This window comes from Meleagris gallopavo, chromosome 1 (genome assembly GCF_905368555.1).
Source record: "Meleagris gallopavo chromosome 1, MGAL_WU_HG_1.1, whole genome shotgun sequence".
Taxonomy (NCBI): Eukaryota; Metazoa; Chordata; class Aves; order Galliformes; family Phasianidae; genus Meleagris; species Meleagris gallopavo.
The window spans coordinates 178,768,851-179,345,566 of record NC_139404.1 but is presented as its reverse complement, the minus strand read 5'-3'; the positions used below and the strand labels follow the sequence as shown (position 1 = coordinate 179,345,566).

The 576,716-nt window shown below is 38.9% G+C and overlaps 5 protein-coding genes and 2 long non-coding RNA genes across 25 annotated transcripts; 3 read left to right on the top strand and 4 right to left on the bottom strand.

Moving 5' to 3' along the window:
• The first annotated feature begins 147,590 nt into the window (after positions 1-147,590).
• Positions 147,591-170,951, top strand: LOC146545807 (uncharacterized). The gene is made up of 4 exons (XR_014881108.1): positions 147,591-147,805; positions 157,690-157,724; positions 160,520-160,608; positions 170,815-170,951. It is a non-coding gene; the product is annotated as an uncharacterized LOC146545807 (long non-coding RNA).
• On the bottom strand, positions 164,608-194,536 carry LOC109365463 (uncharacterized). Of its 7 annotated transcripts, XM_085216284.1 has the most exons (6): positions 194,349-194,536; positions 192,406-192,601; positions 191,661-191,726; positions 184,295-184,444; positions 170,897-175,484; positions 164,608-167,540 (listed from the first exon to the last, which is right to left on the bottom strand). In XM_085216284.1, exons 1-4 carry the CDS (start codon positions 194,534-194,536, stop codon positions 184,367-184,369), a joined length of 528 nt encoding a protein of 175 aa, XP_085072410.1. In that variant the 3' UTR covers positions 164,608-167,540; positions 170,897-175,484; positions 184,295-184,366. The 7 variants fall into 7 exon arrangements, 6 of the variants coding, with proteins under 6 accessions (XP_085072410.1, XP_085072408.1, XP_085072409.1 ...); XR_014881107.1 differs by having other exon boundaries at positions 164,608-175,484; positions 193,283-194,518; XM_085216282.1 differs by having other exon boundaries at positions 164,608-175,484.
• A 386-nt stretch (positions 194,537-194,922) lies between these two features.
• Positions 194,923-423,938, top strand: GRIA4 (glutamate ionotropic receptor AMPA type subunit 4). Of its 6 annotated transcripts, XM_085216277.1 has the most exons (17): positions 194,923-195,051; positions 196,138-196,296; positions 272,390-272,629; positions 331,862-332,046; positions 349,965-350,018; positions 351,974-352,132; positions 353,961-354,128; positions 355,411-355,515; positions 360,636-360,746; positions 369,855-370,061; positions 376,616-376,986; positions 378,281-378,479; positions 382,998-383,245; positions 414,225-414,339; positions 416,469-416,603; positions 417,949-418,131; positions 422,801-422,934. In XM_085216277.1, the coding sequence occupies exons 1-16, from the start codon at positions 194,964-194,966 to the stop codon at positions 418,081-418,083; spliced, it is 2,679 nt and encodes an 892-aa protein (XP_085072403.1). In that variant the 5' UTR covers positions 194,923-194,963; the 3' UTR covers positions 418,084-418,131; positions 422,801-422,934. The 6 variants fall into 6 exon arrangements, with proteins under 6 accessions (XP_085072403.1, XP_085072402.1, XP_085072407.1 ...); XM_085216276.1 differs by lacking the exon at positions 417,949-418,131 and having other exon boundaries at positions 422,801-423,938; XM_085216281.1 differs by lacking the exons at positions 414,225-414,339; positions 417,949-418,131 and adding an exon at positions 407,387-407,501 and having other exon boundaries at positions 422,801-423,938.
• On the bottom strand, positions 420,689-433,807 carry LOC146545806 (uncharacterized). Of its 2 annotated transcripts, XR_014881109.1 has the most exons (6): positions 433,610-433,807; positions 432,539-432,578; positions 430,726-430,875; positions 425,782-425,864; positions 424,458-424,677; positions 420,689-423,758 (listed from the first exon to the last, which is right to left on the bottom strand). It is a non-coding gene; the product is annotated as an uncharacterized LOC146545806 (long non-coding RNA). The 2 variants fall into 2 exon arrangements; XR_014881110.1 differs by lacking the exon at positions 425,782-425,864.
• A 16,256-nt stretch (positions 433,808-450,063) lies between these two features.
• On the bottom strand, positions 450,064-458,895 carry MSANTD4 (Myb/SANT DNA binding domain containing 4 with coiled-coils). 7 transcript variants are annotated; one of them, XM_031552066.2, is made up of 5 exons: positions 456,702-458,749; positions 454,975-455,037; positions 454,703-454,853; positions 453,590-454,196; positions 450,064-452,037 (listed from the first exon to the last, which is right to left on the bottom strand). In XM_031552066.2, the coding sequence occupies exons 4-5, from the start codon at positions 454,049-454,051 to the stop codon at positions 451,465-451,467; spliced, it is 1,035 nt and encodes a 344-aa protein (XP_031407926.1). In that variant the 5' UTR covers positions 454,052-454,196; positions 454,703-454,853; positions 454,975-455,037; positions 456,702-458,749; the 3' UTR covers positions 450,064-451,464. The 7 variants fall into 7 exon arrangements, with proteins under 7 accessions (XP_031407926.1, XP_085072398.1, XP_019467797.1 ...); XM_085216272.1 differs by lacking the exons at positions 454,703-454,853; positions 456,702-458,749 and adding an exon at positions 458,756-458,832; XM_019612252.2 differs by having other exon boundaries at positions 454,975-458,749.
• A 2,160-nt stretch (positions 458,896-461,055) lies between these two features.
• On the bottom strand, positions 461,056-480,054 carry KBTBD3 (kelch repeat and BTB domain containing 3). The gene is made up of 3 exons (XM_085216269.1): positions 479,784-480,054; positions 469,915-470,159; positions 461,056-467,166 (listed from the first exon to the last, which is right to left on the bottom strand). The coding sequence occupies exons 2-3, from the start codon at positions 470,133-470,135 to the stop codon at positions 465,546-465,548; spliced, it is 1,842 nt and encodes a 613-aa protein (XP_085072395.1). The 5' UTR covers positions 470,136-470,159; positions 479,784-480,054; the 3' UTR covers positions 461,056-465,545.
• Positions 480,055-480,085: 31 nt separating this feature from the next.
• Positions 480,086-505,682, top strand: AASDHPPT (aminoadipate-semialdehyde dehydrogenase-phosphopantetheinyl transferase). Its single transcript, XM_085216270.1, has 6 exons — positions 480,086-480,285; positions 481,013-481,238; positions 492,175-492,296; positions 492,747-492,908; positions 499,330-499,407; positions 501,516-505,682. The coding sequence occupies exons 1-6, from the start codon at positions 480,142-480,144 to the stop codon at positions 501,672-501,674; spliced, it is 891 nt and encodes a 296-aa protein (XP_085072396.1). The 5' UTR covers positions 480,086-480,141; the 3' UTR covers positions 501,675-505,682.
• The last annotated feature ends 71,034 nt before the right edge of the window (positions 505,683-576,716 follow it).

The following is a 576,716-nucleotide window of genomic DNA, read 5'->3' as shown; positions in this document are numbered from 1 at the left end:
TAAGAAGTTAATGCTTTTTCTTAACAGGAAAAAAGTCTGTTTAGCAAAACTGAAGATGAAGCATTCAATTAATTGAAATTGAACCAATATTTTTCACAGTTCTATCATTCTTGTTTTATGTAGTGTTGCTCTTTCTTCTTTATGTTTTGCATATTCAAATTATATCAACCTACTGTAGTTTAACGCTACCATTTGTTATATTAATATTAGCATTCGAGGTCTCTTCAGATCTAGATCCCTTTGTATTCAACTAATTTTGTTCCAAATAATTTAAAAGCCAAAAGGAAAAGTCGCAATTATTTGTCTTTTGTGATATGAGATACATTACACATATTAAGATTGAGAGAGTATGCACTGACTCAGAAAATATGATGTTAGCATTTAGGATCTTAAATCCAAGATAGTAATTCCAATAATCTCTCTGTTTTGAGCGAAGATTTATGGGAATGGTTTTTTGCACCTTGTCCACTTTCCTGCTCCAGAATTTATTGTATCGCCTCACTATACACTTCCTGCTATCAGCCAATTAGTAGTAGAAATATACAGTAAATGTATTACAAATGCATAGTAGGTAAGTAAATAAGTAAGTAAGTAAATAAATAAATAAATCCCACCACACAACACAAATTGTACAGAGAGAATGACTGAGAAACTGTGTATGTCCCCTCACAGATAAGCATCACAACCAGTATTTACTAGGCCAAGAATTTTTTCTCAATTCCTCTTTTTCAAACTCTTGTTGTACTTGTGTTCTCACAGTAGCACACTGCAGAGTGAATGATGCCACCCTGTATGGTGCTCTATGTCCTGCTGTTACTATACTCTCTTGGTAGTTAGGAAGCTAAGAATTGAAGTTAAAATCTAAATGATCCTGCATTCCATTTAATATTAAAAAAGAATAGTTATTAGAAGAGCTTTAAAATCTCTTACTCATGAGTAGGCAAAGGAACATGAGCTTCATTTTAGGGAAATATTTTTGAAAAATTAAATAGTATCTCCGTATACTTCGTCTAAGGTTGTGAATGGGATGGAAAGCCAAGCCCAGAGAGTGGTGGTGAATGGAGTCACATCCAGCTGGCGACTGGTCACAAGTGGTGTTTCCCAGGGCTCTGTATTGAGGCTAGTCTTGTTTAATATCTTTTTTTATGATTTGCACCCTCCCACCACTCTGGGAGGAAGCTTCCATCTGCATGGGGGTGGGAAGGCCCTACAAGGGGATCTGGGCCCTACAGGGGGATCTGGGCTGAAGCCAGTGGGAAAAGCTTTAACAGGACCAAGTGCTGGGTCCTGCACTTTGGCCACAACAACCCCAAGTAACACTACAGGCTTGGGGAAGAGTGGCTGGAAGACTGTATGGAAGATAAGGACCAGGGGTGTTAATTGACACTTGTTTAAACATGAGCCAGCAGTGTGCCCAAGCAGCCAAGAAGTTCGATGGCATCCTGGCTATCAGAAATAGTGCCATCAGCAGGAGTGGGAAAGTGATCGTCCCTCTGTACTCAGCTCTGGTAAGGCCGCATCCTAAGTACTGTGTTCAGTTTTGGGCCAGTCATCGCAAGGGAGGACAATGAAGCTGTGAAAGGTCTGGAATACAAGTGTCTTAGGAAGAGTGGCTGAGAGATCTGGGATTATTTAGTTTGAAGAAGAGGACTAAAGGGAGATCTTATTGTTCTCTACATTCATTTGAAAGGAGGTTGTAGCAAGGCCTGTTCACTCAGGAAACAGTGATACTATGAGAGGTAATGGCCATAAGCTACATCAAGAGAGGTTCAAGTTGTATATTAGGAAAAATTTCTTCTCAGAAGGGGTGGTGAGGTGTTGGAACAGGCTGCTCAGGACACTACTGGAGTCACTGTCCTTGGTAGCGTTCAAGAAATGTGAAGGTTTAGCACTTAAATAGATGGCTAGTGAGCATAGTAGTGATGGGATGATGGTTAGACCAGATGATCTTGCAGTTTTTTTCCAACCTTAACAATTATATGATTCTATGACATATAAATAAGTATATAAATAAAGAGACATGAAAGTGAAAGGATGCTTCCATCTCTTGGTATTGGAAAGTCAGGATTTAGCTGTTTTTAGGAAACATTGCAGTAGGATTATCAGATAAGTTCTATATAAAGTTCTCTAGAGCTTTAAGATGACTTAATAAGATTCAGTTTTCATAAATTTTACATTTTACATACAGGAGTCCAAGAATTTTAAATTCTAAGATAGATTATAGAGGTTTTGCAGTAAATCTCAGAGGGTGATAATTTATTGCAATTCTCCTTTAGATTTTTGAACCTTTTAATTTTTACCCACCTCAAGACAGTCATTCTCAAATGGCATTCTGCCTAGAGGAAGGACCTACTCCTATATTATTAACATGCAGTAAAGTGAGCTTCTTTTTTTTTTCTTCAACAGATCATATTCTCATTTTGTTAATTTTTCAGTAAAAGAAAAATGAAGAGATAACTCAGAAATGCTAAATTTTTGGAAGAAACTTTTTTGGTTGTAGATGTCCCAATTATTGCAGGGAGGCAGAAGGTAAAATTTACCATCTTGCCAGCTGAATGGCTATTTTCACTTTCTTGCTTTGGCTCAGGGACTACAACTCTTGCCTACAACACCTGCCAGAAGGAGTCTGAATCCAAAGGGACCAAATCAGTGAATTACTCTAGGGTGAGGCATTTTCAGTTTTTTCTGCTAATGCTTTTATATCTTTTAATTTATCGTTGATCCAAGAAAGAAAAGGATGAGCGGAAACAAGTCGTTATGATATTCTTCTGAAGATCCACCTAAAATATGGTTAGCTGAAAGTTAATTTTTTACAAAAGTGCTAACAGTAAATCTGTTTGAAGCTGAAAAGTTGCTGTTTTCAGAACATGGCAAAAAATTGAGACATTAGTCAGTGGATAACTTGCTTTATCTAAAGGGGCAAAAGAATCTGTAGATAAACAAAAATATTCTTTACTAAAGCATCATTGCTGTTGCTGTTGTATGAATGGTCTGATTTTCATTATATCTGCTGGGAAGTGTATACTGCCTTTGGATATTAATAATATATCAGTCTGAGCCGATTAAAAGGATATCTCAACTATTCTAAAATGTGTACAAATTCAGAAAAATTCACAACAAATATAATTGAGCCCAGAACTTGGTAGAAACTTGAAAATCTTGACAACAATGTACTTTTATCTCCCTACTCTCCTTTCCAGCCTCCCTGATAGTAAAAAGTACGTGTGCTGGGATAAAGATTTCCTTTTAAATAAAACAAAGTAAAAGGTATTCAAAACAGATAGAAAAGCATGATCCTATCAGACGTAAATGTGTAACAATAATTGCTACAGCTGTTGGCCTTAGGAAAGGGGAACTAAACATGACTGGTGTTTTCCTGGAAAAGTGACCATGGTGACATAGAAATAAGATGAATAAATAAAAATAATGACACATGGGATCAGTAAATAAAAAAGAAGAAATATACTAATATTACTAATTTTATTTATAACTTTTTTTTAAGTTTGCTTTACAGAATAAATATTTAAACTAAGCAGGGGTTTGTGAGCGTCCCTGGCATAACAAAATCCAGGCTAATCAATGAACTTTCACAGAATACTGTAATGAACTTTGTTGGGAAGAGAGCGGGCAAAAGGCATCAGAATTAGCAGGAGCTGTGAATTGATCCCTGTGGTGGAATACTAAGCTCTCATGTGACAAATTCCTGGAGAAGAGATAACCCATGAAATCCTAATTGCATTTTAAATAGTCTTCTGTAATGGTTGTATTAATCAATACCATTGATCATGTCTCCTAACCCATATTTCATCTTATTTATTGCAGTCAATCTCTTTAGTCATAATAATTTCTCTTAATTTTATATTTCCTTCAGAACTTTTAAAAAGATTGCACATTAGATCTCTCTATACAGAATTAAGAACTTCACAACTGATTGATTTTACTGTGCTAAACAAATTTATGTTTGCTCTTCTATGAAACATTATAGCTTAAATTTACTGGTTTACAGAGAGGATGAAGAAAAATTATGCAAACAGTCTAACACTTGTCCATTGTTTAAATCAGTATGTAACTCAGGACATTACTCTTGAAAATGTAGGCTATTTTTATTGCTGCAAGTGCTAGAGTGAGAATGAAGAAGTAGAAAATTTATACAGTCCACATAGGTTTATTATAGTAGTGCAATGTTTGACCTGTCTATACTGTCTGTTAATACAATTCAAGAATGAAGAGCAGTTTTCTGATTCATAGACATCTCTTAAACTCACAACACTTGGAGAACTGTTAGGAAAAACACGTGAGGTTTTAACAAGAGAACACATGAGTAAATGACAGGTTAGCATCTTCCTAAATGTATATTACCATATGGTTGAGCGGAATTATGTAGAGCTTTGTCTTCTTAGTCTTATGCTCAAATAATTCAGTCGAATGAAGTTATGCCTGCTTACATTATGCAGCTGACTGACTCATAGCTGGCGCCTGCATAGCTGACTGCTGAATAAAGAAATCATGGCCTAATTTCAAGTGAAAGTTAGAGAACATTCTTAGAGAAAGTAAAATAAATGCTAGACTCTTCAAAAATTATATGATATCTTCTGTCTCATTTGGAGTTCAGTGGTCATTATTCTAATATGTGGGTTTACCATTGTGAAGTATCATACAGATATCATGTACATAAGCAGTTGAAGTCTTGCATCAAGAATTTTTTGTAGAAAATTTCTGATCTTACCATTTAGAACCAGTTTATAATTTTACCACTTAAATTTAGGATGAACTAACCAGAAGTGGCCAAAGGCAATAGAAAGCACTAATTCAAATGCGATTGTGCTATTTCACCCACCAAGACCTACCTATATGTTACCAGTTCCTTGCAGATGTTTCTGTTATTGTACATAGTAGATTTCATTCTTCTCTTTTCATTAAACAAAGTGCTGAAAGCCAGTACTGTTTTTCCCAAAGGGAGCTATTTTGCATAGCTGAAAAGTCCATTTCCTAATCTAATACTTAACACTTTTTAAATTACTGTTCAATGTAAGTTCTTTACAGAGAGAGTGGGGAGGTGCTGGAACAGGCTGCCCAGAGAGGTTGTGGGTGCCCCATCCCTAGAGGTGTTCAAGGCCAGCTTGGATGGGGCCCTGGGTAGCCTGGTCTAGTATTAAATGGGGAGGTTGGTGGCCTTGCATGTGGCAGGGGGTTGGAGATTCATGATCCTTGAGGTTCCTTCCAACCCTGGCCATTCTGTGATTCTGTGATTCTGTTTTGCATGTTAAGGCCACTGTATCCATATTTGTACATGAATTTATTTAAATTGATGTGACATCATTTCATTTTTGCTTCTGAATTCGAGTTTTATTGCTTTGATTTATTTAAAAGCTGTTTTTATTGTCCTACAGTGAAACCTAAAAAGCATGTATTTTCACATTGTGCTGTCTCGTTTCACAATTGCCTCACATTGTTAGGGGCACCTCTGTGTGCAACAAGGCATCAGTTCATTAAAACTATCTTGTTATTAGAATTATTATCTATTATAATTATATACTATATGAAAAATATTATAATTATTATTAATAATTACAATTATTAATATTAGAAGCAAAGTTTTATTCTGAGGGGCCAATCTGCAGCTACTGCAGGTCTTCATGAACAAAGATCTTATTTCCCTACAATCTTATCTAGTCATACCAGACTGACTGGAAGTTGACTGTCTACAGTTCTAGAAACTCAAAACGCTATCAGTGCCAGTTATATATATTAAACATAACAGAAGAACACTAAAAAAAGTATTAGTTCCAGAGTCTAAACAACTGAAACTTAAAATATATACAATTTATTGAAGAGTATGGTCAAAAGTATCATGTATGATTTAGGGAATTAATATCTTTGTAGATATAATTTCTACAGTTCACCTTGCTGCAGACAGAGTGTCTCCACTGTTACTTACACATACTGTAGATTGCGATAATTTTTCTTTCTCCTGTCAAAATCTTTTAATTGGGGACTATACATTCTTTTTTATATTTTTCAGCTGATTGTGCAAACATTTGTTCCAATTTTGCCTGAATTATCCAGATATTTCTTTCACTTCTTACTTTCACCTGAAAACTTTTATGTATTGCTGCTTTTTATGAATATTTAGATAGTAAATGATTTAAAATTTGTCACAGTCAAATGCAAGTCACTAACGACCCTATTAAGTCTTCTGAAACAAAGACTTTGTTATAGTTCAAAACACATTAGCTGTTAAGTATATATGCAGTGAAGTGAAAGAAAAAAAAAGAAAAGAAAAAAGATATACTGAACAAATATTTTCAATTAACTTTCAATATTATTGTGTAGAAGAGCTTAGGAAAATCCCAGCCTGCTGAAAAATTGTGTCAAAGTTAGATTTCAGTGTTTTTTGCTTCCTACCATGTTTATAACTCCTGTCTTAAAATGTCATTATCACTGATGCCAAATTATTATAGTTCAGAAGTTACATTTATATAGATATTTTTTCATTCAGTTTTGATTTTATGAGAACTTTTGTTACTGTCCTAATTTACCATCAACATTAGGAAGGTTGAGTGAGCTCTATGGATATCCATTATTGAAGTGAATTTGGCAGGTGAATGATCTTGATTGGCTGAGTTGCAGTTTGGTTATCCATAAATAATGCAGAACTGAACTCAACTATGATCAGCATTCACTGTCCTACACATTTGTTATTGCGAATGACTCACCATGTCCAACTAAATGAAAATATAAGCAGGTAAGCACAAGCCTTTCCTTCACAATTTTCTCTTAAAATATTTTGTAGATGAAGACTCATGCCCAACTTACTCTACATCAACAAAAAACAAAACCTGTTCTTTTGCTTCTTTACAAGAAAAATAAGAAATAAGCATCAATACCAGAGCCAAAATGATTGTGATGATTATGATTAATAACCAGCAACTATACTGATTCCTGTAAACACATTTTCAGAGTTATCTGAATATTTTATACCTGGTATTTGAATATATAACTCCACAGCACAAAGATTGTAAAAAATATAGTAGGAAACACTTGAGGAATCTGTTGGTAACCATCTGCCAGAAAGTAAGTAGGAAAAATTAAAAAGTTTATTTTCAATCCTGAGTCCTCTTTAGTGTCTGCTGTCTTCTCATGTTGCTGTTCATCCAGCTGCCAAGTTTAACAAAATGTGCTGCTACTATTCTGGGTTTACAAACAGGATATCTAAGAGGATAGATAATATGATTCAAGAGTCACCAGCTGACATTTTTTGAAAATTTTAAAGTATGCAACACTTCAAACTTGCAATAATCACACTGGTCAAAAAGTCTGAAAGATCGTATCACAGAATCACAGAATTGTAGGGGTTGGAAGCGACCTCAAGAGATGACCTAGTCCAACCCCCCTGCAAAGCAGGCTCAGTATAGCAGGCATACAAGCGAGTCTTGAATATCTCCAGAGATGGAGAATCCACAACCCCCCAGTGCAGCCTGTTCCAGTGTTCCTCATCATTAAGACATTCTTTCGCATATTGGTGCAGAACATCCTATGCTCAAGCTTATGGCTGCTTCCCCTGTCCTGTCCCACAGACCACTGAAAAGAGGTTGGCCACACTTCTTTGACTCCCACACTTAAGATACTTACAAACACCAGTCAGATTCCCTCTTGGTCTTCTTTTCTCAAGGCTGAACAGATCCAGATCACCCAGCCTTTCCACACAGGGAAGGTGCTCCAGGCCCTTTATCATCTTTGTGGTGCTCTGCTGGACTCTTTCCAGGAAACTCCTGACTTTTTTGTACCAGGGAGCCCAGAACATGGTACTCCAGGTGAAGCCTGACCAGGGCAGAGATATAGGGAGGATCACCTCCCTTGATCTGCTGGCCACTCTTCTTTTAATGCACTCCAGGATCCCATTGGTCCTATTGTTCACCAGGCCACACTACTGGCACATCACCAACCTGTCATCCACGTGGACCCCGAGGTCCTTCTCTGCAGAGCTCCTTCCCAGCAGGTCATCACCCAACCTGTACTGATACTTGTAGTTATTCCTTCCCAGGTGCAAGACTCTGCACTTGCTCTTGTTAAAACTCATCTGGTTCTTCTCTGCCCAACACTCCAGTTTGTCCAGGTCTTGCTGAATGGCAGCACAGCCTTCTGGTGTGTCAGCCACTCCTCCCTGCTTTGTATCATTGGCGTACTTACTGAGGATGGACACTATTCCCTCATCAAGGTTGTTGATAAAGATATTGAACAAAATTGGATGCAGCACTAATGCATGGGGAACACTGCTAGTCACAAGTCTCCAACCAGGCCACTGATCACTGCTCTCTGAGCTTGGCCAGTCATCTAGTTCTCAACCCACCTCGCCATCCACTCATCTATCGCACGTTTTCTCAGCTTCATTATCAGGAAGTTGTGGGAGACAGTATCAAAAGCCTTGCAGAAGTCAAGATAGATGACATCCACTGCACTCCCCCCATCTACCCAGCTGGTGATATTATCATAGAAGGCTACCAGGTTGGTCGAGCATGATTCCCAAATACTACATAGTCTGATTCTTCGCAGAATTATAAACAGTTAAATCATGCTACTAAATATCAAACTTCAGGAAAATTCAGTCTTTGTAATTACCTTGCAAAATTGTCCAAGGTGAAAAGCAGATGAACAGAGATGTTGCCGAACATTCCTGATATTCAAATAGGTGATTTGGCCAGAGTGCACATATCATAAATAAAGAGCTGCCGTCTGGAATTCAGTGATTCTGAAATGGGTCAGTGATAGTTACATACACTAAGTTAGTCACTATGAATAAAGCAGCAAATGTTTGTAGTGACTACTAATGAGATGTTAATAGAACACACAACCCACTTTTCCAATAGGAATTCGGCAAATTTTAGAGATCTTAGGAAAAAAAAAATTGAAATTTTCAGTCTGAGCAATACATTTTTAATGTGAAATTTGGAAAGGAAGCATACCTTTAAGCAAACCTTTAGCAAAGGCTTTTGTTTTGTCTCTACTGACTTGATCTTGTCTTGTATCAGTGCCCTGTGCTCTGGAAATGTATTTTATTTTTTAAAATATACAATAATTTGAACAAAATCAAACCAAAACAAAGAAGGAATTTCTATAATATAAGACAATTGGTGTAAAAATAGTCTTTTCCCACATTATAGAAATTATTGAAATAATTTCTTCTTATGCACAGATTTCGAAGCAGGATTTTTGAGTTAGGCATTTTATAATGGGAAACAGTACCCATGCCATCAGCAATCAGGAGCAGCATGTTTTTGTAAACACCTTTAGCACTTAGCTTCCATCTGATTTTAGCTTCACTGTGGGATGACACAGCAAAGCTTTCATTAGTAAAGACATTGAAAAGTGGGTCCATATTTATTTTATTATGATTGTTTTCTCCACATTCAGTCAGCATAATAGAAGCTCTTCATAAGAAGTCCTGGTTTGTTGAAAACCAAGAGATGCATGTGACGTCTACCTGAATTTGAATTCATAAAACTCACCCTTGCAGCTAACCCTTGAGTCTTGTACCAGTATCACTGATGTTTAAATAATGTTATGTCTTATATTTTTTCCCCAGAAAAACTTTGTCATTATAGTAGGTAAGGTGAAAGAATTGATTCCAGAGAATCTAAGAATACTAGAGAATACACCATTCCTTAATAGTTTCCAGCAAATGGTTTTCTTAATCCATTTTCAATACATCACTGGAAACTCTCAATATTACACTAACATTCTTTAATTTCAGTTATCAGAATGAAGCAAAAGTGTATTTACCAAATCACATTTGAGATATTCTGAAATTCCATTCTAAGAATAAGTTAATATATTTTTTTCCCTTCATGTTGAAGGCAAAATAGCCTGCAGTCACAGAAATTTGTTTTATTGCCAACCAGCACAAACCTTCCATTCCAGAATGGATACCAAGAAAAAGAACAACATAAACAATTAGGCAAGGGCTTGCACACGTCTATCTTTTCTCATCCCCATATCAGTTTATTGTTTTTTTGCTGTAGTTACACTTAGTCCATCAAAATTTCTCTGAGGAAGCAATGAGCATTACAGGAGTCTGAAGAAACATTGCAATGGTTTCTGTTATCTGTACGCAACTTTCTTGTCACTGTGTGTGTAATGTTTGCGCTGCACTAGTGTCCTGAACCAGCTGAAGTTTGCCCATGGCTGCAGTCCCTCAGGGGTGTTCCTGCCCCTTCTGATATGGGATGCCCTTCTAAGACCATGTCTCTTGTCCCAGTGGCTTCCTATTTCTCTTAAATATTTCTCAGTCACAGCACCATGTGCTCCTCTGACTAGATAACGTTTCAGCCATCAAGAGTTCATTTTTCTCCTACTTTGCTCCAGCATGCCTTCTAGCATGCACTGAGAACCAGAAAACCCATCTGCACTTCATCAAGCCATCTTTGCCTGGAAAGAGTGACTGTGGGTTTTGAAACAGGTGGATCTGGCACATCACTAATAGGAAATAGTGACCAGCAAGATCCAGACTAGCAACAGCACTGCACAATATTACTCAGTGCCAGAGAATCAGCAGGACTGACTGTAGTGGGAAAAAAGTCTCAGGCCACAGTTCTTCAAGTGGTTTCAGTTCATTCATCCCATTTCCCTTGCAGCAACTCATTTAATTACTTCACTGTGAAGCTGAAAATTTCTGCTAATTTTTTATCGATCTCCCAAAAAATATGTTGAGTTATGAGACTAACGGAAAGCCCTTAAAAAAACCTGAGTATACCACATGAAGTCTTGAGCTATTTTATCATTCTTTGAGCTATGAACCTTTTCCTCTGCCACAGATATTTCTAAAACCAGTCAATTCACTGTTGATGATTTTATACCTACATTGCTGGCAGCCACTGTAGTTGTTATTAGCCATATAGTGAGAAGTATAATCTAATCTAGGTGGAGTACTAGCTTCAGCTAAAGTTATATAAGCGATTTATTTGTTGCTCAAATGAAATCAGACAAGATACTTCTTTTGCATTTTCTGCAAACAAGAATGTTCCAATTTGTTCTTTTAATATGGACCCCACTCTGCCCCCCCCCAAAAAAACAACCAACCAACCAAACAAAAAAACACATTATGTCCCAGTGTCCAGAAATATTCAATTTTGTTAGTACACATGCTGTGGACAATGCTATTTCTCAAATCTTGAGGAACTGATGTTCTCAGGAAGAATTCATTTGAAAGCAGATTCTCTTTTAGCTTGAGTGGGAAGAATACAGTGCATGGAATAAATAGCTCCAAAGATATGTAAGGCAGGAATATCGTGTTCTCTAGCACATATGCCAGAAGCTCTATAAGTGTCTCAACAAATCAAACCAACCTCTGCACTCAAAGAGAAAGATACTGATCAACATTTTGTTGAGTTGGAGGGACGTACATATTTCACACCAGAGAGAATAATTAAAAACAGGCTATATGGACAAAATCTTGGCTCCTGAAACTTGTCCTTTGGAAGACGAGTTTGGCTGAGATTTATTAGAGGTGAATCCAGTTTTTAAATTGCACATGTTCCCCTGCCGTCTATCTTCAGCTTTCAGATCTAATGATTGTTGCTGAAGTTGCTCTTTGCTTAGGCTCTAATACATCAGTATTATGCCTAGCGTCTTCTTTGCCAATCAAGGAAATGGATGCCCCCTCCCTTAAGGCATTTGAGGCCAGGGCTTTGAGCATCTGGTCTAGTGGGAGGTTTCCCGCCTATAGCTTGGGGGTGGAACTAGATGATCTTAAATGTCCCTTCCAACCCAAATCATCACATGATTCTATGTCATCATGAAATCCTAATCATAGAAGGAGATGTTTATGAAACTTTTGTCCTGTATAGAACAAAATAAAACATTCAAAATCCAGCTTTCTCCACATCATCTCCACCTTCAACCATCCCAACTACATTTAAGGCTTATTTCTCATTTGAAAAGTGCTTATGAAAGACAAATCCAAATGGTAATATCAAACCCAACCAAATTAACTCTATCAATTATTTATTAGTCCAAGTGTACAGTTAAGATTACATCCCGTAAGATCTGTGGGCAGTCAGTGTTGCATAGTTCTAAAATACATACTACATCAGGAAGTGAGACTCTCCAGCTTCCTTCTGAGATATACCTTCGAGTATCTTTCCTTAACCATATAGTTTTTCACTGCAGCTAGTCATACATCAAATGTGCTTTTGACAAATATTTTCTAAACTACTTTCATATCTCTCTGTTCTGCTAGTAATCAATATTTCTGATGAGTTTCTAGTGCTGTGAGAAGAGTGGAAATAAGATTGCTACTGTATTTTAATAACCTACTTATGCATGGAATAGGGACTCTGGATTATGGAATTAGTATCATCCATACGGAAACAAGGTGTTCAATCTAAACAAGCTATCCATTTTCCAGTTCACCTGAAATTCTGTCTCTACCTGACTTTGAATGACTGTAGTGTAGTTATCTCAGCTGTGTAGAACACCATATACACCATGTACTTCCTTTATAGTAATACAGAAAGAATAATTCAATAATTCATTCTCTTTACTTTAGTATGTGATGAATCACACTCAGGAGCTGCCCATTTATTCCCATAGACAATATAGAAAACCTGTATGTATGCAACCATATATAGCAGAAGGACTTGCATTAGGAAAGATGAATTCAATCCCTAATTTCCATCCAAATTCAGTGAAGAGGATTAGATGCATCTAGAACGTGATTAATGTGGATACACACTATCACATAGGACAGCGTCTTTTCTTAAGCCACCTATCTTTCTCTACCAAAAAGCATTTAGAAGTACAGATTACATCACATGGCCAATGTTAGATGAGATGGAAGCCACCTATGCAGATATTTTCCCTCTCTGATGGAACACATCATCATTAAATTCAAGAGAGTGGTGAAATCTAATACATAATCCACATGCTTCCATATCAGTTTGAAATCCTTGCCTTAAAGCACCATCAGGAAAAGCAGTGAAGGAAATGGGGAAGTGAGAAGGGCTAGGGTCTGACTTGGTACATATATGGCATAACAGAAAGTATAGACTCAAGGTAAGTTTGCACAGAAAAAGAATCTTCTCAATGTACTAAGCTATAACTTAGAGTTACCTGTAGGTCATATCATGATGTATATTCATGTCTGTAGGCTGTACATCACCTTCTTTTTCATTTTTAAAAGGTTTAAGAATGGCTACCACGGAGAACTTGACACATCTTGAGAATCAGAGCGGCTTATTTCTCTTCTTTCCATCACAACCAGTATAGGCCATTTTCAGTTCTTGTTGACAGCTGTGAAATCTTAGTGAATGCTCAGAGGTGTAACTATGGAAATCATTTGGCTTGTAGTATCTTATTTTTTATTTTAAACCTTTTTTACACCTTCCTCTTAAATTGCTTTCTTCTGGCTCCCGTTAGGCAAAGGATTTGCAACTTTTCTAACATATCATTTCATATTAGTTGTAATGATGATTGAGAAGAAAACAGCAAAGCTTGTCTATTAGAAATAAATTGAATTTGCTAGGATGCTAGGGTGATTATGCAGTTATGCACCCACACATAGGCACATTCAGCATAAGTCAATTAATTTCATGTATGTTTACACGTTTACAGTTTAAACTACAGCTGAGAATGGAATATATTTTATGTATTACCTTGCATGTTTCTGCATCAGACAGGCATGCTGAATATCCTTATACAAAGAAATGAAGAAAAGGTGCATAGAACAAGCTAGACAATTCATTTGTGATCATTCATACCTTTTTCTTAGCTTGATCTCACACCCATTTGGCTTATGCAAATTAACATTCTGCCTGAACATGACCAATACCTAACAGACCCCATTCCCAAGTAGCAACTGGACACAGTTACCCTGCTTTGCAGGGGCAGAAGCAGCAGATTTGTGTACACATGTTCTGCAGTGCCAAGTCTACAGAACTTTCTGGCTAGATGTATTTAGTACAATGAGTGAATGCATCAAGCTGGATCCAGGCTGTCGCATCTGGCAGCCATGGCCAGGGACAATGAATTTTGAAATAGTAGTCTGCTTTACAACAATCCCTCCTAATGAAAGGCATCAATCTCGTTGTTATGTTAGAATAAATTAATTAGTTCTATTTAACTCCATTTCTCTGCAGCTCAATGTCACAAGAGGGCAGAAGAGGCTATATCAGTGGTTGTATTTACTTGAGAACTATTACAGCTGGGGATTTTAGTCAGTATTTTTATTTTTCCTAAAGTAAAATGTTTTCTTCATACCTCAGAGATTTCAGCCATGGCAGCATGCAGAAAATCGAAACTGAAATAACCAAGAGCAGGATTTTTGATAGCAGTGTCTACTTCTATAATGATTTAGTTTTGTGCTTTCGCTCCTTGGATGAACCTGTTGGCTTTGATTCTTAGTAAGATGGAAAGTGGGTAGGAGTACACTGCGACTGACTTAGGAACAAAACCTGAAGAAGGGGAAGTGCAGAGATATTGATCCTAATTAACTTTTCCTCTTAAAGAAATGAAAAGGGCTTTAGTATTATTATTATTTTTGAACAAAAGGGTTTAAAAGAGAAAAAATGAAAAAAATACATTTCTAAACAATTAAAATGGAATAAAATGGAATGAGATTGTCACCTCAATCTCATTTTCTGCAATACCATAAACTCTGATGTTAAATAATTAACAGATCCAAAGGAGAAAAAAAAAAAAAAAAAAAAGAAGAAAATAAAGGAAAAAAAAATAGTCCTATTTCTAAATGCTCTGTAAGTAGCACATATATGGATATTAGATGGAAGCAGATATATCTATAACCACTATTCTAATATGTTGCAACTCATTCCTACTGAAAGGAACACCGTAGAATTGTTATATAATGAATTTGGGTAAAAATGACTTTATCTCGCAAAACACAGGTCCATTTGTCCTGGACTTTAGTTAATATTCACATTGTTCTGATGGAGTAAATGACTTCCCAGTCCCATGATGACATGATATTCAGATCTGACTCCTAGTTAGGGCTGGGAATTCCCAAGTACCAGCCTTCCTGTTCCAGCCAGAAGAGAACTTTCATCATCACAAGATGATCCACCCCATGGTTTTGTCCAAAGTCACATGACAGTTCAGCAACAAAGGCAGGAATGAAATTCAACCACTCTTTTCTCAATAGGACATTTCCTGAGGACCTTTTCCTAAAAAGCTGGCTTAATATGTAAGTAAAAACAAAGTAGAAGCAAATAGCTAATCTTTGCAGCTATCTTCGTTCAAAGATCCAGCAGAAAAATTATTCTGATAAGAAAACTGACATTTAATATTTCAAAGGAATGATATGTTCTTAAGGATATAAAAGACATTTCAATTTCAGACTTATTCAAGCTCTGCAATGAAAGACCCCCATCCATCCTATTATTAAATTGAATAAGTTATTAATTATTTCAGTAACATAAGTGTGAGATTTTTAATTTCATCAGGATTACTAAATTGCAGCTATCTGACTACTTAATGGCTTTGTATTTACTGAGAAAAAAGGCTGCTGCTGAAATGACAGAGTAATAATGACACAAATTCATTATGGTTAACAGAGCTATGGAGAGTTTGCCATATACTGTGTGACTCAGATTTGACTGTTTCTTGACGTTCAACAGTAACATTGATCAAATAACACTGAAATAAATATCAGCAGTTAATCACAAGAGATGTAATGTTATTAAGGGGGAAAAAGTCCACCATTTTGTCTTTATATGCTTTGACTCAAAATCGTGCAGGAAGCAGAGAGCAGAAAAGATTAAATTAAATTGGCCTGTTCTGTCTCTTTCAAAAGAAGATCAGTCAATGCTACAGCACAACAGTGAAAAAGATGACAAAGTGTGGAATTGAATTTGTATACAGAGTATCTTCTTCCTCCCCACTCCCACATTCACCACTTAAGCATTTTGAATTAGTGACATTCTAGAAATCAATTCTATTCATTAATGTTATATTTCAAGTATTTTCAAAATCTCTTGTTTCCAGGACCAAGTATCCTCCAAAATGTTACTTGTGCAGAGCCACAACTGTTCTGAAAACACTTTTTTATTCAACAAACCCTCTACAAGGCATTGAGAATTAAAATAACATGCTTTACAGATCAATCCTTTGTCATCTTGTGTGAAGAATAAGAGTCCAATGACCATTTATGTTTGTATAGATCTCCCTTTTGAAGGACAAAGCAAAAGCTGGTGTGGGGTCTGGAGCACAGGCCTTATGAGGAGCTGGAGGAGCTGGGGTTGTTCAGTCTGGAGAAGAGGAGGCTCAGGGGAGACCTTATTGCTCTCTGTAACTACCTGAAGGGAGGTTGTAGTGAGTTGGGGGTCGGCCTCTTCTCTCGTGTAACTGATGATAGGACTAGAGGGAATGGCTTCAAGCTGCACCAGGCTGGATGTTAGGAAATGCTACTTCTCTGAAAGAGTGGTCAGGCACTGGAATGGGCTGCCCAGAGAGGTGGTGGAGTCACCAACCCTGGAGGTGTTCAAGGAACGTTTGGATGTTGTGTTGAGGGACATGGTTTAGTGAGAACTATTGGTGATAGGTGGATGGATGGACTGGATGATCTTGTAGATCTTTTCCAACCTTGGTGTTTCTGTGATTCTGTGATTCTGTGAAATTAAAAATTTGGTGCTATAATGTATTCTGTGTTCTAGGGAAATATAAATACCATGAGTGATGGGAAGGAAATACTGTAAAAGATGGAACACAACAGAAGTCCATGGGTAGTTCAGGAAGAAAACTCGGATCATCCACATCATATTTTGGTTGAGAGACCTTCTGTTAATTTCAATTTCAACAGCCCTTTTAACCATTTTGCTCATCTTCTCAGAAGCTGGGGGGGGAAAAAACAAAGGAGCAAAAACTAAGAGACCAAATTCACAGACCTGTTGTCTAATCTGTAAATAATTCTTTAGTAACTGGGAGTGAATATCAACCAGTTCAGTGAGACTGATCCAGAAGCCATTAGTCATAATGCCCATGACTCCAATTAGAAATGTTACATAAGTTTTCTAACATACATTTCATATTATATATGCTTTGACAGTTCGGAAAGTCTTAAAATTCTGATTTCCATTCCAGCAACTTTTAGAAATGTTTTAGAAATCCACTGACCCATTAAGCATGATTCAAGAAAGGATATCTAGCCCCTGACTATACCACTAGTCCAGGAAGTAAACAAATGTATAGAACTTGCAGTTGTAAGGACAATAGTTTTAAATCCTGGTATGTGAAAAAAGAAGGAAATTCTTGTGTTTTTTAAAATAAAAAACTTGAGGAAGCAGAGGTAAGATGTAAAAACCAAAGAAGGGAACAAAAGAAACACAGTAGGTGTAAGCAATATTAACATGCAAAGTCCAGTTTTTATGTGTAAAGCTAATAAACTAAACCTCAGTAAAGAACGGTACAGACGTTCAGGGAAATTATGACAGTTCACTTTCAGTATGAAATCCACGGGTTAGGCTCTATCAGAAGTTGTCAAAGGTACCAATCTAGAAGCTGTGAGATGTAGGAACATTCTTCCTTTTCAAATCAAAAAGATAATTAAATGAAAGAGTTACTGCAGCCTATTTCAACTGCAGGTAAGTAATTTTTTTTAATGGGAACTCCTTCATAAGGAAAAAGAAGAGGCTCATTGACTTGTAATGTACCATTGAGGTAGTCTAAAACACTAAATATGCTTTCTTTAGGTCAAGTAGGGAGTTAAATTTACAAATTTTTATTGTAGTAAGTAGTAACTCATGTCCAGTGGAAGTGATTACATTACTCCCCTGTTGCACAAAACATTCACTTAGTTTCTGTTATTCTGTCTATACTTTTGGGACTTGCTATCTTTCAACTTCTTAGAAAGTTGAAAGTTAGAATTGAAAATTCACTTAATACCTATAATTTATTGTTTCAGAGAAAGATTGCAAGTACTAACTTGAAATAAAACTTTGAAAATGCTATCGAGTCTTACTTTTCTTGATACAGAGGGAAATATAAATATTTGTAGGTGTGAATTCTCATCTTGCCTGCTGTCTGTTGATAAGCCAGATACCATATATACCTTGTCACAATGCCAGTATTTGCCACCTGCAAACCGAAGTTGTTATGGATTGTAATATGAGGTGCAGTACAAAGATAATAGCAGAAAGCACTGTACAGAGTGTTAAGGTCATGAAATCTGAATAAATATTAGCTCAGGTCCACTGGAATTACATTTAATGTTTTTCTAATCTCTTTCCTTTCTTTTGGGATTTCAGATGCTCACATGTGAACTTTGAAATGTCAACTGAAAATAGAGCTCACATTTTTACACATTACAGATACAAAATGACAAATGAACTAGAATTGTAAGTGTAGGATTAAAAGATATAACTTACCAAATTTTGTCAATTCATTGTGGGGCACCATACCCAATATTATAGCTCTGTTCATATTGAGGAGTATCTTCAGCAACTTTGCCTTCCTTTCCTATCTCCTCTGGAGATCGGTCATTTCAGCAGATGATCGGGAAAGACAGTGTGGCCATTAGTTTCTGACTAGTTTTAAATAAAATTAAATTGCCCTAAATCTGAGGATGCTCCAAAAGACATTCTGAAGAAAGTACAGGGACTACTCTAGTTTTTGCGTCCTTTCAGCTAAGGGAGGACCTGGTGGTCAAATTAAGTGTTCCAGGCTGAAGCCAGAAGCCAGAAATAAGAAATGAAAACTCAAAAGCAAATGAGAGTCCGAGCATTACTTTGAAGTTATGTTGTTCAATGGGCTTTGATTTCAGGAGCTTCTTCATGCACTTTACATTCCCCATTGTGCAAACACTGTAAAAAAGGATAAGAGATATAGTGCTTGGACATTTTAAGTCTTTGGCTGTGGCTGAACTCATTCTCTCTCCCTACCAATCCACTCCTAGTCCAGATGGTAGCCCTGCTTTTCAACTGTCTGATCAATGAGGGAAAAAACATGGAAGATCTGGGTGTAGTTAACTACAGTGAGTTGATAGCAGCATCAGTAGCTACACTGTTTCTCCAGAGATTCTTTCTGTCATAGTTTTACTGATGAGAAGCAACAGAGGTGATATCGTGTTAGTTTTATCATGGAGTCAAAAGCACAGACATGGAAATATCTAGCATCATGAAACAAATGGACATGTAGGGGAATAAAAGCTAGCCCAATGAAAAGTTCAGTAGATAAATCAGAGCAGTGATTTGCTAATTTCTGGGATGTGAATCAGTATAAGATAGTTGGATTTATAGTAAAAGAATCCAGTAACAGCTATAATTCCTTAAACATAGCAGTGACCCTTAATAATTTCACCTGTACTGCAAAATTTTTTAAACAAGTTTTTAAAGAAAGAGAAAATATTTTTGTTTTTCTCCACCTGACTGAAAGAAAAGCATAAAAATAGGAAAAGTTCCAACTGGGAAGAAAGACAATGACAACATAACCTCATTTATTCCAGTATGACTGGTCATTTGGCCAGCCCTCTGAGAGACATCAGGAGTGTGTAGAAGGGGCAAGAGTTTCAGTCAGCCATTGTTTTTTCTCACCTCTCTTCTCAAAAAACATCCTGCCTAGGAATGGAAAATGCTGCAGCCTTGATTCACAGCCAAAACAAAATCATTCTTTCCAGGATCAATAAGAACCCCAAGTAGCATCCTGAATATTGTATAGTCACCTTCCACAGGACATTTTGATACTGCGGTGTGGGACAGATTGTGAATGAGTGTTTCCAGAAAACATTTTACCAGACTCCTAGTTTTTTAGGGAGACAGAGAGCATTTCCATCAAACAGGAGAAGTTTCAGATACACAACCAACTCCAAGTGAGGGAATGGGGAAGGAAGCAAAGCTTCACCGAAGCACAATAGGTTGAAACTGCAGTTTCTTCTGTAACTTTTCATTGTCATTGCTGTTGTAGGCAGTCTCTCCTTCCCCGTCTGTTTGAAGCTGATCTTTTCCTCCTTCATTTCTAGGTTATTCATACCTTTCCGCCAAATATATCCAACTTCCTGCAGCAGAGGCAGAGCAAAGTCTGTTCTATCTCTCAAGGGATGGGCTTAAAAATCATTTTTCTGGACTGCTTCCTATAGAATTTTCAGCTTCTCAAATCTATCCTCTTGGCAACTGCAAGAAAACTTCTCTCCTCTGCACCACATCTCTTGCCCACGTATAATCTGGATAATAAGATAGTCTTGAACTCAAAGGAAATATCTTAAATTTCCATGTGCCAACCTTCCTTCATTTTAACCCTGGAATCTGAGAGCAAATACCATGTGTAAATACAAGCGTTGGGACATGAAACACTCTTGCTTTCTGTGCATGAAGGAACTTCATGCCCTCACATATATGTTCCATCTGAGGCAGAACCTAGTTCAAAATAATACAGACATTTACTGCATCCCCAGTATATAAGGAATTCAGTTAAAATCTGGACATTTCAGAAGAACTAAAGAACATACATGTGAGAAGAAAATATTACGCTTTGAAGATTCACTAGTATAGATTTTATTTATTAGGAATTTACACTTACAACTATGAAACATATTTCTAGAGGCTGACAAAACAAAGTACTCTTTCACAGACTTTTCTGTCTCTCACATTGAGGACTGAAACCCAAACAAACACCTGCTATGACAGAGATATTTCTTTGTCACAATCATAATTTTATCTGTAGTTATATCCTTCCAAGCATTTACAAATTGGAAAATTATTTAAATGTGAGTTTTTACGTGCATTTTCACAGATAGCTTTATTTCTAACAGTCATCAGCGTTAAAATGCAGGTAGCGTTGTCTAGAACCTAGCAGTCATATGTGTCAAAATCCCTTCTGCCTTTCAAATATGTGAACTTTCAATTTACCACTGAAGATCGCGTGTTATTTGGGGGAAAAGGTTTAATTACTAATAAGAAACCATTCTCTTTATCTGCAAATCCACAAATATGTGATCTCTTCTTCCTTCCTACTGTATTTCAAATGGCAAAGCAGGATAACGAGTATGCCCTTTGGAACCTTTCTTCACTCAAGTACGTGTAATCATTATTGTCAGCCCATCAAGCACTAGGTGAAAATAGATTCTATATAAACTCTGTTAAGTCACATTTCATTAGACTCCTTTCTGTATGAGTTTGACATGGCTTATTATTTCTATTACTGCTTCTGTGGAGGACTTCCAGAATAACTTCTGTACCATAACTGACAAGGCAAAACTGACTGTACTAAAATGAATGTAATGCAGAAAGTACTCTACAGAACACAGTAAATGGTTAATAAGCGCACTTAATTGATCAGAAGCTTTATCTGAAGTAACATAAGGCAAAAATGTAACATTGACCATATAAGAAAAGACAGGAAGAAACCAGTATATTGGGTAGCTGTGACAGAGAATCTATGTAAATATTAAGAAATGTGAGTTGTCATGGTTTTATGATTTTTGGTTATTGGTATTCCACATCACAACATCATGTAGTGCACTGGGAGTTAAAGAGTTAATGCTCCAGTTCCAGGTTCCTGTCCTGGAAGAGAAGAACTACTACATTCCCCAGAAGACTGTTCACTGTTCTGTTGTCATTTCTGCTCAGGGGGAACAATTACAAGGCGTACAAGATAGATCACCTGATGTGGTCTGTTCCCATTTTCAGCTCTCATCTCTGCTACTCGACCCGACTGCACGTCTCACCTCAGCATTATGGTGAGGCTTTTCCACCTTTCGGACACTCTCTCTCATTATATGAGATTTATTAGCTTCAATTCTAACTATATTGTATTATTGTGTGTTATTTTGAATTCCCATACCATATTTAGTAAATTAGTTTGTTTCTCCTCAGATCATTGCCACTGTTTTTAATTATTTTGGGGCTCACTGTTTCCCCTTTCCAGAGGCACAGATTCACGAGTCCATCCACCCTGCTAGTCATGGAACTAAGTTGAACCAGCCCATAAACCATTGATATGAGGGCAGAAAGAAATATAATCCTTATTAAGTAAATAGAAAAATGTATAAATTTAATCAGATATATGGTGCAGACAGTAGTAATTTAAAAATATATCAGATTGAGTATGAAAAACCAATATAATGAGATTATGGCTGAAACCTGTAAATTTTCCCTTTAATGTCAGTAATATTATGTCAATAATAATCAAGATTACAACATACAACAAAAAAAATTATATGCCTTTTCTGATAGGAATGTTTTTCAGAAAATGAATACTATGGGAGATTTTGCCTATTTTACCAACTATTTTAGCATTTAGCAAGAAATGAAAGAGAGAAAAGAAAACTGAAAGAGCCAGTTGCAGAATCTGAGAAAGTACAGGAGAAATAAATGCTCAGCACAGTGATACATTGAACTCATGATAAATTGCTATATCAGCTACGTTGATATCTGGAAAAAATTCAAAGCGTGCCTCTCTGACCAAGCCATTAGAGCTGGATTCAGACAAATTTATAGGTTTCACACACTACTTTTCAGATTTTAACAGGGTTAAAATTTCCAAAAAAAGAAAACAAAATGGGCAGTAAGACACCTTCGAAACTCTCACCCACCTAGACTGGGGACTCTTGATGACTCAGAGGAAACATCAGGTCATCAAATGATGCAAATCAGGACTGTTCAGCAGACGAAACTGGAACTGGTCTCATTTTTGGGCCTGGGGTTGAGTGCACAATGAGGTCAACTGCTCCTCTTTGGAAGTAACAGGCCCTGGAACTCCATGCCTTGCCATTGAGCAATGATAGACACCTTTGTCTTCCAAATTCCTCCTAAAATAAATATAGACATGGCAAAAATATAAAAGAGCATTTTTGTTCCATTTATCTCTTTTAGTAGCCAGTTCTGAACTAAAATAATCTGAATTTTATTATCAGTTGAGAAGAAATGGCATCTGCTGGCATGCAATCAACTGTTGTTTTATCCTTATTGCCACATGGGGGGAAGTTGTTCATCAGAGACTTAGAAGTTCTTCCTGTCTGTATTTATTTGATATAGATATTTAACATATATAATGCAACTACTATTTGATTTGGGGTATAATACAAAACAAAAAGAAGATTCAGTGTCTTTCTCTGAGCTGCACACAGGAGCCAAGAGATGAAGTTTGAGGTCTGAATTACTCCAGACTTATACTCCAGACAACTTATACACATTTCTTCCCATTGGAATTGTCGTGAGTTCCCCTATAGTTCTATATGACACAAGCCTATGCCTCATTACTCTGCACCTGTAAGCCTCTGAATATGACAGGCTTTCTCAGAAATTCAGTATTTGCAGTATCACACTTGTATAAGCTGGTCTGATGACCCCTCCAAGAGCTTACAAAAAGGCCTGGCAGCTGGACCTAGTAGGAATTCCATACTATTCTTCTCAGGAAGGACTGCATGTTAAGGTATGAATATATCCCAAAGATCTGAAAATGATAGTTGCCAGAATGGCTCAGCAAAGTTTTTCACACAGAGTGTGGTGACACACTGGAACAGGTTGCCCAAGGAGGTTGTGGATGCCCCATCCCTGGAGGCATTCAAGGCCAGGCTGGATGTGCCTGGTCTGGTGGTTGGTGACCCTGCACATAGCAGGGGGTTGAAACTAGATGATCATTGTGGTCCTTTTCAACCCAGACCATTCTATGATTCTATGAAAGTTGCAAGAACACCTAGAAACAGCACCCCATGCTTATCAGTGTTAAGTACTCTTATCTTTAAAACTCAAATCTCAGAAACTACTTGCAGGGAGTTCATGGCTGAGCCTGTAATAGTACATGACATTTCTCCTCAGGGATGTTGAATAAGTAACTCATCACCACCACACAGCAATCAGTCTTTAAACCAAAAGGATCTGACTGATGAGCCTGGGAGAGAAGCAGCGAGGCTTTATTTCAACTTGTCATTAAGGTATTCCAATATTCATAAACTAAACCTTTCTGAGACAATTTATGGGACTGGGAAAACAAAGGAGGATTGGGCATGAAGAACAGAAAGAAGAACAGGGAGCTGGAAGAAAAGCACAATACAGTGCTCAGCATGGCAGAGGTTAGGGAATGACACTGGGGGTCAGCATGGAGCCTGATAGGATATCCTTCCATGCAAGTATCTACATATGAACATGACATGTATTGTTTTTTCCCAGAGACACAAATTGTGTCTCTTGCTGCTCCCAGCACTCTGCCCTAAGATCAAGTATAGAATAGAACATATTTCACAAGATAATTTTCTCACTCTCTCCATACTCTCCAACTTCCTCTGCAGAAGAACTTCTGCTTCTGTCATCTCTTTCCCATCCGAGTGACAGCAAAGAAGGAAGGGACAGGCTATATGGGGAGAATACAGAGAAGTTGCTAAAGTATTCATGGAATACCTTAGCAAAAGCCCAGCTTGAATTCAGATTGGCCACTGCAGTAAAAGAGAACAAGAAATCCTTTTACAAATATATCAATTGTAAGAGAAAAACAAAGGAGAATTTCCATCCTTTACTTGATGCAGCAGGGAATATGACCACTGAAGATGAGGAGAAGACTGAGGTCCTCAATGCCTTCTTTACATCTGCCTTTAATGGGCAGATCAGTTATCTTCAGGGCACTTTACACCCTGATCTGGACATCTGAGATGATATGCAATACACACTCCCAGTGATTCAGGTGGAGACAGTCAGAGAGCTCCTCCTCCACCTGGTCTGTCACAAGTCCATGGGACCAGGTTGGCTTCATCTTAGGGTGCTGAGAGAGCTGGCGGGGGTAATTGCCAAGCCACTCTCGGCCATCTACCAGTGCTCCTGGTTATCTGGAGAAGTCCCAGAGGATTGGAGACTTGCTGATATGTCTCCCATCTACATGAAGGGACCTCAGTACCAGGGAAAGTTATGGAGCAAACCATCTTGGGTGAGATCAAATGGCATGTGCATGGCATCCAGGGGATCAGGGCAGCCAACATGGGTTCATGAAAGGCAGATCGTGCTTGACCAACCTCATCTCCTTCTATGACTGGATGACCAGACTGGTAAACGAGGGAAAGGCTGTTGATGTAGTCTATCTTGACTTCAGCAAAGCCTTCGACACGGCCTGTCACAGTGTTCTCCTGGGGAAACTGGCTGCCGTGGCCTGGACAGGTATATCCTTCTTTGCATAAGGAACTGGCTGCAGGGCCATGCCCAATGTGTAGTAATTAATAGTTAAGTCCAGCTGGTGAGCCGTTACAAGTGGTGTTCCCCAGGGGTTAGTACTGGGGCCCATCTTGTTTAATATCTTTATTGATGACCTAGATGAGGAGATTGAGTGTACGGATCCTGCACTTTGGCTACAATAACCCCATGCAGTGCTATGGGCTTGGGAATGAGTGGCTGGATGACTGTAGAGAGGAAAGGGACCTGGGGGTGTTGGTTGGTGCTTGGCTGAACATGAGCCAGCAGTGGCCATGAGGGCCAAGAGGCATCCTGGCCTGCCTTAGAAATAGTGGCCATTAGGAGTAGGAAGGTAATCATCCCCCCGTACTCAGCACTGGGGAGGCCGTACCTCGAGTACTGTGTTCAGTTTTGGGCCCCTCACTGCAAGAAAGACATTGAGGCCCTGGAATATGTCCAGAGAAAGACAGTGAAACTGGTGAGGGGAGCACAAGTCTTATAAGGAGCGGCTGAGGGAGCTGGGATTGTTTAGTCTGGAGAAGATGAGGCTCAGGGGAGACCTTATTGTACTCTACAATTTCCTAAAGGGAGGTTGTGATGAGAAGGGGTTTGGCCTCTTCTCCCAGGCAACAAACAGGACCCAAGGAAATGGCCACAAGTTGCACCAGGGGAGATTTAGATTAGACATAAGGAAGAACTTTTTCTCTCAGAGAGTGGTCAGGCACAGGAATGGCTGCCCAGGGAGGTGGTGGAGTTACCATCCCTGGCAGTGTTCAAGAGGCATCTGGATGAGGAGCTACGAGATATGGCTTAGAGGCTTGTGGTAGCAAAGGTGATGGGAGGATGGTTGGACTACATGAGCTTGTAGGTCCTTTCTAACCTTGCGATTCTATGATTCTATGATTCTGTGATTTTATGACAGCGAACTAAGCTCAGATTCTGACCTTTCTCTCCTTTCTGCCAGTACAGCATCAGATAGCAAGACAGCCTGGCCTCCCAGAAAGCCTGGGATGCGACAAGTCAAAGCGCGGTGGAAACATTGAAAACCTCACAACTGTAATGCAGGGTTTTGGAGAACTATCCCTCATGTAATATACTCAGTCTACAGCAGAATTCAGGAACAACACTAAATGACAGTCTTTCCAGAGCTGAGTTTCCAAGTCTGACGTCTTTTGCTTCAGCAACTTCACTGACATTCCGAGGCTTGAGAGCTTAAAATATCCAACACAGTATTTCCTGGCTTGATAGATGTACACTGATCAGGAACCACAAGCAGCACACGTGTTTTCTCCATAGAGTTCTCTATGACCGATGGAATCCTGAAGCATGAATCAATCTATCTTTGCACCTCTAGCAAAGAAGCAGACATGAAAATCTGGCAGGTGGAGGACTTGCATAAAGAATTCAGGAACTGTGAAAGTTCCTGGTAAAGGGTAGTTACCCAAGGACGCCAGAATGTCTTTTTGTGCTACCAGGAGTAATACAAAGGTTATAAGGAGATCTGAGCACTATCACCAGTAGTGTAAGTTTCTTACAGAAGAGAAGAAGAATCAGAGATGGTTGGGCTCCTGAGGATATCTGTAAATTACAGAACAGATACACTGCCTAGTGACTTTGATTGCTCATCATGTTCCCAACCTGCACACTTTGCCAGCTTTTCTTCTAACAGAAATTGCAGTGCAGGGAGATCAAATCTGAAAACACAATGGTGAGGCAACATTCGGGACTCATTCCAGAAATCACAACATGCTTCATGGGCCAGTAGGCTGAAAAGAGCTTCTCATTTTACCTTCTCCTCTCCTGCCCATTCCTCCAGATAGTTGTTAAAAAGTCTCATCAGTAAAATCAGTATCAACAATGAGGGATTAAAGCTACCCAACGAGGAATTGAAACTAACCAATGAGGGTATGACATGGAGCAGTGTAAAGTTTCATGTGACTGTGGTGCAGACACATGGTTTTTTTCACTTCCCAAAGCCTTAAATTAATCCTGCACACTGATGTTTAACACAGTCACACAAGAGGGAGAAATTGTAGATATCACTGAGGCAATTTATGAAGTCTGCATGAGACATTTGTTGAGTAATGTATACAAACAGTAGCCTCAAAAATGACGAGATGCCATCCTTCCTGAATTGAACCCACATAAACTTCCTATGGGGTGAAGCTCTTCAAGCACTGCTCCAACACGGCTCCATACCACAGGTCCCATCTTTCAGGAGCAGGCTGCTCCTGAACTCAGAACACTGTGTGAGTCTCTAAGAAACTCTCTCCACTAGTTCTTATTCTCCGCAAAGCCTCCAGCCCACTTTCCTCTTACTTATATTGAAAAACTCTTAACACTTTTGTTGGGAAGGTTACCTTTGTTCATCTGCTATTCCACTGTCAATCAAAGAGCTAAACTGACTGATCTAGTTTCTGAATCTTTACATTTCTTAAATATTTACTTTACATTTTTGTCTGTTTTACCAAACCACTGCATACACCCTGCTTCACTGAAGCAGATATGAAGTGCATCTTTACCCTCAGCTGACTTTACAGATTGTTCACCGGTGCCTCAGTAATGGAATAGTGAACGAAATAAATGTATTCTTAAATGATTTGCTTTGAATTATATTCTACCTAGGATGTTTTATTTTTATTAGGATTTAAGAAAATGTTTGCTATGTCACGAAACAACTGGAAATAGCTGCACACCTTCATGACACAGTAGAATGTGTTAATTGGAATAATTAGCCCAAGAAGACATGGTAACACATGAGAAGACAGTAAAGTCATGTTACATGAAATCACTAGCCTGAGGTGGAGAAATGATAGACTATTGCATTTCAGACCAGCTGACTAGTGACGACTTAGTGTTAAATCGTTACTCTAAACAAGGCACATGATGCATACAGAGCATAATAAGTGCTCAGTAGGAACATAATGCACTCAGATATCACCAGCCTCAAAAGGCATGAACTATGGCTTTCCGTGCACAGGAAAGAGGAACAAGAGATTGGAGTAATAACCTATATACAATGAGTAATGCATTTTACATCATTAGTAAAGGGAAAATGAATGTTGTATTTGTATAAACCTACAAATAGCAAAAGAATCTCTGATCATGTCACATTTATCACACTTGAACTGAGTTGAATCATTCTATCTGATCTGAGAGTTGTCTGCAATGGATTTCCTGTTACTAAAGCAACAGCTAAGTTAGCTGTAAAATGAATGAGCAAAGTAATCCATAGGCATTTTTAAGTATTACGTGTACAATTTTATCCTTGCTGCACAAAACAAACACAAACATTTTTGAGTGGGCTTTGCCAAAACCAAAGTAATTCAAGCAAATTCTTATTCTATGAATGTATATGTAGGATAATGGTCTCAGAAATGTGTTTTAGTAAAATATTAAGTAGTTCAATTTGAGAATTAGAAGTTCTGAAACTACTGTGCTAACAGAAGATAATTCAGATAGATGTCATCCTTAGTAATAATCAGAGATAATTAACCACATTTAATATCTTTAGAATGTTTTCAAATGTAGACGAAGTATGTATTATTATTATTTCTTTCCTGTCTATAACAGTTCCAGCTGAGATATCAGACCTATTGCTACACATGATATATATAATATAGCAGGACACAATTCCTTCCTGAAGACAATGCAGTCCATCTAGACAAGACAGGTGGGACTTGGGAGGAATACTGGGAATGCCAATCCAATAAAACAACACATCAATGGTAGAAATAGAAAAGAAAAGTGTGTTTATGAGTACCGAAAGTGTTTACTAGACTCAAATATTGTTTACAAATCCTTTTACAACCTTACTCTGATGGTAAAATGCATTGAATTTGGTGGAAATCAGTTTAGTTTGTGGATTTAAACAGATTTCCACCCTTGGGGAAGGGCAGATGACTGGATGGATTTGCACTTCTTGGGAAGATGGTGTGGCAGCAAAAAGACAAAGCTGAAGTTTAATAGGGCCTCACCGAGCAGGGGGAACAAAGTTCTGAGAATGGCTGAAAAATACTGCTTTCTCTGTCTAAAAAAGCATTTATCTGGTCTGGTCCTCTTTTTGGATTTGCTGCTTGGGTGAAATTGCCTTGATCTTTTGTTGGACTTCAAATAAAGTCTGAGAGATTTCACATGACAGTGAGCCTTGGTACTCAGTGTCCTAATAGAACTAGTCCTAGAGGAAGGGCACTCTAGTGATAACTCTGCTGCCCTCCTCTGCTTCCCAGTGTCCCATGCTCGCTCAAGTGCACTTTATTTTCATTCTAACTTTTCACGTAGATCTTGTAAAAAGAGGAAACTTTTTTCTCTCTGTTGAAGTGTTCATAGGTCTGTGCAACAACCTATTTTATGATTTGCAGTACTTAGGTGACTACTTATTCTTTTGTTAAATATTTGCATAAAATATAGCATTAAAGCACCTATATCAGTGAAGGTACAGATACAGACTATCATAATATATACACTGAATTGTGTTCATATATTTATACACAGCATTTATCAACTGTAAAATACAAGACATACAGACATATAATGTACATTGCATGAAAAAACAGGCAGAAAGTAATTTAAACCAATTTAAAATTGCAAAGGCTAACTTCCTTTTGGTTCCTAACCTTCCAGCTTGCTTATAATCTTTTTCACCTCTAGTGTCTGAATAAAGTATAAGAAGGAGAATTAATTACAATTATTTTATTCTTTTTAGTCTCTACTTCTTTTCTTTAAAAATTAACCCTCAACAGAAACAAACTTGGACATTTCGCTGCTTCTTTAAGAATTGTCTGTCTTGCAAAAGTGAGTTTCAAGCATTTGCTACTGCTCCTTAATTGACAAGATTACCAACTATAGTCTGCAACAGCAGCCAGAATTTTATCTGAGAAAGGCAGAAGGTTTTCTAAGTTCATGAAATTTTTGGAAGAACAACTATAAGGTTTATAGCTTTTTAACTTGATATTGAATTAAATCAATATATAGTAGTTCCAGTTTCACTCCACAATCTATAAAGATGTATTATGTTAACTAACAGGTGAGTCCCCACTTGTCTATTTTTGTTCTTCCTATGCTCTCATCTGGAGAAAGTGATATGAAAGCATTTCTTCCCAATGTGATATCCCAAAAGAGAAGGACAAGAAGTAGTATTACGTGTGAGATACGTCAGGAAGTTTTTCAACTGTTTTATGTTTCCAACAATTCATTAATGGGTATCTGTATGGTTTTATACCATGCTCTTAGATGGCAAATCTAGTCATTTTGGATTTTAGCAGCCTACATAACTTTCTAGAGAGCTTAGGCAGGAACAGGTAATCTTAAAAGTCATTTATAACTTAACGTGAAAAAAAAAAAGAGAAATAGAAATACATTTGTCCATCATGGCAGAATTCTATCTAAGGTATCCTCTACGTAGCAGAGAATGAGAGGTATTTCTGGGACACAGAAATATATGTACTTGCCAAATTTGTATTTAATATGCTTGTTGAGACAGGACTTTGGAGATTGTTAAAAAGGTGACTTTTTTTTTTAATTTTTTGAATAATCAAAAAGATATTGCATTTAGTCTAATTGATCCTATAATGATCCTATAAAAATAAAGCTATAAACATAAAAACAAACAGATGCCAAAATTACCAAAAATCTTCCAACAATGTCAAAATGCTACTGATTTCAGAGCAAATATGCCATATTTGCATCTTAAGATTAAAAAACTGTTTTAATAAAATGTTAAAAATGTTTTCAAAAGAAGGGTGCATACTTATCAAGAACAAAAGATGTATGCACCTAACTGAGTTATTTACTGCAAAGAGAATTTGTTTGCAGATGTTGTTATTTGTGATACTTTACCTTAACAACAATAACAATTAAAAATGGTCATATTTGAAGGGAACACAGGCTTGAAAAATTAAATCATCACTAACACTGGTACTGTAACAGAGCCCAGAAGAAATAAAGATCATCCTGTGTTAGGCACTGAATAACATTTTAAGGAAAAGTTCATAGCTCAGAGCTTCCAGCCTGAGTAGAGAGTACAGAATCCTCTGTGGAAGTGAATGAATATCACACGCAGCCAACAAGTGAGACAGTCACAGGAACAGAGGACAGCTGAGCTGGGAGAGCACCCCTGGAAGCCATCTAGTACAACTCTGCTCAAAGCAGGGTCACAGACAGCAGGCTGTCATGTGACAAACATGTCCAGTCAGAATCCAAGGGTATTCTCTACCCACCTCTAGTGTTTGACACCCCTCGTATTACAACTTTTTTTTCTAATATTTATATAGAAATTGCTGCATTTTAGCTCATGTAAAAAGAACACCGTACAGATCCTTTCTAGCAACTTTATTCCATTTTCTAACCTCGCTGGGGAGGGAAGTAGAACTTTGTTAGCAAGTAGTTTATTAAATTATGAAGGCTGCTCTGAAAACAATGTCTCCCATTTTATGATGTCAGCTCATGATGTCAAAGGAGGATGTTGGTGTATGGCAGTAGAGACTGAACCTTCCCACCAATATTCTGTTACATTTTGTTGCTCTGAGACAGATGGCAGAAGAGGGGCAAATATGTGGAATTGAATTTCTCCATGTGGAAAAAATTGCACCCATTGACATTCACTGCCTGCTGAACATTTGTGGAGACCAAATAGTGGATGTGAGCACAGTGAGACAGTCGGTGGTGAATTTCAGTAGAGGTGACAGCAACAGTGGTCACCTCCACTGGTGCAGACTTTTACATGTGCAGAAGGCAGGCTCTTGTTCATCACTGGCAAACATGTATAGCTAATGGTAGGAACTGCATTGAAAAACAGTGTTTTGTACCTGAGAATTTGTTCTGTCTAATAATATTTTTGTGCTCTTTGTATCTGTTGTAATTTCCATGTTAATAAATAGGAGGCGTTACTTTCAGAGAGTTATTCAGGGCTCTGTATTTGAGTTTCAGGAAAGTTTGGAAATTGCATTCAATACTTTGAGGAGAAAGGGTGCATTTTGTACCTTGAAATTTGACCCTTTGCTGGAAGTCTGCAGGCTTTGTTTTGGTGTACCCAGCAGCCATGATAGTAGTGGGTCTGTGTCCAGGAGGTGCTCTGGCATCTATGTTTCCCTAGATTTACCAGCTGTCCCAGAACTTGGTTCTTCCCCTGAATGAATACAAAATAGACATGCTGCCTGAGAGGAGATAATATCTTTATTATTATTATTATTTTTTTTTCTTTGTACACAGAATTGCAATCTTCTCATCTTTATACACTGTTGTTTTAAGTCACAGTCATTATGTCTCAGAGCATTTACAGATCTGAGGATTACTTTGGAAAGCCAAAGCCCACACACCATACGTGAGCTGAAGCAGGGGAGGGAAGGAGGCATTTTGTGATATTTGTTGCTCTTAGAGACTGTACTGTAAAGCATCTTCAATTTCAAGGATGATATTTCCCTGTCCCTGTACAATGCTGAGTGGTTATGGTTACAGAAAAATGCTTTGAAGAGGAAACACGTTAAATAGAATAGCAATTGAGACTGGGCTCAGATGACCATAACAACCTCAAAAAATAATAGAGGATATAGAAAACATTTTCAGGAATGGGAAGACCTGAAAAAACACTTATAAGAAAAGATGTGCACAGTGACAACAATGCACTTCCAAAGACAAACTGCAACCATTCCTCTCTGTGGGAATTTTGCTGTTTGCTTGAACTGTCATCAGCATTAGGAGCACTCAGGGCTTCCCCTATCAAGTTGAGCACAAGGTTGCACATCACTAGGCTGCAGACAGCTTTTTGCTCTCAAGAAAGAAGATAAAGCCTGAAGAATGCCAGAACCTCCAGGATATATGCAATGGTTGTTTGAGACAGACCTTTCTCTTCTCAATTTCACAATGATTTCCAGTACAGTAGATCAGCTTTTTAAATTGTTGCCCTATAAGTGTTAGTAAGCATCTTATTTTCTGTGGTTTTTATTAGAAGAACAGCACAAACCCCTTATTCTAATTATGAATTGTTTATGAATGCCCACTTCATTGTTCTAAATGAAAACACACTCTTACAGAGGTAATAAAATTAGCATTAGAATCTATTCAGAAACAAACTGAACACTGGATGCTCATAGCAGAAATCACTGAAGACAGAGCACTATAGGAGTAATCAAGAACAGTTACTGTTCTGTATCTGCTACTTAACTGTCATGGCTATATTTGACACAGGAAAAAGAATTTTTGAGTTGACTGGGTTTTGATCTGAACTTGTAAGACTTATCCTCAGATGATTGATTTGCACAGCAATTCATAAGCAGAAAAGAAAGCGTGCTGTTTAGTGCTAGATCAGGATCTAAACCTCAGCTGTATTTCAGCTAAGTTCATCATAAGAAACACAACAGTAAGAGACAATCACAATGCTCAGTTGCAAAGATCACACAGATAAACTCATTTTCTCACAGCAAAGCATTTACTAGTTTTCTGTCTGAGAGGAAAATTGCACTGCACATTTTAAAGCAGTTTTCCTAAAATGTACCAAATGTGTAGTGTCCAAAACTGGCCTTCAAAGGATAGAGATTCAAATAAAGCATCAACACCAACAATACCAAATACAATTTTCTTGACTATCAATTTTCTTTCAACGTTCATATATTCCACCGTTTTAACTATTAAATGTATTGCTAACCTGGCAGCTGCCAAAATGGAAAATCTGTAATGAATTTAGCCTAGACAAAATTATCCGAGATTTATGACTTTGCATATAGAAAGCAATGTTTCATAGCATGTGGAAGACAGATAAAGCTGAGTATGAAGAAGCCAGCAGAGCTGCAAAGACAGACAGATGTAAGTTCTGCTCCATCTATTCAGCATTCCAGAGGGAGCCACTGCAGTGAAAGGAGGATGGATGGTGCTTATTGTTTTACAGAGGAGAAGTGCTATTGTAGTCTGTCCTTACAGCAATTTCATCCATTCTAATATATTCATGCTCCAGCCAAGTTCACTGCTGCAATTCTCTGTTTGTTAGCAGGAAATTCAAGTTAATAGTTCAAAGACAGAAAGCTTTGTAAATTTCAAAATTCTCAGCTGAAAGATGTGGGCCTGGGGGACATTAGGAGGAAAAGTCCACTGAGGGAAATCTAGTCTTGTCAAAATCTTGTGTGGAAACATTGAAAATATACTTCTTTCAAACAGACAGAAGTCTATATGGACACAACTTCTGATTGGTGGTCTCCTAACATGCTAGAGTGTTATTTTCTTTAACAGCAGTACAATAATGACAGTGTTATCATAAGAGTTGGTTGTTGCTTAATTTCTGGATCAACTGAGTGATTTCATTCTTGTGACACACTGTCTGGAATGCACTGACCTTGTCAAAATGCAGGGATAGGATTTTTCATCTGGTAGGCAACTAAATCATGGCAGCTGCTCTTCGTTTATACAAAAGTACCTTAAGTCCATGGCTGATGCAAGGCGACTGCATTCATACTTCAGTGTGTGCAACTGCCAAGTTACAGTTGAAGAAAAATTGGCATGACACCATATTTTGAATTCTCTGTGGTGAACAATTCCATTACTCTCCAGCCATAAATAGCATGATGCTGTTTAAAATTCAAAATGTTACAGTAACACTACAGTAGCATATTTCGAATATGTACCAGCAAAATAAAAACCTGCTAAGAACATGCAAGAAGGCTTTAAGTTTTAAATAAGCACCACAGTACAATTTTCATCTCAGGTGACAATGACTATCTCAGAGTATATTGTGAATACAGAAGGCAATTTGAATGTAGCACATCTCTACTAAAAGATCTTTAAAAAAATAATGATTATGTTCATCTCAGAAATAGACTATACATTTAATGTGTTAACTTCTTTTTGTATCTTGGTGGATCTCATTTCATTTTCACAAACATTTTATAAGGGATGTGGCCTCTGTGTTGTAATGCACTAGCTTGTCTCCCCCTGGAACAGAGGATTTGTTGCAGACTACTGACCTGAAACTTAATGCAGAGAAAGAGCATGCCAACAGAATCCTAACACATCCTTAAATATCTGTTTTCATTTTCTTCTGCATCTTCATTTTCTGTATTAGACTCTGAGAATTTTTTTGGACAAAAACATTTTCCTTTCAAGTGACACACCTTTGATACTTCCAAGGCGTAATATCAGCAGTGTAATGCTGTCAGGTCACTGTTTTCTATATGGCAGAACAACTAAGGCCCTAAGGCACGTCTCGGCCTTTTCCCCTGTTAACTACATAATATCCTCCATTTTTGATTTGCTAATCTTAGTTGACTAAAACCACAGCCAGGTTCTTCTGGGAAATTTAGATTATGTTAGTCATTACATTGGTCATAGGTTATACAGTAGTCCCTCACTACACTGGACTGCATCTAAACATTACATTGATTTTTTTAAGAGATTTAAATGACTCTGCACAGCAATCAATTAACATAGTTGTGTCACAGGTGCTATATACTGTTATGACCTCTCAGTTCTTTATATTTTTGAATGTGTTTAAAACCGGTGGATAGAAATGCAGTAATGTCATAATGCCATCTACAGGTTTTAAACAGTTCCAGTTTCTCTGGTGACCCTGTCTTCCATTTTCTACCAAAATATTAAGAGGAAAGATCAACAGAAAACAAAACACAACAAACTCTTGTGAGTATCAAATCATAAACAGTTCAACCAAATGACTACCCATAATGAGTATTCTTGACAGCTTTTTAGTAATGCCAGGAACAACATGAAAGTATTTATCATGTATTTATCATCTTAAGCCATGGCCTCAAGTTAGGAAATGAGATAGTGTAAAAACAAAGAATTAATTGGATAGGCCTGAATATTGCATTAAAGTTGCATGTTCAAGTTCTAGCAATCACTGGGAAGCTTCTGGTCTACAGTGATTGCTACTCCTATAGCAGAGACATGTAGAGCCATTCTTTTCTCAACAGACTCCCATCAAATTTTCAAATGCACATGAGCTGCAGGATACCAATTACATATTCTGGAGATCTGGGGAAGAAGGAGACTTAAACTGTGGTTTACAAAGATGGCAATAGCTCCCAGGGGGTCCCACCACTCTACCTACCTGTAGTTATCAAACTCAGTGTATCCTACTGCTGCCCCCATAACGAAGGATCAGATTACCGGGAGCTTCCCATGCCAGTTTAGCTTATCTGATGTATCATTGAAACTTCTCATTGTCTATATGAACTTTAAACCCGCTTTTGCTATTGCATTAGGACTTGACATTAGGACAAGGCTTTAAGCAATCACATTCCTTGTAAAAACCGTCTGATATACTTTCTTCTCTTACAATAAGATAAATGAAATAAAGCTCCTTTAAAAAAACTGAATGGCTGAAAAGCAGAAAACACAGACCAGGGGGTTGAGTTTTATGGCATGAGCTTACCCAAACCACATAGGGAAAAATGTCCTTTCTTGCAAAGTGTTGCTCTTTTCAGGTTCAGAGGCAAGAAATAGTAAGTAACAGAGGGGAAAAATCTTGCAATGCTTACATTTCATCTACTTGTGTTCCTTTCTTTGAGAACCAGTGAACAGCTAATTCAGCAACAAAGTGAAGTACAAGAGAAAAAATAAGACTGAAAAAAAAATATATGGACAGTTCATTCAAATACTGAGTCTCACATACTTTTCATTGCCTTGTTTCTTCAGTTATAGTTACTCATATGAAAAGGAAGTGCTTCAAGATTTACAAGGCATAACAGTTTTTAAATTAATAATATTTTTAATATTAACTGTAGGTTTTTGTGTGTGTGCTGAAGAAAATGTTAAATGCATTCATTTAAATTCATTTAAGCATTGTTAAATGTTTTCATTTAAAAAATAAAGAAACAACATGCAAGAAGAGATAAAATGACAGCTAGACAATAGACAACACATCAGATTGCATTTTTACATGCATTCTTATTGCAGCCCTTCTCAGTGAAAAACAAGATTTATTATCTAAGGATTTTGTACCTCATATTTTCTGTATGCAGCTATTATTTTACTTGACTTTGATGTTTCACGCAACTTTCTGAAGCAAAGAATCTGCCATGGCAGCATGATGTTTCCCATATGCTCCCTTAGCTGTATAAATGAGAAAACCTTGGCTAACTCTAATTAGTATTGGCACTGTTGTTTGTAATCCTTGCATTGTTTTTATACGACAGTGTTTAACAAATTTAATAGAGCTTTTGACAAGTTTGGCTCTTGAGGCACAGGACAAAGTACTACAGCACAATGCTATAAGTGTTACTTTACATCACTTCAAACAACTGAGCTCCCACACCTTGGCTAATATTCCACCTCAAAACTAGGTGGAGGTTATGGCTAGCCTGGATGCAGATGGACAAATATTCCTTCTAGATTAATTTCTTGCTCTACCTTTTTTCCATATGTGGAGAGAAGGGAAACCTTCTAGAAAGCTGGTTGGTCAGCAGATGGAGGAAAGAAGTGTTTATGAATGAGGTTAATATTTTGCCTCCAGCCATAAGAAGCTTTTGTCTTTTTGCTAAAAAGTCACTGCCAACAGCAAAAGAAGAATTTAATATCCTTCAGGTTAAAGGGAAAGTGCAAGTCCTGCATCTGGAGAGAAACAACCCCAGGCACCAATATGCGATGGAGGGCATGATACTGTTAGCCCTCTTTACAGCATTGGCACACAGCTAGCTCATGTCAGATGTTTTCCACTAAGGCCCCTGTGTCCTTCCCTGCAGAGGTACTTCCCAGCCATTTATTCCCAGCCTGTTCTGGGTGCCTAGGTTCATTATTCCCTAAGGACAGGGCATGGCATTTCCATGTGCTGAACTTCATAAGGTTCTTTACATCCCATTTCTCTTTGAAATCTCTTTACATCCCAGCTCTTTGAGGTCCCTTTGAAGGGCAGCACACCCATTTGGGGTATTAGATATGTTTCCTCATTCCTTTCTTCTGATAATACACTTTTTTCTTTTTCTTTCTCAGCTTTCTATTTATTTAATTATCTATTCATTTCACTCTTTCCTACTTTACGTTAAAACTTCTGTGTTTTGGCATACACTTTTATTTTACATTTTAATGTGGGGATAAGATATATACTGGTTCAAAAGGTGCTACCGTTTGAAATTCTCAGAGATTGTGGACAAGTACTGAGTAACTAAGCCTATTATTGCACATGTTGATTTTAAGCCAAGTGTTTTATCATTAAAATTCAGGACTGCTGCAGTAATACAAAAACATACCACAAAATATATGAAGAAAAAGATAAAAGGAGTGCAGCAATTGAAAGGGCTCCTGCTGGGACTTTTTTCCATCTCTTTTCCTTATTTTTCAAATTTAACTTTAAAAATAGCGAGTGACTAAATTGTTAAAAGAAAAAGAAGCAAACTACAAAGTAGGCTAAAAAGGCACAATTTATGCAACAATATTTCTTGACAGAATAGTCTTGTGCTATACTCTCTATTTCCTATTCCTTTTTCCTCTTATCTACTATTTGACTACTTCTTCACACATTTCTTCTCATTTGAACATAGTTTTTCTTCAGCTTCTTTTAGATCATATATTTCCTTTCTAAACAGTGTTAGCAAGTTGAGAAACAGCTTTTCTTGATCTAAGAAGAATTCAGGTAGAACAAGGTCAATATTATAAATTTGTTTTTCTTTCTCTGGATGAAAAGTCTGTGCAGAGAACTCTTTTTTCTCTGTAGTCAAGCTGGTATAACCAATCTTGAACACAACATACGCTCCTAATTACTGCTATAATAATTTAATTAGAGCAGACGATTTGTAACATTCATTGTGTACATGAATTTTATTTTAAATCAGAATTTAGTTATCTGTTTGTATTCTTCCACAGATGATTATTATTTCCATGTGTTTAAGAAAATGTACTTGTCTTATATCTTTATATCAGTCACAGGTACTGCAAATATGTTTAAAAAGACTTTCAGTAAGCATCTAGCTGGAACCGCATAAGTTTGACACAGGTTACTATCTCTGATAGAAGTGGATAAATAACCTCTAGTTGATTACTTCTTACTCACTAAAGGAAATTCATCAACATATCTATACTATTAGAATCTATGCAGGCATCTTAAGATATCCCTTGATGTTTCTGGATGGGTAATTCTTTTTTAGGATCATAGAATCATAGAATCACCCTGGTTGGAAAAGACCTCCAAGACCATCTAGTTCAATCATCCAGCTACCGCCATTTCCCCTCTGAAACACATCCCTTAGTATAGCATCTAAATGTTTCTTGAAAACCTCCAGGAACAATGAGTCTACCAGCTCCCTGGGCAGCCTAATCCAGTGCCTAACCACTCTTTTTGAGAATAAATTTTTCCTAACATTCAACCTAATCCTCCTCTGGCACAACTTGAGGCCATTCCCTCTAGACCTCTCTCCCATTACAGGAGAGAAGAGGCTGTTCATCATTTCATCACAACCTCCTTTCAAGGAGTTGTTGAGAGTGAGAAGGTCTTCTCTGAGCCTCCTTTTCTCCAGAATGAACAATCCCAGCTCCCTCAGCTGCTCCTAATAAGACTCGTGCTCCAGACCCCTAACCAGCCTCATTGCCCTTCTCTGGACACACTCCAGGGCCTTAATGTCTTTCTTGTATTAGAAGGGATTCAAAACTGAACACAGTACTTGAGGTGTGGCCTCGCCAGATCTGAGTACAGGGGGATGATCAGTTCCCTGCTCCTACTGACGCTATTTCTGAAACAAGCCAGGATGAATTCGGACCTGCCGAAAAAGACTTGGGGATACTGGTGGATGGGAAACTGGACATGAGCCAGCAATGTGCCCTCTTAGTCCACAAAGACAACTGTATCCTGGGATGCATCAAAAGCAGCATGGCAAGCAGGTTGAAGGGAGGTGATCCTGCCCCTCTGCTCTGTGCTGGTGAGGCCTTATCTGGAGTACCGTGTCTGCATGCGGAATCCTCAGTACAGGAGGGACATGGACCTCCTTGGAGTGCATCCAGAGGAGAGTCACAAAAATGACCCAAGGGATGAGGAGAGGCTGAGAGAGATGGGGCTGTTCAGCCTGGAGATGAGAAGGCTGCAAGGTGACCTGATAGCGGCCTTTCAGAATCTAAAGAGGAGCTACAGGAAAGAAGATGACAGGCTCTTTAGCAGGGTATGTAGTGACAGAACAAGGGGAAATGGTTTCAAGCTCAGAGAGGGTAGATTTAGGTTAGATACAAGGAAAAAATCTTTCACAGTGAGGGTAGGGTGATGATACACTGGAGCAGGTTACCTAGCAATGTGATTGATGCCTCATCCCTGGAGACTTTCAAGGGGAGGCTGGATTAGGCCCTGAGCAACCTGATGGAGCTGTGGTGTCCCTGTTCACTGCAGGGGATGATGACTAGATGGCCTTCAGAGGTCCTTTTCATCTTCAAGAATTCTATAATTCTATGATTCTTGGCTACCTGGCACATTTCTGGCTCATGGTTTGTTGTGTGTTGACCCACACCCCAGGTCCATTTTTTCCACACGATCTTTCATCCATTCTGCCCCAAGCTTGTAGCATTGCTTGGGGTTGTTGTGGCCAAAGTGCAAGACCCAGCACTTGTTGAACTTCTTCCCATTGGTCTCAACCCAGTGATCTAGCCTTTCCAAATCCCACTGTAGGGTCTTCCTACCCCCAAGCACATTGACGCTTCCAGCCAACTTGGTATCATCTGCAAACTTACCGAGGGTGCACTCAATGTTCTCATCCAGATCATCAATAAAAATATTGAAGAGGACAGGCCCAGAAGTGACCACTGGGGAACATCGCTCGTGACCGGTTGTTGGCTGGATTTAACTCCATTCACCACTACTCTCGGCCTGGCCCTCCAGCCAGTTCTTTAACAAGCAAAGAGTGTACCTGTCTAAGCCATAGGTTGCCAGCTTCTCTAGGAGAATACTGTGGGAGATAGGGTCAAAGACATTCTGAAGTCTAGGTAGATTATGTCAACAGCCTTTCACTCATCCACCAGTCTGGGAATCACTTTTAACCAATCAGTCCTCTACAATTACTTTTTTCTATGAGGTGAAGTTCTCCTTCCAAGCAAATATTTGAGGTATCTGTATTATCTTTTGTTTAATAACTTTTATTACAGATCAACTAAGAAAGTCTCCTTATTCTTTCATGCATGTATGCTACATATGCACTTTGAAAGCTTTTCAGATTTGAAAGACCAATCCCTCAGCCAAATTCAACTTACTTGATAAAGAATTGAAACTGTAGTTATCTCCTTATGCTTTAGGTATAGAAAGAAAGGTAGTCTTTTTTTAGCATTATTGTTTTTTCATCCTTTTTGTTTATTTCTTTGTTTGTTTATTATTCCTAAATAAGATTTGACTAACACAGAACAGCTGTACATTGTTTAAAAGAAATTGAAGCAAGTCTTTTTGCAATGAAAATTGTGTACTGAACAGGTGAACGTTTTAGAATCCCATTCTTTCACCACTTTTTGATATAATAACTTCTGCAAACAATTCAGTGTGGTCCACTGAAAAGTTTGTTACAAATTGGGTTATGTGGAGAAATAAATCACAAATTAAATATTCTTTTATTCTGGAAACCGACAAAATCATAAGAATTGACAGTTAACAAGAGTTGTGAGGAGTGACTGAAGGATTAGTGGTTGTTTAGTCTGGAGAAAGAAAAGCTGAAGGAGATTTTATCGCTTTGTAGAACTACCTAAAAAGAGGTTGCAGTGAAGAGGATGTTGGTCTTTTTTTCTCTGTTGACAAATGATAGGACATGAGGAAATGTTCTCAAGTTGTGTTGGAAATTGAATATTAGGAAGAATTTCTTCATAGAGAGAATGATCAAGCATTGGAATAAGCTGCCCATGGAAGTGATGGAATTCCCTTCCCTTGAAATATTTAAGAGACATGGGAATGGGAGTAAGAGATGTAGTAATGGGGCTTATTAGGGCAGGTTGATGGTTCAACTTCATGATCTTGAAAGTTTTTCTAAATGATTCTATGTTCTATGTTTCTATAATCTCTTTAGTTTTTGTTTGTTTGTTTGTTTGTTTGTTTAAAGTATTTGATGGCATTGTACCAGAAATTATTGCCAGATCTACAAAACGGCTTTCATATTTCTGTCCCATGAATCCTTCAAAGCTTGTTTTACTTTACTAAAATAGGTTCTGTAGTTACTGCAGCATCTTCCTACAGTATCTTTTATGGAAAAAAAAACTGTAATTTCTTCTTTGCAGGAAATATGTATAGGCTTGGAAATCTGTGCTTTCAGAAAGCAGTACAGCACTTATCTCAAGTATTGATTTTACAGTGAACAAAAAATCTGAAAATTTTAAGCTTAAATGACTAGACAATATTTTATTTTTCTGTGAGCCCCATCTCTGAAAAAATACATGGCTCTCATAGCTGGAGCCATGAAACTTAGAAATGACTATTTAAATCAGAACTTAATTAGGAGTGCTGCCATTGAAACTGAAATAAATGCAGTCTCTGTGATTTTTTTTCTGGAAAATGCTAATGCTTTTCGCTTTGACTTACATGAACTATGCCTAGACACTACAGCTCTATTGATTCACAAATCAAGCAACTTTGAATAAACAAATTATTACTACTGTTCCAGATAGCAACATTTTCATTACAAGCCTTTTAAAAAATGTATATTTTACATGTGCATGCACACTTTATTTCTTTTCATTTATTATATGCACATGAGACAAGAAGAGATAAAGAATATATAGAAAATTTTAATTTTACTTTAATTAAAAATACTGAAAAACTCATGCAAACAGTGTAGAGTGTATGATTAAGTCAAGTAGAGGGGCCAGGTTCTAGTTCTTCTTACACACTTTGTCCATTTCCAGAGTTAAATAACTTCTCCTTTACAGTTAGATCTTTGACAGCTCTTTTGTTTACTTTCAATAATATTCATCCTTGTTTAAGAAACTAATACTTTATTGTTAGTGCCAATTATACTCTGTGAAGGAGGAAGAAAGAGGAAAAAAAAATGAATAACAGAGAGAAAGAAAATGTGTGAAGACTAAAACCTATCAGCAAATGTTACATATCAAAAATTATTGAGCAATAGGAGGAAGTGAACACACAGGACCAAAATGCGAGTTTGTCAGACTCCCTATGCAACTGTACTGCTCATCACAGAGAGAGGAAGAATATGTGCTGAGAGCTAATTATTCTTCAACAAATTTATCAGCTATGTGTAATTTATTCTTCAAAATATTTACATTTTATAAATAAAAGTTCCCTTTTTGATTTATCCTTCATTGGGATATTTTGAGGTATTGTCTTATGGCTGAACACAGTTACAGAGGCTTAGTTTGGCTGATGGACATTAGTGATGAGTGACCTGATTGCCTTGCTCTATGCCCTCCATTGCTTGTGATCAACATGATGTTAGTTGAATGTAATTCGTGTCTTATTTCATGTCTAGCTATCATGATGCCAAAACCAGCTGTACTCAGTCAGAGGTATTTGAGCACACAGCATCTGTAGTCAGCTCTCAGAAATGAATTAAAGCTGTAATTGACTTGGATGTTAGCAGATATATTCGTGAGTTCTTTAAATCATTCCTCTCTAACTGTGCAAACCAGCAGCAAAGTCATTGACATGAAAACCTTACCACAAAAATCCACAATGGCCATTTATTTCTCCTAAAGCATATCTGCTGGAGTAGAGATTTTCAGTTCTTCATTTTGAAGGTAGTCAATCAACTTAATTTTTCTTGGCTTCATATTTCTGAAGTATGCCCTTTGCTCAGCAACCAGGAGCACAAGATAAGTCATGTGTCCTCCTGTGACATCCATCAAGTGATGAGACATTGCCCAGTCCCGCCCTACTCCACCTTTCAGTGGTGGGTCTGCACCAACATTCAGAGACAGATACAGACTCATCCCTCCACTTCAAACTGATGTTGATATGTTCAAAATTAGCAGGACACTGTGTCCTAGTTTCAGATGGGACAGAGCTGGTTTCCTTCGCAGTGTCTGGTATGATGTTATGTTTAGGCTTTGGGAGGAAAAAAAATGTTGATAATGCACCAACGTTTCAGTTGTTACTGAGCAGTGCTGTACTGCCCTGTCAGTGAAGAGGCTGGGGCGCATAAGGATCTGGGAGGAGACAGCAGCAGGACCTAAAACGGCCAAAGGGGTATCCTGTGCTATAAGGCATCATGCAAAATTGTAAAACTGAAGTTGAATGTTGAAGGCAGCTGCTGCTTGGGTACTGGATGGGCATCAGTCAGTGGGTGGTGAGCAGTTGCACTGTGCATCATTTACTTTGTAAATATATTTATATAGGTTATTATCACTACTGTTATTTTTCCCTTTCTTTTCAGTCCTAGTAAACAGTTTTTATCTCAACCCACAAGTTCTACTTCATGTTTTTTTTTTCATTGCTCTTCTCCATCCCACTGTGAGAGGGGAGTGGGCGAATGGCTGTGTGGTGCTGAGCTGACTGCCAGGTTAAACCACAACACATTAAGTTTGGTGTTTTGTCAAGTACAGAAAAATAGTTTTTGATCCTCTCAGAGTATAATCAGATCAGTCTTGTATTAGTATAGCAAACGCTGAGAGGGTTCAGCTGTAGTGTCTACCCTCATTGTCTCTCAAGCTTCAGTTTTCTGCAGAATACCTGACACTTCCTTCATTATTTCTAATACATACAGTTCATACCATTATAGGCACAGATTCAGAAGGGTGAAAAAAAATAGCTTTTGAATATGCTCAGCTTTGTTTTCAAAGAAGTGGCTCACATTTCACTGACATACATACTTCACTGCTAATGTTTTTGCAAACTTTCCTAAATCAGACCAATACTTTTCATATAACAGTGTATCTGTGACTCAGATGATGAAATCTATACATCTGCATCTGATGATACATATTTTAGAATTAACAACATCAATGTAATGGTACCATTGGGATGTTAATCACAGTGAGGTGTTTAACTCTTTCTTTTTTTTCTTGTATGTAATACAGTATTGACTGCAATTGTAGTCTCTGAAAAGAAAGTACAGCAAGTATAAATACAACTGTTTGCTTTAGTACAAAAGGGATTGAAACCCAGGGATGATTCTCCATCTCTAACTGCATTACTCACTATGGCTGTTGCTGTTCAGCTATGTTCCACTCCATGTGCGAAATGCCAGAAAGATTCTGGGTTTTTATTAATTACTGCTCTCATAATTAGTAAGTGTAATGAAATTAAATGGTCCCATCTCCTAAGCATAAAGAAAATGTAAGGACAAAACCCAACCAAGTCCATAGTCAGAGGATGTTAGTAGATTTTGGCTTGTTTTGATGGTTTGGGTTGAGTTGTTGTACTTAGACATTTGGAAGGAGTGCCTCACTGGACTTGGGGAAAGATGATATTAGCTAGTAAAAATGTTTATTATTGCAATCTCAAGAGAGTATTGTAAAGTGAAATTGTAGCATAAATTATATGGCTGGATCATTCAGTAATGCAAACTTGACAGAAATAGTAGGAATAAGTATATAGCCTGATGAAATGTTTACAGTATGTCTTATGAAGCTGTTTGAATCCTTCATTACTGTAACAGAGGATCTGTATTAATCTGAAAGCCAAGTACCTTGCTGTTGATAGCTGGCATTTTCAAAGATTTAAAGAATGGTCACACAGAATATTCTCAGTATGACACTCAGTGAGAACTAGACATTAATTGACCAGGATTGTTGTTTTAATTTTTATGATAAGCAAGGGGAAAATTGTTACACAGAGTATAATTAAGGGCTTCCATCATGTCTCCTGTTATTTCATTGTAGTAGGGTGAAGAAATGTAAGAAAAATCACTAGCTACACAAATATTAACTTTGAAGATGCCAAAAGTTGTTTTAAAAACCTACATAAAATTCCATTAAAATCTTTAATAGTCTTACAGGTTCCGTGACAATTGTCTGCCCTCTTTTTCTTTTGTTCTTCAGGTTACCTAGCTACCTATTTCTTTGTGTCTTAAAAGCACCTTTCCAACATCTATTTCTTAAAGCCCACTGAACTTTCATGACATTGATTAATGTGGGTGAGTTCTCGTTAAAAAAAGTAAGATCCCTTTTTAAAATGGGAATTTAACTGTCTTTCTTGTTTCCTTTCTTTATTTCTTAAGCATCAGGTATAGAAAAGTTCAATAAAGCTTTTTATTCAAAAGTAATTCATGAGAGAATGAACTGCAGACATGGCTCCCACAGTATGGACTTAAAGCTGAAGTTTATCTGCATGGATAAGATCAGATACTGATATTAACTTTTGTAAAAGTAGTGAAAAGTGTTTGTGTTGTTTTTCTATTCCATATGTATATGTTTCCACATTTTCTCACTAGGACTAGTTATAATGTAAAGAAAATACAGTTATTATAGGGGATTTATAAATTAATACCCTGTGAAAATAACTCATATCTCTTTCAGAAACTTGAAGAAACATTAATGGATTGTCCATACAGTGAATACTTTCTTACATTTGTAATCCTGACAACTAATGAAAGCAAGGGTAGCACATGTGCAAAAATGTGTGTATATGACCAGAGGCATGTTCTTGTATGTTACTACGGCCTTTCATTTTCAAATATGCTGACAGAAATAAGCATCACATTTCTGCAAATGACTCAGAGAAAACTGATTTTATAAGACTGGATGTGACTCCCTGCCTCTACCTGAAGTAGAGGACTGGCAATTGAATGAAAAAGAGATGTAAAATATATTGTTTTCCAGGTGTTATCTTTGTATGTCTGAATATATCAGAATTAAGCATTTTTTTTTTTTTTTTTTTTCCCAATCAGTTACCCAGTTACTCTGAAAGATGACATACTAGAAAGTCATTCAAAGAAAACGAGGGAATGAGAAAGCAACTGCAGAGATGTCAAAAAAAGCAGTAGTTGCAAAAGTCAGTAGAAGGCACAGAAAACAAACAAAAAAAACTTCCAGAAATATCCTATGAAAGCATACTAGGAGGAAATGATGTTTTTTCCCATCACCATGTGTTTGAGAAAAATAAGCAGTAATTCTCTACCTTTGCACTGTTTGAATACAAGCACACAGCAACAAATTTTGCAAGCATTTCTGAACGTGTGATACCTTAGTCATCCAGTTTGAAACCTGCTCATTAATTTTAATGATGCTGACTTACTTTCTAAAGGATTGTGACATGTACAGTTGGAAAAAAAATAAAGCACCCTATGACAGGTATTATATTATTTGATTATATTAAATGTCATAATTTCAGATTGAAACTCATTGCCATGAATAAAATTTTAATGACTTAAGGCTTGGTACTTGAAGTGGAATGAATATTTTTATCCAATATTTGACAGATACCTGTTTCAGATATATGCTTATTTAATGATAATGAATTAGGTAAATATTTCAGAATTTTCAGAGTAATCTAAAAAAAATCCTAGTTAATGTTTTTTTATGCAGTTTGTTTGAATTTCATGGTATGTTGTTCAATTCACATCACTGACATAATACAGAAATGTATGATACTAGCTCCTGGATTCAAATATTCCATCCTTAGGGAAAGCCTTTATTTTTCACAGAAGCTATGTTTTGTGCAAGTTGTAAAAGCCACCTCTCAATATTATTTTCTTTATAGGATACATAAAAGGGACAATGTTCCCACTGTTCTGTTCCCCTGGATCCTTGGGTCACGACATTTCTGTTTCACTGCTATCTCTGTTAAAGCCTCTTTAGCTTGCCCCCTACAGTGTTGCTAGCAGACCTTGATGTTAGTATATGGAATATAATTCGCTAGTCTTCTTCATATTCCTCATTCCTCCAGGTGAACTACCTTTCTCTTCAAGTGTCAGCTGTATAAGACACTGTTTGTATACGGCACTGTCTTGTTGTCCATCTTGGGTTTTGTTTAGGTTTAATATACCAAGGTAAAGAAGCAACTCAGGAACAGGTGCTGAAAGAATAGGAATGTCTATTGAGACACGAAGAAAGAGACTATGTCAAAAAAACAAAAAGAACTGTTTCTAAGACAGTATGCTCCCCTCTGATATGATCTTCTCTGAAGGAAGGTTGAAGAAACCTTGATTCATTTCTTTGGATCAACTTGAGCACCATCAGCTAAAAATCATCACAGCTCAGCCAGCTTTGCAGTCAGAAGGTGCTGAAAAATGGGTGACTTGAAAGAGTTGGCAGCTTGAGTGAAATTCTTCAGAAGACATAAATCAGTCCCTTCTGTTCAAGAAGAGCAGTTAAATCCATTTCACCACAGCAAGAAATATGAAGTGATTTTGTTGTGGGCAAAGAACAAATCTGTTGCATATTCACATTGCCTCCTGCTCCATTTATTCAGGAATTGAATCTACTGCTCTCCAGAAAACAATTAAGCCTGTCTTTTTTTCCAAAAGGTAGCACCACATTCACCTATGACTCCTCTATCATCCCAACTGTCTTCAGATACTATCTGGCCCCTGGCCTAGCAGGAGGGCAGCCAGATTAAGTCTGTTTGGAGCTCCCTTCCCTTACAGTCAGCAGAATGAGGCTATCAACTAATCTGAGGTTAAAATCAACCTCTCTGAAAGGATAGTGCAGACACAACAGTTGGACAAGCAGAAATTTAGCCTAATACTATCAGGAATAAAAGTGCGCACAATAATGAAAGGACTTGCAAAAAGTTTCATGCTTCATGGAATATTAGGATTATAAAATAGCTTAGGTTGAAGATCATCAAGCTCCAACCCTCTTCTGTGGGCTGGTTGCCCCCCACTAGCTCGGGCTGCCCAGAGTCCCATGCAATGTGACCTTGAGCAAGCACCTCCAGGGATGGGGCATCCACAGCCACTTTGGGCAGCCTGTTCCAGTCGCTACAGTCATTCTGCTATTCACATTTATTATAAAATTCATGCAAATAACAATATGTGTTTTTGCACATTTTTATTTATCTAATTATAAAGCCCACCTGTCCACCTGTCTTCTCTCTATGCTGCCCAACTACCCAAGCACTCCTAGGTAGCTCCCAAAAGCAGAAAACCCATAGATTTCATAGAAGTGTAGAATCATTAAGGTTGGAAAAGACCTCTAATATCATCTAGTCCAACTGCCAGCCCATCCCTAACATGCCCAGTAAACCATGTCCCTCAGTGCCTCATTTCCACATTTCTTGAACACCTCCAGGGACAGTGACTCCACCACCTCCCTGGACATCCTGCTCCAGTGCCCATTTCCAATAATTTGTACTTAAGCCACACAGATAACTTGCAGCTATACCAAATTTAAGTACAATATGCATAGCATATTCTTAACAGGCAGAATATGCTTTCACTTAACGTGTAATAGAGTAATTGAGGTGTTTAGCACTTCAAAGTAGCCTGAAGAGTGTTATTTATTTTGAGGTTAAACTGCTTCCAGTACTTGAACTACTTTGCTCAGAGGTACATTGGATCTCTATGAATATGTTATGAGCATGTTGTGCAAATGCAACCTGAGCAGTGAAAGGCTCAGCTAGGACTTGAACAGCTGAAGGAGAGAACAGAGCAGCAGAATTAGGGACCGGTCAAATCTCTGGGAGATTTCAGCAGGATCAAATTGTGAATCACTGATGAGAAAAATCTTGTCACAGTGATTCCTAAAATGATTAGTGCTGCCACAGTCTAAGAAAAAGACTTCATTAGAGCTCAGCCTCACAAAAAACATTCCCTGCAGCTATGTAGTATTGCTTTTACTGAAGCAAATCACTTGCTACAATACTTTTTTGTGTGTGAAACTGTGTTAGACTGCACTTCATATATATGTATGTATATATATGGATTTAAAGAAATAAAAGAACATATTTTATTTCCTCAAGAGAACTCTTGTCTTGAAATCTATTGCCTGAAGTCATGTTTATCAGACACTCACTCAGACTTCATGGTGAACTGCAGGTGTCAATGCTTTATACAAAATCATATCATCACAGCCATCACTGTTTAGCACCATGAATGTCATTGGTGCATTATGCTTCTGTGTAGATTGAATTAAGTATTCCAGTACTATTTCGTCCTATATTTTCACTATTTTCAAGCTTAGTACCCTCAGCCTGTCAAGATTTGGATCTGAGAGTACTCCAGTAATTAAACAATATATGTGTTGACAATTCTGCCCTAAAGTTAACTTGGGAAATATACATGCACCATGATTATTACAGCTGATGAAATGAGTCTTGCTGAGCCAATGGCCTCCTATTCATCTGGACCTGACATAGAAACCTAACAGCTCTTGCATCTCAGAGGGGAATAAAGGGAACAAAATGAGAGAAATGAAATCCTGAGGTGCAAGTAAAAGGGTTATGGAAGGAAATTTTACACAGCAGATATGGATCAAATTCACATCTGACATATACATTAGATATTATGTATGTTTTACCAATATTATATGTATTATTTATTAAACAGAAACCATTTCATAGAAGATTTTGTCACAATCAATTTGAATTAATTTTCTGAAAGAAACATCCTGGGAGAGGAATGGGTGGAATTTTCATAAGAGGAGAGATGGAAAGATGTCTTCTTTAACGAGAGAAAAAAAATCAGACATTCTTCTACATGTCTTAGACAGATATACCTGAAGGTTTTAAAGGTCTACTAACAAACATCCAGTGTATTTTAGACTAGGAGAAATATTTAACTTTTTATATCTATATTTATCTATATATAGACTTTGTATAGATTTTTTTTTAAGTTTAAATTATATTTAAATATGCATATATAATGTAATAATATGTAGCTATATAACTATAAATTATGCATTTAAAATCTCTCTATAGATCTATTTATGAATAGATATATGAATGATATATAGATATATATGTAAAAATACAGATGAACAGATAAACATTTCTCTTGGATAAGTCATCCTCATTTGTTGGGCTTTAAAGTAAAGTTAAAAGTTTAAGTAGATTGCCTTTAAAAGGATAGCCATACGGTCAATGTACAGACAAAAGCAATTCTTACTTTCTGCTTGAAGCTTTCCACAACCACCTTGGTATCTGTAGCACTGATCACAGAGGTAAACTTGAACAGAGATAAAAAGTAACTAAAAGAGCTTATATTCAGGAGTCTTGCTTTCCCTCTACTCAGTATTGGTAAGGCCTCACTTGACTCCAGGTCTGGATACACCAGTACCAGAGAGACATAGACACACTGGAGAGACTCCGATGGAAAGCCTCCAAGATGAAGGGACAGCAATGCCATTCCTGTCAGAACACACTGTGAGAGATGGGACTGCTCAGCCTGAGTAAGAAGAGGCACGGGGGGATCTCATCAATGTACATAAATATCTGAAGGAACAGAGGGTGTGAAGAGTATAGAAGCAGGCTCTTTTTAATGGCACCCAGTGCCAGCAGAAAAGGCACAAAGAGGCACATAAGCAGTTCTCCCTGAACACGAGGAGCACTGCTGTGCTGTGCAGGTGACGGAGCACTGGCACAGGCTGCCCAGAAGCTGCGAGGTCACCTCCAAAGCCACCTGGGCACCCTGCTCTGACACAAACTTGTCTCCACTGTTGCAAACATAATTCAATTAATCACAGATTCTTCTGTGAGTGGCTTGTGCTGCTTTTAAAAATAGAGTAAGTCTTGTTCTTTAAATAATTACACATCTTCAGAGAAAATAAGTGGCTGGTACATAATATAAGGCTGGAGAAATTTCAATCCATTAGTAAGAAGGGCGCTAAATGATATAAATTATAAGTAAATATTTTGAAACTACATTCTAGGTAACTAATGTCAGCAGATCTCTGAGAATGTTGATGGAGGAAATTTCTCATCTGATAATTTAATTTTTTTTTTGACAGTTTTGGAAATCATGAGACAAAAAGCTGGGTGTATGCTAGCAGTTTGTCAGAAATCAAGAAGGGAAAGGAAAAGTGAGATCAACAACAAATTCATGAAGAATAAAATCAAATGAATGCTAGGCAGCATGGATTGCCAGTTTGTATGGAAAACTGGTCCTACCCTCAGAAATGTCTGTACATCCTCAGAGGAGATCTGGTACGTGAAGCTAATCAAATTACACCGTGTCACAACCACAACTGCTATATACTCAAGAGGAGGTCACATAAAAAATAACAAGAAGAGACTGGAAAGAAAAAGAGCCATGAGAAGTGGAGGCTAAGAAAGCCCACAGTCATTTTCATTTCAACCTCTTCATGTATTCACCTGACGCACTTACAGAAGGGCCTTCTCATCGGCAATGAAACCTACGAGGACCAAAGCTCTCAAAGACTTCATTTATAAGCTTGCTCTGTGAATGTTCTGAACCTCATAAAGAATGCATTTCTTATCTTCTCTCTCATTAAATAGCATAAATGGTATTTCCTTCATATCTAGTTCCCTTTTCTATTAAAACTTGAAGGTACTTAGGGCTCTACCTTCCTTTTAATTCACTTGAAACTTGCTATGGATTCAAAAGTCATAAGGATTATCTCACTGTTATGAGACAAATTAATTGAACAAGCTTTGCTTTCTTAAAGAAGAGGGAGAATTCCCACTAGCCATTTTCAAAGGATCACATGATAAATGGTTAAGAGCTAACTGACAAATGTCAAAAGCAGTGGCCACTGGAACACAAGGAGTGGAAGGATATGTTTTTAGTAAATTCAGCATGCCATCAGTGTAGTGGACCTAAATATAAAACAAGCGCTGTACAAATCTGTGAATGATGAAAGCACTGACAGAGACATAAACAAGGAGAGGCAATCACTGAGCGCAGTCTGTATCATTTGGCTCGCTGGACACATTCCTATAAAATGTGTTTTAATACAATTGCAGCAAAGAATGTGGGCCCTAACAACCAAATGGAGGAACATTATCTGGAAAGTAACTCAGAAAAAGGAGTTATTATGAACAGCATAATGCAGTGGTAAAATGGGTAAATGTAATTTTAGGATTTATAAACTCAAGCACATTAAAGTGTTTATAGAATGTGAGGACAAAGAAAACAATTGCTATAAGCTGGAATAGAACTCAATACAGTCAAAGCAGAAAATAGAGTATATTTTTAATAGTGAAGATGATTAGCAAACAAAGTAGGTGAGTCTTATCTTGGAAAAACTTCTACAGTTTTAGGGAGATTTCTCATGCAATCACAGAATCATAGAATGGCTTGTGTTGGAAGGGATCTTAAAGACCACCCGGTTCCAACCCCCTGCCATGGGCTGATTGCCACCCACCAGACCAGGTTGCTGAGGGACCCATCCAAGCTGGCCATGAACATCTCTGGGAATGAGGCATCCACAACTTCTCAGAACAGCCTGTACCCAGTGCCCCATGGCCCTCTGAGTAAAGAATTTCCTCTACTCTGAATCTCCCCACTTTCAGTTTAAAATCATTCCCCTCTGCCTATCACTATCAGACTGTGTAAAAACCTGGTCTCCCTCCTGTTTTTAACTTCTCTTTATCACTGGAAAATTCCCTGCCGTCCATGGACAGACTGCGCTGAAAGAAATACCCACAGCCTGTGGAGCAGATATTTCCTGTAGCAACTGTGGCCATGGAGAGACAAGGAACAGCATGAAGATGAGTCAGCAGCAGAGAGGATCTGACGTGGACAGACCACAACCCCTCATCCCCCTGAAGTACTTGAGGTGGGGAAGAGGCTTAGAGTTATCTTTCTTCCTATTCGCTGGTCTGGTTCTGTGTTTCAAGTTTAGGATGAGAATACTGTTGATATCACGTGGATGATGTTAGCTGTTTCGGAGCAGTGCTGCTCAGAGTCAAAGGATATTTCAGTTTCTTTTATCATCCTGCCAGCAATGAGCTGGGAGTACACAAGAATATGGAGTAGGATAGAACCAGGACAGCTGACCTAAACTGACCAAAGGAATATCCCACACCATATAGTGCCATACTAATCAATAGTACTGGAGGAGTTGGCTGGAGGGCAGCTGCTGCTTGGGGGCTGACTGGGCTTTGGCTGGCTGGTGGTGAGCAATTGTATTGTGCATTGCTCATTTTGTATGTTCTTTCTTCATTATTAATATTATTATCATTAATCATTACTATTTTCCCTTCCTTTTCTATTCATTAAACTGTCTCCTATCCCATTGAGGGGAGAGTGAACAAATGATTGTGGGGCTGAACTTCCTTATGGGTTAAACTACAATAATTATAAACTTAATTAATTTTTTCTAGTTTCATTCAAAAGAAAATGGTAATAGAAAACATTTTGCATATGTTAGGAAATTCACAGGATCTGATCGTATCTACCACTGACACCAGTGGCTGTAATAACTAATTCAATAATTCTTTACAACCAAGCACCATTTGGTATTTGAAAGTGGGAATGTTACAGCAATGTATTCATTTTATCTGGGTCACAGAAGTGAAGTTGTATTAGGTGATCTCTTTATTCTAGTGAGGATGCACTGACTAGATCTTGAGAATGTATTCATTATGACTATCATGCATTAATTTCAATCATACCACCTTCAAAGCAAGCTCTCTGTTTTGTTCTCTGTAACTAAGAATGATTTTCAGTTTTAGAATGTCTGAAAATTCCATCTCTACAAACAAACAAACAAATCAGGCTGCCAAAAAAATCACAAAAAAAAAAAAAAAAAAAGACTGAGGAGAGGTGAAGGTTTCCCAAACAGCTTAAACATGAACCATGCACACATCATTATAATTTTCCAAAGGTGATAGTTTAAACAAAAGGCATCTGTGGTGTATGTGTCAAACTATTTCTTATACATGTCACTATTCTCTGAAAAATAAATACACTGGATACCTGGAAGACAAGAGAAAGAAAGCAACAGTAATACTTTAGAACGCTAAAGTATATAGGTGATGTGTTAATAATGTAATTATTAATCCACTAAATTACATCTATAGTACATTCAGAAAACCAAAACCAAACAGTTCTTAAACTAAAATACTTGTGGTATATACTAAAGGTATCTTCTCCTCTTTATTTGATTCAGACTACACTGATGTGTGTAGATGCATATGTCTACATCTTACACTTAAAAACGTTCTTAATATTTACTTTTTTGACTTTTACTTTAATATTTACTTTTTTTTTACATTTGCAAACTTTTTTTTTTCTGTTTTAACAGAACAATTCTTTTGTTTTTGTATTTTTTGTTTTTTCTTTATCCTGAAAACAGTTATCGTAACAGTATAAGTTCAAAATACTTCAGATATTTCCTTATTTTTTCCCTGTATTCTTTTGTTGAGATTTTTTTCTTGGTTTGTGGATTGTGGGTTTTTTTTTGCCAACACTTTTTTGTTTGTTTGTTTGTTTGCTCTCCTCTCCTACCCAGATTACTGTTGGACTCATTAGTCCTGAGTACAGACATGAACCAAAACAGTCTAACAAACAATAGACACAAAAGACATCTAATTCTGTGATACATTTGTGAAAAAGTGAAGGAGGTCAGCAAATGTCTGGCATTTCAATAAAAGCTTTAGGAGAATCTAGGAGAATTTATTAAATTATTCATCCACAATAAAAAGCGTAACAGTAAAAATGCAGAGCAAAGTAGGTGTTATCTTTTTTTTTTTTTTTAATTGTCAGCACTTCTACCTGATGCTAATTCACCAATATTCCCACCACACCCACCCAGTAATAAGAGTTCAAAAATCTTTTGCAAAATTTGCAACAGATGAGCTAGACCAAGAATAAATGAAATGGAAGAAATGACAATAAATAATAATGTCTTGAACGTAATAAACCGTATCTCAGACTGTGAAGATGCCTTGGGAAGTAAGGGAAAAGCTCGTAGTGTGTCACATCACAATATTTTATGTGGTATTTAGCTGAATCTCATAAACTTGCTTCATGCTGTTGTATTGCTCATCTTTATATGACAGAGATTGCTTGCTTTTGCTGAACTTACTATCAATCTAGGATCTAGCAAATATGTAAGAAAGTGTACTTTATAAGGTAAAGAACTTTTGCATTTGCTCATGTTTTCAGAATGGAGGTAAGGTTTGTAAATACTCTATGTTTTATATTTTAAATGCACTGCGCTTTCAAAGAGAATCTGCTTAGTAGTTTGTGAAAATTAATATTCTTGAATGTAGTATGTTTTCAATAAATAAAAGTGAAGCACTCCACTAACTTCTCTGAATAGGAATGCTCATCAGTGATATTTCAGTAACTCCTTCACTTTGAATCATCTTGTTAATAAAGATGTAGATATTCCACAAATTAACAAATGCATCTGAGAAAAAATTAAGATGAAAAAAAAAGCTGTGGAAAGCAACGTAGAGTATAAAAGAGAATGGAGATACCATCCATCATAGTGGATGACCTCAGAACCTTGTAACATGGGCTTATGGTTTATGTACAAACATGATGACTATCTCTTTACAGAGCCTCAATTTCACCTTATAATCTCAGATGAATTAATGTATCAATATTTAACTTCTAAGATCTGAGAGACTCTTCTGCTTGAGTTTCTTCTTCAAAATCTAACTAATCCAAATATTTTGTTTCTCTTGGGATCTTAAAATTGGCATTAATAGAAAATGGCACTAGCTCTACACTGTATGAGAAGAATTTAATCAGTCCAGACTCTGCATAGCGTCCTCTACTAAGCTCATCTGTTTAGGCATTAAACCAGGGAAAGAGGGTATTTGACTATGTCAATAGAAATGAGTTTATACTGAGCTATCTTCCTCTGCAATCCCTCGACTGTGCTTAGATGAATTGCAATAAATGATGATGGGGCAATTATATTCTGCTGTTTTACCAGATGTCTGCATTTCTCTGAAATACTATTTTGCTCAGTTTTATAACCTCTGACTCTCCAAATACCAAGCCACAGGACCAGTGTGTCTAGTTACTTTTTCTTCATTACTGCAAGAGCTATTTCGATGTCACTTTTTATATTGACTACGGTATCTCTTACAGTAAAATGTTTCTGTTATATAAAAATGATAATAATTTTATTCACATTTATAATATTTCACTGTAACATTAAAAATGATATTTTGTTCTAGGGAAAGATCCAGAAGGTGCAGTGAAAATAGCCCTCATTTCCATGTTCTTGAAGGAAGATGATTTACAGTAATCACCCTGCTTCTTTTCATCCTACATAGGGAGGCTGTATATGATGGAAGAGGACTGAGTATGTCTGGACTGAATGCAATACCAGGGCTGGCACGGCAACCTGGCCGTATCACCATTTCATTCATTTCCCATAAATCCTTAAGAGATACGAACAGTGGAAACACATTTCCCATTATGGAGCAGAGAATGGACCCTTTATTCATGAGTTAGAATCACTGTTACTAAATGAAATGACACCAGTGTATAACTATCAGAGAGAAAAAACTATTTTAACATTCTTAACATGACATATCCTGACTTTGACAAAGAAGCTTTGATGTAATGAAGAAAGAAGGCAGAATAAAGGAAGTAAAAGGTTCTGTGATGCTTCCTTTCCCCTAAATCAACGACTCTTTCATGTGCTGATTACAAGACACTGTATAACAAAAACATTTTTCAACATATCATGGCATTTCAGAGCACACCTTGGGATGCGCTGCAGAGCACCTTTCTTTGGATTTGGTGTCTTTGTGACCTTATATTCTCAACTTCAGGATTTTCATCTTGTCCTTTTTCTCCTTCTTCTCCCTTCCATGTCTGAAGATAGAAGCCTGAGTAGGATGCCCTAGTGACTGCAAAATCCTTGCCCATCCCAAGAAGCCCTTCAGTATGACTCTCCACCTTAGCTCAGTAGAACTCTTGAAATGTTGTTGCTTAAGCAGCTAGTCTCAGGAAAATTTGTTACGGCAAACCAAAGCAGCCACAGAGAGGTGGCAACTGCAGTCAAATGCTTCATACATTACAAGCCTCAAAACATCATTTCCACGAACAGTGTGCAGCGATCCAGTTCCTTTGAAATCAGGCACCAGTTCTTTCAGAGAACTGTTAATGAAACAGTTCTACTTTATCTTCTGTGCTTAGGAAATGAAAGACACTTCCCTGTAGCTCTCTTCACACGTTTCTAGATAGTGGTGTTTATTCAGAATTGTAGCAATCAACTTATGCTTTCATAAATATAGAAGCATAAGAAAAGAGCGCAGCAAAATATATTTCTGCACCTACTTAAATGTAACGGCTCATTTTGAATCCTGTTTGGGAAAAAAAAAACACTGTCCCCAACAATGCATGGCAACTGCTGTTGTTAATATCTCCTGCATGTGCTTTGCAAATCATATATAAGCTACTTAGAAAAATGCAAGAGTCTTATTTATGTAGAAAGAATATAACTTTAATACTTCATTGTAGCCTAGGTATTTGTATCCTTAAGTATAATATGAGTGGAATGGCGAGGGAAAGGGTGGAGGGCTCAAAACAAACAAACAAAAAAAAACAAATATATTCACAGTACTTCTTTTATGAAGCAGCCTGAAGAACTTTCAAAGAATCATATAATCATTTGCACTGGAAAGGACACTTAAAGGCCACCTAGTCCAACTCTCCTGTAGTGAACATGGAATGGACATATACAGCTCGATCAGGTTACTCAGAGCTCCATCCAGCCTGACCCTGATTGTCTCCAGGAATGGGACTTCCACCACCTCAAGGGCAACCTTTTCCAGTGCCTCACCACTGTAAAAGACTTTTTCTTTATATCCAATCTAAACCTCCCCTCTTTTAGATTGAAACCATTTTCCCCTTGTCCTTTCACAACGGACCCTGCTAAAAGAATCTATCCCCTTCTTTCCTGTTGCTCCCCCTTAGATACTGAAAGGCTGCTCTCGGATCTCCCTGGAGCTTTCTATTCTCCAGACTGAAGAGCTCCAGCCAACCTCTGTAGCCTGTTATAGGGGGCCTGCTTTGCAGGGGTTTGGAGGTCCCTTCCAGCCCCTAGAATTCTGTAATTCTGTGATCTCTCTCCTGTCCTGAGGACTACACATCTGAATGCAGTACTCCAGGTGAGGTCTCACCAGTACAGAATAAAGGGGCAGAATTACTTCCCTCAAACTGCTGGCCACTTCTTCTGATACGGTTGGCTTTCTGGGCTGTGAGGGCACACTGCTGACTTGTGTTCAGTTTGCCATCCACCAGTACCCCAGGTCCTTTTAGGCAGGGTTATGCCCTATCCTTACATCCCTCAGCTTGTATTGATAGTAGGGGTTGCCACACCCCAGGTGCAAGACCTTGCACTTGGATTGGTTGAACTTCATGAGTTTGCCTTGGCCCACTGCTCAAGCCTTTCTAGGTCTCTCTGAATGGCATCCCATCACTTGGGCATATCAACCATATCACTCAGGTCAGTGTTATCCACAAACTTGCTGAGAGTGAACTCAATCTCACTGTAGATGTCACTGGTGAAGATATTAAAAAAGTACTAATCCCAGTTCTGACCCTGATGGACACCACTTTGTCACCGACCTCTATACAGACATCAATCCATTGACCACCACTCTGGGTACCATCTTGCAACCAGTTCCTCGTCAGTCTACCAATCAAATCGATCCTTCCAATTTGGAGAGAAAGATGTTTTGGGGACCATATTGAAGGCTTTACTGAAGTTGAGACAGATGGCATCAGTGGCTCTTTTCTTGTTTGCCAATGCAGTTACAGCATCATAAAAAGCAACAAGTTTGGTCAGGCAGGACCTGCTCTTGGTCCATCATAGTAACAGAATAAGCAGATTTTCACTGCCTACCAAATTCAAGTGCTCAGTTTACATAACACCATGTCACTTATGTGCAGTCAACATTTTCCAAACAGAGATCTTGGCCAGGAGGAAAAGCTATGACTAGCTATTTTTTGGTACTATTTACTTCTGCACTAAGTCCTTGATTTGCAGAAAGGAACTTATAGTATCCTTGGAGTGTGTTTTATTAAATTCTGTAGACAAAGAAAGATAGTCTGAACTATAGCACTGATTGATAGGTATTTACATATACAATCTAAATTGTATATGTAATCTCAACAGCTCTAAAACTTGATATTTAGCAGGACTCAACAAAAAGGACATGTGTCTCAGGTACACAGGATTCATTGTTTTCATCTACTTACATACTCATTTTGTGTGAGCCCTTATTAAAGTATTACTACAAACACATAAAGTCTCAGTCCACATTCTTGATATCTCATTTTCTAATTTGAATATTTGCTTTTGAAGTGTGGTATTTCATGTGTCAGATACATCCTATCTAGATTTTTTTTTTTCTCTAGAGTTTTCAAACTGTAATCTTTCTGTTCTTTATTTAGTGAGGCACTTACTTTCTATCTCCAGAAAGGGAATGTCACATAGAAGTGTAAGCCATCATTTTTATTTCAAAGGCAAGGCCCTGTATTGATAACACATTTAAACTCACCAAGAAGACTTGTGGGGACAGCAAAACCCTGTTGATTGCTTCTGAAATACTCAATTGCAATATCTTTTTCCAATAAAAAGGCTGACTACAAATGTATCATCATTTGAGAACACAAAAGCAAAATGCTGGTTGCACTGCATTATCCCAACAATTGGTCCCACCATCAAACAAGGCCCTCACCACCTGTTGTCTCCAGTGATTACAGAGTTAACCCACAAGGTCCTTGGCCCCGTGCAAAAGCCTTTAACTCTCCTTTTCTGATTTTCTTTTAGGAATGTCAATCATAATTATTTTGTGGGGGAGACTTTTTTGTTTGCTTGCCGTTTCATTTGACTTTATCTCATTTCTCTATTTTCTGCAGTTCTCACTTCCATTTCCATTCAGGAGAAGCATAGGCATATCCTTGCCAAGGCTTTCAGTAGGGACAAAAATATTTGAGGAATAATATCAGAAGAGATGAAACAAGCAGTGATCCTTCCTCAGGTTATTCTACATTCTTCAAGAGCCTGTAACAGAGATGCTTTGTAGACCAGAAATAGTACTACTGCATTTAACTGGGGGCAAGCCATTCTCTTCCCAAAGCCAACTGCTCTGATCTTGGGAAGCACTGTAGACTCTGGGCTTCCACTCACTAGAAACCTTCTTTCTATGATGTCATACAGTATTTTGCTCCAGCTACGGGTTATCAGCAACTGAGTACAGCTGAGTGGAGCTCAGGTATCTAAAGAGAATTACAGTCTACGGTGTCTGAGGAATGGGTGCAAACAGGCAAGAAAACAATTACATGTGTTCACCAAACTGGGAGACATATCTACTGCCCACCTCTCCCTAAGCAATATTCACAAATCTCATTCAGCTTATATTCTGTTTACACTCTACAGGTCTGTATCTGAACTTCCAGAGTTTTGATCAAGGGAAGATAATCAAAAGGTAATTACTGTTTCTTTCCAGCATAATGTACCAATACAGTGGGACTGAAAAGAAGTTCTCTGCTAAAAATCTTATTCTTCATAATTCAATGATGTAAGTAGAGAATGCCTCTGGACTTTTCTTTTTTTTTTTTTTTTTTTTTTGAAAAAAAGTACATGACTTGGTGATTAAACTTTGAAATACGGAGCTTTTGCAAGAACACTCACTTAAATTCAAAAAGCTGTATTGTGATCATTTCTTGTATTTAAGTGACTGTCTCTAAAAAGAAGTGGAAATATCACTGAGGCTGTAATGACCAACTTTATTTGTATCGTACCCTAAAAAGACACCATGTACTTCTTGCTGCAAAATTGGTGGGTTTTATATCTTCCATTGCAAAATAGGAAAAAGATTGATAGCAAATATGTGAATTCCATAAAGTCTGTATTTTTACATCCTCTTCTTGAGAAATAAGGATTTTCTTTTCAGTTGAAGAATATAAAGTGGAAGTCATAGAAGTACTGTCAGAAAATACTTGACTACATTTGTATTGATGTCTATGTGAATGGGAAGTATAGGGTCTAGCATAGTACATTGGATTTACCATATTCAACTTTAAATATCTCTACTGTTGTTGTCTATATCTGTCTATATCTATATCTGTTTAGTTATCCTAAACATTCCATATTACAAATAATGAGAAATGAGCACATTTTTAACTATTTAAGATATCTACAACAGACTGAGATGCATTGAGCTTGTGCTTAATATGAGATAAATACCTAAAAATGCTGTAAAAGTAATGGTTACTGTCTCAAGAGTATGAGTGATGGCATCTACATTTTTCCATAAACTAGGTAATATCCAGAAGGACATCTGAGCTGGGATATGGTACTCCAAGCAGGGATATTTTTATATTTTGCTATTGGTTTTTTACATGGGGAAGGTCCAAAAATTCAGAAGTCTATTTGCTTCTGTATATTATATGTATTATATGCTTCTGCATTATTTATTTATTTTTTTTTTAAATAATATTCATCATTCTGTAGTGAAGAAAATTAAAAACAGCTTTTTTTTTTTCTTTTTTTTTTAACCTTTAACCAATGAAACACATCATTTCAAGGAACTGTGTTCAAAGCTTAATCTCATTTTAAGATATGTATTCTATTCTATTCTGGAAGTTATGTTTAGTAAAGTCATAAGTTTCTAAGTTTCAAGACCCCACAATTAGGCAGAGAACAGATTCACTAAACCAAATATGAGACAGACACTGTAAAATATGCTCAGCTAAAACTTTCTACTACGTTCTGCAGGACCCACATTTTTAACATTAAGAGGGAACCTGAAGCATCTTGAAAGGGAGAAATTTCCATGCAATTGTATCCTATCAGCTTAAGTCCTTATCTTTACTTTCCCACAACCCTTTCCTTGCCACAACATTCCCTTGGTTTTGTGTGGGTCCACATCCTGCCTTGTTCTCCACTAAACTGCTATGGAAGCCTTTGCACTGTAAACACAACATGTTCTGCTCTTTTTTTGTTTCATTTTCTAGTAAGTTTAGGATTATGTTATTAGTGCAATAAAGCCCCCGAGAAAGATATACAAAGGTAAATGTTACAGAACTTATATACTCACTTACAGATAAAACTTAGTGAAAAAAGTGTACATTTTATGAAACTGTTATTCTTTCTCACTTCCTAGAGCACTTTTAAATAGTGTGCACAAGGCAGAATAACTTCAATAGAAAAGAGCTTTGGCTCCTTGGTTAGGGCCAAGGAATTAATTAGGTTCAGAAATAAATTTATGTTCCCCATGTGGGGGATAATATCAAACTTTTATCTTCCAGAAGAGCACAGAGCAGGGTAGAGAAAAGGCTTCCATTTCTGAAGGGTCAAAGGTGCATTCACGTGGCACTTCAGGAGGACATTGCACAGCAGGGAATACCAGATGCAGGAAGGCATCTTCAAGACTATCTCAGGTATGTAACCTTAACTGCTTAGACCCAGTTTTTTTCCTTAATATTTAAGGTTTATTTTGGTATAGCAATAGTGCAATGGGTTACATAAAGGTACTGTAAGAATTCCTGAGCTCCGCTGAAGGTGAGATGAAATTTTAATTGATTTTTTTAGCTTAAGAGCATTGATACTCACTGTTTCTGCATGGTGTAACACTCATTATTGTGTAGATGAACGTAGAGGAAAAACTAAGATTGAGGGTTCTAATTTCCTATAAGCAGACAGATGCCTGCAAGGGAAGTACTGCAGTCATATGCCATTTATAAACTGCTTTCATCTACACCTTGTCTTTTACACTTTACAAAGATCCATGTGTGGAGTTTGCAAAACAGAAATGACTGAATTTCCTAATCATAATGACTAGGTGAATCACAAACACAAGCTGAGCTGAGCAGCAAAATAAACTAAAATTAGCAACGGCATGCCCCTGGCCTAGGGCAACATCCAGCTGATGAACAGAGACAGCTGGGACTTCATCCTCTTTCTACATTCCATTACCAAAACAAATTAGTTGTGTCATTTGTATAATAGTAAGGACAACAGCCACCTTCTGGAACACCTGCACTGCCATGTCTATGTGGTTTTGTTCCTTTGTGGTTGCAATCTGCCTGCTCAGATGTATTCATCAGATCATATAAATGTCAAGAGAAACAGGGAGGTGGAATAGCTGTTATTACATCTATCACTGATAATCCACCTTTGCGTTTGATCTTCACAGGATCTATAAAGGCATTTCAAGGGATCTATATAGCTGTGTTTTGAGTCATCAGCTTCCCATCAGTGTTTTGTGAGTTTCTTGCTTCCCACAGATTAACACTCTCCCTCTCTTGGTTGTAAATGCTGCAACATAGCTTTTTATAAACTAATCAATATTTAATCATTGTAATACTTTGGAGGTTAAAAGAGGTTCAGACATAGAAATTATATTGCACTTTCCTGATATTGAAAAGACCTCACGTCAACTCCATGAGACTAATAAATCATATTATTCCCATTATAACAAGAATTCTGAAATATGCAAAAACTACATGAATTACCCAAGGTTACATGGTGGACTGGTAGCAGAGCAATAAACCAAACTGGCAGGTAATTCTCAGTGAATTAGAACAGTTCTGTCACTGTTTTTGTTTCAAGGGATATAATCTCTGATGTAAACTCCTGTTGTGGGTATTCCTACGCAGCCCACTGAAACCACCTCTGATTTTTTCTCCATTTAACATGACCCATTTCATCATACCAATGAAGATGAAGAACTGAAAGCACTCAGAGAAGTGTGTCAAGCTTTCTGTACATGAACTAATGGTGAGCATCTTGTCAAATGATCAGAATTTGACTAACACTAGTGTCACTGAATTCTGATGGTGAAGAAGCAGCATGGAGTCCTTAGAAAGTACTGAATGTGTCAGTAGCAGAAAAACTCATCAGGAAAATTTTTGTACTCCTTGAAAATTATTTATTAGAGAAGACATATAAATGCCAACCTCTTGTCTTAGAATTATATTTCTAGGTTAATGCTTTCCAACTAGATTGTCCAAAAGATATTCAACCACTTCTTACATCTGTCTTCTCTTTTCCTTGAGGTTCCTGAAGGACTTTGATCACATTGGAAAAGGTGATCCTGACTGGGTAACTACTTTTTCTTGTGGATATCAGTTTTAGCCAATCACCAGGAAAGCAGTTTTGCTGATTCCTCTACACTCCTTGAATAGATAGCATGAATCATCTGTCAGCTCAGCTTTGCAAAGCAGGAGAAGTCACTTAGCTTCTCTACCATAGCAATTCTCATTTCTAACCTGCAAGTTTGTATGTACAACTAAGACACTCCTCATATTGCAGTCCATGTTTCTCAATACATTAGACAGTTTTAGCATGCACCTGTTCTTCTTTTTGTTTGGTCTAAGACTAGTTTCATTCAGTGAGAACTTTACAAAAGACCTTTATTTCTCTAATCTTCTCATGTTATATATTTCCTTTTGAAAACTCTTCTGGCAGCAGAAGTAAATACTTACCAGATAAATGTTCAGGTTTGTTCATACTTCTCCTTTTCATCTTGCCATCAGTTCACGAATACATGGAAAGGATATTTTCCAGGAAATACTTAAAAGAACTGATTATTTAAATATATATACAAGGGCTCTAGCAGAAGTGGCTATGCAGCTGTGAATGTTCATTCAGGAATAAAATCCTCCTGAAAGCTTTCCTGAATGGCTACAAAAAAATACACTGAAAGTACATGAGCAAACAAAAAAGAGAACATTAAGATGCAAATTCTTTGCAATATATTTCAATAGACTTCTTCACCTCTTCCTCATAAGAAAATGTCATACTATCTGAAACCTACAGATTCCCCAAGCAACAGAATTTCAAACTGATTCTGATGGAGGATGTATTTAAGATGCAAGTTACAGCATGGGTTTTTTTGCACCAATTTGAAACCATGTATTAATGCTATCAGACAACTAAATACTTAGGGATATATTTAGAGTTAAGAACTCATCATTTCCAGAAGGACAATAATTAACCAGTTGAAAAAGCAGCTTTTGTTCTCATCTTTCTTTGTCTCATCTTCTTTTTTATAAAGAGACCCTTTTCTCTCTTGGTTATCTCTGCCAATAGTTTACCGTTGTTGCATAGCTTTTCTAACACATCCGGTTCTTTGCATTTTCTCTCTAGCTTTTTAACACTATGGAATTAGCTGAAGGGAGCGAGAAACCCTATTTGTCTATTATTCAGACATTTTCATAAATGCCATTAGCACTCTCTTTGATTCCTTCTTTGTCATAGAAATGTGTTTAACAGCTCAAAGGCAGTTGGACTCTCTTACTATATAGAATCTTCCCAATTTGCAAACAGCTCAGAAAGGTTACTTCATTTGCCTGATATCTGCACAGTAGAGTAGTCCTGCTGGATTAATCAGTTTGTTAGAATTCTCCCCAGGGAGTTCCTTTCAGAATTTTGGAGTAGTTCCTCTTGTATGAAAAGACTATGGAATAATATTTAAGAGAAATGGGAAACTCGGGTGGGGTTAAGAACTTCCAACAATTAAATGAGACAGACTCTTGTTATCTGTTTTGCTCATGCCTTTGGAATAGATTTGCATGTAACCAACAATTTTCCAGAATTATTGTATACAGACAAAGGAAACTGTTGAATGTACTGTATTTCACAATCCTAAACCTGAGCTGAATATTCATACAAAGATGATATGGATCATTTCTTGTTATCATGCCTTCTCTCCTAAGCATGGACAGGAACAAGTTGAAGATAATAAAAATGAAATAAATATCCAGGTACTAAAAATATTCTGCATGATTTTTTGAATCTCATGAATGTCTGTTTTCCCACTCTCCATTTTTCTGTCAATTTTTTTTTTCTTTTTTCTTTTTTTTCCAAGGAGAGATGACAATTTCCTTCTGGTATTTTTTCTTTTTTTTAATTTATTAAAAAAAAAATTAAATCACAGCTGCTGAAAATATTCTCTAGGTCTTTCTTAATTAGAAAAAGAAAAAATAATAATAATAAAAACAACACACAACGGCATTGTTTCTGCAAATCCCAATTTTCTTGAGTTTAATGCATTGTTATTAATATTACAGTGGACGCTGTAGTCCACTGAAGGTAAAAAGTTGTAATGAAAGCTGCTAAACATTGATGTTGCCTAGACATCAGAGATGGGACTGACCGATTGACCTGTGAGATCTTATTCACTCCAATATTTGCATTCCTAGGAAAAGGTAACACAAGCTGATGAATACTGAGGGCTCGTTGTCTGAAATACAGAAGTGCTATTGCATCTCAGTAGAGCAAGGCAGTAAACATCTTACTGAAGCTTCATGAATTGCAATACCTGCTGTGGAAATTCATGTTGTTCCTGTAAATCTAGAGCAGAGGTTGACTGAGCTGAACTTACTGGAGAGAGAGAAACTTTATTTTTGTGTGTCTTTCAGTGAACAGCCAACTTCCCATTTTCAAATGATTAAAAAGAGTTTACTAGTTGATGTTATATTAAGTATGATGAACAGAAGAAGGAAACTGTATTACAGAGTGATAATTTTGGGAGATCTGTTAGGATATTCAATCTTTATCATTGCAATTCACAGAATCACAGAATGGCCAGTGTTGGAAGGGACCTCAAGGATCATGAATCTCCAAACCCCCTGCCACATGCAGGGCCACCAACCTCCACATTTAATACTAGACCAGGCTGCCCAGGGCCCCATCCAATCTGGCCTTGAACACCTCTAGGGATGGACGGGGCATCCACAACTTCTCTGGGCAGCTGTTCCAGCACCTCACCACTCTCACAGTAAAGAACTTCCCCCTGATATCCGGGGTGGGGGGGGGGGAATATCAGGGGGAAGTTCTTTACTGTGAGAGTAAAGAATATGCATTCTTCCCTCCCTCAACTTAAAACCATTGCCTCTTGTCCGCTGTTATCTACCCTTCCAAAGGTAGATTCCTCTCCTGTTTGTAGGCTCCCTTTAGGTACTGAAAGGCTGCAATGAGGTCATTCTGCAGCCTTCTTTTCTCCAGGCTGAACAAGCCCAGCTCCCTCAGCCTGTCTTCGTAGGGGAGGTGCTCCAGTCCCTGATCATCTTTGTGGCTCTCCTCTGGACCCTTTCCAACAGCTCCCTGTCTTTCTTGTACTGGGTGCTCCAGACCTGGACACAGTATGCCAGATGGGGCCTCACAAGAGCAGAGTAGAAGGGGAAAATCACCTCCCTGTCCAATTCCAAGTTGGACATCCTCACAGAGAAGAATGGGTGATAAGGCAGGCAGAATAAGCTGAGAACTCATTTATGCATGGATTATGCACTCTGCTTATTCCAAAAATGTAGTCAGAAGACACAATAAATGCTTATACTGTCTCAAATATGAATATAAATTTTAGACTGACATTCTTTATAGATTTAATTGCAACTTTCTTTATAACTAATTACCCAAATTCCATCTTTACCAACTTCCATAATAATACCAGTTTTAATTCCTCAGTTGTATTCAGAAGAATAGTGAAAAAAGTTAATACAGCCTAAATAAAATCTTGCGTTTTGAGGTAAAGAATGTAGGTCATGTTTAGAGTAGAATAACTTAGAAGACAAAGACTCAGAAAAGAATAAGAAGATTATAATGAATACTGAGCTCTTTCATTGACACAGGAGTGAAGAGAACACTAATTTCATCTCTACCCTCATTAACACTGTGACCAATGTTAAAATGTTGCATACAGCTTTACTCTGCGAAAAGTTTAAAATGGGAGAGTGTTTCTGTGAAAGTTATTTGAGGTCTAGTGAAAATGTCTTACACAGGAAGACTTTCAACTCTTACCAATAATAGAATTTACAGCTATTATTGCTGTAAACAATCTGTATGACTAAACTAGAGTTCACATTTGTAAGGGACATCCTAACCTCTTCTCCATTATTCATATGAAGTTCAGAATAATTCAGAACTGTGTAGATTGTTTGGCTTATCAGCTCAATGCTTTTGTTTTCTGTTTTGTTTTGTTTTTTTCCTTGGGTTGGAAGGGACCTTCTAGAACCAGAGGTTCTAAACCCTCTGCCACAAACAAGGTTGCCAACCTCTAGATCAAGTACTAGATACGACTGCCTAGAGCCACATCCAGCCAAGGCCTGAATGCCTCCAGGAATGGGGCATCCACAACCTCTCTGGGCAACCTGTTCCAGTGTGTCACCACCCACTCAGTGAAGAACTTTTCCCTCACATCTAATGTAAATCTTCCCTCTTTTAGTTTAAAACCATTCCCCCTTGTCCTATCATTATCTACCCATGTAAAAAGTTGATTTCCCTCCTGTGTGTAATTTCCCTTTAAATACTGGGAGGTGGTAATGAGGTCTCCCTGGTGTCTTCACTTTTCCAGGCTGGCCAAGCCCAGATCCTTCAGCTTGTCATCATAGAAGAGGTGCTCCAGATGTGTCTGGTCATCTTTACGAACATCTTTCATAGAATAAGCCTCCTCTTTTGACATACAAATAACACAAATGTAAGAAGTATTCTTCTAGTATTCTAGACTATTCTACTAATTTATTTTATATGATTCAAACAAAGGGGCATCCTGGATTCTGGTCTCTACTCCAGGGATTGCTTATGTATTTTATATTAGGGAGTCACTAGACAAAAACAGAAATAATCCTGAAACCAAAACCAAAATGCAAGAAAGTTCTCTCCTACCTAAAGGGCTTTTAGACCTCTTAGTTCAAAGTCATCTCTCTGATTTTCTAGTTCACAGTTCCAGCTATACTGTAGGGCAGCTTGAACAAGATTCTAAAGCCTTTTCCTATTGAGAACAAAGTGTGAGAACTATGGGTATGTGAGCACTGAAAGCAAGACAAACATCTACTTTCTGAGTGTGGTTTGGATTGGAAGGAACTTTAAGATCATACAGCTCCAACACCCTGCTCTAGGCAGGGACACCTCCCACTAGACTAGGTTACTCACAGCCCCATCCAGCCTGGCCTTGAATGCCTTCATGGAGGGGGCATTCATAGCCTATCTGGGCAACCTGTTCCCGTGTGTCATCACCCCCACGATAAAGAATTTCTTCCTAACATCTAGTCTAAATCTACCCTCTTCCAGATTAAACTCATTTCCCCTTGTTCTGTCAGTACATGCCCTTAAAAAGGTCCCTTCCCAACCCCCAGTCTTCCTGTAGGCCCCCTTCAGGTACTGCAAGGTTGCTATAAGGTGTCCTAGGAGCCTTCTCTTCTCCAGACTGAAAAGCCACAGCTCTTTCAGCCTGTCTCCACAGGGAAGTTGTTCCAACCCACTGATCATCTTCATGGCCCTTCCCTGACGCAACTCCACACAGAAAACAGAGCTCAGCACTGCCCCTGTGCTCCCTGTGAGGAGCTGCAGCCACCATCAGGCCTCTCGTCAGCCTGCTCTGCTCTGGGCTGAACAAAGTACCTTCAGCCACTCACACATTTTTCTCTCTAAACACATCACCATCTTTATAGCCCTTGATTGGGTATTCTCTAATAGTTTTAGGTCCTTGTGATACTGTGGGACCCAAAACTGTACACAGTACTCCAAGTGCAGCTTCACTGCTGCTGAGTAGAGTGAGAGATGTGATATTCTTCAAGTCTGCACATTCTTAACTTGGGAAGTGTCATTTTTCAAAATGTTCTTGCTGATGATACTGCAGAGTGTATCAGAAAAGCACAGTGTCATCTATGAGTTACTTCAGTCATATTAATATGACCTCTTTGATAAGCTGATGTCAGATGGCAAAAAGTGTTATCATCTGTTGCACCTCTTGAGTGCTGTAAAATCACAGATGTGAGAATAAAATCTCAGCTGAGATTCTGTGGTCATGTAGTTTGATCAAGTTTGAAAAAGTCTCAGAAATCACTTTTTGTTCTTAGTTCAAATGAAGAACTCATTCTGGAAGAATGTTGAAATAGAGAGATAACTACCAGATCATGCTAAGTCATATACCAAGTCATAAAACCTAGATAAATAAGACTGTGATGGCAACAACAGTCCAATTTTTAATGTCAGACAAATTTGTAGGATGTTATTGAAAATTTGTTGAAACATTTTCAATATTAAAAGAGAAAATATGAAAATTGATAATTCATTGCCACTTGGCTTTAACTCTGACATAGACCGGCATATTCAGCCCAGAACTCCAGTTTTGCTGTAGAACTTACAAAGAAAGAGAAAGATTCAACTCCTGGTATGTCAACTACAAGAAAATATTCCACCAGGATGTTCTGTAAAAGGTGGCATCATCTACGTCTCTGTCACTGCGTTTTAGAAAAAAGGAATTATCTTGCCTTTTGTACTCTTGAATATATTTTCAATCATAGAGCTATAAAATCATATTATCATAGAACCACAGAATGATTTGGGTTGAAAGGGATCTTAACGACCATCTAGTTGTAACTTCTTTGCCATGGACAGGGACACCCTCCACCAAATCTGCACAGTGTCCCATTAGGTCTGGCCTTAACCACTTCCAGGGATGGAGTATCTCCAGCTTCTCTGGCATTTTTCAGAGTCTCACCACCCCCATAACAAAGAATTTTTTCCTAATATCTAACCTAAATCTACCCTCTTTTAGATTAAAGCCACTACCCCATGTCCTGCCATTGCACTCCCTGACAAACTGTCCCTCCCCAGGCACCATTTAGGTACTGAAATGCTAAAATAAAGTCTCTCTGGAGCCTTCTCCTCTCCAGGCTGAACAGTCTCAACTGTCTCAAACTCACAGCAGAGGTGCTTCAGCACTCTGAACATCCTTGTGGCCTTCCTCTGGACCCACTCCAACAGGTCCAAGTACCTCTTGGGCTGGGGACCCCAGAATGGGATGTAGTACTCCAGATGGGCTCTCGTGAGAGTAAAATATAGTAGAATGGGACAATCACCTCCCTCACCCTACTGGTCACACTTCTTTTGGTTCACGCAATGGTACAATTAGTCTTCTGGGTTGCAGGTGCCACTGTGTGCTCTTGCTAAGCAGAATATTTTCACCAAATATTCTGAAGTCCTTCTTGGGGTTGCTCTCAATCCATTCTGTGCCCAGCCTGTATTCATGCTAGGCACTGCTCTGACCCAGGTGCATGACCTTACATATGGGTTTGAACTTCATGAGGTTTGCAAGGGCAAACCTGTCAAAGTATTGTATCCTTTTCCTCCATCATGTCAACACCACTTAGCTAGGTGTTGTCCCCATATATGATAGTAGGAGGAAATTTTTTTTCATTCCACTTTTAAAAATATATTTCATGAGGGGTGGTAATTTGAGATTACACTGAACAACAATGAATTTTTTAATGAGTTTCATTTCTAGCCAATGCAGTCTAAAATTATTGCAGGAGTTTTGAATTCTGTGACAATAGAATCTGAAACACCAGTTAGCAAAAACCAGATTTACCAAAGCAGTGCTTTCCACAGCCTGTCCTTCACTTTCTCTCTGCCTTGTGTTGCCAGGACATTGACAGCATGGTAACTATAAATATTGCCTTGAGCGATATTCCAATGAATTAAGTCTTAAATACTCTTGCATTCTATTTTCAGAGCATTTCTGAATAATACAAAGCAATGTAATGCGGAGAGGTTTCATTTGACCAAATGTAAATACCTAGAGCATGCACATCTCCATCCCATCTAAACATTCAAGGCAGTCTATAGTGAATGGAACCATAAACTCTCAATGGAGAAAGAAACAATGGGCTTTTAGATCACAGTTCACACTGTCCCTCAGCAGACAAAACAGGTCAGATGCTTAACTATGAGTATCTGCTTCTCTCTTTTAGATTCTAAAGGTGACCAACTCAGACACAGATATGTACATTTTAGAACTCTACAATTACATGAGATAAACCTCACTCTCAGTATGTTATTTCTAAAAGCTACACAAAAGCTCTCCATTATATTTGTTATGTTCACATTAGCTGTTGCTATGTAATTATTATGGTTATACTATTATTAAAACTTCAGCATAGAACTGGCTTAACAAAACTCCCAGTATCAAAACAATTTCTGGTTTCCAACTTCACATTTCAGCTAAATGTGAAATCATACCCTTGACTATCTACTGTTCTTTTTCTGAGGAAGGATGTACTTAAAAATTAGTCATTTTTGCCAGGCAGCAAAACTCATAATTACTTAGGCTCTTTGAGACTTCAATTCACCCATGAGTGTGAATGTACCCTGCAAAGCAAAAAAAACATCTCTATAGGATCAATCAACTGACCTGCATGTTTGTGTCTTCATACATGTTGAGATAAGTCCTGGAATTTTTTAGAAGGGACAGCGCTTCAGGTACACTTCAGTTTCTGGCACTTCCAATCTGACTGTTTTCAATTACCGAACCCTTCTCATTTCTTGTACAGAGAAGGGTTTGTCCCTAAATCTACCCTGGTTTTGTTGCCTGGGCTTTTTGTTTGTTTTGATTTGGTGTGTTCTTGAAGAACAGCGTTTAAACTGTAGGTGATATGTTGCTTATCTTGTTTTCTTATAAGGGCTGCTTCATAAGTAATGCTTCTTATTTTATTATGTTGACCGATGACATCAGAGGCAGATGATGGTGTTATGGCTGTACAAGTTGAATCTTTCCACCAGTGTTCCATTACATTTTGTTGCCATGTGACAGATGGCAGCAGAGAGGCAGTCTGACAGAATGACATCTTACATGGAAGTGCACTTGAAGCAAAGGAGTGGAATTCTTCTATGTGGAAAAAATGGCACACATTGACATTAACTGATGCTTGCTGTATGCTTATGGAGATCAAACATGTGATGTGAAAGACAAGCCACATTCTGGATGATCAGGCAGATTTTTACAAGCACAACGTGCAGGCCCTTGATCATCACTGGCAAAAAATGCATAGCTAACGGTGGGCAAATGGGAGAAGTACCTGAAGTCTGGAAAACAGCTAATGTACTCCAGTCTTCAAAAAGGGTAAGAAGGAGGATCTGGGGAACTACAGACCTGTCATCCTCACCTCAGTCCCTGGATAGGTGATAGAACAACTTGTATTGGATCCCCTCTCCAAGCTGCAAGAAGAGTAGGAGGTCAATATGGGTTCACCAAGGGGAAAATCATACTTCACCAACCTGTTAGCTTTCTGTGATGTCATCATCTGGCTTGATATATGTGGAGAGAGCAGTGGATGTGTACTTTGACAGTAGATGAAGGAATAGGGTCCACCCTCAGCAAGCTTGCTGATGACACAAAGCTGAAATGAGTGGCTGACACACTGAAAGGCCATTCTACCATTCAAAAAGACCTGGACAAAGCTGACAGTTGGGCAGGGAGCCTGCCCAAGATTTTGTGTCATTAAATACAATAAATATTGTCAAATGCTTGGTCCAAATTGATATCTTAGAAAAGTGACTAGCAACAGAATTAAGCACTGATATGTCCTGAGGCCACCTCTCAGGAATTTGCTTGGGGTGGAGTATCTGACACCTAGCCAAAGAGGAGAAGACTCCTGTTGTGGAGCTTGAGATGAGTGGTAAACACACTTGTTGTAATTGTATTGTTCAGAAAGCTGGTTTAACTTTGACATTACATATTGTATCATGCCTCAAACATTTCTTTTGCCATCTTTGCAGCACAGACAATAGGCCATATCCTGTAATAGCAAGACTGCTTTTTTCTTGATCTAGGCTACAGCATCATTCTGTGAATAAAGGGGGTATTTAATTCACCTTGACAGTGCATTCTCAGACATGTCGAGTAATATTGCCACAATCTGTAATGACATTAGATTTGTTCCAAGACATCCATTCCCTACATATAAACTTTTATATTCATGAGTATACCTATGCTGATATTATTTACTCCCTTGCTGGTACAACAGAATCTCTCATATCAACACTAATAGCTAAGTTTATGTGTAATTTACTGCACTTTATGGTTTTTAGACACATTTTCAAGTAAGAATGACAGATCATGCATCTCTCTTTTTCTCATCCTCTGTCCTCTTGAAACACGTTCCTTTCTCTGCCCTTTCAACCCTACACATCATGTTGCTCTACACTGCAGAAGATGGTGATGTCATTTCTTTGTTAAGCACTTTGCAGGATGCTTAAGCATTAAAGGTGTTACATCATAACAAGCCTCACTTAGAAGAATAGTGTAAAAAACGTATGGGAAAAACATGTTAGTAATCCGGCTGGGATTTAAAAAGAAATCAGATTCCATTTTTTGTTTTGTAAGTTTGAGATACTTAGTGAAGACCCAAGATAAAAGATTACTATAAAAGAATCAACATTAATGATACGTAATTTGAGTTATCTTGCTATTTGGTAAAATAAGTTAAGTGCTTTTGTATTCTATCACAGAGTATTTCAAGAAAAACCAAAGACACTGGAGTCACCTTGCATTTGACATGAATGCTTATTGAGAACTGATGCGTTATAATGAAATATTTCTTCCTGAGTCAGATATCACAATGTACTGGCACTCAATTTTTTGCCAAAAAAGTGGGGATAGTGATATTTCATGAATCAGAAAGGTATTGCAGAGATAAAAACAGATAATATTGAGATCCACAGTTAACAACACAGAGAGATAGTGAGTATTTCAAGCCAAAAATGCCATTGAAGGTATAGACATGGTAAGGAGTGTAAGAAGAGTGATGGATTTCTTCTTCTATCAGTAAAAAAAGAGGTCTCTGGAGCTGAATGCTCTCTGTCTTAGTCTGCTGGAGAGTAGAAAGTGGCAGCAGAAGTTGTAGACATTGAACTTTTCCCAGACAGTTTTGCTTTCATGGGCCTTTTTTTTTTTTCCCATTACCAACCAATTTACACCCTGAGTACTATTTGTACGATATTTAAAGTATAAACTAAATTGGCAGGGTGAAGATTAGTGAGCAAAAAAAACCCTAAAAATTAAGGGAGAGCTCTCCAGACTGTGGGGACAGTTGTATGCTGAATAGTGAGGACCCTCCTCAATGATCCTTTCTGTTGAGGTTTTTGTCAACAACAGTGCTAGAGGCGACCTGGTTGTAGTATGCTCTTTCAGAGTGCAGGAGGAAAGGTGAGTGATCCTTGGAAGATCCATTTCCAATAGAATTTGAGAGAGTGTATCACGATGTAATCATGGCCAGGATGACCAGTGTCTTACCTTAGAGCCTGAATTGGCCCTGCCTTTCTATCCCATATAAATAAAGTCTCTACCTATCAGTGTCTGTCAGTATCTAACTGGGAGTGTGATAAGGAATTAGAAAGAAATGTTTGTTTCTAGGATGTTGTCAGAGGCAGACAGGGAAATAAATTAAAGATTGATACCAAAAAGTAACATGAGCTGAAGCGTTTTATTCATTACTAATTTCTGGAGGCTATAGCTGTGTTTTTTAAACCTCCAGAAAAATTTTACTGCCAACATATTCCCTCCTTGTTTTGAGTGCAACCTTATTAACAATAATCGGAAAGTCTTCCATTTAAAATGTGTCTTCAGGACAGGTTTTGTTTTTACATATGCCTGGATAGTGCCTCAAGCTGATGCTTTACATTAATTTTAAGAGAAATTCCTAAATATTCAAAGCCTGTCTGTTGCCAATAACGGCTGTCAGAAGATTCACAGATTAAATTTACTGGGGCTGGCAATAATTTGCTATGTACAACATGTGGAAAATGCTCATTATTAGCATTGTGATAACAAGCACAGCGTAATTGGCCTCATGCAGCACGTCTGCCCAGGCTGACTCACATGGGAACTCAGCAAATCTTACAGATCCAGATAGCATGTCATATCCTGATTTTCCTCAGCTGGATGGGAAGACAAGTACCCTGGGCTCATGGCACCCAGCTGCCGCTGTAATAATAAGCAGTGGAGAGACCCAGGAACAGGTTGTCCCGAGAAGCTCTGGACCCAATCTTTTCAATGATTCTATGATTTGAAAACTTTACATGTATGCCTTTGCCTCTGGAGAACTAAATGAAACCTGCCTGTTCAGAGAGATGTATGGAAAACTCACTCAGTCAAATCTTTGCTTTATCCTTTCAGCTCTTGAGTGGCATATAATTGTGCTCCCACAAAGCTGAAACAAGGACATGGTAATAAATAAATTAAAATTCACAGATAGAGAAGGACAGATAATCACCCACGTGCCTGTAGGGAAGTATTGGTCATAGATTTCTGTGGCCAGGAGAATCATAGGAACAGAATGATTTGGGTTGGAAGGGACCTTGAAGATCAGCTAGTTCCAACCCTTGCCATGGGCAGGAACACCTTCTACTAAAGCAGGTTGCTCAAAGCTTCACCCACCCTGGTCTTGAACACTTCCAGTGATGGGACATCCACAGCTTTTCTGGGCAGCCTTATAACAGCAGATTCAGACTGCAAAAATGAATTATTATTTTTTTTATATCAGCTGTTCTATAGACAATATTCAAAATCTTTTCCAAAGAAATAAATAAAGTTGAAGTGAGAAATATGTGTGTTGCATTGGAGGCACACCTTTTTCTTTCTTTTTTTTTTTTTTTTAATATATATATATTTATTTTTTTTACTTCAGCAGATGGATGCACCCTTCGGCTGCCACAGACCAGCTATTCACAGTCTCTGCTAACTTTTTACGCATTACAATCTGATCGCTCAAACAAAAGGCAGTGCTCATTTAGAGTTTATTAATGTATCAATTCTGTGCACATAAGCTTAATATTTGCTTGTATTTACAGTAGCCATACTTTCACTCAGAATTTTTTTTACTTGAACAAAATTTAACTGAAAATCAAACGAAGGTAATGAGATGGTGAGGTACATCGCACTGCAACTCCAGTAATGTTGAAATACAATAGAGCTGCCATTCAAAGTAGAAATTATTGGTGCCACCTATTGGCAGGCAATGCAAACACAGCAAGATGCAATGTAGAAAAATAACGCAGAAATAAAATGCCAATTGCTTTTCAAACATGAATCTTCCTTTCCAGTAAAAAATAACATTAATAATTTCTCTTTTCCAGCGTTCTTTTGTGCTTTCTCTGCCTTATAGAAAGAGTGATTTTTCAGTAGATAATGGAGATAGCACTGAAAAATGACTTTTTAAATTGTGGATATTCCCAATCAAAGTGGGAAACATTTTTCTAAAGTATCTCTCTCTATTATAAACATATTGCTTGTTCAGTCAGGAAAGGAAATGTATGATGTTATCCATATATCTAGCCAGGCAGTATGGAATAGAGAAATTTAAAAGCAATCTATTCATAAAATCTTCTGGGGAATGACACAGTTGATTATCAAAAACCCATGTAAAGTTCATTCTGTTCAGTATCTTTCAAAAATGCACAAATTATTATAGCTTATTTAAATTTATATTATTAATATGCTAAGCAAAATTTATAAAGTTTAACAGATCTACAATTTATAATGAAAGATCTGAAAGTAATGTAAAAAGATTCCAAAAGTTATAAGGTTTTGTGACTACTAAATGTTTAGTATACTCAAATTGTGAGCATACATATTTGCTTGCTGAATTTTTATACAGAAGTCTTGCTTTGAATGCAAGACACATCTGTTGATAGGAGAATAAAGGGTTAAATGTCACAGGTCTGACCAAACACAAGATTTCATTTCCTGAATCCTGCCATCTGCCTGTAGGTTGGGAAGCACAGTATTAATTGCCTCTCCTGGTCACAAAGCAAAATAAGAGAGACAAGTCCCTGGAAACTGCTTGCAACAAGTCATTCCAATTTAACTGTTAAGTATTGATAAGTGCTTTATCAGTAAAAAGATTCAAGTCTTTTTGTGCCCAATTTCTATAATCTTGTTTGGAATAGACTTCCCTAGCTTAATAATAATAAAATTATGACGCAGTGTTAAAAGCTGAGTGTGACATCTGCTGCTTCTTTTCTATCTACAGTTGCTCTCACACAGAAGAAAATTAGATTATTCTGATATAATTTTGTCTTGACAAATCAATGTTGACTGTAACTAATTTCCTTGTTTTTCCTTTATATGCTTACAAATAGTTAGATTATTTGTTCCAATGATTTAGCAGGAACTGAAGTTCATTTGATTAGTCTAATTCCCTAATATTTTCACATTCCTTTCAAAGATCAGTAACACATTTGTTCCTCACCTACTGTCCTTGACTTCAGAGTGACTCAGGTCATCTCTTATTTTCTATCAGCTAATTCTTTGGTATCAAAGCATCACTGCTAAATGAAAACATGTACTTTTTTACTAATTATTTAACTTATTCCTTCCCATCTCAAGCCTTGGGCTTAAGTTTTCTTTGTTATTACTTATTTACTGTAGTACTGAACTGTATCTCAAATTTTAGAAAAGAGTGATTCAGAAAAAGTATTTGAAAAGATGTGTCAGTAACAGCTCTTGATTATTTTCGGTCTTTTTTTGAACAGTAGTTAGTCTTTGTCCCTTTTTTTTTTTTTTTTTTTTTTTTTACATGATGAAAGAATGGATTTTATTATCATCACGGCCTTTGGAATTGAAATATGTTGTGGTCCTTTCTTATTTTTGATTCTGTGGCATCCCATTTATGCAAAACTACCCCAATCCTAGGAAGTGTCCCTGCTTCACCTTTTCTTAGGCTGCATGGATAGATCTTAATTTAGCACTATTTGCTCATAATGTAGAAGATCTTATACTTTCTATCTATCTTTCAAAGAGGATAATTTTCATTTATGCTCTTAAAATTGTTCTCTCAAGAAACTTCTAGATTTCTTAAACTCCAATGAGGTACTAGAGGACAATTCTGAGTTTGTTGAATTCCACTTTCATGTAGTCTTATGCTTTATTTTGTTATATTTCTCTTTTCCTACCATAAAGCTTATTAATTCTACCATTTCATGGCTTTTATCCCCCTTTATTGCCCTATACATTAAAATCTCAATCCAGGAGGTACAAGAAGACTCTCTAGCCACGTTCTTTACCATCTGCATTCATGTCACCAGTCCTTTCCGAGGATTTTCTGAGAAGGTTATATATTTAGACAAATACTGCACAGAGACAAAATCCATTTGGTTATATTTATTAACAAATATATTCCCCACTAATCATTACCAACTGCAAAACATCTAACAAAGCAAGGGACAGTGAAGATCTCTAATCTCTAACTAGGGACCAGAAGCACTTGACAAAAGACACATCCCAACCGCTGTTCATAGCAGCATTGTAGGAGTTTTTGTTTTGTCTTTCACTTTTGCTTTCAGTTTTACCCTCAGCAAAGTTGATGATGACACCAAGCTGCGTAGTGTAGTGGACAGGCCTAGGGGACAGGATGCCATCCAAATGGACCTGGACAGGCTTGAGAGGTGGGCTGAGGAGAACCTCATGAATTTCAATAAATCCAAGTGCAAAGGCATGCATCTGGGGTATGGCAACCCCTACTTTCAGGACAAGCTGGAGGCTGTAAGGATGAAGCACAGCCCTGCTGAAAAGGACCTGAGGGTACTGGCAGATGGCAGGTTGGACATGAGCCATCAGTGTGCCCTTGCAACCCAGAAAATCAACTGTATCCTTGGATGCATCAAAAGATGCGTGGCCAGCAGGGTGAGGGAGGTGATCCTGCCCCTCTACTCTGCACTGGTGAGGCCTCATCTGGAGTACTGCATTCAGATGTGGAGTTTTCAGTACGGGAGAGACATGTTGGGGCCCATCTAGACATGGTCCACAAAAATGATTCAGGGAATGGAACACCCTTCTATGAGGGCAGGCTGAGAGCTGGGGCTCTTCAGCCTGGAGAAAAGAAGGCTGCGAGGTGACCTGATATCAGCCTTTCAGTATCTAAAGGGTAGCTACAGGAAAGAAGGGGACAGACACTTTAGTAGCATCTGTTGTGATAAGACGAGGGGAAATGGTTTCAATCTAAAAGTGAAAAGATTTAGGTTGGATATGTGGAAAAAGTATTTTACAGTAAGGATGATCTGTGCACTAGCACAGATTGCCCAGAGATGCATTGGATGCCCTATGTCTGGAGACTTTCAAGGTGAGCCTGGATCAGGCTCTGGGCAACCTAATCTAACTGTGCTGTCCCTATTTATTGCAGGGGAGTTGGATTAGATGACCTTTAAAGGTTCCTTCCAACTCTAAGGATTCCGTGATTCTATGTTGAAGCACAATTTGATTATTTATAAGAAGATTGCCTTTGTGTTCTTAAAATTCCCTTTTCTGAAATACAATAAAAAAGAATAAAATAGAGATATTACTGGAGAATAAAAGAAGATTCTCAAAGACTATTTGGTTCTTCATTTAATGTATATCAGTAAATACAGCCAATGAGGAAAAAATCAATAATGTCTCTTCTCCTGTTATGTTTGTGAGATAGATATAGATTTACATTTAATCAAAATCAATTCCCTACCTTTTAGCTGTTACTGCAGCTTAATAACGGTCTTACAGATATTTCGTTTTTTGCTGTCTGAAGTCAAGGGAATTTTGGAGTCAACTTCAATGGAGAAAGATTTGACCCAAAGCAGTTCAATCTAATGATTTCTTATTAAAATAGTGGAGCCTAGTTTGAGCTTTATTATGTCAGACAACTGCATTTGTATCTCTGTATTCCAAGGATCTTCTCTTTATAAAGTTGATACCACTGAAAGATCAGTGATTATTATGATGATAGAATCTATACTACACCAAATCCTTTTCTTTTATAACATTTTTGAATAAGGAGTTCCATAGACTATTGGTTTTGTGACGAGGAATTTTAAACTGTACATCTTTTGCCACTGCTGGGAGATAAAATATAGGGAACAGACGTTCAACCATCAACTAATTGATTACAGCCTCAGGCTAAGTTCTCATTGCTTGCTCCTATTTCCCTATCCGACTATCCCAATATCATTAGCTTCTTCATCCTTTCTGTTCAGTACAGATGTCTTATGTTAGAACTATCTGTACAAACACTATCAACTACCAGATGTACCTCTTTTGCTTTTTTGCTTTCTCTTTCAATATTTCAACGTAGAAGGAAACATGTAGGCATTGCTGGATAGTAGCATCATTTTGGTAAGCAGCTATCAACAAGCCCAGTGGGACTCTTAGAGTCATACCTATGTTGCTCCCCCAGTCACACTGGACCTCATTGCTTTCCTTACATACAGCTGATGTTACTGAATCTGAGAAACAATGCTAAAACTGTTGTGATTATGGTGACCATTGTGTTTCTCCTGAGAGATTTCACTTTTTCTTCTTAAGTCAGATAGAATAGCAGTTCTGGAGTACACCTTGATAATGTTCTCTGTCAGATAAGTAGGCAGGTAGAATTGAGGAGTGGATAACAATAGTGCCCAACCAGTTTTTTGCAGGATAGCATCCTACCAGGGATGATAGCACACAGTTCTCTGTGCTCAGCTAATCAGTGCAAGCTAACCAGTCTTGTCTTTTGGTATGAAGAATGACAATATTATGTAACTCCACCTCAAAAAAGTCCACTGATGAATAGAGCAGTACCATGCCTCAGTGCAAATCACAAAATCTCCTGACTTAACAACTTATGTGAAAAAATTATCACCATACAATCTTCGTCACTATTCTATTGTTGACTGTTTAAAAGCAATAATATTAAAATTATTCTCTTGTCTCCAAAATTGGTATAACTATTCAGTAACAGAAACTGAAGGATGCACCTTCCCTGTTCTTTTAAAATTTCCTTTCACATCCCATGCAGGATGGTTTCACACAGGAGACTGGATTAAATCTGACCTGGTGTAGAAAATCATACATCTTTTATTTTGCTGGCAAAGTATTGACCAAAATACTGGATTTTATACTGCAGTAACATGTGCTATGAGACAGACATTTTGGAGTGACTTTTTTAAAAGATAAGTCCATCAGGGAAACTTTTGTGCTGAAAACCTCAAGCAATTTGCTGAAAATATTGTAGTAGTATCTGGATTTTCTCAGAATGCTTCAGGGAATCACAGAATCACAGAATTGTTGGGGCTGGTACAGACCTCTAGAGATTATGGAGTCCAACCCCCTGCAAAGCAGGCTGCCTACAGCAGGCTACACAGATAGGCATTCAGACAGGTCTTGAATATCTTCAGAGAAGGAGACTCCACAACCTCCCTGGGCAGCCTGCTCCAGTGTTCCTGGAATGGGAAGAAGTGAAAAAGTTCCTTCTCATATTGGTGCAGAACTTCTTATGCTCCACTTTATGGCTGTTTCTCCTTGCCCTGTCCCCACAGACCACTGAAAAGAGGTTGGTCATGCCTCTTTGACTCCACTCTTAAGATTTTTATAAATATTAATTAGATCCCCTCTCAGTCTTTTTTTCTCAAGGTTGTACAGACCCAGTTCCCCTAGCCTTTCCACATAGGGAAGATGCTTCAGGCTCTTTATCTTCTTTGTGGCCCTCCACTGGACTCTCTCCAGGAGATCCTTGTCTTTTTTGTACCAGGGAGCTCAGAAGTGGATACAATACTCCAGGTGAGGCCTGACCAGGGCAGAGTAGGGTGGGAGGATCACCTCCCTTGACCTGCTGGCCATGCTCCTTTTAATGCACCTCAGGATCCTATTAGCCCTCATGTCCACCACTGCTGTTATGCACCAGGACCCCCAGGTCCTTCTCTGCAGAGCTCCTCCCCAGCAGATCATCCCCCAACCTGTACTGATACTTGTGGTTATTCTTTCATAGGTTCAAGACTCTACACTTGCTTTTGTGGAACCTCATCTGGTTAATTGCTGTCCAGCTCTCCAGTCTAGTCTGTCCAGGTCTTGCTGAATGGTAGCACAGCCTTCAGGTGTGTCAGCCACTCCTTCCAGTTTTGTATCATTGGTGTATTTGCTGAGGATGGACACTATCCCCTCACCGGGCACAGCAGCGACCCGTGGGGAGCACTGCTAGTCACAGGTCTCCAACTGGTCTGCACCACGAATCACAACCCTCTGAACTCAGCCAGTCATCCAGTTCCCAACCCACCTCACCATCCACTCATCTATCCCAGACTTTCTCAGCTTCAAGTGTCATGGTCACTTTCCAGAGCTGATAAACTAATGAATTAATCACAAAATGTGATTAAAGTAACAGCCACAACAAAACAAACACTTCCACACTTTAATTCATGCTGCTTTCTAAATGCTGAGGTAACTTCTGCATATATCTACAAAATAAATCTCTAAGACCTCTCAATGAAATGTTAGTCTTAATGCTTTAGCATTGGCTTGACCTTTTATATTCTTTTTAAAGAATATATTTTACAGATGGATACAAGTAAGTATATATCTATTGCCATTACAATGCACAAAAGCCTCTTGAGCATGCAAAGCCATGCATCTGTTCCTACTGCCTGAATTAGAAAAAAGTCCCACATATGTAGTTACTTGAACATAATGACAGTGACGATGAAATAAGTACTATTTATGAGACTGAGGGTTACATGACAATTTTGTTATAGTCAAATCGTGCTCATGACAATAAACCAGAAGTTTCATTAAAGGCCACTTATGCAAAGACCTTTATTTTATCTAGCAATAGTACAAAACTTTCATTTTCTGCACTGAATGCTGGATATAAAAAAATTTAAGCAAATTGAAGTATTTAAGGGAAACTAAGTGTGGAGAGATATGGTGGTATGAATGCTGCCAGATAAGTAACAGCCTACAAAAGTCTCATTAAGAGTTTACTAGAATGGCTTCTTTGGAGGTTTTTCCCTATTTCACAGAAAGCATATACAGAACCAGCTTCAGGAAGCAAGATAAGCACTAGTACAATAGCTGGATAAAAATAGATCAATCAATCTACTCCATCTGTTCCAGAAATTCTCTCAAAAAATAAGGAAGATATATCATTTAAAGGAGAACCATGTATTGATTCACTGTATTGTTGAGAATTGTTTGGTACAGCTCTGGTATAGCATCTCTCAAAATTCTCTCTAATCAGGTTTTGCTTTGCTTTTTATTCCTTTTCTAAGGAAGAACGTGATGATGATTCCTGTAAATAAATTTCTCATTTTAACCTTGGACTTCAGTAGAATTTCCTGCTGCAGACAATAATGTGATGAAGGTCCAAGGGGAGCTTTGAGACCAGTGTGAAAGTGATGGTTCACAGATGCAGCAGCTTCCAATCCAAAGTGCCTGAGTTCTACAGAGCTGTTGTAGTGCTCAGGATCCCAAAAGGAACAGAGTTAAATAGCAGAGTACCTTCAACCTTACACAGCTACAAAGCACCACAGGACTGGTGCCTGAAGACAGGCTCAGCGGTTGTGAAGATTCCCTTAGGAAGCTCCTTCCCATAGGAGACATAACCTGTGGAATGATGATAAAGATGTAATATTCATGCATGCCAGAACAAACAGAATTTTTTTTTTTTTTTGCCAATTGTCTCATGCAGGTTAGAGTTGTGAAAAGCTGGTGGGAGAACTAGTCAGAAAATCAGAATTTTATTTGTGGATTCTTTTGTGAGGAAAGAAAAAAATCTTTTAAGATTTCCCTGATGGATATTTCGCAGCATTAAATGCACAAGAAACTCCCTCACTATCCTTTGACTGCCTTCCAGCTTAACTGTTAAAACAGAGGAGTGTTAAAATCACTCTTTGGAGATGAAGTAGCACAATCATGCTTTGAAGTGTAATAAACATGGAAAAGAGAAAGTGCTGCTTACCAGTGTGAAAAACATTATTTTTAAAAAGACATTGCTTCCTTTTTCCTTATTTAAAGTTCTTCACTTCCCAAGGGCTAAAAAAAGTTGGAGAAATTGGATATATTTCCATTATGTCCCTGAATCAATCCCTGAAAACACATTCTAGTGAAATTTTCTTAAAAATAACTTTGAAAGAAAAATATGCTTTCAATTCTTTCATTTCAGTAGGATGAGCGCTATTTGCAGTAATCAGAATTAGTATTCTTTATTAACTAGAAAGCTCCCACCAGAACAGAGACAACACTTTAAAAGGATCGATCTTCTGAAGCTTTAGTCCAGGAGTGTATTTTACTTAAACTATAACAGGAAGATTAGAAAGGTAATTCTCATATAGGACAATAGAGAAAATCTAGCTTTAGTCTGCTATTCATAGCAATTCTTTCTTCTAAAGCCTTGTCTTGATTTTTGGAGGGACCAGAGTATACTGGCATTACTAGAGTAAGTAGTTCATTAGTCATTTTCTAGTCTTCCAAACATTAAGGAAAAATCACCACTGTGTGTGAAGGTTACAGTTTCATAGTCAGTTACATCTCCCGATTCGAATATCCCATGTTTCATACAATGACAAATCTTGGCAGAAAGGCAGCGTTGCAAGTTCCTGTTTATAAAAATAAAAACATTAATTAAAAAAAAAAAAAGGAAGAAAAAGAAAAAGAAAGGAAAAGGAAAAGGAAAAGGAAAAGGAAAAGGAAAAGGAAAAGGAAAAGGAAAAGGAAAAGGAAAAGGAAAAGGAAAAGGAAAAGGAAAAGAAAAAGAAAAAGGAGCATTTGCTTGCTTACTACTACTGAAAGGAGTCTTAAAATATGTCATTGAAATTGGCAAATTAAAAATCTGCTGAAAGTGTGAAAAAATTTGAAGTAAAAAAATACTATCAATTTAAATGTATTTTTAAATGCTAATAAAGTATGTATCTAAATCTTGATGGTTTTCCTCTTCTAAGAGTTTCTATTCTGAAGAATATTTTACTGGATTATTTTCAGACCAATACATCAAAAGTTCAGCTGAATGATAAATTTTAATTTCTATCCGATGACTGGTATTCCACAAGAAATAAATCTGTGCTGCCAGAATATTTCAGACCAAAGCTTGCAGAAGCCAAGGATCAAATAAGGTGGATGGGCAGATACTTGCATGTACCAAAGAGACAAAGATCACAACAGAAGCACATTTTTAAGACATGTAGCAGAATAGAGTGCTACTGCACACACCTGGCCTCTCTATCTTAGACGCACAGATCATTTCTCAATATGGAAACAGCTCCTTTCAGGAGCTCTATGAGTGACATGTTTAAAAATGGGACCTTGTCAGTCATATAGCCCAGCTGACCACTCAAAACAGGCACTCAACCTACTGGACTTCTTTTCTTCTAAGCAGGGGCATTTTATTTAGGAGATAATGACAAAGTAGCAGCCAAAGGGAGCTGAATCGCAGATCTGATACAGTGCCCTGTTCCTGAGAGTGGACAGTAGTGCACAGAGGAAGCTTAAGAAGAGAATATAAGAGCAAGACAACTTTATATATCAGAGCCACTGACGTCATCTATCTCGACTTAAGTAAGGCCTTTGATGCGGTACCCCACAACATCCTTCTCTCTAAATTGGAAAGATACAGATTTGATGGGTGGACTGTTTGATGGATGAGGAACTGGTTGCAGGATCGAACCCAGAGAGTGGTGGTCAATGGCTCAATGTCTGGATGGAGATCAGTGACGAGTGGGGTCCCCTAGGGGTTGTTGCTGTGGCCAATACTTTTTAATATCTTCACCGGTGACATTGACAGTGGATTGAGAGCACCCTCAGCAAGTTAGCAGATGACACCAAGCTGTTGGGTGTGGTTGACTACCAGAGGGTCAGGATGCCATTCAGAGGGACCTAGACAGGCTGGAGCAATGGGCCCAGGCGAACCTCATGAGGTTCAAGAAATTCAAGTGCAAGATCTTGAACCTGGGTTGTGCAAACCCCCATTATCGATACAAACTGGGTGATGAAGGAGAGCAGACCTTCCGAAAAAGACATAGGGGTACTAGAGGATGGCAAGTTGGACATATGCCAGTAATATGTCCTTGCAACTCAGAAAACCAACTGTATCCTCGAATGCAGTATCCTCGAACGCATCCAAAGATGTGTGGTGAGCAGGTCAAGGGAGGTGATCCTGCCCCTCTGCTCTGTGCTGGTGAGGCCTCCCTCATCTGGAGTACTGCATCCAGTTCTGGAGTCCTCAATACAGGAGAGACATGGAACTGTTGGAGTGCATCCAGAGGTGGGCCACAAAAATGACCCAAGGGATGGAGCACCTCTCCTATGAGGACAGGCTGAGAGAGCTGGGGCTGTTCAGCCTGGAGATGAGAAGATTGCAAAGTGACCTCATAGCAGCTTTTCAGAATCTAAAGGGAAGGTACAGGAAAGAAGGGGACAGACTCTTTATCAGGGTCTGTAGTGACAGAACAAGGGGAAATGGTTTCAAGCTCAGGGAGGGTAGTTTAGGGTAGATTTAAGGAATCTTTCACAGTGAGGGTGGTGAAGCACTGGAACAGGTTACCTAGAGATGCGGTTGATGCCCCATATCTGGAGACTTTCAAGGCAAGGCTGAATCAGGCCCTGGGCAACCTGATCTAGCTGTGTTGTCCCTGTTCATTGCAGGGAGTTGGACTAGATGGCCTTCAGAGGTCCCTTCCAACTCTAAGGATTCTATGACTGTAAGATATGCTACCAGTATCTTGCAATTAGTGGCTCAAGAATTTAACAGGGATAATTTCAGATATTTGTGTTTAGCAGCCTTTGGGGGATGTCTTGTAACTTCTGTAAATTTGTATCAACCAGTTTCAACCTTTGTCTTTCAGAATATCCTGTGGCAGTTATTTCCACATTTTAATTATGAACACGTTAATCATTTGAACACGTTATCATTTGATGCTTCTGCTAATTTGAAGAGCTAATGAACTATCATTATACTTGATCTATATACTATTACTATATTATAGAATTTATAAAAAGGAGGTCTTATTTAGTCAAATTTTCCTGGAAACCACAACTGTTCTGTACTGTTGCTCATCCTTGTCATTTCTTTCTTGATTTTCTATTTCTACTATAGATCATAAACAGAAGACCAAAGTTTAAGAGTTGTACAAGGTTAGTAGAGACTTATCTCAAAAAGCATGTAAGAAATTATCACTTTTTTTTTTTTTTTTTTTTTTTTTTAAATGCACAACCTTAATGGAGGCAGATGTTGCATAATGTATGGTGGTCAACAGCACAAGAATGAATCTTAGTCTGATCCCAATGGGTTTTAGTATTCACAGAATGGTTGTGATTGGAAGGGACCCTTGGGTCCATCTGATCCAAGCCAACTGCTGAGGGCAGAGATACCCAGAGCAGTGTGCCAAGGACCAAATCCAGGTGGTTTTGCCTAGTACAGAATGTTATTAGTGTCCTTTGCAGCAAGGATATAGTGTTGCTTCATGTTCAACTGGGTGTCTACCTGGCCTCCAGTACATCTACCCCAATAGCAGGTATACAGTGAAGCCAAGTTTTTGTCTTCAGGAGAATGTCAGAAATACAACCCTAAATGTAAAATACAGTGACACTGTGAACTCCTATGTTTGAAATTTCATCCGTGGAGGTACTTTGGCAAGTACTGTGCACTGTGTTCAAGATTGCCTTGCAGACCAACAATCCTCCATTTAAAAAGCAGATGAACTAATTTCTTGGATGTTCTATATGCTAAATTACCATTGCCATAAAATTTAAGATTAGGTTGCCAGTCTATCTCAGTGTCCTATGTGGTATCTGAAAATCAAATCTATTTGAGCATGGCTTATATGCTGATTAATGTAGAGGGAATTTTCATGTCTTTCTCCATGTATTTCTATGCACATGAAAGCTTCGATTTTTCTTCCTGTATATATTTCTTACAACAACAAAAAAGTTCATTTCATCGCAGTGTTGTAATCATAATAATTTGAGCAAATACTATCATCTCTGACTCCCTTGATACTATGTGACTCCCTTGATACTGAATCTAAAGTCGTTTTGACATATGGCTTACAGCTCAGATGGCATTTGGTTTACACTTCCCTGTGGAATTTGAAGTCATGGAAGTCACACTGAACAGTTCTGAAGGAAATCATGCAGAAAACACTCACAATAAAAAAAAAGCCCAGAAACAATGTAAAAATTGGAAAATATTGGAGGGAAAAAAGTATATGTAAAATAATTTGGAAAATATCAAACTAGCCACTAGATTTTTCTATATGGTAGTCAATTGCAAATTTCTTTGTCTTCTGAATTTTTTTTTTTTTAAGTAAACAAGTGATACAGTTTAAATCCAGTATTTCTTGGGGAAAATACTAACTTCATTTGAAACAAAGCTACAGTTCAGCCAAAATATATTTCAAATTAGGCATATTTCTCTAAAGTATGGCCACTTGTATTACATGTTAGTGAAAAGGAAAAAAAAAAATTATCAATTCAATACTATCGAAAGCACTACAGTCCAGAAGATTTTTCTTTTCCAAGATAGTGTAAATTCACCATATTAACACTATTGACCAGAACTGACCATAGTGACACAGTGAAATAACCTTCTTCAGCAATGAGGAGCTTATGTATTCTAATACATTATTGGAGTTGAATGTTGTGAAATTGCATTATTATAGCATTTTTTTTCTCTTACAGTATTTCTAATGGAAAGATAACACTTTGTATTGAGAAGTGACAGTCTATACTGTAAGTTATTTATCAATTTTTTTGTTGTTGTTATATTGGTTCATTTAGCATTTTTGTAGCTAGATAAGCAATGCTATCTATTTTGTATACTTGAAAATTGTAATTTTAAATGACTATATTCTATTAGCCTCCTCTATAGTTTCTTGGAAAAGGACAATTGAAACACTTGGTCTAAATGCTATATTCATCTTCTAAATCTCCACTGACAATATAGGTGCTATCAGGAGTCTAATTAGGGCTTCTAGGTTTACCCTTTAGCAATAGAAAGTTAGATATAGATATAGATATTAAAAAATAAGCTTATGTCTCCCTGTTATGAATTTGCATGAACTTTGTTGGATCATGCCACAAAAAAGCCAATTTGGAATTAAATGCACTGAGGAAGGGATGGCTTGATGGGATTAGGAAAGTGACAAAGATGGTGGAAGATCAGATACTGCAAGGATGATTATAAGGCTTCTATCCACACGGCAGATGTCTTTTTGGAGGGTGTTGGCAATTGCTATTCATTACCACTTGAGCTACAGCAATCCTTCCCAAAGCCACTCTGAGATTTCATCAGTTCTGTATGGCCATGGTCTGTGAGCAGAAACTACCATCTGACAGTCAGGAACACATGGCTGCTCTAAGGATAGGACAGAGACATATCAAGGATGGAAAAGGAGCTCTTCAGAACAGTAATAGAAACATTGGAAATGTAGGGCATTTTTAGATTTTTACAGGAAGCAACTGGCAAATCATCATTAAAAATATACTGAGATTGAAATTAACTCGAAGAGGCTTCACTACACAACCCCCTCCCCACCCCACCAAAAAAAAACAACAAAAACCACCCTACCAAAACTAGCAAAAAAAAAACTAAATACCTGGCAAACTCTATGAAATTTTGATATCTTTATACTAGAAACATTGCTCTTTAGCTAATGTGAATCAAGACAGTCTTCAGCTGAGCTACGCTGATTTACATGAGCTGCAGACATGACCCATTGTATTTAATTTAGGCATTTTATTATAAGAAAGCTATTCACATATTGGAGAAAGATCAGAAGAAAGCGGCAAAAATGATTAGGCCTCTGGAGTGATTGATGTATGAGGATTGATTGCAAGTGCTAAATATGCATAGTTTGTCTAAGATATGACTAAGGGGGGACATGGTAGCAATCTATAAATATTTGAAGAGTCTAAATGCCAAGGAGGGAAAGGCTTTTTCAGGATATGGGAAAGAAGCAACAGGATGAAAAAGAAAGAGTGAATTTAAAAGTAGATCCTAAATAAAGACTGTGGAGAGTGGAAAGGTGTTACCTTTCAGAAAGAAGAAATAGATATAAGTACAGGTGTATATATTTGTAAATTCATGGCATGCATGATTGGTCTCAGTGACCTTGAAAAATAAATTTTAAGGACAGTTTTATGCAAATGATCAGACTACACAAGCTGATGATCTCTCTTCACATTGGTGACTGTTGTAATTTGTTGCTGTTATTTTTTTTGTTGTTGTTTTTAGGGTTTAAACAACTGTCATTCCACAAGAGGAACCACATACTTGGTAAAAAAATAAACTAAACACATTGCAATTGCAACTGATTTAAAATTAGAACATTCTTTTTATCCAAGAAATACCACTTTACTTTGATGAAAATAAGGAGAGACAAAATATCTGTATTTTCCCAGTTTTAATTACCTTTGGAGGCAATGGTCTGATTTAGGAACAACAAAAGAAAAGGTTGCTGCTGGAGATGCCTTCTGCATTTTTATGCTGCCAGAATATTTTTGTAAAAGAGTGATGAGTTTAGAAAATGCCAATGTGTATGTAGAACAGAACTAAACAGTTGGAAAAGATCATCAGTGATCATCAAGTCCAACTGCCTGACCACTTCAGGGCTGACCAAAGTTAACGCATCTTGATGAGGACATTGTCCACATGCTTGCTGAATTCTGTCAGGTACAGGGCATCCACCACCTCACTAAGAAGTATTTGATCATCCTCACAGTAAAAGAATTTTTCCTAATGCCCAGTCTGTTCTTCCCCTGGCACAGCTTTGTGCCATTCCCAGGAGTAGAGCTCAACATCTCCCTGTGTGATTCCCCTTCTCAGGCAGCTGCAGGGAGCAGTGAGATCACCTCTTGGCCTCCTCTTCTCCAGGATGTACAACTCAGGTGTCCTCAGCCTCTCTTCATACTACATGATCTTCAGTACTAGCTGTTGTTACTCTCTTCTGGATGCTTTCAAGTTCCTTAAGATCCCTGTGGAAACCAGTACTACCCACAGTATTCAAGGTAAGGTCACACAAACAACAAATATAGCAGGAGAATCACTTCTTTTAGAATAGCAACTATTCAGTGAAGAAAATGCATATATACATATACATTGACTTGAGAGACTACAATGGCATATTAAGTATGTTGCAGAAGCTTGACATAAATTCAGTTGTTCTGGCAGGAAAAAGGAAAACTACTTACCAGCACTCATCATTGTAAATTACATGTAGGTAAACACCAACATCTGCTTCTCATGCAAACAGAGTCTCCCATCACAGGACCCATTATATTATTATAAGTAGATGAGATGATTTAATATTCATTATATAGATACAAGCATTAAGATACTGCCTCATGCACATACTGATGGACAGTAGATGTATGAATTGTATTATACTAACTCCACTGTTAGTACAATTACAGTTTTTAAATGTTAACTGATATAATATGAAAAACTAATAGCATGAAAGAGAGATACAGAGGTGATGTGTATGCTTAGTGAATATATGTTTTAAAAACTGTAAAAGACTAGCTGATAAGGAAAATCTAGCAATCGTGCTTTAATGTACAAACAATACTAAGTGTACTACTTTTTTGACCTCTTTTGTAAAAACTCATATTACATTTTTTGGATCAAAAATGTCAACACAGCTCTAAATGTTAATAAAGTGAGATGGGTTAAAATAAAAAATCTTGTGCAATATCCATATGCTTTCCTTGGATTTCAGTCTTGGGATGTGGGACAGAACAGAGGCATTTCTATGTCTGCCAGCTGCAGCCTTGCTTTGCATGTATAGCACCCAGGAAGAAGCAGGAGAAATTAGCACTTCTCATCCACAATACTTCTGCCCACAGAGCTAAGACACCACAGAAAGAAATAAACAAAATCATAGCAATGTATTATGTAATGAATTATGTAATATGATTCCATGGAACTTTTTGTATTAATTCATTCAGTGAGACTAGAAAACATGAATGTAAACAGCATGGCTGCAGATTAGAATTCATATTTTTGATGAATACTAAGTGGTTTCTGTGACTCATTAACTGATCAGATAAAAAGTAGGGTCATGAAAGAATTTTCATTGTAGAAGACACTGGAAAGCATAGAACCATTTACTTTAAAGAGGTGCTAAGTAGTTAAATGCACCATCAGCATGGCCATTCTTCACAATTCTAGGAACTAAAGTGCAGTTACCTAATCCACAAACAGCCCATGTGAAAGCAAGATGTGGAAGTTTTCCAATCCTTCGAGGCTGGCACGATTCACTGAAAGATTTGATACTGTCTAGGCAAATATTATAATCTAATATTTTCATTGGACATTAATTTATCCCAGAAACTTGGAGAAAAATGTTGCTGATCATCACACAGATAGTCCCCATGTTAGCCTGCTACAGGAAACTTTGCAGCCTCTATGGTTTATTTAGTCTTGTTATGGACAAATGAAATAGCAGTTACTCTGCATTGGTTTTCCTATAACACTTACCGCGTAGTAGGAGAGGCTAGCATTCACTGAATTTTGCTGCTTAGTTTTTAGATTTGGATTAAGTTCTTCATGCTTAAGGAATCAAATTCTGAGATGGAGCCTTAACTTATGCCAAATACTGGATTTCCTATGGAAATAGATTGTGATTTTCAAGTAGTTCAATGTAGTTAACCTATTTAAGCAACAGAGAACAGCTACAAAAATGCAACAGTGGATGACTTCATTTAATTTTTGCTCTTCATACAGAAAGACCTGGGCAGTTTTCATGCAATGGATATATGAGGTTCAGTCTGTGCAGTCTTCTCATTCATATTTCTAGGAGGTCTCAAGAATGCGCAAGACTAACAGTGAGGTTTGTAAAAACCATATTGCTCCAATGGAGAAATATCTAGAAAAGAACAAACTCAGACTCCTAAAAACATGTCCCATCACAAGACACACTTAAAATTACACCTACTGTAATTCTTGTAATCAACAAGAATGTATGAATGGTCAAATCAGAGTTCCATCTATCCCAGGAAGCTGAGTGATAGTGGCTAATAATGAAAGCCCAGAAAAAGATAAGCATGGTGAAACATGACAAATACTTCCTCAGCTAACTTCCTAATCTGTGAGTGAGAAGCTTCCAGAATCAGAGATTCTACTTTTAAAAAGTCTTGATGGGATTTTCTTTTCTGAAATTTTCTTATTGCTTTTTGAACTTATCAAAGCCTCCAACATTGCTTGCATCATGTGGCAGTAATAAGTTGAACAGCTTAATTATGTGTACCACGTAAAATTAACTTATTTGGTTTGCTTGAATCCTGCTACTCCAAAATTTCATTTCATATATTTTAGGACTTGAGTAGTGAGAAAGAAATGAATAGTTATTTCCTATTCCTCTCTCCAGAATCACGCATGGTTTCTCTTCTCTAGGTTTCTCAGAAGTATGAGAAAATATATAAAGGGTCTGTTCCAGGACAAAGCAACCAATGCCTTTTTCTGAAATTGAAGCATATGCAAATCTTAAATAAGTTCTATTTTCATTGTAGCTATCACTGCAACAGCAAATAACAAACCTCAATTCCATTATCATCTCAGACCCCAGCCAGACTCGCAGAACTGCTAAGGGCTAAAAGATACTGTAAAAAAGTTGCCTCATAATCATACAATCTATCTTTTTGACTAAGATCTAATAAACTTATTATCTTCAGATCATCTTAAATAACAGTGATTATATAAACGTCTGCATTTCTTTAATATACAAATTCTTATTTCTTTCCTTTTCTGCTCTGAATGGCATAAAATGTCTTCTCCACTTCATGATAGTGCTTAGCAACCAATCTTCAAGATACTAAAATAATATCTGTTTCTTACTCTCACATTCTTACTTGCTGCTACTCAGTATTAAAACAGTCTTCATGATTCACTATCAATATCTTCAACACTGACCAATTAAGTGGCATTTCTAGGAGTGTGGTATCATCACACATGAATCAAAATACCTTCATCTCAGTTCTGACATTCACTATTTTAGCAGCAATCTATTCTAGTAGTCTAAACACTAGCATGGTGGTCTTGTTTTATCTTAATTTCTCATTTGTACCATGTTAGAAAACAGCCTACTGTATTTCAACTTAGAAAGAAAATATATAATGTGAGCTTCAGGATATCTGGAAACAACTTCAGCATCAATTCTTATAAAAAATACAGCTTAAACTATTTATTGGGGTATTTTTGAGACATGTTGTCTGTGAGCTACATCATGATGCTAACTTTGCAGGAAGGGACTGCAGCTATTTCAGGAAGCAATGAGAATATGTGTGAACTGAAATTAGAGAAAGCATTAGAGTTTATTTACCTTTTATCTTCTAACTTATTTAAAAGACTAGAAAGGTTGCCTGCAGCTCTAATCTAATTTAATTATTCAACAAAAAAGACTCGAAGGGATCTTCTCAATGTCTACAAATACCTGAAGGTATACAAAGAAGATGGAAACGGAATTCTTTCAGTGTTGCCCACTGCCAGAATAAGAGGCAATGGCACAAAATTAGTAAGTTTGAAATCTGGTAAGAAAATCCTGGCTTTGTAGTGATTTTTTTTTTTTTTTTTTTTTTTTTTGATGTAAAGGAGCTGCAAGATAATTACTTTTTTTTCTGACTTTTTCTGAAACTGTGACCACACATAGGAAATACTTGAAGGAGAAAACTTAATTCACATGCAAATAGTAGAAATTCTACAGATAGCAGTTTTTAAAGATTGAACAAAATGGAAGCTAGTTTTTCTATGTCAGGAAGTAACCAGCAGCACTGTCCATCTGATAAAAGATAATGTTATGAGACTCTAAAAGCAGGTTCCACCAGGCCCACAGTTACGTGCTTTTATGAACCAATGCCTAGAGAACTGAGCAGTCTATTAAAGATTTGGAGAAAATTTAGTTAAAGGATGTAACGAGTATTTTAAAAACACTTTGTCATATTCTCTAAAATTGAGTACCTAGCAGATAACAAATTTTAATAAAAAGAAACTCTGTTATAATTTGGTCCTAATTCTTCTAACCTCATACATGCCCAACTTTCAAATTAGGAATGGAATATCTCTGTAAATATGAACAAGATTAAGTTCCTTTCTACGTCTTTCTTTTCCAAGAACTTAACTAATTTGTGTGTGTAGTATGTTGCACAAATGACTCAGAGAGCATCTGTGATAAGGACTGAGTGGGCCAACATTTTCTAGCAAGCAAAAAAATACATTTTGCTCTTTTCTCTTTGCAAATTCTGAACAGATTTTATTTTTTCAGCATGTCTCTCTTCCCTTAAGTTGGAAGTTGTTCTCAGACTTCGTATCAGACTTCATCCAGCACTATTCAGTGATGAAGCTGTCTGGTCTTTCTAAGAAATTTTGAAGAAGACTAAGAGCAGGGGTCTTGATTAGTCTAATGTGTTTGCACCAGCCCCTCCTCCAGTAAACACTGCTGCCGGAATAATTTGCCAGACTGTCTTCTATGAGAAAGCTGCTTGACAATGCACAGCTAATCATAGAGGAAGTCTGGATAAGGTGTTGTCATCTGTATTCCCATGCATGCCCATTGAAAGGATGGTAAACTTTTTGCATTCTTCAGATCTGTCATCTCTTCATTGCATATGTCTGAGAGTGGATATTGAAATGTTTGAGAAAGAAACATTCTCTGAGTGCAATTCATGTAAGTTGGTCTTGTTCAGCCTGTAGAAAAGAAGGCTGTGGGGTGACCTCATTGCAGTCTTTCAATACCTAAAGGGAGCCTACAAACAGGAGGGGAATCAATTCTTTGAAAGGGTAGATAACAGCAGGACAAGGGGAGACGGTTTTAAGTTTGGAGAGGGAAGATTTAGGTTGGATGTCAGGGGGAAGTTCTTCACAGAGAGAGTGGTGAGGTGCTGGAACAGGCTGCCCAGCGAGGTTGTGGATGCCCTGTCCCTGGAGGTGTTCAAGGCCAGATTGGATGGGGCCCTGGGCAGCCTGGTCTAGTATTAAATGGGGAGGTTGGTGGTTCCTGCATGTGGCAGGGGGTTGGAGATTCATGATCCTTGAGGTCCATTTCAACCCTGGCCATTCTGCGATTCTGTGGTTCTGTGATTCATTGTAAGAATATGCTCAGTTTGTTTTCATACGTGTTTGGCAATCTTGGCGAAAAATCTTCCAATAATTATTAATTAAATAATTCAAATGTCTATTCACAAAAACCTAGTTCTAGTAGCAAAGAGCAGGCTCTATTTTAAGTCAGTTTTTCACATAGAAACAGTACTGCTGGGATAGTTTGTTTAATATAATTTTTTTCAGAAGGAGTATGTAAAAGGAAAATAGGTGTAGGTCTGTGCAAAATAAAACTATATAAACTGTTGTAAATGTTGGACACTGAACAGAAGGCATGCAGAAACATTCCTTAAGTTTATGTTAAATTAGCCTGGATCTGGATGATTGTAGAGCCTAGCTGGTATCTCCTGATTACAGTATACTTTTTTACAAGTATACCTTTTAATATGAGTATATGTCTTTATGCACGTCCATCACTTGTCTACTGAGGAAAAAATATTTGGAAACTCCTTTAAAAATATTGTGTAAATTACAATGATAGTGCTGGTACTACTGAATGTAGGAATGAAACAGAATAAAATTACCTTGCAATGTCCTTTCTTACCCATCTTGACTGTATTGATGGCCCTGCAAAAATCACTGGAGGTATTTGTGGCAGTACATACCAGTGGGCACTATGGATCCACTTCTGTTTTGTTGTAGTCAGCCTGCCCATTGACCATGCCACATCTTTGTAACTTGGTTTGGGTTACAAGAATGTCATCTCATTGTTGCCTTTCAGATTGAGGATAAATGCAATTAATTCAGTCCAGTAAATCAAAGAAAGAAGTTAAATAAATAAATAAATAAATAAAGTGTCAGGTATAAGCACAGCATTACCAAAGGAAAACAAATTTCTAGGGGGATTGCAGAGTTCCCTGACAATTTTTCTTCACTGAAGTTGAAATGAGATAAATTAAGCTGTTACCACAACAAAACCCAGGAGGTTTGGAAAGTTTTCATGAGATAACTAGAAATGCAGAAGATTTATGAGGAAATAAGTCTTATAAATACAGGTATAACATATTGGAGAATGACTATATGGGCAGGGTTTTAATCATAAAATTGGTACTTGGGTCCTTCCAGTAAGGCAGCAGCAGTATTTCCATGTCTAATCATAACTCGCATAAAAATCAATTTTGACAAATCCGCTGTACTTTTCTCTTCTAAAGTTCATGAGAAATAATTTACAACATTAGCTACTAAATGGTGTTTTACAAGCATAGAAACTATGAAAGATGTTCAAATATATGTTGTTTCGCATTATAGCTCTTATCAGTTGCCAGTATTATTCTTCCTCCTTTTTGCCTTCTTATTGTGTCTAAATTATTTACTGAGGCTGTTTACACTGATTGATTTTATAGCTCTCAAATATGAATCAGTAAGTTGCTGCATATCTTCAATTTGTAAACTGGCTTTAAAAATGGCATAATAACTTGTGTAAACTAGTCAGCAAGTAGCTGCATGCCATTGTAAGGGACTAATTTCAGAGTAACTTAGAGCTTCTGTGATAATTTTACAGGTCTCATAAAGCAATACCATTAGCAAATCCTGGCAGTGGGATCCGTACATTTTAATTAATAGGGCAGTGCTTTGCATGCCTGATGGTCAACACTTTACTCTTGGACATTGGCACGAAATTTGGTAGAATATGAGTAGTAGCATGAAAAAATATGCAAACTTGAATTTGGCAGTCAATTTGCTGCAGTGTTAGCCCATGTGTAAAAATCATAGAAGATATCGTCTGATTGTATAGCTTAAACTTCTCACATTTTAAATATTCCCATATGTTGAATCAGGAAATGCAAACTGATTTCAAGACACTAATAAGAGACATAATTCTTAAGCTATCTAGAAAATACTTGGCAGTATGAAATAATCCATATTTTCAGTGACGTATTTTAAACTACCTTTTCAAAAATTGAAGCATAAATCAATGGCAAAATGTTTTATAAACTGGATACAAGTTTTCTTACTTCTCTTCTAGTTTTATATGCTTTTCAAGTATCAAATTGAAATGTTGACTTAAATCAAGTTTTCTAAAGCATAACTTTCAAGGCAATAGGAAAAATAATAGTAAACCTGGCTGACTTCCTATTAACAAATTGATGAAAATATAAACCATCAGAAATGTTTTTTCAATATACTTTTTAGTGCAAATATAGTAATATCCTTCTAAAACTATTCTTTAATAATCCAAGCTCATTGCTAATGAGAAAAATGTTGTCACTCCAGTGAGTTCTGATTGTTGTTTATGAGCACCATAGGTTCTGCTCTTACATAAGTGGACATAAATTGTTGCTAGTGAAAAAATTGTCTGAAGATTTGAAATGTCCCTTTCTACTCCCATTCCTTTCACTTTCCTCCTCCCACCCCTCCCTTTTTTTACAGTTTAGTGAAGAATGTGGCAAACCTGAGACAGAATTCAACTATGCTCAGGTATACAGCTATAGCTAATTCATATTCTATTTCCATTTCATTTCTGGAAGATCACCCTTTTCACTTACTTTATACTTTGCTGCTGAACATCACAATATTAGGGAACTGCTTCTGGTATCAGAGCAGAAATTCAGTTTGGCAGGTAGCATTCAGCAAACACTTGACCAAAGTCAGTGTTTCAAGCTGATTTATAATCTTGCAATTACAAACTATCATCTATCCCTGGGCTGAGTATAAATACAGAAGATGGCGATGAATATTTAAGGTTGGGTTACATTTTCTCTTCCTACAATTTAGAGATGCAAATTGTGAACATAGTTTTACATCCACAATAATTGCTTATGCAATTTATCTCATTTGGATATGTAACTGCTTGATTAAACCTAAGAGGTAATTACTATGAGGCTTCCTCAACACTGTGTTACATTGACGTAATACTAGAATAATTCACTGGTGAATCAGACTCCGTAAATCTACAGAGCATAAATAGTCTCCAAAATTATTTGTTCTTCTATTACTGCAGGTGTAAAATGAAAGTACAAATAAGGTCATTCTGAATAATGTGTTTCTATTGTATTCAGAAATCTTTTTGACTTAGCTTTCACAAGCCTGTATCTTTCCATTTATAACAGCCAAATTTTAGCAAGTATTCAAAATCTCTGACCTGTATTTAAAATAAAATAAAAAGAGTAACATTTTTTTTAAAGGTTTCTAGTGTCTTGCTAATGTTAAAATGACACAGATAACCTTTACCTGGGCAAATATTTATATATCAAACATCAGCAAATTATTTTATCACTTAGTTCACCTACCTAACTAACAGCAATAGAATTAAAAAAAAAAAAAAAAAGTTGTTTCAGTTCTTGTACATATCTCTTTATCAGAATAATTTTCACCCGTGTCATCTTTACTTATGCATATAGATGAGGAATTGAGCCATTTCAAAGTTTAGATCACTGCAGTTGAAGATACATCCTAATTTTGATTACTGTCACTTGCAGATTTTAATGATATCCGCACTGAGATATGAGAATGCTTTATCTGTAGTTTCAGTAAAAATACTGTGAAATAATCATAAATTGTGAGTATTTTTTCTTCTGCTTTCTTAGGATCGTTTCTTGTGAATGTGTGAAAAGAATCAAAGTGGAAAGCCCTGATTCTCTTAGAATCAGCATCAGAAATTAGGTTGGAAGGGACTTTGATTATCGTCTAGTTCCAACCCCGTGCTATAAGCAGGGACACCTCCCACTAGACCAGGTTGCTCAAAGCCCCATCACAGCCTATCTGGGCAACCTGTTCCCGTGTCTCATCACCCCCACAGTAAAGAATTTCTTTCTAACATCTAATCTAAATCTACCCTCTTCCAGATTAAACTCATTTCCCCTTGTTCTGTCAGTACATGCCCTAAAAAAAGTCCCTTCCCAACCCCCAGTCTTCCTGTAGGCCCCCTTCAGGTACTGCAAGATTGCTATAAGGTGTCCTAGGAGCCTTCTCTTCTCCAGACTGAAAAGCTGCAGCTCTTTCAGCCTGTCAAAGAAGTTGTTCCAGCCCTCTGATTGTCTTCAAGGCCCTCCTCTGGATCTGCTCCAACAGCTCCATGTCCTTCTTGTGTTGGGGGCTCCAGAATTGGATGCAGTACTCCAGGTGGAGTCTTGTGAGAGCAGAGCAGAGCAGCAGAATCACCTCCCTCGTCCTGTTTGTCATGTTTTTCTTGATGCGACCCAGGATACAGTTGGTCTTCTGGGCTGCAAGCGCACATGGCTGGCTCATGTTGCAGCCTTCATTGACACTTCCAAATCCTTCTCCTCAGGGCTGCTCTCAAGCCATTCTCTTCCCAATCTTTATCTGTTCTTGAGACTGCCCTGACCCAGGTGCAGGACCTTGCACTTGACCTTGCTGAACATCATGAGGTTGGCATAAGCCCATCTCTCAAGCCTGTTCAGGTCCCTCTGGATGGCATCCCTTCCCTCTAGGGAAGTGGTGCATGTCAACTGCACCACTCAGCTTGGTGTCATCTGCAAACTTGCCAAGGGTGGACTTAATCTCCTTATCATATCAGCCTTATTGCCACTGAAAATAGTGAATAAGGTTTATCAGAAAACACTACAGTTGGACTTAAATCTCACTTGGATTTCTGCAGTTTTACACCAGAGTGAGTCCAGTGATGTCATAAACTGATATCTAGAGTTATCTAAGGCAAGAAATAGACCTGTCCCAGGGATCTCTATTTTATTTTCCACTTGAAGGTTCATGTGACCTGAAGTTTATCAAGGCCAGGACCTCTTTTCTGACAGTAATCAATACCAGATGCACCACTGGAAAGCATAGAAGTCCTGTGGCACAGAGATACATCTGAGTTGAAATTACTTTCTGTTTTCACTGTTTTTTTCTTTTTCTTTTTGTTTTTTTTTTTTTTTTAAGAATATCCACAGGTTTGGTACCTTCCCTTCCATACAGCCTTTCATTGAAGATTTCTGCCGTGTGAAAAAAGTTTAATTAACACTCTCCAGCATTGTCTTCTACCCTATTAAACAAGAACTAATGCAACATAAGTTTTGTCAGATAATTCATGCATTTTCTCAGCAATGCAGTGACCCAGAAACAGCCCTGGCAATAACAGATGGACTCCAATCTGAATGTCACTACTGTTTTCGGTAACTTAAATCCAGGTTTCTATTTGAGTTGATACAATCATCCAGCCCTGCTCCAATAATGACAAAAGTTGAACAACCAGCTCATGGTTTCTATAACTTATATCCCTTATGCATTGCATTCATCAGATATTTTTGTTTGCAACTAAAAACGACACTTTTCACCTAAGTTGCCCTTCCTTCAGAAAAGGATACTCTATCTATAACTACACAGTACAGCCAATGCATAACAAATGTGGAGAAGAAATAGCAGCATATACTAAACATATGTTATTGTGATTATGATTTAATGCAAATGGAAATTAATTAGGGGACTTTATGTCTGCTTATTTATATTTATACTTCTAAAGCTTTCTAAATTTAGAATATAGTGTAGGATAGGATAGGATAGGATAGGATAGGATAGGATAGGATAGGATAGGATAGGATAGGATAGGATAGGATAGGATAGGATGGAATGGGATGTTTGGGAGAACAGAATATATGGGAGGGACCTTCAAAGATCATAAAATCCACAGTGGCTTGACCACTTTGGGGTTAACCAAAAGATAAAGCATATTCATGAGTGCATGGTACAAATGTCTCTTGAACACCGACAACTATGGGGCATCAACTGCTTCTCTAGGAAGATCGTTCCAGTGTTTGAGCGCCCTCCAAGTTAAGGACTTTTTCTGACATCCAGTCTGAACCTTAGAATCACAAGGTTGGAAAAGACCTATAAGATCATCTAGTCCAACTGTCTTCTCACTACCACAGCTAGTACAAGCTACTCAAGCATATCTTGCAGTTCCTCATCCAGACCTTCCCTGGCACAACTATGTTTTCGCTTGAATCCTACCATCAACTGCCAGAGAGAAGAGACCAATAATATTAACATTTAATAGTAAGCTTAATATAAAGTTTTAGGGTATTTCTATCTAACAATTATTTTGTGCATGCCATTAATCATCAGGAAATTGCGTATTACAACACAAAGCACAAGATAAGATAGATCTTGCTCTACGCTGGAAAAGATAGAGCAACCTGGGAGAGCAGTAGAGGAAGTAATAGATTCTGAGGAATATTCGGCTTAGCATAAATAAAAGCAGATCACTCTTTTTACAGCCAACATTGTCCTGTATTGCTCACAAATAAGACATGAACTTTATGTTTACTTAAAATACAATCAAAGGTAGTCTGTAAGTTCACTACAAATAAATCATGACTACTGCCAGCATTTCAGAATGCTGAAGCGATTTTTTATTGTAAAAGTCATTTTAATTCTTTTAAAAAGATACTGAAAGTATCAAAGAAGTAAAGTAATAACAGAAATTTAAAATTTCCCTGGGAGTTTGATCAGAAATGTGGTTCTCTCTCATATATGGACCAAGTTCATTTATAAGAAAATGGCTGTACAACCTGTCAAAATATTTTATATGTACAAATGAAATAGTGCAGCTCTGTGATGTGGGCAAATGTTATTGTCTTTATGGAGTGATGGGTTTGCTGAAATAGGAAATGGCAATGATTTGCGCAAAACTACAAAGGTAAATCAGTCTGAGAGAATTCTGGAGCATCTGACTAACTTTTGCACTCAGATAAACAGACTGCTTTATTTCTCTCACTGTTTTATTTCTAAAATAAAGAGTACAGGAGAATATGCTCTTGCAGTTTGGAGCAGGTAACAATGAATTACATGCGAAAAATATGATCCAGATGCTAAGTCCCTTCCCTGAATGTTGGGGCATTACTGCCTTTGTCCATCTCCTTGTCCATTATACTTTTAAGCAAGAGAAGATCTGAAATTCTTACTAGTTTCCACAATTGCTTCAGCATATGCAATTTATATTATGTCTTTTATTTCAGCCTAAATGTTCCTAAACGTATATCCCATAATAAAAGTGTGCTTTGTGTTCAGTTACCAGCCCAACTCACTGAAAATATACATTCAGAATTTGTTTGGGTTATGTGATCAGCTCCTTTTTTATCTGTATAGCTTAATCAATTCATAGAACTCATTCCCACCAATTCCTGCCCAGCATTACTTTCATTCACCATACAGAAAATTACAGCATTTTATTTGGAAAATAAAGAGGAACAATCCACACAAAAGAAAGAGATGAGGAAAACACCTGTGTAGAAAATACATCCCAATCCAGCATTAATTTCACTGGTACAAACATTAACATCTACAATCTTGTGTATTTATTTTATTCATAATTTCCGCAGTAATACTTAATGGTATAAAAAGTGACAAAATGCTATGTTTGGCTGGATGTTAAATATGCCTCAAAAATGAGAGATGATTAAGATATGTGCCATGAGTCAAGATCTATTTCTGTAAAACAAACTGTTGAAAAAAAAAAAGGAATACATGCTAACACAAGAATAAACCTGTACACTGCTAGCTGTGAAAGCTTCAAAGCATTCAAATGAAATAATCACCACTTTGTACTCACTTTTTTCTTTCTGTGTCTACAAGACAGACACCCATATTTCTACAATGCTTCTTTATCTCTGGTAAAGACATAGAGAGCTGTTTTTTAAATCCCTTTTAAAATCAGATGATGATCCTTTCCTCTAGTTCCTAACACAGCATCAGAAAAAAGATTAAATTAAGCAGGACTATGAGGTATTCAAACATCCATGCAGCTATTAAATTAAAAACCAGTGGAAGAAAACACTCATAATACTGAGACCCAAACCTTCTCTCATTTTAATTACTCCAAGAAAACAGGATCAGTGAAAGAATTTTAATATAAAAATTGCTAAGTGTAAATACTAGAAGAAACCTTACTGAAGAGTTCTTTTCCTACTTTCTGCAGCAAATTATCATCTTTACACTCTGTAGCAGGACATATTAAATAAATAAGGCCTTTTACACAGGAACACAAAATGTACATTTTAATGAGTCATGTTATTTAAGACAATGGTAATCAGGAGGCTTAATATCAGAAGATTTTTTTTTTTCTAACTCTAGAAGACCTCTGCATTTACCCTCACAAATAATTATACATTCACTGAATCATATATACTCAAACTGCTCTGACAAGTTATATGTAGAAGTTTATTCTTTATAACGTCATAATTTCCAAGCTACTGAGCTATGTTGATTCTCCCATTCTAAATTTGTGCTGTGGTTTATCCCTGGCAAGTAGATCAGCCCCACAGAGATGATCGCTCACTCTCCCCAGGTGAGACAGGGGAGAGAATCAGAAAAGTAAAAGTCAGAAAAACTGTGGCTTGAAATAAAGGCATTTTAATAGGTTAACCAAAAGCTTCATACACAAGCACAGCAAAAAAAAAATTCATTTGCTATCTCCCATCAGCAAGCAGGCAGATGTTCAGTTGCTCCCAGGAAAGTCAGGATCATCACATGAAGTGGTTTCTTGGGAAGACAGATGCAATCACTCCCAACATCTACCCCTTCTTCCTTTCTGTCCAGCTTCTTTGCCAAACATCATATGATGCCATATTGAATTATCCCTCTGGTTGGTTTGCATTAACTGTCCTGGGTCTGTGCACCACCAACTTCCTGTGCTTTTGCAGCTCCTTGTTGGCAGGGCAGTGAGAGAGGTTGAAAAGTCTTTGTCTCTATGTAAGCTCCACTCAGCAAGAACTACACCATTCATATGCTATCAACATTGTTTTAATCATAAATCCAAATAATCACATGCACAAGCTGCTTTGAAGAAAGTTACACTTGACTGTTCCAGTCAAGACCCTAATGCCTGCACTGTAAACAGTTAGAACAGTTAGGACAGTTTTACAGCTGCTTCTAAACAGTGTAATGGATTTATCTAAATTGAAGCTATTAATTGGAACATCTTAGTTTCAAATAATTTTTCTATGTCAAAAAATACTGATAAACAGGATGTAGTATTTTTCCTACATCCCTCTTCATTATTATCAAATGATTATGTTTTTCTTATTAATTAGAAACATTCACTCATTCCATGTGATAGCTAAATCATAGCAAAAATACGTTTAAAATGTGAATGCATAAATTAAACAATATATTTATCAGTAATGGATAGGCCATTAAGAAATTCGACACGCATTGCTGGAGAAAGTCATCCTGAATTTTGCAACTCATAAGAAAGGTGAACAAGAGGAACATGAAGATTTGGAATATCCAAGGGCAGTGGTGGAACTGTGCAAGCTGATACACAAAAGAATATTCAGAGGAAGGGAATTGGGAAGGAGCAAAGAAGAGAATCAACAAAAAAGTGTCAATGAGGCTTGTCAGTGCACTTCTCTGGATAAGCCTTGCATGTGATCAACACAATCTGTACTAACTTCTTACTAAAATTTTTGTTAACTACCACTGTGTATAATTTCATCTCTTTCTCTTGTGTGTAAGGGCTGTAAGGACTACGTGCCAGCTACTGTCAGAATCAGTGTGAGTGAATCTGAGGTCACCAACTGGACATGGTGGTGTAGGCACCCAGGGCTGATGCTGTCAGTTACAGTAGGGACTGGGGATTTCAGTGCCAGCCATCATAATGCAGGAAGCCCACAAAGGATCTCTTTGGGAAGAGACCCCATGTGAAGCAGGGGTGTGTGACTGTGGTAGAGCAGCAGCGATGGACTGACTGCAGACCCTTTTGGCCATTCCCCTGCACTACCTGGGAGGAGGACACTGGATATGGTAGAAGGGGAGATGTTTTCAGTTTTCCTTTGTGTTCTCACTGAAGTAGTGTGTTATCAGCAAAAGGTAATAAATTACATTCATCTTCCTAATTTGAATTTGTTTTTCCTGTGACAGTAAGTAGAGAGTGATCTTCCTGTCCTTATATCTACCTTTAAATTCTTTTTCATCACATTTTGTCCTCTTGTTCCTTTGAGTAGGCAGATGGAGAGATCAGTGTGGTGGAGTTTAGATAGTCATTAGTGTGAAACCAGCAGACTGGTTATTTGGACAGGAGACTTCATCTGAATTTCAGCTTTTCTGTGTTGTTATTGTTGATGTTGTTGTTGTTTTGTCCTTAACATAACTTATCTTTTTGAAAATAGTACTGCCTGTCTAATCCATTCACAGTCATCGATGTTTCTCCAACAAAAAAATATTTGATTACACAAATGAATAATTTTTAGGGGCAAAAAAACCCCATACAACAACATAGTTAAGCACTTACCAACTCAGTCTTATGAACTCATAAGACACAGATAGAATAAGACATAGATATTAAAGTTCTTTTTCTTGATCTACAGCTGCTGGCAGCACATGGTTGAGATCAGAATCTTTGCTCTCATGTTCCCATTACATTTCCAGACCTTTAGGGTAGTAGAAAAACTTGAAAACATGAGCTGAGCACACACAGCACCTAAAATGATCTAAAATATCCTGGAACAATGCCAGGAGATGTGAACTGTTCTTTTCACTCTGAATTTTGAGACTCTTTCTAAGAATTAAGGACAAAATAAAATGTGTTGTTTGGGTGGTTCCAACTACATGAGCTGTTACATTTCTTGTCAGTACTATAATCTTTACAAATATGTATTAAAACACATTTTTCTGCATAACAGAGTCGTCAAATCATAGAATCATAAAGGTTGGAAAGTCTTCTAAAATCATTTAATTCAACTGTCCAGGCATTTCTAACTGAGCTTATGCTGAGAATGCACAAAAAAACCCCAAAACCTTCAGGACAAAATTGTGATTAGCTGTTTTGAAGGCCAACATCGAAAAAGGATAAATTAAGAAAAATTCATGATGCTTCCTAGATAAAAAAATAATCTCAAAAATAAACACTTTATTAAACTATATTTTCAGTCACAGAACTGAACAGTTTCCCACTGCTTGAGAAATTGAGTGTAAGTTCCACACTTTCAACTGAAAAAATGATCTAACATTTGTATAAACTATTGTATTTAATAAAGGCATTACACAAATAAGCTATTTGTTTTTGCCTTCTTATTTTTGACTCTATTTTAAACATTACCTCAGATAAAGTCCATTCTTGCCTCACTATCTAAGCAAAAATGTGTATCTTCATCTGTGTGTGTAGACTAACTTCTCACAATATATTTAATAATTTCTTTAGATATTTAATTTTTCTGTCTCTCCACATTACAGAACTCTGAGAAATAGAAAGTGAGTGCATACGTATATTATCTATACCCTGTTTGTCCAAAATCCACATGTACATATAGTTCTGATTCTGCAATATTCTGAATGACCTCTGGTTTTTTTGAAGAATTTTATAAACATAGAGTTTCAAGAAAAGGCAAACATTTTGTAATAACAGTAAGAAGATCTGGCATATGCCCCAGAGAGTTAGTGACCTCTTTTCACAGATGTTATTAAAGGGAACCACTGTAACAGCATATATGGGATAGAGATACACAGAATTAAATGTAGGAAGTGATTGAGGACATAATCTTATAACCCATCATTAGGAAATAGAAGAGCACCAACAAAGATTCTATGCCCCTCACTGTGGATGCACAAACCAGTGTATAAAGTTGTCTTTTATGGTCTACTGCTCAACCCTAAAACCCTGCACAAGCAGGTGGTACAGCAAAATGCAAACAATTTATTTAAAAGAGAAGAAGTTTGGTGCTTTGGAGAGATAAGCTACAGTTGTTAAATAGCAAGCATGGTCAGAATTAAAGATATTCAAATGCATCCTACTATATAATGCCACATTTTATCTATCACATAAATATACTTGTTTGGACTCTGCTAGCCACTGATGAATAATCACAAAATTCTACCCCTGTAAAACTTACACTTTTTGCTGTATATTGGTGGAGTTTTGCTAGTTGATATCAACTATCTGCCTCAGTCTGGCCTAAAAAGTCAAATTTTTGTTTTTCAAAGAACACTTAGAAGTCCACAGAAACTGAAGAATCCCTCATCTCAGATGAGATTTCAGCTTCAGTATTTTGCAGGATGATACTGGGGGAAAGTAACACATATGTTAACAGCTTGTATTACAGTTGTAGTTTTCTGGCTTTTTTGTTTGTTTGTCTGGTTGGTTCTTGTTTTTTAACACTTTTTTTTGGATTGAAAATATAAATTCAGGCTATTAACTCTTTTCTGAATCTTTCAAATTTTCAGATTAGTTGCCTTATAGAAAGAATTCAGCTCAGTGTCATATAGGGCAATGAAGCAAATTCAGCACAGCAGATTTCTGCCATTTGATTCCCACCTCAGGGTTTTTAGGCTCCCCTGTTTCAGTGTTCTATGATCATCCGAATAGAATTTATTTATTTTTCCCTGGAAACTTATCTAAAATAAGCATTTCAAAAGAAAATAACCATTCCATAATCTAAGAGAGTTTAGTTGTTAACATGTAGTATGTCACTGTGTGTTCAGTTGTATGCTGTGCAAAGATACAAAGAACTGAAATAGGGGCCACCATGTCATCATCTGTCCATAAATTTCTATGTGATTTTTTAGTAGCAAGAATACCTCAAATTATTTAGTGTTTTCCAGCATCCAAATCATATTAACTCACTGTTATAAAACTTTTTCTGATAGAAGTAAAAATTTCATTCATTGTTGCCACACTATCCCCCCCCAACAAAAAAAAAAAAAAAAAAAAAAAAAAGCATGAATAGTAAATTGCTTTTGATGTTGTGGGTCCTGATACTACCCTCTATTTCTCATATGGTGACGACTTCCCTGTAGCAGTCCTTCCTTTCTCACTGGCACAGGTAGGCTAACTGACTGTTGGCTTCAGTGATAAATGATACTGACAAGATGACAAGCATACATGCAAATAGAAGTTGTCATTAAAAACAATTCAATTTAATGACTGCAAAAAACCTTTATGGATTTCATCATTATCAGTATACTAGCCAATAATTATCTGTAAATTATAAGTATCAGTTACTTTGCATTGTTCATGCACTGGTACAACTGTCATCAAACTAGATGATGGACCACAGTTCATATTACAGCGGTAGGCAGAAGTTCAAATCAGAATCAGATGCCTCCAAAGAAGAGCAGAGGCAGTGGGCAGCATCTCAAAACTAGTTTGAAAGGCGGTGCATGAGCAGATGTGACATGCATGAAAAAGGATGAAGCACAAAGAAAACTGTGTAGACACTTATGGATCCTTCTATTATAAATACTGAAATCTTGTAATTTTCACTCTTCAGGTTTACTATTATCTTTTACTATTCCTACATATTCTTAGAAACATTGGTTTTCTTTGATCCAGTTTCAGGCTCTTAGTAAACTAGCTGCAACTATTTTGCTGAGTTAGTATGACCTCAACACACTAAAATACTGTGGCAGTTTCTGATCACAAACACGCACAAAACATGCTAAGTTATTTCCCTGCAGATTTAGAGTGGGTTACTTTTTTCTTTCTTTTTGAAACAGGGAGCTTATTTGTAGTGCATGACTATTTCTTTCCCTGAGTATTCTTATAAATTTGTCACTTGCATGATAACTTCACTTGCTATATTCACTCACTTCCACCAATAAAACATATTCTTCGTATTAAAGACTGACAGAAAATGTACTGGGTTACATTTTTTAAATGTTCCATGGGCTTTGGATCAGTGCTTATCTATGAGATTAGGATGCCAGCACTGAAAATTAAACATGCATATTTGAAAGAAAAGCATCATCTCTCACTTTGAAATAGTTGGTCTGCATTCATGGAAAAGTCCTGACTTAGCTAATTAAGAATATACTCTGTCTCAATTCAAGTGCTGCCAAGGGAGGCATATTTGAATATCTCATTATATAAATGATGGCTAATTATATTTATTTTCCTTTGGTACATCCACTATTGAAGAAACTATCTTAGCACTAGGCCATTTTCCTGACAATGAGCAGAAGAAAGGCATAAAATCTGACCAGTATGAGTTTGCTAAGTATGTAACAAGATGAGAAGGAGAAATAAATTTTGTGACAACCTTTTCAAGCACTGATATTTTCCTTAGTGCCACACATGGTTGAGGTAAGAAACTGTGTGGCTCACAAGGCAGACAATGAAATTTGCTCTTACAGCCAGTTTACCAAGCATACTCTGATTTGCACCACCACACTTGGCTGAAATAAGGTCTGTTGACACACATGGTTTCCAGGCGCTATACCAAAGGCACTGCTGGCCTTTTAGAAAGATATTTGACTCACAAACACTCAGTAGCCTGTGAAGAAGACCTGCATGTCTATTGAAGCATTTAGTTAGAACTAGGATAGTAAAATATGACAACTTTGATCAACAATAAGGGAAAGCATATTTATAAGTCATACTAGAACTGCAAAACCAGCTTAGTACCACAGAAAAACAAACAGACCATGCTGGAGCTGGACTTGAAATCAAGCGACTAAGCACTGCTAATGTGATTAACAGACTTGACTTCATGGTTTTTAAAAAAGTAATTAAATTGAGTAAAAATATGTTAGTGACCTTGGTACTTTATACATGGTGGGTCAGTAAATACTTGTTCATGTGAAGAATCTTAACCTTGAACTGCTTGGGATTTGATTCAGGTTTCAACTCTGACTTCTTTTAAAGGTGAATTCAAAACTTTCTCTTTTGCACTCTGTGCTCATGGGTGGCAGACAGGAGAAACATTACCTTTAGCACAATAGCAACTTTCCTTTTAGCATAACTTTCCCTTTTAGGAGTAACTTTTCTTTAGCATAGTCACGTCTGACACAATGAGCCCTGCCCTATACCTGTCCTACTGCTACTCGAACGCTGCCAGGTGATATCTATTGCAATATGACTAATATTTATTATGACAGGTTTCTTTTATAATACTTTTCCTCCATTAGACCAATATCTTTTTTCAAAACTTTCTGAGTGACATGAAGATGTCATACTTGGCTTTGCAAAGCATGGCCTTTATGCACTTCCTTTATATGCACTGACATTTCTGGGACAGGTCTGGCTCAACACAATCAGCGGAGAGGGAGAAGAAACAGTGGCATTGATGTTAAATTGCCAACAAGTTTAAGATTCTGCGCCTCACAATATATTTAATTCTGTATATTAGTTGCATTGTATTATCTGATTAGGAGTCTTATTGATTTAAATAATAGTAAAAAGAATCATAGGAAGACAGCAAATGGAATTTCATCACACAGGAATCAGAGTACAATATCAGTTCTTGTGATATAGCCAGCCGCAGAGAATCTGAGCCATTAAAAAAAAAAAAAAATGCTTCGGATTCTACTCCATATTTGATAAGTTACGAACATATTACTAAGATACAACAATTGTCCAATGGAGAGCTATAAAGATCAGGAACAGTCTATAAGCAACACCTGTGTGGAGCAGCGGAGGTCCCCGGGTTTGCTCAGCCCAGAGCAGAGCAGGCTGAGCGGAGGCCTGATGGCGGCCGCAGCTCCTCACAGAGAGCGGAGGGCAGTGCTGAACTCTGCTCTGTGTGACAGCAACAGGGCCGAGGGAATGGCATGGAGCTGCATCAGGGGAGGGCAGCTGTGGGTGAGGGAAAGGGTCTGAACCTGAGGGTGGGCATGGAACAGCCTGCCCAGGGCTGTGGGCACGACCCTGAGTCAGGCATAGCATTTGGATTTTGGAAGGTCCTATATGGAGTCAGGGGTTGGACTTAATCCTTGTGTTTCCCTTCCAACTCAGGATATTCTATGATCCTACAGGGAATTACAGAGATTTTCTAAGAGAAAACAGATAAAGGAGTGAAATGCTTTTCTTTGATGGCCTCAGATGAAGATCCCCAGTGACAGCACAGAACACCTCGATTTTGCTCTCAGTAGGAATCCCATGGGGAGGTCTGTATGGAGTCCACTCAGCACATAGTGCCTGGCCACCTCCCTTGTCACACTGACTTGAGGGCATGGCTGCTGGTGCACACCGTACCTGTTTCCGTACTGCTCTCCCATGGACCAGCTGCTATGTTTTCAAACCCTCATACCCACATCATCTCAGAGCATCCTCCGGTTTCCTCTTTACATTGTTATGTTTGCATAAGATATATTTATATAGAGATTTCTACAAACATATGTAGAAAGGGATGTAAAATATGTGTAAATATATTATCTACATGTCCATATATTGATATATACAAGTGCATGTTACTTACGTATACATATATAAAAAGAAATTTAAATTAAATCTCATAAGGAAATAAAGATCACACATACCAGAAGAAGCAGAAAATGGGTTAATCAATCAGGAATTTTTATTTTGAGATTTTCACACAGGAACAGGGAGGGTGGTTGTTGCAGAGTGGGGCGCCTTCAGCCTCTGGGAGGCTGCACTGCAGTGCAGGCAGGGACTGGGGGCTTTCCTCATCCCTACGGCAATGTTACTCCAGAGAGCTGCACTGACCTCAAGCAGAGTGGCTGAAGAGGGACAGGAGTGTGCCATGGTCCAGTTGTGTTCTGGCCTGGGCCTGTGGATGTAGAAGGTAGTGTAATATCAACACACACAAGGGAGTAGCCACCCGTAGTCACCATGGGCAGCCCCTACCCTCACCTGGTGCTCTCCCCACCTCAGGACAAGGCTGTCAGTCCCAGATCTCCTGGTGGCCAGGAGACATCCATCCTGACATAGCTGTGTTACCCATCCCATGGTGACATGGAACTCTGCAGGTCCAATGCCCTCTGTGATATAGGCACTACATCACTGGAGTTGGTGTACAGAAATAACATTTGGTTCCTTATCTTTATTTTGATGTGCTTGCGGAAAGCAGCATATCTCTCCACCTTATTGGCTGAGGACAGGAGTGTGGCATGGTCTGGTCGTGTCCCTGTCCAAGTCTCTATCTCTAGAAGACAGACAGACAAAGAAGGAGCAGCCACCACCTGTTGCATCAGGTGGTGAGATGAGGGAATCTCAGCTCTTTGCCTGGCCCTCTCCAGCCCTGCCCTCTTCCCCACTTCAGCCCTTTCTCACCCACTGCTTGCCTCTGAGCTGGCCTGGTCAGCTCACCAGCACAACCCATTATATACCTGTCCTGGACAGCCACCAACATTATTCCCACTGTGACATGGCCACCACATGACAAGTTATCCTGGTGTATCTGATCTGATCCCATAAAGCTTTTTCAGGGACATCCAAGAGCTTCTGTGTCACCTATGGCAGATCTCATTGTGGTTCCACATAAATGTTTGTACATTTCAAATGCTTTCCTACATTTTGATTTCTAAAATTGGTTGCATACAATGTGTTGCTAACAGATACCATGAGAAACTTCATTCTGTGCTCTGGTATTTGCAATTCATCTGAACTATTTACGAGCAGTGTAAAGTTGAGACAAATATCTTCACAGAAATGATGGTTTTCCTTTGTAATTTAGCACTAGAGATGACCCTTTATTCTCTAAATAGAGCATTTCATCTCACAATTTATACTTATATGTATGGATGGATGCTGTATTGAAGAATCCCTATCTTTTAGTAAATCCTGAAAACACAATGACTGCCAAATTGTCTTGCAAGAAATAGTATCACAGAACTGTAGCAAAAAGCAGCTCAATGCAGTATCTCACAGTAGTAGTCTGCCAAGCAGTTAGTTGCACCTGTAATCCAAGGAGTCTGTCAAGCCTTGCTTGCAGTGACACAGTGGACACGGGACACCAGTGTACAAGTCTGTCTGTACACTTACTGGTTCTTCTTGAGAATGTGTCAGTTTTGGATGCATCTCTCTATGCTGTTTCACCATTATGAGTCATTGGGATGTACACGCTGTTTCAGATTTGGTTGTCCTGAGAAACTGCAGGCAGATTTGTGCAAAGATCTTGATTATCTATCTATCTATCTATCTATCTATCTATCTATCTATCTATCTACCTATCTATCTATCTATCTATCAACCATTGTTAGAGCCCTCCTCCTGCCGGTATTTTGCACCCAAGCATTCACATTTCCTCCCCATTTATGCCAATATACTCTCATCACAGTTTTCCACATCTGTGGAAGATTCCTGGATTTATTCTTTCTAATATATTGTAGGCAATTTTCTGCCTGCTAAGAAACAAATAAACAATCAAACAAATAGACAAAAAAAAAAAAAAAAGGAAAAAAGACTGCAAACTTTTTATGACCCTCGAGTGTTCTCCCAAGTCTCCCTAGCTTCTGGTGTTGCCTGTTAGTATTTCAACAATACACTGTTATAAATGTTCAACTTCCCTGATCCAGAATAACAAATAAAACAATTCACTTCCTTTTATGCAGTATTTTTTTGTATGAATTCTAATCTGATCCAGTCTTCACATTCGGCGAACCTTGCCACTGATAGGACAGAAAGAAGAAAATCTGCTGAGTAATGGAAAAAATAAATATTTATTTCACTTTTACATAATATTATAAATGTTTTTTCTAGGGTTTTCATACATATTTATGTCTTGGAGTGGCAGTTGTTTATCTCTTTAGATTAGCAGCGTAGTGTTAATGCTAGATAGTAAATAAGTTCTCTTCCACAAATTCCCCTCCATGAACAAGTCATGATGTTCAATGAGAACTAATCTGTGCAAGAATAAGACAGACACTTTTGTGGAGGTGATATAAATAAGAAAAAACATTTTCTGTGCGTATGCCAGTGGATAGCATATTTCATACAGTTCCAAACACTGAAATGCACAAAAACTGCATAAGGCTTGTATGTTCAGTCTTACACTGTTACTAACAGTTTGAGGAAAAATATAATAGGAGAAAAAAATTCCTATACAATTACTTTATTATTATCATACCTTGGAGACAATTTGGAAATTTTTTCAGAACCACCAGATCATACAAATCTTGCCAATACTTGTAAGAATGAAACCCTTTCAAGGCAGATTAAATCATCAATGAGCAGCTTCTTTGTACTGGACAGGACTTTGTACTGTCTGTGAATGTTGCCCTGCACAGCAGAGCTGACATTGACATTCTGTTTCAGGTCCTATGATTCACACATAAGCACATTATTGTGGCAAACATTATCAATGATACCACAATGACAAGCTTCTTACCATAGTTTGTCACAATAATTATGCACTTTCCCTAAACTGGTATATTCCAAAGGCGTCTCCATCCTGCTACAGCAGCATGTACATTAATGACATAATATCTCTATCTGAAATAATGGCTTGAAAATTTTTTAAAAAGTCATCTTTCAGATCTTCAAGTTGAACAACTCATATTGTTATACAGAACAAAAGCTTTTCAGCTGGCATCATCAGCACATTTCAATCTTCAGACAGAGGATTAAATTAGTCCTCAGAGACCTCCCTTTCTCATACAGTTTGCAAATAACCTGTCCCCCAAACTGCTGATTTTGTTCCCTTTATTTGTAAATGTTATAATGCCATTTTGCAGCTTCCGTGTCAGAGCAACTTCTACAGCAAGACCTCAGCATATTTTACAATTGTCAGGTAATTTAGCTTTGCAGTACTTCAAAGTGGACAACTGCTAATGGCTTTCATTTTTTTAAAGGTGAAAAGTGAGGTGCAAACATGTTAACCATAGACTTTTCATTGAAAAGCTGAGCATCCATGCCTTTGAAATCAAGAACAATCAAAGCTTAGCAAATTTTAAACTCAGAGCAATGACAAAATTCTTAAAGGTGTCATAACTCTTGCAAAGGAACTCAAAAGAGAAAAAGCCCTTCACAATAAGATTGTCATAACTATTTATCCTCTTTTTTTTTTTTTTCTGTACAGAATTTGACTCCATGTTACTCTACACTACCTTTGGTTTAAACATAATCTGTCAGCCATTATTTATTACAGGAGGTTAAGAGTAAAATATGAAGCATCTGGCTAAAAACGTTTTGATACTATGGAGTTAGAATTTTTGAGAAAAAAAAAATAAAGAAAGAAAATAGTGCACAGATAATCATTTTTATGTTGCTATTTATATCACCAAGATGCTCATTATCAGGGTAACAACTACATGTGTACACTCTATATTATTTTTCTTTTTGAGTAAAATCAATGAAATTCTGAGGACTCTGGGTAATATCCTGCTGCCCAAAGACTGATCTGAGCATTCCATAAATGGGCCACTACAGACCATTAAGAACACCATATAGTGAGTACTGAGATCAGGCAGTCTTTGATTAATTTAAGGGAAGCAATTATCCTAAATCCAACTACTCTGGGAAAGAGACATCATCTTGAAAGAGACTCTGCTGAAATAACCTGAATTCAATATTGTGTGTAGCTCATTACAAGCTGGTGAATTCTTTGATCACTGGAGGTAGGAGAAAGGAAAAGATTTCTATCATACACGTGCAATACAGGTACATACAGAGTGGCATGGAAAGATATATCTTTGTTTTTGAGGAAGTAAAACAAACACGGCTAAGACAACAATTAGAAGCAAGGGACAGGTCATAACAGTTTTTCAGACTGAGAAGATGAAATACATAGTATTCTTATAACAGAATGAAGAGTAGTTTAGATTTTTAAGGGCTGTGATTGGAAAAAACGATGGAAAAATTAATTGTATGACTTGCATATCTTTATTATGTTAATAATATTGTGTTTATTCCTTCTTCTTATAATGACGTGGAGGTGTTTGTGAAAATGGAACTACTGTAATGATTGCATCTATTAACTGCAAATGAAGGATGAGATTCATCTCGCTTAACTTTAGCTTTCTAAGAGTTGAGTCTCAAGTCTAAGTTCATTATCTGGACTCCCTTTGGAGTCATTTGACAGCTAAATAGACAGCTAAATATTTCTGAGGTTAAAATATCTAATAGTCCTTTAGACTTGTCCGTCCATTACCACTGATTATAGAAAAGAGCCTATAGACTTCAGATACACAATTTTTGTGTAGCTGAAGTTAGATGATAGTAATGCTGCCTTAATACAATTTTCTCACATGAAATCTTCTTTAGGTTAAGGATTAGAAGTTAAGAACTGCTATTGCATTTAGATGTAAACTTATGTATAAATATTTTGTGAGATCTTGACCAGACAATTTTCAGAAGTCAAATTTTGAGCATATATTAAAATTCTTACTTCCATCGGGGATTATAATTCTTAAATAGTTCAATATTTCTTAATTAGCAATTAGTAAAGCATTTAAGTACCTAGGACAGGTGCACTCCTGGCTGGGTAAGGAACTGGCTGGAGGACCAGGCCCAGAGAGTGGTAGTGGCCTCACCTCCAGTACTGTGTCCAGTTTGGGCTCCTTGCTGCAAGAAAGACATTGAGGCCCTGGAGCGGGTTCAAAGAAGGGCGACAAAGCTGGTGAGGGATCTGGAGCACAAGCCTTATGAGGAGTGGCTGAAGGAGCTGGGATTGTTCAGTCTGGAGAAGAGGAGGCTCAGGGGAGACCTTATTGCTCTCTATAACTTCCTGAAGGGAGGTTGCAGTGAGTTGGGGGTCGGCCTCTTCTCTCGTGTAACTGGTGATAGGACCAGAGGGAATGGCTTCAAGCTGCACCAGGGGAGATTCAGGCTGGACATTAGGAAATGCTACTTCTCTGAAAGAGTGGTCAGGCACTGGAATAGGCTTCCCAGGGTGATGGTGGAGTCACCCACCCTGGAGGTGTTCAAGGAAGTTTGGACGTTGTGTTGAGGGACATGGTTTAGTGAGAGCTATTGGTGATGGGTGGATGGTTGGACTGGGTGATCTTGCTGGTCTTTTCTAGCCTTGGTTAATTCTATGATTCCATGGTTGTGGTTGTACTCAATGATTGTTAAGGTCTTTTCAAATCTGAGAAGTTCTATGATTCTATGATTCTGATTCATAAAGCAATTTTGTCAATCTAATGGAGCTCCTCCTAAAGATTGGATGGTGATGGCATCTATAACAAATACTACATTCTTGATTCCTGCATGACAGTTAAAAAAAAAAAAAGACAAAATAGCTGAATATTAACTACATAGTATTGTCATAAAATACGAATTTAATCAACAGACTTTTCAGTGGCACAAGTAGGTCCTATCAGCACCAGTGATCCTTGAATCTAAATCAGCCACCAAAAGCAGGGCCACACAGATTCACCATTCACCTCTGTAAGTGATTATACCTGCCTTGTTTCTGTGACAAGACTTTGCATTAACTGTGTCATACTAGCTGCTGCAGCTCTCAGGAGTGTGAACAGAAAAATCCATGGAGACAGAGATGATAAACTGTGCTAAATAAGCCGTGACTGTACTGCAGTCAAGGTTGCCTTTGGTCAAGATGCTGTAGAGGAAACCTGATACACTTAATCCCTTTGCAAAGCTTTGGAAATGAAAATAGATAGATAGATAGATAGATAGATAGATAGATAGATAGATAGATAGATAGGTAAAATCCTAAGAGTGACAAAGTCAGGGCTTCCTGCATCCAGAGGGGAAAAGTTTGTAATCTCATTCTAATTTATATTTGTCCCCTAACCCAGCCTGGCTGTGCTATTTTTATATTTAGATAGTTATGTGTCCATGCTCTTCATCACTCTGTTTCTTTTCTGACTTTCTTAACTCCACATAATATCAAGAAAAGCACAAATGGTATCTGTATCTTTGGTTGATGCACAAAACAGAAATGGTCAAGACTTTCAGAAGTTTCACATCAAGAATGTATCAGAATCTGGAAAGCAAGAGATGCAGCTTTGCAGCTTTACCCTCAGTCAGACACCCCCATCCACCCCAGCAGAACCTATCTTCAATGCTTTTCTGAACTCCGGAAGGCTGGATGCAGAGTTAGCATTACTTATTTGGCCCTAAGTCAAACAAAAGAGCTATGTAAAAACTAGATTTTGTATTTTGCCTTCCTTCCTATTAGACATGTCACAGTCTGAGACCACTATTTCAACATGAGAGACAGAAGCCAGCACTGTGCTGTTAAGGAATAGACTATAGCTTTAGTTGAAGGAGTGATTTAGCTATCATATGTCTGTAAGGACTGTGAGCCTGAGAGAATGTTTTAGACTTCTTCCTAGAGCAGCTAACACAAAGAAGAGACTCTCTCCTCTGAGTTCACTTGTGAGAAGGGATAGTAATAAAAAATAATTGATATTTTTTCACTGGATAAAATAATCAAAACTCTGTGGAAAAAAAAAAAAGGATTCTTTTATCACTTATATTCAGAATCTACTTCTTCCCAGGAGAACAGAATAGCTAATCAGTTACAAGTTTGTGTACAGGAAGGATTACTTGACTCTTTATCATCTGTGCTTAGAAAATTGTTCAGCATGTTCTTCCTCCTGCTGGCACATTTTTGCTGGCAATGAGGCTTTCAGGGAACTCTGAGTGCTTTGACACTTAGGTGATCAGTGAAGGGAAAGGATCTCAGGGGAGGTCCCTGAAGACTGGAGGATAGCCAATGTCACTCAGGTCTTCAAAAAGGGCAAGAAGGAAGACCCGGGTAATTATAGGCCTGTCAGCCTCACCTCCGTCCCTGGAAAGGTGATGGAACAGCTTGTGCTGGATACCATCTCCAGACAACTGGGAGAAAAGGAGGTTATCAGGAGTAGTCAGCATGGGTTCTCCAAGGGGAAGTCGTGCTCGACCAACCTGGTGGCCTTCTATGATGCTGTCACATGCTGCGTGGATAGGGGAAGAGCGGTAGATGTAGTCTACCTTGATTTTAGTAAGGCATTTGATACTGTCTCCCACGACATCCTTATAACAAAGCTGAGGAAGTGTGGGATAGACGAGTGGACAGTGAGGTGGGTTGAGAACTGGCTGACTGGCAGAGCGCAGAGGGTCGTCGTTGGTGGTGCAGAGTCTGGCTGGAGCCCTGTAACCAGTGGTGTCCCCCAGGGGTCTGTGCTGGGTCCGGTCTTGTTCAACATCTTCATCAATGATCTTGATGAGGGGATAGTGGCCACCCTCAGCAAGTTTGCTGATGATACGAAGTTGGGAGGATTGGCTGACACGCCTGAAGGCTGTGCTGCCATTCAGCGAGACCTGGACAGGCTGGAGAGCTGGGCAGTAAGAAACCGGATGAGGTTCAACAAAAGCAAGTGTAGGGTCTTACACCTAGGGAGGAAGAATTGCATGCACCAATACAGGCTGGGGGATGAGCTGCTGGAGAGGAGCTCTGCAGAGAGGGACCTGGGCGTCCTGGTGGACCACAGGTTGGCCATGAGCCAGCAGTGTGCCCTCGTGGCCAAAAAGGCCAATGGCATTCTGGGGTGCATGAAGAAGAGCGTGTCCAGCAGGTCGAGGGAGGTGATCCTCCCCCTCTACTCTGCCCTGGTAAGGCCTCATCTGGAGTACTGTGTCCAGTTCTGGGCTCCCCAGTACAAAAAAGACAGGGATCTCTTGGAAAGAGTCCAGCGGAGGGCCACAAAGATGGTGAAGGGCCTGGAGCATCTCCCCTATGAAGAAAGGCTAAGTGAACTGGGTCTGTTTAGCCTTGAGAAAAGAAGACTGAGAGGGGACCTGATCCAGGTTTATAAATATCTGAGGTGTGGCGGCCATAGCGGTGAGGCCAGTCTCTTTTCAGTGGTACGTGGAGACAGGACGAGGGGAAACGGACATAAGCTGCAGCATAGGAAGTTTTGCACGAATGTGCGTAAGAACTTCTTCACGGTGAGGGTGACGGAGCACTGGAACAGGCTGCCCAGGGAGGTTGTGGAGTCTCCTTCTCTGGAGATATTCAAGTCTCGCCTGGACGCCTACCTGTGCGACCTGGTGTAGGGAACCTGCTTTGGCAGGGGGGTTGGTCTCGATGATCTCTAGAGGTCCCTTCCAACCCCTACAATTCTGTGATTCTGTGATTCTGTGAAAGGAGTACAAGACTTACTGCCTTACTGCTTCTTTTTTCTCAATAAACTCTGTTAAGACTAATGATTAGCACAGCAGCATCCAGCTCCAAACCTAAGCTCAGCACAAAGGAAGCCATCACTGTGAGCAATAAGAAAGGATGAGAACAACAAAATCATATTTATGGGAAGATCAACTAAGTGAACTCAGTCTGCGTGTTGATTTCTCTTACAAAGTTGCTTAGGGTGGCCCCTCCATGCTGTACTGCTCAGGTGCTTTTCTCTACTGTTCTCAGCATGTTTGCGGTGCAGTAACCTCCTTGACTGTTTCTTGATTTTTCCCATTCCTGAATTTTTGCACTTGCAGTTTTGCTGTTCTATTACTTTGCAGATACGTATGACTTCTTCCAAATTTAACTCACAATGCTTTTCAGCAGATGCTCATGTACCTTCATTTTTCTTCAGGTCACCCCTAAGAATGTTGATCTCGTGAATCATAGATAACTAAACTTTCTTGCTTCTTCAGGAAAACAGAATTAAGTTTTCTCTGAACTAATCAAGCAGTTTGGAGCATTCAATATTTTTAATTTTTATTTTAAAGAAAATGTATGCAATAAACAAAGATGCATGGCCCATGAAGCTTTTACACTTTTACATTTGTCATATGCAAAAACAAGGAGGAAAAAGAATGGACAATACAACTCGCAAAATTAAGACTAGATGTTGACTTGTTCATTTATATTTTGTCTGCTTTTATATACGGTCTGCTTATTCAAGGATGTAAAAAAAAAAAAAGTGAATTTTTTGAACCGATTTTTGTTTAACTGATTCTTTTCCTTTTCTTCTACTGATTTTCCTTTCTCACTTGATATGCACTTCAGAAGCATGAAAGTAATGAGGAGGGATTTCAATCTTCTCAGTACAGAACACTCTTTTTCTAGTGTAGTTTTCAGAATTAAGAAAAAAAAAAATGCATATTCAGTGCTTCAGTTATCTTTCTGCAGTACATAAGGTGATTGATTGACCATTCACATGTCCTCGCAGATCTCACTTCTGGTTGCCTTCACTGAACGTCACATCAGGTTGTGAAGAAATAATAAAACACTGTGTTCTATTCCAGTCCACTTCACCCTCTATGAAGGCAGCCTGTCCTTGTACATTTTATGTGCCCTGTATAACCTTTATGCGGGATTCATCTCCACGAAGCAGGACAACTTTTCTCTCTCTGTCTCTCTCTTTTTTTTTTTTTTTTCAACAGAAAGAAACTGTTCAGATTTAACCTTGACATAATGTAGCCTGTTCATAAGAGATTCCACTCATGGGTTCATATTTTAATCTGCTGGAGAAACAGCAAGAGAGAAAACGAGTATCATACACACAGTTAAGCAGAGGTCATCAAACTGTTCTGTGTCCTTCTGAGGAGTCCGGAGACAGTCCAGCAATGTGGAGCGATCAAAAATTTGGATCAGGGATGATATCCAAGGGACACTTCACTGTTTTCAAGCAGAGGATCACTGGTTTTATGAGTGCTTAATTGTTGAGAGCTGAGCTTCAGCCTGCAAGCCTAATACAGTATCTATCCAAAATTCAGATCAAAGCCTTAACGGATGCTGGATATTGTTCCCAGGGAAGAGAAAAATATTGTGAGTGCTCTACATGCTCTGATGGTTTGGCATGGAGCTCCAGGATATGATGTTGAGGTCAAAGTATCAGTGATATGCAGAAAGAACTAAGAGCACTGGATTCTTTCCAGAAGTCTCAGAAGGACAAGTTGCCTTGAGACAATAGAAATGGAAAATAACTGCTTTGTTTTGCTTACACATCTTTCTAATCCTCATTCATCAAAACGCTATGAAGAAGCAAGAAAAGCAGAGCTGGGCCCTCAACAAACAAGTTATTTAAAGTAGATAACATGCAAAGACTAGCAAGATGAGTGTTATTGCTCCAGATGTTTTATGATAGCTGCCAAGATCTAGAAAAGAATGAGTCTGTGAAAGAGATCAGTATGCATTTGGGGAAACTATCTTACAACATTAGGGAATAAAAACCCAGTTAATTTGTAGTTAAATTGAACAATGTGATTTCTTTGTTTTGCTTGTACTGCATTTACTAATAGATTTCTTTGTTTGGCATGTGCCACACTGAGTTATGAAATCTTGGCTAACAAATAAGGGTTAGAGTGACTTAATTGCTTAATAATTTGCTACATTCAGTTAATGTAGTAATAATTCTAGTCTGTCATATCCTGCATAGTATTTTGCTGACTTTGTTACTTTATCAATAGAAAATCAATGCAATAAATTATTAAGATAATTATGTTTTTGTTGTTGTTGTTGTTTTGTTTTGTTTTTTACCTTAGGGAAGTATATAAAGATTAAAATTTCTGTTTAAGATCTAAGTTAGTAAGATTTTATCTTTTCCATTAATTTGTTAAATACAAAAGGAACAAACAAACAAAAATATTTGATTGGGAGACCAGAATACTTTCTGTATATTTGGTATGTTATATGAATAGCACTGAAACAGTTATTGTCTTAGGGAACAACAATTGTCTTGAATCTTTGAATACACATGAACAAAAAATGCAACAAACTCATCATCTACAACATGTTGATCTGAAATACTGATGTTGAGTTTTATTAAAATTTTATTTTCTTAATTAAGTGAAATATGAGTGGTCATAAAGATATCACTATCTAAACATAACGTATGTTAGCTACAACATAATGTAAAAACAAATTACTGTAATCTTTTTTATAATTATTTAGTCAAAGACTTAATCCTGGAGTGTGGGTCTTGACAAATACATATTTTTCAGACTACATTAATGTTGCACTTTATTTCATTAGAGAATTTGCAATAAATATTTCTTGAGTAACCCAGTTCTGTCACTGTCTGTTTCATCTGTCTGAAAGCCAACTGGGTTTTCTGGAGTCTGCGCAGGTGAATGCAAATCTGTTCACAGGGTAGGACGCTACATTTTGAGATGCCTACTTATTCTTCTGTTCCTGTGTTTGATTCCAGTGTGTTACAAAAGTTTAAGGGATAGATTTGTCAGTACTTCAGACATCAACAATCCAGTTGACAACAGTTGCTTCTCAGTACCTTAAAAATCAATCCCTTTGGAACACGTGTTTTTAAAATTTGGAAGCTGATAAAAATGTGGAAACCACTTTGAGGTCATGACAAGGAAATAAATAACAACAGGAGAAAAGGAAAATTTAGTTAAGAACTGTGTCAAAGAGACAAGAGACAGGCTGAGTAGCCTTTTTCTCATCAAATTAATAGAAATCACACAGCAAAGAGCTTTATTTCTGTTTACATGCTGACATATTTACTTTGCTGTAATAGTGCCAATATGACATTAATGTAATTATGCAAAAGCCATTTGAGATGCTATTAACTTATTTTTAGAAAATATTTTCCAATATTGCTATTAAACCAAAGTTATCATCATTTTGTACAGCTTGAAGCTTCTGATAATTGGGCTTCAGGTTAAGACAATACTGTCACCTGCATGTAGGCCTCCTTTAAATTCCTTTTCACTGGAGTCCTTCAAGACACATTTCTAGTGAAAATAATTATTTTACTTCCTGCATGGCTATAACTTTTTTTTTATAAATAAATCTTAACAAAATGGTAGGATTGTCCTCTTTTCACATTTAGAAATAATTTTTGAAAAATCAGGTGAAAGTTCTTTCAAAATGAAAACGAATGCATAGAATCAGTAGGATTCACAAAGTTTTGATAAGTATTCAATAAGTTAAACCAGTACATGAGAAAAGTTGTTCAGGAAATGTGATTTTTTTTTCAAAAAATTTAAATGCATATACACGTTTCTGACCATCACATTTCTTGCTTTAAATGAAAAGAGGTGACACAAGTAATTGCCTCCTTTTCAGACAGAGATGACTACTCCAGATGTAGATATTAACATATGCACAGATGAATTCTGCACTAAAAACTTTAATAAATGATGTGAGGGAAAAATTAAAGCTCTTTTAATAATTTGTGCTACTACAAGGCTTGAGAAATTAAAAAGGATAGTAGATATATCAAAGTATGCTGATGTAGATTAAGACATCGCATGTAGCCTTAACAAATATTAACAGATGCAAAACTTTTACTCGTATTTTTGAACAAATCTTTGAAGTTTACATTTTCTGCTTGGAAATATGATTGAAACTCCCCCTCACTTAATTATCATATGATCACTGATTAAATGAATAGTGCTTTTATAACCACAGTCATACATTTATGTATATTTCTGTATGCCTGAGTATCCATATATATTTGAATGTGCATTGCTTGAATTAATAAAGACTAATTCTCCAATATTTCTTCTTCAGAGACGGTAGCTATATTCCACTAATTTCTGTGCACAATTAAGTTATCTGTATAAATTTAGCATCTCTTCTGCTACAGCTGTTGACTGCTTTTGATAGCAGATCTCTAATATTCAAAGTGCATCCTGAGGAATTACATGGAACAAATATGCAACATTTTGCTCAGCTTGGAGACTTTTAAGCTGACAGATAAAATGAGAGTGACATCTATCTTTCCTAATGCTTCAGGGAACAAATTCTTTCCAAAAATAAATCACATCTTTATATGACTATATATTCCATTTTATTTTCATTCTGACAAGATTTTATTTATAACTCTATGCTCAGTTTGTTTTTTTTTAACAAAGACTCTTCATTGATCACATCTGATACACTTCAAACACACTGATACATCTTCAAATTCACTAATAAACAGGTACCTCCATGAGTATTCCTAAAATTAATAAGAAAATTTCAACGCAATTAAAGCTGGTAAAAACATCAGAAATCAAACACTAAGTACATACTTAGAAATATCTAAGTAACAGTGTTTTTGATTTGTTGTGTAATTCCTTGTCATTACAAAGCAATTAAAGATTTAAGTTTGTGATCCTTAAATTTCCTCTATCTTATGCTTACTTATATCAATTAAGATGCTACTTAGTAACAATAAAAATGACAGAATATGGCATTTAATATTTCCATGCTGAAGATCAAGATAAAAAATGCCAACAGCATATTTTTCTTAGATTAATGATATTGTTGTGCACTATCAGTGTACATTCAAAGCCATTAAAATAAAGCAAAGCCCATCGATTTTCACAAATACATCTGATTTTAATTGAAAGCCCATGGCTCACTGAGAATTTGATTTTTTATGTTATCACAATCCAGTGAGTGACCTTGAAACCATAATCCAGTGAGTGACTGAAAGCCTTGAACATGCTCAGCTTTTCTTGAGTTTCCCAGCTCCTTTCAGGATTGTGCTGGGAGTTAAAATCTCATGAAAGGCAAGTAAAGATGTGTAGGCAGTTTCCCAGACACAACCTTTGAAAATAATAAAAAGAGATAACTGTGCATCCATAGTGCTCCAAAGCCCTTTTACAGAATGAAAGCAAGGAATTAGATTACAAATCCAATAACAAACCCACACATGAAAGATTCTATCCAACTCAAACCCACAGCAAGACAAGCTGCTCTTCATAGTCACAGAATCACAGAATCATAGAAACACCAGGATTGGAAAAGACCTATAAGATCATCCAGTCCAACCACTCACCTATCACCAATAGTCCTCACTAAACCAATAGATCCTTTATTCAGCCTTCTGACAAATAAAAAGAAAATGTAGTAAAATGTTAATCTTCTTAATTAAGACAATCAAAGTTTGGAATTGCAAGACATCTCATACAGATACATGCAGTGAAATTCTGGTGATCAATGTACAGAGCTACAATTTTGAAGACAATGTTTGGTAACTTCTTCACCAGCCAAGATAAGGACTGGATGTGCAGAATCATTTCATCCATAATGCTAAGCATATTGTTCACTACATAGATTGACTTGAGGCATCACTAATGATTTGTTTATAATCTTATATTAATAAATACGCTTTTTCTTAGTCAACCATATAATTAACCTACTAGACCTGTGAAATGACCAATAAGAATAAGGTATGAGAGGAAACTTGCTTGTTTCTAAAATTAATTGCTATATATTACAACATCATACTTCTAAATCCCTACCGTATTGGCAGCTATGACTGATTCATACTTAGTGGATTTATTATACTTTCAACCTTAGTCAACAACTGCTCTCACAAACTCGGTATTCATATACTAATACATACTTCAGTTATGATTAACACTGTTGAACATTGAGATTATGTTTCAAAAAATATGAAAGTGAGTTTCAGCTAATACAGAGATTTGATATTTAGGGAGAAAAAAATAACTGTACTCATCAAAATGTATTTTTTATTAATAATGTTTTTAGACTGAAGAAGAATTAAAATGATCTAATCAAGGCAAAGATGCAGCAACTTCTGGGATAACTCATTAGAGAAAGTTTTGTCTACATGATAGCTGGAGCACTGACATAAGATTTTGATGCACAGAAGAAGTAAGGTTTAGAATCTGCACTGATTTCCCACCTGCCTGGTGAAAATTCATCTCTCCAGTAATTTCCAAAAAGATAAGTGATATTGTACCAAATGTCATGTTCATTAAATATGGAAGGAGGATACAGAAGGCCATTTCATCTGAAGTTTTTCTCCAATTACTGTTGCATAATGTTATAATGTATAACTCTTACTTTTAAAAAAATGGTAAAACAACTTTGGTTCCTACCATCTATTAAACACAAACTGCATTCAGAACAGTTTGCATGCAAAACATCACTTTCACTGCTAAACTGTGATTAAGAAGGTAGAAACTCTCTTAGTGTTATCAAAATAGTGAAATTTTTTATTCTTTTTTTTTTTTTTTTTCATACAGCATGTACTTTTAAAGTGATGTTACTGCATCTATATGGATGGGGGAACTTTTTAGATGAAGTAGTAGACAAATTATATCACTTACCAAAATACTGCATCGTGAATGCAATTTCTTTGGACCAAGCCAAAAAATAATGTTTTCTGAAGCTTCTTTATTCTGAAAAATCTGACCTGCATAATTGAGCCTACAGTGTGAATTTCTTTCACTGTGTTTGTATAAAATGTGCTGGTATTTCTCCGATACTTAGGATATGTGCAGATTCAGCAGTGCTATACAATTTTGTTTTGACTCACTGATTGGATGAGAAAAATTTTCATAAATAAAGGAAGGGGAAATCAAAGAGCTCTGAAGATAGATACATAGAATGGCATTCATGAGATCACAAATATAGGCATCAGCAATATAGATATTTTCATGTCAGCTAGTTGTCAAGACTTTTTCACAGTAAGTGGAGTAAAATTGGCACTTTCAAAGCATGAGTCATCTCATCCTAAAATAGATGATTAAAATAGGTCAGATGAATCATTGGATATTGCTGTCTATTGACCTTGAAGAGCACATTAGGTTACAAACCAGTATGTAAACATATAAAGTGCAGACATGAAACTGGGAAGGATACCACTACAATGTCTACGGAAATAATATTCTCACAACCAGATCTATAAACACAAAAGAGACAAATAAACTAATATTTCTGAAGAAAATAAAATTAAATCTTATTTCCATTTGAGTGAAAAATAAACTAAAGGAGAGTACATGTGGTTTAAATCAGTGCTCTAATGTCTCTATATAAAGTATTTGAATATAAAAGTATTTTCCTAGCTCTAGAAGATTCATGTGTTTGAAATAGTATCATAGTGTTTCAGTACGTCATTGCTAGCATACATCAAATGTCTTTATAGCTCCAAGACATAGACATTGTAAATTATTGATTCATTTGACAAAAAGAATGTCCAAGACTAAATATATTTAAATGAATCTTGAAAGATTCTGATTAGATGATAAACAACTTTGCAGAAAACTACAAATTCTTCACCAATTAAAGTGTAAACTCTATACAAGTGTTGAGCTTTTGACTGAGAAAGATAGTAACTGACCCTTTTGAACTTCAATGACAAAAAGCATACATTTAATGTTTTAATATTTTTCTTCTCTAATTTCCTTCTTGTACAAATTTCCTTAAGGGCACTTTCTTGAAATCAAAATCCAAAAATCATTCATGCTGACATATCTGCCAGGTTTCATCCCCAAACCATCAGAATATTAACAGAAAGGGTACAGGCAGCATTATGTGTCTGTGCTATGTGGTTTTTTTTCTTATCTGGATTCAATATGGATTGAGCTTTTCTTGGCTTATTTTATCTTCCATTTAGTCATGGTGATGCACTACAGAGTTAACAGCTTTTGCTGTTCTGCTAGAAATGAAGACCAAACAATCTGAAATCCAGTTGAGTATATATCTCTCCAGTTCGTATTTAAATAAGACTGTACTAAATCTGGTGTTCCTAAAGTAAAAACCATCGACCTTTCTTCATTAAATTAAAACAACTTAAATCCATGTTTTACATTTGACACTTACTCCTTAGTGTCTATAGATTCTTCAGTGGCTCGTTACATCCACAAATTGTGTAATTATTGCAAATTCTCCAGGCTTCTGAGCTTGTGTATACATTCAAGGCACTAGTAGTATAACTTGGTAAATATTAAGGAAAATACAGGAAAATGCATTTCCCAAGATAAAAAGCTTTTCACAAAAAATGGATAAAACATTTCAAATAGTTGTAGGAGAAAAGGAAAGTTGATAATTTTGTTTCCTTCTAAAAAGAAATAAAAATTAAATTATCATTGGAAAAGATCTTTCAATCCTTAGAAACTTCTGAAACCAGAGGAAAAAGAGTTAAGATGGAAAAACCTGAAATTTGTTCCTTTTTCAAAAGTGTTATTATAGTATGTGGTTGATTACATTACTTCAAATTAAGTAGACTTTTCTCCTTTGCCAGCATAATATCATCCTGTTTCTTTTGTTCTCATAATTGGAAAGAAGAACCACAACACGCATTCCTACCAATGTAGTAGTTCTCATGAAACTTCTTTTGCACTGCTTTGTCACCCTTGATTTTATTGGAATTTATACATTTAGAACGTGGTTTTCAGACTAACTGGACGTGTGCACTGGTATTTTGCTGAAGTAAGATGTAATTAAATAGCACTGTAGTACTGATATCAGTTTTGAAGAATTATTAAATCCTATGATTAACTATACATTAGTGAAAAAAGACAAGCTGTTTGGAAGATAAAATACTTACAAATTATAACAGTAAACTAAAATTGAAGTTTGTTACGAGAATAACAACATACCTATGCTGTAATTTTATCAAATACTCATGGTTTGCTTTTAGCTCTCACTTCTCTAATCTGACATTGTTAGGCAATAAATTATATGAATCCCCCCTAAACTCAGTTTGTTTTGTCCATTATGGTAATCTGTGTGTGATCTCTTTGCCTCATCTCAACCTAGAGGCCTTTTTTTCATTTTTCACCTTGTTCTCAGGGGACCGAGAGATCAGTGTGGTGCAGCTTAGTCATTTTCTTCATGTTTAAAGGAAAATATAACTAGGAACGCCAAATGCAATTTTTAATTTCTTTATACTTTTCTTCCTCCTTACTTTTTATTTCTTTCATGAAGCGTAAAAACATATGTAAACTAGGAGGGCAAAAACCATTTACTGACACCTTATACTTGAAAAAGGTTTCTGTATATTCCTAATAGTAAGAAATGAAAGCACGTGGAGGTGTTTATATTTTTTATTTTCTCCATACTTGTATGTTTTGTGTTTTCCTAGTTTCTTGTCTTTTCCAGTGCAAAAATTAAAGCAAACAGTTTTTTTCTTTCATTCCATTTAAGTTATTAAACTTCCTTTTCATGCTCTTTCTTTAGAAACTAAAACAAGAAAGGAAAAAAATGCTGCTGTGCAAAAGAAAGAGCTAAATATTGAAAGATAGTTTGGGTAGCCCACAGTTTTTAATTTTCTTATATGACACTTTTATCTTGTAGAGGATTCATAAGATTTGGTAATCTTGATCTGGATACCATAGAGTATTAATTATAGCTCCATTGCATCAGACAATAAATGAAAATAGTTCATTCACAAATTTTGCTTCCCTTTAAAAATAAAATCCAGTAACAATTTGTCGCGGTTGCAGCCCGGTTTGGCCCTGGTTCCATGAGAAATGGGGGAGAGGGACCCATGGACCCACGTCCAGGAGAGGGGGCAGAGGAGTAGGGAAAAAGGTGGGGAGATGAGCCTAAAAACAAAACAGCAGCAATGAGCTAGGGGGGAAAACTAATTTCCGAAGTATGAAAGCAGAATGCAAGATAACACAATATAATACAATATAATTGGAATTGAGGCTAATAAATCAAATAAAATGAGGGAGTGTCCAAAAACCAAAGACCTTACTCTCATGCAGAAGGCGAAACAGCTAGGGAGCACGCATTGCAGAGATGAGCAGAAAGAAGGGACAGCCCTGTGACTCCCAAACGGTTTTATCTTTCATTCTGAATGGAAAACAGAAAAGGAACAGCGAAGTCTTCTAGTAGCTAGAGTTCTTCTCTTCTGAGACAGGTACCCAGAAATATCGACAATCCATGGTATTGCTCTCTTTAACTACTAGTGCACAACACGATGTTATAATGTAGAATGCCAATAACAGAAATCATAAAACCATGACACAATTATAATCATCTAGCATGGAGCACAAGAGCATAGTGTAAAAGAATGAAATCTCCTTTTTCAGACTGCCGCTTGTCATGTATATGAAGACCCAATCTTCATCTTACCTCTATAAATTACAAGTATTTAAAAAAATAACAAAACTATTTTCTTCTTGAGTTACGCAATGGGTTGTCATAGCATACTATTGGCACAACTGGTATTTTACTCAGATTTGAACTTTCTGCAGTACTCAGCTGAACTCTGTGGTGCAGCATATGTTATACAGGTGCTTCATGTTCCCATCACATAAATGGAGATTGTTGTATCTTGGTATGTGAGTTCTTAAGAAAATCTTATGTCAACTTTTACAAAAGCAATTCTGTCAATTAACTCATGGCTTTAAAAATATCCTTTTAAGAGGGAAAAATAAAGGAAAAAAAGTACAGAATGATATGGATATGTTGTCACAGACACAATTTCCACAAGGATTCTGCTACTAGTAGAAACTACTGTCCAGTGATTTGTACTGTTTCTTTGCTGCTTTTAGCTGTCTTTGTCCCGTTCCTTACACCTTAAATATTTTCCATATCTATTCATCATATTGTTTAGTATGTTGGTTAATTATCTGCTTGCCAGTTTTTTTTTTTTCAGGTAATATGCACAGTGTAATCAGAGGACAGATAGCAGCACATTGTATTACCCTGTGCAGTAGTCACTTACAAAGGACAGAAACAGTAGGTGTAATACAATAGGAGTAATAAAGGGTGAATTGTTGTAATGAATTTCAATCAGGATATACACAGCGAGTAGCAAATCTGGACTAAGGTTCTGAAGCTGTGCTAAAATGCAGGTTGACCCATCTTTACAAATTCTGTTATCCCTGTTTGCTGCAGAAAGGTTTTTCTTCCATTCATCCCAAATAGCGTTAGTGTGATAGATTTCAGGTATCTCACAATCCTTTGTAATTTGTGTATAAAATGCATTGTACACCTTCTTTGTTGTTCAGCTGTCAAAAAGCACTTCTGTGTATTGATATACAGCATGAGAACATCTCTAGTATCCGGTGTTCATTAGTCTGTTAACTGAAAGCCAAGATGCATTCCAGCCTATTAACATTATGAGTATACACCTTTATCCTATTTTCAGCTTTCAGCTTATTCTCTTGCTCTGTCCCTTATGGCAGAAAGTAGAACTGTGTAGAAAAAAAAAAAAAAAGAAAAGAAAAAGAAAAAAGGACATTGCTGGAGTTAATTTTAATTTTAAAGGGAACTGGGAAAAAATTCATTTTCAATGATGTTTACATTGTAAAAATTCAAATTTTCATTGAAAAACAAACACCAGATTTAGTCTTTTCCTTTGCAAATGAAAACTCAGAAATCTTTGAATGTAAATCCAGGTAACTGCACTTGTGCAAATTGGAAAAAAATCTTTTCTGTCCACAAAGAAACATTTGAGGGCATTTGCCCATTTTTGGATGTACTTGCTGACTAATGTAATGCCCCCTGCCCTTTCCCTAACATCCTCTTCATGGCACTGTTCCAGTCTACACATCTGAAACTTCTCACATAGCCGGAATAATAACAGACAGTAGAAAACATTCAAATAAATAAACAAGTAGACTAGACCATGTGTTGATTTTAAGTACCCTATCCACTTGAATTGTTAATTTCCATTCCAGTCTCTTTTCTCTTAATTATCTGTTCAGATGATAAGTGGCGTTGAGATGACACTTTTCTCAGGTACTTATCCATGAAGTGATAAGTTCAATCATACCACTATACCAGTCCATAATATTATTCACAGGATTAAGTAAATGAAGTGGTTTTAAGACAGTATTTTCACTGAGGTGAGCTATCTGAGTCTCGGAAACCAATTTTGTTGCTCAAAAAAGCAAACCACAGCCCAAAAATTGACTCTCTGAAGATAGTTTAATTTGTGGCATTATGCCATTTCATGATGAGTTCCATATTTCATTTGTTTTCTTAAGCTTCAGTTACTCCTGTTAAGAAACATCATACTTATTCTTGCTTAAAGCTGCTTCCTTTGAGTGTGCAGACTGTATCACTGCACTCATTTGGAAGAATCATAGAATATTCCAGCTTGGAAGAGACTCATAAAGATCACTGAGTCCAACTCTTGGCTCCACACAGGACCACCCAAAATTCAGCCTGCATTTCTGAGAGTGTTTTCCAAGTGGTTCTTGAATTCCAGCATGGTAGGGACGTGCCCATTGCCCTGGGCAGGCTGTTCCATGCCCACCGTCTTCTGGGGCAGATCCTTTCCCTCACCCCAAGCTGCCCTTCCCTGATGCAGCTCCATGCCGTTCCCTCGGGCCCTGTCGCTGTCACACAGAGCAGAGCTCAGTGCTGCCCTCCGCTCCCTGTGAGGAGCTGTGGCCGCCATCAGGCCTCCGCTCAGCCTGCTCTGCTCTGGGCTGAACACACCCAGGGATCTCCACTGTTCCTCATGTGCCTTGCCCTTTAGACTCTTCACCACTCTCACAGCCCTCCTTTGGATACTGTTCAATTTCAGGTTCAGAATCTATGAACTATGATGTCTCAAACAGGACAATGGAACAGTAGCAGTCAAATTTAGAAGCCACATCAAGAACCGTGGCTGTTTATGCAAGAATAACTGAATAAAAGAAAATACTGATAACTTGATCTAGTGGTTGGCAGCTCTGTCCATGGCATGGAGGTTAGAACCAGACAACCTCTGAGGTCCCTCCCATCTGAAGCAATTCGCCGATTCTGGAATTCTGTGACAATTACTAGTGGCTTGAAAAATGCAGATAAGAAAGAACTCAAGATTTCCTACTCCATTTAACAAGAATCTTGTCTGCTATACTCATTGTCTTCTTTAGCAGTACAGATTGTACACATCAGTGTAGCTAGCAGGTTGAAAGAGGTCATTCTCCTTCTGCTGCAATCTCTTGAGACCTCACTTGCAATACTGTGTTCAGCTCTGGGGCCCCGATCGTAAGATGGTCATAAAACTGTTGGGGAGATCCAGAGGAGACCACGAGACTGATCAGAGTGCAGGAGCACCTTTGGTGTGGAGACAGGCTGAGACAGTTGGAGTTGTTCAACTTGGAGAAGATTCAAGGAGACCTTTAAGCAACTTTCCAGTTCCTAAAGGGAGCCCATAGGAAAGCTGAGGAGAGTCTGTCAGAGAGTGTAGTTACAGAACAAGAGGTAACAGTTTTAAACTAAAGAAGAATAGATTTAGGTGAGACAGTAGTTCTTCACTATGAGGGCAATGAGGCACTGGAACAGATTGCCCAGGGAAGTTGTGGGCCTTCCTGTATGTTGTTCAGGCCAAACTGGATGGGGGTTTCTGCAACCTGGTTTAGTGGAAGGTGTCTCTGTCCAGTTGGAACTAGATAAAGTCCTTTCTAACCCAAACCAATCTATGATTTTGTGATTAATGATAATGATAATTTTTCATTATTCTGAGTATACATATTTGTGATCTTGATTACTGTAATTTTAATTTATTATTATTATAAATAAATTATTTTTTATGCAGACAGGTACACAGCATATGTGCCACATAACAGGAAGGGATTTAATTGAATATAGTTTTTTATATTGTTTTGGATTTTTTACTGAAGGAGAAAATCCTTAAGTGATTTAAAAAATTGGTCCTTTCTATGGAGTACTTTCTAAGTAGAGGATTGAAAACTTACATGGGTTAGTTGCTGATAAGCATCTATTTGGATAGGACATTACTTCTTTCTCATATTCAGTTCATTAAAATATTTATCAAAAGAAATTCCTCAGGGTAAGATAATGCCAGTGTTGAAACTTTACCATATGTTCAGTGTATCATTTCTCACATACATATCTTAAGTGCGATTTAAGTAGTCTTGTAGAAAGATGAAAGTTTCTAGAGTATACAGTATCAAATATTAATTCTTTTTGCTAAGCCATGATTTTTGTTGATATTCTTGTATATGTAGCTGAAAAGAACCGAAAAGATACAAAATAAGAGGGCATTGTATTAAAAGTGAAGATTTTTTATATAAGAATATTTTGAAAATCAAACAAAAATAATGGATATATTTCTAAGATCTGACCATATTTCACCTAGAGTGACCTAAAGTCCACTGAATCCAAAAATAGTTCCAAGTGCTCATTCAGTTTTGCATCAAAATCTTACTGTGACTTTCTACAATATTTTGATTACAGGAGGGATCTGTGCAGCCTGGAAGAAAAAAAGAAAGAAACAACAAATGATTTTCTCTCCTCTCCTCTCCTCTCCTCTCCTCTCCTCTCCTCTCCTCTCCTCTCCTCTCCTCTCCTCTCCTCTCCTCTCCTCTCCTCTCCTCTCCTCTCCTCTCCTCTCCTCTCCTCTCCTCTCCCTCCTCTCCTCTCCTCTCCTCTCCTCTCCTCTCCTCTCCTCTCCTCTCTCTCTTCCTTTCCTCTCCTCTCTTCTCCTCTCCTCTCTCTCTCCTTTCCTCTCCTCTCTCTTCTCCTCTCCTCTCCTCTCCTCTCTCCTTTCCTCTCCTCTCTCCTTTCCTCTCTCCTCTCCTTTCCTTTCTCTCTTTTCACAGCTGAGGAGCTAGTGGTTTGAAAAAGAAGTGAAACAAATTAGAACTGACTCTAGAGGGTACACAGAATAATGTTTAAAGAACAGCTGCAGTTTAGTACCCACCTGGACTAAGCAGCAGTCACTGTAAATTAGGTTAAATGTCAGCGTAAATTACAAAGTGTTATAAACTTCATTTAGTTTCTGTGTTTAATGTTTTACAACTGCGATTCGTTTGAAGTTTAATGACTGTGTATCTATGCATATTTCATCACAGAAGGAATGCAAAACATAGCTCTTCCTAAAAGCCTTAGTTTTGACCCTGTGCTAGTTGTTCCAGTACTCAGTGGGAATGCTAGCAATGCGATATGAAAATCAAGAAAGAGGTAAGTAATGGGTCTCTACATTACTGCAGGTTATATAGTAAAAGAAATGAAAATCAAATCTTAATAGAAAAAATATTCCAATGTGGTTAACACTGAAGTTTTCTGTTCCATTAACATAATGTGACAAATTATCTACAGATTCTGTCTCTGAAAGAGGTATCACTCATTGACCTACAGAATGCTTTTATTGACTCAAAGGTAAATACTAACATTCCTGTAAAATCATCAGTAGAATAAACCAGAGTAAGGTGCTTTTGTTTAGTTGTTTTATTTTTTCCACATCCTTCCACCAGAGCAAAGTAGTCTGACATCAAAGCAATCTTTTTGAAACAATTTCTATTGAACACAGTATCAGGCAGAAATGGTACTATGGATATTTAACTGCAGGACTGTCCTTTGTGGGTGAGTAGATGTTTTTCTCTATACCTACAAATCAATTCCAGAAAAATATATTCCAGTGCTGAAAAATAAATTCTCTTTTCCTTACTCCCTGTCTCTCATTAAATCATTCAGCAGATCTCCAATTCCTTCATTTCCCTCTCTTTATGCAATTGTTGATTGAAAAAAACTCCTAAAATGTTGGACCTCAACCTTTGCCAGTTTTCACATTCATCAGTCAGCTCAGTATATCAGTCATGCCGGTCTTAATCTTTCAGCACCACCCCATCTCAGCTCCATAACAAATGGTATACCTCAGCTCCCTGTATTTTATCCTGCAGTCTCTTCAGAGAACATACATAAGTTCTTTTTATAAAATGAATACAAAAAATAAAGAAACAAATCGCAGCTTCAAATAATTCTTACTCTTTCTATGTAACTAGACAGTTCACTCCCTGGAATACTTTTGTTCTCTAATTCCAAAGTCTAACTGCCTTTGAATTCATTATGCCATTCAATGACAACACACAGAGCTTCAGCAGTTGGAGTAAATTTTCATTTTATAGTCAATATCTAGTGTATATTGTGTTTTTTCACTCTGTGGAATGCTTAAGAGTATACATACATGCAGTTTTAAGACCTCCATAATTAGGTCTTTTAAGATCAACAAGTCCTATTTTTTTGTCAGTCAGCTATACACTCTGGATGGAGAGAATGGGAAAGTTATCAGTGTGCATTTAATGCTGTCTTGCTACAAACCCATATGTTTAAGCTATTTGATAACAACTATTCCTGCTTATCACTACTGTTTTAATGCGTCCCAGTGGAAAATATTACTAAACAAATTTCACTTTGCAGTTATTTAATCATCCATACTACTGCTTTTACAGGGACCTTGATGTACAATTATTGAAAAATATGATGTTATTGACTCTCCAGTTAGGAAAATGCTCAGTGGGAAAGGAAGGCTGAGTGGATTCCCATCACATTAATTGCTTGTCTTCTCACCCTTTATACAGCCATGTTAATTCACAAGAATGGTAGTAATGCTCTTTTTCAAAAAGGAATTAAGCAATTTATTTTTAAGTGCCCTTGATTGGAGAGTAGAGAGTGAAAGTAAGGAAGACTGTAAGCAACTTGAAATAGAGTAAAAGATGAGGTTAAGATGATTTTTGAGGTCTTTGTGATGCTATAGGCTGGTTATTTACAAGACTGCATGGAAATAACTTTGTCTAACTGATGTGTGACCAGCAACTTTGTGTGACCAGACCTTTCCAAGAAAGGCCAACGCATAGAGACTTATCGATGTGATTTTTTCTTGTAGCCTAAGATCTTTAAAATGGAGATTCCCTCCCTCTCATAACCAATGAAGATGCTTTCTCACTCCTAACTCAGTTCAGATGTGAACAAAGAAGAGATTTTGGGAACTGCTTTCATCATGAAGCTTAAATGTTCACAGAATGAGAAAATTGTAGAGGCTGGAAGGGACCTCTAGAGATCATTAAGTCCAAGCCCCTGCAAAGCAGGCCCCCTACAGCATAGGTGGGTGTCCAGATGGGTCTTGAATATCTCCAAAGAAGGAGACTCCACAACACACAAATGTTGATTTAGAAACACTAAGAGGTAAATCCAGCCTCATTGAATTGATGCAGGAACAGGGCTTGATTGTTGCACACACACCCAATATCAAATGCAGTTGCTGAGCACTTGATACAAGACTTATTTTTCAGTCTGATACTGCTCAGATTGGTTTAACTGGTTCCATATAAATGTTAAAACTTTTTATCAAAGAATCATCTAATGGCTTGGGTTGGAAGGGATCTTAAAGACTCATCTAATTCCAACACCCCTGTCATTGGTAGAATTGCCACTCATTAGTGTCATGGTTTTATTTTTTTGTTTGTTTGTTTTTGGTTCTCAGTATTCCGCATCAAAACATCATGTAGTGTACTGGGAGTTAAAGTGTTAATCCTCCAATTCCAGGCACCTATCCCTATACATTACAGAAGTCATGGGATCTGGCCCTTCCGGGTGGGACGGTCTCTTACTGCCTGGCAGTGGGTGCTGCAGGGTGCTTTCCTGGCCATTCCAAGCTTTTCAGATTTGAATCGGTCTCAGGAACTCTCTCTCCTATTTTATTTGATTTATTAGTCTCAATTTCAATCAGATTGTATTATATTATCTTGCATTCCGATATCATAGTTAGTAAAATAAGTTTTCCTCCATAGATTGTTGCCGCTGTTTTTGTTTTCCTCCCTTCCTTCCCATTTTGTGGGGTGGGGAGGGGAGGGCAGGGGCCTACCGCCCCCTGTCACGGGCGTAAATTGATCTCGTTAACTCTGTGACAGATTTTTCAGGGTTTCCAGGATCTCATCCAACCTGGCTTTAAACACTCACCCTCCTGTTTATAATCTGCCTCTCAGTACTGGAAAGCCACAGTGAGGTCTCCCCAAAGCCTTCTCTTCTCCAGGCTGGATAAGCCAAACTCCCTCAATCTTTCTTCATAGGAGAGGTGCTCCAGACCTCCAGTCATCTTCGTGGCCCTCCTATGGATCCACTCCAACACCTCCACACCTTTCTTGTGCTGGGGATCCCAGGCATGGACACAGTACTCCAGTTGGAACCTCACTGGGACAGAGGGGGACACTCTTCTTTCTTGACTTGCTGACAGCCCCTCTTTTGATGCAGCCCAGTTAGCCTCCCCAGCTGCAAGTGTACATGTGTGCAAGCTTTTCATCACCAGAAGTCCCCAATCTTTCTCCCCAGGGCTGCTCTCAATGAGTTCTTGCAGTCTGTGCACGTGTCAGGAATTGGCTGGATGCAAGTGTAACACCTTGCACTGGCACTGTTGAATCATGTTAGGTTTGCTAGTTAGTTTTTTGAGCTTTTCCAGGTCCCTTTGGATGGCATCCCTTCCTTCTGTAACGCCACTCAACTTAGTGTCATCAGCAAACTTGCTAAGGTTGTACTCAGTCCCACTGTCCAAAGATGTTGAAGATCACTGGTCTCAAGATAGACCCCTTGAATACATGAATCAAGACCACCCTCCATCTGGACATAGAGCCATTGACCACAACCCTTTGGCCAAGACCATCCAAACATTTCCTTATCCACCAAGTAGTCCACCCTTCAAATACATCTCTTTCCAATTTACAGGTAAGAGAGAAATGGGACCATATCAAAGGCCTTATAGAAGTCCATGTCCGTAATATCAGTTTCTCTTCCTGTGTCTGCTGAAGCTGTCATTCTGTCATAGAAGGTGACTGGATTGGTCAGGCATGATCTATCCTTGGTGAAGCCATTCTGACTGTCTCAAATCACGTCCTCATCTTGCATATGCCTTAACATAACATCTAGGAGGATTTGCTCCATGATCTTCCCAGGCACAGAAATGGGAATCACTGGTCTGTAGTTCCCTTTCTTAAAAAGAGGAGTGATGTTTTCCTTTTTCCAATCACCACAGACTTCATCTGACAGCCATGACATTTCCATCATGATGGGGAGCATGATGATGCCATGATGATGGACTTTGGCAACCACATCAGCTAGTTCTTTCAGGACCCTGGGATGCATGTATAGATTTGTACAAGTTTGGTCTCATGAGATGATCTCAAACTTGCTCTGCTCTTACAGTGGGAGGGATTTTGCTCCCACAACTCCCATCTAGAGTTTCAGGGACATCAGAGACATAGATGCCAGTGAAGACCGAGGCATAGAACTTGTTGAGAGCCTCAGCCTTTTCCATGTCTATTGTTGTCATTTCTCTCTTCTCATTTATCAGAGGGGATATATTATCCTTGGCCTTTCTCTTCTCTTCTAATCAATGTACCTACAATGTACCTGTAGAATCTCTTGTTATTTTTCATATCTTATGCCAGGTTTAGTTCCATCTGCACCTTGGTTTTTATGATCTCTCTGCACATCCAGAAGCAACCAATGAACTTACATAAATAATGACAAATATTAGCTTCCAAACTTACAGAGTGCAATCTCTATATTACTTCTGCTGAAATTGCAAAAAATTGTGCCACTAGCTTCAGTTTCAAAAAAAGTCAGTTCATATAACTTCAAACGAAAAAAAAAAAAAAAAAGCTGTGAAAAATAAGAGGAATGAGGAAACATAAATAATGAAAAACTTTATTTAAAAAAATAATTTGGCGGAGACAAGTAGACAGAACACATTGAAGAAGGAAAAGAGAATGTATTGACAACACTAAATCAAAGCTCATTTGTTTTAGCTACTAAAATAGAAATGCTGAATTCTAAATAAAATTATAAATGTGTTTGATTCTTTGATGCCACTGGGCATATTCTGGTTAGTTAAGTTATTATTCAAGTTACTAAGGCTGATCCTACGCTTTTCTCTTCTGAGGAAAATTTTATATTTTCTTACACTATAAGTGAATTGCTTGAATAATTGACATATTTTAAATGTAGATCTCCAACATAATCCATCACTAACTCTGTCCTTACAAGTACTTGATTTTAGACAAATCCAGAGTCCTATAACGATTTTTAAATGTATAAAATCAGGTAATTAAGATTTAGAAAAATTATATTCTATGAAGAATATCTGAAAGAAGAGATTCATTTAATGTTTGTATCCAAGCTGTATTGTGCTAAGTGGGATCTTACATATATTTCTAAATCAAATTTATTGCTGAAACTAATATTTTTATCATCACTACATTTTAATTAAAATGTTTCTTCAAAATTTTTAAATTAATTCTAATTGATAGCCTAAGTGAAATTTAGACATTATAGCAACTCTATTATTTCCTATAGAAATTGAAAAGTTGCCTTTGAAAAATGGCAAAGTTATTAAGTCATTACAGTCACATTTGCAGAATTTAGTGATTACTGAATTTGACCACCACGAAACAGACCAAAACATATGAACCACCTTACTAGTTCTCTGTGATTATCTTGCACTGAAGTCATCTACAATCAAAAATAATAATAATAATTTTTAAAGAGATCAGAGTTGTCTCTACTATTTTTACCTACCCACTGCATAGACGTCAGAGTGAGTCACTCTGATATGAAAAAAAGAAGAAATGGAAAGGATGGAAAAAATAAGTATATTTCAAAGAAAGATTCATGAGACTTGTTTTACACATCTGAATATTTCTCCTATCAGACTGTATGTTAACACACCAGAGAGGGGCTGAGGTGTTTACTGCTGCAGAGAATCAAAATTGTGCCAATGCTTCTGGAGGGTCTCTGATTGCCAAGGCTGGCATGTTTCAATAGTTCTATGGCTGGGTGGAGGCTGATCACAAGAGCAGTGTCTCCCAGGGGTCAGTCTTGGGACTGGTGCTCTTCAACAACTGTCACGGAGTTAAATAGGTCAATCTATGCCCCCCCACCCCCCCCGTCCCGGTCCCACAAAATAGGAAGGAAAAGTGAAAATGGATAGGGAGATAAGAACTGAGACTCAAGGGAGGGGAAAAAAACAGCAGCAATGATCTATTGAGGAAAACTTATTTTACTAACTATGATATCAGAATGCAAGATAACACAGTATAATACAACCTAATTGAAATTGAGACTAATAAATCAAAATAAAATAAGAGAGAGTTCCTGAGACCGAATAAAACCTGAAAAGTTTTGTACAGCTAGGAAAGCACCCTCCAACACCCCCTGGAAGGCAGTATGAGACCACCCAATCCGGAAGGGCCACATGCCATGACCAGGTCCTTCTCTGCAGGTCTGCTCTCAAGGACTGCGCCTTCCAGTCTGTATAAATGCCTGGGATTCCTCTGGCCCAAGTGCAAAACTCTGCACTTTGCTGTGTTGAACCTCATCAGGTTCACTCCAGCCCACCTTTCAAGCCTGTTGAGGTCCCTCTGAATGGCGATCCTGTATGTAGCAGGGGGGTTGAAACTAGGTGATCATTGTGGTCCTTTTCTACCCAGGTTATTCTATGATTCTATGAACTCATCTTGCCCTTTTTCTTGTTTTACCACTTTCTAGCATCCTGAACACCAAATGTCCACAAGCACATTGGAAACAGGTATTATAAATAATCCTACTTTTCAGCTTCCTGGGGTTATTATTGGATCATCTGTACTCTGCACACAGTTATGGGCTATAAAAATGATGACAATAGAAATCTGGTTTTTATTCCATAGGCAGATATATGCGGCATTGGATATCTCCTCCAGATGCATGAGGTTGGGCAGGATTTTTCTGTGAAATCCCATCATTTTAATAAGATCTAATGTCTTCACATGAAAGGTCAGCTGAGCCTTAAAATTTTAAAACTAAATATACCTAATATATGTGTTAGAAAATCAAAGCTGTGAACTCAGCATCTTCCATATCTTCTGTACTGCTTTTTGCAGGAATAGAGTTGCTTTACTTTATAGCAGATTCAACAGTTCTATGTTTTAAATTTGTGATAAAAGGGGTGTTGATAACACAGACTTTTTTAGTTGTTGCTGAGTAGTGCTTACCTGCTAGAGACTAGCTGGGGGGGGAACAGAACCAGGATAGCTGACTCAAACTGGCTGAAGGGATATCTCATGTCATATGACATCATACTCAGCAATAAAAGCTGGGGTAAAGAAGGAGGAAGGGGGAAAGATGTTGTATGTCTTCCCAGGAAAGCATTACAGATAATAAGCCCTACTTTCCTGGGAGTGGCTCGACATCTGCCCACTGAAGGGAAGTAGTGAATAAATTCCTTATTTTGTTCTGTATGCACATGCTGATTTTATCAGTAAACTGCCTTAGCTCAATCCAGGATTTTTTGCAGTTTTACCTTTCTGATTCCACTGTGTCCCATCTGTGGAGAATGAGTGAGAAGAGAAGCTGTGTGGTCATAAGCTGCCTCAGAGGGTTAACCTGGAACACTCTCTGTGGTTAAATTCCATGATTTTCCAAAACTCCAAGAAGGTATCTACATGAATAGGTTAGTATGGTTTTAAGGGTAAGATTGCTTTGGTGTATTTCCTTATAACCTTGGCCTTTGAACTTTTTGGCTGCATACATTGTAATATTCACTAGCGTGGCTTACCTTTTGATGCTAGGAGTGTATTTGCTAGTAAGTAGTGCATCCACTTTCAGGGGTAGAAGCCTTCCTTTAAGTAACTCTCACTAAAACACCAGCTATAAATACTCTGTTATTCTTCTCAGTAAAGACAAACAACAACTATATGTTCAAATTTACTTGCAAAAATAAATCATCTATTCTGGGAAAAATCATCCACATAATTATGTATTTATAAACTGCCAAAATATTTTATATTGATCGTGATTGTTCATTTAGCAGAATTTTCATTCTCTGAATTGCTTTCTTGGCCATCTCATAGCTCTGTAAGAGTTATTCTGAGCTGACAAAGTTCTCAGACTGGTAAATCTCAGTAAAATTCTTCTGAGACTTTGAGATTAGGTCCAGTCATTAACTGTCACTGCCTTCGGCAAGCAGCAAACTAGTTTCATTGGGGTATCCAACATTCAGCATTTTTGTTTGTCAAGCATTCCAGACCTAAAATAGACTCACCAAATTTAAACCCTTCCTTAGTTTTTGTTACCCTCTTTCACATTCTTACAGATTCCTACAGATATGTAATATGTTCCCATATTTACTATCTCTTAGTACAGCTAGCTGCATCACTTTCCAAGCACACAATATTTCTTATTCTTTAATATATTTCTTTCAACACTCAAATTACTTCTGTAGATTTTATCAGTTATTTAGAGTACTCAGAATAATGTTTTTGTCATCTCCTTCTCAGTAGCCACTTGCTAAGCCCAAGATCAAAATTTCAGTAAGGCTGAAAGCCCCTGCAGGGCTCTGACTTCAAGCTCACTTACAGTGCAGTCATACTTCCTTCACACTTCTTTATTCCTTGCCAACATTCTTTCTCCCAGCTCAGACTGGCTAAAGAAAATATAAGAACATGCAGCTATTAATGTCTTCATATAATAAGCACTCTACCTCTCTGAGTGCCAATTTGGGATCCCAAAATTTATACTGCATTTCAAAATTTTGGCCCAAGTATAACAGGCATAAGAAGCTAAAAGCAGCAGAATAAGCAATCTATACTGTGAGTATTTGCCAGAGTTGAAAATCTGCAAGAGTTATTTCTTGCTCTGCAGCATCACAATTGGATTGTGGAAACAGAAAGTCAGAGGCTTGTCCACAGATCATGCAGAGCTCTTCGCAAGCATCGCAGGAGCAAAGGTAGATTCAGGCAAAGAAATTCCAAAAGTTCGGCTTTGCATTTTCACGGTGCAGAACTGTGTTTTAACATGCGGTTTTTGGTTTGATGTGGGGTGCAGATAGATAATACAGGCTGAATCGATCTAAGAAATTCCAGCAGAAAAAGGGAAGGGTTGAGGCGGAGAGAGAAGGGAGAGAGAGAGAATGCTGCTTGTTCCGTGAGTTGCATTTTCTCAATGAGGAAAGAATTAGAACCCAGATACAAGGAGAGAGCGCATTGATGGAGCAGGGATGAGTGAAGTGAATAAAGAAACCTGCAGTCTTATCTGAGTGTCCTTGCTGACGCACCATGTTTGAATTTTCTCTGCTGTGAGTAAATATGAAACACCTCGGAAGTAGGAATGGAATGCAACAGTAGCATAACTTAGATGATGTAATAATTATCTTAACACCTTAAATAATCTTTTGAAAATATATATACCATATATATGACTTCAGTTTAAATAACATCATGTATAGTGCAGAAACTAAAAAATAATTTATTTCTGACAAGTTTCCCTTCAGTCTCAATGCTCTGTTTTACCTCCAAGATGAGTTTTCCTGACTTTTATACCAAAGATAAAGATTTAGGAGTGTCCAGAACATGGAAGCATTTCACAGTAATTTGTAAGGATTTTAACACACTTTTTCCCTACCTTGAGCATCACACCATGCTCTAAATAGTGCCTAATGGGTACAGTTGTTTCTAGGGTGAACGCAGCCTGCTCTCAGCCCTAAAGAGCCAATGTGTGGTCTGGGTGGTCACCATCACAGGCCCAAGGATCTCTTTTGATGATGATGATAATCTCTTTTGCGTTCAGGTTCCCTGGTGTCCAGAGACACGCACAGTATATTCAAAACTGTGTTGACATATCCGTTCAGTGACTATTTCTTATAAAGCTCTGAATTCAGTCCATGTGCTTCCTAATACACATAATGAAAACAGAATAAAATATTCAGAGACAGAAATGTAGTATGTTCTGGTGAACTTCTGGCCAGAGATTCTGCGAGGCGAAGATCAAGAGCATCATTTCTGAAGAAAAGTAAACCAATTCAAGATAAGAAATGAAAGGAAGACATGCTGCAGTTGTAACGGTTTTATTCCCTGATTTATTTCATGCACTTTCCACTGCTTCCAAATACTTGCGACATTTAAATCACCACTGATACTGAAACACCTCTATCCTGCCTCTGTGGTGCACCTGGTTTTGAGCTCTTGCTTTGGATTTGAATCATGATTGGATCTGGGGCTGAGCAATAAAGTTCCTCTGGATCACACAAAAAGGAACACGATAGCTGTAGGACAGATAATCTTTTCTAACTTTCTTTTAGTGTATGCCATAGCCCAGACTTGAAACTCATTTTACCTATTAAATTACTACTTACAGCCAGAATACTGGTGGCTCCCTTGAGTTCCTTTGCTTCTTCCTATTATGATTACTGATATTTCATGTGGCTTTTGGTCTACTTCTTATGAGCATTAGAAAGTGTTCTGTTGCTGATGGTGGTGAGTGGTTGGTGCTTGTGTCTGTAATCATGCCTCCAGTGCAGGGAGTCCTTTTCCTTCACGTGCTCCTCTATGTAATTACCACTGTTCTCCAGATATGTGCTACTGCTACCTAGAGGATATGCTGGCTGGGCATCATTTCAGTATTCTTGATTGGCAGGAGCAGAAGCAGATACAGAGGTATCACAGTGTGCTTTGGATGTCTCAGACATTGCTAACATGTAAGTAAAACACCTGAGTATTAAATACATCATGCTTTATGTACCAGAAGTATATTACTGATTCTTTGCACGTAAAGACCCAGTACTTTCCTCTCCTCCAGTTTTTACTATTTTTAATTTTTTTAAATTGTTCTAAAAAGTAATTTGAAAAGCAAATGTTTAGGCATGAACATTTACCTAAAGTAGAAGACTACTACCTTAGGAAGTAGTCAAATACACATTTTGATTCATCCCAGCCAAAAGTAAACAAAATACTAGACCTCTGAATTAGGTCACATGAACTGTACCTATGAAGTGCCTACTTCTTTCTAGTACTATAAGGAAGCAAAGGTTGCCTAGTCTGAATGCAATCTGAACATCTAATGTATAGAAATCTAAAAGTAGATGAAATGAATCCCTCCTTGGGCAGTAGGCATTTGATGAAAGCATCATAGTAAAAAAGAACATGTAGAAGTTTGTTTTTTTTCCTCTCAAGGATCCAATGAAGTGGTCAGGTTTGCTGTTCAAAGAATAGTTCCCCATTACTTTGCACAAAGCAGGTTTCCTAATGAATCAATGTCTAAAATACTCTTTCAGCAAGCATTGCCCTGTAAATTGGGCAAGCTTTGTGACAAAGCCAGGAACAAGGCTTAAAGCAAACACAGCGATGGGGGCTCTGGCTCATAAACCAGAAGGGGAAATAAAACCTACTGAATGAGCATGATGTTTCATGTTATTTTGTGGGTGGTTTTTTTTTTTTTTTTTTTTTTTTTTTTTCCAGAGTGCTGTACAGCTTTCAGAGACATTAACAGTATATTAATTTTCCCCACGTGGAATTCTGCATTCAGGTTAATTTAAAACTAATTAATTTTTTAAGGTAATGGGTCTCTAACGTATTGTACAAATGTATATTAACTACTCTTTTTAAGAATTAATTAAGAAAAGCATAGATAATCAAGGAGACTATCTGTGGTTAAATTAGTTAAGGATGAACTTATCCAGATTCAAAATAACTGTTTTCTTTATATGGTGATGGTTAGAACATTTCAGAGAATAAATAAAAGTCTCTGTGAAAAGATCAAAATATGTAGTCTATAAATACATTGCTTCAACACAATCTCTTGAAGTTATTTTCATATTGTATTCAGCTACTGCCACAAAAATTTCCCCTATTCTGTTCATGTTTCTGCATTTAAAACTGAAATAAGACTAAGAAAAACACTTGAACAAGAGAATACAGCAACTTTCTTTGGAAAATCTGGGAGGCAGCGAGACATGAAGACTGAGCCTTACTTCTGTGCACAATGAGTGCCACAGAGAAGAGTGGATCACATAGGCTGATTTTGTGTGTAATACAGATTATAACGTCTCCATTTAGAGAGTGAAATTAAACCAGTGTTAGAGAACCATTACAGTTTCTTTGCCAATCATGCATGAATGATCTCTTTTCTTATGAGCAAAGCAAGTAGTGGAAGACTTTGCAATCCACAAAATAATACACCTTCTTTCAGTTTAAAAATCATTTGAAAAGTGGTACCTGCATCTCTGCACTTGGTCCTTACAGTATTTGGAGTAGGTCTTTATAGTAGATAAGCTTTGTAGCTCAGCAACAGTGAAGTATTTAGTCAATTCAGTATTGAAAGAACAGTGTTTAAAAGTTTCTCAACTGCCGTCTCATTGAATATATAGCTTTCCCAATGCTAGTGTAACCAATTCGCAGACTTAAACAAGAGTACCATCAATTTAGTTCAAGTTCAAGCTTTAGTTTGAAAATTATTTCCATTTTTACTCACGACTTTCCTTAAGAAGAAAAACATTCAAGATAAATAGGCAACTTGTTAGGTAAGTCAAAAGCGAACAAGATACAGCTAAATTGAAAATGGTATTTTTCAGTTTGCAGTTCTTAAGCAAAATATGACTGGGGTCATACTGGCAGAATTCCATTCCAGACTTTCAATAAAACCATTAAGACAAAATTAAGATGATAACATAAACCATAAGCAGACTGTCACATGGTGAAACTCCTGACTGAATGTGAACTGAAGCAGCCAGCCACTTCCCAGCAACCCTTCTCACTTACATCATTTTTTAAATCCCATAAACAGAACAGCTAAAACTAAGGCTTAATCTGGAATACAGAAAGTGTCTCTCAATTCATATCTGCACAAGAAATATTTTAGTAAATGGTGAGTAGGCTGGAATTTCACTCAGAAAGAATAAATCGCCATTATCTGTTCTCTTTTTGACTAAGGACCATAATTGTGGCCTTTCCAACCACTACAGATAGTAATTCTGGCAGCCAGAGAACAATCATAAACAATGTTGAAACAAGATTCCCAGAAAAATTGCACTGTCTCAAAGAAGGTAAATCAGCTGTATTTTACAGAAACAAGGGCTTAACTATTACACTGTAAATGGTAAAAGCTTACGCTATTGAAACTAATAGTGAAGTAAACTGTTTCTGTTACAAATGTATTGTAAGCTGATGTATGATCATTTTGAAAGAACAAATTAGTGTAATGTCTGAAAGATGACAAGAGCAAAACGTTGAGGAGAGCAGACATGAACAAACAGCAGGAGATTGGAAGGTAATTCAAGGGCAGAGGAAAAAGGCTGCAAACACTGATCTGAGTTTCTGCTGTCTGTGAACGGCAGCAGACAGAAAAAGCAGGTCAACCCACCAGGTGGTAGACTGCAATTGTTTGATGCTAAGCTCTCCAGACAATGCTCAATGTAACACGCATGTTCAGAGCACAGTACAGTATATAAGCAGATATATCATCACAGTAGAATTCTGTCTTAAAGGGGATGGTAAATTCAGCCAGCCTTTCTAGAACGTTTTCTCAAAAATCTAATTGCTGTCATGTAGCAGAGCACCAAGAACTGACCCCATCCCTGGACACCTGTTCCTGTGAAGTTCTCCACTCCATTTTCACTGCAAACATGAATTTTCCCTCAACACTTCACTCCCACTTCAGTCCTTTCCATATAGCACCAACTTCTGATCCTCTGAAAGCTCTCTGCATGTTTTTCTTCCTTGAGTTAGTTTTCTGATCTAACTGCCAAGTTCTCCCCTTTGTCATTTAAGTTTCTATATTTCATTAACTCCTTGTTTCAATGCTGTACTATGGGTGTTTTCTTGATAGTGTCCCATACCATCACATGATTCTTTCAGCCATTTTTCCCCAGCAATGACCATCTGCTCTGCCATACTATCTAATATTTAGGCTGCATCATTTCTAGAATGGAATAATAGATTCTTCTACCATCTCCACACTCAAATCAGTTTTCTCATAAAAAGTTTCTCTTATGGAGAAGAAAGAAAAAAAAAAAAGCAACCAAAAAGCAGAAAGTCAGAGACAGTCTTTTTGTTTCCTTTGTAGAACAAAACCAAATTATGGAACTAACTTCTTTTTTCTTTTTACTTTTTACTTTTTTCTTTGGTGGCGGTGGTGTACAACATCCTTTCCATCAGTTTTTAATAATCTCTTTTTATGTGCTTTGGCTGAGCTAGGAAAATTGGTTTGAGCATGGAAACAGTGTGTGAGTAGCTCCACTTGCAACATAATCCTAAATATTAAAAGTATGATGCATTGACATATTTTTCCTAAAACATAACTTTATCATTTCAAGGAGTGGGTATATTAGATCACCTGAGCCTACACTGTATTGTGTAAATACAGAGAATTGATCTTTTGCATCTGTGTTTAAATAATCCCAGGTAAACTGTAGTTTTAATGAAAAAAAAAATTATACATGCAAGCATTCACATATTCATAGAAAGTAGCAGATGAACATAGAACAAGGACAGACTTCTTGTAATACTCTTACAGCAAGTAATCACATCATCCAATAAACTGAAATATAAGATACTGTTATACAGTAATAGTACATTTCCTAAAATTGTTTTTCTGAAAAACAGTATTTCACTCTCATTTCCTTTCCAGCCTAAATTTATTCCTGGACAGTTTGTTCCCACTTGTTCGCGAGCCAAAACTATTCTTAAGCTTACATAGTTCCTTCCTGTCTCTGGCTTTACCATCCTGATGTGCTTAAAGACAGCAATCTTACTCTGCTTTTGTTCTTCTAAAAGTCTAAGCTCTTTCTGTGTCTTTTCATGAAATAGACTCTTCCTTCCCCTAAGGATCATAAAAGCCTGTCTCTTATACTTTCTCAAATTCATCTCTCCTGACTATGAATGAGGAATTGAACACAATATTCCAGATGAGGTCTCATCCAAGCCTGCTACAGTGGCATTAATATTCTCCCTCCCTCCACTGGAAACATCTCCCCTGACACATCCCAGTCTTTCATTAGGTTTTTTTGCTGCCACATTACAATGGTAGCACACAAATTATCCTGTGATTGATGAATGCACTCAGATACACTTCCTTCCCATTGGCACCCCATTGATAAGCTCTAAGATTAGTACAAGGCCTTTGCTTGATTTATTAGTCCCTAGTAATTAAAATCCTCTGTACTTTGTAATTTTGAATGCTATTGTATTTACATTATATAAATCTTAATGTCGAACAACTCTCTATGAATAATATTCTTTTATTAGTTTATATTGACAATACCTGTAATTTTCAAATCATCAACACACTTCATTAGGACACTCCTACTTTTTGAGTGAAGTTCATTAATGAAAACATTACATTACATGAATTTTGAAAACGATTCTTTAATTGTGTTCACTTAAAATACTTAGCTTATACTTCTTGTTTCAGCATCATCCAGTTGGTTTCTTCCTTTTAGCTGATTTTTCAGTTACTTAAAGCTTTTTGTTCTTCTCTCAGTTTTTACTAGCAATTCCCCACGTGGAAATATTGTGTGCTTTATGAAAAAGTAAATTGTAATGTACCAAATTCATTATGTCTTCTGAGATCCTTCGTATTCTAAATCCAATTATCTTATGAAAGAAAGACGTCATTTTACTCTAGTTTAATCTGATTTTTGTAAATATTTTCATCCCATTTCACTTTTCAATTTTTTCTAAACTATTCGTTAGAGTTTCCGGTTGTCCAAATTTGTCCAAGTCACCTTTTCCACAATCCCAATAAATATTCACTTACTGTCAATGACTTATTTTTCTCCTGCATTCTACAAGTCTGCTGTTTCATCCATTTCCAAGACTACTTTTCTGATTTTGCAGAATTCAAGTTACAATGCTTTTAAATTCTACTATTTTACGTCACTTTCCATTACCACTGCTATTAATAGTTGTGATCAGCCACTGTTTTGAGATCTATTAGATTCACTGTATCCCTTCCCCGTCTTTAACACTACAGCCCTACTTTTTCTACCTTCATTCTTTTTTACTTCCTTTTTTGTAATTCTGCAAAGCTTTATTATTAAAAAAAAAAAGGGGCGGGGGGGAGGGGGGAGAATAACTGCCACAGCACGTAATGGAATAAATTTTGCCTCCTTAAGTGTGCAGCCAAAATAAATTTGTCTATCTCCAAGGATTTTCCATTTCTTGCTGCTGAGTCAGAGTGCCAGGGATAAATCCAGCACTCAGAGTTTACATCAGAGGTATTGCCCATAAATTAAACTCATGGCCTCTTTGAGATGAGAAGAATGCTAGTATGGTATAACTCTATATTAGCTGAACAATGTAACCCACACAGTATTTTCAAGGCTATTTTCACATGAGTTGGTCAGATCAGGTTGTACCTCACTCACTGTCCACAGTGGCACAGGGATCAACTCAGGAATGCATTCAGAAAGTCTAAATCCCTAAAGCACCAAAGTAAAAATAAATAAATAAATTGCTTGTTGGCTTCTATGCTGTAATAGTATTTAGATAGTCATTTAAAATTCATTCTGTTGGCTGGCTTCTTGTACTTGTCAATTGTTTCTTCTTCACAGAATTTTCTGAAGGGAGAGGTAGGGATGGTGAGGGCAGTGATTAAGCGGGAATGAAGAGAAGGGCAAAAGGAGATACCAAATGAATGCATCTTTTTCACCTCAGAATTATCACTATCTCCAGTCATAACCGACAGTGCGATAGATGGCTGATGCTTCTTGGTTTCTTACGGAATGGTCAGGGTTGGAAGGGACCTCAAGGATCACGAATCTCCAACCCCCTGCCACATGCAGGGCCATAAACCTCCCCATTTAATACTAGACCAGACTGCCCAGGGCCCCATCCAACCTGGCCTTGAACACCTCAGGGAAAATGACACTATTTAAAGATTTATACCTTTTACCACTCATACCTCAGCAAATTCACATTTTAGAAATGAACAAAAAAAAAGTAACAAGGGCTCAGTTTTTCCTAGGTTAGCCACGAGGGCCACTTGTATAGAGATAGCTACTATGGCTTCTATTTTTTTTTCCAGTGAGATGTTGAATTATTTGGACATCCTCTAAAGCTGTGTGACCTACTAGAAAAGCAAACCTTAAGAATTTACTATCATGTAACAATAACCTGGAGAGATAAATACTCTGCAGAGAGGGAGCTGTAAGCTGCAGAAAATTAATAACAGCCATTTCTCTATGAAAGAAAAGTGACCTACTCCTAGCAAATATTTCTTTCTTTCTTGTGTAACATTTCACAGACTTTTGCATTTTCCCAGTATACAATCAGGGGCCTTCAGCCCTTCAAATTTTCAGAGCCAAACAAACGAGAAAGGGTTGTTTTGGAAAAGTTGACATCTTCTTACCTGGTCGAGAGGTAAAATTGTGTTTTTCTTTTTCACCTGTTTCATTACTCTACTGATCTTAATGTTGATGTATATTTTGAGTCTATCTGTAGGTAGGACAGATAGAAAAAAAAATGAGGACGATTGAGGATGATTGTATGCACACAGGACAAAATACTGCATAGATAAGGAATGCAATGAGAAAAGTAGCGGAAAAGTGGATAATTAGAAAATACTGGTGTGTATTTAGTGCCTTTGCCATACCAACATTTGGGCTTTGGATGTCACAGTAAGGGAAGGAGGGAATGAGGGAAGAAGGGAAGGAGGGAAGGAAGGAAGGAAGCAAGGCAGGAAGGAAGGATTAGAAAGTATCAGTCTTCCTTACGTTCTTTTTTTCTTCTGTTAATTTTTTCCTTTCACCATCCCATCTTTCCATTTCTGATTCCTTGCAGTACTTCTTTCATCCTGTGATGCTGAGCAAAGCTTGTGCTGATTCCACAAAGAGTTGGCATTGGAGGAGACAGCAATAGTAGAGGTCCATCTTTTATGTATTCGCATTTTCCTTCTCTAAAAAAATTCAGACTAATACAAAGTGTGAAACAAGGGCACAAGCAGTACTCCCAGTCTTAGCATGGTTCTGCCCTTCCCTTTATTTGTGTCTCACTGTCTGGGGATTGCTGTCTGTGGAAACACTGGAGATTGTTTCCTGCCTATGAAAAGCACAATGTGTTGAATGTAGTGTGATATGGTCACCATGCAGTAATTTAGACTTAGATATCAAAGAGATGTGTGATTGCCTAAAACTGTGTTTGTTTGGGGCTTTTTTAATTGCAATTTTACAGAACCCTGATGATAATTTTATCTTGTAAGTGTATCCAACTGCAGCTACAGGAATAGTCCAGTGATCATTGTAATAAGCATGGATTACTGAGAAATGGCTTCTTGCTCTTGCCTGACTATGTTCTTTTAATACAATCTTGGGTAACTTGCTTAGATTTTGTATTTCTAAATCCTTTTTCAGCCAAAATGAGATGAGTTCTTCAGTTTTACATTTTACCATCGGGAAACAAGGAGCTCTGAGGATCTGTAGTTCTGGGGTATTATTACTAAATATACATATCAATGATTTAAGGCTATGATAGCAGAGAAATGGATATAGAAGTTAACGTGCAAATATTAAAAGGTTTGTGAATGTATCCAAAGAATAGCACATAAAAAGGAGAACAGTGTTCACATTCAGAAAGAGCATTACATTGCAGTGTGGATTTCTGAAAAGTGTGAGAAAATGATATATGTACCCGAACATTTCATTGAAAAGATTGAAAATTTTAGAAAACTCTTTCTCGTGTTTTGTAAAACACAGCTTGTATATTATGTTAAGCCTCATCTTTATATACAATAATAAGAGTTTTATTTATGGTGGTTGTGGTTTAAGTCAACAGGCAACTAAACACCATATACCTTTCATTCACTCTCCCCTTCCAGTCTTCCAGGGAAGAGAATTTGGAAAAACAACAACAACAACAACAACAACAACAACCAAAAAGTAGAACTCATATAAAATACTTATTAAGACAAAAAAAGAAAGGGGAAAATAACAGTAATTAGAATTATATACATACATATATATATTTACAAAACAAGTGATGCACAAAACAGACACTATGAAGAAAAACAGCTCTGTCCTAATGAAACCGGGACAATGCCAAAAAGCAACAGGAACAAAACCTTCTGGAGTACAATTACAATGTTAATATCTATTATTTCCACCAACACACACACGTGAATTATTCTGTACTTTCAAGTTCAAATTTGCTATTTGAAAGATCTCTGCATAATCAAATTACCTGTTTCAAACATAATTAAGAAGTATTTCATCTTAAGAAACATGAAGAATGCTTTGGAAGACACGTGGCAGGTCAAAGATAGCTCATGTTTCTTACTATTGGGCAAGCAAGAAAATTAAAACAGAAATCATAATGCACAGCTGTACCTCCTTTTCAGTGTTAATGTGAATCCTGAAATAATTACACTGAATCTCACAGAGAATAGACGTATTATCATTTGGGTCAGTAGCTGTATTTCTACTTTTCATTCTGAATATCACAGTGTTTATAAACTGCTCTTCCTCACACAGAAATGTGGTGTAATGCACTTATTTGGAAATCAATAAGGAATTGTGCAGGGTTAGACTCTGAGTGTGTTAGCCTTAAAATTTCTACTTTTGTGTTAGCAGGTAGAGACTTCTGACACTTAAAGGAAGAAATTACTACATCTAATGTGCACAAGTGTGAATTTGCTACTAAGCAGAGTTGACATCCAACTTAGATATTTTGTCAGCCATGTTGAAAGTAAAGACCCATGGGAGATCTAATTAAATATATGTTCACTGAATGGTGGGTGTGTTTCCAACAAAAACATGATTACAAAGGTAACCTTTGGAAAGAAAAGTTGCTTTAGACAGATGTTTCTACTGCCTAACATAAAGCAACCAGATTGGAGAGTGTAACTGAATGGATCCTCATTTTGTGATTTGGTTTTGAATTAACTCTGTTTTTCTCCCTGCATTCATCTAGTCACAGCAGGTGGACTAGCTGATTTCCTTTCATAACTGAAAACATAATTATTATTTTTTTTCCTTCCTTCTGGGATATTTTGCTGCAGTGAAGCCTGAACTGGTTAACAATAAAACATAAAGAAGGGAGTGGAATACCTCTGTTTAAATTCTATAAATACATGCTGTTTATATATATATATATATATATATCTTAAATGCAGGTAGAATAGGAAGTGCTGTGCTACTGTTATGTCCATGGAACAAGTATTATTGAAAATTTCTTTGATGTGTCCACAGTAAGATGCCATGGCATTATTTTCCCAGCATATGAAACTGGCTTTAACAGGTGTTAAAATCACTTTTTACTTTTCTGAGAAAAGATTTATGTGCAACTGCAGTTTACAGTGACTCCTATTGAAAAATGAAACAAATCCTTCCAGGGAGGACAAAGGAGTTGTTCCTGATGTGGAAGGGTGTGCAGAGCTCTGTTTTAGCAACTTCATAATAACATAACCTAATGTAGATTTAACACACTACAAATGGCATTTTGTTTTCAATGTTCCTTACAGTTCCTAGGTCTGTGTATCTCTGGTTTCTGTTCTATTATACAAGTAGTCAGTTTTCAATAATTTGTTTTTGAAACAGCTATCATGTTACACAATGTGATATATATCAGATGTGAGCATTTTATCTACTTTCAGCAGGTTGATCTGGAAGTATCCATCCCAACCACCAGGTATGACTTGCCTTATCTAATCATAACTGTATGAAAACATCCCTCGCTGCATGATATAATCCCTAAGAATTCTTCAGGCATGGTATGTACAAGTGCTTCAAGTGCATTGTGAATGAGGAATAAAATTGCAATTTGCCAAGGCGAAATGGAAGTGCCAGGATCAAACCATAACAGTAATGGTGGCAATAGCATACAAATAACAAAAATAGTTTACCAGAACAGTCCATGGAGTTTTGCATGTAAAGACATACAGCATAGTGTGTCTTAATTTTTATTCCAAGACAGAGAATCAAAGATATGTAAAGATAAAGAAAATACTATCCACCAAAAATAGAATGATAAAGAAAACGGAAGGGTAAAAATGCTTCCTTTGTGAAGTAGCCTTTCAGCTTTTTTTTTTTTTTTTTTTTAATTGCAGGAGATATTTATGTATTTTAATAAAATTGAATTATTTGCGTAGATAATAGTTTAACTATACAAATTTGTCACTTCTAAATTGCAGCTATGAGGAGTATTCCAGACTTAGTGGATATTAACACTTTCTGTTAGCTTGTTTCCTACTCAATTGTACATCTTCCTCAGAAACTTGTATTTAATAATGTGATGAAGAATCACATATGGTGTCTATAACTACAATAACATGTGATGTTACAAGAATCTTAAACTGCACCTAATTCTGGTTTATTTTGAATTGAGTAAAATAATAATAACTGATATTAGAAAAAAAGCAGAATTAAGACAGTATTTTGTGGATTTTTTCAGCGCCCTGGCCAACAACCCAGTCTACTCTTAACTTATTTCCTTCTGGGCTTTCAGAACAGATTAACAAATATGCTCACCACAGGGTACAGGTTAACTAATCAATTTAATATAAGTCAACAGTTTTTTTTATATATGCACACATGGGTAAAGATTAGAGCAGGAGGAACTTCTTAAACAGCACATGAAGATTTAATAGAAACCAAGTGCATTTAGCACTCCACAAATCAGCTCTAATTTTAGGACGTAGAAATCTGAAGAAAAAAAAATCAACTGTTACTTTTAGAATTTAGAATTTTAAAAATAAAGCATAACTGCTGGCCAAATGGACAATAACTAAATGTTTTTCAAAGAACAATACAAATTCTAAAATTCTTTGCTAAGTTTTCACTGTATTTTTGAACTATCTTGGTTTTACTATATCTCACTCTCACTGTCTCAAATTCCTAAATAATTGTGTTTTTTTTTTTAAATGAGTAAATAAATAATCCACAACCAACCAACAACAACAAAATGGAAATTCAGCAAATTTAAAACTTTAATGGAGACTTACACTCATAAAGGTCTATCAAGGTTGGTCAAAAAGTTTTCATTCTTCATTATTAGCTCAACATAATGATAATATACCAAGTACAAACAAATTTTGCATGTTTTCTGACTATGTATCAAAAGAAAGCAAAAATGTACCTGCTTAATGTTCAGCAACAATACAAAACCCCAAATAAGTAGGAAATTTTATGGTCACGAGAGAGGTGTCCTACAAAGTGTTTTCTGGAATATTTTTGTTCTACACAAATATTTACTGTCCTGTCAAATGTATAGTACTGAAAAAAAAAATCTATGTAACTCACATTTTTATATTGTTCATATGATTTATGGTTTCTTTGATACATATTTTCTGTTGAAATTAATTCTGCTTCTCAAAGCCTTGCATTCCTTGTCTTTCTATTCCATTCTATTATTTTCTATTCTAATCAACATTCAAAAAAACAGTAATCCTTTTTTCAATTTTAGGACTAAATGTATCTCTAGAAATTAATTTAAATACTTCTTCTCTCCCTGCTGGACTGATTTGTAACATTTTTCCTATAATTTATCAACATGGACTAGGCATGTACCTACACAAATTTAAGTACTGTCCTCTTACATGAAAGCTATAAAGTGGTCAATCAAAAAGCTTCTCCATCAAACAAGAAGTGTGAATGCTCAAAACTCCATCTTCTTCATTTATACCAATGAATTGTTGTTTTTGTTGTTCATCTTAGAGAGAGGTTTTTACAGCGTTATTTGGTAACATTTTATCCACCACACAAGACAGACTACTTCATGGTTCTGTTCAATCATTTACTAATTATGACTGTATGTATTCATATACAACTTGTGCATTTTCAGGAGACAGAATATCTGTATACATACACATTCTCAAGTTTCCTAGCTCCAGTACAGGTACAAATTCCTGATCTAAATAGTTATAATTATTCAGCATATGTTTCAGCATTTATGACATTTCAAATGAAAATATTTTGCACCACATAGTTCAAAAATTATATTAGGCAAAATTATCCCTTTCTTCTTTCAGAGAAAAGGCTCATTGTTCTCTGAGTTGGATTCAGATTTCTATCTGAAGTGTTGTAATACAGAACAACTACAATTGACTCATTTTTTACTTGTTTTATATAATAATGTCCAGTTATGGAATATTTGGTCTTCTTTTATCATAATTCATGTTTTCTTCTTCCAGAAATTTTTACATTTCAAAGCACTTTATGAATCTATTTCCTCTGAATTGCTTGGAATACTATGTCTACAATAAATCATTTTAAAATTACTTTTAAAATTAGTATTAGATTTTAATAACCTCCAATAGGAGTGTATCCCATGAACTCTGTATTATTCCACCTGAGATGTTTTGTGTCACTTCTGATTCTGCATTATTTTCTGCAGCCTGGTGACCAGAACTGTGTACATCTTTCCTCAGTTTTGATTTTGAAACATGTTCACGTATAGCACAAGTATTCATATGAGTTTCGTTACAGGCTCACAAAACTAGAAATTTAGACAACACTGGAGATGAGAAAATACAAGATGTGATCAGAACATGAAATGCTACTAAGTTGAAAGACTGGTAAGAAAAAATCTTGTTTTACCACTATAGCTCTTTCTAACTTAACTCAATTTCTATGTTCGCTTTCAGAGGTTATTGACATTTTGTCATGTTCTAACCCTTGGGAAATTACAGTGAAGGAGTAATTTTGCTGGATCTATCCAGTGATCTAAGATCTAAGATGTTCATTGGATCTATCCCTTTATATGAAGGATTTTGTGAATCCCTTTTGGAGGAGAGAAGAAATGGGTCATACGAATTATGCCTGTGCTCCTGGGGCATGTTCACACCCTTTCCCTCTATCCTTTCATCTTTCACTTCTGCTATTCTTTGATGTATGGCATTGATGTACATCTGGTGTTCCTTCTGAAAATCTGCATTATTTTGGATAAACCAACCAAATTTTTCTATCTAAATCATAACAGAAAATCACAAACAGATGAAGGCTGCTTATGAAATGCAAGGCAGGAAAATCTGCCAAATAACAAAGGCCTGTGGCTAATAATTGAGTGACAGAATGCTTAAGAAAAAAATTTAAAGGAACAATTTACAATAAAAAAAATGAAGAAATGGAAAGGCTTAGGTACTTTTATTTTAATAGTACCCATAGATCTGTACTGAAGGGGCAGGAGCCCCTTAACTGCTAGACTGTAGCTGAATGCTGGCAAATTCATCTTCAGCTAGTTAGTAGGCTAGAGGAATGTTCTTGAGCACTATCTAACTTTTAAATTTCAGCCTGCAGCCATTCCCAGCATATCAGTAAGCATGCATTTCTCTCAACATCTTACCTAATATTGTGAGAAATCTCACATGAAGTGTTTGTATACAAATTATATTCAAGTTGAATTTAAATTTATAGTTTTTTCCCACTCTAGTTTGGGACCCTTATTCTCTCTCATCCAGTTTTCATGAATACCTGTACTTCTAGTGTTTGCTACTAGTTAAGTATGAGATTTTACAAGTAGTATCTTTCAAAAAAATTGCCTATGTATTTATATAAACATTACACGTAATGGATATGTAACTATAACTGTACATATCGCAAATATAGTATTAATTCATCTTCTAGTGCATATTTTACTACAATTCCAACACAACTTTCTTCACTTTATTTTCTTACATGAGTGCTGCTCTGAAGTAATGCTCCTATGTTATTTTGTTGGCCCATGACATCAGAGGCAGGAGCTGATGGTATGGTAGAAGGGATTGAGTCTTCCCACCAATATTCTGTTACATTTTGTTGCTGTGTGACAGATGGCAGCAGAGGGGCAGTCTGACAAAATAGCATTTGACATGGAAGTGCATATGAAGCAAAGGTGTGTTACTGAATTCCTCCATGTTGAAAAAATGGCACCCACTGTCACTCACTGATATTTGCTGAACACTCATGGAAACCAAACAGCGGCTGTGTGCACAGTGAGACTGTGGATGATGTCTTTCAGCAGTGGCTGCAGAGACAGAGGGTCACCTCTACTACTGCAGATTTTTATGAGCACAGCATGCAGGCTCTGGTTCATAGCTGTTGACGATTTGTAGCTAATGGTAGTGAGTATGTTGTAAAATAGTGTTTTGTGGTGGAGAATTTTCTCTATCAAACAGTGCCATTGTGTTCTTTGTACCTGTTGTAGTTTCCATCAAAATAAATCAGAGGCATTACTTTTGGAGCAAACTATGTAATGTCCTTCTTCATGAATGTATATCTTCTCAGTAGCTGACTTGATCTTCCAATCTAATGCGTTTATACGCCTGTTTAAGCACGAATTTGTATTAAAACAATGATTTTCTTCCTGTTCATTTCAGTATGGAAGCATCTCAAATGCATTAACACCTTTAGCTTCACAGAAGACTTGTGAACTTAGACTGTAGGCTTTTATAGAAGAAAACTGCGAAAAGCCAATAGTAAAATGATTATGTTTTCATACATCTTGAGTGCTCTGCTTTTAAATGCAGCTCTCAAGGACCTGTTTTTTCAGCTACTTGACCAATTCACTTAGTTCAGTAGCAGTATGTGTGTACAGCACCCATGGAATTCAGACGAGGATGTCTCTGAGGAGCTTCAAAGAGATCACACAATGAGTAATTTTTTCCTTTCTGAAACCCATCTGCTAGTGACACAAGCCTCTAAATTCAGCTCTGCGGACTATGGCTCAGTATTTCGTAGTCAATATATACTTTCCAAGACTCAGAGCACTAGATGCACGTTTGAAAAGGTGTCATGTCCAGAATTATAGTATTTCTCTATGTAAATTCATCTGCTGTTTCCTGGTGGCACTTTAGTTCCAGTTCTCTGGTTTCCGTCTCATAAATCCTGTCCTATGACACTAGGCTATTGAGCATAACAAAGTACTAGTGTATTTATGAAGGCTTTAGACAAAGTTCTGAAGAGGAATGATTGTTAGTTTGGGAAATGAAGGAAGTTACAGGTAAAATTGAAACATATAATTTCAATAAATCCCAGGAGATGTAATGCCAAATACACTTCTTAACATATATTCAGTTTCCTCTTCTTTGCTGTGATCAATACAAAATCTTAAAATATTTTAGGCATCATTCATGATGAACAGTATTACCTGTACGTCAGCTTGTTTAAATCTGAAGCTTCCCCCAAATGCCCTGATTCTTTTCAAAACTTTTAAATACAGGAATAAAACCTTATACAGACAGGACTCAGAAGACCTCCTCCGTCCTGATTTCTTTACTCAGCTTCTTCAGACCAACAGTTATGGACATACTAAATGAGAATTTTTAGCTACACAAGATAAGATTCACAAATTTCATATCTGGGTGTTTTGACTGCTAACTTAAACTGACAACTGGAAATCACAGCTCCATAAAGAGCAAAATTAAAACTTCCAAGTGCTCACTCATTGCTCCTTTTTAGATCTGCTCTCTTCCTTGAGTTGAACCTGTAATAAAAAGCACAGTGCCTCCAGTCAATAGGATGAAAGAAGCACCTCTAAGTACGACTTAATAAGCCCACAGGGATTCACCTTGTTCTAGCCAATCTGTCAAATTCTGGTGTTTGCCTGAGAGTACAATATTCCCCAGACTGTAACTGCCTAGGGAAAACCTGAAAAATGGGATCTCTATCTCCTCCTGTAATAAAACATCGTTATCAAAGAACTTAAGAGTGTTGGCATGGTTCTGTTTTAAAATTTGAATATATTTTAGAATGTAGTCATGAATGCCATCAGAAAAAGGGTCTTTCTCTTCTGTATTTAATCCTCTATTGCTCCAAGGGTTTCTCATTCATCCTGATATCCTCATGCATACACAATTCACAGTAAAAAGAAGAAATTCTTACTAAGTAGAAACTAATGTCTCAGATGCTCTTGCAATAGTTGAGCAAACCTCTGTTCCCAACTGTCTCTGAAGAAACTTCTTAAAGTTTTTATGCACTTAGATCATTCTTTTACTGGTAAATCACCAGGAATCATCATAAGCTAAATAAGGTCCAATATGACATAATAGGTTTCAAGTCACAGCTCCAAAAACTGGCAATTCTCAAAAATAGATGTTTTTTTAAACAAAATAAAAAATACTGAATTACTTTTCTACCAATAGCCTTTATTTAAATAAATTAATTAGTGATTTTACTTGAGATTTAAAGAAGATACAAATCTATATAGCCTGAAGCTTATGTGCTGGTGTAGAAAATTCCAGTCCTATGAACTATGAAAGCACAATTGACAAGAGATAATGGGAAATGTCTGGTAAACTAGCTAAATATATGTCTAAATACAGACAGTGTTGATGTTTTGTTATGCAATGTACTTACATTTTTCACTAAAAGAGTGTATTATTTTGTTCCATTCCTTTTCAGCTGTTGCTGTGTCTTAGCCCATTTACTTTTTTGTAAGCTCTTTGTTCCTTTGGTTTCTTTCTCCCATCTTATGAGTACTTACAAAGTTGATTGCTTAGAATTTCTCAGTTTCTGCATATAATGATTGTTACTTTGGATTTCCATGCTTTTGACATTTCTTTATTATTTTGGTGACACAAATAACAGTTAAATAGATATTCTTTCCATTCTTTTTTTTTTTTTTTAATTTCAAAAGCAAACTAACATTATGTTGAAAATCAAGAGTCCCTTACACAGTTCTTGCTTGGATGAAACTTCATATATAGGTGCAAGCTGTACCAAGGTCAGAATACAATATAAAAAAGACAATGAGTATTTTTTTTGCAAAAAAATGCTGACGATCATTAAAGAAAAATTGGTGTGGATTTTTTCAGTCCGATAGTTTTCTGTCATGTCAGCAGCAACAAGTTCCTGTGTCAGTGTCCTAAAGAACTAAAGGCAGATGTGGTTCCAAGTCTATATCTTGGGCTAAATACCTTACTATCTCTCTAGTCATTAGTCCCTATATACAGAAATACTGAAATGCAATGCAAATGCTATCGAACAGTTTTAGTCCTCTTTGCTAGTCAAATTTCCCCTTAGCAGACTTTATGAACTATATTTACAAAAGGTGCTGTATTCCTTTTTGAGCCTTCAGAGTCTTGAAAGCTGTATATGTAGACATTATACGTTCAGTTTTCTTACTGCTTTTCATTTTAGCAGCATGGTCATGCTGCATAGGGCTTTTTAAAAGGTTTGTGTTTGCTACCTCCAAACATTTTGGCGAGCTGCATTATCTAGCTTCTATTTATGTCCAGTTCTTATTTGGCTGCCTCAACTGAATCATATTAGATTCAGTTATTGTGCAGTGGGGAAAAAAGAGTTCTGAGGTACATTTTACATGTATCATTCACTTGAAAAGTTAAGTATTTCTTCTCCTCTTAGAAATATTTTCCCTTCTTTTAATATTCACAGTCAAAATCCTTATTACAAAATATTACAACAGTTGTATTGTCTGTCAGCACACATGTTAGAGGCTTTTTTGGATGCAGGTCATTTAATTGTCGTAGTCTGAATTGTTGCCTGATTTCATGTGTATTCAGTGTTACCAGCACTATGCAAATGACTTCAGGAATGCAGATTATGGTGGTCAGCTTTCAAAGTCACTTGAGGCAGCTCACATTCTGAAATTACATGCATTATATATCCAACCATTCAGAAGCCTTAAAAACATTTAATTTGAATTCTTGAAATGGTTATGAATTTGCTATCATTACAAAATGGAGAGTTGTCATTAGATCAATTTTTCAACACTGGAAAATGCTACCCCTATTTTCTACAAATGAACAGTTGTATACAGTTGTATACAGTTGTAGAGAAATTTACAGTAGAGCCAGAAATTGGAATTTTAACTCCTGTCACAGTATTTTTATGTCACTCTTCTAATAGGGCATGTAAAACTGAAATTGTATTTTATACCTAACTATGTATTCAACATTACACTCACATCTAGAATAAGTATAGTGCCTGAGCTCATGCAAGGCTATATGTCTTCTGGAGGTATTGCGTTTGGAAGGATTTGAAATTTCCTTCACATAAGATGGGTTGATCACGTTGTTATTGTTATTTCATTACAAATCTGACTGACCTGACAGCCAAGTCAATTCACATGTTTTTCAAAGTGCGAGGAAACACTGCACTCCATCTCCCTGTATTCATAGCATGTTGTTTGATCAGAGTATCTGCAAAGATCAGGAGAAAGAATCGCACTTCAGTATTTACTGAGATTTTTGTTTGTTTTCACTTTGCTCTTGAAAGGAACAAATTCAGAAATGCCTATGTGAAATGAAATGAAATAATACCACAATTTGTCTCTAGTGTTGACTTACACTGACATAGGTTGTAATAGTATTATCAAGTCCAGGGGCTGCTGCACAGTAAAGAACTAGGCATGAACCCAGTCAGACTCAAGTGGAATTTCCCTGAACTGAAAAGACCTACAGAAATCTCTTTACATTGCAAGAACTCAATAAAATCAGACTAAATATGTTTCCAGATTTTCCCAATCAAATTCTGCTGTGGATATATAGCAGCCTTCTGCAAATAGGAGCATGCATTCAAACAACATGTGCCAAAAGAAGATTTTTATTTGGTTTGTGGTTTGTAGTTTTCTTTCAGCTAAACTATGGAATTATTAAGCTATAAATATCTGTTTTTCAAGGTCAGTCTGACATGCTCTGGAATATTATTTAATTACAGCAATAAATGTTGAATGTGGACAACCAAATGCATGTACCCCAAAGTAATGACTGAAGCATATTTTTGTTGAACTTGGACCTCTTTTTTCATCTATTCAATAATTAAATTGTTAATTTTTCTCCTTACTTCCACACAATCAATTCTTTGAAAATATAAGACATTCTTTAAAGACATACGACTTTAAAGGCAACCCTATGATGGTTGAGAAAGGGCAAGAGATAAGGAGAACATGTTATTTTCTGCCAATTTGTCCGTAGTTCATGAAATAATCTAAGCTATTTATGTAATTCTTTAGAGATCCTTAACTGCTATGCATTATACAAAAGCAAACAAAAAGGTAGTTCTCCCAAGACCACTTTTAATCTACTTTTAAGATGAAAAAGTACTACATGAATAATAAATCAATCAGCAGTTTAATTCAACATAGTTACTACAGCAATCATTTATCTGTGGCCATAAAAAATATTTTTTTCATTCTTAAGTGTTTTAACAGCATCAATAAACAGTCATATTTTTAACCAGGAAAGAACTTGTATATGGAAAATTTAACAACTGATGTAAGCATCACTCCACCCAAAAGTCTCACCAGAAATAGTTTTTTTTTAAAGTTGACAACTTTAGATTACTTTCCCCAGAGTTCTGAGTCATTGCATAAGGGTTTCATTAACAGAGGACGTCCAAAGGTACATGCAACAATCTTCTTTGGGGAGCACTACACAGTCTGCAACTGTTCCCTGCCTTGCAAGACAAGGACTGCATTAATACCAGACGCACCATTCAATTCTGATCTTCAGGTGCACCCACATCCCTTAAAATGTGGTCCTTGGTCTTCTAGGGTTGGCACAGTGCAGGCCTGTAGAAATAGTGGTGATTCAAATGATAAATTTACTAGATTTTCCGACTTTCTCCTTTCAAAGCTAATTAAAGGTAATCTTTTTACATGACACACATTAACATAGAAATACAGTGTACTCCTTACAAAATTTAAATTATTCTTCTGTGGCTGTTTAAGATAACATTATATGTAGCTATATGTCTCAATCTTGCAACATCTTGAATTTAAAGACCTAAGACCAGAATTTTGGAGTAAAGTATGGTAAAAGTATTTTACTGTATCAGAAAGTCTAGTTAGATTTTGACTTTCTTTCCTCTCTCTTGCTTTTCCTCTGTATGATGTTCCACTGTGTATAGCCTGTAACAATATATATACACAAACATTTTTCATCTTGAATCACAAATTAAATGAAATTACATTGGGCCTAATAAACGTTGTCATCTAAATAGCAGCTTAATTAGAGTTCATTATAAACATTAGTTTTATTATTTAGAATGTACACTAATGCTGACTACTGTTTATTTAATTCCAGTAAAAAATTTCCACACATTATTATGTGCAGGCTGAACGTTACAATTGTATTACATCAAGATCTGAATATGCAAAGCTAAGATTTGTAAGCTGTTTTGCACTTCCTAAGGGGTAGCCACAGCACAGAAGTAAAATCACCAAAACGAGCACATGCAAAATCCTTATAAGTGAAAAGGAAATGAACTGTAAATACAGTGACAAATAAGATAACCAGGGATTAATAAAACATATCCCCAACATCCTCCAATAATCAGAGATGCATTTCATAAATACTACTAATAAAATTTATTAACAAACATTAGAATATGGTCTAAGTTCCAGTCCAGGACTAGTACCTGCTGAAGTGGACATAATGCAAATGGAGGTATAAGATGGGTGTTACAATTTATCTCACCCAAGACATAGCATTAAATACTAAAAGTCTGCACAGCAGCTGAATGCATCAGAAAAGTATTTTCAGAGGCTTGGGAACTATTAATGCCACTGTACAAGGTAGGTAAGCATTGGGCTTCATCCATAATATGCAATGAAGTTCTAGCTGTCCTCACTCAAAAAGAAGTGTTCAATTGCAAAAGAAGATAAAGTTTCTTAGCATGAACATGAAAATGAGAAAGGTAGCCTTTATGGACTGTACTGAAAAAGCATGACTTGTTTATTTGGCCAAAATGAATGCTGGGATGCAAAGAGGAATATGATTGATTTTTTTACATAATAAAGGAATGGTGTAGGAAGATGAGGTAGGATGGTGTCAGAATGGAAGAGAATCAGCGGGGAGGCAGAAGAACTACATAAACTGAAGGACATACTGAAACAAGAAAAAAAATGGATATAAATTGAACAGAAATAAATTCAGGTTTAAAATTAGAAGGAGGACTGACAGAGTGATGGAGACAGAGGGACCACATCTAATTTTCAGACAGCCTTAATCAGGATGGCTCCATGATAGCAGAGAGCACAAGTCAAAGCCCGGAGCTTTACCACAGCTGTCCCACACTTCACATTGGTTCAGAGTGTACTTTGAGTTTCAGAGCAATGAGATCTGATGAAAGAACAGATCAGACCTGGGAAAATGTCACCTTCAATCCCCAGCATGACACTATAGAACTTTCAGAAATTAACATAGTCTTGTTGGAGGCTCTGTTCAGTTCTCAATCTCTACATTCAAATTCCAATGGTATTCAAAACAGTTGACATCAGAGAATGATTTCTGGCTCAGAAAGCAAGTCACAGAACCCATGTGTCTGTTTTTTTCTGTTAACTGATCCTCATAAAATACATTGCAGTGTGGTTGCTCCTAAACCTTCAAATTTGGCAGGAAATAGATTTTTTATAGAGACAATCACCATGGTATCTCAGCTCTTTCTATACTGGGAAATTTCAACACTTGGCTTGATTAGAACCAGACTTATAACGGATTTCCAGAACAGCATCTATATCTTACCATAATGATTTTTACTGTGTAAAAATGGATACACAAATTAACAGAAAGAAAAAAAAATCGTATTACAATAGTATAGTTTGTAACATTTTAGTGACACTTTCTCTGTTGCTGGAATTAAAATAAATGACCCAAAAAAGACCCTCAAATGTATATTCCAGAACATTAATCATAATGTTAAATACAAACTCAGAAGAAAATGTAGTCAGAGATTTCCATTTGCTTTTTTTTTTTTTTTTTTTTCTTTTTTTCTTGTTAAGGTTGAATGAAAATAGTCTATGGCCCAAACTTGTTCCCAGTACAAAGCAAAATCCACTGAAGATAAATCTGAACTGAAGAAAATAATCTCAGCGACTACGCTAAATATGTTAGTTGTGCTCCTTAATCTTGAAGAAAAGGTCATCAGCTAAATTTTGTTCTGTTCATAGAATAGCTGCAGGATGACTAAGAATAAACTGGAAAAAGCTAAAGCAGCACGTGTAGTAGATCAGAGTACTATGTGTACAGAACTGCATATAGAGGTATATTTGCACTATGCAACACAAATATGTATGGTGCAACCTCTTCTTGAAAGCTACAGCATCAAATGGCCCTGAAGGCACAGACAAACATCAGGTAACAATGGAGCAACAGGGCTGATGTAAGAGCAGGGAACAGTACTCATCTGTGTGTGCACCCATTCTGTGCTGAGAGAATTGGTTGAATCTTGTGAAATGATTTATTTCCTTCCTCTGGTGGTCTTGATGATGCCAGGCTTTATAGACAGTGATATAAAAATAATTCAAAATGCATACCATAGCCCCTCAAAAGCCCATATCATATTATTCATATGTATAGACTTTCCTAATAAAACAGTCTTTCTTTAAAAGACGTAGACCAGGTGTTGATTTCTTGGAAGTTTTGTGGAGTCCCCATAAGTTTAGATCAGGGAAAAAAAAAATCAGAATGAAATCCAGCCAATCTCTTAATTATTTTTGCACATTTCCCCAGGAAAGGGATTAATTAGCATCTTCACAGCAAATAGAGCTATTCATGCAAGTCTTTGTCTCAGTAAACATCTGGCCTAATTTGAAAAATATTTTACTGAAAGGTCAGCTACAGGAGCATTATGTAAACTTCTGTTTCACACAATATGATGCTTCTACAGAAAAGTAGGCCATATTCTTAAACAATTTTCTTTCATCATTGTTACAGCAGAGTAGTACTTTACTGCATAAATAGCCTGTGTCTGCATGCCATTTGTGTTCTTTTTTTTTTTCTTTTTCTTACTTTTGTGAAAGCAAACTATGTTTTGTCTCCAAGTCATACTTTTTTATTGAACAGCTTTCCAGAGACTGCGGTATGGTTTGCATAGGATTTGAGAATTCTGCCCTGCTGTGATGGTAAAAACTGGAAAAATTATTACCTGCTTTGCTCATGCATTAAGTTTCCTTCTTCCACTTCCAAAGCCACTGCGAATCATTACTACAGAAGCTGAATAAGTTCTTGATATTATGTAAAGGCATAATCAAAACATTGTGAAGAAGATGACTGCTGCACTGCTGGAGGACTAAAAGTTATACAATTTAAAGAGAATAAAATGGTTACAAAAGGAAATATAGGAATTGAAAAAATAATCTGTAATTGTTATGAGAAAAGAAAAATCTGTTAAAAACTTCTGCTTTGCTGACATGTGCAATAAATATCTTTAGAGAAAAGAAAATAACACAACTGGTTATTTAAAGTTAAATCAAAACTTTCAGAGATGCAGTTTATGATGTAATGTTGTAATTCATCACAAAATAAATCTCAGCAGTGTTACAGAATGTTAGTGAAAGATAAAAACAGGAGATAAAATTAAGGGCAGGGTATGAAAAGCCCTCCCACCCCAACACAACATTGCATTTCTCTTTATCTTTTTATAAAGCTTTTCAGTATGCAAAGATGAGTGCAGTCTCATCAAGCAGTATGCCAGTTACAGAACTGCTACAAGCAAAATGAAGTGTGGGCACTCTGCTGATTTGATGGAAAGATATTCTTCACCAAGTATTCAAAAAACAAAAACAAGCAGAAAACAAAAATGCATTGTGAGTCAATTCTGTAGTCAACATACTAAATATATACGAAAGTGGATGAAGCATCTCTGTAACCTCATACACAAAGCCCTGATAAATAAATGGCAGGAGAACATCTTTCCAGCTAGGAAGACCAAATACGATCAGGGATCTCTCTCTCTCATCTTGAAAGCAACGTATTCCAAGAGACGTAAAATTAATCCTATCCTTTTCCCCCTCAAAGAACAAGTTTTCTATTCAACTACTTGTACTGATTTTGCACTCAACAAATGTAAAAAATTGTCTTTAAAAAAATGGAGGGTCACCTTAATTATATGCTATAAATATCATTTGTTTCTGACTCACTCAGAGACAGAGAGTCCTTCATGAAGGGTTCTGATTTTTTTAATTCAATAATACTTCCTTACAAAACTTCCTCTTTTCTAAATTTCTTAGGAGTATCTTCTTGCCAGTAAGTTATTGGGCAAAAGAGAAAATACCTTCCTTCTACCTAATGCACCTATTATTCAGAAAACATGCCTATTATATTATGAAAAATTCCATCTGATCTGTTTTTTATTGTTTTGATTTTTTTTTATAATTCCAAAATTAGGTTTTTTTTCTTGTTGGACAAGCTGAAAATGTCAACAGTTTATAACCTTTTGCTATAGACCCATTTCTTCAAACTGAAAAGCTCATTCAGTTGTACCTGATCCTGAAAGTTTAAAATGGCCAGAAAAATTAAATGGAAACAGCTTTCAGTAGAGAAGGTAATTCTATCAAGGTTAATCCTTTGTGAAAACATTTTACAGAGTTTTTGATTGTTTGGTTCTTTTTGGAGAGGTTAGAAATGAATGGAAGAAAATCTGACAGAGCAAGAGCATGAATTAAACCTTCTCCTTCATTCCCTCCTCTCTGTTTCAGTCAGTTAATCTTTCTGTATACAAATGTAGTGGTCAAATTCAAATATAAGCCCTTTTTCCTGCTATTTAAAGCAAATAATCACACATTGTAATTGTTCCTTTTAGCACTGAGAAGTCCCATAGATTTGCACAAATGGACAAGATTACATGGGATTTAAAGATCTGTGAAAACAGATGTGAAAAAGCTCATATTTTCTTCTTTTCCAAGTTACTCTCTCTTTTCCAGGCCAGAGTTGTAGATGTATATGGATATTTTTGCACCGCTGTGGATTTAGCATGAAAGTGTTACAGAAAAGTACGAATCGTTTGAAAAGTTATACTATGTTAGTTATTTTTCTCCAGCTACAAGAAGTAGTTTTCGCTGTTATCTTCTCATTGACTGAATCTGGTGATCGAGTAATAAAATGGTAGTGGAAATGCAATAGAAAAGTGAGAAGTAGTACACAGAGGAAAAAATAGAATTACTGATCAATGCTGAAGACTCCAAGTTAGCTATTATCACCATGAAAAACTCAGAGAACTACTGAGAACTCTCTCAAAATGTCAGGAATATATTCACGCAGCTCTGCTAGTAGCTGGATTTGGGGGTCTTTCCCAAGATAACTGAGGACAATCTGCAAGAAATAACTATGTCAGCATTTAAACTCACAGGTTTCCATATTGGAATATCTCAATCTCATAAGATTTACATCAAATCATTGCACTAAAAAAAAAAAAAAAAGGTATACCAGAAGAACAATACAATACAAACATAGAGATTTTATGCATAACAGAAAAATAAATCAACATCATCTGGGAAACAGAATAAGATATTTTTACAGGCAAATATGTAAAATTACTATCAACACAGAAAGGAAAGATTATTTCTAGTATTTTGTAACAGAATAATGAGGGAACACACTAAGAAAATGTGAGGAAGTATATGAACATGAAATGAAAATGAAATGAAATGCAACTATAGAATTAATGACTGCAAGATGTCATGAATATTTAAAATACAGGAAAGGTTGCAGGTAAATGAGATATATTTGTGAGACGTATTTCTGCCTGTAGGTACTACATGTGGTTGGCTATCAATGTCAGTCGGAGAACTTACGTTATGCAAACAATATTCAGTAGTTCTTCCAACTATCATGCATTTTAGCAGCATGAACCACATTGTCTTCAAATTCTAAGCTTCCATCTCAGCCAAGATAACTGTGAGAGCAATTGCTACCCACCAGTAAATAAGGCTAGCCACATATGATTGATTTGAATTTGGTGGATGTTGTCTATCTTGACTTCAGAAATACCTTTAAAACTGTCTCACAGAGACACTGATGAGCTGGATGAAGATTGAGGTGGACTGAAAACTAGTTGGATGACTGGGTCCAACAGGTGAAGCTCAGTGGCACAAAGACCAGTTGGAGCCCAGTAATTAGTGATGTTCCCTGGGGTGCTGGAAAGGAATAATTCCAGGAAGCAGGATATGCTGGGAGTCATCCATCTAAAAAGCAGCTTTGTGAATAGAGATGTGAGGGTACTGTGGATGAGAAGTTGACTTGAGCCATCCATGTGCCATTGGAGCAAAGAGGGCCAACAAAGAGGTTAATTTCAAATGTGCTTCTACACTTGCAATTCCCTGGACATGCAGGCAAAGCATTCAGATGTAGTTATGATCTTCCAGTCCAGCAGAATTACTTAGTCTTCCTGGTAGTGTTCTTCAAGACATTTAGAGTCTTTTACTGCAGTGCTCTTTCTGTGCTTTTCCAAACATATCAGAAACAAACCCGTATGATTAGCCTATAGAATATGTCATTTTTAAGTCAAAATATGTGCAAATAGGTAATTATACATATGAACATAACTTGACACAAACAAGTCATTTTTTTGCTTCTGCTGGAAGCTGTGTAACTGTGCATGAAAAAAAAGTCTTGTTCCAATGTGTGATTATCCTCTCTTCTCTAAAGGAACATAATGGGAATGGGGAGCAGGATGGAAGTGAAGAACAAGCAAACAACAGTGTTTTTTTTGTTTGTTTGTTTGTTTTTCCCCAAACAAATCAGTGGCATGATTCCATCTTCCAGATGATTATTTTTATTGTCATGTAAAGAATAACTCAACAGGATCCTCGTCTTTCACTTATTAAAAATAATCAATTATTCATACAAAGGAGTGCTGCCATGAGGAGACATCAGTATCCAGAGCATCCTATGTTGTGAAAAACACAGAAATAAATCCCATCAGCTTCCAGAGGGGAATTCTGCTCATCTGTGTAGGAAGAGGTAGAGTTTTGTCATCATCACCACAGGATTTAAACATCTCCACCATTGCACTCCTTTCTGCCAAGATGTAATTATTCTGTGAGTTCACTAATGCTTCTGAAGCTTCGTGTCCTCTTCTACACTCCCAAATCTCTCCCTCTGTGATTTAGCAACATGACTACTACAGATTACGAGGTGTCCATTAAGCAGAGGTTGACAACTACAAATGCCTGGCTAGCGAGACATTTTCTGTGCTATTTTAAGCAATAGGATTTGAAAACATACAAAATCCATGTGCTTGTGGAGAACTTTATGCAGGAAGCTCTCCAGACAAATTTTCAAAATAATGCACAGTGAGAACTTCTTGGCTGCTTGTCATAAGTCACACGTTGCTAATGCTGACCTCAAAGGGCTCAGGCAATAGCAGTGTCTATTTAAAGCTGGCAGACTGGAGCTACATCTTCCCAGTCATCAGAAAGGTCGACATAAGTCTTTATATACAGAAACAGATATGCTCCAGAAGCGAAGATTTGGTGGGACTCTGGTAACAGCACACATGTGAGGAGGCCACACCTCAAATATCGTGTCTAGTTTTGGGCCCCTCACTACAAGAAAGACATTGAAGCACTGGAATGTGTCCAGAGAAAGGCAACAAAGCTGGTGAGGGGTCTGGAGCACAAGTCTTATGGTGAGAGGCCGGGGTTGTTCAGTCTGGAGAAAAGAAGGCTCAAGGGAGATCTTATCACTCTCTGTAATGACTTGAATGGAGGTTGTGGCGAGGTGGACATCGGCCTCTTCTCCCAGGTAAAAACAATAGGATGAGAGGTAATAGCCTTAAGTTGAGCCAGGGGAGGTTAAGGTTGAATATTAGAAGCAATTTCTTCTCAGAAAGAGTGGTGAGGCAGTGGCACAGCTGCCCAGGGAGACAGTGCAGTCACTGTCCCTGGAGGTGTGCAAGATGTGTGTAGACATGGGTTAAGGTACTAAGGTTAGTGGGCATGGTGGGGATGGGTTGATGGTTGGAATAGATGATCTAGTGGTCTTTTCCAACCTTAATAATTCTATGATTCTAGGTAGTTAATAGGACAGTGTGAAGGGAGCTTGTTGTGGTTTGGTCACTGCCAGCACCCACAGGTGATGTCACTGTCCCAGTGGCAGGCAAGCAGGACTGGGAGGTGACAACTTATAGCCAAAGTCCATTCAGGAAACTCAATGAATAACCAGGAACAGGACTAGGGGCCAGTACCCCAATACTCCAGTGCTCAGGCAGGCACCAGAAGCTTGGGACTGGGCAAATGAAGCCCTCAGTCAAAGAGTGTAGGGACATCCAAGGGCCCTGCAGGACTTTTATTGTCCTTGGGCCCCTACGCCTGTAAGCAAGGTGAACACTTATGCACCTACACAGTCATGTACAAAATATTTGTCATTCAAATCCAATTGAGAGCCTCAGGAACTGAAAATGGAAAGTACTGGCCTGTAAAAATAATAGCATGCTGCCCTTTGCAAGCTTAACTCACTGTAACAAGTGTTGTTTTTCACACTTTCCAATGAAACTATATGACATAACCAAATTGATTTACAAAAGCTTTTAAAACTGTGATTTGTTGGAATCAAAAAACTGTTCATTTTGTAGTACTCTTGCAAAGCAGAGGTTGTGTGCAACCTTATTAGGACAACAAGCAATTGATCAAAACAGTGGTACTTTTATAATGTGAACTGTTGGCAGCAGCATCACAAAGCACTGAGCAGGTTCAGGTGCCTAAACCTTAAGGAAAATTCAACAGTAATGCTTCTGTTCTGTTTTGCATTCATGGAATATATGAAATTACCACACTAACTAGCTGCAGTGTTAGCACGGTTGAGATAGTGATACCGTCTCCAGTTTATAACTCTCACCTACCTAGTCTGTCCTAGGAACCTGTGTCAATATCCACCTCCTTTCCCATTTCTCTCACAGCTTTTGTCTGTTTCCAGTACCAGTTATTTCATTTTCCCACAGCAGTGTTCAGTAGTTTTCCTAAAAGGACTAAGATGTCCTGACATTTTACTGGCATCCGGAGGTGTCACAACTGTGTGACATTAAATAGTGCTGTGGAGGGTGTGTTCACAACCCAGCTCTAGAAGACTGACACTTGCCACCAAGTCCTGCCAGGGTTATTTACATCTTATTGTGCCTAGTGCTCATTGTTTTGCTTGTGAATCAGGACACATACAAAAACACATAATGGAAAACTTTGCATCATTTCTAGTCAGTGCAAAGTATTCTCTTTCAATCTAAGTGATGAGGATAATCTTACCTAAGTCAATTTTGGTCTCTTAAAATAATCAAAACCTCTTTAAAAAACAATAAGCTTGCTTGAAATTAAAAAATCTCTTTAAAAAACAATAAGCTTGCTTGAAATTACAGAATCAGAATCACCGAATCACAGAATCACCGAATCACAGAATCACCGAGGTTGGAAAAGACCTACAAGATCATCCATTTATCTGTTTGCTAATAGAATTTGCTGATAGTGACTGCCTGTTCATAGATTCTATTATTTTCTTCCTATAATGTCTAATAAAATTTACATCTGTAATGTATCAGTAGGTACAAGATAAAGTTTCTTTAGAAAAAGAATATGTACCAGAACAAAAAATCAGTATGCTAACTTTGCAACCTAACAGCTAAGTTAGAGCAGCATTTTACCTTAATTTCATACAGTTGCTCCATTTGCACACAAGCAAATAAAACTTCTCAGGTGTGAAGGCAACAATAACAATGCAGAAAAGCTTATTTAACCAAAAGATATGGGTTTAAAAGAAAAAAATAAAATCTATTTAAGTTTAATTTATAACCAGAGTTATTCTTCATCATCTTCTTTCTACTGTTTCTTTCTAAGTCTTGTCACATACAAATAAAAAAGCAGACAACATAATTTTTAGGCCTAAAGATAGACTAACAAATGGGAAATACTAAAGTTTTTAAGAACCATTCAGTAAGCAGTTTCCAGTACCACTCCAGAAACTAGACTTTTTTTTCTTTAAATGTCAATTTCCATTAATTTTGCACATCTCAATTCCTTGTTTTCCAAACAATATCCTGTAGTATTCTTCTAAGCTAACAAAAGAACATGTTTTAATGATGAAGAAAAACCCTGACCTATAAATTTTCTGAAATTATAGCAACAGTACTAACTGTCATTGGTGCATTCACAACCCTGTGACTTTAAAACTATTCAAGCAAGTAGATCAGTTTGCTGTTGTACTAGAAGATCCAGTAACACAGTGGAAAAAAAAAAAAAATCACTGAAAAAGGCATGCTAGACCACATGATACATTCATATCAGTTTGGGACCCAAGTTCTAGCTGCCTTCTGCTCCAATTTTGATGCTGTTGTGTTATCAATAGTAGCACTATTTCAGAAAAACAGTACCATCCACATTAAATCTACCACACACAACAAGCCTACATTTACAAATTATTGTAATCTATATATATTTTCCTGGGAATATATACATGTAGATCAGAAATTAGAATGTCAAATTTTGCATATGGATCTCCTCTGGATGGCACCTCTTAGTCTATATGTCTAACAAGCTCATAGCAACTTCAGTAAGATGTTTATAAGTAAGACAGACATTTATAGCAAAAACATCTCATATTGCCTCTGGATATTTCCCATGGCAGTACAAGAAAAAAAAAAGAAAAAAAAAAAGACATAATTTTTCCAAATATATCTGTCCTTTAAAAAATCGATTTGCTTTTTGAGGATTTCCCCTACTGTTAAAGAATCTGAACATTGAAGTTTCTGAAAAACTGACAACAAATGTTCCGTGAGGAATTTATTTTCATTTTCAAACTCATTAATTTCTTGAAAACAACAGCTTTTATGCTCCCGGTTCAAGTAAGACAGGAAACTACTGGAGAAAGTCCAGTAAAGAGCCTAAAAGAGGATGAAGGGTCAGGAGCATCTCCCTTATGAGAAAGGCTGAGACCTGGGGCTGTTCAATCTGGAAAAGAGGAGATTGAGGGGGATGTTATCAAGGCATATATATAACTAAAGGATGGTTTTCAAGTGGTTGGGGCCAGGCTCTTTTCAGTGGTGACCAAAGACAGAACAAGGGGCAATGGGCACAAACTGGAACATAGGAAATTAAACATGAACATCAGAAAAAAACTTTTTTACTGTGAGGGTGACAGAGCCCTGGAACAGCTGCCCAGAAAGGTTATGGACTGTCCTTCTCTGGAGATATTCAAAACCACCTGAATGCTTTCCTGTGCAACCTACTGTAATCAGGCTGAAATTGCTACAAATGTAAATTATGACTCCAAACAGAGAGAATAGCCCAGACCACAGGGCAGAGATGAAAGGCATTTCTGGACTCCATGAAACGAGGCCTTTAAATAATATATAATGAATACAAATGTACTTTCCTGTTAAAGCCTAGTTCTACAGCTTTTCTCACAAAGTATAAACTATGAACCACTTGATGAATGTGTGTAAATGTTCACTGATACTTAAAGGTCAAACTCTGTAATATCAGTCAGTCAGTCAATCAATCATCTGTTTCCACTGATTTTCACAGATTGCTCTTTGGACACACAGATGAGGTATTCAAATTATTTGCTAAGTTCTGGTTCGTCAAACTGGATGATCTTGCAGATCTTTTCTAACCTTGGTGATTCTATGATTCCACAGTTCTATGAAATGGTCTTTCCCCATACTTTAGCTTTGTATTTCACATGTGATCTTAGTATCTCATTCTGGGAACTCTGGGAATCATGCTTGATTATATTGACTAGTTCCAGAGATGCTAGGATTTTTTTAAAATACAGAATGAATATTTTTGTCGTATCAAGATATGTATTTGGGACAGGTGTTTTGTTTTAAGGTATATTTAGGATTGTGTGATGTAAACTGGTCCTATATTTTAGAACATAATACACTAACAGCCAAACTTTTCAAGTTTACATGTTATCAGTTGTTTCTTAAAATCCTATTAACACTCGTAGGTGACTTTGACGTGCTGACACTTTGAGATTCATCTTGTGTCAAGAAGGAAATCTTAAAGCAATTGCAGTAAGTACTGACCATTTCAAAAACATTCAAGCATGTCTGAGTCTATCCCAGCTATCAATGTTTTCACAATTACCTGTCACCTTTCTCAGCCAGCTCTTGCTTCCTATTTGTCTGGATTTTGTTTCCTATTATCAACTTTTTCTGTGGACCATCCAAAGCAGAAAGATTTGCTTCCTTTATCTGTATTGCACCTGAAGGAATCTCAGATCTCTTTAATGTTACTAACAAAAGTAACCACAAATAGCTTGGAATTCAGACCATGGACTCTCCACAAAATTTCCCTCTACTTCTGCCTGAGGAAATAGGACTAAACTCTCAGGAAACTTTTTAATTTTTTACTAAGTAGTTCAACCAACTCCACTGCAGTTTAACAGCAAACAAACTGAAAACTGTTTAAGAGACAAAAACTACCATCAGGATTAGCAGGGGTGTTGGACTAGGCGGTCATCAGAGGTTCATTCTAATCCCTGCAATTCTGTGTTTCTGTAATTAAAACCACTACCTCACAGTGGTTGAAGAGACAATATGGATAAAATAAAAAACTGCGGAAAAAAAGGAGTAAAATAATGCATTGGTTTTTCGGCTAACACAAATTTACTCAACATACATTATCTAGTACTGTATTCCTGTTTTAAGCTTGTTTTAAGGCATGTTTGTTCCATTAGGTAAAGATTCCTAGCTCTGAATTCCAGTGTCAGTAATCACATCTTCATCTAGTGCCAATGGCAGGCTTTGAATCAAAGATCCCAAATACTTCAGTAAAGCTAAATGCGCCCACTTTTTCCCTAATATTTCGTAAATTGTAAGTGCTTTTCATAGTGTTCTGTATGAAAATAATTCTGTTTATGGCTGAAATGTTGTTAGTATTTTTATTTTTATCAAGAAAAATAGCTAGCTGTTACACATTTTTATTTTACATAAATTCGTGAGTCATCATTCATAAATGTTCTGCCTATTCCTTGCTCTGATCTATTGACTATTCCCTTCACACTTTTCATTCATTTTTTCATTCAGTGAGTGCCACTGTTTCCTTAGTCAGAGTTCATCTTGAAAAATCTTACTCTTTAAATTAGCCTGGACTTGCCCTGCCCTTTAAAAACAGTGTTTCCTAGCCTCCATACGTGCTCTTGTTTAGCACAGTAAATTTCACCTTCAATAAAAGCTTCCAGTTATTTTTGTTCAAAAACATATTAGCAAGTGTGCTCTTACTAGATACTGGCACATTTCAAGCAACTTTCTTCAATAACACACTTGCTCATGCTGATAAAAGAAGCAAAAATTGCTTATATGTCATTACTCTTTCTTAAAGATAAAGAAAACTATTATTTCATTTCAGAAGTTTCCTGGCTCCTTCTGAGCTTAAGAAATGTTTTGTTCTTTTTTATTTATTTATGAGTTTTTTATGCAAACTTTAATCAAGCTGCAGATTTTGTATAACAGTAGAAGATCCATATTTCCATCTAGGTGGATACAAATGTATTCAAAAAAAACTGATCATTACGAAGAAAATACAGAGCAAGTACAATTTCTAATAAAAATTTTGACGCAAAAATATGATCACTAGTTACCTTACTGGAGGAGCTTTCCTTTTTTCTAAGCTACATAAGAACAGAAGCTCTACGCTGTATGCTGTTAACTTTATAAAATCAAGCACTTGCAAGTGTGAAAATCATGGAATATGAGTTACATTTACAAGTTGAAATTTGTTCCTTTTTACACATGTATTATTTATCATAAACTGTCATTACACTATTACTTGGAGTATTTTCTACAGCTCCTCACAGGGAGCGGAGGGCAGCACTGAGCTCTGCTCTGTGTGACAGCGACAGGGCCCGAGGGAACGGCATGGAGCTGCGTCAGGGGAGGGGCAGCTGGGGGTGAGGGAAGGGTCTGCACCACAGGGCAGTGGGCATGGAACAGCCTGCCCAGGCTGTGGGCACAGCCCCAGTGCCGGAGCTCAGGGAGTGTTTGGAAAGCGCTCTCAGATATTGGGTTTGAATTTTGTTTGGGTGGTCCTGTGTGGAGCTGGGGATTGGAATCGATGATCCTTATGGGTCCCTTCCAACTCGGGATATTCTACCGTTCTGATTCTGACTCAGTGTGTAGTCATTACACATGAGAGTAAATATTCAGTGGCAAATTTCAACCAGTCCTCACCTACACAAATTTTAATGGAACTAGATAAATGTGACGAATACATTGCAAATATGTATTTGCTAATCACATTAAGGGCTCTTAAATATATGCAAAATTTATTCATATGACCGATAAAGTATCCTCTCCCTAAGCTTGCTGTGTCTCTGACTGTAACCATATTATATTGTTAATTCCAAAAATGTTTGAAAATGTTGAACTTTGAAACTCACATTACTTGGTGCATTCTGTAGCCCTCAGTACTGAGATGTAATCAATGAAAATGAAGGAAGGATTTCATTTTGTGCATATATGCCATATTAAAGATAATTAATAATTAGAATTTGGGAAAATGAACCCCCATACATTCCATCATGTGAAATATCTGGGGGTGGGAGTGATGACCTTAGTTAGATTCTGTGTCATGCTCACTTCAGTGTACAGATTTGGTGATGTTCAATATATGGACTACCACAATTACACATTCACAAACAGTGCAGTGGCCAGTTCTTCTAGTGGTGATCAAATGGGCTCCCACAACTACTCTGAAGGAGTTTTGGCCATGTCCAATGAGAACTTACATGGCTAGGTTAGTGAATAGTGCAGTTTATTAAAGCAACAGATTATATATTCTTTTGGATTGCCAGTAATAAATACGTGGTCTGTAAATAAAGCGAGGTTAAACAAGAAAGTAAATAATATGGTCAGGTACTATTGCTTTAAATCGTGAAAAACGCTATAGAGATTTCTAAATTTGCTTGGAAAGCCCTTGGTACAACCATGTGTGTGAATCCTACCCAAGAGACATCTGTATGGGAAGGGAAATGAGGCTCACCCCAATGACGGTTCCAGAACCCAGCAGTGTCCTCTCCAGTTTGTCTGCAATGGCACCTTCCCTGACATCCGCCCACCTCTTCATCCATTTTATACTATTTCTTTATTTTTCAGGTGGCGCTTGAGTGACTCCAGTAATACATACCTTTGTTATGATTGGTATAAACTTCTCTTATTTCACTTTTAAAGGGATAGTTAAAAAATTCAGAGTGCATGCTTAGTGAAGAGTGTTCACGCCTTGGAGGATGGCTGCTTTTGGGATGGAGGTGTGTTTGTGTATTATATTGAGTAAAATTCAACTGAAGGATGGTATCATGTTAAAAAATGGCAGACTGTTGGCTCAAGGTAGCAAATATGCGGCTTATTGATTCTATAATACCATCATGTTCCCATTTCAGTGGTGGTACCAGAGAACCTGGCTGTGATGTCTTCATTCCACCTTCCATGCATTTCTCTTAGAATCAGCACATCAAAGTTCTCTGATGCTGCCAATAACTGGAGTTGCCTACGGAACTTCTGTGGAATGGATTCCTTGCACACCAGCCTCTGTCCTCTTTTGTATCCCTCCCCACTGTGTGAACAATCATGTAATAACTTTAATATAAGTTCAATTTCCAAGTTACCCCTAGCAATTATTCTTCAACGTGGAATAGCAGTAACCTTTCATAATAAATGCAAAGACATTTTTCTTTAGGATCAGTTTCCTCTGAAAACAATTTGTTCTGTATAGAATCATAGAATCTTAGAATTCTTAGAGTTGGAAGAAACCTTTAAATGTCATCTAGTTTAACTCTCCTGCAGTGAACAGGGACATGCACAGCCAGATCAAGTACTCAGAGCCTGGTCTAGTATGGCCGTGAAAGTCTCCAGGAATGGGGCACCTGCCACATCTCTGGGCAACCTGTGCCAGTGCCTCACCACCCTCACTGTAAAATACTAAAATACTTTTTCTCCTCCCCATGCTTCATGCCCCTACAGGATTCCTGCTACTTGCACTTCACATGGGTATTTTAAAACTAACTCAGCACCTCCAACCTACACAGAAAGAACTGCCACCAAGGCTGACTCAAAGGCAATTGTATTGCATATGACATGACAGCTGCTGTTGATTCTACCTCAATATCATTAACCTATGAAAAATACATTCAACATAACCATAGCCTGCCACGCTGTTGAACTTCACAAAGTAGTTCAAATCATTGTTTGCTGCAGGTCATTAAGAAACTAGTAAACAGACTATTTAACAGTGCTGCTAATGTAAATTTTCCATGACAGCAGTCACTGGTATCCTGCTGACAAATGATAATGTCATTGTAACGTGTCCTTAGAGCTCGATAATTATTTCTATATTCATGAGTTTATATGGGTGAAAGTTTTCCTGTTCTGAATGTAAAAATTCTCAGCAAAGTTCACACACGCTTGTGCATCAGGTGCTCGTATGACATGAAATGTTTAAAATACTTATGAAGAAATACTCCGTTCACCTTGGGCATCACACTGCGTTCCTCCCACCACACAAGCCTCCTCTTGAAATACTGCTTTAATGAACTCTTTACCTTAGCATTAGCTCTTTACCTTACAAGACTTCTTGTCGGTGTTCAAGAGGTTTGGATAATGCCCTTACTAATGACATGCTTTCACTTTGGGTTAGCCCTGCAGCGGCCAGGCAGCAGGGACACGATGATCTTTGTGGGTTCCTTCCAACTGTACTGTTCCAAGGTAATTCTGAAAAAAATGTTTCAGAGAACAAAATGTAAAATACTTCCAAACAGCTGCAGTGAACTAGTTTTGAATGTGTCCTGTGTGAAAGTGGATTTTGTTATTTCAAACACCACTACAAATGAGTATTTTGGATGTTGTGGGGAATGTTACTGGGAGCTAAAGCGTAGTTTTATGATGGTGATTCTTTCAAGGTACTTTTAAGCCTTCTGAAGTATAAGGAAGGACAACATCTGAATTTCAGTAGTTAAGACATAGTATCTAATATTCCTAAATGAGATTTATATATTAAAATGCCCAGGACATGATTAAATTTATCTTCAGTTACATAAATAAATAAATAACATTACTTTAAGCATCAGTAGTTACACGTGAGGAGTCATATTAAATAGAGATGGTCTCAGAAAACAAGAAATCGGGCATCTTATAGAGAGGGATAATAGAGGATTCAAAGAAAACAGATTTTTTCACCTAACTACAGGACTAGGAAAAAAATGAATAAACATGCAAATGGTGAACTTACCTGCAGAATAATAAAAATAGCCAAAATGTACTTTTCAAGAACAAATTATGTCAAACCAAGTTAATTTCCTTCTTGGACAGGGTAACTGGAATACTGAATAAAGAAAAACAAAATTTACCCTGTCTTGAGTTTGAGGACGCTTTTATATTTTCCATATTCAATTATCAGAGGAAAATAAGGGAAATGTCGTCTGGATGAAAAAATCATAAAACACAGTGTGGCTTGCAAAGCTCTTCTGTAAGAATAGCTGTCAGTACCAAACAGAGATTTCCTTTCAAGTTGGCTCCCTCTGAGATTTCAGGCCCAACTGTCCTCAACATTTCATTAAACATATGCACTTCAAAGTTAATGTATATAATCTGTAGGTGTGTTAGGGTTACTGAAAGGTTATAGAAGTCTAGTGAACAACTCCAGAATTCAAAACTGTCTTAATAAACACATAATCTGGAAGTAAGGAAGTAAGGGAGGGAGGAAGAGAGGGAAGGAGGAAGGGAAGGAGAGAGGGAGGAAGGAAATTCAGGCACAATAACTAGTAAGGAGAAATTAAAACTCAAAATGACAAATAAGGAAGAAGAACATCCATTCTGTAACATATTAGGAACGAGCTGTGAGTCAACATGGAGCATCACTGGAAAGTAAGGAAAGAAACACCTCCTGGAGTCAGGAATTTTGCAGGCAAGATCTGGGTGGGGATTGCCTCCTTGCTCCCCAGAAAAGTGCAGCTTAAGCAGTACTCAGCACCATCCTCCAAAACACCAGTAGTCACTGTGGAAAGCCCACAGCACAAACAGCAAGATGGAGAAGAGGACTCAGAATGCTTTATCCACAAAAGAAGACTGCAGAAATGGGGTTCCTTTAGTCTAGGCAGGTAAGGAGTTGATAAATCTTCCAGGGTACAGAAAGCTGTCAATAAGAAAGACAGTGATAGATTGGTACCCACTGTTCACCAGAAAGAATGACAAAAGGAACCCAGTGTAACTTTCAGTAAAGGCTATATAGGCCAAATACTGAGGTAAAATTGAGAGGAAAAATCTCGAACAGGACACCCTCAAATGTCTTTTGGCAGAAATTCTAAAAAAATATGTTCCAGAAAAATTCTCTGTGGGAAACTCCATTGTATTTGATTCTTCCCCAGCGCCAGGGGACTGAACGATGTAACCTTTGGAAATCTATTCCATCCCTGCATTTCTAATTCAGTGGCCACATGATGTGCTTTAGCAAGGACCATTTATGGATTTTTTATGAGTGCTCTAAGTGACATAAGGTTAGATAATTCCGCCCTTTCACAGGGCACATTTTCTTCCCCAAAAGGCACCCTACTTCTGTTACAGTGCTAGTTAGCACAGCTAAAGACAGAGGAAGTTGTTCTAAATTGTATTTGGGATTATTTTAAAAAATGTGACTGTAAACAAAATCTGACCTGACTCACAGAGTATGAATCACTGTTTATTAAGTAATAAATAAATCGACAGCTTCAAAATTAATTGTTTTTAAGGCATTTTAGTGCCAGATGAGATCATTCTAGCCCTGATTTGCTTCATGTAACTTCACCTTATTATGCAATGGACATACCCACTTTGATTATAGTTAGAAGAACCCCATTATATATACATATTTAAAGAGTTAACTGGTTGAAAACAGATGTGTATTGATCATCAGAATGCTCCTAAGAACACACACCTCAGAACAAATACCAGGTAGGCTTGTAGTACTTAAGACATCAAAGAGTGTTCTGATTTTCTAGGAAAACAGATCCTAGTTGTACAAACAGAGAGCACGTGGCTACAGCTGAATGGCAGCAATTACCTAATCTGCAGCTTTCACTGTGGGCTGTAGGGACAAGTGCTGGAAGACGGCTACAGCTAAGACAGACAAACAGATTTATTTGAGATAAACCTCAACTCTTCCTCTGAATAAAGGAAGTAAGAATATCCAAACTGTGGGCTGAAAATGCATCCCCTAATACATGCTAATGTATGCCCTATGTATGAGCTCTATTGCATGAGCTCTAGTTAATATGAAAATTAAGTAAAAAGTAGAATCTGTGTGTGTTAAGAAAAGCATTAAATTTCTTGGTCTTTTTTTTTTTTTTTTTTTTTTTTTCCTCTCCTCAGAGCTGGGAAATAGCTTCATGTAAATACTTAATGCTTTGATATAAAAGTACAAACGGCATGATGGAACTGTATTTGTCTCTCAGATTTACTGATACGGGTCAGTTTGGAATGGTGAAAGATAAGACTAGATCACGGGGCATACTTGGGTGAAAATAATCCTTGTTATTGGCAAGAAGCCTAATGAAAACTAGTTTTATTTTAACAAACAATTTAGTGTATCAAACGGCCGTTATATTCTACAAGCATGATTCTGTAGAAATAGCACTGAGGGTTCCCTGGTTTTTGTGCTTAAATTTTTCTATCAAATTTGTAGAGCAGTGGCTTCTTCACTGCCATCTCAGCAATCTCCCCATATCCTTTCTTCTCACCTATCTGCCATCTAGACTACATCCTCTTTGCCCATCTGCCATAATCCATATGAGGCTTCTTCAGCTAGAGCTGATGTAGTGAGTCTGGAATATCCAGCGTGAGCCACAGACTTCCCAGCTCATCCTTTCATGTGGGTGGAAGCATTGGAGAGAACAAGAGCTAAAAAATCTACCATCCTCAGGTAAAGGTGAATTTTCTATTTGTGTTTTATGGATAATGTTAATTAGGTCAATTAGTGAGGGAGCTGCTCTGGGTAGAATGGAAGCACTCTCACTTTGCTACCTCAAATGAGTACTCAGCAAAGATATGCATAAAAACTGAAACAAAATGCTTAGGTCACTCGAAAGTAATGCCTCCTACTTATTTCCATGGAAACTGCAACAGATACAAAGAGCACAGTAATATTTTTTGATAGAGAAAATTCTCTGCTACAACATACTATTGGTTCAACATAGTTGCCACCATTAGCTACACATTTTTGACACAGATGAACAAGAGATACAATTTTTGACACTGATCAACAAGAGCCTGTGAGCCACATTCACAAAAAATCTGTGGGACTATCCAGAACGTGGCTTGTCTTTCACATCGTTGTCTCCACTGCTGAGATGCACCACCCACCGCCTCACTGAGCTCACACCCCCTGTTTGGTCTCCATAAACGTTTAGCAAGCACTGATTAATGTCACTGAATGCCATTTTGTCCTCATAGAGGAATTCAATTCCACACCTTTGCTTAATCTGTACTTCCATGGCATGCACCATTTGTTGAACCACTCCTCTTCTGCCATCTGTCTCACAGCAACAAAATGTAATAGAATATTGGTGGGAAGGTTCAACTTCTATGGCCATATCACCAGCATTCACCTCTAACATCATGAGCAAACATAATAAAATAGGAGGCATTACTTTTGAAGCAGCCCTTGTTCATTTATTTTAAACGGTATTTCATGTAAACTTACTGTAAGAAGGTATAACCCATACAGCAACTAGAAGACTAGCAATCACTCATGCATCATTTGCGCCAAGGATCCAAGTATTATTAGAAGTGATGTGAAGAAACCAGCATTAGCAAAAAATTGATATTTTTCACTATAAAAACAGGCCAGATGAGCTCAGGTGGAATGCATTTAAGTTGGTGCAATTTCCCACATACACACATCTCTAATTGATGAGGAAATGGCCCCATCCTTCAGACTGCCTGGCATTCACTACTGCGATAAGCTGTGCTTAGGAAAAAAACATTGCTTCAAACATTCTTACTCCCTCAGGTACATCCCATGATGCAGATCAGGTTATAAATCTGACCAGAAGAAACGTATTACACCATTAAAAATGTAACAAAGATGAGATTAAATTTAAAGGCCATAGATTCCAATTTTACTCTTCTGTGAAATTTACAGGGACCTTCCTGTCTGGGAAGTATTGCAGAAGAATCTCAAAATACTAATTGACTGAAGCAATGAAGTGGCAGATGAAATTCAGCATCAAAAAAAAAATGCAAAGCAATGCACATGGGAAAAATAATTTTAACAAAACTATATACTCTAAATTAGTTATTACCATTCAGGAAAGGGATCTTGGAGTCCTTGTTGGCAGTTTTCTAAAAACACTGCCTGCATACTCGGAAGGAAATGGCATTTTAGGAACAACTAGGCAAGTAAATGAATAAAACAGAAAACACTTTTACACCTGAAAAAAGAAGTGTCCTATTCTGGGTGTCCTACTTTTTCAAAAGTTGCAAGAAGACATGGAGAGAGCAGTAGCATGGAGTTCTAGTATATAGCACAGAATATAGAATATAGGAGGACAGAATAGTTGGAGGATGGATTCTTCACCTTGAAAGAGACATAGCTGAAGTGTAATATTATAAAGATATACATAACTATGGGTGATATGGTATGGTAAATGGCTTTTACCTCTTTTTTCTTAGCAAAGTGCCAAGAATGGCAAATATGAAAGATGTAAAACCAACTAAATAAAAGAACTTCTTACAGTGAGTTTTAGACTCATTTGTATAGGATAATGTGGACACTGAATGTATAAAATATGCTTAAGATAAACTGGATAAATACACGGAAATTATGACTGTAGGAAACTCTTCAACACTTTGACCCCACTGAAATCTTCAGTTTAAAAACCTGAAATCCCTGACTGTCAGGAGCTGAGAGCTCTTAGTGAGGAAAGACTTCTCTGAAGTTCCCTCAAGTTTAAATGAACCATTGCTCAGATTCTCATACCTTTTACCCAACAACTTTCCATCAGTTAATTCTGGATATAGGATGTTCTTTTAACTGGGCATGAGGTCTAAATTAATTCTATCAACATTTCTCTCAAACTGGAATAATCGTGTCTGATATCACTGTGATTTAAAGTATAATCAACCTTTTTAGCTTTCTGCAGGACAATCACAACAGCCTCTCCTTTCAAGGTCAAGATCTCTTAGCACATATATTTAATTTCTTAAACTTGGTACATTTGAAAAGAACGTTTGCAGACACTGTGGCAGAAAGGAATGGGAGCAGTGGACGAACGCATTCAAAAACCAAATGTTTTTACTACCCCTGCCTCAGTATCAATATAACACTGTTAATGAAAAGCACTATTAAAAATAATTACCCGTTCTGGCTACCCAAGCATTTAGATGAATAAAAAATAAGTCAATAAGAACAAAAATGCAAGAAAGCACTAAGGCAATTTCCTGAAAATGAGTTCGGTGACTGAAAGGAACCTATCTGGCTAACTGCCTTGTTCTGGTGCACTGCTTATCTATTCATGACTGTTGGTATTGCTTCAAGAGCTGATGTGAGATGATGCCAAAGGGTGGAGTGTAAACAGTTCTAGATGAATGATTTGTATTTTATTTACTTTTTATTGCCCAGAAGTGCTAAGCACTTCACAGAAGACATATCTTTGTCCCAGAGTTTACAGTCTAATGGATCTATCTGACAGGTATGTGTGAGTTACAACATATCATAAGGCATGAAAGGACTAAGAAAGGACAGGGTGCTGAGTGAATTGTTTTATTGCTGAAGCATTCGTGCCGACCACATAGCGAAAGTCACATCTGAAGCAAGACTAATCTAAATGACTGAATTTAATTTCCAGATTGATCTCTGCCCAGATGGCTGTGCCATGGGAAACCTTTGTGGCACAGACATTTGCCTACTCAGAAGAAGCTCATTCAGCAGCACTGGCACACAGAGCAGAGGGAGGGTGTTCTCTGTTTTCACACTGTCACTGCCTCAGTGCACCTAGAATCTGCTAGGGAGGAGTGGTGAGGGATTTTGTTTCCGTGTCTCTTACCTTCCTCTTTCATCCTCTCCATAATTCTCAACCTATCCTTGATAATTGTGCAGCTTCTTTATGTCTTTCTCAGCCAAGTCCTCTCTCCCTCACAAAGTTACGTGTCTTCAAAACCATAACAACATGCCTTCCTAACAGATTGTGTAGCTGGGATTTATATGTTGAATGCAAGAATGTATAAATATGAATCAAAGTTGCTACTTCAGCATATGGGTATTTATCAGTACATATGCATTAAAGTTCTGTCCATATGACAAAGTATCTATATCTACTTCATATCTTGCTTTTTCTCTAGGATTTCCATAAGGTAGATGCCTCTGGTTTTTGCTCTGTAGTTTTACTCTTCCTGGCTAACATACAGCCCTCATTTCTTCTATAGCAAAAATCTTCTCATATTCATCCTCTTCCTTCAGGGTCTCTTCATAAACGTATTTACTCCAAGCACACGTCTATCTGATGAAGACAACAGCTAAATGTTTTCAATCTTTGCTGGAGGGAAACTGCATTGTATTTATACACCTCCTGCAGCAGGATTCACTCAGGTGCTGCAGCAGATAGTCAGCATCTCAGCTGATGTTCTGAAAAAGGAGTCCTCTCTAGCAGTGGCCTCCAGGCAAGGCCAGTAGAGCTGCTACGTGCCCTAAGGCAAAGAAAGCATTCACTGCCAATAGATCCCTTCTAGTCTATCCCATCCTTACTCTTAAATATTTGGTAAAACACTTTTCAATCATTTCTCACCATCAGAATTATTTTTTTAATTGTTAGTAAATTACTTTTACCCAAGTCAAGTCTGTTTTGCCTTTGACAGTGACTGGTTAGTGTCCTGTTGGGGATGGGGAGTGAGACAGCAGTTGCATGGCACCTAGCAGTCAGCCAAGGCTAACTACAGCAGCAGCAGTTTAAAAACTTACCTCCCCTTCTTCACTCTCCGCCTCAATCTTGATTATGTCCCCGTTGCCTCTCCTGTCCCAGTTTTTCTGAAAGGTAAACACTGTGATCAAATATTTGGTCATCTACCATGCACTTTGCCAAACTCTGCTGAACTGAACTTTTGCCCTTTGACACTGCAACCTGTCTCTTCTTCTTCCCTTGTGTCACTTAAACAAAACAGCAATATGGTGGCATCCTCCTGTTTCTTTCCTTTGCTTTCCAGAACTAAGAAATGATCCTGAGATGTCCACTAAAGGCAGTATCAAGAAGAGGATGAGATCATCTCCAGGAACAGCTGAGTGATACTGCTACTGGAACACTGGGTTTATCTCTAATCACAAATATTAGAAACCAAAGCAAAGGAAATGAGGGTTTTAACAAATGAGAGTAGGTAACAACTGGAACGACTTATCCAGGAAAATGATGGATTTCCTATCTTCTGAAGTCTTTAAATCAAGATTGGATGTTTTGCTAAAGTATATGGTTTTACTCCAACAAAAATTACAGACTTTATATAGGAACTGCTATATGAGTGAGACTCTTGGTCAGTTCAAATTAGACCACTGTATGAAATAGTCTCCTGCAGATTCTCAAATTAAATTTAAGTTAACATGTTACCATTATATTTGACATATAGACATAAACATACTTCTTATTTCAGCTGATAGGCAGAAACTCACTGTGCCAATATAACGGATGTGAGTCTAAAATCCTAATCTTGTTTACCTGGAGTACTGCATCCAGATGTGGAGTCCTCAGTACAGGGGAGACATGGACCTGTTGGAGCCCAGAAGAGAGCCACAGAAATGATCCGTGGAATGGAACACCTCTTCTACAAAGGCAGGCTTGAGAGCTGGGGCTGTTCAGCCTGGAGAAGGCTTTGGGGAGAGCTGAGAGTGGTTTTACAGTATCTAAAAGGGAGCTACGAGAAAAAAGGAGACAGACTCTTTAGCAGGGTCTGTTGTGACAGGACAAGGGGAAATGGTTTCAAACTAAAAGAAGGAGGATTTAGGCTGAATACGGGGAAAACGCTTTTTTACAATAATGGCGGTGAGGCACTGGCATTGTTGCCCGAGAGGTGGTGAATGCTCCATCCTTGAACACACTCAAGGTCAGGCTGGATGGGGCTCTGAGCAACCTGATCGAGCTGTGGATGTCCCTGTTCACTGCAGGGAAGTTGGACTGGATGACCTTTAAGGTTCCCTTTCAACTCAAATGATTCTATGATATGTGCCATGAATTCCACGTGTGTCAAATTAACTCAATGTTTTACATGTTTCCAGGCTTCCTTGCTACTAATAGTGAATAATCATCCAGCCGCTATGCAATGGAAATTTTACTCCATCCTCATTACTATATTTTCCTGTGATTTCCAAAGTCAAAAATTTGAATGCTGAAGGATGGGGAAAAAAGGGAGAACTGTACTTAGGGGAGAATTCAGGGAGACAAAGATTTCTTGGCAGGCAGGAAGAAGAAAAAGACAAGCAAGAGCAAAACCAGAGGTCACAAAAAGCCATTGGTAAATAACAGGCAGCACGAGTCGACAGATTCAGAGACAGATGGGAATATGTGGTGGGAAAATAAAGGAAAGTAGAAAACCTACTGAAAAATAAAGGAATGAGTATTCCATTGTGCAGATGAAGTCTGTTTACCACTGACCTGTGAAGAAATCTCTCAAAGAGTAATTTATTTGCAGGAACACCACACTACCAAAAACACACACAAACACACACAGTCACACACAGGTGCACATGCCCATGCAAATAGCTTTATGCATCTGTTTTCAGTGCTCTTTGCTCAGTCTTTGCATCATTCTTCAGAAATCACTGTCACCCTCCACAGCAATTCAAGGGGATCTTTCTCCCCTCTAGGGTACAGAAATATGGCAAGAAAAGAAGCCTGGGTGAAAGCAGACAGAGTTCTGGTCTTGGAACAAACGCGTTTGAACACAAACCAACAAAGTTCACCTTAAAAATCGATAATCTTCCATATTGCCAATTAACATTTCAAAATTAATTTAGTGAGGATCTGATTGTTCTGTGCAGAAATCTCTGCAAAGCCACAGGTAAAACCAGAAACTCCCATCTCTGACACACAGTTATTTTGGGATGACTTCATTACCTATCATTTATTACATGCGTCTTTTTATTATTAACTGCCATTTCCCCAGACCTCTGGCAGCCGCTTTGGCGGAACTTCCAAGGCTTCAAACACACCGATAAGTGTTTGGATGCAAAAAAGCTCTGTGATTTTTCCCACCGAAGGTTAAAATAAATGAATAAGCGGAAGGCGGAGGAGCAGGGAAGTTTTCCTTTCATTCACTCCTTCCTTTTGGCAGCGGTGCCCGCTAGGTCTGAGCGCATCCCCAGCCCTTGCCCCCATCTCTGCCGCAAACCCCGACAGAGGGGGGTCCTGTCGGGACGTTCCCCCTCCCCCCGACCTCCGCAGCTCAGTGCAGGTGGATGCGCGCTGCCACCTTCATTAACAACAACCGCTGCTTAATGACAGCGGCCCCGGGCTGCAGCAGCCCAGCGCGATGAGGCATTCCTAGTTCTTGGCCCCTCTGCTCTGTCCCCGCGGTGCAAAGTTCCGGATATGCGGAAAAGAAAACAAAATAAAGAATGATAAAATAATTAAGAAAATAGAAAACAGAAAAAAAAAATTAAAACCAGAGGGGTCTGATCTGCGTTGCCGCGGCGCTGCGGGGCGCGTCTCCAAAGCGCAGTGGCTCCACGAGGCGGCTCCGCGGAGGGCGCGGAAGGGCGCGGAACGTGCGCGGCCGCTGTCCGCCCGCGGCGGTGCGGGAGGCGGCGGCGGCGGCGGGGGTTGAGGGGGGGGGATGGGGAGCACGGCGCATGTCCGCCCGCGCCGCGCCGCCGCCAGCCGCTCCCCCCCGCCGCCAAACTCACCACCATCTTCTGCATGTGCATCGCTCGCAGCCGGACACAAACCGCTCCCCGGCGATGGAGACTGCGGGAAAAGCCCGGCGCGGCGGGATGGCTTGCTGAAACTGCGGCGGCTGCGGGAAGAGAAGCAGAGCGGCAGAGAATAAGCAGCAAATCCTAAAGCCACGGCAAAATAAAAATTGAAAAAAAAAAAAAAAGAAAAGAAAAAAAGAAAAAGAAAGGAGAAAACCTCTCTTTTTCTCCCCCTTTTCCCTCTTTTTTATTTTTATTTTTATTTTTAAATTCTTGATTTTGTTTGTAGCCGCCTCGTCCTCAATGCCTCTCTGAGCAGCATCTAGCGAGCGAGCGGGAGAAGGCGAGAGAGAGGCAAAAGAGAAGATGAGGATAATTTGCAGACAGCTTGTCTTGTTGTTTTCTGGCTTTTGGGGACTAGCAATGGGAGCTTTTCCTAGCAGCGTGCAAATAGGTAAGCGCTGCATTGGGCTGTGTGCGGGTACTCAGGGGTTCGAGCCTTTGCGAAGTGAGTTGGGAAGGCGGCTCTGAAGGCAGCTTGCAGCTTTCTCCTCCACCACCATCCCATTTCCCTGCCTTCGTTGACAGCCCGCGTGCATTTGTGTATGTGTGCGTACGTGTGTGTGTGTGTGTGTTTGCGTACCGTAGGAAGGATGCTCATCTTCTGCCCAACTCATTCCAGCCCCGGGGTGCACAGGCTCAGCAGGAGGGGAGGGCGCCTGGGGAGATGCTCCTGGGCTGCTTCGGCCCCCTCCGGCTTCCCGTTTCCTTGCACCGAGGTTGCGGTAGCGTAGGCATGGGGCTGAAAGGCAGCCCTGCGTTCTCTTCCCGTAGTTGGAAAGTTTGGGATTTTGAAAGCTTCTCCGCTTAGCTCTATGCCCCCTCCTCACCCTTTTCCCATAGCCTCCCGCTTCCCTCCGGCCAGGCGCGTTTCGGATGGGACGCAGCTATCTGAATTCCTTCCAGCTCATCTCCATCGCTGCATCACTGCCCGTGGACTTGTGGAGATGCTGCTAACAGAGCTGAGCGGCTCCCTGCCTGCACATGGCTGTGGAAGAGCAAAGTTCATTATATTCCTGTTTAGTGCAGATAATCCGACACAGAGTGGGTATTTTTTTTAATCCGGAAAGCATCGTTCCCCTTAATCAGCCCGCCACTTCATGTGAGAGGTTTCTGAGTAGCTGATTTAGCAGTGTGTTCAGTCGCAGGGAGATGGAGGCTAAACACTTCCAAAGGTCACTGTAATCATGGCAAATCGGGGTATTTACATGTGAAAGGCTGGAAACCGAGAAGTCGGGAAAGAAGCATGAAGCGTCGGGGTGGTGAATATCGATTGAGAACAGTGATTTAAAGGCAGCGGTTGTGATTATGAATGTGATTAGTTCCTTGCTCATTAAAGTCTTAGGACTTTCCTTACTGTGCAGCTTTGGGAGAGTCAGTTGCTTGGTGTTACAAGACAGTAGCTTGCCAGCAATTCACCCTGCCTCCTCTGCGTCTTGCTATTTTTTTTCTTTTTTCTTTCTTTCTTTTTTTCTTGTAGGTGGTCTCTTCATCAGAAACACAGATCAGGAATATACTGCTTTTCGATTAGCAATTTTTCTTCATAACACCAGCCCCAATGCCTCCGAAGCACCTTTTAATTTGGTTCCTCATGTAGACAACATTGAAACAGCTAACAGCTTCGCTGTAACAAATGCCTGTAAGTAAACGTGCCATTGATTTGACCAGCTTACGGGTAGATTGCAATGAAAATAACAGGAAATCACATTGCTATCGTGCATTGGAAATATAGCAGAAAGTCTGTATTTGGTGTAGATACCGTAGCAGAAGAGCAGGGGGGGCAGCAGTCCTTGTTAGTCCTAACTGGAGCACAGTCCCCTCGCCTGCCTTGTGCTCTCTAACCTGATGTGACATTTACTTTAGTGTTATTCCTGTAGTTTCTCGCTTTCTGGTTTCTATGGAGATGAATTTTGTTGTTGTAAAGAAAAATTATGAATGTCTCGATCCATCCATAAACCCCACTGTTGCTCTTGTTCGTGTTTGGGTCTGACGTGCCTTGCATGTATTTGGAAACATACAAGAATGTGTATGCTCATGAATGCTTTGTTAATGCTTGGAAAGGAGATAGGGAAGCAGCGGTGTGCAGGATTATATATCTGAGTCGGTTGACGCTGCAGTTGATCTGGTGATGTCACTTGAGGCAGCCCTGCTCTTATATTCTAGGTTGTAAATGTCTCTTATCATCTCGTAATGCATACATCCTGTGGATATGTCTCTATGCATCCATACATTGGTGCCAAGTCAAGTTAGTATCTGATCTACTTGATTTCACAGACCACCTCAACTGGAACAAATATTCTCTTCCTACTATATATTTTCTACACACACACACACACACACACACAGGCTCACATACGCCATGAAAGGGAAACAAAAAATGAAATGCCTTTACCAAATAACAGTAACAGTTAATCTTTTTTATTATTATTTTTAACAGATTATAATTAAGTGAATTTCCTACATTTCGATCACCTCGGGGTCCTTAGCAGTGGCTGAAACACATGCTGAATAGTGCTTGGTCTCGGAGAGCAGCAGAGCATCATTTCTATTTAACTTCACGTATGTCAGGCTGATAAGGAGGAATTTATTTTATTACATAAGACAGTGGGATACAGTGTGACAAAGCTGAGGGCTGTTAGGAACGTCACGTTCGTGTTTCAGAATTCAGTTCTATGGGTTTTCCTCTGTGGCCTTTAAGTTTTTGAACCCTTTCTCTTCATTCAGGAACAAATTGCCTCTGGATGTAGATGCCCTGAGCGGCATTGCTTATTGAGTTTAAAATAGAAATGAGCTGGAGAAGGTCTTCCTGTCCACTGTGCCTTTAAAATATGTTCTGTGTTTCTCCCCAGCTTCTCACAGCCATCTTTTAATATGTAAACATGCCATGCACTGTGCAGTTCTCATATATAATTTATTGAATGTGCACTAAATTTATTTATATGAGTCTTCAGTACTATAAGTTTCAGATGACCTTGCCACCTTATTTAGCAGAAAAAGCTTCAGAGCTGCCAAAATGGCTCCATTCATTTCAGGCAGGAAAGACTGATGTCCCATTAAGTGTGAATTTTATATTAAGCAATGTATTAGTTGTGTTTAGCATGAAAATCAATATCAAATTCCATGAGAAGAAAGCATTTCAGAAGGGCTTTTGAAACTGGGAGGCATCAGATGTGTGCAGGTGTAGTTCATTGAGAAAACATTACAATGCGTGTCAAGTTTGCAGGCGCCGATTACATATTCCGTGAAGACAAATGACAGAGGGGCTTTTTTTAAACTTCAGTTTTTAGTGAAGGAGGAAGGGACTAAAAATATTGCATATTGAAATCAGTAGTTCTAGATAAAGTCAATTATCTTAGATTCTGCCTACCCATCTACTTCTGCCAAATAATTTCAGAAGCAATTGTTACTTTTTGGATTAAGGGTATTGTGGAGAATTTCCACTGGAGCGCTAGTGAATTAATTCTGATTTGCATACATTTAAGATTATCTAAAGTTGAACCACTTCTGTGTGTCAGACTTCAGTGCCTTAGATTCAAACAAGGGTTGTCCGAAACTTTCCCTAATTTCAATGATCCACAGCAGATTCTTCTCTTGTTCCAACCACCTCAGGTTATTTCAGCTTGAGCATCTTAACTGAGGAAAACCTGTCCCCTTCTATTTGCTACAATCTATAGAAACAGTGATTCATAACCTTGTTATTTTTTTTCGTTAAAGTGAACCCATTTTTATTTCTAAAGAATTTAATGACTCAGAAATGATAATCTGTACAGTAAACGGGGAGGCAGAGAAAGAAAGAGAATAAATGTATATGTTTATATATGTGTATACTACTATAATTCTGTAATTATATTAAATAGACATAACCCTATAGGCCTCTTCAGCTCTGTGCTTCCCACTTAAACCGACAAGTATTTTTAGTCCAACTTTGTGTTTACTTTACATTTTGTAGACTCGTTTTAATAATCTGTTTCTCATTTTTCATATAATACTGAAGAATATATTTTAAATAACAAGTGTTCTACTAATGAAACACAGGCAAAGTGACTGACAAGTGAATAAACATATCACGTGTCCCTTAAGCTAAATATGAGCAGAATCCTGCAAAAATCAATTGTCTGATAGCTGGAGGACACTGACTTCCATGTGATTGAATTTCCTGGCTTGACAGAGGCTTCTAAAGCACAGATGTGTGAGGTTTTCTAATCTAATTAAAGAAGCCCCACCATCAGCTCAGAATTAAATGATTTCATGGCAATATAAAATGATAACTCTTTCCTGAACCACTGTTAAACAGTGGCTTTGGACCTTGTTGTTTGTATAGAAAAATTCCTCTGTGCACACGTCTCCAGGTACAAAGTACAAAAGCATTAGAGCTGCTGGGCTGAACTGAATATTCATGTGAGTTCATGCATGAAGGTCTAAGACATGACTACTTACCTCTGGATCTGTTTCCATGTGCACAGAGGTTACTTGTGAAGATTCAAGGCCTGGCTCGTTGGATGTGTTAGGGACCCTATACAGACAATTTCAAAGGATTATGGAGGGTATGTTGGTGGGTAACCCACTGCAATGTTGGAAAACTGTGGAGTATTTTTTCATTAAATATAAACATATAGCCAAGTGTACATTCAGAAGTGCCTTTGGAACTGGAATAATTTTGTAAATTCCATTTAATATCTGTCTTCTAATGATTGTCATGCACATTTCTGTTTTCTTTAAAAAGGCCTAGGCCTTTCATGTGTGAATGCACATGAAACACGTTTAAGCACAAGGACTCTGTTGTAAGTCAGCAAAATGAATCTGATCTGTATCAGTTTGGAGATAGTCTTTCCTCTCCTTTCCCCTTCCCACTTGCGTGTTTTATTTAAACCCTGTTCCTTTTTGCACTGCATACATTATTCAGAGAATCTCTCTTACTGACAGAGAGAGCTGAAATTATTGCAAAACATGAAAAGTACAAGGTTCTTACTCATCAGAGCACAATACACCAAAGCTGAAACATATGAAACATTGACATACATTGGTTTGCACATTACAAGTGGGAGATTTTGCTCATGATTGGAAATCCAAATTCAGGTAGATGTCAGAGATCCGAAATTTGCGTTGGTTATTGGAGAGCATTTTAGATATTTATTCTTCAGCTGAATGCTGAAAAATTTTCACCATCGCATGCAGAATCTATATTGCATTAGTAATTCTTAGCAAAGCCATCAACATTATACCTGCTTGAATCATTTTGAGAGGAAGTTGTACAGTTTCGCAAAGAACCATCTACCTTCCAACTCTTGTCTTGTGGTTGGGAATTTTTGTGTTGAAATTTCTGATGCAGGCCAGGATGGCAATTTAGAATAGTTCGACTGGAAGGGACCTTCCAAGATCATCGCATCCGACTGCTTGACCTCTTCAGGGCTAACCAGAACTTCAAGAATGTTATGAAGGCATCAATGACCTTGATGAGGGGATAGTGGCCACCCTCAGCAAGTTTGCTGATGATACGAAGTTGGGAGGATTGGCTGACACGCCTGAAGGCTGTGCTGCCATTCAGCAAGACCTGGACAGGCTGGAGAGCTGGGCAGTAGGAAACCGGATGAGGTTCAACAAAAGCAAGTGTAGGGTCTTACACCTAGGGAGGAAGAATTGCATGCACCAATACAGGCTGGGGGATGAGCTGCTGGAGAGGAGCTCTGCAGAGAGGGACCTGGGCATCCTGGTGGACGACAGGTTGGCCATGAGCCAGCAGTGTGCCCTGGTGGCCAAAAAGGCCAATGGCATTCTGGGGTGCATTAAGAAGAGCGTGTCCAGCAGGTCGAGGGAGGTGATCCTCCCCCTCTACTCTGCCCTGGTAAGGCCTCATCTGGAGTACTGTGTCCAGTTCTGGGCTCCCCAGTACAAAAAAGACAGGGATGTCTTGGAAAGAGTCCAGCGGAGGGCCACAAAGATGGTGAAGGGCCTGGAGCATCTCCCCTATGAAGAAAGGCTAAGTGAACTGGGTCTGTTCAGCCTTGAGAAAAGACGACTGAGAGGGGACCTGATCCAGGTTTATAAATATCTGAGGTGTGGCGGCCATAGCGGTGAGGCCAGTCTCTTTTCAGTGGTACATGGAGACAGGACGAGGGGAAACGGACATAAGTTGCACCATAGGAAGTTTCTCATGAAGAACTTCTTCACGGTGAGGGTGACGGAGCACTGGAACAGGCTGCCCAGGGAGGTTGTGGAGTCTCCTTCTCTGGAGATATTCAAGTCTCGCCTGGACGCCTACCTGTGCGACCTGGTGTAGGGAACCTGCTTTGGCAGGGGGGTTGGTCTCGATGATCTCTGGAGGTCCCTTCCAACCCCTACAATTCTGTGATTCTGTGATTCTGTGATTGCCCAAATGCTTCTGAAAGGCATGAAGCACCAACTACAGCTCTAGGAAGCCTGTTTCAGTGTTTAATCCCTCTTATGATAAAGAAATTTCTCTTAATATTCAGTCTGAACCTCCTCTAGTGAAGATTTGTATCTCACATTCTTCCTGTTTTAACAAATTAGTAATCGCTGCATTTATCTCAGCATCCATCATGGTATATAGTGCATAGTTGTTGACTTTGAAGGGCCTTGAAGGAGAAAAGAAAGAAGAAATGTTTTCTCTGCCCATTGTGGATGAGGCATTCTGGTTACCCATAGTCTTTGCACTCCAAATTGCAGTGCAGATTCTGAGCCAAACTTTGTTCATTTTTTTTTCATGAAGAAGTCACACCTGTTCCACATCTGGTCATACTGTTTTTCAGAGTGATCTTGTTTTTCTTAAGCCTTTGACTCCAAGACCTCTGATTTTTGTGGCTAGCTTTCATCATTAAAAACACACTACACTGTGACACTTAGTTACAAAACATGTATAGCTACCTTGGTTTCAGTTCAGATCACAGTACATGAGAAGGCAACACTGGGAGCTTCATTATGGAATGTAAAGCTTAGCAGGGCACCTTGCTGCCCAGGTTACCATATCTTCTCCGTTCTGCAAACAAGCTCTTTAAAACATAGCTGAAGTTGTTCCTCTGTGCATGAGCAAAAATATGACAGTCAAAACTACGTGCGCTCTGTACAGCATGGTGCACTGTGATATTTGCTACAGTATTATATTCCACAGACTATGAAATCATTATTAATAAAGTCCACCCAATCCATTTGGTTTGTGAAAACACATGCACAAGCCATGCTCTGATTTTCTTTCCTGGAGAAGTCATTCTGGAATACACGTACATATACTCACTTGAAATATTTGTTTCAAAAATCTTTCATGTATAACCAGTCTTGCAGTTCTTGTACATGATTAGGCTAAATGGGAAAGAAGAGGTCTTGGTTCAAGAGTTTCATCAGTACCTCATGTTAAAACTACAGCTTTTCCTTTTGAGTCAGTTTAACTTCATGTGTGTACTGAAATGAACATATCCCTAATGCATGTAACTTGGGGCAAATCAAACACTCTTCATCTTGCACACAATTCATTTCTCACCAAATTTTTATCTCTTCCCCCAAATTGTAATCCCAGTAGATAGTATTGAACAGCAGAGTTTGCTACATGTCACTTAGATCGGGAAAGAAAAAAAAAAAAAGCCTACTGGAATTAAAAAAAATTGTATCTTGGAATAACTTCACTCTCTTTCCAACAGTTTCTTTGACTTTAATGCCCACCAGATCAAGGGCGGGTTGGGGACCTGAAACTAGTGGGTCTGACTCTACCTCACCAGAATGCAGTTTCTGGTTGAGCTCCACCAAGTTTGGAGTCATCCCCAAGGGCAGACAGGAGCCTCTCTCCATGAGTCCATCCCTGGCCTTGCGATGTCGGCTGTGAGAGCGAAGGTGGTACCATCTGCCGAGGCATCCAGGAAGCTGAGGAAATAGGCTCAGATGTAGCATTGCTTTTATATCATGACTGTGTCATTTCACTTAGAGCAGTTTCAGCTTTGATTTTGAGAAGATTTTTACTAAATTTGATAATTAATTCTACTTTAATAATTACAGTTCACTTTAGCAATAAGTGTGTACCTTTAGCTTAATAATCAGTGTCATTTATACTGTGATGGTTTTTATTTAGAAAGTGAATTTTGATAGAGTTTAAAGGCATTTTCACAGAATCAGAGAATTACATGATAGCTGAGCTGGGAAGGGACATCTGTGTCCCCCTGGCCCAAGCCCTGCTCCAGCAGGGACACCCAGAGCAGGGTGCCCAGGGCCACGTCCAGGTGCCTTTGAAAGGTCCCCAAGGAGCCTCCACAGCAGTGCTCCTGGTGTTGAGAGAGAACCTCCCGTGTGCTACTTTGTGCCCACTGCTTCCTGTCCTGGCACTGGGCACCATTGAGCAGTCTGGCTCTGTCCTCTTTGCACCCTGGCTTCTAGTATTTGTGGATACTGATGAAATCCTTGTGTGCCTGTTCTCTGAGCTGCACAGTCCCCAAACTGCTCTTTTGCTGTCAAGAGTAGTACAGCATTCCCAAGGATGCAGTTCAGAGTTTTGAAAGTTACCATAAAGGGATACCATGAGCTCAGGTTGGAACAGCAAAATCAAACAGTATGCTAGTTGCCTACAAAAAGGGAACTGGATTAAATCTTATTGTTCTGAAATAGGAGTGATTACATAACAACAACAACAGCAAAAAGCAATCCACAACATTTGAAGTGTTTTTCTTTAATGTATGGAATTAGTCTCAAAGTAAACCACAATTCTCGAAAGTGATTTCTCTTAAAATTCTGTTATTTGAACTTGCTGATAGAATCAGAGACTATGTGTGTACTTATATGTCATTTAATATATGAAGGATTTTGTGCATGTGTACCTGGGAGATCTGCATTCAAAGAGTTTCATAGCTCTAAATGCGATCCTTGTACAATAGCTGTATGGCAGAGAGAAAACCAACCATCAGTAGCTCCAATCCATCAGAGTCTGGATTTAATTTTCAAGGTCATTGTTGGGAAAATAAAAGATGGGCCTTTGGTGAAATATAGTCAGATTTCTTCAGTGAAAATTCAGAACATGCATTTCTCTGACATGAAATAAGGCTTTTGTCTTAGCATTGTACTGGACTGGCTAAAACTGTAAACTCAAAAGCTTTATTAGAAGCTACAGAACTAATTTCATCTTCCTTTCATGGTATTAATGACAAAGATTGTGCTACTTCATTCCTCCTGCAGCAGCCAACACAGTGCAGTGCGGTGTTTTTTGTCTAAGACAAAGCACCTTTACAAAAGTAAATTAAATGGATTAACTTTAGCTTTATCATTGCAATCTAAGTTTGTATGCTAGTCAAAATAGCTTATGCATTTCATTTTTAGATCTTGACTGTTTTAAGACTTGCTTGATCACAAGAGAGGAAGCCATCTGCTTTGATTTCTTAACCATTTTACATCCTGCCATGAATTGTGCAAATTCAGGTTGTGAACGGGTGTGGTTATTTCAATTTAAATACGTTGGGCCGTACATAATCTTTTCTTATAGGTCTTACTTCTTAATACGTGACTGATTTAAAAGGGGTGACATTTGTGCCAGTGCACACGTGAAGAAAGTCATAAATTGGACAAGTGTAATTAAAAGGAAAATTTGGTCTCCTGTCTGGATTTCCACTTCTCCGTACAGTTGGCTTGAGGCAATGATTTTGGACTAGCGCAGCACAAAATTGTCTAGATTGGCCTGGGTAGGAAATCCTGCAACTTTGGTGGGTGTACCAATATCTGAGTTATGTGGTGGGACACAAAGCCCAAGTGGACAATGTATTCCATGGTTATAATGGTTCTTACCTATTTTATTAATTTTTTTAAAGATCTTGCTAAGTTATAACAATGTTAATATGAATCCTTAATAATTCTATATATCTGAGCTGTATGTTTTCAGACAACCAAGTTAAAAAAGAGAGGTTTCCTCACCTTTTGGCATGCAGAGCTTGTTCTACTATTTCCGAGCAGCACCCTTCTTCACAATGGGAACTGCTTATTACTAAGCACTTAAGAAAATCTGTCCTTTTCTGCGTGATAAAGCATGAGTCAGGTGCCTTGTTTCAGTAGTGTTACTTCTTTGTGAGGATTTTGTTTCTTCCCTCTTTTCTTTCCCATGACCCTGCCTGACTTGTTTGGGTGAGCACAGCTGTTTATTGGATCTCTGGTTCCTTATGGTCAGGTGGGTCCAGAGTGTGACATACACACCGTATTTATATTGGCTGTGTGATGTGAAGAGACAGACCATTTTCTTCACAACATTCCTCAGATTATGGATAGGCTTTCTGTGGGAATCAAAGGGGAAGACCTGTGTTCACAAGCTGCTGTTCTTGCTGGGTGCTAGCCAACTGCACTGACATGAGCAAAATCCTGCTCAAATATTGACCCTTGTCCCACAGCTCTTTCTCCAGGCAGAGCTGTTGCTGAGTTAAGTAGGGGCTTTACCTGCACTGGGATTGCAGGCTGGAAGGGACAGTAGGGTCAGCTTGTTTGCAAGATGAATGGGTTTTCATACTTTTCTCTCATTTCTCAGTTTTATTGAGTATTAAATTGCTTAACTCATGTTATTTTTAAAAATATATATATGTTTAGGAATTGGACCTCTGCTGTGCAGTTGCCAATTTAAAAAGAACGTCAATTGGGCTGTTTTCTTGTGTTCCACAGGCTATTTCAGTGTTGTACTTACATGCAGCCATTGCTCCTGAAAAAATAGTCTTGTGCAGTACCTTTTGATATTCTAAAGTCATGGACAGTGTGAGCTGTTGTCCACCGCAGCTTACTTTATTTCTGCACTTACTTTATTTCTGAAAATACAAGTAGAGCTCAAGGGAGGCAAAAAGCAGTTGCAGTGTTCATTCGTTACATTCTTGATAGGGAAAGGCTTTAACACATTGTGAAGATTCATACTAAAATACATCGTATTTTACTATTCATAAGAATCCCTCAGTTTCTCACTCACAGACCTTCTCTGAGGTAGATTCTATGCCATTTCTGCATGCACATCTTCCACTTGATTTTATGGTGTGTTTGCATAGTAGTCTCTTAAGCTCATAAAATTTGAACTTCATTTTTATGTGAATGTCACCTGTTCTTACAATTGACTTTCCCAATGAATATCCATCAAACAGGTGTTTTAGAAAAGCTCACAGGTAGTGCAAGTTAATTGATGAAAAGAATTGAGACCTCTACTCTGTCTTGAAATCTTTTGAATTTAAATTTCGCACTTTGCAGTAAAAGGCAGTGTATGTATTAATATTAAAAATGCTACGCAAAATAATTAGGAATTACAATGCAAAATATTCTGTTCTTGTTAATTTATTTCACAGCCTTGTGTTACACTTCATTTCCTATGGTTAAACATTTCACGTGGCCTCTTTTTTCGGTGTCGGGGTCAGACCTGTTTCCTTAGTGGATAAAATGATTCATGTAATACATATTCAAGGTAGAGGCAGGGGAGAGTGAAAAAATTCTTCTAGAGCAAAGAGAGTACAAAATGCAGATTATTACCATTACTGTTCTGCTTCAGTGTTCCTGATGTACCAGTATTTCACGCTATGAGTTAATGTGAGCTACAGATCTGGACAGTGCTGTGGTCAGCTCTGGAAAACTACATAGAGTGCAAGTGAAAAACTGTTTATTAAGCACAGATACATTCATGTAAAATTCAGGAGTAAAAATCTCTGATATTAAAAATAAAAAGAGGACATCTGTATATCAGTACACTTAGCACTTTTTTTTTAAAGCCTTTTACATTGATAGGGAGAAAGGAACAAAGCTTTAGAGAGCCACAGTCTCAGCAGAGTTCTGTAAGGCTGTTTATTAGTGATTTCCTCCAAGTTTTCTTCTACTGGGATTGGTTCTTTCCACCCATTTAAACTGAGAAGAGTGTTTAGGAAAGGACTTTTCAAAAACACTGCAGCTGGGAGGATAATTTGCTTTGGAAATCAATAGTCATGTGCTCTTGCCTGACTCAGGAGTTTTTCCCAATCTCTCCCTTCTACTCCAGGCAGGAAGCCCGGGCAGGGAGGGAGCTGGCTCCTGGGGTTGTATGCACAGCCAGGTAACACTGCTCTGCATCCTGCTGGTTGCAGTGCCTCCAGCACAGTGCTCTGCAGGGTGTTTTCTTTCCAAAGCCATTTTTGTTCTGTCGGTATCCCTGTTCTGTGCTTCTCTTGAGTGGTAAAAGCAACAAGGTAAAACTTCAAGTGATGCATTATTATGTATTATTATGATTACTTTGGAGCCTGCTTTGGCAGGGCGGTTGGACTTGATGTTCTTTGGAGGTCCATTCCAACCCCAACAGTTCCGTGATTCTGTATTTATGTAGATAAGAAGAATGGGAAGTGGTATGTGGAGGCATAAGCAAATGTCCAAGAAAAAGAGCATAAGAGGACATGGGTGTATTGGGAGGACACATATATGCATCTGTTGTGAGGTTACATATGCTTCATGAAAGTGGCTAGCAGATCAGAAGTGGTGCCATATGGGAAGTGATCCACATTACAAGTCCTTACAGATGATACAGAAAAGATGTGAAAGCAGTCTGGAGGATGAACTGTTGTCTGATGGCTGCGAGTATCAGTGCCTCAAAGAAGAAAAAGCAAAGGAGCTCACCAAAATAAATGGAGAGTGGGTAGCATGTAATAGCATTCAGTTTATTGTGTTTTAAGGCTAAATGGGGCCATTTTGATCACCCACTCTGAGTTATGAGATATTAATCAGGCATTCTCAATTAATTTCTTTGTCAAATCCATAATTCTTTTCTGGCTGAGTACCCAACTTCAAAAAAAAAAAAAAAAAAAATCTTGTACTGAATTAAAGTCTGGAAGAAGCACAGGTAAACTGTCATGCCATCAGCACAGCATACATCACATATCAGTGTCTTTATCTGTGTGGTGTGCAGGAGTCACACAGAACAGGCAACCAGAAAAAAAGTTTCTCACTTGTGATTGATCTCTGATTTAGAGAAGGACTGCAGTCAGTAATGCGGGAGCACAGGGGCAGTATGGGACATGTTGGCAGCAAGATCCATGGCCCTGCAAGACACTTGGGGAATTACTGGGGCCATTCTCATGCTCCCTTGAAAATGGATACATGTCCAGTGGACACAAATGTGGGTAGCAAAGAATATCTCTTAACCCCACAGCTGGAGCGTGGCTTGAAGCAGAAAGAATGTAAAGATGGTATGTAGGTTCAGTGATCATTAAATATGTTTTTGGCAATGAATTCACACTAGTTCCTATGATTTGTATGCAAAGGCTTGTCTAGCAACCAATACAACTTAATGGTCATGTGTGTTTCACATAATTCACTTTCTTTGAGCCATAGAGTACACAAATCTATTACTGCTTTCACCTGGAGGATTCAGGCTGTTAGTTTCAGATACCGAACATATGAATTTCGCTTTGGAAGTCCCTGATTTCATCTCCTTTGTGTGTCGGAGGAGATGGCAGCCTGAACACAAATATGATGATGAATGAGATTTAATGGAGAAGAGTATTTGCAGGGAGCCAAAGCCTGAGTAAAGGAATACAAGAAGTGCTCCCATAGCTGTCTTTGATGATTCTGAATAACACGCACAGTTGATGGAATGCACATGGACAGCATGCAGGCGGTGTGGTTTGTCCAGGCAGTCCGTCATGAGAAGGGATGGCTTTGTCCCTGTGCTTCAGGGACTCTCATGGACACCAGGGTGGCACATTGCCTGGGACTGGGAATCAGCCTATTTGAGGCCATGTAGCTGAAGTTTCTGTTTGTCCTCAGTTTCTAAGGTGGGAAAAGGAGTTCAAGATGAAGTGGGGACCGTGCATTTGTTCTATGTTGGGGAATAAGTTTTCTGGTGAGTGCTGAGAGGAAGGGCTGATGTGCAGCATAGCTCATGGCTTTAAGAAATGGAGCAGGAATGTACTGCTGGTGCTTGTGAGCTAGGGGTTGCAGCTGGTGCAAGCTGAGATGGCTTTGAGGAACTTGAAACTGGACAGATGTTATGCTAAGCTGAAAATGTAGTATGGGGAGAGATGTAACGATTCGACCAGCAAGCCCAGTAGAGTACAATAGGAGTCAATAGATGTGGAAGAGCATAAGACTAAAATTACTGCTCAGAGAGAGAAAACTGTGCTTCTGCATCTGCCATCCTCCCCCTGTGCAGTGCCCCAGTCCTGACGGTGCAGCAGGAGCTGCCTGCCAGGAGCGGCCCGCAGTGGCAGTGGTGGGCACGGCACTTCCAGCTGCACACAGCTGGAGGGAACCGCAGGCATTCAGCATCCTGCTGCCCTGCTCCCCTTCTGCCCCGCAACGCTGCGGCTTTGGCATGGTCTGTATTGATTGCAGATAGCTGTCAGCTTAACTGCTGCAGGGAAGGGGAGGGAAGGGACAGAGCAGAGAGCAGCAGTTTCTTGGTTGAGAACAAGAAAGGAATTACATCCTTAGAAAACCTCAGAAAAATTGTGCCAGCTTCCATCTCTGCTTTGCTGTCCTCAGCCTGTCGTAGACTCCGTCATGGCTAATGCTTTAATATTTTAAGGGAGTGAATGGAAGAAGGGAGTGGCAGAGTTGTACCACAAAAGGCAGTTTATACAGATGAATTGGATTGCTTTCTGCCATTCTTCTCTGAGTTTCTGACAGGTGTGGAAGGACTCCTGTACTTTTATTTCCTGATAAAAGCCCCAGGAAGCCCATCATTCTTTCAGTTACTGGTTATGATCAGAATCTTTTGCACTTCAGTAGAGCTGCCAGGCACCAGAGCTTCACACCTTAATCACATTTCCTTTGTCAGCTTTTCACATACTATGTTAAATGAGAGACTGGTAGAAAATCCTTTGAGCAATTACAGTAATAGGATAATAATAACAATTGTGGATCCTTGCACTTACAGAGTCTGTGAGAGGAAAATGAGATCTAGCATAATGTTGCCCCTTTGAAAAGGTGTGGCTGTTCCCTCCCAGCAGCATCCCTTTGAGAAACTGCTTTCCATGGCCTCAGCTCCTTGCTTCCTTGGCTGTGTTGCAGTCAGGTGGGCACTCCACCTTCCCATTCCCACCCACGAACTATTGACTGCACAAATAATTGGGGAGAATTTGAATGAGAGGATTCAGCAGCACGGGGAAAGGTTTTTCCTGTGTGAGGCAGGAGAACATTAAAAAGCATCTTCAGTTCAGAGGGAGCACACCTGCATGAGATATATGTGCCCATTTGATAGGACAAGGGGAGAATGACAGGATGAGGAGAAATGGTTTCAAATGAAAAGAGAAGAGAGGATTGGATATAAGGAATATAAGGACAACGCAGTACGCTGTCTCCTGCCTCAATTACGTGAGTGACTGAATCAGTTGTGTTTGTCACCTCAGTTAACTGATGTAGCTTGATGCTTGACTTCCAGAAAGCACAGAATGGCTCAGAATTTCCAAAATATCAAATATGTATTATATATATGTGTAATCGTAGCTCCCAGCACAGCCAGTTTCAACCCAATATAAAACCCACAGAATCACAGAATCATGGAACCACAGGGTTGGAAGGGACCTCAAGGATCATGAATCTCCAACCCACCTGCCACATGCAGGGCCACCAACCTCCCCATTTAATACTAGACCAGGCTGCCCAGGGCCTCATCCAATCTAGCCTTGAACACCTTCAGGGACGGGGCATCCACAACCTCTCTGGGTAGCCTGTTCCAAGGATCTTCAGCTCCTTTAAACTCTCCATTTGGGCTTTATGATATTTAATTGTGAACATTCAGGAGACACTTTGCAGGATGATGCTTAAGGAGGTTGATCCATCTCACATCGTGGCGTGGAAAATCTGATAGCACAGAGGAAGCATGAATGGGAGTTAATTTACTTGGACAGAGTTATTGTTCACTTCTGGTTGAAACTGTTGCCCAAAAGCCTGTGTAAATGCGTGTGGCTAACAAACAGCTGCCCCTCTGTGCATGCATTTTCATACTTCTTTCAGCTAATTCATTGATCCAAATACTAAATCTATCAGTCAGACAATTTTTGGATTTATGGCAGTCCCTGAAGGACTTTGACTTACAGTTATCCATGTAGGTAGTTTTTAAAATTTATGACAGAAATAATAACTCTGTGATGATGCTCTTCCTTTTGCTTATTCAGAGCACCTTGTGCGAGAACAAAATAATGGAAATTCCTGGGGCAAAGTTCTGGCTGAGGGCTTTGCTTTCCCTCACACTGTATGGCAGCCAAGGAAATTTCAGAGACTTTAGAAAATTTTCAGAATTTGCAGAGACATAAAACCAAAGTGAAAATTAGCCCAGAGCAGCTACCTATCATATACAACTGCATTTTAGAGATTCTGTTTAACTTTTTCCACTTAATTATTGTTTTCTGCACTTCAGGGACATGCAGAAGCATTTTGTGAGTTGCCTCTGCCCTGTTCTGCAGGATGAGGGGGATTTTGAGCAACCTGCTCTATCCCCCCTGCTCTGCACTCGGGGAGGTCAGAGAAGGTCTGTTGGTTCTGAGGCAGTAATGAGGGTACAATGGAGAAAAGAGGATGGGGAGCTGGAGGTGAATGGAGCCACATCTCAACAAACCTGCTGCAGTATTGCAAGAAGGAACTTGCTAATGGCACTGCTCAATCATGATTGGTACCAGGGATTAATACTTTTTCTGGTCATACCACCCATTGGTATTTTCCATACTCCTATAGATACCTGGTGGAAGTGTGATGTTGTTCTGGTACCCAGGGATGGGGATGATGATGTGGAACAGAAGTGGGCAAGGTGATATGGTATTTCCTGGACAGGAGTGGGAAATGATAACTGGGTTTCTTCTGTATTCCTCCATATGAAGAAAGGAAAGTAGAGCCTTCCTGAGACTGGGCTCATGTTTTCATTGAAATAATATGAAAGTTAAACATTATTATCTTAAGGACCAAGAAACAACTTCAGCTGTAAACCTGTAACATCAGAAGACTTTGTCATAAGGGGAAAGGGTGAAGTAGTCAACTGCTATTGTTTTAATTTGTGACTAAGGTAAAAAGAAAGAAGGAAACCTATTATGAGTGCATGTGGACAAAGCTGCCAGGGGCTTGGGGTTAGGAAGAAGTGATGTCTGGTGACTGTTTGTGGCTATCCTGGCTGGGAAAGAGCTGGGCAACAGGGCTTGCAGGGGCATCAGGCATTCTCAGACAGAGGTAATAGCTTGCAGACACCAGTTACCAATTTCAGGCATGCTGCAGCGAGCACTGTCATTAATAGCACAACAATAAACATCAAGGTGATAATAAGTAACTGCAAAACTCTCAGGCCTTCTAACAAGCCAAATGGCTAGTGCTTGTTTGAATGCCTTAAAATTATGTGGTGGTTTTATTTCAGTCTTTGGGGTTAATACGCTATGGTTGCATTTTTAGAGCATGTCTGCTACGTGTTTCTAGCAAGACTTCTTGAAGTGCTGCCAGAAGACTTAGAGAGCTGCTTACCTTGTTTTTAACACTGAGTGACAGCTTTGCATCACATGTTGTGTGCTGCATGGTGAGGACTGTAAATACCACGGTGTAATTATCACGTGTATTTATAATTCACTAATAGGAGTTAGACAAGGCAGGCTAAGAAAATTGAAGTTGGTGCTTAGATAATAGATACTGGAACAGAATGTGTGGAATTTTTCTTTCCTCCATTTTGCTTTGCTGCAGCTATTTGTGTGAACTCTCAAAGTTGTTCCAGGAAGAGGAGCCAGAAATAGGACAAATGTACATCCATCAGCAGTGTGATGTGAATTCTGAAAGTGAGCTTTAAATGCAGTGTGGACTGCTGAACACGAAATGAAAAAGAGCAGCCCTGCATTCTGTAGTAAATATTTCTCCAGCAGTCCTCATTCAAATTTTGCATATATTGAGTAAAATATTTCTTAACTATGTCCTTTCCACTTGCTCTTGAATATATGTAATAAGTTTTATTGACTTCATGATAAATATTTCAGGCAATGTTTATCAGTTTGTGTAAGATAGTTGATCTGTCATTGATTTAATGACATAAAGACATATTTAGGTAGTGATCTTTTCAGTCAGTCTTTCCCTTATTAACGTATAATCACAATTATTTTTCAGGCTAAATTAAATGTAGCACCTGAGAAAAGGTAATGTATACGTAACCTAATGCATACTTACTATAACTTGTCTAGGTAGCAGAATGCACTGTTGTCTAACCATCAGCCTGGCTTTAGAGGAGTAATCAGCTAAAAGAAAATGATGAGTACCTAATTTTAAGTAATTAGAGATAATTATTCCAACTGGAAAAGCTTTTAACCTAAAGGTGAATAAACGGCACCTGCGCACTATATATGTTCGTTCTTTGAATGATAAATTTAAGTGAAAGATGGAGTGAAAGACAGAAAATTGGAATTCTCTGTTTGTGCATAGCATCATTTTGATCTCATATAGGTGTGTCTTAGGGCACTTGAGATGAAAATGCCATTTAATAGAACATGCTAGTTGTGTACAGGCCTCGTGGTGGATACGGGTTGCAGTGCTCCTCAGTGTGGTGGTCTTGGACCATCTGGACCAGGGGTTGGCCAAGAGGCTCCCTGGTGGAGTTTACTGCTGCCAGGCAAAGTTCACCAGCAAGTGGCTGCAGGGAGAACTCCCCGTGGCTGCTGCCAGAGAGAGCAGTAGTGATCTGGGCTATTTTCTACCAACAAGATGTTTGGGACCTATCTTTTGGCAATAGTGTGTTGAGGACACAGTAGCAGCAGGAAGGCTAATGGGAGATATGGTTGTTCACTTCTCATAAGAGAAGGACTCAGTTTGACTCAATTCTGCCAGTGTCTGTAAAGCCTATTTATTTTGTCTGGAGAAAAAAAGCCAGAAAGGTTTCTGTGAGAGCCCATATGGAGGCTTGGCCAATTATGGAATCAATAATTTTGTGAAAGGACTTTAACCATTGACTTCCCGTTCAATTTCAGTTTGTAAAATAAAAAGAATCAACTGAAGCCCCTGTATTTTATAGCTTCTAAGACAGCTGGAAGCTTCAGAAAAATTTGCTGCCCAACTTTATGTGCCTTATGTTCAGTAGCATTTCCTAGGTGCACAAATGGCAAAATAACAGTATTAACACTGTTCAGTTTTCAACAGTTTAATCAAAGACAGAAAGTTCCTTTTCTCTAGACATTCTCATCAGCAACAATCTGTTGTTTTAGTAAATGTCAATGAAAAGTTAATGCAGTGGACAGTTAGGATGTAAGTGAAAAGAGATATTGCTTTATGATCCATCCAGTGATTTTTTTTTTCTCTGATTTTACTCAGAGGGTGGTGAGGCACTGGCACAGGTGCCCAGAGAGCTGTGGCGCCCTTGAGGTGCTCAAGGCCAGGTTGGATGGGGCCCTGGCCAGACTGAACTGGTGGGGGGCAACCAGCCCATGCAGGGGATTGGAATCTGGTGATCTTTAAGGTCTCTTTCAACCCAAGCCATTCTATGATTCTATGATTCATTTAACGATTCTCCATTAAAAATAGGATATGGACAGTATTGTTTGTGTAAATGTTTTTTTCACAAAAAGGAATTCAACTTAAAGACATTGCAATTACATGTATGTCTAAAGTTAAGCATACTTCTAAATACTTAGCTGAACAAAGAATTCGATGCATTTCATGTTCTTCAGGCTAAAGCAGAAATATTTTACAAATGTGGACAGAAAAGCGAGATCTTTGCTTGGGGCCAAGGAACCAGTTGCCAGAAAAACTGGAAGGAACTAAATTCTCTGATCAGCTTCTTGTCAGAGGGAGCACAACTTTAGAGCCATTTACATACATAGAGATTGGTATAAGGAACTCACGGTGGTTATGTTTTATGGATGTCTTTATATTCTGAAAGTGCTCTGACAGAAAAATAGGAGTTTTTTTAAAGAGCCAATAAACACTACTAGACAATCTATTACTAGTGTACAAATAAACAGAAATTTATGCATATTTTCATCTTTTTGTGTTATAGTGTTGTCATGAATAAGTTTATAGCCTTAGCAATATGTTTCATTTTTCCCAGTATCATTAAAGCTGTCATTTAGTTTTAGTGTATGGTGTACAATTGCTTGTCAGTTTATCGTCAAGTTTAAGATGATATTTCCTGCAACATGGAGTACACTTATCCCCAGCAAAAATAATTCCTCAATTGTAAAGGGTAAGAACAGATGCTGTGATATTGTTTTATCATTCTGTTTTTAATTTTAGTTTTATACGTAGTGTAAACATTAATCCTTGCCTGAAAAGACTTTCTGGAAAAAAAAAAAATTGCCTCTGTTAACCTTCTCATTCATATCCACGGGTGCTCCACTGTGTGGTTAATTACATCTCTGCCAATCTCTGTGTTTCTTTGCAGGGATAAAAGGGATTAGATGACCTTTTAAGAAATCCTTGAAAGGTCTCTTGTGGTACTAGTTTGTATAATAATAATAAGGAAGCGTGTTAAGGAAAAATTATGAACATGTTGGATTTTTACAAACAATGGTGTAAATAAATTACTAATTTTCTCTACCAGAGGGTGGATAAACTTTCAAAATTTTGGAACTACTGATGTAATTGTTCCAAGATTTTATTTTTTTTATATCTTTGCTATGTTTCCCCAACAATGCTTGTGTATATCAAGTTCAAAACAAACAAGCAGCTAGAATTTTACCTGATAGATGGGGGACCTATGGGACCCTTTTCGGAAGATAACTGTGGATCCAGAAAGTTTGCACAAGTTGAAGTAGAGGTTAGCTGTGTGCTTGGAAAAAAGATCCATGACACCAAGCCACATCAGACTTGGAAAGTCCTATGAGCTCTAAGTAGTTGTGTGCTGGGAGGGTATTCAGGAGAAATACACACTTCAGGCCACTGCTGGAGATAGGTGGGCCCCTCACCAGATCCAGTGTTACGATTCTTATTTCAGGGCTACTGCCAATCCCTGTGCATTTACAGACTCCTTGTGCAATATTATGCAAACATAAGAACAGACTAGTTACAATGGCAAACCAATGTCTTTGGAGGCAGCTGTGTGATGGGAGGGACTGATCTCTGAGCATGGCCACCTGGGAAGACTTGGAGGATGCTGCTTACGGTGGTCAGTGTTGACTTTATGAAGGTGTAAATGATGGCATGAGATGTGAAATGGGACAGGCTTAAGCTCTGTGGGGTAATTATGTGCTCGGTGCACGTGCCAGCACTAATGATATACCTCACAGGTATAACCAGAGAAGAACATACCCTTTCTGCTCATAAACATCAAAGGATCTGTCGGGTAACTGATTAGGAACTGCAGCTTCTTTTACTTAAGGAAGTCATGGATAATTAATGATTTTGCGTTCTGATTAGAAAATTAACATTGCTAATGCTGCTACTAGATAACTAAATTTTGGTATTATAAAAGCCTTTTGAAATGCAATTTGACAGAGCATATATCAGATTAAATTGGATTGATTATGGGAGTTTTGAAGTTGTTGATTTCTTTGAGAGCTCTGTTAATGAAGCATTATATTTTAACAGAACCCATTAATAGCTCTATTCTACTTAGCTAACAGCCCATTTGCCTCAATAGGTAATAAAGTACATATGCAAGCTACCATAGGAAGAAGGGAGGGACATGGTGTTCCACTAGGTCCGCTACAGACCTACAAAACATTTCAGACATAATGGTGCTGGAGTGGTTGGTTTTCACTGTAAGACTGGCGTGGTTATTTTGCATCCCACAAACTGTTGTCAGGAAACAAAACCACGGTTTTGCAGTCAGCCTGCGCTATTAGCACTACTGACTGTTGCAAAAATACCATGTGGCAGGATGGCATGGTGACAATACTCTATCTATTCAAGGAAATAATGAAAAAGATGTTTGCTGTGACCCTTCCCAAAATGGCAGCAAAGTAATTGCTCACAGTGAGTTTTCCTTGGTTTCTTCTGACTGAGCTGCTTTTCTCTCTAGTAGTCAAAGCAACTGCACTGTACTCTGAGGCACCATGAAAGAAATACAGATGTGTGTTAAATGGAAATTAGGAAGCTAGCTTCAAAACTAGGAGTAGTTAGAGACTTTAGCTGCATACCAGAAGATCTTCTCAAATCTTTTACAAGCTTCCCTGCTTTGAATCTTGACCAAGAATGTACCATCCTACATATCCAAACCTTTGGAGAGAAGAAGCCTTGGTGTTCCATTTCTGAATGTTGTTGCAGCAGCTGTGGAGCTCTTTGCCACCCACAGTAACATACAGTTGCTGTAAAGGTCCCACTGAAGACAACAGGCAATGCTGAGGTACGACTCAAGGATATCATCCAGTGGTGCAAAGATAATACCAAGAGTTGTTTTTCATCTTCTCAGCTTTTGATTCTAGCGATGGTAAAGGAAAAGATATTTTCTCAGCTGGTAGCTGAAAACTGTACTTTTTAAGGTCAGGAAGATAGAAGGTCAAAAAATAATAAAACCCATGCTGCTATCTTTTCTTCCTTTTTGCAGTGAAATTGCCCCTTAATTCACATTTTTCCAAGTCTATCGTTCCCTACTGTGGTTCTCTGGAGCTCCAAAAAAAAAAGTAGCCTGCAGAGGAAACTACTAATAGGGGAAATACATGACACTACAGGTCTTTTGCCATTCTTGCATGCATAGTCTGCTTCGTTATGCGTAACAGATAACATAAAAAAAATATTTTATTCCATGAAGAGAGTTTTGGATGTGGCAGGAAGATTAGGGATGTGAAAACTAATGTGCTTTCAAATTTCACTTTACTTGCCCTAAAAATGTCAAATGTAGAAGGCAAAATCTGGGCTCTGAGGAGGTTAATAGGTCTGAGAGCAATAACCACCGTAAACCTAAATGCACCTGTCAAAGACTGATAAGAGCACATGTCTGTCAGCTGCTCTTATTGAAAGAATCTGCATTTCTGTAGTTCCGGAATTGTGTCAGCCCAATTTCCTCTCTATTTTATTACTTTTCACTAACAAAAAATCTTAGAGGAGTTCTGATGCCTTGCAACCCCAGAACATAATTCAAATTATTCATCACCGGAACTGCACTTACAGTCTTGGCACATTAAAATTCTGCCTCATTGCAGGGGGTAGGTTCCTCAGTATTGAATATTAAGGAGGAAAAAAAAGGCTACAACAGCAAAACACAGCAACACTGGGATTTTATTTTAGACTCCTCTGTCTCAGATTAAATTCATTTATTTTCCCAATGAAAATGGCTTTACATGGGGGTAATTATACTGAGTTCATTGGCCTTCGTCTGAATGTACATTGTGCTTTGTCTCTTTTCTTTTAGCAAGTGTTGGTTCTCAGTACTTCGGGTTTCATTTTGAAAAGTACTTTCTACATCCAAAGTTTGTTTTTTGGAACGGGATCTATAATCAAGTAAAAACATAGCTCCAACTAGAAAAAAATACCATCAAGACAAAAAGGTGGAAAAGGGATGTTGTTTTTTTTTAAAGTGAATTTCATCTGCGCAAGAACAAGTGAGACAGGGAAGTACAAAATGGTTAAAAGGAAAGGGCTGACAGATGCTGAGATGTGAGAAATCTGTTGTTAATGTAGTATCTTTAGTCAAGATATGAAAAGAGCAAAAAGCAGATGGATTCACTGCCACAAGTAAGCAGGGAAGTACAAAGGCAACATACTTAGCATTGCAGCGTACAAGCAGTTGTGCAAGCTGGAATGAAGTCCATCTAACCATCATCTTGCCTTCATCAGTTGCTACTGGAGAATAGTTAGAGAAGAAAACGGCCTGTGGGTGATCATTCCTGAGTGATCTGTGCAACTTCTGGCAGAGTGTAGTGACATCTGGAGCCTACGTTTATGTCCATGCCATGCCATCTTATTCCACAACTTTTTCAATCTTTCATGTTTTTGCCTGATTCCTTTCTGAGGTCATGTATCCTGAAACTGAGATAGTGTCATATTCATGCCCTACAGCGTGCTTCCTTCTTTGAGCTATCGGATAAGTGGGAAGGAGTACAGAGTTTACATGGTGAGACTTTGTTAGTAGGGATGGCAGTGGGGGTGGCTCTCTGAGCAGTGCCCAGCAGTGCCCCATGTCAAAGAGCAGCTGCAGCTGCTCCCACAGAGACCCACAGAGCTGAGCCGAGCGCGATGCTGGGTGCGCCTCTGGGAGAGTGGATTAGAGGGAGGGAATCAGTTCTGTCCAACTGCAGCTGGGAGAGAGGGGTGAGAGATGGGAGAGAAGCGACCCTGCAGCCCCCAGCGTCAGTGCAGGTGGAGAGCAGGAGGTGCTCCAGGCACAAAGCAGCAGTTCCCTGCGACCCAGGAGGGTCCCATGGAGGAGCAGGTTGTCCCCTGCAGACCAAGGGCACCATATGGAGCACATCTTCACGTGCAGCCATGGAGGAGCCCACTGTGCAGCAGTGGATGAAGGCTGAAGGAGGCACAGCCAATGGATACCCCTGCAGGAGCAGCCCAGGCTGGAGCTGCAGCCCATGGAGAGGAACCCACGGTGGGCCAGGAGGGCTGGGGGAGCTGCCGCCCATGGGGCTGTGCTGGAGCAGTGCCTGAAGGGTAGGCCCTGTGGGACGAAGTTGTTTTGCAGCAGTGCTGGGAGCGCTGTGGCCTGTGGGAAGCTCATGCAGGGTCAGTTTAGGAAAGACTGTGTCCTGTGGGAGGAAGCCACCTGGAGCAGCGGCAGAGTGACCATGGAGAAGTGACAGAGATGAAGCATTATGGAGAGACCACAAACCCCATTCCTCTGCAGTGCCCAGGGGAGGAGGTAGGGAAGGGTGGCTGAGGAGAAGGTGGTTGGAGTTTGAATTTGCTTTTATTTTAGATCTCACTGCACTTGTCTATTGGCAGTAAGCAAGGAATTACATTAATCTCCCTTATGCTGAGTCTATTTTCCTGTGGCAGTAATTGCTGAGTGATCACCCTGTCCTCATCTCAACCCAAAGTCTTTCTTCATCCCATTTTGTCCTCCTGTTCTATTGAGTGGTGGAGTGACAAAGTCACTCTGTTGGAGTCGAACTGTCTATCAGGGTGAACCCACCGCAAGGAGACAGGGGCTTTTCCAAAATGTGTGCAGAAAGCTGCATCAGGTAAACCAATTAAACTTGGAAAAATATTTTCTTTGAAATACTGTTTAGCCAGATGTGTAGATTTGTTTATCTTTGTCATTTCATTAATCCATTTAAGTTTTGCAAATGCATTTGGCGTCTTGTTCTCTTTCTCTCTTTCCCTAATTCCTTAGGACTCATTATATTCAAGTTAGGTATACTTAAATACCACCTTCCAGTTATAGTATTTGATATTTTTGTTTTAAATCTGCTTTAAATTCAGTGTCAAACATCATTCTTCCAACAATGACTCAAACTAAAATGGAGATTTTATTTTTTACATTCAGATATATTTCTATTTCACCATTCAAAAGCAAAAAGGAAAAGATTTCATCTCCATCTATGACAGATGTTAATTTTATTTTCAGAATCACAGGAGGAATGAAAAATAAGTTAGAGAGTTTTGCCCCTGCATCTTCAGAAAAGGGACATAAAAATTTTACTTCAGAAGTTTCGAATTACAGCAGTGTGGAGCTGCGTCAGGGGAGGGGCAGCTGGGGGTGAGGGAAAGGGTCTGCACCACAGGGCGGTGGGCATGGAACAGCCTGCCCAGGGCAGGGGCAGTGGGCACGGCCTCAGTGCCGGAGCTCAGGGAGTGTTTGGACAGCGCTCTCAGATATTGGCTTTGGATTTTGGAAGGTCCTGTGTGGAGTCAAGGGTTGCACTCTGTGATCCTTGAGGGTATCTTCCAACTTGGGATATTCTGTGATTCTGTACAACTTTTATATCATAGTACCCATTGGTATACTTCTTGAAGTAGTTTCAAAATACATTGCAAGGCAGCACAATGAACCGGGTGGTGCTGACATGTAAAAGTCTAATTCAGGAATGGTGCGGTTCTCTACCAGAGTTGTTAGGACTCTGCTTCCCTTGAGAAAGAACAGAAATCCCTGTGTTTGCTTTAACCTCAACTGTATAGAACACTGAATTCAGAGGGAACAAGAAATAATCCTGATGACAGACAGTGTAATTAGATCATTTGCATTTTATTTTCTCCATAGTTTATTCCACTCTGTACTTTATCACCATCTGCCTAATTAGGAAGATACCCATGGTAGGTGAGAAAATTGCTTGGATACTGGGGGCTTTTTGTTGGCTCATTTAGAAGCAGCAGAAAACAACTAGAATGAACGAGAATGTTCATATGCAATGCTAAATATCATCCTAATTAATGTTTGGCAGTAGTCTTTTATGTTGTAAAAACCATTTAAAAAAAAAAAACAACTTTTTTTATGCCAGACCAAATGATAAGCCAGGGGACAGAACTTCTGCTAGTGTAAATTAACACAAAGCCAGAGCTCTGTCTTAAGTTTTGAAAGTGGTATAAGAAAATTGACTAGAATGTACAGCTTTTCATATTTTCTTCCCCCTTTTTTTTTTTTTTATTCCTCTTCTACAAAGTGAGTCACGTACCTTTCCCTTAGTGGAATTTTAGTTTTCAGAATTAAATATGGTTACATGTGAAATAAAGGTTTTGGACTAACATTGCAGGTTACAAATATGTCAAGAGAAATCACTCACATCCTCTCCTCATTATTGCACATGATGTTCCAAACGCAAATGCAAGGTTTTTTTTTCTCTATCGGACTGGCTTCTGGTTGCACAGACAGTGGCTGAGCAGGATTTTACATCAATATTCTCAGTAAAATTAGACAGCTGTATTAGTAATCTTGCTCCAGTCTGTGTGCTGACAAGCAGTGCATGAGTAATGAAGAGGTCTTTCCAATGTGACCCCACTGCAGAACACTAATGAACAGGGATGTGCATTATTAGTTGATAGTACATACCAGAATTAGAAAAAAAGAAATGCAATTTAAAGTGCTGCATACATATGTAATGTTCTATCTTGTTTACTTTAGGAACAGTTAAGAAACAAGACTTCTGTGCTGGGTCAGTCTAGCTAATATTTTCCTTGTTCTTTAAGGAATTAATGTTTTTTCAGGAGTAATCTAGAAAACTTCAAGAAATTATTGTTCCTAGCCTTACAGTCAAAAGGCAGACATATGACCTGTAAAAATATTTCCATTTAAATTAGAGTTTGGATGAACAGATAAATGCTTAAAAAGTGAACTGTCGTGCTCTGTTATAGGCAGTGAACATTTCACCTATAAATGCAAATATCCATCCTATAAATGCAAATGCAAATACATTTAGGTTTTGCTACCCATTGCTACCTCAGAATTAGTACTGAAGCAAATAAACTGCTTTCTGTCTTCTTCTCTGACATATACCTGCTGGCCTTTTTTTTGACCAGTTGCCTTATTACAATTTCGTGATAATGGGCAACGATGTGTTTGTGATGGTATCCATTTTTGCATACTTAGGCCACAAATTAGCACTTCCTGTTTTGAAATTGCAGTTGGTTCCAACAGGAAGAAAGAAGAAAAAAAAACAGGATAAAATTTCCACTCAGGGTGACTGCAACCCATTGGTTGTCATTTCAGTGAGACAGCAGCCATGCGATTTTGTCACAAGTTCATGGATTTAAACCTTAATGGCACATTGCTCTAGTTTGGCAGAGTCAACACAGACATTTAGCTCTGCATTACTATCATCCTAACACAGCCATGCCTCAGGACAGAAGCAGAAAGAATCATAGACTAATCTAGGTTGGAAGATGGCTTTCCAGATCATCAAGTTCAACTATCAACCTGCCCAACCGAGTCATTAAATTATGTTCCTTAGTGCCACGTCTCCATATCTTTAAATACCTCCAGAGATAAGGAATCTACCACTTCCATGGGCTGCGTCTTCCATGCCTGAACATCTTCTCCATGAAGAAATTCTTCCTAATACTCAAGTTAAAGCCCACCTCTTGCCACTTGATATTGTTGTCACTACCCACCCAAGACTGGTGATATACTGACTGGTGAGATGAGTTTTATGAGTTTTATTCTCCCGCAGACTTTCTGTTTTGTGTGCACAGTTTTTCACAAGATTCTCAAAGAGAATAAGTGAGAAAAGAGGTGAGATAAGCTTCATGTTGGATGTGATGTGATGGCAGGGTGGATAGTTGGTGCCATGTTTACCCAAGGAGTCTTTGACCCTTGGGCCAAAGATGTCTGAAAATGTTGGCAAGTATTTCACCAGTCATGCTACTGTGGACAACTTTTTTTCCCTCTCAGCTTTTAAATTAAAGTAAAGGTAGAGAAGAATTGTACCTTAAAGGATGGTGATTGCTGTTCTTTTGAATTTTTATTCTAAATCTTTCTTTGTCCCAGAACAACTGGAAGCTTTGGAGCAGTTCAATTACCTTTTCTAGCTTAAATTTCTATTGTTTATCATTTTATTTCCCAAAGACTCTCCTTAGGAGCAAACTACTTTCTGAAAATGATGACTCGTTAATTCATTTAATCACAAAAATAAAGCTTTCTATCTTACTGTTTTATTGTTTAATAACTTTATCATATTCCATTTAAAGTGTTTCATTAAGTCTTTTCAAAAAAAAAAAAAAAAAAAAGGAAATGCTTTTTCATTCTAACTGAACCATGTATGAGTAGGATAAGGAATACCTAGTTCTTAACTGAGTGTGAAATCATCTATCAGTTTCAGTTGACCGGCTAATCGGAGGAAACATCTTGTCTGTGATCTGCATGTCTCTCAGTGGACTGAGGAAGCGAGGCAAAACTGCTCAGAAGACAAGCCGTCTTCCAAGTCCAATACAATATGAGTTGTTTCATTGAAAATGATAGCAGCTTAGTCCACCACATTGTCTCATAAGCAGTTATACTAAGGCTGCACAGAAACAAGCAGAGGTAGAATGCTTATTCATACTTGGAAGCATAGCAAATACAATTCTAGTGCTTACATCGCAAGAAGTCCATCAAAATGTCATTATTTCATTAAAAATTAGCACTCAGTGTGTATCCTGAATCTAGGACAGTTGTGGAAATAATGGAAGAGGGAAGTCATACATTATTATTGTTCTACTCAATTTGTTTAGTTTGGTTTCATTGAGAATTTGCTTGTGTGTTTGCTGTTATTTTCCTGTGAGATTAGTGCTGAGGAGAGAATAATTTCTGACTGTTGAGATTATTCCATTCATAGAGAGGATTATCTCATATTATTGCCAGTTTGATAGTTCACTTCCAAACAGACATTTCTGTGTTTTCCTCAAAGTTTTAAAGGGATTTATAATTAAAGTGACTGTTACGAATAAAAAAAAAGCCACATGTGGAAAAGCCATCTAGCTGACACTTTTTTCAGCAGTTCTTTGGTGGCCTTTCTGGGCTACATCTCTTTCCCGTTAAGAGATAGACTCAGTGTCCCGAATGGTGCACCTGTATTTCCAGAAGTCATGTTGCAGCACTTTACAAAGTGAATATATAAATTTAGGATCAGAGAAATGTCAGAGACTTTCTTTTGTTTCTTCTTCTGTTTTTATACTAGGTATTTTAGCATATAGGTCTTTTGTCTCCATGTGTCTGCTTGGTAGGCTCCTTTGGAAAATGTTTTCTTCAGTAAAAATGTAGACAACATGCATATGTAAATGTATGCATACAGATGTAAGATGAATGTTTGTATATGTCACACTTAAGTGACAAAGCAGACTGTCTTTTTGCAAGTCTGACAGTTTTAGTGAAGTTGCTATAAGTGAAGGAAGGGCTCTTATCTTAAGGCTAATAAAAGCTGCATGCAGGCAAGCTTCATTTCTTAAGCTTTATGAGAACGTCTGCACAGAGTAGCTGGATATGATTTTTCTCTGGCCTTGTACCATTTACTGACAGCCAGGTTGATGTGCATGGGCAGGTATATGGACCTGCAGAACTGCAGCTCCCTTCGTCCTTGGCTGCCCTGGATACTGGAGGAAATAATCCCAGAGACCGTGGGAAGTGGAAGCCTTTGTTGTTTGTGATGGAGAATTTTTGTTTTGGGAAGAATCACATTATTGCTGACCATGGGTATTCCCAGTCTTGCTCTGGGAGGTGCAACAGTCAGGATATGTCTGTTGCACCACAGGCTGAAGCTATACTCTGCTTCTACTTTCTAGACCTTAAAGCCTGAAAGTAATACAAAACATGTCTTACACACATAATTTCCTTGCTTTCAACTAATTATATTGAAAAGAGTGGAGGTTTAGATTACATGTTAGGAGAAAATTCTTTGCTCAAAAGGTGGTGAGATGCTAGAACAGGCTGCCCAGAGAAGCTGTGAATGCATTGTCCCTGGAGGCATTCAAGACCAAGTTGGATGGAGCCCTGGGCAGTCTGATCTGGCGCAAGGCAACCAACCCATGGCAAGAGGTTGGAACTGGATGGACTTTAAGATCCCTTTCACCTCAAGCCATTCTATGATTCTATGAATCTGTGATTCTGTGATTCTATGATATTAAACAGACATGCATCTGACATACTCCTAGGCGTGTCATCTTGGCCACAGAGGTTTTTTTGCTGCTTTTAAAGTCTCTCAGGGCTTCTGGATGGTGTCTGCTTAGGCTCCATCACACTGCTACCAAGAGTATTAAAGTCATGTCTATCTCTAGAAAAGAAGGATTTTGCCCAATAAAAACAACTGAGGGATAATCTTAAGGCTTTCCCAATGGGAAATATAGCATATCTGACACTGTAACCCTACTAAAAAACCCACTCCCACCAAAAATTAGCTGAGTGAGTTGTGAGTCCTGGTGTCTTTAATGGAAATATTTATACACGTAAGGTAATTCAGGTCATGAAAGTTACTCAGCAACTTATTGGTGGAAGTGGCTGTTGTGTTATCGTGATATATGATTTAAATATATATAAATATTTTTATGATAATCTAGACAAACAACTGTAATCAGAAATCTCTACATGAAAATAAAGCATTGTTTTAAAAGAGTAAGTAAAAATATTAACTAAAATTGTATCTTACATTTTCATTTTGCTGACTGAAAAACACCAGCCATGCTTCTTAGGCCATTGCGAACTGATATTTGTTTGCTGACTGTCTGTAAGTTGTTTAAATCATTAGAGTGCTCTCCTATTTGCCATGCTATGCTTTGTGTAATTCACCATTATGTATCATAATTTGTATAGACTGAGTGTTAAAACTTCACCTTACATTTTGGTAGGGAGTTGTAATGATGGCACAGTGAGGATTTGCGTGTTTGATGAAATAGATTTTCATGTACCAGGACCAGTACACTCCAAAGCAAGGCCTAAGTGGCATACTTGATCTCATTTGTTGGATGAGTATAGAGATGCAGAATCATAGAATCACTTAGGTTGAGATCTCTAAGATCATCAGTTCAATCATTAACCTAGCTCTTGCAAGTCTACACCTAAGCCGTGTCCCTGAGCCTCACATCCACAAGTCTTTAAACACCTCCAGGGATTGCTTCTCAACTACTTCTCTGGGCAGCCTGTTCCAGAGCTTTAAAAAATGTTCAGTCCCTAATATCCAAACAAAACATCCCCCAGTGTAACTTGAGAAAACTGAACTGAACAATATTGAAGAGTACTGTTTCTGGCTTGGAGGTGACACCAAAAACAGAAGAGCTGTGTAATTCATTTGGATCTAGAAGGCTGCTCTAGGAGGCCTCTTTAGTCATACACTGTGAAATCTTGCATCTCTATGTGTTCTGTTAACTAAAAATTGTAATTAAAACCTTTAAAATATACATCAAAGTGTCTACAGAGTATAAAATTAAGAATCTTGTACTATGCCAGGTTGAGTGACAAGATAATATATATTTAAATGAAAAATGACAGTGGAGCTTCACCAGGCTTCTCTTGAATTCAAGCAGCAATTAAACATTGCTCAGTACTCCTAATGAAGAGATAGAACAAGCAGCGAGGAAACCCACAGTTAGAAAATATCAAAACATAAAGCAGTCATTAGCAGCAAGTCAATATTTACTACACTGTAAATATGCAAAGTATTTTCTTTTTTTAAAAAGAGTCAAACATGAGGCCATAGTAAATGTCATATCTCTGCAGTGATGACTACTGTAACTGCAAACAGCTATCAAATAAATATGCTGCCAAATGCTATTAGCATTTGGGCTTGCCACAGAAATCAGAAAAGCTTGCATACAGTTCTTAAATGAGGGCAGCATAAGTAGCTCTGGGCAATAATTCAGACTGCCTGATCATGTCAGTTTTACAAGAGAATGTAACTAACAATAGCTTGCCAGAACCAGGAATAGTGAAAGCAGCTCACTACAGAATTCTGGATGTGGAAATTCAGGTTGTGGCTCATCTCAGTACTGCTACCTCAAGTGGAAGCATCTTGCTTTATGTTGTTTTCAATGTAGATAAGGGAGAGCATTGGATGAGGGAGAGCTTAGGGAGTTCAATCAGTATAACTAAGAATAAAGAGCTGAGTGTGTATACAAACATTTCATGCAAAATCTTAAACCTTGGAGAGTTCTGAAATGAATTTGTTATTTCAAGATGTGAGGTTCAGTTTGCAAGATGTGGTAAAGACGTGGTAACGTTAACATTGGAGGCGGTGGGAAGCATGATATCGCCACTGAGTAACGCTGGAAGTTCACTGTCATATCACAAAATTACAAAACATGAGGGATTTAAAACATACTAAATTCAATGAAGTGAATAAAATAATACCTTAATTGACAGTATTTGAGGAAAAAAATCACAGCTGTTCCCATCAATATACTACAACAGAGACAAAACCTGTCACAGTATTACAAAAATATTTTATTCAATTCTGAGTTGAAGCTGCTTGTCTTAAAGTATATTTGTTTCCTCAGATCTCTAAAACGTCTTGTGGACTTGACGAAGGATAATCAAAACAAATCACTGTCTAAACCTAAAGTCATTATAGAATTGAAATGGCAAATCTATTCTTAAGGTTGTCCTGCCAGATTCAATCTCATAAAATATTACTATAGCCTATTACTAATTACTAACAGCTTATTACTATTACTAATGCTGAAATGTCAGTCATGCTTTTACTTAGGCAATGTACAAAGTAATTAACAGACAGATTCATTAAAATTAATATTACAATTAATTAAAAATGTTCTATCATTTGAAGTGTCCTAGCATTTGCCTGAACTGGAGGTGACTGAAAATTAGAATAAGGGGTGGAAATAAATATAGTGGTGGTTGTGCTGTTTTTTTTTGTTTTTTTGTTTTTCATTTGGTATAACAGATGAACATCTTTTCTGTACACTTCCAGCACTAATATTTAACAGGAATAGTATATGTGTGAATTATGAAATACTCAATATGACCATGTTCATTTGTAATCAATGAAATTTGCAGTTGCATAAAACGAGTTGCTTAATATGGTGTCCCAATAACTTCTCTATATGGAAAAGTCTGCATGCAAAGAGAATTGTAATACATTTGTTGCTATCCATAGAAGTAAGAAAAGGGCACTCAGGAACAGCAGTTGATAGTGATACTGAATATCCAGAGCAACTTTGGTAACTCATTTTCTTATAGATATACACTTCTTATATAGAGAGGTAAAACTACTTGGTAAGTCACATGATCATGTGGGGAGATTGGTATGGTTGATTTGCAAAACTTACCATACAGAATCCAAAACTCCCATCCAGGTTGGATGGAGGTTTAAACAACCTGGTCTAGCAGGAGGTGTCCATGCCTATAACAGAGGGGTTGGGAGCTAGACGATCTTAAAGGTCCCTTCCAATCCAAACCATTCTATGATTCTGCGATTCGGTGTGCTCTATCTTGCTTGATGATTATTTCAATTAATACAAGTACTGCTTAAACCAGATGGAAGACAGAATGTGATCTAGAAATTCAGTATAATAGTGTTGCTAGTGTTGTGGCATTTGGTTAAATTCCTGTGTTTCAAAATGGACAAATTTACGTTTTATGCAGACAGCTTTGAGGTAGAGTTTTTAAAGTAGCACAGTGCATATGTACATCACATCAGCAATTCATAGGAAGTTTTTTGTGCTGCGTGAGCTTCCAGAAAAGGGAATATTTTTCCAGATAATTGATGAGACTTTTGAAACAAAGTGCAGATTTTTTTCAAAGGATTACTGGGATTGTTTTGGAAAAAAAAAGAGCAAGATAAAAATCTTCAATTAAAATTACTTGGTGATATTACTTTGGACTATTCTTATGCTAAAAATTTGAAATGTATGAACTATTTTAAAAGATCATTTCAAAAAAAAGTAAGGAAAAGAAAACTGTTTTTCCACTGAACAAAGCCAAACATTCTTCTTAAAAATTTTTCAAAAATGTCTGCCATTTCTACACTGTTGTGAGTTTCATAGCCAGAGAAGCACATAATGATAGCACAGCTATACTCTTGAACTGAATCCTTTCTCATCATCAGACTCAAGGATGAATGTTTTCTTGTGGCAAGGGAAAGTAATCACATTTGCAATAAAAGAAATACATGTTCAGTCTGGAGAAACTAATGTAGTATCAGACAAAATGCCTTTATGAGTTTGGTAAAACAGAGATACTATTAAAGTTACTTTGCCTTTTGAAATTTCTATTATATGTGCTCTTCAGATAGATACGTCTCATATCTGTGCGCACTACTCTACAATATGACTTGGCTTTTGAATGTCTTTTCTCCTCCTCTGTAGTTATAATAGAGGTGATGTTGTACTATTTGGTGTTAGGAAACCATCATTATTTAATTACAGAAACTCTAGAGATAATATTATGAATGGAACATTAACTCCTTGGGATGATATATTTTGAAAGGAACACCAGGCTGTAGTTTGGGGTAAATTATACAAATCAGATGACCTTTTTGTCTACTATTGATCCCATCTAATCTAATTAAAAAGGCAAACAAAATGGTCCCCCACTGAATTGCAGATGAGCTAGAACTCTGTATTTTGGCTTCACAGTTCTTTGCCAGTAGTTAAGGGGCATCAGGAATATTACGAAATCTGTTAAATAGCTGATGTGCACCATGGAACCATGTGGTCCCCTGGTAGGAGCTCTTTACAGCCTGATTGCAGGTGCCAACCCTGGGCTGTCTGGCTGCAGTGTGAGACAACTGTATGCCTAAAACATCCCAGTGCACCATCTTGACTTGTCACCTTGGATCCTCATCAGTCCATAATGCTTTTTATTGCCATACATATGTATGATGGATGAGCTTCTTTGTTGCTTTGTGCAAAGTAAAAGTACCGTCAGATCCACACCAAAGTGGCATGCAATTCTTTCTAATATCTTATTGGGTTTATTTTGTTTGTTTGTTTTTGTTTTGGCAAAGCATTAGTGTCTGTAGGAAGTTCAAAGCAGGGAAAAGCAGATTGAGTTTCTGGTCTTCAGAATGTGTGACGGGAGCTTTTGATCTTACTGTGTTGATGCGTTACTTCAGGAGAGGCCTCACCAGCACAGGGTGCTGCTGGCCACGCTTCTTTTGATGCAACCCAGAATACAGTTGGCTTTCTGGACTGAGAGGGCACATTGCTGCTCATATTCAGCTTGCCATCCACCAGTACCGCAAGTCTTTTTCAGGAGGGCTGTGCTCCATCCTTACACCCCTCAGCTTGTACTGAAAGCAATGGTTGTCATGATCCAGGTGTAAGACCTTACATTTGAATTTATTGAACCTCATCAGGCTCACCCACTGTTTGAGTCTGTCTAAGCCTTTCTAAAAAGCATCCAAGGGTGGTGATGCACTAAAATGAGTTGCCAAAGGAGGCTGTGGATACCCAATCCCTGCAGGCATTCAAGGCCTGGCTAGATGTGGTTCTGGGCAGTCTGGTCTGGCAGTTTGCCAACCCTGCACACAGCAGGAGGTTTGAGATTTGATGGTTCTTTTCAACCCAGGCCATTCTATGATTCTGTGATTCTATGAATTGCACCACAAAGTTTGGTGTCATCTGCTAAGGGTGCACTCAATTCCACTGTTGATATCATTGTTGAAGATATTGAAGATCACTGATCTTAGTACTGCTTCTGAGGGACACCACGCATCACTGATCTCCATCCAGACATCGATCCATTGACTACCTCTCTCAGTATGACCTCGTAACCAGTTCCTCATCCATCAAACAGTCCACCCATCAAATCCATATCTTTCCAATTTGGAGAGAAGGATGCTGTGGGAGACAGAGTCAAAAGCCTTACTGAAGCTCAGATAGATGACGTCAGTGGCTCTTTCCTTGTCCACTGACACAATTACACCATCATAAAGAATGACAAGATCGGTCAGGCAGGACCTGCCCTTGGTGTAGCCATGCTGGTACACTGATGTAACTCTAATTGTTAAATAATTTCTAGGATTATTTGTTACCATTTTCTAATGATTACCACATGCCATTGACCCATATTTTGGACACAGTTGAGATCATGGTGGGTTCTAGGGGGAGGAATTGTTTTGTTTGTTTGTTTGTTTTTAAATACATCCCTGTAAATTCTCAGGAGCTAAAGAATCTTTAGAAATGAGAACTGAAATGTACAGAAACAGAAAGACTGTCTTGGTTATGCTGAGCTTTCTGTTTCATTTATAACATCTTTGTGACTATGTCTGAAACTGCCTGCTAGCTCTTGTTTTGGAGTTTTGATAGTATATACAAACTATCTATGTTATTATCCTAAAAAACAGTTAGGTATGTGAGAATCTTTCTGCCTTATGCATTTTGGAAACTAAGATATTGAAACCATCATGTAGCTGTATAACTTACTTGGAGGACTTCAAGCAGCTCAAGAAATTTTTTTATGTGCCCACTTCTCATCTTTTTAAAGTGGACTTGGAAGCTATTTGTATACCTGTTACAGTCTGTAAATCTCTGAATGCTACTCCTGAATATACTGTCTTGAAAGCATAACATTTATCATGAATTCAACTTTGCAGTCAGACAGAAGTATGATTCTAAAATATATTAATTTAACATAAACATACTGAGTATTGACCATATTGACCATAAAAATAGTGAATTTAAAATATGAAGTATAAGGAAAAGTAGATAGCCAAGAGGGGCTTATGTGATTCATCAAAGGTTTAGGCTGTGATTTGTCGTATCATGAATGTATCATACTCTGATTTTCTAGTTCAGTTGTTCACTACCGAAAAGTCAGTTTGATGCAAGCATTTCATTTCAACAGGTCACAGAATGTGGCCGCATATGTACTGTGAATTATTATTGTTCATGTCTGTAATTTGAAGGTGGTAACATGCTAGACATACTGCGTTAGGCCCTGTAGCATCTTAAGGAGGCCAGTCCCTACCCAGGGAAATTTCTAATCTAAGACATGAAATACTTGATTGAGAGATAATGAGTCCGAAGTAAAAGGAATAAATCATAGTGCTCGTATGGGCAGGTATTGGCAAGTTAGTAGTGGTATCAAACTGTACACTACTCGTGGATGTAACAGTTGTATTGTTATGGAAAAAAAAAAAAAAAAAAAGAGAAAATAGGCTAAGATTTCAACTGCAAGTTTTTTAATAGTTTGCATCCAGTAGTTTCTTGTAAAGGTTGTTTATTTCCTGTATAATAGCATTTGATCTTAGAGGTTTTTTCCAACCTTAACTATTCTATGATTCTGTTATTCTAATTGTAACAATTTCTCACGTTTCAAAGAGCACAGAAAGAAGGCAAAGCAGAATGCACAAAACTGTTCAGAATAGACGTCTATATATCCACAAACAGAAGTTAAGCAGTCTGGTTTTGCAGAAGCCTGACCACATATACCCTATACAACAATCTGCAAGGTACAGTGTAAGTCTCTTTCCATTTAAGGCAGCATTCTGGCTTCTAGAAACTGAGATCAAGAGGGGCTTTCTGATATTTCCAGTGTAGTAGTGTTTGGAGATTGATACTTACGGGAATAAAGACTTGAAGGCTGCCTATTCCTCCAAGGAGTGCGCTTGGAATTGGCCTTTAGTATCTATTGAGAAAGAAAATCAAGGCAGGCAGAAATATTCATGGATAAAAATGACTTTCAGTAGTGTTAGCAAAACTACACCTTTTCTCTCGTTTTCTCTGTGTTCCTTCTGCCTTTCCACACAGCTTTCTTTCACACATTAAATGTTAATTAGATGGTAATGTACTCAATTAAATTACAGGAAACATTCTTGTGATTTTATGCTTTGGATTTTGCAAAATCAGTAAGGAAATACATTAAAGGACTAGTACAGATGTAGTGCAGTTATATTCAGTTCTATATAGGTGTGTACTGCATTTGTCTCATTGTCATAAAATCTCTAGAAAGTTGGCATTTTTAAACATTGGAGTCATAACAAAATGGAAGTTCTTTCTGCTTTCTCACACCTTTGAAAATTGTAAGATGTGTTAGTAATTGGTGGATAAATGTAAACAGAATAAAATTACACAGATATTGTCTCAAGTATATGTTTGCAGCTCTAATCTTGCCACCTTATGCCCCCTCAGTGCCCAGTGGCCTGCAGAGGTACATCCATTCAGAAATGTGCCCTACTCTCATGACCAGTTTGCGAAAGAGAAAAGGTAGTAGAGAGCTTCAATTTGTAGTAGTTCTTTTACCTTAGTTTTATGATCCATCTCCTGGAACAAGAAGATTTGGCAAGTTTTCTACATTGTAACTTGCTGAAAAACAGGAAGAAATACCTCATTTACAAAGGAACTTTATGACTAGCATGTGTTGATGATAAGTACATTATAGCATTGATCTGGAAGTTCTTACGTGTTTTTTTGTATTGCATTATTTTGTATGGCAGTTTCTGCAAGCTGCCATAACTGTGTCTGGACTGTTGAACTTAGAGGCCTTTCTAGTTTTAAGGTCTGGCTGTATTTCCCATCAGTGTCCCAACTCTACATTCCACACAGACTTATTTGTAAGACTATATGTATGTTCCTGAATTTATTTTATTTCTAACCATAATTGCAGACAGATAAAACTCACTGTCTAAAAGTGGTTTACACTGAATGCTAAGCCTTCTTCATATTCCTTAGCCTGTCTTTGCTAACATCTGCACATTGCAAAGTAAATCAGCTGGTTAGTAGCTCAGTGGAACAAGACTTTAAATCATAGAATCATCACAGAATCATGGAATGGCTTAGGTTGGAAGAGACCTAACATCATCATCTAGTTCATCTAGTTCCAACCCCATGTCATGAGCATATGGCAGATGTACCACCCACAAGATCAGGATGCCAAGGGCCCCATCCACCTGGCTTTGAATGCCTCCAGGGATGGGGCATCCTTAGTTTCTATCACAGCAACCTTTTCCAGCACTTCTCCACCCTCTGAGCAAAAACTTACTCCACAACATCTAACCTAAATCTCCCCTATTTTAGTTTAAAGCCATTTCCCCTTATCCTGTCACAGTCAGACTGTGTGTAAGCTCCTTGTTTTCTCTCTTCAAGTATTGGAAGGCTACAATGTGATCTTCCCAGACCATTGTTTTCTAAACAAGCCCAATTCTCTCAAAATTTCTCACAAAGGTGCTCTTTGTGACTGTCTTCTGGACCCTCTCCACCAGCTTCGCATCTTGGATTTCTGTAGAGAGTAGGAATGAAAGCAATTTGGAAGCCCTGTCTGTGTCAAACCACCATACTTCTTCCCATGCCAGTGCACTGAATGCACACAGCAGGGGGTTGAAACTAGATGATCACTGTGGTCCTTTTCAACCCAGGCCATTCTGTGATTCTATGATTCTACGATTCACGTCTTCTTCTGAACCTCTCCGTCCTCTCCACGAGTATTGCTAATATCAGATCTTCACCTTTGGAGGCAGTGTTGTACATGCAGCACATGCTCACTGTTGCAGGTTTGACATCTGTCACTTTGTGACCAGAGTATTGAGGTATTTCTATGAGGCTGGCTGCAACACTGTGCCAATTACTCAGTCCACAGCTAATTTTGGAGAATGCAGTCACAGAATAAAAGACTACAGTTTGCATTCCATACAGCATAATGTTTGATCCATTATTAACTTTGAAGATGCTTGCCATGAAATCTATCCTTGTTTGACGCATAAACGCATATTATTTTCTTGAACAGTTACAATATCCCTTCTGTCATATATTCAGGTTACTAAAAATGTTCAGTTTTTCATTACTTATTCTTTGTGCAGCTGCTAAAATAAAAGCTTTGCCATAATGCTGCCTACACAAGTTTCTGACACAGAAGAGAGTTAGTAACAGGTATTGTAAGGATGTTAAAAATCCAATGTTCAGTTTCAACTGTGTTAATATAAACTCTAAACCCTTAACATGGATCCCACTTCATGAGCTCAATTCCTTAACCTTCTGTGAAGGCATTTCTCTCTTAGTCAGCTTTTTTTTTTTTTTTTTTTGCTTAATTTTAGTGGTAATGCAATGTGTGTGCATGGAATCTGTAATAGTTGCATCCAGTGCTTGTAAACTGAACAGGATGCAGAATCAGGCAACAATACTTTTGCAACAGACAGAAATATTATTGAGTTGCATTATATTCTATGTGACATTAGTGAGCACATGAATTGATCTGATGTACTTTTTCTCCCAGTTGTCACCAGATGGATCACCACAGTTATGTAGCACCAGTCATCTGTCTTATTTCTACTTTATATTATCCAGTGGGAAGCAAACAGCACTAAGTAAACAAACAGCATGGTTCAATACCCTGTGCTGATTTATGAACACATGCAATACAGGAATGAACTCAGAAGCGATTGCAGTGCAAATGAAAAAAATGTCATTTTTGTATATACCAGGAAACCTGAAGTTGTATTCCTAGTGTAGAGTCAGTGCACAGTGAAGCCCTTTCTCAGGAGAGAATTTCAGCATCTGCATCCTGGCGCTGTTTCTTGCCTTGATTCAGACTCCTAATCCAAATGCACTGACCTGCGTGCTACACACTTGCCTGAGGGAGCAAAGGGTGGTGTAGTCACTGTGACCTCAGGTTCATACAGATGACCTTCACATTTTTCTTTGTGGGCGCATGGGGTCTCTGCAGGGACAGAGGAATGAAGGATCTCTTACTTAAGACACGTTCACTTGCTTCCTGTTAATTCCTTTGGGAGCTATGCTGTGGTATCAAAGTAAGCATATACTGTTAATCTCTAAAGCAGCCCTCTAACAGGTTATTGGAATTTATAGTTCTTAACAATTTGCAGCAGTGTAGGTGAATAAAGAGTCTTTAAAATAAAGCAGCTGCTGACTCAGCCTAGATAGAGGCTTGGGAGTAAAACTGAGCACTCAGCAGTGCCAGTGCCTCCTCATCTATCAGTTGCATGAAAGTATTACCCTTTTCCTGCTAATCCACAGAGACTGGTGTAATGTAAAGAACTGGAGATATGGGTGTCTAAATAGCAGGAGATTGCTAGTGTTTGGAGATCCTTTAAAGGGTAGCTCCTCCGGGTATCCTCTCACAGCTGACAGGGAGAAATATTAAGGTTTACTTTACATCTGAAAGCTAACAGAACTGCTCGGGCAAAATCAGCAGAGCTAACAAACATAGAGACAGTTCAGTGAGGTTTTCTTTGCCGTCAAAAAGTGGTAGAAGTGTTTATGAAGCTGCATCTGAACACTTCTATCTTTTGATTCCTTGAGATGAGTAAGGCTTGATATTCACCCCAGTTTGAATAGCAGCCATCCAAACAGTTCATTGCAGGTACATTAATAAAAACTATAATCACAGAACATCAGATTTAGGTAATATGTTATTGCCATATGATAAAATAGAAATGCATATTTGTTGAACGGTATCGGGAAGAGTTACATTTGAACTCCACATTCAAGGCCAATTATTATATGAAATATCACTTTAATCCACAGATAATTATTTTAACCTTCCAATTGTCCAAATGGCTGAATGTCTGCTTAAGATTTGTATATGTATTGAAAAATGTATACTTAGTTGCAGCTTAGGAATAAACTACAGTCAGAGATGATGTTCCTTCTGGTAATTTAAAATCAACATCCTTTCATAGTTATATTTTTTTCCTTAGTACTGATGGTTTGATGAGTAATAGGAAAAAGTACAGCGGAATAAGAATGCTGAATATATATAAAAGTATTATTTGACAGATTTAATAGAACAACAGTGTCTTGAAAAGCTCAAGCTTGATATTCTCCTTTCGATTCATTTCTAATATCTAATGTTTGATTATTTATTTCTAGAAAATAATGTCCTTATAGCTTTGTAATTATTTTTTTCTAGCTACGTAAAACTATACTGAGACTTTGGCCTTTCTCAGAGTGGTTTAAGAGCCACTTAGTTGCCATGCAAGGGGTCTTTCAGATACTATTCACAATGATTATTTCATAGAAAAAGTAATTATGTTCAAAGCTCATGACTTTTAGTTTTAAAATGATAAAAAGAAAACACTGAATGGTATATCTGAAGCTAGTAGAACTTTCCTATATTTCTTCATTTTTATCCTCATAACCCATTACACATTGCTTTTGAGTGAAATGTACAACTCCCTACTATATGCTACTTCATTAAGTAGAACACAAGAAACTAGTACTGTAAGCAAAATCCCATAAAGAGAATATTTCCTTCAGTTATAGAGATAGAAGCATTTTGAAATTGCAAATGCAATGACAAAAAACAAACAAACAAAAAAACAAATGAAATTATTCTGTGCTCACAGATATTTGTGGAGAAACTTCTGGGATCATTAAATGCCTCATTTCATTCATAATATGGGAAAGTAGCAAGATGCACCTGTTCAACGTATCAATGATGTAAGCTTTTACAACAAAATGCTGCATGCGTTTGTTTTGTAGGCAGATAACATGAGATGAAATATCAGATCATTTGTGTGTATAAATCCAGTTAATAACAGTAAAAAAAAAAAAAAAAAGTCTTCAAAAATCTTTATGAAAGTTGGATATGTTTTGATTACTGTTCCATAGAGAGAAAATACTTTTTTTTTTTTTTAAGAGCTCACGATACTGGTAGTTAAATACTACAGAGACTGTGTTACACAAAATGAAGAAAGGTAGGTCTGGAGTCTATATTCATGGCTTCAACATCTAGATGTCTGTATTTCATCTCCAAGTGAAATGAAAGCTGAATCCTAAACCAGCTGCTATTTCACTACTTCTTGCATGTATGAATGTAACTGGAAGAGAATATAGTATAGCTGAGTACAGCAGATTGAGCAGAGTGTAGTAGAGAGAGTAGTAAAAAAATATGATGATATCTTTTTATAAAGAAATGTCTGTATGCTTTTCATGTATTCACTTGTAGTTGGTGCCCTTCAAGGACTAGAAATTGGAAAGAAACTCCTGGTTCAAGCCAGGAGACTCAGGTACTGCTCTGTTTATGTGTAACACAGGAAGCTTTGGCCCCAGCTGGCTGCGAAGTTCGATCCTCTGGCAAAGGCAGATAGTCTTTTCTGGAGTTCCCTTGTTTATGTGGGGAGTCAACCATGTTAGACTGAAATGTCTTCACTACTGATTTAAGATTAAAAAAAAAAGATTTTGCATTGAGGATCTGAGTTTAGTACGCGCGTGTGGCCTCCATTTAGTTTGCCTTGCTGTTGCCATGGTGATCTCCAACATGGAGGTGGTAAAAAAGGGCCTGAGGTAGTATTTGCAGCTGTTCCAGCTGCCTGAAAAGTGAATGTGTGTCTACAATCTTAGATGGAGGGTTGTAGCTTCCTAATTAGTTGTGAATTTTAGTTTTTAAAATAAACATAAATATTAAAAAAAAAGCCCTTTAAATGTATATTTAATTCCATAGGACCGTATTTTAATTCCGGTGCTGTCAACAGGACTAAATGTATGTTGTGCTTTGAGATTATATATTTCAATTCTTACATTTTTCTCAGTCACAGTCTAGGGTCTTGTAGTCCTCTCAGGTCCAGCAGCAGAGATAGTCTTGTAAACATTAATTTTATCCATAAAAATGTCCTTGAAAAATAATTCTATGCAATTAGCCTCCTACCATTTTGTTCTGCACTAACTACAAATACAATATTTTACTATTCATTGAGTCTAATTTATATTAAGTCTTTAGATCAGGGCTGTAATTTCTCTGTCCATTTACATCTGTGATACTAGGTAAAGTTTTCAAATTATTGAACTAAACCATAATTATCATCATTTATCTTTTTTTTATTTTTTATTTTGTTCAGTAAGGAGTGGTAAAGCTGTTTAATTGTAAGGTGAGTGTAACGGGGAAAAAAGTTGAAGGGGCTGGAGAGCTTTTCTCAGTCAGAGATACTTTGTGGGGAAACTGAGGAGAATAAAAGCATAGTGTGTCTAAGGTTGCTAGTTTCTTTTGCACCTCCTTCAGAAATGTAAAGAAAGCAGACTTTTCCAAAATCTCTTCACAGAGCTCAAAGGCTCTGTGAAGAATGTTATGTTGGTCCTCAATTACTGGAATCATAGGAGACTCTTCCAGAAGTCCCCATATTTCCTTTGTGCCCAATTATGTTGCTACTCAGGCAGATGTAATGATCTGGGAATGGACATAGCCGACAGGATATCTTGTGGCAGTGTCCATTGGGATACAGGGCCACATCTGTCACTGTACATTGTGCAGTGTTATTCCTTTGCAGCTGAGAAAATTTTCCTCTTGCAACTGAGAATAATAATTCCTTTAGGTGATGTTTCTATCTTTATCAAGCCCTTTTTACATGATTTCACTTTTCTTAAACTATGAGGTATTTTCCTTCAGCTCTGAAAGAAAACTTGTCAGATGTACCTACCCATCACTGGCTCCAATTCAGACTGTGGGAAGGCAGCAGAATGGTTGCTGCACAACTGTCCTAGCAGAGTTAAATCTGGATCTATCAAAGCTATTGCTTCATTTCTCTATACGTTGTCTCCAAATCTGGAAGCTCAGTCTGGAGTCATATGAGTCTGTGCTTAGGACGATTCTAGGCTTTATCTTGGGCAGTCCCCATCCAATTTTTCTGTATGGCTGAATGTGGTTGCTGGCTAAAATACAGCCAGCAAATCTGAAACTAGTTGTAGTTAGTGATCACTGAGAAAGACCTTTATGTACAGTACTCAGTATGCAGTCAAGATTAAGCAAGTTTTAGTTGTACTCATGCATGCATGTGTGTGATGCAGTGATTGTGTCACTGAACCAACTTAAATTAAGGAAAGAAGAAATATATGAAAGGATTCAATACAGCTGCTGTCACTGGATTTGAATGTAAGATTGAAGCTCTCAGCTTGCTTACTGTTTGCCATGGGAATGGAGGTCTGGAGAGAGCAAGGTGCTGAGTATTATGGCAGAACACATTACTGAGGTTCTCCAGAAAGATTTCCCACATTGCCCCCAAGTACAGAGCTGGCCAGATATCTTGTGAGCCAGTGCTTGTATACGTAGCTCAAAGATGGAAAAAGAGCATGGAAGTGCCTTAGGATAATGCAAAGGGAAATAGATTCGTATGTATGACATACAGCTCTGGCAATTTCTTCCTGAAAGCAGAGTTTTTAGAGTTACTCTAATTTGACTGAAGAAACCCTAGCAGTGTCTGAAGAATTCCATGGCTTTAACTCACTCAGAGATTTAGAAGACAGTCAGACAGTGATTCAGTATGTATTTGCAAGTTCAGTTTCAGTCTGATATTGTAATATCACATATCATATATGTGTCTCTAAGTGTAATGAATTGGGTTTGTCATGATGTTTGTCATGTAACAATAGAAATATATTTACATTTCTTCTGTAGACACCCCCCCTGTGCAAAGAACTGTCTTTGAATAGTCTACTGTCATTTCAGTCTTGCTTTTCTTGAGATGAAAATTGGGAAGAAAAAAAAGTTGCATTTTCACTTGTCCCAAAAAAAAACTGGTGCATAAGCCGAGTTAACTACATATAACAACCACTGATTAGAGCATATGAAAAGTTAATGCTTCAATTTTCACTGCATTTTTTTTGTAATTTGGTATCAGTAATAACTGTTGGTAAAAACAAGAATGCATAGTAGTTTGTTTAGTCTCTCTTCCTTTTTTTAAGATGCCTTCAGCTACCAGGAAAATTATTTACTATGTCACAAAATTTCCTGCCTTATTAGTTGAACGAAAATATTTCCCTACAGATATGTTCACATTTAATGCTATTTCCCATATTTCACAAGCTGTTTGCAGTTTAAAGTTAATCATATTTGCTTCTCCGTCATTGAGGCCTTTTAGAATTACCTTAGAGATCCAGATCTTATTTGGACATTTGTGGCATAATTCGATTTGACGTATCGTACTTTGTTTATCTCAGTTAATGCCTGAAGGCTTGATTCTAATCTCAGATATGCAGAGGCAGAGCACTAAATTTGGAATAAAATAAAATATCAGAGAATCTAATAGCAGTCCCTGTCCAAAACAGTTACTCTGCTCTCCTCTTTTCTCCTACAATGTGCTAGCTTGGAAAGATGTATTTGTATTTTGTCTGCAAAGAGATAATGACAGGAATTGGAGCCAGTCTGCAGGATTTTAGCCTCCTGTTGCGCTCTCTCTCTTTCCCTGTAAAGCTAGCACATGAATATACTTTATTTACTGGAATAAATATGGCTTTTGAACTTTAAAATCTACTCTGCCACAAAAAGACCTGATCACCTCTATTTTTGATTTTTTTCCTTTCACTCTGTATCTAATAATGCAGAAATCTATTTATAACATTCAGCTTTCCTCGAAAGTCAGTCTGGACTGATGACGTCCCCGAAATAACTTTATTCTTTTTTATTCTCGTGAGTCAATGAATTAATCATTATCCATAACTTGTATTTTACCCTTACTAAATGAAAGATATGTTTTGGTTGATTTCTTAGAACTATAGAATCATAGAATCATTAAAGTTGGAAAAGACCTCCAAAATCATCTTAGCATCAATATTTCCCCATTACACCATGTCCCTTACCACAACATCTGAGTGTTTCTTGAGCACAAATATCTTCCTATCTTTGCATTACAAAGTTTTGTAATGCCAGTCATGCATATGGGTAGTGCAATATCTATAGGCTGAGGATGCATAAAGATTAACCGCTGTGTTTTTTGTGTTTGAAGTACAGTGAATTACAATCTGTAATGTGTTTTGTTTCCTTGTCTTGTATGTGTGGCAAAACTCTGTCATCTTCCTCCTGTCAGACAGACATTTTCATCAGGGTATTTGGTAATATGATAGTGTCTGCCACCATGCTGGTTTTTCATGTTGGTGATGAAGGATGGACATATTTGAAAGAGTGCTTAGCTGCTGTATAGTGCTTTGCCCACATTAATGAGTAAACTGGCTGGGGAACCTTGCTGTGTTCAGCTGTGAGAAAACAGCACATGACAGGAAAACCCTGGTAAAAATAGTTCACTGCTTTCAGCTGAAACCCTGAAACATACTTGCCAAAACATTGGAGCTGATCTTCCAACTGAGAGCTGGGCCTCTTTGTACTCCAGCCACGCTGGCTTTGCTCATCCCTTACTTAAGTGTGCTGTAATGCAACTGGAGAACTTGAATTGCTGGAAAGTACATTTCAGCTTTATAAGTTTGCTGATGATACACAATAGGGAGGATTGTGTGACACATCTCAAGGCTGTGCTACCATTCAACAACTTTTTTACAGTAAGGGTGACAGAGCACTGGAACAGGTTGCCCAGGGATCTTGCGGAGTCTCCTACTATGGAGATATTCAAGATCTGATTGGATGCCCACCTGTGCAACCTACCATAGGGAACATGCTTTGGCAGGGAGGTTGGACTCAGTGATCTCTTGAGGTCCCTTCCAACACCTGCAATTCTGTGATAATTGCCTACTTGTGGCAACTCATCCCTAAAGAGAACAAATAAAGCTGTAGTAAAGTAAAAAGAAAAAAATCAATCGTGCTGAAAATTAATGTTTCTAAATAATTTAATTTCTTATTTGGCTGTTTGTGTTGTTTTGGAGAAAATACAACTTTATTAAGAAAAGACAAATGATTATATTTACTCATTATTCAGAAGTTGTGTATACAATAATTAGCACTATTCTTTTTTTCAGATTTTCAAATTATGGAGTACAAATAAATTCTAATTGCTAATGATTTATACAAAAGTTATTAATTTCATTATAATAGAATGTTGATACTGTAGAAAATTATTAATGCAATATGCATTTTAGACAAGAGTAGTCCAATAATTATTGTTACTATTAGTATTCTAGTACTAACAAAATTTACCGAGCCCTCTGGAAACACAGAAGACAGCACAGCCTGTATCTTAAAAATGCATAAAGCAGTGAGAAGAGATGTAATATGCAGAGAGTCAGATTGATGCTAGCAAATGTCTCATTATTTACAGGTTTGCTACTGTCTGAGTTTACATTTAACACATTTGCAGTATTTAAGCTGTTGCTGTCTGCACTAATCCATCTAAATCAGTGACCAATCTGTGGCTCTTGAGTTTGCCGATGTGCAGCCCCCTGGCAGTGCAGTGTGCAGAGCTGTGGTAAGGCTGCCTATCACAGTCATCACTGGGTAAATAAAACCCACAGTCGTGGGAGCTGGAGGACGCTGCCAAAGCCAGCTTGGCGCCGAGGAACATGCTCACACCAGGCCCTGTCTGGTCTGGACAGGAAAAGCTCCCCTGTTGGGTATGAACTCTTCCAGGGTTTTGCGTCTATTTCCCTGCTCCACTGTCTCCCAGTCCCATGTGAGGAGATGCTTCTGTTTTAATCCTTGAGAAGCTTCTGATACTTTGCATGTATCATCAAGATACACTTGTCACTTCTGATCTTTTTTTTCAACAGTTTCCAGCTTAAAGGGAAGTGGGTGCCGTAGATGTGCCAACCATGCCCTCTTGAAAGCAGACTGCTCCAGGAGAGACTCAGCAAGGAGTAGGGGAGCTTGTAGTCAAAGCAAGTGGCCTTATCTCGGGGGAATATAACAAATACAGCATAAATAAGGGTGTCGTTACTACTTGCTCATCGGTGAGGCTGTGGTGAGAACGAATCAGGAAGACTGGCAGAGATGACTCTCATGCATATCTCTATAAGGCATCCCTGGGAATCAGAGTTTGATAAGAAGCAATAGGAGGACAGAGAAAAGATGACTTAGATAAAATGTAAGAAAAAAATTGTAGTAAGTGTCAAACATGACTTGTGTGAGTGAGTTAGGTGAGAAAAAGGATCTAGGGGTCCTGGTTGACATCAAGCTGAACATGAGCCAGAAATGTGCCCTTGCCCCAGAGAAAACTAATAGTATCCTGAGCTGTATTAGAAGTCCATTGACAGCGGGTCAAGGGAGATGGTCCTGCTGGTCTGCTAGGCATTGGTGAGGCCATGCCTGGAGTCCTACTTCCAGTCCTGGGCTCCTCACTACAAGAAAGACCTGAATATACTGGTGATATTTCAGCAGAGAGCCACCAAGATGATGAGGGGCCTGGAGAATCTCTCCCACAAGGAGAGGCTGAGACCTGGGACTGCTCAGCCTGGACAAGAGGAAGCCTGGGGAATCTGTCGTCATTATCCATAAATACCTGAAAAGTGGCTGCAGGGATGTCAGAACCAGACTCTGTGCAGTGGTGCTCAGTGCTAGGACAAGAGGAAATGGACACAAAGTGGGTCACAGGCAATTTCTTAGGGAAATCAAGAAGTACGTCTGTGCATGTGTAAGCAATGGAGCACTGGAACTGGTGTCCCAGAGGGGCTGTGGAGTCTACTGTTTGGAGATCAGAAGCCTCCTGGACATGGTCCTGAGCTCTCTAATTGAGCAGGGGTTGGAGCAGGTGACATCAGAGGATCCTTTACATGTCATTCTGTGATTCTGTAAAAATTATGTCAAAACTGTATGGAGAAAAATAAGTGGTTCTAGAGGAAAGCGAATATCTCTTTTTGGTCATGGTGAGTTTAAGCAGTGTGAAATCATGTGAGTTGGGTTGATTTATGGAATTTAATAAATGGAGATAGGACATCACTGAAGAATCAATACATGACTTTTATCTAACAGAGTTTGAGCAATCAAATTAGCAAAAAAAGAGAGAAAAAAAAAAACACAAAAACAACCAACTCCAAGGGGAGCAGTCTAAGGAAAATGCTATATCAGTTGTTGTGGAAGTAAGGGAATCAGTCAGTATAGTAGACAATTACATTTGAGCTGAAAAAAACAGAAATACCATTCCCTGTTTTCCAGTTTCTCATCTGATAGTAAATTAACATATGTCAATTGGTTTAAATTTACAATAGCTGAAAATCAGACCATCATTAATGAAAAAGATGGCATATATAAAATGGGCCAAGAGACCCAATAAATAACTTATTTGACCTTTATATATTATTTATGAAGGGCTGTGCATGCAAAGTGCTAAGCACTTTTCATTTTCATTGACTTAAGCATCCAGCCTGCACTGCCTTAGTACAGCAAAGAGGGAAGCTAGGTACATCAGCGAATTTGCCCCAGTCAGTGAGATATAGGCTGTTCTGTTGCCCTAGTAACATGAAACAGCCTTGAAGTGACACCCAAGAGGAGATTTGAAATAGATCAGTGCAAGGAGTAACCAAGCCTTTATGGAACTGGTGGTGAAAATACAATACAAGAAATTGAAGTCCACTGCTATGGATTAATTTAAATATGGTTTACATTTAAAAAGTTGTTCTGTAAAACAGTTTCTGTAAGGCTGATGTAAATCCTGTAAGGCAGATGAACTGTTTTTTGCAAGGGTGTTAAATGAGAGTGTGCTATCTAAGAAACTTGTTGCAGGTCAAGTAATCATTCATATTAGGTGGCAAATTCACACCAAACAGCAAGAGGAAATGGAAGCTAGTACAGCTGTATGACTACGCATGGGAGGTGGCTAGGCAGCCATGGTCAGGATTTGCAGGATTCTGCACTGCGTCTTTAATGCATGCGTTCTCCAAAGCCTGTGTACTCAGTGCTACAGATTGTGCTCCAGATCAGTGAAAGTGTCTGCTACCAGAAGCTATGGCTCTAGCATGTGTTACTTTGAGTTTAGCTTTGGAGTCTAGAAAAACCTTCACAGTTCTGAGCTTTCTCTGAAAGAATCACAGAATCACAGAATGGCCAGGGTTGGAAGGGACCTCAAGGATCATGAATCTCCAAACCACCTGCCACGGGCAGGGCCACCAACCTCCACATTTAATACTAGACCAGGCTGCCTAGGGCCCCATCCAATCTGGCCTTGAACAACTCCAGGGATGGAGCATCCACAACCTCTCTGGGCAGCCTTTTCCAGCACCTCACCACTCTCTCTGTAAAGAACTTCCCCCTGACATCCAACCTAAATCTTCCCTCCCTCAACTTAAAACCACCTCCCCTTGTCCTGCTGTTATCTACCCTTTCAAAGAGTTGATTCCCCTCCTGTTTGTAGGCTCCCTTTAGGTACTGAAAGGCTGCAATGAGGTCACTCCGCAGCCTTCTTTTCTCCAGGCTGAACAAGCCCAACTCCCTCAGCCTGTCTTCATAGGGAGGTGCTCCAGGCCCCTGATCATCTTTGTGGCTCTCCTCTGGACCCTCTCCAACAGCTCCCTGTCTTTCTTGTACTGGGGGCTCCAGACCTGGACACAGTACTCCAGATGGGGCCTCAGAAGAGCAGAGTAGAGGGGGACAATCACCTCCCTGTCCCTGCTGGCCACCCCTCTTCTGATGGAGCCCAGGATACCATGTGCTTTTCGAGCCGCAAGAGCACACTGCTGGCTCATGTTAAGCTTTTCATCCATCAGGACCCCCAGGTCCTTCTCTGCAGGGCTGCTCTCAAGGACTGCTCCTTCCAGTCTGTATGGATACCTGGAATTCCTCCGGCCCAAGTGCAAAACTCTGCAGTTTGCTATGTTGAACCTCATCAGTTTCACCCGGGCCCACCTTTCAAGTCTGTCAAGGTCCCTCTGAATGGCATCCCTTCCTTCTACTACACCACTCAGCTTGGTGTTGTCAGCAAACTTGCTGAGGGTGCACTCGATTCCATCATCAATGTCATTGATAAAGATGTTAAAGAGCACCGGTCCCAAGACAGACCCCTGGGGGATGCTGCTCATGACTGGCCTCCTCCACCTGGACATAGAGCCATTGATCACCACCCTCTGTCTGTGGCCTTTCAACCAATTTCTTATCCATCTAGTTGTCCACCCATCAAATCCACATCCCTCCAATTTGGAGATAAGGATGTGGTGGGAGACCATGTCAAAGGCCTTGCTGAAGTCCAGGTAAATGACATCGGTCACCTTCCCTTGTCCACCAGTGCCATCACTCCATCATAGAAGACCAGCAGATTGGTTAAGCATGACCTTCCCCTGGTGAAGCCGTGCTGGCTGTCTCGGATCACACACTCATTCCTCATGTGATCAAGTATGTCATCCAGGATGACCTGTTCCTTGATCTTCCCAGGCACAGAGGTGAGACTCACCGGCCTGTAGTTCCTGGGGTCCTCCTTGCTCCCTTTCTTGTAAATGGGAGTGACCTGACCCTTCCTCCAGTCATCCAGGACCTCACCTGACAGCCACGACTTTTCAAATATGATGGGGAGTGGCTCGGCAACCACCTCAGCCAGCTCCTTCAGAACCCTGCGATGCACGCCTTCCGGCTCCATAGACTTGTACACATTCAGTCTCGTGAAGCAATCTTGGACCTGCTCTGCCCTCACAATGGGGGGGGTTTATCCCCCACTGTGGGATTTAAGAACAACTGTTGTAAACATAACTGCTTACCTCCCTCAAATTTGATTAGACTGAATTTTTCTAACAATTGAAACAAACAAAAAAAAAACTGTTACTTTTTTTTTTAATTTCATCAAGTTTTGTATAAATCAGCATAGACAGTCCAAGTAAAACAGTTTATCTGACATCATTGAAGTTTCTTATACAGTGAATTAAAGATGTGCCTTTTATTCTCTTAAACGTTAAACATTTTTTTTTTGTCTTCATGTATTCTGTGTATACTAAAATAACTCAGTTTAACTGCATTACAAAAATGAGGGTTTTTTTGTTTTTCGTTTTTTTTTAACAGAGTAGAGAACAGCACTCACAGTACATTAGGAGCTTTTCAGCCTCAGTGCTGTGGGATGGATACCAACAGATTTCATCATTCAGTATATTTTCATGTCAGTGTGACTTTTTTTCCACCCCTTCCAAGACTACTCTGTTTGCAACTGTAGATATTTAAGGATTAGTGCTGCTTATCTCTGCTTATGGGGCAGCTAATCCATACATTTCAAGGCAGCATAGGTTCATTGTATTCAGCCTAACTTATGCCTTAGTTTCACCTTATCCTACTTCATTTTACAGTTTGTGCAAATATTAATACCTTTTTTTCCTACTCTTCTATGATTTAAGCATGTGCAGACAAGCAGCTACTAGTTCTCTATCATTTATAAATTTTTTCTGATGGTGTATGCTTTAGGGAGGCAAATTTAAAATAATTTTATCTTTTTAATCTTCTTTCTACCCTTTCTTTATTTCTCTTTTTATTTTTGTATTGCTAAAATAATAATAAGCTAAAATAGTCTTGTGCAGAATGTGGTGAGTTCACTTCAGCAAAACAACGAACTCTCACCTAGATGCTCTCTCATTCAGTCTTCAGCAGAACAAGGGAAGAAAATGGGATGACAGATCTCTTTGGTCGAGGTAAGAGCAGAAAATAAACATAGGACTTCTTTCCACACTTCATCTGATCCTTCATACTCTCTAGTGGTTTTTTTTTGGTTTTTTTTGCCTTTTCCTGATCACTTTTTCCTCTTCTCATATGCTGATGAACTTGGTTCATGCCCAAACTCCCTTGGTGCCTCTTTTACTCTTCTGGACAACATTATCAATTTCACCTTTCTACTTGCTCTGCTTCGTTGCCTTCAAGAATAAATCATTTTCCTTCTTGGGCTTCTTTTTTGTCTTTCAGAAATCTCATTGTTTTCTTCAGCTTTGGACACTTGGTTAGACATTGGTATAGCTACCCTACTGACTTCACATTTGCACTTCTGTATAAACATATATTTTGTAGATGTAATATTAGCATTTCCTCTTCTGATTCTTTATCCACAGTTATATTTGGTTAAACAACATAAAACATCTTTCCCAGACTCTGGCACTGTACTCCTCATTGAAAATTACATTTTTCTTTACTCCACGAGTTAATCTTTACTCTGATGGTTTCAGCTTATTCTTCTTTTTTAATCATAAATGATTTAAATATTAAGGGACTCTTCTGTCAATAGGACAACTAAAACTCACAGATATTGAAAATGGGAATAATTAGACTCCAAAGCTAAGTTTTTGCAGGGAGCTGCATACGCTTTCTTACTGTGAAGAAAACTTAACCATATGAATTATCATTTGTCAAGTCCATCTCTGGATAGTTTTTGAGCACAGCAGACACTGAAGTGGGAATATCTGGTTTCATCTTCGCAAGTTTAAAAATGTGATCACTTCTGTGCTGTATTTAACAGTTTTTCAGTCCTGAAACAAAATATTCTGGATCATATTTAAACAAACAAACAAACAAACAACAACAACGACAAAAAACAATACACATTTTGCTTTACTAATGAAAACATGCAAGTTTTCTGGTAGTTAAAATGGCAGAAACTTCTAATTTCATAGAATTGATGAAGTGAAGGAGTCTCCATTTGTGGAAGTATTTAAGAGGAATATAGATGTGTCACTGGGAACAAGGTTTAGTGTTGGGACTTGGTTGTGCAGGTTAGATCTGATAATTTTCCACCCTAAATTATTCAATAATTCTATGATTTAGATGATATTAGAAAAATAAGTTGCTTTTCCTGTCATGCTGTAGACTCTGTGACATAACCCTTTAATCTTTTTTTATTTAAAATAAAGCTATTATTTCTCATTATAAGTTTTTTATCATTTTCACAGTATTTAGTTGGGTTTTTTTGACATGTAAAAGTTCATGAGATGTACAGACCAAAACTGGAGAAAATAAAGTCAGCAAGTAATAGTCTATGCAATCAAAGAACCTTTGTGTTTAAAAAAATTCATCATAGACAAATATATATATTTTTTTTTTCTCCTGTTAAGTATTTAAAACAAAATAATTATAGGAGATGACTTGAAGGTATACATGTAAATATATTTTTACCTCTTTATTCGTGTTCTGTATTTCCTGCTGTATCATCTTATGTTTTGTCCCTGTTATGAACTTAAAAACTCAGATAAGGGTGCAGACGTAATTTGAAGAAAGTAGTCTTAGAAAGAGGATATGTTTTATGTTTTTTTTTGTCCACACAGAACACACAATAACACAATCAGAAAATTGGCAGCATTCTGGATAAGAAAGGGCACTCAGTATCAGACACTGCTTAAGGCACATCTCACTAGCTGCTTGATTTCCTGATTGCTCGGCATTTTGCAGAAGATTGGAATTACACTAAAAGTAAACTTATGTGTTTTGTACAAATTATTTACTATTTCTTTGCTGCAGGGCTATCACAAAAACAACTTGGTGCTTTTCCGCTTTTTTTGCAGAGGACCTTTTATGATCAAAGACAGTAATAACCTTGCCTCACCAAATCAGATGAGTATAAATCAAAACACAGCACTCAGTGCTAAATACCCAGTATCAGACAAAACATCAGCAGGTGTCCCAAGTGTTGGTGCTTCTTTCTAATGCTGTCATTCCTTCATTTATCCATTTCTAAGCAGAACCATTCCTAACCATCAGACTTCATGGTGAAGTGTACTGTGCTGATCAAGTCCTATGCTTCCTGGAGAAAATTCATTTCAGATTTTCAATACTCCACCATTCCCTATTTCTCCTCTTGGCGAATCTGAACTTCTCTTGTGTGTGATATTCCTTAAGTCATAAATTGAGGAAGTATACTTCAAAGACCTTTTTTTTTTTTTTCCTTTCCAGTCTCCCCATTAACTGCACACAGATTTTTGTACACATAATTCCTATGTTTACATAGTATTCTAATTTCGTTAATGAAGGATCTGCTATGCCTGTACAGGAGCTGATGTCCACACCTGTTTGTTTCATCTTTTACCGTCTTGAGATAATATGAAGATGTGGCAATAAATAAATAATAGTACAACAGAACAAAATTCAGCTTCTATAGCAAGCCAGTAACCCTATTCTGACATGTCTAGACACACGCCCTAGGCTGCATACAGTGCCAAATAATCCAATAGTGCTGTTTAAAATACTCATTGATACATGCTGTTTTATTTCCTGATGCTGAGGGTTGACTTCAGGGTAGTTTGTGGCTTTATGTGAGCACACGCTAATCCCAGTGACTTTGAAGCAAGGTGACCCCACACAGGCCTGTGATGTTGTCCCTCAGCCTTTATGGCAATACAATTATTTAATCAATTGAAGTTGTGGTTTTGTCACACTTCATAGTGCACCCAGTCAATAACAAATGGTCAGTCTGTATTTCAGTTTTCAGTAAGTGACTTGGAATAAAACGTGTTCCTGATTATGTTAATAATGTTATATCAAAAGATCAGCCGTGCATAAGCAAGCATGACTTTCATTTCCTTCTTGCAGTTACAAATTAGGCACAATGTAAAAAAATATGACTACCGAGAGCAAATGTAACGTATAGCTAGGCTCATATTTTCAGAAGCATATGTATATTTATCTTGATTGGTATTGCCATTGATACCCAGTGTTTTTAAGAGCATTTTGTGTGTTTTATTTTTGCTTTAATAGCAATGCAGACTTTGTTCATGGTGGTTAACTACTGCTTACAGCGCTCAGTGAAAATTATGATGTCTTGCAGAGACGTGCTTTTTAACCAATAATAAGCACTGAAGAGTGCTTATTAACCAGTGTTTGATCATTTGCCAGCAGTGTCCTGGGCTAAGTGAACAGGAGCAGAGCCAGCAGGTCAAGAGAAGTAGCAACCCTGTGAGCATCTGGGAATGCTTAGTTTGGGATGGCTCTGAGGGACTTAACAGCATGCCCCAGTGCCTGTGGGGAGGACATCCATGGGATATAGCTGGGCTTTTAAGTGGAAGAGGGTGGGAAGATGAGACACAATGAAAATACATTGAAACAAAGGTGATTCTGACTATAAGGGAAAAATTACCCCCATGAGCACAGTCAAGCTGTGTCACAGGCTGCTCAGAGAGACTGTGCAGTCTCTGTCTCTGGAGGTTTTCATCCCTGACCAGATGAAGCCCTGAGCATTCTGGTCTGACCTTGGAGCTGAGTCTCCTGCAAACAGGAGGACCAGAACCCTCCTAAGCACCCTCCACTTCTGAATCACTCTGTGACCCTTACTCCATTTCTGCTCTGCAACCAGTTAGTTTGAAATTTGTTTGTTTGTTTTCCTAAATTTTGATCTTAACGAAGTGCATGGATAAAAAGTAGTATGATAAGGAAATCCTGTGGGGTTTGCCAGCACTCAAGATGTGACAAGGATCTGAGATTTCTTTAGGTCTCTAAGCGCAATCTTCCCTGTTCTCATATTCCACCGAAGGATAAGCATCCCTCTTCTTCAATCTAGAGAAGTGAGTCTAGGAAATTAAGTAGCTGGTTTGTTTATGCTATCTTTTAGTAGTATTGTATTTAGAGGAAGAATCATCCAGCAAAGAATAACAAGTGAAGCAGAAATATCCGAACATTAGAAATCGAGAAAATACAAGAAGTACACTAGTAGGACTGCAGTTGAGTTCAGTGAGACAAACATTAAAACTAGTAAAACCTGCAAAGTACAATGACTCTCCCTAGATTGTATTTGGTCTTCGGCAAAGGAATAGCTGGTGCCAGGCAGCATCTCTTTCTTTCCTGAGCTATGTTGCTATAGAAGCATGAGTACTGTGGAAATTTCATAAAAATAGAATAAGAAAGAGGCTGTAGAGAAAGTTGGATTTTAAAAAGACAAGTTTTTGGTGCTTCTGTGCGTTATTTCTCATATTCAGCAAATCTTCTGCTTCAAATCAAGCTGTGAAAAATATTTTATGCTGTTGCTTTAAAAGCATCTTTGTTCCTTTGTGAACAAAACAAATCAATCAGGCTAAAGCTAGTCAGTTTGATTCTGAATAGCTATGTAGAAGAGAAAAATCATAGAATGGTAGCATCATAGAATCACAGAATCATTAAGGTTGGAAAAGACCGCTCAGATCAGCTAGTCCAACTACCAACCCTTCACCACCACACCCACTAAACCACCTCCCTCAGTGCCACAGTGCTTTGTTCCATACATTATTTCTGACTGTTTGAGCTTAGGTATGCTATCAATATTTCATTAAGCATTTGGTTAACTGCAAAAGTATAATCAATTTTTACTGAAGTTGTGAAATAATTATTTACCAAAGTTGATTTTTATTGGTAATTGTGTATTTATATAATAAAATTCTGGTATCTAATTACCAATGAATCTTCTGTATGTAGACATTCATAGATCTTAAAACATTTTAAACATATATTGAATGTGGTTTTAAAAAATAATAATAATAATAATAAAAAAAACCATGGTATTTAGGTAGCTCTGGGCTACCTAAAATTGTTAGGCTTTAGTGGCAGAAGTACTCTTAATAAATATGCTATTGTGTAAGTATAAAAAATGTTGTGTTGCACTCCTTATTCAGGAAAAAATCCATTCCGTTAATAATTTTTTCTGAAACAGAACCCAGAGTAAGCAAGACAGAGTCTCAGAGAGAAAGGATTACAGCTTTTTCTTTTAGTTCATCTTGCTAGAATTATCAAAACTGAAAAAATGGTTTTAATATTATTTTATTTTAGAACTAAAAAGAAAAGTCTAATTGTATGGTTTTCTTTAAAATTCTGCCTACAGTGTTCTGCCTTCTTCTAATAAGTCTGTAAGCAATACCAATCCATTATCCTAAGACAGTCAGACTCATCCTGCACGGGAAGTAGTTCTGAAGTAGTTCTGCACTTCTGTGCTTGCATGATAGATTTGGTTTGGGTGCACATTTCAACAGTCACATTTCTTCAGCCTCTGTTACTGATTTTATTTTTTTTTTAAATAGCAAGAGACTTGGAATTATAAAAAAAGATATGCTAATTAAGACACTAAAATATTTTAAAGATACACAAATGTTAATAGGATTTGAAATAGGAAGCAGCTTGAGGCCACTGCCGTAACTAACAGACCATTTAAAAATTATTAGCATCAGGCCCAGTGGACCAGTAGTAAAGTACAGCTGTCTTGTACAGTATCTGCACAGCCCCTAGACCCTGACTTTTACTCCAGTGATCACAGCTGTGGACTGTGCTGAACTAGTTTTGCTTATTTCTGCAAATGCCAGAATAGAAGCTGCTAGCCTTACATAATGCCTGGAGTGATAGATAGAATATTTTGTTATTGGTATAGCAATCTTTACAGCAAATTAATTTAAGTACATCTGAGTGGATCAGAAGAGACATGTTCTTACATTATTTACATCAAGATGTTAAATGTTTTATTAATTTTCAGTGGTCACTTTTACAGAGAGACAAAGAATAACAGAAAGGAAAATAGAGCGCATTGCTCATTTGGTTGATCAAACTATTCAATGAAGTGAAGGGCTGTGCTTTGGTCAGCCCTACAGTCTAAAAATAAAATGAAAAATAAGCATTTCTTCTGAGAACAGGTCTATTTGAACATAAAGTGACAGCTATTTTGAATCTGCTCTGATGACTGTGATAAAGAAAAATATTTTGGAGTGGCAAATTCTGTTTGACAATCTGCCTCCTTTCCCTCCAGGGCCCCACAGTACACCCACCTTTGGTCCGTTCGTAGAGATAACAGGCTGCCAACTAACCCATCTCAGCTCCCTTCTTATCTCTGCTCTTTTTTAAAACCATCACCAGTATATTTCCCAGCTCAGTAGAAATTCCAATTATAGATAGTCCATTTCCAACTGCCGTATGGATGAAGCCCAATTCCTGCCAAAGATGTGTGAGAACAAAGTGAGAGAAGTTGTGCTCCTGTTTTAAACTGCGAAGTTGTGGAAATACTTGTTTAAGATGGAGGCACAGAGAAACCTGAAAACTTGACATGGAGAAAACAGGAATAATGACAGATAACTTAAAAATAAATTGTATTCCTGCTTTCTTTTTGTTAGTCAGTTTCCAAATACAGAAATCATGATTTACTTTGAGAATGTACATTTTTAGGGAAATGAGGAAAACTCATCACATGTCAAAAGATTTGAAGCATTGCATACACCTAACATTAACATCTGCTTTAAGATTCAACCAGCAATTTCTGAGAAGCAGTTTTATTTCTTTGCAGTTACGATTTTAAACCAGTGGGTTGTACTGACATCTTTTTGTGTATTGGGAAATAGTGTGAAAGATTACTGTGACTGAAAGAAAGATTCTGACATTACTGCATTATTGCAACAATGCAGTAACACAATTTAGTTATATGTTAGTGCAAATTGATTGACTTCAATGCCAGTTGGCAATTTCACTCTTAGAGGACAATATGCTCTATGTTAGGCAATTTCAGTCTTTCATGAAAGGTCATGTTGTTTACTGAATGGCTCTTTGACTCAAGGAGGACAGGTCAGCCAAGCACCTTTACCCACATCCTAAAGGCTGTTTTTATTGCACCCAGGAGCTCCTGTTGTGGATAATTACACCATTTGGTTTGATTTTTTTACAGGTAGAGTTATGAAAGAGATGATCATTCATTACAAAAGTCACAATGTGATTATTTCATGTGAAACAATATTTCATGGGTGGTAAATATGCTTTATTCTCACACTGAATGTTAGATTGTAAGATTGTAAGATTTCTATAAATATCTTCTGAATGAAATAAACTTTTCTTGTTATTCTAAGTATGGAAAAGTATATAAGTAAGAGAAATATGTCCGTTTCAAAATCAAGTATTTTTCTTTGGCGTATCTGCTTTTTTCTTTAAAGATGCCGAATAATATCTTAATGTCATAATATCATAATATTTTAATCCTAATATTATAATCCACAGAATGGCTTATGTTGGAAGGGGCCTTGAAGATCACCCAGTTCCGACACCCTACTATAGATTGATTGCCACTGATCAGATTTAGGCTGCAAAGGGAAGCTAAGTTAATGTCGGGCTCATTTTATAGTAGAGATTTATAAGTAATTAATAATATTGATATTGGAATTTGTGATCTAGAGAAATAGAAAATGATATCTTACAATATATATGCAGATGTGTTTATTTATGCATTAAACCATTTATTAAGTCTCGTCTTAACTGAGAGGAATTATTTAGGAACAATACTTCCTTCATGGCATATGACTCTGAAACCTGCTTTTCTTATCGAGCAGATAGAGCCTAAAGTCATTAAGCACAGGGGCATGACCAGAATCCATCTTGCACTGAGATGTGAAGAAGCTGGTCTTCCCTTTAGAAGTTGAAAGGCTTTCACTTTAAATAACCTTGATCGAACAGTTCATTTATATTTTATTTTTTGAATGGTAATTTCTTTTTCTCACTATTTTAATGATTATATGAGACCTACAGCCATTTAGGAATGCCTTTTATACATTAAAAAAAAAAAAAAAAAAAAAAAAGCAGAAAGATTAGTTTTTCAGTGAAAGAAAAAACATCTTGGTGTGAAAAAATGAAGAAAGTGGAAGATACATTTCTAGTAACCTATACCAAGCATTTGATTTTAAAAGCAGCTGATTCTCACCAGCATGACTGTGGGAGGCTAAGAAGGCACACAGAGAAAAATAGGGAAAAAAAAAGAGGAAAGAAAAGAAGAAAAAAAAAAGAGATGGCTCTGAGTTTCTTATGCCTTGGACTTTTGACTGGCCCTACGCACATGGTAATCCCTAATGTCATTTTGATAATGGATGTCCTCAGTAAGCAGAATCTGCATCTAAAAGTCCATTAGCTATGGTCACTGTATTATCTGGGGAAAACAGGCAAGCTACAAGATGCAGAAGAAATTTCATTGAAGCAAGAAGATCATAACAAGGCTACATAAGGGGAAAAGTACAAGTGAAAGCGCAGTCTGTTTGAGACTTCAGCATGAAATACCTGAAGTAACTGTGATCTGGAGATGCATAGAGTCACCCAAACAGGCTATAATGCAAACTTCTGGAAAAGCAGGAGAGAAACTGTTTTGATCTGGTTTTGTTTTTGTGAAGCTTACAGTAGTAATGCCTAGGACATTTGAGGGAGGGCTGAAGTATGAAGAAGGCGATGCAAGAAATCTTAAAGAACTCATGCTGAACAAACCAGTGATGGATAATATTTACAATTATAGTAGTGATTCTTTGAAAGTATTTTTTTCATTACCATGACTTTGTATGGTACATAAGTATTATAATCTTTGATTTTCATTGAGATACTGAAAGTGACGTGTCTGTGGCCAGTGGAAAGTACATAAAATGGGAGTTAGAGTGAAAATACACCAACACCTTTCTTATCACTTAAACCACCATTTCTGTGGCACCATTTATCATTAGATCCAGGCTGGGAAAAACAATATAAACAATGAGATCACAGAATTTATAGTGCATTTCTAGGAAAAGTCAGAAGCATCTAAGCATTCTGGGACAGTCATCATTAGTGACAGTAAAAAGATACAATCCAACATAACATATTCAAAAAGTACATTCTGGATGTACATGAAAAAATGAGTTTCATGTCTTTTTTTTTTTTTTTTTCTTAATTTACTCTGAGATGTAATATAGAAGAAAAATAATGGAAGATTGAAATCTCATATCTAGTGGAAATAAAACCAAAATCCTCAAATGTGAGAATACAACAATTAGCACTTTGCATATTTTGATCCCTGAAGGGCTTCTAAGAAGATGCCCTTGATCTGAAAGTAGCTGTGGCAGAGCCTTGTGCACTTTCTTGGCAACTGCTATTCTTTCAAAACAGCGTCACAGGCTGCAGAAGGCAGGAGAAGAGTTTCATTTCTATGTCTTGATAGAAGGTTTCTCTCCCTGACCAAGATATCTATAATCTCACAATGTGATACTTTGTTCCATTTACATGAAATGATACCAGCTTTACATTCTGCTTTGTGCCGTGACTTGGAAGGAAGGAAGGAAACAGAAGAAAAAACAACAAATCCTATCAAAAATATTCAGAATCTCTTCTTATGGAAGTCCCAACTGTGACAAACAAACAAACAAACAAACAAAAGTAAAGTTTTTTCTCAAACTAGGATATGTACAGTTAGATTATAGCTTCTATTAATCCACAGGGAAGTGACAAAAGCGGATGAACATTTTATCACATATATTCTATTAATACTGACATTGTTTTCAAAAATGAGCAATCATGTTTCCTGGCATTTTATAAAATACTTAGATGTAGTAATAACCAAGAAAGCAACATTGTGTTTAATGCTTTTCAATCAACATTTGTGGTGTACATCTTTTAACATTACTAAGGCAAAAGAGAATCCAAGGTTTTATTCATTCCTCAGTTGAATAAAAGTATTTCAGAGAAGGAATGTGCATTTTTTTCATTTGCATTCACATTTTGCATTTACATTATGTGAAGAAAAGTCAAAGTCAGTTGTGAGCGACTGTTTATTTCTGTCTTACACGTTCTTTCCTTAGAAGCTCATAGGACGAGTAACATCATGGAATGATTTCAGCCCAGTCTTTAATTATAGGTCAATAGGACGTTGTTGAGATGTAAAGTCTAGTCAGAGGTCCAAGAGCATTATTCACTCCACCAGTTTACAGATCACCAAAATAAATCAGAAGCAAGGTATTAAATATCCAATGATATAAAAAAGTGTTATTTTTGATGATATTGTTAGGTAGCTACGTTAATCAAAATAAACGATAGTTTAGATCGTTAGTGAGGGGATGTGCTAGTGTGAAATCTTCTCCTGTGGAAAGAAAATAGCCAAAATCCCAGCTCACCTCCACCAGTGTTCAAAAGCCTAGGCTGGACCAACACCACTGTGAGTCAGAGAATGATTCGCCTTAGCTATGTGATTAAGGTGGAAGAAATGAAAACACAGTTTTATCAATAAGGTAAAAACAGAATTCCAGTGAATGATCAATTGACATTGCTCCCGAGTTCTGATTCAAAAGATAAAGTTATGAACCAGACAAAAATCTGCACTCTAGTTTCAATGACAAACACCTTCGGACCTTCAGTGTAAATGCAGATCTAGTTAAACACACCTTTCATAATTTCCTATCTTCTTTTCCTTCCTTTTCCTACATGTTTCAGAGATCTGGGGAGAGATTTCCAAAGTCAGAGGGAGCAGTTACGTGACTACTCCCCTTTTAAAGACACATGGAAGCTCAGTAACAAACTTACCTCAGTATTTAAAAAAATTCCTTTATTTCAGCTTCTAATTATGGCAGAGTTCATGTTTTGATTTAGTTCAGTTGAGTTAGAACACAAGGTTTGATTTAAAAAAGCACTGTTTTTCCAAATGTGAAGTATAAATGATGATAATGCTGAAATTGCATCCATTGAACAGTTTAAGTCAGGAGCCTTAACATATGCTTTAATATATTGTTCCAGCTCTCAATTTTCCTACTAAATTCAGTAAATTCCATTCAGTGACAACTTTGCTTGCAAAAGAACTGCAGAATTAGCATGTTTCTTCAAAAAGAAGAAAATTTTTTTTTTCTGTGTGAGAAGTACTAATACTTGTTCTTCTGCATAAGAAAATCTGTGATTAAATAGCTATGTTTAAAAATATACTTTTATCTAATCAGCTACCCATTTGATTAGATGCCCTCTTATTTAAAATAGCACTGATATTTTTTTTTTTCAGTTATTCTGGAAAGAAAAATATCTGCTTAAATGTGCTGATTTTCTTCCTTTTCAAGATAAAAAGAAACGGGAAGGCAATATATTGTAGAAAATTGGGCCATCACAGGATTACTTCTTAAAACAAAATTCAGACTTGTCTTTGTTCTGTTTCATTAAAGTTGGATGTGGGAAAAGGTTTTATAAAATATTACATTTCTTTGTGAGAAATCAAGCAGCTTTTTTTTTTTTCCTCCACAAAGGAATGTCTGGATGAAGTTCAGACTTGAACTGAAACAAATACCATGTCATGTAGAAAGAAGAATCAGTGAACAACAAAAAATATTTAATCACACAAGCAATCTAGATGCATTATAAGCCATGAATTCTATATATACTCATAAATGATCAAGATGAGCTTTCCCTCGTCCAACAAACTAAAGATTTTTCACACAGATCTCTAACCACCACATGAGTATCTGAGTTGAAATGTTAACTTTACTGAAGCAACTGGGAATTATACCGCTGATTTCATCATGTTTAACTGTTAATCTGCTTTAATTTACATACAATCTGTTATGCCTCTTTAAGTTTCTATTCTGAAGGAAAAAAAGAAAGAACTGTCAACATTTTGTCCTTGAGAAAACCTGACAGAATCATGGGAACTTTTTACCAAATCCATTGGTCTTAACATTTTCTAAATACTTCTCTGAGTTTGAAAAGTCTTGCAGTACATGTGGTGCTGATATTTTTGTCAGTTTTTAAAAACAGCCAAAAAAGAACTTCTGTACCAATGTGGGTTCTCATTCATATGAAAGGTAAATGCTGCATGTGGATTTTCTTTGGGAGAGTGTTCAAAGAGGAAGCTTTGGTTGAGTTAGAGAAACGCGTGTTTAGGTGCGTAGCTCTAAATGCCTGACCCATGGTGTGCAGACTGGGCCACAAAGGCACAAAGACTGGGTAATTTATTGCAGTGAGAGTCATTAAGTACTTTTAAAAATTAGAAAAGATTTGTTAGCATTCAGCACATGTGAAATTCATGAGAGGAGTTCTATCAAATAGACTTGCCAAGGCATAGCGGAAATGTTATAAATAAATCCAGTGGAAAATGTTTCTTCTTGTGTAAAAAAGTTCCACTGGATTTAAATGATTTGGAATTATATATTAATGAAAGTAAAATACCTTAGTGGTGGAGAAATGTTCTGATGGAAATTACTAGAAGATTAGAGTAGTTTTCCTCATAGAAATTTATGAAAGGCTGAGCTATTTTGTGTTCTCCATCAAGAAATGAGAGTTGTCAGCACTTTCCAGGAAAACAGAGATGCACAGTCTGTATCGGAGAAATGCCTGCAGTCCTGGCTAGAAGAAATCAGTGCCCTCACTGTGTGAGGAGGATTTCAAGAAAAGTCAGTTCCAAATCACACTGAAGCTACAGATGGACAGGGAAGAAAAACACATAGGAAAAATTTCTCTAGTGATATTTTAAAAACCCACAATATTAAATGTAGTTATCTAAGTGTAGATGTCAAGTCTTTCCTAGTTGCAGTCTATTTTTATTGCCACAAGTAAGAGACACATACATACAGTGGGTGAATCAGCACATCCATCTTAAGCTGGGATGATCTGTTTTCTGAACATACTTTTTCCTGTTTTAGAGATGGGAAAGCAATCAAAAAATACCTTTTTGGTGGAGGGCTCAAATGAGACAGTCCTCTCATCTATCTCTATGTGCATATATACCTAAAGGACATAGATGCCCTTTTCACAGATTTTTGGGGACTGGCACGGAGAAAGCTTTAATCAGTGTCTTAATTTGAGAAGAGCAAAGCTTGCTCTATAGGAGGCATGGAGTTCAGCAGTTGAATCTACAAGTCAGTGATGCCTGGTCTCTATGGCTCTTTTTTTTTGTTATTTTGGGCATTTCTCAGAATAACCTTCTAAAGTTAATGTTCTGTAACTTAGTGACCTGGTGCAAGACATCACACAAAAAACACTGTATTACAGTGTTCATACAGATTTTGAAAGAGGAAAACCCTGTGCATGTTAATTAAGCTAATTCAATTTCTTTTTCCATTCAGTAAGCAAGAAATGCATTATCATGACCTACTCTTATTTCAGGAACTTGTCTTTTAGAGACAATTCACTAGAACTGTTTCTGGAAATTTAATTATTAATTTAAAAATGTAACACATCTGTGGTATAGCTTTGCAGTATTTTCTTACATCTGCAGTTGCACAAACAAAACTATACTTCCAAAATTACTGTATGATATAGTAAACCAAAATTTACTATTTTTTAAAATATTTTTAGTATTTTTTAATAAGCTGGCAAGTCACTTACAGATGTTGGTAGAAACCCACTGCTATGGGTTAAGATGTAAAGGAAACTCACGACTTTTCTGTGACTCATTTGAGAGACCCACCTGCTGATTTCCAAATAAGTACGCCTGCACACTCTTTACTATGTGTTTAATTCTATTTATGAAACTAAACGCATTAATCTCTAGGACAAGTGCTTATGTGGTCTGTTTCTTTGGGTTCTGGAACTTACTATAGAAAGTTTACAAAGTACAAGTCCATTAGATTTTTAACATAATTAACATAATTATTTATATTGAGTCTCACTCAGAGGCCATAGGTGAGAAGGTTAGACTAACTATGCAGTTAATCTATTTTCAAACATCTAAAAGGAGGCTGGCCTTTCTGTTAACTGCTCATAGTCTGAAATAGACCAGACAGTTGAAATGCTGGGAACTGAAAGATGGGAATCATAGAATATTCTGAGATGGAAGGAACCCATAGAACCAAGTCTAACTCCTGCTCCACACATGAATGTGAGATGATTTGACCAGGAGTATGAATTTAGTTTCAGAGGTTCAATGCCTGACATACTGGACTTCAAAGAATTAGAGAATCACAGAATGGCCCAGGTTGGAAGGGACCTCAAGAATTGTGAATCTCCAACCCCCCTGTCACAGGCAGGGCCACCAACCTCCACATTTAATACTAGACCAGGCTGCCCAGGGCCCCATCCAATCTGGCCTTGAACAACTCCAGGGATGGAGCATCCACAACCTCTCTGGGCAGCTGTTCCAGCACCTCACCACTCTCTCTGTGAAGAACTTCCCCCTGACATCCAACCTAAATCTTCCCTCCCTCAACTTAAAACCATCTCCCCTTGTCCTGCTGTTATCTACCCTTTCAAAGAGTTGATTCCCCTCCTGTTTGTAGGCTCCCTTTAGGTAACTGAAAGGTTGCAATGAGGTCACCCCACAGCCTTCTTTTCTCCAGGCTGAACAAGCCCAGCTTCCTCAGCCTGTCTTCATAGGGGAAGTGCTCCAGGCCCCTGATCATCTTTGTAGCTCTCCTCTGGACCTTCTCCAACAGCTCCCTGTCTTTCTCGTATTGGGAGATCCAGACCTGGACACAGTATTCCATATGGAGCCTCACAGGAGCAGAGTAAAGAGGGGAGAATCACCTCCCTGTCCCTGCTGGCCACCCCTCTTCTGATGGAGCCCAGGATACCATTTGCTTTCCGAGCTGCAAGAGCACACTGCTGGCTCATGTTAAGCTTTTCATCCATCAGGACCCCCAGGTCCTTCTCTGCAGAACTGCTCTTTCCAGTCTGCATGGATGCCTTATAATTATTCAACTATATTGTACGAGAACAAACATTTAATGAATATTTGAGAGGATTGAGTTTGTGATTCAGTTTGCATTTTTTTTTTTTTTTTAGCCAGACAGATCTAGTCTCTTTTTGTTCACCTCAGTCATTAATACTGTATTAAACTATAGAGCAATAAACTGATTTCTGTTACAGTAACAATCTAATATTATTTCCAGATAGAATGCTTTAGGCGTAGTAGTACCAAAGTACGATGTGTGCTTCCTGAAGATAGAGGAAGATAATTTTTTTTGCCTGAAGAAACTTGTGTTGAAAGGGCAAAAGCAGATCATGTGAGGTCTACAAAATTGAAATCATCATGGTTATTATAGGTATTTCTTTCATTGGACAGAGAAAACATAACTTATAAGAAACTTTTCCGTTTTTCCCTTATTAGGATAGCAGTATTTAGATATATCTTTTTCTATGGAAGACTGTTTTTAAGATAGCAGTAAATTAGTCCTAATGCACCTATAAAGTTTTTAATCTGCACATTTTATATAACATTGTCTTCTGTTCTATAATTCTATCCATCATCTCATATTAATGATCTAATTGATGAAGGTACATCATTAAAGTGGTCTCAGTGCTCGGAGTTTTTCTTAATGCAAGAGCATAATTTAGTATAAAATCAGCAGTCTTAATCATAAACTCAAGGAAGAGCACATTTGTTTGAAATCCATTCTTGATTTGGGGCAAGATGACTTGAAAACTACATGGGGATGAATCTGGATTACTTCCTTTACCTGACTTTGTATCCTCTTCCAGGAGTTGGAGGTCAGTGGAGGGATCACATGTAGGTGGATCAGGGAGAACACAGGAGAAAGAGATGTTGAATTCTGTGCAAAAGCAAAGGAGACCTGTTTTGACAGTTTAACAGGGAACTCTCATCTCAAAGCTGTTTTAGGAATTGTACTTAATCTCTTCTTAGGTCTTGGAGCTCTCATGCATATAACTTGATAAATCATTTGACCTTGGGAGATAGGTCTTTATTTGGATGAAATAATTTTCCCTTCTGTGCTGCATTTAAATTGAAGAGCTTGCATCTTCATAAAATTAGTCTGTTCTTCATTGAAGGAGTTCAGTAGGTAAAGAAAATTTGCCTACTGCTTTTACTTCAGTGCTGGCAAACACAAGTGCACAGCAGCAGAACAAACTGGAGAACACAAGAGTGTAATCCCGGGCTTGACAGCATTGCAATCACTCATCAAATGAAAGCCTTCATATGCTACTATGGTGGCAAGGAAAAATACATACCTACATAGATATTTTATATGAATTTCTTCTGGAGTTGAGAAAGCATGTTAGGCTTCTGTGGCAAGATTATGTAGTGTGGGATGTATCAGGGATGTCCATTGTGAGAAGAGACCAGGAGCTGCCCCAGTTTCCAGCTAGCTGTAGTGAGTTCCAAACTGGACCTACAATTGGCCAAAGTTGAACCTATCAGCAAACCTGGTGACATCTCTGTGATAACATAGTTAAGAAAAAATAGCTCAGCTGTGAGAGAGATGGGTGAGAAAATGAGAGAGAAACAACCCTGTGACCACCGAGGTTGGTACAAAAGAAAGGCAGCAGGTGCTCCAAGCACAGAGCATGTATTTCCCTGCTGCCCATCAGAGGCCCATGGTGAAGAAGGTAGCTCCAACAGCCCATGGAGATCCCATGCAGGAGCAGGATCCTGGCACAAGCAGTTGTCTGTGGAGAAAATCCCAGGCTGGAGCAGTTTTTTGAACTAGGGTTGGTGGGTGATCCATGCTGAAGCAATCTGTTTTTGAAGGACTGCAACTCACATGAAGGACTCGTGCTGGTGCTTGGAAAAGAACTGCAGACCATGGGAAGGATCCATGCTGGAGCAGTAGGAGCCTAAAACCTAGAGGAAAGCATTTTAAAAAAAAGAGGTCAGCACGCTGTTTCGGAGCCTGTTCCCTGGAAGTCTTGGAGGCATGGCTGTGAAGGATGGTCCTGCTACTTTCCTGTTAGGCTGTGAGTTGGCCAAATTCCTGCCTGTGTGGTATAAACACTGTAAGCTACCAAGCAAAATTGATACTGTTGACAGATGTGCTCTGCTTACCAGATTTAGTTTTGTAAATATATTCTTAGCATGATGTTTCATTTGCATCTTGAAGAAATCAGAAAATTTTAGGGTCTGGCCAAATACTGAAACAAAGCCAGTATCACTTTCACAAGGCAGACTTTCACTTGCCTTGTGTTCTTTTCACAATTATTGTTACAGCCATATGTGGACTCTGGTATTCCACCTATTCTTTTAAACTTTATGGGCGTAACTTTTGAAAATCAGTAGATAATAACAAATTGGGATATATTTTTTTTGGTATTTCTTTTTTAAGAAAATGGTTTGTATTTAAAATGAGAAAGAAGACCACATGCGCCTTGACTGTATGTGTCAGTAAGCACTGTAATGTACAATTTTTGCCATTATGGCATCATGATTTATTGTTTTTAACTGAAGGTCCCTTGTGTCACCCATTCTTTTAAAGTGACAGTACAAATACATAATACAAACTGCTAGAGTAAAACATACCTCATTTGTATTATAGGTACTAGGTAATATTAGGTGATATTAGACAATATTATAGGTAATAGGTAATATTACCTTGTGTATTTAATGTATAACATTCTGCTTATCTTTAGTGAGAACAATGGTATTGCTAAATTTATAGGTGAAAGTCATATGTGTAATACTGAAATCAAGTTGTCAGCTATGAAATGATGACTTGTTTAAAGACAAATTATTATTCAATAACTTTCAAAGTATGCTCATGAAAGTCTGTTTGTCACTGCTTTGTATTTACGGAGGAAAAAATCCTGAAGAAAATTATCTTGGAATGTCTATACTAGACTGTATTTTACTAAACATAGTTTAGTCAATTTATAATAAGTAAAATGCTTTTAGAATCAGAAGAGAAATAAAGAACTGGGAAATCCAGGTAGTCATGTTTGCCTGGAGGCATTTTCTGAGAATAGTAGTGAGGTAGAATGCAAATACTCATGGCTTTGCTGATTTTTGTCGTCGCTGCTGATTACTGTAAAATTGATTCAGGAGTGCTGCAGCATCTCTGCATATGTTTAAGCCTAATCTCCATAGTGTCATAGGCATTTTTTCTCTCTTGGTATTGTACTGAGTAAGAAAAAATTCTAATAACCTTCTTCATCTTAGCATTTCTTCTTATCAAGGAGCAAAAAAGGACACTATTCAGTAACTTGCCAGTCTTGATCTGAAGTAGAGCAGTTTAAGCTTTCTTGGATTTGTTATTTCAAGACTTTAATGATAGTCAGGTAATGTTTTATTGCATTTGGAGTGTAGGCTGTGGCAAAGACAGTTTGCTTAGAAAATGCTAAGAGTTATTCTTCTGTTATTTTTAGTGAAAAGGTTAATATCATGTTTAATGATATTTCTAAGGCTTTTTTTTCTGTCTTCTTTTTTCCCAAAAATGGGAAATGAATCTGAGGTTTAACTCCACCAAGGGGACCATTTCACCGCTTGATACTGATTTCTTGAATTTTTTATCATGTAAAATCCAACTGTATGGACTAAAAGTACATTGCCTGCATAAAACAGGAAAGAATTAAGGCAATACAAGGCCTTATTACCTTACAGAAGGTTTTCTCTAAACCAAAAATACATTTATTACTAGCACTCGTGCACATGTTTTAGGTTCAGCCCTTTCAATTGGTAACGTCAACTGTGCTGTGGTTGAGAATGGGGGCCCTGCCATTTCATTAAAGAAAGAGTTGTAGAACCTGGAGGAATCCTTTTGCAGGGGAAAGTAGCTTGCAGGATGTGACTCCAGAACTGAATGAATGAATGATTATACAAGAAAGACATGAGAAACAAACGTTTTTAAATATCAGTAAGAAATCAGGAGGTAAAGAGGTGGGTTTTTTGTTTGTTTCTTTTTGTTTGTTTGTTTGTTTTTGTTTTTCAGGAATCAGAGCCTACATTAGTGCCAGTGAGAACAGAGAGTTGCAAAGGATGTTGTTACAGCTGCAAAAGGTCATTTAGATCTATAAATACAAAGGGAAAATATAGTAAAATAATTGAGACTGGTATACATTGATGATGGAATGAAAAATCATGAAAATCTGGATATAGATTAAAACTAATAGGTACTTCACATTGATTTTCAGTCAAGGAGGATATTGACCTTGAAAGAAGAGGCCCGATGGGTAATGGGAATTGGGAAATTGCCCCTTTTCCCATGATTTTTGAAAAATTTGTTTACTGAAGGGCAGATGCAAAAACAAATGCTTCTTAGTAAAGCTGTTAAATGAGTTGTGATACACAAGGTCAGTGAATAGAAAGTAGAATATTTATTTTTAAAATGGATATAGAACCTGTCAGCCATGCAGTGGCTAGCATCACTAGTCTGTAAGGTAATAGGACAATTTTGGGGGGAAATAAAATGTTAAAATACAGCTCTGGACTTAAAATGGAATAAAATGCAACCAGGAATTAACAGGATGGAAAGTATGGGACTAATCAATACCTGTCTATTGACAAGAGAATGAAGTAAAATAAGCATATTTCTAAGGAAAGTTATCTTTGGAAATAGATGCAAAGAGGAGAATTACAAGGTAGGTGTGGAACTAAGAGTACAATGGCAACAAATGCTAGTAGAGGAGTCTGTACCAGGCTGGAGAAGTATAACTGATGTTGGGAAGGTACTAAGAGACTGCTTTTATAACAGACATGGGGTTAAAAAGTCACCGTACACTGATGGAATTTGCTGGTAAGGCAGACACAGACGTCTGTAGAAAGTTCGGAGTAGACTAAGAAAATAACTGGAAGTATATAATTCTGAGGAGTATGGCAATAGATGTGACATAATGGAAAAGTTGTACACTGGTGACTAATAAACATACTGTGCACTAAGCAGAAACTCATCTTTTGAAAATGACCTAGGAAGACAAAAGAGCAGAATTTTGATCCTGAGATGATTGTCAGCCATTGCTGAGATGCACATTTAGAAAAAAAAAAAAAGAAAAAAAATGCAATGTGATCTTAGGGTATGTCAGCAGAAGTGTTTTACAGTAGAGATGGGAAAGTAATGCAGAAAGAAGTAGAAAGACTTCGATTGAAATTCTGAGCAGGTTGTTCATCTGTGTTCAAGACAGAAGAGATGAAACTGAGAAAGTGCAGAACAGCACTTTTTGGGATGATTAGGGAAATGATAAGCCAGTCATTTGATGGTTTTAGGAGAATGTATGCTGTGTGGTCCAGCAAAGCAAACACTAAGGGCTTTATAAGAGCTGTGTATCAACATATTGAAGGAGACCTTTGAAGAAGAAAGCTTTTTAACTGTTAAAAGTATTTTTGTATATTCTGACTGTGAAAATATTCAGGTTAGGGGCTGAAATAGTGGGGAAATACATAAAATCCCAGAACTGCCCTCCAGTGACTTGTTCCATTTCTGGCTTCAGATAAATCACTAAAAACTAAGGAGAAAAAATGCACAAGTTTTATTTTCACTCTTCATGTTATAGTATGAAACAATTAAAGCTGAACTGATTTGAATAAGCCTGTTTGCTAAGAGTGTATGTGATACCCTGACTGTGCTGATCTGTCTGGGTGACTGTGACCTCCAGGCTGGAAGTGAGGAGAACTCTTCATAGATGAACTCTTCATAGAGAAGGCTGAGGTCCGCAATGCCTTCTTTACATCTGCCTTTAATAGGCAGATCAGTTATCTTCAGGGCACTTTACACCCTGATCTGGAAGTCTGGAATGTTACACAGAATAGACTCCCGGTGATTCAGGAGGAGACAATTAGGGAGCTCCTCCTCCATCTGGATTGTCACAAGTCCATGGGACCAGATGGGCTTCCTCCTAGGGTGCTGAGGAAGCTGGTGGGGGTGATTGCCCAGCCACTCTTGGCCATCTACCAGTGCTCCTGGTTATCTGGAGAAGTCCCAGAGGATTGGAGGCTTGCTGACGTGACTGCCATCTACAAGAAGGACTGTAAGAAGGATCTGGGGAACTACAGGCTTATCAACCTGACTTCGGTACCAGGGAAAGTTATGGAACAAATCATCTTGGGTGAACTCACACAGCATGTGCGTGGCATCAGGCCCAGCCAGCACGGGTTCATGAAAGGCAGGTTGTGCTTGACCAACCTCATCTTCTTCTACGACTGGGTGACCAGTCTGGTAGATGAGGGAAAGGCTGTTGTTGTAGTCTACCTAGATGTCAGCAAAGCCTTTGACATGGTCTCTCACAGTATTCTCCTGGGGAAACTGGCTGCCCATGGCCTGGACAGGTATACTCTTCTTTGGGTAAGGAACTGCCTAGAGGGCCGTGCCTAACAGGTAGTGATTAATGAAGCTAAGTCCAGCTGGCAACCCGTTACAAGTGGTGTCCCCCAGGGGTCGGTACTGGAACCCATCTTGTTTAATATCTTTATTGATGACCTAGATGAGGGGATTGAGTGCACCCTCAGTAAGTTTGCAGATGACACCAAGTTGGGAAGTAGTGTTGATCTGCCTGAGGGTAGGGAGGCCCTTCAGAGGGATCTAGATAAGCTAGATTGCTGGGCTGAAATGAATGGGATGAGGTTCAACAAGGCCAAGTGCCAAGTCCTACACTTTGGTCACAATAACCCCATGCAGCGCTATAGACTTGGGGATGAGTGGCTGGATGACTGTGAAGAGGAAAGGGACCTGGGGATATTGGTTGATGCTCAGCTGAACATGAGCCAGCAGTGTGTCCAGGTGGCCAAGAGGGCCAAGAGGCATCCTGCATTAGAAATAGTGTGGCCAGCAGGAGCAGGGAAGTGATCATCCCCCTCTACTCAGCACTGGTGAGGCCGCACCTCGAGCATTGTGTTCAGTTTTGGGCCCCTCACTACAGGAAAGACATTGAGGCCCTGGAATGTGTCCAGAGAAGGGCAACGAACCTGGTGAGGGGTCTGGAGCACAAGTCTTACGAGGAGAGGCTGAGGGAGGGATCTGGGATTGTTTAGTCTGGAGAAGAGGAGGCTCAAGGGAGACTTCATTGCACTCTACAACTTCCTGAAGGGAGGTTGGGGTGAAGAGGAGTTTGGCCTCTTCTCCCAGGCAACAAACAGGACCCGAGGAGATGGCCACAAGTTGTACCAGAGGAGGTTTAGGTTAGACGTAAGGAAGAACTTTTTCTCTCAGAGAGTGGTCAGGCACTGGAATGGCTGCCCAGGGAGGTGGTGGAGTCACCGTCCCTGGCAGTGTTCAAGAGGCGTCTGGATGAGGAGCTATGAGATATGGTTTAGAGGCTTGTGGTAGCAATAGTACTGGGAGGACAGTTGGACTAGATGATCTTTCAGGTCATTTCCAACCTTGCAGTTCTATGATTCTATGATTCTATGTTATCTAGTTATCAGGGCACAACTTCCGTTTTCCCTTGTTCAGTGTGCATGTAGGAATGGGCTGGCAGGAGAGAGGATCTGCAACAGGAGAACATAAGAAATACATACCTGTGATGACACCCTGGTTGTTCCTTTCTTAATTTTCTGTCCTGTGGGATAGCTAAATGATAATTATCACACAGTGTTTCTGGTAAGTTGTTCTACGCTTCGAGAAAAAATAGGGTGTTTTTCATTGGGACCTTATTATGCTAGAAAGGCTGTACTTACTCAAAAAAATATCCTGTTTCTATGTGCATACATCAGTAAGCCCTTATGCAGTCAGCTGAAATCAATAGAAGTCTTTCTTTATGTCTTAAATGATCCCAAGAGCAAATCAAAGTTCAAAGAATACGTATTAAGGTCATTTGTTTTTCATTTTTGAGGCTGACTCGAGTAGAAGTAAAAGTTTTGGGGCAATAGGCTGGTCACAGTGACTTACATTTTTCATCATCTGGTCTCTTAAAGTCAAAAAGATGGTTCATGAAGTAGTTTTTTTTTCAATGTCTGTAATAGTCTTAAAGCGGAGTGGGGGATCCGTGCTTAAAAAGTGAGTGAAACTTCTATGTTGCTGTGATTTAAAATGTCCAGATTTCACTCATGAGACTGATGACATTTTTGTGATATTTTTCATATTTTGAAATGTGAACACTTTTCTGCTTAAAATAATGTAAATGATCAAACCCTGATAGAGCTATGACTAAAACAGCGTATGTTGACTTCCCACTGGCATGCAAAACCATATTATTTACTTTCTATTCTATTTTAGAATTAAAAACAAAAACAACACACCACACACACACAAAAAAAAAACAAAACAAAACAAAAAAAAAAAACTATAGATAATGTAATGTTCTATGAATGGATTCCAAAAGTGACAAAATGTTATTTTGGTATCTACAAATTCTGCTCCAAAAGTAATGCTTCTTATTTATTTCTATGGAAACTACAACAGATACAAAGAGCAGAATAACACTATGTAATAGAGCAAATTTTAAGCTACAAAACACAATTGCCATCATCATCTATGCATTTTTGACAGCAATAAACAAGAGCCTTCTTGCTGCACTCATAAAAATCTGCACCAGCGGAGATGGCCCACTGTTTCACAGCTGCTGTAATGGCATCATTTTGCCCACGCAGTCCATCTTTTACCAGCCTGAACAGATGGAAGTCAGAAGGCAACAGATCTGGACTATTCAGTGTCTGTGGCAGGACAGTCCAGTCAAGATTGGCAGTGTACTCCATGATCTTCAGACTGGTCTGGGACCTGGCATTATGATGTTGCAAGAGAAAGATATTCTTCCTCTCTGACCTGTGGAAGTTTGAGCCTTCAGCTTAGTCAGCTTTGCAATGTGGCGATCAGAGCTGATGCTTTGTCTGAGTTCCAGGAAATCCAGAAGAATCACCTTCCTATCCCACAAGACAGTGCACATCACTGTGTCTTGAACTTTTTGCTCAGTGAGGAGTTTACGTCACCATTCCATGCACTGCTATTTTGACTCCAACTCATAGTGGTGATACCATATCTCATCACTGGCAATGATGTGATTCAGGAAATTGTCACCTTCAGACTCATATTGGTTCAATGGGCACTGACAAACTTGCATATGGTTTTTTTTCTGTTCCTGTGTGAGCTTTCATGGGACCCACCTGGCACAAACTTTGCGATATTCCAATGTTGCCACAGATTGAAGCTGATGTTCAGCTATATACACAGATCCTTGGTTGTAATTTGTTGATTGGTGTGGTTGAGCTGATTGAGACCCTCTTAATTTTGTGCTGTGAAAGCTATGCATGGTCCTCCAGAATGTGGGTTTTCTTTCACATTGCTGTCACCGCTGCTGAAATGCACCACCCATCATCTCACTGTGCTCACATCCACTGTTTTATCTCCATAAGCATTTAGCAAGCATCAATCAGGTCAGCAGGTGCCATTTTATCCTCATTGAGGGGTTTAGGTACACACCTTTGCTTCATCCATACTTCCACATCAGATGCCATTTTGTTAGACTGCTCTTCTGCTGCCATCTGTCACATAGCAACAAAACATTATGGGACACTGGTGGGAAGCTTCAACCTCTACTGCTGTACCTCCATCTGCCTCTGATGTTGTGGAACGGCATCATAACATAGGGGGCATTACTTTCAGAGCAGCCCTTGTACACACATAAATATTGATGTTAACTATATAGGCAGAAATGGAAATCTTCAAATTATGAAATTAGGGGTTTTGGAGTAAGTATGTATTTACAGATTTTTTTGTTACTAAATGAACTCTTTCTTTTTTTCTTCCAGTCTGCTCCCAATATTCTAGAGGAGTTTTTGCCATTTTTGGACTTTATGATAAGAGATCAGTACATACCTTGACCTCATTCTGCAGCGCCTTGCACATCTCCCTCATCACACCAAGTTTCCCCACTGAAGGTGAGAGTCAGTTTGTGCTGCAGCTGCGGCCATCGCTGCGGGGAGCCCTCCTGAGCTTGCTGGATCACTACGAATGGAACCGCTTTGTCTTCCTGTATGACACAGATCGAGGTGAGTTGTAACCATTTTTATTATATAAGTTCAATTGACTTTTGCAGGAACTGCACATTTTTATATGGCACTGAAAGCTTGGGGTGTCAAATTTAAAAGCTCTTCCATTTTAAATACCTTTCTCTGAGCAGCTCTGTCGCTGAAGGAAGAATTCTTTCATCTGCAAATACTGGACAGTGCATGCAAATAGTAATCAACCAGCCGAAGCCTGCACTTCAAGTCTAGAATAATAAAACATTTTAATTAATGTTAGTGAAATAAAGACACAGTTCGATAAGCAGAATCGTACAGCTCAGTTCACTCTTCAGATCACTTCATAAGGGACAGCAGTAGCAAGAAGTGGAGAGAGCTGACCACTTCTCTGCTGCACTTGCACCAATGTGAGCTGAGAAGTGAGCAAGCCTCTCATGCCTTTGGAGATCAGTACAGGCTCATGGAGTGCATGATCCTTAAGCTGTAGCGGAGAAATGAAGGGTGATACAGAGAGGACATGGCAGCAGCCTTCCCCATGCACTACTCCTTTCATCTGGAGTTTCTTCTGTGATCAGCCATACTTTTATAAGATTTGTAATGCATTACAAAAGGCTACACTTTTTATTTGCATTCTCCATTCCAAACTGCAGAGCATCTCAGAGCTTTTGAATGGTAAAAAACTATAAATGAATTACTGCATCTTGTCATTTATTGCCTAATTGAGAAGTAAAATCTCACATTCTCCATGTTATGTGTTCATTCTGGCAGCAAAGCATTTTGCCTTGGCGTACGGAAGGGGATTTAGCCAACATGGCTGAGCTTCTGGGAAAGAAGCAAGATTTTTATGTTGATGGCTTACTTTCAGGGGAAAAGCGATGCATGGCTGTAGTCAAATAATTATTTGACTACAGCCATTTCACTGTAGCTGCCCATGTGGATAGACTATTCTGAAGTGGCTTTATTCCAGAGTCATTATTCTGCAGCAGAAATAGGAAATCATACTGACCTAACTAAATCTGTTAATTATTTCATTATGACTATAGAAGTCAATTTTCTGGTATATACAATCACAAAATTTTAGAGAGTTTTTAGTAAGTTTTTAGCACTGCATAAACAACTGAACTTAAATAAAAAAATAAAAATAAAAAGAACCAGTATTGTTCCATAATTGCTGGTGTTGTTTTTTGTTTTTCTTTTTAAACTAATCTGTTGGTTCTGTTTGTAAGTTTGTTTGTTTGTTTGTTTGTTTTAATGTTTGCTGGTTCAGTAAGGGAAATTTTGGGAAGCTGTTGTGTTAGAGGACAACATGCTGAGTGATGCCCAGTTTGGCACTGTAACGCCAGTCACCTTCAATATATGAACTACCACAATTATTGATTCACAGAATCACACAGAATCACAGAATTGTAGGGGTTGGAAGGGACCTCTAGAGATCATTGAGACCAACTCCCCTGCCAAAGCAGGTTCCCTACACCAGGTCGCACAGGTAGGCGTCCAGGCGAGACTTGAATATCTCCAGAGAAGGAGACTCCACAACCTCCCTGGGCAGCCTGTTCCAGTGCTCCGTCACCCTCACCGTGAAGAAGTTCTTACGCACATTCGTGCAAAACTTCCTGTCCTGCAGCTTATGTCCGTTTCCCCTCGTCCTGTCTCCACGTACCACTGAAAAGAGACTGGCCTCACCGCTATGGCCGCCACACCTCAGATATTTATAAACCTGGATCAGGTCCCCTCTCAGTCGTCTTTTCTCAAGGCTAAACAGACCCAGTTCACTTAGCCTTTCTTCATAGGGGAGATGCTCCAGGCCCTTCACCATCTTTGTGGCCCTCCGCTGGACTCTTTCCAAGAGATCCCTGTCTTTTTTGTCCTGGGGAGCCCAGAACTGGACACAGTACTCCAGATGAGGCCTTCCCAGGGCAGAGTAGAGGGGGAGGATCACCTCCCTCGACCTGCTGGACACGCTCTTCTTAGTGCACCCCAGAATGCCATTGGCCTTCTTGGCCACGAGGGCACACTGCTGGCTCATGGCCAAGCTGTTGTCCACCAGGACGCCCAGGTCCCTCTCTGCAGAGCTCCTCTCCAGCAGCTCATCCCCCAGCCTGTATTGGTGCATGCAATTCTTCCTCCCTAGGTGTAAGACCCTACACTTGCTTTTGTTGAACCTCATCCGCTTTCTTACTGCCCAGCTCTCCAGCCTGTCCAGGTCTCGCTGAATGGCAGCACAGCCTTCAGGCGTGTCAGCCAATCCTCCCAACTTCGTATCATCAGCAAACTTGCTGAGGGTGGCCACTATCCCCTCATCAAGGTCACTGATGAAGATGTTGAACAAGACCGGACCCAGCACAGACCCTTTGGGCCACCACTGGTTACAGGTCTCCAGCCAGACTCTGCACCACCAATGACGACCCTCTGCGCTCTGCCAGTCAGCCAGTTCTCAACCCACCTCACTGTCCACTCGTCTATCCCACACTTCCTCAGCTTTGTTATAAGGATGTCGTGGGAGACAGCATTAAATGCCTTTCTAAAATCAAGGTAGACTACATCTACCGCTCTTCCCCCATCCACCCAGCATGTGACAGCATCATAGATGGCCACCAGGTTGGTCGAGCACGACCTCCCCTTGGTGAACCCATGCTGACTACTCCTGATAACCTCCTTTTCTCCCAGTTGTCTGGAGATGGTATCCAGCACAAGCTGTTCCATCACCTTTCCAGGGACAGAGGTGAGGCTGACAGGCCTATAATTACCCGGGTCTTCCTTCTTGCCCTTTTTGAAGACCGGAGTGACATTGGCTATCCTCCAGTCTTCAGGGACCTCCCCTGTTATCCAAGACCTCTCAAAAATGATGGAGAGCGGTTCAGCAATGACCTCCGCCAGCTCCCTCAGCACCCATGGATGCACCCCATCAGGTCCCATGGACTTGTGGACCTTAGTACTGCCTAGGCGCTCACGCACGTCCTCTTTCCTGACTAAAGGGAAGTCTCCCATTCCCCAGACCCTCTCACTAACCTCCAGGGTGTGGGATTCCTGTGGGAGAGCCTTTTCACTGAAGACAGAAGTAAAGAAGGCATTCAGTATCTCTGCCTTCTCAGCATCCCCCGTTACCAGAACCCCCCCCTCACTTAGTAAGGGGCCCACATTCTCTCTAGTTTTCCTTTTGCTGTTAACATACTTGAAGAAGCCTTTTTTATTATCCTTTATCAGTTTAGCCAGATTCAATTCCAGATGGGCTTTAGCCTTCCTCGTTGCATCCCTGCAGGCCTTGACTACATTCCTATATTCTTCCCAAGTGGTCAGGCCCTTTTTCCACATTTCATGGACCTTCTTCTTTCTTTTGAGCTTGCGCATGAGCTCCTTGCTCATCCACACAGGTCTCCTGCCACCTTTTCCCGATTTCTTGCTCACAGGGACACACCAATCCTGAGCTTGGAAGAAGAGCTGTTTAAATGCTGACCAGCTCTCAGAGGCCCCCTTACCTTCTAACACCCAAGCCCACGGGATAGCTCCAAGTAGGTCCCGGAAGAGATCAAAGTTGGCTCTCCTAAAGTTCAGGGTAGCAATCTTACTTATTGCTTTGCTTCTTCCACTCAGGATCTTGAACTCCACCATCTCATGATCACTACAACCCAAGCTGCCCCCAACCCTTACTTCCTTAACAAGTCCATCCCTGTTGGTGAGAATAAGGTCCAGTAACACCCCTCCCCGCGTCGGCTCCTCCACCACCTGCATCAGAAAGTTGTCTTCAACGCACTGCAAGAACCGTCTGGACCGTGCGTGCCTGGCCATGTTGGTCGTCCAGCAAATATCTGGATAATTGAAGTCCCCCATAAGCACCAGTGCCTGGGAACGTGACGCTACATCCAGTTGCTTATGGAAGGCCTCATCAACCTCCTCATCCTGATCAGGGGGCCTGTAGTACACACCCACAACAGTGTCACCCTTACCAGCCTGCCCCTTGATTCTCACCCATAAGCTCTCCACTGCTACATCACTCTCCCCCAAGTGAAGTTCAATACATTCTAGCTGCTCTCTCACATAAAGAGCAACTCCACCACCCCGCCTAGCCAGCCGATCTTTCCTAAAAAGCACATAGCCCTCCATGACAACATTCCAGCTGTCCCACCACGTCTCCGTGATCGCAATGAGATCATGACCTCATGACTGAACGCAGAACTCCAGCTCTTCCTGTTTATTTCCCATGCTACGCACTTTAGTATACAGGCACTTAAGAAAAGCAGCATGCCCCCACCCCTCTCCAAGCCTTTGAACTCCACTGTCTCCACACATCAAGTTCTGTTTTGAGCCTCAAACTGTCCCCTCAGTCCCAGCGGTCCTCATTTTGTCCCCTTCCCCCTTCATACCTAGTTTAAACACCTGTCAATAAGTCCCGCCAGTTCCTGGGCTAGAACCCTCTTTCCCCGTGGAGACAGGCTGCTTCCATTTGTAGCCATCATGCCAGGTGCCAAGTAAATTGCCCCGTGATCAAAAAAAACAAAACTCCTGTGTTTGCACCAACTCCTAAGCCATTTGTTCAAGAGATGGGTTTTTAGGCTCATCCCAGTATCCTTTCCTGCCACTGAAGGTACAGATGTAATAACCACCTGCACACCTGTTCCTTCAACTACCCGCCCCAGTCCCCTGAAGTCATCTTTGATAGCCTTCATGTTGGCTTTTCACACCACCTTCTTCACTGCCAGCCTGTGCTATCAATAGTGGATAGTAGTCAGAAGGGCAGATCAGTCTGGGAAGTCTCCTAGCAATGTTTCTGACCCGTGCCCCAGGGAGGCAGCACACTTCTCTGAGGGTAGGGTCGGGCCTTCGGTTCCTTGCAGCAGGGAGTCGCCTATGACAACCAACCTTCTGTCGTTCCGGGTGGAAGGACACACATATTCATAAATAGCACACTGCCCAATTCATCAAGCAGTGTTCCATGAGCTTATTCACAGCCCCCTCATAATTTGTCTAGCAATGCTATATCAGAAACTAACACAGCTAGATCAGTAAAGGACACACAGAACTAACATAGCTACCTTAGTGAATGGTGCATGTTCTTGTGGATTGCCAGTGATAATTCACTGTCTGCAAAGCATGAGTTTAACCAAAAACAATTCAAAGCATGTGCAAAGAGCTAACAGTAATACACCATGGCCAGAAGCACTCTAAATTATAAAAAAAAAAACTTTACAGTGATTACTGCATTTCCCAGGGAAGCACTCAGCATTAACCATGTGTGTGAACCATAGCAATGGGTGTCCCTATGGGCAGGAAGAAAGACTTGGTCTGTCAACCGCTCACAGATGTATGCAGGTGTTCTACCAACTTGTCTGACATGATATCGTTTCTTCCCTAATCTTTCCCTCTCTTAAGCCATTTTTATACTATTTCTTACTCTATAGGTGGAACTTTAGTGACTCTGGTCGTATATACCTTTCTTCTGATTGGTATAAAATTCTCTCATTTCACTTTTAAAGTTACAGGTTAAAAAATCCAAAAATCCCTTAGTGAGGAGTGGTTGCAACTTTAAAATGGGTAGCTTTTGAGATGGAGGTGCATTTTGGCATTATAATGAGTGTATAATGACCAAAATTAACCCAATACATGGCATTTTGTAAAATAAAAGTGACAGACTTTTGGCCTGGGGTAGCAGGTGGTTTTATCAGTGCCTTGGCACCACTAAGTCCCCATCCCAGCATTGTTCCTCTTAGAATCAGTACATCATGTGACATGACTTAGTTGTCACCGACAACTAAGGTTGCCTGGGGAACTACTATGGATTACAGAACTTGGCCACAGAGTATTCACTCTGCTCTACCTTCTATGCTGTTAAATGGCTTTCCATTGCTTTTGTACATCTATGAAAATCCGTACCTTAATTTTCAGTGAACGGTGCTATACCTTAATTTTCAAGTTGCCTGTAGCAATTATTCCACATTCTAGAACAGGCTAGATAACTATAAGAAAAGAGAAAAAATGATGAATTTAAAAGTGTTCTTATTCTAGACATCCTAATGGGGAACAAGTAAAGAAACACACAATTACAGATGTGATCCTACAAGTTCAACAAATTGTCATGTGAAGAAGAGCAAAACCAGCAGTCTCCTTTCTTATCTAAATTCACATGCTTACTTAGATTGAGGCATCATTTTTAAGCATGCAATATCACACCAAGGGCAATTTCAGAACATCATCTATAACACTGTGGTCAATAAACAATTCTTATGGCAATAAACTCAGCAACTCTGAACACATCAGTGTGTCTGATAAAGAGATGACATTTGCCAGATGTATGCAGAGATTGGATTTTCTCTCAAAATTTGAATAGGTCTTGTGACTCCATTTAACGCAGGAGAAGTTAAGATGTGATGTACCTTCAAGTATTAGGATAACTGTAAAGATATAATAATTTTCACTACCACTCCACAGTACAGTTTTGAATGTGGAGCTCAGATATGATATGAAAAAAAAAAAAGTAAATATCATCTTTTAATTTAGTGTAATCAGGAAAAAAAAATCATTGCTCTTGAATCACAATAGGGTTTCTGTGAGACCAGAACTTAGACACATCCAGCTTTTTGCCAAAGAACCTTCCTCTCCATTCCAGACATATCCCCGTCTCTCCAAGCAGCTCCATCTAACCAAGCTGCAGGGATGAGAACAACTTTTATGTTTTCTTTTTTACACTGAGCCTGCAAGTTTCTCTTTGCAGCTTAACCAGAAAGCTATAAATAAATTCTTACGCAGGAAGGTAAATAATAAGCATACGTTCCAGCCAGACGCAGTTGCTTTTTAGGAAGAAGGCAGCATTCAGCAGTGTTGTTTCCAGACATGCTTTGTCAGCCTTTCCATCCTACTTGCCTCTCTTCTGTTGCATGCAGCTCAGTTCTTAGAGGGCAAACAATTGACTTCTGTGACCAAGGTGGGTTTCACTGTTGTATCAATCTGTTCGTCTCTGGTCAGACCCTCAGCTCCCTTTAGGACTACAGCCTTTTTGCTACTGAAATGCACTGTCACTGCAGCTCTCCAAGTCACTGTCACACGCTGCACTTGGGTTTATGCCACAAAGTAGTCTTGGTGCTCACAAATTCCAGTGAGTTGGTAGCTCTAGCCAGTATGTTAAATCTCCTTTTCTGACATTCTGCCAGACTTGCAGTCTGAAAAATCACTGTCGTGTGACAGAGTGTAGATAGTACAAAGAATGACATAGCTACAAAATGAATTGTAAATAGCAAGGGATGTTACAGAAAAGGAAAAGAGGTTTTGCAAAAGACATCAGGTCTGTGAAGGAATATGTGTCTTGTTACTTAGTGGGGAAGGTGAGCAAATACGAAGTGAGGTTAAAGCCTCATGGACCCTTTGGTTTCAGAACATCCTCCTTTCTCCTACACTCCTCCTATACAAGAGTTTAATTATTACCCAGAGCTCAATACAATTCATGTTAACTGAAGTAAATATTAACAGCAAAGTTCTGGAAAAGTGTACAGAAATGGGAAAGAGAAGGCTGAAGAACACTTAGCTGTAACTCAGCTGACAAAGCATAACAAAGCATGACAAGGATGGTGTAAATTGAAAGTCATGCCTCCTTGAGAAGAGAAGGAAATACTATGGAGACAAAGTGCTCTGTTGTTATTTGATGTCAGCTCCAAAGGGAGAGAAATGAAGGGTCCAAACAGGCAGACCAGTGGAACACTGGGGTTACGTATGTTCTTTTCATTGTGACTGAGAGGCATTTCTTTCAAAAAGAGGTATACAATCGTAAGGAGATTTGCATCTGAAAATTAGCAAGGGAGTTTTGACTTGGCACAGGTATTCCTGCAGAGTTTTGCTGGTTGATAACAGTAATTTCTAGCACCAGAAAGCAAAAGCTGGAGCCTAAAACCACAAGAAGTCTGGAAGAGTTTGAGTGAAGTGTGAGAATCTGTTTTAGAGTCTTATGCAGGTTTGTGTTCATTGTCTGTGCTGTACATAGCCTTCCCGAGAGCTGGAATGTTATCAGTCACTGGTAGCACTATGGGCATTGCCCAGTTCAGGGAGCTGGGGCTGGAGCCCAGAGGGCTGCAAGGCTGCACAGAAAAGTGAGAAGGACAGCAGCCAGTAGGCTGGAAGGGCTTCCACTAAAGTAAATCAGCCACTCGAATCTAACTCTGTTTCCCAGCAAGAGTTGTCAGCCCCTGACTGTGACTAAAGAGCTATAGCAGGATCTGGAGCTACCAGCTGGCCTAGCAGTTGGCTACGCAGAGACTGTAAAATAGTTATTGTTCTCTTCTAGAAATTAGGCAATGTCCATGAACCTGTTTACGTACCTTGTTGGATTTTTATTTTTTTTTTCTTTTCTCCCTTTAATTACATACTTTTCATTAAACCAACTCAGTCATGGTTGCAGGTGAGAAAAATCAGCTCAGTGTGCACGATATGAATTTAATTTCCCCAGATTGTTGCACACTGTCTTTATAGCAACTCCTTTAAAGTTGGAACAATTGCATTTTATGAAAATCAAAACCTGGCAGTAGGGTTAGACAAGTTCTAATAACAAGTTGAAATTCATCCAAAGCACTTAGAGCAGCAAAATGCAAGCATCTGTATTCAAGCACTTGCAGAGATAGTTGAGGTCTCAGCTATCTGGAAAAGACAAAGAAAGACATAAGAAATATATAGCTCTCTGTCTTACTTTGAGATAGATTTTTGGAATTGTCAGGCTAATCTAATTTTCTCTGTTGTCAGAATAGCTGTCCCAGAAGTTAGCAGCAAATCTGCTATCTATACTTAATTCCTACCTTGCATTCCTTCAGAAAATATGGAAGATAGAGAAGAAGCAATAGCATGGTGTCTGGAAAATTAAGAAACTATATGCCCAAATAGTTTTTTAATACTTCATAGAATGACAGAATCACGGAATCATAGAATCATAGAATAGCCTGGGTTGAAAAGGATCACAATGATCATCTAGTTTCAACCCCCTGCTATGTGCAGGGTCACCAACCACCAGACCAGGCTGCCCAGAGCCACATCCAGCCTGGCCCTGAATGCCTCCAGGGATGGGGCATCCACAGCCTCCTTGGGCAACCTGTTCCAGTGCATCACCACCCTCTGAGTGAAAAACTTCCTCCTAATCTCTAACCGAAACCTCCCCTGTCTCAGTTTAAAACCATTCCCCCCTCGTCCTATCATTATCCACCTACATAAGCAGCCATTCACCCCTCCTCTTTATATCCTTCCTTCAAATATTGGAAGGCCACAGTGAGGTGTCCTCAGAGCCTTCTCTTCTCTTAACTAAACAAGCCCAGTTCCCTCAACCTTTCCTCATAGGAGAGGTGCTCCAGCCCTCTGATCCATCACTTCTGGACCCGTTCCAGGAGCTCCACGTCCTTCCTGTACTTGGGGCCCCAGGCCTGGACACAGTACTCTAGATGGGGCCTCACAAGAGCTGAGTAGAGGTGGACAATCACCTCCCTCTCCCTGCTGGCCACCCCTTTTTTAATGCAGCCCAGAACACAGTTGGCCTTCTGGGCTGCAGGCGCACACTGCTGGCTCACGTCCAGCTTCTCCTCTACCCCCAAGTCCTTCTCTACGGGGCTGCTCTCCAGATCTTCTCCCAGTCTGTATAAATACCTGGGATTGCCCCGACCCAAGTGCAGCACTCTGCACTTGGCCTTGTTGAGCCTCTCTAGTTTTCATGGGCACATTTTAAAAGTAAGAGTATTTTTCAGGTGAAGCAAGGGGTTTCTCTTTGCCCTGGTCTTGTGAACATCCATTACGAACTTGCATGATCACAAAGAGCTTTAGTTGGTTACCAGGCTGGCTAAGTTAAAGAGAGTGATGCATAGCAGGTTTGAAGCTTGAAGTGATCTTACTGAATAGATATATCAAGAAGGAGAAGTATGATAAAGACAGGGCAAAGGATAAACCTGGAAGGGAAAAACCACAGTTACACATACAAAGTGCAAAGTGACTGATTTGACACCAGTATCTTCCGAAATGTTTCAGGAGTGATGGTGAGTCTTAAAAATAATTGAAGAAAAGTCTGTAATACTTTTTCCAAGAAATTAAATGTCATTTTGAGATTTAGGAAAAATATACTGCACGTAGGAAATGGAATATGGATGTTGCTTGCTTTCAGATGGCTGGGCTGCTATGTTAGATACTGGCATTCACTCCTCAACAGCAGAGATTGAAAATCTGCAAAGCTGAGGAAGTGGAATCGAATCAGGAGAATGAGACATGCAGAGAACACTATGATGGCAGTAGTGTTCCACAACTTCTTCCTTGCTATTTGAAAGTACTAGGTAGTGTTCACGGCTATGTCAAAGGCATTCAGTATGACCAAGGCACAAGGATCAGGCATCTGTTGCTGCAGTGGCACTGTGGTTACTGGTGACCACATACATAAATTTCATGAGTCCAGAGGAGGGGAGGAATATGAAAAAGAGGGAAATCATAACTTGTGAGAAAAAAATAAAAAGCTTAAAAAATTGAGGTTATTGAGAAATTTGTTGAGGAGCAAAGACCAGTTCTTCTTTGTACCATTTGAGATCAAGGCATTAACAAGTATTATTTTGCAGAGAGGCAGATTTAGGGTGTTAATAGGAAAAATGTTACAGTGTGGTTAGATAAGCACTGTAGTAAGTTGAGAAGACTGTTGGCATTCTTACCACTGGAGGTTTTAGTGAAGTGATTAGAAAATATCTGCAACAGTGATCTGCTTTACTACATCCTGCTTCTGACGATCTCTTCGGTCCCCTCAGGATTTATATTTACGTAATTTTCATTTGTCCAGGAAACTGGGAATGGTTTCTCCTCAATGCTAGGGACACTAAAAAGATAGCTTAATATTTTACTAAGGAGCAACTTTCCATAATATATTATTGCTATTCAATTATATATATATTACCTTTCTAAAACATTTAGTATGTTCTATTATTCAAAAATCAGATCAAAAACATTCTAAGTGATTTAAGTTAAAAACACTGTGAAATCAAGTTGAAGGGCTGTAATTATAATATGGCACTCAGTAAGCTGAGTTACTGTTTGCTGAGCATTCAGAAACTGCAAGAATTGGCCCTACATCAAGCTTTACTTGATATTTTTACTGCACTTCTGAACAAATTTGTCAATGTCTTAATAATGAAAAGGATAAGTTATATTATAGCAGCTATAAAATTATTTTATTATTTAGTTCAGTTGAAAAAGTCAGACAAATCAAATCCAGTAACAACATAGAAATACAGACTGCATATTTATCTGTATAAAAATATCAAATACAGTTTCTTATTAGTGAAATGAGTTTAAAAGTACCAAATGCTGCTAATAAACAGCAAATTGAACGTGAACTTACAACACAGTACTGCCAAGAAAATATTTTGCCTCTAGGTGCTGTTTAACTCCTGATTATTTTCTGCGTATTGCTCTTGAGCCCAGACCATATAACTCTTAAACCACTAGAATATGATCAGAGTGTATTTCAGGCAAGCAGACATGTTCATGGAGAAGATTAAGTTGGCAATCTGAATTTCTTCAGTAGTGATTTGCTTGGTCTGGGGTCCTTTCTTTCATGACAGACACCAAGAGGAGTTTGAAGTGTTTCCTACAAAAGGCATTTTTTATACTACTAACTTTCAGCAAAATGTCCAAGAATAAACGAGAAACAAGATCACAACTGTGTCCATCATCCACTACCTAAAAATGAAAGATTCTGACCTGCAGCATGAAATTATGTAGCAAACTCTTATGAAATAAAAAAACTGAGTTGTCATGAAATTGCAATTATATTGAAATGATATATTTCAGAAAACAAAGTCTGATACCTTGTCCTGGAGCTTTTATTAGAATACTTTAACATCTGGTCTGTGGTTTTAAACTTTTCAGTGTTTTATAGAATCATAGAATCATAGAATCATAGAATCACCAAGATTGGAAAAGACCTAAAAGATCATCCAGTCCAACCGTTCACCTATTACCAATAGCTCCCACTAAACCATGTCCCTCAACACAACATCCAGTCTTTCCTTGAACACCCCCAGGGTCGGCGACTCCACCACCTCTCTGGGCAGTCCATTCCAGTGCCGGACCACCCTTTCTGAAAAGTAATACTTCCTAATGTCCAGCTTGAATCTCCCCTGCCGTAGCTTGAAACCATTCCCTCTGGTCCTATCACTAATGACACGAGAGAAGAGGCCGACCCCCAGCTCACTACAACCTCCCTTCAGGAAGTTATAGAGAGCAATGAGGTCTCCCCTGAGCCTCCTCTTCTCCAGGCTGAACATTCCCAGCTCCTTCAGCCTCTCCTCATATGGCCTGTCTTCCAGACCCCTCACCAGCTTTGTTGCCCTCCTTTGAACACGTTCCAGGGCCTCAATGTCTTTCTTGCAGTGAGGGGCCCAAAACTGGACACAGTACTCGAGGTGCGGCCTCACTAGTGTCTGTACAATTGCTAAGATCAAGATCATCAGTGTTCTCAGCATGTCTTCACATTACATATTTCATCAGATCTGGTCCAATGATAAAACTAGCTTGGAGATTTCAATAGCCGTATTAAATTCCAGGAATTAGTCAGTGTTTATGCTGTAGATGAACAGACAGATATTGATATTATAAAGAAGCTATTTGTCATCAGCAAACTCTCTAGATAGGCAATGGACATGTCCTACATATTGGTATCCGAATACCGCCCTGTTTGGTTCTTATCAAACACATGTTGTACTTTGGTGCTGACCAATCTGAACTGATACATGAAATGTAAAGAGAAAGTTCATAAGATATAAGAGAATATATAAATACTCCAGTAAGTTTTTCCCCCCGTCTCTACTCATTAACATTGAATACCGCATTTTTAATAGAATAAATAATTGATAACTAGGTTGTAGCAAACCTAGTTTTGTAAGTGTTAGTTCCTTTATAACTATACGAGCAAACTGACAACATGTTCTCATCTTCTCTGTAGCTGATAACAGCTCAAAGATCAAGGTAGTAAATGTACACATGAAATAAAGATGCATCAGCATCAGTAATGATGCAGTGACTTCTTGTCTTTCCTTTGTCTTACTACCTAATAAGATAGTATAACTGTCTAGTAATGAACTAAGAATTTACTACATATGAAAATCTCCCATAGTCTTTCAAACTGCTTCATTAAATAAATGTACTCCCCTCATTGATTGTAATTCTTGAACATTAGACAAAGGTGGAGATTAACAGAAAGTGTAGATGTGGGAATCAGAAACCGAACATGTGATGTACAGGTGAGTCTTCTATTTTGCTCTTCTGTAAAAGGTGTGGATCAGGCACCCCAGAACTTCTGGGGGTGCTTTGTTCATCTAGGTGAGCACGTGGAATACACAGGGCAGCTTAATAGAGGTTGTTGGACTCAATGATCCTTGTGGGTCCCTTCCAGCAAATGCTGTAGAAATACATCAGTCAGTAAACATTAAATAAAGGGCTACTCATTATCTTCCTGATCTAAAGAGTTTGCTTTCCTTCATTGTGGGTCAATGGATGTAATGGAGAAGACAAGGCTCATGATCTCAAATTTTGCTTTTCAACTTGCTGTGTCAGTTAAGCATCTACAGTACTGCAGAATCCTCAGAGCTAAATTCTTTTCCAGGAAGCATTCATGTCAGCCATACAAACATAAAACTCAAGAGTATGGCTGTAGTTTCTACATACTTTTGTATTCCGACATCCTAATGTAAATAGCATTTCTACCTCCAGTGCTGTGTTCTAATAATTTCAGACACATACAGTTTACTTGTTGTTACCTGTTTCTGTAACACATTCTGTATTCTACTTGAAAGCTAAACAGTGTAATTCTGAATACCTTTTTCCATTTCTTTAGGAGCTTTTCTGTAGCAGAAAGTTATATGGCACTAAGAAAGGAAGTGACCTTATAGTAATAGTATTTTTAAAAAAGAAATAAAACCAAAACCCTCATGAATTGGAATTTTTACTCAAGATTTTCTACAAAGCAAAGTTAATTACAGCTGCGCTTATGATTTACTGTACTGTTGTGGTTCTCAGAATGATCCTGAGCACGTGCTGTGCTTGACTACATGAGTAGGCTTTGTTCTGATTAATATTTTTTTCACTGGTCCTATACAGGTAAGTCTGTGAATGTGTGATTATTTCATCCCATGTAAGAGCAGGTGATTTATGTGAATACTAATGTGATTTACGTTTATCTTTTCCATAGAATAAATACATTCCATCCAGATAACAGAGTTCTTAGCAGAAATTAACATTGTGATTTACTGATTATTTAGCTTTCTTACTACTGACCTTGCCATTTGTTACATAGATGTGTATCAGTGGCATCACCATTGACAAAAGCTGCAAAAAGCTGTCTTCACGGAAGGGACTCCAGCAGCCTTACACCAGAATATCCAAGAGCATCCTTACTAAGTACAAGGCCATTCTATGTTACCGCTACACGTTGGTCAGTATTAGTGGTGCAGACAGCTGATAGATACAACCAGCCCCGCAGACCTCTAAAGAAGACCTTGAAAAGACTCAGACGAGGAAGCCAGCCACACATCTAAATGCTTATGCTTTAGAAATTTATTTAATTGTGGACATCTGAGTCCCACAGCTGCTGTACATAGCCTTTTATATAGCCACAGGTGTTGGCTTCAGTGCTGGAGCAGAGAGTGGCAGCAAACAAAGGGGAGTATAGTCGACGCTGCCAGAGAGCAGACATAGTGCCAATTTAATACTGAATCTAAAACAAATACTTGTGCCAATTTGTTTATAAATGCATTTTAGTTAGAAAAATTAGCTTGTCTTTGGAGAACATTATCTATCTGTGGGTGAATGTTCCAAGTTTTAATACAATATAAAGCAGGGTTTTTAAAAAAATCAAAATAAATAAACAAAATATAGACTTACAAATAGCCTTACAACATAGACTTACAAATATCAAAACACGTTTCTGTTGGTTTTGCCCTTATTGCTTAAATAAGTATCAAAATGTATTAGAACAATTTTTTATTTTTTTTTAAATCTCTCCATGGAATATTTGTTGAGACTAACTTATCTCTTACGTAGTGCAAGTGACTGCTTGGGATCTGCAGCAGGAAGCAGAGGTAATTCAGCGTTAGAATGTACTCTGAAATAAACCTAAGTGTTTACATCCAGGGACATTTCTAGAGTTGGACATTCTTAATTCAACTCACTGATCTGTCATGGCATAATTTATGCAATCTCTAATTTAAAGACTACGTTATCTGCTTTTATAACAATGCATATTCCGGTGCATTCAGATTTTTACTACTTGGAAATGCATTTTGCCTGTAAAAAGACTGTATTTTAGGTATTTACCTCATTAATCACAGCTGAATACTATTTACGTACATATTTGTACAACTAATTTGTCTTTGCTTGTCTTTGCGCTTTCCACAAGAGGTGGAAGTGTAGAGATCCTTTCAAAATGATCAAGTACTTATCACTACAGATGCTATTTCTGCCTCAGCACAGAAAATTTCCTTCACTAGTATTTACAGATAATAGCATTAACTGCTGTTTCTGTTACCAAAATTGCAGAGAATGTTTGAGATATTTAGCATTTTGCAATTGAAAAGAGAGCTACCAAAAGATTCTTTAGTCATAAAGACTCAAAAACTCTATTGTACAACCGCCTTGATGGGTTTTAATATACACCTGAATGCTGCAGGAAATTTTCCTGTGAGCAAAACACATACATTTTCTTCTAATTTGACTTGGACTGCAAATGGTCAACTTTTAATGTAGTTTTGAAGATCTGGGCATAATAAAGGACAAAAGTGTCACCAAAGAGAAAAGTGCAAAACTATGGTTGCTAGACTAAATGCCTGGAACAAATATGCATTTTATGTTAATCTATCGCTATTGGTTTTCTTTTTACTCAGAAAGAAAACAGTCATAAGAATAAGAGTGTCTCTCCTAGGTCTTCCCTGTCCTAATAAAGAGCCCTAGTCGGTGCAGGACAGTTGTTATTCTGGAAGGTCCTAGATACTTACTTTACAATAGCTTCTGAATAGCTATTGTAATAGCTGAATAGCTCATTTTTCTCTGTAGGGAGCTCAGAATAAGAAAACTAATTAAAAAATTGCAAGTGTAGGTACACATTACAAAAACTGTGCATGTAAAGATAATAAGCAAAATGTTTTAAGTGAGTTTATACAAATGAGTTCCTCATAACAGAGAAATATATTTGTCGATGCTTGTTATGAAATGGTTTGATTAGTATGAATGGAACAACATGAAAAAGACAGTTTATTTGTACATAAACTTATTAAAAACAAAGTAGTTTAATAGAATAGATACTTTCAAATAGGTCTGATTGTTCAAAATACTTTCAGCAAACATCATCTATTGGAGTTACACATACCTACTTTGCCATACTAAAGATACCATTTACATTTGGCAGCATAAAACAGGTCATGAACCTGACCCTCAAACACACTGACTATCCCAAGGACAAACCTATTACTGATTGCTGATTGCGCTCTTCTCTTGTGTGTGTTGATGGTGCATATGGCTTTTTATAAGTCTCTCTACATATACAAATCCTTGTATATGTGGTTATATGTATGGATAATAATAGTTTTATTTCCTAGCCTTGTCTGAATGCAGAACAATTGAAATCATTTAAATCTCAAAAATCTCACCTTAGAAGTTCAAATCATGCCACCAGAATCATAGAGTCATAGAATGGTTTGGGTTGGAAGGGACCATTAAGATCATCTAGTTCCAACCCCCTGCTATAGGCAGAAACAGCTCCCACTGGACCAGGTTGCTCACAGCCCCATCCAGCCTGGCCTTGAATGCTTCCAGGGAAGGGGCATTCACAGATTCCCTGGGCAACCTGTTCCCATATCTCACCACCTTCACAGTAAAGAATTTCTTCCTAATATCTACTCTAAATCTACCCTCTTCCAGTTCAAAGTCTTTTCCTCTAATCTTTGTCACTTACAAAAAGTCCCTCCCCAACTTTCCTGTAGGCCCCCTTCAGGTACTGGAAGGATGCTATAAGGTCTCCTCAGAGCCTTCTCTTCTCCAGGCTGAAAAGCCCCAGTTCTCTCAGAGGTGCTCCAGCCCTCTGATAATTTTGTGGCCCCTCCTCTGGACCTGCCCCAACAGTTCCATATCCTTCTTGTGTTGGGGGCTCCGGAACTAGATGCAGTGCTTCGGGTAGGGTTTTGTGAGATCAGAAGGGCAGAATCACCTCCCTCAACCTGCTGGAAAGTCTTCTAGCAGTAATTTCAGATTATGTGTTTTATTTCATCTAATTTATATTCTCATTCTCATTGTTACTTTAAAACCAGTGTTTTACACTGTTAAACTAGTATGTCTCAATAGTCTCCATGTTTTATGTCAGAACCCATTCAAAGTAGAATAATCTAAACCAGCTTTTTTCCACAAAAAGGATTTTGTGTTTACTTTTCAAAGAAATGAAATTTTGGGAAAAATGTCCCATTTAAATTCATACAGCAAAAAATATCCTTTATTTGAAATATTTCTTTTTAAAAGATCAGTTTTTGAGGGAAGGAAGATTTAGGTTGGATGTCAGGGGAAGTTCTTTACAAAGAGAGTGGTGAGGTGCTGGAACAGCTGCCCAGAGAGGCTGTGGATGCCCCGTCCCTGGAGGTGTTCAAGGCCAGGCTGGATGGGGCCCTGGGCAGCCTGGTCTAGTATTAAATGTGGAGGTTGGTGGCCCTGCATGTGGCAGGGAGGGTGGAGATTCATGATCCTTGAGGTCCCTTCCAACACTGGCCATTCTGTGATTCTGTGATCAGTATGGCATTGAGCATATCTTTTAAGTTGTGCCTTGCATGAGATTGATTTCATATCAGTTTGTAAGAAGACTTTTTTTTTTTTCTCCTGTGGATCAGAATTTCCAGTTTCGGGTTGCTAATCCCGTATCTGCATTGTGTGCAACAATCTGTACATTCATAAACTCTGATCAATAGGGCCTCCCAAAACTCAGAGCATCCATTTTGTTTCTCCCATTTCCACAGACAGCCTCAGGGAGTTTTAATTATCTTTAGTTATGTTATCTTTTGTATCACCTCTACATCTACTTCTGAACTGCTCTCCATATTTTACACTATTTTCACATATTTGTCCAGATTTATTTTCTTGATTCTGCATTTCTTTTTTTTCTTCAATCACTCATCATTGCCTTTTTTTTCTACACCTTCTACTTCTTTTCCCACACTTTCCTTTTCCAACTGTGTGTTCATTTTTGTCCCTGAAACATTTTTTTTTTTGAGAATGAAATGATTCTTAATGTTAGTGTGTGCCTGTGCCTGCCATGGAAGAAAAAGTGCAGTTTTGTATCCAGGTTAAATAAATAGTGACCAATATATCTCAATGCATTAGCACTCAGGTTTGAATGAAACGGAATACAAAAAGAAAACAACACAGTTATTGGCTCATTTTTATTCCAAATAAGTTTAGAAAAGGTGATATTTCAATTTTTTATGTGCTTACATTATTGCTGCTAAAAATGTATATGGGCTTCATGTCCACGTCTCATCAAACTGCAAAAAAAGCCGTTCACCAACGGCACTGTCTTGTATCCTCAAATGCCCCTCTAGGCTACCAGACAAGATTGATAATAAGAAATGCATAGAGGTGCAGTATTTTGTCTATGCTAAGAGCTGAATTCACAAGTAGACTAAAAGCCAGATTACATAATCTCTCCTCCCGCAAATCAGGCGCGTTGCGGTGGCCATCGCACAGCTGCTGATCTGGGTGGCATCCAGGCAGACACAGTCACAATTGGCCCTTTTCATCTGGGTCATTCTGAATTCCTTCAACAGGAAATGGAACACAAGCAGAAAACTTTTAAAAACACCCCAGACATGAATCAACAAAAACCCGGAACATCTGCTCATCAAAGCTCATCAGAAAACAGTGTATTTTATTTACACTACTCTTCTGGATATTCTTAGAATGCCTAATGAGATTAGAAATCACTGGAAAATATTTGCCAGTATGAAGTGTCCATTTCACTTTCCAGATACCCAGTGTAACCTACCCAAAGTGTTAGAAATACAATAAATCATATCCACAACCTCTGCAATTTTTTTAACTTATTTTAGTAGAAAGTGATGAAGTTTTATTAAATCCACAGCTGGCAGCAAATCCAAGCTGGTCAAAACCAGGTACAATATTTTAATTAATATTTCAATTTCTTTTGAAGATCATAGAACAATAGAATGGTTTGGGTTAAAAGGAACCTTTAAGATCATCTAGTTCCAACCCCCTGCTATAGGCAGAAACAGCTCCCACTAGACCAGGTTGCTCACAGCCCTATCCAGCCTGGCTTTGAATACTTCCAGGAAGGGGGCCACAACCTCTCTGTATCCTGCTCCACCACAAATCAGGCCACTTTCTTTAAGCACCTAACACCATACTGTTTTTCTGAGCCATAGTCTGTCCTCGATCAGAACTTACGAATCCTCATGCCCTTGTGTGAGAGGTTTTACTACTGGGATGTGTGAAATTTCAGCTGTTAGTTTACTTGTCCAGACTAAGAGCTCATACATACCTTTTTTTCAGAGGTTGGCATTTTTTTGGTGTCACATTCCAGCTATTACACATCGAGGTTTTATAGCTCAAAGATGTGTGCTGAATTAACTGAGCTATTTCAGTTATTTCGAGGAGAGGTTCACTTCAGCTATGGAGAGGAAGTGTTGCCTTACAGTGACCATACAGCTTACTGACCTTGTCCTTCTGGAGTCCCTCGTTCTTCTCTCTGTGTACCAAAGGATAGCAAACACTTATTTTCTAAGAGTAGGATTTGTTGGTGAGGGAAGGGGATGCTTTAATTTTACTTGCCCACTGATTCTTGTCTTTTTCAGATCTTGTAAATGCTACCTGTCACCTCAGCAGTTTCCTCCGAGGCTTTTCTGTTTCTGATCATAGGAAAGCATCTTCCTTAGCAATGAGTGCTTTTAAAAGAAGCCAATGTGGCAGCCTGGTCATCCTTTAAAAGTCAATTTGGAAATTATGCAGTTTACTCAGTAAATTCCAGAAGCAGCAACACTGTTATAGTGTTGGCTTGGAGTAAGAGGACAACGGAATTGATGAATGCCTTAAGCAGCTGTAAGTCACATAAGGGATAATTATTTTTTGCAAGCATAGAACGGAATTTTATTCTGCGTGTCTGCTGTGTAGCTACAAAATATTGCTGTCAATGCCAGAAAGGATAAACACCTGCTAAAGGATCCGTGGAGAGGATTATCTTTTTCTTATGCATGCACTTGTGCAATACGTACTACACATTGGACATTCTCCAGTTCTTCCCTCTTTCTCTCAGTGCATTTACAGCCATTGAATCAATTGTTCATCCTCTCTGCCTGACCTGTGAAAAATACATCTGCTGTGCAGGGAGGCCAAATATCAACATATGACATGCTTCAGTTACCCTGTGCCAACCTTCTAGGAGAGAACAATTATTTGGTTTTCAACCAATATGCTTTTGGGTTCTGTTGTGTGAGTCTGTCAGTGAGCTGTGGGTGGGGCCCATACGCGCTGTTACTCCTTATCCCTCCTCACCACTCTGGAAAGAGCTTCGTGCTGATTTCTTTTCACCTGTGTGGCTGTAAGTAATGCTCTGCCAGCAATGCTAAGCTCCCTTGTCAGTTTTTAAGCATTCTCCCTAGTAGAGAGAATTAATAACAAGATCTGAGTCATCTCTAAAGTAACCCAAATGCCCCTGTGTCCTGTTCCTTCAGTATTATGTCATTTTTCAGCTCCTGTCCAGGGTAATAAAAAGGGTCTCTTATACTCCCACAGTTGAGAAGTGTGTCAGGTCAGCCCACACCATTTATTCAGGCTACCCTTTTGCCTTTGTGGCCCTCAACATTTAAAAACCTTCAGGCCAGATTTTCCAGTCCATGTCATGCTGCTCAGCTGGTGCAAAGTGGATGGATTCTGGCCAGGGCTGGCAAGTGGCCATGGCCTTCCCCTCATACCCATGTGGACAGCCAGGAAAGGCAGTGAGGCTTCTGTCCTCACAACCCCACTGCAGGGCCATGCACAAGGCTGCCCCACCTGGGCCCTGACACCTGCTGCCCTCACTGGGACCTTGTGGTGGGCTAGGACTCATGTCTGTGTGCTTGGGGGGCGCAGGGTGACATGGCTAACGTTGGTTCCTCTGTGGACATCCACGTTTCAAGCATGGCTTTTAGTGTTTAAACTGGAAAGCAGTAAAGTTAAAACAATGGAAGAATTTGAGTGAATGTTAAATCCAAAGGGAGAAACTGTTGAAACTGAATCATATAGCTGGTAGTGTCTGCAATATACATGCCTGCTATTAACTTCGGCATCAGCTTCTCACTGTGGTGGGCTAAACAGATCTGATACTCTTTCATTTGTTTTGTTTCATTGTTTTGCCTCAATTTCCAAGCAGATCTAAGATCTCAGAATATCAGAAGGGGCTGTCAGAAGTGAATGCTAGAAGATGCTTTGGGATGGCTGTGTTCAGTTGGTACCATGTCCTCAAGAAGTGCTGCCAAATCAAAGAATCATAGAATTGTTTGATTTGAAAGGATCCTGAAAAGTCATCTGTTCCATTGCCCCTGCAATCTAAGAGACACCTGCAGCTGGATTAGGCTGTTCAGAGCCCCACCCAGACTGACCTTGAAGGTCTCCAGTGTTGAGGTATCCACCACTCTGGGTAACGTATGCCAGTGCCTCACCACTCTTAGTGTAAAAAACTTCTCCATTATATCCAATCTCAATCTTTCCTCTGTTAGTTGGAAACCATTTCCCCTTGTCCAATCACAGCAGACCTTGCTAAAGGGTCTGATCCCTTTTCTCTTATGGCACCTTTAGATAATGAAAGGATAGGATAATAATCCCTTTAGGTTTAAAACATACTGTTTTACTTTTGTTTCAGTAAGAACCATGAAATGATTAAGGTTGGAAAAGATCTCTTAGATCATCTAGTCCAACTGTCTAACTACCTCTAATGTTGCCCGCTAAACTATGTTCCTTAGTACCACATCTAAACATTTCCTGAACATTTCCAGGAACGGTGACTCCACCATCTCCTTGGGCAGCCCATTCCAGTGCCAAACCACACTTTCTGAGAAGATTTTGCTAGTATCCAACCTGAACCTCTCCTGGTGCAACTTGAGGCCATTCCCTCTCATCATATTGTTAGTTACCCAGGAGAAGAGACTGACAGCCACCACACCACAATCTCCTTTCAGGTAGTTGTAGAGGGCAACAACATCTCCCCTGAGTCTCCTCCAGACTAAACAATCCCAGTTCACTTAGCTACTCCATATAAGACGTGTGCTCCAGACCTCTCATTGCCCTTCTCTACACATGCTCTGGGGCCTTGATATCTTTCTTGTAGTGAGGGGTTCAAAACTGAACACAGTTTTGAACGCACCAGAGTTGAGTGAAGGGTGATGCTCACCCTCTCCTGCTGGCTACACTATTTCTGATATGAGCCAGGACGCCACTGTCCTTCTTGACCACCTGGGCACACTGCTTATTCCATGTTCTACTGGGTATCAACAAACAACCCCAGATCCATTTCCTATGCATATTCTCCCAGCCACTCTGCTCCAAGCCTGTGTAATGTTGCCTGAAGTTGTTGTGACCTAAGTGCAGGGTCCAGCACTTGATCTTTTCGAACTTCCTCCTGTTGGCCTCAGCCCAGCTATCCATCCTATCCAATCCTTCTGAAAGGCCTTCATACCCTCAGGCAGATCAACACTTCCTCCCACCACTTACGACTAGTCATCATAACTCCATTCACCACCACTGTCTGCATCTGGCCATCCAGCCAGTTCTTTATCCAGCAAAGTGTACTTGTCCAGGATGAAAGAAGAAAACTTGGCCTTTAGTCTCCAGAGCTGGTGGATGAGAGAAAAGGCAAAGGAGTAGGTGTTGCTCCAAGCAGTGGTGGTTCCTTTTTCTCTTCCTAGAACTTTTCACTTTTTTTGCAGTTACTGGTATCTTGCTTTGACTGAGTGTCATGCTTCCCTTTTCCAGGGCTCTGATGAATGTCTGTGCAGTTACAATCACAACCTGGTATGCTCTCAGCACCTTTCTCTCCCTTCTCTGCTACACATATTAATCATGATCTTTACCATTTGGATGGCATCCATGCTGATCTCCAGCTGTACCTCTGTCTGTGCTGTGTTTGGTTTTTCCCTGGACCATTTGGCTTTGAGTTTGCAGTTCTGCAGGTTTGTTTCTTATTCTGCAGCCTACGTCTTCCATTCAACATTAAGAAAAAGGAACAATACTGCCTGCCTTCCTGCATAGCATCTCTAATTACCAATGTGAATATATTGAGACAGCTTCTACTGTTGGTGTGCTAAAAGGCATACCGGTCTGTGGAAATGTGAACATGTTATACTGTATCACCTGCCACCTGATGGTCATGTGTTGGTCTTTTCCTGTTTTGTGCTTGTAGATTACACATATATTTCTCATTGTGTTACCTTTTCCCACTATCACTATCCACTGCTTTTACTGATAAGGGGTTATTCTATGGTTGTTGTGATGATATGAAATAGTCAGTGGTAGTGAACTCTCCCCTGTGCTGCTTATAGCCCCAGTGGGATCAGTATGAGAGAAGGAAGACATGTTTTTAGGTCAAGTACCTCGTGTGACGTCTTTTCTGGTCAAAAAGAGTCAACTAGCTTGATGAATTTTTTTGAAAAATCTTATTTTTTCTGAAGCTGTCTTCAATCTGTTTCAGGGCATCTGTTTGCACTTGAGAAGGTGTTAGCACTTTAATATGACAAGTTAGTTGGTCTGAATGAGTTATGTGGTACTAGCTGCTAAATTCCTTTTTGTCTCTCTGCTCAGTTTGTAGTAAAGAGGCAGTTTCTGAAGGCCTAGAAGTTATCAGCCTTGTAAAGAAAAATCCAGTCTCTGGCAGAGACCCGAGCTATAAAATTTGACCTACTTAGTAAAAAATCCTATTAGATGGATTTACGCATGGCTCCATGAGATCAAACTGTCCAATATGAAGAATAGGACCTGAAACCTTTTACTGTTTAATGCTGCCAGGTATTTTTTTCAGGCTACTTTTCCTTGCTTCTTTCAGATTCCAGTTCTAAAACCAAAGCAAAATGTATTCTGATCCATATAGAACTTACAGTTATGAATATGATCATGTCAAACTATTAAACCTACTATGTTACAATTTGATAAGCAGAATTACTGTAAACAAGAAAAAAAACTTTAATCTTGATTTGCCACAAGTAGTTATGTATGGCAAAACAACTCTCTTGAGAGGCTATTCTGATTTCTGAAATAGTTCTCATTCTAGTTTGCTGCAGTTAAAACCATTTTTTCCTGACTTCATGCTGCTGCATCTCAGCCCATGCTGCAACACACGTGACTTTATTGCAAAGCTAACAGCACTGAATGTTTTTTTCTTCAGTCTCTTGCTTCAAGAGTCAGATGTTTTTGTGAACGTCTCAGCACTCCTTTCTGTCCAAAGAGAAAAAAAAAGAAGCAAATTTTTCACCTACTTTGCTACAGAAAAGTTTGTACCTCCAGTATACTGCAGTGGTTCAGCAACTAGGGAGCAAGCAAACCAAAAATCCAACTATAGATTGTTATCTTTAAATCTTTTTTTATTAATCTTGTAGTTACCTTTTTCTTTCAAGTTATAATTTTGAAAGTTTGTTTACTTAACCAAAACAGTAGAAGCAAATGAAAAGCAGAAACAGGAGAAAGTAAGACTGTTTTGTAAAGCTGCTTTTTCTTTCAGATATATATTTGGAAATAATACTATTTTAAATTAATTGCAAAACTTTTAAGCACATAGTCTTCCTTAAAAACAAAAACAAAAACAAAAAAACCGAAGTGGTTATCTATGTCTAACCAAAAATGGAAAAAATTCCCTGCAAAAGATCCTGTGAAAGGCATGATTCCTCATGGTTTGGTTCCATTATTTTCTTCGACTTCTTCTTGTCTTGTAGATAACAGTGTTCTTGAAAATGAGATATACCTTTGCCTAGTACCTCCTTTGCATACTCTCACCAGTTCCATAGCCTGGACAGAGGGAAACACAGGAAATAAAAAACCATTCTAGCAGTAGCATAACTGGCGGATTTGCTTGCTGCACTCCTAGGAAGAGTTACTCAGAGTCACTCTCTGGCAAAACTTGGAAAGATGCTTTCTCCATAAAATGTCAGGGACAATATTTCTGGATCCTGGGCTGCTGTGGTTTAACTCAACATGTGGCTCAGCACCACACAGTTTTTCACTCATTCCCTCCACTCCCAGTGGAATGTGGGAGAGAATCAAAAAAGAAACAAAATAGAACTTGTGAGTTGAGATAAAACTACTTACTGAGCTAGAGAAAAGGGAAAGGATAATAGTTATAATAATTTATATGTATATTAATGTGTGTAACAAGTGCAGAAACAGTTGCCCACCACTCACAAACAGATGCCCAGCTAGCCTCCCATTGAGCAGGAGAGATGCACTCCCACTCCCTTCTAAGCCCCTTCCACAGCATGTCTTATGATACAGAATATTCCTTTGGTTGGTTTAAGTCAGCTGTCCTAATTCTGTCCCTTCTCAGCTCCTTGGGCCCTTTGCTGCGAATGGCCTTGGCTCTGTACAACACTGCTTAGCAGCAAATATTAACATAGCTGTGTTATCAACATTGTTTTTCTCCTAGAACCAAAACATAGCATCGTACTAGGCACTCTGAAGAAAACAATTCCATCCCAGCTCAAATTAAGACAGGAGCAAACAGCTTTATCTTCCTGCATCTTTAAGCGTAAAGAGAGGGCACTGCTGTCTTAGGCATTTTGAGCTCTTTCTGCTTGTGAGCATTATTGGTACACTTTGTACTGCAAAGCAGAATAGCTTACTTTCTAGGTAATAAACTAAGGTTTTCAATTCAGCAGTGTCATTTCCTATGTTCTTTATATTACACATAGAAGATTTATGCATAATATTAAAGATCTATAGTAATAAGTATTCACTAACTATAGCAATAAACTTTCTCCATGCTTTAGCTTTTAAAAATTGTTGTGAATAACTCCGTTAATAGGGCTTCATTCCCAGCTGTTATCAGAAACAACAACAGAGGCATTTATGCATTTATTCTTTGAAGTCGGGCTCCCAAAGCTCCTTTCTGACATGACTGTTGTGCCAGGAGCTTGTAACATTTGAAAACCTTACGCTAGTGAATCCACAGTAAGGCAAGGTTGGTTTTATAGACTTAGATACAACCCAAGAACTCTCATTTACCATTAAAAATGTGGGTACTCATGTATCTGTGTGTATGTGTATGTGAGGGTGCCTTAGAGTTTATTTTGCTCATTATCTGCAAATGTAAATAGTCCCTAGAATTCCACCTCACCTTAGTTTGACTTGGCTAACTGAAGCTGAGAGTACACCTCTTTTACATATGTTTCCTCCCTGCATGTTTAGTCTCCAGAGGCTTTAACAATCTTAAGAACAGGTGCAAACAGAAGGTGAGATATTATTAGTCTGAATTAAAACAGTTTACACCAATTTTGCATTTAATTGTCATAATTGATCAAGAAAATGCAGAATATTGATTCCTCATCGTCAGCCTGTTGAGGTTTGCAGTGCATTTGACGTACAAGTATCGACCTTGATATGATGTTGGTCAATGTTATCTCTTAAAACATTAAAACCTTAGCCTCATCTAAACAGAATTGGATATCTAACTATTATCTCCTTATTCTGTATGAATTATTTTATGTGACAATATATTAATTATATTTGAATTGACAAATACATTATTTGAAGTAAAAATAGTGTATTAAAGATCTCTGGTGAAACAGAATGGATTTATAAAAAATGCAAGTGCAAACATAAACACTGTGAATTTTCTTATCTCTTTTTACATTTAATGTAGTATAATCTTTCTGTCATACAATTAAGTTTGGTCTGTCACTGGTTTATGCGAACGGAAATTTAAAGTAGTTCATATCAATTAACATGAAAAATGGTATGAAAGGAGTCAATCTCAGTGCTACAAATCTGAAAGTATTTTAAAGCGTATCTTGTTCTTTTGAATTAAAAGGACCATTTGTGGCTGAAAATTTAATCCTAGCTGAATTGTTTTTCAATTAAGAAAGTAAGAGCTTTTAAAGCACTTTGTGATTTATAGATGCTCTTCAGAAAGTGCACATGAAAGTGGCTGTTCCTTTAGCCTGATTCTGCTTTCACTGACATTGTTGACAATTGGGAGTAGCTCCAGTGAAGTCAGTGAAGCTTCCTGGGGTAAGATGAGACCAAAATGAGGAATTTACAGTTGTGGAGCAAATATATAGCAATGATGGATTATATCTTTATGGACTATGACAATGCCTCAATGAAGAAAAAATATTAGTGGCTTATGAGCAATTGATTTTTTTTTCGACACTGAATCAGGTAGAACCACTATTGGCCACTGTCCTTATGCAGAGAAACAACTGGAAAAGTGTTAAGAAATTATACTGGATGTGAAGATGTTCTTCAAAAATATTTTTAGTTTAATAATTGAAATACAGTGTTTTGCCATTTTATAAAGGGAAGTATACGTCTCTGTAACTTCTGATAAAGTCTGCCTGATAAGAAACAAATTGGAGAAATGTATGCCAGAGACTTCCTAAAATAGCCTTTATTTGCAGTTAGTGGTCTTTAAGAATAAATTTAGACTCCTTCAGATTAAGATATTTTACTGAATGTCAGTTTGAACTATTGCTTCTCAATGTTGAGTAACATTTTTCATTTTTTAATTAATAAATGATGGATAACTTTGGGTTAAAGAGCTCGATCTAGACCTTAGCTTCTGATGTTTCTCTTAAACTACTATTAACTCCCTCCACAAATCTCAGCTTTACGTCCATACAGGTTAGTTAAATGGTTTTATTTGATTCATGGTGAACACTGGGAGCTAGTAACATTTATTAATCTATTTAATTTATCTTCTCCTTGCTGTTCCGTGTCCTCTGCAAATTATCTAACACTTAGTTGTGATCCTCTGGAAAAAAAAAAAAAATACTATATTTCTCTTCTAAAGGATCAGATAATAGAGAGCACAAACTGACACCTAATTCTGTCTGTTTAAAAAGCTGAGAGCAGAAGTTTCATTCAAGGATAGAATTTTAATATCCAACAGGACTTAATTTCATGAAAGGAAAGAAAAAAGATGACAAACTATTAATTTTCTTTGAAAAGAAGATTAGAAGATGGGGAAATTAAGAAGTCTGAGTCTTCTTTATAATAAAGAAAACTACTTAAAATACTGTTTAAAATATCCAAAGAAAAACTTCATCATGGAGAGTCCTAGACTAAGAAAGCATCATTCAGACACTGGCAAATACAAAACATTGTAACTGTGGGACTACTAAGGTTTCACTAGATGGAAAAGAAACTACTTACAGATTCCCCAGGCACAGAAGACCTCAGGTTTTGTTCAGTGCCTTTGAAATGATACAGAAGAAATACAAGAGATATCTAGGAAGAGAACAAATGAACCTGGTATTAGCAGAGACCACACGTGCCTCTTTCTCCATACGTGAATACGTATAAACAAAGATATAGTAGATGTTAAGAAAAGGTGGGCATTCAAAAACTGATAAATAATTTTATATAGAGTTTCGAAATTATAGAATGAAAAAAACACAATATTACTGAGCATATCCTATAATACAGGATTTTACAAATGCAGTGTGCTTCAGTTGTCAATTAGACAACGTTCTGAGCAACAGTATCTTGAGTTGGAGCTACGAGATATGGTTTAGTAGCTTGTGGTAGCAATGGTAATGGAAGGACAGTTGGACTAGATGATCTTGTAGGTCCTTTCCAACCTTGTGATTCTGATTCTATGACTTACTCTTCTAGAGCCAAATGAGAAGACAACAACTTGTGTCAGGCTTGAAACTGTAATCTGAACACAGATGTAGAGTCTATTGTATAGCAACTGTTTTTTTGGCCTTTTTGTGAAGCAGCAGGATGCCAGGTGATTTGGACTTTATATTATTCTGTGTTTAAAATGATAATCTGTAAAATAAAATTTATACAAATTAGCTTACTAACAGAATGATACAAAGCCTGTCTGTCAAAAATTCTTTGCTTAAAATTTCTCTGGGATAATTCGTCCAATTATTTTGTCTAGTAGAACTGTAGTAATTTATCCCAGGTGACAGTAGACTTTAGATTCTAAGATCAGCTGGAAAAGAAAGAAGAGATTTCAGCGAAAACTAACTAAGATGAAAAAGCTAATACTTTTCAGTTCAAAAGTCTGCAAAACATATAGCCATCAATCTGTTATTCTCACAGTTATTCCCAGTGCAAATCTGATGAAATGTAAAGTTAATGGCCACAGATTTTCAAATGTACTTATGATTTTGTACCCTGCTGTTTTGAATGTTAATTTGATTGCCTTGGGGCCTTAATTTTTATGGGGCTTAGTGCTGCCACTTTTTGCAAAGAAGAATCCAGTCTGATGCTTCAGTGTGCTCTAAAAACTATTTTGTGCTTTAAAATATTTAGGCAATCTGAATATGTCCTGTAGTAAGTAGTTTATCCACAATATATGATAGTTATATATGATATATAATGAATTACTGATGGCTTCAGGACTGAAAGTATACAGTAAAGGCATATTAGCAAGTGAACAAAACCTTGTCTATCAGAAAGAAATAACATCTGAGTGAGAGAAATAAATTATTACAGGAAGAACTAGTGTATGCATTCACAATAGATTAATTATTCCACAGTAGCTTCCTGACTATGTGGGAGGTAGACCAAGTGATCTGACAGGGTGCAAGCTAAAAGTCTGTACTTCTTTGCCTGATAGTGACCCATTAATTTCTTCACATAATAAATATTTTTTAATACCTAGTAATACAATATGACATTTAGAGACAGCATGCATCAAACTGTCGATCTTAATTCAAAATTCTTAGATTCATGGAATCATAGAATCCTAAGAGTTGAAAGGGAGCTCTGGAGGCCATCTAGTCCAGTTCTTGATTGAAGCACTTAGGAATCCAAATCTAAGTATGAAATTATAAATTTGGACTTCAGTGAAGGGTTTAGCAAACTAAAATTAATAAAGTAAGTAAAATTTGATCTACTATAGGTATCAGTGATTAAACCTCAAAATCTGGAAGAATTTAACTAAATTCAGTGCTTACCTTCTTCATATTGTTTGATATGATAAGAGGCAAAGCTACCAAATTTGTCCTGTGCACTGCAAAGTTTGCAGAACAAAATTGCTTGTTCAGTAGTCTTGAACTGTCCAATATTCTTGGCATATTGGTACTCAGCATAGATGGTACTCTTACAAGTTACTAGCTCTTTCTCCATTGGTTCCCAGGATCACCTTTCATAGTTTTTCTGTTCTCTTTGTTATCCTTGAAAATAATTTCACCTGAGTGAGTGACCAACCACTGACCACTCTGATTCATGGTTACAATTGCAGGTATCCACTGTCCCCCTGTGCCCATACTCTTCTATCATAAACTTTTATTCTAACTCATGGACTGTTCACTATATACAAAACGTCTACTTGTTATCACTGCCTGTTAATCATTAGTAAGTTCAGTACCACAGACTTGCACACAGCTGAACTGAGGCTAACACATTTTAGGCAATAGGCACCTAAGCTGCTAAATGTCTTCTGAAACAAGCTGTGATAATCTCAGGAAAAGACAAGGCCGTGCAAGTCCAGAGGCACTGTTAGTACAGTACAAAGCCTTTGATCTCTTAGTAATGGCAAAACCATTTTTACTGGTGTGAAATACTTCGAGGTATCTATGGCTGTTTTGGGGAATAAGTATTTCTTTCATGGCTCAGGTTCTTTATGTGCTAGAAAACAAACAAACAAGCAAAAACCAAACAACCATTGATCTGTTTTAAGTGAACAGATTTCTGCTAGGTTTCTTCCAAGTTTATTCCCACAATGTCAGGAATAAGTGGGCTGGCTTACACAGAGCAGGAGATCCTGGGACTGGAGCCAACAGCAGAACTACACAGTCTATAGACAATGGAGAGAGATTAAAATAGTCATGAAGGAGATGGTAGAATGCTGCCTTTCCTGGAGAGATGCTGATGGCACCCAATACCTTAGAAACCAAGTGATTTCAAGAGAAAATCATGGCTACGAGTTAGGGCATTTTGACACATTTTCTTCTAGGAGGTGATGGGTCTTTACAATAGGATTGGAACAACCTCCACACAAATTGCCAGTAAAATATATGTATTTGTAGACTTTTGATAATACAACACAATGCTTTGGAGTGATGAGCTACTACTGAGCAATGTAATAATTACAAATAATCAGAACATCTAAAGCAGTAGTTCACAATAAAAGCCTTTAAAAATGGCTGTTTATTGTTAATAAGTATAAGAATATTAACTAGAAAGCTGAGGCAGGGATATCTTCCCAGCCACTTTTTACTGCCTTGGTTAGAAACAGCCATTCATTTATAAGCATACTCAAACAAACTGCATTGTGAGAATTAACCAAAGTACCAACAGTACGTATTTTAAAGGAAGTATATTTCACCTTTTCATTGATTCTTGAGAAGAATCTGTCCCCATTTGTAGCTTTAAAATGAGAAACTGGGATTTCCCATTTCAAAGGATATATCTGTCTGCTAAACTAAAAAAACCTGAAGAACTAACAAAGTAGAGATAAATTCCTTTTAAGACTTCAGTTAGTCTGCAGGAGAAACATTTATATTCTTCATTAACTGAATAGCATAGCTCCTGTAGTTCTGATCAACACCCCTGCTGAGTCTTGGATTGTTTGTTCATCTTGGATTACATTTACATATTCTTACTTCATTTATATGTGTTTCTTTATCTTGTCAGACTTCATGTAGTCTTTAAAACACATGAAAAGAGGAGACTAGTTCCCTTTTCCCTTTTATTTGAATTGTAAATTGTATTCATTTTATTTGTATTGAAAATTTTATTTATTGTAAAACAGAACGTTTCTGGTAGCTTGTGAATGGTGAAGAAATGAAGTATCTCATGCCATATATATCAGTCTTACTCAATGATAACTTCAGGATTATAAGGCCTGATGGTTTGGTTGGCAGTGTTCATCTACCTGTATATTTTAGCATACACAGTGTGTAAATTTTCTAGGTTTCATATTTAACCAAGTGTATTCCCAGTTAAAACATATACTGTCAGTCGTGCAGGGCTTTCACACAGAACAAACACATGTTTTACCAGATCAGAACATAAATCTACATAAATAAATAAATAAATAAATAAATAAATAAATGTAGCAGAAATTTTCTCCAAGAGATTTTCCTTTGGTGGAAAGTTCACCATGAGTCAGCAATGTACCCTTGCTGCTTAGAAAGCTAATTGTGTCCTGGGCAGTATTAGGCAAAGACTGCCAGCAGGGCTAAGGAGGTGAAACTTTCCTTTTACTCAGCGTTGGTGAGGCCATTCCTGAAGAGATTCCTGTCCAGTTCTGGGTCCCTGATATCAAGGGGCATACTAGTGAGAATCCAGCAGAGGGACACCAAGATAATGAAGGGACTGGGGTACCTCTCCTATGATGAGAGGCTGAGAGAGCTGGGACTGCTCAGACTGGAAAAGTATAAGGGGCGGGTCTCATCAATATCTTTAGATACCAGAACGGAAGGTGTAGAGAACACAGAGCCAGGCTCTTGTCAGTGATGCTCAGCACCAGGACAAGAGGCAGTGGACATAAAGTGGAACACAACTCTCTGAACACCAGGAGCATTTCTGTGCAGTGTGGGTGATGGAGCACTGGCACAGGATGCCCAGAGGCAGTGGAGTGTTCTCCATGGAGATCTTTCACAGGCACCTGGTCACAGCTCACATCACCCTGCTCTGGGTGTCCCTGCTGGAGCAGGGCTTGGGCCAGAGGGATCCAGAAGTCATTGTCATTCCATTAAAATTTTTGCTAAATCTCAGTTTTAATCCATATATACAGCATGTCAGTTCAACAATGATAAAACAAGGACTGTGCATGCTTAAATGGCTTTAATGATAATGATTTACCTAAAGTCCACAGTAATGTAGTAGTCGGGAGTCACAGAGGATTAGCTGTCATGATCTGTGGGATAAGACTGTGGAATAGGTTTCAGACAAAGCAAGAATAAGGCTGAAACACATGTCGGAGTCAATAGTAAAAACATACCAATGGCCCAGCTAAAATCATAAAATCAGAATAATTTGTTTTGAAAGGAACTTCTGGATTTCTTCTAACTAAATCTTCTCTTGAATATGGGCCAAATTCAGCATTAGAGCAAGTTGAAGACTAGTCAGTCTTCAGGGATGGAAATCCCAGAATTTCTCTGGGAAATCTTTTCCTTTACCACCTTTAAACTTCACTGTGAAAAAAATTAAAATTCCATTATTAGAACTTTTGTATGCAGCGCTTCTTCCTCATTTACTGTGCACCATCAAGAGTTTGGCTCCATCTCCTTTTCCTCCTGTTGTGTAGTAACGGAGAGAGCAATATTATCTCCCTTAGCCTTCCCTGCTGTTGCTGCCTTCTGTCTCAAGTGAGGGCTGTGCAGGTGAAGGATGTAGCTCTCACAATTTAAATTTAACGTTGTGAACCTGCAAAGGCTTTGTCCCAGTTTGTTTAGCCCCAGGCAGCCTAAGCAATTATTCCTCAAAGAGTTAATATCTTTCTCAGACTGCATTTTGAGTAGCAATTCGAAAAGAGTAAGGAACCTTATTTGGAGTCATTTATGCCACTAATAACAGTTTTCAATCTTAGTTATGGTGTCACTAGTATAATATTATAATAAGAAAATTCTTTTCCTCTGCCTTAAGGTAAAACTAACCACAGAGACAGAAAATGCGTATTGTAGGTTAGACTCTGCCTAGTTATATATTCTCTCAGCAGAGGGAAAAACAATGTGTGACATTGCTCCAGTATGTATTCTGTAGATTATCAGTGCATCCCTTTCTGGGACACCCGAAGCAGAAACAGAGAGTGTCATGATTGAAATTGTTCCCAACTTCAGTGTGTAGCATGTGAAGAAGTGGTCACACAAGGACTAAGAATAATCTAATTGCATGGAAATATTTCCCTTCTTCTTAGATATGCAAACACACAATGCCAAGGGCTGAATTTTCTGCTTCAGTGCCTCTGAGGATGGGGCACAGCATATGGCTAATTGTGTTGTCGGTCCACTAGCCACAGGAAGGAAAAGGAGCAGGCACTTTTCAGGTACTATTTCCCCAGTCTGCTGCACTTATGTGATCTGACAGAGGAAGACTAGAGGAGTATCGACACAAGAGGCCACCCTGGATCTGACCTCCAGCAGTCCTCTCACAGCAGCTGGGCTGCAGGGAGGCCACGGAGGTACACCTGGGTGCCCAGCTCCTGCTGCTTCTCTTGCAAGGAGGGAGCAAGGGACTGGAAGGTGACTTTCTGGGTCACAATTCATACCTGAACCTGCCCCTGGGCTGTGCAATTATACGTTTTCCATTTGCAGGCTTCATGCTGACTGTGTGATCTAAATAAATTTCAGAGATTCTATTCATGTAACTGTGATTAGATGAGGTGGCACAATGGCTGTTTTTAAACAACCACAGTGCTCTCGGCATGTAGGATCGAATTAAATGCAGAAGAGAAGATGCTTAAGTAATACTTTTCTTCAACTGAAATTTAGTTTTCAGGTTATAAATGAGGGATTTTTTAAAGGGCTTTAGCTGGATGTTTTTCTCTCATGGGAGATGTACGTAAAACTCTCTACACCGTTGACAAGGCAATGACAAAACTAAGTTTGATGCAATAAATATGATACTTCTAAGCTTTCAGGTGGGCATACATCTTAATAGTGTTTACAACACGAATCAGCATAATTGTTTCTGCCAGGTTGCTCGTATCATTTTCTCTTTCTTCCAACAGAGACAGTTCTTTACTTCTTTTCTTTGAAAAGTTGAACATCTCTTATACAATATAAGGCTTCAGAACTGAATCTAATGTTGTTATAAACTCCAACAGAAATATATTTTATTTTCTTTATTCCAGATGGAATTATTATCTCACTGTAGCTCTTCAGAATCATAAATATATTAATGCAAAACATCCAACATCGGATGATTATTAATGTACAGACGTCAGAAAATCTGAAGTTATTATTCCCACACAGGTTGTATTTTTTTATTGGATATCTGCAGTAGTCTGTATTTCTCATGAATGCTTTACTTAGCCTTTATTTCATAGCCACATTACATATGATTTATGATTACTGCAAGAGATGTTAATTCACATTTCCAAGGTTTTATCTGTTCATGCAGTAATTTCTTTAGGTGTGTTATATATAGAAGAGTGTTGTGAGCTTTTTTTTTTTTTTTAAGGGGAGGAGGAGGAGAATCAGCGCAAAGTAGGGAAAGGAGGGAACACAATTAAATACATTAATTAAATACATATCTGTATCTTCCTGAAAGATGCTGCCTAATTGTGTCAGAAGTGTCTCTCTGTATTGTTGCTTCCTTCAGGCCTTGTGCTGTAACTAAATCAACATCTGATTGGGATGTATTTGTATCGTGACCTCTCAGAAATGTGCATTATGATGAGATGGCATAATGAGCAGAAGCACTTGTAGCCACTAAAGTCTCTCCTTGTCACTGCTTGTATGCAGCTGTTTATGTAAAGACTGTCAATTCTGTGAACTCAAGATGAAAGCACTAGAGGGAAAGGAAAACCAAGTACGTATACTCAGTAATGTGCTGTGGAAAACTGCCAGGTTACAGTTTTTAAAGGATTATACATGTTCTAGATCTGGTTTAGAGTAATTCTGCCCAGGCTAAGTTAGAACCTGAAAGAGAGGGAATTTGAGGAGTAACATTATTATCTTGCCTCCTTTTTGGAAATAGGCTGAATAAGCACGTACTGAGCTGTGCCAGTCTGGACAGTCACAGTGACACCCACATGCTGTGGAAATGCAAACAATACTGCCTTTTCTTGTCATATGTCAAATCACGTGACCAAGGGAATTTTGTTTACAGAGAGAATAAAATCAATGTATCAAAAGCTAGATTTTTGTGGAGCAACCAGCAATATCTCATAAACTAACATTTCTTTTCCTCTTTTTGAACTATTCATTATGCTATGAAAATTCATAGTTTTATTTAAAAATAAAAATAAAAATAAAAATTAAAGTGATGAGAGCTACATGCAGAATGCCTAAAACACCAACTGCTGATGACTCCATTTCAATATTTGACAACAAAAAAAAAAAAGGCACAGAAAATTCAACTTCCTCAATAACCCTCTCCCTCCTCTTTGGAAATATATTTAGCAAATTACATAAAAAAATAGTGAAAAAGCAAAACACAGGTGTACCCTACTTTAGTTTTCCTTGAAATCAATATTCAGTTTTCTGGCTTTTCTCACACCTACAAAAAGTACAATGACTCATAATAAAACATATAATTAGATGAAAAACACTTTTACTCAACATGTGCTGCCAAATAAACAGCGATTAATTTAATTCCTTTTTATTTTTCCAACCTTTCTTTTTCTTATCAGTGATCTCCATCACTCATCTTTATCTGTTTTTACCTTCATGTGATTGCAGTGCTGCTTGAGAGAAAATGTTGAGAAGGTTGTAACAAGGAGACCTAGATACAAAATGGTAAAGGACAGTTGAAAAATGCTCTGATTCTTCTCCTCTGTAGAAAAGCTTTCAATCTCTCAAGTAGAATTATTCTGTACTTTGCAGCACTGCTGAAAAGTAGTCATGTGGGAGTATCTCATAGGCATGATTATTTCTTACATCCAGTAGGATGTAGAATGGAAGAGCTGCTAGCAAAATGTCTAGATTTTCATTTCCACTGGGATTTTTAAAAAACTTTGGCTTTCAGCTTCCAACTTTTCAGATATCATACTCTCACTTCATGTAGCTATCTGGAAAGTTATTCATTAAATAATTAGAAATGAATCAAGACAAAGTGAACTATGCCTACATTTCATGTTGTTCTTTGATCAGGACTCTTTTGTTTTGGGCTTCTTGATCTGTTCTTTCTGGGACCCAGTCACTATTTTTGCTTCATTACATATGAGTTTCCTGGCTACTCAAGAAACATTTCCAAAAATACGTATTCTTAAATATGCTTAATAGGTGAATAGTAAGAAAATTTTAGAACAAAATTAGCTTCATAATTAGTCAAGAGTAAACTGCACCATCATAATGGAAACAGTATGTTGATTAGGCAGCTATTTCTTGGTATCAGCATAGTGCTTTAGAGTGGTAGTCAGAGGACTCAGAGATTTACACATAGAAGCACCATCATTCCTAAAGTGATTTTATCTACGTATAGATAGGATAGCAAAAACACATCAAAAGATGGGAAAGTTCAGTCACACTGGCAGAAATGAACAATATTAGCAACATGGCAGTCTAATCATTATCAAATTTTCTTGCAGGTGTAATGGAAAAGCAGTATGTTAGGGAGTGTAATGAGGTGACTAAGCAAACATTCACAGCGAGCTACTGCTCAGCCTGCAGAACCACGAAAGAGAAAGTAGTCATGAATGCTGGAAAATCTCAAAAGTTGACATGAGATTAGCATCAACAATGATCATTTCCTCTTAAATATATGAGAATAAAGTGGAGGTAGGTCAGAATGGGCCTTGAAACTGGTAGAAGTATTTAATTTTGATGCAGTCAGAAAAGGACAGGATGAAGGAGTACAAAGAAAGTGACAACATCACTAGAACAGTGAACTAAGAGTCATTGATTGAGAAGTGTTACGGGTGGACATGACAGAGAAGAAAATTGTGTGTGCCTAAAATGAATGAAATAATATTGGGGAAAAAAAAGAGAAAAAGAATGGAAGATGTGGAGTTTCACTGTGGAATGAATACAGTATGCTAAATAGTAAGGAAGTTAAACTACAAAATAATAGAAAAATAGAATGTTTAATGTGACAACTTTTTTGAGAGTTCTGATGTGTAGGTTAAGAATCTGCCTTACAGATGAAATATTGTTATTAAATTATTACAGAATTTAAGAAGATCAATAGGCAATTCAATAAGCAAAATTATTCACTAGAAAGACAGAGAAGTTTCAGTTTGCAAAAGAGATGCACTGGGAAAACAAATGGATAGCTTATACATAAAGATGGCAAAAGGAATTTTGACTGATACAGAGAGGTAGTGGGAGGCAAGGAAAAACAAATGAGATGATCTGAGAAAGACTTGGTGAAGATGTATGCATAAAGAAGTTCTGAACACTTAACTCAAAAAGCTTATGGAGAAAGGAGAATTGAGTAGTATTGTAAAGGCAAATGGAAGCAGGATTGATACAAATCCTCTGATCTGAAGTAAAGGATGATAAGTAATGTATGTGTTAGAGTGAATGTCTGTATATGCATATTTATAAGCTTAGAAAATAAAGGCTATACTCCAAAGGGAACCACTTAGAATTTTTTTTTAGGCTAGCCACATTGCCACTTCATAAGAAGCATGTGGGCTGCTTTTAGAATTTAGCAGGTCCTTTAGAATAAAAAGTGCATAATATTGGCTTAATTTTTAAGACACTCTATTAAATTTTTCTGTTAAATGCTTTGTTCCACTAATTGTATAGGTATGTGCTAAAATAACTGGTTTATATTACATTTAGAATATAATATGCAAGAGGACAGATGTTGCTTTTCTAAATCTCCTTTGTTGCAGAGAAAGATAATGAGAGCTATATAAAGTCTTGAAATCATAACCAATTTATCAGGCCCACTGTGTGAGCTAATGTAAGACTAGAGACATACTGCATTGACTGCTGATCATTTAATATGACTTTTAATGCCTTGAAATGAAAAGAGAGAAATTAATGAGGAAATAAAGAGAAAATTGAATATAAATAATGTGTTTTTTTTTTGACATTTTGGATCTTACCCTATTATTAGCCTTTTTTATCTGGGAAACAAATCCACCATTCCAATCAGATGAGTATCCAAATTCTTTACTTCATTCCATATTCAGGGATAAGAGAATACTCAAATAAGTGTTGCAAAATAATATGTTTCTGATAAGAACACAAAGCAAACAACAAATGGAAACTGACACAAATGCAGTTTTCCGCGTTCTGATGCTTCAGAATTCCAATAGTACTTGTTTTTTTTTTATGGCACAAGGTTAATATTTGTTCAGTATTTCTGTTGTAGTACTTTTTTTAGAAGTCTGAAACTTCTAAAACTTAATCATGAGGCCTTGCATTAGTCTAAAAGTTGACATTGAAAATGTAAGATAAATTACCCTGACTTATTTTAAGTAGATGATGAGGGAGAAGGAAACAAAGAGCAATGGTAATAATTTCAGGAATGTTTGATTTCACAAGAAACTTTGGTTTCTAGTCTGAACTGTCACATTTAGGCCTATGAATAAAAAGCTGTCCGTATATCTTTATTTAGGATGGTGCCACAGACCTTGACTTGGTGGGAAGGCTATGAGGAAGATGCTTGGGAAATAGGAGGATGAGAGAGTTCAGTGATTATGGTCCCATCACAAGTGTCTGTGCCCAAATGAGTTCTCATGGGGAATAAACAGGCAGGATTAGATGTCCCTGTGCTACTGAGCTGGGACCATATGTGGGATTACATACTGTGATGGGATGGCTCACAGTATGGGTGTAGAGTAGGGAATGAACACAGGCTTTTCAGGAAAGATGGGTTGGGAAGATGAGGAGCAGGACCTGTGCTCTGGTCAAAGGAGCAATTGCAGTGTGTGGCAGCTGCCTGTAGACAGGACAAAGTGGCCCAGAGCACACTATTCAGGAGCAGATGACAGATAAAGAAGGGTAGGTGGTATGGTAATAATAACCTGTGACACGCTGACTAATTAAGTCTTAAGGAGACTTTTGAATGGTTTTCCCTAGTATAGAGCTGCCTGACAGGAAGATGTAGAAGGATCTAGAATCCTTGCTCAGCAAGAGGAGAGGAGTGCAGCAATGGATTTTCTCATTACATGTTAGGAAAAGCCATTCATAATTCTTCTGAAGGTGGTGAAGCACCAAGACAGGTTGCACATAGATTTTCTAGAATATTCATTAAAATTTAATTGTTCAAAACTCATCTGGATATACCTTGAGCAATGTGGTGCAATTGGCCCTGCTTTGAGCAGAATACAGAACCAGATGGCCTACAGAGGTCTCTTCCAGTCAAAATTATTCTGCAATTCTGTGATTCTGTGAGAACAAGTGTGTACAAAATTATTGATAACTGTTCTGGAGATAAACTGAAGGCCAAGCTTCCATGTGAACTCAGTTAGATAGCAAACATCTAGCTTTAACTTCACTAGTAATTCTGATGCTGACGAATGGAGGCATGGAGCATCCACAGTCCTGGGATGCCACAAGGAATAGAGGTTAAAGAGGCTTTCTGTCTTATTTCCCCAAAGAATCTTTCCACAAAAAAAGAGCAATATATTTTTCTAGCTTCGCACTAGGAAAAACGTACAGGTGATCTGTTTCAGAATAAAAAAGACCAGGCTTGCAAAAGCACTTCAACACAAAATTCCTTGTTTTTCATGGTATTCTTTGACTTTTTATGATTCTGGTCTTTGTGTTCTAAGAGGCCTTTTTGAGAAGTAAATTTTTAAATCTAGATGGTCTAGATGAGTATAAAATAAATATTTATATTGTGATCTTCTTGAACATTTAGAATTTAGGAGTTAGACAAGGGAACAAATTAAGTACTGGTAATGAAACTATATTATGAACATTACTGGTTTTTTTGCCCTCTCCTTCCCCAAAGAACTGTTAGAAAGATTGCAGTACTTTATATTAAGTCCATTAAAATATTTGTGTATTAATTTAGCATTTAATTTCAAAATGAGCATATTTTCTCATTTAAGACTCTTTTTAATAATCGTTTTTTAAATTTGATCTCTCCCTGTCTTGTGCTGTTTTTTCTCAAAACTTAAACCAACATGCCTATTACTTGGCAGTAGCAGGTTTATTATGATACTGTATGAAATCTTACAAGGTTCAGCCCCTAAATAAAATGGGGTTCTGTGAGGCAGAAATATTCAAATTTTAAATGTTAATAAAAGGGAGAATGTGGTATTTCCTCATCTTTAGTGTGTACTTTAGGATGTGTCTTAATTAGAAATAACGGTAAGCATCTTTACTTGAAATATTGAAGATTGGATGGCTATGAGTATTTCTCTTGCATGATTAACACCTTTCTCCACCAAAAATGTTGTGTAAATGAATTTTTAATCCGTTTTTCGTTATTACAGTACACTTTAAACAGTGGCAAATTAGTGTGCGCAATTTATGATGTTCAGTCATTCTTTGGAAACTACTGTTCTGCTTTTTGCTCTCCAGATTTTTTTCTTCTTCAGTAGCTTTTTTTTTCCCATGTACTACAACATTTTTCAAACTGCCCTGAGAGAAGTCTGAGGTTCTCTTAGTTCTTGTGAGGGTATCGCACCTCTGGAGAACCAAATTTACTTGGCTATCAAGGTGCTGTAGAATACAATTATCTCATGAGATTTCTTGCTTGGTTAAGTTAAATAACATATGCATTTCATAACCCGTTATGATTATATTGCATATTTTCTAAATGTTATCACAAATAGTGTGTTATTTAAAAAAAAAAAAAAGCTTATATGAATAGTGCTAATCATGATAAACCTTTTCTTATTTGAAATGTGTGTCATATAAAATCTTCCAGCTACATATTTTAGTTTAAAAAGGAAAGCTGTGATCAATAAAAGATTTTACTTATTGATTCATAAACGCATTAAGGTATTTAGAGAACTTCCAGCTAACCAGGACTGATAGATGACCGAGAGCAGCTTGGCAATCACCCCTGCCAGCTTCTTCAGCACCCGAGGGTGTAGCCCATCCGGTCCCATGGACTTGTGACAGTCCAGATGGAGGAGAAGCTCTCTGACTGTCTCCACCTGAATCGCCGGGGGTATATTCTGAATAGGGTCCAAGACTTCCAGATCAGGACTTAAAATGCCCAGCAGATGACTGGTCTGGCTATTAAAGGCAGTTGTAAAGAAGGCATTGAGGACCTCAGCCTTTTCCTTGTCCTCAGTAGCCACATTCCCTGCTGCGTCAAGTATAGGATGAGAAATATCCTTGGTTCTTTTGCCGTTGATATATTTATAAAAGGATTTTATATTGTCTTTTACTGCAGTGGCCAATCTGAGTTCAAGTTGGGCTTTTGCATTCCTAACTTCCTCCCTGCATACCTTAGCTACTCCCTTATAATCCCCCCAAGTAGCTTGCCTCTTCTTGCAGAGGGCATAGACTCTCTTTTTCTCATTGAGTCTCAACAATAGTCCCCCGTTCATCCACACCGGTCGTCTTCCTCTATGGCTTGCCTTACGGTACTCAGGGAAAGTTTTGGGAGTTTGCCCCTCTGTTTCTTATTATGTCTTGCTGTATGGAGAGGAGTTGTTCTGCTTGCTGGGGTCAAATAACAATGCTCTTTCATTAGATATTGCAGTCTTTGACAGGGTTTTTAGGAAAAAAGTTTGTTTCCCTTCAGATTTTTTCCTATCCCCAATATCATACCAATGTTTTCCCTAAGATCTTTTCATCTCTTGCTCTTTCTATGGGATGCTTTTGTTGGAAAAAAAAAGAACAAGCCCTGACTTCCCTGACTTTTACACAAGCAAAATGCACTTGAATAAAATCTTGAATGAAAACAAACAAACAAAAAACCGTTTATCAGGAAAACCCTCTTCCAAATGCATGTTCTACCCCAGCAGACTGTATTTTTTACCTGGATATAATTGACTGAATTCCTGCGGTAAGATTACTCTAAGTTCTTTACATTTCACTGTGAATATGCATATCAAAACCAATTTCCCTTTAGGTGCATATTTGTTTGTTTGCAGTGGGTACACAAAGTCCACGTGTCCAGATGGGATAGTGAGTGAGATATGAAGGCATGTTTATGGGAAAATTATGTAGACCGTGCAGTTGGCATTCAGGAAGGCCTGGACCATGAGATTGGACTCAACTGTGCACTGATTCTGGCACTTTATGTTTATCAGATTGCAAGCAGAAGTACCAGACAAAACTCTCTATTGAATTGGTACTGATGATGTGGGACTAAATAGCATAAAAAGGCTTAATTCCATTTCATCACACAGCATATTTCAGTGTGTGCAAGAACAACAATAATAATTCTTTAGAGAATTGGAAGAGCTTTTAACTCAAGGTGATAAACCTGTGCCACATAATAAGGAACAGTCACAGTTTTTATATGATTATCATCAGTATCTCCGAACTTGATTACTTCAATCTTTAGCTAATTCTTAATCTCAGCATTGGAGTGGCTGTGCACTTGGAGTGGCTTGGCATTCTGTTCTCTGAGAAATGAGGAGGAAATTACCGAGTGTGATTTTGAGTGTCTTTTTTCATGGTGTTCAGAATTTGAATGTAGGGTTATTTTCCAATCTACTGGCTGCTTTTAATATTTTTTACATTTTCTGTAGATACATTAGTGATGTAACTCCTAGTTTTTGCTAAAAGGAAGTATTTAAATAAGAAAATAGCATTGTAAAGAAGTTAAACAGATTTACTAATATGTCCATCGATCTTGATTCCTATAATTTTACTGATGTGTCTATAAGTCCCAGTAAATGCTATGAAATACTCTAATTCTGCATGGATTTGTTGATCAAGGGGAATCCAATATGAAAACAGATTGCAAATTCTGAAAAGACAAAAGGAGCAATATTAGGAAAAGAAAATCTGATACTGCTTTTTCTTAGGATACACCCATAGTATCTCCTGATCTTCTGTATACTTCATTTCCATTTTCCTTTCCTTTGCAAACCCACAGAATGCCAGTCTGGCATAAAATTTAATTTTTAAGTACGTTCAGGTATCTCAAGTGACTGACAGTACCTTATAAATTTATAGTCTGTTCTTTTTAAGTCCTACTTTGTCCATTTATCCTATACATGTGGCTTGTACTGCAAGTTGTATTGTCATGGAATTGGGAATGTGACTATGGGAACTGGGAAACTATGGGAACTATGACTATGGGAAATGGGAACTAGCATTTGGATATTTCTTTGCTGTCATTCTGGTTACTGTACAAAAGCTGATTCTTGGGACACTTCCCACTATGTAGATGTAAATTTCAAAGGACTATCATAGAGTCATAGAATCATAGAATCATAGGATCATAGGATCATAGAATGGCCTGGGTGGAAATGGATCACAGTGATCATGTATTTTCAACCCCCCTGCTATGTGCAGGGTTGCCAACCACCAGAATATCTAACCTAAATCTCCCCTGCCTCAGTTTAAAACCATTCGCCCTTGTCCTATCACTATCCACTCTCGTAAACAGCCGTTCCCCCTCTTGTTTATACGCTCCCTACAAGTACTGGAAGGCCACACTGAGGTCTCCCTGGAGCCTTCTCTTCTCCAAGCTAAACAAGCCCAGTTCCCTCAACCTTTCCTCATAGGAGAGGTGCTCCAACCCTCTGATCATCTTAATGGCCCTCCTCTGGACCCGCTCCAAGAGCTCCACGTCTTTCCTGTGCTGGGGGCCCCAGGCCTGGATGCAGCACTGCAGATGGGGCCTCACAAGAGCTGAGTAGAGGTGCACAATCACCTCCCTCTCCCTGCTGGCCACCTCTTTTTTAACGCAGCCCAGAACACAGTTGGCCTTCAGGGCTGCAAGCGCACACTGCTGGCTCATGTCCAGCTTCTCATCCACCAGGACCCCCAAGTCCTTCTCCGCAGGGCTGCTCTCAAGGAGATCTTCCCTCAGTTTTTATAAATATGTGGGATTGCCCTGACCCAAGCGCAGCACCCTGCACTTGGCCTTATTGAACCTCATTAGGTTTTTGTGGGCCCACTACTCCACCTGTCCAGGTCCCTCTGGATGGTTTCTCTTCCATCCACTGTATCGACTGCATCATTCAGCTTGGTGTCATCTGCAAACTTGCTGAAGGTGCATTCTATGCTATCGTCTGTGTCATTGATGAAGATGTTGAAGAGCATTATGTAGAGTTTCAGACCGGTCTTCTTTATGTAGGAAGGTTAGACACTTTCCAGATTTTAATGTTACATCTTAAATGTATCAGGGCAGGATATCAGTAGCTGATTCCGTAACATTTCCGTTGTAATCAATCTGTAGGACAGAAAAGCTTTGGAGTGCCAAGGAAGCAATGTAATGGAGAAATGTTGCTGTTAATTAACTATGTATAAGAGATTTAAAGAATAGTGTAGCTTTCAGATTTGCGTATTACCATCTTGTAGCATAAAGACCTTTTTTGTCCCAGTTTTGAGTGACATAAAATTGTAAGTTCAATTCCTTAGGGCTTTTAGTAGAAACATACAAACCTGGAGCATGCTCGGAGCAAGTTACTGTACCCACAAAGAAAGTTGCCTATTCAAAATGAATGTTTAAATGTCAGTTTATTGTAAGTTATCCTTAATAAATTCTAACATCTCCCTGGCAAATATGTTTTAGTGTTTATTAGCATGATAGGGTTTTTTTTTATTATTTATTTCCTACCCAGATATTGACTGTCTTAGATATGAAGTGGCTGAGATAGTTCCATAGTGGAAAAGGGATCTTGCTATTGCAGTCCATTGGCATGTCCTACTCTTTATCCATTTACTTCTCCTTTGCTAGGAAATAACTAATTTTGGCATAATGTCAAGCTGCCAGCAAACTGTCAAAACTATCAGGAATATTAAAAAAGAAGATTATGCTTAAAATATGATAAAATATATTTGGTCATGTTTTAAGTGTTCCATTTGCAAACAAAGCGTGGCATTTAACAATCAGAATCTGTTGCTTCCTTGAAAGCATCTCTTGAAAATGATCCAAAAACATATGCCTTATCTTTCAGCTTGTAATTTTGAAATGCCAAAATTCTGCCAAATCTTTTGATCACCCTGAAGTTGTGAAACTGAGTCTGTATGAAAGTTACACAAGAGTAAGTTGTACAGAAAAGGCAAATATTCGGTCTAAATTGTGATATATATATATATTTGGAAGAAAGAAGTATGCGAGAAAAGGATTGAAGTTAAGAATAAAACATCAGTTCTGATCTAGACTGTAATTTACTGTGTATATCAGCCAAGTCCAGCTGCATCTTTTAATGTTTTGTGTCAGGACTGTTGTTTTAATGTAGAACGGTAATAGTCCTCCAAAGAAAGGTCCCCATCCTGACTGTCTGCCTTCCACCCATAAAGTTCTTTGTCAATTACATTTTCGCCTGGCACAGAATTAGTTGCTTGCTTAAAATCTAGTCAGTGTACTAAATGAGACTTGGAATTAAATGTTTTCAGATTTTCATTACGTGAGATTTCAAATATTGGACCATTTTCTTCTCCCCTGAGCACTTCCAACCAAAGTCAATACCAATATTTTATGAGATATGCAACAGGATTTGTCCTATTTTTCATAAGCCTTACTAACAAAAAGCATCTTTTACAGTATTCCTCTTGTTCTTCTTCTGTTAAATTCAACTTAGAATATAGACCGTGAAGTGATTCACTTTCAAAGCTGCAAAGGAATACAGAAGGGAAAATACATACAAGGTTAGCTAAGTCATCGACTCTTAAATATATGATTAAATGCAACAAATATTTATATAAAAAAAATAAATGTGCAGTTTGTGTTGTGTTGCTCATCATATTTAGAATAAATTATGAATATTCAGGTTTAAAAATCTCTTATTTTTAAACAGAAATGAAAAATACTTTTGAAATTTCTTATTTCAATTATACCGAAAGGAAGGAAGGAAGGAAGGAAGGAAGGAAGGAAGGAAGGAAGGAAGGAAGGAAGGAAGGAAGGAAGGAAGGAAGAAGGAAAGAGAGGGAGGTAGGGAAGAAGTAGGGGAGGGAGGAAGTAGGGGAGGGAGGGAAGAAGGGGAGGAGGGAAGAAGGGGAGGAAGGGAATGAAGGAAGAAAAAAAAAGATGGCATAATTTCCCTTCATAATATATTTAAGTACAAACTCCTCTTTTTCTGAGCATTTTTCGGTAGATGCTTTGTACAATTACACCTCTGAGCACAACATTATTGATATAAACGCAAACAGTTATTCCTAGCAGGGTGCCTACAAATTTTATCTGCATTCTCTCACAGAGTGTATTTTACAGGCCTTTCTCATATTTCCTGATAGTTGTCTCAGGATCAGAATAACCTTTTTAATCTTAAAAATGAATTAACAACAGACACTTGCTGAAAGAGGACTTGTTCATTTAAACTACTATGGAGATGAAAGTGAATATTAACATTTTCAGACAAAGATAAAACCTTTAAGAAGTATCTTTCAAGTAATTACAACCTTTTTGCTTGCGTTCTTTAGCTAAGCCACTAAGGTTTTTTCACTATTTCATTGAGTGATACACAGGGCAAAACGCCATCATAAATAGAGTATTGAATGCAAGTAGGACTGGTATCCTCTAGAATATTTTTCAAAAAACAGATGTTTTGATGTTTACTTTATTAAATTAAAGAAAAATCTCTTCATTGTGGCTGTCGTGAACACCCCTGGCTCACAACATGCTCCAGGCGAGCTTGGTCCCAGGGCAGACGTCTCCATGGATGAAGATGCAATTAGACAACCAAAATCTGATGTGGTTAAGGGATTACATGGAGCTTTATAGCTGCAATTTGGTCTTCTGGAGACTCTTGAGCCAGACTCTCCAGTGGAGGAGTTGAGTGTGGAGTATGCTCTCTTCCTTGCTGCTACCAGAGAAAATGCCCTCCAGTATTACTCATGGCCCACTGCCCTTTCTGGAATATTGTCTCAACCTTCAGGCTGAGAAGGCTGGACATGATATATTAAGCAGACTGGAAAAAACAAATCTGCATTGTATCTCTTGAGGAAAATAAGACAGCTGAGGTAAATTATAGCGTTTAAGATGTTCTATTATGAAACAGCATCTCAACAGTCGCATTGAAAAGAGCAGTGGGATCAGAGGCCAAAGAGTACAGAAAATATTATTGGGCAGTATTTTTTTTAGTTTTTTCACAGCATTTTTTCAGCGATAAGCCTAAGGACAGCAGTTTATAAGAAAACTCAAGATAAATTTAACAGTCTAAAATGCCAATCATATGTTCTTGATCTTATAAAGTACTATATATCTGTTGAGTACGACTGGATTCTCATTTCTCATTGCTCTCCTGTACAAGGGGAACTCTCCACTTCAAATTTTTATTGCCAATTCACAAATGCTCTGCAGCTTTTTTAGGGTATTCTTTTATAAAATGCTTAACCACTGAAGAGTGCAGTTAAAGTTTCCCGCTCTGATGAATGCTGTTTGTACCACACTGCACAGAGGGAGAGAGCGTATTGCTAACAGTTCTTTGCTGGGTGACAATTATGCAGGTACAAAATTATGCCTTTTTTTCTCTGTTCACAGAGATGCTCTAATATGAAATAATTAAGCAGTGTCAGTTTTTATTAGATGTTTTCCACTCTTTTGGAACCTTCTTTTTTTTTTTTCTTTTTTCTTTTTTTTTTTTTTCATTTTGGCTAGTCCAGAAAACTCCCTCATTTTCATTAAGACTTGAGATGTCACTAGAGTGCACTTTTCTGTGAACAAACACCTGTTCAGGGGAAAGAAAATACCCAGCTCTAAAAAGAACAAAATTCTTAAGGCTGTTTGCTTTCAGTATGGTCAGTGCAAGTGCCATTGGACAATGAAATGTCACAGGCACTTAACTTTTATGAAGCAGTTTTTGTCTGGTCACTGTGTTCATTTTCACACTAATACCAAGGTCAGTTAAAAATAACCAAAGTCCAGATTAACATATGTTTAATAGCAGAAACTTGCCAGGATTGTATTACAATTTTCTGTCCTGGCTTGTTTTCAGACAAACCATTCACAGCTTTTAATGTCTGTATTCTTTTACCTGTTATCTTTGTCATTATACCTTGCCTATTTCTGTGTTTCCCACTAAATGTCAATTCCTACAGCTGAAATTTAATTTGAATTGTTAAATATATTCATTCTACCAGAGCTTTGAACATGAGTTTATGATTACTTCTTGGAATATAGCTTGCCTCAGTGGGATGTAATAAATTAGTCTAATCATATAGTGAGTAGTTACTTCATCCTGTATTTGTTCCTGCTAGGAGCTGAAATTGTCTCTGTAATTGTATGCAAATCCCTTCCTCAGAATAATCAAAGGAAACCTATGTGAAGCTGCCCAACCTCCACAAGAGAAGTGTAAAAGTAACCTAACTTTTAATTCTACTTAAATGAAAAGTTATGCTTTCATACGTAAGTTAATAAAATAGAAGAAGTTAGAAGGCATGTGTGTAGTGGGTATAGATCTCTCCTTCCATTAGTTGTACTTATTTCCATCATAAAAGTTCCACAGTATGCAGTCTAGTGAGGTGCCTGAGAATAAAACGTATCTTTCAGAAAGTCACTCAGGCATCAAAGGGCAGAGAATCTGAAGCACCTGCGGTTAAAAATCTTTTTCACTGTTAATAGTTTGCATTTTATTCTCAATAGCAAATTTCTTATGTACATAGCCAACTAGTTACATCAATTAAAGAGAAAGAAATTTAGTCTGAGTATACTGCCTCCATACTCAATAGAGAGAAAAGGAAAATTTCTTTTGTTGTGGTTAAGATGTTTTGTTAATTACCTTCAGAAGGGGCCTGTTTTTCCCTTATTGCTGACTGAAGGAAGCCAGAGTAACTAGCGTAGGATTAGCAATGCAACAGTTAGATGGGAGAAATCCTCCTCTAAGTCTTGTACTGCAAGTCATGTTTTATATATTGGCCTCAAATCATTCTGATTTGCTTCTCTGAACTCTGTCAAATATTTTACCATTATTTTTTATAATGTGGACTAAAAAAGAGGTTTAGTCATGTAGCAGTAAAGCAGTGTTCAGAGTGAAAATCACATAATTATTGGCTTCCTCTTCCTCATGTCTCTCTCAAGTAGCTTGATGTTACCTTAGCTATCTTACATCATCTAAGGAACTGCTCGGGTCTGCATATCTATGACTGTAAAGCCATTCAATTCATTCCTCTGGACACATTCCAAGAGCTGCATGTCTTTCCTTGTGCTGGTGGCCCCAGGCCTGGACGCAGTACTGCAGATGGGGCCTCACAAGAGCTGACTAGAGGGGGACAATCACCTCCCTCTCCCTGCTGGCCACTCCTTTTTAATGCAGCCCAGGATATATAGTTGGCCTTCCGGGCTGCAAGCACACACTGCTGGCTCATGTCCAGCTTCTCGTCCATCAGAACCCCCACATTCTTCTCCACAGGGCTTCTCTCAAGGTCTTACCCCATTCTATATAAATACCTGGCATTGCCCCGGCCCAGGTGCAGCACCCTGCACTTGATCTTGTTGAACCTCATTAGGTTTTTGTGGGCCCACTTCTCCAGCCTGGCCAGGTCCCTCTGCAGACTTGCTGAAGGTACACTCAATGCCATCGTCTATGTCATTGATAAAAATGTTGAAGAGCACCAGTCCCAAGACCAACCCTGAAGGACACCACTTGTGATCAGCCTCTACCCTGACACAGAACCATTAATCACAACTCTTTGGCTGCATCCAGCCAGCCAATTCCTAATCCATCAAACAGTCCATCCTTCAAATCCACACCTCTCCAATTTAGAGAGAAGGATGTGGTGAGGGATCATGTCAAAGGCCTTGCAGAAGTCCAGGTAGATGACATCCGCTGCCTTTTTCCCATCCACTGAAGCTGCCACTCTATCATAGAAGGCCACCACAATCTGCCCTCGGTGAAGCCATGCTGGCTGTCTCAAATCTCTTTATCTCGCGTGTGCCTTAACATAGCTTCTAGGAGGAAATATGGATAGAATTAAAATTGCCTCTCGCTTAAAATGAATACTTCTTAGCGTGAGTGCTTATTGTTTCAATCTAAGACTTACATTTTTCTCATTATTCTGTAATTACATAAATTCTGATTTAGCATTCGAAGTTCTAAGTAAGAATTTGTAAAATTTAAGAAATTTTCTTCATTGCTACTTGTAAACGTCAGAGGAACTTAACACTTCTTATCTGATTCTGTTGCAACTGAGCCCTTTGGCATAGCTCAAGGAAAGAAAATATAAAATGCTAATAATACACATAATAGTGCTTAGCATATATTTGCAACTATGCTCACATGTGTTCACCTCTTTGTATGTAGTCATAAGAAATATTACTAGTCTTGGTGTTACAATTTTACTTTGAAGTCATGTAGTGATGTGGGAATGGTAATGACATCTGAGAGCTGGGAGAGCACAAGGGCAGCTGTCAGACTGCCTTCCAAACCAAGATTTCTCTGCAGTTCCTCTCAACTTTTCCATCATCTTTATCGCATGGCATCTTGATGAAAAACCTTCACAGTATATTTCATACAGAGGTTGAAGTCTGAAATGCAAAGAAGGGGAACATTTTGCTACAGAATGGGTACAGCACAAATGGGACTTGACATTGTCTGAACCTTTGATCATGAATTTCCATGGCCAGGCCACCTCCCATTTACTTGCTGAAGGCATGTAATCTACATGCTGTTATTTCTCTTAAGACTTGTTTGGAAAAAAGGTTGTGTTTGAAACATACTAACACCATTTCTTATGTCCATCTCAGGAAAAGAAAATTATTACACACTTCAGCTAATGTTATACGTGCACAGCTCTCTGCAGCATTGAGGGACAGAATGACAGAAAGTCTGACCACGGACAACTGATAGAGCTTGTTTTGGAGGTGTCTTACAACACTGAGAAGTTATTCCAGGTCATAGATATCAGTGAGTCAAGATGCATAAACTCAGATCATAAGGGTAATTTCCTTTGTCATCATATATTCTGAAATCTGTGAAGCAGTCAACAGTAGAGACAATGGCTAAATGTGATCCATTGTTTCCACGGTTTCATTTCAGATCCATCTGCAATAAAATTATCCTGATCACTGACAGTAATGGTGATATAGTTCATAACCTACATCATACCATAACGTACGTATGTAATAAAACATATGCAATATAACATATATAATTAAAAATATGTAGAGTTTGGAAGGCTAAATGAACACTGACGTGGATTTATTGGGGGCTAGTCATGCTGGATCAAGCAAATTTCATTCTTTTACAAAGTAGCAAATTTTATATACTTTGAAAAAAATAGGTGTCTCATTCTAATAGGAATTTTTAAATAGTTTAAATGATTTTTTTTTGTAAATGAGGTAAGGAAATTTTGTCTCAATTGAATTTCTAGAATATGACAAAACAATCATCATGCTTGGACTCAGAAAAATGTAGATGAGGTTCACTGTCAAATAAGTGAGTATCAGGTAGTGACCTATTCTGGTGTCAGTTTTTCAGAGTGTCTTTGTTAATGTCTTGGATGAAAAAAATATGGAAAATATTTAACTTTTAGATGATAAAAAAAATGAAGAGACTGTGTCTGCTTTGGAATGTGTGTTTAAAATATATAGCGTTTTCAGCACTGCACTTCAAGAAAGATGTGGATCAATTGCAGCATATCCTGAGGAAAGAAAAGAAAATAGCCAGAATCTAGACTAAAACATGTTCCACAAGAAAAGCCTGAAAATCATGTTTCATCAAGAGAAGATCAGGCAGAAAAGAAATGAAACAGCAATCTTCAGTTATGTGAAGGATTGCTTTAAAGAAGACGGGAACAAACCATGCTCCACATCTACCAGGGTAGGACAGAAATGAGTGGCTTTAAATTGTGCCAGGGGAGATTTAAGTTTGACTTCAGGAAACATCTCCTAGTGATAAGGATAATTAAGCAATGAATATATTACCTAGGAAGCTACAGCTCCTCTTTAGAGGTTTTTAAGGACAAACAAAGATACCTGTCTAGACTGATTTAAATATAATTTATCTGCCTTTGGGGATGGAGGGATAGAGAGGAATAGATGGGATTGTTTCTTGAGCTCCTTGTCTTATTTCCCAATCTTTCTGTCAATTCAGTGAATTAGACCTAAGAAGGACTCAGAACACACTTCTAGTTGTAGCTTTCACTCTGGCATTTGACTTAACCGGTTTGTACGTTTTTTGTGTTGAATGATCTGGCTGCAGCTTAAATGTGGAGAAGGTCAGGCATGTGAATGAGTAATCATGTGTCAAAGGTTGTATGTCCAAGCTTATAAATCTCAGTTCAGGAAGTTGCATACTGGCCAAAAATATAAAATAAAAAATAAAAAATAAAACAAAATAATGTGTTAATAAGAAGATATCAACTGTAATGAGGGAAAACTAAAATACAAATGAATGTGGATGTTTGCAATTACTGGATGAACACATCCAATATATAATCATGCATAATTTGTACTATGTATTATTTGTATGGGTTTCATCACTGTACTGTTAGGATTAATCTTGCCAGGGGTTAGGCTGTATAAATGGCAGGTGTTTTCACTAAGCTTCATGTCCAGATTCCTTTTCTGTAGAAACAGAAAAGTACCTCTGCAATAAATATCTAAGACAAATTAAAAAAAAAAAAAAAAAAAAAAAAAAAAAAGCTTTTTTATGGGAGATCCATCTCTTTTGTGGAAGCCTGAATGATTAACTTAGACACCTTCTTTATAGACAGTTAGTTTTAAGTGACAGGAATCCAATCCTGATAGTCAAGTATATTGGGTTATCCATACCAAATGATTTGATCATTTATTCTGCACTTCTGCTATTTGTTGGATTTATAACAAATGTATTTCTTTCACTGATCCTCATATGAATTCCGTTAGACTGAAGTCACTTTCATAAAATACCTCCAGCATCTCAGCCTCTGTAGCTATAGGGATCACAGATAATTTTTGGAACAGCTGGATTTTTGTTCCTGCTAGAAAGTTAGGTGGACCAGAAAAAATGTATTTGCATTTCAGCAATGTGCAGTATATAGTGTCTGTTTTGAAAAAGACAAAAAGCTCTGCGTTACACAGAACTGTCTTCTACTCCTTGGGCCATAACAGAAATACACTGCATGTGTTGCTCCTAAGTTCATTAACCTGCTAACTCGTGTCAGTCACTACTGTCAGAAGAGAAAAGAACAGTAATAATACATGAACAGTGCACACTGTGCATCATAGAAAATTAATACTAAGTTATTTTCTGCCCCATAATCCCATACCATTATTTATTCCTGGGGTGCTGTTCTTCAGAGCAAGCAGCCACTTTGCTGGCTGCCTCCCGGCAAACCCATCAGCAACAACTGCATCCACTTAGAGGGACAGCGGAAAAGATTTCCCAGAGTTAACAGGTTTCTGGAAGATGAAAGTTATTAGAATTCTAATTATAACTCTGTAATTGATCACTGAAATATTGCTGGTGAAAGCAAACAAGCAAGAAGGTAAAAGAAATGGAGAGAAAGAAAAGGAAACAAGCCAACCATGTGCCTTCAGGCAAGAAAAAAAATCAAGAAATATTTATCTGATCACTTCATTTTATTCTGAACTCACTGAGATTTAGGTATCAGATTTTCCTTTTCATTTAAATGGAAATAAATAAAATTAAGTCACTGACTACTGAAATGAAATTGAATGGGGGCAAGCCTAGCTGGAGCAGAAGAAGACAAATAAAAACACCTGAAGGACTACTGAACTTCTATAATTGAAAAAGATGACTCGTGATTTCAGCTACTTGGAGGGAAGGGGCAGGAAGAGTAAAGATAGGGCAGTGCAGTACTGGCAAGGAGAAAGACTGGGCTCTCAAATTCAGGCACTTACAATGTGCTTTGCACACTTTGTTCTCCAGCAAGTGTCTGTGATCGTCTCTGAAGAATTACTAATCTCTCTTTAAACAGACATAAGACCAGGTGCAGACCTGGCATTGCTTCTCTATGATTGATGCATTTTGCAGTGGAAAACATGCCTACGCAATGGGGAATGAGGGAAGTAGGGTTAAAAACATACGAGGTTTTGTTTGTAAGGTACTTAGCTGCAGTATCATTCCTAGTAAGTATATTTTTGGAGATAAACGTTGTCTAGTCTGATTTTACAGGAAAAGAGAAAAACAACTTTTTGTGTTTCTTTTTGTTTTTCAACCAGACAGTTGTCAGGTATCCATTTGGAAAACAGTAGTAGTGTGTTAGATTACCACAGTTCCACTTCACCATAAAACAGAAGTAAATAGGCTGAGAGAGCTGTGGCTGTTCAACCTGGAGAAGAGAAGGCTCCTGGGAGACCTGAGAGCAGCCTTTCAGTATCTAAAGGGGGGCTGTAAGAAAGAAGGGGACAGACTCTTTATCAGGGTCTGTTGTGACAGGACAAGGGGAAATGGCTTCAAACTTCAAGATGGGAGATTTAGATTGAACATAAGGAAGACTTTTTTACAGTAAAGGGTGGTGAAGCACTGGCACAGGCTGCCCAGAGAGGATGCCCCATCCCTGGAGACACTCAAGGTCAGGCTGGTCAGAGCTCTGAGCAACCTGATCAAGCTGCTGATAGCCCTGTTCAATGCATACTTTTCCTGTCTCAGGTTTGATTCCAGGGTAGTGAAGTGGAGCTGCTATTACTGAACATTGAGCAGTTGTCAATAGAGTCTGCATTTGAGCAGTGACCCACAAAAGCAGTTGGCAGACTTCTCCTTGCAGGTCATTAGAGGAAAATTCCATAGGATCACAGTCCTGTAAAAAAAAAAAAAAAAAAAAAAAGGAGAAGATATTCTTGCATATAACATCTTTGCATTTAAGACTTCAACAATGTTTCCAAGCAATTTCAGTGATACTTTTTCGTGTTCAGATTTCCTAATTTAAATAATCAAAGTGCTGGAAGGACAGGTATTCTGTTGATAAAGACCCCCAGTCTTCAACCAGTTATGTCTGGACCAAGTAATTTGCATTTTTTCCTAATGATTTAACTGGATTTAAAGGTTGAATTGGTGAGGAAAGGTTATTATATATGTATCTGACAACTTCCTTTTCTTTTGTTTCTTGGTGTAGACCTAAGCATTTTGTAAAATAATGGTTTAAATAAAAAAACACTGACTGTGTTGCTCAGATGACAGGAGTTAGCTTTTTTAGTTTGCTTTTGTGAAGGCAGTAATATCCCACAATACATGGGATGAAATTTACACATATCACTAAACATCCAGAAAATGATTCACTTATCTGTCTGTGACATAACTGAGGATAAACAGCAGATAACCAGAAAACAAATACTTCTCAGAGCACAGCTGTATGATTCATGTCTAATGTCTTTGCTTTGGCAAACACATCTCTGAAGTCAAAGAACTTTGTCTAAGCAGAAGCACTGCACTTAGTTTCTGTATTGATAGTATTATCGATAGTACTATTTGATAGTATTGATAGTATTATTGATAGTATTATAGTTAGTTTCAATTTTTTTGCTGTATGTGCAACATCACATAAAACTTTTTTTTTTTTCCTCTAGGCTGTTGCCAATTATTTTAACATATAGCGATTTTCCTCTGCATATGTAATTTTGATGCCATCTGACCCTGTGATTGCCTTTATTCATTCTGCACAAACTCCATCCTTGTCAGGCAGTTTTATTAAAATTTCTTCTTGTGCACTGAATATATAACTGTGCCATGAATTACCTGCACAGGAATCACTCAGATCTTGTGGAGATGTGTGCTATATCCAGTTACTACAGATTACCTGTTTTATGCTCTACATGAAATATATACTAACATGAAAACCCATGTCTGAGTGCCAGCTACTGATGAGAAGCTGTAGAAGCCCAAAATGCCTAAATGGAGGCAGTTGCTAATGAAATATGGCAAGTCAAACCTTGATCCAAGGTAGAAGAAAAGCTTTTATTTGTGTTTGCCTGATATTTGTCATGCTTTACGCTGGGATAAACTCCCAGTTTGATCAAAACACATCTCAGTAAAGTTGTCAAAATGAATTAAGATGGGAATGAGGGGATGTCAATTGCTCTTTCAAACACCATTCATTCTGAATCAAAGAAAATGTTAATTTGTGTCAGGAAGCTGAATTACGTAAATGTTGACTGTCTTTGTAGCAAAGACCAAGTCAAAGCTGCAGTGTAAATGAAGCAGGAACCCCTATAACACTGCAGTAGTCTTAATGTACATCTATATAAGGAAATGAATAGGAAATTAAGCAAGAAATACAATGTTTGGGAAAGAATCGTGTTATGATTTGCAAAGATAATTACAGACAAAAAAGGAGATTGAATATAGCAACAGGAAAAGCAGAATAATTATGTAGCAATTAACAGGAAAACTGTGTGGTTCTTCAAAAAAAATAGCAGTCATCAGGTTAAAAATATATGCTGAGTACAGAAATGCTTTAACAGTCAATGCATGAAGTATTTGAATGCATTTCCTAAGGTAAAACATTGTTTTGTAAATTGAATGTCTAATTTATAAGATAAAATAAATTACACAATTTGTGTTTTCATTATAGGCGTTTGCATTTTTATCTTAAATAACAAGAAGATATAGATTTTAAGTTAATACTTCAAGGACTGCAATTGCCATAGGAGCCAGTGAGAAAATAACTGCTCCTAATTTGCAATAGAATTAGTGTCAGATGTCCTAAAATCTGTGTATTCTGATTAAAAAAAAAAAAAAAAAAAAAAAAAAGCATCTGATTTTATTTTACTGAGTAGCAAGCCTGGTTTTTGGTAGTTTTGTTGGTCTACTTTATCAGTTAGCAACTGCACACTCACAATACTCTTTCTGTAGCTTAAAAGGCCCCTCTTGCAATCTGTGGGAATCTCAGTCAATACCTTTTATGGGGAGCCTGCCATGCAGTGTTGCCTCCAAGTGCATTGCAATAACAGCTGGGGATCCCTGTGCCTGGGCATGGGATCATCCTGTGGAAGACAGAAAGAAGGCACCAAGTGTATCCATGTTATCACATGAGAGTTTGAAGAGGTGAAATCTTTTGAAGATAGTGGGAAAAGACAGCAATTAAAATGTCTTTTTTGTTGTTTGTTTGTTTTGATTCTGGACAAAGGCACTTTCTTTGAATTGTATCATTTCTACTAGTGTGTTGTCAACAAACATGCCTGTCCTTGTTTTTCTTAAACATTAGCTCTGGATCTGAGATGTGCAACCTTCTTTGCTTTATACAAATTCCCCATTTAGATAAAAGATGGGATGCTTCCAACTTTAGGAAATTCTTGGGCAAGTCGGGGCAAGATGTGCAAGATGTCCTGTGTAGGCACAAGCTCCTCTCCTGCCTCTGTGCTGCACATCCCTAGTGAGAAAAATTAGGATTGAGGGGAGTGGCAGGAGGTTACGGGCAGGAAGCCTGCCCTATGGGTTCAGGCAGAGACCTGGGTGCAGATGCTGCCTTCATTCCCTGTGAGTGGACTCAGAGATGACATTGGGGGCAACAAATAGTAATGAAAAAGAACAGTGGTAATAATTAATGCTTCTGTAGTGCCCTTCATTTGTTGACCTCTAGTCACTTTGCACGCATTGATTAGAGCTATATAGGATCACTGAAATAGATCCATGTGATTTTTATTCACACATATCTTTACTGGCATAAATAAGGAAGTTGCTCTGAAAGTAATGCCTTATTATTTTTCCGTGAGCACTACAACAGATACAAAAAGCACAGTAACACTATTTGATAGAGCAAATTGTCAGCTGCAAAATACTATTTCTCAACACAATCACTGCCATTAGCTGTGCATTTTCACCAGCAATGAACAAGAGCCTGCATGCTGCATTCGTAACAATCTGCACCAGTGCAGGTGCCCCTATGACCACTGCTGAAACTCACCGTTCCTGCCTCATTGTGCTCACAGACACTGTTTGTTCTCCAGAAACATTCAGCAAGAGCTGATGAATGCCAATGGGTGCTGGTATTTTATGCATGAAAGAATTCAGTTACACACCTTTCTGCTCTTATGTATAAGTATAAAAGTAAGAGACAGTAAATTCTTATTGAGAAGCATCAAAAGTCTCTTGGCTTAAATATTTTCAAAAAACAAAAAGTGCACTGGCAACAAACAACAAAGCATCTCAGTCTAAATACTCTGCTTTTTTAGTATACAAATCTTTCTGGTGAATGAGTAGACTCTGGTATTTTCTTTGTGGTATCATGAGAAAGGTCAGGATATATAAGTTTCAATGAAACCAATCTGGGAAATTGAATGGTTGACAGGATGAGTTTATATGTATAAATCAAGTGTGGCTTATTCAGAATACTGAGAATCATTCCAAGACTTCTGATTATAGCAATTGTAATTTTCATTAATTACATAATGTGTGCTGATCATGGCTAACAACAAAGGTAGGGATACAGACTTTATCTTATTCCTCTCCCTTGCAGGAGCCAATATTAAGAGACACAATATTGTTTAAGAACAATTCCTATTTAATAATAATAAACAATTGTTGTGTTACTAGTGTACTGTATCCTTTTATTTTAGGTTATTCAATACTTCAAGCTATTATGGAAAAAGCAGGACAAAATAGCTGGCAAGTCAGTGCCATCTGCGTGGAGAATTTCAATGATGCCAGCTACAGGCGGCTTTTAGAAGACCTGGACCGAAGACAAGAAAAGAAATTTGTGATAGACTGTGAAATAGAGAGGCTGCAGAATCTCTTAGAACAGGTAACACTCCTTTTAATGTCTCTGTAAACGCATTACTGAAATTCCAAATGAGATAACACTGTGCATTGCTTTTTGTTTATTTTCTCAGTGGAAGTATGATTGGCTGCTCTTCCCTTTGGTTTTTCTTCATGGGCTTACATCTGTAGGTCCACATGCACGCTCTGTTTGCCTTCCTGTAAGATTCTTGTCACAACAGCCAGTACCTGATCACTGAGCCCCTTTCCCAGCACAGGGCTGTGGGCAGCACCTCTCTGCCTGATGTGTCCCATGCTGGGGCCTTTGGGCTGGTAGAGAAGCACAGTGCTGTTGTATCACCATGGTACCCTCCTTCTGCACCTTAAGGGGGAAAAACTGACAGTGTTTGAGGAGGAAAAAAAAAAAAAAGCTTATTTGAATCCTGTATTACTTGCAATTCACAAGACCATGTATTTCTAGCTATAAAATGCTTTCCACTTATTGTTGTTTATATTTAAGCTGATAGTTTTATTACCTTAGCAGGGTGTGTATGAACATGGAGAACAGCAGGATAAAGGTGCTGTTGAATTGAGAAGGAAGGCCAGGTTCTTCCCTGAGTTATTCACAGAAAGCTGCTGTTATGTAAAGAAAACACTGCTCCAGACAGATAGCTTGCACTGAGCAGTACCTGCTCCAGCATATAGATCTGACTCTACACAGTGCTTGAATGAGATCTTAAATACTGGAAAAGAATAAAATAATTCCTTGAAAGGAGCAGTTTGTTAAGTGATGGGAGAGTAATTTAGGGTCACCTATCCACTCCTCAGTGATCCCACGGTTGGGGTGCCAGGTTTGCTGCCCACTGGCAATGCAGGACCTGCAAGACAGGATTGCCATCTGCTGGCAGCGGGGCCTGCACAGCACTGCTCACCCTGGATCTTGATGCATCTGCTGCTGAAGTCACAGAAGTAAAAAATGCCATTTGTGATACAAAAGCACGTAAAGTAATCTTCACAGACATATATGCATCACATTTTCTTTTAAAGGCAAAATATAGAGAGACTGAGAATTAATGGTATGGCTGATTTAGAAAGGACTTTTTCTGTCACTGTTGCCAGGATGATGATATAGATGATATTGTATTGCTAAGATATTCATTTGCCCATTTTTTGTGTCAGTGATGCCATTATATTTCAACACATGCATTCTATAGTTATGATGAAACTCTCCCCAGGTTCAGCCTATGTTGTAGTAAAACAGAACACCCATTTGAGTGTCTTTTAAAGTATATTTAGAAAGATATTTATCCCCTCAGCTTTATTGTGTGTGGATTTATATGCACGTAATTTCTTTCACACAGCATGCAAATGTGAATTAGAAAAAATATGCTGTATTACAAGGAGTCCAGAATACACCCACCATCCTATGTAGGTGTATGCACTGAGCATGCACTCAGTTGCACAGGCAACGAAATAATTTGATACACAATCAGAACTCACTGATCTCAGACATACATTTTATTTCTGTCTTGGAGCTACTCTTTTTTTTAAAAAAAAAAAAAGATTATCACCTGCATAGTCAGTTCTTTTTGAGCGTAACCTTGTGCTCTTTGTTCAGATCATTCAGAAATGGACTGGATATTGATTTTAATGGAACTTCATATTGACCTCCTCTGACTTCATAGAGGTCTGGATTTTACCTACCTAAAATAAGCACTTAGTGCATATATGACAAGTCATAAAAAAGCAGTGCTTGTCCTCAACAGGGTGAGTCAGACATTGTGAATCTGGCTAATGCCTCTGAGGGTAAGCCTGAAAGCTGATGGAGTACTCTTTCCATTAACTGTTCTGAGACAGTCAAGGGTAGGAGTTACACCCAATTTACAATGTTCCTGTGTCCTAGCCAGTCATACAAACCCATTTAGAAAGTCATTCATTTGACTACTGCCTAATTTGGATGGGATTAATTTTACCTAAGAAATAAGCTATTCTGAATTTGTGCAGGTGAATTTTCAAAACTAACTGTACAATCTTTGTACTGTTATTTGAACTTTTGGAGTCTCCACAGTGACCACTGATATGTTTACACTAGATCTAATTATACTGAAGGTTAGATACTTCAGAACATTTCTGCAATTTATTCATATTGTGCATTTTCTTCTGCTCTGCAGAAAAGGCCCTGGGTGTCCTGGTGAACAACAGGTTGGACATAAGCTATCAGTGTGCCCTTGTGGCCAACAAAGCCAATGGAATCCTGACATGCATTAGAACTGGGGTGAACTTCCCCTCTAGTCAGCCCTGATGAGGCCACATGTGGAGTACTGTGTCCAGTTCTGAGCTCTTCAGTTCAAGATAGACAGGGAACTGCTAGAGTCAAGCAGAGGGCCACAGAGATGTTTGGGGCCTGGAGCTCTTCCTTACTAGGAAAGACTGAGAGACCTGGGGCTTTCAGCCTTGAGAAGGGAAGACTAAACTGGAATCTTATCAATTCTTATAAAGGCAGGAGTCAAGAGGATGGAGCCGGGTTCTTTTCAACAGCACCCAGTGACAGAACAAGTGGCAACAGGCACATACTGGAACACAGGAAGTTCCATAAGACATGAGGAAAAACTTAACTGTCAAGATGACAAAGTACTGGAACAGGCTGCCCATAATGACTGTCAAGTCTCCTTCTCTGGAGATATTCAAAACCTTCCTGAATGCTTTTCTGTGTAACCTATTGTAGGGAACCCACTTTAGCAGGAGGTTGGATGATGATGATCCCTAGAGGTCCCTTCCAACCCCTACAATTCTGTGATTCTACCCCAAGTACCCTGGAGCACCACTTCATCTTTCAGGAGGAATGCCCCTGTACACGCAGCAATGCTGTTGCAGGCAGGCTGAGTGAAGAACACAAGAGACCTGTATGTTTACTCTCTAGCACAGAGATCCCGGTCTTCCTAGATCAGATCAACTGCGAGTAAGTGGGGTTCTGTGTTTAGCCAGTGGCTTGGGACTCCAAAATGAAAGCAGTTTGCCTTCAGATATCAAGAGCAGTCAGAAACCATCTCAGAGAAAAAATGTATACAATCTGCCAAAAATGGGAGTGAGGTAGAAAGAATCTGCCCCAATGTAGAAAATGCAAAATAAGATCAGTTTTAAAATAATCAGTCTCTGACTTTCCAGTTTGTATGAGGACTTTAATAGACTGTAGCAGACTGGTATGGTGACTTCACAAATGGACTAAAAATTGGAATGCTCCTCCCTATATACACAGAGGAACTGATTAAGCTTCAGTGATTCTAATTAACTCAACTTTTGCTGCCTGGTTCTCCTGTAATTGAGAGTCTAAGCTGTGACAATACTGTAATACTTCACAACATACAAGTAAATAATCTTAAGAATGTTTAGGAAAAGTAATTACATCTCAGTAATGAGATGGTATCTCAAACTATTTTGCCCTTAAATTTACGCTAATGAGGGGAGAGAATCTGTCTTGTGGGTTTGCAATTTTAGTTTCAAGTGACTGCCCACATCTGTACACACTTCTCATGGCTGAGAAGCATGAGACCTCAAGCACTGAAGACTGCTTTCACCGTGTCTAGAGAATGAGTGTGTGAGGTGCTCTCCTGCCTGTATCTGGTGCCCACTTATCCAACTTGGAATCTTCCACTTTCCTCTCCCAGCTGCCCCGCTGAGAAGAGCAGCCCCTTGCCATTTCCTCATTCTTGTGCAACTTTAATCTTATCACTTTCATTTTTTTCTCTTATATTTTTCTTAGCTCATTGTTGTATTTTTCTTTTTTCTCATTTATTTTCTCCTCTCCACGTGCTTTGATTTATGCAGAAGCTGTATCCATACTCCATATTTGAGGTCTGCTTCATGGAAAATTATTTTCTGGATCACAACAATGTATCTGAAATCCAAACTCGAGAAACTTTGCACAAGCCAGCATGTGCATTTTTCATTATACAGTCTTCCTTTCAGATTTTTATGTTTCTGTAGTGAGGCTGATTTTTAAATATTTTCTAGAAAGGAATGGTTAGGATAAGTGTTAAATTCAGGAGATGCATTCAGCCTGTCCTCAGGTACTTATGTCTAATTAACTTGGATTGCCCACAAAAAGTTTTGAGTTTTCCCTCCTGAGGCTATGCCAAGGCAAACCATTATGGTTTTCTCAATAGCGCTATGTTTCTCTTCTTTAACCATGCTCCCCCACACAGAACTACACATTATCTGGTTGATAGTAGAGATATTTGGTGTTCATAGAAACAATTCACTTGGTTTCTGTATTAGTGCCAATTGGCATGGCTTAGTTCAAAGCATTGTTTAAGCACTGGAAAAAGGATCACTTTGAGCAAGGTCATAATTGCTTTGATTTGTTGCTTTGATTCATCAGTGAGACAGGCAGTATCTTCGGCCTGAGTCAGTACATGTCCACCTACTCTCAAAAATCTGCTATAACTTAAGTGTACCAGGATAATTTTAGCTCTTCAGATTTTACTGTCAGGATAGTGAAAGAACACCCTACCTCCTTAAAATCATATAACCACTATAGTGAGAAGTGCTTTTGGTTGTCTCTGAATGAGATTTCTCCTCTATACATGCCTCTAGCATACCTCATCTTCCTGAAATCCCGAGCTATGAAAGACCAAACACAAACATCAATACCTCTGCCGTAAGTTTTTCTTTGCTTACCCATTTCCATTCTACTAACAGCAGTGGAAAAGACTACACAAATGATAACAAAAATCTCTAGCTTTTCAATCATCTTATCCTTTCCGTAGTACAAGCCCAGACATAAGGCTTGATGCTGCCGCTGCTGTTCACCCCAAAATTGTGAGTCTTAGAACCACAAAGGAGCATGGAAAGCAATAACATGACGATCTGCTACGTGTCAGATTTCTTCAGAACTTCAGAACATGTGCTTCCATTTTGGAGAAAACACATCTACATTTTGCAGTTGCAGAGGACTTTTTATGCTTCTCAGATTTTTTACTGAAACCTCATAAATGATCCCTCTAAAGCTAATGAAGTGTTTCCCCAGTTTACTCACCTGGCCTTTTTTTTCATTTGTTCTGACACAGTCAAAATAAAAATATGCAACATTTTTAATTAAAAAATTATGATAGCCTCTATTTCTATTGCATAAATGACTAGGAAGGGAGAAAAGGTCCAATTTCCCTATGTGCATGAAATTAGAGATAGTTTTTTACCATTAGGTTTCCAGTTTAGCAGAACGGAATAGAAAAAAAGAAACTAAACCAAAGATCTAGATAGATAAAATGACATATCCATAGTTTTGTATAACAGATATAGCTTATATATAGCTGAAGACAATTCTAGTGATTAATATTGTGTCAAGGACCGTGATGTCCTTGTCAACAACTCCTTCTACTGTGAGCCACGATACATTCACCAAATGATCTTTAAAGAGCACTGAAAAATTCTTTTTGAATCAAAGAATGAAAATCACTAAGAGAGATGGAAAATTCTCTGCTTATGTGTCGCTTCTTTCCAGTTGGGTTTCTAAAGAGCTTCCCTGAAATTAGCACACAAAACTTTCTGTTTAAATGGAGCGCAGAGCAAGTCCAGGAGGGAGAAAGGCAGGTTGTGAGGCTTCTAATGGCAGAAACCTCTTCTTCTTCATGAGGAATCTGTTGCTAGGAAACCTAAACGTCATTATTGTAGGTCCTCTTTTTATCCTTCTTCTTCTGCCATCGTGGCATTCCTAGGCACTTGGGTAAGAGTCATGTGCAGCACCTCCTGAGATGGCCATCTTCCTCGAGATAAGTCCACACAAAAGACCGCTTCACAGCAATTAAGTTGTGGCTTATCTCTCTCTCGTCCCCTGGCCTTGTCCATATGTGTCCCTCAGACAAAGGATTTCACAACCCTTGCCCAGGACTTGTCCATCACTTTTCTCCAGACAAAGGATTTCTCAACCCTTGCCCAGGACTTGCTTGGACTTGTCCATCTGTGTCCCCAGCAAGCTTTGAGACAATGATGTAAAAGAATAATCTCTTCCACATGTAATTGATATTTTAAAAACTTTGTAATGTTATTTCATAGAATCATAAAATGATCTGGGTTGAAAAGGACCACAAAGATCATCCAGTTTCAACCCCCCTGCTATGTGCAGGGTCACCAACCACCAGACCAGGCTGCCCAGAGCCACATCCAGCCTGGCCTTGAATGCCTCCAGGGATGGGGCATCCACAACCTCCTTGGGCAACCTGTTCCAGTGTGTCACCTCCCTCTATGTGAAAAACTTCTTCCTAATATCTAACCTAATCCTCCCCTGTCTCACTTTAAAGCCATTCCCCCTTGTCCTATCAATATGCACCCACATAAGCAGCCATTCCCACCTCCTGTTTATATCCTTCCTTCAAATATTGGAAGGCCACAGTGAGGTGTCCCCAGAGCCTTCTCTTCTCTAAACTAAACAAGCCCAGTTCCCTCAATTTTTCCTCATGGGAGAAGTGCTCCAACCCTCTGATCATCTTAGTGGTCCTCCTCTGGACTCGTTCCAAGAATTCTGACTCTTTCTCGTACTGGGGGCTCCAGGCCTGGACGCATTACTCCAGATGAGTCTCCATTTCATACAATTAATGAGACTCCATTTCATACAACTAATCCACCAGTACCATAGGAAGCAGTATAACAGCTGAAAAGTCCAGGTTTAACTATGCATCAACTACATTGTGAGAATCAGGCTTGTGTGTTTCTCTCACATTTCAATTAGAATTTTTCCTTCTTCCCGTAATTATGCCCATTCTACTTTTTGTCGCACATTCTATGCTAGTGTATTTCCATTTCTGGCTTTTTCACTGAAAATCAGAAGTCAGGTCAGCTTTAGAATAAAAGGGGAATCTATTAAAAAAAAATTAAAAAATCATTACTTCTTTCCTATTATGTATTTACTAAATTTCTTTTTGATATACATACAGAACTCACATTTCAAAATAAATATGCCTACAAAAGAAATCTGTTTTTATTTATTACTGAGAAAGACCAAATTAAGACAATACTAAATAGCTATTCCAGTTGAATTTAAAAAAACCCAAGTCATAGAATCATAGAATTGTAAAATGGCATGGGTTGGAAAGGACGTCAAGATCCACCCCCTTTCCCCCCTCCGGTGCTGGCAGGGCCACCAACTTCCCCATTTAATACTGGACCAGGCTGCCCAGGGCCCCATCCAACCTGGCCTTGAACACCTGCAGGGATGGGGCATCCACAACTTCTCTGGGCAGCCTGTTCCAGCACCTCACCACTCTCATAGTGAAGAACTTCCCCTGACATCCAAACTAAATCTTCCTTCCTTCAACTTAAAACCATCTCCCCTTGTCCTGCTGTTATCTACCCTTTCAAAGAGTTGACTCCCCTCCTGTTTGTAGGCTCCTTTTAGGTACTGTAAGGCTGCAATGAGGTCACACTACAGCTTGTTCTTCTCCAGGCTGAGCAAGCCCATCTTCAAGTCAGGCTTAGTTGTTTGTTTAACATTTATTGTTATTTTATTCTGATTAGTATTTATTAATTGTTTTATTTGTATCTTTGCAGTCCCAAAATAGGAGAATGAAGCTGGGGTTAGAGTTATTAGAAGTAAGGACTGACAAAACTCCTTTGGGTTTTGTGGGTGTTGATTTACTCTCAGTCTAGCACTGTCAACCAGTACCATAAAAATCTCCCTCCCACATACATACCAAAAAAGCAAGAAATAGCATTTTCTATAGCTAACCGGAAATGTTCACAAATTGATCAACCAGGTAGTGCCCATGTCCTGGCTGGTGAGCTGTCAGGCAGGATGCTAAGTGCCTGTGTTCATCTTATCCCTTTGGTTAAATCAGATGGATCTCTGTTAGTAATAGTAAGCACAATAGAGAGTAAGCGTCTTAGATGTCTTAGATGATGTCCTAGAGACATGATCTTCCTTTCAAATATAGCCGACACTGTGCCCAGTGTGTTAAGAGATATTTTCCTGGAAAACTGATAGAAGACAGATCAGTAGTGAAAAAATAATATCTGGAAAAAGCAGAATTATGGATACATACTAAAATGCACACATTTAAGAAAATGTCCTGTCACTCTTTAAGATGTGCTTCTATTTAGTTAGCAGGATTAATGTACCTTCAGCAAATACATGTCACAGATTTCTTTTGTTATTTCTTCATTTGCTAACTTTCAAGCTAGAATGAAATGTAATAAAATGATGAACTTGTGAACAGATTTGGAGAACAACAGTAGATCATTTTGAAGATTTCAGTGAAAATGTATTATTTGTTCAATCACTGTATTTGTTCTTTTTACTTTTCCAGACACTAATAGCATGTATTACTGGACACACATACTGTCATTTGATCAGCCATAGCTGATCGCACTGCTGTAACTTTCAGTTTGTATAGTGTTCAAAAATGTGCCTACATGGACAATGAGGTCAGTGCTCCAAATAGATTTTACAATTAAGTTGAAAATTGTAAGAATTATTTAGATGGCAGTGGATAATTTGTTAACTATAACTATTTTGGCCCACTTCCATTGCTTTTTGTTGTTAATCAAATTAAAAAAAAAAAAACAACACACACACACATTCAAAATCATAAAACAAAACTACCAAAAACATGAATACTGAAGTTGAAATTTAACTCTTATGGTCCCCTGGTTATTTTTCTGGCAAACTTCTTTGCTGGGAGCACCTATGAAATACCACAGAGCAAATAAGTTACCAGGAAGAAGGCTGGAGTCGCACAGTTGAGTTTTATTTTTAGGCAGATTTAGATCTGTTTGTGAAATTCAGGCTGTGAAATACTGATGCTAACAGACCTGTTCTACAGTCATAGAACAGCACAATGGTTTGGAACAGACCTCTGAAGGTCATCTGGACCAAATCCTTCTCAACGGGGCAAGCTTAGATTAATTACTCAGCCCCCCCTGTCAAATTTTGAACACTTCCAGGGATGGAGATCTTGCAGCCTGTCTATGCTTGGTTCCATCATTTGACTACTTGCTCTTAAAAAACAAAAATAAAATAATAAAAATCTAATATCTAGTTAAATTTCTGTAACTGTGCACTTCCACGATGAGTTAGGTACCCTCTTCCCTACACCATTCCATCAGGTATTAATGTTCGTTAATAAAAATCCCCTGAGACTTCTTGTTCCAGGCTGAACACTCCCAGCTCTCTTAGCCTCTCTTCTTCCATCAGGTTCTCCAGTACCTCAGACTCCTTCTTGGCCCTTTGCCAGACTCTTTCCTGTTGGTGTCTCTTGCACTGGGGAGCCCAGCACGGGGCACAGCACTCCAAACGTGTCTCACCGGGGCTGAGCAGAAGGGAAGGATCATCTCTCTCGACCTGCTGGCAATGCAGCCCAAGAGGCTGATAGTTTTTTGTTGTTGTTGTTGTGATGATACATGGCTGGCTCATAGAAACATATCACAGAATTATAGAATGGCTTAGTTGGAAGGAACTTCCAAACCCATCCAATTCCATCCACCCTGCTGTGGTTAGGGCTGCCACCCACCAAATCGGGCTGCCCAGGGCCTCATCCAACCTGGTCTTTAATGCCTTCAGGGATGGGGCATTCACAGCTTCCCTGGGCACCCTGTGCCAGTGCCTCTCCACACACTGAGGAAAGAATTTCCCTGTAATATCTAACCCTTTCTTCTAGATCTCCTTTCTTCTAAATGATTACCCCACGTCTCCCCCATGTCCTGTCATCCACATGATGAAAAAGTTGGTATCCATCTTGTTTATAAGCATTCTTTAAATATGGAAAGGCTGCAATGAAGTCCTGCTCTCATTACTGAGTCAGGAGAAGGGTCTGGACGAAAAATAGGGCACAGATCAACACAGATGACCTCATTTGGTATTTGTTCCTCTGTTTGTACAGGGATAAAGATACCTTATGGGTAGATGAACTATGTATCACTATTTAATCTTGCAAACCTATATTGTGCTTGCATCAACAAGAGCTAGAAGGAATACCAGGGTAATCAGATGAACATCTGTGCTATTGCAAGTGACTATATCTAAAACATTCTTCACTAAGAGGGCACCTTTTTCTCCAGAACTTTGGTTCCTCATTCTATGCTGCTGAAAGCTCTGCTGCTATAATTTCTCATAGTTTTCTTAGGTAGATTTTAACTAGGAATTGAATTTAACCATGTCTGCATGATGACCTTCATACAAAGCATGGCCAAGTAAAGGCAAAAGTACCTGCTAGGTATGAGTACATTTGCTTAGCACTTCAGTGCCTACTCCTTTCCAAAAGAGCATGTTGTTATTTCTAATTTGCGCATTCTCAGAGCTTCTGTGTCTGTACATACATGTATGTATAAAAAAACATGCAAATAGCCATGTACAGAGCTTGATTCAGGAAAAAAAAAAATCTTTTCTGGAAAAACAGCAATGAATTTCATTTCCTTTCTTCTGCCAGTAGCAGATCCATCCTTTCCCTCCATCTCAATCTCACAAAGTTCAAACCTCAGCACTCCATGTGTTAAAAGTCTTCCAAGGTGTCTGCTGCAAGCAGCAGCATCTTCTGAATTTTGCATTGCAATTCAGTTTTGCTGTCAGAGATACTCAGTCTGGCTCCTGCATTGCCCAACAGACTGATCCCAGTCTTTTTCTTCTTTCCAGCCCTCCCGCATAGGAGCTAAATGGGATATTTCCCAGTAGATTTCTCAGCTCTGTCAGCACTCTGTATCAGCAAGATGATGAGTCTCTGCTCGTCCAGGGCTGTATTCGCCTTTAAATACAGAGGTGAAAACTGCTGTGCAGCATCTGGCATGTATTTAATGCGTCAGTGCACACAGCTGAATTTATACATAATCATAAAAAGAACACTCATTGCATTTTGTAATACAGAAAATTAAACACAGGTGTAAAGTTGCCACATAGCAAAGTACTAGTATTGTTAATTTTGTAAAAATTACAAGCCAATAAGCTCTAATTAATAGCATGTAACAATATGTATTATCAAGCATGGAAGGGAAGTAGCTGCATGGTGCTTTGGACTCTGTTCATAACTGTCTGAGTAACTCTGTTTTTCAATTATTGTTTTCCACCTCTGATCCTCAGCTTCCCTAACCTTAAAGAAAGAGTCTTGAGATATGCTGCCAGAAAGTACCATGGTAGTGTTAGCACTCCAAACCAAATCTGTCTGATGGGTAAGGCGGAGCAGACTGCCGTTTGAACGATTGATTATTATTGTTACTGGCAAAATGAAAGTAAATGAACACGTAAGTGGTGAAAAATACAGAAACTGACGTATTCCGTTCCTTCTTGTTCTGATTGCAATATTTTGCCACTGGCATGCTGAACCTGAAAAAGCAATGTTTGATTGTTGAAGCTTTCTAAATTGATAAAGCTGTAATTTTTGCTGTTTTAAAAAATATGTTGTTTCTTAGCTTAATTTTCAGTGTGTCTGCTAAGTGAAGCTGACAACTGACATTTTTACAAGTGATATCTAGACCAATTAATTGAGAATAATAAATTGAAGCAGAATACTTACGGAGAAGCAGAAATTAACCAGATACATGAATTCAGCAGAACATGAGCTCAATCATTCCTTACAATCTCCTCTGATTGAAGTATACAAGCATAGAGGATCACCACCTCAATATGTACAAGTGTTTATCAAGTGTTTATTTGCTTTTTTTTTTTTTTTTTACATTTAGTTGCATAATGAGGATTTCTTTATCCCTTGAGTTGAAAGTGCCATGAACTTGCCTACTCTCTCCTTGTCTCCACATTTCCTGTTCATTCTTTTGATTTAATTGAACAAAATGTAGGCTTAGTTCTTCTCACATAGTAACACAGAAGCAGATCATCAGCCAAAGAATTTGGTGCATGCAGAGCATTTTGGCCAGAAGCAGCATCATTGGACTTAGGATGCTTCAGGGCCATAGAAGCAGCACTCTTTTTATCTTTTCTTCATCCAAAAGGTTTGGAGAGATCCATAATGTGCCTTTTCCTCATCACTTCTGTCCCTTTGTATTTGTTTGCTTTTCCCCTAGAGGTCTATGGAGTAGCTTCTAACACTGATGTCAATGTAATCTGATAGCTCTTTGAGGCAGCCAGCTGCCAGTGCTGCTACCAGCGTCTTCCTCACCCTGCAGTCAGCAGGGGCTCCCTGCCTAGGTTCATTTTCTATAGAGCAGCTGGGATTTTGCACACAGTAATAGGCCCACACCGCAAAGTAATACAAATACATTTTGTCACTGCACCGCAAACTGATGAGGTTTGGACCCAAGAAATAGCTCATTTCATGAACAAACAAATAGGCAAAGACAAAGGATGAATACAAATGGTTTGTGAGATTTGTAAAGTGACCTTCTTCTCACACTCTTCCTGCCTCTCCCTCACTGCACATCCCCAGCTGTGTCACTGGTGTTCAGCCACCCAGCCTGCTCCACACCCAATGCGCAGTTCAGAAAGAAACACGTAGACTGTAGAGAGACACAGCTGCTTTGTTCATCGCCTTCTTGTACACCCTACCCTTTGTGGTGATTTTAGGCTTTTAACTGTTCACCATCTCCCCAGCTATAGTGCCCTTTTGAGAGCAATGGCTTTTAAAATTAAGCATGTTTTTCGATGGCATTTTTACAGCTTTGTAAAAGATTTATCCTTGCATCAGATATTTTATAAAATCCCATTTCAGTTGTGATTTATATCATCACTGTTTCTGCTGGAGTATTTCAGGTCAAGTCTCAATCTTCCATCTTTAACAAGTCCCTAGACTTTTTATATTGTGTTAGACAGACTTTGTTTTATTGCATGTATTCTTTTTTTAAGGAAGTGGATTGTGAGACAATTCCAAAGAGGAGAACCTTTTTTAAAGTCCCACTGGTAATGAACAGCTATCACCCTTTGAAGAGATTTAACTGAAAAGAAATTCTTTCCACACTACCTTTACTGACCTTCATCTGTTGGAAAACATAATGAGAGAGATTTCATGCTATGGAAGTTAAGCATTCTTTTAAAATTAGTTATATGCAATATCCATTTCTGTGGCAGTGAAGGGCAGAGACTAACTTGAGTCTGATTCTCTGTTCAGGCACTGATGTAAGTCTGTAAATGGCTTTATCAAAGTTGTGAACATACCAGTCTTGAAGGGAATAAAAACAACAAATAAGAGAGAGAGAATAAAAGCAGACTTTAGACCTCTTCTTCTCTTTGATAATGGAATAGTTCCCGAGTTTCCTAAACCAGACTATTGTTCAGCTAAACATAACGAATAGTGTTGCCTGGTAAAATCAGAAAGTTCCAAGTTGTGTATAAAGCCTAAGTTTCATTCAGATCTCCCTGACTCTGCTTTTACCACACTTCAAAGTCAACAGTATTATTCTAACTACTGTGATTATCACTTGACATTACTGACATCAGAATAAGATAAGAATAATAATAGCAGGACAAGGCGAAATGGTTTTAAGTTGAGGGAAGGAAGATTTAGGTTGGATGTCAGGGGGAAGTTCTTTACAGAGAGAGTGGTGAGGTGCTGGAACAGGCTGCCCAGAGAGGCTGTGGATGCCCCATCCCTTTCAGGTTCAAGGCCAGATTGGATGGGGACCTGGGCAGCCTGGTCCAGTATTAAATGGGGAGGTTGGCAGCTCTGCCTGCAAAAGGGAGATTGAAGCTTGATGATCCTTGAGGTCCTTTCCAACCCAAGCCATTCTATGATTCTATGATAAGGCATGCTAAATCAAGAAGAAAAAGTTCTCACAATACTCTGTTCGTACACACAAATGCATTTAATAATGTGAGTGATTTTCAATAGAGCATAATACTGTTTTATATTTTTTCTAAGTTCATCTTTTTGTGGACTTAAAGACAGACATAAAAAATGATCTTTGAAACAAAAAAAAAAATTAGATTCTTAGAAGGCACTGATAGTTGATGTCCTTAGTATTTCATTTTGTTTGATTCTCTGTTGCTACATTAACTAAAACAAAATGCTCACTAATTGTGTGAGTAGTAGTTAATACTTTGACTTTTGTTGTCTTTCATATTAACAATAATTTGGGGAGTAAGTTTTGCCTTTTTATTCATTCTTCTTCAGAAGTGTTGCTTATTTCATAATTTCTTCAGTTGTACCTACAAGTTTAAAAGAGCTCACTGAATTACAGCATGCATATGCCCCAAAGCCAGCGCAGCATCCCACTTTCCCATGCTCTCATCCTTCCCCACAGATGTTATAAGTCAGTTCACCCTGCCCAAAGCTTTCTTCCCAAAATCTCCTTGGAGGAAGCTGAGGTCACCTTGAACTCTCAACACAATGAAAGCCAGGTGTAATATCTCTGTGTGTGCTGTTAAGGAGAAACCAGATTGGGAGCATAGAGCAATAGTAAGTATTAAAAGACTGAAGTGAAGAAGTAGTATATGACGGGCAGGAATGGATCTGGCCGCTGTTGTTCTGATTGCCAGCACCAGTTCATGTTTTAACCGAAGTATCCTAAGGCCATGCATAGGGTCTTCCCTTACGTGCCATACCAGCAGTTTCATTGTGTGTGGTTATTATATGACTGGTAAAGCTCATCACTGGTTCCCGGCTCTCCCAGGCTCTGTGCCAGGCTGGGTGCAGGCTGCATCAGGGCTGCTCCCTGGCAGGGCCACCACACGGGTCTGTGACACCTCAGCATCTGTTCAGGGCCTCCATTCTGAAATGAAGATGGCTCCCAGTACCCAATCTCACACCACAAGTGTGCCTGCCACCTGTCCCACATGCACATGCAGCATCTTAATTTGCTTCAGGAATGTGCTTTTTGGAGTGGATGTCCTGATTGTGGCCATTTATTTGTGCTGTGTTTCACATCAAGGATGTCCTGTGGTCTCTGAATACATTAATTTCTTCTGGGTGATGCCAAATGAGAAGATGTGCCCTAGATGTGAACTAGCTTCCATTGTGAGTTGTGGCCAAGGAGCAGGTTAGAGACAATTGAGAGTAAAACCCTGAACCATGCTTGGAATGGATGCCAGCTCCCTAGCACAAACACTTGTGCTGTGTACACCCTATCTTATGGAGTTTGCTGCTTGCTGTCATGGAGATAATAGACAGTACAACTGTGTCTTTTCTCTGCATTGTTACTGAGCTTGGCCTTTTGGCCAAATTTGGAAATGCACAAAGTGGCATGTGGTGTATTAAGGTGTCCCCAGACTTAGAGAATTTCTGTAGCAAAAGATTTCTGGAAGATACCTCATTTACCAAAATCTCAGTCCTCTTTTTCTCTTTTGGAGTAGATATCTATCTGTTTTTTTTTTTACCTTACTCCTCAGCTCTACCACAAGAAAAAAAAATACTCTTTCCTGACTCACTAGCACTCATGTCTTTACTGCGTAGTTCATGGCTATAACTACTATTATGTGTACAGAATAGTCAAAGTCTCATCTCTGTTAAAGTCTCCAGTCACTGATATCAGTAAAAGGATAGAGAAGGAAAATGTTCGACTCTGTGGAGTTCTTTGAGAAGTTCCTTTTCTTGTTAGAAATTTATCTTAGTGCAGAAGTACGACATAAAGAGTTCATCAGGTAGCAAGGATTCCTATCCTATATTATAGATCATAAGCTGCACCTTTAAGAATTCAAGAGATAAGGGTGGAAGGTATTTTCACTAAACAGGCACTTTTTTCCTAAATCATGAGTGATAAAAATCAGAATTATGTTTAATCTTAGTTGAAAGTGCAAGCATATAGCATCATTTCTTTTCTCTGTCTGTGTGATCAACATTTTTAGGGTGAAATTCATCTCAGTTAACACTAGGGATATAAAATGTAGGTGCCTACATCAGATCTAATCATCATCAGGTCTTCTTGTAGTCAGCGGAGAAAAATAAGCACTTTCAGGGCACAAGCTGTCTAATTAATTTTAGACGTGTACTTCAGAATGAGATGAATCATTTCCTCTGAGTGCCTCTTCTTTCTGCCGACTTTAAAGGAAGCACAGACAACTAGATGATATGTAGATGTGTGCCTTTATTGCATACCTTCAGAGACAAGCTTTGAGAGAATATGCTTACAAAAATCTTTCCTTTTTTCATAAATATTCTGTATTTTTCACATTAAATCTGGGAATTCTGCAGTCATTTCTACACGCATTTGCTAGGAAAAAGAACAGAGGCAAATCCATTTAATCATTTGCAATATTTACTCATTTTGACTATGTGAAAAACTACAGAAATATAGATGATATACCTCAAAAGATGCATGTTTACCTTGAGCATGCTTAATTTAACCAATATGTTGCAATGATTGTCATAATTTGTGTTACAAAACCACACCAAGGAACAAATCACTAAGGCTGTTAACTGCCAAAGCTGTATCAGGTCCCAAGAGCTCAAAGGGAGTTGCAGTGATTTCCCAAGCTGAGGATCTGGCCCATGGTTATCTCATTACATTAATTTTAAATCACATCCTCTTACACTGAAACTGTGATGTTGTATATGTTCAAATTGTGGGGTTTTAATCTCTATCATTTTCCCTCTAGTAGGGAGGTAAGCATATTGTCATTACCACAGACTGTGGAAGAAGTATGTATGTAAAAGTACTACTGATGTTGGAGATCACATTTCCATTGAAGCCATTCAAGTCTCTCATTGTACTACCAAGGATGTGAATTCATTATTTACAGAGGGGGAAAAAAAAAAAAAAAAAGAAAAAAAATATATTTAATTACTGATATTAATAAATGATAACAAATTGTATATTCATTATTACTTTAAAATAATAAAATTAATTATTATCGATCTGCAGCACATGACAAACACTTTCCTGTATCTTATTTATTCATTTGAAAGGAAGATAAAAATCTATAGTGAGGATGAGTGCTTGAGGAGAAAAAAACATGATTTTATGATTCTGTGAGTGGTCACAATGGTGATATGTTGACAGTTGGATTTGATCTTATAGATCTTTTCCAACTTTTATAATTCTGTGATTCTGTGATATATTTGACTACAAACAGACTTTCTTAAAGTGAATGGTAAACCATTGAATATAATTGAAAATGAGAGTTAAAGGGCTCTTTGTTGGCATTAAACACAAGTTACATGGTAACATGAGTATTGCTACAAATTTATTTAGTAAAAACCCTTCTAAAGTCTAACAAATCTATTAGCGCCATTTTCTACTGAGAAGATTTTCACTCCTCATTTTTGGTATTCAGCACATTAAATAGGCATGCTGTCATAGAAATGGCAATAATATTGGTACAAGGCATGGGCTGACACTGGTTTTGTCTAATCCCTGTTGTTGCTGTATCAAGACCATAGCACATCAGGGGTGTTCTCCCTGTGAGTCACTTGATGTTAGATGATGGCTATAGGCTCAAAAGTGTATGGCTTCCCCTTGGGACCAAGCACTGTGTTGCCCCTCTCACCTCCTGCATCACCAGGAGGCCCTCACAGCTGGAGACAAGGGGCTTTCACAGCAGCAAGCCTGGCTGCCTCTTCTTGCTCTGTCCTTACTCATTCCCATTCTGGAATCTTCAGTTTATTACTGAGAAGTGAATAACGCTCAGAGTACTTGACCACCTCAAGGGCAAAAAGCTTTGATCCCAGGAGGTGAAAACCCAGTTTGATTCATAAATGCTGCACTCATTTGAAATGAAAAAGTACATTAGGAGGTAGGCTTTCTAGCTAATGTGTGACCTCCTGCTTCTGAATTTGTGTCCCGCAGGTAATTGCTGTACTTGATGAAATAGTGTACTACACTAACACTTTCAATCATATGGAAGGCGCTCAGATTACCAGTTCATTACTTTACCCACTTTAATTTTAACTTTTTTTCCCATGATTAAACACCTGGAAAGTTATAGCTACTTTATTGGAGTAAGACTATCAATGTTATATTGCTAAGGTTAAATGCTGCAGAATTTATATCTATATGACTGTGAAAACACTGTATGACAGGTTTTTTTTCTGTTGTTTTTTTTCTTTTTCTGTGATTTTTTTTCTTTTTCTTTTCTTTTTGTTTCTTATTTCTCTCTTACAGATTGTGAGCGTGGGAAAGCATGTTAAAGGATACCATTACATTGTTGCCAACTTGGTAAGATCCTTTTCTAGAATTATACCCCTGCTTGGTAAGTGAAACCCTCAGTTTTGCTTTGGAATCTCAGAACTTTTTCTGCCTTTTGTCACTAATATGTGATTGCATATAATACATTCTTTAGAGCGCGTAAAAGAACTTGGTTCTGTTGTTCTGCCATCTATACAAGAAAGATAAAATGTTATCTTCTTAAATCTTATCAAAATCAATGTAGTAAAGAATTGCTATGTGTTTCCTGTGGCTGAATCAGATGCCTTTACAGAACTACACTATCAGTGTTCACTCATCAATGCGTAAGAATTATTGGAGTAACTTTCCTACATTGTGTGGGGAAAATTCAATTTGTGGTAAAAGCAGCTACTCCCTGTCAAATCGCTAATTCAGTATTTTCACTCTAAGTCTAAACAGCACTTTAACACGAATAATGTTTAGAAGAAGGCAAATGAAGAGCAAATATGATATTTTGATATTAAAATAGCTCATTTTTCAAGCTGAAATACCTTCCTGGTCAAGCACAGTGAATGTAGGGCAGAGTCTAATGCGTTCTTCCAATTGTTTTCTTTTTATTCTTCCCTCAAGGAATTTTAGCTGACATGAAATATGTTTCTGTGCTTTGTTATACTGGTACCTTAAGATCACTTCAGATTATTTCTAAGACCTCCGGCTTTTGAAATGAGAGAAGTCTATCCTCTTAGGGTCTTACAAATTAGATTTTCATCATACCGAATTAAGAATTCCCCAAGTTACCTTTCCCATGCAAAGTGGTTGCTGTAAACAGCAGAATATACAGTGGAGACACTCAGAACTTCAGCATAGGTGCATGCTCCTATCTATCAGCTATTCAGTGACATGACCAATATGACTTCCAGATGTGTCGCTTCTCATATTCACCATTAGTCTCCTTTAGGAAATGAATCAAATTTCTGTCTTGAACATTGTTGTGGGCTTGTTTTGTTTTGTTTTAATGTGGAGTATTGGGTCAGTGGCCCACAATTATTTTTTTCTGAAATCTTTCTTGAAGTTATATGATAATAGACTTCATTTTCTACTGTTAAATGCCAACCAGAGAAATTGAAGAATGTAAAAAGTAAATAAATAAATAAATAAAATCGGAGATACCATAAAATGTAGCAGCAAAAAAATATTTCCTTCTTACTTTAGCAGTTTGCATTATGCAGTCTCTTGAAATTCAGTTGCATCTCTAAAGGCAAATTTTACTAAAAGATTTGTTTGTGTGCCTTTGAGACAAATGAGCCTTAAAACCAATAAGTCAGAAAGTGCATGTACTTTATTTTTTTTGTTCCATGTTGGAAGTCACTGTAGATTTTAGACAGATATAGATCTGCGAACTGTCACCACATTTCACAAAAAGTTGATTCTGATACTGTTTTTCTTTTTTCGTTGTACTAACAGTGAGACACTCATGTGCTATTTCTGCATTCTAAAGCCCATTATATTATTTCATAACTTGTGTTACTCAGATAACTTCACCCTAAACAATGAGTCCTGGAATAAATACATTTATACAATAATGTTCTTCACTTTGTAAACATGAAAAGAAGCAGGGATGTAATGTACCAAGCACGGGCACATTAAAATCTACCAACTTCAGCAGAAATTGATTCTGGGATTCAATATTCTGCAGGCACTTTTCATCTGATTCTCCAAATGCACTCCTTCTAAAACTAAAGTGACTGCCATTCCCAGCAATGTGTTACTGAGCTGTTGAGATCACTCTAGAAATAATGTGAGAATTTTGTTTTCTGGTTTTGTTTCCTTCTTTATAACACAAATGGAAACTATGAACTTTCAATGCTCAATATTATTCTGATTTTAAGTCATAGCTGCTAATGGAAACCTGCGGTTGCCCTTCTTTATGCTGCCTGTCTGACTTAGAACAGATTGGACTCACAGTGATGTATAAGGGCAAACAAAATCTTAAATTGATTTTCTAGGGATTCAAAGATATTTCTCTGGAGAGGTTTATGCATGGAGGAGCTAATGTGACGGGATTTCAGCTAGTAGATTTCAGTACCCCAATGGTAACTAAGTTGATGCAGCGCTGGAAGAAGCTGGACCAGAGAGAATATCCAGGATCTGAGACTCCACCAAAGGTATTGATGAATATGAAGGACTATCAAAGATATCACTCAGGTGTTCCAATTTCTGCTTAACACTGATAAATAAATGAGTAAAGACCTTAATATTTAGACAGAAGTTAAGGCAGTTTATCCTACTATTACTGGCAACTAATTATGTCTTGTCCTTGTGATTGTATGATAGCAACACAGACTGCAGTACATTTCCCTGATGTACTTTACTGTTTTTTGACAGTCAGTCTGCAAATTACCTCTTTACTGACAGGAACTAAAGGTCAAACACTTAACTGACAACTTAATTTCAACCTATTTTACATTAATTAATCTAATTATCTAGATTCACTTAGAGCACAGAGCTTTCCTGACAGCTGAATTCTTCTGCATTTGAGATATAACCACAGTCGTAAGTTTAGTATCTTTAAATTTTCATCTGGAATTTCCTTTGGAATAATTTCTGACTCAAAACCCGGTGTAATAATCATTTTCAGGCACAATCTTACAGTGCAGTTACATCCCAGTTTTCCTCTATCCTAATCCTTCACAGATGGATAACAAAATATTTCTGTCACCTATGATTTTCTTGTCAGGCAAGTCAAAGCATAATTATAAGTATGAATTCATCAAAACTGCTCTGATTTATATATGTACGAATACATGTCAGACCCAATTGTGGCTCTTCTGTGCTGTGCAAAGATATGCAATCAACCATTCTGTGGCTAGAAGAGCAACGAGTTGGCAAAGCCTATAGAAAGAATCAAGATGGGTAATACAAAGGATATCGACATCATTTGGTGAATATTCAAGAAGTTTGTTTTATGGAGTGAAAAAAATACACAAGGATGTTGTGGTCTATGGAGTGCAGAGATCCACAGTACTGTTGAGTGGAATTATTTAGCCCATAGGACTCATTTTCAGTGAATAGAACTGTGATACCTCCTTATAAGAAGTCAACATGATTAAACAGTATCACACATAATTCACCTATGGTTAACCAAAATTCAAGATTTTAAACCTAAACATATCCCAACAGGCTTATAATATGCAAGACAAAGGACAGGAAGGAAATTAGCCTTCAATAACTGACATTTTGGCATCTAAAGGGAATTTCAATATCAGCCCTAGGGTTATGACCTATTTCTCCTGATGCAGGAAATTCATCAGAGGACCAAGGTGCAAAAATGCCCCTTTGTTTATATGCTCCTAGCTAAAATCTGCTGAAGACATACTCTATACATTTAATTTAACGTTCTCAATCTAAAATAGTTATAATAGTTAGTCTAGAAACACAGACTGCCTTTGATGACCTGCCTAGCCCACTTTATGCTTCAGAACTGTTCAGTACTGTGTGTTATTCACAGGGCTTACACAGGTTTTCCAATAGGAAGAACTTACTCTTGATCATTCTTAACAAATCCAGCAACTTGGATTTTGGCTCATTTATTCTTGCTTATTATCTTTTTCAGTTTCTATTTCTTTTATTCTTTTTTTTCTGTTTGAGTAAGTTGGATGGGGGGGTGGATGCGTGAAACCATTCCCTAAAGGGTAAGACAACTATTTTAAAAGTTTGAGAAATTAGTATCTTCAATTTGTTACTTCTGATAATTCTTCAGAGGCAGATTTTTTTTGCCCTTATGAAATATAGTCTAAAAGCTGTAACTAGTGGAATGTAGTCTTCTCAATCCTGCATTCATCCCTTAGACAGAACTGCTTTTGATTTTGAGGAGTTTTTTCTTAACGAAAGTGTAGAAACTGCTTTGTCATGCATCAAGCTAGTAAGAAGCAAGACAGCTGATTTTTGCAAAGTGCACCAACACTAAGGCATTGTGTTTGTCCATCTATTTAGTATACATCTGCATTAACATATGATGGAGTGCTTGTGATGGCTGAAACTTTCCGCAATCTTAGAAGGCAGAAAATAGATATTTCAAGAAGAGGAAATGCTGGTGATTGTCTTGCTAATCCTGCTGCCCCGTGGGGTCAAGGAATTGATATGGAGAGGACATTGAAACAGGTAAGGGTGTACTTTATTCTAGTGATCTTTGTGAATATTTCTTACAATTTGTACACTACATTATTTGGAAGACACTATATTCAAGGGTACTGATGGGAGAGAGGAAATTTGTTTGTCAATTGCCAGTTGGAATCAGCTGGGGCTGTTTTGATGTTTTGGTTTATAATTTGGAATGAATGCAGAAGGGAATTGCAACTGTAGAAAATTTCTAGTAGTTCTAGTTTTACTAGGTAGTTGGGACTTGTGTTACTGAGATGTTGAGCTCATCTGTTGCACTTTGCATATAACCTGGCTGTGCAGATACTGTCATTTAGGGAAACAGATTTTTCTATCAAACATAGCCTTTCAAATATTCTTCTGTCATCTTGAATAAATGCAGATTTCTTCCAGGGAAATCACATAGGTAGTTCTTTTTTTTTTTTTTTTTTAAAAAAAAAAACCCAGAGCCATTGTTCACTGATGTCAGGATTTTGAATTCCTGATGAATATGGATGCCTAGAAAGTTCCAGATCTCTGTCAAGATGATTTAGCCTTTCCTTTGGATGGGACAGTAAGAAAAATAAAAATCTTGCAGTTGAATTTAAATCTTTGCAAATGAGCAGGCTCTGCTCAGGAGAAGATGCTGAGAAGTGACTGCTGACAGAGCTGGCAGCTCTATGCATGGAAGCCTGTGTTTCAGTCCTGGAGAAAAATCAGCACAGATACAAACGGTCAAAGGGAAAGAGTGCATTTTATCTCCTTTGCATAGTCTCTGCAGATGCACAGATCTGTAATAATTGTGAGAAACGTGAAATCAGGCTTCTGTGTTAGGTTGGACAGCTTGAGCCTCAGAGTCTGGCCAAAAATGCTTGCATGGCTGGATCCTGACACAATTAGAGCCAGCAGCAATATGGACGTGATTTCTTTGGAATGAGGTCCACAGTCTGGGTATCCTCCAGTAAAGCAGTACTAAGCTGTAAGAACAAAACATGCTTTGGTTTCAGCTCTGAGACAGGTGGTGCAGAACTACCCCAGCCAGCCTTGTGGCTTTACGTCTGTCCTTCTTCACTTGAGGTCTTGAAAGCATTTCTTTCTGGCTTTGTGAATCTCACCCATCCTCTGTGATAGTGAATTTCTTTGCTGGCAAGATTGCTGGCAAGGTTACTTTAAAGAGCAACACACATTCATTTTATACATTTATCTTCCAGAATGTGAGGTAAAAAGATATTTTTCACTACTCTGTGACATTTGGAGTAAAGAACATAAGTCTGGATCTTCATGATGCTTTTTCTTCCATTTTTAGGTTCGAATACAAGGATTGACAGGAAACGTTCAATTTGACCACTATGGTCGCAGAGTCAACTACACTATGGATGTCTTTGAGCTGAAGAACACAGGTCCTCGGAAGGTATGTGCTTACAGTGTTTGTTATCTTTATACCTTGTAAATGGGAGATGCAGCCCTGAGTAACTTGATCTAGTGCTTGATCTAGTAGTTGGCAACCCTGCCCACAGCAGGGGGATTGGAACTAGATGATCTTCGGGATCCCTTCCAACCAAAACTATTCTGTGATTCTATGTTTCTATGAATCTATGACTGATTCTTTGACAAATGAGTTTACAGTGACTAAAGAGTTAAAATAAATTGGATTCTGTGTCATTTAAAAAGGATAATATGTCAAATACATGGATAGTATGTCAGGTGTAAGCAGAAAGCCTATTTTTTACTAGATATTATTGTTCCATGAAAAAATTGGGGAATACAGAAACAAGTGTGCATCTTAGAGATGTGAAATGTCAGTCAGTCTGTCAGACAGGCTAATAGTGTAAGTCCCAGCAGCTATGTCCAAATGCACGTAGACCATCACTCAGCTCAGTAATTCTGAAAAGATAAGCTTAATGTTTTATTATTCTTTCCTATTTTGTGCTCAAATTTTTCAAGTAATCATAGTATAAAACAAATAAAGATCTGAAAATGTACTAGACCTCAATGGATTTATTTCCTTTGGAGGCACTATGGCCTGTTTTGTTTGCTAAGACATTGGAAGAAGAACCATGGCTTCTTGAGTAGGAATGAGGCTGTCAGAATTAGATTAAATAGTCCTCCACTGACTGTCCACACATGACAAGCCCAGTAAATAGTATCCCAGATGAACAGTTTTTTGCCAAAGATAAGTTGCAGTGTTGAAGATGCAGAGTGTTACAGAATTACTCATTAGGATGCACTTACTGACAGTATATCCTAGTATAGAGCTGTAGACCAAAGCAAAGTGTGTCCCTGCATATCAGGTGTATTAGTGCAGGTGTATTGACTTTTGAAAGTATGACATATGGCTAAGAAATACATTGGGAAAGGTGAATCTGTCTTGCTTCTCTCTTGAGAAGCCCTGTGTCATCTGCCAGAGAATGTCTGACCTTGTTGCCTGCCTGGCTGCAATCCATGCTGTCAACAGCTGGGAGGATGTACAGGTAGCTGGAATGCCAAGGCAATTGGTGAGTGATTGGTGGTACAATCTCTCCATCCCCAATACCCAGTGGTACCAGAGGGAAATCTAGGTAGAAAAGGTGTAGTTAATTAGGTCACAACTTAGGTAACTCATTAGGGAACTTGCTTAATGGAAAATTAACTGCCCCAATTGGTATGTTGTTCTCGTTTCAACATTTCTCATCCATTCTGGGAATGGTGCCATTGACTTGCACCACTGCAGGGATGTCCCCATCCTCTCTTCTTGCCTATGATTTGAGGGGAAAGGTGGTAATAAAAAGAGGAGTTATGTCTGTGCTGCGCTAGCATCCCAAGGTGCTTTTCTTATCTTTTCAGACATGCTTTCCTTTTGTCTCTATGCCACTCTCGAGCCATTACCTGTCTGATATAAACAGCCATAACAGCTCTGACAGATCTGGCTCCTCACAAGAATTTATTTCTTATGTATTGTTTGGGATTTTATATGTGATCATTGAACCAATTCTGTGCTCCATTCAATCTGACAAATCCTATATATTATGTGAGAAATGACTGTACTTAATTGAACTAAGAGGCCTTCACCTTTAATGTCTTCTTTTCACATCCTAAATAACATGATTAATGAATCATCTAGCAATCTTTTCAGAAACTAGTCTTTCCAGTTAGAATAGCACATGCCTCTAATCTTTAGAAGAGTGATTTTTGCTGTCTACTTTAAGGTTGTGAATAGAGCATTACAAAACTGCACAGCTAGTGAGAAGCAGATTTGCATATAGTGTTCTCAAGTGATAGACAATAACCCATGTTGGTTTCATTTATGCAGCATTCTATAGAAGGCCCTTGTCTGCAAAACAATAGTGTCAAGATTAAAAAGAAAACAAAACATACACAAAGTTTATATATATATTCACACATGTCTAAGACTTGGATTCTGAGTTGGAACTTAGGTAATCAAAAGAGAAATTATCAAAAATTTAGAGTTATCTGTTGCTGAAGTGACTTGTGGGTTTCAGCAGGAACACCTCAGTGGTTGACATAAGGTGCACAGGCCTTCAGAAACGACGCTGTTTGTTCAAAAGCCAAACAGTTTTGACAAATATACTTTGAGACAGATATTTTTGCAAAGCTGTTTTCTGAGTGATAAATTCAGCCTCTCTATAAGTAGACAAAACTGCTAAAAAGTCTAATGGAAGTCCATACTGAATTGGATTTACTTATAAATAGCTGAATTTAATCATTTCCTTTGTGGAGTTTTTCCCCCGAGAACTTGAGATTTTATAGGTAAACATAATGTACTTTAGTGCTCTCAGTGTTACTGCAAACCTATATTCTCATACATTTGTCATATATATCTTATATATTTGTTAGTAATCCAGTTCCAGAGTTGATTTAGTGCAGGCTTGAGGTACACATGAGGAAATACCTTTGCACACAGGCTGAAATTCCTTTAAAAATACCAGCCATTCCTCAGAAAGCTCCTTTATTTCTGTCTGGCTTTTGCTATGGTACTTACTTTTACAACACACTGCATCATTCATTTTCTACTTTCCTTCTGAACTTCCCAGCAGTGAACACTTGCACAATGAAAAACAATCACTCACTGTTATAACGAGCTTCCCAAACTGCCAGGTTTCAGTGTACGCATTCTGCCTCAAGTCGGTCACAGTTCTTGACAGCAACTTGACATTTTCAGTTATCAATTTTATCTTTGAATCTGTGATTGTCTGGATGAAAGAGAATATTTGTTAGCAGTGCATCCTACTAGGAAACCAACCTGCCTCTCCACTGTATAGCAAAACTGAAGCTTCTGTAAGCTGTAGACACATAAATCAAGGCTTGTATGTTATGGCAAAGAGAAAAGGAATGTGTCAACCAGAAGTAACAAAAGTTGTGCATTGGAAGAGTTTGTGCCTGCTCGCTTCACTAGTTGAGAATAAAATATTGGCTCGTACTCACTCATCAGCCATACTCTGCTACTTTTTATATTTGTCATTCTCACAAAGAGAAGAGTCATCTACTGCATCACTGCATTGTTCTGAACAAGATGATTACCGCATTTCATAGATAGAATCCTGTGTGAAGATGAGTTTTATTCTGAGTTCTGAAAAAACATTAAAAATAATATTGGCTGCATAATTGATATGATTGTCCAGTTAGTTTGCTTCACACTGAAGTCTTATCCAAGGCACAGACTGTTCTTTGGCACACACAATTACACTGAAACTCTAACCAGACCCTATTTTCCTCTAAAATTCCCCTTCCTCTTCTAGTGAGATGGACAAGGAGTTCCTTTCTCTCACCTCTTGCTTTCATGAACTCCCAAGTAATAAAGGCAGGTGGGAAGGAAGAGTTATTGCCGACAAGATCCCAGCTGATTCTCGAGTCAAGTGGCCTATGCCAGCTTGAACTGTTCATCTTTGAAAAGAATCTTTAAGATCATTGCTACTTTCGGCACCTTCCCTGGGAAAAAGAATCAGTTGCTAAATTCAGTTCATTAGAAACAAAGAGCCACTTTAGGTGGGAGTATTGTTCTAGAGTATTGTTCAGTGGACGCATCTGTATTCATACATAGCTACCCAAAGACTTAGTATATAGTACATATATTTTGTTTATGAGGGTGGGTAGTGATAGGATAAGGAGGAACGATCTTAAGCTGAGACAGGGGAGGTTTAGGTTAGATATTAGGAGGACGTTTTTCACACAGAGGGTGGTGACACACTGGAACAGGTTGCCCAAGGAGGCTGCAGATGCCCCATCTCTGGAGGCATTCAAGGCCAGGCTGGATATGGCTCTGGGCAGCCTGGTCTGGTGGCTGGTGACCCTGCAGAGAGCAGAGGGGTTGAAACTCAATGATCTTTGAGGTCCTTTTCAACCCAGGACATTCTGTGATTCTATGATTCTGTGATTCTATGATTCTATGATTTTATGATTCCATGATTCTGTGATACAGTCTGCGTGCAGTTTTGGGGGCAGAAGTTTCAAATTTTTACCGTATAACCCCCAAGCATATCAATAAAAGTCTGAAAGAGAATCTCTCTTTTTCAAGCTGCCTTCATCCCATCTGCTCTTACAGCAAGTAATGCTGGCTCATGTCTTGTGCCCAGCAGCACCACTACCAGTGCAGAAGGCACAGCTGCAAGTTGTACTAAATGCCAGAGGCGTGCACTGCAAAAACTGTGTCTGTATTTAAGGGGAGATCTTCTGATTCCAGGCATTCCTTTTTATTTTTTTCTTTTTTCGTATGAATGATTTAAACCTGGCTCCTCAGCATTTCAGCACCAGCAGTGAACTAAGGCAGTTATTTCACCTTAAGGCTGCTCTGGGAAGGGCTGTGGCCAAGAAGCCAAAAACTGATTTGTTTCACCTCAGCAGCAGACTTAGAGAGACTTTCGGACTATGGTCATGCTTATCATGCTTTGGAGTGAGTAGGGAAAGGCAAGTATAAAGTTCTTCATTCTGTGAAGTATTTTCTAGAGGGTAGGCATATCATTCATGAGCTGCTTTGTACTGTTCATCTCTCCACTGAGTATTAAAAAAAAAAATTAACAACAGGATTTGTAATGTAGATACCAAAGGTCAGTGGCAATGAAACAAGCTTTTTAAGGTCCTGGACTGGAGGTCATAGAAGTCTCACAATGGAGCAGGGAATGAAGCTCAGCTACTGCACTGCAAAGCTGCAATCTGGACATCTTTCACTCCACCAGGGACCAGAAGTTGTGGGGGATTAATGAATGAAAACTTTTTGCAGAGAGCAAGAACTCTTATATCTCTTTCATTTATGGCCCAAGGAAGGATTCGGAATATTGCAGGTGGGGTTTAATTTGTGCCCCTGGTTGAAGTAAGTTTCACGGGTTAGTCAGGATCTGCTGAAGCAGCAGCACCTGACTGCAACAGTGCTGCAGGATGGTATGTATACCCAAAGTGCTGGTTGGATAGTACTTTACACCCTTCTATGGCAGCACTTCTTTGTCTTTGGATCATGCTGTTTTTCATGTAATAAATGTATCTGCAATTTCACCAAATGTAAAGTTACCTGCTGTAAATTGTATGCCTTTTATTTTGCAGGTTGGTTACTGGAATGACATGGATAAATTAGTTCTGATTCAGCATGAACCTACACTTGGAAATGACACTTCAGCCATGGAGAACAGAACTGTAGTTGTCACTACAATTTTGGTAAGGTGTTTTTTTTAATCAGTATCTTTTTTTTTTTTCTTTTTTTTTAATGCTCATACTGCTATGTGACACAATATCCTTTTTAGTTATAGTGTTATTCAGTCTGCCAGTTCCTGGGTTAGTGGGAGGGTGAGAGCCATATATCTTAATAATCTTGACTGTTATGTTTGTTTAGAGGTTTTTTGATATGCATTTAAAATAATGATTCACTTGATGTCAGGTTTTTAAAAATAAGTTGAAGTAATTTTCTTTTGGTATACAATCTTTTCTATTTTTTACTGAAGTAATTCTCAAAAATATACATGAATGCTTTCAACCTCTGATTGATAAATGTTGAATCACAAGAAACTGGAAGAAAAACCTAAAATCTCTAACTGACATAATTGAACAGATGTCTATAATGTCAGTGTCCCTTTTGGTGACACATAATAATTTCTAAGTTCATTTTAGTAAGAGCTAAAATTCTAAGCACTATGGTTCAGTCAGCCAATCAGAACTGTTTTATCTATTTGCAATTGTAAATGAAAATATGAATTTAGTAGATGCATTTGAACATTTTTCTAAATATAATTATTCATCGTGTCAATTCAATTTTCCATTTTAATAAAATCTAAATAAATCTGAGATTTTTCAGTGTTAGGTTTGTAATCAGTGTTTTTGAAGAGTGGTTGCAGACCAAGAAGAATGCAGTTGTTTCATTCATTTACATTTTTAAAACATAGTTTTTCAAAGCCATTTTTTTTTCTTCTAAATCTGTATTTTAAATAAAACATTTAACAATTTTGATTCAGAAGTCAGAAATGCCCTTTTAAGCTGATGTTTATAAAAGCCAACTGGCAAAGGCTGACCTTTATCTGACCACATGTAAGATTTTACATCTCAGTTCACTGCCCTTTTCACCTGTTTCATTTAGACAAGATATTTTAACCCTTTAGGAGAAGTTACGTGTCAAATGGGTAGGAATATTCTGTTTGTTTTGTTAAGCAACTATTTTCTAACTTAATGCAGAGTTTAAAATACCCCAAAGGAAAATGTCAATATATTTTCTTACTCAAAAATTCAATTAGTTACCACATTTCCAGCAGTGTGTATCAGCATTTATACATTACGTATATTTTAAAAAATCTCCTGTTGAAGATTATCATTCAAGGATGCAAACCAACCAAACTACTGTGCAGGAATTCAGAGTGTAAATCCTAACCAAATTGTGTAATTTTTTTTTTAAATTTGCATGGGACATTTAAAATAATATGTATCTTTTTCCTAAAAAAGACTTGGTGATGGAAAAAAAAAAAATACTTCAGTACAGTCCTCCTCTTTTCAGCCTCTGATGAAGAATCCTATTTTAAGAAATTGATCAAGGAAGAAAAGAGTCCCAAGATGCTGCGAACATTCCTAACTAAGGCTCAAGTATTAACCACCAGTCTAGTAGCATTGAGCTAATTTTTCCATATGGATTACTGTTCCTCTGACTGGATGACCAGGCACTGAACCACCAAGAAAAGTTCTGTGACTAATCTGAAATGTCTAGAACAGATGACGTTAACCTTCAACTTTGCCAAGCTGAGAAGAGAATGATGTGAATAACAAGCTTTCAGTCGAAATTTTCCTCTCATACCAATCCTGATATCTTTGACTGAAGCTACCATACACGAGTACTGTAATTTCCATAAATAGCACCAAGCTTAGGAGAAGCAAGTAAAAAATAATAATGAAACGTAATATACAAGGTTCCGGTTTGCCAGAAAGAAAAAAAAAAAGGAAAACAAGAAAGCTTTTAAAATGTGTTATCTTGCCTGTCCTGTTTGCATTGAAGCATTTTGATGTGCATAATAAATGTTATCTTCAAAAGAACTTTTCCAGTCCCTGTACTGAAAGGACTGGTGGGATAATTTTCAAAACCAAAAAGCTGAATTAATATTCCAAAGCATGCCCTCTGTTTATGCAGCAAGTCATTTTGGGATAAACACAATTATTTAAAAATAGAATTAGTTATTGACCAAAAATGTCCCTTTTCAATGCTTTGAAATCACAGTGCAAGAGAAATATATCAGAATTTGGTTTGAATATATGGTGAATTCTGCCATAAACTAGTCATGCACATCTCCCATTGATGATCCAATGGGAGCTGATCACATGATTCTGAAGGCAGATTACAACCATGATTCTTAATATTCACTTATTGAGGTAATTAATTTAACATTCAGAAGCATAATCACGCACCTAGACACACAAATATATATATATTTAACTAGAACAACTCTTTGCCAGACAATGAGTTTTTTGACCTCTTCATTGCCTACTTCACATTGAAGGGAGGTTGAACCATTGTAGATGGCATATAGTTTTGGTTGCATGCCTATTTTCCAACATTAAAGTGAAACACTTCTGCAATCAGTGCTGTAGACTTTGCGGTCTTCAAAGAGAGGTGTCATGGCAGAGTAAGAAAAGTTTACAAGTTCTCAGCATGGCTTGCTTTAATTTTTGCCTGAAGCCAAATAGCACAAGTTGATTTGCCTTCTGTTTCTTCACATTTTGTGTGTCTACGCTTACTTCGCTGTAACATGGCTGTATGGCTGTGGCATTATAAAGAATTAGCTCTGCAATCAAAGAACCTAGTACAGAGTTTTCTGCTTCGTAAAATGTTATCTTCATTTGTAATGTAGTAAGAGCACGCAGAATTTTTTTGTACAGATTTGGTGCAGCACATAGACAGTCAGCCTATCACCAAATAGTCAAGTGATGAGGGAGCATCCCAGAGTGAGAAGGCAACATGGGCAGTGACATACATTAATCTACCAGCTGCCACATAGACATGGACTTTAGAGTTCCTGGGAGAGCCATGTGTCATGCACTTCATGTGCTTCACATGCTCCTGGGCCTCTCATAATGAACAGATGCTCTTCCTATGTGCAGAAGCATGGCCCCCCACCCCCCACTCCTGCCCCCCCAGAGGCCCCAGCTTGATGTGTTTGATGTAGGTTAATTATATGGCTGGAGTAGAGACACTATATATAAACTTCTCTAATAGTAAGGCAAATACAGTGGTTTATTCAGCCAGGAAAAGTAATCATCACTGTTCTAACGAGATAAGAAATATGGTGGTGAGATCACAGAATCACAACATGATTTGGGTTGGAAGGAACCTTCAAGGCCACCCAGTTCCAATCCCCTTGCCATGGGCAGGACTGCCACCCATCAGATGAGGCTGCCCACAGCCTTTTCAAACCTGACCTTGAGCACCTCCAGAATTGGGGCATCTATAACTTCCCTGGACAACCTCTTCCAGCTCCTCATCACTTTCTGAGATGCTGAACTAGAATATATGGGAGTAGGCTGTGACGAGTACCCTAGATTCTCTAATCCCTTTCATGATACAGACAACACTGTACCTAATATGAAACTGCAAAACTTAAAGATCACAAAAATCCTGTAGAACCAAAGCTAGACATACAATGAGCTGTGTCTGCATTGTGGTTTCCAGCTCAGTATTTTAGTAAGATAGTCTTCGCACTGGTAGACTAATCTTTAAGGGCAGAATCTCATTCAAGATTGTGCCATCTAAATGTAGATGTCTTTACAGAGGGTCTCAATTCAGTTGCCCACTTAAAGTATGCAGTGAGATTTATGATGCTGTAGGATATTCTGCCCACCCCAATTTCTGTAATTACACCAGCAGGATGAACCTTTCCTGCCTGTCTTGTGCTGTATATGACCAATCCATGTGGATGTCTTAGCTACCGCATGATGTTTCACACATGGGATAAATTGTTCACGAAGTGTGTAAGTTTTCATGAAAGTATTCAAAGATTTAGAGATTGTTTCAATTATTCATAGGTAGGTGGCTAACACTGAGGATATCTGGGCTACCCAGACCTGCAGAATGACAAATGGAGGGCAGGCAGGCTACCATAGGGCACCCAAGATGACACACACTTCCAGTAGGTGACTAAATATCACCCTCTGTTTTGACTGACACTTGCCTGAGTCTTACCTCAAAAATTCTTTGATCTTCTCATAATAGAAAAATATTTTTTCATAAAATATATTTATTAATTAAATTCTTTAGTAGACTGGAGAAAAAAAAATAATATTTGTTGCATGACAATGATAAAGACTTCAAACCGAATCCTGTACACTTTATTCCGGGAAAAAAAAAAAAAAAAAAAAAAAAAAAAAAAAAGTTAAATTGGGTACTATAGAAGGTGGATTTTTTCAGAATAAAGTGTGATGTCTGCCACTCCTGTTAAAAAATGAGACATTTCCTTGCACAAATATTTGTCACTTTTACAATTTATTTTTACATTGCTTAAAGATTTTGAAATTAACTTCTTAACAGTAGGCAAGGCATACATAGATCTGTTTAATATTTGGACTACTTACATTCTCCAGCTTCCATTATAGTATGAATCATCACTTGTGAGCATTTTACTGTACACATGAATTTATGGGAATGTGGTGAAATGATTTGTTTTCATCTATAAAGGTAATTGTTGCAGACATAAACTTGTATTTACATATGTTAAGTATTGTTATAAAATTGTGAATTATATAAGTAAAGCTTGCACCATTTCAAATATCTGTTCCTGTGCTAGTCATTGATCATTTCAATGCGGACTTTTCCTTGATTTACTACAAAATAGAATATTATTAAACAGCTGAAATCTTGCAAGTACCATTGATATTGAGCCTCATTCAGCAATAAGTCAAATCTGTGTTTTTCATCAGCAAGTTAAGAGTTTATTCTTCAAAAAATGCAGTAAATAAAAAGCTGGTAGGGAAAAATAATATTTTTATTAGACTGGAAACGGTAAAAAACCCCCTTAGAATCTTCAGCTATTTTGGTCGATCTAGTAAAAGATAATACCCCTACTCAGATATCTTGCATCTCTCATTCATTTGGACCAGTATGGTTACACTACCATTACCACTGGTTTAGAAAATGCTATTATAATAGGCTGTACAAACCAAATAATCTTTTTTTCAGTGTCACAGGTAGAATGTAACACACAGATAAGTATATGCTACTGATTCAGATCTTTTTTGTCTTTGCAGTGTGGCCTTGCAAGTTCAACTGTATCAGTTGCTTCTTAGCAAACCAGTAAAACTTGCCTTCCAATGTCCTGATGTTATTGCAATAGCATCTGCACACCTCATTAGTTTTAGCCCCAAAGTCTGATGTGGCCAGAATTGAAACTAGTTCAGCTATCTGAATTTTCTTGCACACAGTCTTTTACCAGAAAGCCACGTCTGGTCCCATCCACATTCCCGCACCAAATTCTACCTTGAAAATACATTTCATATTGGCAGATAATGTATACACAGAAATTAAATAAAATTATTTATTCTGTAAAATAGATAGAAGGGAAAGGATAGCACAGTAAGCAAGAGGAAATATTTGTTCCCTTAATTTTAATTGCATTGCCTTGTGTTGAGAGATTACACTGAACTGTGGCTTCTTTTAAAGTATCTACAGCAAGCAGTACCTCTCTGTATAATAGGTACACATTATAAATGATGCTCTTTGCTGTATCTTACTCTAAATCAGTAAAATCAGGATGAGTAGAAAGGGAAGCAGAAGGGAAGTGAACCATAATGGATCCTTCAAGTCACCCAAGCGATCCCTGCCAGAACTCAGGTCAAGTGAGTCTACACTCATAGGTCCCTCCACAGGATGGGGTCATTACTGCTTGCACTTACTGAGGGTGGTGCTGAATCTCACTGCTCCCCCTCTTGGTGATCCCTCAAAGAGCTTGGAGAGAGGAGACTGAGATTTATGTAGCCATTAACAGGAAGAATCAAGGATCTGCTGCTTTGCTATGCAGAGGCAATTGAAATGTTTTTATTTTATTTTGTAGCAGCCCTATCAGTGATGTACAGGCAGAAGCTCAGTGTCAGGATTCTGGGAGAAGCTGGCCTGCTCTGCACCTGTCTGGTTCAAACCTCTTTCCAGGATTTTTTTTTTATTTTTTCATGACTTTAATTATATGGCTTTGGCTTGGGATTTATAAGAATGTCTGAATCAGAAAAGCTAGCAAACACTGATGCTGGAATTGAAAAACAAAATGACTTTTCAAGTGCAGCAAGCAAATGTAATTGAAGTTTGTAAGGAGAGTCCACAGATTCAAGATATTGGACAGGACACGGTTCTACTGATAAGTCAGGAGACATGCTATTTATTTTTTTTCCTCTGATTATTTTTAACCATTTCTCTGGAAAAAAACGTATGTAGAAAGACAAAGGTTTTGACATTTCCTCTAATGGGAACACAAACTGTAAATGAGTGAGGAACATTTGATTCATGTGCCTGAAATACTTCCCAAAATTAAGATATTCCACAAACTGAGGAGAGAACCCCTTATCCCTACTCTTCTCCCTCCCTCCCCCTGGAAAATAGGTGGTTGACATTAAGCTCACTTGACAGGGAATGAGAATACAAAAAAAAGATAAGGGCTGCTGCTAAAATTCAGCAGGTTTTTTTAGAAGATCCAAACACTGCACTACCAAAGTCACTGCACTGCATCATTGCAGAGATTATAATGTATAGTTAATGCTCTGGCCTTCTCGATGGCCGCGTCACATATGCTAGAATGATAACAGTTTGCTTGGGGATTGCTCCAGTTTTAGAAGTCCTTGGTCGTGCAGTGCTCATAACAAAATCCTCAAGAAGTGCAGCAGTCTGCTATTATCATCCTCAGATTTCTCTGGGCTTTTACCTATGTGTATACATGGCAAGGAGCCAGGTAGCCAGGTAGGATATGAATGTGACCACTGCAAACTGTTTTTTATGCAATATAGTTCTTAGTGGAATTAATGGTGGTAATGCATAAATGGCCTCCAGTGCTGAATTATCACTCAAGGATTGTGGCCCATGAAAGCACATCAGTAGTAGAGAATAACCCAAGGAGGTGATGGGAGGAGATTTCTGGGGATACATCTGAGAATGAAATATTCCTGCAGTACTTACTAACCTACATCTTTGTTTAAGTAACCCCTGCTGCTTCCCCATTCCCAAACTGTTTTACTTAATCTAGGATATTTTTGTCACATTAAGTAAATGAACTACATAACTTTCTCCATTCTCTTTACACAAAGCTCCCTTCTGCCATCCTTATACTGAGGTGTGTCATAAACACAATTAGCACAGGGATTAAATTTACATAAGTAAATAGCGCCTCCCATATATAATCTCACTCTTTTCAGGTTTTCTGCTTTTTCATTCTGTAATAGTAAATTGAATATACTGTTCAAACTTGCCTATCAAGTTCTTCTCTTGGGTGGGTTCAGATGCAGCTAACAGGAGCTACAGAAGAAATTTATCTGGCATACTAAAAAAATTGGAATTGATGTATGTAATCCTTCATTGCTTCTTTAATGTCATGTATCCTTTTTTGTTAAACACTGAATATAAGTCACATAATTGCTGCTGCTTAACACTGATGTTCATGTAGTACCATCTAGAACAAATTCTCAATCTACCCATTTAGCTTCATTTTATTTGTGCACTAATTAGGTATGTAGGAAAGATGTGACTAGGGCAGAGAACTACCAAGGTCAGTGTCTAAAAAGCATGCCAAGAGCCAGCACAGCTACAGCCTCAGAGAAAATTGAAGTTGCCAGTATTTTATGATGTAAATTCAAACAAAGGGTGACATTAGCGACAATATTTTATCTGGAACTGGCTATTAATATGGATTATGTGAAGTCATTTAAAATACCACCAGGAACTATAGTTTGACATAATGATTGCTAAAGTCTGAAATCCTCACAGAGACAGATAGAAAAAATATGATTTTAATTTCCCAGTCACATGTTCACTTTTACTGGGGTACCATGATTTACAAAGACTGTTAAGATCTACTTTTTAAAACAATTTTCACGTCTTTCCAATGGCACTTAGTAACCAAAATTGTATTTTGATAATTTGACATGCATCTTTAATATCAGTCAGCTTTATACTATGCTTGTTCATGAATATTACTTAGGTCCGTAGTAAAAGACCATGTAAAATATGCATTCTTTATTCAGAGATTATATGCTTCCTATGGAACATATTTCCATATTCTCACTAGAATGTACATAGCCTCTGAGCAACTGTGCATTTTAAACCCCAAGAAAGTGAATAATTCAGGCTGTACACCTGAAATTATGTACAAAGGAGTTACATTATGTTACGGGATATAGATCGATTGAGCTGAAATTAATGCCTCCTATATATTTTCATGGAAACTACAACAGATACAAAAAGCACAATATCAGTATTTCATAGCACAAATTCTCAGCTAGAAGACACTATTTTGCAAGAGTCACCACCATTAGCTATATGAGAACCTACATGTTGCACTTGTAAAAGTCTGCAGCAGTAGAGGTGACCCACTGTCCCCACTGCTAAAACACACCATCCATCACCTCACTGTGCTGTCATCCACTGTTTGGTCTCCATAAACGTTCAGAAAGTGTCTATGAATGTCAATAGGTTCTATTTTTTTCTGCATGGAGGAATTCAATTACACACATTTCCTTCATCCACACTTTTATGTCGGATGCCATTCTGCCAGACTGCTCCTCTGCTGCCATCTGTCACACAGTAGCAAAATGTAATACACTTGTGGCAGGAAGGTTCAAATGCTACTGCCATAGCACCAACATCAACCTCTGACATTATGGGCCAACATCATAAAATAGAAGCTATTACTTTTGGAAGAGCCATTGCACTCATTGCAGTCAAAAGTGTAATTTATACCTTGTATTATCCCACAGTCATTTGCATTGTACGGATGCAACCTCTGATCTTGCTTTATATTCACTATACATTGTACTAAGATCTTTAATTTAGCACAAAGTAAAAATTATATACATACTTGGGTCTTTTTTATGATTTTTATTTGTAGAGGTTGATAAAGCTTGTGAAATGAGTAAGCCACAATTATAGTATATCCAGAATAGTATAATAGTATATCCAGAAAGATTTCTGTTCACAAATTTAAATGTGCTGACAATATCCATGTACTTTTGATTAAGTGTGTTGTTCAATCAGTAGATTACATGTTGCTTTTCAGAGTATATTCTGTATACTTCTCCTTTACAGTTCTAATTCTTTCATTATAGGAAGCCCCATATGTTATGTTCAAGAAAAACCATGATACGTTTGAAGGGAATGACAAGTTTGAAGGATACTGTGTAGATCTGGCGTCAGAAATTGCAAAACATATTGGTATCAAGTACAAAATTGCCATTGTTCCTGATGGAAAATATGGAGCAAGGGATCCAGAGACAAAAATCTGGAATGGGATGGTGGGAGAACTTGTTTATGGGGTAAGCATACCAATTTTTGAAGCAGGATTTAATTTATTTTAGTATTAGTCATAAATTAGGAAGTATGTGTGTATTTTATTTAAACCTGTAGTCACAGAAAAGAAACAGAATTCTGTTTCCTATCTCTGTGATTTCATTTATTTTCAAGAGAAAATCAAATAGCTTCATGCAAATTTTGCTGTTTGTTCAACCAGTGCTTTGTGACATTAGAACATCCATAGTTTTCACATCCCTTAAAAATTTGTTACTCTTAGAAATGTTAGAAGGTTTTCAAGACCACCTATTCTTGATATACTGTAAAGTTTAGTTGGGAAGAGAATCGCTCATTGATTCATTTTCATGGGATGGGGGCAGATCTTTTAAAAAAGATAGGACTGTTGGACTAGTGTTAGAAATTGTCATTTATTAGGACATATAAACAACATATAGGAATATATAGGCACTGAAACAGCATATACTATACATTGATCTGGAGAAGGATTCTTCAGAAAGAGCATGATAGTTAAGAATTCTGTTGACAAAGTTGTAATTGTGAAAATAGTTCCAACAACCACAGAGAAATATTTTTAGTATTTAATGTTACCAAAAGGAGCAAAAGCTCAGAGCTTTGCTTGCTGCTTGCTTCAGCTGCTGCTATCTGTACTGTGAACAGATCCAAAATTTTAGACCTTTCAGTGATGGAATAGAAAAAAATCCTGAAGCTCTTTAGATGAGAACATTCCCATCAGTGAGCATGTATCATGCTTGCATCTCTATGAAAGGCTGCTGAGTAACAGCTGATCTACTCACAGTTTTAGGCAGAGCCTTGCCTGCCCAATGATGGTTAGGGCCCTCCTCTGTTCAGTCAACTACGTAAAGCTGACAGATTTTGTCAAAGTCTTTTACTCATCAGTTCAGGTATCTCCATGACTTGAAATAGATTTTGTATAGTAAAAATATGGGAAACAATTCCCCAAGTTTGTTGATTTCCTTTGACGCAAGAATGGGAAGATTATATCAGCATCACAAACTCCTGTGTATTCCTGGAAGCTCTTGAATGAGCTAATCTCACAGAGGAAAAGCTGAGTGATCACCAAGCGTCTGTATCTGCTTTAGTGCCTTAGAACTCTCAGAATGTTAAAAATCAAGGGTTTTTCAGATTTACCCTATCCAAATTAAGGCAACTTCTTATCTGGCTTTTAAGAACATTGACCATCACATAGGTATGATCATTATGCACTTTTACATCAGTAGTTTCTTTTAAGATATCTGAGAAATTATACAAATTGTGAGAAAGTCCCTTTGTCCAGATTCTGTAGAGTTTTTGATAGCAGAGATTTAGTGGCTTATAATCTAGTGAAGTTATAGAGGAAAATTGAAATTACACTTTTCCTGTTTCCTGATCATTTGTGGGTTTTTGTTTGGTTGGTTGGTTGGTTTTGTTGTTTTTTTTTTTAATCGTTTTTTTTCCCTTATCTTGAAAAATTTACCTCATGAAACACAACCATCCCTAGTAATAGACTAACACACAAATTCCTGTTGGGAAGCTCAGACAGAGGTTCATACCAATCCTGGAATGTGACTGCTGCTGTTGACATACTTGAAAGCAAGGAAACTCCTAGGCATGAGCAACCTGTTGCAAATAGCCTGAAAAGGACATTCCACAATGCATGGTCAGAATTTCATTTTTTGAACAGAGAAGATGACATGAAGGCTCTTTAGAGGTTTGATGGTCAAGCTGAAAGCTCTTGGGACTGCTTTTTTAAATAAAAGAACTAATAGTACTCAGCTGTTGCCTAGTATTTGCTGTTGTACCCAAAAGCTCCTATTTGCAGTGTTGATCCCAGTATGTCAGTAGTACCAGGGAATGCCTCTGGGTACTTGAACTCTCTTGCCTAATCTGCTAAATTATCATAGATATATACAAAGTCCACGGTGGATTTTTGCCCATAGTTATTCTCCAAAATATGTTCTGGTCCCAGCTTGATGCTAGCAAGGGAGACAGACTACTCCCTATAAGCAGCTTGAGTACAGCCATTCTGGCTTGGAGGTTCAAGGACTTTCATGGCAGAGACACTGCCTGTCCTGTGCCAGCTGGCCAGGAGCTCCCCAGCCATGTTCAACTTACTTTTACAGATGTAGCTTTAAAGCAGATTGTTCTTCCTGTTAATGCAGAAAAGTGTGTTACTTAAGATTTCTGCAGGGAAATCAAAAAAACCATTCTCCCTGCAACCTCCCTGAGTCCTTGCCAGATGATTTACACAGCAGCAGGTCCCCACTTAGAGAAAGCAGGAAAATCAGCCTATCCTTCCTGCAAAGCTCTCCTGTAAGGGGCTGCTCATCTTCTCTGGTAGATCCGCAAATCGTAATCACAAAGTCTGAGTGTCTGGCTCTGCTTCAAGCAGGGCTTTTTATATGCAGCCAGGATTGAGACCAAATTTGCAACTGAATTAGCAAGTTAACAAGACAACCTGCTTGGGAAACATTTTACAGATACTATATGCCAACCATATTAAAGGGTAAACAGCATTGTGCCGCCCAGTAAAAGCATTTCTGCACCACACAGGACAGTCCTGCTTTTTCCATAGGGCCCCAGTACCATGTAGCACTGCTCATATTGCTGAGGGTGAGTGCATGTGCCAGTTAATCTCATGTTACCTAGTTAAACCCATATGCACTTTGTAGCTGGACACCTTCGGATTCTGTGCAAATGGTTTGGTTGTTACTTGAGATCTGTAGCTCATTTTTTTTATCACATCGCAGGGGAAACAGAGTGATAAGGTGCTGTGATACTCAGCTTAGCTATGACTGTACATAAGGTCATGGCAAGGATTGATTTATTTTCCTATTTTGATTTTAGCACTGTGTGAAAAGCCATCAGAAAATCTTGCTAATTTGTCCCTGATTTATCTGAGCGCCCTCAGTAATCTCTTGTGGGGCTCTGTAGCCCTTCATAACTTGCCCACTCAGAGAAGAAATGCTAGCTGAGATTGAAATACTGTTAAGCATGTATAACAGGTGTTTCCAAACACACTGACAGTCAGCCTTGATTAAATATTTATTCCCCTGAGAGAATATGCTACTCTTGCACTGCTTCATACAGAGAGTCAGAGCTCGTTTCTCTAAAATCTGAGAAGGCATGTGCTTCCACAGTTGAAGTTACTTCCTGTATGATTTTTCTCAGATAGCTTTAACACCTTCATACAGATTGCACTAAGCACAAATTTTATTTAAAAGATTACAATAATATATTCTGGAAAAGTGAAAATCTGCATCATTAGGCTTAATCTTGTTCCATTATTTTAAGCTGGAAGAGTGCAGAATACATGTGCAGCCTAGATTGAAATACCATTACAGGTGGAGTTGGTTTGAGTGTGAGGTGTCATTAGTCTTTGTCCAAACAGATTTCAGTGGGAACATGATCATGAATAATTTGCACTATTGTTATACTGTTTATCATCTAAATCCATAAACACTGATACTTTTAATGCATACCAATTGTTGCTATTTAGCTTTCAACAACAAGGAGTTTATGTAGGCCTCCATGTGCCACAAAATATCCATACAAAAATAATAAGTAATATTATCAGAGTGGGTAGGTTGGATTTTTTTCCAAATACTGGGCTTCTAATCATGACCTAGCTGTTTACTGTTCATTTACATTCGTTGTCATGAAACAAGTTTGTCTACGTTATTAACCATCTGACATTATACAGCAACTGTAGTGAAATGAGATACGTACTTATTTCTCCTCTTTAACTCCTTAGGGTAGCGTAGACAGTTCATTCTGCAGGCCTTTTAATTTGGTATGATGCAGCTTACCCAATGTTTTGCATACAACAACAGTGTGCTAATTAGGTCTTTAAATTAATCTCCACAGCTAGCACCAAAGTGATGCTGTCACTTTTCCACCTCACATCATAAAAACTAACAACTCTCAAGGATCCATTTTTTAACACCACTCATAATCTGCAGACACATAAGAAAATCACAATTTAGCAACACTTTTGAAAACCAAGCTGAGCATTTACACTGTGTTAATAAAGATACTGGTATGTGAATATGACAAAAACTAGCAGTGTAGACCACGATTTCCCTGAGTCTTTCGTTTATTTGGTTTCAAGGACTCCACAGAAGGCATTCACAGAACTTGAGATTTAGGATTATAAATGACATTGACTCTAAGGTTGGAAGCCATCTTTCCAAAAAGAGGGAAATGATGAGTGAGATGAAGTACAGAACTATGCAGCAATGTCAGTAACACAAACCATCGTACAGACCTTAGATTACAGACACTAGATTCAATTTCTACTTGTCAGGATATTTGAAAATATATTTTAAACATTGTTTATCTTTGTATTTTTTACTAATAAAATCACAACACTTCAAGTATTGAGATTTTTAAAAATGCCTCATATCACAGAATTTAAAATGCAGAGAATTAGCAGTATTGCCATAATGGTTACCCCAGATATTAGCACAAGAAATAATGACTGGTATGCTTGCAAAATGATTATTTTAATTATACTGCTTAAACTGTAATATCTTTACGTAAAATCAGGGTAAGGGTTTGCATCACAGCTCTTTCAGAATGACAGCTATAACCCGATGATTAATATATAATAATTTAAATTTGAATTTGCATTTTTGGACCATTGCACTGTAATGAGTCACTTCTTTTAATGTGTTCAGTATTATGCAGCTACAAATAAACATTTAAATTATAACTACATTAAATTAGTTCAAAATTAAATTCCATAAAATATGTATAGCTTAGTATAACTTAGTTTATAAAAAAACAAGAGCATATTACTTTAAATGCATATATGTGTTTTAAAGTTTAAAGATGACAAAAATCCTACATTTCAGTTTCAATTTTTCTTTATCACACAAGCTATTTATGTAACACTTGGATTAGACAAACTATTTGAGCACGTCCTCGGTTTTCAGCCTATTTTAATTTCGCTGAAATTTGAGGGATTTAAATATGTCCTTTTGTATTTTACTGAGTATTTATGTCCTGAAGAACTTGCTAAAATGAAAACATGCTTAAATTTTGATGAACTATGAGATATATACTTTATCTGAAGATACTACTCTGTAAGATGAATTCGGGTAAAATGAGTACTTAGAAAAGAAAATGAAGACAGTTACATTACGGAGGTTCATGAATAACTCAGCTGTGCCCGTGAAGATGATTGGGTTTGGAATGGGGGGAAACAAATGCAGAATATCTCATGTGTTGAGATCTGAAGCAGAATATGGCCACTGCAGAAGGCAGGTTGAGTCTACCTTATTTGCAAACAAAAAATGTATTTCCTAAAGATATCCTCCTTAGCCCATTAGTTAAGAGGTTCAAGCTAGCCAGAGATCCTGGGCTAGCCTTTATCTTTATGAATGCACCTGGAGATAGCACTGTGGTAATCATAGAATCATAGAACAGTTTGGTTTGGAAGGGACCCCAAAGATCATCCAGTTCCAACTGCCCTGCTGTGGGCAGGGTAACAGGATGACGGGATGAACAGGAGAAAGTTTTCAGCAGCCTCTGCATTTCTGTTCCCCTGTCACTGTTGCATTTTCTTCCCAGTTCCTTTTACAACTTCCATGTAAGGTACTACTGTAATTCTGTACCATAGTACAGTATATTCTATAATATATACAGTATATACTATAGTATACTATAGTATGTACAGTATATAATACTATAGTATGACTGTACTACTGTACAGCTTTAGCTCACAGGGTAAGGAGCAAACCTTAGTCTGATGTTGGTCCTGGATCACAGAAAAGACAATTTGTGCAGTTACAATACTTTGTAGTTAATGCAGACATCATTGTTAGTAGCCATTATCAACATCATCATCAGTAATGATTCATTAAAGACTGACAAAAACATATTTAAAGAAACAGATCTTTTAAAAAATTCTAATGGAAGTGGATTCAACAAACTTTTTATCATTTAATGGCACAGTTTTGTATCCTGTTTTCCATATACTTGTCTTTTTGCTGCTTATAACTTGATTCCTTTGTACTGAACTATCTTTTCCTCAAATTGTCTTCCTGTAGTTTTGTGGCATTAATTAATCACCTTTGCTACTTCATGGAATTTGGAATTTCCATGAGACTCTGAGTTGGTTTGTGCAGAACAATGATTTTACCTTATGAAAATATGATAATATGCAACTATTTCTGGGATCTTATAAAAATACAAATATATCTAATGTCAATAAGGACATTTTCACTTTGAATCCTTCCTTAAATTCTTTAAATTTGAATTAATACCTGAAGTGCCCTACATAGACTGCTGCCCACCTCTATAAGATCTGAGAGTCTTCTCTCAGGAAAATTAAGTACTTCTATAGTTCTGTAAAACAAAACCCTGCAATATGTTTCTTTTTCTAAAAGCATATTGAGTAAATGTAGACTGTGATAGTACGAAACAGAAACATAGTATAAAGAACATATAAGCCACAGTGTCCTGATGTTGATAACATACCTTTGGAATTAGCTGCTTAGCTGAGTCTGTAAGCCAAATCCAATTAATCTATACATCTATATTTCTTTTTTCTTTATAGAAAGCAGAGATTGCTGTTGCGCCTCTGACCATCACTTTGGTACGAGAAGAGGTCATTGATTTTTCTAAGCCTTTTATGAGTTTGGGGATATCCATTATGATCAAAAAGCCCCAGAAATCTAAACCAGGAGTATTTTCCTTCTTGGACCCTTTGGCGTATGAGATCTGGATGTGCATAGTCTTTGCCTACATTGGTGTCAGTGTGGTCCTGTTCCTAGTTAGCAGGTTTAGTCCATACGAGTGGCATACAGAAGAACCAGAGGATGGGAAAGAAGGACCCAGTGATCAGCCTCCCAATGAATTTGGCATATTCAACAGCCTCTGGTTTTCCCTGGGTGCCTTTATGCAACAAGGATGTGATATTTCCCCAAGGTTTGTGTCAAATCTTTTTACGTTTGCATTTTATCTTCAACACTGAAGCATAAAGCCTCCCTTTTTATTTTCCTGGCAGTGTTTTGAAGTTCATTCTTTAGGAAGCCTTTTCATTTTTCTTGTTTTAATAACTACAATAAGAGTAACAAAATATGCTTTGAATTTCAGCCATTATTGTTTATGTATATCAATATGCATAAATCACAGACAGTTCTCAGAAACAACAGGTACACACGAGAAGAATCCCACTGTGTGGGCTTCAGAGGAATTGTGTTGTTGCTAAATTAGTTCCATTGTATTACAGTTGTGAAATGCACACTATTATGCTACTTAACTTATCTGAACAAATGTCCAATTTCTGTTCCCTATTAAATTCTGCAGCACTGCATCGAGAATATCCCTGTCTACATGAGAGATAATATTTGACCAGCTGTTTGTGACAGCCATGCTGTAGTGCCAAGCTAGGCATTATAGAGTAGTTTACTTCAGATGTAATATATCTCAGTCCTGAATTTCTCAACCTCTTTAGATGTTCTGGGACTTTAGTGTGCAGTAACTACAACTTAATTTATGACCCATTCTTTCAAATTTGAATTAGCAATGAGATTTTAGAGCATCAGCACTGACCTCTAGCTCTGCTATTATTGAAATCAGAAATAATATTGTTGCTGATTAATACTGGATGTATGCTCCTCTTCAAAAGCCTTCACATCAAATTGCAGGTGGTAAAATGGAAATTGTATTTTTTACTTATCCTAAATAACAGTTGCCACAAAAATACCCGCTTCTTAAATAAAAAAATGTGAAATGTTATTACAGTTGTGTTCAGAATGTTTGATAAGTCCTTGTGGTAACTGAACATATGTTATATTGGTCACAGGAACATTTTAATCCTGGAACCAATATAATGCATGTGCAAATCTTTCTTAAAGAGGAAAAAGACAAAGCTACTGATTTGCAACTACTAGGTTTTACTTTTGTCTCAAAAAAGAAATTACCTAGCTAGGATCTTTTACAACATTTTTGCCATGGTAGGCATTTCCTGAAATAAGAACATTGGGATTATTGTTCAAGAGAATTCATACTTCTGTGTCTGTGAGATATATGTATTACTATAGTGGACTGTATACTCTAGGCATTAAGATTAAAAGTGTATATTTAAAATGCAGATAGTCTCCTTTCCATTCTCTGTTAGGTAATGACATATTCAGTAATAATAGTGCCTTCTTTTTTTCTCTTTCTCTCTTTGTGGCTGAAGAGACAGGAAAATGTGCATTATCTTATTCATGTTTAGATCCCTCTCAGGTCGCATTGTTGGAGGTGTCTGGTGGTTCTTCACGCTCATCATTATTTCATCCTACACTGCTAACCTCGCTGCTTTCTTGACTGTTGAGCGAATGGTCTCACCCATAGAAAGTGCAGAAGACCTTGCCAAACAAACTGAAATTGCTTACGGGACACTGGACTCAGGGTCAACCAAAGAGTTCTTCAGAGTAAGTTGGCATACCCATTAGAGCAGCTTTCCCTAATGACCACTCTGATAAAATGCTTGGAAAGGGTGAAGTACCATTACTTTGCAATTATATATAATATGGTTTGTAACTCATGCAATTCTTAATCTACATTTTTACCCCTGACACCTTTTGTTGGAGTTTTCAGTTATTTTAATTCATGGAAAACTTATTGATCCTGTCACATTGGAGAGAAGAGTTTCCCTGAGGGATATTGGAGCCTGTGATAATTAAAGCAGCATTGCACTATTGATTCATTTGAAGCTACAGCACTAAAATGAAGCATTGAAAGTCCATGATGATAATATGTAGTCTTGTAGGTTTTGCTTTTACTTACGGATTTGGCTGCATGCATTTTCCTTTAGGGTCTTAGATAGAAAATGCATTATTTTTAATTTACAGACTTTCAGATGAATAATAAAGAGAAAATATAACTTGAGGGGATGGGGCTGAAGCATTAGGAAATAGCCTAAATAGCCATTCATATGTCTGTGCTGTCGCTATTGATTACTTCATTTTCATTTGCTTTCCTATATATCTGTAGTTGACATGTAAACCTCTTCCTTTGCCAGTCAGAAAGCACGGAGCCTGGGCATTATCAAGAGTATATAATAAATAACCCCTCCTGCTTGATTTCACATTTCCAGCAAATGAAAGTGAAACTTTCATTCATTTCATTTGAAAGTGTGTGAGTTTAGTGTTTGAACATGGCTTTGAATAAATGTAGTAAGTCAGTAATTCTCCCTTGGTAACTAAATGGTTCAAGACAAAAAGTCTAATATTTCTATGAAAGATACAGGTTAAGGCATTTTTAGAAGAAAGAAAAGTTTGTCTTACTGAAAGGGTACTGTTCTGTGTCAGGCACTCCCATGTAGCTTGAATGCTTTCAGTTTGGCCAAACTGAAGTCACTCAACAACATTAGGAATGGAATTTGTGAACTGAAGACAGTATCAGTTCAAAGAGAGTTGATGAGTGTTGTTCAAGAACCCTGTAGTGAAATAATATTTTCATTGTAAGATACAGCCCCACAGAAAACTTGCAGATATTTTCTTGCATATTTTTAAGCTGTAAAAACATGGAGTTTACTCCATAGGACGCCTTATGGGAGTTTACTCTTCAGAGAGTTTACTAGATTTCTTCTGTAGATATTGCAACCTGTATGGGACAAGAGTTTTAGGGTGAAATAAGTCACCCATTGAAGTTTCCTTCTCTTTGCACCAACTCTAGAATGATCCATCAGAAATGGCTAGAGTGCTTGGTAATTCATTTTCTGATGGATATGTTTCAGGGACAGGTGTCTATACCTGTCTTCTTGCACAGTCAGTATGCTGCTATACACCTAAATTCAATGTTACAGATGGTTTCTGAGAGCAGGCTTCGTTATCCCTAAGGTGGTAGAAACACGGCTTTTTATTCTTGGAAGCCTTGATTTTACATCAGACACCTGCCAAAATGGTGGCTTTCAGATACAGAGAGCTCGTCCAAAAACTGAAACACTGTAATTCCTGAGATGGCTGGATTTCCTATTTTCTAGAAAATAGTATAATCCCACAGTATTCCTTTTTATTTTTCTTCATTTATGCTTAACCCATAGATTCTTCTTTAGTTCATTTTGTGCAAATTCTGGCATTTAATTATGAAAATTCCAGTTTTAGTACATTAAAATGTATGCATTTCAGTATTTTTTCAACAGGCATGAAGCTGTGACGATAATTAAAACCATGATACTGAGAACAAAGCAGGTTTATTTAATTATTTATTTATTCACTTCTTACATTCTCAAGAATGTACATTACTTGCTGTTTTTAATGTGATGATGTGATGATACAAAAAAGAATACCCAGGGGAGATTTTAAAGGTCCTTCCCAACCTAAACCATTCTATGATGACTCTATTTCTAAAAATTTTTGCACAAAATAGGGACAAGGATAAAATATCACTGACAGACAAAATTTATACAAGCACTGTTTGCATAATTCATAAACTCAGGCCCCACCTCAAACAATAGTACATGAAGATTTGTTTCCCAATTAATTTGTGTGTGTGTGTGGTTGGAAGCAATCGTCAGTTTTAGAATTAGAGTCATGGATAACTTTTCTTTTAGTGATTACTGAAAGTGATTACTGGCTGTGATCCATCAGGACATTTTCTTATCATTTGATCATTTCTTATCAAAACGTCAGAAAATCAGAACAGACATTCAGTCTGCTTTACATCCTGATTGTAAACAGAAAAAGAAAGTCATTTTAAAGACACAGTAAAGAAAAGTGAGACTTTGATTCCACCAACTATTTACTCTTATTTCCTGTTTTGGAAGCATCAAGAGTTGCACTGTCAGAGCAGCTTGCTCAAGAGGAAGAAACCTTACCTTTAGCAGTCTCAGAAAAGCCCTAAATGAAAATCATCCTATCTTGACTGACTGCAGTGGAAAGCTGCTAAGCTTTCTCATGTGGTAATAAGAAATATCTTCATTTTTCGCTCTGGGTTGACATGTGCAATTTGAATGTTAAAAGTGAAAGCTTGGGAGACAAAAATGTCCTCATAGAGCAAATGTCTTGTTAGACTTTCTGTATTTTTTATCTCTTGATGGAGAAACAAAATAAGATCCAGAAAAAACCATACTTGAATGAAACCTTTTTTTTTAATTGACTTAGGGCATAATTCCATGTTAATAATAGTACTACTTTGTGAGGCATGTTTCTAGTTGTGAAGGAAAGTGACCTATTATAAGTTTACTTCATGAAGTGAATGTTAAGATGTAAGAAATTGTTAGAAGTAAAGGTAAACAAAGGCAAGTAAATATTCCTGAAATGTTGCCTGATTCATTACTGCTCTCTTACTTTTTTTTTTTCTTTCTGTAATTTTAATTGTAATTGTAAAGCAAAGGGCAGACGTGGATGGCTTGACTAAGGCTCTGCTCTTAGCTGCTATTATGTAAATGGCAAGGATCTGTGTCTGCAGTGGAAAGAGAGGATGTGATTATGGATATACACAGCTATTATTAATTTAAGTTTTATTGTGTTGATGGACAAAATGGGATAGGTAGACAAACTAAAAAAAGCATGGATAATTTATGATGTTTTGTTGTATGGTATTTGTATCGAACATTTCTGGCTGAATGATGCTCATTTTCCAGTTAGATGTTCTCTTCTAACGACTTCGTTTCTAAGCCATAATACATTCAGTCAGTATTTGCTCAGGAAAATTACTCCTAACCTATGCAAAGTCTTGGTTCCAGGATTCTTAAAGCCATTCTACATTTAAATAATACCTAGATGACATTATTTTGTATTTGCTCAAACATTCTAAGATCCTTCTGTTTCCTTTAGTGTGGGGCCATATAATAAAGTAATTATTTTCCTGCAGTGCTCAGCACAGCATAGGAATGGGCTGACAGACCAAATCTCACTTTACTTGAAATTCTTGTTGACTCAAAGAAAAGCTTGCATGGCTAGAAAGGTTCTTTTTTTGCCCACACACTGGAGAAGACAAATGTCACGTCTTATTAAATAAAAATACTGGTTAGTGGTCAGCTGCCATGCTGCTGGTTAGCATGTATGTACTGCTGTTGCTGGATGAAGCAGAGGAGTTGCTGAATTAATGTAACAGGCACAGGGAAGCTTCTGATATTGACAGCAGCCTCACCACTGTGGTTTCCAAGTTTAAATTCTACACTTTCTGATGTTTTATTTCCTTATTTATTTATTTTTGGTTAAGGTTTATGATTCCCTTATTCTTTATTTGTGAATACATCACACAATCCCAGTCAGGAAAATCTCCAGCTAAGTCATGAATTCCTGCACATTCCTTGAGCAAGCACATGTCCTAGCCAAGTACTTGCAAGATATAAACCCAATTTATTTATGAACCACTGTTCTAAAAACATACATAATATTTGTTTAAGACAAAATGCTCAGCATTGTATCTCCTTCAGCAGCATATTTTGTACAATTTTCTGTTTTTATCTTTAATTTGAACCATGTCTTCAAATGTACAGAATCTCAATTGAAGTGGAATTGTGGATTGTGAATAAGCAGAAATATTACTTAAGCTATTGTGGTTTCAATGATGTTAGAAGTGGATGTAAGAGCAGAGAATTAACTCAAGATACAGCTCAATATTTATGGAGGAATTCCCTTTTTTTTTTTTTTCTCTTTTCCATATAGGTTTGTTATGGATATCTATTTCATACACAATTCCCTAAAATACTCCTTATAACATTTATTGTGTGAACTGCTTTTATCTAGAAATAAATTCATGCCCTAAATATGCAGTTACTTTATTGTAGCTGGTCTACAAATGATATCTGATTTTATAGTATATCCATTGTTATGCCTTTTTTTTTTTTTTATTAATCATTGGATTCAAAGGAAACCCTTAACAGTCAGATTTTCCCAATACCCATTATTTGAAAAACTGTGATTGATTTTATTTTGAACAGCACCACTGTGAAATGTCACAACATTCTTTTGTTCTAACTTCTTTTTAATTTTCTCCAGAGATCAAAAATAGCAGTGTATGAAAAGATGTGGACCTACATGAAATCAGCAGAGCCGTCAGTGTTCACTAGGACTACTGCAGAGGGAGTAGCTCGTGTCCGCAAATCCAAGGGCAAGTTTGCCTTCCTGCTGGAGTCCACCATGAATGAATACATTGAGCAACGAAAGCCTTGTGACACCATGAAAGTGGGAGGAAATCTGGATTCGAAAGGCTATGGCGTAGCCACACCGAAGGGTTCTCCATTAAGGTGGGTGGAATAGTATAACAATATAAAATGTGTTGTTATAGTATTCCACCTTCCCTGATGTCCCTGATATAGCTATTTTTTTGTTTTGTGTGTGAACATGGTATGTTGTTTTTCTTTTCTTCCATTTCATATTTTGTTTGATCAGCAAAGGTAACAGTTCCTAATTGCAATATGGATTTAACAGCTATAGTTGGCATACCTTTCAAGGCCATATAAAAACCAAACTGGTTGAACACTAGCTACTTGAAGTCAGCCTCAATAGAATTAACATCAGCTATTCTATTTCATTCAGCTTTTTTCACCAAAACCAACCCTTTACAGAGTATTATGCATACATTATTTGCATCAGTAGCTGCATCAATAATAATGCCTACATTTTATGTTTTGTTCATTGATCTTGGCTGCCAATTTCTGAAAAAGAAGCTGCTTTTAACATTTTTTTTTCAATTGTCATCACTTAGAGGCAATTGTTCTTTCATCACAGAAACTTAATTGAATTGCTTCTCTTAAAGCACCTTCTTATTTAGAAAAGAAAAAAAAAAAAAAGGTTTTGTTTCCAGCATAATGCATTTCAGTACTGCCTTCAAAGTCACCAGCATTTTTGCTGTCTTGGTATAAAACACAGTCAAGCAGGAGAGTTTTAGATTCACAAACAGAACATTGTTTGTTGTTCATTTGGATTTTCAAGGAAACATAAGTCTAGGTACTTCTCTGTGTTGCAACTGGCAATATTTACCATTGTGATGTCTTCAGCATTTAATGCAAACAAAAGTTGTCTTTTTCTTATGGTAGACTTGCCAATTTTCTTCAAAGCATAAGAGCAACTAGCAGATTGAGGGAATATGGCCTGTGATGTCTTACAGCAATAGGGTGCATGGGAGTTGGGAGAGGGAATAGCCATGGAACAACCAGCACTCCCTGCAGCAATTTCACTCATGTGCTCACAAGTAGGGGTTAAAACAGTCTCTGGTAACACAGTCACTAGTGAGATAAAGGAGGTGCTGCAGGTGCAAATAGAGACGTTATTTTGAGTAGGAAGTAACTGGGGATATTTGGCTACATTCATGACTGCAGAGGAAACAACTTTACCACTATTCAATTAACTAGGTTAGCTCTTAACTCACTGATCTAACCCGCACACAGTACCACAGACCTCAAGCCTTAGCTGTGCCACACTGATGAGAATGGAAATATCACCATGTCCATCTGCAGCAGAAGAAAAGGGGTGTACATTCAAGGGAATATCAGTCCAGTTATTGTCAGGATTGAATATTAATTTTTGGTCTTTAACATTCAGTACCTCTCAGATTTAAAAACTGACACCTTTGCTATTGAATGGAGTGGTAAGAGAACATAAGGAGATGAGAGAGGGAAAATGTCAACAGTAAAATACTAATTGTAAAGAAATTATGTTCAGAACTCATGGGGCTGTAAAAGCAGAAGACAGTAGATAATAAAAGAGTAGTCAGTTATCTGAGTATTTTTCCAAAGCACACAGACATATATTTTTAATTTTATATTTATAATATATTACTGTCTGTCCTCTCAGTGCTGCAGAGTACCTAGAAGAGTTAGGCAGCACTGCAGTTGAGTGGAGCTGCTTTCCTTGCAGCTTAGATAATAAAGTGCCCAAAGTCAGAGCAAACTTGTTTAGAAATCATTTTAGCTGCTCACGTATATATCCTAGCCATGGTCTGTTTGCCCTGAGCATGCTTTGTGGTGCTCTGTAGTCCTTCTCCGTATTTTCTGCCAAGTATTCAACACCAAATGTAACAGACAGCCTATTATCCTGAGCATTAGCAGCCAGTGGTAGTTATTTTATGTCAAATTTGGGTTTATCTCAGGTTTGGTTGGCTGGCAAGATAAAATACATTAAGAGTAATAGGGCTGAAACATAAAATGGTTAGACCAGAAGGGAAGAGGGCCCATTAAGACAGTTTAATAGGAATAAAAATGAAAAGCCATGACCACAAGGATAAAGTATGAAATCCTGGTTCCATCCCAGATAAAAACAAAGCTTGCATATGTTTCTGTGAGGCCACAATTTGGTCTAAATGGGAATTAGAAAGTATCATTAGGGTGATATGATCAACATTTAGTTTTTCACCTCCTAACTTCAAACATGTTTCATAAAATGGATAGGGAGAATCTTACCCAGGCTGAAAATTGGACCAAATCTTCTTTCAAGCTGTCTCGACTGGCTGTCAACGTCCATGTCTTTCCTGAGCCTTTCTTTCACATGTGCTAAGCTGCTTGTTCTCCTGCTGCACCCCATTCCCTCTCCAGCCCCAGTGACAAACCTCAAGCAACACATTAGTGCTGCTTACCCATTAAAAAACATTAAGGAACTAACTTAATGTTCTGGACAAGAAGAAAGAACAAGCAACACCTCACATGCCTACCACCTGATCCATGTGTTCATGTAGAACTAGTGCTGAGTGAAGAGGGGAGAGGCATCTTAGCCGTGTGCTTTTGAACAGAAAAGACTCAACTGTACTTTTTAACTGCATGCTTCAGTATTTCCTGAGCTGTTTGGAACCATAGAGTGTGCTGGGTTTACTATTTTGATTGCTACTGGTCAAATGACTTATGTAACCGCTGCCAGCACAGATAATTGCAAATATTGAACACACACTTTGAAATTCATGAAGGGCAGACTAGCTCAGCTCATTACATATCATAGTCAAAAGACATAATTTGCTGTGGGAGTTGAAAATTTTATGTTCTACTTAATTATCATAACTTCCTTTTGGAATTATGTGTTTACCATAAATTACTTAATGTAGCTCAGAAATAACTGCAAATAACATATAAATGTTAAAAATTCTCGCTCTATTCTTGGGTTGTTTGGGACCATGGAAAAATATAATTTTTTTTAAATGAATTATTCATGGCAAATTATTTACTAAGCTCTTTTAACACCTATTTCACTTGAAATAGGTGTTCACTTCACTGTTCTTAATCTTCATCCTATCTACAGTGATTGCAAATCAGGAGTTTCTTCACTAAAAATGTATTAACAGCTTCATTTAATATTGATATGATTATATGGAAAATCAGGCTATATTTTCACATATGTAGCACAGACAGAAAGTGGAGGAAGTATAATCAGATTTCTTCCGTTTACAATGATTTCCAGCCATCACATCACTGGTCTTATGTTCATTAGAGTGCACATACCCATCCCTTTGCTCATACAGATGAAATCCACCCTTCAGAGTGACCAACGACCGGTCTCTCTATTGCTCATGACCCTGCGCATGAGCGGGTTAGTGGATTTTAATTTGAAACTCTTCTTTATTGGATTCCATGCCTCACTCCTGCAGTGTTCAACCAGTAGTTATTGGCTAACTTAAATGATTTATTCTCGGTGCTGGTGGAGTAGTAGGACTCATGCATATATATCACTGGGTGGAAGAGAATGAGAAATGCCTGATGTGTGCTTCTTTTATGCCCAGTGGGCAGTATCACACTGCACATCATGTTTGTCTCCTTCCTTCCTGCCTTTTCAGTGATATTCATTTATAGATAATACGGTAAAAGCCTAACACATCTGAAAAGGAATGTGAGATTGAGGGCAAAGATTCATCACAACAAAAACTGAGTTTCTTTCATAGCACTACCCAGTCGTCCCTACTGTTTCTTCTTCCTACCACGGTAGGTATCTGTCCAAAACTACTGTGTAGTAATCAGTGTGACATAAAGAGTGTTTTTCTTCAATGGTTGTGTATTGAAAGTTGGTTAAGAGAGAGCTGCTGGTCTGTTTAGCCACACCTGCCTTTGTAAAGGTGGTGTTGTTAGAAGATGGGCTAGTAGCCAGACTTCTGGTCACTGTGTACCACAGCTGGCTTGTTGGCCTTGCCATGCACAGTAATCTGTGTCTCTACAGGGCGGTACCTGGAGGCCTTTCGCAGTGCAAATTCTGTACCTTGCATGCTTGTACTCTTCTGTTTTGGTTATGTAGGCATCATAAACATGTTTGAATAGATGAAAATGGAAGTTCTTTGCTCTTAAGAGTAAAGGAAGAGTAAGCAAGGGCAATATTATCTTAAAAGCACTGCTTTTTGTACTTTGAAGCTCTTTGATGCAAGGATAACAGGTTGAGCTAGAACATTGTTGTTGCCACGACTGCTTTCACTAAGGACATTGTGCTGGGCTGGCCTGCAGCCCACAGCATGAAGTGTGAATGGGTGCAAGGTGGTCAGGTTATGAGTGCTGGTGAGGCTCTTTGAGTCCTGCTCAGTGTGAGTGGTAGAATTAATCTGCCTAAATAATTAACAATTGTTGTGTGAATAAATGTGCTGATGAGATGGAAATTGGTGGGATTGATGGTGGCTGTTCACAAACATGATCAAATCCAGAGCTGTATTAATTCCTGCTATTGACCTTACAGTGAGTGTTTACAGATACAAATCTGGGATTCCATATTTCGTTGTTCAATCTCTATTCTTTATGTATAGCAAAGAATAATTTCAACTTGACTTTAGAAGGAAGTGAGGAAGGAGAACAGGGCCATGTGGCCGAAATGCTAGTTCTTCACCCCTTCCTCGCTGTGTTTTTTATAACGTGTGGTGGGAAACATGGGAAAGGCATTGGTGAAGCAGGTGATGTGGATGTAATTTTCTGATTGTTGGTATGAAATGCAGAAGTGCAATGAGAGCAAAGCCATGGATTTTAATTTCTAGCCCTCACAAGGAAGGAATCTTCTGGAGAATGGGTGAAAAGGCATCCCCAGGGTGCCCTGCCAACATCTTAAGCATTCACTCATTTGAATGCAGAACCTGAAAGAGTTTTATCTACAGTGGGGTTTCTGTGATGTAAGGATCTTTTTTCTTGAGGTTACTTGTGAGTTTATGTGAATAAGATAAATATCCATTATGAATGGGGGTCTCTGTGTGGGGAGCTTTGCAACCTACTGTCTTGATATTAGTAACTTTATAACTAAATCCAAGTTTTCTTGAGGCAAATCTCCAAACTGTTGTCTAGCTGTCCATCTATCTGGCAGTTCGGTGTCAGTGCAGAAATAGGTTCTGTGGGGACAGGTAGATCACTCTTTGAAGTAATTCAGAGATATATTGATGTATTTTTTGTTTTTTATTTTTGGCAGGACACAGAAAGTGCCATGAGTGCAGCATCATGGACACTGATGAGGTGTTTTCTCTAGAAAATAAACTCTATAAACACTTTTTACTGCAATTTTGTGGTTTAAGTCAGGATTGTTTTGATTTCCTAACTTTCCACTTGTAAAATTTACAAGAACAAAACTCTCCAAGTAAAAGATTTTACTTAAATGTATTTGCTTGTTCATCCTGTAGTGGAGCTCTTTGTCCAAACACTTAGTGCATTTATAAATGTTTCCTTTTTTTCTTTTTTTTTTTTAATTGGACTCTTTTCTTACTCAAACATAAGACTCTTATCTTTGTTAAAAATTAGAAAGTTAACACATGAGGCATCACTGTGGAACAGTGGAACCTAGGACTCTGTTCTCTGCTATCTCTGCTGTCAAGATCTTTTTTTTTTTTCTTTTTAAAACAGAAATTCTGTTTTCAGACAGAAATTATCAAAAATAATCCAGGTAACAAAAACTAAATATGCCTCTGAGGCTCAGCTGAAGGAACAACTTGCTAACATTCATTGCCAGACTTTCTGTTGACTGATTTTCTTTTGACCCCTGACTTTTACATTCCTTGCTAAAGAGTGGCCCACTCTCTGCCTTTTTACCTAGTAAATGTTATTTTTAGTTGACAGAAAACCCAATGCATTCTGAAGGATTTGACCTGTCTGAGAAATATCCATGCTATAAGTTCTGACAGTGCATGGGTAATGGGGTGTTAATTCGTGCCTTGTTATGCCTAAAGTAAAGGGAAGAATATTATGTGAAGTCATACAGTATGATCTACACCATCAGTCAAAATGGGATAATGTTTACATTATGCATTAGATGTTACAGATCACATTCCAGTTTTCAAATCATTTTGCATCATAGAAACAAATGACCTTATAAAAACTCAGTAAGAAAAACTCTTGACTAAAATTCTGTTCTTGAAAATACCAACACAGTGCCTGGAACTATGCTGGGATTCCTGTTTTCTCAGCTTCCCCTTGCTTTAAAAGAATAGAAGTCAAACTCAGTGATTTTGCACCACTACCTCATTTTTATCATCCATTATTCACCAATTGTTTCTATATGTTTACAGCAACCATAAACAACACCAGTTTCTAGCTCCTATGGTGCTCTTCTGAAATGATTTCTACCATGGTGATGCTGCTTATGGGCAAGACTTGGCATTCTGGTAGAGTAAAAGAAACACATTAAAAAAAAAAAAAAAAATTGTTCTTTCTGTATCTCTTCTCAGTGTGAAGATCATTCATTTCCAAAATCTGAGGAGGTACAGAGCTACATGGTGGTACCTCTGCTCCTGTCGATCTATTCCTTACTCTCAGGGAAGATCCTGGGATCTTAGTGAGACAAGTTGTGAAATGAGGTTTTTGAGCAGGTCTTAAAGGACGAAGTGGAGATATTGCAGTGAGGAGTGCAGTGATACACGCTGTGGAAACAGCAATGAAACTTCTGCCTACAAGGTAATCTTTATCTAAACATTGTAATAGCAGCAGATATTTTTAAATTTGCAGCAGATCTCAGTGAGGTTAAACCACCATTCTGCCTTTTCATCTTCAACGTTGGCTTAGCAGCACAATGAGTTACCTTTTTTCCTTCATCGTCCTTTTTTTTTTTACAAAATATTTAGACAGGAGCTTTGTCCTTCTGATACACAGTGATTGCTGAAGGTGAAATTTCTGTGCTCTTATAGAAGCATTGAGGGGACCATCAGCATCTGCAGAAGAAATGAAGGCACCAAAAAAAAAAAAAAAAAAATCATGTTTCTTCTTTTGTTCTTTTGTTTGTCTGCTCCAGGATTATTTGAATGCAAACAAAATAGGAGCTACCAAATCTGACCAAATGAAGTCTGTCAGGTCGTTTGCTTCCATGTCAGGTAAAAATGGGATGCATATAAATAAAGCATAATCAATGAATTTCCCTAAAACTATCAGTGAAGAACTAGAATCTCTCAAAAAGATGGATTTCGTGGCTGCGCATGTCTTACTGACTTTCTGGAAGTTTGCCTACCCTTGGTAAGCATTAATCCCCAGAGTATGCCAGTGGGATACAAAAAAGGGTTATCATTGTTTCCCATCTACAGATACTTGGAGGAAAAACTCTGCTTCTTGGCACTTCAGAAGTAAATTTCTCCTGTCCTTTTCCCTGCTATTTCCCCAGTTTCTTGCAAAGCAGCTCAGCAGAGAGCAAGATACAGCTCTTTATATTTTAACAATGCAGCTTGTTATTATTTCTCCTTTTTATTACAACTCTTTGGCTGTTTAGGTGTCAATTTCCAGGAAACGGACAGGCTTCAGAGTATGTATTCATTAAAGGCACAATCCAGCCACCCTTTGAAGTTGATGGTACAATTCCCATCAAGTAAAAGATCTATCCCACTAAGACAGTAATTGTCCAGGTAAATTGTAGCTAGACTAAAGCAAGGGAGCAGGGCTCTGAAAAGCATCTCAGCAGCTTTTAACAATACCTCTCTGTGGAAGTGACATTTGGGAAACAAATAGCACCTTCACAACAGCATGCAATTAATCTTTGTGGTAGTTGCAAAACTGACCACTTCCATTTGATGCTAAGTACCAGATGGACTTCCAAGAGACAAAAAAAAAATGGCCATTTAGTTTTTTCTATGCAGCCTTGGCTCTTGCAAGAAATCCAAAATCAGAAGTAGGAAAAAGTTTCTTTTCTTTCTCACATAATTTAAGTGAGCTGAGTATTTTCATCACTCAGCACACTGAGTCATGGATGGGTTGAACATCCCAGAATGCAAAGTGGAAAACTCTTCCCAACAAAGCATAAAGAAAAAAAAATCAGCTCTAGTATCTATTTTCCCACATCAACAAGATATTCCCAAGGTGCTCAGGTTCCAGATAAAAATAGACATAGATGTATCTCACAAACCAACATGAGTTAAAAAGATTTAATAGAACAAATGCTTGTGATCGATTGGTAGTCATTTCTCTGAATTGGTCTACCTTGCATGTGGTAGGAAGTAGAGCCAAAACTTCTGCTCTTTTATTCAGTTAGTTGCCTTCAAATATCCTCTGTGCAAGTGTGTCGGTATTTTTATAGCTAGAATACTTACTCCCATCTTCTGCTTCAATTCTTCTGCTATCTTTTCCATTTAAGTCACAAAGTACTTAAAACTGAAAAAGGTTTTAGCTTCTGTGTAACTATACTTTTTAGCACATCACATGATGCTGAACAATTCTCTCTGCTCTTTTGTTGAGCGAGACTCCCTTTTAACAGCTTTCAGCAGGACTGTCAATTTTCTATAGTCAACGTTTTAGTACAATTTTCCTTCCACTTCTTTAAAGCCAAAGGTCGTCTGGATGAAAGTGGAGTTATAGGTCCCAGCGTGACCTGATACAGAGACCTATTTTATTGTTACACTTCAGTTATTTCTTTCCACTCTGAAAAGACATGAGAAAAGAGTAATCTGTCTCTAAGACTCAGAGGAGAAAAGGTTTGGGGTTCCTTCCTTCCTTCCTTCCTTCCTTCCTTCCTTCCTTCCTTCCTTCCTTCCTTCCTTCTTCTTTCCCTCCTTCCTTCTTCCTTCCTTCCTTCCTTCCTTCCTTCCTTCCTTCCTTCCTTCCTTCCTTCCTTCCTTCCTTCCTTCCTTCTTTCCCTCCTTCCTTCTTCCTTCCTTCCTTCCTTCCTTCCTTCCTTCCTTCCTTCCTTCCTTCCTTCCTTCCTTCCTTCCTTCCTTCCTTCCTTTTTTATTTTTCATGGAACCAGGAATAGCATCTATTCAGGAAGACCCAACTCACTTGCACCTTCGAATATGAGCAGCAGGAATGACCAAAGTCTACAGGTGAGAGTGGCCCCAATATCTGGCAGCCCATCTGTTATCTTAAGGATAGGCTTCACGTCTTCATAATTATATATTTCAGTACATTTCAATCTTTTGCTTATATGGTTCGATCTACTAAAGCCAAAATTCGCAACCATATGCACCTTAAGAGAGATTTCTATATTTAGAATTAGATGTTTGGCTTCTTTGGTATGGATGCAGGCAACTAATTTTACACACATCAGTATGGGAATTCTTTATATAGCATCTTAGGTTGTCTCAACTGTGTGGTTCAGATCAATTTTGGATCTTAAAACTGAGTCTATAGAAAAACTCATTGGATATGGTTGGAAATCTGTAAATTATTTCCTACAGAATATTTAAACTTCTTGTGTGTAAGTTAAATCACTCTCATGTTAGGTGCCTACACGCAAGCATTTCCTTGGCAATTGCAATTTTTTTCATGTTTTTATATTATAAACAAAAATTTTGAATTTGAATCTTTTCACAAAAGCTTTTTACTGGTTGCAACACACACACACACCCAAAAAAAAAAAAAAAAAAAAAAAAAAAAGGCAAGAGCTAGGATATAGGTTAGTGCTTCTCTCTTTGCTGGTTTTAACAAAGAAAATTATGACCTTTTGTGTGTAACGTCTGGGACCAGCCCACATTCAGATGCTCTGTGCTAAGATCTAGCTCCTAATGTTTCAATCAATGTGTAACTATCTTAGTTACATTCTAACCTTACCTGCTGATAAGAAGTTTGTTGTTTTTTTTCTGTTGTTCCTTTAAATCACACATGACAATTGGATCTAGTTGTGTAGAGTTTAAATAATGTGAATTCAGGCTGTGAAAGTGTTGAAAGTGAACAGAAAATCATCAAGGTTTCTTGAAGACTTCAGAATTTTTCCTATCACAGATAATTAAACAGACTGCTACTTTTGGCATCTCTTTAGGAGAGTGGGCAATTATCCAAGGTTGTTTCCAATTAGAGTGCTTTTAGTTCATCCAATTTGTAGGCCACAAGAGAAGATATTTTGGCATCGAATGAAATAATTGCAAACATTCAGACCATATCTTGAGTACTGCATCCTTTCTTGGTCCTTAATTCAAGAAAAGCATCAATAAATTAAAGCAATTTCTGCAGAAGTTTGTCAAGGAGCTGGAGCATGTGACATGTGAGTAGAGGCTCAGGAAGCTGGCTTGCCCAGCCTGGGAGAGAAGGCTTTGGGGAGGAGCTGACCAAGGTCTCCAGTGTGTCTGAGGAGGTCACTGAGAAAATGGATTTGGACTCTGCAGCAGTGCAGGTCAAGAAGGTGAAAGGCAATGGACATAAAATGAAACAGGAGAGATTCAGCCTGGATGTAAGGAGAAATTTTTCCCTGGTAAGGATAGTCAAACAGTGGCAAAGGTTACCCAGAGAGGCTGAGCACTGTCCATTTTTAAAGGTTTTCAGGCTGGGCAAAGCCATGAGCATCCTGTCTACTCTCAGAAATGACCTGCTGTGAGCAGGAGGCCAGCAGGAGACATTCTAAGGTCCCTTCCAGTCTGTGCTATCCTGTAATCCTTTTGTGGCAATTACAGATTGAACATCTCCGGCTGTCACATTCAACCTCCTGGAATTCCAGGATTATCTGGAAAGTGTCAGGAGCTTATGGAGCAGAATGTTTGTTGCTCTTTTAGTATCTGGTCATCTCTGCTTGTACCAAAGCTGCTCCTAGCCACCAGGCTTCAGTGACAATTTCTGCGAATCACAGGTCAGTTAGGTTGTTCTTGTCTAAATCCCAGTCACATGCTAGAAGAGCAGAAGAGTAAGGGTAAGTGAGCTGAATGAAACAAGCAGCATTGCTTTGTATCTCTTCTTTCTCAGGACACATGGAACACCTAACTTCCTAAGCAGCCTTGTAGAATTTCTGAGTGGTTGATAAGCTTTGTGGAACCCCTAACACCGAGGTCAAAAAGTGATTTTTTTATTGTGGAAGTCAGAGTCCTCAGTTTGGCTGTCCCCCACTTTCATCAGGGTGTGCAGAAAAATCAGAAATGTTTCATGGTTAAAGACTGAGTTGAGAGAATTCAGGCACAGTTGTTTAAGCTGTAGTCCGGCTCTAGGAAGTAAGTAACTTCATTGTGAGGACAGAAGGCTAAATTTTGTAAATTCTTGCCTGAGAAGGCCCAAAGATTTCTGAGAGGCAATGAAATGTGCTTGACTGAGCATGAGGCTGAAAGTCATGTCAGACTGATGAGCTTAATTGTGATCTTGCTCTCATCTCCCAGGAGACTTGGAGGAAGTCAGTTCACCTTATGACTTGAATTTCACCTTTGCAAATTGAAGGTAATAACAATTGCCCATCAGACTTAGAGGGATTGTGAAGATGAATTGCATAGTGTTTACTATGCTGTGAATATGTAAAGTCTGTTCTTACTTCAGATATTGGCATTATTAACTCAAATCCATGGAGGTGTGTGCTTCAGAAACCCCACAGTAAATTTCTCAGTCTTTGATCAAAGAGACAGTTTTAGAAACAAAACAGTGGGAATGGCTAATTAACTAATGGCTTATAAACAGCAGTCTTTGAACACACATTGTTCTGTCTTCCCTCTAGAAAACAACAGCAGAAATCTCCTTCACAAGTGGATGTCATTCCCTCCAGTTTTTTTAAAATGGAGTGGCATGATGGCATGTGTTCAGGGCAATAATTGCATTAGTTAGATCTCTCTGTCTACTGTGGAGATCCTTTCCATACCTGTTTTTTTTCTCTCTCTCTGTAGACTGGCTGCCTGTGAAACACTGGAAGTGTTACTGTGACTGTGTACTTGTGACTGTGTAGACTGCCTGGTTACGAGTGCAGGTGCCTTTGCATTTTCTGCTGTGTGCATATCTGTACCAGTGATCACAACATTTATAGAGCTGGTTGCCAAAGGGATTCATTTGTCCTTGTGTGACAATTTCACCTGATCTTGGACTGATGTTCAACTGATGTTCAACTGGCTTCAGGGCATTTTAATTATCAGCATACTGGTTATTGGATTGGCCATCTCGTCTGATTGCTGGCACCGTTTATGTTTGTCTCAGCCTATCAGATCTTCTCCATTAACTTTTGCAATAATATTCAGACAGAAAGTCCTAGGAACTCTTCCAGCTAATCCCTATTTTGGCTGCTGACCAAATAAGGCTTTATATGACACAACTGTAATTGCTTCATTTGTACGGTATTGATCGGCCATTAGGCAAAACACAAGCCAGCATTTCACTAAGGCTCAAGTAATGCAGTATTATTTATTGTTTGCATTGCAGTTCAGCTAGGGTTCCCACCTGGGAATGGACCCCTGGTGTTTCTCTCAGTCCCTGTTTCTACTTAAAATAATGTACTTCAAAGTGCTTTCATTATAATTAGACCAAAGCTTAAGAAATCATCTCTTAGCTGGGATCTTTGCATTTGTTGCCTTTCTTCTAATCCTTTTTTTTCTGAAGAATGTGACTTCAGTATGAAGTCACAAAGAAGCATGTAGCAGTACAGAAATCTCTCAGAACTCTTCTCAGTCTAAGTTTAGATCTCATAACAGTATCTTAGCCATGCAGATCTCACTAGGTAGTGTCTTCTTTTGGAAACAGTAAAAATCAGCTAATTTCTCAGTGTTATCAATGGCTTCTGACGTGTTGGCCATGTCATTTTAATACCTTTGTGGACACTGATGTTGGTGAATGAACTCTCTTAGAAGTAAACTTCATTTTCCCTTATATTTTTCCCATACCTGGTTACTGCCCTAACAAGGAACAATTACTGAACAAAAGTAGAGTGCTTGTTTAACAGCATTTTCAGCACCGTGCAGTATGCTGACAGTATTTAGCTTTACAGTCATTTCATGCTTCTTTCTCACTGAGGTGAGACTGGGACAGCTGAAAGTCCAAACAGACAGAAGACTGATGCTCATTGGAAACAGTCCCTAAGCTGACAGTGATGTAGTTTGTGAAAAAGATGTGAATGAATGCTCAGTCATGCATCTTTATGTGTAGCAATTCCTCCATTCCTGATATGGAAAAAGCAAAATATGCTAACATACAGGTGAAATTCTCTTATTTTTTCATAGATATTCTATTTCAAAGAAAACCTAATAATAATTAATAATAATTATTAATAATTAACAATAATTAATACTGAAAACTAATAATTTAATGTGATTTAGGTATGCCAGTTAATACTAGTGATGCACCAGTCACTAGTACAAGATATTTAAATTACTTTAAATTCAGTGTAGAGGAAACAATAAATAAATAAGCTGGCAGTAGCAATAGTAACTATTGTTGTCTATCTAAGTTACTGAAGACAACCATATTTTACTGGACTAAGTGTTCATAAAAAGTAAAGATTAGCATTACAAAGATATTTCTGGAAAAGGAAACAGCGTTATTTGAGCCTTTATAGAACCAAAACCATCATGCTTGCATATAATTTATCTTATTAATATAGTTGAAATTCTAAAGACACAGAACAGAAGACAGCATGCCAGAAGTGAAAAATTATTTATTTCATCATCTTACGTACCCCGAGATAAACACTATTATATTGATTTGTTAGGTTTTTTTCAATCTACTCATTTGTTGTGAGGGTTGCGTTTGAAAAGTCCTTGATATTTTCAAGTAAAAGTTCGATTTTCACATTATTTTGTTGTATAAACTCTGCTGCATATCAAGACAGATAACAATGTCTTAATCGTAAATATCTCCAACATTTTAACTAGTTGCTGTTCTGACCTCTTGCTGCATGCAAGAAAGGAAATGCATCATAAGGAATAGGATAACAGGAAAAGATCGAAATGGTCATGTAAAATTAGGTGTAGTCGCTTGTAGTCATATTACCATTCTGTGTTTACAAGATTCAGCCTAGCCTAACTGAAAAGTTGCAGAAGCCTGATAGTGCAGTCTTTTCAAATATTACCAAATTTGGACCAGTTTCTAAAAATGCTAGAGAAGCTCAATGGTGCATAAAGAAAGATCTTGGGATTATTATATTACTTGCCTTGCTAACCAGGAAACATAGGATCATATGGCACATTGAGAAATGATGGTGGATAGGAATCAGAAAAACTAATATTTATATTGAGTCTCACAGGATATTTTGCTTTCTATGGTGCTTAGTGAGTCAGCAATGAGCCCTGGCTTTCTGGAGGTCACAGTGCCGTTTCTTCTGAAGGAAGATGATTCAGCCCAGAGCTAGGTCTTCCCACAGATGAAAGCTGTGAAATTCTCAGTTCAAGGCACAATATTTCTGCCACTGCTGGGACACATTAATGGAGTGAAAAATTAAAAGCTGCTGAAATGGCTGCCATGCACTTTGTGCAGGAAGTTTTTGATGTACCCAAGTCTTCCTCCTTGCTGGGTAGCCAGAGTGTGTGATGTTAATAGCAAATGTTAATCCACCAGTGATATCAAATTTATTGAGATGAATATAGAGAAGAAACAAATTTCTGGAATGTAAGAAACTATACCTTATTTCTCTTCAGTAAGCACTGAATTGCCTCCAAATGAGATACGTTTTTCCTGCTCTCATCCTCAATGAAAATATTTGTTCCAGGACACTCAAAAGCATAAACTTAGAATGTCTTAAAAATATACCTAAGATATTATGTAAAACACATTTAAATTTGCTGGCCAACATCAGTAATGTTGAATAATGTTTTCAGTCCTGTGGAAAACAAGCCATCCACTCAAACAAACAAACAACAACAACAACAACAAAAAACAGATAATTTGTGCAGACTGTAAACTGCAGCATTTGGGTTTTTGTTGCATAATGAGTAGCATAAAGAGTCTGTATGACATACGCCTGGATAACATAACGTAGTGTCACTTAGGCCTGCACTGATGCGGTCCAGGTAGGGCATGAGATGTGGTAGAGGGTCATTGCTGTGTCCTCACTACAAATCCTTACTCCCTGGCACTTACTTTCATCCTGTGCTGCTGCCACAGACTCTGTACCCATTCTCACCAATGCTGCTATTTTCTCTCAGCTTGGTGCCTCTAAATGTAAGAGTTACTGGACAGGCAGATGAAGCAGCATCCAAAAACCCCACTGTGACAAGACTGTGAGCAGAAATCTGCTTCACCTATGGTGTGAAAAGGCACAAGGCTTTGTGCTGACCATTCCAGAGGTGAGTTTTACTCTGTCTGAAGGAGTTAGGCATATTTGGGAGTATGTGTTTAAAAATGCTCATTTTAAATGTTTCCAACTTTAAAATATTATAATTGCTTTCAGTTCTGTAGGATGCATAAACAAAGTAAAGGGCTGGAGATTCTCAAAGTTTCAGAAGTGAGAAGGTTTCAGTAATGGGCTAAAGGGCATCCTCTGAGCAATTCCTAGCACGCAGAAACTTATACCAATGCTAAGACACTTTTGAAAAATCCCACTTAAACCTTTAAAACGTATTTTGAGTTGCAGGTGTTGGCTGCAGCAGTCTAGTCATATAATCCTGCTTATGCTGAAACCAGCAAGAAAATCTGCACTTTGAAAAGTGGCGTTTCTGCATGTGAACAGGATTACATTGTTGTTAGCCAAAATTAAAATAGCTCAGAGTTGGGATAAGCTAGTGTTTTTGCATCTGCTGAACCAATATGAGGAGTTACTTTAGGGACAATTTTACTTGTTTATATTTACTGCATAAACCAAGGAAACAAGCTGAGTTGCCTTCCCAGGTCAAGTGCTGTTGTTTTCACTCAAGCAAAATATATATTGAATTGTTTGTGCCAAGAAACATTTGCATACTCTAATTGCAGTATCTCACTGCAAAACAGCTTTTGATTTATATAAATATTTTAAGCTACAGTCATCGGACCTCTAGATGGACTAAATTGTCAGAACTTCTTTGAATTCAAAGTAGCTATGGTAATTTCTAGCAGCAGTGGGTCTCCCATTAATTGGATCTCCTGCTGATCCTCAAGGTGTCTGAGTTTGGCTCATATTTGTCTACAAAGCTCAGTTGAAGTAACTGAACTGCATAGTTAGTTAGGATATGCATGGAAGCTGCAAATACTCAGTGCCCCTGGAAATTAACCACTTTATTTGGATGTCTAAATAAAGAGCAATTATTTTAATCAGCTACAACTGGAAAGCATTTGAACTCTGCTTTAAATTTCTCATCTCTAAAAATGAAAAGCAATCAATATGCATTGTTATAAAGATATTTTATTCTTAGTATTTGTAGAATACTTTAGTAATCTGGTAGAGGTGATTTTTAAATAACATATAAATGATAATTTCTAATGCAAACTGATGCCAAAGAGATGCAGCTTTCCCATAAGTTTTCTGCAAGAGGTAGCTTTCTACAGACCAGACGGATCCCTGGGGACTGTAGGACTGAAGAGATGCCCACTGTCCTGATGTGAGCTCAGCCAGGCAGTCACCTGAGGTGGCAGGTCATGTCTCTGCTCTGAGAAGTATGTATATAGCAGTGGAGGATCTTGGCAGAAAAGCCTGAGAGACTTAATACAGAAGAGCTAATATAATTGTGAAAGCTTTCAACTTGAATACAAGTCATTCTATACTTAATAGAAATGATGGGCGAGCTATCAGAGCAAGTGCCAAGAACTCTGTGTTGTTTGCACTAATATATATACATGAAACTGTTTGGTGCTGTGCTTCATTTTATTCATTTAAATAATTTCTCAGCATGCAAACTTTCATCAATCCTAGTACAAAAATGATTCCCATAAATTTTTAAATGCGTTTAAAAAAACATGATTTCAAAGTTGGCCCTTTGTCTTTAAAATTTCAGCTGTTTTTCTTGTAAAAATGCTCTTGCAGTTAGCTTCCTTTTTTAATATTTGCATTATTGATTGATCCTTCAGGCCTTCTGAGGATGAAATGATGTAAGCTTTGGCTACATCTTCCTCATTAACAGAGTGCTTGTTTCATTCCTAATTTATTAAGCACATTCAACCATCTCCATGCAGCTTTACACTTAATTTCTCGTGATGAATTGTCAAATACCCTTCAGCTGTGCTGCATTTGTGTAGTGTTACGATCTGCCATCAGCACTTTTCAAAATGCGGTTAAAATAAATATTTCAGAAGACAGGGTGGGTTTTCCTTTTTTTGTTTGATAAGGTTGCATTTTATCTTTTTCCCATTTGAAATGATCTGAACAGCTGACACAACCAGGCTGTCGAATGCACCCTGTGTTTCACCAGGCTCTCAGCCAGGCAGTGCTGAGTGAGGCAGCTGGGACCTCCTCTTCCCAAACACCTGGGCTGGGAACAGATCAGATCATGAGGGAATAGCTGTGCCTCACATTGCCAAAAGAAGGTCACTGGTCTTCAGAAGGGAGTAACTGTGATACACAGTACAGAAATACTGTCTCTGGGCTTCACAGGGCACGGTCCACCATGTCCTGAGGGTGGGTCCCTCCAAGTCAGGAGGGCTGAGCAGCCTGGCTGTGTCAGCAGGGAGAACAGCTTGAAATGCAGAACAGAGGTGGTCTTTGAGTTTCTGGAGAGGCTTCAGCAGATATGATATCCCTTTGATAAAGGAAAACCTTTATTTTGGTGAATTTTTCTTCCAGGTGTACCACTGCATCCATGGCTTTGCTTTCCATTGTGCAGTAGTTTCTTGGTCCACACTTCTAGCCAGCCACTGCTTACATAGGAATGACAAAGTAGTCAAGGATTTCACTGGAATGATAAGCAAAACCTTGTATTTTGCCAGTTCATCCATACCTTGTATCTAGCCCACCTACTGGGTTCTGTAATAGTTTAAAATTCTGGTATTATTTGTTTGAACTTTGCTGTATGTTTAAAGAATCTAAGGTTAAAGAGAGGTGGCATCCCTCTGCATTGTGTCGCTTCTAAGCAGCTAAGTGATTTCTAAGGTTTTCCAATCCCAGTGAGAAGGATTTGAGAAAAGCCTTTTATATGGTCAGGGTCTGTGCTTCTGACTCAGTATGCTGCAGCAGAGGCACCAGCAGTGCTGGGATGATACGGTGTGCAATGCAGCTGAAGGTTAAACAAAGATGGCTCTGTGTATGCAGAGTCTCCTCAGTGAGCCATATTGTTTTAATCTTCCTGGTTGTTTATTATTTCAAGTGAACAGCCTCCCCAGAATAACGCTAAGCAGTGAAACAGCAGTGCCACCATCGGTGAAGGTAAAGGCAGAATTTCTCCAAGAGTCTGCCTGGGAAGTATTTTGGCATCTAATGTGGCAGTTACACAGGATTTATGAGTCTAGGTTCAGGAAAGGGATTCAGGAAAATGTCAAACCTGTTTAAATAGCTAAGACATTTAGGTTTCTCAGGCAAAACTCTACTGGTTGCTTAAAAAATTGCTGTTAAATGCTCCCAGCAGAGATCCTGCCTTTGTTGTAATGAGTACCTGGGGATCTGTATGTAACTTTAGGCCATTTATTATTCAAAAATGGGTATTCTGTGACCTTGCTTCTTGGAGAAAGTCTGTTTGCTAAATGTGCTTAGGCCACGGCTGACTCTCCAAATGGCTTTTGCAGGTGGTGTTGAGTAGTGCTAAGGGATGTGATTTGCAGCCATCCCATAACCACTGTGCTTCTGGGAATTTGGGAAGCAGCTGTGGCTGAGACCATGGATACTTCTTCAAGTCTAATCAGGCTGGAGAGATCCTTTTCTACCTCAGAATAAGGTCTCAGAGAACAACATGTTGGTGCTCTGAGCATCAGACTGTTGAAAACAGGCTTGGCGTTACCATGAAGGATGCATTTCGTGTGTTCATTTCTGGTTCTTTCAGATGCCCAGTTGTGGTGCAGAAATAGATACTTCGAGCAGTGCACTAGACAGCATTTGGTGCCCTCTCCTGAGCTGTTCCCCTATGGCTATCTCAGATTTTCAGCAGTGCCCACCCTGATTCAGGAAGTGTAGTGATAGGATGATGATGATAAGATGGTAAGATAAGGAGCGATTTTTAACTAAAAGAGAAGAAATTTATGTTAGACGTTAGGAAGAAATTCGTTACTCAGAGGGAAGTGAGGCACTGGCACAAACTGCCCAGAGAAGCTGTGGATGCCCCATCCCTGGAGATGTTCAGAACCATGCTGCATGGGGCACAACAACCTAATCTAGTGTGTGGCAGTCCTGCCCACACCAGGGAGTTGGAACTGAATGATCTTTCCACATAAGCCATCTTTGCTTCTCTGATGCTTGTTGCGGTCCCCAGCTCGGGTCTTTGCCTCATTCACTCATGGTGTAGGGACCTTTGTATGTCTATATCAACCCCTTCTTTAGTTGAGCATGTAATTACCGGGTACCACCGAATTGTGTGCTGTAGTGTTTGTGCATAATGCCTGCCTGACTGCTTTGTACAGACTGAAGTCCAACAGATGGGTTGTCTGCTAACTGTTGTTGTGACCCAAACTCATTGGAAGTCTAAGCAAACCTGTCTGCCAGCTTCCCAGGGCTTTGGGCAAGCACCGTGCTGTCATTCTTTTGGGTAGTAGACAAGTTATCTCTGTCCAGTTTTGTAGATGTTATTTTGGAAAGGGCTGTGTAGGTGCTCAGTCACCTTCCTGTGCAGTTTTGTCTTCTGCTATGAAAAGCATATCTGCAGGTGGCACAAATAGGCTCTTCAAAACAAGTGACACTGATTATCATTTTAAACAGCTTCTAACTATTTATTTATGAGGAAGTGGAAAGTAATTTTAATGGAATGAGAATGAGAATGATTTAATTCTCATCAAGTTTTTCATACTGTAAATCTGTAGGCAGCCTACAAAAAGCTGTGATCCATGCATTGAAATCATTGTCCATGCACACATGTAAAAGTGGAGGAATCACTGTAATACAGAGGGCTGAAGTTTGGGCTCAATTAGTGTGACATTCGTGCACGAGGACTTCATTTTCTTCTGGGTGATAGAAAATGCAGGATTGTGTAATGACAGCAAGGATTAAGAGTCACTTGTTAAAGCACTTGCCTGCTTTCTACTGTTAAACTTACTCTTGCAAGCTTTCAATTCATATATTGGTAAACAAATTGTTTTTAATGGCAGTTTTGCCTAAGTGAGGAATTGAGGATTCAGCCCTATTTTTTAATGACAAAAGAACATTTCTGCCACTGATGGTCAAGTCTCAAAATGCCTTCCTCTGTGGCAGAATGAAACACTATCCAGGAAGATCATGAGTGATCTAGCCTGGCTCTGAAGTCTCAGGTACATAATTTTCAATGTAGTCATCACTGCAGGTCTCTGGGTCTCAGTTGGAGCATTTATATGCAGGATACAGCATTGTTCTCTGTGTTTTGCTGACCAGAAGGAAAATGTTTCTACATATTGCAGTGGACCTGGATAACAAAGCAACAGAGAAAGCGGTGTGAAACTAACCCGTTTTTACATGGCCTACTTGACATGATGAGGACAATAATATGTTACATTTATAAACAATACCGATAATTTCAGAGCAATTATTGCAGCTAAATCCACATTTACGTCGTCATCCTTTTTATTTCCATTTCTCTATTGTGCTGTGAAACTGTCTATGGATATGGCTAATAACCCAACTAAATAACCCTCTCATGAATGGGTTTCATTTATTTATTTATTATTCTAATATTACTATCAACCAGCTGCAACTTCTCTAAAACACTGTGGAAAAATTTTCCTTGATAATCTTCAATGTTTTGGAAGATAAATTTAAACAGTTGGCAAGCTCTCCCCCTTCAACACTGAAAATAAACATAAAAACTTATATTGTTATAAGATATGATTCTCATTTGTCCATTCCTCCACCTCCCTGATAGATGACAAAGTATTTGGCTACCTTAAGAGAATTGTAGTTACTCCTGCCATTTATCCACACATCATTGAATTTTTTCACTTTGACATTCAGGGCACTGGGCAGAAGTCAGTGCTAATTTGCCTGGAAGTTTTTTATTCATCTTTAAATAACCATGTAAAAGGCCAAAGTAGACATTAACTTGAAAAGCTTGAAAAACTCTGAAGTCCAAAGATATTTACAGTGCTGAAAAAATTTGTAAGGTTTCAGGCAACTCGAGATAATATAAAGACTGAATAAAAACTTTCATAAGTTTTAGGAAATCATAACAACTTTGTCTAATTCAATGAGCTTTAGTGTTCTTTAAAAAAAAAAAAAGTAGCTTAGAGAAAATAATATGAAGATGCTTTTTCAGATAGACTGGTAAGACTTCCAATCTGCTTTAAAACAGGACTGTGCTTACGTGACTTGTGGAATGGAGCATTAGTGATGTTCCTTGAGAGGCATTTAATCCTTTTGGGAGTGATCACTCCATAGCACTTTCAAGGTGGCTATTTATGTTATTGCTACCCAGTATGAGAATTAGACACAACAGCATTAAATTAGTCTGGTTTCCCTTGAAAGAGCAGGAGTTTTACTGACTCTGTAGACAGCTCAAGCTATGTATTGAAGCCATTTTCTGAATAAGTAGTGTTGATCCTCCTCAAAGAAACAGTGTTTCTAGGATAATTTTCATTTATGGCTAAGTCCTAAAGTCCTTTCAAAAGAGAAATTTACCTTTAGTATATTAGAAAGGTGGCTATTAAGTGTCAGGGCTACAATGCCATCTTTTTGAAGGGGGCAAAGAGGCAAAAAGCATAGGCACTGAAACAGAAAGCTGAGTAGGAAAAATCCGTAGTAAATATAACTGGCTCAAAAGCTTCCAAGAACAAAAGGGACGACTGAACAACTTCATTCCAAACAATTTTATTATTTCTCCTCTCCCTCTGGAGTGCAAACCATAATTAGAGCTCTTATACAAAATCATATTTGTCAGCCTGGTTGCTAAATTCCCCTTAAAGCTTTATGCACAAATAGCCATCTGATGCCAGTCCCACAGCAGCCTAGAGTTCTCATTTGCACTTTCAGAGACAGACACTTTCTTTATCTGTATGAAAATATCTTATAAATGTAACCACAGTGATATTAGGTAAGGTCAGTTCTACACAAAGCTGCTTCCAGACTTCCTGATCAGACAGTGAAGACCTGTCTTGGTTCCGGCAGGATCTGTATGAAAAGGTGTTACCAGGCAATCGAGGTATGTCCTAAAGCTGACGCTGCTCCCAAAAGCAGGGTCAGTGATGCAAGGAATGCTCTGCTTCATGAGCTTTGAAACTCCACAGTCCATACATGTATGCCAAGAATAACTCTCCTAATAAGGGAGATAAAAATTTCCACTCTAACACCGGAAGGGATCTTCGTGGACAAGAAACCTGCCATCTGCACTGAGAGTGAATTACAATCCACATTGGCTTCTGATGCATAGGGTCTGCTGGATTCCTGTCACCAGAGGATCTTTCTTCCCCAGCCTTTCTGCAAGAGCTCTGAAGGTGTTGCATCCTCTCATAATTGATGAAAGGAAGATGTCATTAAGATACATCTATTTCTTGACAGGCAGATCTTGGTAGCATTAAATAGCTTCCAAGTGGGATTCTCCATGTTTCTCAATTTCTCTTGTCCCCGAAGAGCAGTATTTAAGCTACCAGAACAGATACTTCTCTCCTATTAGAGATGTGTTGTGTCTCAAGGATATGATGCCATTTGTCCACGTCACTGCACATGCATAGGCAAGCCTGGGCAGACATGCATGAGAAGCAGTGCACATGTCTGATAGGCATGGGAGCATGATGGATATTTCAGAAAAATGGAGATGTTATTTATTATGAATTATTGGATAGGAAGTCATACTCTTAAACAAGTGCAAAGCTTCCTCAGGAAATGTTTAAGTTCCTTGACAGATTAGTTGTCAACTGATTTTAAAATGCCATTTAGGGACTGTAACTCCTCTATGAAATCTAGGTGCTTCACAAGGTTTGTACGGTGATCTCTGAACACCAAAAGGAAAATCTCAAAGCATAGGCAGAAGTAGCCCTGTTCTAGGACCAGTCGTGCCTCTCTTTTGCCTGAGTTTCCATGCAGTCCTGACAGCCTTAAGTTCATGTTGGATAGAAATGGTGCTTCTCGTTAGCCTTCATGTTGGAAAAGGTTCAAAACCTGGACGGACCCAAAGTGGTGCTTCTCTCACCTGGATGAAGAGCACTAAACTCCAGATAAGAAGGCACCTGTGTCATGGAGCCCCTTTTGGCCTGTGTGCCTGCGGCACTGTGCTGCTAGCAATAGAAGAATCACGTTCCATGCAGTGACAGAACAGTGCATATAGACCCTTCAGGGAGAAGTCACCAGGATGTCCCGAACACCCACTTGTGTCTCAGCACCTATCTGATCTCGGTGCTGACTTCCTAGTGCTTGAGTTTCTGCCTAGCTGTCCTGTTTCCAAGTGTCTCCATGGGAGATATCTTCCATCTCCACCTTCCTGCCTAACACCAGTGTTGAAGGAGTCAAGCTGCTCTCCCAAGGAACAGGAAGTCCCTGGGACAAAGCTAGACCCAGGGTCTTGCATTTCAGCTAAGCTCTGCTGCGCAAAGGCAACGAGACTGTTCTTTAACCTGCATGCTGAACGCATAGATGTCCTTAGAGCAGGCACTGAAACTTCAGACAGACAGTATTAAATACATTCAAATAGGAAATCTCCATGTTTCTCAATTTCTTCTTGTCCCTGAAAAGCAGTAGTTAAGCTACCAGAACAAATACTTCTCTCCCAATGGAGATGTATGGTTTCTCAAGAATGTGAAGCCATTGCTCCCAGGCACTTCTCCCATCATTTCCTATTGCCAGCAGCCAGCATGAATGCTGCTAACTGGGTTTGGTTGCACCTCATCCTCCTTACTGCTGCTTCTGCATCCGCAGTCCACAGCTAGCATCCTGAGAGCCATGTGCAATCACATTACTTACTCTATGTCAAATCTGTAAGAAGTGTAGCAACTGACATGGCCTAGCCTAAGCCAGCTGGGTCTGGCCTGTGTAGGACATGGGAACGAATTTTTCCCATCTAATTGAGAAATCAACCCAGGACTATGCTAAGTAAATTTTCTTAATATAGATTCAAATAAATCTGTGTAAATTGTTTGTAATTCCAGATAGAGTTTTATCATCATTATAGCAAAAAACTCTTTTGGTTGGTTGATAGAATTTTCTTGTTAAAATTCAAGCCGTTCTGAAAATCATTTCTGGACAGGAAATACATTTTTCATATTTGAAGGTAACTACAATTATGTACTCTGCAAAGGGCTTTGAAATATGGAAATGAGAGGTTTATTTAGTGTGTGGATCAAGCTTTTGAACAGCTTAAGTCCTCATTCCTTCTAACATCTTAACAGCTGTGCAGTTTCTTACAAAATATGTTTTATCGTTTCAAGAAATGCTGTTAACCTCGCAGTTTTAAAACTGAATGAACAAGGCCTCTTGGACAAATTGAAAAACAAATGGTGGTACGACAAAGGAGAATGTGGCAGCGGGGGAGGTGACTCCAAGGTTAGCCTCAATGTCACCAAAAGCGGGTAAACAGTATGTGAAGTAATTGGTGCATCTGCTGGGGTTTAACCTGAGCCGAAATAGCTTCTACACTATCATGGCACTGCCAGCACCTGCAGTTGAAACCTAGGTGTATGCAATTACTGTCAAAGCAAAAATATTTGCATTTGTTTAAGCATCCCAAAGGGAACTCTTAAAACACTCCCTGCTATGATATCTATTGCCAGTTTTCAGAAATCCGCACCTTTTGAGATCATGATGAGCCTTTTCAGAGCTTTCTCCTGTGAACAATCAGCTTGAAACCCTTGGGAACAAACACCAGCTAAGGCTTATTTTCCACTTACATTATACTCCCAAAGTAATTTTCAGTGACATTAAAGACAAAGGGTGCAAATGAGTGTGATTGCCTCCTACCAGGAATTTAGTGCAGGGCCCACACTTACACAAACAAAACTGGTACCAATTGTGATTTTTTGAGTAGACAAAATAGGTGGGCAAATTTCAGCTGAAATATCTCTTTGCATGGACATTTTTATGAAATCTTATCAACAAACAGAAATGCATAGTGGATCCCATAACAGAACTCATTAGGCAGAAATTTCCCAGAATTTACAACCTTCTCCGCTGTGGCATTCACAGCTTTTCACCACTTCTGAATTTTAGGCTGAGGTAATGACATCTTATTGTTCCTTCCTTTCTAAATCTTCCACGCAGCTAGTGCCACTGCTTCACAGCCTCCTATAGCTTACTTCATGGCTGTGAAACTGGAAGATGTGGTAGTAGAGAAGGATGAAGATACTGTAAATGCCCCCTCAGTGCCAGGCAGCATGCATTTATACTTATGTGCTTGTGTGTGAGCAATATATAAGAGAACATTGCACAAGGTAACGGTGCAGGCATAGAGCTAGTCAAACACACATTATTAAATTTGACAGTTTTGTTATATACAGTTTATGTAGCTTCCTTTACAGTTGCCTACATATATTTTTTCTTTCTATCTTCTCTCCTCCTTCAGTTCCCTTGCTCTTTCATGCTGTGTCCTGGCCTCAGGGACCATCCCTTGGGCTATGCTGCACTCACCCAGAACTGCTGTCCTAATCCTCTTTGCTTTACCTCTGATCCTACTGCTCTACCTATTTTTTCCCACTGCTCTGCTTGCCAGCAGTCACAGTTTCAAAAATGGTCTCTATTTGCTGTTCCAAAGTGCATAGGCATATTAGACTCGATAGCACTTATGTGCAAGTGGAGCACACACCAGTGTCTTTTAAGAAGGCTGACCTGTGAACCATGAATCTCCCATGTTGCTATTATGGTAAGCTCCACCCAACCCTGAACTTTTGCATTATTGGGAGTGGAGGAGGCATTTAATTTTTTTTTTAAAGTCACAGGCAAAGAGTCTTATAATTTAAAGATCTCAATTTTCTTAAAAATATGCTTCTCACAAATCTATTGTGGTTGAAATGTGAGGTAAAAGTTAGGTAGCAAACCAAAGATTTTAACTTACTGGTGGTTTGAGTCACAAAGTGGCACAAGGGGAGCAGCAGGGCTGGACCAGGGGATGTGTCTGCAAGATGCTAGAGGGGCACATTTGGTGTGATGGCGAATAACAGAAGAAAGAAAAAGAAGAAAAAAGAAAAGATAGTGCAGTTCATGGAGAAACTAGGAGGATCTGTGAGTGAAGGAGAGAGGTCAATGAAAATAGGTGGTACAGGTGAGACCTCATGACGGAGTAGAAAATAGAGTGGGCAAGACATTGCTAGCTAGGAATGAGGAACATGATGGAGCTCAACCTGTGATCCTAGGGCTACAGACAGCCTTCCAAGAGCATTTGTCTTTTTTCCCTATGCTCAGAAGAAAGAGTAGCCAGACCTGTGCATAAGGACTGTATTTGTTGAGAGGAAGCCCAGTGATTTTGGTCTACCATGTGCCTACAGCCACCTTGTTCAGGAGGAATGGACACATGGAGATGAATATGCATTACTCTGCTCTTCATATTCTGCATTGCAGCATCATCTGGTGTTTTTGTTTTTAAACTATGTCTATGTTGACTTCCAAAACTGTCGGTTAGCCATTTATAATCTACAAAATTCATTTTCTTCTTCAGTGACAGTCTTGTAGAATTTGATCAGTTAAGATCAATAAAATCATTTCAGTTGAATTAATGGAGCTCTAAATATTTAAATTTTATATGCTATCAATTGATTGTTAACAGAATAACAGCACACTGAACTCTGTTGCAAACATGACAACTGCCAGCAGGTCTGGAACCTAACCAATGCTGCTTTTCTGTTTGTGAATTTAGGAAGATCAAAGTCTGAGTTCTGTTAGCAGTTCTGGCCCAAATTACAGAGCTTCCTATTATAATGATGAACAATAAGAAAATTCTTCTTGTACTGAAAGCAGCAGAGCACCTAAATCTTAATTGGTCAGCCATGCTGTTACTTCTGAGGTTGACCTGATGTCTAAACCTAGAATAACCTTCTCCATTGTAATATACAGGGCTTGAGTAATCAGAAAGTTTCATGAGCACTCTAAAAGTTTGTGTTACTCTGCAAACTAAGCTTTCTCCTACTTCTACTCTGTTCTTTTAAAAGCTCATCTGTACCCTCTCTTGTCATTTCCCTTCAAGTAACAATCTTCCAAAATTCAGAGAGAAGTTCATAGCGTGAACCACAATTTCTAGTTTCCCTCAGAAGACTGTGTTACCAACTGGGTAGCTGGCAATGCCTTCACCAATGGCTTAGTGACTTCAGAAGAAAGTCATATTTGAGGGGAAGACTGAGATCCATCAGTCATTGGAATGCTTCTGAAAATACTACTTCTGATCTCAGCAGCATGCCAGCATCAAATCCATTTGGTCTATGGAGAGCTATCTAAACCCAGGTTCTGCCATTATATTCCATAGCTTTTATAAAGCTCTGGATTGAAAGAAGCTGTGCTGGTGAAACTCTCCTTCTATCTCTGCTGGCAGCCTCTGGAGAATGCAGCAGCTCTTGTTTTTCATTCAGCAGGTGAGGCTGACCTTTCACTTAATTAATGGATCAGCCCTGAGTGGGTAATGGAAAAGTTCCTAAAGCATACTCATGATTGCTTTTTTTAAACAATCCCTGACTCCTAAAATTCTGTACCGGTTTCAGAATCACTCAGCATTGTAATTTAAATGCTGTAACTTCCCATTCATTGTCCTGTACACAAGGAGCTCAGAACTTCATTAATGTCATTTTAAGGCACTTTGATTTTGCTGAAGTTGCTGGCACCAGCAGCCTCAGGCCCTTAAAAGTCCTTCCAATAGTAAGTGATGGAAGTGATGGAGGACAGGATGGGAGGAAGATCCAAATGTGATGCCAAGAGGGGCAACTGGGGGCATGTTGAGACGGTTGAAAACCACTGACCCTGTGCTCAGTTCAGGCTGTGCCACCGCTGACTTCAGCATATGGAAGAGCACGGTTTCCTCTGCTGCATCAGATAGCATTTTTGCACTGTTGCTAAATGGGACAAATTTGTCTCCATATGTAAATGTTATCTGTAGTTATCTTTTTTTTAAATATTATCTTTCTATGGATTTGGACAGATGGATTCTACATCTATAATAAGGGTGATTCTCAGGAATTATGCATTGGAAAAACTACACTGACCTTCATTAATTCTGCCAGTTTACTTTAGTTGAAAATTTAGCCCAGCATTCATAATTCAAAAATTGCTAAACAACCTGAGAAAAAAAAAAAAAAGTGTTGTCATTTTCTGCTGTAATATTGAGCATAAAAGACTGAACTTGATGGGAAATTTAATTCTAAATGCTGAATTTATCCTCAGTATATAATTCAAGTAGATTGTTCTTGCTCATGTACAGTAGATCATAAATATTCTTAATTTCTGTTCCTTTTAATGTCAGTGGGACTATTCAGCAATCAGTTGAGTGAGCACTGTAGTAACACATTGTAGTGCACAACTGGCATAATCAAAATGATGCTTATTGGAAGAAAAGGTTTTCTAAGAAGGAAAGATGTCTTACATAGTTAACTTGCCCTGAAAGCTAAGGTGATTTGAGCATTCATCTCCTATGGCAGCTGTTGAAAATCTCCTACTAAAGTTTAAAACCAAGCAAAACAGCCTAAAATACACCAGAAGTCACCACACTGGCAATCTCTTCTTGTGATTGCAAGCAGATATATATGCTGATGTTCTGAAAACCGTAAACTGAAATTTTCATTTTCAAATCTGCAGCCACTCAGCTGGGCTTTGCTTACTGGTTTGAGTATGAACTTTTCCCATCATGCTTTCCTGATTTACTCTGGGATTCAAGATGAGTTTCAGCAAAAATAGTGGAAAGGAAGAACACGGGCCTGGCCTCTGAGACATGACTGGCTGTATTTCAGGGAAGAGTAGGAATGAATTGCCTCATCTGTGCTCACCATTGCATTCAGTTATTTATTTTTGATAGTATGGTGATTTTAAGTGTGAAATTGATTGCTCTTCCCAAAGGAAAGCCTGAGAGCTTCTTTGCAGAGACAGTGCAGAAAGGCTGGCGTTAAAAGAATTACAGTGGCAAAGAAAAAATCCCTGCCTGTATCGGGTTATATATACCTGAACTGTTTGTGCTAGGAAAAAGAAATGGCTAGGAAACATCTGTTTTTTGACTTGTCCAAGCTTACTGCTGGTCTCGATAGTTTATAAAGAGCCCTTATTATTGCACCACTTTAATCAGTTTAGTCTGCAATAGCTTCACAAAATTCTGATCATCTGTGTAAGAACAGTACTTAGATGTCCCCAACCCTTGTCACAACCAGTCTCGTTACACGGCTGGGATTTGGGAGCACTGAAATGCCTCTCAGTGCCAGTGCATGGCAAGTCACAGATGAAGGCTATCCAGATAATATTAATTATTTCACACTTGTATTCAAAGCAAACAGAGGATCATATGGCCAGGCAACATGCCAGCATCTCAAGCTGCTGCCCGCTTCTTTCCCTCAGGGACTTGCACATCCCTCTTTCAGCCTGCACAACCTGATGCCAAGGAGCCTGAAGGCAAAATGTAAGTTTGAATACTGAAAAAGATTGAGAAATCCATGCTAGCAGCACCCTGTTCCATATGACCTAAGTGTGTGAGATTTGGAAAGTGGCTAAAGCATTTCCTTTATTTAAAGAGATCACTTGAGACTTCCTTGGGATTTTCTCACCCAGCTGTAGCTGTCAAAAGTTGTCATTTTGATGCAACACTGAGTCCTCCTCAATAGTAAATCTGAATAGTATGCTTCAACCTCCCTTAAAACTTGTAGCTCGACCATCTTTTTTTAACTACAGAGAAGCCTGGACAGGCATAACTTTCTGGTAGGAATGCTGAAGTGAGGTGAATTTCACACTGTGTACAAATATATACAAAAGAGTAACCAGAAAATGTTGAAAGCCAGGATCCCTTAAACTAATAGCTGCAAACAAGTTTAAGGAGCTCTTATGTGTAGATGAAATATATGTATGTTAATACATACACAAATATCTGTATATAAAAACTGTTGGGGCTTTCCAGTGAAACTAGTTATAGAGTGTAAGTACAAGCCCCCTTTCTCTTTCAAATATCTACTTTAGTCAACTCAATTGTTCTGTAACAATTAATGTTTGCACCATGCTGTCTATTTTTATTTTAAGTTTTGAATTCATGAGTTGACATTTTAGCAGGGTACGGATTATGGTGCATTATGAGAGATTAATGGTACCACAGGAATCTGCTGGCATACGCAAGATCAGTCTCTGTGTCATCCGTTATCATCAGCAGCCTATCTGTCACATGCTGCTTCTGTTTATCTGCCTCCTTCTCTTATATGTACTGTATTTGCATGCACACCTGCACATAAATAGATAACTATATGCCTATCACGTTAAGAATTAAACAGTCAATGTTTCAAAGCAGAAAGTATGGAAAATAAGGCTTCATTTGATAGGTTTTGAGAAAATAAACTGCTAGAACTACATGAAGTGGGGCATCATCATAGCAGTTCATGGCTTTGAGGCATAAGATTAGATTTCATCTTAATATTGAATTCCATTGTGTCACCCACAGCAAATGCCTCAAGAAAGAGAAGACACCCCGAGCAGTGATTAATAATCAACCTGGGACCCCTCAAGGACTTTTTTTAATAAGTGAGATTGAAAGAAAAGTCTAGAAATTGAAAAAAATGTTGGAATATAGGATACGAAAATGCAATCCTGGTAGTGGAGATCTCAGCAGAGACACAGGCACTCAGTGAGGGCAGGTCCATGCCAGGGGCTGCGGTGGCAGCCGGCAGGAGCTGCTCCTTCTCTTGCCAGCTTCATTTTGAGGGCAGTAAATGAAATAGCTATGGCCAAGTCATGTCATTAGCTTGTAGGCTTGCAAACCACAAATGTATCAAGAGCAAGGAACACAGTATGTTTCTTAAGTCATATATGCAATTGTATTGTATTATGTCCCGGAGGCTATGTTGTTAATGTGTTTAAGCCAATAGTTTTGGGTTCACAGTAATTGCATACCATTTATTTACAAATCTTCCCCAGCAGTATGTGCCTGTTACCTAAAGCGATGGAGCAGGTCCCGGTCGTATGTCTGTCTCTAAACCTGGGCCAACAGTACATGACATAGCACCCACTGTGGCCTCTGCTCTGTCACTTTGCAATGCGATTCTATGTAGTTTTACTTGAATAACATAAAATAACATATATAATGTTATTTATGTTATTTTCCACGTGAAGAACTCCTGTAAACCTTGCCGTTTTGAAACTCAGTGAGGCAGGCGTCTTAGACAAGCTGAAAAACAAATGGTGGTACGATAAAGGTGAATGTGGACCCAAGGACTCTGGAAGTAAGGTCAGTCGCTGCAGTTCGGGACCTACTATCGTGTTCACAAAGCAGTAAAGGGAGTAATGAACAAAATTACTTAGAAGTAAAATAAGCAGCTGTAGACACTCTCAGAGCGAATTGGCTTGGCCTCATCTTGATGGGGGTCATGGTTTAGTTTAAAGAAGCACTATTGTTTTTTGAAGTATTCAGCAATATAAATCACCCTAAATCACCTCATATTCTCCTATCTTTTCGGGGCAGCCATTGAAGAGTTATAAGGTGGTTGTTTGTTTTTTTTTTGAGGGAGGCAAATTGAGTTGTATTTTTCCATCCTGCCTAGGGGGATGCTCTGTCCCCCTCTGCTGCCCAGGAGCTGTATGGCATGGCTTCATCCATGTCTTCTCCTTTTAAAGCTGGCTGGTTTCCTGTTTTCAGAAGGGAGGAAGCACTAAGCTTTCATTTGTTCTCTGTGTCTGGATCCTATTAGAGAGGTCTCTGGCTGCTTGAGGAACCAAGGAGCTTTGGAGTAAAAGTCTTCAGTAATTCACTGCATTCTATTGCTTTTTAAATTTACCCTAGTCCATTCCCAGAGTAATCCTTGCAGCTTTGGGGAGTGGAGACTGACATTTCCCCTGGGGATAAGCTCAGAAGCAGGCGTTTTTCTGGTGCACCACAGTCAGTACCAGCTCTGTGTGCTGGCGTCAGACATGTCTTCGTGATGCTCAGAGCTGGGAGGACAGCCTGAGGGCCGTGACTGCTCACTATCCATACTCTACACATTTTGCTTTTTGTTGCAAGTGGTTTGCAGGGAAGAGTAAAAACCTTAAAGAATATGGCAAAGCACCCATAGAGCGTGGCTGAGAAAGCCTCGATGCACTGTGTCCATTGGATCAGATTCTTCCCGGCCCTGCCTGCTCCCTGTTCCCAAGCACCATATTGACAGTTATTACCAGAAGAACTAAGTCATGTACAAGGCATTCAGAATCCTCCAATACAGCTAAAAAGAGCCAGACAAAGCAGAACCCCAGCAACACCTCTTTACATCCATGGGAATTGCTAATGTGCTGGTCTCCTGACTGCACAGTTAATAGTGCCTCTTTAAATTAAACCCAAATATTGAGAATAAGTTAATTTTTCATACAAATTATAATTGGAAGTTAAGTACTCTCCTTACTTTAGGTAAAGATTATATAGTCTGCATAAGAATATAGCTTTATAAGTATCTTAAGGCACACAATGTAGTATATGGGAGTCAATCCTGAGAGAGTTCCTTGAGAACTGTGCTATAAAATGCACATGGATTTCAAATCATAACATATGTGAACTAAGCAGTGAAGTATAGAGAAATGTAGAATAATTATTTACAACAGTAAGTCTAAAAAGGTGATTGTTTATCAGATGTTGCATATTTATTAATTTGCTAAAGAATGTTGTAATAGTTCTCTAAATTATGAAAACTGTGTAAAGTTTAATATATCACTTTTTATAAAATTGTATAACTGCAGAGCCTTAGTAGTCCATGGGCATGTACCAGATCTGTATCTAGAATAAAATAGAAACAAAATACAATCAACAGTAAGAGGCAGATATATGATGATGTGTATGGCACAGTGTGCACTTTCAAGAAGTGTTTGTTCCAATAACTTAAGCCTCACTTGTTATTCTTACCTTTTAGCAGAAAGTCAGGCTGGATCTTTTAAAATAACAGCAATGCTTATCACAAGCGAAAATTGTCTTATAGTTAAGATCAAGCAGAATCTTGTTTAATGGAAATGGATTTCTGGATTCCAAAGCTTTTAAAGAGCTTTGTGTAAATGCAGTTTGATGCCAGTGTTAAAATGTGCCCTAATGAGGACTGGATGTGTCATTGTTTAATTCTCCAGCTAGTGGAAATAATCCTTGGCAATAAGTAAACAATGGCATCCTGATATACTGGCAGTAAATTTATGATACTTCTATGTTGACCAGGAAAAGCAGGTACTTAATATGCATTTTATAGATCCCGATAGGAAAAGTTTTGTGAGAGGCATGTAAACGATGGTCACTTAATTTCAGCTAAACATTGATGTTTATTTCTATTTCCAATGCTTTAATGTGTACCTTGTGCTGCAGAGGTCTGGAAGCTGGAGTTAACTGTGTTGCTTCTGTTTCCCCAGGACAAGACGAGTGCCTTGAGTCTCAGCAACGTTGCTGGAGTCTTCTACATTCTGGTTGGAGGCTTGGGCTTGGCAATGCTGGTGGCTTTGATAGAGTTCTGTTACAAGTCCAGGGCAGAGGCGAAGCGAATGAAGGTGGCAAAGAGTGCACAGACTTTTAACCCAACTTCCTCGCAGAATACCCAGAATTTAGCAACTTATAGAGAAGGTTACAACGTATATGGAACCGAAAGTATTAAAATTTAGGGGTAGGACTTAGGGCCTACTACAGTGAGTGGGTGATGCATCTTGTACTGCAGTGTTGTGACATGTCTGTCTAGTGGTGCTTGCTTCTAAACAGAGCTTTATATTTTGGAAAACTTCACTGCAAAGTGGTTCAGTTTTTTTGGCTGCAGATGTACAGTATACTATTCTATGTTGCTAATAGACATCTGCATTACAAGAAATTTTTAACATAAAAATTACCGTTGTAACAGCCCAATGTTATTCAATCTGTTGGGAGATGACAGCTATTTGAAATTGAGGTCCTAAAATACATATCCAGAGGGCCAGTGTTTAATTATTTGATTGGCCAGTCTGTCCTCCTAAAGGTTGGCATTCTACTGGTGAAAAATTTATGTAAGCTTTTATTATTCTCCGTTGGCCCTAACTGGATCTTCCTTACAATGAGGATTTAGGATAGGCAATGTCACTGAACCATAGTTAACTTAATGGAAGACAAGGCACTGTTACAAGAAGTCTAAATGTTGTTTTACCTTCTCCTCCTCCTCACCACCCTTCTCCTTCACCCTTCCTTCAGTACATGTTTTATGCTAATTGTGTGGCTTTTTTTTTTTTCTCCCCCCGCACAATATCCTGCTTCAAGTCAAGCTTTGCCCACCATAATAACCAACAGAATTCACTAGCCACTGAACAGACTTGGACTACTGTCCTCAGCCAACATATGCCCTTTTCCTTGCTCTAGACTCAAAGTTTTCAGATGCTCATGCAGTGATTTCAGACTGAAATGCTGATAATTGCTGAGCTGCATCCTGCATACTTCCCCTTAGAAAGCATGCAGGAATAGTTTACTAATGCATTTGATCTCATCCATGCGGTGATTATCTTGCCAACTAATCATTAGTAAAATAGTCAAATCAGCTCCCTGACCTTTGGAAATGGCACGCAGCTTCTAAACATAACTCTTCCATAGCTTCCAAGCTATTCTGGATGCTTTGTAACAGAGGTGCTGCCAGGACGCTGCCATCTCATTGCTACTTTGAGTCCCCTTCTTTTGCACACAGCAATCTCTGTCTCTTCTAACAAATGGCTACATCCTCCTGAAATCACTGAGCTATCCCTGTAGAGGAAGTAACAAACAAAAATTAAGCGAAACGAGATGAATAGAAATGTTACGTTGCCACCTAGAAAAAAAAAAAAAAAAAACTCAGAGGAAACAACTGGAGATGCGATTATTATTTTTTATTTATTATTCATATAGCGCTGGAGTACACGGCGCTGTACTATAGGTGAAGTGTGCCAAGCACATAACAGGTCCCTGTCCCGAGGAGCATACAGGCTAAAGACACAGCCAGTACAGTACCGAACCATACAGTACAGAGCAGACACAGAGTGAGCAGAGCATGGTGCTTGAGCATGGTAGCTGGAGCGCTGCAAGGAATAGGTGGGTTCTCACGGTAAGGGGGGCTTGGCATGCGCTGGCTGGGGAGTTTCCCAAACATGCTGTGGTGCAGTTTTGTTTCTCTGTTGTATACAACTCGTGGCCCTGGGTACATGTGCATTGTCATGGAACCTGATATCCTACTGTGCCTGATTTGTGCACAGTAAAGCATCAGTTTGCTGATGGATCACCCAGCTAAGGAGGTGTCATTGTGGCTCCAAGGGTACAGGTCAGTGGTCACTACTGTGACAACATCCCAAGCTCACTGCCTGTTCTCTGTAACAAAGGTCTTAAAAAGAAGTGAGGCCCTGGCACAGGCTGCCCAGAAAAGCAGTGGATGCCCCATCCCTGGAGTTGTTCAAGGCCAGGTTGGATGGGACCCTGGGCAGCCTGATCTAGTGCTTGATTTAGCAATTGGCAACCCTGCCCATGGCAACTATGTTGGAAGTGGATGGGCTTTAAGACCCCTTCCAACCAAAGTCATTCTATGAGTCTCTGATTCCATGAAATAATCCCATGAAAGTAATTGCAAAAAAAAATAATCCTTTCCATAGAATTCTTTAGCGCCCATCACTGAGAGCATCCCCAGCCCAATACATAGAACAATGTGTGCATATGTCAAGAAGTTCCAATGATAAGTGCCTTTTTATAAGCAAATCTAGTCTATATTGACAACTAATTTTTTAAAGGTGGCATTTTGTTTTATTGAAAATTCATCTTTGCTCCAGTGGTAACTTCTGATAACATTTTAAAAAACATTTCAGAATGCAGGCATTTAAAAATTTAAAAAAAAAATAGAAATTGCTTTGGATTTTTGAGCAGATATTTATTGACTCCAGAAATTATTCCTTCTCCTTATCTTGTTTGCTGTACTAGTTACTAGAGAAATGTTAGCACATGAACCTAACATAGAAGAGCTAATGCTTGTCGGAGGCAGCCTGCTGAGGTGAGGTCACACTCGCCAGCAGTGTGGTGCCTCCCATGTGCCCTCTCCTGCCCGCACTTCTCATAGACCTCTGTCAGCCCACAGCAGCACAGAGCCACAGTGCTGCACACACGTATTTCTGCAGACATATGTCTGCATTTAGCACCTCAAAACCTCAGATGTGTTCATTTATCTGAGGCGTAAAGGGATCGTATTAGAACTAAAACTTGCTAATACAGAAATATGCTTGACAGATCTAACCTGCATGAGTAACCCACATACTTATTTTTAAGCTGACATCAAATAGTTTTAATTATTTATGTGTTAAACTGATAGAAAACAGCTTAAATAACCCACTTAGAAACTAACATTTATTACTATTTTTTTCTTCTAATTGAATCCAGTAAGAAACGAGTAGCTACAGGGAAATTCACCAGTCTGCGAGGCAGCAGAATATGGAAACGTAAGAGAAGTACACAAACGTGTGGTGAAGATGTTCAGAAGGGATGACAGACTATTGTATCTGCCCTTGGCAGGGAAGGAAGTGTGCTCTGAAGTGGGAGCAAACCCTTCCCTTTCCCCGAGCAGCACTTTTCCATTTTCATTTATTCATAAGCCAGGCAACTTGATAGTCTGGAGGAAATGCGGAGCCAACACTTCTCTCCAGCTGCTCAGAGAAAACCACTGCTGGGTTCCTCCCATGAGTGACAAAGGGGTTGTCCCAGAGGCACCTTCCCAGCCACCACCACCACCACAGTCCTCACCGTGGGCCGTGAGACTCACCAGCCAGCTCCCAGCTCCACTGCTTTTGCTTGCGCTCCCACCTTGTGCTGGTTATAACTGACCAAATTAACTACAGAATTTAGAAATATATATATATATAATATTTACATGAAATTACAAAATGAATGGCTAGCAAGGCCAAATTGTAAAAGAAAGCTCAGTAAATCTGTAATGTACTTATCTTGACTTATGTACTTCCAATTTCATATTCCATACAGTGAAAGTATTTGAAAGTTCATCTTCAGTATCTGTGCAAAGACATTCCCAGGTGACCCAGGTGCTAGAGACATCTAAACAACAAAGAAACTCAGCAACTGGGTACTTACATTATTACACAGACTGAGGAGATCAGCTTCCTACATTCCTATTCCCTGCTGGGAAGAGGACAGTCAACATTTTCACGTGATTAAGTGAACAACTAGTTTAGCCAAAACTAATGACCTTAATATGAAAACTAACTACCGCTGAGTTTGAAACTAACACTAACTGAGTACACTTACTGAACAGTGACTTCCTAACATTCCTAGCAAATACCAAGAGTTTTCCCTCTTATCCCAGCCTCTCCTGAAACCATTTTTAAAGCCAGGCCATAAATCTGAAACTGTAGCAGCACAATCAAGCACAGTATTAGCCTGGCTCATTACCCACAGCTTAGTTTGAAATAAAACACAGACACATATCTGGTTAGTTTGCTTTATGGCAACTTCCTGAGTACAAGTTTGACCTGCTCCTGCTGGCTTTGTCGACTGTCTGGGTTGTTTCCTGCTGAATTGTTGTTACCCTGTGCTGTGAGCAGAGGGGAGTTGCCTTAGTGCAGCTTTTTCTGTTGTTCCATGGAAGGCTGCTGAGAAATTGTTTTTTCTCATTTGCTTTTTTTTTTTTTTTTTTTTTTTTTTTTTTTTTTTGTGTAGATCCCTTTTTCAGTTTTCTCCGGTCCTGAGCATGTTGTCAATGGCCAGAAAGCCACAAAGCTAGAAAAACATAAACTTTTGCATAGCTCAGTGTATCCCTTATATCCTCTGTAAATATGAGCTCTGATTTCCCAGTGGCAAAGGGATGGAGAGATGCTGTACACAATGACAATCTGATGGGAAATTCACCAGATCTGGAGTAGGCTGTCCTGTTTCCAACCCAGACTGCATTCTGATCTGATCTGGTCTCCCATCCCTGCCCAAAACTCAGCTAAAGACCTTTTCTTGCCATTGACCAAAACACGTTCTGTGCATTTCTGCAGAAAGATGATCCTTGATGCACATTTGCAACAGGACATGCACCATGTGGAGTTCCACCACACTGCATTGTATCTGTGTAAATGTAGTTTTTTATTTGCTGCTGGGTGTAGCTGAAGTCTTTTGTATTCAGTAGAACTCTGTGTGGGCCCAGGTCCTCACTCACTCGTTATCTATTTCTCAATTTTTACATCTAGCTGTTGAATTAGGATAAAATCTGCTGGGTAACAATCTCTGCCACAGAGTACTGCAGCAGCAGGGAGATTTTTCAAAGGATTACTTTGGATGTTGCAACTGATGGTTAATAAAGCCAAAGTTTTCAGTTTGAGGAGAATGCCATAGCACACTTTGTAAGCTGGGCCTTATCCTGAGAATTTTACAGCAGTTGATTTGGGAAGTTGCTCTTATACATATCCTATTGTGCCATAAGGGCAGCTGTGCTTGGAAGAATTCTTATTTGAAGGAGCTAGTAACAGCAGAGCAATATGAGGCAGGTGCATTTCTTAGAGGTGCACCCAGAGAATGGGAGTTTTAAGGAAATCTCTCTTATCTCAGTTTAGGATTTCATTGCTGCCTTGGAAGGAGAAACTGGGTTCAGAGGGGCAAAGCTCTAAATGCAGAGATCAGTAACAAGGCAAATAAAATGATTTTATGTTTGTCATCCCTTTGCTCCTATGTGAATGCACTCTCCTGTATCCCATTTTTTCCAATCAGTATTCCAGATTGCATCCCTGCACATTAGTTATAAGAATTAGTTGCATAGAGTATGGTTTCTGTTGGCTAGAAATGAGAATTACCCACTAATTATTATCTTAACACAGTATCTCTGAAATCTGTTTCAATACTGTGTAATTCAGGTGCCTGCTGTGCCAGGTGCACGTTGGCTTTTTCTATCATTACAAGAGAGTCCTCTTAGATTAGATTCCTTATTTTCGAATGGCTGAAGTTAGATGGAATAACTATAAATGTTTTTTCTTCTGTTTGAGGCAGTCAGTCTCTAAACAAGATATTTTGTTTGACTTCACTGAAGGTAATGATTTAGAGATAGCAGGATTGAAAATTGTCCTGTGGAAAATTTAGTTCTAATGTAAAAAACTATAGAAAATGTGTTTTCTCAGTGAATTGTATTTCTTTTGAAAATTTTTACCTTCCCTGATTACAGCAAAATACATATACAAAAAGAGATTAGTGAATGGATGCATTATGAGTAGAAGTAATAATTTATTTAGATTTGATCCATGGAATTATCACAAAGATAACTGAAAGAGCTATATCGATTTATAAGCAATTTTCAGTAGTTATTTTTTACCTTGAAATACCTTGTTGAAGGTCTCAGTCTACAAATACTCGTGCATGACTTTATTCAAAGGTGCTAATACTTTCAGGTTCATCAAAGGTCTTGACTCTCATTTCACAATATATGAATGTAGTTTGAAGTTACTTTACATGAAAGTATTCCTTCTTCTGTTAATTTCCTGTTCAAATTTGGGATTTATATTTAAATGGATGATGATTTATTGTAATAAAATTTAACTTCAGAATTTTGAGCCTTTTTCCCCTAGTATGCTATGTATTTTATATATATGATTATTATTAACTATAATGTTAAAATGACAAAAAAATGCAGATGTCTAAAATTTAATATATTGGTGTTTGCTGTGTTCTGGTTTCTTGAAGGGAAGAACCTTTCTAACACTTTTTTTTTTTTTTTTTTCTCCTTTATTTTTGATCATAGCTTACCTTTTCTGAAGCCATAAGAAACAAAGCCAGATTATCCATCACGGGGAGTGTGGGTGAAAATGGCCGCGTATTGACTCCCGACTGCCCGAAGGCTGTGCATTCCGGAACTGCAATTAGACAAAGTTCAGGATTGGCTGTAATCGCATCGGACCTACCATAAAAACCAAAAAAATAATTGAGTGCCTTAATTAAACTGTGTTTGTGACTGATGGGAACACAGCACAGACTGTAACGACATGGGAGTGTCATTGATGAACTAATAATTTGGCTGAGAAAGGGAAGTACGTCCAAATGCGCCAGTCATCATCAGCAACAATGTGTGCATGAGCTCAGCTCGGAAACCCAAACTCAGATTTTATATCAGGAAAATTCATAATTTAGTTTTGTTGGGGGGAGGGGGCTGGGAAGGGTGTATTAACAGCAACAAATTTCACTTGAGTGGACTAAAAACTAATAAGACTTTCCAATTTAGCGCATTAAACTGTGAAGAACATGCTCAGAAAAGAGAACATTTCAGTCTTTGTCTTGACAAAGAGAGAAAAATAGCTATAGAAGTCAATGAACATGCTAACCTGTGTCTCCAGAACATCAATATATACAATGGAAGAATATTCAGCTGTTCAGCTGTAGAAATGAATCACTAAACTGTGATAAGAAAATAATAAATATGTAAATCCTGTGAAAAAAAAATAAAGAAATTATTTACATTTTCTTTGAAAAAAGAGGAATATTGAAACATGCTTGCTTTTTAACTGATGTAAATTCGGTAGAGGACAACACAATTCTTTTTTCTAACCATCTTAGGGAACAATTCATTGCAATAATTGATATAAAATGCCATCACTGTAATAAAATTCAGAGACTTTTTTTTTATAAAAGTTGTTGGTCATCCTCTTGTTTGCTGTTACCTTCATTCTGTTCCATCATTCCGTGTTCCACAGATTTGCATCTGTCTAATACAAGAAAGAAAATGAAAAAATGTTTAGAATACATCGTCAGTCCGCAGTGTAGAATCAAAAGAGACTACGGGTCACTCATGTTACAGATATTATTTATAATCTTGTTCTGTGTAAGAAACTGTGGTTTTTGTACCCACCAAAAAGAATAAAACAACAAACGTTCTTATAATATCACCAGAGCTTGAGTTGTTTTCTGATCGTTAGGGACAAGTAGGGGTGTCACCTGGGAAATTGAAGAGTGGTTCATTAATTACTCCAGGATGCAGGGCCTTATCTAATATGATCTGAGTGCACGTCTGTGAAGTACTCTGATGCCTTTAGAGAGAAAGAACTCTAAAATGTCAGAGTATTGCAATGTTTATTCACTAGGTATTTTAGTAGTGGTCACTGAAACTGATAGGTTACGGAACATTTAGTGATGGTGTTTGTTCCCTGGAGAGTTCAAAGGATGTCATACTAGGGAGCAGGGAAGTACTCTTTCAAAATGACTTAGTATGTAGATTTTTCTCAGTGCCTGGCAACCTCAGTCTTCATCATACATCCTTCCAGTGACATCAGGGAAAGGCTACTAGGCACCATTTGAATCAAATTCAGTGTCTATGGGAGAAGGCACATCCATCACTCTTCTCATGTGATGAGCATTCCCCTTGGCTGTGCTAGACACTGTGGTGGTCTGCAAATCCAAGCTCTTACCACCAGGGCAGCAGTTCCATGTCAGAGTCCAGACTGCCGGTCAGATTTGGATTAATCACAACTTCAAATGCCCACAAGTGGTCATGTTCAGACAGCTTAAATTCTCCCAGCCTCAGTTGCTGGTTCTCTTCTTGGGTCCCAGGCCTTCAGGCCCTCACAAAAAGGAATGCAGACTGAGAGCAGAGCCTAATGGTGCCAGATGATGGGCAACACTCACCAACTGCAGCAAAGAACAAATTAAAAAAGCACTATGAAGATGAGATTCATCCTATCTAATACAGACAGGCATGAAACAGCAAAGAGTTAGCTTCAGTTCAAGTATCAACAATATAGATATGAATTTCTCTACCTCAAATACTCCAGACACTCTTTACAGTTATTAGAGAGAAATAATAAATGAAATTGAATGATCTCATCTTAAAGCTGACATTGAAACACCAAGCTGCTGAATCATAGCACAAAAAGCCTGTATCTTTCCACTAACTGTAATCTAGGTTGAGGGTGAGCAGTTCTTACAGTGCAGGCAAAGGTGAAAATAAGGTGATGCTTATCCCTAAGGCGTAATGACTATAAAGTATGCAGGTGTTTCAGAGGGAAAGGGCATCTAACTGTACAGTGAATGGCTGTGATTCAACCTACTGTATATCCTTGTTTTACTGGTATGTTTATCTCATTCATGAGTTACTATGATCTGTTTCTGTCTGTGGCCAGAATGGTGACTTGTCTGACTTTACTGTTTGAGTAAAACTGTGAGCTCTCTCATACTTCTTTTTACAACTCAATTTAAAAAAAAAAAAAAAAAAAAAGCCTTTGTGTTAAAAATATAATAGGTTTCTCTTGATTTTTTGTAATGTTGTAAAATAACTGATTTACTGATTTGAGGCTGAACAGCCTGGGAGACTGAATATAAGGAATGCTGTCTACTCTGTTCTGCTGTGCTTGTCTATTTTTCCAGGAGTCTTCTTCAGCCTTCCTTCATTCAGAACTGTGAGAAGTGCCATTGCTGTCCTGGGATATTTTGCTGTCTTCCTGTTTTACTCCTCTTTTCTCCTGCTCTGTCTCTTTGATGTATTGCATTTATTTCACATTTTCAGCAGATGGCACATCACGGCACTTTTGAATGTCACCCCATGTCAAGTGGGTTTCCACTTGACAGCCAAACCCTGCAGTCCTTTGAGATGTCAATAACTACCAAGTTAGTTCCAAGGACTCCCATGGAAAGGATTCTCGATGGAGCAGCAAGACCAGTGTTGCCACTGAGCATCACTGCCATAGGGTAGCATGGGGCACATGGCCAGCAGCCATAGGAGTTCCATCTCCTTACCACTTCCAAGCCTTGTCCTTGGCCAGGGAATGCTTTGCTCAAAGAAAGCTTGGTTAGATGTGGTGAAGAGAAGACTGTGATGCCTGTAATAAAATGCCATGGTTATGAATTTGAAATAAAATAATAAAGTTAAAAAAAGATAACTAGATGGGAACTTGGTACAGCAGAGAACAGACTATAATCTGGGGAGTTCCACCCTCACCATAGTAACTTACTCTATTATCTTATTCAAAGGGGTAACTTTTAATGACTCCTATGACCATTTTCACATATCTATCTCAGCTATCCCTCAGAATTTTTTTCTTTTGTATTTCACCCTTCTCCGGAGATACACATTACTTACTCCTCTGTGTTTCTCCCTGCTAAGAGATTTGAGCATCTGTGCCAGAAGATAACCTCCTCCCTTCTACAGGCAGGAAATATGACCTGTTGGAGGACTCACCCTCAGGTCAGGTTCAGGAATGTTATGGTTTCTAGTACTATGGGTATGAGAATCTAAGGCTTTGTCATTAGATCAGGACTGCAACAAGGCACCAAGAAGCAGTGATGCAGCTTCTGTTGGCAGCTGGTCTGCTTTCCGTCCTCCTGGCACAATAACCTCAGCTCCTTTCCATGCTTCTGTTTTGCTTTTTCTTCAGCCACTGTGGCAATCACTGGCTCAAAGTGAGAAAAAGTGAATAAAGGAGGCTACTGAATAAATGATATTATTCATGTTGAGGTATTTACTCAAATATCATCCACATCTTTTCCAAGATTTGTCCTCAGAAAGAATACACGCAGCAGAACTTGATCCAATCTCCTAGACATAGACATCTGGTGCCAGTACAATGCCCCATACCATTCTGCCTGGCCTCCAGCTACAGATCCAGTAAGAGTCCCATCGGCTCTGACTCATATCCATTAGTCCCAAAGATGCCTCAGCCATTGAAGAGAATCAGAAAAAAAGCATAGGATAGCCACATGTGGCTGAATAAATTTTCTTATCAAAAGAGTGACCTGATCAACTGAAGTCTTACTTTTACTGCATAAACCTAGGCAATTAGGATCACCTGAGATGCCTTTAAGTACCCTATCTGGTGTCCTACTGGGAGTCCAATAAATCATGAGTTTGCTGTTGATCCTGGATCAGATCTAAGGGCACTATGAAGATGCATCAAATAGCCTAAGGCATCTCAAATTGTAACCGGCACAGTAAATGAACTGTGCTCTTTAGTCTGTTCAGGTAATTTATTTTCACATCTCCATTGTCTCAATCTCCACAGAGCATGAAAAGACCTCAGACATATAATTTTCCTACAAACATCTACATTTAGCTATCTTAATCATGAAACTGAAAGTTATATGTATTTATCTGTTTCTAAAATAATTTCAGCTCTGATACAACCAAGTGCAGTTGTTAATATTAATGTTTACACTTATTTACAAATTAATTATCACCTATCTGCAAATTAAGTGTACTCTAAGCTAGTGTCACACTAGGCCAAGACTGCTTTGGCATTCATTATTATATTTGTTGCTTTTCATTCTGCATCTTCAATCCTTCTACACTCGTGGTGTATCATATTAAATATCTGCTAAATTCAAAATCAGTATGGACTTGCTGGATTGTCTAAGGACCTCACATGCAAAATTAGTCTTAACTAATTATTACTGCTGAATTTCACATGGGGACTATCCTGGGAGTTGAATGTATATGTCCAAAGTTGAATTTGTCTTAGTGCAATTAAGAACAGAGTCTGAGGAGAGGAATACAATTTTATACAACTGGTTGTAAGCATTGGGTGAGGTGAAGAAGGAGCAGTACCTGTCCCTTGCTGTCTCTTAGTAATTCTATATTAATTTCTGCTCTGGTACTGTCAGGGTGAAGATTCCTTAATCTGATGTAGAAGCCACAGCGTTCTTCTGCCATCTCAATATGCAAGCAGATCTTCATCCATAATTGGATGATTCTGCTCTCAGTTGGCAGAATGCACCCTATACACTTATTCTAAAAGCAGGAAAAGAATGGCAGATATTTGTTATGAACATCGATTAATGACAACTGCTACAATAAATATGCAATTGGTATCCAACAGGCTGTTAAACTTCAGCTGGAACAGATCAGAAGTCACCACTGAGATTATAAATAGAAGTTTGGAATCATTTCCTTTTCTAAATGAGATGAATGTCACAGATCGCAAATAACTTATTGATTTCATAACAGTTGTGTCGAATGTAAGGTCAGGCAAGCCGAAACTAGCAAATAAGAATGATAGAATAATTTAGGTTGGAAGGAATATTTGAAGGTCAGCTGCCTCAGTCCTCCATTTAAACCAAGTCCAGCTTTGAAGGGAGATCCAACTTGAAAGAATTAGAGATTGCTCAGCTTAGTCCTGCTAAACTTTGAATACCCCCAGTGCTGAGGTGACGTAACATCTCTGGGCAACTTTCTCCAAGGTTTGACCCTCAACAGGAAAATATTTTCCTAAGTTCAAAATCTTCCTAATAAATTTGTTTAGCTCTGCACTGACAGTGGTTTCAAATATGCAGCAATGCATATTCCAAGTATCATTCCCAGATGCAAATATGTATTATTATTAGTGCAGCTGAGCTCAGAACCTGAACCAATCTGTTAGGTTAGAGCAAAGGCAAACTATCACCATCCTTCAGAGGAGCATGCATTGCTGCCAGCCTTTCCTTAGGGCTAAAAAGAGGATTCACTCTCTTAGCTCACCAATCCATCTCCTTCCACTGGCACAAAACATTAAAGAGTTACAAAGGCCTTGCTCTACATTTCTTTTTAAAAAGTGACAAATCTCTAAATAACTTTAAAGAATTTTTATAAGGCTAAACTACTGAAGAGGATTTTAAAGCACTTTAAGAGGAATCATATATTTTTCTAAGATTGAAGAAGGAAAACAATAGTTATCCAGTTATTCTATTTTATCCATTCTTCTGAAAATTTTGGTACTAAGGCACTGATTCCACTCAGTCTAACGTGAGATGCAACCAGTGATGTAGGTGAAAAGTTCTGATCTGGTGAGACTTCTACACCTACTTTGGATGACTAATTTGTATGTCAACATTTACTCTGCAGATGTCTACACTTGACGAGGAGACTCCTACTTCTGGAGACCTAAGTCCAACAAGCAAATTATGAAAAGGAGTGAGAATAGCTCTGCAATATCAATCATACAAGGGCAGAGTGACTGGAATTACATCCAAAGTGTATGTTTATGATATTCGGTTTCACAACATCTGAAGCCTGGAGGTAGCTTGTTTTCCACCCATGTGCAAACAAGCTATTTAGGACTCCCTCCTGCTCTCACTTCTGCTGTTTACATAGCACTACCACCTAGAGATAACTGATCACCCTCAACTCCAAAAGATTATGTTGGTTAGCACACATTTAATTAAAATTGCTGATGCCAATAGTGAGCTGGTGGGAGCTCTAATTATGGCAATCACTGGATGCCCTGAAATCAAAATTCTCTAAGTAGAGGTGAGGGAATGTGAGAATGCATTTCCCTGCTGGGGCCTGATGCTAGATGCATCTGCAGCACACCTCAGGCACAACTATTTGGATGGAAAGGGCAGAAGGCAGATCAGCACAGCCATTCTGAGCACCTCTGGAGGTACAAGGCAGCTTTCTTTGTGCATTTAACCAGGTTTACAGAAGGAACTTGAACCTGTATCTCCTACGATTGAAGTGAGTTAACTGTTATCAGTACAGATATATCTGCATTTATGTTAATCTGTTAATTCTGAATTCTTCATCCCAAGTGGCACAGAAAATCCCCAGCCAGAACAGCCAGTCTCCCACTGTTTTAATGGGATTTGGGCTGTGGGCTTCAGATGTAAGACATCTGAACAGGTTTCCACCTCTTTCATAGAGGTCCAGCACATTGCCTGTTCTGTAGTTTCTCTCTTTCACAGAATCACAGAATCACAGACCTCAAGGATCATGAATCTCCAACCCCCCTGCCACATGCAGGGCCACTAACCTCCCCAGTTAATACGAGACCAGGCTGCCCAGGGCCCCATCCAACCTGGCCTTGAACAGCTCTAGGGACGGGGCATCCACAACCTCTCTGGGCAGCCTGTTCCAGCACCTCAACACTCTCTCTGTAAAGATCTTAAACTTTATCCACAGCCTCTGAATTTTGATTTACTGCTTAGCATTTGAAGAACTCAAGATCTAATTTCCAGTGTTTTTTTCCAAACTTCTCTTCAGACTTCTTGGCAATTTGTCTCTCCAAGAGACTTTTCAAGGTGTCTTAAGGTCCCTTTGCAACCCATGGAACACTGCCATCTATTTCAGGATTGGAGATCACACAAAAGCAGCAGACCACTCATGTGCTGAGCCAACGCGCCACTGAGCAGAGCAACACCATAAGGCTCTGGGAGATGGCCCCAGGTACTTGTAGGCAAGCTGATTTCAATTCTTGTTTCTGGCACTATTCCACAGGTTAGACCAAAGGTAGCACATAACTGAAAATTGATTCATTTATATAAAGGCTGGGTATATAGTTCAGTTCGTTTCTTAAATACATAGGGAATATTTAATGCTAACTCTAACACTAAGCAATGATATAAATCACTTTTTGAAACACTGAATTGTATCATTCCCAAAGAAAACATAGCAAAAGAAAATAATTTCATTTTAAAATAAGTAGTTATTGCAATGATTAATGTTAAGAAAGGATGCTTGGTCATTCTCTAGCTTCTGAGTATGAGGGAGCTGCCATAGAGCTGCAGCAGCCCTCAGAAAAGAGGCTGTTAGACAAGCAGAGTTGCACTGTTGGACTCAGGTTTGATATTTTCCAAGTATGAGATCAGTCACCAAAGGCTTTGAAATGGCAAGCATGATGCAATTGAATCTGAAATTCTTCACAAGTTTCAGAACTGAAGAGGAAGTTTCTTTCCTAAGCATGCAGGCACAGCTTCTAGCCCATCTCCTCTTACCCTGCATCAAACACGATCAGACTCAGGAGTGAGGGTGTATTTAGGGCCACTGCTTTCAGACAGGTTGCTCAATAGAAGATGAAAGCTGATGTTCCAATGCTGCTGCTCCCTTCTCCTCCCATTATATTTGTCACGGGAGACATGTAAAGCCTGAAAGAAGACAAGACACCTAAGCCATTGGCATACTGAGCTGATAGGATTGCAATCATGCTTACCTCCCCTCCATTCAGACCTGGCCACCTAATTTTCACAATCCATATTAAAACTGAAAGCCAGGAGTTACTGTGACATTAAATTAACTTGGGAAAAATAATCCATTACCATCAATATTTTGCTTCTACTTTTGTCAAGTTGTGTGCACTGTTTCTATAAATCAGCCATGGCAATCCTGGACCAAAGAGGAAATGGGCTGACATTTCCACCCAGCACTATTTCTGAAGACCTCTAGAACCTTTTGGGACCGTGTGTGGTAGTACAGCACTAGCAATTTGTGGTCCATATGGAAAAAAGATTTAACAATCACACCAAGAAACAGAAGCTTTTGTTTTCTAGTCGGTGTAATGAAAGGGAAGCCCATCCTTCCAGAGTTACACTATGCCATCTTACCAGTCTCAGTAGTGGTCACAGAGTATGCACACAAGTCACTTTGCGTAGTGTTCATTTGGCCAGCTGTAGATCAGCTGCTTTTCTGGCTGCTTTTCTATTCACAGCACTCCTGTTGTTCCCCCCAACCTTCCAGCTCCCTTTCCTTCATTTAAGGCCCACAGCATCTCTTATGTCAGACATATTCCCATCACACCTCTCTCTGTGTAAGCCCTGCTCACCCCCATTGTGAATTTCCTTCTCAGCTCTGGGTTCTCAAAACCTCATTTTCCCTTCCAAGTTTTGCTCACCTACACTGTACTCAAAATCTTTCTCATATCCACTACTGCTGTAGCTTGAATGGCTTCTCTGTGCCAAGAAGTCTTCATTTATCTCCAGTAAAGGCTGTGATTTTGTAACCACCGAGTCTATTCCTGTGAAGCAATACAGTATAGTACTTCCAGTCCTCCATCATTCCTAACCTCAAATGAACTTCCACACCTCAGATTGCTTGCACTGTTGTCTCAGGACTCTTCCCAGCTGAACCACACCCATCTTGAGTTCCCATACCAAAAGCGCCTGAAGCTCAGACCTTAAGAGAAGGCACAGTTAAAGCACACTGATTCTTTCATGTGTATTGCAGACGATACTCTTGAATTTAGTATTTATTTTTATATTTATTATTTATTCTGTCTGCAGAAACACAAGGATACTAATTCATTTTCTTCTTGTTATGTGCTATGGCAGATCTTTTTTTTGCAGTAAAGCTGCAGAGTCATTCATCTTTCATTCTGCATTTCTGTAGTAGTTTCTTATTTAAGCATGTATTTTTATGTTTGTCCATCTTAAATTGAATTCAAGTCTTTTCTATACTATTTACATAATGTGTTATCCTTGTAGAAAACTTCAATAGTTCATATTGCATGGAAAAGAAGAAAGGGAAAAGGGAGACAACATACTTTAATTGTGAGAAATATTGATTAATTTGACTAATTAACAGCTGCATTGCAATTAATATTTAGTACTACTGATTCATTTTTGAAAGTTTTCTTGCTCAAATGGTGATTTCCTTCAAAACATTTTGCAGGAAGGCTGTGTCTAAACTCATCACTTCAGAATTATTTTCAAAACGGTGGTAATTCAGTATTTTTGTGACATTAGGCACAGACAATGTTAAGCTGTTATGGCAATAGAAGTGATGCGATGACTTCACGGAAGCGAGTGACATTACCTTGACAGTTTTGGAACAGCTGCTTCATTTATGAGTTTGGCTATGAAGAAAAAAGACAGATGAAGGTTTGTAAATATATAGCTCTTCCATGCATATAGTGCCAAAAAGCCTAACTTTCCTCTGAATGTGTCTGAAAGAAGTTAAAATAATTCAACAGTACTTCGTCAGGGCAATTTACTGTGTTTCATTATGAAAATAAGATTTATACCCAAATATTAATTTTATTACATAGACAAAAACCACAGTTGTGTAAAGGTGATATCTGAAGGGTATCTCAGCAGATGGAAAATGAAAGAAAAAATTTCTAGGCAGGATCACAAATTTTTCTTTTCTGCTTATGTAAAAAGTCCTCAATCAGAAAGATTTCCATTTTTGAATCAGACCACCTGGATAATTCCTAAAACTGAATTAAAAATATTTGCTTATTAAAACAATGCTAAGACAAAAGACATCCCTTTCTAGAACATCCTTTCTTATGCTCTTTGAAGGAAGAAAGAATAGAAAAGAAAAATTTTGTATGTTTTCCAAGAGTGGTATTGAAAATTTACACAGGTCATTCAGTGCATGACTAAGTGCCGCTGAGCAACGTTTCAGTCAGTGTGAAGCTTGGGATCAGCCCACAGTGAAAATAAGCAAAATATGGCAAGCACCATGGTTCCAGCTACCATTTCTGTCAAACAGAAAGATTCACAGATGAAACAGCAACAAAGAGTACTTTAGCAGTATTCACAAAAATGAACAGTACTTGGAGAAAACCCTTGGAATGAGATGTAGAATAGCCAAATCTTTAGTATCGAGTTGTCATTAGTGATCAAGCAGAAATCCAAACCCCTCGTTAGCAAAAAATTCACAGGGAGACCATTCCAAGGGAACAGAGAGTATCTCCAGAAACAGCGTGTCAAGAATTGCTTACAAAGAGCTGAAGGGACAAAGAGACAGTGTAAGGACAAAAACAAATGGACTAAAGTTTCAGCAGGGAAAAATCCACTTAGAGACTTGTAAACAAAATTCTCAGAAGAGCAGGTCAAACATGGGCCAGAGGCCCCATTCTTAGGGACATTTAACACTTACTGGATATGGTTCTTAGGAATCTAATCTTCCATCGAGCTTGGATGTCCCAGCTTTGAGAGAGGATTTGTACAGAAAACCAGCAGTGCCTTCCTGCAGCCCAAATTATTCTATGCTTCTCTAACAAGAAGCAACTACATCCCTAATTCTCACAGCAGAGCTAAATGAAAGCCAGTGTTTCAACTCTTCCGGTTCATGTGACCTACCTTTCAGACCATTGGCATATCAACAGTGTGGGGGTGAGGACAGAAGAAAGCTGCGTCCAGCGTGAATCCAGTGTCGTATGACAATTCTTCTCCCTGTATAACACAACAGGTGTGCTGAACACATGCACTGGCTTCTACACTTCCCATTTGTTTCAGAGAACACTTGTGGACATGTGGCAGTACGAGCACCAGACAGCATCCATCAGTGACTTGAGAGGCTATGTAAAGGTTGTTGGCACAATGCAGCTTTGTGAGATGGACATGCCCAGTATCCCTTCACCCTAAACCTTCATCTGAGATACAGCACACATTTTGTCTCTGCATATGTCTTTTTTAGGATCTCCTGTCTTACCATTTTTTCCTGCTTTTTATTTCCCCGCTGCTTCAGAATTGCCCATCTGCTCAGCTCCCAAGATAAGCATAAGAACATGCAAAAACAACGTTTTGGTGGAGATTATAATGTTTCCTAAACATTCCCGAAAACTCACCCAAAGCAATAATGTTTTTATAATGTTTTTATTTCACCAAAATATTCAGTGCTAAAGACATCCAGAGAGTTCTTTACCAGTCTGTACAGCAAAATTAATTTTATATTATATCACAGACTCTTCTGAGTGGGAAGGGATCCTTAAAGGCAGTTAAGTCTGGCTACCATAAATATAAATAAACACCCAAATTAAATAATAAATAAATAAATAAATAAATAAATAAATAAATAAATAAATAAATAAATTATATGAATATAAATAAACTCCCAAAATATCCTTTTGTATTTGATGCTTTCATATGTATGTGAAAATGCTGGTCTCCCTCCCCAGTCTAGTAAATTCATTAAATTTAAAGAATAGTAATAAAAAAAGAATTGATATGAGATGTAATTTATCAAATTTTCATTTTTTTATTCTTTAATTGTTTGTTTGTTTGTTTTTAACTGTGTCACAACTGAACTTCTGAGGGCTTCACTAAAATTAGGGTCCCTAATGAAATCACATAGCTCTGCTTCTTCTCAGTGGTACTCAGTGACCAGGAATGAAAAAAATGTTATCAGTTACAAAGTGTGAATAACTCCTTTTGAGGTACGAAAGAGCAGCAAAGCTGAATTTACCAGCCATGAAGAACATGGGCAGTGTTTTATGTCTAAGCTCCTTCCATATAGACTATACATGCTGCTTACATGTGACCAAGCATAGAAGACCAGTACCAACAGTTTTAGCACCTCCAGCTGCTCTTCTAGTTTTTTGGCATTATGGCCTACTACACTGAACCCCAGAAGTTTCCAAAAGACTCATTGGGCTTTACAGTTGAGACCATTTCTCATGCAGGAGTACTAACTGTGTGGTTGAAAACACAACACTGCAGTGTGAGAGCAGCAATATCTTGGTTACATCTGATTCAACGTACAAGTAATTGACACCATGATTTGAAGAGGAAGATACAAATCATTGTGAGCTGATTTAGTGATTGATGAATTAGTCATTAACTGTCATTGATCAAACAACCAAAATGTGTTCAAGGGCCTCCATCTACACAGGAATTCAACTATTCCATCAGTGTCCTTGGAGTGCAATCCTAATCCTACAGACCCTTGGATTTATGAACTGGAGGGAATGGGAAATGGGATTACTGCTAGCACTGCTGTTCAAATGACCACTATTGCAAGCATTACGTATTCAGCATTAATTGGGACTGCTGGCATTGATGAGATGACTGTAGCAATGGGTGAGTATGCAAGCAGCCAGCCCACATACAGACAGCTATAAATGTTAACCTAGTAGGCAGATGTAGCCTTCAGGAAACTTCTTTCACTGTAAAACACTGTTTATCTGTAAAACACTGTTTATCCGAAATAACGTACCCTAAAAATTGTTCATCTACTTTCCTAGGGATTACAGCTTCTGCAAATCCACTTTTCTGTGATCAAAGGCAAACATTCAATTAGTCAGTCACATCCTAAAATATCCATGCTCCAATAAGCAACCTGGATGCCATCTGCAGCATGTGATGGAGATCAGTGATTGCAAGATCAGCTGCAAAATTGGCGCACCTCTGAAACTGCTAACTGAAATGATTTTAACAAGCATTATCTAGGAAACTTTCAATGGCCTTGAGCTTCTCACAAGTGAAATGGTATTCTGATGACATTATTCACTGGAGAAGTGTTTCCAAATATTGGCTCTACAATACAAAACAGTGCTGTTGCTAACTGAAGAATCTAGAGAGTGATAAAAACAGTTGTTTAGTGGCCAAAAGAGAAAAAAAGTTTCACAGTTGTCCAGTATGAGACTACAGTCACACTAACAGTATATTTGATTAATTAGTGCAGTGTTTTGAATTCTTGGCCATTAGTATGTCAGCAATGAGTCAAAAAGACAAGGGAACAAACAGGTTTCTGGGACAGAAAGACCAGATCACTGTGCAGAAGATGCAGCAGCATGTGCTGGGAGGTGCTGTGAAGGTTGTGGTTTAAAGTGTTATCATGCACAAAATTTAACAGTCACCTGCACAGCCAGAGATCCTGATTCACCCATCCCAATGGGAAATGGACATCCTCACCGTGTATTTATGCCTTGTAAAAAAAGAGAACAGATACATGAAAATCTTGCATCCCACAACAGCTTTCTTCCCCCTAACCTTCTTGCTCCCCTCTGCTCCTTTCACCACCAGGTACCAGACATTTCCCAAATTCCTGCTACTAGGAGACTCCCTATTTTACAGTTACATTTTACATTTTGCAGTTGCTTGACCTTCTAATGGTTACAGTCACAGCTCTCTAGATACAAGAAAGAGAGATATTTTCACCTCTAGATTTTAGAACAAAGTCCCAGCAGAGAAAAGGAGATGTGGATAGAGATAGTGCTGGGAGGTTATCTCTGTTGGTGGAGCAAGTAATTGTCGCAGAGTAAAAGCAAACTGTTGGAAAAAGCCGTCAAACTGAAGGACTGCAAGGAGACAAAGAGCAGCATCATACCATGCGTGTAGCACTAAGATGACTGAGAAAACACAGATGGTAATGGCTACACCTACAGTGAGGTGCAAGCTGGTCATTTGGTTTCATGGGCTAATCCTGTATGGTGTTCTCACAAGCTGATCTTTGTGTGGTGGACATCAATTCCCATTTCACAATACGCACCTGGCACCCGGAGCGTGTGCCTTGCTGGAAAACTGGGACTGTGATCATTGACACATGGGAACCCTGGCAAATGCTTTGCACTCTTCACTTGTCTACAGTCCAGAAGGGAAAATTACAGGTATCTCATCAGGCCACATGCCATGGGCAGCAGGACTTCCCATGCTGGTTCTGGGCTTTTGAATACCACTTAAGGACGTCGAGTGAGAGAAAATTAAAATCCTGTTGTTTTGCGTTCATCTGCAATAACACTACGCGCAGAAATCTCCCATGTAGATATTTCTGAAATTTAATCAAGATAAATTAAATAGTTTTATTTTTTATCTACTCATTGTACAGCAGGCTTTCCCAACCTAAGTCATTCTTGAGCCATGTGTCCCTGAGCTCCGTTATCACAAGCTTTACCCACTCGTGTTTCATATATCTGAAAGATTCATCAAGCCAAGAATACCTTGGTGTGAAGGAAGGAGACTTCACAGCACAACGGTGAGATTTATTCAGGTATGTTCAGGTGAAGACAGAGAACTCCTGCACTCTGCCCTTATTCAGCTGCAGAGCTGCCCATGTTTCTCTTCAAGACATGACACATTTGCTGCCTCAGCTGTAGCCCAAGTGCTGAGATGCTCCCATCTGTCTCTACTTTACCTGCAATCACCAAGGGCATTAGATGTCAGGGGGAAATTTTTCACTAAGAGGGTGGTAAGGCTCTGGCACAGGCTGCCCAGAGAAGCTGTGGATGCCCCATCCCTGGAGGTGTTCAAGGCCAGGTTGGATGCCATGGGCTGCCTGATTTAGTGCCTGATCTAGCAGCTGGCAACCCTGAGCCATTCTATGATCATGGATTTGATGATCCATGGCCAGCAGCCTTTGCTGGACACTTAGGCAATAAGGGGATGAAGTCAGGTCCCATGCTAGGACCTCTGGGATGGTTTTCTTCCCAAAGCTGGTGACGGAGCAATGCAGCCACCCAAACCCAGAGCAGAACACAGACTGCAAGAGGGAGGACAAGGAAGAATGCGAGCCCAACCACGCTCGGCAGTGAGTTATCATCACATGCTGCTGAGAACATGTGATGACTTTTTCCCTGCCTACTCCCAGTGGGCCTATGACCTCATTCAGTTAATGTTGGTGGGAAATGTGATGAGTAGGTGAATATGTCCTCTGAATTGGTATTTTGGGCAGAAATGATTAGTTTATATATATTTGATAATTGGTGTTGCATTTCTTGATTTGATTTCTTTTGGATGATTTCCAATACACCCACACACAAAGAAAAAAGGACAAAAAGTTTTTTGGCAGCTTCACTTTGTATTTACCACCAGTATGGCGCCAAATGCATAGGGTGCTTTTTGTGGGGATTTTTTTGGTGTCTTGTTTCTTTTTTGTTTGTTTTCTTCACAATATGTGTGAGATGCTAACAGTTACCAGTCAAATTCCCTTTGAAATTGAATTCTGTGTGACCTTGGGAAAAATATTACACATGGCTGCCACTACACAGGGCTGCCACTACACAGGGCTGGCTACCCCTAGATCACTCAGTACATTGTGGCATCTGCCCTTATCTACAGAGAGGACCACATCCTGATTTTCACTCTCATGCAGTCTTTGCATCTTCTGCTGTGCCTCTGAAGAGATGGACTGCTTGGTATTTTTGTCATGAGGATGTCTGTCCATTTGTAACCCCCTCAAGTCATCTCGGCGCTGTGTCAGGCTTTGGTGCAGATGTATAGGAAATCACTGGAAGAGAATACAGTGAGAACTGATTTGATACATTCTTTCTGTTTTTGATGCAGATATGTCCAGATCTTGCAAACCTGTTTGTCCCTGGAGGTTCCCACCAATATAACAGCATATCAAATGATTGCAGAAATTCACATCAAAGGCTGGTTGTAAGAAACAAACCAAAATCCTAGATTGAAATATCCAGAGTTTGGGGGAGTTTTTGGTTTTAGTTCCCCTAAAAACAAAGAAAAAAAGGGAGTCAAAACTCCACATTTATATCTGTTGTACTGAAATCTGCTTTCTTGTATCCCTGAAGAGTGAAGTTAGTCATGCTAACACATCATAAATTATATCTGCTCTCTTATCTCAGACACCCATCCCAGGGCAGTTCCATGTCCCAGGCCAATGGCAAGAAATTCTGTCAGGGAAGCGTGTTATACAACCAGCCTGAGCAACTCCACCTCACCATCTGGTTGCATGATTTCATTTTTCTTGGTGCACGCCTAATTTTCTGACAGTCTCACCAGGCAAGTCCATCATTTGCTCTGGAGGAACAATTTCAGCTTGAAATCTATTTATTTCAGTCTCATCCCATCAGTTTGAATAATCAGTATGAAAACTTCTTAGCAACAGATCTGATTTCTTTTTTCCTCTTTAACATTTTTAAGAAAGATTTTTCAAATTTTTACTATTTTTGGCTCAGGAGACTTTGAGTCACTGCACATGATGTCCTCTTGGTCACTGAATAGATATAAGCACTTTAAGTTTCCTTAGGATTTATTGGTACTGGAAATTTGCTTTCTTTTTGGGAGCATCTCCAAATTCTTCAGCTGTCCTTGCTCGTGATCCCTTTCTTCTTCTCTAGATCCATATCACAACATTACAGGAATGATGGTGAATATGCTGTGCAGCAGGTAGAAGACTCCCTGACCCAGGACTCAGATTTGCTGTACCACACTGGGCATGGGAAATAAAGTAAAACATCAGCCTTCTGCCCATAGGGGTGAATATGACCCAGCCACAAATGCCATACGTATCAGATCTGTAGCATGCATTTGGATAGTGGCAAGTCCATGCACTGGATAATTCATCTGCATCAGCAGTGGGATCCTACCCTACAGTCCTTCATATATTCTATATTCTTCTGTACCTCTTTGGGGTTATATGAACATGCACATACATACACACACACATACACCCTTTTCTATTCAGATCTCTACCAAATAAAAAGCAGTAAAGACAGTGCTGAGCACAAGGAGATTTCCCTGGTATAGGCACAGGAAGGACATTAGCACAATTCTGGTGAGAAGTAGGAACCACTTCAGCCAGAAAGAGCCATGCTCCTGTCACCATCATTGCCACGTAAGAAGCTCTGCTGACCACAAGAGATGGGAACAGATAGCATCCATCCAAAGGCTTTTCCCTTCTGTTTGGCAATGGTAGAGGTTTGAGAGAAGGCTTTTCAAAGTCTACTTCATTTTGTTGTTTTATTTTCCCCCTAAACTCCTTCTGAACTCTAAGATGAAAACATGCAAACTGAAGCTCTCAGAACTCCATTTCTTGTTCCCACAAAGATTTTTGTTCTACAGGAAATAATTCTTTTCTACAAAGTGAATAAACATATGAACCACTCAGACTTAACAACGGTCATCTATCAAAAGAGACAGTGTGAAAAGGGCACGAGGGACTCATTATTTGAATGGGTTTGCTCATCCTGAATAAAAGCTGGCATCTCTAAATAGACTGAATTTTCTTTTCTGAGAACAGTCCAGTTAAATTGACAAGTGTCTGAGTAAAGCCTACAAAATAAACAGCCTTGTCTCCTCCTTGCAGAAACGTTGCAATTTGTATAAAAACTGCAGATGGGAAAACAATTTGAAGGAAGGGAAGCTGGCAGGCCACAGGAAAGAGGAGGAGCTGGCTGTGCACTTTGATGCACAGAAAGGATCATTTTGTGTTACAGATGAAGCAGGGCAAGTTGTTATGCTTCTGCCTCTGAAAGAATTGCTTCCAGAAAATGTTATCAAGATGCTTTGAAGACAAACATTTGCAAAATACTGATATAATATAAAAGATCAAATAGAAATCACTTTTTTTGAAAATCATGTTACAATTCATATTTCATTTAACAGAAATGCTGTTTTTTCAGTCTGAGACATCTCAGAGGTAGATTAGAGTAAGATCTTTACCAGGCACCAGTTTGGGTTAGTCCAAAATTTCTCTGCTGTATCATAGGTGAAAGGATCTCTCCAGATCCAAACTGGAACAGGAACAGCGCTAGTTCTGTTAGGTATAGTCTAGTGTTAGTCATTCAGAAAGCCAGTAGTTCTCTCCACCATTGTATGCATAGTTGTCCCAACTTTTCTGCTAGGTTTTTACTTTCTCAGATACCATTCAGCTGCAGCAGTGTAAAAGGATCCATACCAGAAATGCAGTAACTGATCACCTGGTCTAGCTTCACAGCATTTCTCCTGAATCCTCTTTAGAGGATCATTTTACTGCGTTTGTAAGCAACCTACAGTCTTGCAAACAAAAGACCTCTGCGTTAAAAAAAAGTGTATAAAGGAGTAGAATTTATAGAATTCAGACTTGTGAATACTTAGGGTCAGAAGTATCCATTTTAGGAACAGAATACCTTGCCATTTGGACTATTGCTTTTTTTCAACAAAACAACCTGCACATAGCCTGTATGTTATGTGAGATGCTACTGGTATGACACTCACAATTAGCCTCAAGACTGAAGCTAATCAATAATGGAAAAAATCAATAATAGATCCTCTCCTGCTTCAGAGAGGATCCATGGAGTCAGCCAGGCAATGCCAGTGATGCATCCATCTGTTCTGGACATATCCTGTAGAGATCTTGTGCAGAGAAGGTCTTTCAGAGTTGCTTATTTGGGGTAGACAGAGAATTAATGTGTACACTTGTGGCTACACAAGTGGGGTAGGACATCAGTTTCTGGAATGGGTGTTGCTGACTTCTTTCCTGGAAGGTGATTTTGTTACCATGGTTTCTTTGCCCTGCCATCTCAGGGACCCTTAGCTAAGTGGACACTCATTTTTGTCAGTAATTTTAGGGGGTCACTTTTATGGCTGCTCCTGTCACCTGGTCTCTGTTTTCAGCTTTCTTTATAATCATGGTCACAGCAGAGTGTGTACTACCTATCTTAGTAACCTAGTCCCTTGTTACCCCCTTTCCCTTGAACTTCCACCCAGATAAATACTGAACCTCAATCTTTTCTGAAGTATTAGATAGAAGAAGATAACACTGGCACTGACCTCTTAGGCATAGTCAGATGAACAAACCCTCTTCAGATTTTCTAAAGCATATTTAACTCTATGATTTCTGAGCGTTGGGATCTCACTGCCAATCCTTGGAGAAAGTCTGAGATATCAGAAGGATGGCAAGTGGGAGATGAGACTGAAAAGCTTTAGGTGTAGACTGGTGCAAAAGTGTCAACGGTTTACGGGCTGGTTCGGCCCGGTTCCGTGACTAGAAGGGCGGAGGGATCCGCGGATCCGCGCCCCCGGAAAAAAAAAGAAAATAAGGGACCCCGAAATAATTGAAAACAGTGGCAACAATCTGAGGTAAAACAAAGTAATTTACTAAATATGGTATCAACAGAATTTTATAAGGAGAGAGAATGTGAAATTGATGGTGGATCGGCCTTACCACAACGCTGAGATGAGAAGCGCAGGCAGAGAAGCGCAGGCGAGAAGCGCAGGCAGAGAAGCGCAAGCGAAGCAGCGCAGGCAGAGAAGCGCAAGCGAAGCAGCGCAGGCAGAGAAGAGAGCATCAGGTGACCTTGCCGGGAGTTATATCTCCTCGCTGACCGCAAAGCCCCCTGGGGAAACGTAGCTGCTCTTCTCCGCTGGACAGGCACCCGGAACTTGAGCATCAGCAGTCAAACCCCCAGTACATTGCATGATGTTATGATGTGGAATACCGATAATGAAAAATCATGAAACCATGACAAAAAGTCAAACAGCAATGGGACAACATATTTTTATTGCAGAAATATTTCACCTATAGATTTTCACACAATGATTCTATCAATATACATTGGATCATGAATGTCACTTTATTGAAGCAAGACAATAGTTGTCAGGCCAAAAATTCTATTCCTGATGTTGGTTCCCAGCACGTGTATCTGGGAAAAGTGCACCCCATAATTACTTACCATAATCTCAGGGCATCCAGATGTCACCTGATCATAAAGGTTATAGCCCTCCCCACTGTTATTCCCTTAGCACAGTTGTTCAGGCTGTCTTTGCAACCCTCTGGCACTCACTCCTTGAAGTCTGTAGCTGTAATTCTTCCTGTGTGAGGGAAGGGCACTTCCTGCGTTCTATGATACTTTGAAAGTTGGTTGCCATTTTAGAAAATTGCCCTAACTAACAAACACTCCTGTGACAGAGGATAAACCATTTGGAAATATTTTCTTTTTTCACAGGCCTGGTACTGGGCAGTAGTAGCAGTAAGAGCAACAGTTCATTTCACACAGTCCTTGGAAAAGTTACGAGAGGTTGTTAATGGCTTTCTCCAGCATATTGAACAGGTGACTAAAAGATCTGCACTCCATAAAAGAGTAATACACAACAGCCTTCCATGGAAGAATGTCTAATTTATCTTTCCTGTTTTGCAAACCAAAACTTCAGAAAGTGCTTTTCAAACTTCAGTTCTCTTTTAAGTTCTTACTTCTGTAATCTTTTCCTATCTCGGTGAGATAAATATCAGTCTGAAAAGCAATGTTCAAGTAACTAAATTGACAGAGGAGCAAAATTAAAAATTTGCTCCTTCCTTTAACTCTTATAAAGTCCATGATAGGGTTATCCATCAAGAGTGAGCTATCTCAGGATTGATCACAAGTCTGGCACAATGTAATTACTGAACCAGAAGCATTGCATTATATAGCATGAAATGAAATAGCAACTTTGCTTTCCACATTATGAACCTGTTGACTAATGATGGAGTGTTGCAATTAGAAAATATGGAAGTAACAAGGCAAGGTATTCCACGGTCTGCTAATGTGTAGAATAAAACTACTGATAGTGTGAAGTAGGGAAATTAAAAACAGTAAAACTGTAACAGAAAATAACAAGTATTTTTAATAAATTATAAAAGGAGGCAATGAAAGAGTCCTCTAAAGTAGGTCAAGTTTAAAAGGATTATGTGTAGTGTGTAAAAAGGGCTTCTTCTTCTACTGTATCAGTGAACCCATGTTTTTGTATTATGCTTTCTGATGTTTGAGAACTGGTGCACTCATTGGCATGGTAACTGTAACCTAGAATTGGGTTTTCCTTTAAGAAACCAGGAAGGAAAAATGATGAGTCCGGGAGTGAGAAACCAGAGCTCCCTCGTAGACTCCAATTTCATGCTGTTTGAGTGACAAATAGCCAAATCACAGAGTGTCACAGAGCTAAAAGCACTGGTAGCATAACTAGTTGTTTGAAAAGTCATCATTTTGGTGTAAATCAGCCAAAAAGGAAAAAAAATAATAGAATGAGAAGAATGAGAGGAAATGATGAAGTTGCCCCAGGTCAGCACTGAATGGGTTCTTCCTCACTGTCCTCATGTTGCCTGGAATACATTTTTTCAAATGAGCTATTTATCTGGAATAATAAAAGGCTGAACATTTGTTTCAAAATTCACTTTATTTTTTGAAACTTGGATTAGTAGATTAGTGGATTTTAGTAGTCAGGATACTGACTACAAACATTCAGAGTCACCGATGCAAAATGAACCAGATAACGTATGTAAGAACCTGGCCTATTTGCACTTTATCTTTCTGTCAGCTGCAAAGTTCAATAGTGCCTGACTGATGGAGGAATCTAGGCATCCACTGACACCCAGGTTTGTAGGAGGTTGTAACTGCTGCTGCTCTCAGTCTGCTAGCTTTTAAAATAGTGATTATTTGCCACACATATAGCTATTTACCACTCTGGCATTTTGGACTTGCACAGGGCCAGGTATCCACGTAGCCACCATCAGGCCCCCCCACAGCCTGCTCTGCTCTGGGCTGAGCACACCCAGGGACCTCAGCCGCTCCTCACACACCTACCTTGCCCTCCAGACATTTCTCCATCTTCGTAACCCTCCTTCAAATAACTTCCATTAGTTTTATATCTTTCTTATACAGTGGGTCCCAGTCCCCAGCCCCAAAATGCCAGCGGATGCCACCTGCACAAATCTCCTCAGTGTGCACAGCACGCAGTGCTCTGGCAGTGCTGGAGCTGCAGCCACATGGCAAGCTACCCAAAAAAAGTTAATGAGAACAAAAACATTAACAAGATATTAAACAGGCCACTTGGAAGACATGGAAAGGAAAAGGAAAGGACTGGAGGAAACAAAAAGACAGTCAGAAGTAATCTCCTTAATATTTCAACAATGATGACAATTGTCTCTTCTCCTTTAAGAGACCTATCGAAAATTATAGTGGTGTCACAGATCCCAGGAAGCAAAATACAGCATAAAAAGCTCCTAGAAAAGAAAATACACCATAAAAACCTTCGTGTTTCATAAAAAATACATTATTTTTATTTAATCACAACAAAATACTGTGAGATCATTATCACAGAAAATTTGATAATTGCTTTAACTTTTTAGGTAAGAGAACATTAGAGATAGGTTAAGAACTGTTTGCTTCCCCATCAATCCTGCTCTCTAAAACTTCCTTCATAACAGCTCATGATTAATGGCCAGCGATTTTTTTTCCTCTCCTGGGCTGTGTGACTGCTTCTGACCTTGGAGAGGAAGGTTTCACATGAGCAGGAGAAAACACACCCTGGGTAAAGCAATGCTGAGTTGTGAGAGAGCTGCTGGGTGTTTCCTAAGGTATGAAGCTGCCCGGCTTCCCTTGGCCAGGGTGGCAGAGCTGAGCTGACAGCCTATGTGCCATGCAGCAGTGCCGAAGCAGTGCAGACCCGATGAGGCCTGAGCCAAGGGCTGCGCTTCGTTCATGGCCTCCCAGGAGCAGCCCCCAGCCACAGGGATGTGCTGGAGCTGTCTGAGTCTGGGAACTGAGTGCGAGTCCTTCATACCCTGATCAGCGTTTCACTCATAGCACATGCAGTCATACCAGTGATTCAGGCTCATTCTTCCATCTCTTGTTGGCAGCAGCACAAAGAACAGATTTTTTTTCCTGTAGGTTTCATGATTTTGAAGGAGGCTGTTACACCTCTCCTCTCTCCCTGCACTGTCACCCAGCAGAAAAAAAACAGTCCCTCTCATTCTAAATAAGGTGGGCAATGGCCAAGGGCCTCACTGGCATCTCCAGCCCTCACAGAGACACTGGGAGCTGGGGCTGAGCTGAATTGTGCAGCAAAGCAGCTTTTGCATGGGAGGAACAGGACACATGCTGGGAACTCCTGATTCTGGTAGGGGGACACAGGGCCAGTGTCCCACATCAAAAAGGCAGAAACAACAGCCTGTGACATGAGAAACTATGTGAGGACTTAAGCAGTTGCTTGCCTTAAAAGTCAGCATTTGATGTCTACTGGATTGCAAGGAGATTACAGTCAACTCTAAAAAAAATGTGGAAAAAGGAAAAGGGGGGTGGAACTAAAGAGAAGGAAAGGAGAATAAAGAGGAGAGGAGAGGAGAGGAGAGGAGAGGAGAGGAGAGGAGAGGAGAGGAGAGGAGAGGAGAGGAGAGGAGAGGAGAGGAGAGGAGAGGAGAGGAGAGGAGAGGAGAGGAGAGGAGAGGAGAGGAGAGGAGAGGAGAGGAGAGGAGAGGAGAGGAGAGGAGAGGAGAGGAGAGGAGAGGAGAGGAGAGGAGAGGAGAGGGAAAAAAGAACACTAATGCACTTGGTGGAGTTTCCTGACACCCTCTGGCTTAAATTCACTAACTGAATCTAGCAATGATAGAGAAAAATCTGTCTTTCCTCCTCCTTTTTCTCCCACCTATCATCTCTGTCAAGCCTCCTGTTTGATACTGAGTAGTATTTTCGTGTTTGTAAAATATCAGCCCCAAATCTGGCTTCATCTCCTTGGAGCATTTTGCCTTTCTGCGGAGGCTTCTAGGATAGCACAAGAAGAGGCTGTTGACACCACCTGTGACAACTGCCTCAAAAGTTCCATGGAAAGGCAAAGAGCTGTGAGTTACCAGTCCCTCTGCTCAGTTGTTGGAGGGGGATTTTATCTGATAGATTTGGAAATTAAGAGTTTATTTTTGGCAGGGGACTAAGTATGAATGTAATTCACTGCTTTGAACATGCACAGGGCAGATTATTGTCCAGTTCAAGGTGTAACATACAAACAGTGTGCTCTGGATTGTACAAAGAACTCACACTGTAGCAGTACTTTGGGCAACTTCTACTACCAGGCACCTGGAGAACTGTCTGGTATGGGATGTCCATATGAGTGGAATACACTGGAATACACTGGAATAGGTTTCCCAGAGATGTGGATGCCCCATCTCTAGAAGAGATCAGGGCCAGGTTGGATGGGGCTTTGGGCAACCTGGTCTAGTGGGAGGTGTCCCTGCCCATGGCAGTAGGGTCAGAACTAGGGATCTTTGAGATCCTTTCCAACCCAAATCATGCTGTGATTCTATGGTCTGACTGACAATGCAAGACCTCAAGGACAGTCATCAGGGAGACTGGACCTCCCCTGACTGTTATCAGATCAATTTTCTGTAAACATGCAGCTTCCTGTCTAGTCTTTAATCCGCTGTCCCACATAGCTTTGTACCCTTAGCTCAAATTGATGGGAAAATAGCAAAATTGTGAGAAAAATCTCAGGAAATTTGTAGAGGTGAGCCAAGCAAGGTAAGATAAAGCTACAGACACAGGTTGAAATAACATCAGTAGCAATTTGAGGATTTGAGGGGGAAGAAAAAATATCAACGTGGGAAAATTAAGAACCCCAAAACAACAACAGCAACAACAATTAAAAATATATACATACCAATGGAAGACAGCAGCTTAGCACTATCAAAGAGCTCCAGGAGGCCTTGGAGGATGACCCTTTCTCTCCTGGATAGCAAACTCCTTGATGTAACAAGGATACTGTTGCTCAATCTGAGCCCAGTATTTATTAAATCTAAAACATCATTTGTCTTAATAAATAATGATTAAATATTTTGCTTAAGTATTGCTTGCAGCATCTTATATGCACAGTTAAATTTGCTCAAAATGGCTCAGAGATAACGCAGGGCACCCTACTCAATGATGTGAAGTTGATTTTGACTGCCATGCCTTCACAGGTGCCCAACTGGAGCAGAGGCTGCTGTTCACCTTGGGTTCATATTTACAACTTTGCCCTGCGAGCCTCTCCAGCTGTTTTTAGGATACTATAAAGCATTAGCCAGTCTGCCTCCAAGGTGTATAATGAAGACATCTTCTATCCACTGATGTCCTGGCACGGCTTCAGTTGTTGGGACCCATCACTAGTATTAGACAATGAGAGGCTCTCTGTTGTATCCTTTATTTAACCTTTGATATTTAGCCCTCTGGCCCTAGAATTACTGGCTTCATGACACAGCGGACATAGCAGGTCCCAGTGCATGTTCCTCAGGCAGCTCAGGAAAGTGCATGGCACCCACTTCTCCGTGGCCTTGGAGGTACCTGCTGGTTCTTTACCTCACCTCTTCCATGGGTATATTTCCACCAGGTTCCACAGAGCCAGGAGATCAGACATCAGTGCATCAGGAACAAACTTGATAAAACAGCTTGCAATGACCAGTGGGGGAATTTCCAACACTGTTTATCTGACACCTTCAGTCACCTTCCCACTAACAAATATTTGATTTTTACCCCTCTCCTTTCATTCCCCCCTCAAATATTTTCCTCTTCTTCTGTATGCATACTGTTCCCCCTTGCCTTAAAGTGACTCCAAGTCTGGGAGTGCCGCTCTGATTACTTACAACCACTAGTCCTTCTTTTATGTAGGAATTGAGTTGTGTGTGTCCTGACTTTGGTGACATCTACATGGTCTAAATTTTGCCCTTAGGCTTTGCTGTCAGGACCCAGATTGGTAAATGAAGCAATTAAGTTTTAAGAGTTTGAAGATTAGTATTTGAAAATATGACATTTAAATTTAAATTACGAAATGACTGCAATTTTAGTATGGAAAAAAAAGCAGGCTAGAAAATTATTGTATTAAGCTCCATAATTTGTTCTACTTTTAATGTTGAAACTGTATTTTCAATGATTTATGACAATACTTAATTTCACCATTCAGTATTTTCCAAAAGGTTCTGTATAACCAAGGGGTCCATCATTTCCTTAGGAGGCCGAACAGACAGTTGTTGGAGGAAATAATTGCTTGCAGGCAGCTTTATTCACATTTGGAGGAGTGTTCAAATTTATGAAATGAAAAATGAATTATTCAGATCTATCTCAACTTTTTTACCCTCCTCACTTGGGAAAATGCTTGGAAATCTTGCCCCAAGAGATGTCCAACATAAAATGCAAACCCATTTTTCCAATGGTTAAGTCATTCAACTAGAGTAAAATACAAAGACAGGTGCCAGTGCTGAGCAGCAGCATTAATTCCCTCTCAAAACAGGAGCCAGACTCCACATCTGCTCTTTCCTGGGTAAGTACTTCTAACAGACAAGACCACAACAGCATCCACTGTCCTGGCTTGGTCCACCTGGTCACTACCTCCTGCACTGGTGATGATGTTGCCCCTCATTCCTTGGTTTGGCAGAGCAATCATCTAGAAAGTCAGATACCTCAGGACACAACCACTGTGAAACCCAAGTTATTCATTACAGGGCAAATCATGCTCTACACATGAGGCAATCTTGACTAATTTTCTGAATTCTGCCTCTTCTATGTTTTGAAAGAGGAAAATAAAGGGAAGATCCTTCAAAAAAAAATTGACAGATGAGCACATAAAGCACTGCAATTCTTAGCAGTAACTTTTTTTTTCTTTTTTTTCTTTTTTTTTTTTTTTTAAACATGCACAGGGACCTATGTTATTTCAGGAAGAAGAAAAAAATTCAGGTACATTTATCCCTGGGGCATTTTTATCCAGCTGGTCTTTGCCTTTTCTTTTTTCAATTGAGTGATCATAGAATCACAGAAAGGCCTGGGTTGAAAAGGACCACACTGATCACCTAGTTTCAACTCCCCTGCTATGTGCAGGGTCACCAACCACCAGACCAGGCTGCCCAGAGCCACATCCAGCCTGGCCTTGAATGCCTCCAGGGATGGGGCATCCACAACCTCCTTGGGCAACCTGTTCCTGTGTGTCACCATCCTCTGAGTGAAAAACTTCCCCCTAATATCTAACCTAAAACTCACTTGAGTCCCACTCCGAAATGCCTTGTTTCTCCCACAAAGAATGCAGACACCAGCATCTTTAGGGCGTCACAATTCATAATAAATAAAAAATAATAAAAACAATTCAAGTTTCTTTTTATATGCTTCTCTGAATAAACATAGTCTTGAGCAATTTTGGGTTGCAGTAGTCAAATTTATTTCCACTGTAGAAGCACACTTGTCTCCATAATAAAAAAATAATATTTTTGCTGCAGAATAAAAGTAATCCTATAGTGGTATAAATATATCTACTTTCACAAGAATCCATGTTAAGTCACTCAACATATATTCAGATTTAGTATTCTCATAGTTTCAAATGGAATCAAAAAAGGTAGTTGCTCACAGAAAAAACAAGAATTCTAAAATTTGGCTCAGTTAGGATTTACACATACATGAAATCACAAAAAGGCTTTTATTGAAACAAATAAATTACATATGAAATGATGGCATTTAGCACAAACTACTTCTGCTTACCTAACTAAAACACGCTGTATGGCATCAGTCATAAAAACCTCCACGGGTTGTCTCACAGAAATAACCTGGAGGTTGGTGGCTCTGTCCGTGGCAGGGGGTTGGAACTTGATGATCCCTGGGGTCCCTTCCAACAGAAGCCGCTCTATGATTCTGTGAACCTCAGTGCTGGCCAGGAAAAATTAATATCAAGAGCATTAGTGTTCAAGCTCAGTTCTCGTTAGTCTGTGCTCAGCCTGAGTCTTAACTCCCAAGACCCCTATCATCAGCTGAACTCTTTCAAGAAATAAACCATCCTTCAGGGGATGATCACAGATTGATCAGACAGCTGTCACTTCCTGCTACTAAGCCCCCATGCTTACTGACAGGTAATCAAGACATAAAATACTTCACATAACATCATTAATGACCTGATGCATCCAAAAGTCTTATGGTAGGTAGGTCGATGTAACTATCTGGTATGAATACTTCAAAAAGGCAGAACACAACCTCCTGCACTCCCAACAGTAAACACCACTGTAGCATACTTCCTGAACTTTTAATGTACTCCTTTCAGCTGCAGAAGTGGAAAAAAACCAAAAAGGTTAAATAAAGTTTAATGAAGTACATCACCACTGTATGTTACTACGTTCTAATTATACTTATTTACTGCATGGACTACCCTCAGCATGAGGCCCTCACAATACTGACTTATTCTAATACTCCCTAACTGTTAGTGCAGTATTAAAAAAAAAAAAAAATACAGCATTTGGTTTTGATTCTTCTTAATGTGTCTTGGGAGAAGGACACATATAACAAATACAACACAATACTGAAGATAGGAGAACATAACTACACTTAGTTCTGATACACTGAAAAGCAATTTATTACATAAGCATATTTACACAGGCACACTGACTTATTGAGCACCATTTTTTTTCTCTCTATTATTACAGTTCAACATCAACATTCAACTCTGAACAGAAGAACATTAGACCTTTACAACAGTTTCAGCATCAGAAAAAGAACTACCTATATTCTACACAACAAGAGAACACTAGTATTAACACTCCAGTTGAGAAGTTCACTGCAAGAGACCCTCTCTCTGAATTCTGAGGCGTTCTTTCTCCACTTGCAAGCGCTCCTTCTCAATCTGCAGCTTTTCTGACTCAAATTTTAAGAACTGCAACCTTTCTTTCTCTAACTGCAAGCGTTCTTTTTCAAGTTTTAACTTTTCAGTTTCTAGATCCAGAGGCTGTATGATGGGTTTTTCTGATTGGGTGAGGTCATTTTCCAGGGCAGGTTTCTCAGCACGCAGAGTCTCTAGCCTCAGTTTCTCCCGCTCGATTTGAAGTCGCTCCTTCTCCAGCTGCAGTCTCTCATGCTCCAAGTCAATGTGCCGCAGCCGTTCTTTTTCAATTTGTAGGCGCTCCTTCTCCACTTGCAACCGTTCAGCTTCAATATCTAACCGCTGCTTCTCCAGTTCCACCTTCTGCTTCTCTAGATTTATAAGCAAGTGTGAATCTTCATAGGCTAATCTAGCTTGAGCAGAACTTAGATTTCCAAACTCCTCAATGTGGGTGAAATCTGGTAAGTCATTTTCTTTTTTTGAATCTGGCAAAACTGATGAAAAAATTTCTTCTTCCTCAATAGGAAACTGCAGAGAGGAATGCAACACACAAGAATTACATCCCATTCTCTCTGTTAGAATAGCATTATATACAACTTCACTGAAAGTAACAGATGACTGCTTTTTTTCCTGCATCTTAAAAAGTATTCCAGAAGTTACATTCTACAAAATAAACATGCTATGTTTATTTTGTTTGTTATTACATAGCTTGAGAGACACTTGATCTGTAAGCTAATATTTGTAATGAAAAATCTGTTTATCTATAGACACGCAAGAGTAGCATAAAAAACACTGCATGATAGATATTACAGAGCATTCAGAATCACTGACAGAAAACTAGACCTAAAAACCACGTGGTGGCCTTACTTTTCACAAAGCTCAATGACATTTATGCAAGCCACTAGCAATTTGCTGTGACTAATTATCTGTCAAAGCAGTTGGATCCATAGGATACGTGGTATTAAAGCTAACCCAGCCTTCATTAACACGAGGATTCAATTTCTAAAAACATTTAACAATGCAGTATTTAAAACCATCTGGCATTTTTCACATGGTCCTAACCCTTCAATCTGTGTAAGTGGGTCAATAAACAGGACTTGTTTAACCAATTTTATATTGCCATTTTTGCTAGAAAACCACTCATGAAATGGATTATTAGGGGGGTTAGTACCACTGTTCTTGGTGAACCATGAAGGCTGTAATCCTGCAAGAGCTGTGTGCTATACACCATCATACAGAAGAGATATTGTTTCCCATTACGAATACTGCAAATGGAAGGCAAACGGAGGAAGACATGGGTTCAGAAAACAATGTAAGGCAATGAGAGCGACTACCAGTATTTCAGTTTTAGAGAAGCTGACACCTTTCTTCAGCAGCTGTCAGGCAGCAGTCCCATTACCATTTTTAAGAACTTATGCTGGTGTTTTTTTCCCAGCATACATTCTAACTAAACTTAGACACAATTTGAACCCATATTAAAAAAACAAAACAAAAAAAACATTCAAACATTTGGTTTCAGTCTCACTGCCTCCCTATCTCAGAACAGCTACAATGCTACTAAAAATAGCAACCTGGCCACAGGTTTCGCAGCTACAATTCTGACAGAGGAATGGTTGACTGATTTATTCAGATAGTATTTTCATCTCCTGTGGTCTCATTTTAAGAAATGCAAACAGTATTCCATTTCTTTCTTTCTGTACCTCCAGGTATCACACACTTTCATTTGTTAAAGAGGTGCACTTTCCTTCTCCATTCATCCATTCTGATACGCTAAGTATTAAAACAGCCAATATCCTTCAGTAACGTATTTTCATTCTACTGATTGAAATAATTCCTATCTCTGACATACAGAAATGGAAAACACCTTCAAATACATACTTGTATTGAAGGTTACCAGCCTTACACACCACTGCAAACAGGCAGATTTGAATACCTTCTCTCTGAAGCACAACTGTTTCTACTACTTAATTCACACGTTCAGAGAAACCAAAAACTGATGCTAATGAAGCACACTGAAAAGCCCTAGCTGAGGTGGGAAAACAGCCATATTGCATACAGTTAATGTGTGCCAGTCACTTACTTCAAAATTCTGTGGATCCTCCTCTTCTTCTTCTACTTTGATTTCTGTTAAAGATCCACCTGCTTCTCTGAAGTCAGTAATGTTCTGCCATTCAAAACTAGATTCATTTGCAAACCCCATTTTGTCATCCATATCTTCATTGAGAGAGTCATCCAAGTCGGATGAAGGAAGGTGAAACCCTCCACCAACTGCCTTGATGTTTGCGTTCAGACGCTTCCTCTTCATGAGCGCTCTCCAGTCAAGGTATCGCCTTTTCACTTCTGTCCCTGTTCTTTGCTCACCTTCACCTACAGCATTCACACACTCTGCTATTTCCTCCCACGCTTTCCGTTTCATCTCATTAATTGTTGTATTAAGTTGCTTTGAAAAGAGTACTTCTCTCCTTTTTCTGATTTCCTTAAGGAGAGTTTGAGTTTCCTGAACACTAAAATTACTTTTTCTTTTTCTTTTCAACTGTTTCATTTTTTCCAGCTTTAAGCTAATAATTTTAGCACAGCAGATTACAGAAGCTATTTGACTAAGTTTAAAAAACAATGAAAGCAGAGATCAGCTCTCGTTAGATGTATTTTGTCTTCGCTTTGTAGTATTTTCCTATTTCTCAGGGTTCCTAGGAGAAGAAGAGCAAACAAAATAAATCTCAAAGGTATACACTGCATATTTCTATTTAATGAGCTTGGTTCCAAAATCACCCATTAAGGAAGTGTACATTCTGAACATACCGCTCATCTGTTGAAAACAATTTTGTTACACTCTGAATTTAAAGTAGCTATTGATGAGCTCTCATAAACTCGTATGAATTATAAATCTATTAATATATCTGTCATAAACTGTTCAGGTTGAGTTGATATTTCCATTACAAAAATATAGTTATTTTCCTGTAGCTCTTACAGTTTTGCCTGTTGGGCTACGCTTAAGGCTGGAATTCAACATATACATCTTAGTCTGAATACTAAGTTATTTCAAAAAGAAGCTAAATTTTTTACACTGTTATTTCAAAAACAACATATTTAGGCAAATGAAATTTCTGAAACATTTTTCAACTACTTCTATGCAAACAAGTGTCATGCATTCGAGATGCTACTATAAGAAACAGCTCTAGGAATAAGCCATTACTTGCGCACATTAAAGCCCTGCTCCACGGCCCTCGCACTGTAAAATGCTTCAATTAATGTCAGATCCAAAGCTCATCCAGTCCTCTACGCCAGCTATGGCTGATCCTGTGCCTGATGCTAGAGGAAGCTAATCTTGGACACAGCGCACAGCTCTGTATAAAACATACACATCAGCACATCAACAAAAACTCTCCATTTGGGGGACAAAGCACACAGCAGTTCACAGTCTGCATCTCCTATGCACTGTTGACTGTACATAACTAGCTTACTTACAAAGTTTTCCAAGTTTTGCAAGCTGCATATTTCTATTTAGGATGTATGAAGCTTCCTGCCCTTCTGAAAATAAAGTAAGAAAATAATAATTCATCTTGAGAACAGAGAATGATTGAAATAGATACTATGACTAAGGGCTGTAGCGTAGATGCACTTCTTGCCATGACCAGTATTAAAAACCAGAAACAGAAAAAACAACCCACCCCCAACTTTCTGCCATTTAAAAAGTCAGACCTGCACTACAACACAGCATTGTATCTCTGTATCTGCTACAATTACAAAAAATAAGTTTTTTTTTTTTCAGAGACCTTTTACCTGATCTTTAAACTTCTCCTTTAACCTTCATTATTGTATGTTTGCCATGAAAAGATATTTGGGCTTTTAAGGAAGCAGCACCAAACTTACTTCTCTCTGGCAGTAAATCAATTTATTTGATACTTACTCTGCTTTTCAAATCCTAATTACAGTGTTAGTTCTTTTCTGTCTTTATACTAATTTAATTTCTTGACCTATCTACTAAACTCAAATTCATCTTCAGTGTTTATGTTAAAAACTTTCTAAAAGTCATTCAGCAGGTAAATTCTCCAGAAGAGCTACCAATACACAGAAAGAACTAAGACTGCTTTTAGAAGTTCTACTGTTAATGAGACAGTTATTCTGAATTGATAAATAAAAAGATTAAGCTGAATTCCTGATGCCTGCTACTTCACACTGGCTTCAGAAACTGCATGTACATGTGTGTAAGTTCAAAGAGTTACAGAATCACAGAATCCTTCGAGTTAGAAGGGACCTTTGAAGGTCATCTAGTCCGACTTCCTCAGCAGCGAACAGGAACATCCACAGGTTGCCCAAGGCTTGATCCTGAGTTATGCAGAAGTCTAACACACAGCATAGACAGTTTTTCTGATTTATCACTACTAAGGTGCCAAACCTTTGTTTGAAGTCAAAACTTGCTTATTTTTACTGAAATTGGTAGAACTTCTTGAATTAAAGCAAGTACTGAAGTGGACATCCAAGTACTTGGTTAGCTATTGGACAATGAGTCAAATTTCCACAAGTACTAACAAACTGGATGCATCAAACTCTTGGATGTATTAATAATTAACTGTTTTTGAGGTTACCTAAATACCAGATTCAGGTTTTTAAATCAATTTTTCCTCCACGCTATTTTTCAAATGCAATTCTACATGAATGTGGAAGATAAGCAGCTGAGCTTTCCTCTTAGCTGTAGGCCAGGTCACAAGTTAAAATGCACAGCTGCCAGGTCACCCTGCAGGTCAGTCCCACTGCTGCTCAGCCAGGTGCTCTGCATCACTGCTCTGATCGCCCATCCACTCTTCCACAAGTACCAAATCTTGGGTTTGGATTTTAAGTTACAGGTCAAGGACTGCATTACTACACTGGGAACCCATGGCATAAAATGCCATTTTGCATAGCATTAAGTTTGTTTTTTTTCCTATAGCATATATGACATAAGCCCCTGAAAGCAACTGTAAAGCCTACCTATTTTAAAACTCTTGGTTATTACTCTCTAATTGTTAAGCACACCTCACTATTTCTAACTCTCTGCCTTCTGAAAGCACACTGTCTCACTGAAGACGTTTCCTTTTTCATTAACACAAATGGTGCTAACGAATTATCTTAGCAGTATACAGATGAGCAGATTTGGGCCTACTGTGCAGTAGAACCATTACCTTTTTGATATATTAAATAAAAAGCACTATTACCTAAATAAAGCTGAGGTTGGTAAAATTCAGGTTCTAATACTTTGATATTTCTAGATGGTGTTCAGGATATTACTTTTAATTAAGAAAAAAATGAACTGCCACATGCTTAAACTATTTAACAGTCAGGAGTGGTAACAGGCAAGGATTTGTACACATTGTAGATCGCTACAAAAAAAGAACAAAAACAACTTATCAGCAATTTGAAAAGATTAATTTACAAGAACGAAACATAAAGCATGTTTGATTTCTAGTTTGAGATCTAAAACAAGAAAACACACATTCAGAAATAATTCCAGACAAACATTTCAGCTTTTACCAAAATCAGAACCATAAGACTTCAACGTTTTTGTGTCGTTAGCAGAAAATTCCACAGCAAATAAATTCTACTAAGTGCACCAGTTAGGAATAAAAGTGATTCACTCAAAAAAGGGATGAGCAGATTAGAGGAGAGATGACAAAATCCTGGTTATGTGACAGAGAAATCCCAGAGAAGTGACAAACGATGCAAACAGGCTCTGATGTGACTAGCAGCTGTGCACACATTACTCGGAATGCAAATGCAAAATGTGTACCATTTAGGTACAAATGTAAAATGTTGTCTAGAGAAAGAGAAGGGTTTTTCATCATGAGAAAGCTTTCAAGGTGTGCCCAGGAAAGCCAGTAATGTGACACTGAGTTTGATACAGTCCTGTCAGGCCAGAATCAACTGAAGGTTAAGAAGGCCCTCAGCTCTGGTCTGGAAACTGGAACTATTTGTTGTTGCTGAAATGAAACAGTATTATGAAACTAAGCTAAACAATCCATAAATATACATAAGATTCATAACCTCAAAATACAGCAGAGGCATCTACAGACTGCCGCTATGCCTTTACGTTTCCTTTCCTTGCATCTGACTGCGTGAACACATGCTGGAATGGAGCGTTTAAAAAACAAAAACAACAAAAACCAACACACAAGCAACATAGGCTGCCCAGAGAGGTTGTGGATGCCCCATCCTAGAGGTGTTCAAGGCCAGGTTAGTTGGAGCCCTGGGCAACATGATCTAGTATTAAATGGGGAGGTTGATGGCCCTGCCTGTGGCAGGGGGGTTGGAGATTCATGATCCTTGAGATCCCTTCCAACCCGGGCCATTCTGTGATTCTGTGAAAAAGTCATAACCAACACCAAAAATTCTCACAGACTCCTCTAAAATAATTTATAATATATATATATACACACATATATATCCAGATTTCTTTTATTACGCTTTGGTGGTTGTCTTCACGTTTGAAATTTCCAGAAAAAATAAATATGACTGAAAAAAAAAAAAGCATTTGATCAGGAGGCCCCGTAACCTATTTTTCTAAAACCAAATTTGAGAATTGGGCAGTCTTCTCACAATACTAATCCAGGACTTTCTGGAAAACTTCAGGTGTGGTTCCAAACAGACGGCTCCGCTGGCATGGGACAAATTTAAGTACTGAGAGATGGTTCAATCAGTACTACTGTACACACAGAACGGTTCAGGTGGGAAGTGACCCCAAGGCCCATCCAGTCCCAACCCCCCACCACGGGCTGGTTGCCCCCCAGCAGCTGAAGCTGCCCAGTGCCATCCAACCTGGCACTGAGCACGTGGAGGGATGGCGCACCACAGCTCTGATCAGCTTCCCTCTCAGTGAAGAACTTCTTCCTAACGTGCAACCAAATCACACCGCTCTTAGTTCAGAACCGGAGGAGAGAGGAAGGAGGCCGCACAGCCCCCAGCCTCGGCCCTCCCGTCAGACATGGCCCAGCCCCGCGGAGCCCTCACAGGGAACAAAGGCGGCAGACAGCCCCGCCGCCGTCCCTCCCCACGCCGGGCTTCCGGGCAACCGAGTCCATCGGAGACCGAGGGACCCCGCACTCCTCACGGGAGGACAGAGGGCTGCCACCCCAACGCTCCCCGTGATTGAGAGTGCAACCGTTCTGCACCCAAAGGGGCCGAGGGCTGCGGCCCCCCATAAGGCGCCGGGAGCCATGCTACCTCAGTCCCACCGCGAACCGCACCCACTCCACGAGCCGCACGCGTTACTCACCTACGCCCAACTCACCCCACCGGGTCGCCGGCCCTTTAACGACCGACACCTTCCTATTGGGCGAGCTGAGTGCCCATCAGCCCTTCCCGCGCGACTATTGGCTGTTGAGGCCCGTCGCTTGTTCTCTCCTGCCCCGCCCTCCTAGACGCGCCGTAATGCCCCGAATAAGCTTCTGAGCGCCGTAACTCCCCCGCGGGGACATGGCTCGCGCAGCCCCATGCAGCATTGGCTGTGGCCGCTGCTTGTCTTACCGATACCTTCCGACGATTGGCTAGCTTCTGCCAAAGCCCGCCTTCCGCTTTATGACTTTCCGGCGGCGCGTTTCTTGCGCTCAGTGAGGCGTTGGGTTGGGGAATGGTGGGAGGGTTGGGTTCATGTGGTGAGGCTCGTATGTAAAACGAGCCAAGTAACGCTCGTCGTCCAGGTGATTCCGTAGTGGGAGAAAATGTTTTGAAATTTGCCGTTTATGTAAGCCGCAATATTGCTTCACGATAGCGAATACGCGAGCGAAGTGCAGCGGAGCTGTGCTGTTGCGGCCCCTTTTCCTGTCTCCGCAGCCCCCGCTGAGGTGCCCGGACCTCGCCCTGTGTGCGTCTCGTTGCCGTGGCAACTTGGTGCTTGGAGATGCTTAATTAGCATATGCATTTACATACGTTGCTGAAACGCCTTACCTGTGTTCTGTCCGGTCTGCTCTGTGCACTGACTCCTTTGCACTGATGAGTGGGCCCTTGCTGAACCCTACAAACACAGCTGGCTGCAGGTCACTGCGCTCACACAGGCCTATGAGGTTTTATCAGCTCACAGAAGATGACAGTTCTGCTGCTACACAATGCCCACTGTGTACTGTAAAAATTTAAGGAAAGAAATAGTAGAGAGTGGGGCAATAAGACCATGCCACTTTGTTGGCAATTTTTTACACTATATATTGTATTTAATAAAACCTATGCATGACCAAGGCTTTAGTTTATGTTATTACATTGTTTACGTATTTTAACAGTGCTCATAAATATGATGCAAGTGTGCCTTGAAGGTGTTGGAAGCTAGTTCAACCTGGATTGAAGTGCAATCAGTGGAAAAAATACAAAGAAGGGAACTCATTACCAGCCTGAGCCTCTGCCATTCTGCAAAAATAATTAGTGCTAATTATAATAATATATCCCTTTTTCATAGGGAGCACAAAAACACTAAATATGATTACTGCTTGTTAATATAAATTGAAGTGTGAGATCTCGTGGTAGCTGGTCTTGTAAAGTTAGACAGATCTCCTTTCTCCCCAATTGTTACTCCACTATTACAGAGGCTATTTGGTGTATACCAGCTTCCTCCACTGTGGAAGTCTTTAGACCACCTTCATTCACATGAACTCTCTTGAATTTATATGTAGCTGACTGAAACAGAAGAACACTGAAGATAGAAATATAATTCCAGAATCTGTTTGTTCTGCATGTCAGGTAACTGTGAGAATTTATCTTTGAAGCTAGAAGTAGAAACAATAGCAGAGGATTAAAGGCAGGAGGGGAGAAAATAACCTGAAACTTATGCTGTCCAACCATAAAGTTCCATATAATTATGAAGGGATAAAGGAAATGTGCTGGTCAAGGAAGGTGGCTTAGGTGTTTAACAGTGAGCAAGTTCAGTGAATATTCCCTCAAGGTATTTAACTTACTCATGAACTAAGAAAACCATTGAGTGTAACTTCTTAAAAATGATATGGTATCCTTTGTAAGATACTGTGATACAGTCTGTGATACAGACTGTGAAGGTCACTGAATTTTAAGTTCTGGAGGAATATAAGAACAGAGGGCTCACTCACCTAATGCCACATCTGCACCCTTTGCACTCGTGTATTTTAGAGTAGCAATGTCTAAAGTAGCATGGAAGCCCACTTCAAAATAAATATATAATCATTTTCAATATTTAACTATTGAAAATACTACATACCAATCTGATCTAGATGCATCCAATAAAAAATACCAATTTATACACATACTATACAGTAAAAAATATACAGCTTTCCAGCAGACTAAATTAATTTAGCTTGATAAGAGCAAATTGATTTACAAACGATATGCAGATAAAAAGTTCAAGGATAGTGAAAAAAAAAAATATATATATATATATGCTGTCAATGCAGTTTTTGTGCCTAATTGCTTTCTTGATCATATCCCAATACTCAAAATGTTCACCAGTTGGAAAAAAAATGTAAGCCCAGTTGGAAGCACTGTAGATTCTCTGTATTTTGAAGCTCACTGGAAACAAACAAACAAAAATGAAAAACATTTACAGACACCTGAGAAGGATTCAGTTGCTTGGTGCTTTATTTCACAGAAGAATGAACATCTCAGCAAACATACAGTAGTGTCATACTTCCACATATCAGCAGAGCCCAGGCAGCAGCAGGATTTTAATGATCTCTATGCTTTACTAGATGTTAGAAGGGAAAAAGTAAACTGAGCATAATTTATACATACAAATATTGTCAAAGTATCCCTGGTTTAATTCTGTTTTAATTAAAATAGATCTTATGCTGCCTCCTGTTGGTCAACCACAAACAGAAACATTTCAAATTAGACTCCACATTTCCAAACGCTATCAGCACATCCTATATCCTACACCTTATCTAATACTTATTATTAATCAGAAGAGGTATGCAGATTTCTTAATGGAGTAACACTGGGAACAAATCGGACCCAATAAATCTTACTCCGTTTTTTAAATATAATGAATTTTTAACAGCAGTAAACTGACTTACTACTAACGTATTTAGTATATAGAAAATAAATTCATTAATACAGAAATAATAATTATCAGGTCTGTGCAAACATAATCAATATAAACACCTGAATAATTGATATTTATTGTAACTAAACCAGTATGATGACATTAGCAAAGTGCCATAATGTTTTCAGTGCATTCTTATGAAACTATCCAATATAATCATTACTGGGTATTAAAATCTCACATGTATATTATCTTAATGTATATTGTACTGATCATGCTTATAATGTGTTTTGTGATGTACAGTAAACAACTATTAGAAATGTTTTGGTTACATTATTTAGGTGCAAATAGTAGCATATACTTTTACATGCAATTTGTATGTTTTAAACATTTTAATATATTTCAGTGAGAACCTAGGTAATCATTGCCTAGTAATGCATTATTTTCAGAGGAACGTACTTTTTTATTAATTTCTGTGAGCTCTGAAAAGTCCGAAAAGTTACAGAAATCACCCTGCACTAATTTTGGAATCTTTTTAAATTCTGCAATTGCTGTGTAGTCAGCTAAAAATATATCTTTGATCCAGACCTACAGAAGTAATTCATGCAAGAAACCCATATTGTTTTGAGTAGTGCAGTTGACTTCGCTGAGATTTCATCCATTGCTAGATATATTACAAATCCTGTGATAAATAAGTCATAAATTTTTATTTTAAAGCCTTGTTTTTAACCATGACTTTGTAACATACCTTCTTCTGCATTCAATTCCACTATTAGATTCAGCCCTCCATATGAATCAGAGTCAGTTGAGTTGGAAGAAACCTTTAAAGGCATCTAGCCCAACTCCCCTGCCATGAACAGGAACTCTACAGCTTCATCAGGTGCTCAGAGTCCCATCCAGCCTGACCCGGAGTGTCTGCAGAGATGGGGCACCACCACCTCTCTGGCCAACAAGTGCCAGTACTTCATTACCTTTAATGTAAAAAAATGTTTCTCTTACATCTAGTCTATATCTCCCCTCCCTCTTTCAGTTTGAAACCATTTCCCCTTCTCCTATCACGTTGAAATTACAGCAAATAACCTTTTTTCCCTTCCATGAGACCTACATAGAAGAAAATTCATTCTATTTCACAGTAACTTTGTAATAAATAGTAAAAAGGAACTGATGCTACTAATTAATTTCCTTGTCAGCAATTAAGAGAGCGAGACAACACCATTTGAAATTCACGAATGATTGGTTGGACTGGGAACTGACTTTAGTTCCTGTGCAAATGTAATGCAGAATATTAAAGAAGTATGTCTTTTTTCCCAATAAAGTTATCTTTAGGTTTATATACACATATGTGTGTGTGAATAAGGAGGAATTTACCACATACGCTCTGTTGGGTGTCGTATGGCAGAGGTATATGCATACAGCAAATATATCAAATAAAAGAAACTGTGAGAAAATACTTGGAAGAAAGAGCATCACCTGAACTTGTGACTGACTCAGTGCTGTTCATGCAACCCAGCAATTTGCTCACAACAGAAGCAACAGAAAGTAACTTTAAGTTCTCTAGTCTCTTCCAACTTGCATAGCTGTTTATACCCATATAAAATGGGCATAATGTTGTCATTGCATAAATTACATGGTCATTACTTGGGTATAAAAAGAGCACAAAACTACAAGCAAACAAGAATTGGGCCTCTGTGCAGCAAAAGAAGACAATGACAGCACCTCCTACTTGGATATAAGCGCTATGGAGCAACAGAAGATAACAAAGAAAAATTGCTCTCTCCTTCCAATAACCAGTGATAGCTCGAGTGCAACCTCTATCCAAGGAGATTCTGCTCCCTCAGCTGCTACCCATAAATAAGGATGAGGAGGGATGGGTCCAAGGTCCACTCTTTCAGCCACTCAGGTGTATTGCTTGCACCCAAGCTCCCTGGGTTAGCCATGCCTTCTCACCTGATGCTCAACCACTGGTTCAGGTTATCACCTGGCAGTTCTGTGCAGCCTTGTACTTCTGATGGAAAGTGACAAGTTGTGATAATTAAATGAAGTCTATGCTACCTTAACTAGCCTACGAATGCTAAAATTCCTATTCTCCTATATTCCTATTTTTTTTCCCCTTCATAATTTAATAAGCTGGAATAGTATTCTCCATCTCTCCTAAACTATTCAATACATATCATTTTTACTAACAGACAGTAGCCATGTTCTGATATAAAAATGATTGTAAAGGTTACCGGTCTAACTCTACTTATAATATGGAGATTCACTATGAAAAGATCAAAATAAATGTGGAAGTTACCTGAAATACTACTACAAGAAACTATTTACTTCTACAGAACTGACACATATCTTAATAGAAATTACTGAGGGGGAAAGTTCCACTATTAATAGGTTATCCAAATGCGCATAATTTTCACTTACACCTTTATGAAAATATTTATAATATTATCTAACTTTTTGAAAGATATCATAAATTATACAAATGACAAAATTGTAGATTTCCACTGTTTACTGTTTGAAAGAGAAATATGTTGCTAGGCAATATTAAGTCTTAAGCATTAATACTGAGTTTTACTTTTGCCAAAACTACATGCAGCAGAGATGTAGCAAAATTACAGTGGTTGTCTGAAGCCATGTAAAAGATCATTAGGTAACTCACTAAATTTTGTTCATTTTTAAGCTGCTTGGAAAATACATGCTTAGATGTTTAGAACCATTCTGTCTGGCGTTACACAACTTTATGACCTCATTAGTACATAAGGGCTAGTAAAATCTTATTTAAATATCTGGAAAGAAAGAAAATTCTCTGGCTGTGGAAGATTACAAGTGAGTTTATGAAACCTAGATAATTCCAGTGTCCTGTTGGACAGACACTCTGTATGCATCAGATCAAATTTACTTCACAGTAGTATTAATACTGAAAATCCATTACAATTTTAACATAATAGATTACTATAGTTTCTCTAGCAATATATTGCATAGTGTTTACCTTGTAATAACTTATCACCTATAATTGCCATGAAGATGAAAGTGTTTTAATTAATTTAAAATAGTACAGAAGTTTTAAAAAATGATTTATTTCCCTTCAGAAATGCTACTTACTTTAAGTACGGGTTTGTTTTTTTTCCTAACTTTGTATTCTGTGTATTACAAGATACGAACTTTTCCGGTAGTTAACTGAAGCAACAACTAAAACTTAATTTTGCAACTTTCTGCTGTAAGCAGCCTATTGGCTGCTTAGCAGAAAGAGATGCAGACTTCAGAGATGGAAGACTTCTGTTAGAAAACATCCTGAAGTGTTTTTTCTTGCAGTGATTGAGATGACCACCTGTGCAGCAAAGTTCCCACTTGAATCATCCACCCTGTAGAAATCTTGCTCACCCTGCAAAATGTTATCAAAGTTTGTCTTGCCACAGCGACGGGATGAAAACAGAAAGTACAGCTACTACTAAGGCACAAGGATGGAAAAAAACTGGTGCAACTGAAGAGCTGATGTAAGATGATGGGAATATTCAGTCTCTTCAAGTTAGACACCTGGTTTTAATGCTATGAAGATGCTGTGAAGGTCACTTTGGCTTTTCCCCTTGCTCAGGTCATTCTAATAAGATAAAACTGACAATGAAGTTCTCTAACAGGTTTGTGAATATATATATATAAACAAAAAAAAAACAAAAACCAGCATGAATGCAGATTTCTTTAAACTTCAGTTACATAGGGAAAACAGTATCACTATCAGTTTCCTCATTCAGCAATTTATCACCTGGGGCAACTGATTATTACAGAAATAATGGCACATATTACAAAATAAATTCCTCATAACTTTTTTTCTGAAAAGTAGTATTTTCAAATTATTCAGTTAATTATAGAGAAGACTTGTATATAAAACTAAGTAATTCTTAATATATAATGGCTAGGATGAATGGGAATTTTATAGACCCTTTCAGAAACGCTTTTATAGCAGACAATTTAAACTGAACATTTAAAACAAAAATAATACATATTTTTCTGCAGACTAATACTGAAAAATCTGTTCTAAAATTTGTGCATTTAAATAGATCATTTTGACTCAGGAATTTCAAAATTCTCCAGAGCAAATTGTCATTACAGATGACCATGGGTCCCTGTACTTATTAAACTGAATAACCTGACAGTAAAATTCAGTTAAGGCTCTTGGCATTGGGGAAACTTCTTCCCACTCAGACCTATTACTGTGGTAGACTTGAACTTCGTCTGTGATTTCTTCTGGAGCATAATCACCGCCTAAGATATAAATTTTGTCTTCTGTCCCAACTGCCCCTGCATTAAAGCCAGCACATTCAAAAGATCCTTCCCCTTTCCAAACACAGGTTTCTGGGCAAAAGCTGTAGACTTTGTAGGTGGAGAGATCACATATGTACAACGTGCAGTTCACTGGAACAGCTTTGATTAGAGTTGCATGGAAAAACTGCCCGAATTCTGCTACAAGCTCCGACCACTGATCAGTCATAGCGTTATACTTAAAGAAACAGTCAAGAGACGGATTAAAGGCATCCGTAATCTCCACTTCTGAGCCAAGGACGTAAATTATATTCTGACATGCACTTGCTTCTGGATAGTAGATACCTCTTGGTAACTGGCTTACAGATTTCCAGTCTTTGGAGAGAGGATTATATGATTCTACATCCAAAAGACTTCGGGTTTCTTGAGCTCCTCTGGTCTTTCCACCTATTACAAATAACTGGTTTAAGGTGACAACAGATGTGTGCATTGTCCTTGGTTTTCTCATAGCTGACACTATGGAGAATTCATTGCGGACTGGACAGTAGCACCAGGTTTGGTCAGTGGCATCATGAAACGGTTCAGCGATATGAAGCCTGACTGTCCTGTAACAATTCCCGTTGCATCCTCCAGTTATAAATATTTTCTCTCCATAGCTAGATAAGCTTGACCCTGGAAGATCAATCATGTGTGTATGTGGTAATTCTTTCCATTTATCTGTTTTGATGTTGTAGCAAAATGTATGCCTGTTTTCTCCGTCTTCATCGGTTTTATGAACAAATATGTATTTTTCTGTTGTTGAAGGACGTGCATCTGGAAATAGTCCGCTGAAGTCTTGCACACTTTTGACTGCATCATTGATTATTACTGAACAATTAGCACTTTTAAGTAAATATTCTTCTGAATGCAGAAAGTCTTGCAAAGTCTTTTCGGGTAACTGGTGTAGCCTCACTTTTTTGATCAAATTAGGCAGATATTTCTGTCGTGTTTCTATGTTATGTTTGGTCCATTGAAGAACAGCATTCAAGACTGATTCTTCCTCAGGGACATTTAGTTCATCAGCTTCGAGACATTTTTGTAATATCTCAAAATTCATCTCCAAAAAGTCACTTGATCTTAGTAGCAGGGAAAAGTGGTGCTGTACAAAATCTAGTGCATGATCAAATAAGCGGACAGAACCATAACTTTCTGACAGAGAAAGCAACTGTAAGCAATTGACAAGATCGATACTTTTTATTAGAAAGTCACTGCAAGCTTTGGAAAGGAGTGAAACTTGAAGAAATGATGATAGCTGGAAGAGCATTTCCACGTTATCATTTGTTATCTCTGTTTTTCCCGTGTAAGCGTAATCAAGAAAAGCTTTCACTGCCTTGGGTGATAGATTACTAATAGTAACATTGCCATCATCTCGTTCTTTCATATTAACTTCAAACATGGCTCTGTGAATAAAATATAGAAGATATACACATAAATTAAGGATCTAGCAAACAGAAGGCAACTTTGGTGTGGGAAGGAGGAGAAAATTTTGGGGTATAATAAGGTGGGATAGCTCTATAGATCTAAAATGTGAAGGTTAACAACAATAAGAATACGTTGACTTTAAATACCATCAGAAAGGATTGATGATAATGTACTCAAAGCAACGGTTCAAAAATGATAGCAGCTGTGTTTTCTATGGATTTTCAAAGTGAGATGAAATCTACAACTCAGTGGAACTGAAAGTTGTTAGGGGCAGCGTCAGTTTCAACAGTTTGAGAAAGGCTGATTTGAAAAATATATAGCAAAAAAAAAACCAACTTGATTTAGGTCACGCGCTGTGGATAAATACAGAAAATTAAGAGGAAAAAGGCCTTCCAAACTGCAGGTTGGAACAAATGGCAGCATGGATGATGGGTGCATTCCTCAGGAATAAAAGTGGGTGAGTGGTGAGAGGAGAAAATGTATGAGGAGCAGCTTTCATTTTTTGCTTCAGAGCTGACAGACAGATATATGGATACAGGCAGATGTTCATAAAAAATGAAGTTTTGATATAGCATTTGATGATAAAATGTCCTGTACAAAAAATAGATTGTGACTGACTACCAAGACAATTGTTGAAATTGTGAAAAGAATATTATTGATCAGTAGATCTGTCTAAATTTTATTGCAACTTTGAGTACTTTATTACTAAATACGTAACAGCCACATTTTAACTACTGCACACAATCTAACATTGTGAAATAAAATGTTTAAGGTATTGCAATCTGGCGAGAGAACCATTCTGCCATGTCATTTGCCCTTACCCTCCTGGAGCATAAGCATCAGTGTCCCAGATTTGACCAAAGATGATAGTGGAGAAAGATTTAGACAAATGATTCCAAATACTGAGTATAAAATTTGGATTAATAATAAATCATAGGTAGTTCCTATTTAAAAATGAGTTTTATATCATAGCTCTCTTACACAATTAGTATATGGATAGTATGTGATTTTAAAATCCCATACTTTTTATGAAGCTAAAGAAGAAAGTGAAAACCACTGTGTACAGCATACTCTTTGGAAAGTGAGCATCAAGTAAAGCTAAAACTCACCTCCTGAACAAGAATCATAGACTCATAGAATCACAAGGTTGAAAAGAACTATAAAATCATCTAGTCCAACCATCAAGAAGGTTCAATTGCAATAAGAAACTTACAACCTGAAATTTTTTTACATAATACTCAGTCTTTTGAAGCTATGATACAAATCTCTAAGTTGCAGAGTAATATGGAAAGGACACTGGGTGCTAGGAAATAAAGCTTCACTTACAAGCAATAGCAACTGAGAAATACTAGCAGAAGAGCAGGAGCTAGGAAAAGGCTTTGAATCAAAAAGCTAACAAGTAGGGACCAAAATGTTGCTGAATCTTGGGTATACACAGTGAAACCAAAATGAAGTCCACAGGAAAGAAAGACAATCTTTCAGACAAATAACTTTTTATCTAGTGGACATAGGTACTTTTTATTCTCCAAAGGTAATAGATAAGCCTTGCATTCCAAGACAACTTATGAATTTTATGGCTGCTAACACCTGTTACACATAAACTTATCTGGCAGATTTTAATCCCAAAAGCCTATTGGTAGTGAAAACACTACTCCAGCCCTAAAAATTACACTGGAAGCCATTTCATGCTAATATTCCTTTTTGTTTGTGTCTCTGTGGAGCCAAGCAGTACTATACATTAAAGCAAAGCAAGATCTGTTGCTGCAATGAAGAAATACCTCATCTGCATTTCTTCTTTAGTCAATAGTCCTAAGGACACATGTCTTGTCTATGTCCTGTGTCGTATATGGCAGATTTATGCAGACTGTGGGATGTTCAAAGGCCATTTGAGAATAATGTATCACTTACATACAGGCAACTGAATTAAGTTCATTAACTCATTTTCAGGACCCTGTTTTTTTCATTTTTAGAACATCTTACTTTTGAGTTTCATTAAAAAATATATTTAGAAACAGGTTTGTAGTTTGGGTTTGCACATCTCAGTTTTGCTAATGAAAAGGTTAGCAAAGTTGTTCATAAATTCTGTATATGACTAATCTGTCCCTTAGGAATGTAGAGCTTTAAGTATCATAAGTAAGAAGATCACAGCTTTGTTTCATACTGAAAGGCTGAAATTTGTAGTTTGGAAAAAATATCTGCTATCTGCTTAAATAACTCTGAAGACAAACTGTGCTATTCTGATTACTCATCTTATTATAACAAAATCCAACCCAACTCCAAAACCATTAACAAGTTATCCACAATTGTTCAATGCAGTACATATCTAGAATCAATCTGTTATGCTTTCCAGTATAAAGAACACAGACTGTTCCATGCAAAGTCAAATCTTGAAGATACACAATTTATGTCAGTTCTGCCAAACAGAGGAGTCATGCAGTTTATGGTTTAACATTTATGTCCCAGTGAACAGTGAGCAGACCCAGTGAAATACACAGACTGCTGTTTGAATCTCAAACTCACAGGGCTCTCAGGTCACTCTGGAAATCTAACAGTGCAAGTATTTACTTTACTAACTGTATTACAGTGTTTGACTGCTTTGATGAAAACTCTGCAGACATACAAAGTTGTGATGATTTCTCTTTTAATTTTTGTAATAATATTCTTTCCCTCCCTTCCAAAGAACATTCAGTTCATTTCCTGCCAAATCATGCCAAAATTATACTTACCTGAAAAAATCACTGCAAGCTGCCAGTACACAACGATGACAAGGAATTACTTCATCTTTCACAATAATTTTGAAGTCAAAAAATATATTTTGTTCTCTGAACTTCTGTAGTACTTTTAGAATTTGTTGTCCATGACCTTCAGCCACTAAGGAATTAATTTTATTTTCAGGAACAGAAATTCCATTGCAAATAGGTCTGCTAATGTAATCTCGATTGGCCATGTTTTCTTCAATCTATTCATGAACCTGAAATGGAAAAATAAGTAATTGATTTTATGGTCATTATTTTTTCTTTTTAATCACTACACCATAAACCAAAAATCCTAGCACTGAAATTGGTTTGCGAGTCCCATGCACTAAATTTAAGTGACATTTACACTGAATTGTATAATACTTCCACTTTGCAAAATATATACAAACATACTTTGAAAAGTAATGTATCCAACATAGTAGCCACCTGCAATAATTTTTTCAACAGAGTCCACAGGAAGCAGACCAAGGAGCACGTTACAGATTTTAATGGTCATTTAAGACAGACTGTTCCTAGGTTTACCCTCAAAAAAACTCGACTTCTTACAATTTGATTTCTCTTTGATGGTATTAAGAAACTTCAAATATATTTTATTTACACCCGTCCTAAGAGCTATTCATACTGCTACAGATGCATAAGTTGACCTTTCTGGAACTTTTAGTCCAACTTCCCTATTTTAAAGCATAAAGAAACTTGGATTGCAGAACTCTGCGTCCACAGTTCCAATTGTACTTGCAACAGATGATGGCCCATCTGAATCAATAAAGAAGGGGATAAAAAAAAAAGTCCAAGCCAAATGTGGAGTCCAGGATAATACTGAATTTCTTCTTAAAATTTTGTAAAAAAGCTTATCTAGGTAATCAGGTGATACACTCAGAGCAAACTTAACCATCAGGCAACCTTCTTCTTGGAAGGTATTTTCAGAGCAGACTGATCTATACTTTTATCTAGTCAGGTAGTTCCACCCACAAGGAGATCACCATGTCTCCTGGAATAGAAGAGATCCATTATCTTGATCCCAGCACTGGCATGCTTGAAACTGGCATCTTATCATCCCCATGGCCAGACAATCTCACATATTCACTCTTTCCATTTTAAGTATGAGGAACTAGGAAAATACAGAACAAGACTACCATTTACTCTGTTAATGTGTGGTCCCATAAACCCCAGCTTTCTTTTGTATGTCAGAATGCTCTAAAATGCCCTTTTCATATGGCCTTCAATTCTGTTCCTCAAAAGACTAAATCTGCAAAAGCAGAGTAGCTTCAGTAAAACTAGTTATCCACATCTGAATGAAACTTGAAGTGAATTTCTATGTCTATTTGGCATTACACAAAATAAGTCTTTTTTTTTTTTCTTAAGGAAATGTGAACCTTTCCACAAATATGTGGAGTTGATAACAGATAATAGACATATCCTCTTTTACGTATATTTTCTATAGCATGCTCTGACCTGCTATTTGCTTTCTGTAGGTAAAATTACCAGTTTCAGTAATATTCATCTTTGTGTAAGGAACAACAGAAACATCTAATGTCATCATGTCCATCTCTGTGGGCAAAGGTATCACGTAATCACTTTCATAATGACAGTATATATTCAGTTTTGTTTCACCACTAATGTTTGCACTAAAAGATTATTACAATACTATTGATGCCAAGATCACGTGTTCTTTTAAGTACACATTCAATTTATTAATGTTTACATTCATGTGATCTTCTGGCAGAACTGTCAGTTGACTTAATTTTCCTTAGTGATGTTTATTCACCCATAACTCTCAAGTGATGATGTCCTCTCCCAGCTTTTGTCAGGATTAGTTAAACAACTATCAGACCTTCTAAAGCCATTGAGACCAAATTTGTTTTTTTTTCACTATTTCTTTCACTATTCTCTTCATGCAGTCTAGTTTGAGCTCATCTTTCTTTCACTGTTATTAGCTTTAGGGTTAGGTGATTAATGGTTCTATATCCAGGTGGAAGCCAGTAATAAGTGGCGTCCCCCAGGGGTCTGTCTTGGGACCAGTGTTCTTTAACATCTTTATCAATGACATCAATGATGGAATCGAGTGCATCCTCAGCAAGATAGCTGATGACACCAAGCTGAGTGGTGGGGTTGACATGGTGGAGGGAAGGGATGCTATTCAGAGGGACCTCGAGAGGCTAGAAAGGTGGGCCTGGGTGAACCTGATGATGTTCAACACAGCAAAGTGCAGTTTTGCACTTGGGCTGGAGGAATCCCAGGCATCCATGCAGACTGTGAGGAGAAGAACCTGGGGGTCCTGGTGAATAAAAAACGTAATATGAGCCAGCAGTGTGCTCTTGCAGCTCAGAAAGCAAATGGTATCCTGGGCTCCATCAGAAGAGGGGTGGCCAGCAGGGTGAGAGAGATGATTCTCCCCTCTTTACTCTGCTCCTGTGAGGCTCATATGGAATACTGTGTCCAGGTCTGGATCTCCCAATACGAGAAAGACAGGGAGCTGTTGGAGAGGGTCCAGAGGAGGGCCACAAAGATCATTAGAGGGCTGGAGCACCTCCCCTACAAAGACAGGCTGAGGGAGCTGGGCTTGTTCAGCCTGGAGAAAAGAAGGCTGCGGGGCGACCTCACTGCAGCCTTTCAGTACCTAAAGGGAGCCTACAAACAGGAGGGGAATCAACTCTTTGAAAGGGTAAATAACAGCAGGACAAGGGGAAGTGGTTTTAAGTTGAAGTAAGGAAGACTTAGGTTGGATATCAGGGGGAAGTTCTTTACAGAGAGAGTGGTGAGGTGCTGGAACAGGCTGCCCAGAGAGGTTGTGGATGTCCCATCCCTGGTGGTGTTCAAGGCCAGGTTGGATGGGGCCCTGAGCAGCCTGGTATTAAATGTGGAGGTCGGCGGATTGGAGCTTGATGATCCTTGAGGTCCCTTCCAACCCAAGCCATTCTACAATTCTATGATTTATTGTACAGCATGATGGTTAAATTCTCATCGGTGTCTCACTACTCATCCAGTGGTCATCCACTGCATCCTAAATCCTCATCTATTACAGCAGTGTCTCCTTATCTTGTATTAAAAGCAGATTTTATCAGATTTTATACCACTACTGTTGTTGTCTGACATTAAGGAAGATTTGAATGAATACTGTTGTTTAGACTAATTCGCTCTTCCTTCTACTCTGCTGAAAATTAATAAATCAATCAATTCTCATATTTCCTATAGCCAATTCCGACCTTATTTGATAGTTTTTGTACTAATTTACCCATTTGGTGGATATTTGTGATTTAAAGCCCTACAAAATACTTGAACGAGATAGCTTAAAGTTGGCGTGTTAAAACAGGGCCAATTAGTATTTATAATTATTTAATGCATTCTCCTACAAGGCCATATGAATTAATCAATAATTACAGTTACATTTATAAATATTTGATTGAGTTACTGACAGCAGGGTAAAACCATAGATGGCATGAGCATATGTTGCATAGGTCTGAAGCTCAGGAAAACTGGGCAACGTGACTCCTTATTTTTGTTCTATTTACTTCCACGGGATTCCAGTTACAAAGTCTATCTTTGTCTAAATTACCAAGAACCAAACTCCATTAAATGGTTCATTAGACTTAGGGTCTCTTTTTATTTCTTAACATAAGGCTATGTGCCATACACTCTCTTCTCAAGGCACACAAAAGCTCTATATACTCAAGCCCTTTTCTGTCACACATCTGGCTTGGCACTCGTCATACAACTAGCCTTCCAGCACCTCCTTATTGTTATACATCTGACCCCTAATACTAGTATGTGCTGGGTATTGCCTGCTGTGAGATGAAATGTGTTCAAAAAAAAGGTACCTCATCACTTGACAATGTTTCTCTGCTCAGGTGCTGAAGGTTTTCAGCTCTTGCACTGATGAATGCCTACATTTTGGTAGATGTACAACTGGTCTTAAGAATGGCAAGATTCACAGCACCATGAAGAAAGAAACTGGGGGGGACATATCACAGCTACAGGAATAATTCAGCTATCTGCCATATGGTCTTCTCACTGATGATGCCCTGACATATGGCAGCTGAGGGTTGCTGCGTAGGTTTGTGCTTGTGGGCTCCACATGGTCACAGCTGATGGTCTGCTATTCTTACTGTACACTTCATTCTTGCTCTGCCTTGTCAAAGCAAATTTATTTATTTTTTTCCAAATTCATAGTTCTGTGTATAGCCTTTAAGCCTTTAACCTAGCTTTCTGAAAAAGAAAAAAATAAAGAAAAAAAAAAAACTTGAAAGTTTTTCCTACTTGAAAGTCATAGAATCATTGAATCAGAGAATGGTTTGGATTGGAAGGCACCTTTAGGATCATCTAGTTCCAACTCCCCTGCTACTGGCAGGGACACTTCCCTCTAGACCAGGTTGCTCAAAGTCCCATCCAGCCTGGTTTTGAATGCCTCCATAGAGGGGGCATCCACAGTCTTGCTGGGCAACCTGTTCTAGTATCTCACCACACTCACAATAAAGAATTTCTTCCTAATATCTAGTCTAAACCTACCCTCTTCCAGTTTAACGCCATTTCCTCTCATCCTGTCACTACCTGCCCTTACGAAAAGTCCCTCCCCAGCTTTCCTGTAGGCCCCCTCCAGGTAATGGACGGTCTCATTAAATAACGGGCCAACTGGCCACTGCAATGACACTTAATAATTGAAATTCATTAAAGTGAACCCCATATAATATATCATCAAGGAGACAGACATACCTTTCAAGGTTCTCTCTTCAGACTTTCCGTTGAGGACGAGGCATTCTGCACACCAGACAGTTAACTAGCAAGAAATGGCCTGCATGTGTCTGGCCACAAAGCAAACCAAAGCAGCTAGCACTTGATCAAAAGAAGTTTGGGGATGGGGAAGGTTGCTAACTGCAGTCATTACTGTGGATGAACTGAGGAAACATCTGATAAGAGCATCACAAGGTTCATCACAAAGTACAATAAAAAGGACCCAGTTCTGCTTTTCACAAGACCCCCTCTGTTTTAATACTCTGTTTTAATACTGCCCTTTTCCCAAGAGGAAAAAGAATGAAGCAGTCTACAAAATAATGAGTTAGGTGACCCAGGTGTTACGTTTTCACCCTGAGAAGTGTGATAAGCCCATACTATGGGCACACATTCCTATTAGTAGTACCTAATGTATTGGTACAAAGCTACAATAAAATGGTTGAGGTAATAAGGTAAGTACCTGCATTAAAAGAGCTCATGGGTAAACTCAAAGGGAAGAAGAAGGTCCATGAAATGTGGAAAAAGGGCCTGACCTCAGTCCCTGGAAAGCTGATGGTACAACTTCTTCTGGATGCCATCCTCAAGCAATTGGAAGAGAAGAAAACTATCAGAAGTAGTCAAAAAGGATTCACCAAGGAGAAGTGCTGTTTGACCTTTTTCAGTGGTGTGTAGTGATAGGACAAGGAACAATGATCAAAAACTGGAACACAGGAAGTTCCACACAAATATGTGAAAGAAGAACTTTGTTACAGTGAGGATGACAGAGCACTGTGCTTCCCAGAGTTTGCACAGCCCCTTGTTTTGGAGATATTCAAGATTTGTCTGGATGCCTACTTGTGTGACCTACCGTAGGAAGCCTGCTTTAGCAAGTGGGTTGGAGTCGATGATCCCTAGAGGTCTCTTCCAAACTCTACAATTGTGTGATGATAATATTTTATTTTCGAAAGACAGATGTAAGATGTAAACACTGTTATCAAGACTTTCTACTATTTGGCACCAACCACAATCCTTAAGATGTATTTGTAGCTCTGTATATGGGAAAAACTGAAATGTTAATTTATTTATTTATACTTTTCCTTTGATAAGTCCAGCTGCTCTTCAGAATTTCAACTTTATTTTCTGGATATTTTTTGAATCCTAGACATTGCATTAAGAGACTGTAAATAAAGTATACCATTAAACTTACAAAGGAGTCCAAAACATCCAAGACAGCCATTTCAAAATACTTCAACAGCTGCACACTGTCATGTCTACACACACTAATATCATAACCACTGCAGTACAACTCTTTAAATTTATGCTGGTATCCATTCCACCATGTTTGAAATGGCAAAGCAAACAGAACTGCAGAGTGAGCGTTGAGCAGAGACATACTTTTGTTTGGGCAGTGTCTACTGTAGTTGCCACCAAAGCACTGATCAGAACACATTCATGTGTTTATAAATACTAACCAGCAGCACAAATACCCTTAGATGCTGTGACTAACATATAAAATGGTTATATTTTGTGCTAAGATGAGAATGGCTTAAGGTGTGCTACCCTAAGCAAGTAACAAGTGCAGGGAGCTGCACTTGGGTTGGAGCAATCCCAGGTATTTATACAGACTGGGGGAAGATCTCCTTGAGAGCAGCCCTGCGGAGAAGGACTTTGGGGTCCTGGTGGACGAGAAGCTGGACGTGAGCCAGCAGTGTGTGCTTGCAGCCCTGAAGGCCAACTGTGTTCTGGGTGGCATTAAAAAAGGGGTGGCCAGCAGGGAGAGGGAGGTGATTGTCCCTCTCTACTCGGCTCTTGTGAGGCCTCATCTGCAGTGCTGCGTCCAGGCCTGGGGCCCCCAGTACATGAAGGACATGGAGCTCTTGGAGCGGGTTCAGAGGAGGGCCATTAAGATGATCAGAGGGCTGGAGCACCTCTCCTATGAGGAAAGGTTGAGGGAACTGGGCTTGTTTAGCTTGGAGAAGAAAAGGCTCCAGGGAGACCTCATTGTGGCCTTCCAGTTCTTGAAGGGAGCGTATAAATGGGAGAGGGGATGACTGTTTACAAGGGTGGGTAGTGATACGACAAGGGCGAATGGTTTTAAACTGAGACAGGGGAGGTTTAAGTTAGAGATTAGGAGGAAGTTTTTCACTCAGAGGGTGGTGACACACTGGAACAGGTTGCCCAAGGAGGTTGTGATGCCCCATCCCTGGAGGCATTCAAGGCCAGGCTGGATGTGGCTCTGGGCAGCCTGGTCTGGTGGTTGGTGACCCTGCACATAGCAGGGGTTTGAAACTGGATGATCATTGTGGTCCTTTTCAACCCAGGCCATTCTGTGATTCTATGATTCCCAACAGAAGAAATATTATATACATAAGGGAGGGGAAAAAGCATGTGTAAAAAGGATTGAGTGCAAACACTCAGATAAGGACAAGGTACATAGTAACACTGGAGGACACTAATACCAAACTATTTTGATCATTTTATAATAAGATTTTTAAAAATATATCAACAATTCTGTAACAGCTTGTTGTTTTGTGAAAGTACTCAGCATAAATAAGTACCATGCATACGCATGTTAGAAAAAACAGGTCAGGGCCATGCCTACCTGACAATAAACATGGCTGAGCCTTCTGCAATTGAAGAAATGCCTGAGACTGTTCCCAGTACAATGGACACCCTCTTCAGCCATGTACACCAGGATAAATAACATTCTCTGTGTAGATATTTTATCTTCTATTAATGCAGCTGGCTAAAACAGTCTAAATCCAACCTTTATTTAGTACTTTAGAATTACAAGGATTTATAAAGCAATCTTTATTGGTTTTATCTGAGAGCACACTATTACTGTGCTATAGCACTCTCTGTACAACACTCTGTGTAAATTAAAAAAAAACAGAAAAAAAAAAAAAGAATGTTGATTCTTATGAGTTCTTATGAGGTATCTCATGAAAAACAGATTATGATTCAAGAGAGCACTACTTCTGTTGCTACCTGCTTGGTTGGTATGTCTTACTTGACAGTAGGATTATAAACCAGTAGAATTGTAAGCACTGCTATTTTACAGCATACTTTGTGTAAATAGGAAAAAGAATTAATACAATGAAAAGAAAGAAATTGTATACATTTTTTGCAAGGAGGTTTTCTTAACACAGAATTCAACTGTAAAGAGAGTGTAAGTCTTCAAAAAAAGTTGTCTCATAAATTTCATCTGCTTTAGTATATTAACAATTAGAATGCTATAAATTCTTGGGATGTTCAGCATGTCAAGTTCACTGTTTTAAAATAATGTTTTTAAATTTATTTTTTATATTTGACATATTTTATGTACTTATTAAGATGATTTATTATTTTCATTCCTGATCTGATCAAAGGGGGAGAAATTAATTTTTACTGACAATTTTTAAATGCACTGCTTAGCACTACACATGTAAATTAACAGCCCTAATTTAATATTCAGCAAGACGAATATGAATGGAACAGATATCTGAAGAATTCAGTAGCCCTTTTAAGTGCTTACTAAGGGGGCAAGAGAGCGCTCAAATGTAAATTAAGTACAAATACTATGTAGAAAGCCTCGCATTTTTATAGTTTATTATTGCTTTTTCTCCAGGTTATCAACTTATTAAGATCTGTAACAGTAACAGAATTCCAGGTTCCTGCCTGGAAAATTCAGTGCAACTCTGTCTCACAAGCTTTTTCATAAATAACTTCATTTTCTGTGAATACTCAGTCAATCATTTTCAGACAATCAAAAAAATGCATGTGACAGTCTGAGACATTTAATTCACAAAAGTGGCATTTATCAATAATATATATTGAGACAGATTGTTATAAGAAGAAACGGTGACACGGAGACTTTAAAGCTTTGAATTCTTTAGAAGTGATTGAAAAAAACAGCATGAAAAGAAAAAAGAAAAAGCACAAAAAGAAACAGCATGATACCAGCAGGAAGCAGTGAAATTGCATTGATTCCTGGAGGCAATCCCAAAGTGGAAGATTCCCTCTCTGCAAGCAGTGATCTTCAATTGCATATCCACTCACAACCACATCAATCCGTTAAGATAAAAAACATTTTCGATTACAGACTCAAACTTCTTGGGATTTATTCCAAAGCTGTATTTTTTTAGGTAAAGAAGTTCAGGAATTAAAATTTTCCTTTTCAAGAGGAAAAAAAAATGCTGTGTTGTACTTCTAATTTGGGCAAATATCATTACTGCAAATTCTGGAAGAGAAAAAGCACTGTTTTTACTGTTTTATAGCCTCTAAATTTCTATATGTGATTAAAAAAGACTTTTTTTCCAAAACATACATGCAATACTGAGCACACTTATAATCGTAGCCTCTTTATAATCAAAATGCATCTTCATATAATTCATAATTACGTTACACACCATGTAGTGCACCTCTTGCTTCAGTTTGCACTTACAAAGTCATAGAATGGCTTGGGTTCGAAGGGACCTCAAAGACCATCTAGTTCCACCTCCCGTAATTATCTATAATTATGTGCAGTCATAGAATCCTTAGAGTTGGAAGGCACCAATTTTTCAATAAACAAGCTAGTTAAAAGTACTGACTCACTTATATCTCTGTAAGTAGAAAGCACAGCCATGTCAGACTCGTTAATCAAACCTTATTTTTTTTTTTTTGGAACTGGGTATAATCTCATTGCATTACAGCTGTGACAAATCCTTAACTCAGTACCAGCAAGGCCACAGCTTTCTCCTCTGAGTGCACAGAACGCAGCAGTTGAAACGCAAGGCTCAGCTACAGGTCGTTACCGCTGAGCAGCATTTCCCTGCGGCACCACAGGAACCGGACGAACCGCAGCAGCCACACGGCGCAGACAGCAACCCCGCAGTGCCGCCCCGCCCTCATAGCGCCCCGCCTGCGGGAGGCGGGAGCGACCTCAGCGCTTTTCTGAGCATGCGCACCCGCCCGCGCATGCGCCCCGCGGCGACTCCCTTCATTCTAAGGATGGACTGAAGCTGGCGCGGGCGGGGTGCTAACAGCTGTTTTTCTTTCCTCGCAGCCCGATCGCTCGGCTTTGGGATGTGGAGGCCGTCAGCACTGCTGTCCCTCCGCGCCCGGTGAAGAGCCATTCCCCTGTTCTCGCTCCCCTCCGAACGGCGCGTACCCACCTGCAGCCAACACCGGCGGCTCTCCGACCACTCTGGCCCACCCCCGCGCGGCAGCGACGCCAGCAGATTGGCGCCTTCCGGCGTCACTCTCCCGGCTCTTGTACTCGGAGTGGCTTCGCGGGCTGTCAGTCCTCATGAAAGCCCGCCCATCCCGCCGTGCGGGTGCGTCTCTGACGACACCGCGGGCGTAGCTCAGCCGCAAGGCACCGCCTTTCCTTTGATAGGCCGACACCTGGCGCATTCCGCTGTCACTCAGGCGCCGCTCTGACAGAGGATTGGCTGTCGCCACTCCACAGCCGGTCCTGCCCTCCTTCCCGCCCACCGGGTGGGCGGGCGCGGCTGTCCCGGCTGCGGGGCTATGGGTGGCGTGCGCTGGGCTTTCCCCTGCGCCGCCTGGCGACCCCACCGCGAGGAGTGGCTGCTGGCGGCGCGGCTGGTGCAGCCCGAGGAGAAGGAGCGCATCGGCCGCTTTGTCTATGCCCGCGATGCCAAAGCCGCCTTGGTACACACACGGGGGGGGCGGGGGCACGGTGGAGGGGCTGAGCGGCACCCTCGGGTCTGCGCTGCTGCAGCGTAACGGCCGTCCGGGCTGCGAGCGCGTCCTGGTGGCGTTACGGCGTGACGTGAGGGAGGAGGCAGAAGCGGCTGAGCCGTGAGGTTACGTGTGAGGGAGTGAGGGCGGAGTGTAGGAGAATAAAGCTGTTTCATTCTGTGACTTCCGCGTGACCCGTTCAGGATATAAATCCTACGCAGCAATGCGCTATTAAAGGCTTTTTGCTGACGTTTCTGTAAGCAGTTACCCGGTGCTTTCAGCTGGTCAGCGTTTCTTGTAGTGCCTGAGTCACTGAATGACTGTTCATAAAAGAAAGCTTTGGAGAGTTTTGCTGTGTAAGAAGGATAATATATTCATCAGTGCAGCAAAGTATCTGAAGTAAATAAGATAGAGAAGGACCAATTTTATGTCAGCCTTGAAGGCTCTGTCTGCTTTCTGTGGACCCTATAGTGATATGCATATTGCATACCCAGCTCTAGTGAAAAGCCTTTGGTTTTTGTCTAAATTTACTTGGCAGCAGCTTTTATAAAGGGAAAAACCTAAATGATCTGTCACAAAAGCTCACTTTCGCTTGGCAATAATGAAAATGTACTTTTTTAGGCAGGTGGTGTTTTAGCAGCTACAATGATGTTGCACATCACACAATAGTTCTGTCTGATTTCATTTTATTTCATAGGCCGGTCGCCTGCTGATGCGGAAATTAATTGCAGAAAAGCTGTGCATACCTTGGAATGAAATACACTTGCAAAGGACATCAAAAGGAAAACCTTTCCTGGCAAACAATATACTCGGTGTATGTTCAAATTACAACTTCAATGTCTCTCACCAAGGAGATTATGCAGTTCTTGCAGCTGAGCCTGAGCTTCAAGTTGGCATTGATGTAATGAAGACTAATTTACCAGGTAATGTGTTACTGTGACCAAAGCAGATTCTGTAATGTTTAAGCACTGAAGACATCAAAGTTTCCCAAATAATCTGTGTCCTAGCAATTTAGTGTTATCAGAAGTGTGTGTGCAGTATTCTGTATTTGCTTTTTTTTTTTTTTAACTATTACACACTCTTTACTGTTTGCTTAAGGTTTCCTATTACACAAAATGGGAATATATTTCCAGTTTAGAAACCAGAACCCTGGAAGAATAAGATCGTGAATCCTGTTGTGATGTTGACAGGATTGGCACCTGCAGATATTTTAATTGCAGGTTTGCTGACCATTAAGGAGGTAGAAACAAGGATAGCTTTCAGTGTTGGGGAGTAGGATCCAATTCTCTGAGACCTTAACAGCCTGTAGCTTTGAATGTTTTTCCTATTTGTGTAAATGTGGACATTGTATGCATCAGCACTGGGTCCAGGAATGCAACAAACTGGCATGTTTGCTATGTGTGTACAGTAATCTTCAGTGAGAGGGAATCATCAGGGTGTGTTAGAGGTATCCCTAGTATGGAGCTACACTTCAAAAACATCTACTGTTGGCTTGTTTACTTGGATGAAACTTTAAGCTAGCATGACTTTTAGTGAACTAAAGGACCAAAAGCATAAATTGGAATTGTAGTAAAGGATATTTTTAAGTGCACTTTTATGAAGGTCATTTTGTTCACAAATGCTCAGCAATAGAGAGAAGGAAGTATACTGATATTTAGGATATACTGATATTTTTCAGACTTTGAGAATCCTTGTCAAACAATCAACCAGTAACACAGCTGAGAAAATCTCTCTTCGTTATCTTCAGTTTATCCAGCACATCATGCTACAAAATATTTGAATGAAGTATGAAAAAAAAACCCTAATTCATATCTTTCTGAATGCAGTACGCATTTTTGTTGATTACTGTCAGCATTAAATTTTTGGAATGGTACATTTTGTGAATATGCACAGAAACTTTACTACAGTTCAAAGCAAAAATATCTGACTCAATTCCTTGTGCTTACAGACTAACTCAAAAAATGATGGTCATCAGGTAATGAAGTCACAGGAGTAGAAAGGCTCCAGAACCATGCTGGAGTGTGTGTCCCCACTATAGCCTGTGGAGGACCCCACACCAGAGCAGCTGGATATTTCCTGCTAGAAACTGTGATAAGGCCACATTAGTGCACATACATCTCTGAAGGAACTGGAATAATGCAGAGCCCAAATACTGTGTTATGCTTGAGCACAGTGCTTTTATCATGGCTTTCCCAGGCAAAACAAAATAAAGTGATGAACAGCGCAGCAAATTGCAGATGCTGAGTGTAGCCATTAACAAGTCCTGAGATGTGATGTACAGCAAGAGCAGGAGCATGCCATGGAGCAAATAGGCGCATATTGAAAGCAAGTCAGTCAGTGCTGTAGCCAGAAACAGGAAGTAAAAGTTAAACATATATTAAAACCGTTAATTCTATCTAGCATTCTCCAATCAATTATGTTGTTACCTTGAGTCATTAGGCCCCAGACTGTTACTCAAACAGCAGCTTTGCCCTCACCCACCTACTTGCCTTCACCTCCCTCTCCCACTGAGATACAGAGGACACTCAGAAGGTCTTTGAATACTGCATTCACTTCATAACTTCTTCAGTATCGAGAGAGGCTCCTGCCAGCATTTCCTAGTATTGCTGATGGCAGTGGTTCTGAACTCCTGCAGTAGAGCAAATGGTTCTGCATTGTATTGAACAGTTGCAGTCAGCAGCTGTGAGGATTTGGGAACATCAGCTGCTGTGACAAAACAGCAGAGATTCAATACAGACAGTCTTCAGTGTTTTTACCTGTAAAGAGAAAAATAATGGTTATTCTGGAAATGCTAGTAATTCCAAAGATTTCAGTGATGACATTAAATTGACATTTTTGTAATGAAGTCATGCTGAAAAATTATGTGTCTGGATGGCCAGTCCAAAACAAGTTAGTAACAGATTTGAACAGGTTGCCCAAGGAGGCTGTGGATGCCCCATCCCTGGAGGCATTCAGGGCCAGGCTGGATGTGGCTCTGGCCAGCTTGGTCTGGTGGTTGGCGATTCTGCACATAGCAGGGGGGTTGAAACTGGATGATCATTGTGGTCCTTTTCAACCCAGGCCATTCTATGATTCTATGGTTCCCATGAGATGCAGGCTGATGTGATTCCCGAACATGCATACTTTCTAATGCTACTTTACCCATCTCAGTATTTTCACAGAGATCTAGCTATGTGTTAGCAGAAAATGGTGCTATTGGGGAAGTCATTGTATCCGCAGTCTGAATTCATGATGACAAACTTTAAGAGTGTATAGGGGAGTATGAAACACAGCATGCCAAGGTTGCTGCTTTCATTTCCAATTTCTGAAGTTCCGTAGTTTGCATACTCTTCAGAAGTAATTCAGCTGTCAACATCTTGTATGGAGCACTTATGGTAATGAAAGGAAGGAACTTCTGTTCTTGTCATTATATGCAGGAAGTGACTGTCAGCAGTGTGTCAGTGCCTGGCCTTGCGTTTTTCACATTATGCAACTTTACATAAACATTTGTGAATTAAGTTGAAAAATATCATCTACCAGAATTTCATATAGGTTTTGTTTATGGCCATACAATTTTCTTGCTGGAGTTATAGTGCACATCTTTGGAAAAGATAATCTTACAGCAATGTGAATTTATTAGTAGTATGTGGTGCGGAAGCAAGCCAGTGAATAAGCAACATTAAGGATAGAATTTGTAACTGTAGTCTCTGTATTATGAACTAATGCTAGTAGTTTTTCTCACCTAAAATACTTTCTGAGAAAGTTCATAATTCTGAGAGGACAGATCTGTTTTTATGCCATGCTGTGAGTATAGAATACCTTTGCCATCACTGGTGGTGTTTTGTCCCACAGTTCCACTGGATGGTGCTGTTGTCCTGCGGTTATTAAGCACGTATTTCTGAGTGTAACGACTTGCATAGATAGGCTATAATCTCTGGAACAGCAACAAGGACAAAGAGTTCCGTATGTACAAAGTACATTGCAGTATTTTTTTTTGAAATATGCTTGTTTAAGGACAGAACACTCCATCCTCTGATGTTGTCCTACAGAATCTGGAGGTCTCCAGTATTCTGTTTCTTACACTCCTTTATGTTCAACCAGTGAACAAAATATGTATTTTAAATACACAAAAGAATATCATGCAGCTGCAAGTTTTGGGAAATATGCCCAGTAACTGTGTGCTGGTATATATACATAAAGATCAGTGCACATAAACGTCTTGTCTTCTCTTAATCTGTGCTATTTATTTCCATTTTACGATCAATACTGAAGGTGCCTCTTTCTGTATTACTTTTTCTGCATTATTGAAATCTGAAAAGTGAAACTACTTCTTAGAAGGTGACGGCAGGCTGCACAAAAAACTATTGCAAGTAGAGACAGTTCTACACAAGTTCCACAGGTTTGCAACATTTTATTAGGGTTTGTACTTAGTTCAGATATTGGAATAGATAATGTAGTGATAGCTGAAGAGGAAGATTTCCTGTTTTGATATTGCAAATTACAATTTCTTGAGGTGGTGAGTCTTTTTTATAATCCAGCAGGTTATTGTGGTAGGTTTAAATCGCAATTTAATTGACTTGCTGATGAAGAAACATTATGGTGAAAGATTGTTTTTCTTCAGATCATTTCAATATAAATGCTTAAATTGTTTGGAAAAATGCATACTGTGTTATAAATTTGTTAGTGGAAGTAACTGGATGTCATTTGTACAGAGAGGTAATGTGTGTGAAGTTATTTTAACCCTTTCAGTAAAGAAATGACTCTGTCAGAAATATTGTAACAAGTGTTAACTTGTTTTGGATCATGTTTGGGTAAGTCATGTTTGGACAAACTTCTGAACTTGTAGTGCTTTTCTAATTTTTGCTTTCCAAAGTTTGCAATAAGGATTTTTTTTGAAAGAAGTATGAAGACAGATTTGAGTGTTTTTGTCCTTCTCGCAATACTTTAGTTTACTGTGAGTGAAGTTTTAACTGGTTTAGATCTTATTGTTTTTTTTTTTTTTCTTATAGCAATCAGCATCTAATCTTTTGCTAGAGTAGGCAATTGCCAAATTATTATCTAGTGATGTGACTGTAAATATATAGTTGCACTGTTTTGAGATGAAGAAATTAAACAAGGAATTTGGTTAAATGCTTTTTTTAAAAAAAACTGGTTAAGGATGTCAGAATTTATACATATGAAAATACGTCAATTTTAGATTTACAACAGCACTGAAATAACTAGCTCATATCCTTATTGAACTAAAGCGTCACAGTGGTCTTATCCCTTTTGATGAGTAAACAGGGACAAATTTCTTTGTTCTTGGTCTGTTTGAAAATGGGGAAAAAAGAGCCATTTTAAACATACCAATAAAGAATGTTATGTAGCAATTTTATTTTTATTCTATTTTTATTCAAATTTCTAACACTGTTTCAAGCTGGAATAACATGTTTTTAAAAACACTCCAGTAACCGATTAAACACTCACACTTGATAAACTGTAAAGGGAATCTGTGACTAAATTTTCTCTTTGAGGGTAAATTGTTTCTTCTTAAAATTTTGCCAGTCCTTTATGATGACTTTTTGTATGCCAACATAGAGCCATTTTCATTAAAGTAGGAAATGGTACTGAGGTGTAGAACAGAGACAGTAAATTTCTGGAAGATAGATGTGTGAGACATGCTGTAGTTTTGCTACGTTGCAATACATCCATCTTCTTCTTACATCTTCTCTTGTGTAACTTACTGGCTGGATAAGAGGCAGCTCCTACAGTGTCTGGCATGGACCTATGCATATGCTGATAAGAGGGAGGGGTACTGCAGGACAGCTGACTGCTCTCTCTTCTCTGTGGGAAGACCGAGCAGAAAAACATGCTGTTTTTCAGCTGTCAAATAGGCCAGGCAATCTTAGAACTCTTGGTAGTTGGCTTTATAAGTTTTATCTAATGTCTATTCTTACATGGTTACTTTCACTGTTGTATAGTAGAAATTGATTCCCAAATTTAAAATACTGCTTACTAATTTTAAAGGAGGGAGAGAGCGAAGGAGAACCATATGCACAGAAATGGGGATGTTCTAAGTGTGAATAATTGTTATACTCTTCATTGGGGAAATTATAGAATGTTTATTCAATCTGGCTTTGACACTCCTATTCTGAGACAGACTTCTGTGCTGCATCTTAAATTTTGCAATGAGAAGGCTTTGGTAATTCGGTGTTACAGCAGTGTAATGCTATGACTTGTCAGGAAAATGTGATTTTTATATCTGGGTGCCATTGTGCTAATAACGAGTTGAGGTTTTTGTTGTGTGGTTGTTGTTTTTTTTTTTTTTTTTTTTTTGTTTGTTTGTTTTTAATCAATACTCAATTGAAACATTATAGAATCATAGAATCATAGAATGGCCTGGGTTGAAAAGGACCACATTTGGAATTTCTGAAGCATCCTTATTAATAAGACCCTGTTTATTTTAACCACTTTAATTTTCTCTACTCTAGAAGCAAGTTGAAAGCAGGCAGCATATATCTGTTGCGGTCCATAAACAAACTGTCTCTTAATTGATTGGGAATCAGATGTGATGTATCCAGATAAATAAAATTTTACTTTTTTTTTTTTTTTTTTTTTGTCTGGGCCACAGCCATATCAAAATTACTATTGCTCCTGTGCAGTTCTGGTGGTAGAGCTATCTAATCAATTACAATTCCTTGTTGTCTTCTGTTGACTGTCCGGATAGCTTGCTAGAAGTTTAATCACTGCTGGGTTACTGCAGTTGAACCGATGGCAGTTTTGCTAACATTACAAGGACTTGGGTGGGAGGAAAATAATATACGGAATCGAATTATGTTGTTTCTTTCTCATATTTCCATTTTTACAGTTTGGGAAAGGTTGAGTGGTTCAAAAGAAGCAACCTCGATTTTTTGGCATTTTAAGGCTAGTGCTGCATTTCTGAGGTATGCCAAGATAAAAGATGTTGTCACTGGTTGAAAAACAAGATTATAATTAAATATATATATATCTCTCTCACTGAGAGAATCACTGGATAATGACAGGAAGGTAGAGAGATCACAGAATGCCAATCCAGTTTCCAATGAACACCAAAGCTGTGTGAGCTAACAGATTTAAAAACCATGCCTTGTTAATTTTCTGTCTGGTTATTCTAAATTAGTCATTTATCTAGATAATTATTTGTCCTCTGTTCTCAGTTTCTAAACATCTGCATAAGGTTTAGATTGTATTAATAAACATCTTGGACATTTGTTGCAGAGGGAATGTTTTCTCTGTATCATTTTACTGTGGTTTCTTTCAGAGATCACAGAATTGCAGGAATAGGAAGGGACCTTAAGAGATTGAGTCCTGTCCTACACCAAAAGATTGGCAGCTGAAGAACCTGAATATTTGCTCATTTTTACAATTCATTAGCTTGCAGATTTATAGCTACGTTGTGTTTTACACTAAGCAGATTGATCCATTGATACTTCACTTGCTCATTTTACTAGCCAGTACATTTCAAATTGTCACTAGGTCCACTTGATATCTGAAAATGAATTTATATGTACTGATTAGGTATTAGTTCCTGATCCCTGGGAGTTGGACTCAGTGTTCTCTGGTGGTCTGTTCCGTTCCCTACAATTGTGTGATCGCTGATCTGTTTCTCTCATGCAGTTCAAGGCAGGTAGGATTCTGTTTTTATTCTTTTTTCTAGGGATTGGCTGATCAGTAAGCTAATAATAGTAGCTTTAGCTTTCAATTTTAATTGGTTTGGCTATAGAACACAATATAAGCTATTTTGTATCTGACCCAAACAATTTGATTTTGATTATAGAAGTGTTTAACAACTGTACTGAGGATGTTTGGTCATTTGCTCCCCTCTGTATTCTTGAGAAGGCATGTCATGGTTTTACTAACATCAGGTATGGTAGGAGAGTTACTAGGCTTGCTAAGTGAACATTGTATTACCAAGCTCTTTTAGGACTGACCTTGTGTTTGTGGAAATGTAAACTTAAACCAGTCTGAAGATTTGTGTATAGGTAAATACTGCTGTCTGCAGGACTATTAATAGCATGCTGTGTATAGATCTCAATTTTAGTGGCTTTTTATTTTCCTACAAAGGCAACTTGCTTCATTTTATTTTTAACAAGTTGAAAAATGGAGAAAAATAACCCTGTATTTATCTACTATTTCTGAACCTTTTCTCAAACAGGACTTGCTCTTTCTTCTCTCTTCCACATCTTTTTAAAATTAATCATTTATATGTGGTCTGAATTTTTACTGTCTGACAGGGAGGATGCAAAGTGGATTTTTGGCCTAGTATTCCCAAAACAAATAAAAAAAATCCAGTTGTCATTTAAGCCGAATAGATTCTATATAATATATTTATATATTTCAATGTAAATAGTTTGTGAAAAAAAAAAAGCATATATAGATGTGCACAATCATTTATTTTCAGATTATACTTCTAAGGATGTAATATTCTTTAAAGTTTATTAGCAGAGGATAATAGAATCATTGCATCATTAACATTGGAAAAGATACCTTAAGATCATTAAGTTCCCTCTCCCCAACAGGACATGGGAGAAAAACAAGATTAAAAGGTTGTGGATCAAGGTAAGGGTAGGGAGATCACTCACCAATCACTGTCACGAACAAAATAGAGTTGGCATGAGGGAGATTAACATAATTTATTGCCTATTAATAATAGAGTAAGATGGTGAGAAAGAAAAAAATAAAGAACTCTTGTCTTCTGACCCTTCTGAGTTTCAGCTTCACTCCAACTCTTTTACCCCTTCCCCAGTCCTGAGCTGTGCAGGGATATGGGGGTTGTGGTCAGTCTCTAACACTTTGTCTGCCGCTATTTCCTCATCACACTGCTCTGGATGGAGTCCCTGCGTGGGATACAGTCATTCAGGAACTGCCACAGTGTGACCCTTACCATGGACTGCAGTTCTTCAAGATCTGCTCCAATATGGGTCTTTCCATGGAGTATAGCCCTTCAGGAAGAGATTACTCCAGCTTGAATACTCTATGAGGCAGAGTTCCTGCCAGAAAACCTGCTCTGCTGTGAGCTGGAGTTTCTGCCAGAAGCCTGCACTGCAGTGGGGTCTTCTATGGGCTTCAGTGTGTATGTCTACCATGATGTGGTCTTCTGTGGCCTGCAGTGGGACAGCCTGCACCTCCACGGGCCTCTCCTGGGCTGCTGGGGAATCTCAGCTTTGGTGCCTGGAGCGCCTTGTGCCCTCCTTCTGCACTGACCTTGGGGGCTGCAAGGCTGCTTCTCTCGTTTCTTACTCCTCTCTCCCAGCAATTGCACAGTGGGCTTTTTGTTTGTTTGTTTTTATCCTTTCTTAAATATGTTGTTGCATGGGTGGAATCTCCCTCGGGACTCTGCTTGACAGGCCCCTGGATAATATAAGGCCCTGTTTTCAACAGAAGGTTGGACCAGATGGTCTCTAGACGTCCTTTTCCTCTTTTCCTCTGATACTCAAACAAATATGGAGAAACAGACCAATCAGGCTGTAGTACTGCTAGCAGTTTCTTGAGATATGAATCCTGTGATCTGATCCATTCTTCAGAGCAAAGTTATTGCACTGCATTAAAAAGGAAACTGGAGGGAAGGGAAGTTCAGTAGAAAACAGTGCCTGAGTTTTTCAGTGGGGGGAAGTGCCAGTTTACCATGTACATTTGAACATGACTGTCCAGCATTTTATCAGAGAAGTGTAGTTGCACAGCTGAAGAAACTGAGGGCCAAAAAGGAATGAGGACTGAAAAGGCAGTGTGAATGGGTATGGTATATACACCTCATATACTGAACAGTTTAGTACTATGTGCATTCACCATGTTGAGTGATACAGTTTGTAAGGCAGAACAGCTCTGACAATGCAGGAAACTTATACATTCTGAAAGTGTTGTCTGCTGGTGTTAACAACCATGTGTTATGGAGAGCAGGAGGAGGAAGTTCTTGAATGTTTCATGATTTGAATGATCTGAAGAAGCTGCTGGTGCTTCCTTAAATACGAATTGCGAAAAGAAGGAGGAGAAAATGAAGAGTTTGCAGTGTTTTTTAGTGCAGTCATCTGATCATATGAAAAAAAAAAAAAGTCAATTTAAACTCAGCAAATTAAAGACCTTTCTCCAAATTGAATTATTTAGTTTATTCATTGTTTCAGGGAAGTTGGAGTGTCTCACAGATGTGTGCCTTGGTCATCTGCCGTTCTTGATGTGGTTGTTTCTCTTCTTTTTCTCTTGAAAAGAATATAATTTCTGTCCTGATGTGGATCATTCCTTTAGCTATCTACAGCAACTGCCACCATAATTTCTATGTTGAGAAGTTTTTTCATTGCAGTCTATAAAGAAAATTGAAGGCTATGTATTGTATTATCTGTACAGTATGTCAGGTTCCATTTTGCAGTATGACCTAGAAAGGAAATAGTCAGGAAACCTGAGTTTGTGCTTTAGTGCTGCAGCCAATATCTGCTTTTATATAATGCTTATGTACATGTAGAAGACAACCACTTTATGAAAGAGGTTTAATAATCACTGCACTCTGGGCTTGCCCATCTAACCCATGCATCAGCTGATTGTTTATGAGGATTGTGTTGGGGTTTGTATCGGAGGTCTGACTTAAGTTCAGGAGACGATATCCACTGCTCTCATCATTCTAGTCGTGTTATCGTAGAAGCTTATCTAATTGATCAAGCATGACTTCCCCCTGATGAATCCATGCTCATTCGTGATTACACCTGATGATTTTCTTGCTATTCCCGTGCCTGGAAATGGTTTACAGGATGAGCTGTTCTGTCAGCTGTTCCCAGAGTCAGAGGCGAGGCTGACTGGCCTGCAGTTCCCCACACCCTCTTTCTTGTCCATTTTAAGATGGGAGCAATGTTTGCTTTTCTCCATTTTCAGGCACATCTCCCAGTTGCTACAATTCCTCTGGAATAATTGAGAGTGGCCTTGCAATGAGGGAGGTGAGACTAGTTTGCATTAAACACGGCTAGTATTTTCCCTTTAACAAGAATATTGCATAAGGTACAAAAAAATATTGTCTCAGTATGTGGAATTTTCTCTATCCAGATTTTGGTTATCCCAACTAAAGAAAATAGATTGCTTTGTGCTATTGTCTGCTTAGCCAGCTGTAAGCCCTATGGGACAAATTGCATGGTATACTGATTAATCATACAGGTTGTGGGTGGTTGGTGAAGTGTGTAATGATGTCCATAGCTTCCAGTGCATTGTAGAAATGCCATTGATCAATATAACCACACAATTTGTAGTGTCTCTTGCAAAATACATTAGGACTACAGGGGAAAAGTGGTGTAGTCCCCTGAAAAGCTGTGACAGCAGTACACAGCTGTGCTCATTTTTGTGGAGGCTTAAATTTAATCCAAGGATTTGAGGCTTCTTTTTTTTCGTCTGTATGATAAATTTGAGGGTCTGTATTTCTGCATGTGCTTTAAAGTGTTTCTTTCATACCCCACTGTCCAACAACAGAAGGTAGAAGAGCCTCATGAATTCTGACGAGCAGCATGCTGTTTTATAAAATGTTACTAGATCAAGCAATCAAATACTAAAGATTTTATACACTACTCTTATAGCTGGATATAATATTTTAATACATATGTAATCTTCACTGGTCAAATACTGTCTGAAAATATGGAATGTATTTGACTCTCATATCAGATTTTTTTATGTAATAATTCTGCCATAGGAATGATTTTTTTATACTGTGTTCTGAACTGTCAGCAGCATCTGCTCACTGCTTTGAAGCTATGTAAATTCAAATTGCAGAGCAGCGGGTGTTCATATTTCTTTTCTTATGAGTGAGCTTTTCTTCAGAGCAATAAAGTAATTCATGTGCTTACCATTGCTGCTCTATTAAAATTCCTGTAAATATTTTTTTCCAATCTGTAGGTAGTAGCTCAATTCCAAATTTCTTTCGTATCATGAAGCGGCAGTTTACTGAGACAGAGTGGCATGTAATCAAGTCTATGAATAATGAGTGGATGCAGCTGGATATGTTTCATCGACACTGGGTAATACATTTATTTCCTATTTAAAGGCTACAATACTACAACTTGTAAATTGTTTAGGATGTTTTGTTATTCTTTTCATTACGAGAAAACCGTATACTTTTATAGTTTCACAAACATATAGAGATTATCTATTTAACGTCAGACTATCTGCAAGAACTATAATATAGCTGATATTTCTAGAAGGATTTATAACTAGTTTTAAACATGTACTGAGAACAAGCTAAATGATTTATATCTGGATGTTCATTTTTATACGGTGAGAAGAGTAATAACAATGCGGGTAACTTTTTTCTCTTGATAACTGTGTCAGTCTACTGTCATATTAACAGGTATAAGCCTTTAATTTATTTGACCTACAATGTCTGCTTATAAATAATGTTTATAGAGAAGGTAAATTGAAACAACCAGTATGAACAGTGAGTATTCTGAAAATGGTGCTCTGTCTTTTAGGCCCTAAAAGAAAGCTTCTTGAAGGCTATTGGAGTTGGGATTGGTTTTAACTTGCAAAGAATTGAATTTAATGTGTCCCCATTGCAAATGGAAGTAGGGAAGGTGTATAATGAGACCCAGATGCTGTTGGATGGAGAAAAAGAGGAAGAGTGGACTTTTGAGGTATGAAATCTTCAAACTATTTTTTTTTAATTGCATTGCACTTTTTTTTTAATTGCAACTTCACACCTTTATTCTGTATAACTGCATTGAACAGATATAGATTAAAAATAGGGTATAAATCACTAGCATGTAAAAATATTTTTGTTGATCACAAAATCCTCCTACAAAGTACATCCATTAGAATGGCTTTTCATTTTTTCCTTTACTGGAGTATTGTTCTGGCTCTCGAGGATATTCATCCCAAGCCATACAGGAAGTTCAGTGAAATGTATTCAGACATGACTTGTGAATAGTGTAAAAAAAATTTGATATTGTTCCAAACCAGGATATTCTGTGATTCTATGATCAGGTAGCTGAGAATGAGACTGGTGATAACTAATGCCATTAGTTAGCATTTATGTTAAATGTTTGAAATGGAGTCTTCAGCTCTTTGGTTGTGTTTTTGTTGTTGTTTGGTTGTTTTGTTTTTTTACCTTCACCTGCTTAAATGAACAAGAAGCAGTGTGGTTGTGCAGGTTTGAATTGAAGAGGTACTCGCTGTTGCTGTGTTGGAATGGACAGATGCACCAAACAACTGCCTTTACTTAATTGGAACATCGTTTTTGAGCTCAGTCTTCTGAGTGTTGGGTTTTGTCTTTGTTAACATGTTTGGGTTTTTTTTTTACTTGTTTTTTTTCTTTTTTTTTTTCCTCCTTGAAAATTATTGAGACTTAACACTGAAACATCTATGGGAGTCAGCAATGGAGAAAGAGCTGATACTATCATCTCACAATATTTAACTAGTTAAAAAAAAATGATGAGCGCTCCAGAAACAATTTCAATCTATCACTGAAAGGGAAAAATGGATAAGACAATGTGACTTTAAAGTTGTCTAGAAAGGGATTTTTGTTCCTGTCTGTCCCTGTCTCCGTCTTCTGTTAGATTGTGCAGCATGTCTGTAGCTGGCTGGAAGTTCAAAGATTATATACTTTGCCCTTCTATTTGAGAAAATATCAAGCTTGTTTTCCATTTGAGCAATCAGCCTGCAGTGTGTGTGAAACATTACATTCTGCAGATATCTGCATTGTTGGACATGACTGTTGTGGTAGAGCTTGTCTGAATGACCAGTATTTGGTGTATGCTCCTTTTACATAGCATACACAGTACCTGTATGGTGTGCATATAGTGAATAAAAAAAAATAAATGTGGCCTAAGTTAACTTGTACCAGTAACATTTAACCTGTTCAGGGTTCATTCCTTTCAGCATTTGTGGTCACATTTGGGTTTCTGTTATTTTAAAATCTACCCCCACTAAGTCCGTTCTCATACTAATATTGCTGTGGTCTCTAGGATTTGAGCGTGTCATGAAATCCTATAGTGGGAGTTACAGTCTGGCAAGAAATATTTTAGGACAGATTGCGGCACATCTTGTAGTATGACTGTTTTCTCTGTTCATGCTAACTGTACCATCGTCACAGAAGCATTTATCTCTTTTGATGAACTTCTAAAGCTCCAAATTTTAATCTATGAAGGCATGCTGGTGGTTGATTGAATAAAATAGGTCGGAGATGATGATATAGATAGCTGCTTGTAGTACTTAAATGCTTTATAATTTTATATTTTTCTTTATAACTCAGTGATACTGCTAGAAGCTTAATTTAATTTTTGTCTGAGAAATACCTCCTCTTCCGTGCTTGCTCACTGCTTCCCAAGAGCACAGCCTTGTAACTATGCAGATTGTATTATCTCAGACAAAATATATTATCAGGTTTCATTTAAAATACTGGTTCTGCTGGGCATAATTTCATTTAAAAATCTACATTAATTAAAAGGAAAAAAAAATAATAGTTTTTCAGTTATCTGTCTCCAGACTAAAATTAAGAATCTCTATAGTTTTAAAAGAAACTTGTGAGAAGACAAAATGTTGTACCCATTTTCTTACTTACAGAATTCTTAATTTTGTTTGATCATTTGGCCTGGAGCCAAACTCTTGAAATAACTTTGTTAGCTGCAGGCACTAATTTTGAAAAATCTGGGGGAGTCATCCAGGAGAAATCACTGAGAATTACCTTTAACACTCCTGTTACTGATATAGTGTCTTCCTTGTGTTCTCTTTTGTGTTGACTTTACCTGAGAGGACTTTTTCTGTCAGACAGAAAGTTCACTTTTACTTCTCAGCTCTGTATGGTAGGAGATGGTCAAAGAGAGAGCAAGGCTCCTCTTATCTCATAGTTAGGATTCTCTTCCTTTGAGTTTTAAAGAGAATCTAGCTTACCAACAGTAGAAGATAGGTTTTTGCTTTTTTGGTGTTTTTTTTTTTTTTTTTTTAAAGAAAAAAGTAAAATGTTTATTTCTCAACTTAAGGTATACAAAAATACACTGAAATCTCCTTTAGAGAATATGTCATGTGAAAAAAAGCAATTTAAAAGCATAAAGACTTGAAAAAAATGTACTGCCTCATCATTTGCAAGCCAAAAAAACGAGACAAGAGAAATCGTAGTGAATCACATTACAGGAACATGCATTTTAAATTTATTCACATTGTAGGTAGAATTTTCTGTGAACATAATTTTTTTCTGTTTCATTGTAAATGCTAAATATATGTTGTATAGTCGCCTTTTTGCTACCTTTTTACCTAAGGGATTAGTTTTGTACTTTTTTCTTCTGCCACTCCTCATGTATTTTTGAGCTTGGATAGGAAGCAGTAGCTCAGGAACATCTTGTTAATGATAAATTGACTTAGTTTTAGGTGTTTGTTTCATATAGTTCTCTAGAGATCATTTCTCACATTCCCCTTAACTATTTTGGAGGTATTAGGACAAAACATACAATAAAACTTCATTCAAAAGCATAAATTGAGTTTCAACATTTATCTTATTATGTGTGCTAAATGAGTAGATCGCTCTGAAACTAATGCATCCATTTATTTCTATGGAAACTACAACAGATACAAAGGGAACACAATGATATTTGATATAGAAATTTCTCAGCTACGAAACACTGATTTCCAACACAGTCACCACCATTACCTCTGTATGTGATAAACCCTACCAGTGATGAACAAGAGCACCACCCACTGCCTCACTGTGCTGACATCCACTGTTTGGTCTCCATAAATGGTCAGCAAACACTGATGAATGTCAGTGGGTGCCATTTTTTCCATGTGAAGGAATTCAGTTCTGCCCCACTGCTTCGTACGCACTTCCATGCCAGATGCCATTCTGTCAGACTGCCCCTCTGCTGCCATCTGTCACACAGCAGCAGCATGTGATGAAATACTGGTGGGAAGGTTTGACCTCTACTGCCGTACCACCAACATCCACCTGTGATGCTGTGGGCCAACATCATAAAGCACAAGGCGCTGCTTTCGGAGCAGCCCTCGTATGATTTGTTTGCAATGGGCAGTGCACGTGTCTTTTTTTTAGAGAGACAGAAAAAAAAGATAATTTCTTTAGTAAAAATTAAAATGCAGTAATCCCCTGAAGTGTTATACAGTATTTGTGTCGGAGTGTTAATTTAGGGTGAAGACATACATTTTGATTTTTACTTCTTTATATAATTTTATCACTGAGTTCCATATGATCCATTTGCTTCTTTTGAAGAAAATAAACTTACAGAATAAAGTACTATTTAATTTTAATATAGGTGAAGGAAGTTGGTCAATGATAATTTTGACAAGTTTTATAGTTCAGGGAGGGAATTGCATGTATATAATACCTATCTGTAGCAGATCTGCTACAGATACACAAATGGAAAAAAATCTTGATAAAGGATGAATCTTAATAAAGTGTATTTGTGACTTTTTCTCACTTTCATACAGTTAATTGGGAAGAATGGTCAAATGCAGTTTCTGGAGCCTCTGTTAGATAATTCTTTTTTTGTTCCCTACTTCAGTTTTCATATAGTCAGTACACAGGGAGTACCTATTCACCCTAAACTTCAGTCAAGGTTTGAGAATCACCTAGCATCACTACTGCTATATAGTCAAATAATTGATTGGATGTTTTGATAGCAAATACTTGCTTTGTTTGCTTACATACAAACACATTACTTCCAAAGTGAGATTACCTGGATTAATTTGAAGCATATTTAGTAACTGTTGTTAGCCTGCAATAGTAATGGAGTCTTTCTCCCTCAGTAAGAGGAGTTTGTTCTATTTTATTTTGGGGAAAAAATAGGAATTAAAGCTTGTTTCCAAGACTAGCTAATCCGACTGGATTCAGACAGCAATCATTCTGCTGCCTGTGAAGGTGCAGTTTACTCATAAATTATCTGTTTTAGTGAATCTAGACTGATCTGAATCCCAGACACATCATTCTGATGAGCCTTTGAAATGAGGTAATTATAAGTCTCATTGTGCCTTTAGTTGGTTCAGAGAAAAACAAATCTTGATCTATTACATATTCTCTGCTTTATAGACAGGAATCTTAACAAAACCAGAGGAATTTCTGTACTGTTTGTATTTCCAATGCTGCTTCTGTTTTCGTTTATCATCCATTTTCATGTAAGAAGTTGGATTTAATGATAAGATTGTGTACAGATATCTCCAGATGAATATGAAACAGATTGATATGCTGTTTTTAAGCATCTCTGTGCTGCATTAACTCCACGCTGTAAGGATTTTGCTGGCCATTAGCAGGAGCCAGGAAAGATCTCCTATGTTTGTTTTGGGTTTATATTTCAGTGAAGCAATGAATATAAAATGTAGGGCATAGTTTATTACATTTAATTAGAAGATGCTGAAAACTGTTTTCTGATCTCTAATGCACTGGGGATATGTGAAGTAAATGGGAGGGAGCCCTCTGAATTAATTATTCATTGAGAGGAGGGGTCTCTGCTGGAGAATGGCCCCTGTTATCTAAAGGGTCACTTCCATTTAAATGCAACTTAAAACTGACAGAAAATAGTTTTGTTAACTATATGTGAGAGACTTTACACAATGTATGTTTATTGTTGCATCAACAATAAGTAATCTATCAGTTCATGTCACAAATACAAACTTATGTGCATTTTGCTGAAAGCCGTAACAATTGTTTTCAGTCATTTGACAACAGATGTAGGCTGCTGTGTGATGAACTGTGTGCAGTCTCATCTGTCTTTAGCCTTTTGGACAGGCAAAAAATAAAAAGGGGGTAGGGAGGAAGTAGAGCGATTAAAAAGTGAACACGGTCATTTTTCTTCAAGACAAGCACAAAATATTGCTAGAACTAGAACAATTACTGCCATTATTTCTGCTCCCACACCAGCACCTATTAGCCAAGGCACCCATGTCTTTGACTCTAAAGTGCCCCAGCCTAGTGGTTCTTCTGCATCTGAGTAGAACAGATACTGTCTTAACTGAACTGGATTCAGTACATTGGAGCTGAGCATCTTGGTACCTGTTTTGTAAGTGCTATTGGGGAATCACAGAAGAGAGGACACGATGACATTTTCTTTTTGTAATTATACAGTGTGTTAGTATTTCCCAGAGAAGTGGAAATGGGAGGTTCAGTCATACCTCCCAGGAGGGTATCCACACAAGTAGCTGATTTTCAGGTTAATGTTAGCATCCAGATTGTTTTGTTTTGTTTTTACATTAAATTCTTCCTATTCTTGGTTTCCATTTTAGGAAGTTTGTACAGATACGGTATGGAAATATTTTGATAAAGAAACAAGGAAAACATTTTCCCCTTTATGAAAAACAAAACAAAAACAGGATTATGACTTGACTATAAAATTAACATTCAGAAACTATACATAAAAGCAGTTTCTTCCGAAATGAATTGCCTGTGATGAATTCGTAGGTGTTCATGGAGTTTGGGGAACTTTAAAATAAAATTCTTAAATATAAACTATATTAAAATGTTATTAATAGTATCAATTAATAATAAAGTATTATTATAAGTGTATGCATATATATATGTGCATAAACTAAGTATATAAACTAAAATATATATATTAGAATATATTTTGGTGGAAAGCTGTATTTCCACAGAGCAGTTTTCAGACTACTGTGTCAGCAATTTGAAGTTGTGGACTTGCATGATGCCCACAGCCAAGGGCAGGAAGGTCATTGCTTTAAGTTTACACGTGTGTTCTTGGTCAGAGAAAGCTCATAATTCATCTCATTTGGAAACAAAGAGTTAAAATAAATTATATGGCTTATGACTTAGAAAGGTATGATGTAGGAAGACTAAGTTCACAGACTGGTTTATAAATGTCTAAAAATGGGTGAGATGGTGCCCATCAACAGTAACCAGCTCATGTCTGCTAACTGTATCTGCACCCTTGAGCTCTCCAGCAAACTTTCTTAGAAGGGCTATTGCTTTCTGAATGTCACTATTCTAAAGTAATTTAAATGATGCTTTGGTATTGTTCTGAGCCATGTTTTAACTATGCATGTAGTCTGCTGGAAACGGGGTGAAGAAAAAACTTTTACATTGCTGTTTTTCATCTTTTCTAGGAAACACGGTTAGATGACTATCATCACGTTGCAGTGGCTCTTGGGAAGCAGGAGGGATTTGGACAGCAACATATCGATGTAAGAAATCACAAAGTTTGCAAGTCTTGGTATCTTGGTAACTAGCTACTTGAACGTAAGCCTAGCATGATACTTTAGATAAAATAAGGCCTCATCTCAGATGTAGGGCCAAGGAGAAGAAAGGTTATCTTAACTGCAGTATTAATCAGATTGTTGGAGGACTATTACGTTTAGTCTATTTGTGCCTATTTGAGAAACAAGCTGGGAAGGAGAAGTGGTTTCAGAAAACAGCAGCTGATAACGTTAAATCTAAAATGTATGTGCTACAGCATTCACTGTGTTTATTCAAGAGATGATTCAGTGATTTTTATTACAGCCTGCTAGACTCAAGTTGGAAAGATGGATTTAGTAGATGCAAAAGGATACTGAAACTAATCTGAACTACTGAACTGTTGCACCAGCTCCCACTTTAATGGGAGACCATCATTGCATGTATCTAAGAGCAGATCCAGCTCTCAAACACCGTTAGGACAGTTCTTGAGACAAGCAGTAGCAACCAACAGATTGGAAGAACAGCGGCATTAGTCTTCATTCTGCATGTCTCTTTATGGAGTGAGGCAACAAAGCTACTTAAAAGCTTTTTGGGAGTTTCTTTATAATTTAGCAAAGACCTGGGCCATTAAAATAGCAGCAGAAGTCAAATTTGAAGCAGATTGAGAAGTCATAGCCAAAATAGCCAGAGAATCAGCAAAAGGGAAGGGTGACAAATAACCAGGTTTGTCTGTGACGTTTCAGTTGCTCACAAAAAATCTTTTGTTATCCATTATGTAGCTACAAAGACTGTAGCAGGAGCTACCAAAAAATACATGCTACTGGATGAAAGTGGTTATAAAATCTGTGTCTGTTGATAGCACAGTGAGGCAGATCTTTTTGCTTGTGTTGGTTAGATTCAAAAAACAGATAGAAACTACATTTGAGGATGTACTGTGTCAAATGTTATTTAGGAAAATGCATGCATTCTGTTTGACAGTATGTTTATCATGCAAGTATACTACAGAATCCAGGATTAGTTGCTGACTGTTGCAGTCACTGTCAGGCACCTTAGAATTATTACAAAAGGAACAGATGTGGTATATATTGGGAGTTATGATGCAAAGTATTTGAATCAAGAAAAGTCTCTAAGGCATACTTGCTCACTAACTAAATAAAGACCTAAATTTCATTAGCACAGTCCACTGAAAATAGGAAATATTGAGTAGCACAAGTGGGCATTCTCTGACTCCTCAGTATGATAATAAAGTGAAAATTTCTATATATTTGTGTTCCTTTTTCAGGATGCTCTTTAATAGTAATATGGAAGAAATAAATTTGGCCTTATTTTCTATGTAAATGATAAAAAGGATTCCTTCTTTTGTTAAATACATTGAGTGGAGAGGGTGTTCTTCATCTTTGTTTAGAGAGATTGAACATGTAAACAGTATTTAGAAGAACAGCCTACAGCCCCTATCAGATCATGCAACTGTACTTTTAACCCTCCTGGAATTATAGTTGCAGGTAGCATGCAGCAGGCTATACAGCAACACGTGCTCAGGAAAACAAGCTTATTTTTCTTTGAGATGCAGTTTAACTAATGCAGAGACTGTGACATACTCATCTCCAATATCTGAGTTTGCATTTAATCTGGATTTAACTGTGGGAATCATGGTTTGATTGTTAATGCTTTTGTCCCTAAGAGTTTCTGTGAGGAGACTGAGTGTATGCATAGCTCCAGTGATGGCTGGTATTAAGAGGAGTATGAGTAGGCATTCCTCCATTGGAGTAAATCCTGATGCTATCATCTCAAATAATCATGTCTGATGTAGAATGTAATAGTTTGTTTTTTGCTTTTTCTGAGCTTAAACAGTCATTCTGTGGTGTTGATAGGATTCTTTGTCCCTAGCATTCTCAGTTTTCTGAACTGAATCAAAGCAAAACTTACTTTTTCTGCGCACCCTGTTACATGTTCTGTTAGTCAATATATAGCCTAAATTAGCAACAGTGACATTGGTTTCAACTGGAATGTTTTCTTTCTTCAGAAAGCAATATGCAGTTTTAACTTTACAGAGTAGGTTGCAGGAAGAAAATGGAGATTTCCTGATTCATGAAAAATTAATATCTGTTTTCCTTAGGTATGTTCCATGCAACCTCATCGAGCACAGTTTACATTACTGACTTTCGAAGATTTAGTTGCACCTGGAATTCCAATTACATCTGAGGATTCTGCATATTGGGATAACTTTTGTTCTAAGCAAGAGAGTCCAATGAAACAGAGTTCAGATTCAAGATGAGAATGCTTAGAAAGAAAGGATCGCAAGGATACATGCAAATATGTAAATAAAATTGTTTTATTTTATGTATTTTCCTTCAAGTCTGATATTCACCTTTTTAAACTTGACATTTTTCTGTCAGTATTTAGCAAGATGGCATACTTCCTCGCTGAAGGAATTCTAAGAGAAAAGTCTAAGCTGACCACATGGATTTTTGATTCTCCATGCCTTTCCCCTCATACTTTAGTAATTACCCTTAGTAGTAACAGGAGGCAGAGCTTCAGTAATGTTGTCAGTCAGCAAGACCTTAACAAGTGGAAGTGTGTTTCTGTGTTTTATTTATGCTGAACTTATATTATTTAACGTCAACTCTTATCTTAAAAAAATCATAGTTGTATACTCCAGTGAAATGAATAAAGCCAGAGGAATTGGTAAAAGTCCTATTGCTGCTACTGCATGGCATAAGTGTTGTACAAGATTTGAGGTTTAGTTGTATAAAAGCAAGCTGAAAAAGTCTGAGTTGTGCTCTTGGAACTAAGCCTGTGTAAAATTATTTTGAGGCGGGAATTTAACATAAAAGTATTCCATATTCTTTTCACTTAACACCTTAATTAAAACTTTTTGTATCTAATAGAAGTTTTGATTTTTTTTTACTTCCTTTTGTGGTTTGTTGGTTTTTTTTTACACTGAGTAGTAGTTGTTGTATTTTCCCAGGCTTGCACTTACAGGTTCACAATCCCAGAAACAGTCCTGTGGAGAAAACAATATGAAAAATTGCTTGTTTTTCTTTCTTTCTTTCTTTTTTTTTTTTTTTTTCCAGATATTATTACAGCACCTGAAGACAAAGTATTTTATTATGTTATAGTAAAATAAAATTTCTGGAGAAAATCTGTAGATCTGGAGTATAGTTTTAGGATACTTCATGTTCTTTTCCAGGATGAATTCAGTGTTGTGACATCACTCTCTCTTTTTTTTTAATTCTGAGTCATAGATACACTGAGGTCTTCCTAAATATAAGAAAAAATACCAAACAGTTTGAGTCTCATACTCCATAGAACAATTTTCATAGCTCTGAAGTGTTCATTTCTGTCCTACAGTTAAACATAACTCTTCTGTGAATTTAGGTTTGTGCTACTCCATTCTGACTAAAGGCAAATACATTTGTTGTAAAGCCATGAGATAATCCTGAATTCAGATATGCTGTTAAACTTTTCTAGTTCTGCTAGTTTGAGTTAATAATTTTGTATCCATTTTAATGAATCTCTCATCTTGCATGCTAATCATGGTTTTTTTTATGAGTTTTTTTTCTTTTATCTGTAAAACAACAAATCATTGATAGCTGTGAATTTTCTCTCCAGACTCCACAGGGGTTAAATTAGATGTTCAGCAACTTCAAATTTGAAGTTGTTGGAAATATAGAATAATTTATAGAGGTAGAATAATTATAAATCAAACATTTCAGATGGGATTCAAAAATGAAATATAACATGCACTAAATAACTGGAATTCCATGGAGATCAGAAAAGGCTATGTAGAGAGTATGTACCCGCATCATTTCCTGGTATAGGATATTTTTAACCGCTTCAGTTGACTTAATTTTATTCTGTCCTATCTGAAGTGTTCTATAATCCAGCTGTGCAAGCATGTAAAGGTGTTTAAGAGAGGAATAACAAGAACTATTGCCAAGCTGAAAGAAAGGACATGTTCAGCCACTGGCTTTAGAAGCCCAAAGAAGGACTGTTTGGAATAAGAGGCTATGGAAAGAACTGAGCTTCACTACTGCCTGCTTGTTACTGCTCCAATTTGTACCAGTCTTCATCAGTCACTGAGGCTGCCATCAGTTGCAGCTGTATGAGACAGTTTAAATTACCATCTGGTTTCTAAAGGTCTAGATAGAATCATCCATGAAGTTGCAGTTCTTCACAGTAAGTTTTTCCTATGTATTTCATTTATACTGATCTACTTGAAATCTCTTCTCTTTTAACCTTAAGTAGGTTAAGATTAGGTGATGATGGTGTCTTGTGAAAAGCCACTTGGGTCAGGTTGCTTTGCGTCAGTGCAAACTGACAGTTTTTACACTTGTATTTAGCAGTATGGAAAAGAGCAGCGATGTAGCCATGGAATTTACCTACATGCTGCTAAAAGATCATCTAGATGCTCTGACATCAGAATGTTTTTCTAAACATCTGTCTGTCACAAAGGCAGATATTAAAATAAGCGAAGATATATTAATTCAAGGTTCTTTGGCTTTCAACATCGCATTTCCCATTAATAAAAATTGAGCCCTGTGTCCATACATGGTTATTACACTGTCTTCCTTGTGTTTCCTCAGAGTATGGTTCTTAATGCCTGCAGAGTGTGCATGCTGCTTTTAGAAATACTGGTCAAACACAGCTATAACTTTACTCACTATCTCAGAGTGTTTTCCCCAAGGCAGTGCAGATAAGCTGACCTTTACTGGTCTCCATCACTGTTCTGTCTGCAAGAAATTTCCCAGTTAAATCCAGTTCTCCAGCCTTCAGATCCCTTCTCCAGAGCTCCCTTCCCTCATCTCTTGTTTCATCCACGCTGCCCTAAACGTGACCACACCACATAATTTGGAGTCTGAAATGTAAGAAGTTGCAAAAACAGGCTCTGCTCAGCAAGAGCCCTTCCCAGCAGGTGCTGCGGCTGGGTTGTCTTTTCTTCTCTGGAATGGGACTGACCAGGCTCCCTGCAGAAGTAGAGGTTCAATCTTTGATCATATACTGCCCTTGACTACAGATCAGCCCCACGCTTCTGAGAAATTAATAGTGTCTGACCAATAAATAATTTAACAAATAAATACATGAAAGTCCCTTTAGGCTCGTCTGTGTGAGACAAGCAAAATACTTGAGATTGTGTTGTTATAAGGAACTTCTGGTGTAAGGACTCAGACTTCCCACCAGTATCTGTGTGGTGCTCCCTTATCTTCTCTCCCGTGTGTTTCTCCACATAGAGAACTTTGAACATTGCTGTATGCTCAGCACAAAACATGACTGTTCAATTTGATTTTTCAATTTTGCTCTTTAATGAACAGATTGTTAAAAGCAGATGAATGTGCTTAGCTTGGACATGTCACCATCTTCTAAATCTTCATCCATCTTGCTTAAACAGCTTTGGAATGGAATAGGAACTTCAACTGTCAAAACTTCAAGTCAAATTGCATTTACGTGTGACAAGAGACTGGTGACATCTGATGTTAAAATATGCACTTTTGAAAAGTGGATTATATGAATTCATTCAGGCTTTCACAAAGTCTGTAAACCTATGCAAAATATACATTGTACTGTACTGTGGAATCAAATGCACTGATGTTAATCAAATGTTCTAGGTCTTATTCAGGCAAGAAATGGTAGGTGTATCAACAGAGGTAGTATAAATTTAATAGTAATTTATAGGTTCTTGGTAGCACCCAGGCAGCTACTCTAACTCTAATAGTTACTTTTATCTTAAGCACTGCAATAAAAACATGATGTGAAAAGAAATGAAAAGAAATGCGAGATAGGAAGGAAAGGTAGCTCTTCAAGTGTGCATAGATACAGGTGTTTTTTGGAGCTTTACAAGACCACAGTTCTACCTTTAACAAAGAATATGAGCAGTGTTTGGTCAGTACTGATAGAACCTAGTTTAAAACAGTGATTAAGACTCCTCCTTAACCTACCTCCTCTAAACCTACCAGTGGCTGGACATGGTGCTTTCCTATATTTGTGATGCTGAGCATGTTTATCCAGAGAAAAGATATTTCAAATTGCTGTACACTGTATAGAAAATGTAGGTACAAAACCAAACTCTGAATTCTTCACAAGAAAGCTAATACTTTATTAATTTTTTAAAATAATTTTTGTAGCATGTCATGATATCCTTGTGCTATACCTACAGTTGTGTTGGGGTTGTTGTTGTTGTTGTGGGATTTGTTTGTTTGTTAAAGCTAGATGCAAGGGATGAGTCTTGTTTCTACTAAAATGGAGTTTAATTTCTTTATGTTAATAAAAAGTGCATTATTTTAAAGTTTTGATCCTATTTTGCGTTGCCAGTTTATGGCACTGCTTTTGAGTTCTTTTTTTTTCTCTCACTGTTTAGGTATAGTCATAGATGGTAATACTGAAACATTTGTCTTTTGTTATTTCTAAAAGAATTTAGAAGAACCAAAAACTGTATGCTCCTAGAGATGTCCTTCAGTCATAAAATGAAGGTCTGAACCAACTGCCTCTTCCGTAGCATTCTTAGAAGACAAGGTATGATAAACTCTTTCTTTCAGGACAAGGAGACTCCCTACGTTATTCCTGCAATTTTAATTTAATGAAGTGCAACCTTGTTTCTTGACACAAACTATAACAATGTTATTGTGTTCTACGTTTCAGAGAGTATTTCATTATTTGGACTTAATTGCAAAAATACTTTGATATTTAAGGTGTGTCAGAAGATAGACATTTTCAAATTAGAGAGGCTACAGTGTAGCATAGTGGCTCTTATGGGTACATCCGAGTGACTAAAGAATTTTGAAACAATATTGTGGAACAGAGAAGTTCTTCGTGTTGTAGTAAGATCTCATTGTCTCTCCCTTGCATGAAAAATCTTGGAAAATTATTTCGGATTTATGGATTAAAGAGAAAACAATGAATATTTTTAGACGTATCAGCTCCATCCTGTTTCCTTATGTGTTGTCTGAGCTTGTGCTGTGCCCTTGGTGCCACAGCCCCTCGAACACACCTGGCTCAGGGACCTTTCACTGCAATGGCTTTTAATCAGCTGCTCCCAGTGGGGGAAGCTCTTACAGACAGAGAGATACCCAGAGCCAGCAAGCAAATATTTTGGTGTCATTACCAGAAAGTGGTCCAGTATCCCCTAGTAAATTCATGGAAAAGTCCAATAAAATAATTATACATTAAAACTGTAAATGATAGGGGGAAACGAATGTGAAAGACAAGATGAAAGTGTAGTAATGCTAGCATTTAACTCATGAAAAGAAGTTCTTAGTTCTAGTTTGCTGAAAGGTCTTAAAGCAGCTGAAGTTATTTCAATCAGTTTTTCAGTCAATCAGTAGTACAAATATTTGTGTGATTTTTTTTATTTTCCTTTAAAATGCACGCTTCTGGAGTTCCTGTTAAGATTTTCAAACTGGCGAGTTTCTGTTGTCACAGTAGCTTAAAATTTCCAGCCTTGGTTCAGTGTTCTAAAAAATTACTTTCCTTTAATCTTGCAGTGGGTGGAATTTCACTCAAGTGACCAGTCACATCCAATTTATCCAGGGAAATCTGATAACAGACAGAAAGCAGAAACTTGGGCTGCCCTTGAATTCACATATAGGTTAACCACTCTCCCTTTTCTCTGCTTAAGTCTGTGTCCAGAATCCTCTTAGCTGCCCAGGTAGGGTGTGCTTCTTCCCTTCCCATTGGGACAGCAGGGGATGATGGAGACCAGGGTGACATAGGGTGTCTCAGATGTCCTCGCACAAATGCAGAGCAGAAGCATGAGCCTGACAGTGCAGCAATTCTCACAGCCTGCTACAATGGTCAATTGGTTGTTCAACATAGTCCTGTTTGGGTCAGAAGTTCAGAGTGCACACCTGTGTTGTAAGGGATCTTAAGTTTCCTCATTATTTCTTGAACTGCATTAAACTTAGGTAACGTTGCCACATATTAGATTCTCAACTGCCTGACTGATAGTTAGTTTTTATTTTTTTTCCTACATCTTATAATGTGAGCTGGAAGTTGTTGCAACAGAATATCACAGAATGGTTGAGGTTGGAAGGGCTGTCTGGTCCCTCAGGCCCAAGCCCTGCTCCAGCAGGGACACCCAGAGCAGGATGCCCAGAGTCACATCCAAGTGTCTTTGGAAGATCTCCAAGGAGGAAATCCCACAGCTTCTGAGCAGCCTGTGCTAGTGCTCGGTCACCTGCAGAGCACAGCAGTGCTCCTGGTGGTCAAAGGGAACCTCCTGTGTGCCAGTTTGTGCCCATTGCTTCTTATTTTAAAGCTATGTGGGTGAGCATCCCCTCCGTATATTCTTGCATTGTAGTAATCAGATAATGCAAAATGTATCTTTCTTTCCTTTCTAGAAGGCTGCAAACAAGAAAGAGGTTTTTTTCTTTTTAACTCTGTCCCTCAGACAGAGTATATTAGGATTGGTGCAATTTAATTTGAGGGGATGCAACTATACAGATATGCAGCAGCTAACAATTTGACCTAATATACTCAATTGAGGTTGGGACTCAAATCATAACCGTATATTTGCTGATGTCTTTATTACTGAGTAAATTTTATTTTGGACAGTAGAAAATCAGTCTAAGTACTGTTCTGCATCATAGGCTTCATGGGATTGGCCTGTTTTGGAAAAATGCTAAAGAAATGCATTTAAACCTCAGGTGGGAGAAAGACCTCAGATTACTTTAGTCACTATGACTACAACAAAAATTGGCAGGCATTATAGCTTTAGATCAATTTGGCGGGAGGTACTGAAGTTTTTCAAAGGCATTATGAGTTTTTAAAATATTTGATACATTTGGCAAAATTACACAATTAAAGGTAATGCCTTCCTTGTTTAGACTTGCTTAGAAGAAATATTAAAGAGAATGTTAATCTTCCGGCAGCATTGTGAAGCTCAATTTCCCAGCAGTGCTTTAAGTGGCGGGGCATTTCACCAAATTATGGCTGTCACTAGGCATTCTGAGTTGGCCAGCTATAGCTAATTAAATCTCTTCGATCCTTTCACTGCTTCTGCCCCATGAATTTGCTAATAGCTGCTTCTCATCAGTGTTTGCAATTTTTGTCAATACCAAAAGTACCAAAAGTATCATTGGTTGTGAATTTGAGGTATAGTACCCGAATAAGCAGTGCAGAAGGGGCTGGGAAGTGCAAAAAGACAAACAAAAGTATAAATGATCTTTATAAATACGGTAATAAGTTTCATATATCTTTACATGGTATACATATTGGATGCTGTGTAATGTAATGTATTATGGCAATGTTCATCATTGTTAATGATGTTATTAGGGAATTTTAGGAGTGCGTAACATATATTTTGGGTTTTATGATCTTTCTGTTCCTCTTTCCTTTTTCTTTTGAACTTCGGCTCCTTCTTACGAGGAACTTTTCACTTCTTGTACCCATTAAGCGACAGAAGCCAATTCTGTTTCAGAAAAAGTAGTCTTACTGTTTACATATAAATACAAAGTTGGACAGGCCCAATCTTCGTCAGACCCCTATTTTGGTCAAAATAATCATTTTCCCTGTGGTGGCTCTCTAGGCTATGTCTGTATACAGTATTTGTACATCTTTTCCCTGTTCTTTTCCCTAGTTTTGGGATTATTTTCCAATTTTGAAGCTTCTTTCCCAAGGGGCTATCTCTAGGCAGTTGGGGACCCTTTTCTCCTATTCTTGGAAGCTCCTATTCCTTATCCCTCCAGAATGCTGCTGTGAGCTCCCCAGCTCACAGGTTACCACAGGTTACCATCCGATTCTCGGATTCAGTATGGGTACACTGCTGGCACTTTGTCACGTGCACAGGGTACAGCACATCAACAACCCCCTCCCGAGACTCACCCGAGTCACCACGGACATCAAAGGCAAGAATTCAATTCCCTTACCTTCGTCTGTGCACAAAGTCACCGGGTCTGCAGGGGTCAACACCCATGCCTACCTGCCCCTTGGCTTTCTCACACCCATCCTTTATGAAGCAGTCTCAGTTTATTATCAGCCGTCCAAAGGAGTCACATCACAACCCAGACAGGACCACTGAAATCAGCGGGTGCACCTATTGTATCCAGGGTAGTGGGAGAAATCCCCAAGGGGCAATAATGATCCCAGACAAGGCCCCAAATTGTTGGAGATATCCAAATAATTTACTAGGACAGCCAGACGAGTAGTAACGGATGCTCTTGTGAGACCCCACCTGGAGCACTGCGTCCAGTTCTGTGGCCCTGAACACAACAAGGACATGGATCTGTTGGAGAGGGTCCCGAGCTGGGCAGTGAGGATGATCAGAGGCCTGGAGCACCTCCCTATGGGGACCGGTTGAGAAAGCTAGAGCTGTGCAGACCGGAGAAGAGAAGGCTCCAGGGGGACATTATAGTGGCCTTCCAGGACCTGGAGGGGCCTACAGGAAAGCTGGGGTGGGACTTTTTGTATGGGCAGGTCGTGACAGGATGAGGGGAAAAGGTTTTAAACTGGGAGAGGGTAGATTTATAGAGTAGGGATTAGGAGGAAATTCTTTCCTGTGAGGGTGGTGAGACACTGGCACAGGCTGCCCAGCCAGGCTGTGGATGCCCCCTCCCTGGAAGCACTGAAGGCCAGGCTGGGTGGGGCTGTGAGCAACCTGGGCTATATGGGAGGTGTCCCTGCCTGCAGCAGGGGGTTGGGACTGGGTGAGCTTCAAGGTCCCTTCCACCCCAAACCATTCTGTGACTCTATCATTCTGTGATACACAGGTACATAAATCAAAAGTGATGACGACAATAAGGAAACCTCCCCAAAGTTCGCAGTATGGATGCCACGAGATGGAAGAAGCACCACGAGTGTAAGGAATGAGAAAGTTTATTCTGAAGGTTGTTCAGTTGGTCTTTAATTGTGTGCTAGCTTCTCGGTGGTCGCCTGGGGGTCGAGGCAGGAAGGCTGGCAGTCTTCGTGCCTCCTAAACTTCCAGCCCGTCCTCAGCAGCGCTCGGTTGCGGTGCTTCCTTCTCTTCTGGACGTGGTGTCTGTGGTATTTCTGCATTGGGCCCGCCCGTCCATGCCTTTTAGCCTCTTGTTCCGTCCTCATCTTCAGAGTTCTGTTTCACACAGAATCCATGTGGTTCGTGGAGGCGCTGACGTGTGCAGTCCTGAAGGTCCTGACAGCCTGTTGGGCTGTCCATCTGCAAGTCAGAAGGGGAGGAAGGAATGAAAGGAGCAGCCTCCTGCCCTGCTTCCCTGTGCTGCTCTCCCCTGCAGAGCCCTGCTCACCGGGTTGCTGGTCTGCCAGCCATTTCCATGGCCGTGGGGCTGCCTGTGTCCCCAGGTCTGTGTGGAAAGGGCCACTGCAATCAGCAGGTCTGCAGCCAGCACCTGCACACGGAAGTGGGCTGAGCAAAGCAGCGCCAAACATTGAGGTAGGGCAAGGGGTCGGTGGGCAGCTTCCGTGGTCCTTTAGGAGCACAACAGGCTAGAGTTTGGGGCTGACTTACCTTTTTTGTAGGACGTGAACACCAGTTTGGAGGGCTGAGCTCCATCACTTTGGATCATCTGGTGCCATTGGTGTTGGGCTGTCCATCTGCAAGGCAGAGGGGAAGTACAAGAGGAGCAGCCTCCTGCCCTGCTTCCCTGGGCTGCCCTCCCCTGCACAGCCCTGCTCACCGGGTTGCTGGTCTGAAAATGGCATGTTAACACGGCCACTGCAGTCAGCAGGTCCAGTGCCAGCACCTGCAGTGGGGTCAGGACTCAGCAAAGCAGACTAAGAGTTTGGGGAGAAGAACAGGAGGATCGTGGGGAGCTTCCACGGTGCCGTTAGTTGCACGACAGGCTACAGTATGGATCTGACTGACCTTTTTTGTAGGACAGCAGTTTGGAGGGCTGAGCTCCAGCACTTTGGGTCATGTGGAGCCATTGGTGTTGGGCTGTCCATCTGCAAGGCAGAGGGGAAGTACAAGAGGAGCAGCCTCCTGCCCTGCTTCCCTGGGCTGCCCTCCCCTGCACAGCCCTGCTCACCGGGTTGCTGTCCCCAGGGCTGTGTGGAAAGGGCCACTGCAGTCATCAGGTCCGGTGCCAGCACCTGCAGTGTGGCCAAGATTCAGCAAAGCAGCACCAAAGATTGGGGCAGGGCAAGGGGTCCTTGGGGAGCTGCCAAGGTCCTGCAGGAGCGAGGCGGCCTACAGTTTGGGAGCGACTTATCTGTGCTGTGGGTGAGCACAGGAGCGTCTCGCCGTCCTGCTGTGTCCCTGTCCCTGTGTGTGGCTGTGAGGCAGAGGAGGAGCAGCCCCATGCATCCCCATGGGCTGCTCCTGCCCGCCACAGCCCTCGCTCACTCGGCTACTCGGTGGCGATCTCTGGCTGGCACTGCCCTTCTGCTCAGCATTCTGGGCTGCTGTGACACCAAGCTGGCTCTGGAATGCAGCCCCCCACAGTGTTGTGCTCTTGTGACATGGCTGTGCCAGCTGCACGGTGCTTCCTGGAGCTGGTGGCTGCCCCTGGCAACGTGGCCGTGACATAGCAGGGCTGGTGCTGCCTGGCATGGGGCTGCTGCTGCCTGGCATGGGGCTGCTGCCTTCCGCCGTCTGTGTAATAAAGAAAGCAAGGAGTTGTTGTTCAGTTGGTGCCTGATGGGACTTAGAGCGTGTGAGCACGGAGTTCACAGCCATTCTTTCTCCCATCTCCCCCAGGAGCCCAACAGGAGGTGATGAGAGGCAGGAGGAGCAGTGCCGCAGAGCACAGCAGTGGGAGGAGCGCTCCTTCCTTCCCAGAGTCCCAGCACACGTGGCTGAGTGCTTGCTGAATGCCTTTGGTTCCCATGGCTGAAAGGAGCACTTCTGATCTCGTGATGCCCAGGAGACTCTGGAAATGCACCTGCCATTGCCAGGAACTCCTCTAAGCCCTTCCAGTGTGTAACCAATCAATATGATGCAACGATCAATATCATTACAGCAGAAGTGTAGTGACAGAAGGACCAGTAGGACAGTAGGATAGCAAGGCGCTGTAAAAGATGGGAAGAAGATTGCTCACCCCTATCAGTAGATTCCAAGTTGACAGGGGAAAGCTCCACCAAGAAAGAGATCCTTCCTTTACCTGTGCTCCCAGGGCTGAGCTGTCCTTTCCCCGGATGCTCAAGCGGTGCTTCAGGCCGTGACTCAACAGTTCCCATACACTGCAGCCCTTCACAGCAGGAACCAAAGATTGAGTCGGCCGGAGGCTGAGCCTTCCCTAGTACAGGGATCCAACGCAGCAATGTATACAATTGCCCGTCGCGATGCAGGTTGACACAATCTGAGACCACTGATGATGGGTTTGTGGCTGAAGCTCATGTTCTCTCATGGGCCAGAGCTCGGTGGTGTTACTGGAGGCATGCAGTTGTTTGTTGCAGGTCCATCTTGTGTTCCGTCAGTCCCACGTGGGATCTGGCCATCGCCAGGTGTTGTGCTTGATCTCACAGCAACACTGGAACACTTCCATGGCGTTTTGCTCCTTCCGGTGATCCTAGGGGCTCAAAGACTCACACGGAGTAGTTCAGATGTTTCAGGGGACCAGGAGTCAGGATTCGGGTCCCCTTAGCAATGAAGACTGGAGTGTTGACCACAATATCCGTAGGCCATGTACCAGTTACCGGAGCGACTACCGAACCTCCCACCTGCAACAATGTCCCCCAAGGTGCAGAAGGCCACGCCACGTCGGTCCTACCTGCCCCTTCCAAGGCCATTTTATTCCATGGCTACCTGGTTCTAGATTCTCAGGGGCAGGGGGCAGAAGGTTATTTTAACTGACCCCTATTTGGGGTCTTACCCAATTATCGGTGCCCATAATTTGGATCCTAAGCAGGGAGGCCCATGTTGTCTGCAGCATTTTCAGGGGCTGCCGTCTCTAGGCCTTTCATTCAGATCGCGCTGGCTTTCATAGAGTCTCTTTGTCCGCCCGTGCAGGGACTGAGAGTGAGTCTTCAGGGCAGCCTTAAGAATACCATTCTTAAGAATAGCATTCCAGCATTCAACGAGGCCTGCCCCCCCGTTGGATGACATGGCAGGTGGAATTGCCATTCAGCGTTGCTGTCTTCAGCACAGCCTTGCATAGACATTGTTTATGTTTCTACTTGTATTTGATATGGACAGCGTTATTGCAGATATTGCACCTGGTGCGAAGGCGCTCTGCCTCCGCTAGACCAGCCAGCAATTGGGCAGCCTGTTGGATGACGGTCTCTGAGGTGACTAAGGGCTTTGGTACGGCCACCAGTGTGCCATGTTGGTGGGGAGGAGCTTGTTGGAATGTGAGGTCCCTCATTGCCGCCGAAAACTTGACCAAGTGTGGACTCTCGAAGGCATCGTCATGTATTACCCCCTTCATTCCTGATTCTCTCATATGATTTTGGAGTTCCTCCATGGAGCTCTGTAGACCAGTATTTATCAGAACCTCACTTTTGTTGGGCCATGAGTCTGCACGCTGCCACTGGCCACTGACTGAGGGAAAGGTTTGCATCATGATGTGGCACGCAGCCTTTGTCTGAGAGCCAGACGAGTGGTAATGGATGCCAGGTTCGGAATCTCAGGCCCGTTAGTTACCACACTTTCGGCCGTCTCAACAGCCAGGCTGGCATGCTGTCTCGTGGTCTTTGCTTAAATTGTTCTGACGGATCCATGAGCTGCGCTGCATGTAGTGTGGCCAGTGCAGGGGGCCACTCTCCGGGTGCCAACCCTGGAGGTGTGTCTTGGAACTTTTTTGCCTTCTGAGTCATTCCTGGCCTTATTTCTAGAGGATCTGAGGTTCCAAATCCTCTAGTTGGCTTTTAGTTTGCTCGGCCTAATTGAGTACATCTAGCATCCAAGGATCCTGCTGATGCAAATCTTTTTCCCCTTCTAGTGTTATGGGTCTTAATTGCAAAGGGGAAATCCCCTTCAAAGGTGAGGCAGCTTACCCTGTCAAAGATGTAATTTCACTTTCCAGCAGTCTGATGCGAGCTTTCAAAAGCTCATTTTCCTCTTCTAAGACTTCCTCCGAGGAATGCTATGCATTACCAGTGGGAAACGGCAGCCATGCCGGGGCAGATGCTGCTACTGTTCTTTCCTCGGTTGTCAGAAAATTTTGTCCTAATTCATTCAGGAAATCGGCCATTTTGAGAGGGATTTCACCATCGGACCAGTGTCCCCTGTAGGTCTCCATTCTTCGATAATCCGAGCAGGGCTTAGCCAAGGGGAACCTGAGAAGCCTGGGGTTTCCCCTGGGAGTTTCTCTTTTGGTGTGTTTGGGTTCCCAGTGACCATGCAAGATGCAGCTGGCGTTGTTCATCTTGCAGTATTGTTTTCTTGCAAAGGCTTTTAGGCTTTAGGCTCCTTCTTGCAAAGGAATTTCTGAGAATGGAAATGTGGAGGGGAGAAGTCTCGAAGGCGGCTAGAAAGGAGAGAAGGTCTTCCAAGCTCTTTGTGGTCGTGGAATGCTCTGCCATTGAAGCAGGGAGAAATGACAGTCCAGAAGGAAGGAATGCCATGCAGAGGAACCTGGGCAGGATGGAGAGGTGGGCCCATGCCAGCCTCATGGAGTTCAAGAAGGCCGAGTGCGAGGTCCTGCAGCTGGGTGGGGGCAATGCCAAGCACAGGCAGAGGCTGGGCAGAGAATGGCTTGAGAGCAGCCCTGAGGAGAAGGCTTTGGGGGTGTGGGTGGATGGAAGCCTCAAGGTGAGCCGACAACGTGCGCTGGCAGGCCAGAAGGCCAACGGTATCCCGGGCTGCATGGAGAGAAGTGTGACCAGCAGGGCGAGGAAGGTGATTCTGCCCTCTGCTCTGCTCTTGTGAGACCCCACCTGGAGCACTGCGTCCAGTTCTGTGGCCCTGAACACAACAAGGACATGGATCTGTTGGAGAGGGTCCCGAGCTGGGCAGTGAGGATGATCAGAGGCCTGGAGCACCTCCCTATGGGGACCGGTTGAGAAAGCTAGAGCTGTGCAGACCGGAGAAGAGAAGGCTCCAGGGGGACATTATAGTGGCCTTCCAGGACCTGGAGGGGCCTACAGGAAAGCTGGGGTGGGACTTTTTGTATGGGCAGGTCGTGACAGGATGAGGGGAAAAGGTTTTAAACTGGGAGAGGGTAGATTTATAGAGTAGGGATTAGGAGGAAATTCTTTCCTGTGAGGGTGGTGAGACACTGGCACAGGCTGCCCAACCAGGCTGTGGATGCCCCCTCCCTGGAAGCACTGAAGGCCAGGCTGGGTGGGGCTGTGAGCAACCTGGGCTATATGGGAGGTGTCCCTGCCTGCAGCAGGGGGTTGGGACTGGGTGAGCTTCAAGGTCCCTTCCACCCCAAACCATTCTGTGACTCTATCATTCTGTGATACACAGGTACATAAATCAAAAGTGATGACGACAATAAGGAAACCTCCCCAAAGTTCGCAGTATGGATGCCACGAGATGGAAGAAGCACCACAAGTGTAAGGAATGAGAAAGTTTATTCTGAAGGTTGTTCAGTTGGTCTTTAATTGTGTGCTAGCTTCTCGGTGGTCGCCTGGGGGTCGAGGCAGGAAGGCTGGCAGTCTTCGTGCCTCCTAAACTTCCAGCCCGTCCTCAGCAGCGCTCGGTTGCGGTGCTTCCTTCTCTTCTGGACGTGGTGTCTGTGGTATTTCTGCATTGGGCCCGCCCGTCCATGCCTTTTAGCCTCTTGTTCCGTCCTCATCTTCAGAGTTCTGTTTCACACAGAATCCATGTGGTTCGTGGAGGCGCTGACGTGTGCAGTCCTGAAGGTCCTGACAGCCTGTTGGGCTGTCCATCTGCAAGTCAGAAGGGGAGGAAGGAATGAAAGGAGCAGCCTCCTGCCCTGCTTCCCTGTGCTGCTCTCCCCTGCAGAGCCCTGCTCACCGGGTTGCTGGTCTGCCAGCCATTTCCATGGCCGTGGGGCTGCCTGTGTCCCCAGGTCTGTGTGGAAAGGGCCACTGCAATCAGCAGGTCTGCAGCCAGCACCTGCACATGGAAGTGGGCTGAGCAAAGAAGCGCCAAACACTGAGGTAGGGCAAGAGGTCGGTGGGCAGCTTCCGTGGTCCTTTAGGAGCACAACAGGCTAGAGTTTGGGACTGACTTACCTTTTTTGTAGGACGTGAACACCAGTTTGGAGGGCTGAGCTCCATCACTTTGGATCATCTGGTGCCATTGGTGTTGGGCTGTCCATCTGCAAGGCAGAGGGGAAGTACAAGAGGAGCAGACTCCTGCCCTGCTTCCCTGGGCTGCCCTCCCCTGCACAGCCCTGCTCACCGGGTTGCTGGGCTGAAAATGGCATGTTAACACGGCCACTGCAGTCAGCAGGTCCGGTGCCAGCACCTGCAGTGGGGTCAGGACTCAGCAAAGCAGACTAAGAGTTTGGGGAGAAGAACAGGAGGATCGTGGGGAGCTTCCACGGTGCCGCTAGTTGCACGACAGGCTACAGTATGGATCTGACTGACCTTTTTTGTAGGACAGCAGTTTGGAGGGCTGAGCTCCAGCACTTTGGGTCATGTGGAGCCATTGGTGTTGGGCTGTCCATCTGCAAGGCAGAGGGGGAGGAAGGAAGGAAGGAGCAGCCTCCTGCCCTGCTTCCCTGGGCTGCCCTCCCCTGCACAGCCCTGCTCACCGGGTTGCTGTCCCCAGGGCTGTGTGGAAGGGGCCACTGCAGTCATCAGGTCCGGTGCCAGCACCTGCAGTGTGGCCAAGATTCAGCAAAGCAGCACCAAAGATTGGGGCAGGGCAAGGGGTCCTTGGGGAGCTGCCAAGGTCCTGCAGGAGCGAGGCGGCCTACAGTTTGGGAGCGACTTATCTGTGCTGTGGGTGAGCACAGGAGCGTCTCGCCGTCCTGCTGTGTCCCTGTCCCCGTGTGCGGCTGTGAGGCAGAGGAGGAGCAGCCCCATGCATCCCCATGGGCTGCTCCTGCCCGCCACAGCCCTCGCTCACTCGGCTACTCGGTGGCGATCTCTGGCTGGCACTGCCCTTCTGCTCAGCATTCTGGGCTGCTGTGACACCAAGCTGGCTCTGGAATGCAGCCCCCAGCAGTGTTGTGCTCTTGTGACATGGCTGTGCCAGCTGCACGGTGCTTCCTGGAGCTGGTGGCTGCCCCTGGCAACGTGGCCGTGACATAGCAGGGCTGGTGCTGCCTGGCATGGGGCTGCTGCTGCCTGGCATGGGGCTGCTGCCTTCCGCCGTCTGTGTAATAAAGAAAGCAAGGAGTTGTTGTTCAGTTGGTGCCTGATGGGACTTAGAGCGTGTGAGCACGGAGTTCACAGCCATTCTTTCTCCCATCTCCCCCAGGAGCCCAACAGGAGGTGATGAGAGGCAGGAGGAGCAGTGCCGCAGAGCACAGCAGTGGGAGGAGTGCTCCTTCCTTCCCAGAGTCCCAGCACACGTGGCTGAGTGCTTGCTGAATGCCTTTGGTTCCCATGGCTGAAAGGAGCACTTCTGATCTCGTGATGCCCAGGAGACTCTGGAAATGCACCTGCCATTGCCAGGAACTCCTCTGAGCCCTTCCAGTGTGTAACCAATCAATATGATGCAACGATCAATATCATTACAGCAGAAGTGTAGTGACAGAAGGACCAGTAGGACAGTAGGATAGCAAGGCGCTGTAAAAGATGGGAAGAAGATTGCTCACCCCTATCAGTAGATTCCAAGTTGACAGGGGAAAGCTCCACCAAGAAAGAGATCCTTCCCCAGTGGGAGTCAGCCCGTAAATGGGGTCTAGGAGAGGTGCAGCCTGGCTGCAGCCCTTCCATTTGCACAGCGGAATTGCCTTTACCTGTGCTCCCAGGGCTGAGCTGGTCCTTTCCCCGGATGCTCAAGCGGTGCTTCAGGCCGTGACTCAACAGTTCCCATACACTGCAGCCCTTCACAGCAGGAACCAAAGATTGAGTCGGCCGGAGGCTGAGCCTTCCCTAGTACAGGGATCCAACGCAGCAATGTATACAATTGCCCGTCGCGATGCAGGTTGACACAATCTGAGACCACTGATGATGGGTTTGTGGCTGAAGCTCATGTTCTCTCATGGGCCAGAGCTCGGTGGTGTTACTGGAGGCATGCAGTTGTTTGTTGCAGGTGCATCTTGTGTTCCGTCAGTCCCACGTGGGATCTGGCCATCGCCAGGTGTTGTGCTTGATCTCACAGCAACACTGGAACACTTCCATGGCGTTTTGCTCCTTCCGGTGATCCTAGGGGCTCAAAGACTCACACGGAGTAGTTCAGATGTTTCAGGGGACCAGGAGTCAGGATTCGGGTCCCCTTAGCAATGAAGACTGGTGTGTTGACCACAATATCCGTAGGCCATGTACCAGTTACCGGAGCGACTACCGAACCTCCCACCTGCAACAATGTCCCCCAAGGTGCAAGAAGGCCACGCCACGTCGGTCCTACCTGCCCCTTCCAAGGCCATTTTATTCCATGGCTACCTGGTTCTAGATTCTCAGGGGCAGGGGGCAGAAGGTTATTTTAACTGACCCCTATTTGGGGTCTTACCAATTATCGGTGCCCATAATTTGGATCCTAAGCAGGGAGGCCCATGTTGTCTGCAGCATTTTCAGGGGCTGCCGTCTCTAGGCCTTTCATTCAGATCGCGCTGGCTTTCATAGAGTCTCTTTGTCCGCCCGTGCAGGGACTGAGAGTGAGTCTTCAGGGCAGCCTTAAGAATACCATTCTTAAGAATAGCATTCCAGCATTCAACGAGGCCTGCCCCCCCGTTGGATGACATGGCAGGTGGAATTGCCATTCAGCGTTGCTGTCTTCAGCACAGCCTTGCATAGACATTGTTTATGTTTCTACTTGTATTTGATATGGACAGCGTTATTGCAGATATTGCACCTGGTGCGAAGGCGCTCTGCCTCCGCTAGACCAGCCAGCAATTGGGCAGCCTGTTGGATGACGGTCTCTGAGGTGACTAAGGGCTTTGGTACGGCCACCAGTGTGCCATGTTGGTGGGGAGGAGCTTGTTGGAATGTGAGGTCCCTCATTGCCGCCGAAAACTTGACCAAGTGTGGACTCTCGAAGGCATCGTCATGTATTGCCCCCTTCATTCCTGATTCTCTCATATGATTTTGGAGTTCCTCCATGGAGCTCTGTAGACCAGTATTTATCAGAACCTCACTTTTGTTGGGCCATGAGTCTGCACGCTGCCACTGGCCACTGACTGAGGGAAAGGTTTGCATCATGATGTGGCACGCAGCCTTTGTCTGAGAGCCAGACGAGTGGTAATGGATGCCAGGTTCGGAATCTCAGGCCCGTTAGTTACCACACTTTCGGCCCCCACGTCCCATCATCTCAACAGCCAGGCTGGCATGCTGTCTCGTGGTCTTTGCTTAAATTGTTCTGACGGATCCATGAGCTGCGCTGCATGTAGTGTGGCCAGTGCAGGGGGCCACTCTCCGGGTGCCAACCCTGGAGGTGTGTCTTGGAACTTTTTTGCCTTCTGAGTCATTCCTGGCCTTATTTCTAGAGGATCTGAGGTTCCAAATCCTCTAGTTGGCTTTTAGTTTGCTCGGCCTAATTGGGTACATCTAGCATCCAAGGATCCTGCTGATGCAAATCTTTTTCCCCTTCTAGTGTTATGGGTCTTAATTGCAAAGGGGAAATCCCCTTCAAAGGTGAGGCAGCTTACCCTGTCAAAGATGTAATTTCACTTTCCAGCAGTCTGATGCGAGCTTTCAAAAGCTCATTTTCCTCTTCTAAGACTTCCTCCGAGGAATGCTATGCATTACCAGTGGGAAACGGCAGCCATGCCGGGGCAGATGCTGCTACTGTTCTTTCCTCGGTTGTCAGAAAATTTTGTCCTAATTCATTCAGGAAATCGGCCATTTTGAGAGGGATTTCACCATCGGACCAGTGTCCCCTGTAGGTCTCCATTCTTCGATAATCCGAGCAGGGCTTAGCCAAGGGGAACCTGAGAAGCCTGGGGTTTCCCCTGGGAGTTTCTCTTTTGGTGTGTTTGGGTTCCCAGTGACCATGCAAGATGCAGCTGGCGTTGTTCATCTTGCAGTATTGTTTTCTTGCAAAGGCTTTTAGGCTTTAGGCTCCTTCTTGCAAAGGAATTTCTGAGAATGGAAATGTGGAGGGGAGAAGTCTCGAAGGCGGCTAGAAAGGAGAGAAGGTCTTCCAAGCTCTTTGTGGTCGTGGAATGCTCTGCCATTGAAGCAGGGAGAAATGACAGTCCAGAAGGAAGGAATGCCATGCAGAGGAACCTGGGCAGGATGGAGAGGTGGGCCCATGCCAGCCTCATGGAGTTCAAGAAGGCCGAGTGCGAGGTCCTGCAGCTGGGTGGGGGCAATGCCAAGCACAGGCAGAGGCTGGGCAGAGAATGGCTTGAGAGCAGCCCTGAGGAGAAGGCTTTGGGGGTGTGGGTGGATGGAAGCCTCAAGGTGAGCCGACAACGTGCGCTGGCAGGCCAGAAGGCCAACGGTATCCCGGGCTGCATGGAGAGAAGTGTGACCAGCAGGGCGAGGAAGGTGATTCTGCCCTCTGCTCTGCTCTTGTGAGACCCCACCTGGAGCACTGCGTCCAGTTCTGTGGCCCTGAACACAACAAGGACATGGATCTGTTGGAGAGGGTCCCGAGCTGGGCAGTGAGGATGATCAGAGGCCTGGAGCACCTCCCTATGGGGACCGGTTGAGAAAGCTAGAGCTGTGCAGACCGGAGAAGAGAAGGCTCCAGGGGGACATTATAGTGGCCTTCCAGGACCTGGAGGGGCCTACAGGAAAGCTGGGGTGGGACTTTTTGTATGGGCAGGTCGTGACAGGATGAGGGGAAAAGGTTTTAAACTGGGAGAGGGTAGATTTATAGAGTAGGGATTAGGAGGAAATTCTTTCCTGTGAGGGTGGTGAGACACTGGCACAGGCTGCCCAGCCAGGCTGTGGATGCCCCCTCCCTGGAAGCACTGAAGGCCAGGCTGGGTGGGGCTGTGAGCAACCTGGGCTATATGGGAGGTGTCCCTGCCTGCAGCAGGGGGTTGGGACTGGGTGAGCTTCAAGGTCCCTTCCACCCCAAACCATTCTGTGACTCTATCATTCTGTGATACACAGGTACATAAATCAAAAGTGATGACGACAATAAGGAAACCTCCCCAAAGTTCGCAGTATGGATGCCACGAGATGGAAGAAGCACCACAAGTGTAAGGAATGAGAAAGTTTATTCTGAAGGTTGTTCAGTTGGTCTTTAATTGTGTGCTAGCTTCTCGGTGGTCGCCTGGGGGTCGAGGCAGGAAGGCTGGCAGTCTTCGTGCCTCCTAAACTTCCAGCCCGTCCTCAGCAGCGCTCGGTTGCGGTGCTTCCTTCTCTTCTGGACGTGGTGTCTGTGGTATTTCTGCATTGGGCCCGCCCGTCCATGCCTTTTAGCCTCTTGTTCCGTCCTCATCTTCAGAGTTCTGTTTCACACAGAATCCATGTGGTTCGTGGAGGCGCTGACGTGTGCAGTCCTGAAGGTCCTGACAGCCTGTTGGGCTGTCCATCTGCAAGTCAGAAGGGGAGGAAGGAATGAAAGGAGCAGCCTCCTGCCCTGCTTCCCTGTGCTGCTCTCCCCTGCACAGCCCTGCTCACCGGGTTGCTGGTCTGAAAATGGCATGTTAACACGGCCACTGCAGTCAGCAGGTCCAGTGCCAGCACCTGCAGTGGGGTCAGGACTCAGCAAAGCAGACTAAGAGTTTGGGGAGAAGAACAGGAGGATCGTGGGGAGCTTCCACAGTGCCGTTAGTTGCACGACAGGCTACAGTATGGATCTGACTGACCTTTTTTGTAGGACAGCAGTTTGGAGGGCTGAGCTCCAGCACTTTGGGTCATGTGGAGCCATTGGTGTTGGGCTGTCCATCTGCAAGGCAGAGGGGGAGGAAGGAAGGAAGGAAGGAGCAGCCTCCTGCCCTGCTTCCCTGGGCTGCCCTCCCCTGCACAGCCCTGCTCACCGGGTTGCTGTCCCCAGGGCTGTGTGGAAAGGGCCACTGCAGTCATCAGGTCCGGTGCCAGCACCTGCAGTGTGGCCAAGATTCAGCAAAGCAGCACCAAAGATTGGGGCAGGGCAAGGGGTCCTTGGGGAGCTGCCAAGGTCCTGCAGGAGCGAGGCGGCCTACAGTTTGGGAGCGACTTATCTGTGCTGTGGGTGAGCACAGGAGCGTCTCGCCGTCCTGCTGTGTCCCTGTCCCTGTGTGCGGCTGTGAGGCAGAGGAGGAGCAGCCCCATGCATCCCCATGGGCTGCTCCTGCCCGCCACAGCCCTCGCTCACTCGGCTACTCGGTGGCGATCTCTGGCTGGCACTGCCCTTCTGCTCAGCATTCTGGGCTGCTGTGACACCAAGCTGGCTCTGGAATGCAGCCCCCCACAGTGTTGTGCTCTTGTGACATGGCTGTGCCAGCTGCACGGTGCTTCCTGGAGCTGGTGGCTGCCCCTGGCAACGTGGCCGTGACATAGCAGGGCTGGTGCTGCCTGGCATGGGGCTGCTGCTGCCTGGCATGGGGCTGCTGCCTTCCGCCGTCTGTGTAATAAAGAAAGCAAGGAGTTGTTGTTCAGTTGGTGCCTGATGGGACTTAGAGCGTGTGAGCACGGAGTTCACAGCCATTCTTTCTCCCATCTCCCCCAGGAGCCCAACAGGAGGTGATGAGAGGCAGGAGGAGCAGTGCCGCAGAGCACAGCAGTGGGAGGAGCGCTCCTTCCTTCCCAGAGTCCCAGCACACGTGGCTGAGTGCTTGCTGAATGCCTTTGGTTCCCATGGCTGAAAGGAGCACTTCTGATCTCGTGATGCCCAGGAGACTCTGGAAATGCACCTGCCATTGCCAGGAACTCCTCTGAGCCCTTCCAGTGTGTAACCACTCAATATGATGCAACGATCAATATCATTACAGCAGAAGTGTAGTGACAGAAGGACCAGTAGGACAGTAGGATAGAAAGGCGCTATAAAAGATGGGAAGAAGATTGCTCACCCCTATCAGTAGATTCCAAGTTGACAGGGGAAAGCTCCACCAAGAAAGAGATCCTTCCCCAGTGGGAGTCAGGTTCGGAATCTCAGGCCCGTTAGTTACCACACTTTCGGCCCCCACGTCCCATCATCTCAACAGCCAGGCTGGCATGCTGTCTCGTGGTCTTTGCTTAAATTGTTCTGACGGATCCATGAGCTGCGCTGCATGTAATGTGGCCAGTGCAGGGGGCCACTCTCCGGGTGCCAACCCTGGAGGTGTGTCTTGGAACTTTTTTGCCTTCTGAGTCATTCCTGGCCTTATTTCTAGAGGATCTGAGGTTCCAAATCCTCTAGTTGGCTTTTAGTTTGCTCGGCCTAATTGGGTACATCTAGCATCCAAGGATCCTGCTGATTCAAATCTTTTTCCCCTTCTAATGTTATGGGTCTTAATTGCAAAGGGGAAATCCCCTTCAAAGGTGAGGCAGCTTACCCTGTCAGAGATGTAATTTCACTTTCCAGCAGTCTGATGCGAGCTTTCAAAAGCTCATTTTCCTCTTCTAAGACTTCTTCCGAGGATTGCTTACACACAATAAAACAAAATCAGCATGATGTAAATCTACCAAAGAGCGGCATGGGTGTTTTACATTGTAAAGGACATCAAAAGAGGGACATTGTACATGTAATTGGGAATATGGTGGTGGATCTGGGGGCAAAACAGGCAGCTGAAGGAAAAGAAATTGGTGAACTGGCTTAATTCCAGATGGTAAACATAAAATATCTGAACCTTAGTCAGAACCTATAAGATATTCTAGACGGTATAGGAATCTAATAACTGATTTAGAAGAAAATAGAGCAAGCTGACAGATGGGTGCATACCCAGATGGACACATTGTTGTGCCCTTCAATATTTTTATTTCTGAATTTTATATAATAAATATATACATAATATAAATTTCTGAATTTTATAGAATTTGGTTCTAAGGGAGCATAATAAAACATAGTACTAGTACTAGGAACAGGGTAGAAGTAGGGTAGAGGGAAAAGAGATGACAGTACCACTTTTTGAAAACACTGAATTCAGATTAGGGAGTCAGACAATAACAGGACAATTATTGTATCTACCTGATGCAGAGACTAATTTATTGGGGAGAGATCTTCTGATGAAATTTGGAATACAAATAACAACCTATCAGGAAGGAATTACAGTATCAGTGAATGTGTTAACTGAGACAGATGAGAAAGACATAGATCCTGTGGTTTGGGCAAAGGAAGGGAACTGGGGGATTGAAAATAACCCCTTTAAAAATAAAGCTGCAGGAAAAATGAGACCATAAGACAGAAACAAATTCCAATTCCTTTTGAGGGACGTACTGGGCTTAAACCTGTGATACAAGGATTACTGAAAGATGGGTCACCCTTCAATACTCTGACTAAACAGGTCTGTACCTTGGACTAAATGTTTGCCCCTGGCACTTTTCCGAATCCGTACAGCACTGAGAAAGGACATGGAGGTTTCCCCATGTGCAATATTATTTGGGTTACCATATCTAGGAAGTAAAAATGAGGTACCGCAGTTTTAAACTAAAGATATGTTTCTTAAGAACTATGTACTTGGATTGTCTTCCTCACTATCGTCTCTCAGGATATTAGAAGAAAGGGAGAACGAAGAAAGTGAAGAAGAAGTTTTTAGAATTGTACCTTAGAAAGGAATTGCAGAAATCAACATCGTCAAAGAAAAAGAGGGAGGAATTTGTGGAAAGTGAAAGTGTTGTTTCTGCATTGAACAGTGAAAAGGGCAGTTGATCTAAAGAATTAAGCTGTAACATATCCTTAGAAATATCTGATATGGAAAGTAAGAATACCATATACATATTAGTAACAGATTTTAGAAACATTGTTACCGAATTACCTAACAAATTCTTTCTCACAAAGCTGCAATAGATTTTAAATGTTCTAAACAATTTGGGCACAGTATTCTGAACTAGGAAACATAGTGTAAGGTTGTTCATTAGACTGGCAGAAGCGAAATACATTTAACAAACTTTCCAGGGCCTTTACACAAAACAGAACTGTCCCACTTTGTGGGAATGTTAGGATGCCATAGGCAGGCTCCAAGATAATTCCCTCTATCCTTCTTCCCAGCTTATCTCTATGCAATGACAGATAAATGACCAGAACAATGACTGAGTGTAAAAGGGGTACAAATGTTACGGGCGTAATTAAACAATTAAGAGGCCATGTTTATGTTTATGTTGTAAAACAGACATCCGAAAGTTACGACCAAATGTTTGTTAAGAAAGCAATTGTTAGAAGGCAATTAACCAATTAAGATATTTGTGTTTGGGCGGCAAAGATTTGTGTTTACTTGGTAATTGTATGATTAGAGAAGTGTCACAAAAGAGTGTGAACATGCAGTACTCAGCCAATGAGGAACTAGGGGAGAAAGAGATCAGCGTCGGGCAATAGGGGATAAAAGATGTAGCACTGTTTTCTCTGGGTGCTCCTGCTTGCAGGAGGCCTGCCATTGCAATCGCGAATAAAATCTGCTTTATCAGAGAAAACGTCCTAGAAAATTATTTGGGTATTTCCAACAGATAGTTGGGTTGTGTACTCGGGGCTCACTCTTGGGATTGCACAATGGGCCACCCAGCAAGGAACAATCCAAGCCAGACCAATCTGAAGCACAGATGTGTGGTTAGACATATGGCATGTGCTTAAACACAGGACTGTACGTGTCTACCATGTCTCTGGTCACCAACCCCTACAATCACTGGGAAATGATGAAGTCGACACGCTGGCCTGAGTTCGATGGATTGAGAATTCACCATCTGAGAACGTCGCCCGTTGGTTACATCAGAAGCTACGGCATGAGGACAAAAGAACAGTGGGCAGCTGCTAAAGTATGGGGACTGCCCATACAGCTACCTGACATTACCCTTAAAGACCATTGAGTTCCAATCCCCCTGCTGTGGGTAGTGTTGCCACCCACCAGATCAGGCTGCCCAGGACCCCATTCATCCTGGCCTTGAACACTTCCAAGAATCCACAGTGTATCCACAGTTTCTCTGGGCAGCCTATGCCAGTGTTTCATCACCCTCTCAGTGAAAACTTCCTTACATGTGAGCTAACTTGGTTCATCTTTCACAGAATCACAGAATCACAGAATTGTAGGGGTTGGAAGGGACCTCTAGAGATCATCGAGACCAACCCTCCTGCCAAAGCAGGTTCCCTACACCAGGTCGCACAGGTAGGCGTCCAGGCGAGACTTGAATATCTCCAGAGAAGGAGACTCCACAACCTCCCTGGGCAGCCTGTTCCAGTGCTCCGTCACCCTCACCGTGAAGAAGTTCTTACGCACATTCGTGCAAAACTTCCTGTCCTGCAGCTTATGTCCGTTTCCCCTCGTCCTGTTTCCACGTACCACTGAAAAGAGACTGGCCTCCCCACTATGGCCGCCACACCTCAGATATTTATAAACCTGGATCAGGTCCCCTCTCAGTCGTCTTTTCTCAAGGCTAAACAGACCCAGTTCACTTAGCCTTTCTTCATAGGGGAGATGCTCCAGGCCCTTCACCATCTTTGTGGCCCTCCGCTGGACTCTTTCCAAGAGATCCCTGTCTTTTTTGTACTGGGGAGCCCAGAACTGGACACAGTACTCCAGATGAGGCCTTACCAGGGCAGAGTAGAGGGGAAGGATCACCTCCCTCGACCTGCTGGACACGCTCTTCTTAATGCACCCCAGAATGCCATTGGCCTTTTTGGCCACGAGGGCACACTGCTGGCTCATGGCCAAGCTGTTGTCCACCAGGACGCCCAGGTGCCTCTCTGCAGAGCTCCTCTCCAGCAGCTCATCCCCCAGCCTGTATTGGTGCATGCAATTCTTCCTCCCTAGGTGTAAGACCCTACACTTGCTTTTGTTGAACCTCATCCGGTTTCTTACTGCCCAGCTCTCCAGCCTGTCCAGGTCTCGCTAAATGGCAGCACAGCCTTCAGGCATGTCAGCCAATCCTCCCAACTTCGTATCATCAGCGAACTTGCTGAGGGTGGCCACTATCCCCTCATCAAGGTCATTGATGAAGATGTTGAACAAGACCGGACCCAGCACAGACCCCTGGGGTACACCACTGGTTACAGGTCTCCATTCAGACTCTGCACCAGCAACGACAACCCTCTGCGCTCTGCCAGTCAGCCAGTTCTCAACCCACCTCACTGTCCCTCGTCTATCCCACACTTCCTCAGATTTGTTATAAGGATGTCGTGGGAGACGGTATCAAATGCCATCTTTACTGCTGATGGAATGGGCCGTGCTCTGCAGTAACTGGTACACCAACTCGTCAGCAGTGTCTGGCCCCAGCTGTCCATTCGGTGTGTCATACAGTGCCTGTTCTGGCATCTAACCTGAATTTCCCCTCCTTTATTCAAAAATCATTCCCCCGTTGACCTTGTGCTGTCTACCCATGTAAAAAGTCAGCCTCCCTCCTGTTTATAAGTACATTCTAAGTACTAGAAGGCTACAATGAAGTCTCTCTGGAGTATTCTTTTCTCCAGATTGAACAAGCTCAAGGCCCTCAACCTTTCTTCATAGGAGAGGTGCTCCAGCCCTCCAGATGAATCCTTACAAGGGCAGAGTAGAGGAAGACAATCCCCTTCCTCTCCCTGCTGCCACCTCACCCCTCTGCTGATGCAGCCCTGGATACTGTTGGCCTTCTGCGCTGCCAGTGCACACTGTTGACTCATGCCCAGCTTTTCGTCTTTCAGGACCCTGAATTCCTTCTCCACAGAGCTGCTCTCAATAAGTTCTCCCAGTCTGTAAACTTATCTGGAATTGCCCCAACCTAAGTTCAACACATTGCACTTGGCCTTGTTGAACCTTATGTTAATGTGGGCCCATTTCTCAAGCCTGTCCAAGTCCCTCTGGATGTCATCCTTTCCTTCTGTCTTATCAACAGCGCCACACAGTTTGGTGTTATCTGCAAACTTGCTGAGAGTGAACTCAATCCCACTGTATCACTGATAAAGATATAAATGAGCACAAGTGCCTTTTATTTTTTATTCTAAAATAGAGCGATACATTTCTATTATCCAGTGGTTTGTTTTGTTTAGCGCATCAAAGCCCTTGTATTCAAGCTTTTAAACAAATGAAAAACACAGAGAAAATATTACTCCAAAGGGTTCCATATGTTTTTGTGTTTTTTTTTTTTAAGGTTTCATTGAGTTTTGAAGGCTTTAGTAGCATTAATATCAAGCAGAAATCAGCATGAAATCCTCCATGAATATTTCAGAGTGCTGTTTGAATATTACTCTACCACATTCTTTACATCTTGTATAGACAAAAGGAACCAACCGCACAGCCTCTGTAAGCCCTCTGTGGTGCGTTTCTGCTCTGCCCCTTCTTTGGGCCTTCTATTCTAATAAGTCTCCCCCTGTCCAGTTCTTATAATTAGCTTTAAGTGAACGAGGCAGTTCCTGAGCCTGTTTAATTTTTATGATGTTCCATCACTGAATAACATTGAAGCTGGTCTTGCACTGAGTCAATTCAAGCAGAAATGACCAAATAATTTGTTACATTTGATGAAAAATGGTGAAATAATGCAGAAGAAAGTTAGGCTTCCTTATTCAGATAATTGATGCTAGCAAAAAAACTCAAAAAACAGCAACCACAACAGTGTGGTAAGTAAAAAATAGATCTCATTTTCCAAAGTATGCATGAACAGTCTAATTGCATCTGAGGCTTTTGATTAGATCATTTCATGTAAGTGACACATGAAATGTGGTATTTATTATTAATGTAATTTGGATATTATTATATCTCAGAGGTATAAAAATGCAGTAGATGTCTAGAGGTCACAACTACTAAGCTGAAATACTTGGATGTATGTTTGTTTAATGTGACAAAAGCATGGTGTTTTTTTGTTGTTGCTGTTATCTTAATCATAGAATTGTAGAATCAACTCTGCCTTTGCTTGGCTCTGGTGAAAGCTGGCCAGTGTGTTATACAGAAATCAATGTTATGCAGTAGTAGCTGTCTCCTTTCAATGGCTCAGGGCCCCTCCAGTGATGGAGGCACAATTGAATTTTGCTGCAAAGAGGATGAAAAGCAAATAATTGGAATGCACTGGCTCTGCAAGAAATACTGCATTGCCATATTTGGAAGGTAAGATGAAGGGAAAATACTTTGCTCCATTCATTCTGCTATTTATCAGTTATGAGGAGACTTCCCTGCCTTCAGTCCTTTTCTGTTTCAAGAAAAAACACGGACAGTGGCTGGGTGAGGGCTGAGCTGGATATGCCATAGCATGTCCACCCCAAGCCCTCCTTGGGACAGTGGGCATCATCCACTTGAGGTACCTGAATCACACACGAGTGCTGCCTACCCCTCTTTGTCTGTTGGCACTGATAGCAGACTGTCCTGCCCCTGCTTACAGGCAGCTTGGATTTGGGTGACCGCTGAGCACTTTCACAGCAGCTGGGAAAATTGGTGTGCACATTTGGATGACCTTGATTGAGCAGTTATACTAGGCCATTTCCAAAAATGTCTTATCATCCTGCATAATGGGTTGGCATCCAGATCAACCTGTGGCTGGTTCCTCGCTTTTGCCTGAAAGAGGAGAAGGATATGAAATGAGCAGGAGAATGCCTATGGGTGATGCTGAAAGGTGTCCTGAGTCCTTTGCATGCAGCCAGAAAAGGACAGTAGCAAACTCCAGCATATTATGTGGACACAAACCAAGATTCTTCTTGGTTCCAGGCACAGGAAAGCTCCAACAAAAACCAACATCTGGAGTGTGCTCTTCTACTTCTTTTTCCATTTTCTCTGTGACTTCCCAGCTGTAAAAATGGGAAACACAATTTTAAAATTGAACCTACGTTTCTGTTCTAAATTTTGTATTAGAATCACACAAGCCTGTGTCACCTATAACTTTAATAATATTCAAGAAGTCCATATAGCATTCAGTGTTCTGTAGAAAAGCCATTTAATTCTTTATTCTCTCTGCTAGGTTTCCTATTACTTTCAAATTTATTCTTCATTTGTGACTTTTAATTTTAAAAGATACCATTTAGGTTTAACTAGACCAATTTTCAGTACTGCAATATCACATATTCTACTCTTGATTTTGAAATGAATTTGAGAGCATGATAAAAGCATAATGAAGAACAGGTCACATAGATCAAGCTGGGCTGAGCAGCACTGAAAATGATTCTTTCAATACAAATTCATCCTTAATTTAGTTCTAGAATGCAGTTCTCATTTAAATTGATGCAAGAGAACACTTTTGTGATGTTATTGCCAAGCAGACTGCAAATGTAACTGAGGAGTACTTCACCTCAGCACAGGGCAGACAGCATGGGCAGACCTTTGCACCTAAGCTCTGGCTGCCAGTGATATCTGTGTTGGATTCTGCTACTTTTAGTTAAATATCAGTTCAAAACCTGTCAGGGCATCAATTTAAATGCTTTGTGTTTTACATTCTGTCCTTGACATCAGGTAACATTTAAATATTTGTTGTTTTGCAGTCATGTATTCTGCTTTGTGCTTTAGGGATGTACCCCTGATCTACTGCTTGTTGTAAACTGGTCCAATTTTATTTTTCTTTTCTAAAAAAAACAAATGCCATGACTCAGACAGTTAGCAAGCCAGAATCAGTCTAATTCCACTGAAGTGAAAGGAATGTTGCATACTAAAACCAGCTTATAGTCTAGCCTAGTATTCCTGAAATAATGGTCTCATTCAAAATCCACACCTTGCCTGACATTTTCAAGGCTAGTCCTGATTTAAGTGTAGAAACACAAGGTATGTATTGCTAATCAAATTGTGCATAGAAAATAACGATTTAATTGAAGTGGGGCATTGTGTTCACTACTAGGAGCCATCAAAGAATTTCAAGAACCACTCCTGCTGAGGCTGTCTCATATTGTTTATCTAAATGCAAATGAGAGCATTGCTGTTCATACATCTGCTTGTCATTTTGTTTCATAAAGTTGATTAGGGAAAAAATTTGGTGAATTTTCTGATAAAACACAACTTTGTAAAATAAAACTCTGATCAATGTGAAAAACAGGCAAAGGCTTTTTAAAGAAAAACATATGTTAAAAAACCCTCAAATTTTCTGTAAATATTGCCTGTAGTAGATGCATAGAAGAGGCCCAGTACTTTGATAGGTGGTGTCATGGTTTCATGATTTTTCATTATCAGTATTCCACATCATAACATCATGCAATGCACTGGGGGTTTGACTGCTGATGCTCAAGTTCCGGGTGCCTGTCCAGAGGAGAAGAGCAGCTACGTTTCCCCAGGGGGCTTTGCGGTCAACGAGGAGATATAACTCCCGGCAAGGTCACCTGATGCTCTCTTCTTTGCCTGCGCTGCTTCGCTTGCGCTTCTCTGCCTGCGCTGCTTCGCTTGCGCTTCTCTGCCTGCGCTTCTCGCCTGCGCTTCTCTGCCTACGCTTCTCATCTCAGCGTTGTGGTAAGGCCGATCCACCATCAATTTCACATTCTCTCTCCTTATAAAATTCTGTTGATACCGTATTTAGTAAATTACTTTGTTTTACCTCAGATTGTTGCCACTGTTTTCAATTATTTCGGGGTCCCTTATTTTCTTTCTTTTTCCGGGGGCGCGGATCCGCGGATCCCTCCGCCCTTCTAGTCACGGAACCGGGCCGAACCAGCCCGTAAACCGTTGACAGGTGGTAAAATAGTAAATAAAGCTGAATTGATAGATGTTCATCCAAGTTCCTTCTCTTTGCCTTCTTTGGCATACCATGATTCTTGCACTCAGGTTGCTATCTTCCTTGTAGTAATGCAGTTCTACAGTCAAAAGGTTACATTCAAAATTATGCAAAGGAATAGGAGTACAGTGAGATGCTGCTCCTGAATGCAGTTACTTCATGACATGAGAAGGAGTCAGACAGAAAGCACACTCTCGGGTGGACACAAGCTGGCCCTTGATGATATCTGGTCAAGGACAGGTGTCCGCTGGGATTATCTCATGAGGACATGTGGCAGGAGATGGCCAGGGGAGCATGGCAGCAATCAGCCCATAGAATCATAGAATATCCTGAGTTGGAATGGGCCCACTAGGATTAAGTCCAACCCCTGGCTCCACACAGCACCAGCCCAAATCCAATCCCAATGTCTGAGAGCGCTGCCCAAACACTCCCTGAGCTCCGGCACTGGGGCCATGCCCACTGCCCTAGGCAGGCTGTTCCGTGTCCACCGCCCTCTGGTGCAGACCCTTCCCTCACCCTCAGCTGCCCCTCCCCTGACGCAGCTCCATGCCGTTCCCTCGGCCCTGTCGCTGTCACACAGAGCAGAGCTCAGCGCTGCCCTCCGCTCCCTGTGAGGAGCTGCAGCCGCCATCAGGCCTTCCCTCAGCCTGCTCTGCTCTGGGCTGAGCACACCAAGGCACCTCAGCTGCTCCTTTGCCCTCCAAGCCATTCCCCATCTTTGTTGCCTCCTTTGGACTCTCCCTAATAGCTTCATGGCCTTCCAATATTGTGGGCCCAAACCTGCACCCAGTGCTGAAGGTGAGTCATCACAGTGCTGAGCAGAGGGCACAACCTCTTCCATTACTTGACTGGCAGTGCTGGTGGTCACATTATGTTGTATATTACAAAAAGCCTCAAAACAGTTTGCAAATATAAGTTTTCTGTATTTGTTATTATTATTATTTTAGGAGGAGACGATGCCTCAGTAACTATACACAGTGCCTCAGTAACTATGAGGAAGCCAGGAGAGGTGGAGCTGCGAATTACAGAATCACAGAATAACAGAATCACAGAATTGTAGGGGTTGGAAGAGACCTCTAGAGATCATTGAGACCAACCCCCCTGCCAAAGCAGGTTCCCTACACCAGGTCGCACAGGTAGGCGTCCAGGTGAGACTTGAATATCTCCAGAGAAGGAGACTCCACAACCTCCCTGGGCAGCCTGTTCCAGTGCTCCGTCACCCTCACCGTGAAGAAGTTCTTACGCACATTCGTGCAAAACTTCCTATGCTGCAGCTTATGTCCGTTTCCCCTCGTCCTGTCTCCACGTACCACTGAAAAGAGACTGGCCTCACCACTATGGCCGCCACACCTCAGATATTTATAAACCTGGATCAGGTCCCCTCTCAGTCGTCTTTTCTCAAGGCTAAACAGACCCAGTTCACTTAGCCTTTCTTCATAGGGGAGATGCTCCAGGCCCTTCACCATCTTTGTGGCCCTCCGCTGGATTCTTTCCAAGAGATCCCTGTCTTTTTTGTCCTGGGGAGCCCAGAACTGGACACAGTACTCCAGATGAGGCCTTCCCAGGGCAGAGTAGAGGGGGAGGATCACCTCCCTCGACCTGCTGGACACGCTCTTCTTAATGCACCCCAGAATGCCATTGGCCTTTTTGGCCACGAGGGCACACTGCTGGCTCATGGCCAAGCTGTTGTCCACCAGGACGCCCAGGTCCCTCTCTGCAGAGCTCCTCTCCAGCAGCTCATCCCCCAGCCTGTATTGGTATTCCCAATGGAAGCAATTCCATTGATTTCAAAGCCAAATGCTTAGTAAGATAGTGCACTAATGCCAGTGAGAATGCCAGCAGAGATCCAGCTCAATGCAGATGCAGTGCTGGTGCTAGCATAGGGTGTGTGTAATCCTTAGGGCAGGCACTGTGTCCTCTCAGAAAGATTGCAGTGCTTTTCTTCTTTATTTCTACAAACCAGGAGTATTTCAGAAATCTACCTAAAGCAAGGAGGAAAACAGAATAGTAACTTGGTTTGTCTTGGACAAGCACTTGCCAGGACGGCTAATAATTGCCTAATAGTAACAGCCCAGAAAGCTGCTTGTACTGCTGAGAGTACCCATTAAACCCAATGACCAAGAGCTGCCATGGAGATACATACTATGTCATAAAAATCTTACTTAGCTACTTCCCAGTCACTTTTAAACCAACATACTTAATCACTTCAATTGCCCACGCCCAAGCTCAAGAGAGAGCTCAGATACTCGCTGCTTTTCACAGCTCAGCCCTTATGGTGCTAAACTTGCTGGATAAAAAACACCTGTGAACATACAGTATGGACAAGACTGATTATTTTTTTCTGATAAAACTTGAAAAAAAATTATTGAACCACCTCCAATTCAGCTTCATGCATATTTAAATCAAACTACATAAGTGAATAAGGTCTTTTACGATGTGGCTTGTAATGAAAATGGTTCTTGGTGACCATTTGGAAGCAGTTAGCTACTACCTATGCCATCCAGAAATGCAAGAAGCCCCATATGTAGTTTGAGTTTTCCATTTCTTGATCATTAGTGACCTCTTTTAATGATCTGTAGGAAAGTAAATGTTTGAGAGTCCCAGCAATAGAAGTGAAAAAGACAGATCAAGACAGCCCAGATATTTATTTGTTGCTCAGAAATAATTGTTCTCCTCTGAGCAAGCAAAGGGTAATTTAAAATGAATGAGAAATCATAATACGAGAATGAAAATAAATAAATACATAAGATGCAAAACCTTGTATAAAGAAATATCAGAGATGGAAACCAGCAGAATTTGCTGAGTTAGAAAAAAACTTAACCAGCTTCCCATATGACGAATGAATGGCAATGTCATGTATTTCTGCGCAGAAATTCTGAAACACTTTTTGCCAGAGCTGAAATGAGGCCATCTGTGTGTGAGCCCTGTGTGTCATTTCAAAACTGTAGAAAAAAAAACAATAATGCAATGACATACTCAAAATAAATCCCCGGTCTGAAAAACTGTGCACTTGGATGTGAATTTTGCTATCTGGAAAATAATGACTGTCAAAAAGGAGACAGTGCCTAAAGATGAGCCAGAGGACTGACTCAGTCTTTCTTCTGCTTGTGTTCTGTGTCAGCATGAAAATGAAGAAATGGCCCAAGCATATCAGCCAGGGCTTGCCTGTCTTAGTTATTGCAACTTTCCATGCCAAAGTTGATCATAGTAGTTAATAGCAAGTAATTCAGTGCTATACTCAGATAGAAAAAAAAAAAAAAAAGACAATCTATCTGAAGGAGCTCTTGGAAGCCAGGCAACAAGCAGAAGACAGAAAGTGGAGAAGAATACAGAATAAAAATGCACATTTTCATTTCATTATACTCCTGTTCACTTTTTGCTATTAATCCCAAGACTCACTCTTTTTCAACCCTTTCCCTTCTCAGAATATGGAGTTACAGAGAGGAGAGAATGGTGAGAGGGCTTCTTTCTACCATTCACTATTTATAACTGTAATGTTTTTCTCCTTTTCATTTTTTTTGCCTCCCCTTTTCCTGCTCTCTCAGAATGTCTTAGAGGAAAGATGACTAAGGAGCACCAGTGCTGCCTAGTTAGATCATGCAGAGGTGTTGCCCTTGTGCTTTGGCCATCTCAATTCTGTGTGCTGCTTGCACAGTGGAGTTGCACACAACCTTCTTCAGTTTATGGTAAGAAAAATCCCTTCTGAATACCTGCATTGCTGAGGATGTTTAAGAGCTGCTCCTGTAGCAGTCCTGTGAATTCATGCTTGGTTCCTGGCAGTACGTTGTGCCTGACTGCATACTTTATCTTTCTGAAATAGGTATGGATATGTGAAAAACAGAAGAAAATGAACCTCAGGAACCTCAAGACTGCAGTATTCTGCTGTTAAAATGTGTGGACACAACATAATTCTCTTAGCAGCTTTTACTGCTTTTTAATTTTTTTTTTTTTACAGTGTATTTTTAATTTTTTTTTAATAGAAATGACAGAGTTTTGTTTTTCATTGGCTGAATGTGTGTCTTGCATTCTGTGCAGTATAACATTTACCATTTCCCGTAAAATCTGAGATAGTCTATTTAAAGATATACACGAAACAGTCAGGTTATAGCCAGACAAGTATGTGAAAGTCGACATCTCAGTTAATTCCCATAGCAGCAGCCAAGCATCTGTTCATCCCCTGAAATATTGCTGATGTGATGTTTAGCAATCTGGGAGGAACTCACAGGACTAATAGCACAGAAAAATATTAACTTTGGTAGTAAGGAGACAAATTCTGTTTATCTGAGAGAAATAGTGTTGTTTTTGTTTTTTGTTCGGTTGGTTTTGCTATTGGATAATCAACTAGAGGATTATATAACAGTGAAGTATTCCCTTGATCAGAGGAACTGGTCCTTGCCTTTGTTGAACCCTATGAGGTTCTTATTGGCCCACTTCTTCAGCCTGCCCATGTCCCTCTGAATGGCAGCATGTCCATTGTTTTTTTTTTTTAATTATTTATGAACTTCATAAGTGTACACTGTGCCATCATCCAGGTCATTAATGAAGACAATAAACAGTATTAACCCTACAGGTGACTGTTGTCAGGCTGGGCTTTGTGCTGCTGAGTACACTCCTGTCAATCTGATTGTTCTACCAGTTTTCATAATGTACCTCATTGCACATTTATCTAGTTCAGCTTCATCAGTTTGTCTATGAGGATTTAATGGGAGCCGGTATTGAAAGCCTTGCCGAAAATGAGACAAATAACAACCTCTGCTCTCCCTTTATCCGCTGACTCCATCTTTTCATTGCAGAAAGCTATCGAGTTGGTGAGGCAGGATTTCTCCATTGTAAATCCATGCTGACCACTCTCCACAAACCATCTTGTCTTCCATGTGTTTTCAGGACTACTTGAAATTGTTTTCAGGAGTATTTGCTCCATCACCTTCTCAGAGATTAAGATGAAGCTGACCAGCTTGTAGTTCCCCAAACACTCTTTGCCCTTCTTGTAGACAAGAGAGGCGTTTGCTTTCCTCCAGTCCGCATGAATCTCTCCCAGTCACCACAGTCCCTCAGAGATAATGATGACTGGCCTTGAGTGACACTGACCAGTTTCCTCAACACTTGTGGGTACTCTGTATCAGGTCCATTGGACTCATGTTTTTCCAGTTTGTTTAAATGTTACATAGCTGGATTTTTCAGTATTGAAAAATCGTCCTTGGCCCAGGCTTTCCCCTGCCTCTCAGTTGTCTGTGTCTCAGCAGCTGGCTGATGTTTCCCCTTGTCTTCCTTTTACTGGTGCTGTGGCTTTAGAAGCCCTTCATTTGCCTTTCCATCACACACCCTCTCCAGTTTCAGCTGTACCCCTGTTCACACAGCCCATGCTGCCTTTTGGCCACCATTGCTGCCCAGACTCATGGCTGGTCTGAGTCTTGCTTGCTGCCCACCAGATCTCCAATGGCCTTTTCTTCATATCTGCTCTATGGGCAGTCAATTCTCAGCCTGGGTTGTTGCAGGAGTCTTTCCTTCCTATGGCCAAGACTCAACATTTCTCCTTATTGAATTCTATGGTCCGTTCCTCCAACCTGTCCCAGTCCTGCTAACTGGCAGCTCTACCATTGAGGATCTATGCAGTTTGATACAATCTGCAAACGCAGTGAGAGTGCCCTCAACCATCTTCTCCAGCCTCTGACAGAGATATTAAGTACACAAGTCCCTACACAGACCCCTGGTCTTTTACCCACCTTTTTATTTCCAAGCCAGATCATCATATCCAAACCTGAACAAAAAATATGTCAAATATGGTGTCAGAAGCCTCGCTAAAGTTCAGTACTTGGTCAGAAGGTCTTTGAATGGAGTTTGGGAGCATCTTTATTTTGTACTGAGGTCACATTGCTTGCAGTCACCCAACAACACAGATGACCTTCTGTGCATGTATCCTTTGTGAAAGGCCATGTTTAATTGTCTGTCTGAGTCCTGAGGAAATTAGGATCTGCGGAACTGGATTTTGTATTACTGGATAGCTTGCCATGTGCTGTCTCATAACCTCACTCTTAATTATTCATTTTAGAAGATTAGGATCTGACCAAATAGTCCCTTTATGTACTAAAGTTTTTTAAACAAACTCTTATTATATTCCCTATTTACTTACTCTTAAGATTGTTGTGAACATTAACTGAAAAATATTTGAAGTGTCATAACAAAATACAATTATAAATATAGATGGTTCTCATGCAAAATTAGCAGAAGGGATAAAATCTTGAATTTTAATTAATCTGCTCTAGCAAATCTAATTTAAACATCTCAAAATTTGCTTTAGGAAATCATAATGAGCTATAATGAATATGCTGTTCGTGTCTGAACATTTTCCTTTAGTCTCCCACAATGTTTAGTTTTCAAAACAGAAGAACTTGGGCAGATTTTACTATGTCTTCTCAAGATGATCAAGGAACAGATATTTCTGATGCTTGAAGGCAGTTTTTAGTTCCTTGTCAATGCAGGCTGTACAAACATTTTCAGATTTGCTCTGAAAATCAGAACAAAACCAGCTGTTTAGGCTTTGGAAGTGAGATGCTCTGAATAAACAGGGTACTGACCAAAAAACGAAGTTTTATAACATGGTCTGATCTTGTAAACAAGCTACACACTGTTTGAACGGAGGCAGAATAGAGAATGTAATAGCTCTTGAGCTAAACTCTGCAGATGTTGGAATGCTCATTCAAAGATTCTTGGCCAGTGAGGGACTTTCTGATTTACAGCTCTATCTCTGGTAAGACATGCAAAGTGTTTGCACCAGCCCTGAGAAGGAAAGCTCTCAAACAACTGATAAAAGTTTGATGGCTATGCTTCACTTTCATGGCAAGATGCAAGGCATTTTCCTAAAGCTTTCCTCGTTGGCAAAACTACCAGTTCCCTTGCACAGCTAATAATCTTTCCCAGAATTGATCTCCCTTTCAGTAATTAGATAAAAAGAAGCCTGTATGGTCTAGAGATGGAAGGGAATATGTGTGAAGGTGATGCACACAGTGCCCTCCTTACTTTATTGTGCAGAACCAAGGTCTCACCCTGAGACAGCAGGCTGCTAGAGACATCAGCTCGTAGGTGAGTCATAACATGAAAGGCATTAAAATCCAATTAGTCTGTATTTCATTTCTCTCATAAAGGCAGAATATTATTCCAGCCCTTTCTCTTGCCAACATTTTCTCTGAAACTCAATTTTTTATCTTGAAAGGGGATGGAGGCCATTCCAGATTGCATCAGGGAAAAATGGATATCTGGTCTGAATTCTCAGCTTGGTTGTGTGGGCACCCTGGAATATAACTTCCCTCATCCCCAGACCCACCTCCAGTGGCACGACCCTTTGTGGGACCTGGTGGCAGTACTGCACAAGTCCTACCCTCTTATCAGCAGCAGAATGAAGGAAGTAGGTGAAATAAAATCACACTCCTCTCCACCCCATTTTGTCTCTCCCTTCCTGTGAATGGAGATAGCTTCAAAACCTCTGAAGATGTCTTCCTTAATTCAAATATATTCAAAGGTCCCTTTATGTGTAATAGATTAAAAATTGAAAGTGAAGTTTGGGATTGAACTGCCAACCTGAATTTGCTTTTGTTAGATTATTGCATAGTAGCCAGGATGACAGATTTCCTTACAGATCACATTTTGGTAGAAAATTGTTTTTAAAACTTCTTATAAAAAGCATACTGTTTGAATTTCTTTGCAACTTCTTCCCCTGCTCACTGGTTTCTGTAGCAGCCCGTCACTGCACCCTCCTGCAGCATGGAGCACTTTTCTGCAGCAGGATGGCAGGAATGTGGTTCAGTCAGAGCTTAAACAGGGAAAAGGAGAGTAAACTGCTACAGGTCTCGTAAATTCTGTGCTTTTGGCTCTTTGGTTTTGTATAAGGATGAAAAGAGCATAAATTAAAACTACACAGATCATCCTGCTTTTCCTGATCCTTGAGTGCTCAAGTGCTTTACCCTCATGAGGTTTTTCTTGCAGCCCATCTTTTTGTGCACAGAATATAAATGTGTTTACACAGAACCTGCTTCTTCACCTCCATAACAGACTTGAAAAAGGCACATGATAAGAGGAGAAGGAACTGTTTGAAAGCTTGACATAAAAACGATGTGGTATGGGAGAATGGTAAACAGAAAGGAAAAATAGCAATGTGGATATAAAAAAGATGAGCACTGACACTGCAGTGTGCAGCCTTTGGGCCCGCAGCCAGGTGCACGGGGCCAGGCTGCCATCAGCATCGCCTCCAGGGAGGCCTTGCCTTGGCTGTCCCTGAAAGTCTTAGTCTCTGAATAAAGAGAAAATGGGATAACAGCGAGGTATGAGTTTCCCTCCAGGGGGAAGTGCAGTTTATTAGCACCATTGTATGTTGTTATTTTGTTTGTAATGGAAATCAGCCGTGGAAAGAGCTGCCTGCCTCATTTCCTTGGGTGCAGTGGAAGGGACCATGGGAGCAGTTAGTTAAGAGAAGCTGACCATGGAAATAAAAAGGAGCATTGCATGAGCGTTTTGGAGGCCCTGCCTGTATGCGATAGCAAGCAGTGGAGACTTTCTCACCAAACCCATCTCTGTGCCTGCAGATGCAGCCAGGCGAGTCCTCGAGCAAAGCATTTCTCTGTCAGAAGTGCTGCTGTGCTTAGGCAGAAATGTTTTCTCCATTTTGACATCATCCTGTTTCTAAACAAAGCTTGATTTTGTTTGGAAAAAAAGGGCTTTTGGGGTGGTTTTTTTTTTAGAAACTGCAAACACACTGCAATGATGCTTTGCTCTACCACTTTTGAGAGGGAATATTTATCTTAACATTTAACTTGAATTTTCACAGGCTTTAATTTTAAGGAGGAAGCACTGTAAGCGTTTGGAACCCAATTCCTCATGAGGGGTTGCAGATTTTCTTCTGTATATTTCTGCCTTAAAACTGGTGCTTGGCATAGAAACAGCCCTTTGGTAAAACCTATGCATGCATCCATCCTGGCAGCAGCATGCACCTGGGAAACAGCCGTCTGGATTTGCAGGATTATGTTTTTCATTCACAGTGTTGGCTGCTCAGGGGAGTAATGCTCAACAAAAACAAACTGCACGGTTAGAATATTAATTACAGCTTCATCAGAACACTACCAGCTCCAGAAAAAACATGTATAAAAATTTAAGGTACAGCCTCTACAATATAGTAAGTAGACACAAAGTTGACAGAAACTCTAACTTACAGCAGTCTGGTAACTTGATGAATTTACCCTGAAGTGAAACCTTAGATAACACAGCACAGCTGACCAGGTTATACCAGCATTAAGTGATCTTCTGAGTTCAATTGTACAGTAATTTCCCATAAAGAAGCAGGCAATCTGTTTTCCTCACACGAAAAAATAAGATCATCAGTAAGACATATTTAGAATAGACTTTTTCAAAGGACTCTGACAGATAACCATCCATCTTCTAATTAAAATGTGACACAAGTGCCTGTTTTTTTGGATTTGTAATAAAATCTCATGAAAAATGCCCCTATTTTTATTATGTAACCAAGTACAATCATGTTGGAACAGTTACAGAATCATAGAATCATGGAGATTGAAAGAGATCACTAAGGTCATGTAGACCAGACACGTCCAACCTGCAGCCCACGGCACACGGCCCAGCACAGGTCACAGTGCGGCCGCCCAATGCTCCGAGCCGTCATGGCAGTGCCTCTGCCCCAAGTGTGCGCCCACTGCTCAGCAACAACCAAACATCGGTGACCTATCAGTGCTGTGCAGGCTGAAACCAGGGCAAGCTATTAACCTAATATCTTGTTTCTGCTTTCAAATTTCATTTTTTCTGTTGTCTTATGAAACAACATGTATTCTTTTTGTTCAGGTGATTTGCTTTTTCTTTTTTTTTTTTTAATCCAGATCTGAATCATAGAATCATAGAATTGTTTGGGATAGAAGGGACGCCTAAGATCATCTGGTTCCAACCCTCCTGCTATAGGCAGGGACACCTCCCTCTAGACCAGCTTGCTCACAGCCCCATCCTGCCTGGCCTTGAATGCTTCCAGGGAGGGGACATCCACAACCTCACTGGACAACCTGTTCCAGTGTCTCACCACCTTCACAGTAAAGAATGTCTTCCTAATATCTGGTCTAAGTTTACACTCCTCCAGTTTAAAACCATTTCCTGTCTCTACATGCCCTTATAAAAAGTTCCTCCCGTATGAAAAAATATGAATTCAGTGCTTTGGTATAACTGTTTATTATTCATCTTTACTCATTAAATATTTGATCTGTAGCTCTTCTGAAATCACATTATTCAGAAATAATACATTTAAGGCAATAGCTATTTCCTTCTTCTGATCCAAAAAAATTCATAACTGACATTTGCATTAGAGCTACTCTCCTACTATGCATATGTCAAACTAATATTAACAGAAAAAGATTGCATTTATTTACAGTTTATAAATATAGGGATCTAGTAACCTGTCCAATAAAAGATTTCCCGAATATAAATTCAGTGCATCCACGAAGTGTAAGTGGACATTTATCAGCTCCAACTCAGAAGAGTACCACCAAAAAAAAAAAATATCTTGAAATGTCTAGCATTGCAAACAATAAGTTTTGAAAATGCTAGCTTTGACCTCCAGATGATGAATTGGGCTCTTCAGCAGTTGGATTTCAGTGATTAGTTCCTGTTTGTCAGAACTGATCACATTTGCCATTCCTCTGAGGAACAATCTCCCATAGACTAGTAGTCTTGAGTGCCAGGATACCATTTGGGTGACAGGAAACATTTGGACAGCATGGTTTGAGTAGGTCTTAAACTGGCAGGTCCCAAAATAGCAAGCTTAAATTCCAGCACAGAGGTATTAACTTAAAAATTACCTTATGAGCCACAAATTGGTAAAATATCTAGAAAATTATCTACAAGATAGAATGTTGCAACTGCACAATATTGCAAGACTGATTTCAGAGTTAAGAAGATGGAATACAGAATAGTAATGAGGAAAATCTGTGCCTGCTACTAGGTACAATTCAGATAAAACTGGATTCTGTGCAGATCTTTTCATGAAGCTAACAGACTGCTCTGAAAGTCAAATATATTACAGAACTTTATATTCATAAGGAACACCACAGGCTGTAATGCTCATTTTTCAGCTATAGAACAGAAAATACAGGGACAATAGAAATGCTAATTTCTGAAACCGTTAAGTATTCCAAATCAGAAGTCCTCTGTAAACTTTGAAACTGTTTGGACCGTCTGCTTGTCAGGGAGCAGCAGAAAAAGGCTACCACATGAAGCAAGATGAGCTGATGACAGCAGGCCAGACACCTTATTGTCAAGGTACAGTGTTCCATGGCACCCAGTAAACAAGAACAGAGCAAGTTGAGGTGTGAGTTCTGCAGAGGAAAACCTGAGTTTTCTGGTGGACAGCAGGTTGGCCATGAGCCAACAGTGTGCCCTTTTGGCCAAGAAGGCCGATGGTATCCTAGGGTGCATTAAGAAGGGAGTGAACAGAAGGTCAAGGGAATTGATCCTCCTCCTCTACTCTGCCCTGATGGGACCATATTTGGAAAACTGTGTCCAATTCTGAGCTCCACAGTTCAAAAAAGACAGGAATTTTCTTGAAGGTGTCTAATGGAGGACCACAAAAATGGTGAAGGGCCTGGAACATATCTCATATGAAGAAAGACTGAGTAACCTGGATCTGCTCAGCGTGGGGAAGACTGAGGTTGGATTAACATTTATAAATATCTAAAGGGAGGTGAGATGCAAATGGATGAGGTCAGGCTCTTCTCATTGGTGTGTAGTGACAGGACAAGGAGTAATGGCCTGAAACTTGAACATAGGAAGTTCTGTACTAACATGCAGAAGAACTTCTTTATGGTAAGGGTGATGGAGCACTGGAACAGGTTGTCAGAGAGTTCATGGAGTCTCCTTCCATGGAGATACTCAAGACTTGTCTGGATGTCTACATGCACCTACATGCACCTACATGCACTTGCACATACTGTGGGGAGCCTGCTTATCAGGGGGTTGAACTTGATGATCTCTTGATGTCCATTCTAACCCCTGTGATTCTGTGATTCTGTAGAGTGAGGAGCAGCACAGTAGGGCGCTGGGTGCAAGCATCCCTGCAGTGTAGCTCATGTAAGGATGGAGTTCATCAATACAGGTGAAGAGGTGAGACCTCAGAGTCTTTGGAGAGTCGGGAGTTGCAGAGCTTGCTGGTATAGCCAGGACCCTAATAGTGCTCATTCTCAGACAGCCCAGCTGAAGACCTGGCTTAACAGAAGTTGTTGATTTTCAGAAACCTGAAAATTTTAAGATCCTTGCTAGTCTGTGCCATGCTATCAAGCTTATGGGATGAATTAAATTATTCTCTAGTATCATCTTTTCCAGTAGGCTTTGAGTATTGGAACAATTTATCTTCCAGCAGGTATGACAGAGTGCAGATCAGTTTGATAACCAGTCCAGCTAGTGCTCAGTGAAGAAAAGGCGCTATTGAACAAGTTGTGGTGATTACTTGTACAGTTCAGCAAAGGCTATACAGCTCAACTTGATAGCATCTAATGATCCGACTGGTTTTACTGGTGTTTTAGCGAAAGTGTCAAGGTGTTGTCTGCTCATAAAAAGCCGCTTTGATAATATACAAGAAGATGTAAAAAGACACTAAGTTGACACATCTTGCTGCCTTCTGTGCTTCCATTTCTACTATCCTGCCGTACTTTGCTTAGCCACTACCCTTTTTCATTCATGGAATACAATAGTACAGATGATGCACATCTTGTTCTCCCAGCATGGTTGATCTCTGGCCTCATAGCTACTTCAAATTCTGACATAACAAAGATATTTGCACTGCAGTGACTGGGAAGGACTTTCTGATTGTGTTTAGTACAAACATTTAAATTAAATCTCATTCTGAAGTGTGAGCTGCACCTAGATTTCTTTGCTGTGATGCTAACTAAAATGTTGACCTTTTAGAAACACATGCCAGAACTGAATGTCATGTTGCCCTGTTGCACTGACCAGCTTGGCTATCCAGGGCTCCACAGGTTCACACCCTTCTACAATCTGCAACTCAGTCACAGACCTCTGTTCAGCTCATGCAATTTTTCACAGAGAAAGCTGATTAATGTGTGGTTGTATTTCACCCTGTGTACCATGCAAAAACATTTCTGTCTTAACCTGTTGATGTAGCTGCGGGTGTTAAGTGTGTATGTCCATCACAGGGTTGCAACTCACTAACAATTAGAGAAGGTCCATACCATTCTTCATCTGTCACTGTATGAAAATGTTTTCTTCCAGCACACAAATCTTTTGCATCTGCTTGTAGTTTTGCAGTCTTTGAATACTCCTGTGGTCTAAGAGAGTAAGCAAAGATAGCCTAGAATCAGGCTGGCAATTAAAATATTCCTCAACAGAGAAGAAAAACAATTCCTTATTAGCAGTCCTACAACTTGCTTTGAAGCTCCTCAGCAGAACAAATTACAAACTAACCAGTTTGCAGCCAGCTTGTAACCTGTCTTCACAGGTGTGGGGCAATGGATAAGGAGTGTGAATAAAGAAGACAGAAAGCAGAGCCGCAATCAAAATTGAGGGTTCCTCAGCATAAATAAGCTCAGAGGGAGCTTCTGCTGCTGGGCTTGACAAGGGGAATGTGTTTGCTGTGCATCTGGGCTCCCTAGATGACAACATTTTGCACTTCTTCATTAGTAACTGTTCAATCTTCAAAACATTTTGAGGAAGAGAAAATGGTGGGTAATTCTGTCTCCATCATTACCTGTGTGATCAACATCTGTGCATTAGTACTGTGTATTCTGCCTTAGGTAGGTTCTAGTGAGACCAGGGCTTCATTTTCCACGTCCATTCAGATGATTATCTATTCTATTTGCAGTTGACTCCGTACACTGACCTCTCAGCGTCACTCTGCCTGCTTTCTGCATCTACGCCCAGGGCCTGTCTCCAGCTTGGGTGGGCACACAGCTGTTGGTGGGCGCACAGCGTAGGCACAGCCTTGACAACACATACTTCTGCTTTCCCTGCCTCCAAGGCACATGTGGGAGAGACAACAGCAAAGGGTGGATGGGGTAAGCCTTCTGCCATGGCAGTTTTGTCTTCAGGGGCTGCACACTAGCAGCCATAAGAGCATGTAAGCAGTAATCCCATTACTTCCTAGCAGTGACACATCTACAAATTTTTTTTCATGTAACCACTGATTAAATATATTTAGAGAATTTTTCAGGAGCATAATCTGTTCTAAACAGTGAAAGATTTAAGGAAATTTTACATAGTTTATAAATGATAATCTGATTGAAAAGTATTACTTCACTATTAAAAATATTCACTGTGTTATTTGGAATTTATTTACTTAAACTTCAAGCTGTTTTATACAGTTACATTTTTATCTGCTAGATTAAAGAATCCATTAATGTTTTTGTGAGCTGTACTGAAAAAGCGGCAGAAGAACCAATTTGAAGATCAGAGAAGATTAGATAGATACAGTTGCTTAGTTCAATCATTTGAGTTTGTTTATCATTAAAACATACTTTGCTTTAGCCTAGCTACAGATACTGCAGTTTTGACTACTGTTGACTTTCAATTCACAGAATTATGTTTGATTAGGCTTTTCCATGGTAGGGAGTGATTTCTTATTTAGAATATCATCAAGATAAGGAGTGCTAAGAGTAAATTTTATAGGAAGAAGCAGTATGTTTCCTTTTGGAGAAAAAAAACCCTCCAGGCTATAAGTTTTGTTACAGAGATAGTTGTTTACAAATCATACTTCAGGGAGAGCCTGTGATGACTTGTAGCACCAAGAGACAATTTTTGTATTAAAAGCAATTTCTCACTGCTGCAGCAGCTTAATAGCAGCATGTCATATAATACAGTAAGATCCTGTGGCTGTAGCAGTGCTACCTTTTGACGTCATGAGCATGCCAAAAGGTCATCCATTCTAACAGAAACCAAAGAGTGGGGAAAAAAAGCAACACTATCACTGCTGGACAGTTTCTGAAGTGCGCATAACTGGATTAATTATTACTTGTGCCTTACTCCCTTCTTCTGAGTGTGTAAAAGTGCACTGCCTTTTATTGCATGAGAATGAGCACTTTCCCCATTTCTTCTGACCATAAAAAGGACAGCATCACAACTAGGGAAAACCTCCAAGGTTCCATGCCCTAAGGTAAGCACTGAAGTGCAACTGCTCGTGGTCCCTCAGCACTGGTGGGCAGAAAGGGCCCACAATACCCCAGAGCACCATAGAATCACTAAGGCTATAAGATCACTAAGATCATGCCTGTGACTCTTCTAGACCACATCACTCAGTGCCACATCTGCCCTTTTCTTGAACATCTCCAGGGGACTCCACCTCCTCCTTGGGCAGCCTGTGCCAGTGCCTCACCACTCTTTCTGAGAAGAAATTGTTCCTAGTATCCAACCTGCACCTCCTGTGATGCAACTTAAGGCCATTATCTCTTGTCCTATCACTGCTACCTGGAAGAAGAGGACAACTCCTACCTCACCACAGCCTTCTTTGCAGATAGTTTTAGAGAACAGCAGGGTCTCCCCTGACCCTCCTCTTTTCCATAGTGAACAGTCTCAGCTCCCTCAGTCTCTCCTACGCCTTGTGCTCCAGACCCCTCACAGCTCATTGCCTTTCTCTGGGCATGCTCCAGGGCATCAGTGCCTTTCTTGCAGTGAGTGGCCCAAAACTGAACACAGTAATCAAAGTTTGGCCTTACAAGAGGCCTCAGTGCAATCAAACATCACAAGACGAATTTCAAAGAGCATAGACAGCCACAGTCCTGAATTACCTTTCTGATAATCTGAATATTAGACCTGCAGTTTTAACAGGTAGTTTTATCCAAGCAGATAGCAAAGCCAGATTCCCTGTTAGCAAAGAGGACAAAGCAGGGCACTGAGCGGTGGAAGAGGCAGATTTGTGTGATGTTTGTTCTAACCTGCTAGATTGCTCTGACACAAACCTTGCTGGACTCAGCCATAGGGTGGTGACACCTCACTGTTCTGAGATATTCTATCATCTTTCCCTCTCCACCCACAGGCAGCATGGCACACATTGTTCTGCTGACCACATGCCATCTACATTCAGCCCAGCACCTGGTTCTGGAGAGCTGGCATGCATGGGTCAGGCTGTACTGTTCACTTCATTGTTAATGCCATTTGTACTTCTAAGTCAGTATCTGTTCATTTTCCCAAATGTCTTCTGTCTTGGAGCCACATAATCATTAAGATTTTTGAGCAGCAGATGAGTATAATGATATTTAAGAGAATCTTCCCCAAGCAATAAAATGAAGAAGCCTCCTTCCTCCATCTATTGAGCATTTTAAGCAAATTAAACTGAAATGTTGCCCAAGCAACAGGCAAGACTTCTTGGTAAGGATAATGCCTCCAAATGGATCAGAGATGATTACAGTTAGAAAATAAAAGAATAAAGTAATAACATTATTTTAGTAGCAACTTCAGCAATTCCTTACAAAAAATTTTTCCTCCAGGCATTCCCAGGAGCACCTTGGCATGCATAAATCATCAAAACACACAATGAGAAAGAAAGTAAGCAAGCAGGAGAGGGGGGAAAGACAGAGGGAGGAAGTACGTAAGAAAAAACAACACAAACAGAAAAACAACCCAAAGAACAAAAAAAAAAGAACTCAGGGCAAAGGAATACTCATCCAGACCATAATATCATCTCATGGACATGTTATGAGAGACATTGCTTTGCTGTCATCCACATCATTTTATCATAGAAGGCTGTCAGGTCAGGTGAGTCCCACCTTTGCCCACTTGTTCTCTGTCCTCAAAGAAGGTCCTGTACTTGTCAAAGTCCAGTCAACAAAATTGTCGCAGGGCTGCCACTTGCTGGTGAGGCAAATGAGGACTCGTTCACTGGTGCAGAACAAAAGGCATTTATTCTAGGTGCTTACCACCTTTTATACCTGTGCAACACAACAGTTTTCCCATGCAACCAAGACTGGTTACATGTAAGGGTTAGGAGCCTTGTAGGTGTATACATTTGGCTCAAGTTATTGTTGAGCTTTACCACTCATTAGCAATACAACAACCTTCTTTATCCCACAAAAATATTCCCAGTTGACAATGCAAATTGTTGAATCTGTTTTATTACCTTCTCCCCAAACCTCTCTTCTTCATTCGCAGGACCGAGGAAAAAGATCTATAAGCCCCCATGATCTTGGCTATCACCCACAGAGTGACACAGTCACTCTGGATGTACTTTAGCTGGGCATGGCTCCCTGGCCAGATCATTGGTGCCCATGTCGAGGAGCAGGAAGGGGTCAGAGGGCCGGATGAGCCTCAGCATCTCTTCTCCTCATCTGTAAAATTTAGTTGGCTTTTTTTTCCTAGAGAGTTGGTTTAGCTGTGGCTCTGCCACAACAGACAGTCATCTACAGAATGACCCATCTCTATTCAGTGAATGAGAAATTCGCTGGAAGATCACAGCCAGAGAGTGGTTGTCAATGGCTCTAAGTCCAGGTAAAGGCCAGTAAAAAGCAGTGTCCCCCAGGGGTCTGAATTGGGTCCAGTACTTTAACATCTTCATTAATGAAATCAGTTATGGGATTGAGAGCACACTTAGCAAGTTTGCTGACCACACCAAGTTGAGTGGTGCAGTTGATACAGAATAAGGGAGTGCCTTTCAGAGGGACCTTGATAAACTCAGAAGATGGGCCCTTGAGAAACAACTGAAGTTCAATAAAGCAAAGTGCAAGATTTTGCACTAGGATTGAGATAATCCCAGATATGTAAACAAACAGGGAGAGGAAGTACTTGACGGTAGCCCTGCTGAGAAGGACTTAGGTGTGGGGAGAATAATACAGACTCGGACACTCTATGAGAGTGATAGCAGAGACACTTTATTGGAAGAAACACAATTCCTATATAATGCATAGCATAATCTGATTGGTTGTAGCTGTAAAGCACACGTAACAGTTCTGCGGTTGATTGGTTAGCATGTGGTTAGCACACGGTGATCACACACCCAAACCTTCTTTCTGATTCATTGGCAAGAGGCAGCTTCTTATCCAGCCTTAGTCCACAACTTCTTTCTTTTGTACTTGTGCAACTCTTTTTCTGCTGTGTCAGCAGTCATGGCTGGTCAGAGTCAGAGACATATGCAGCACAGCACGTAGGCCTTAATCAAGGCTCACGTGATCATGCCCTCCACTAGCAAAGTATGTCTCTATACTTAGGGGTTGTGGTTGACGAAAATCTTAACATGTGCCTGCAGTGTGTGCTTTGCAGCCCAGAAGGCCAATGGGTTCCATCAGAAGAGAGATGGCCAGCAGGGCAAGGGAAGAGATTGTCCCCCTCTATTCTGCCTTCGTGAGGCCCCAGCTGGAGTACTACATCCAAGTGTGAGGTTCTCAGAAGAGGAAAGATGTGGAGCTTTTGGAGAGGATACAGAGGAGGGCCACAAAGATGATCCAAGGGATGAAGCACCTCTGCTATGAGGCTAGGGTGAGGAAACTGGGATTATTCAACCTGGAAAAGAGAAGGCTGCAGGAAGACCTCATTGCAGTCTTCCAGTATTTAAAGGGAGCTTATAAACATGAGGGAAATCAACTTTTTACATAGTTAGATAGTGACAGGACAAGGGGGAATGGTTTTAAACTACAGAAGGGGATATTTAGATTGGATGCCAGGGGGAAGTTTGTCATGGAGAGGGTGATGAGGTGCTGGAACAGGTTGCCTAGAGAGATTGTGGATGCCCCTTCCCTGGAGGCTTTTAAAGCCTGGTTGGATGGGGCCCCAGGCAACCTAATCTAGTACTTGATCTAGTGGCTGGTAACCCTGCCTGAGGCAGCAGAGATTGGAACCTGATGATCCCCAAGGTCCCTTCCAATCCAAGCCACTCTATGATTCTCTCCCAGGGCTCACACTGTGCCTGGAACCTCTTCTATATTGGCATTACCTGCCAGTGCTCAAGCAGTACTAAGAATAGAGTTGTTCTCTTTGTTGTTATTGTTTTTCTTCATTCTGTGGGATGTTTTTCCATTGCTCAAGTTATTACTTTTCAGGGCACAACAACAAATCCATATGATCTGGGTGACTGATCACATGGCACATATTTCTTGTAGCAGTACTTTGCAGCTCCCATAAATCCAGTACATTAATTTAAAAAATAGAAATAAGCAAACCCCCCAAAAATTTGAAGTTACCATCTGCTCAGAATCATTCTGAGAAAAATCAGCTAAATTCTACAAAAAAGATCACGATAAATAATTCATACAGCTCTGTAAGGAAGAGTATCACCGCATTTGTTCCAACTCACATTGTGGCCTGTCTTCCAGAGAGAGCTGCATTACCTTGTCTGCATGGCTCACAGAATTTACCACAACAGAATTTCAATAAGAATATTAAGAGACTTTTTTTTTTAACTAAGAAAATATCTTTCGCTGTTCACCAGCTGAAAAAAATTTCCTCACTAAGTTAATAACAGAAGGTGATTATTTCCTACCCATGTAAGAAATATCCCTCTGTACCCCAGGTGTCCTATGTAACGTGAAGCACAGAAGATAATTTTTCTCTCTTAAATTACCTTAATACTGAAGCCTGCTTAGCTTTTCTTTTTGGGTAAGCAGCATAGCTCCCCTTAGGTTACAGAGACCACATATTAGGCATTCACTGACTTCTGATAAGTCTGTGGAAAAACTCACAGTGCCTTCCACAGAGTGATCTTATCAGTTGAGCACACAGTCAGCCCACGCAATGGGATTTAGGCCAACAGCCTTAAATACTGCAAAAATCTGTGTGAACCTGGAGCAGGTTTCCCTACACTGTATGGGAAAGGTGAATTCACACCCACAGTCCCTTTGTTGAATTTAAAAGTTTTGATAGAGAGGTGATTGTTTGACCTCATTCCCTTTTTTTGTCTTCATTAAAGATAATGATTTCAAGCAGCAGAAGGCCATTGGAAATGTAGTATGTCAATATTTACAATGGTCATTTAGTATGCTGAACACAAAGTGACTATTTCAATGGCATCCTTTCAGGCAGGACTGAGGTCTGCAGAAAGCTGTGAGCCCTCACATAGCCAGCTGGCAATGCTTGCTAGAGAGGGAAAGAGGCAGTATCTGGGAAGCATTCCTCAGACAAGGTCCTCGCTATAGAATTCTCTATGAAGAGCTGTAAACCACAGTGATCTCAACCATTCTTTTTAAGGATTTCTTATTTTTACTTTGAGAGATTCATAACAATTAAAAATAGCAACCACCAACGATTCTTACTTTACATCAAGGCTACATCAGTGGTTTGATTGATCTGAGTCAGCTGAGAACCCAATTAGTCCTTAAAATGGGTGGAAAGTGTTGCTTCAGGTCACATATAATCCAGCAAGAGAAATTAGATACTGACACCTACTGCTGCTGGGAAAGTAATGGGCACAGGTCTGGGGGAGAACCAGGTATGGAGTTTTCAGGTGTTTGATCTTCCTTGAAGGAATGAGGTCATTAGGAGTATCTACCGTTCATCTTCTAAAGAAGAAGAAATTTTTCACTGTGAAGATGGTGAGGCACTGACACAGGCTGCCGAGAGAAGCTGTGGATGCCCCATCCATGGAGGTGTTCAAGGCCAGGTTGGATGGAGCAGTGAGCCACTGGGTCTAGTGGGAGATGTCCTTGTTCATGGCAGGGGTGTTGGACTAGATGATCTTTAATGCCTCTTGCCTCTTCAAATCCAAACCGTTCTATGATTCTGTTTCTGCAGATGTGTTTGTCTATAATTTTTGTCTTGCTTTTATCCATGTATGTTCTGCTTAGGTAACGTAAGAAGGAAAGCTCAAGAATGAAGGGATCACCTTGGCACCCACAGAGATAGGGTCTGATTCTGGATCTCACTCTGGATCTCACATCACCCCGTTTATTATTTCACTTGGAAAAATACAGAATGAAATCAGGAGATGAGTGGGATTACTCTCAGTTTACACCAGAGGATGTCAGAGCAAGCTCACTAACTGCTTACTGTAACACTGCCATTCACTGTAGTTCCTTAAAGTTCTGAAATCTTTGCAGTGACTGAGACAATATAAGGTGAGGTCCACAGTATAGGGTGTTAAATACAATAATAAACAAAGTCCTTAATGAACTTCTGAAACTTTCTCCTGCTTTCCCAGGATGCCCAACTTATTTGTTCAAAGACCCATTGGTTTAAATATACATTGTTTTTATTTTTGCTTGTTTGCTTTGTAGTTTTGAACACTGTGTTAAATAGTTCATATTTATTTTAGACATTACATGTGATACAGAGTAGGATTCTACCCAGTGCTACTACTTTCGTGTACAAATAAATGAGGGTGGCAACAGTTCATTACGTTCCGGGATGTGCTAAATTCCTTTCTGACCAAATGCCAGTGATACTGTGCTCCTTCTAGAGTCACTGCCAAGCCCGTTTTGTGAGAGCAAATCAGGGCCCTGCTGAGCACTTGCCTGGGCTTCATCTAGGCTCTCTGCGTTCCTCCAGACTGCATCCCTCTTGAAGAACGAAGATTAAGACAACTCCTTGTAGATCATTTGAGTGCATTAGCATTTTGATTATATTAAACTTGATGTGAAAATAAAAACATTTTTCCTTTTTTTCTTCCTCACTGTAGGAAGATTGAACTGACACTGAATCATTATAATGAACACTTTTTCTTGGAGTTGGATGATATTCAGTGCAATGAGATAAAATGGAAGGTCTGGGTCAAAGGAAGTATTAAAAGGACTTGATAACCGCACTTCAAAGAGGGAACACTTTTCCATTTAGATTGGGAAAGTTCTAAAATCTACATCTGACCTTTAAGTATATTTGAACAACATTATTATACATAATCTTTCATCCACTACCCGTTATGCTGCAGCCAGAGCTTTTTTGACAGAATACATTCCTTTCTCAGTGCAGTCTATACAATTTCAAAGTTCAGTAGCACATTAACATTTACCAAAATTTTTTATCATTATTGTAGGAAGTGTTTGTATGTCAGAATCACTGTAAGATTAACTAATTAATATTTTAAAAGCATTTTGAAGATAAGTGTAAAAGAAAATACATATTTCTATTTTTGATTTAAATTAGGACTCTACTGTGCAGATTTTCAATTTAACTTGATAACAGAAATGTTCCAGTACTGGATTCAGTTTAACCATGCTTTTGCACTCAAGTCTGCTCAGTGCAATGCTCAAAAAATAGCTAGATATTCTCCTAAACTAAGACTATCCTTAACAAAAACATGCAGAAATTTTCCTTCTGGATGAGTAAAGCCAATGGCAACAGACCAAGAAAAATAATTCTGCCATTTGTTTCTGAAATTGATTTATATTTGATAATAAAATCTTTCCAGGCATATATTGCAGAGTGAGATCCTAGAGTATATTAGAAACACAGAGTAATCATTTCAATATCATAGAATCATAGAATCATAAAATCCTTAGAGTTGGAAGGGACCTCTGAGGTCTATCTAGTCCAACTCTCCTGCAATGCACAGGGACACCACAGCTCAATCATGCTGTCCAGGGACTGATCCAGCCTCACCTTGAAAGTCTCCAGGGACAGAGCATCAACCACAACACTAGGTAGCTGGAGGTATTAGGTATTAGATAATGTCTGAGATCTTGAAGGTGAGCTAAGTGCTCTATATAATCAGTGGAGATGTCTTGGAGAGCTTTCAGAAGGCAGATTAGACCACTAATATATGCAGCTACCTCTCTCTGCTGACTGTATAGAAAAGTCAGCCTTCTCACTGCTGTTACCGAGCTATGGAAATCCCAAAACAAAAGTGTCAAGCATCATCTATAAGTGAAGATTTATCGCCCAATATAAAGGTGGCATACGACCCTAGGCCCTATTTCCTGTTATGTTTGTTGATTGCTTTGAAGAGAAAATTACAGTCTTGGGAACAATTCCTTCAGCTGCTCTTCTTCCTTGTCACAAGCCAAGGAACAATGAAAGTGACCATCCCCAACTTCCAAGATGGATGATCAGCCAACCTGCACCTCATGTGCTGCACTGTCCTCAGCCACAGTAAGAGACAACCCGGTGCATTAAGCGTTATGTTATTATGACAAAAGCAGGTAGTAGGACAAGGTTTGGGGCTGAATTCAATGCTATCAGATTAAATTCTCTGGCCTTCCTGAGGACCATGTAGAATTTCTATTAGGGGGAATTTTATCATCATGGTTTTGGGTACTTTTAAGAAAATGTGCATGAAATTCATGGGTAACTCAGGCTTTAGTGTTAAATCATTGAGTTCCTCATGTTCTTGGAGAGCTAATTTGTGCTATAAAGCAGGATTTTCTTTAGTAATGGACATGTTGAAATTCCTTTAGAAAGGCATGCTTTTATACATTTCAAATGAGGTACAAACTCATTCTGAATGTGATGTTTGCCCAGTGCATCCTGTTCATTATTTCTGCATTACAGCCCAGGCCTGTTATTAATTCCTCACCTTTTGTCCCTACTGTAAGTTTTAATTCATCCATTTCTTCCTTTTGGAATCATATTAGTCTTCAGAGTCCTCTTGAGCTCTACCTAATACTTTTCTATGAGATGGAACATGTTCTCTTCTGATTCATTTCTTGCCAAAGATTGGGTATTGAAATATATAGGTAAAAGCTTTTGCAATGGGCATGAGTAGTAACAGAAGCCCAGAGAATAATGTTCAGCTCCGTAATATAAAATAGATAAATATTAAATGTAATTCCATAGGCATTCAATAGGCCAAAGAGGTCTTCATGGACAGTTTGGATACCATCTCCATGGAGGAGTTAAAGAAGTTTTGCACATGAAATAAAATAACTCAGATATAGTCAATACAAAGAGCAGAAATCCACTCCTGAGACCCGCAGTCTCACATGATCTGACAAGTTTGGATGTGCTGACAAAATTTCCTGTCAAGGCCCTGATGATGGCAACAAGTGATCTGCCTTTATGAGAGGAGGGGAAAAGCCCCCAAACCCAGGATTTGCAGAAGTATGTACTCTACCTGCCAGTCACCACTGGATAAAGAGATGCTGCTTCAACTGCTTTGTGTGTCTGAAGCTCTTGTCCTGAATAGCACTTCTTTGCCTTAGATGAGCTAACTCCATAAGCGCAAAGGACCGTCACCTAATCCAGAACTGCTGTGAGTAACGGACAGGAGTACATACCTGAGATAGAGTCACAGAGTCATAGAATTGTTAAACTTGGAAAGAGCAGTAAGATTATCTTGTCCAACCATCAACCCTTGTCTGTGACCGCTCTAGACCACATCACTCAGTGCCACATCTACTCCTTTCTTGAACACCTTCAAGGAGGGTGACTCCACCCCCTCCCTGGGCAGCCTGTGCCAGTGCCTCACCACTCTTTCTGAGAAGAAATTGTTCCTAGTATCCAACCTTAACCTTCCGTGGTGCAACTTAAGGCCATTATCTCTCATCCTTTCAGGAAGGAAAGGATGATAGGATCCATCCCAGAGGAGTAGTGCTTATGCAGAGTGGCTTCGGACAGCTTTGGAATAAGGAGACTGTCTCTTCAATTGTCCTTGGCATTATCCAACAGCTCTTTCATCTAGTAAAATAAGCATGAGGAGATGGTGACTGGAAAATGAAATCAGCTAAGTTTAGGCTATTTGCTGAGATATTGTTTTGCAGAGGGAGAGCAGCCACTCCTGGAGCACCTCAGCAGGGCTCCTGGAGCGGCTCTCACCACCAGTGCAGTAGTTTGTCTGGAAGCTGCATTTCATGGTAATGACCTCTGAGCAGGTCTATCTTCTGCAGGGAGTCACACAATATGATGTTCCCATATCTCCACCAGGTAGTATTAGTAAAGCCTCCACCAGACAGATCTTGATGATTAACTTCCATTTCTGTTTGCTCCATTTCTGATTGCATTCCATCTGAGGAGAAACCTGGATAATTAGCTCTACAGTGCAGGTTTATATGCCTCCATATAAATCTCACTAATTATTAAGAAAATTGTTCCAAATGATAGAATCATAGAATCATAAAATAGCTCAGGTTGGAAAAGACCTTAAAGATCATCAAGTCTAACTGCAAGCTGACCATACTACCTGATATAATCCTTTGTCATCTTTGTATTTCTCAGCATTTATGTTTAATGCTATCCAGTCTGTAAGGGTCAGAGGTTCACTACTAAGGAGTTCTTCCTCCTTCATCATCATTGCCTGGTAACAAAGCTGAACTGCTAGAGAAACTTTCAGTTTTCCTTTTGACTTTTCTTTTCTTCCCTTTAATTACCACCTATAGGGAGCTATTCCAGAGAATGTGTTACTTATTGCAATAAAAAGGGAAGCAAGACATGCTGCAATTTAACGGTGGCCAATAAGGAATGGAGCTGTTTTGATGCATTCTTAATGCATTAGTACTCTACTTAACCTTTAGAAAAATCTAGTTTTTTTCAATTATGTGTTGCAAATAGCATAAGTCTGCAGGACTAGACTAATGATTTGCCTACCAAGGATCCCCAAAGGGATCTATACTCTTGCTCTCAATCCCTGATGCAGTACATTGAACACACTGAATTACTTCCTTGCAGTTGTTTGCCCAACATTAACTTTTCATTCACGGTGATTATCTCCTTGCAGTAGAAAATGTGGAGAAAAGGAAACCAGTTTCCTACCGGCACAATAGGCAGGCATGACTTCCAGAGTTTTCATCAGTGTCTTATGTCTTGCAAAGCATAGACACAACTGTCAGACAACTTGTCAGAACATACTGTACAAAATTAACAAGAAGAGATTCAGGATTCTGGGTGTTTATTGAGTAACAAACACAAAAGATGGCTGGGATTTAGGAGCCTGGTGATGCTGACCACCCTACAAGTCACCCCAGAGCATTTGCTGGAGGAGTAGGGGGAGAAGGGTCGTCCACTCTGCTCTGGGGCTTGGTCTTTGGTGGGGCTGTTCACATCTCCCACTGACCCAGTGTCATGGAGTAACTAGATCAGTCTGGGTGGGATGGTCTCCCAGATGGGGAACCTCAGCCGTCCAGGAATCCTAGAGGTCATCATGGACTGACCTGAAGGTAAAAAGTTTGGAACATCACCAGAGAAGAAGCCCACTTTAACTCCCAGTGCACTACAAGATGTTATGATGCGGAATACTGAAAACCAAAAACATACAACCATGACATTCCACTCCTTATTCTACATTACTATATCATGCTTAATATATATACATATGTACAAACAAACAATGATTAAAATGCATTATACACACATCTATTTACATATATACATAGAATTACTGACTGCACTCCCACAGCATCAAGTTTCCTTGTGGTACACATTGAACCTCCCCATTCTTCTGCATTACCCACCAAGTGGGCCCTGGTCCCTGGACAAAAAAAAGTACCATGGAGAGGTTTGGTCTTTCCAGAAGCTGGAAGAACCCAAACTGCTTTTCCCAACATGCTCTTTACATGTACAACAGGGACTTTATCTCCCTCTATGGTATGTAGGGAACTGGATTGTGTAGGACCATCACGATTGATAGATCCTCTGGTATTGACTAACCAGGTGGCTTCATTACCATCTAGAGACAAGCTACTGGCCCCGCTGTCCCAGCAGCGAAGCAACAAGAAAACGAGTTTCATTTGGGCGCCGTGTAAACTCCTTTCTTGAGCCTTGGATTTCAGTCATCTACAGAGGCCGACAAGCAGTAATAGAGAGTTCCTCTTCATCATTCTCTTCTGCATGTTTCTTAGCTTTTCCTTTTGCATTCCCTGATAATGGTGGTTCTGAGGAGGGCCCCTCACCTGGATCTTCCTCCACCTCCTCCTCCGCTTCTTCCTTTTTTCATTCTAGACGTGAGGACACTCGTTTCCATTTCTTGCCTTCCACAGGGGCAACTGATATTGTTACTGGTGTCTCCTGTGATTGATCAGATTTGACTTGGAGATTTTCCCCTTTGGCTTGAACCTCAACTGGGAAGCTCTCTCTCTCCAGAATAGTATTATGTAGGGCACGGTAAGCACAAGCCAATCCCCACATAAGTTGTACCTCCTTAGGTCTACGTAAGTCCCTGACTCAAATACTGGCTTAGTTTCTCGGGATCCCACAGGTGTTCAAGAGTAAAATCCCATGACATTGTGGGTCCCATGTTTCTAAGATTTTTCCTAAACCTCTCCATATTCCCTGCCAGTCAGCATTCTCTGGTTTTGGAGGAGACTCCTTACCCATATCACGAATGCCTTCGAATACACTCAGGGAGACTGATAACATGCACACCAAAATGAGCATTAATTCAAAATCCGAAAAATGTGTGACAAACTGAGAAGAAAGCCTGGAAACTGGTCATAACATCGTGTTGTTTGTAAAATTAACCATTCCATCTGGGATGTAAATGTCAAAATTAAAATCATACCACATTGCATAGAGGTACCATACAGGTGTCTCCATCAGTGCCCTTATTTGGTTATATATGAACACAATTCCACACCAAGTAATTATGACATGGATAATTGGCCAGTAAGTTACGAGTAACATCATGGCTTTTAATCCCTTACACAGTGCCCACATGATAAAAAGTGTGTTCATTGCTGGTATCTGCTAAAAAGGGGTTAAGGAATTGAAGCTAACAAGAGGAGGGGGAAAAAAAAAAGAAAAAGAAAAAAAAAGGAAAAAAAAGGAAAAAAAAAGGAAAAAAAAAGGAAAAAAAAAAGGAAAAAAGTACTGCCCATGTTAAGCAGTGCTCAAAGTTTACAAGTATCCCAGAATACTGGCAGTATGCCTGGCCTTTCAAGGTCAAGTTTTCCAGCACAGAAACCTGAACTACTGATGATGTTCCCTGACAAAGCTCTCTGAGAGCAGAGAAAGAGGTTTGTTCTAAAAGCTAAAAAGCAGCTAATGCCTGCATTATCCATCAAAATCTGTCACGGAGTTAACTAGATCAATCTATGCCCGTGACAGGGGGGCAGTAGCCCTCCCTCTCCCCGCTACTCTCCCCCCCCCCGCCAGCCCCACAAAATGGGAAGGGAAAAGGAAAAGGACAGGGAGATGGGAGCTGGGCTCAAGGAAGGAAGAAAAAAACCAGCAGTAACGATCTATAAGGAAAACTTATTTTACTAACTATGATATCAGAATGCAAGATAACACAATATAATACAATCTAATTGAAATTGAGACTAATAAATCAAATAAGATAGGAGAGAGAGAGTTCCTGAGACTGAGTCAAACCTGAAAAGCTTGGAATGGCTAGGAAAGCACCCTCCAACACTCACTGCAAGGCAGTAAGAGACCGCCCCACCTGGAAGGGCCAGATCCCATGACTTCCGTAAATGTATGGGGGAATAGGTACCGGAATTGGAGCATTAACACTTTAACTCCCAGTGCACTACATGATGTTATGATGCAGAATACTGAAAACCAAAAAACATAAAACCATGACACCCAGTGGCACTGATGACCAGACAGAGAAGTAGTTCAGCCTGGTGGGTCAGCTGGCTCAGTGTCTTAATGGTGGGCCTCATGGAGATGAGTTACCTGCAGAAAATGAAGCTGTCCTTTTTCCCAGGTAAATCCACATGTAGTATTTCTTGCATAGGCAAGAAGCTGAAATTTACTGTTAAATTATTAAAATTCATCTTTGCTGGGTTTGACCTAGCTGGAGCATGATTATAGGTATTGAGATGTTTATTTAAATGCAATTGTTCTTGCAGTGTCTGTTTTCCCAAGTGATGAGACCAATCAGGCATTTTGAACCTGGCAGAGGGCAGAAAAGAGGATAGAATTGTATGAAATCATACTAGTACTGAACACAGGAGAGAACCCTACCTCTCACCAACACAGTTGCATTTCTGTATTCTTCACACATTTCTGTGAAGAGATGGAGCACTGGTCTCACTTGGGCCTGACTTTGCAAAAGGTTGACACCTTCCTGCAGAGTGTAACCTTACATTATTGTAATTTTCCCCGCTGCATCTCACCGCAGACATTAGCTCCTGCTGAAGGTGCCAGAAATTAGGCTCCAAACAAACAAGATTTTTCCCACAGACAGTGTTGCAGTTGAAAGGCAAAACCTTTCACCACGAGCTGGGGAGAGTGGGAGTTTACACAACTTCCAGGGAAGGCTGGAAAATTTCACAGAGAAGAAATCTGCTGAGAGTTGTTGTTAAGTACAGAGGAACTCCATACAACTCAAGAGGTGCCTGGGTTGCTGGAAGCTGGAAGAAACATCTGAGAAATACCATGCTTGTCCTGCTCACTTTATGCTCCCCTAACCAATCCTTGTTTGGCACACTAACACCATTCTTATGCAAGATAAACAGAAACATACTTGCCTCAATCAACAATGAGGTATCAACCATATCACTGCATTGGATCTAATTTTTTTTTTTCCATTGACATTTTCACTATGGTAAAATAATTTAGGCTAGATAGGAAACAGTTCTATGAACCAAAGAATAGGCTTTTATCTGATTTGAGATATAGATCATAGGGACATTTGACTTACTGATCTTTGCACCTATTGTAAGAATTGGGATGATTAGTTATGCAACTTTTTGTGCTAGCCATCACTACAGTCTCCATTTGTGCTTTTGTAAAGCTTGACTTGTTTAATTGTGGATAAATTTGATGTTTGGTCTGATTCAGCTCAGATAGAAGAAATCTAGTCTCAGATCTCAATCTGCCACTTATAGGTAGATCTGCGGATTGGTGGTTTTTTTGTTGTTGAACTTTTTCTTTTTTCTTTTATTTTTTTGCTACCTAAACCCCCTGCAACCTGCAGAGAACTGGGAAATGTTGAGCAAAAAGCCAGAACAGGACAGATAGAGAATGGAGAAAATGAAATTTATGCCACACACCACATTTGGACAACTTGAATCAAAAAGACAATGATATCAGAGATTCCAGAGCTCGTGAAACTGCCAGTGCAGATAGGATCTTCAAAAATGTAGGGGCCAAAAGTTGACAAAAAACAATCAAAACGGAAATTCCAGAACAGGTTCTTCTGTGTATATGAGGCATGTTTTAAAAAAGATGTGTATAAAATCCTGTGAACTGTCCTCAATTCTTTGTCAAAGTTTGACAGAGCTGAAAAAAGAAACAACTTAAAAATAGATTTAAGTACAAATCATGGAATGTTTGGAAATTTATTTAACGAGGCAGTTTCTAAAGCGCAGCACAAAACAAAGGCTGTATAATGGGTGTCAGGATAATAAATCATGCTCACAATCTTCTCACGCTTCTGAGTCATTCAGCCTGCTGTCCTTTGGAGTTGTCACTTGAACAAAAGCACTGAAATGAACTAATCTTGTAACTTACCTCATTTGTCTTTCTTCAGGACCCAATCTTTTCTCCAGAAGCCTCTAGCTACAGGCTGAGAGGAGAAACAAATGTCAGTGAAATACCAATAAGAAAGACCATTTGTTTTTTTCCATGAGCTGAAACTTTGAGATACATGTTCCTTGCCAGTTCTCTATCTCATTGGAGAGTGCATCTGCATGACATTATGGAAGCATACCCAAGCTGGCTTGGATATCAGAAGTCACCTTAGCGTGCCTGCTCCCTGAAGCATCACAGCCTGATAACAGAAATTATCCTTCCTCCAGCACACCGTTACACTTTCCCTAGGGCTACCATATCTGTCTCCTTGGGAGGGATTGAATAAACAGAGGAAAAGAAGATGTTACTCTTTGGATTGGCAGTGGAGTTTGAATGAGGATTGTTCTATTGGTAGCTGTTTCTTCTAAGCAGTGATCTTCAGTGGGCTGGAGGTGTTCTTGCAGGTTGTTTTGGGTGCTCCCTACTCACATCAGAAGACATGTATTTAGTTCCTCTCCTTTGTCCATTGAGACTGGAAACATTTTGAGGCAAGCAGCACTCCTACTATGTGCTCGTGCTATGATACTGGTGGCTTAGTAGTTCTATGCAGCAGAGATAAATAATAATCATAATCAATGTTCCTAGTGAGAGGCTGCCAGGCAGATCCTGCCCGAACAGAAGTGTGCCTGTTGACCCAACCTGTCACATTAGTTTTTCTTCTTACATTTGTAGAGAACCCATGTCTTCATTCCATTTCCCAAACAACTATTTTTGTTATTCATGAGGATTAATTTCTTGGCAGTCAACAAAGATTAAGGCAGACACTTGAGGGGAACTGGGTAAAGCTTTCTTCATTACCTCAGCCAGAGACATTCATGCTTCCAGCATTCTGGAAAGGTATAACAGGTTGAGGTATATATGAAAATTGCATGAAGCCCTGAGCCTGAATAGGATTTTCAGTGAGGATGTCAATTATTCAAAATCACTAGTGGACGGGTAGACTCAGAACTCAGAATTTTTATTGCAGAGCAGAACTGTAAACAGAGGCTATTTGTGGTGAAAAATCTAGCAGCTGGAGTAAGGTGCTCTGAAGCTGACCAAAATGCTTCTTGTAAAGATTTTTAAAACTCACAGAAATATTTAGAAACTTATCTGAAAAGTTTATAATCTACAAAAAGAGTTAATGAACGTTAAGAACTAACAGTGATTTCAGAAATTTCTCCACTGCCAGTGTTTTAACATGAACATGAAAACTTTAGCTTTAGTAACAATATGATTCTGAAGAGCATCCCCACTGTCTCACTCCCTCTCCCACTTTTTTTTTTTTTTTTTTTTTGACATTTATGAATATTTCAGAATTTCCATAAGGCTGTGGAGAAAAGTCACTAGAATGAGATTCTCAAGTCTTACAAATCATGAGGCAAACAGGTCTTAAAACATTTTACTAATTAATTAATCTCTTCAATTTGAATGAAAACACCTTGATTTTCTGAGCCTGATTTATGATTTTGAATATTTAAAATACTTTCTATTGCCCTGACCTTTTTTGTCATCCTGACAGAAACCATTGCTGCAGCCTTGGAGTGCAGCTGGACCATATTAAAGTAAAAAACAATTCAAATTTATTTGCACACAATTCAAATTTGTATCCATAAATAAATAAATAAATAAATAAAAATTTAACCAAAGCAGAGAGCAAAGGGAAAGTAAACATGAACAGGAACAGATGAATATGATATATTTTAAATTAGGATTATGTCAAGTTTTTTTTATTATTATCAACAATAATTTAAAAATATAGGTAAACGTCATTAACCTGGATGGAATAATGATATAGCATCTGGAAGAATAGAGGTCTAATAAAAAAGGATGTAAGAGAAAGATGGTTCTTTATGTTTGTAAATATTCTGCTGATAGTCAGTAAAATGCATTAATTTCTTTATTTACAAAATTAAGAGAGTCATTCAGGAATGTCTAATATATACTCTATGGGATAAATCCCTTGTCTTCTTGCTAACTAAGTAATGAAGTGATTTATAGTGAAGTCCCAGTTGTTTGGGTGAACAGACATATTTTTATGTGTCTGTCATGGAAACTGATTAAATACTCTATTGGAATGAACATAATTTTGCAAACATAAATAAAAGACCAAATTAGAGGCAATTACAATACAGCTAATCTCAATAGACAACATCTCTTCACAACAAATTCAGAGTAAATAACTTCTGTTCAGCTTGTGACTAATGTTTTCTTTTCCACTGTCAATCTGTCATGCTAAGGAAGAAGTCTGAAAACTTGTGTTGGATGATTTTAAGGCTGTGTTTGTACATGATCTCATCCATAGTATCTCTAGACCTACACATTCCAGTGCAGACACCCAGGCTGGTGCACAACATGCAAAAGAATGAAAATAAAACTTTTTCTAAAAAATGTCCAACAAAAAAAGAGATAACTTTTTTCCTGTATCAGATAATATCAAGTATCCCAGAATCTACTACCTACTTCTACTGCTTATTCTCACCTCATGCAACAGAAAAATTCTAGAATCAAGACAATTTAGCCCTGCAATAAAAGGGTATGAAACATCTAGTAAAGAAACAAATACCCTCTCCTTCCTTTCTACAAGGAGCAGATTAACATTCTTCTTGCAAGCTTAACTTGTTGCAAGGGTTAGCGGTGAAGAATGCAGCAGTCTTGGCAGGTGATGTCTTACTGGATGTTCCTCTTGGACAGAGGTGCTGGCTTATTGGGTTTTCATGGAATCGTAGAATCATAGAATGGCCTGGGTTGAAAAGGACCACAATGATCATCCAGTTTCAAACCCTTGCTATGTGCAGGGTCACCAACCACCAGACCAGGCTGCTCAGAACCACATCCAGCCTGGCCTTGAATGCCTCCAGGGATGGGGCATCCACAGCCTCCTTGGGCAACCTGTTCCAGTGTTTCACCATCCTCTGTGTGAAAAACTTCCACCTAATATCTAACCTAAACCTCCCCTGTCTCAGTTTAAAACCATTCCCCCTTGTCCTATCACTTTCCACCCATATAAACAGTCATTCCCCCTCCTGTTTATATGCTCCCTTCCAATACTGGGAGGCCACATCTCCTGGTAGCCTTATCTTCTCCTCTTTTGTTTGCTTTTTGTTTGTTTGTTTGTTTGTTTGTTTATTGTCATGTTGTTTTGTTTTGTGTTGTTATGTTTCTTATATGCTATGTTGCCTTCTACAATGAAGAATGTCCTCTAGGTTTCTGAATGTTGGGTAAGGAGAAGGACTATGATTTAACCATCTCATGATGGGAGAAGCTAGAGGACTTGAGGGCACCAGATGGCTTTTATGGATTAGAACATACTGGAATTGTCATTTACATGGCACTCTGTGATCTTTTACAACACTGTGGTATTCAGATCAAGAATTTAATCATGACAGTTTATGATTAAAGAAAACGGCAGTCGAGGCAGGTAGCTAACAGTGGAACATAAACAGATCCACTATCAGGAGAAGGCCTGAGCTGTGCTTGTTCCTTTATGTCTTTTTACAGTGATAGAGGTCCTCCTTGCTTTGGAGCATATCACTTAGATGTTTGATTGCATTTACACTGCATCTTATCTACTAATACACAATTCAAAGTCAATAATTTTCTTTCCAGCATTTGATCAGAAATATCAAAATGCATAGGGAATAACTTGTACTAGAACTGGGTGGCATTTGAATGCAGCAGAGAGAAAATCAATTTAACAGTACTCACGGAAAACATAGATATCTTTCATTTTTGTATGCAAATGCTGCTACTACTTTGAGTCCCCTCTTATAAATATACAACAGCAATTGTGACTGTGAATATCCTGAATCTCACTCATATTCCTCAAAGAAAAATCTCAGCACGAAGGATAACTGCATGAATTTATAACAGTGCCTATAAAACTTCAAGTTTATGAGCAAATAAATAGTTTGTGTTAAGCGTTTCAGAATCTTGCTGAAGGATTTTTGTTGAAACGCAGATTTTATACATTTTTCCCAGGTATAAGGCAACTTGTCCAAAATAAATTTCAAGTTCTGTACCATGTAGAAGTCCTATACTTAGGGTCTGTATTCAAATTAGCAAATGCAAATATCCAGATCCCATTCTCAAGTCATGGTTTGCATCTGCAGTACTTCCTTCCATTGTATCTTCTTTGAGAATGGAGAGTTCCCACCCCCTGGTGGAAGAGAGCAGTCTTTTAACAGTGGGATATCCATATCTGTCCCAGAATGTTGACTGTAAGGTCCTTCGGGCTAAGGGACACCCTAAAATTAATAAATAAGAATGATTGCATGCCAGCTACTGCGTCCTTGCCCAGTTTGCTTTGCCAACTAGATTACTAATTTATAACTTCTAGGCCAAGGCCGAGCCTTCTCTAACCCAAGAAGATAGAGAAAAATATATTTTCATTCGTAAGTATTAGATTTGATTGTGAGAGTATTGGGAAGATTTTTGACTGACGTATTTCTGTGCCTCAGGTATTTTGGCAAGACAGAAGTACAGTCGAGTATTGTTTCTCTGTTTGTGACAGCTCTTGGACTTTCTTTACAGCCTGCTGTTCACTAAGGAAAGTAAAAACCTTCCTGTACTACAGTAGGATGACATTGGTCTGCCGATTTTCTTCTCCCAAACCAGAAGAGTGTTTCCCATATTTTTTTTAATTCTAATCTATGTATTTAGCCTTCTATTTCTCAACATCCTTCAGCAAATTCATCTCACTGTGCAGTCTTCAATTTCTTCTACACTACTATATCCCACTGCAACATATTGACACTTCATTATTTTCTACTTTTTTAATTTTTCCTAATCCATTCTTTCTCTTCGGACATTGAATGCAGAGTTCTGAGATGACAAGATACAGGATGGTCAGAAAACTTCAGCATCAGAGTTTGCTCATAGTTTGCTGTCTCAGAGCTTTGGCAGAAAAAAATCACGTATGTCTACTAAGTGCAAAGAAATACTCTCTCATTTGCACATAAACTGGAACCGCTCCACACTGCATATTTGATTAAGTATTAATTGGGCCAGAAGCTGACTGTAAGCAGAATTCTCATGGCAGAACTACATTTGGCAGAGCAATTACTGTCAGACGCCACATTCACAGAGACTGGATTGTCATGGTTTTCAGTACTGAAAATTGATTCATCTGAAATATCTATTCCTCTAGTCAGAAGAGCCTCATAAAATCATACACATACATAGTTATAAATTGGTACTAGGCAAGATTTAAATAAAGATGATGCTTCCAAATCATTCTAGGATTCCTAAAAGCAGGCCAATGATTTCAGTATTCGTTTTGTGGTTTTTTTTAGAAGAAGATGACTTCAGGTATTCTCATCACCTGGAATGCTTCTGAGTGTGTTCATCATGGAAAGGAACACAAGCCTCCAGATACTGCTTAAGATGGTGTTTGAGAGCATAATGTGTCTTTAATAACCACCTGTTTTCAATAACTGAAATAGGTGTGCAGGGAAAGGAAAATAGTGCATGTTTAAAATGCTGTGGCAGTACTTCTGATGAAGTCACCCCAAAACACTCAGATACAGAGTATTTTACACTGATGTATCTGATAATATTTTATCTTGGTCTTGAAGAGTGCCAATTTTCTCCACCTGTGTGCTACAAGAATCCTTTGAGAGCTCAGCAAATAAGACAGATCTTTTTTGACTTCTCTGCCACCAAAAACATGGGAAGTGAGGCTGCTGTTGCTCACGTTTACATGAAGGAGATAGAGGCGATTGGCACAGGTATTGGCCAAGGCTCTCTTCTGTGAGACAAGCAGCAGAAAAGTAGTAGAAATACAGAGCTATTCTTTAAACATCATATCACAGCCTCTTTTTCTGTGAGGTGAGCACAGAGAAATGACTGGCATGTTCCATTTCTATAAGAATAAAAGTCAAGGAGAATGCCCTTATTATATGCCGAAGACCTCACTAGCCATGAAAGACAAGCAACATTTCAAAGGAAATCTTTTACACACACAAAAAGGAAAATACAAGGAATTATTAATTTTTGTTTGAAGAAAATCAATGTAGGGTTAAATATTTTTTTTAATATTTTGAAAAACTTGGTTTGATGAAGAATGATGGGTGTCCAAACAGTATCAAATTTTTTAAGAAAAAACAGAATTCACTCATGTATTTGAAACTTTTCAATCAATGGTTCATGTTAAGATTTTCAGTGATTTTTAATTTTATTTATATTTACATTATCTTCTCTAAAGCTATCTTAAAACCTATTTTTATTTTCATTATAAATGCTTCTCACATGGATGTTATTTCATCTTTATAGGTGAGATTTTATGCTAGTCTGACCCTTTTAATGATATGTAGACAGTGTAGCAAATCACAGTGGACTCAATTATTTTTACTTCATAATGAATTAACTAATTAAAATTTGGAGCACAAACGAAAAGAGATGAGGACAGGGAATCAATATAACTAGAAAAATAATGCTTGCTTACTATTACAGTCTGTAATATTCTATTTAAAGCTGTTAGGTTATATGGAAACGAAGAAATAAAATCAGGTTTGTCATTCATTAGAAGTAAAATAGTTTCCCAGTAAAAAGGTATTTTCAGAATTGTAATAAAGGGAGGATATCTTCTTGCAGCATTCCCCAATGGGAAGAAAGAAAAAATGCTGAAAAAGTGAAATTTTGAAGATTTATCAATCAATTAGATTAGAGATAGGCTATATATTCATTCCACATATTTTTTCCCTGTTCGGAGGGCAATTGTCATTTTTATGGTTGTGCCTACTGTGGCCAGTGTTTTGCCATTTAGGCAACATTTCAGCCTTGAAGATCAGGAATTAGCATCCCTACTTTTCTCCTTTTCCTATTCCTAGGCTTATGAGCTTTGACTGCTAAAATTGTAGGTGGAATTATTCCCTCATAGAGAGATGAGATTCTAAAAAGAGCTTTTTGTTCAGATGTTCTCATTTGTAGACAATAGCATGCAGGTGTACGTTGATAATGAATGGTTGTTTTCTTATACTGCTGAAACAGACATTATTAGTCATTACAGACAGGTGACACTCATGGGGCCCTATAATCTGGGATGAAAATGTTATCAGTTGCACTGCAGAGCAACTCAGAGGAACTTTGACGCTTCATTTAATGATCCTGACAGATGAAAGTTATTGGCTTTTGAAAGTCATTAGCAAATGTAAACTTTTGATATTCACAATAATTTCCTAGATAACTAAATCTTAGAAGTGCTGTTCAGCAAAGTTTTCATAATGCAGTCTTAAAATCTACCTTGTTTTAAGATATACAGCCACATGGGCATTTTTATTTTATGTGAATTCCAGTCCATTTAGCTATCTCGTAAGAAAAACAAACAAATTTCAGCCCTAAATACTGATTTTTTTATATATATATTTATATATATATATATACATTTTTTTTTTTTTGGTCCATTTTTTTTTTCACCATTTTCTCTTTATCCACTTTATCCAAGTTTCAAACCCTTGCAAAACTCAAAAATTCTTAGTGGAGAAGGTTAAGTTAGTATTCCCCAATCAGCATCATCACTGTACATATTTGGAGGCTCAAACCAAGGATTTTTTTATGATCTTGAATGCTTTTTGCTTAAGAGATATTCTACAGCTCCAGAACAACTTGGTGTGATAGCTTTAAGTGTAGGAACTGAGGAGAAAAATGCCTCTCTAATAGAAAAAAAAAAGAAAGGAAAAATAAAAGAAGGGAAGGGAAAGGTACAGAGAAAAATCTGTGAATAATACAGGTCAGAAGCTGTGAAGTAAAAGCTGATGCTATAGTAGATGTGGTAAAATCATAATCAATCTAACAGAATTTCTCATGCGCAGCGGACAGGGGCCTATAAACTGCCTATAAAGAGGAAAGGTGAGGAGAGGAGAAAATCAAAAGCAAACAAAGAAAACACGTGAACAAGAAAAGAAGCAATCATACAAAGAAAAAAAAAAAGAGAGAGAGAGAAATCAGATGTAATTTTCTAGTAATAAAGTTAATTTCCTATTGGAAAAACTGGAGATTACATAGTGAACAGATACACTTTCCATTGCATCAGAGTCTTTAAAATGAGATTATATATCTTGAAAAGAACATATAATTCTTTAATTCAGCTTCTGGGAAAAACAATATATACACATAGATTATATACGCGGGAAAACAGATTAGGTATTTAGAACAACTATTACTGATTTTAGAGTATAGGACTAGGAATAAACAAATTCCATTTATGACATAATAGACTTAGTTGTAATAATTTGAAGAGGAGAGTGAGAGAACAGCAAAGGATGTGGTACTGGAAGCAGGTTCCAAAGGACTGCCAAATGTCGAGGAAGCAGTGCTTGGATGCATTAAACTTTCTATATTTTGTACTTAATTAAGAGTTCAGTGATGGTTGAAATAGCTGTACAACTAAAGTATGATTCAGACTTTAGTGCTTGTGATACCAAATTAGTCTGAACTACTTTTTAAAATAATTTAAACACTACTAATTCTTTACAATTTGTTTTCTTTGGTATAACTTAAGAGGATATACTTAAATATCTTCAGCTGTTGTAGTATTTGTTTTTTTTTACATTTCTTTTAGGGAATTTACTATACTCTTGATGTCTATCATTAACTTAATTCAGTGGTACATACATCACTTTTTTCACTCAGTTGCTGCTTAAGTGTTATGTCTTTCTACAACTCTCTTTTTCTCAAGAAGCTTCGGAGACATGGAAGTTCCCAGAGCTTCTGACTTCTCAGTCACCAACAAAGAGCAATATAAAAAAAAGCAATTTTATATTTCAATTCCTAAGACTTCATGGGAAGGTGTCTGAAATATTTTTCATTTCTTCCTTTTTCAGTCTTTGATCAAAAGTGTACTATAGAAATAGGCTTTTCCTCCGTTCTGCCAGTTACTGTTTCATCCTATTCAAAATTTCTTTTGCTCCTTGAAAATCACACATATAGTGTTTGGTAGAATCATGTCTGCAAAATGCACCATATATGAAGAGCCCTCAATTTTCAAAGTGCTCTGCAGCATTTTAGCCATATCATATCCATTAAAATCAACTCCTGAATCAAAGACCGTACTCTTACTGTCAGAAAATCCCTCTCATTGAACGTTTGCTCTGGATGCACCAATCTGCTCTACTATTTGATATATGAGAATCACCAGTAGATGATAACACACTCACAGAATATGCTTTTTCACCCCTTACTTTCTGTTAACATGAAGTATTTCTTATTTAGCTTTATCTGTGCCTGAGCTGACACATGGCCATGGAAGAAGAGGTTACCTGTGTGTATCAGTGTGTACTATTTTCTCTGAAAATGAGAAAAAGGATAGAATATACATTTTGATATTTTTATTATTTTGCTTATTATATCTTATTATTACGCACATTGTATGATATGTACGTGATAAAGATGTGTATTAATAAAATCCCTAATATATACACATGTAAAAGTGTGACCTGACTTACAAGTAAAAGGTTGTATTTCTTTTCCTGTGACTGCCTAAAGGCCTTGACATCTCAGCATAATGGGAGTCTTTTGGGGAAGGCCTGGTGCCTCCTGTATTAGCACTGGATAACCTTTTCACAGCTTTCTGCTAATCAATCCCTCCACGTACCAACAAGCATCATTCAAAGATTAAAACTAGCACAATTACTGAAGAAATTGCATCATACTAATAAATACCTCCATCTTCTCTGATAACTGCTTTCTACACAGCCCTTGAATTGAAAGGAGGGAATTGGGGAATGTCCCTTGCACTGAGTGAAGATCAGGTTCATGACCACCTGAGAAATCTAAATATCCACAAGTGAATGGGTCTTGATGAGATGCATCCCAGAATCCCAAGAGAATTGGCTGATGTAACCACCAAGCCACTCTTGATGATATTTGAAAAGATGTGAAAGCCAAGTGAAGTCCTTGGTGACAGGAGAAAAGGCAACAAAGGATGACCCCAGGAACTACCAGTCTATCAGTCTCACCTGTGTGCCAGGAAACATCACAGAACAGATCCTCCTGGAAGTTATGCTAAGGCAAATGGAAAACAGGGAGGTGATACAGGAGAATCAGCATGGCTTCACCAAGGGCAAATCCTGCTTGACCAAGCTAGTGGCATTTTATGATCATGTAACTGCATCAGTGGACAAGGGAAGAGCCACTGATATCATGTATCTCGACTTCAGTAAGGCCTTTGACACAGTACCTCACAACATCCTTCTCTCCAAATTGGGAAGATATGGATTTGATGTGTGGACTTTTTGATAGACAAAGAACTGACTGCAACATCGAACCCAGAGAGTGGTGGTCAATGGCCCAGTGTCTGGATGGAGATCAGTGACGAGTGATGTCCCACAGTGGGCAGAGCTGGGGACCAATGCTCTTTAATAGCTTCAACAATGACATCTACAGTGGGATTGAGTGCACTCTCAGCAAGTTTGCAGATGACACCAAGCTGTGGGGTGCAGTCGACACCCCAGAGGGAAGGGATGCCATCCAAAGGGACTTAGATAGGCTTAAGCAATGGGCAAAGGAGAACCTCATAAAGTTCAACAAATCCAAATATAAGATCTTGCACCTGGGTCAAGGCAACTCCCACTACCAATACACACTGGGAGATGAAAGGATTAAGCTGCCCTGCCAAAAAAGACCTGGGGGTACTGGTGGATGGTAAGCTGGACATGAGCCAGCAATGTGTCCTCGCATCCCAGAAAGCCAGTTGTTTCTTGGGCTGCATCAAAAGAAGCGTGGCCAGCAGAGCAAGGGAGGTGATCCTGACCTTCTACTCTGCACTGGTGAGACCTCACCCAGAGTACTGCATTCAGACATGCAGTCCTCAGTACAGGAGAGACATGGACCTGTTGGAGCATTTCCAGAGAAGGGCCACAAAAATGATCCAAGGGATCAAGGCTGAAAGATCTGTGGCTGTTTCAGCCCAGAAAAAAGAAGGCTCTGAGTTGATCTGATAGCAGCCTTAAGTATCTAACGGGGAGCTACAGGAAAGAGGACCCTCTTTAGCAGGGTCTGCTGGGTAAGTACGAGGGGAAATGGTTTCAGTCTTGAAAAGGGGAGGTTTATTTTGAATTTAAGGAAAAATTATTTTACAGTGAGAGTGGTGAGGCACTGGAACGGACTGCCTAGTCTCTGAGCAACCTGATCTGTCTGTGCATCTTCCTGTTCATTCTTAGCAGGGGAGTTGGAATAGATGACCTTAAAAAGGTCCCTTCCAACTTTAAGTATTCTGTGATTCTACGTCTTAAAATCATTTCAGAAATATTTCTTTTTGTATTACATTACTGATTATAATTACACTATATTTTCACACAGCATTTATTTCTACTATGGCAGCATTGCCATGGCAACCTCAAAGAATGCCTATATACATACATGTTAGAGCTAATTCTTTATTAAAGAATGAAACAAAGAAAAAACAAGTCAAGAATGTGTTAGAGAGATCTGCCGGTGTTGTGCACACAACAGGACATTTGTACAAACCTCATGGCGTTTTTCCCTGAGGTTGCAATAAAACACACAACATTTAATTTGTTTTTTTCTTTCTTTCATTACATCTTACTTATTTGATTTAGCTGCAGCCCTAGAAGGAATTTTGGCTGAAAACACTTGCAACAGGGCTGAATTTGATTCAATCCTTAACACTGGGCCACAAAAATGACTGGGGTCTAGAGCATCTCCCGTAAGAAAAAAGGCTGAGAAAAAGACCTGGGTCTTTTCAGCCTTGAGGAGACTGAGAGGGCATCTAATCAATATATGTAAATATCTAATGGGCAATACCCAAGTGAATGTGACTGGGCTCTTTTCAGCAGTGTCCAGTGGCAAAACAAGAGGTAGTGGGCACAAACTATGTTCCAGTTTGTTTCTCATTCTCCATACAAACATGAGAAAAAGATTATTTAATGTAAGGCTGACAGCACTGAAATAGGCTGCAGAGAGGTTGTGGGGTCTCCCTATCTTGACATATTAAAAATCCATCTGAGTTCTTTCCCATGTAACCTGCTGTAGGGAACCTGCTTTAACAAGAGGTTGGACCAGGTGATCTTTCAACCACTGTGGTTCTGTGATTCTGTGAATTTGCTGAGCTTGTTTGTTACAGCCAGAGAGCTGATGTGCCCTTGGTGTCCTGGATGTTGTCATTTCAGCAGGAAGAGCTGCAGGAAGTAAAGTGATAAGAAGTCCAAACTCAGCATTGCTGACTGTGCAGAGACCCACAGGGGATGAAGAGGAGCCCCTTTGCCTGCTTTCTTCATGCCTCCCCATCACAGAAGCAGTAATACCTGTTCTCAGAGGCATATCCTCACATTTCCACCGCAAGCATCAAGATTCCTATAGAGAGGCCTTCCCTGGGCTAGAAGTGATGCTTTAGGCCATCACTACTGTTAATGGTCTCCTGGAACTTGAGTATCATCACCAAGAAACTCAGAGCAGATGTGAGACTGCTTTGTGCAAAGCTGGATGAAGCGGTGGTTTTAGTCCTTATGTTGTCCCAGCTGTGGAAAGGTGCCAACATTTTAGGCTCTTCACAGAATAGAGAATATAATCTAGACTTCATTAATAATCATAATAAAAATACATTCAAAGTATTCAAAAGGTTGCTCCTATTGCTCTGCTGAAAGTGAAATTGTTGACCTTTCCTTCTGTCCTGTTTTATGAAACTTAGCTTTATTTGACTCATTAAAATGACTGAACAGCAAGTGGAGGACTGTAACGGTACAGTAATGTGGGAGGAAAAATCAAATGTCAGACAAGAACTGCTTGAAAAAAAAGAATGAAAGACCATCTTTTGTGTCATGGATAGAGTCAAAGTAAAAGTTGTCATGGAAACCTCAATTCTGCTTTTTGTGATTTTTTTTTTTTCTTTAAGATGTTAGCCTCCTCATTATGTCAAAATCAATGGGAATTTTGAATCCTATCAATTAGTCAGTAGGTTTTCTCTTCTTTGTCTCTTGTCATTTGACATATGATATAATAGAATCTGAACCTTCTTTCTTGAAGAACATTTATGCAATGTACAGGAAAAATGATAAGGTTGAAGTAAAAAGTTATCTCAGCAATCATTTATGGAATGGGAAGGTTTAAGAAATGGGTGCACAGTAGCCCTTCTATATGGCTTTGAATAACATCCTAGTCAAGATAATACCATATTCACTGGACTGATTTTAGATAGCTGGCTTTGGAGTGCAATCTGCATGCTGTGGCAGTTTATGATTCTAATTATCTGGGATTGCTATTCAGGCTGATGAATTGTAAGAAGAATTCTGCTTTCCATCAAGCCATTTTTCTTGTAGCACTGATAGCATAATAATTAAATAGCACTAGCTGACTCTGAATGTGGATAATTCACAGGAATTATTTCTAATTAACAAACAACATAGAATTTACCTTAAATATAATTTAAAAAAAATCCTTAAAATAGTGTATCTTGTTCTGTACTTCATCCACTCTCTTTGACACATTCTAACAAGCAAAAAAGCAAAGAAGGTATTTGTGAATGTTCAGCTTTCCAATTTTGTTAGCTTTTTTAGGGAATGTTAAACATATGCTAATATTGAGCTAATATGAAACATATGGGCTGAAGATAAACAGGACAGTAAAAAACACAGACTGGCTGAGGTCATACACAAGTGGTACATATTCAGTAATCAATTTATCACAAACTACATTATGTACCGTAAATCAGCATTCACTTTGTATGATTAAAATATTTACTAGAAAAGGTAATAGGATTATTCAATGCCAGATACACAGGGGAACATTAGCTGCATTCAGAATCCAAGGGCACAACATAATAAATAACTAGGAAGTTCAGAACTGGCCAGTTTCCAGCTCCCAGTCATGAAGGCCGTAGGCACAATGAGTTTAGCAGTATAAAATATCTTTTGTGTGCACTGCATCATGATACCTGCAAGAGTCATTTAGTAATCCTTCATGATAAGGCAAATACTGGTGTTTCATGTGAACTTGAAGACACCGTGAGACTGTGGGAAAGAGTCCTTCTTGATTGTTGGCATCAATTAACTCTAGAAGTGAATGTTACAGTCCTTCTGGAAAGGACTTTAAAGAAAAGTACAATTCAAGAGCATTTTGTGCAAGATTGTTTTTCTGAAATATATATGGAATATGTATTTAATGAATTGCTTCTTCATCCATTGTGGCTCCAAATCCAATCATGCACTCACTTAAGAAAAAGATAAATTTCCATATTATATGCGATTAATTATCTATAGGCTTCTACAGCCTTATTTAGCCTCTAATTCATGTTCTAAGCTGTAAGTATTCAAGTCAGTAGAACCTATAGATAGGCTGTTTTTGTCACTGATCCAACCTACAAGTCACTGAGTTAAAATCAGTATTTGTCATATTTAATTTACTCAGTTGATTCCATTGGAGAAAATGTTGGCTGCATTTACCCTAGCATTTAAATATGATCTTGTGGAATAATACGTGGTTATATTTTGTACTACCAGGATACTAAAGAGAATTTATTAGATTACTGAGCATCTATAGCAAAGAG

Bases quoted from the DNA above. Each gene is read 5' to 3' on its own strand.
- LOC109365463 (XM_085216282.1), bottom strand. From the start codon at position 194,536: ATGCGCCGTGCTCCCCATCCCCCCCCCTCAACCCCCGCCGCCGCCGCC. The intron at 192,602-194,348 runs GTTTTAATTTTT...TTTTTCTCGTAG, and splicing joins ACGCAGATCAGACCCCTCTG to CTCCCTTTTAGATACTGTAA. The intron at 191,727-192,405 runs GTAAACAAGATT...TTTACCTTTCAG, and splicing joins ATCTGGATGCAGTACTCCAG to AAAAACTGGGACAGGAGAGG.
- GRIA4 (XM_085216280.1), top strand. From the start codon at position 195,473: ATGCCCCCTCCTCACCCTTTTCCCATAGCCTCCCGCTTCCCTCCGGCC. The intron at 350,019-351,973 runs GTAAGATCCTTT...TTGATTTTCTAG, and splicing joins ATTACATTGTTGCCAACTTG to GGATTCAAAGATATTTCTCT. The intron at 416,604-422,800 runs GTGGCAAAGAGT...TTTTGATCATAG, and splicing joins CAGAGGCGAAGCGAATGAAG to CTTACCTTTTCTGAAGCCAT.
- MSANTD4 (XM_085216274.1), bottom strand. From the start codon at position 454,051: ATGAAACAGTTGAAAAGAAAAAGAAAAAGTAATTTTAGTGTTCAGGAA. The intron at 452,038-453,589 runs GTAAGTGACTGG...TCCTCTCTGCAG, and splicing joins AGGATCCACAGAATTTTGAA to TTTCCTATTGAGGAAGAAGA.
- KBTBD3 (XM_085216269.1), bottom strand. From the start codon at position 470,135: ATGGCCAATCGAGATTACATTAGCAGACCTATTTGCAATGGAATTTCT. The intron at 467,167-469,914 runs GTAAGTATAATT...TTTTATTCACAG, and splicing joins GCTTGCAGTGATTTTTTCAG to AGCCATGTTTGAAGTTAATA.
- AASDHPPT (XM_085216270.1), top strand. From the start codon at position 480,142: ATGGGTGGCGTGCGCTGGGCTTTCCCCTGCGCCGCCTGGCGACCCCAC. The intron at 481,239-492,174 runs GTAATGTGTTAC...TCCAATCTGTAG, and splicing joins AATGAAGACTAATTTACCAG to GTAGTAGCTCAATTCCAAAT. The intron at 499,408-501,515 runs GTAAGAAATCAC...TGTTTTCCTTAG, and splicing joins TTGGACAGCAACATATCGAT to GTATGTTCCATGCAACCTCA.